Here is a 545992-nt window from a genome sequence, read left to right as displayed (position 1 = left end):
AGTTTGAATATTTGAATATTTAATGTTTGGAAGCTTGAAAATTTGAATATTTAAATGTTTCAAAGTTTGTGAATTTGAACATTTAATGTTTTGAAGTTTGAAAATTTGAAAGTTTGCAAATTTGTATTTTTGAATATTTAAAAATTTGAATGCTTGAATATATGAAAACTTAAATATTCAAATATTTGAAAGCTTGAAAATTTGAATATTTAAATGTTTCAATGTTTGAATATTTGAATATTTAATGCATGAAAGTTCGAAAATTTGAAAGATTGAAAGTTCGAGTGTTTGGAAATGTTCGAATTCGAAAAATTGGAAGAATATTGCACTTGAAACATTCATCAAAGGTTTGAAAGCTTGAAAATTTGAATATTTAAATGTTTCAATGTTTGCACATTTGAATATTTAATGTTTGGAAGCTTGAAAATTTGAATATTTAAATGTTTCAAAGTTTGTGAATTTGAACATTTAATGTTTTGAAGTTTGAAAATTTGAAAGTTTGCAAATTTGTATTTTTGAATATTTAAAAATTTGAATGTTTGAATATATGAAAATTTAAATATTCAAATATTTGAAAGCTTGAAAATTTGAATATTTAAATGTTTCAATGTTTGAATATTTGAATATTTAATGCATGAAAGTTCGAAAATTTGAAAGATTGAAAGTTCGAATGTTTGGAAATATTCGAATTCGAAAAATTGGAAGAATATTGCACTTGAAACATTCATCAAAGGTTTGAAAGCTTGAAAATTTGAATATTTAAATGTTTCAATGTTTGCACATTTGAATATTTAATGTTTGGAAGCTTGAAAATTTGAATATTTAAATGTTTCAAAGTTTGTGAATTTGAACATTTAATGTTTTGAAGTTTGAAAATTTGAAAGTTTGCAAATTTGTATTTTTGAATATTTAAAAATTTGAATGTTTGAATATATGAAAATTTAAACATTCAAATATTTGAAAGCTTGAAAATTTGAATATTTAAATGTTTCAATGTTTGAATATTTGAATATTTAATGCATGAAAGTTCGAAAATTTGAAAGATTGAAAGTTCGAGTGTTTGGAAATATTCGAATTCGAAAAATTGGAAGAATATTGCACTTGAAACATTCATCAAAGGTTTGAAAGCTTGAAAATTTGAATATTTAAATGTTTCAATGTTTGAACACTTGAATATTTAATGTTTGGTAGCTTGAAAATTTGAATATTTAAATGTTTCAAAGTTTGTGAATTTGAACATTTAATGTTTTGAAGTTTGAAAATTTGAAAGTTTGCAAATTTGTATTTTTGAATATTTAAAAATTTGAATGTTTGAATATATGAAAACTTAAATATTCAAATATTTGAAAGCTTGAAAATTTGAATATTTAAATGTTTCAATGTTTGAATATTTGAATATTTAATGTATGAAAGTTCGAAAATTTGAAAGATTGAAAGTTCGAATGTTTGGAAATATTCGAATTCGAAAAATTGGAAGAATATTGCACTTGAAACATTCATCAAAGGTTTGAAAGCTTGAAAATTTGAATATTTAAATGTTTCAATGTTTGAACATTTGAATATTTAATGTTTGGTAGCTTGAAAATTTGAATATTTAAATGTTTCAAAGTTTGTGAATTTGAACATTTAATGTTTTGAAGTTTGAAAACGTGAAAGTTTGCAAATTTGTATTTTTGAATATTTAAAAATTTGAATGTTTGAATATATGAAAATTTAAATATTCAAATATTTGAAAGCTTGAAAATTTGAATATTTAAATGTTTCAAAGTTTGAATATTTGAATATTTAATGTATGAAAGTTCGAAAATTTGAAAGATTGAAAGTTCGAATGTTTGGAAATATTCGAATTCGAAAAATTGGAAGAATATTGCACTTGAAACATTCATCAAAGGTTTGAAAGCTTGAAAATTTGAATATTTAAATGTTTCAAAGTTTGAATATTTGAATATTTAATGTATGAAAGTTCGAAAATTTGAAAGATTGAAAGTTCGAATGTTTGGAAATATTCGAATTCGAAAAATTGGAAGAATATTGCACTTGAAACATTCATCAAAGGTTTGAAAGCTTGAAAATTTGAATATTTAAATGTTTCAATGTTTGAACATTTGAATATTTAATGTTTAGTAGCTTGAAAATTTGAATATTTAAATGTTTCAAAGTTTGTGAATTTGAACATTTAATGTTTTGAAGTTTGAAAACGTGAAAGTTTGCAAATTTGTATTTTTGAATATTTAAAAATTTGAATGTTTTAATATATGAAAATTTAAATATTCAAATATTTGAAAGCTTGAAAATTTGAATATTTAAATGTTTCAAAGTTTGAATATTTGAATATTTAATGTATGAAAGTTCGAAAATTTGAAAGATTGAAAGTTCGAATGTTTGGAAATATTCGAATTCGAAAAATTGGAAGAATATTGCACTTGAAACATTCATCAAAGGTTTGAAAGCTTGAAAATTTGAATATTTAAATGTTTCAAAGTTTGAATATTTGAATATTTAATGTATGAAAGTTCGAAAATTTGAAAGATTGAAAGTTCGAATGTTTGGAAATATTCGAATTCGAAAAATTGGAAGAATATTGCACTTGAAACATTCATCAAAGGTTTGAAAGCTTGAAAATTTGAATATTTAAATGTTTCAATGTTTGCACATTTGAATATTTAATGTTTGGAAGCTTGAAAATTTGAATATTTAAATGTTTCAAAGTTTGTGAATTTGGACATTTAATGTTTTGAAGTTTGAAAATTTGAAAGTTTGCAAATTTGTATTTTTGAATATTTAAAAATTTGAATGTTTGAATATATGAAAATTTAAATATTCAAATATTTGAAAGCTTGAAAATTTGAATATTTAAATGTTTCAATGTTTGAATATTTGAATATTTAATGTATGAAAGTTCGAAAATTTGAAAGATTGAAAGTTCGAATGTTTGGAAATATTCGAATTCGAAAAATTGGAAGAATATTGCACTTGAAACATTCATCAAAGGTTTGAAAGCTTGAAAATTTGAATATTTAAATGTTTCAATGTTTGAACATTTGAATATTTAATGTTTGGTAGCTTGAAAATTTGAATATTTAAATGTTTCAAAGTTTGTGAATTTGAACATTTAATGTTTTGAAGTTTGAAAATTTGAAAGTTTGCAAATTTGTATTTTTGAATATTTAAAAATTTGAATGTTTGAATATATGAAAATTTAAATATTCAAATGTTTGAAAGCTTGAAAATTTGAATATTTAAATGTTTCAATGTTTGAATATTTGAATATTTAATGCATGAAAGTTCGAAAATTTGAAAGATTGAAAGTTCGAATGTTTGGAAATATTCGAATTCGAAAAATTGGAAGAATATTGCACTTGAAACATTCATCAAAGGTTTGAAAGCTTGAAAATTTGAATATTTAAATGTTTCAAAGTTTGAACATTTGAATATTTAATGTTTGGAAGCTTGAAAATTTGAATATTTAAATGGTTCAAAGTTTGTGAATTTGAACATTTAATGTTTTGAAGTTTGAAAATTTGAAAGTTTGCAAATTTGTATTTTTGAATATTTAAAAATTTGAATGTTTGAATATATGAAAATTTAAATATTCAAATATTTGAAAGCTTGAAAATTTGAATATTTAAATGTTTCAATGTTTGAATATTTGAATATTTAATGCATGAAAGTTCGAAAATTTGAAAGATTGAAAGTTCGAGTGTTTGGAAATATTCGAATTCGAAAAATTGGAAGAATATTGCACTTGAAACATTCATCAAAGGTTTGAAAGCTTGAAAATTTGAATATTTAAATGTTTCAAAGTTTGAATATTTGAATATTTAATGTTTGGAAGCTTGAAAATTTGAATATTTAAATGTTTCAAAGTTTGTGAATTTGAACATTTAATGTTTTGAAGTTTGAAAATTTGAAAGTTTGCAAATTTGTATTTTTGAATATTTAAAAATTTGAATGCTTGAATATATGAAAATTTAAATATTCAAATATTTGAAAGCTTGAAAATTTGAATATTTAAATGTTTCAATGTTTGAATATTTGAATATTTAATGTATGAAAGTTCGAAAATTTGAAAGATTGAAAGTTCGAATGTTTGGAAATATTCGAATTCGAAAAATTGGAAGAATATTGCACTTGAAACATTCATCAAAGGTTTGAAAGCTTGAAAATTTGAATATTTAAATGTTTCAAAGTTTGAACATTTGAATATTTAATGTTTGGAAGCTTGAAAATTTGAAAGTTTGAAAGATCGAATATTTGAAAATCATGTAATTTTCGAATTCGAAAGATTGGAAGAATACTGCACTTGAAACATTCATCAAAGGTTTGGAAGCTTGAAAATTTGAATATTTAAATGTTTCAAAGTTTGTGAATTTGAACATTTAATGTTTTGAAGTTTGAAAATTTGAAAGTTTGCAAATTTGTATTTTTGAATATTTAAAAATTTGAATGTTTGAATATATGAAAATTTAAATATTCAAATATTTGAAAGCTTGAAAATTTGAATATTTAAATGTTTCAATGTTTGAATATTTGAATATTTAATGCATGAAAGTTCGAAAATTTGAAAGATTGAAAGATCGAATGTTTGGAAATATTCGAATTCGAAAAATTGGAAGAATATTGCACTTGAAACATTCATCAAAGGTTTGAAAGCTTGAAAATTTGAATATTTAAATGTTTCAATGTTTGAACATTTGAATATTTAATGTTTGGTAGCTTGAAAATTTGAATATTTAAATGTTTCAAAGTTTGTGAATTTGAACATTTAATGTTTTGAAGTTTGAAAATTTGAAAGATTGCAAATTTGTATTTTTGAATATTTAAAAATTTGAATGTTTGAATATATGAAAATTTAAACATTCAAATATTTGAAAGCTTGAAAATTTGAATATTTAAATGTTTCAATGTTTGAATATTTGAATATTTAATGCATGAAAGTTCGAAAATTTGAAAGATTGAAAGTTCGAGTGTTTGGAAATATTCGAATTCGAAAAATTGGAAGAATATTGCACTTGAAACATTCATCAAAGGTTTGAAAGCTTGAAAATTTGAATATTTAAATGTTTCAATGTTTGAACATTTGAATATTTAATGTTTGGTAGCTTGAAAATTTGAATATTTAAATGTTTCAAAGTTTGTGAATTTGAACATTTAATGTTTTGAAGTTTGAAAATTTGAAAGTTTGCAAATTTGTATTTTTGAATATTTAAAAATTTGAATGTTTGAATATATGAAAACATAAATATTCAAATATTTGAAAGCTTGAAAATTTGAATATTTAAATGTTTCAATGTTTGAATATTTGAATATTTAATGTATGAAAGTTCGAAAATTTGAAAGATTGAAAGTTCGAATGTTTGGAAATATTCGAATTCGAAAAATTGGAAGAATATTGCACTTGAAACATTCATCAAAGGTTTGAAAGCTTGAAAATTTGAATATTTAAATGTTTCAATGTTTGCACATTTGAATATTTAATGTTTGGAAGCTTGAAAATTTGAATATTTAAATGTTTCAAAGTTTGTGAATTTGAACATTTAATGTTTTGAAGTTTGAAAATTTGAAAGTTTGCAAATTTGTATTTTTGAATATTTAAAAATTTGAATGTTTGAATATATGAAAATTTAAACATTCAAATATTTGAAAGCTTGAAAATTTGAATATTTAAATGTTTCAATGTTTAAATATTTGAATATTTAATGCATGAAAGTTCGAAAATTTGAAAGATTGAAAGTTCGAGTGTTTGGAAATATTCGAATTCGAAAAATTGGAAGAATATTGCACTTGAAACATTCATCAAAGGTTTGAAAGCTTGAAAATTTGAATATTTAAATGTTTCAATGTTTGAACATTTGAATATTTAATGTTTGGTAGCTTGAAAATTTGAATATTTAAATGTTTCAAAGTTTGTGAATTTGAACATTTAATGTTTTGAAGTTTGAAAATTTGAAAGTTTGCAAATTTGTATTTTTGAATATTTAAAAATTTGAATGTTTGAATATATGAAAACTTAAATATTCAAATATTTGAAAGCTTGAAAATTTGAATGTTTAAATGTTTCAATGTTTGAATATTTGAATATTTAATGTATGAAAGTTCGAAAATTTGAAAGATTGAAAGTTCGAATGTTTGGAAATATTCGAATTCGAAAAATTGGAAGAATATTGCACTTGAAACATTCATCAAAGGTTTGAAAGCTTGAAAATTTGAATATTTAAATGTTTCAATGTTTGCACATTTGAATATTTAATGTTTGGAAGCTTGAAAATTTGAATATTTAAATGTTTCAAAGTTTGTGAATTTGAACATTTAATGTTTTGAAGTTTGAAAATTTGAAAGTTTGCAAATTTGTATTTTTGAATATTTAAAAATTTGAATGTTTGAATATATGAAAACTTAAATATTCAAATGTTTGAAAGCTTGAAAATTTGAATATTTAAATGTTTCAATGTTTGAATATTTGAATATTTAATGCATGAAAGTTCGAAAATTTGAAAGATTGAAAGTTCGAGTGTTTGGAAATATTCGAATTCGAAAAATTGGAAGAATATTGCACTTGAAACATTCATCAAAGGTTTGAAAGCTTGAAAATTTGAATATTTAAATGTTTCAAAGTTTGTGAATTTGAACATTTAATGTTTTGAAGTTTGAAAATTTGAAAGTTTGCAAATTTGTATTTTTGAATATTTAAAAATTTGAATGTTTGAATATATGAAAATTTAAATATTCAAATATTTGAAAGCTTGAAAATTTGAATATTTAAATGTTTCAATGTTTGAATATTTGAATATTTAATGTATGAAAGTTCGAAAATTTGAAAGATTGAAAGTTCGAATGTTTGGAAATATTCGAATTCGAAAAATTGGAAGAATATTGCACTTGAAACATTCATCAAAGGTTTGAAAGCTTGAAAATTTGAATATTTAAATGTTTCAAAGTTTGAACATTTGAATATTTAATGTTTGGAAGCTTGAAAATTTGAAAGTTTGAAAGATCGAATATTTGAAAATCATGTAATTTTCGAATTCGAAAGATTGGAAGAATACTGCACTTGAAACATTCATCAAAGGTTTGGAAGCTTGAAAATTTGAATATTTAAATGTTTCAAAGTTTGTGAATTTGAACATTTAATGTTTTGAAGTTTGAAAATTTGAAAGTTTGCAAATTTGTATTTTTGAATATTTAAAAATTTGAATGTTTGAATATATGAAAATTTAAATATTCAAATGTTTGAAAGCTTGAAAATTTGAATATTTAAATGTTTCAATGTTTGAATATTTGAATATTTAATGCATGAAAGTTCGAAAATTTGAAAGATTGAAAGTTCGAATGTTTGGAAATATTCGAATTCGAAAAATTGGAAGAATATTGCACTTGAAACATTCATCAAAGGTTTGAAAGCTTGAAAATTTGAATATTTAAATGTTTCAAAGTTTGAACATTTGAATATTTAATGTTTGGAAGCTTGAAAATTTGAATATTTAAATGGTTCAAAGTTTGTGAATTTGAACATTTAATGTTTTGAAGTTTGAAAATTTGAAAGTTTGCAAATTTGTATTTTTGAATATTTAAAAATTTGAATGTTTGAATATATGAAAATTTAAATATTCAAATATTTGAAAGCTTGAAAATTTGAATATTTAAATGTTTCAATGTTTGAATATTTGAATATTTAATGCATGAAAGTTCGAAAATTTGAAAGATTGAAAGTTCGAGTGTTTGGAAATATTCGAATTCGAAAAATTGGAAGAATATTGCACTTGAAACATTCATCAAAGGTTTGAAAGCTTGAAAATTTGAATATTTAAATGTTTCAAAGTTTGAATATTTGAATATTTAATGTTTGGAAGCTTGAAAATTTGAATATTTAAATGTTTCAAAGTTTGTGAATTTGAACATTTAATGTTTTGAAGTTTGAAAATTTGAAAGTTTGCAAATTTGTATTTTTGAATATTTAAAAATTTGAATGCTTGAATATATGAAAACTTAAATATTCAAATATTTGAAAGCTTGAAAATTTGAATATTTAAATGTTTCAATGTTTGAATATTTGAATATTTAATGCATGAAAGTTCGAAAATTTGAAAGATTGAAAGTTCGAGTGTTTGGAAATGTTCGAATTCGAAAAATTGGAAGAATATTGCACTTGAAACATTCATCAAAGGTTTGAAAGCTTGAAAATTTGAATATTTAAATGTTTCAATGTTTGCACATTTGAATATTTAATGTTTGGAAGCTTGAAAATTTGAATATTTAAATGTTTCAAAGTTTGTGAATTTGAACATTTAATGTTTTGAAGTTTGAAAATTTGAAAGTTTGCAAATTTGTATTTTTGAATATTTAAAAATTTGAATGTTTGAATATATGAAAATTTAAATATTCAAATATTTGAAAGCTTGAAAATTTGAATATTTAAATGTTTCAATGTTTGAATATTTGAATATTTAATGCATGAAAGTTCGAAAATTTGAAAGATTGAAAGTTCGAATGTTTGGAAATATTCGAATTCGAAAAATTGGAAGAATATTGCACTTGAAACATTCATCAAAGGTTTGAAAGCTTGAAAATTTGAATATTTAAATGTTTCAATGTTTGCACATTTGAATATTTAATGTTTGGAAGCTTGAAAATTTGAATATTTAAATGTTTCAAAGTTTGTGAATTTGAACATTTAATGTTTTGAAGTTTGAAAATTTGAAAGTTTGCAAATTTGTATTTTTGAATATTTAAAAATTTGAATGTTTGAATATATGAAAATTTAAACATTCAAATATTTGAAAGCTTGAAAATTTGAATATTTAAATGTTTCAATGTTTGAATATTTGAATATTTAATGCATGAAAGTTCGAAAATTTGAAAGATTGAAAGTTCGAGTGTTTGGAAATATTCGAATTCGAAAAATTGGAAGAATATTGCACTTGAAACATTCATCAAAGGTTTGAAAGCTTGAAAATTTGAATATTTAAATGTTTCAATGTTTGAACACTTGAATATTTAATGTTTGGTAGCTTGAAAATTTGAATATTTAAATGTTTCAAAGTTTGTGAATTTGAACATTTAATGTTTTGAAGTTTGAAAATTTGAAAGTTTGCAAATTTGTATTTTTGAATATTTAAAAATTTGAATGTTTGAATATATGAAAACTTAAATATTCAAATATTTGAAAGCTTGAAAATTTGAATATTTAAATGTTTCAATGTTTGAATATTTGAATATTTAATGTATGAAAGTTCGAAAATTTGAAAGATTGAAAGTTCGAATGTTTGGAAATATTCGAATTCGAAAAATTGGAAGAATATTGCACTTGAAACATTCATCAAAGGTTTGAAAGCTTGAAAATTTGAATATTTAAATGTTTCAATGTTTGAACATTTGAATATTTAATGTTTGGTAGCTTGAAAATTTGAATATTTAAATGTTTCAAAGTTTGTGAATTTGAACATTTAATGTTTTGAAGTTTGAAAACGTGAAAGTTTGCAAATTTGTATTTTTGAATATTTAAAAATTTGAATGTTTGAATATATGAAAATTTAAATATTCAAATATTTGAAAGCTTGAAAATTTGAATATTTAAATGTTTCAAAGTTTGAATATTTGAATATTTAATGTATGAAAGTTCGAAAATTTGAAAGATTGAAAGTTCGAATGTTTGGAAATATTCGAATTCGAAAAATTGGAAGAATATTGCACTTGAAACATTCATCAAAGGTTTGAAAGCTTGAAAATTTGAATATTTAAATGTTTCAAAGTTTGAATATTTGAATATTTAATGTATGAAAGTTCGAAAATTTGAAAGATTGAAAGTTCGAATGTTTGGAAATATTCGAATTCGAAAAATTGGAAGAATATTGCACTTGAAACATTCATCAAAGGTTTGAAAGCTTGAAAATTTGAATATTTAAATGTTTCAATGTTTGAACATTTGAATATTTAATGTTTAGTAGCTTGAAAATTTGAATATTTAAATGTTTCAAAGTTTGTGAATTTGAACATTTAATGTTTTGAAGTTTGAAAACGTGAAAGTTTGCAAATTTGTATTTTTGAATATTTAAAAATTTGAATGTTTTAATATATGAAAATTTAAATATTCAAATATTTGAAAGCTTGAAAATTTGAATATTTAAATGTTTCAAAGTTTGAATATTTGAATATTTAATGTATGAAAGTTCGAAAATTTGAAAGATTGAAAGTTCGAATGTTTGGAAATATTCGAATTCGAAAAATTGGAAGAATATTGCACTTGAAACATTCATCAAAGGTTTGAAAGCTTGAAAATTTGAATATTTAAATGTTTCAAAGTTTGAATATTTGAATATTTAATGTATGAAAGTTCGAAAATTTGAAAGATTGAAAGTTCGAATGTTTGGAAATATTCGAATTCGAAAAATTGGAAGAATATTGCACTTGAAACATTCATCAAAGGTTTGAAAGCTTGAAAATTTGAATATTTAAATGTTTCAATGTTTGAACATTTGAATATTTAATGTTTAGTAGCTTGAAAATTTGAATATTTAAATGTTTCAAAGTTTGTGAATTTGAACATTTAATGTTTTGAAGTTTGAAAACGTGAAAGTTTGCAAATTTGTATTTTTGAATATTTAAAAATTTGAATGTTTTAATATATGAAAATTTAAATATTCAAATATTTGAAAGCTTGAAAATTTGAATATTTAAATGTTTCAAAGTTTGAACATTTGAATATTTAATGTTTGAAAGTTTGAAAATTTGAAAGATTGAAAGTTCGAATGTTTGGAAATATTCGAATTCGAAAAATTGGAAGAATACTGCACTTGAAACATTCATCAAAGGTTTGAAAGCTTGAAAATTTGAATATTTAAATGTTTCAAAGTTTGTGAATTTGAACATTTAATGTTTTGAAGTTTGAAAATTTGAAAGTTTGCAAATTTGTATTTTTGAATATTTAAAAATTTGAATGTTTGAATATATGAAAATTTAAATATTCAAATATTTGAAAGCTTGAAAATTTGAATATTTAAATGTTTCAATGTTTGAATATTTGAATATTTAATGCATGAAAGTTCGAAAATTTGAAAGATTGAAAGTTCGAATGTTTGGAAATATTCGAATTCGAAAAATTGGAAGAATATTGCACTTGAAACATTCATCAAAGGTTTGAAAGCTTGAAAATTTGAATATTTAAATGTTTCAATGTTTGCACATTTGAATATTTAATGTTTGGAAGCTTGAAAATTTGAATATTTAAATGTTTCAAAGTTTGTGAATTTGAACATTTAATGTTTTGAAGTTTGAAAATTTGAAAGTTTGCAAATTTGTATTTTTGAATATTTAAAAATTTGAATGTTTGAATATATGAAAATTTAAACATTCAAATATTTGAAAGCTTGAAAATTTGAATATTTAAATGTTTCAATGTTTGAATATTTGAATATTTAATGCATGAAAGTTCGAAAATTTGAAAGATTGAAAGTTCGAGTGTTTGGAAATATTCGAATTCGAAAAATTGGAAGAATATTGCACTTGAAACATTCATCAAAGGTTTGAAAGCTTGAAAATTTGAATATTTAAATGTTTCAATGTTTGAACACTTGAATATTTAATGTTTGGTAGCTTGAAAATTTGAATATTTAAATGTTTCAAAGTTTGTGAATTTGAACATTTAATGTTTTGAAGTTTGAAAATTTGAAAGTTTGCAAATTTGTATTTTTGAATATTTAAAAATTTGAATGTTTGAATATATGAAAACTTAAATATTCAAATATTTGAAAGCTTGAAAATTTGAATATTTAAATGTTTCAATGTTTGAATATTTGAATATTTAATGTATGAAAGTTCGAAAATTTGAAAGATTGAAAGTTCGAATGTTTGGAAATATTCGAATTCGAAAAATTGGAAGAATATTGCACTTGAAACATTCATCAAAGGTTTGAAAGCTTGAAAATTTGAATATTTAAATGTTTCAATGTTTGAACATTTGAATATTTAATGTTTGGTAGCTTGAAAATTTGAATATTTAAATGTTTCAAAGTTTGTGAATTTGAACATTTAATGTTTTGAAGTTTGAAAACGTGAAAGTTTGCAAATTTGTATTTTTGAATATTTAAAAATTTGAATGTTTGAATATATGAAAATTTAAATATTCAAATATTTGAAAGCTTGAAAATTTGAATATTTAAATGTTTCAAAGTTTGAATATTTGAATATTTAATGTATGAAAGTTCGAAAATTTGAAAGATTGAAAGTTCGAATGTTTGGAAATATTCGAATTCGAAAAATTGGAAGAATATTGCACTTGAAACATTCATCAAAGGTTTGAAAGCTTGAAAATTTGAATATTTAAATGTTTCAAAGTTTGAATATTTGAATATTTAATGTATGAAAGTTCGAAAATTTGAAAGATTGAAAGTTCGAATGTTTGGAAATATTCGAATTCGAAAAATTGGAAGAATATTGCACTTGAAACATTCATCAAAGGTTTGAAAGCTTGAAAATTTGAATATTTAAATGTTTCAATGTTTGAACATTTGAATATTTAATGTTTAGTAGCTTGAAAATTTGAATATTTAAATGTTTCAAAGTTTGTGAATTTGAACATTTAATGTTTTGAAGTTTGAAAACGTGAAAGTTTGCAAATTTGTATTTTTGAATATTTAAAAATTTGAATGTTTTAATATATGAAAATTTAAATATTCAAATATTTGAAAGCTTGAAAATTTGAATATTTAAATGTTTCAAAGTTTGAATATTTGAATATTTAATGTATGAAAGTTCGAAAATTTGAAAGATTGAAAGTTCGAATGTTTGGAAATATTCGAATTCGAAAAATTGGAAGAATATTGCACTTGAAACATTCATCAAAGGTTTGAAAGCTTGAAAATTTGAATATTTAAATGTTTCAAAGTTTGAATATTTGAATATTTAATGTATGAAAGTTCGAAAATTTGAAAGATTGAAAGTTCGAATGTTTGGAAATATTCGAATTCGAAAAATTGGAAGAATATTGCACTTGAAACATTCATCAAAGGTTTGAAAGCTTGAAAATTTGAATATTTAAATGTTTCAATGTTTGCACATTTGAATATTTAATGTTTGGAAGCTTGAAAATTTGAATATTTAAATGTTTCAAAGTTTGTGAATTTGGACATTTAATGTTTTGAAGTTTGAAAATTTGAAAGTTTGCAAATTTGTATTTTTGAATATTTAAAAATTTGAATGTTTGAATATATGAAAATTTAAATATTCAAATATTTGAAAGCTTGAAAATTTGAATATTTAAATGTTTCAATGTTTGAATATTTGAATATTTAATGTATGAAAGTTCGAAAATTTGAAAGATTGAAAGTTCGAATGTTTGGAAATATTCGAATTCGAAAAATTGGAAGAATATTGCACTTGAAACATTCATCAAAGGTTTGAAAGCTTGAAAATTTGAATATTTAAATGTTTCAATGTTTGAACATTTGAATATTTAATGTTTGGTAGCTTGAAAATTTGAATATTTAAATGTTTCAAAGTTTGTGAATTTGAACATTTAATGTTTTGAAGTTTGAAAATTTGAAAGTTTGCAAATTTGTATTTTTGAATATTTAAAAATTTGAATGTTTGAATATATGAAAATTTAAATATTCAAATGTTTGAAAGCTTGAAAATTTGAATATTTAAATGTTTCAATGTTTGAATATTTGAATATTTAATGCATGAAAGTTCGAAAATTTGAAAGATTGAAAGTTCGAATGTTTGGAAATATTCGAATTCGAAAAATTGGAAGAATATTGCACTTGAAACATTCATCAAAGGTTTGAAAGCTTGAAAATTTGAATATTTAAATGTTTCAAAGTTTGAACATTTGAATATTTAATGTTTGGAAGCTTGAAAATTTGAATATTTAAATGGTTCAAAGTTTGTGAATTTGAACATTTAATGTTTTGAAGTTTGAAAATTTGAAAGTTTGCAAATTTGTATTTTTGAATATTTAAAAATTTGAATGTTTGAATATATGAAAATTTAAATATTCAAATATTTGAAAGCTTGAAAATTTGAATATTTAAATGTTTCAATGTTTGAATATTTGAATATTTAATGCATGAAAGTTCGAAAATTTGAAAGATTGAAAGTTCGAGTGTTTGGAAATATTCGAATTCGAAAAATTGGAAGAATATTGCACTTGAAACATTCATCAAAGGTTTGAAAGCTTGAAAATTTGAATATTTAAATGTTTCAAAGTTTGAATATTTGAATATTTAATGTTTGGAAGCTTGAAAATTTGAATATTTAAATGTTTCAAAGTTTGTGAATTTGAACATTTAATGTTTTGAAGTTTGAAAATTTGAAAGTTTGCAAATTTGTATTTTTGAATATTTAAAAATTTGAATGCTTGAATATATGAAAATTTAAATATTCAAATATTTGAAAGCTTGAAAATTTGAATATTTAAATGTTTCAATGTTTGAATATTTGAATATTTAATGTATGAAAGTTCGAAAATTTGAAAGATTGAAAGTTCGAATGTTTGGAAATATTCGAATTCGAAAAATTGGAAGAATATTGCACTTGAAACATTCATCAAAGGTTTGAAAGCTTGAAAATTTGAATATTTAAATGTTTCAAAGTTTGAACATTTGAATATTTAATGTTTGGAAGCTTGAAAATTTGAAAGTTTGAAAGATCGAATATTTGAAAATCATGTAATTTTCGAATTCGAAAGATTGGAAGAATACTGCACTTGAAACATTCATCAAAGGTTTGGAAGCTTGAAAATTTGAATATTTAAATGTTTCAAAGTTTGTGAATTTGAACATTTAATGTTTTGAAGTTTGAAAATTTGAAAGTTTGCAAATTTGTATTTTTGAATATTTAAAAATTTGAATGTTTGAATATATGAAAATTTAAATATTCAAATATTTGAAAGCTTGAAAATTTGAATATTTAAATGTTTCAATGTTTGAATATTTGAATATTTAATGCATGAAAGTTCGAAAATTTGAAAGATTGAAAGATCGAATGTTTGGAAATATTCGAATTCGAAAAATTGGAAGAATATTGCACTTGAAACATTCATCAAAGGTTTGAAAGCTTGAAAATTTGAATATTTAAATGTTTCAATGTTTGAACATTTGAATATTTAATGTTTGGTAGCTTGAAAATTTGAATATTTAAATGTTTCAAAGTTTGTGAATTTGAACATTTAATGTTTTGAAGTTTGAAAATTTGAAAGATTGCAAATTTGTATTTTTGAATATTTAAAAATTTGAATGTTTGAATATATGAAAATTTAAACATTCAAATATTTGAAAGCTTGAAAATTTGAATATTTAAATGTTTCAATGTTTGAATATTTGAATATTTAATGCATGAAAGTTCGAAAATTTGAAAGATTGAAAGTTCGAGTGTTTGGAAATATTCGAATTCGAAAAATTGGAAGAATATTGCACTTGAAACATTCATCAAAGGTTTGAAAGCTTGAAAATTTGAATATTTAAATGTTTCAATGTTTGAACATTTGAATATTTAATGTTTGGTAGCTTGAAAATTTGAATATTTAAATGTTTCAAAGTTTGTGAATTTGAACATTTAATGTTTTGAAGTTTGAAAATTTGAAAGTTTGCAAATTTGTATTTTTGAATATTTAAAAATTTGAATGTTTGAATATATGAAAACATAAATATTCAAATATTTGAAAGCTTGAAAATTTGAATATTTAAATGTTTCAATGTTTGAATATTTGAATATTTAATGTATGAAAGTTCGAAAATTTGAAAGATTGAAAGTTCGAATGTTTGGAAATATTCGAATTCGAAAAATTGGAAGAATATTGCACTTGAAACATTCATCAAAGGTTTGAAAGCTTGAAAATTTGAATATTTAAATGTTTCAATGTTTGCACATTTGAATATTTAATGTTTGGAAGCTTGAAAATTTGAATATTTAAATGTTTCAAAGTTTGTGAATTTGAACATTTAATGTTTTGAAGTTTGAAAATTTGAAAGTTTGCAAATTTGTATTTTTGAATATTTAAAAATTTGAATGTTTGAATATATGAAAATTTAAACATTCAAATATTTGAAAGCTTGAAAATTTGAATATTTAAATGTTTCAATGTTTGAATATTTGAATATTTAATGCATGAAAGTTCGAAAATTTGAAAGATTGAAAGTTCGAGTGTTTGGAAATATTCGAATTCGAAAAATTGGAAGAATATTGCACTTGAAACATTCATCAAAGGTTTGAAAGCTTGAAAATTTGAATATTTAAATGTTTCAATGTTTGAACATTTGAATATTTAATGTTTGGTAGCTTGAAAATTTGAATATTTAAATGTTTCAAAGTTTGTGAATTTGAACATTTAATGTTTTGAAGTTTGAAAATTTGAAAGTTTGCAAATTTGTATTTTTGAATATTTAAAAATTTGAATGTTTGAATATATGAAAACTTAAATATTCAAATATTTGAAAGCTTGAAAATTTGAATGTTTAAATGTTTCAATGTTTGAATATTTGAATATTTAATGTATGAAAGTTCGAAAATTTGAAAGATTGAAAGTTCGAATGTTTGGAAATATTCGAATTCGAAAAATTGGAAGAATATTGCACTTGAAACATTCATCAAAGGTTTGAAAGCTTGAAAATTTGAATATTTAAATGTTTCAATGTTTGCACATTTGAATATTTAATGTTTGGAAGCTTGAAAATTTGAATATTTAAATGTTTCAAAGTTTGTGAATTTGAACATTTAATGTTTTGAAGTTTGAAAATTTGAAAGTTTGCAAATTTGTATTTTTGAATATTTAAAAATTTGAATGTTTGAATATATGAAAACTTAAATATTCAAATGTTTGAAAGCTTGAAAATTTGAATATTTAAATGTTTCAATGTTTGAATATTTGAATATTTAATGCATGAAAGTTCGAAAATTTGAAAGATTGAAAGTTCGAGTGTTTGGAAATATTCGAATTCGAAAAATTGGAAGAATATTGCACTTGAAACATTCATCAAAGGTTTGAAAGCTTGAAAATTTGAATATTTAAATGTTTCAAAGTTTGTGAATTTGAACATTTAATGTTTTGAAGTTTGAAAATTTGAAAGTTTGCAAATTTGTATTTTTGAATATTTAAAAATTTGAATGTTTGAATATATGAAAATTTAAATATTCAAATATTTGAAAGCTTGAAAATTTGAATATTTAAATGTTTCAATGTTTGAATATTTGAATATTTAATGTATGAAAGTTCGAAAATTTGAAAGATTGAAAGTTCGAATGTTTGGAAATATTCGAATTCGAAAAATTGGAAGAATATTGCACTTGAAACATTCATCAAAGGTTTGAAAGCTTGAAAATTTGAATATTTAAATGTTTCAAAGTTTGAACATTTGAATATTTAATGTTTGGAAGCTTGAAAATTTGAAAGTTTGAAAGATCGAATATTTGAAAATCATGTAATTTTCGAATTCGAAAGATTGGAAGAATACTGCACTTGAAACATTCATCAAAGGTTTGGAAGCTTGAAAATTTGAATATTTAAATGTTTCAAAGTTTGTGAATTTGAACATTTAATGTTTTGAAGTTTGAAAATTTGAAAGTTTGCAAATTTGTATTTTTGAATATTTAAAAATTTGAATGTTTGAATATATGAAAATTTAAATATTCAAATGTTTGAAAGCTTGAAAATTTGAATATTTAAATGTTTCAATGTTTGAATATTTGAATATTTAATGCATGAAAGTTCGAAAATTTGAAAGATTGAAAGTTCGAATGTTTGGAAATATTCGAATTCGAAAAATTGGAAGAATATTGCACTTGAAACATTCATCAAAGGTTTGAAAGCTTGAAAATTTGAATATTTAAATGTTTCAAAGTTTGAACATTTGAATATTTAATGTTTGGAAGCTTGAAAATTTGAATATTTAAATGGTTCAAAGTTTGTGAATTTGAACATTTAATGTTTTGAAGTTTGAAAATTTGAAAGTTTGCAAATTTGTATTTTTGAATATTTAAAAATTTGAATGTTTGAATATATGAAAATTTAAATATTCAAATATTTGAAAGCTTGAAAATTTGAATATTTAAATGTTTCAATGTTTGAATATTTGAATATTTAATGCATGAAAGTTCGAAAATTTGAAAGATTGAAAGTTCGAGTGTTTGGAAATATTCGAATTCGAAAAATTGGAAGAATATTGCACTTGAAACATTCATCAAAGGTTTGAAAGCTTGAAAATTTGAATATTTAAATGTTTCAAAGTTTGAATATTTGAATATTTAATGTTTGGAAGCTTGAAAATTTGAATATTTAAATGTTTCAAAGTTTGTGAATTTGAACATTTAATGTTTTGAAGTTTGAAAATTTGAAAGTTTGCAAATTTGTATTTTTGAATATTTAAAAATTTGAATGCTTGAATATATGAAAACTTAAATATTCAAATATTTGAAAGCTTGAAAATTTGAATATTTAAATGTTTCAATGTTTGAATATTTGAATATTTAATGCATGAAAGTTCGAAAATTTGAAAGATTGAAAGTTCGAGTGTTTGGAAATGTTCGAATTCGAAAAATTGGAAGAATATTGCACTTGAAACATTCATCAAAGGTTTGAAAGCTTGAAAATTTGAATATTTAAATGTTTCAATGTTTGCACATTTGAATATTTAATGTTTGGAAGCTTGAAAATTTGAATATTTAAATGTTTCAAAGTTTGTGAATTTGAACATTTAATGTTTTGAAGTTTGAAAATTTGAAAGTTTGCAAATTTGTATTTTTGAATATTTAAAAATTTGAATGTTTGAATATATGAAAATTTAAATATTCAAATATTTGAAAGCTTGAAAATTTGAATATTTAAATGTTTCAATGTTTGAATATTTGAATATTTAATGCATGAAAGTTCGAAAATTTGAAAGATTGAAAGTTCGAATGTTTGGAAATATTCGAATTCGAAAAATTGGAAGAATATTGCACTTGAAACATTCATCAAAGGTTTGAAAGCTTGAAAATTTGAATATTTAAATGTTTCAATGTTTGCACATTTGAATATTTAATGTTTGGAAGCTTGAAAATTTGAATATTTAAATGTTTCAAAGTTTGTGAATTTGAACATTTAATGTTTTGAAGTTTGAAAATTTGAAAGTTTGCAAATTTGTATTTTTGAATATTTAAAAATTTGAATGTTTGAATATATGAAAATTTAAACATTCAAATATTTGAAAGCTTGAAAATTTGAATATTTAAATGTTTCAATGTTTGAATATTTGAATATTTAATGCATGAAAGTTCGAAAATTTGAAAGATTGAAAGTTCGAGTGTTTGGAAATATTCGAATTCGAAAAATTGGAAGAATATTGCACTTGAAACATTCATCAAAGGTTTGAAAGCTTGAAAATTTGAATATTTAAATGTTTCAATGTTTGAACACTTGAATATTTAATGTTTGGTAGCTTGAAAATTTGAATATTTAAATGTTTCAAAGTTTGTGAATTTGAACATTTAATGTTTTGAAGTTTGAAAATTTGAAAGTTTGCAAATTTGTATTTTTGAATATTTAAAAATTTGAATGTTTGAATATATGAAAACTTAAATATTCAAATATTTGAAAGCTTGAAAATTTGAATATTTAAATGTTTCAATGTTTGAATATTTGAATATTTAATGTATGAAAGTTCGAAAATTTGAAAGATTGAAAGTTCGAATGTTTGGAAATATTCGAATTCGAAAAATTGGAAGAATATTGCACTTGAAACATTCATCAAAGGTTTGAAAGCTTGAAAATTTGAATATTTAAATGTTTCAATGTTTGAACATTTGAATATTTAATGTTTGGTAGCTTGAAAATTTGAATATTTAAATGTTTCAAAGTTTGTGAATTTGAACATTTAATGTTTTGAAGTTTGAAAACGTGAAAGTTTGCAAATTTGTATTTTTGAATATTTAAAAATTTGAATGTTTGAATATATGAAAATTTAAATATTCAAATATTTGAAAGCTTGAAAATTTGAATATTTAAATGTTTCAAAGTTTGAATATTTGAATATTTAATGTATGAAAGTTCGAAAATTTGAAAGATTGAAAGTTCGAATGTTTGGAAATATTCGAATTCGAAAAATTGGAAGAATATTGCACTTGAAACATTCATCAAAGGTTTGAAAGCTTGAAAATTTGAATATTTAAATGTTTCAAAGTTTGAATATTTGAATATTTAATGTATGAAAGTTCGAAAATTTGAAAGATTGAAAGTTCGAATGTTTGGAAATATTCGAATTCGAAAAATTGGAAGAATATTGCACTTGAAACATTCATCAAAGGTTTGAAAGCTTGAAAATTTGAATATTTAAATGTTTCAATGTTTGAACATTTGAATATTTAATGTTTAGTAGCTTGAAAATTTGAATATTTAAATGTTTCAAAGTTTGTGAATTTGAACATTTAATGTTTTGAAGTTTGAAAACGTGAAAGTTTGCAAATTTGTATTTTTGAATATTTAAAAATTTGAATGTTTTAATATATGAAAATTTAAATATTCAAATATTTGAAAGCTTGAAAATTTGAATATTTAAATGTTTCAAAGTTTGAATATTTGAATATTTAATGTATGAAAGTTCGAAAATTTGAAAGATTGAAAGTTCGAATGTTTGGAAATATTCGAATTCGAAAAATTGGAAGAATATTGCACTTGAAACATTCATCAAAGGTTTGAAAGCTTGAAAATTTGAATATTTAAATGTTTCAAAGTTTGAATATTTGAATATTTAATGTATGAAAGTTCGAAAATTTGAAAGATTGAAAGTTCGAATGTTTGGAAATATTCGAATTCGAAAAATTGGAAGAATATTGCACTTGAAACATTCATCAAAGGTTTGAAAGCTTGAAAATTTGAATATTTAAATGTTTCAATGTTTGAACATTTGAATATTTAATGTTTAGTAGCTTGAAAATTTGAATATTTAAATGTTTCAAAGTTTGTGAATTTGAACATTTAATGTTTTGAAGTTTGAAAACGTGAAAGTTTGCAAATTTGTATTTTTGAATATTTAAAAATTTGAATGTTTTAATATATGAAAATTTAAATATTCAAATATTTGAAAGCTTGAAAATTTGAATATTTAAATGTTTCAAAGTTTGAACATTTGAATATTTAATGTTTGAAAGTTTGAAAATTTGAAAGATTGAAAGTTCGAATGTTTGGAAATATTCGAATTCGAAAAATTGGAAGAATACTGCACTTGAAACATTCATCAAAGGTTTGAAAGCTTGAAAATTTGAATATTTAAATGTTTCAAAGTTTGTGAATTTGAACATTTAATGTTTTGAAGTTTGAAAATTTGAAAGTTTGCAAATTTGTATTTTTGAATATTTAAAAATTTGAATGTTTGAATATATGAAAATTTAAATATTCAAATATTTGAAAGCTTGAAAATTTGAATATTTAAATGTTTCAATGTTTGAATATTTGAATATTTAATGCATGAAAGTTCGAAAATTTGAAAGATTGAAAGTTCGAATGTTTGGAAATATTCGAATTCGAAAAATTGGAAGAATATTGCACTTGAAACATTCATCAAAGGTTTGAAAGCTTGAAAATTTGAATATTTAAATGTTTCAATGTTTGCACATTTGAATATTTAATGTTTGGAAGCTTGAAAATTTGAATATTTAAATGTTTCAAAGTTTGTGAATTTGAACATTTAATGTTTTGAAGTTTGAAAATTTGAAAGTTTGCAAATTTGTATTTTTGAATATTTAAAAATTTGAATGTTTGAATATATGAAAATTTAAACATTCAAATATTTGAAAGCTTGAAAATTTGAATATTTAAATGTTTCAATGTTTGAATATTTGAATATTTAATGCATGAAAGTTCGAAAATTTGAAAGATTGAAAGTTCGAGTGTTTGGAAATATTCGAATTCGAAAAATTGGAAGAATATTGCACTTGAAACATTCATCAAAGGTTTGAAAGCTTGAAAATTTGAATATTTAAATGTTTCAATGTTTGAACACTTGAATATTTAATGTTTGGTAGCTTGAAAATTTGAATATTTAAATGTTTCAAAGTTTGTGAATTTGAACATTTAATGTTTTGAAGTTTGAAAATTTGAAAGTTTGCAAATTTGTATTTTTGAATATTTAAAAATTTGAATGTTTGAATATATGAAAACTTAAATATTCAAATATTTGAAAGCTTGAAAATTTGAATATTTAAATGTTTCAATGTTTGAATATTTGAATATTTAATGTATGAAAGTTCGAAAATTTGAAAGATTGAAAGTTCGAATGTTTGGAAATATTCGAATTCGAAAAATTGGAAGAATATTGCACTTGAAACATTCATCAAAGGTTTGAAAGCTTGAAAATTTGAATATTTAAATGTTTCAATGTTTGAACATTTGAATATTTAATGTTTGGTAGCTTGAAAATTTGAATATTTAAATGTTTCAAAGTTTGTGAATTTGAACATTTAATGTTTTGAAGTTTGAAAACGTGAAAGTTTGCAAATTTGTATTTTTGAATATTTAAAAATTTGAATGTTTGAATATATGAAAATTTAAATATTCAAATATTTGAAAGCTTGAAAATTTGAATATTTAAATGTTTCAAAGTTTGAATATTTGAATATTTAATGTATGAAAGTTCGAAAATTTGAAAGATTGAAAGTTCGAATGTTTGGAAATATTCGAATTCGAAAAATTGGAAGAATATTGCACTTGAAACATTCATCAAAGGTTTGAAAGCTTGAAAATTTGAATATTTAAATGTTTCAAAGTTTGAATATTTGAATATTTAATGTATGAAAGTTCGAAAATTTGAAAGATTGAAAGTTCGAATGTTTGGAAATATTCGAATTCGAAAAATTGGAAGAATATTGCACTTGAAACATTCATCAAAGGTTTGAAAGCTTGAAAATTTGAATATTTAAATGTTTCAATGTTTGAACATTTGAATATTTAATGTTTAGTAGCTTGAAAATTTGAATATTTAAATGTTTCAAAGTTTGTGAATTTGAACATTTAATGTTTTGAAGTTTGAAAACGTGAAAGTTTGCAAATTTGTATTTTTGAATATTTAAAAATTTGAATGTTTTAATATATGAAAATTTAAATATTCAAATATTTGAAAGCTTGAAAATTTGAATATTTAAATGTTTCAAAGTTTGAATATTTGAATATTTAATGTATGAAAGTTCGAAAATTTGAAAGATTGAAAGTTCGAATGTTTGGAAATATTCGAATTCGAAAAATTGGAAGAATATTGCACTTGAAACATTCATCAAAGGTTTGAAAGCTTGAAAATTTGAATATTTAAATGTTTCAAAGTTTGAATATTTGAATATTTAATGTATGAAAGTTCGAAAATTTGAAAGATTGAAAGTTCGAATGTTTGGAAATATTCGAATTCGAAAAATTGGAAGAATATTGCACTTGAAACATTCATCAAAGGTTTGAAAGCTTGAAAATTTGAATATTTAAATGTTTCAATGTTTGCACATTTGAATATTTAATGTTTGGAAGCTTGAAAATTTGAATATTTAAATGTTTCAAAGTTTGTGAATTTGGACATTTAATGTTTTGAAGTTTGAAAATTTGAAAGTTTGCAAATTTGTATTTTTGAATATTTAAAAATTTGAATGTTTGAATATATGAAAATTTAAATATTCAAATATTTGAAAGCTTGAAAATTTGAATATTTAAATGTTTCAATGTTTGAATATTTGAATATTTAATGTATGAAAGTTCGAAAATTTGAAAGATTGAAAGTTCGAATGTTTGGAAATATTCGAATTCGAAAAATTGGAAGAATATTGCACTTGAAACATTCATCAAAGGTTTGAAAGCTTGAAAATTTGAATATTTAAATGTTTCAATGTTTGAACATTTGAATATTTAATGTTTGGTAGCTTGAAAATTTGAATATTTAAATGTTTCAAAGTTTGTGAATTTGAACATTTAATGTTTTGAAGTTTGAAAATTTGAAAGTTTGCAAATTTGTATTTTTGAATATTTAAAAATTTGAATGTTTGAATATATGAAAATTTAAATATTCAAATGTTTGAAAGCTTGAAAATTTGAATATTTAAATGTTTCAATGTTTGAATATTTGAATATTTAATGCATGAAAGTTCGAAAATTTGAAAGATTGAAAGTTCGAATGTTTGGAAATATTCGAATTCGAAAAATTGGAAGAATATTGCACTTGAAACATTCATCAAAGGTTTGAAAGCTTGAAAATTTGAATATTTAAATGTTTCAAAGTTTGAACATTTGAATATTTAATGTTTGGAAGCTTGAAAATTTGAATATTTAAATGGTTCAAAGTTTGTGAATTTGAACATTTAATGTTTTGAAGTTTGAAAATTTGAAAGTTTGCAAATTTGTATTTTTGAATATTTAAAAATTTGAATGTTTGAATATATGAAAATTTAAATATTCAAATATTTGAAAGCTTGAAAATTTGAATATTTAAATGTTTCAATGTTTGAATATTTGAATATTTAATGCATGAAAGTTCGAAAATTTGAAAGATTGAAAGTTCGAGTGTTTGGAAATATTCGAATTCGAAAAATTGGAAGAATATTGCACTTGAAACATTCATCAAAGGTTTGAAAGCTTGAAAATTTGAATATTTAAATGTTTCAAAGTTTGAATATTTGAATATTTAATGTTTGGAAGCTTGAAAATTTGAATATTTAAATGTTTCAAAGTTTGTGAATTTGAACATTTAATGTTTTGAAGTTTGAAAATTTGAAAGTTTGCAAATTTGTATTTTTGAATATTTAAAAATTTGAATGCTTGAATATATGAAAATTTAAATATTCAAATATTTGAAAGCTTGAAAATTTGAATATTTAAATGTTTCAATGTTTGAATATTTGAATATTTAATGTATGAAAGTTCGAAAATTTGAAAGATTGAAAGTTCGAATGTTTGGAAATATTCGAATTCGAAAAATTGGAAGAATATTGCACTTGAAACATTCATCAAAGGTTTGAAAGCTTGAAAATTTGAATATTTAAATGTTTCAAAGTTTGAACATTTGAATATTTAATGTTTGGAAGCTTGAAAATTTGAAAGTTTGAAAGATCGAATATTTGAAAATCATGTAATTTTCGAATTCGAAAGATTGGAAGAATACTGCACTTGAAACATTCATCAAAGGTTTGGAAGCTTGAAAATTTGAATATTTAAATGTTTCAAAGTTTGTGAATTTGAACATTTAATGTTTTGAAGTTTGAAAATTTGAAAGTTTGCAAATTTGTATTTTTGAATATTTAAAAATTTGAATGTTTGAATATATGAAAATTTAAATATTCAAATATTTGAAAGCTTGAAAATTTGAATATTTAAATGTTTCAATGTTTGAATATTTGAATATTTAATGCATGAAAGTTCGAAAATTTGAAAGATTGAAAGATCGAATGTTTGGAAATATTCGAATTCGAAAAATTGGAAGAATATTGCACTTGAAACATTCATCAAAGGTTTGAAAGCTTGAAAATTTGAATATTTAAATGTTTCAATGTTTGAACATTTGAATATTTAATGTTTGGTAGCTTGAAAATTTGAATATTTAAATGTTTCAAAGTTTGTGAATTTGAACATTTAATGTTTTGAAGTTTGAAAATTTGAAAGATTGCAAATTTGTATTTTTGAATATTTAAAAATTTGAATGTTTGAATATATGAAAATTTAAACATTCAAATATTTGAAAGCTTGAAAATTTGAATATTTAAATGTTTCAATGTTTGAATATTTGAATATTTAATGCATGAAAGTTCGAAAATTTGAAAGATTGAAAGTTCGAGTGTTTGGAAATATTCGAATTCGAAAAATTGGAAGAATATTGCACTTGAAACATTCATCAAAGGTTTGAAAGCTTGAAAATTTGAATATTTAAATGTTTCAATGTTTGAACATTTGAATATTTAATGTTTGGTAGCTTGAAAATTTGAATATTTAAATGTTTCAAAGTTTGTGAATTTGAACATTTAATGTTTTGAAGTTTGAAAATTTGAAAGTTTGCAAATTTGTATTTTTGAATATTTAAAAATTTGAATGTTTGAATATATGAAAACATAAATATTCAAATATTTGAAAGCTTGAAAATTTGAATATTTAAATGTTTCAATGTTTGAATATTTGAATATTTAATGTATGAAAGTTCGAAAATTTGAAAGATTGAAAGTTCGAATGTTTGGAAATATTCGAATTCGAAAAATTGGAAGAATATTGCACTTGAAACATTCATCAAAGGTTTGAAAGCTTGAAAATTTGAATATTTAAATGTTTCAATGTTTGCACATTTGAATATTTAATGTTTGGAAGCTTGAAAATTTGAATATTTAAATGTTTCAAAGTTTGTGAATTTGAACATTTAATGTTTTGAAGTTTGAAAATTTGAAAGTTTGCAAATTTGTATTTTTGAATATTTAAAAATTTGAATGTTTGAATATATGAAAATTTAAACATTCAAATATTTGAAAGCTTGAAAATTTGAATATTTAAATGTTTCAATGTTTGAATATTTGAATATTTAATGCATGAAAGTTCGAAAATTTGAAAGATTGAAAGTTCGAGTGTTTGGAAATATTCGAATTCGAAAAATTGGAAGAATATTGCACTTGAAACATTCATCAAAGGTTTGAAAGCTTGAAAATTTGAATATTTAAATGTTTCAATGTTTGAACATTTGAATATTTAATGTTTGGTAGCTTGAAAATTTGAATATTTAAATGTTTCAAAGTTTGTGAATTTGAACATTTAATGTTTTGAAGTTTGAAAATTTGAAAGTTTGCAAATTTGTATTTTTGAATATTTAAAAATTTGAATGTTTGAATATATGAAAACTTAAATATTCAAATATTTGAAAGCTTGAAAATTTGAATGTTTAAATGTTTCAATGTTTGAATATTTGAATATTTAATGTATGAAAGTTCGAAAATTTGAAAGATTGAAAGTTCGAATGTTTGGAAATATTCGAATTCGAAAAATTGGAAGAATATTGCACTTGAAACATTCATCAAAGGTTTGAAAGCTTGAAAATTTGAATATTTAAATGTTTCAATGTTTGCACATTTGAATATTTAATGTTTGGAAGCTTGAAAATTTGAATATTTAAATGTTTCAAAGTTTGTGAATTTGAACATTTAATGTTTTGAAGTTTGAAAATTTGAAAGTTTGCAAATTTGTATTTTTGAATATTTAAAAATTTGAATGTTTGAATATATGAAAACTTAAATATTCAAATGTTTGAAAGCTTGAAAATTTGAATATTTAAATGTTTCAATGTTTGAATATTTGAATATTTAATGCATGAAAGTTCGAAAATTTGAAAGATTGAAAGTTCGAGTGTTTGGAAATATTCGAATTCGAAAAATTGGAAGAATATTGCACTTGAAACATTCATCAAAGGTTTGAAAGCTTGAAAATTTGAATATTTAAATGTTTCAAAGTTTGTGAATTTGAACATTTAATGTTTTGAAGTTTGAAAATTTGAAAGTTTGCAAATTTGTATTTTTGAATATTTAAAAATTTGAATGTTTGAATATATGAAAATTTAAATATTCAAATATTTGAAAGCTTGAAAATTTGAATATTTAAATGTTTCAATGTTTGAATATTTGAATATTTAATGTATGAAAGTTCGAAAATTTGAAAGATTGAAAGTTCGAATGTTTGGAAATATTCGAATTCGAAAAATTGGAAGAATATTGCACTTGAAACATTCATCAAAGGTTTGAAAGCTTGAAAATTTGAATATTTAAATGTTTCAAAGTTTGAACATTTGAATATTTAATGTTTGGAAGCTTGAAAATTTGAAAGTTTGAAAGATCGAATATTTGAAAATCATGTAATTTTCGAATTCGAAAGATTGGAAGAATACTGCACTTGAAACATTCATCAAAGGTTTGGAAGCTTGAAAATTTGAATATTTAAATGTTTCAAAGTTTGTGAATTTGAACATTTAATGTTTTGAAGTTTGAAAATTTGAAAGTTTGCAAATTTGTATTTTTGAATATTTAAAAATTTGAATGTTTGAATATATGAAAATTTAAATATTCAAATGTTTGAAAGCTTGAAAATTTGAATATTTAAATGTTTCAATGTTTGAATATTTGAATATTTAATGCATGAAAGTTCGAAAATTTGAAAGATTGAAAGTTCGAATGTTTGGAAATATTCGAATTCGAAAAATTGGAAGAATATTGCACTTGAAACATTCATCAAAGGTTTGAAAGCTTGAAAATTTGAATATTTAAATGTTTCAAAGTTTGAACATTTGAATATTTAATGTTTGGAAGCTTGAAAATTTGAATATTTAAATGGTTCAAAGTTTGTGAATTTGAACATTTAATGTTTTGAAGTTTGAAAATTTGAAAGTTTGCAAATTTGTATTTTTGAATATTTAAAAATTTGAATGTTTGAATATATGAAAATTTAAATATTCAAATATTTGAAAGCTTGAAAATTTGAATATTTAAATGTTTCAATGTTTGAATATTTGAATATTTAATGCATGAAAGTTCGAAAATTTGAAAGATTGAAAGTTCGAGTGTTTGGAAATATTCGAATTCGAAAAATTGGAAGAATATTGCACTTGAAACATTCATCAAAGGTTTGAAAGCTTGAAAATTTGAATATTTAAATGTTTCAAAGTTTGAATATTTGAATATTTAATGTTTGGAAGCTTGAAAATTTGAATATTTAAATGTTTCAAAGTTTGTGAATTTGAACATTTAATGTTTTGAAGTTTGAAAATTTGAAAGTTTGCAAATTTGTATTTTTGAATATTTAAAAATTTGAATGCTTGAATATATGAAAACTTAAATATTCAAATATTTGAAAGCTTGAAAATTTGAATATTTAAATGTTTCAATGTTTGAATATTTGAATATTTAATGCATGAAAGTTCGAAAATTTGAAAGATTGAAAGTTCGAGTGTTTGGAAATGTTCGAATTCGAAAAATTGGAAGAATATTGCACTTGAAACATTCATCAAAGGTTTGAAAGCTTGAAAATTTGAATATTTAAATGTTTCAATGTTTGCACATTTGAATATTTAATGTTTGGAAGCTTGAAAATTTGAATATTTAAATGTTTCAAAGTTTGTGAATTTGAACATTTAATGTTTTGAAGTTTGAAAATTTGAAAGTTTGCAAATTTGTATTTTTGAATATTTAAAAATTTGAATGTTTGAATATATGAAAATTTAAATATTCAAATATTTGAAAGCTTGAAAATTTGAATATTTAAATGTTTCAATGTTTGAATATTTGAATATTTAATGCATGAAAGTTCGAAAATTTGAAAGATTGAAAGTTCGAATGTTTGGAAATATTCGAATTCGAAAAATTGGAAGAATATTGCACTTGAAACATTCATCAAAGGTTTGAAAGCTTGAAAATTTGAATATTTAAATGTTTCAATGTTTGCACATTTGAATATTTAATGTTTGGAAGCTTGAAAATTTGAATATTTAAATGTTTCAAAGTTTGTGAATTTGAACATTTAATGTTTTGAAGTTTGAAAATTTGAAAGTTTGCAAATTTGTATTTTTGAATATTTAAAAATTTGAATGTTTGAATATATGAAAATTTAAACATTCAAATATTTGAAAGCTTGAAAATTTGAATATTTAAATGTTTCAATGTTTGAATATTTGAATATTTAATGCATGAAAGTTCGAAAATTTGAAAGATTGAAAGTTCGAGTGTTTGGAAATATTCGAATTCGAAAAATTGGAAGAATATTGCACTTGAAACATTCATCAAAGGTTTGAAAGCTTGAAAATTTGAATATTTAAATGTTTCAATGTTTGAACACTTGAATATTTAATGTTTGGTAGCTTGAAAATTTGAATATTTAAATGTTTCAAAGTTTGTGAATTTGAACATTTAATGTTTTGAAGTTTGAAAATTTGAAAGTTTGCAAATTTGTATTTTTGAATATTTAAAAATTTGAATGTTTGAATATATGAAAACTTAAATATTCAAATATTTGAAAGCTTGAAAATTTGAATATTTAAATGTTTCAATGTTTGAATATTTGAATATTTAATGTATGAAAGTTCGAAAATTTGAAAGATTGAAAGTTCGAATGTTTGGAAATATTCGAATTCGAAAAATTGGAAGAATATTGCACTTGAAACATTCATCAAAGGTTTGAAAGCTTGAAAATTTGAATATTTAAATGTTTCAATGTTTGAACATTTGAATATTTAATGTTTGGTAGCTTGAAAATTTGAATATTTAAATGTTTCAAAGTTTGTGAATTTGAACATTTAATGTTTTGAAGTTTGAAAACGTGAAAGTTTGCAAATTTGTATTTTTGAATATTTAAAAATTTGAATGTTTGAATATATGAAAATTTAAATATTCAAATATTTGAAAGCTTGAAAATTTGAATATTTAAATGTTTCAAAGTTTGAATATTTGAATATTTAATGTATGAAAGTTCGAAAATTTGAAAGATTGAAAGTTCGAATGTTTGGAAATATTCGAATTCGAAAAATTGGAAGAATATTGCACTTGAAACATTCATCAAAGGTTTGAAAGCTTGAAAATTTGAATATTTAAATGTTTCAAAGTTTGAATATTTGAATATTTAATGTATGAAAGTTCGAAAATTTGAAAGATTGAAAGTTCGAATGTTTGGAAATATTCGAATTCGAAAAATTGGAAGAATATTGCACTTGAAACATTCATCAAAGGTTTGAAAGCTTGAAAATTTGAATATTTAAATGTTTCAATGTTTGAACATTTGAATATTTAATGTTTAGTAGCTTGAAAATTTGAATATTTAAATGTTTCAAAGTTTGTGAATTTGAACATTTAATGTTTTGAAGTTTGAAAACGTGAAAGTTTGCAAATTTGTATTTTTGAATATTTAAAAATTTGAATGTTTTAATATATGAAAATTTAAATATTCAAATATTTGAAAGCTTGAAAATTTGAATATTTAAATGTTTCAAAGTTTGAATATTTGAATATTTAATGTATGAAAGTTCGAAAATTTGAAAGATTGAAAGTTCGAATGTTTGGAAATATTCGAATTCGAAAAATTGGAAGAATATTGCACTTGAAACATTCATCAAAGGTTTGAAAGCTTGAAAATTTGAATATTTAAATGTTTCAAAGTTTGAATATTTGAATATTTAATGTATGAAAGTTCGAAAATTTGAAAGATTGAAAGTTCGAATGTTTGGAAATATTCGAATTCGAAAAATTGGAAGAATATTGCACTTGAAACATTCATCAAAGGTTTGAAAGCTTGAAAATTTGAATATTTAAATGTTTCAATGTTTGAACATTTGAATATTTAATGTTTAGTAGCTTGAAAATTTGAATATTTAAATGTTTCAAAGTTTGTGAATTTGAACATTTAATGTTTTGAAGTTTGAAAACGTGAAAGTTTGCAAATTTGTATTTTTGAATATTTAAAAATTTGAATGTTTTAATATATGAAAATTTAAATATTCAAATATTTGAAAGCTTGAAAATTTGAATATTTAAATGTTTCAAAGTTTGAACATTTGAATATTTAATGTTTGAAAGTTTGAAAATTTGAAAGATTGAAAGTTCGAATGTTTGGAAATATTCGAATTCGAAAAATTGGAAGAATACTGCACTTGAAACATTCATCAAAGGTTTGAAAGCTTGAAAATTTGAATATTTAAATGTTTCAAAGTTTGTGAATTTGAACATTTAATGTTTTGAAGTTTGAAAATTTGAAAGTTTGCAAATTTGTATTTTTGAATATTTAAAAATTTGAATGTTTGAATATATGAAAATTTAAATATTCAAATATTTGAAAGCTTGAAAATTTGAATATTTAAATGTTTCAATGTTTGAATATTTGAATATTTAATGCATGAAAGTTCGAAAATTTGAAAGATTGAAAGTTCGAATGTTTGGAAATATTCGAATTCGAAAAATTGGAAGAATATTGCACTTGAAACATTCATCAAAGGTTTGAAAGCTTGAAAATTTGAATATTTAAATGTTTCAATGTTTGCACATTTGAATATTTAATGTTTGGAAGCTTGAAAATTTGAATATTTAAATGTTTCAAAGTTTGTGAATTTGAACATTTAATGTTTTGAAGTTTGAAAATTTGAAAGTTTGCAAATTTGTATTTTTGAATATTTAAAAATTTGAATGTTTGAATATATGAAAATTTAAACATTCAAATATTTGAAAGCTTGAAAATTTGAATATTTAAATGTTTCAATGTTTGAATATTTGAATATTTAATGCATGAAAGTTCGAAAATTTGAAAGATTGAAAGTTCGAGTGTTTGGAAATATTCGAATTCGAAAAATTGGAAGAATATTGCACTTGAAACATTCATCAAAGGTTTGAAAGCTTGAAAATTTGAATATTTAAATGTTTCAATGTTTGAACACTTGAATATTTAATGTTTGGTAGCTTGAAAATTTGAATATTTAAATGTTTCAAAGTTTGTGAATTTGAACATTTAATGTTTTGAAGTTTGAAAATTTGAAAGTTTGCAAATTTGTATTTTTGAATATTTAAAAATTTGAATGTTTGAATATATGAAAACTTAAATATTCAAATATTTGAAAGCTTGAAAATTTGAATATTTAAATGTTTCAATGTTTGAATATTTGAATATTTAATGTATGAAAGTTCGAAAATTTGAAAGATTGAAAGTTCGAATGTTTGGAAATATTCGAATTCGAAAAATTGGAAGAATATTGCACTTGAAACATTCATCAAAGGTTTGAAAGCTTGAAAATTTGAATATTTAAATGTTTCAATGTTTGAACATTTGAATATTTAATGTTTGGTAGCTTGAAAATTTGAATATTTAAATGTTTCAAAGTTTGTGAATTTGAACATTTAATGTTTTGAAGTTTGAAAACGTGAAAGTTTGCAAATTTGTATTTTTGAATATTTAAAAATTTGAATGTTTGAATATATGAAAATTTAAATATTCAAATATTTGAAAGCTTGAAAATTTGAATATTTAAATGTTTCAAAGTTTGAATATTTGAATATTTAATGTATGAAAGTTCGAAAATTTGAAAGATTGAAAGTTCGAATGTTTGGAAATATTCGAATTCGAAAAATTGGAAGAATATTGCACTTGAAACATTCATCAAAGGTTTGAAAGCTTGAAAATTTGAATATTTAAATGTTTCAAAGTTTGAATATTTGAATATTTAATGTATGAAAGTTCGAAAATTTGAAAGATTGAAAGTTCGAATGTTTGGAAATATTCGAATTCGAAAAATTGGAAGAATATTGCACTTGAAACATTCATCAAAGGTTTGAAAGCTTGAAAATTTGAATATTTAAATGTTTCAATGTTTGAACATTTGAATATTTAATGTTTAGTAGCTTGAAAATTTGAATATTTAAATGTTTCAAAGTTTGTGAATTTGAACATTTAATGTTTTGAAGTTTGAAAACGTGAAAGTTTGCAAATTTGTATTTTTGAATATTTAAAAATTTGAATGTTTTAATATATGAAAATTTAAATATTCAAATATTTGAAAGCTTGAAAATTTGAATATTTAAATGTTTCAAAGTTTGAATATTTGAATATTTAATGTATGAAAGTTCGAAAATTTGAAAGATTGAAAGTTCGAATGTTTGGAAATATTCGAATTCGAAAAATTGGAAGAATATTGCACTTGAAACATTCATCAAAGGTTTGAAAGCTTGAAAATTTGAATATTTAAATGTTTCAAAGTTTGAATATTTGAATATTTAATGTATGAAAGTTCGAAAATTTGAAAGATTGAAAGTTCGAATGTTTGGAAATATTCGAATTCGAAAAATTGGAAGAATATTGCACTTGAAACATTCATCAAAGGTTTGAAAGCTTGAAAATTTGAATATTTAAATGTTTCAATGTTTGCACATTTGAATATTTAATGTTTGGAAGCTTGAAAATTTGAATATTTAAATGTTTCAAAGTTTGTGAATTTGGACATTTAATGTTTTGAAGTTTGAAAATTTGAAAGTTTGCAAATTTGTATTTTTGAATATTTAAAAATTTGAATGTTTGAATATATGAAAACTTAAATATTCAAATATTTGAAAGCTTGAAAATTTGAATATTTAAATGTTTCAATGTTTGAATATTTGAATATTTAATGTATGAAAGTTCGAAGATTTGAAAGATTGAAAGTTCGAATGTTTGGAAATATTCGAATTCGAAAAATTGGAAGAATATTGCACTTGAAACATTCATCAAAGGTTTGAAAGCTTGAAAATTTGAATATTTAAATGTTTCAAAGTTTGAATATTTGAATATTTAATGCTTGAAAGTTTGAAAATTTGAAAGATTGAAAGTTCGAATGTTTGGAAATATTCGAATTCGAAAAATTGGAAGAATATTGCACTTGAAACATTCATCAAAGGTTTGAAAGCTTGAAAATTTGAATATTTAAATGTTTCAATGTTTGAACATTTGAATATTTAATGTTTGGAAGCTTCAAAATTTGAAAGTTTGAAAGATCGAATATTTGAAAATCATGTAATTTTCGAATTCGAAAGATTGGAAGAATACTGCACTTGAAACATTCATCAAAGGTTTGGAAGCTTGAAAATTTGAATATTTAAATGTTTCAAAGTTTGTGAATTTGAACATTTAATGCTTTGAAGTTTGAAAATTTGAAAGTTTGCAAATTTGTATTTTTGAATATTGAAAAATTTGAATGTTTGAATATATGAAAATTTAAATATTCAAATATTTGAAAGCTTGAAAATTTGAATATTTAAATGTTTCAAAGTTTGAATATTTGAATATTTAATGCTTGAAAGTTTGAAAATTTGAAAGTTTGAAAGTTCGAATATTTCGAAATCTTGTAATTTTCGAATTCGAAAAATTGAAAGAATATTGCACTTGAAACATTCTTCAGAGGTAAATAGATAAGATTAATACTAGTATTAATATGTTCCATCCTGCAAAAAGTAAAATTTGTATTTTATGGAACAATAAATCGTATTAACGAACGACGATTGTTACTGATAATACAAATGTCGGCAGTAAAATGTTGACTTTGAACGAGGCAAACGATTTACAGTTTCTGATAAGGATAACCGACGAAGAAGTAATTACTGGAGGGATAATGGCCCAAACACGTCTCATCTAAAGGGTACGGTCGATCTTTTCGTAACTGCTTGGTTAATGACGTACGTGCGGCTACTTAATTGTAGCTATGAGTATCTGTTCTTTCACGTTGCTATGGCTCGAACGTTTCCTTTCAATAAATACTAACGATAGGTAAAAATAATATTTCACATTTCATAGGTCATTCGTTACGGGACAACCAGCACATTACGAACAAACTAAAATGTTTCAAGAAATAAAAAAAAAAGAAATATAAGGACCTCGATCGCTGTTAGACACATGGATGTAATGAGATAGACATATCGATTCGTGACAGTGACCGTACACGCTCGCGTATCACGAAATCAGCAACGAACTGACACGCGCTAATCATTCAATCTCCAATCGATCGCAAATGCCATTTATGACGAATAAAAAAATAATTCGTTCTCAAAGTTTATGAAAAAAAAAAGAAAAAAACCGAATGACTAACAAGATAAATGGTGAACGTTCAATGACACACATACACGCTCCCTTTTACATAATACTCTCATTAATGAAAGGAAAATTAAAGGACATTCAGGGAAAAATATCCACGCTCGAAAAAATCGAGGTAAAGGCATTGGTTCAAATATCCTATCTATGTAACGTGTTCTCATTTTTAAAAATTTATCGAAATGTTAAGTTATTGAGAAAGTTCATAGCGAAATTTATTATTTAGTAAAATTCATGATAAAATAATCTTCTTCCAATTCTATTAGAATCTGTCGCACGACATATCGGTTGTGAAAAACGCTATGAACTGTCCGAACAACCTTTCCTTTCGCGTTTGCCAAAATGTCTTAAATCGAATAGAGAAAGGCAAAGATGTGGTAAAAAGATAACAAAATTATTAGTCCAGCTTTCTCGAATGTTTCAAAATGATAATTTCGACTAAGAATGGTCAGCACGTGCCTCTGGAGCTCCTCGATTCTCACGTAGGCCAGATGTTTACGTATAAAAATGCTGGCTGTGCACACGAGACGAACGTATAAACCAGCTCAATGACGTAAGAATCAACGACGCTACTGTTACCGGATTCGAAAACGCGTGGATCTCTCGAAATTTTCGTGTTGTTCGCATTTTGCGAAACGTCGTTCCCGTTATATCAGTTTTACATGTCGGTTATACTCGTTCTACACGCGACAGCTATGGCGAAATCTTGGCAACGGCAGCGAAAGAATCATGACAGGAGAAGAACCGAGCGAAGAATCGAATCGTGTTTAAATGTTGATTCAAATAAACAGAAATAACGGTGTTTCGATAGAGAGTGCTTTATAATTCATTTCTAATCAATTGTGCGTATACTTGACAATTCCAAGGTACATCGTAATCGTCGTATAAAAAGGGACTGATAAATCATACGATACGAATAATGGTCCTAATAATCTGTATACCTAAATAAAGAAGTAGATAGCTAATTAGAACGCTTTAAATTAAGGTACATAATAGAGTATTAACTTTACAACTACTTTTGATTTGATTGAACAATGTACGGAAAATAGATACGTTTGTTCTCAACCGCGACTATTTATTGCATGGTCATTGTCCCAGTTATCGTATCTTTGTGCAGATATCTATTAGGGAACTATAATCTTTTTTTTCAATCTACAATCTTTCATTGCATGCTCGAAATTACAATCATAAAGCTAACTCTGTACTTGCGTAGAATTATCAAAGACTATCGTAACTCTTTCCATGCTTTGAATTTTCGAGCACAATGATGCATTTTTCAACAGTCTTCTGCAATTCAATCATCGACTTACCGAACCGTTAAACCGTAGGAAATTTTAACATTGAAACTCAGAATGGTTTAAAGAGGTACGATCTCTAAGAATCGACGATTCAATTTGTCAAATAGACTCGATCGGAATGTAACACATTCTTCTGAGCAACAATATCGGGAAGTTCGGTAACAATACGATGAAGATCAGCACCAAAGGCGACAGCAGCAGCAGAATACTGGCGTACACCACCAACCACCATACCGTCGATATTCCAAGAACTGGTTCCAACATCGTGAGTCCCAATTGACGATGTCAGGCACGCAGAAATTCTGAAGCATCTGTGGTTCGTTGAGGTAATTCCATTCCACGAAGACGATACGTATTTGGAATCATAATCGATCGATATTCCTCCATGTACGATCGATTAATTGAAGAACTCCTAAAAAAAAAAAAAAGGAAAATCGTTAGTCATGAATTCAATCGGAGGTTCTATAACATTACGTAGCTTACGTTCTCGCATATACTCCGATATTTTCTTTCCGATTGCGTAAGAATAAACGGCATATAAAATGTAAACGTTAGATAGTGTCCCTTCCGCGTTATACATATGCTATGAAACGAACTACTTTGAAATACACGGATTTAGGTTAATCATGATCGAAACCTGCAGCGAATTTGAAGGTTTTTGAAAACTTAGTATAGAAAATAAAATGCAGGAAATTTTCGAAAATCTTATTAGATTCAGATAGATAGGATTATCGCGATTTTATTGGTAAAATTTGAAACGAATGTGAAAATTTCGTTAAAATAATACCGCAAAATTATAAAACTAACTGATATATAAATATATAATGTATAATTAATAAATAAATAAATAAATAATAATAATAATAATAATAATAATAATAATAATAATAATAATAATAATAATAATAATAATTAACAAATAGCTAATTCGAATTTTGTAACTGTAACACGAAAGACGATCAACTATTCGTCCCAACGATTAGGATGATATTCTAATTTTTCATCCTAGCATATTATCGTTTCAAACGCCTGTTTCAAGGATACACTTCTTTATCCGTTGCATCATGACGACGACGAGTTTTACTGAAAAGGTGAGCCAGTCTTCCGTACGACATACGGAACAATGGACGCTGAATTGCGCAGTAAACAGTTGACGATAAAATGTTACGAACCAATCGTATCGGTTATTTTTCTGCGCGGTTATCGAACGCGGTGTTTGAGAAATGGAAGAATGGTGTTCGTAGTTGCGTTTAAGCCTTTCCGCGCGATCGAGCTAGTTTATAGATGGTCGTCGATTATGCAATCGAAGTTCGTGACTGTTGTGTAATTCTTTCATTGTGATACCTCGGATTTCATGCATAGTGTTAATGAAACATAGAAAGTGAAGACTTTAGAGCGGAACATTACTTACGATATATACAATTATTTTTGTTAAAGATGGAAAGTTTATTTATTCAAAAATTTTCTGAATAATCATCGACACCGAAGACTCTGGAAAAGCCATCACAAGCTTTAAAACCTTTTATTAATTTCTTATAATAAATATCCATTAAATTTCTTTTATGTTAGATACTCTTCAAAATAATATCATTTTCTTTCTAAATTGGATAATTTTTCTATTACGGCCTATTATTATTCGTTTCTTGTTTCACCCATGCGAGTAAAAGAATTTGTAAAATAGAATTGCCAGCCTTGAGCTCGACAGAAGGCGATAAAACTTTCAGGGAAAATAATAATAATATATAATAAAATTACCAAATCGCATTGTTTCAAATATCGAGAAGTATATTCAACTGGAAAATCATTATCCATCGTCTATGGAACACGCGCGCCTCGACACGCTCGTCCTTGTATGGCTAAGTACACGCGCGTTTTGATAGAGAGACCGGTTGGGCAAGCCACGGCGATCAAGTCGGATGGTGTAAAAAAGCTTCGAAAAGAGACAGGAGACGAGAGCACGAACGAACGATAAAAATCTGTGCCGGTATCCAAAGGTAACGCATACACGACGTGCAAACGGGTTCGCTATCTTCTGGCGATCGTGCGCGCGGCCGTACCGCGGAAAGTGAAATTTTCGCTATTGCGTAATGCTAACATAATACTATTATCCGGTGTAGATCGTGAGGTACGTGGTTACGGACTGTGCTGCCATTAACGAAGATACGATTAACCTCGTTGAGATATTCTAATTTAATGTCGAAACAACTCTGACTTCGTTTTCTGTTTATCAAAAATATTTCTACGATATTTTTATGATTTTCTGTGCCTCGAATAATTATGAAATAATTTATCGAATTAATACATAAATTATGCGACGTACTGTTAGATAATTTACGTAATTAATTTCAACTTAAATAGTTAAATTCAGTTATGTAAATAATTAATTAGTGAAAAGCTTATCGAACGAAATAGGTTTCAAATCAAAGATCGAAAACCTATCTATGTTCAAGGTCTTTCACAATTTGCGCAATATAATGTTGCGATCGATACTTATTCGTTATGTCAGCAAGGTACAATTTGAATGTTTCCATGCTATTTTAACGTGTTCAAATTCTGTACTATTACGAAACAAGAGATTCGATCGTTAGTTAATTCGGGTTGATCATTGGTTTATATTGATTATAGCAACAGTATGGATACGATGCACGAATGACTTTCAGATTTTCGATCTCTTCTCCGATATCGCGGTGTCCTTTCCTCGTAAAAAGTCCACGGAGTGCATGTATATCGAACGAAATGCATTGACCTCGTGCGTTTAACGTTCCTTGAACCTCGTAAACAAATAAAAATGGCCCCCATCGAATTTTTCTCTCTGAATAACCTTTATAAAACATTTCAACAGTCTGACTGTCGTATATCAAGAAAGAATTTAAACTCCACACCAAATTCCAACAATAATTTAGCACAAAGCACTACTTTAATCCTTTGGAATATTTGATCTTCCACTGTCAAATGCTAATAACCGCAAACTGTTAAACGATCGTAAATACGTGTGTAAATACATCCTAAATATACAAGAATTCCAAAGAGCAAGATGTCTACCACGCTAAAAAGAATATCAACAAAGATTCATGCACATCGATCGTTCCTTACCATTCCTCGATCCAGTACGATCCGCGTCACAGAAAATCGCCACCGACCGCCACACGAGGATCCAATCAACGATATTCCAACGGTCCACAACGTGTCACCACGAATTTCGATCGCGATCTCCACGAATGCGCGACAGAATTGATGCGAAGAATCGTTTCTCGTATGCGCTCAGTTGCTTTCCGCGGACTGAGAGCACGCCAGGCTCCCATGCATCGATGTCCCGGGTACTTTCCCTTTCTTTCGGCGCTTTGAAACCGACGTACACGAGTATAGTTGAGTCACCTGGTAACGCTTCGTCTGCATCAGATAGACGCGGTTTGCCGAGGCCCCTCCGCCTTCGAACGTTCACGCGCCGATCGTCCACCATTCTCGATGGCATTGACAACTTCCAACCGTCGACCTCGTCTTTTTTGTCTCACGGACACTACACCAGAGAGAGATTTACTCGAGCAGAATGGAAATATTGCGTCGGGTCAGTGGAGGGATTGAACAACCTTCAAATTTCGTCCCTTTCTATCGTTTGTACATGTTCTCGCAAGGAGACTTGCTTATTTTTCATTCTAATCTTTAATCTTTAACAATATCTTTGAAAGTTAGTTCCATTCAATTATTAAATATTAATTTATTTTTCAGTGATGAAGAGTGATGAATAGAAAGGTGAAAGAAATATTCAAGTCAAACTTTGCTATTTACTTCATTTCTACTATACTTTCAAGTTTTCTTTCTTCTTCTCACTAGTCAAATCGTTTAGATCGAAGAATCGTAACTAATCACAATCAGGCTTTACAGTAGTTTGCACGAAAAATAATGCACATAGAATGTGATATTCGAAATTTTGTTAGTATTATATTTGATTCGATAAGTGCACATGTATACTTTAACTGCGTATTATTCACCGAATAAAGTTCAATGATCTTACACAAAGGAGGTCTTTCAGAGATTATTTTCTTAAGATCTGTTTAGCTCGCTGTAAGCTCTCACGATACACTAGCGCCGTATAGTAAGATCGAATCGAAGCTTTAATCCGCGGTTTTGCTTATCCTTCGAGTAGACGCTATTTTATCGGAGTACTATCGATTTGTCATGCTATTGTAGACATTTGTAAAGAAACGATAGGATGGGAAAGGTAATGTATGCGTTCAAGACCCGTATGTCGTAAAATCATGAAATGCCCTTAAATTAATTTCAGATTATTGCCACTAATAATTCTATATAGTATTCGATATTATATACCTAACCTCTCCTATACTCTATTGCACTCCATGTCAGCATATCAACCATATTGCTCAAATATTACGTAAATTGAGCGATATGATGATAGTTTACTCGAACAAAACCTACGATTTTAAAATGATTGATCTGAATAGTTTAGTTTGAGACCGTTCTTCGTAACATCGATTGTTGGTCCTGAAAAGGACCGATTTGTAAGGAGAAAGCAGCTTATGCCTTTTTCTCAGTTTTCTTAGGTAACAGGACCGCTTGGATATTTGGCAAAACACCACCTTGGGCGATAGTGACTCCAGACAAGAGTTTGTTTAACTCTTCGTCATTCCTGATGGCAAGTTGCAAGTGTCTTGGAATAATCCTAGTCTTCTTGTTGTCTCTGGCTGCGTTACCAGCCAATTCCAAAACTTCAGCAGCCAAATATTCCATGACGGCCGCCAAGTAAACAGGTGCACCAGCACCAACGCGTTCTGCGTAATTTCCTTTGCGAAGCAGTCTATGAATACGACCAACGGGGAACTGCAAGCCTGCTCTATTCGAACGAGACTTCGCCTTTCCCTTGATTTTTCCACCTTTTCCACGTCCAGACATCTCTTCTTTCAAAGATTGTTTACGGAAAGAAACGAAAACAACGAAGAGTTCTCTTCCACACGTAGGTAGAAAGTGATACCAAGCGTCGGAACAGCAGCGCTTTTATACCCGTCAAACCAGACCAGCGGCGCACCAATCACGAGCCACGCTGCGCTTCTCGTTCTCTGATTGGTGCGCTGCTGCTACTCAACTTATACGTTTACTTGTCCTAAATCATATTATCATTGTTAACAAAAATATAACAATTAAATAAAATGCATCGGTTAAAACGTGATTTCGCTTGTTTGTAAACCATGCGTTGATTGTTAATATAAACATAACAATTGTAAATTTAATAAAAAATATTGATTAAAACATGATGTTGCTCGTTGTAAATCATATTTGGATTGTTAATAGAAATATAACAATTGTAAACTAAATAAAAAGCATTATTTGAAACGTATTTTAACGAATATTTTAAATAAGAAAAAGTAATAATACATATCACATAATACAGTTTAACAGTAAAAAAGAATGGAAAATACACAGCTTGTTTAAGCAAACTCCAAGAACTTCAAATTTCCATTAATGTACATTCATGTAACCAAGCGTCGTTTCATTTAACTGATTAGAATATCTTGTCGAGAATTGGAGAATTCTTTGAGTGGTATTATCGTGAGATCCAAAAAGGTCAATCGAGTCTAGGAATGTACAAGGTTTTCAAGTCTTCATCGTTTTCGGCATTTGAGCAGATGTAAAAACGCAACTGATCTTAACACGCGAATAAATATCACTAAAATACATTTTATGTTACTAAGACAATATTTTTTCTAATTTTTATGAGCATAAGCATAGTGAGTACGTAATAAGTATGATATAATCTGTGACGTAATAATTTCTGGAATAAGCGGGCATGAATGATTTTGTATTGAATAGTATGTAAACCTTTTACTTACTTCCAAAGAAGAACATACGAAATGCAAAAGAAAATGTATGATGAAAAAGAAGATGATAAAGAAAATCGTTTGCATATGTATGACAAGTGCAACACTTACACAAAATATATGCAACATAACTACCTTGAATAATTATGTGAAGAATTCTATTGTTCTCGAGAAAAATTGCTATTGTAGAATAACTATCATGAATGCTAGAAATAAATTTACATATTTTTTTTTGCAGTTTTTTTAATGAATATTTGTAAAAGAATTACTTCTTCATTGAAACATTAATGACAGTGTTTCAAACTGAAAAATGGGAGTGAATATTATTCTCAAATCTTTGATTAACTTAACGGGTATATAACATTGTACATATTTTCTTAAATATTGGAGTAAAATCGGCTCATAATTTATGTTCACGAAGACACAGTGCACTAAATTATATTACATTACTAATAAGATACACATAAACATATATGTATATATACTAACTTTCTATATTTGCTCAGATTTTTATGAGTGTTAATTTAAAAATCTTTACTCAGTGATTTCTTGAGTGGCCTGTTATTTGTTTCAATACTTGTCTTTATCGCAACTAATAATAACCATCGTAAGAGTACAAAGCTAGCGTGGGATTTGACAAATTCGTCTTATTTTAAAGTTAAAGGTAAAGAGGATATCCCCATTGAAAATATACTTAACATCAATTGGGAACTTTTCGTGTGCATAGCAATATTAAAAATGCATATTTCTCTGTTAAAGTGTATTTTGTATCCCGTTTCCTCTATTAACGGCACATGCATATATATTACTTATAAACTGATATATAAATATGTTTATATTCTGTAATTGACAACAGTTCAATAGTGTATGAGTGAAACAGAAAAGTAATCCCTACACAGTCTGTAAAAAAAACTTTCAATCTTTCTCAAACGTGAAGTAGCGTAAATTTTGGGATTGAAATGTTTTTTTTTTTATTTGGAAGTAGTTTACAATCAATTCTCATTGAGAATTATAAGTAAATTATTCTGGCGTGGTACTATAAAGTGAATAATAAAAGATTATCGTATGTTTGATTCTAGCTGAATTTAATATTTAAATCTAGAGGGTAATGTCTGGGATCTTATTTTTGAATAATTTTTAAATTTTAATAAGCTTAGGAAACTATCGACCTCAAAAGTTGGATGTGTGGAGAAGCTTTATAGGTTAGGTTTTTTATTGCACATATGCAAGTTCAGGGAAATATTTGTATTTTATTCGCAACACAGTATAGAGTCCATAAGATAATTCAATAAAACTATATATATCTCGGATACAGCCATTTTAAAAGAGTATTAAAGCTTATGACACATAAAATGGGCGCACAATATGTAAAGGATAAGTGATTGGAAATTCACCAGTACTTTATCAATTTTTACAGAGTTTTTTGAAACAGAAAATTCCATCGTCGTAAATATTGTTGGCCCTGATAAGGGCCGTTTGATTGTAAAGAAATGAATATAGTAAGAGAAATTAACCACCAAACCCGTAAAGAGTTCTTCCTTGACGTTTCAAGGCGTAGACTACGTCCATAGCTGTCACAGTTTTCCGCTTGGCGTGTTCAGTGTAGGTTACAGCGTCTCGGATAACGTTTTCCAAGAACACCTTCAATACACCACGCGTTTCTTCGTAAATCAATCCAGAAATACGCTTCACACCGCCACGACGAGCAAGACGACGGATGGCTGGCTTGGTGATACCTTGGATGTTATCACGCAAAACCTTTCTATGACGCTTTGCTCCTCCTTTTCCCAATCCTTTTCCTCCCTTACCACGGCCAGTCATTTTGCAATTCGATCAGTATCAGTGAAACAGCGACCACTAAGTGGATGGTCCATGCTTCTGGCGCCGTGCTTTTATGCTTACAGTTGCGTATTCCCCTCCAGTACGACGTTCGACCAATCAGAAGCCGGCAGCCGGTAGTCGCATTACATAAAAGTGGGAACTTCCAAGCACGGAGCGTATTCCTTGATTTATCGTAACGTTGAACGCATCGCTGTATTTTCGTACTGTTTGAAAGGATGGCTCGTACCAAGCAGACTGCACGTAAATCAACTGGTGGAAAGGCTCCACGTAAGCAGTTGGCTACTAAGGCTGCTCGTAAGAGTGCCCCGGCCACCGGTGGAGTGAAGAAGCCTCATCGCTATAGACCTGGAACTGTCGCTCTTCGTGAAATCCGAAGATACCAAAAGAGCACCGAACTGTTGATCAGAAAGTTACCATTCCAACGTCTGGTTCGTGAAATCGCTCAAGATTTCAAGACCGATCTAAGATTCCAGAGCTCCGCTGTCATGGCTTTGCAAGAAGCCAGCGAAGCTTACCTCGTTGGTCTTTTCGAAGATACCAACCTGTGCGCAATCCATGCTAAACGTGTTACCATTATGCCAAAAGACATTCAGTTGGCCCGCCGTATTCGAGGAGAGAGAGCCTAAACAGCCTATCTTTTCTTTTTTTTTTTTTTTATAAACAATCGGCCCTTTTTAGGGCCAAAATTCTCTTCAATATAGGAACTCTTCCAGGATACTTGCGATTTTCTACTGTACTCGTGAAATTTTAGAAAATTTAGAAAAAGTTTTTATATTACTATTATAAAATACTATGTCGGACTTTATTATATTATATTCATGAGTTATTGTCGTGAAAGTAGAAAATTTCATACGAATGATTCTTAACAGATACCTCGTCTTATCTTTTCCGTTTACCGCATCAGAAGTACGATTAGATATTAAGAGGAAAAACAATATTCGATTTTGTCCATGGTCGCAATAAGTTAGTCAGATAAATAATGTAAAAAGTGATAATGCACTTATATAATTTAAAGTGCAGAAGCATTTAGAATTTAGTTTTTTCAATGGAATATTTCACAACTAGAATTTGGAATAGACATAATAAATAAATGCTGAAGTATTCTACTATTAGAGTTTGCATTAGGCATGGTTCCTCAAAGAGAACAGAACATCTGCTTATCTGTCCGTCCTTTGTGCACGTGTCAAGGCATTCATTGCATTTATGACTACTATTCCTTGAGGGACAATTTGTGACTCATTCTAAACTTTCTAAAATTTTTTGAGATTTTACGATTTTCTGTTCCTAAACTTCGCTTTCAAATGGTACACTGTATCTTAAGCTTTTTTCTTTACCTTTCTCGACGTAACTTACAATTTCTAGAAACGCCTAAGACATGCTTTAAAATGTACAGTATAAAATAGAGAATGTACCAAACATATAGATAGCGATGTAGTAAACCAGAATATTAAATGATAGTACGAAGAACGGTTCTTGAACTGAAGATACTTTAGAATCATAGTTCTTGAATACTAACGCAATAAGAGAAATGAAATCTTTTAAAGTTCTATAAGTAGGCACGAAAAAGTTTACAGTGTTCTTTAAAGGTCGTTTGATTTCCAGTATTTGTACTATGAGTCTTAGAAATATAAAATGATATGATTTGCGACTTCAACCTTAACTTAAGGGTGCATTAGATTCAACTAGAATCAAACATACTATAAACTCTTACAATCCAAGTTACAGTACCATGTCAGAAGAATTTACTTATAATTCTCAATGAGAATTGATTGTAAATAGTGTACCAAATAAAAAAAAAAAAATAAAAAAAAAAAAGAAGTTAAGGGTATTATAAAGTTGTTCTTGGACAGAAAAATTGTTTGTAATTTGTGACTCATTTTCACACGTACAATGACCTCTTATTGATTGCTTAGCCATATTCGATCGGTATTTAGCCAAGTTCAACTATATATGCCAAGTTTTCAAAGTTGACTTCTTCGTAAACGAATTGTCATATGAAAAAATGTTCCTTTTTATATCATTTTATAATGGATCACTTCGTTCCCGCTTGAGCATAATTTTCGAACACATCTTACATAAATATATGTAATATGTATATATATACATACCATATATATACATATAGAAAATTTATGTTTCTTCTAAGTTTAAGTTTCTAAGTAAATTTATTTAAGTTTCTTCTAAATTATGTACTTTTACTGATTGCTTCATGGCGAGATTAAAAAAATATTAAATATTAGACGCATTTTACTGAATTATGAACGCAAAAGAATTCCTTCGTAATGAAATATTTTGTGGCCCTAAAAAGGACCATTTATAATGATATGTATATTAAGCCTTCTTTTCAGTTTTCTTAGGCAATAGAACTGCTTGGATATTCGGTAAGACACCACCTTGAGCGATGGTAACACCAGAGAGCAATTTATTCAATTCTTCATCATTACGGATGGCGAGCTGAAGATGCCGTGGAATAATTCTCGTCTTCTTGTTATCACGAGCGGCATTTCCCGCCAATTCCAGTACTTCAGCCGCCAAGTACTCCATAACGGCCGCCAAGTACACAGGTGCCCCAGCACCGACGCGCTCGGCGTAATTTCCTTTACGAAGAAGCCTATGAATACGACCAACAGGGAATTGCAGGCCAGCTCTGTTCGAACGAGACTTTGCCTTTCCCTTGGCTTTTCCACCTTTGCCGCGGCCAGACATGTTTTACGTTAAACTTGGGGTAAGTATCACAAATGCACTCCAACAGATGCGAGAGAGAAATATGCCGTTTTCTTTACAGCCCTGCCTTTATTAAGCCGACCGTTATAAACTCAAGCGGACCAATGGCGTGCGAGCTCGCACGCTATTGGTGCGCTGCTGTCGGTGCGTTTCTGGATATATAAGAAGCCAGGATCGGAGTTCGACATTCAGTCTCGAATTGTTCCAACGAGTGTACTTCCAGTCTACGAAGAAAGTTCGAAGATGCCACCGAAAGCTAGTGGAAAAGCTGTGAAGAAAGCTGGCAAAGCTCAGAAAAATATCAGCAAGTCTGATAAGAAGAAGAAGAGGAGGAGGAAGGAAAGCTATGCTATCTACATCTATAAAGTGTTGAAGCAGGTCCATCCTGATACTGGTATTTCTAGTAAAGCCATGAGCATCATGAACAGCTTTGTAAATGATGTTTTTGAGCGTATCGCTGCCGAAGCTTCACGCTTGGCACATTACAACAAGAGATCTACGATCACGTCTCGGGAAATCCAAACTGCTGTCAGGCTTTTGTTGCCTGGTGAATTGGCTAAGCACGCCGTTTCTGAAGGCACTAAAGCTGTCACTAAGTATACCAGCTCAAAGTAAGCGCTGCAACTCCCTAAAGCATAATCATCGGCCCTTTTCAGGGCCAACAATTTTATAATAACGTTAAACAACTTGGTTCATAACTGCGTTATTTTGATACACCTTTCATAATAGTTTCTTCTAATCATTGTGTATACTGCAATACAACATAAAATATGATGGCATTAATACATTTTATTTATAAATATTTCTGTTATCCAATAATTTAGCGAGAAACTATTTCACGATTAGTATAGTATTTAACCTAGAATTTTTCAAATGCAAGATTGCGTTCGTATTTCAGGCACATCGCTTTAATAATGGAATGAAAACTTGGTAGAAAATATGCAGGCCATTTTTCTAATTGTTTTCCGCGGTGTTTTGCGATTGTTTGACTTGCGCAGTTCATATTTGAGAAACATTCAATGTGGCGATCAATGATGTAAATTTACTAAATATTTTACATCTGAATACTTTTATGTTTTTAAGAAAAATTAGAAAATTCCGGACAATGGCTATAAGAATATAAGGGAGTTTTTAGAAATATAAAAGTACTAAATTGACTATAACAAAAATAAATTCAATGACAGTATTACTAGTGCAATCAGTATACTATAATCCCGAATTTTAGGTTAGAATTCTATTTTCTTACTCCCAACTATTACATGTTACTTTGATATGCTAAAAATTATAACATACATACATATGCATGCATTTTATTTACATCCGCTAACGGGATCATTACCTATGCTGTACGAAGTTTACAGCAAAAACTTTTTCAAATAATCATACGTAAGAATTATTTTAACGAAGAGAAAAGAGAAACGTTGATTAATTCGTTATTTAAGACAATGTTATAAATTATTAGAAAAGGCTATCTTTTCTGCGCTTTAATCGCAATAGTTATCTTCGGAAGCAAAAGACCGACTATACCGAACGTATTAAAAGTATGAAAATCACATGATATTCGGAATTATTAATTTTATTACAGTTTCCTACGCAGGAAATTGTCATATTCGTAGATAATTCTACTTATTTATAAAAGAGACACGTGTAACAAATTTCTTAGTTAATGGATAACATTTATTTACTATTAATACCTATTTTGAAAACGACATTGATGAACCATTATAGAAATGGCTTCCGTATAGATGGAGTCACAGACGTTTGGCAATACGAAATTTGATTGGTTCACCTAAGAAAAGACTATTACTGAGGGAAGAATATAGCAACGAAATATTTTTAAATAATATATAATGCTTAAGAAATTATACGATAAATATATATTATTTAACCTATATTACTAGTACATCTGCAGTTATGCGTTATTTATTTTTCAAAATTTTGGCAACCAAAGTAGAAATTTCTTACACCAGATGTCATAACATGCAACCTTTCGCGTGCCCTCCATACTTAAATTTTTTGATGAACGGGCAAACTGATGTGTAGAAAGATAATGCATAAATAATAAGAAATAATAACACTTAAATATTAAACACTATTATTAATGTTATTTAACGCATGAATAAATACTCAAGTTAGGGTTGTATTATCTTTTCCCAAACGATAGAATACAGAAAATTCTTCATGAAATGCAATAAACGAATCAATGATGACGTGTCTTGTCGTTTATATGTCTCCCTCAAGTTCTGACTCCGATCATAAACTTTCTTATCATGTTTTATAAATAAAATACTTTTGAAAACACCTTTATTGTTGTTCTGGGTTGTTTGTTAACGTAATAACATTCGTTAATGTTTAAAGTAAAACATAGCATGATACAAATTGTAGCTGACATACCATATTTTTCTCAATAATATATTAACAGTTGAAAGCATAGAGTAATGGATACCATATGAATATCACGTAGTTACTATTCGCTTTTTTAACGAAATGTTAATAGCCAAAAAATCGTTAAGTTTATACAAAAGAAATTCAAGATTTTTGTGTCCTGTGTAATGTACTATGTATAGTACTCTGTGATAGAGCAAGAGACAAGACTTGCTAAGTATGTTTAAAATACACACACACACATATATATATATATATATATATATATATATATATATGTATATGTATGCATAGAGTATACTTGAATAAATATTAATCGAACTATTATATAAGTAGAAACATGTTTGTAGCAGATATATTATATAGAATATACAACATGAAACAATAATACTTATGCTTTTCTATAGGAAAAAAATGTTATTCCATATAGAACCGTTGTGTTTTCGTATAAAATTGTGATTAAATTTCTCAGATGAAACTTAATTTATAGTAAAATGAATTACAAATGCAAAGTAAACGATTTCATGAAAATATTTTGATATTAGTATTTTCAACTCACATATTGAATGGTAGATTCCTTATACACGCTATCACGATCCTCATCAAGGAAAGAATACAAAATAAAACAGGTTAAATAAAGACAAATGTCATGAATTCTCATTTGAGGATACTAAAAGTATGAAAGATACAATAAAAATTCATTCTAGGCATATAAACCGAATATTTCACACATCCATGGGAATTGATATTAATCCAACGATAGAACATTCGTGGTTCATGTTGTACATCACTAAGCGATCGAATATCAAGCAAGTTTTTTAACGATCCGTTACAGGTAGGATAAAAATAATTGAATATAAATTAGCAGCAGTCCTTTTTTTATGATTTTCTATATAAGTATTATGCCAATTTTCATGTAAATGTTTAGATTTTTAACTTTTTCTATACGATGTCCTATCGCACCGAAAAGACGGACTTCGTCGAACGGCGCAATATTTCAGTTGAACAAGTAAATACAGCCGAAAATTAATAAACAAATAAAACTACAAACACGTAGCTATATATTCGCGCAACTATTGTTCATTAACATGCGTATAATATGGAGAAACAAAGGTTGAAAGTGAAGGTATATTTACCGCTTCTTCGCTGTCACGGAATCGCGGCATCCGACATATTGGGTGAGACTCTCTCCATGGTCCGCGCTTAAGAAAGAACACGCGCTGCCATGAAAGCTAACTATCATACCAAGAGCAGCATTGTTGGTTTAGATACCTTCAGGCACTTTGTATAACAATTTGATTTGTGTTAAAGTATTTCCACAAAAATGGAAGACAAAGCGAACTCTAATAGTACCGCAGTTGAGGCGGCCGAGAATCCATCTACGCCAGCGAAGAAGTCGTCGAAAAGTAAGTCGAAATCGCAACGTGAAAAGGCGTCTCATCCACCAACTTCAGAAATGGTCAACGCTGCCATTAAAGAGTTGAAGGATCGTAAAGGATCATCTCTCCAAGCTATCAAAAAATACATTGCCTCTACTTACAAAGTCGACGGAGAGAAATTTGCTCCGTTCATTAAGAGGTACTTGAAATCTGCTGTGACATCTGGAACTGTCGTCCAAACAAAAGGCAAAGGAGCGTCTGGATCTTTCAAGTTGTCTACTGGAAAAAGTGAGACTTCTAAGACCAAGAAGGTTCCTCACCCAGCCAAGAAGGCCGCACCAAAGAAGGTACAATCTGTCGAGAAGAAGACCGTCTCGAAGAAAACTGCTCCTGCTAAGAAGCCGGCATCGCCCAAAAAAGCTGCAGTTGAAAAGAAACCGGCACCAGCGAAGAAGAGTGCATCCAAGGTAGCCGTTGCAAAACCGAAAGCTGCTAGCGAAGCCAAGAGCATGTCGAAAGCTAAGAAGACCGCCAAAGCACCAGCGGCCAAGACTAAAACACCTAAACCCAAGAAAGCAGCTGCACCAAAAGCAGTTAAATCCCCAGCAAAAAAATAATTATTTTCTAATTACATTGTCCTTCAAATCCAAATGGCCCTTTTCAGGGCCACTAAATATTTTTTACAAGGAACAATCACCGGTTTTCTATCCATTAGAATCAAAATACCCATAAATTCAAATCGAGATTTTTTATCACAGTTAAAAATAATTTTATTTTGTTTGTTGGTATAAATACGAAAAAGTACATAACGGTATGTCTTCATTGATATATATTGATTCTTGAAAACATTATTGAGATTTCATACACTTCGTATTTCATGAACTTCTATAGATACAACTTATAGACGTAACCATAAGTTATGATTAGACCTTTGTCCAGAAGTACAAAAAAGGCAGTGAATTTTAAACCATTATGTTTCCAACCATGCTGTATGATTGGTCAAGGTACTAGGGAATCTAACAGGGAAGCGCTGCTGCATAACCTCTCTACCCTACACTATCGACCAATTCCCGCCAAAACAGCAGACGTGGACACACCATGTGCATATTAAGGTAGAAGCCAGCAGGTTCTTTCATCAAAAATAACGCGGAACAAATCAAAAGATTATATTACTATAGGACGTTAAGCTTTTATCCATGGACAATGACATTTATAACAATCTAATGTTTTAAAAATTTTCTAATCACGATCATTTAATCATAGAAATTTATATCTTCATTACATATCTAATCCTTAGACATGATTCGGATAAGGCTGATGTCTATATTTTTTTCAGACAAATACAATCAACGCGGTGAATGAGTAAAATGTATCTGCACTCTGAAGCGATGCATTATCTATCCAGATTATGCTACAAAGAATTGTAAAAGTGGACGTTTTAAATTTATACAAATATTTTATTTGTATAATTTTAGTCTTTTTACTGCAATTTCAATGAGGCAAATATAAACCTATTTTCCAAAAATAAATATTTATCAGTGACGTATGTAGATTTTGTCTCTATTTTTTAATTTTTAATGTACATTCGATAATAAAGTTGTAGAAGTTGAAAGCTAATTCATAACTTTATAACCTATAATTGCACGTTAGACGTGAATAATATACTGACCATTCTTTTTATATTTATTGATTATAAAAAATCTGAATGCACTTCGGATTGTGTGAACAGGGAATGCTTGCCATATCGTCAAACCTAGAAACTCTCACACGATTTGTGAGTAAAAGAGACTTCCTCCAACTATATCATGAGTATAGCATAAAACACATTTATTGCATTTACAACATTCGAGTCATTCGTAAATGAATCGCGTACTGAATATAAAGTATTTAGGTTTGATTATTTACGTTATACATTAATTGTTAGCACCAAACTTTTCTTTAATTATGAAATGAAAATCGCATTTTGTGAGGTTATTTGAATTCTATGACATTTCTTATAATTTATAATATACATTTTTGCTACCGTCACGGGTTTCATAAGTAATGCAGAATACCTTTTCTCAATCGTGTCTTGGTTTGTTTAGTCTAATGCAGTGATACCTCAAGCCAAGACCTTATCGCGAACATTATTTAAGAAGAGAGTCTTATCTATTGTATTTCTTTTTATAAATATTTTTTGATTATAATCTAATTTTCTTGTGATGTTAAGCAGTGGAGCTAATGTTTAGGAATTGGAATGGGCATTTACATTGTCTTCGATAATGTACTAAAATTGAAAGTCTATAAGTAAAAGAAAGCATTCTACAGATACATTTTGGAATTGAACTTGGGAGTTTAATTCTTCGATATTTTCCTTGCATGTTCATTTGACAGTTTGATGTCGTTCAGGTTATATAGTTGAAGTTTGGTTAGCCTGCCTGGACATTAAATTTTTTTCTATTATCGTATCCCTTACCAATCTCAAACCGTATCAAATATGATGACTCATACTTAATCCTGGTCTATATCATGAAAACCAGTCTTCGTTTCCGAGAACAAGTACTTACATATTCAAAATTCAATCTGTTCAAAACTTTCTAGTTTAAAAATGCTTTCAAATGGGTAACTAAATATCGAAGCAAACTCATTGAAAAACATCAAGGAACATCTATGCAAATAGTCTTTTTACAGATTACAAAACATTTTCAAAAGTACTTCGTAGCTGTTCATAATACAAATTGAAATCGATATAATACATTAAATATTTCTGAGCCTAACATTACAATCCCAGATAAAGAAACAAGCCATGGAAGTAATGCATAGCAAAACTCAGTGTTTTTATTCATTTTATTTCATCTGAATTCATAAAAATTTCAGGAATCTATAAAAAAGATAAAAGGTTATGTTAGATAGAGAAGGTATAGACAAACATCGACGGAGGGTCATGTTACCTAACGCAAAAGGGGGCAGCCGCCCGACAGATGTTCCCCACTCTGCGTGGGAAAAAGTAGCATGTCCGCCTGAAACATTTACTAGAAAATTTCATTAAATAATAAATATTCATGAGTCCGGAATTTTAATTTAAAAAAAAGCAGGAGTAAACGTCCGAATTATAGAAATCTTAAGCCACGTGTATCATATATTATACCGTTAATTTTAAGAACTGGTCAAAGTATCAGGGGAATTGCACGTGGACCTTTTTTCACGATGTAATAAAATAATGATTATCTTAAGATAGCAGTCGAAAACCTGAAGTTCCTATATCGAAGAGAATTTTGGCCCTAAAAAGGGCCGATTGTTTATTAAAAAAGAAGATAGGCTGTTTAGGCTCTCTCTCCTCGAATACGACGGGCCAACTGAATGTCTTTTGGCATAATGGTAACACGTTTAGCATGGATTGCGCACAGGTTGGTATCTTCGAAAAGACCAACGAGGTAAGCTTCGCTGGCTTCTTGCAAAGCCATGACAGCGGAGCTCTGGAATCTTAGATCGGTCTTGAAATCTTGAGCGATTTCACGAACCAGACGTTGGAATGGTAACTTTCTGATCAACAGTTCGGTGCTCTTTTGGTATCTTCGAATTTCACGAAGAGCGACAGTTCCAGGTCTGTAGCGATGAGGTTTCTTCACTCCACCAGTGGCCGGGGCACTCTTACGAGCAGCCTTAGTGGCCAACTGCTTACGTGGAGCCTTTCCACCAGTTGATTTACGTGCAGTCTGCTTGGTACGAGCCATCCTTTCAAACAGTACGAAAATACAGCGATGCGTTCACCGTTACGATAAATCAAGGAATACGCTCCGTGCTTGGAAGTTCCCACTTTTATGTAATGCGACTACCGGCTGCCGGCTTCTGATTGGTCGAGCATGGGACTGGAAGGGGAACTGTGCGACCGTAGCACAACAAAGCTTCTATTCTATTTCTGCCTGTTTTATTTTTTTTATATTAAGGAAAATGTACTTGTGGCTGTGATGGATTTGAAATTTTTGCAACAAATGAGTCCAAGTTTGAAAATATTTAAGAATAGATAATACCATTAAGGGTTGGTATAAGATCGGTATAAATACCTAGTACAAAAGGAAATCGTGTGACTTAATCAAAATAGTTATATCCATTAATGGAAGAAGGTAGTCCAATTTCAATAAGACATAAAAATCTATGTATTTACATATACATATAAAATATACGTATAAAAATAATTACGCGTGGTTACAGCATCTGCAATTATATATATAAAGAGGCAGATGGCAGCATCGTAAATATTAAGACACACGTACAGGAATTAACTAGAAATACTCTAACTAGAAATCAGGATAAACTGATTCACTGATAAACTCCATAGCAAATTATAATGTTCTAATTATCGTTTGAGATCAACAAACATATTCCCCATCATAATCATTTCCATTTGATTCAGGCACACAGGCTTTTGAAACATTTTCTTGTCTTTACTCGTGATAAATTAAAAAACGTACTGGACAAGCAATATTTAAACAATAATCTTCCAGGCATAATGTGAGGTTTAAGGGAAATTGCAAATATCCCATGCACCGCGTTAATAGTAATTAGGAGAAAAAGCACAAAAAGAAAAAAAAGGGTGACTGATACATGCACATTGTATACATTCACATATTCATAGAATTCATTCGATGCAGTGCAGTAATTCGCAAGGGACATTTGGTTCTCAGTAGAATGGCAAACGGTGTGTTCATTGAACACACACTCGGTACTGTTTCGGCATTACCGTATAAATACAGTGAATACAAAATGTTTGGTGGCCTCTGCAGCCATTAAAAAACAGAAAATCAGGTATGTGAGTTTTAAAAAACCATATCTTCAAGAAGCCCCTCTCCTACAACAAAGCGGAAATGCCATAACCGAGTAAGATCTTACAGACAACGTAGCAGACAAGATGGAGAGCCATATAGAAAAAATTCAAAAAGCGTTCTACATCCTTGAGTAATTCAACAAAAACTAATATCATTTAGTCTTAATGCTTAAACTTATGATTATGAAGTTAGATTATGAAGTTAGTATCCTTCTAATCCATTCCAGCTATTCAGCAATTGTTTTAATATGCAAAATAACGTTTAGTTCAAAGATATAAAACCCACGATCAACGATCACAGACAGAAGTCACAGCCTGTTCACTTTTTATTTATTGTTTCAAACTTAAATATTTTTTCTTTTACACCGTACATTTCTGCAATTGACGATAAAGCAATGTTTTAAGTTTCGTTAAAAATTAAATTTAATTTCGAAACAAAAATTTTACCAGGGTTAGGATAGAAGTAAAGGATGATTTTTTAGGAAAGAGTAATCATCAAATTCAGTGAAAGCCGGATTTTGCATACAAAGGACGTGGAGCAGATGTTTTGTTCTCTGTAGGGGAACGAAGTACAATGTTTACTTCAAATCCTAATTACAATATATTGCAGCAAAATCATAAATTCTAAATATTTCAGTGTACTTTAAATTATGTAAAATAGATGACATAAAAAATAAAAATGAATCGTAAAACATAATTGATCTGAACTACCTGAATTTAGATTTTTAAACAGAAATTTTAAATTACTTATTACTATATTATTACATTCTATATCGTCCAACCGATTTATTACGCCAATAGGCACTATTGATCTCTTTTTAAAGAAATTTAATCACACTTCTAATATGATAAATGAACGAGATAGGGGGAGATATCTATTAGGAGTTTGGACACATTCATATAGAATTTTCTGGTTTCACGACGATAATTTTGAATAAAACATGATGAAGATTTAGATTGTATTTTATGGCAACAATAGAATAGTAATTTCACAAGTATAGTCGAAAACTTGAGAAGAATTTTAGCCTTAAAAAAGCCTGATTTTGACACTGTCCCGGGAAACTTCTTGACGCATGTTTCTCACAAGATGATATTGTATGTGTACTATATTTACCGAGCCTCTCTAAGGAGGGTATATTTTTCAACCAGTTGGGATGCCACGACAGTCATTCCGATCCCGATGCCAAGTAAAGATAGACTCCTTCCTGGTAATTACAGGTCTATCAATTACAGTCTTCTGTCTGTCCTATTAAAAGTATTTGAAAACAGTATTCGTAATTCTCATGGATCGTGTGAGTGCGTATTCTCTGATGTCTCCATTCTAGAGTTTCATAATTTTAGAGTGGTCACATTACAACAGATCAAGAAATTGAGGAGAAGTTTAATTCTAAAAAAAATTCACATTCAATATAATATATGCGGCTTTCGATCGAAGTAGCTCCCCCTTGTGTGCGATGCTGTTAGCAGAAGAAGTTTTTTGATTGGCCGAGCGCGGACTGGAGGGGGAATGCGCAACTGTAAGCATAAAAGCACGGTGCCAGGAGCATGGAGCATCCACTTAGTGGTCGCTGTTTCGCTGATACTGATCGAGTTGCAAAATGACTGGTCGTGGCAAGGGAGGAAAAGGATTGGGAAAAGGAGGAGCAAAGCGTCATAGAAAGGTTTTGCGTGATAACATCCAAGGTATCACCAAGCCAGCCATCCGTCGTCTTGCTCGTCGTGGCGGTGTGAAGCGTATTTCTGGATTGATTTACGAAGAAACGCGTGGTGTATTGAAGGTGTTCTTGGAAAACGTTATCCGAGACGCTGTAACCTACACTGAACACGCCAAGAGGAAAACTGTGACGGCTATGGATGTAGTCTACGCCTTGAAACGTCAAGGAAGAACTCTTTATGGTTTTGGTGGTTAATTTCCTTTGCTGCATCCTTCTACAAACAAACGGCCCTTTTCAGGGCCAACAACATTTTCGACGATGGAGTTTTCTGTTCCAAAGAACTTCCTAATAAGATATGTAAATCGATAAAGTAATCGTGAAAGGCAACACCCATCATATAAATCTATATTTACACCAAGGTTTACACCAAGTCTTAGATGTGTTATCAATCCTTCATGGAGTTGGCTTTTTAGATATGAAATGCTTGTTCTTTTGTCCGAAGTTATACATAATGCATAGTGAAAACGGTTGAATGGAGGTTATAAAGTTGAATTTGTAGTTATTTCAAAAGACTAATTAGTATTTATAGAGAAATACGAATCTCGAATCATATCAAAATCCATGCGATGTCAATTCCAAATTGTATCCTTTATAATACATTGAAAAAGGCTTTTGTGTTATCTAGTTTAAAAACTATAATAGGTTCTAGAACAATATAATTATTAGGAACCCTTCTAATAATCTTATAATTTATTATAGAATAGATATATAATAAAATTTCATATATTAGCTAATTTTATATATTTTATGTACTAAATATTCATATATTTATAAATTAATGCCAATTCACAAATGTTCGTTATGAGATTCGAAGTGCATGAATGTGGTTTTAATTGATTGTTTTTGATAGATTCTATACAATCGTAAGTATCACGAATACAAATAAAACATATAAACGCCTGTCGGTGAGCGATACGAGCAATACTTCCCGCGGTTCCATCTTTGTGTTCGTCTCCATTTATGTGTTCATTAGTTTGTGTCATTTAATACATATGTACTTTAATTTACGATCTCATTATACTACACAGAATTACTTAGGTAAGTATAAATATTTATAAATAAAGTATTCTTATAATTTTATACCCTACGCGCTCAACCAATCAGAATATCTGTTCTTAAATTTTAGGTTAGTTCAAAGATTCCCATTTATGTGTTACGTCCCGCTTATATTTCCATTATTCTCCACCAAGATTTTACATAAATTTATGACTATGTGTGTATAAATTATATGTATAAATTTATAACTAAAAACGTAAAATGAGAAAGCTGCAGTCATTTGAATATCGATATCTCGATACAAGTCGATTTGAACGAAAAGAAATGTTATCGATTGTTGTTTCCTATGTTGAATGTGTTCGTGTTTGAATCATTTGAAGTATATAGTGTCGCTTGCTTGACAGTTAATAGGTGCTAATAAGTTCTAGTTATTATTACATTTATTCTGGTGTATAATTTCTGTTTAACCCACATAGAACATCATACCTTAGAAGCGCAATTTCGTACACCTTCTATGTAATATAGATTATGTTTAAATTATTTTACGAGGTTAAGAAACCATATAGTATTATTAATTTTGTATTGTTTTCTACAGCTTCTGCCTATAATAAGTAATTGCCTAAAATGTCAGATGACGAAGATTTGGTTTATGTTAAGAAGCAAAAGACTGTTCATTATGGATCCCTCGAAGAAGCAGAGCGTGCTAGATTGGTTGCTGTGGCTGAATCTTCTGAAGAAGAAAAAAATATCACAAATTTGGGAGATAATGCCAATGCTACAGCTACTTTGGGAAACATTCATATATCAAATGAATATATGGAACTTGAAGATGAGATGTCTAAAGATAGACAAGCTCTCTTAGAAGAATTTGAACGTAGAAAGAAAGCTCGTCAAATCAATGTGTCCACTGATGATTCTGAAGTAAAGAAAAATTTGAGACAATTGGACGAGCCTATTTGTCTCTTTGGTGAAGGACCTGCAGATAGGAGAACAAGACTGAGGGAATTATTGGCTAATTTGGGTGAAGATGCAATTAAAAAGAAACACGAAGAGGAGGAAAAACCATCCCATCCAATTGAGAGAGACACAGAAACAACATGGTATCACGAAGGGCCAGACTCACTTCAAATAGCACGTTCTTGGATTGCTAGTGAGCCTAAAATATACTGTTTCTAGTCTTTTTGTCTTTTATTGTTTATCTGTGTGATATTTTTATTTATTCAATAGCTTATTCATTGCCCAGAGCAAAGGCAAGATTGGGTAAGGCAAGGCAGGATTTGGAGTTGCCAACAGCTACACGTACAGCACGTCGTCAAGAGCTTCTAAAAAAGTTACAAGCTTTGACAATTTACTGTTCTCAAATTGGAGATACTAGGCCAATTTCTTTCTGTCAGTTCAGTCCAAATTCCAAATTGCTCGCTACAGCTTCATGGTCAGGCTTGTGTAAAATATGGTCTGTACCTGACTGTACTTTGTTAAGAACACTTAAGGGACACACTTGTAATGTTGGCTGCATTGTTTTTCATCCAAAAGCTACTATTACTGAAGAGGTGGTAGGAGAAAAATCTGGACAGACTTGTGTGTTAGCATCTTGCGCTTCGGATGGTATATTTATTGTACCAAAATTTTATGATATACATAGTAAATACTATTCTAATATTCACTGTGTATGTAGGAACAGTAAAGTTGTGGAGTGGTGGATCTGGGGAGGAACCCTTAGCTGAAGTCGAAGGACATGAACCACACAGAGTTTCAAGGCTAGCATTTCATCCATCGGGTAGATTTCTTGGGACATGTTGCTATGATGCATCTTGGAGACTTTGGGACTTGGAACAGCAAGCAGAAGTCTTACATCAGGAAGGTCATGCCAGAGCTGTGCATTGTATTAGGTAACATACCTAAAATTGTATATATTTTCAATGACAAAAAACAACGTGTTCAAAACAATGTTGGTCTATAGTTTTCAGGGTGATGGTAGTGTCAGCGCCACAGGTGGTCATGACTCTTTCGGTCGAGTGTGGGACCTTCGCACAGGACGATGCATTATGTTTATGGAGGGTCATCTGAAATCTATCTTTGGTATCGATTTCTCCCCGAATGGATTTCACATAGCAACAGCGAGCGAAGATAATACTTCTAAGATATGGGATTTACGAAAGAGATCTTGCGTGTATACGATACCTGCGCACACAAATTTACTATCAGACGTGAAATACCAAAGGATAGAAGGACAATACCTAGTCACAGCATCGTACGATAATACTGCGAAAATATGGTCAAATAAAACCTGGCAACCACTTAAAACGTTACCAGGTCACGATGGGAAAGTTATGTCCGTCGATATTTCTCCCGATCATAAATTCATCGGGACTAGTTCGTACGATCGAACGTTCAAATTGTGGGCTCCAGAAAACATGTAAAAAGACTTGATGGAATAAAGAATAATTAAAAAACAAACGAATTCAGGAAGACTACTTTATCGTCGCATACAGGAAGACTTCATTTTTGTACTATAAGAGAAGTAATAAACATATATTTTTATTATTTGTTCTTCAAGTAGTATCGTATGATAATCACATTTAGAAAGTATTATTATAGTGGTCATCTAAAGTAGTCTAAATCTAAAGTATAATTTTACAAAATATTTACTGCTGACAACAGAATACAAATTTATAGGTTCTTCAACTGCTCGTAAAATTGTTTTTGTAATTATTTAAATTGGACTTTGTACTTAGTTTGATGTGCGATTGTAGTTTACGTCATTGTCGATAAACACAATGATACGCAATTACTGAAAGATATTTCTCCGTATTTATGTCGAACGTTACATTCGAGAACGATTTTGTTTTACATGTTTTTATCGATTGAAATGTTTAAATTTCGGAAGTTGAAGAATTCTTAATTGGTGTCTTACGGTTATTAATGATTGAGGTAACTTAAAACGAATAAATACAAATTTACCAGTTGATAGTCGGTCGAGGAGTTTCGAATATAACCGGACGACTTCACTTTCGCAAACACCGAAGTAACTGAGAACAAGAAAGTCTCTCTTAAGATTTTATTTTATTTAATAAGTTTCACGATAACTTCCCAGAGTAATCAAGTGGATGTTTCTTTTCCGATAAGAATTGATTTTGTATTTCCTTTCCTTTTTTGTACCTTTTAATTCTCTCATAATCAGAAGGAAGAGTTACGAGGTAATAAAATGTAGAATATAAATACAAATTGATTGACGATATTAGTTGTATGTGATACATTGCTTTTATTTGTCGCCAGGTATTAATATTCTTTGGTTCGTTGAGAAAAGGGACGAAAGCTATATTGTGACGGACAGTAATATATTTTGTTACGACAATAACTTTTGCGAATGATACTTGCTCCAAGATGAAACTAGACATTCATCTAATAAAAGCAGTACTTTATAACGACTATTCTATAAAGATCGCCGTATTTTTATTCATTTTAATTATTTTGGCAGCGTTGTAATTATGTTAAAATAACAATGATCTAACAATAATGATGCTTTTATCAAATAGGAAAATCTTCGTGGAAGACAGATGCCATTATGACTTGTGGAACTTTCTACGTTTCCACTTCGTTAAATTTTTAACTATCTGTGAACATTTAGCGACGAGTGATTGAAGAGAGGAGAAAAAGATGTTAGTTGGTCGCAATTTAAATTGTTTTGTGAATAAAGATATGCCGGTCCTCTGATCTTTCCCTGGCATTTCTCCTTGATGTAAAATCCTCCGTGTCGCAGAAGCGAAGATTCCGACATCTTCAGATTGTTCGGATTTAATTCATGCAGATTCGTTGATGGGTAAAGATTGATGCAACCAAACTTTGTCGCCACCCTCTGCAAAATCAGCAGCTGCGTGGCCATCACCGTGTAACACCCACTTTGTGGTCAACAGCCCGTCCACTCCCACCGGGCCACGTGCATGAATTCGCGCGGTGGAAATACCGACCTTAAAATAGTAAGAAATTGATATTTTGTTGAAATTCCAAAGTTGAATTTTAAGGATTTTGAATTTTTTTAATGTTTGCATTATTAAATTTTTGTATATGTAAGCTTTTAATTTTTATAATTGTAAAATTTTTCCACGCGTAAATTTTTTAATTCCTGAAGTTTCAATGTCAACGGCTCACCTCGGCACCCAAGCCGAATCTGTACCCATCGGAGAATCGGGTACTGGCATTGTGGAAAACGCAGGCACTGTCGACTTCTCTTCCGAAGTGAGTGGCACTTTGGCTATTCTCGGTAACGATGACATCTGTGTGCCCGCTGCCGTATTTGTGAATATGATTTATAGCATCGTCGACGTCCGTCACGACCTCGATCGCGCATTCAAGGGCTCCATACTCGGTCTTCATGCTTTTCGCAGCTGGCGGCCCGAACGTCAGTTGTTCCCTCAGTCTCGGTCCGGAATTCACTTTCACCTAAAATGTCAAGTACTTAGGTAAATCCAATAACAACAATTCCTACGTTCCAGTATCACACTAATCTCCTTACTCCTTCTTTCTGTAGCATGTTGCATACATCCGTGAAGAAACTACTTTTCATGTGACTTTCATGAATAAGCAACGTCTCCATAGCGTTACAAGCGGCAGGGTAATCGCATTTCGAGTCCCTAATAATCTTCATAGCTTTCATCAAATCCGCATCCTTGTCCACGTACACGTGGCATATACCTTCCGCGTGACCTAACACGGGGATATGCTTCGATTGTTCCTGAATGCTACGTACGAGGTCAGAGCTGCCTCGAGGAATCACCAAGTCTATGTGCTTGCCCATCGACAGCAGATCACCAACGTCCTCTCTGGTTGAGATGAGGGATATCGCGTTTGCAGCGCCGACGGTACTCAGTGCCTCCTTTACCAGCTCCATTAAATACCGATTGCTGTTGGCTGCTTCCTTGCCTCCTTTCAGAAGAAGACCATTGGCGCTGGACATTGCCAATGCCGCCACCTGAGGTAGACTGTCGGGTCTCGATTCGAATATCACTAGCAATACACCGATGGGAACAGTGATTTGCTTCAGTTCGAGACCTTCGGCCAGTCTCGTCCTCCTGAGCACGCGACCGACGTTCGTTAAGGAGTCGTTGGCAATTTGCCGCAAACCACAGCTCAGAGACTTCAATTTGGCAGGCGTCAAGGAAAGTCGAGAGAGCAAAGCTTTCGCCAAGCCACTCTTCTCCGCTGCCTCGAGGTCCTTCGCGTTAGCACTTAGAATTTCTCTTTGACGGGATTCCAGGAGATCAGCCAACGTGTTGATACAGCTTGCTCGTTCCTCTGGTTGAAGGGCTTGCAGAATTCGACTTCCAGCGCGAGCTGGAAATTGTTATTTTTGGGTTTGAGGAAGATTTTCTTCCATAAATTGGGGTTAATATCACAGATCTTAAGTTGAGAATCTTTTAGATGCAATTGCGTCTTAAGTGGATCTGATTTATAAACGAAGTTTGGCGTCATAAAGTATTTGACGTAGTTCGGTAATTTCTCCTTTTCAAATACCTCGATTCTCTGCACGTTTTGTTTTCCGAGATTTCTTTTTAAATGTCTTTTACATCCTTCGTAATTACTTTTTTCCCTTAATTCAATATTGCAAGGGAAAAGAAAGAAAGTACATAACTACGTCCGTTGAATGGATAAAATTGATTATTCTCGAAAGAAATACAAGGGTGAAACGCGTTGGCTATTCGCAATCGAACGGTCGAACCGCAAAGGATATATTAAATAAGTTTTAATGGAATCCGACGCTGGTAAAAATTACTCCAACTAGTAACGAGGATAGAAGAGACTTTGCTCGGAAAAGCTCTCGAGCTAAAGGAATATTTAACTACTTTTCTTTTCACTTACTTTTTCAATGGCCGGCTATGTTAACTAAAAGTTGTTCGGTTTGAATATACTTCCCCGAATAATGTGATATTTTTCTATATCTTAGGGGAGTGCGGTACGTGTCGCGGATAATTGTACAATGGCCACGATACCAGCAGCCGTAAGCCGTTTCATTTCTACATTCGATAATCGATGACCTATATTGCTATAGTCGGTAGAACAAAATGACGCTACTAACCGATCTCTCCACGAAAAAGCTATTGCGTACATAAACGTAACGATCTTTCTCGAATTATTTTTCCTTGAAACAGACAAACACTTTTTCATGTTTGATGCTTTGCCGAATAAATATGTTAAAATTGCTTAAGCAAATTCGAAAGTAACATTTACGGTAGTTATCTAAGCTACCTAGACGACCTGTTCCTTTTATTTCATAAAGCACTCGAAAGGTATAAAAGTTCGCTGGAAAGTAAAAAAGCTTTTACCTTCTTCGGCAACAACCTCTACAGGTGCGAAAGTTTCGGTCGTCTGTGTGAAGAATGTACCGATCTTTCTTCCGGACAGAATATTCTTTATAGCCTTCTCTTGAGTTCCGTTACAGATCACTACGGAGACACCTCGATCCAGAGCCCAAAGCGCTGCATTAACTTTCGCGTCCATGCCACCGGTACCGACCTTCGACTTTTGTCCAAACTGGATGGTGTCCCTAAGGTCCATGCTAAATGTATGCAACATCTTAGCGCCATCATGCCACGGAGGCAGATTGTAAATGCCATCGACGTCGCTCATTAAGATTAATAAGTCTGCCTGAATTTCAGCGGCCAGCATAGCGGCCAAGGAATCGTTGTCTTTGATGGAAATACCTCTTCTTCCTCCACTACCGGCTACTTCCTCGTCAACATGTGGCGGAGGTGAGACAGCGTCGTTGGTATTGATTATGGGAACGATGTTCAAGCTAAGTAATTCGCTCAGGGTGCTGAACAAATTCTTACGAGTTTCCTCGTTGTAGAAATCCGGCTTGGTGACTAATACCTGGGCCAGTTTCACTCCATATTGGGCGAACATGGCGTCGTACAACGACATCAGGCCTGACTGTCCCACTGCGGCTGCTGCTCTAGGTTCCAGAGGGGTGCCTGCGTGAACATTAGATCGAAATTACAATGTGCGGTCAGTAGATCGCGCGTGTTACAACAAACGGCACTGTTAGATGAACGGTTTTTGCTCGTTCTCTTGTAGCTCTCTGGAGTCCGTCCAAAATCAGTTAACCGCTCATTCTCGCCTATCGATACATTACGATTCGAGTGCAGCAATCTTTCTCTTTTTAGAATTTGATATACTATACGATAAATCCTTTTTGGTGAGTTGTTAATTGGTACGAAACGGTTAATTGATTTTGGGCGAACCACAGTATTATTATGAATTTAGAAGCGGGATAAAATACGAGCGATATCTTGATAATTTACGATGCTTTTGCAATTATTTTTTAACGTGTTTTTCTTGCCAAAACGAGTTAGAAATGCCAGAGAAGGTGGACGACTATTGGATACTCAAACGTTTCCGTAGAAGTAACAAGAAACAAGGCGGCGTTATTTTCAAAGCAATTTCTGTCTATCGCGTTCGATCGTTGCTTTCCTCAAAAGGAGGAATTACCGCGAATGTTTTCCCGAGCAAATAGAATCTCGAAGGTATTACCAGTAAAAGAATTGGGCGGCTCGCGGTTGTTAGTTTAACCTACATAGGAAGACCGGACATTGTCAAGTTGCCGAGGAGCCCCTGTATATCCGGAAGTACCTCGGGGATGTTCCGACGGGTCCCCATCGTCAATGGTCTACAATTCGTATTTGCTACGAAATTTACGATCCCCTGTATCGACCTCTTTCACACGGCAGTCACGTGAATGCTGGCGAAAAAAGAAATATCTCTACTACACCGTTAATACAAGCAAATAACAAGCGGAATGTTTCCTTCTAATGTACATTGCAAACACGTCGTTCGTCCTCTAGAGGAAAGAAGGAAATAAGCTCGTTCTCGGGCAACGTAATTTATTTAGCATTTTATTCCTTTTGTTCGCAAAGTTCTTAACGTTCGTATGATAACCGTGTAATTTGCTTTAAATGTCCTTTATATTCTTTTTCAATTTCTGTTCTTATACGCGCGTGCGTCTGTACGATCCTTACCGGATTAATTATCACGACTGCGCTCGCGTGGAAAAGCATTCCGCAATTCTTACCAAGCAAGGAGATTGTACGTTTTCACTCGAAGCAGAGAATTTGCATTCAGGCAATTTAATCGTCATAACTCGTCGGTATTATTCGGTCGATCGATTCACCGTGGACGACTAAAACACGAGAGGGCATTATTATTCTCGCGTTTCGTGTGACTCACATCGGCGACTCGCGTAATTGGGATTAATTAATAAAGAATGAATTAAGTACGGGGATGAGCTCGCGAGATATACGAGCGAAAAAATATGGTAACTTAACCAAATCCGAATACATTTTTTCTATACTCGAGACTCATTAGCGCGCGAGATATAAAGGATTACGAATGGAGGAAAGTACAATCGCGGTGAACGTATACCACCCTCATTTGTAGTTGGCTGATAATATTCTGAGAAGAAAATTCACGTTGAAACGATCGGTCTCGGCGTGAATTACGGCCGGATATCCGATTTGTGGTATAATATTATCGTCGAACGGCATATATTGCCCTTTAGTGTAACGAATCGTTCATGAAGTTTCTCCGTTTTGTGCAATTGTACAGTGAATTAGAATGGTCGATGAATTCCACGATCGAACAAAAGTTAGTATCGATTTACTACGTCTGAGAAACATCCAACGAGTCCATTACGTAGAAAAGCGTACTAAATTTACTATTGGGAAAAAAGTGCCTCTAACTTAAACTCCCGTTAGTATATATATTAGTATATTATGTACAGAGAAAGATGAAAGATTGTCTCTCAATATGTGACCATGTCTTCGCTTTCACATGCAACTCGATATTTCATTTCGCGGCAGATACGAACGCTTAAAGACAAACACGTGCGAGAGAAAGATTCTTATCAAACTGTAAATATATTTTTCTCCGAAAAGAGATTTTTTGTCACAAGCGTTCTTCCTTCGAGCATGATCACACGTTTATAAGTGCAAACGATCGACGTATTATTATGTAGAATTATACCTGAGCGTTTCCTCATGTGTCCGCCAGGACTCAGCGTTTCCCTCATCGATAAGGACATCAACAGTTCCTGGGCCAGTTTCTGTTTGCCGAATGCAACCGCACCGCTAGTTACCATAATACATTCACGACCTCCGTTTTGGCACTCGGCTACCTGTTCCACTATGGACGCTAAGCGTCCCAGCGCCAGTCCGTGCTCATCCTCCCTCGTGATCACGGCACTGCCCAATTTCACCACCAAACGTCTCGTATACGTCAGCTGGCTGCGTTCGTTGAACATCGTTGGTTTACGAGGTCCCTCTACCGCCTGCAACTCCGTGTGTAAGTCTACTCGATTTCCCTTACGATGTTGATTAATTTTTTTCAATCTTTTTAACGATAAGATTTCGTTTACGTCGGTTGTATCCGTTTCATTTGGTTACGTGTAACGCGTCAGAGGAGATTTCAAGCAACAAGAATCTAACCGTTTTTACGTATCGTTCTTTTTGAAGCATACGATGTCATACGTGTATCTCAAGACGCGATATTCATCAAGGATAGTCATTAAAATCTAAAGCAGAGATCTGTCCATTTGCAAATGAAAAGCCTCGAACGATTTCTATACCTTTCCCCAGGTTCGTAGCTACGACGCGGCATCGAGTTAATTTGCATCTATACTTTACCTAATTCCTCGTTGCATGAAACGCACTTTATTTTATTCTTTTTTACGCGTAACCAGATGAAATCTACGTAATTATATAAAAGACCCCGACGATCTTTCAATTTTTTCTTTAAGCTGTCCGCGTCATCCACGTATTTAAAATCGTTCGAGTTCTTGGCTGTTATCTTTGTGTGCAACACTTCAATCAAGAACGAAAAATTCCCGGCTACCAATTTCTATTCGATTGCCACTCGACACACTTCCACGCGTACACGTGTAACCTCTTCCTGGACCGATTTCTATCTGTTACATAAAATTACATTTCTGATTAAGTAATCACACACAAGTGTGTACGACCGCATTAAACGTCGAAAGAATTTTTGCACGCCTGCTCAGGGATTTGTTCCAATTACGATAGAAAATACGCAAACGAAAAATGCAAAGATTAAAAAAAAAAAAAAACCGGGAAATATCTGTAGATAAATATGTAGTTTTTTCTTTTTACATATATGTACATTTATTCGGCCAATCTGCGTTTCGTTTTGAGATTCTATTTTCAACTGGACATTTAAATTCTCAGAGAATACGCAAATTTTTCTTCTTTTCTTCAGTGACGCATTGTCGATTCCGGATTCGTTCTGACGCAGATTCCGTTGGTTTCGCAAGCCAGAGATTGCCGATTGTGCGTTATAAATCACATCGTGCTCTCTTATCTTCGCTTTCCAAGACGCAATTCATTTTCTAAACTATAATCAATTCGTAATTCCTTACGTCGAACGGGATCTATGATACTACGTGATCTAATAAAATTACTACGTTCTTTATTCGCTTCGTTTCAATATATTAAATGGGATCGTAATTTGTAGGGCTATGTACGATAATAAGGACTCTTACGATTAAAACAGTTTCATCTTAGTTTAAAATGTATATGTGTCCTAGACGTTGATCAAAATCGACGACTTTCGAACTAAACTAAATTAAAACGATATTAATTGTTCTAGTCAATGTACATGTCTAGTAAATGTATAATACATTTCTTAAACATTCATTAGGATCAATCACTTCGCAAAGGGTGCCTATTCTCTGCGTCTCAGTCGCAAGACATTTCATGATTCGAGCTCATTGTCGAAACCACCGTCTCTACCCTAATTTACGACACCCTGAAGCGCTGGTCGTTTTTTTCTCGAGTCGTTTTTCCCATAGTAGGGATTTTTCCTGAATAGAAAGCCGAACGACCGTTCCATATTCGCCGAGTTTTACGTTCTTTCAGAAATGTCGTTGGATTTTGACGAATCGTCATCTTGCTCGACTTGTTGATTTAACGGTCCACTGAAAACATCGATTCTCATCGTGGGCGACGATGGAATCGATCTTGTCCTTGAAATACGAAAGAATGTACACGCCATCCGAATTATCGACGATCGTTTCCCATTACCAGGCTGTTCGCATCGTGGCTGTATCGTGATTCAGTGACAATTGATAAAACACGATTCTTATCGGCTCCTAGATGTTGTAGAGGAGGAAAGGTGGATCACGATTCCCTTGGAAAATCCACTTGAAGTATCTTCTTATCTTTACTGTTTTGATGAGAAGTAAACACACGGTACATGCGATAATTACTATAGTTGATGGTTGGCTGGTTTTTCGATATATCGCTTCGATATGACGATCCATCGTTTCTAAAAACGTTTGGCGAAATTTCGATGGACAAGAGAACGTGAAAATATTCCACGATCGAACCGTATATTGGATACATAAGTCAGACAGGAAGAACGGGATGTTGGAACTCGTACAACGGGCGCAAATGTGAACGATATTTATAATCCGGTGATTGCGTGGCATGCATGTGTATACGGAGATATCATTCGTATTATGTATTTGTGATAACGTTGCCGTTACATTTATGGCACTATAGGCAATTAAACTGGTGATCTTTACAATCGAACAATGCATTTTGCATTTAAAAGCTCGTTTAACAGGTCCGTTGCTATTTGCCGTCAAAAAATTATCGAAATGCGGTTTCCACGGTATATACGGCATCGCGTAGCATCTAAACGCGTTATTTATGGCTCTGTTTCGATTCTATACGCGGTAAATAATTTTCGTTATTATCTCGTCGCGAAAATTATTACCGAATGACATAACACAGTGGAAAGTTTTGATGCGAGCTGGTGATTTCTCAATAAGAATATTACATATAAAATTAACGAATAACTTTTAAAGCTACCACTGGCTTCTGAAAATATTTGAACGTTCACCAGTGAGCTTGTATTTTCAGATTTGTTTCAAACTTTATCCATACAATAGTTGTAGTCGAGCTTCGTAACAATGCTAATGAAATTTCAAGTTTCGTATAACGAACACAATACGTATATTTCTAGAAGCTTTTCATAAGTTTGCGAAATATTTTCATCAGCTTGTGTACATCAATACATATATATTTTATTATCGTTCCGATTACACGAGCGTTGCACGTGTCTCTTTCCTCTTTTCTGCAACTTTTTCAAGATTTCGAAAAACAATTGCCGACGCGCACGCCAGGTAACTTCAGATTGGTTGTTTTATTAATTACACCGGCAGACGACACAAAAGCTTTCCTCGAGTGGCAACGTTCGATTAAAAACACGGACGGCCGAGCGCGTTAAAAATTGAATCGACGGCATAGAAGTTGGCCAATCGTTCTTCTGGTCGGTCCCGGCTCCGATCGATCGATGCCGTCGACTCGCCGCGAAGAAACGAAAGGTGAAAATAAGAAAAATTGCACGTACTGCTTGCTTGGGCACCCTCGGCGCCGAAGAGGACGATGCCAATCTCCTTGGAATACATCCAAGTTTACTGGATCTCGATAGTAACAATCTCGCGTACATGGTTGCCTCTTCAACTTCTTCGTCCTTTTGCTCACCTTCTCACTAACGCGACGCTATTACGATATCTCTAATCCGACGAACGTCACCTGATCACTCGTGCGCCGTTTTCTCGACCGAAGAAAGGAAGCTTACCGATATAAAGAGAGAGGAATAGAAAAGAAGCGTGGATTCGTATTAAATATCAATCGGAAGATCGTGTCTCAGAATGGGAAATCTGATAATCCGTGAATGGAAAATCTCGCGAGCAGTTCTTTCAGCGAGTTTCGCTTCGGAGAATTTTTATGGCAAAAGAAGAAGATGAGAAGAGAAAGAAAAAAAGGAAAGAGAGAAGTCGACGGGAGAGGACTACACTCGAGCATAGATAGACCTCGGTAGCGTGGTGGAGCGGTCGTCACGATGGTCAACGACACACTACTACTTGCCGCTGTTGGAAATCGCGGTAGAAAACGACGTCGACGTTATCGCGACCGAAGATTAGAAGCCTATCCTCGTACAAAAATGTGACGCGGTGAGCCGGTGGGAGGTGGAGTTTCTTCCGCGGAGAACTTGACGTTTCAGACGATGATCGACGTGGTTGTATCTTGCTTCGGAAAACCTCGACTCAATGGTGGCTAGCGAAGGCCACGCAAAGTCCGCCTGTTCGCGCACCCTTTGTCCAACGAATTCGTATATGTAAAATATGTAAGATGTGCAGCGATGGTAGCGCGAGTCGGCGAACTTTGACCTGGGAATCGGAGCAAACAGAATCGCTATCTAACTGGCGTTCGACTCGTACTTTTCAGCGTCGCGTCGCGGCATCGTATGCGCGCGATAGATTCGTATACGATAAACCGAGGTTCGTGGATCGCGGTACATATGTATACGCGTAAACGAGAAAGACCGATTGCGAGTTCGACGTTTGTTTTCGTAGCCGTGGTAGATAGCTTATTTGCATTTGCTATTCGATAGAAACTCGTAACTCGTGGAGGAGCAGGTTATCAGCGTGGCGAGAGATCGCGTCCACTAGGGAATTACAGTTTCTTTTCGAGATGGATGATGCGTTTTTATCCGATGTGAAATATGAGTGGTTAAGGTTGGAAAAAGTATACGAGTACGGAATGGGTGGATATGAAAAGCTAGCGGCGCGACGCGGCGTGGCGTTAACTCCATCTGTCCCTTCGATCATGCTGGGTTATACGTCTTCGCGCGTATATACGCGTGTTACGTGAACGCGAGACGAGACGAAACACGTTCGATAAGGAGATATTTTTCAAGCACTCTCGTCGCGGTATCGTCAGATAGTGGATGAAACGTCAAGCTGCTCGTTTTCAAGAAAAACGCGTACTAAAACGCGAACGAAAAATATCGCGCTGGCTGTTTGCCTTCTTTTATCTGCGGTGCATTTAAAATTCGCTGCTACATCCATCTCGATGACGGAAGAGAGGTATCGGTTTTGATGGTGCGAGGAAAAGTATACGAGGCAACGTAATTATGAGAATCGTATCGGAAATGCGAGCCACGGTGGGTCGGTTTCGAGCGGAACAGCATGAAATATTCCGTAGCTGTTTACGCGAAGGTATACAGTTTCAGTCGGTTGTACAACACGTAATTAAAATTTGCGCGAACAGTTGGAACGTTAGCTCGAAGACAATCGTATTCGCTGAGTTTCTAACTGTTCGTAATCCAACGTGATCGTTACCGCGACATCGAACAGATCTGCGAGAGAAAGTGCACAAAGTAAACGGCTGATCCTACAGGTTTTCCTACAAAAAAAAAAAGGGGGAAAAAAAGAAAAAGAAAGGAGACAGATCCGTGAGATCGAAATTCATTTTATTTGTTCCGATACCTCTGTCCTCTTTTTGTTCTCGCAACCCGAGCTTCAGGGTTTACCCGAAGCTGATAGAAAAATGTTTCATGAGAAATAAAAGATTCATCAGAGCTCTCGAATTCCGTATATTTGTATGTCGTGGAATTTGAAACTTTTTGTTCGCGTAGGATTCGTTTATAGATTTCCAGCGAACGAGAAACGATGGTTTATCGATATTCGTCGCGAACTTCGAGGTTGCCATGGAATACGAAGATTTCCCTTCGAAAATAAGTTTCACCCAATGTCTGAGACACGATCGTACAATAGTGTTATTCGTTGGCAGCCGGGTCGCGGAATCCTTTCACGGAAAACGTGGCTCTGAAAGATTCTCGGGACGGCGATGAAGTGGGGTTGCGGGCTGGTGAAAAGGGGCGGGAATGGATGACGAGACACGTCGTTGGATACCGTCGCTCGGCGAAGAATATATCTCCTTACAATTTGTCGATATATACATAGTTAAAGTTTATTTTCCACGCCACGATAAGAGATTTCGTGTACCTATATAGGTTTTCCATGGTTGCAAACAATTTCCGGTCCAACGATGTTTCAACGACCAAAGATATATATTTTCCACGCCATTTGATACGTTTCGATCACTGATATCTTCCACGTTTCCAACTCTTTAAAATACTTATTGCTTCCATCTGAATGCGTGCTTTTAATATTAATACAACTCGAATTTAAAACGTCCGACATATTGAATATTCATCGCGTCGTCCGAACGTTAATTCGATCGACATAATTCTTGTGTACATATATTAAAACAGAGAAATATCGTTATAGAGGCAATTTCCACATCGACCCAGACAAATTTAATCTTCGATTTTCATCGATACCGAATCGTTTAATTTCGGTAAAAATGTCAAAACTGAATGGAATTACGGATATGCAAGGAGACGATAAATATGTATAGAGATTTGCGTTCTCACATATAATGCTGCAACGACGTGATATCGCTATAGGTGGTACGTTTTAACAGAACGTTCGGCTCGTGTTCTCTTTCGATTGTCGCTCGTAAGGATCGCCGGCAGCCCTAAATCATGTCAGCGTGCAATGCCGATCGAATATTCGTAGCAACGGTGCGCGGCTGTTTATCATTCTCACTGTCAAATTCATTGTTCCCCGTGAAATACTTATCCGTCATTCCCGACGACCATTTCACTCGACGAATTGCTTATATTTGACAAGATGCTCGCGTGCCTGTTTTCCATAGGGAGAATCGATTAATGAAAAACGAATTTAATTAACTGACAGATTAGTTAATTAGTTAACGGAGACGTTAATTAGTTCGTTTGGTAATCCAACGATAAGTTAAGTATATCCGTAAACAGTTTGACACGCACGTCGCTCGTGATCGTATTTGCCGATACGAATAATTGATATCGGTTTGCCAGCATTTACCTTCTCCCTCGGATGTTCAATGGAGATGGAAAAATGATTTACACAGTAGAATTCTACGATCTTCGCTGAAAGATAGCTTGTCAAAGATAGTTTTTATCTCGCCGGAGAAGATCAAAGTTTAATATAGAGCAGATGGTTGAAGGGGAATTGGAAAATGCTTGACACTTTTAGGGGAAAATCTTCTCACGTAAAGACGGTGACAGACGGGAAGAAGAATCGAAAGGCGCCTTTATTCCCTTTGCCTATGATTTATATCGTGCCTGAAATATTACACCGAAAGTTGCGTTCGACAACATTGGTGTGAAAATACCAGGATGGAATGACAAATCGGCGGAGAAGCACGGGAAAGGAAGCGAGCAATCGCGAAGATACGCGACCGTCAGAAGCTTTATGTTCGATTATAACATAGGGAAACGGGGGGATAGGATAGACGACTGGTATATAGACGATTCCCTTGCATCGTCCGGACATAGCTATCGAACCATTCTACTCGATTATGGCGTACGAAAACTCGAAGCTGTAAAGGAAAACTACGGATTATGAAGAGAAGAAAGAGGAGGGAAAAAAGCTAAATAAAACAAGGTCGAACAAAAAGGATACGAAAAGAGTGAACGAAGCGATGGTGAGCCAGAAGGCAGCCTTTTGTTCATCATTTAAAACAAAGTAATTCGTAGTGGCGCAGAGTTTTGAAAGCTATTTAAAGTTAGCCGGGTTCGTTCGTTGTTTCGTCGTCAATGGACCACCGGTGAATTCACTTAAAATCAAGGAAACGTTGCTCGCAAGGGATAGTGGCCTCGCGATGCGTTTCTCTCTTCTTTCCAGTCGAACGTTTCGGTCCAGGAGGCAAAAATTGGCGCGAGTTCGTGAAATGTTCGTACGAAACAAAGGGGAAACGGGCGAACTCCATAGTAAATCCTATCTCGATCGCATTGTTTCGTATCTCGAGTTGCTAAGAGGAGATCGTCGGAAAGCGGTATTTGTTTAGACGAAATTCCGTAACACAAAGAACAGGCCGAATGATCACGAGCAAAAAAGTACGCACGAACGAGCTCTTCGAATAAAACTCTTTTCATCCCCTATCCCTTGTATTTTCGTAGCCGCGGTATTCATCTTGTGCGCGCCGCCTTCGATTCACCCAACAATTACGACAGAACGTGGCTAATATTTATTAGCGGAAGCGACAAATGCGATACTAAAAATTATAGTAACGCTTTGATAACACGATGGTATTAGAACGAACGTAGATCGAATTAAGAGGTTTATCTTTTAAAACTTTCTCCTCTAACACCGCTTAAGTCGATATCAACGCGTATTAATGCCGATTTATCGCTGCAATTATCTACGTTTCCCGTAATTTCTGATCAGCTTTTATCGTTAGATCATTTCACGTACAAAATTAGACAACGATTATTGCGTTATCGTTTCTGATAAAATAAACGATCGTTCGTATCGTAAAACACGTAAACTACATCATGGTATTTTCCTACGGTGGGATTATTTTAAGAAAATATAGTTGTTTGACAAGCGTTCCATTTTCTCAGCGTGACCATGTTTGTTCGATGAAAGACGTCAGAACGTGGATGGCGAGGAATAAAAAGCTACACGCGACCGTCCTTAAGAAAAACCGCCAAGCCATTTAGGATTACCAAGCGTATCCAAAAGCCATGCTAAAAGTTACATTTCATAGCAGGTAGGTAGTGCGCGCGCGTGACCGTCAGGAGCAATGAAGAAAGGAGCGACGAGACGAGGATAGAAGAAGGAAAAACGAGGAGGACTACAAGCGGGAAAACGGAAGCGGTAAAACTGCAGCGAATCTTCGCGGCCCCTCGGCACGCAACAAAAGCCTCCGGAAATCCCTGCCGGAGCCAGGAGCGCGAGCAACCAGGAGATTCATCGAATTAAACTTAACGAGAAGCGAGAGAGAAAGAAGGATGGTCGAGCCACGCGTTTTAGAGAGATGGACTTCGACGCGAGCGTGACACCGGACAAAAAACGTCCGTTTGGGAAAACGGACACGAGGGGACGGACAATGCCGGACGAAAAAAGGAAACGAGCGAAGAGGTGGCGAGAACGAAGCGTGCCTCGCCAGACGAACCGAGGTGAATAATAATAGGAGGAACGATGATACCGAAAAAGAAGAGAACAGGAGAGAAGAATAGAGAAGGAAGAAGGGGGAGGGCAGATGAAGTTAAAAGGAGGCGATAAGGGTGAATAGTAAAGAGGTTGGCAAAAGGAGAAAATGAGGCGGAAGAAGAGAATGAGAAGAAAGTAGCAGGAACGAAATAGGAATCGCGGCAGAGAAAGCAGGAGTGAAAGGGAAAAGTTAAAAAGGAAGGGAACGTTTTTTAGAAAATACCACCCCTCGCGTATCTTTCCCCCCTTCCCCTGTGGCCTCTTCCTTTTTCCTCGGCCCGTTTTTCCCAATTCTGGCAGCTCCAAGAGAAGAGTTTTGTTGGACAGGATTCTGCGCGCATGTGCCACGGGGGTGGCAGCCTCGAGGACGTAACACAGGCCGTAGACAACGAGAGGAAGTAGGAAAGAATACAAGTGGATGCAAGCCTGTACGAGGAAGAAGGACAAAGAGAAGGGGTGTGCACGCGGGATAGAGAGGGGGGAGGGTAATACGTGTGAGAGTACCCTGAAGAGTGGCGTCGGTAGTACGTGGTGGGAGGAGGGTAAGCGCGAGGGGCGAGAGGCAGCCGTTCACGTCTTTTCGACGTCGACGCAACCCCGTTGGCGCAGAATAGCTGCTCAGTGCTCGTCGAACGGCGCTGTGTTGCGACGGGACCATGCCGCCGCGCCCTGCAGCACCGATCAACCGATCTCAGGTACGCGAGACTCATTATCATTGCCGACATATCGATACACATATTTTTACTATGACGATTCTTCGGTCACACGGTTGCCGGTGTTTCGTTGCCCTTAGCGTGGTTAGTGGTTTGCCGGACGAAAACGTGTTCCCCGAAGATAGATCCCGTCTGATGGGAACCAGATAAATCTGTTTCGCGTGGCTTCCTATTGCTAGTTGTTCGCTCATCGATGATCTGTGCGACTCCGTGTGCCCGTCCGAAATAGAAAAACGTTCGGTCGTCGCGATTAGAAGTGCGAAAAGCTGGCATCCGTCTGATAATCGTTCGTTGTTTCTCTCCGCTTTCTTTTACGATTTTGTGCGATTTAGTGGCGTGGAGAAGGAAGCACGCGTTGCCGGAATGGTTTTTTGGTGAAACTTGTTGTTCGTCACGCTCGCATATCCTCGTGTGTCCACGAGGATCGATCGACGAATCGATCCGATTCGTGCGTCGGTCGTGTACCACCTCCCTTTGGAAAAGAGCAAAGTTTCAGCAAAGTTTGATCGAAACGCGATGACACGTCCGCTTCCATAATTCCGTGGGATTCGTTATAGGGGTATGCGCAATCATCGACCAGCTATCGATTAATTATAAAAAAAGAAAAAGAAAAATGTAGAAAACCGAGAACTCTAGAGAGGAAATTATCATCGTAGGAGCCAGATACGTCTTCAGTCGGTGTCCCCGTTTTTCAAAGAAAACCACCCTTTTGTACTCTTCTTACTCGACATTTGACATTCGTGATATAATTCTACCGCCTTTTATCGACAATGCTCCCACCGATTCCGATCGTACGCGCGTATCGCTCTCATTTTTCTCGCGACTCGGTCGCTCAGTCATTCGAGTAGTCCAACGAGACCCGAGAATCTGACGTCTTAATCTATCGAATCTTCACCGTATCACCAAAGGCAATCAGACACTTTTTCCAGAGTACGTACGAAGTAGTTCGTTGAGCAGTTTGCGGTTTCCGCTTACTCTCGTCTCGTTAAAGGTGTTTTGTATGCCACGGACGTCGGGACTACGTGTAAAATGATTAAAATCGTTCTATGTGTAGCCGCTCTTCCTGCGTGCGTGTATGCGCGCGTGTATGCGTGCGCGTATGCTGAAGATCAAAGAAACGTAGAAGGGATTGTATGACGGATTTCCAGCGAATTCAAAAAGGGATGCTTTTGACGAAGGTGTCGCTTAGGCGAGAGACGGTTTACCTCGTTTTCTCGCCAGTGGGAACCGATCTTTTTTTCCCCTCGTTTAATGATTTCTATGGCCTCGCGTATACCGCGTGACTAGCTTTAAAAGGGAGTCTATTCTAGAAGGGAGTTGTCTATTAATTAAGATATACATACAGACTCGTATATACGCGGCAGTTATTATTGAAATATTTGTCTCGAGTTTGCCGGAGAATGGTTACATTATTGGCAGAAAGTTTCGTTGCCCATCCCTTCACAATTTGCCTGAAGTAGGCAGTTTGCGTCTCAGTGGCCTGCGTTCGACGCTCTTGGCTTCCGGCGAAAAGTTAAATTAATGGAAAATGAAGGGAACAGAACTCATCGAAAAGTTGAAGTATTTAGCCGATCGGTTAAAGGTATTGGTTTTTCTTCGATTGGCCCGTAGAAGAAAAGGGGCTCACCTCTCTTTGATCGGCCGCCTAACTTTCTTACGTGAACGTTCTTACTCTTATCGGTTATAAATACACGGTGGTAGAAAAAGAAATCGCAAATAGAATTCAGGTTAGTTAACGTAGAGTTAGCAGTTTGTTTGGACGATGAAACGGTTTTCTGGAACCGATCGATCGAATTATCGCAAACTGATCAAAAAGTTTCTTAAACGTTGCAGCGACTTAATTCTACGTGGATGCCACTTTCTTCCCCGAGAACGCGATCCATATTCACGACGTATCGACGCGATAAAACCGATTTATTTCACTCCTTTTTATCCGTGAGACAAATAACGATACGACATAATAGAAATAAGAAAGTCATTTTGGTTAAAATGATGATCGCGATAAAAAGACGAGCGCCTCTTCTCTTCGAATAATACACACAACGTTGAAACGAAACGTAAAAGATCATATCGTGAGCATATCGAGATACGCGAGCTTCCAATACGTTTCGATCGTCTAGTTTCTTCTTTCCTCGTAACGAAACTGCGCGAAGACCTGTTCCAAATTCATCGTTACTTTCGCACGACGATCTTTTCACGATGACGAAATAAAAAGCGAGTACACGAAGAGAACCGGAAGCGATGAAAAAGGAACACATGGAAAAAATGAGAAAATAGAAGAAAAACGAGCTAACATCTTGCTGTGTTTCTTTTTCGCTTCGTTATGCTTTAGGGATGATGCACACGGTCGTGAGTATCCCGAGCGCGACGCGGAATAGATATTTCATTGTTACGGGTTGGGATATTTTTCGCTGACAGGAAATAATGCTCGCCCCGTCTTGTCTCGTTAGGAGAATTCCTGTAGCCAACTATTCTTGCGTGTCGCTCGTGCGCGGTCTTCATGCCGCGCGACCGGATTAACGGTACAGAAAGAGTAGGTACTTTTCGGTTGGCCGGTCGCGGGAGGCTGTATTCCGTTTCACGACGAAACAAAGTTCAGCTTGGCGCGACGTGCCGTCGCTTCGCTGTAGAGAAAGGCAGATAACGGACATAGAAAGAGAGAAGAGGAGAGTTTCACTCGATACGAAACTTTTGCTGGTCATTTGCGTGCCGGTTTGTCTTTCTAAGTTTTGCCACGCGAGCCAGAAGAAGGCTGCCGTATCGGTAAAAGAACTATAGCCAAGGGTTGATGTTCGACGGAACAGGAATCGTTGTACCGTTCGTCTGCTTTCAGCTTTTTTTTTACCACTCTTCACTTACGAGTTCGATGCTTTTAAAAAAGCCACTCATCGTCCACCCAATATCACAGAAATATTATTAATCGTTGCTAGTTTCGCGCGTATGGAAATTTGGGATGATAAATTGACTCGTGATATGTGAATATTTTTCGCGTTAAACCGCGTTTGCCGCAATCAGAGCACGAAGTTTAAATCACCGTCCTCCCTTAATACCTTCGGGGTTGTTTAATAATCATTTCCCTCGACGGTATTTAAGCGTACCGTAGGAGGATTTCGCACGACGTGAAATTTTCAATAGGTTCTACGATGAACCGCCAGTGTTTCATATCGTGTTGCCGGATTGCGCGCGTCCGTCGCGTCGTTAGGCTTCGATAAATATGTATTCGTCACCCCTCGTCTCTCTCTCTCTCTCTCTCTCTCTCTCTATCTCTGTTCCTTTTTTTCTTCCCTCTCGTTTTTTCTCCTCTCTTCATGCGAGAGAAGGTTTTGCACAAGTGTTCCGAGGTGTTGGTGAATTTTCGCCTTGCAAGGGGAGAGAACGGCATAGGTTATTGATTATCGTGAATGGTTTTATAAATAACCGATCGTGTAGGAGCAAGCCGCCGGACGACGCGTAAATATCGCGCTCGCCGGAGTGATTCTTTAAAATCGCCGCGCCGCGCCATCGTGGAAAAAGCTGGCTATCGGGCTACGAGATGAAATCCGGCCATACGTTTGATCGATATCCTCGTAATTCGCCTTGAATCCTCATTTTGCTTCTATTATCCGGCGAACGGCTGCCTGGGTATAAATACGTCAGGCTGTCGAGCCGTCGATAGACGCTAGGGAAAACCTAAAAACCCGTTTTTACGTTGCCTGTTGTTTGCGCAACATCGTGAACAATATACAGGGCAGGGACAACATTCCGCTGTTTACACGGCTTATTCTCTGCCCATTCTTTTAAATTCGATCTTTTCGATTAACCGGCATAGCCACGATATTAAATTCTTTTACAGCGGTTGTTTTCTTGCTCTACCCGTGGCAACTATGTTTTCTCCGCGTACATAAATAGCGGCTACAGATTAAAAAGCATATTTTCTCTCTCGTTTCGTTTTCTTTGTCACGGGATAAGCTGACTGAATCTTTCCATTCTAATTTAATCGAGAGAGTGAATATCAATTTTTTATCAATTAACGGGACTGAAAGCCGTGAGCGCTTGTCGCTCAGGTATCCGCTCTTATTTACGTAACGAGTCGCGCTCTGTTAAATTTCCTGAGAAATAAGGACGTAAATAGTGTCGTGTTTTGCGTCAGTTAAAATAGCTTTAATAAGGTAAGTGGCAAGTCGAGTGTTTCATCGGCCGTTGCTAGATCATCGTCGATTGCACTCGAGCACGACCACTTTCGTACCATTGATTTTCACTCGATCTTCGGATTTGTGAAACCATTTAAATGGTATCGGACAAACACGTACAGTGTCCATCCTCCGAGGCTACCGAAATTGTCACGTTCCGTGGACAAACGCGTTGACACGACCTTTCCTCCGACGTATCAAACACCGAATCGGGATTAGTATTTTTCTCTGGTTGCACGACGATTCAGAAATAATCGATGCGACGTCAACGTAAATATTTGCCATCCGACGAAACTCATTTTTATCTATTCATATCGTATCCCCTTTATTCCTCTTCTCGCAGTCGGTAAATTTATCGAATCGTTTATCCAATCTTACGAGACTAATTTCCTTTTTACTTAATCGAAAGAACGATATAGCAAAAAGGGAAGATCAAAGAAATCAGCAAAGAATTTATTATGACGCTCAAGTATATCGTATAATAACAGCGGAGGAAGAAGAGACGCGACCGTGGCGCAGTGACCGATCAGACGCGATCGCAATAACTCGCCGAAAGCCCCGCATTTTTCTATCGAAAAGTCAAAGGTACAATAGAAAGTCAATGATTTACCAAACTTTCGAGAGATGTATAAGTTCGCGTGACATTTTACCCGGTTAGAAATGAAACGGAGTATCTGACAATTTGTACTTGTAAGCATGTCGATGGAACCACTCTTGTGAGTTTCTCTTCCGCCACGACAGAATTTCCAATAACGTTCCTTGTAAAGATAGAGATTAATAGTCGACGGTTTTGATCATGTTTCGTCTTTGTAACGGTATAAGATCACAAAAGCTAGCGGCGTTCTTCTCTTTTTTTTTTTTCTTTCTTTCGATTGGTGGCATGGGATATGCAAATGGCGGTCGACGTAACCTTCCCACCCTAATTCAACAAGCGGTCGCATAAATTTCACGTAATGGCAACCAATTACGGGGTAATAGTGTGATCGTACCTAACACCTACTCTCGTGGACAGGCCATAAAAGCGAAACGCGTGATTACACGGTTAAAGAAAAATTTACTCGCGAAAAAGGAGCTGTGTGTTAATCTTCTCGAGCGAGGCGTTCCTCCTCGCCGGAAATTCATTTTCTCTTGAACAGAAAGCTCTTTGCTCGTCGAGTTTCTTATTTATTTTCACTTAAGAAATGAATACGCGTCATACGCGATGAATTCTTCGCGCAGATCGTCGGTACATATTTTAAAAAACGCTCGGTTCTTTCTCATCGTATTTAATTTTCCGCAAGGTATCGCGTCGAAGTTTGGTCGATAGTCGACTTTCAATGGACGTTCCTATTTTTCGTCTTCCACCTTTCTTGTCTTCTCTTTTCCTTCCACTCTTTCTTCCGATAATTTCGTTCGAATCGTAAATGCAACGCTGCATAAGATTCCCGGACACTCTTTACGTCGATAATCCAGTCGCTTTAGAGCACCAATCGACCATGCTGAAAGCGTACGTAAAATGATTAATTAGAGTGCGAAGAGCCGTGACAGAAGCATGGAAGAACTGTCCGTCCCGTTTTGGAGAAGGTTCCTTTTAATTAAAACGCGCGCTTCTACTGCTTGGCTGTTACTCTTTTTCTCGTCCCGCTTTTCATAATCGTCCACCAACGCGTGCAAGATTGTCGTCAACTCGAAGAAGCGGTCTTCCATTCTATTACGTTAATCAAATGTTTATTATTTCATACGTTAAACTCGTTGCCATCGACATACGGCATACGTATTTTAAAAATGTCACAATTCGCAATCGGTGTAATTCGGTCTGGTGCTAGAAGAACATTAGAATCGTGAAATAGGAATTTCAGAGACTAAAAATGAAGCTCTATTTGCTCAAAGTTACTCAAAGTCTATTCTTTCGGTCTGCACTAAATAAATAATTTTTTGTATTTCGAATAGATTTTTGTAACATCTGAATCACACGTGCGATATCGTACATTTTCTCTGTTCTCCATCGTCAGCTGTTCGTCTTCGACGAAAATCACCTAGAAAGTAGAAAAGAGGTTGAATTTTCATCGGATTCTTTTTACCAAGCTGCACTTTACTTCGTAAGTAAGAAATTTCCAAGAACTTACGCAAACGGGCTTGAAGCGTGTGCTCAAGCGGCGATAACGCGATCGTTTAAGTCACCAGATGTATCTATCGTCGTCGACCGATTCGTTGAAAGCGAGTCATCTATTGTAATCACACGACGCGTGAAAAATCTCTTGGATCTAGCGGCAGCTGTCTCGTCGTTGCCTTGAAACATTCTTCCTTTCGATCGTTGAAATGTTCTCTTTCAGTCGCGCTCCGTTTTTCTCTTCAGCACGCGATGCTTTCAACCTTCGCTTCGGCCAGATATTTGCAGAATGTACGGGTGCTCGTGTCGCGAACTCGTGGACTTTTCTAGAGGTTGCAAGTTTTCCACGTGTCGTCCTATAAATTCCCCATGGAATCGGTAATGCAAACGGAAACGCGTACCTATTGCGAATGACGGCAGCTTCGATTCCAATATCATCCTTTAACGACCACACGAGTGCCACGTTCTTTCGTATTCCGTTCAAGATATCTCGGTCTTGAAACTGCTGATTTTCCAGTTTCGCGAATTATTTTGGGTGAAATTTCGCGAGATAGACGCGCGCTCGAGAAATAGAGCAGCTTCTATGCAGCAGGGGACGCACGTACGTACACGATTTACGCACGGCTGATGACAATACGATGGAAAATTCGTGGCACGAGTATCGAGTGAAAGGGGGCCGTTGAAAAATCGATGAGACCATGGGGAAGAAAGGCTGACAGGTTGGGTCGAAAATGTTGCGGACACACTCGATTTGCCATTATCTCGGCACGGGGAGAAAATGTCACGCTCGATGCTCCCGTTATTGACGCGAAAGCCGTTCTTAATCGCGAATTTAACTTGTAGGAGAGGCCGGAGACCGAATACCAATCGCGTTCCATTTCCGTAAGTGCTTAATCGGTCGGAAATGAATCGCGATGTTCAATCTGTATCGAGACATCGAATCCCTCAAATATGCCCAAAGTATACTTTGACGGCGAATAGGATAATGGAAGAACATTGAAATCGATCATTCAGTTATACCGAATTTCAACGAATTTGAAAATAACCTATCTATTTCCACGAAATTTCCTTTCAAAATTTCCATTCCAAACGTCTATTCGAAAATTCATATTTAAATTTCAAAATAGATACAAATTGAACACGCTGTGATGCGTTAAAGCAAATGTCAAGGGAATATCGTTCGGGGGGATGTTTGCGGAAAAATTCATCCCTATATGGTCGCTTATCTGTCAGCGAACAGCCCAACTTTACTTTACGTATGTTAAGGAAACATTAATTTGTCTGCAAAAGTTTATCTTTCATCGACGTTGCAGTATCGTATCGCAGTTGTCGATGCGTGCGCGTCATCTTTGTTCTCGTCGATACTCGTCTCCTTCGTTCTCGTTGTTGTCGAAGGAGTGCGCACTGGTTTCGTTAGTTTCTTGTAGCAACGGATGCACGAACGGTAGACTAGGATCTGGTTAGGACGCTGTTACGACGTACGAAACTTCTGGAGAAATTGCTCGATACCATCAGACGCGTCAAGTCTCCGTTAACTTAAATATCAAACTTTCCCGACGATAACTCGCTACCTTAACGTGATCAGCGTACGCGCACGTGGTCCAACAGTGGCACGCGTCCTTTCTGCTTAACTTGTGCGTTGCTGCTTCGTTTGTGTGGCTACGTCAATTTCATTCATTAGTACTCGAGCCGACGAGTTGATAATTGCCAAACAGCTGCTGACCCGAGCATAGTCTCCGCGATGATTTTCCATCGTGTTTACCCGCGTAATTGACTGCAACACGTCCTCTGACATATCAAAAGATTCGATTAACTACGTTTACCCCGTTTGTCGAAGGTTTGCCAGCTATTTAGAACGGCAATTTATTCCTTGCCTTGTTCCTAGCGAAATTAATTACCGTAGAAATCGGACAGAATAATTTCGAGTGTCTAAAATTGCGCATTGAACACGGGAGAATTCGAACGAGGAGGAGAATTTGACGATTCTTCGTTCTGCAAAGTCACGAAGCTTCGTATAAGCGCGCATTGAATTTGCATAACTCGTTTTTGAATCTCCTCTCCTACGTTTCACCCTGTTGGTCCGCAGCGTAAGAGGAGCGTAGCCAACTCGCTTTGACTTTGCAATTTGTTCGAAACTTGCGTCGTTCGAATCCTCGATGAGTTCCTATTTTTGACACACGAACTGCTCCATCTTAGTTGCTTTTCTCCCTTACACCTGGCGAGTCAAAGTTAAATCGCGTCTACCCTTCCAGCGATGGTTGTTTGTAAATCGACGCTTTGAACTTGAGGCCGAAGTCGCCAGCTCGTCGACACGATACCAAAAGGCCTTTACGTAATTAGAGAGCGACGAAAGGAGCATCGCCTCGTCGCTTATCCGTGACAAGAGTTCTTTTTACATTTTCTCCCACAGATTTATTCGAACATGTTTCTGCACTGCAACTTTTCTTCTCACTTTTTTCTAGTTTTATTAGTTGAAAAACGTAGGAGAAAGCCAAAAGGGTAAGTCACGCTTCTCGGTTTTTCTTTAATATTTAAAAAACGCTCTATACAAGACTCGTATCTCTGGACGTAACAAATCATTCCCTTTTTAATTGTATTAAGTCAAAGCGACCATCCTTAATCATCAAATATCGTAAAAATTGGAAGATTAACGGAAGTGGGCTCATCGTGTTTTTCCAGTCTTCGTTCACTCACACGAGCTACAGGACGATACAAATCATGTTGTTGTTTTGTCTCGGAATATCAATATCGTTAGGAAGCAAGTAATGTAATAACAAATAAACTGCAGGCAAAACAATGTCGCCGCTACGTGCACCGTCGAACAGAGAGGAATTTGAATTTTCCGACTCTCCCCCGACCGGTATAAATAAACGGACGCGATCGTAAGCAGTCCAGCTGTCTATCAGTTATCAACGAGTTATCAGCGATCTTATTTTGCGACTTATACACTGTATAAGCTTTTACGAACATTATCTGTACTTATTTATTTAACGTTTTAAATATACTTGACAGCGAGGTTTCAACAGCGAGCAATCTCGTCTAATAAACGTCACGATCAACCATCCTGCACAAGTCCTCAACAATCGCGATGTTTGTCATGTAGCTGCAACTTTATTAGACTTTACTAGCCTCGTCGTATCCGCGATTCGTTGTTCTAACGTTTTTTAATAAACGTAAATCGACGAGTGCGTAGTCGCGGCTGTGAGTTCGATTTCGCGGCGAATTTGCGGCCCCAGCCATTATGAGGTGTTCACCGCATGGAATTATGGAATACGAAATAGTTTGCGTGCGCATGAGATTACAAGGATACTTTGCAAAATTAATGGCATGGAAATTAATTATTTCGCTCGTCTCGGTGGAACGAGTGATAAATGCCGAGTTTCGTCGAGTAGGCATCGCTTGAAACGCGTATTGCAAAACGCCTGGCAATGTAATCTTTCGTCGAGTTTTCCTTTCTTGTTCAACTTTCGTCTCTTAACTGCCGTACTCGACGATACAGTCGACGTACCGCCAAATTTTCATCAAAAATGAGCAGAGCCGAGAACCAGGCGGTTCCAATCCTTTTACTGCAAATTAAATTATCTTCGCGTTATATTGTTTGCCGTGCAAATAGCCAGGGGGCTGCTCATTTTTGGCAACCGAATTACCTGGGCTTATTTCGCGCCGCGCGCCAGCCAGACTCGATTTGCGTTCGTGAAAACCTCCAATTACTTCGTTTCTCGAATTCTTCCGTGAATTAATTGATACCAGAGACCGATAGAAACGGAACGATTTAAATTCAACGCGCATCGGTCAAAATTTTACCAGCCTCCCTTAGAAGGGCAGTATGTATTCTGTTGGGCAGAGTATGAGAACGAGAGTTCTTCAATTGAATTTTCTTACCGCAGCTAGTGAATTTGTTTTACGACACGGTCGGGGATGTGAGTTATTTTTTTTTACTGAGAACGAGCTTTAGAAAACTAGTTTGAGTTTGCATTCGGAAGGAGCCAGGTCACGAGAGTTTTGTCATTTCGTCGTAATTGGACGGCGGATTTAATTGCTCATCGTTTTCAATGAGTTAAAGAAGTGTTATAAATAATAAAGAGTATAAACTTCAAATAATTGACATTAACCAGAACTCAGAATGAAATACTCGACGATAAACGCTTTTAATTATCTCATCAGCTGTTGCATACTTCGATAGGAGAGTCAACAGTCGTGTCCGATACAAATAGGCCTGCGGTGCTGTAACTGAAGGAAAGAAGGAAAGAGAAGGATGGAAAGAGAAGATACAAATAGACAAGTGCATCCCGCCTTGGACCTACTGCTGACTTTATCGTCTACCTAGCAGACCCGTGCCTTAAACAATGGGATACTAGAAGTCAGGCCGGAGAATGTATTTGTAGGAAGGGATAATGAAGCAGGAGCTTTCGAGGATCGTGTTTTGTGTATCCATTTCTTTAATGGCTGGTGTAAGTCCATCGCCACAAGCGCTTACCTTGTCTTGTCTTGCCGCAGCAACGTGTCACCAGCGATCAGGATCCTACTAGCATCAAATACTCCGAACTAGTCTAAATCCTTGTAACCCTTTTTCGTCTATTTTCCCCCAACTGTTTATCCAGACAACGTTTCTTTCCCCTTGATAAACTGCTCTCCGGTACTTTGACCACGTCGTACGTGTCAAATTAGCCAAGGAACAACCAAGGTTTGTTTACGCGGAATTGCTTCGTCTCCGCGGCGAAACTGTCAACTTGTATCTTTCCTCGAGTTGCATAGTTCGTTCGTCGCAATACCTTTCGCTTTATGATTCGCGATCAGAGAGAGAGAGAGAGAGAGAGAAAATAGAGAGGCCGTGTCCATTCCAGCGACTATAAAAATAGCGAGAACGAGCGAGTTTCAAGGACGCTGACTCTGTCCACTTCCCTATTCGCCATAAAAGCCATAAAACTGAAACACCGTACATCGAAATGGGTATCTTGCGCCGTTTCGTCGTTTTTCACTAAACGTTTTTCGAAACGGCCGCCCCGTCAACTGTCCGTGAACTGTCCGTCGTTTTATTTAAGTTTGCCCGAGCTCGTTGAATTAGTAACGATCGACGAATCGTTCGGAGATCGGCCAGCGAGTTTCCAGCTCGTGATCAGGATCGAGAATATTTAAGGCGGTACCCAGGACTTGGTTGAGACAAGCTTAACGAATATAAAGCGGAAGAGCTTATTCCGCGCATGTTATACGAAAGAATCGGAGAGATTGGCGGATAACGAACGCTATAACCGATGAGACGCGCTTAGAGAAGGAAACTCATTACCGAAATAATCGCTTTAATTACTGGAACGCGTCTCATTTAAACGGATATGCACGTTTCAAAGCACTGCGTGATTACGCTGCTTGTCTGATTTAGTTTTCGCCATCACCGTTCGTCTCGTATTTCTTCCTTCTTTTCCTTTTTCTTTCTCTTTTCAAGTTTCTCGGGTAATTTATTACGCGTTATTGTTCTTCGCCATACTTGCCGGTAATGACGTTATTTCATAGATCGTAGATGGTGATTAATGTAGGTTTATCGATGAAGATGGAAACCAGGTGCCTCCTGCATCTTTGGAAATTTTTAACGTTAGCGATGTCTCGTAGGACAGAAGGAACATGAATTAGATTTACTTCCAGGCAAATGGAGGTTCATTCGCCAGCCATTTTTCATGCAGACAGTGTGCTTTGTACAGTTGGGTCGAGTGTTAAATGGCAGTGTAATATATTTCACGATGGAACGTGGGAAACGTCACGTTAAGCTTTTTTCCACGCGAATCGAAGTCTGCTTCTTATGTTAAATGCACTTCCGCCAGTGAGAAAGATTAAATATCCGTTTAACGTACGATGCGAATGGATGGAAAAAGTTACTCGTCCGCATCAAACGTTCACAGACCAGAAAGACAAATTGTATTTAACTCGAATTAGCGTGTCGATTAATTCGTCTTTTCAGTATATCCTGCACGATTTCTTCTCTTTACATTTTCTCATTTACAAGGAAAATCGTAACGCAATACGCGCGACAATTTTCTTTTTTTCCACGTAAAAATGATCGATCGATCGTATCTGTCCTTTTTCTTCCAACCTTTGCTTCTTTCCGCTCGACGAACCACACGTGTTCCAGAGGAAATTGCGAGGAAGAAACACGTAAACTAGCATCGTCACACAGATACATTTTTAGGACGCTCGAATGCTGGTTTCATCTGGATCCATTATCAGACATACCCTGTTTGGCCGGCAGCAATGGCATTGTCGTGACATAGCGGACACGAGATAAGTAACGACCGATAATGCGTGTAATACGCACACTTGAGCTAGGATAACGCTGTTAGTCGTTTCGATAAATTAATTCTTATCGTTCTAGTTTCTATTTAAGTTAGATGTACCTGTTTCATGGCGTGTACACAGAAACGTAACGAGAAAGCTAAGAAATGCGATAGCCGATCGATAAATTATTAACAGATATGCGATCTTTCGAAATGTAAATTTTCATTAGATGTCGCGTCGTCGATGTAACCGATTTAATAGTTGAACGTTAAATTGTGAAATCGAGTACCTAATTACGGCTTAGCAAGACACGTATCGGACATTAAGTAGTCAGGGTATGGCAGGAGGGATTTGTCAGACGCAAGTAGCAATGAATCGTCAATGTCAGCCGACCGGAGGTTATAACGCTGGGATTCGCCAGATGGCAAACAGTAACGAGGAACGTATCGTGGCCTGTCGTTTCTAGTTAGCGTTCGTTCGCCATTAAACGATACTTTTGCAGCCGCGTATCGAAAATCCTCGTTCGTGTCTAGCCACGATGGAAATTCAGTGTCGCCGCGGCGACGTCCGACGGAAAAGACTACAGCGCCCGATGTAATTACAAGCTCGCATCCGGTAATTTAAATTTCACCGGACAGGATTAACTGCAATTTAATTCCGTTAAAAAAGTACTTTGACGTAGTCGGTGCCCGTGAGCCTTTACGATGTATTAAAACGAAGCTTTCCAAGCTCTACAGAAAATATTCATTTCCCATTTTTCAATCTCTCTCCAGGTTCGACTTATCGATATAGCCCTTGATACTCGAATTACCAATGATTAGCTCATTTTTTCATTTATACAAAATTTATAGAAAATTTATAGAAAATAGTACGACCGAAATTTCCTCTTTCGAAACATGCTCGTTTAATAATCGAGCCATACGTTCGATAAAGATCCAATTCTTGTTTCCATATTCCGAGAACTCTTTCCTATTTCGACGATATAATTTTTCCGCTACTTTTTAAACAGCGATTTTTCAGCCTCCCCGTTGCTTCGTAAACGCCGTTTCGTAACGACTAACGAAATAACGAAGCTTTTTTTGTGCACATCGCGTATTCTTATTTCGCGAATATAAAGTAAAGAAAAAATATACGAAAAATATATTTATACAACGATGCCAGAGTAGGATTACTCGAAAGAAATACACGATCCTGGGAATTTTGATAGGATGATACCAGGCAAAAATCTATAAACCGGTAACAGCGAGCCGTGAAACGGTCGTGCTACTATTTTACGGACCCTTAGCAAAGAAATACGAGGGGAACGTCGACGGTGCTGTGAACGTCTGTTTTCTTTGGACGCACGCTCTATCGAACGAAAAATTGTTCCATCGGACTGAGAAATTGTATCGACAGGTTCGCGGGTATGTTCTCGCGTCCTTTAGCGAATTTCGACAGAGTCGACAGACTAAATGGAAAAGGATTTCAAATGGAATCAATGATGATCCTCTTCTCTTCGACGCTCGGATTTCACCTTTTTTCCTTTCTCGTCGTATCGTAACCGTTGTTAACGAAGACGAATGGAAATTACGAGAAGAGGATTAGCGTTTCGCTAATCTTTTTCATTCTGAAGTATCGTTACAATCCTATTTACGTTCGATACGCGCTCCATCGAGCGCGCGTCATTTTCTATTTAGATTCTTCCATAAATCATGTCCCTTCTTTATACTTTCAACGATTGAAACTCGCGTTGTTTTATAGAAAATCGATGTGGAATACGGTAGCAAGGTTGCCTCTGTTTATCGTCGAACCATCGAAATCGATCGGCAAGCCACGAAACGCGTAATAAGACTTTGATCAATCTGTCTTTCGATGGAATTTTTCAATGAAAATATTTGCGGATTCGCGGTGTCCCGAGGGCGCTGTTTCCTCGTGTCTCCAGGTTTTGGCCGTAGAATTTTGGTGAAGTGCATCGGTATCCGTCGATATCCCTTGTGTGTGTGTATATACATTTACGAGTAAATATGTTTGAGGAACGAGACCCAAGAGAGAGTTGCGAACCGAGACACGCGGGAGACGATTGCGCGCTTCGGGAACGATGTTCGAATAGTAAACATCGAGTGAATTTAACCCTACTAAGATAGCTACCTCTCCTCGTATCAATCTTATGTTGACAGAACGCTCTTTGTTCCGATCGATCATTTTCTATATTTCCATATTTTCTATATACATGTATATTTAATATGTGTTTAATATCTAGCGTGTAGAAAATGCAAGGTAAGAGCACACCTCACGGATTTCAATGACCTTTAAATAAATATGTACAAAGGACAACATTCTAAACAACTTTTCCCGATACGTGTTATCGCTGTGACGCTCGGCTTTAGTTTTCGAGATATTCATAAAAATAGTTTTCGTACTTTTTCGTTGGGTTTGGGATTATTGCCGTCGTCTCGTGGTACGATGCCTTTACGCGTCTCACGTTTATTAAACTTAATTCATCGATGCTAATCATCCGTAATATAAATAAAATAAGATAAGTAAATGGATTATAGGTTGGGTTAAATTAATATCACTTTTCGTCTCACGGCAGCCGGTAACGCTAGCGTGATTTACTTTTTATTTCATGCGATCTTGTAAGTGTACCGTAAATTCTATTATTATCGTTTATTATCATTTATATCGATATGTTTTCTCTATTTTTAAGTTTTCCCTCTACAATTACAAAATATGATATTATATTAATAGTTTGGCATATAATTTTATATATTCAACGTTTCGTGTACTATTATTTTGTCGGTCTTGTGTATTGTGTAGAAGTTACTATACGAATCCGCTAAGGACCAACGAAGGAAATTAGTAACGCATAAAAGTTGCATGTACGTAAGAGGATTTTCCCTTGATTAACGAACGAATAATGGTTCGTCGTATTATAAATATTCGAGTATCTTCGAATTTCCTAAATTTGTGTCGTTCAGATAGAGGAAGAAATACCGTGGGGAGAGATATTAATGAAATCCTGGGAATTTCCCTTCGTAATCACAATATTAAGAAAGGGAGGTCGGTAATTAAAATTGTGCGGAAAAATTACAAATGAAATATCGCGTTAACGCACCGCTGCACTTTAACCAGTTAATTCTATTATTTTTAACCAGTTTTCTTTCTATTCGCTCGCAGTTTATCATTCTCGGTATAGCCCGGGCTTTCCATGAAAAAAAAAAAAGTGGAAAAGGATTCGATATCGGAGATCCGTTTAACGTGACGAAGCAACCACGAATCTCCAGATATCCTCTACCGATACGCTTCTTATCGCGATAAAACCGAGCTTCTGTTCCCCGTGTAAAATCATATACTGTCAAGGGAGACAGACACGGGTCTACGCGAAAAAGGGGAAAAGACGTAAAGGTTTTGTTGTTTACAGACTTTCCGATACGTATCCCGGTTTCCGCGTACAAACTCCTTTAACGAAATCCCACGACTGAATTCCGCCCGTGGTTGGAAGTTTCGTTCTCCCGTCCCTCGATACTTTCTTTCTCTCTTCTCTATCTATCTGTGGTTTGGTCTGACAGTAGGTGACTGCGAGCTTTTGCTCCGCACGATAGAAACTAAGGTGGAACAGAGGAAAAAACGAAGTCGTATCTCAGGGACTCGTAAATGGACGTCTTAGCTGCGTCGTCTCTACATTCACCGGTTTCATACTGTAAATAATAGATGCTATGCGATGCGCGCCTCGGGCCGTTATACCTTAACTCTTAGTTTTCAGTCGACGTTTCGTCTTTCTTTTCCTTCGTGATTCCCCGTTTCTCTCGCCTTCATTTACTCTGCAACGCGTTTATTATTTCGTATCGTTATTATTTCGTTCTCGCTCGACCTCGTTGCTCGAGAATTTCAGATTTCCATTCGATTCTTTTCTATTCGGTCGAAAATATCTTTCTTCGCTCTTGTCGTCTAAGAGAGTAGCTGTGTATTTCCAAAGTGATAAATTTAACGCTTGTTTAGACGTTAACGAAATTTTAGAACTTTATCAAATATCGATTTAGATGTATGTTTCTTTGCAGCTCTTAATCTCCGATTAACCAGACTGTGGTATATCTCTAATACTCGATGGTTTATCAATTTAAGCTTGATAGTAATCGATGGTTTAAACCGAGCAGCGAATAATACAATAACGATTTTGTCGGAGAATCGAGCCGCGCACAGGTTGCGTTCATTACCTTTATAAATTAAAGCGGGTAGATTACTTTTTTTGAGATATTAAATATTATCCGTATACCTGGCCACTGTGAAATCGATGAATTTATCAAAAGTGGTATTAATCAATTTAGCGTAGCAGAGAGGATCAGTTTATGCTCCGCAGGCGAACAGGTGATATTTCATCCTATAATTTCTTCCAAAAGAATTGTTATTTACGCCGACAGTTATTTCGAATATTCGACTGCGCGAATGATTGTTCGATACAGCGGAAACTTCGATAAGTATCCCGGGATTTTTCCAAATTTTTTCTAAGCTTAGAATAGGAACGAAATTAATGTTCGACCTACACGATTCTCTTTGCCTGCAAAGTGTTAGATTGGCATCGATCGAACTGAAGTTACTTAACGGGACAAAAGATTTTTAGATCGACTTAGAACAGCGCGAGCTTGACAAATGGCGCGTTGTAGAAACAGCCTGGAAGAGGACAGGCCGCGATTCGTTTTCGGCTTCCTCTGCTTCCCATTAGGGCTGGTTCGTTCAATATCGGCGAACTCCGGGCCGAGAATTTCATTTTCCGGTGGAAGCTTGCCAGCAACACTCCGCCGCTCAATGTCGTGTGGCTTAAATGCACCCTCCATATCGTCTTCCACAGGTTTCTATCTTCTCTCTGTTCGCCCCTCTTTTCTCTCTGAAATCGAATCATCGAGAATCGTGGTAAGAATGATGAACTCCACGAAAGTTCACTCTCCGGAACTTGTATATCAGGTGTCGATTTTAAGGCGCCGGGAAACATCGATACTTTTATCGCTCGTCGGAGAGCATTCGTGTTTTCATTTTCCACGATTATCAAGTAAAATCGTGACTTTTATATCATCTTTATTGGCCCGTTAAGGCAGCACGAACCTGACCTCCACGAGGCAACGTAAATAATGCATCAGGTTGGAAGTTTTCCGCGCGAATTTATCGCCGCTGTTGTTTGTAATTTCTTCTAATAGAGTTTGAGTGGAGGAGTTATTGCGTTCGGCGGCGAAAGCGGAGCTGTAATTGCATTGTTATTAACGTAGGTTGCGCGCAAGGAAATTGTGACGCTAATTGTTGCAAGGAAGGAGGCTTCGCTGATTTTGTAACAGATGCGCTGTATTAAACAACGAAGTGTAAAAACGACCACTTCGTTGCCAACGTTTCTCTTTTTCTTCTCCTCTTTAGAACCGAAACTGTGAATTCTTAAAGACAAAAAGAGGAGAACGAGGAGACAAAGGGAAGAAAAAGGAAGATGTTTCGAGGCGTTGAAACGTGTCGTGTCATCAGACGAGGGGTCGTTATTGTTTCCACGTTTACACTGAATTACACACGCTATTGGAAGGGATTTCACGTGCGTTTGCTCGAACGCGAAATATGCTGCCTTTAAAATCGTCAAACCGATTCCGTTCGCTTGGATGATCCGAACGTTTGTGGATTAAGGAAATCGTAAAGCTCTCGCTAACACGATCGCGATCCGTGTCTCGCTTCGTGAATAAATATTTTAACAGTGCGATATGTCTATGATTTAATCCTACATAGGCGAACATCGAATCTATTCCCATTCTTGCAAATATTTCACGCTTATTACTTTCTAATTTCTATACTTTTTACGTTTATGTATTAGTATTCTATATATCAACTATAGTAACTATATATCAACAATTTTATATTTTACATTTGGTTATCGTGGATCCTTTACAGTCGCTCCTTTCTTTTATCTCTGTGAAGTAAAACGTTTCGACGCTTCTGGTTTCTACATTCTGCCGTATTAATTTATCATTATCGAGAATCTCGTGACGAAATTGTTGATTCGCGCGTTTTGTATTGCGAGATTTCGGGATTAATATAGGCGAGTTTAAAGAAGAAAAAAATCTATAAAAGTGATGTCGCTTTGCGTAATGGCTTTATTATGTTAGCGGAACCGTTCTTCCGTAGTCTTTCCATTTACAGCGCCATTGAAATCGTTTAAGCCACGAACGTTAATTCACGAGTAAGAGAAAAACGTTTAACAGAGATCCACTTTGACAGAAAGTTAATTTAATTTCAAGTTTGCACATCGTTCGGCTGTTGTATCTGTAGACTCTGTGTCTGTTTTTTTTTTTATCAGCAATGGTCGATAGGTAATTCGAGTCGCACCGACGACAAAGTTGAAACTAGCTCCCTAGGTGGAGGAATTTCTTTGTGTCGGTCAGTCAAATAACGATGGTCGCTCGATTCATTACGCGGTGCTTGGCGCGCTGACATTTCAGATATCAAAGGGAATTTGGAAATAAGAGAAACGTCTTACGGGCGGAACCGCGATGCACCTTCAAGCAGAACGTCGGTGACTCCCAAAGAGGATTTGAAAAACTCGCGTCGAGCCTTTTCATCTGTCGCGTCCGGGGAACATCGAATGAGTTCTTTTCTGCTTGAGAACCTCGCGTGAAATTTACCGAACGTTTTAATGGCCGCAGCAATATTGTTTTAGATTATCCGAACAAAAGAATTCGGTTCGATATTCATCGTCGTACAATCTTTTCTCGCACGGTCGGTGTGTTACGAAGCGTAATAAAGCGTTACAAAGAGGAAGAAAAATCGAAATGGAGAATTTTCTTCGATGACCGACGATATCGATCTCTTTCGTTATAAATTCTCCAGATAGTAGATCATCGAAGAAATGGCACGAACCTAAAAGTCTATCGTAATCTACGAAACAGCTGGTATTCTCTGTTCGTGGGTTATCAACGCTTCGATCGACACGGCGATCAACGAAACTGCCGCAATTTCATGTGTTCTACACGCGCCACAAATTCGGCAATACCAACGTGTCTGCATTATCCGAAAAATGGTAGGAACACGTGCGCGGACCACTCGACACGTTGCAGAGGTCAATGATCGTGTACGGGATATCGGCCCGATCATCGACAACTTCGGTTTTATACGATTCGATCGAGACAATGGAAAAATAATTGTTGATGAGTGGTCCGTGGACAAGATCGATAAACCGTAATATCGCCTTTATGCCCTCGTCCGTGATAGTTTATCGGAACGTCGGTGCAATACTTTTCGGTTATAAACGCGCAAATTACGCTTATTTTGTTTAATGGGCGGATTCTGCATTAGTAATCGAATATGTAAATCAAATACGTCGGGATCGTTCGCGAAATTATGTTATCGGCGTTCACCGCATCGATGCTATTCGTTTGAGACGGCTGCGTATTAATTAATAGCTTTTGGATCGTTCGAATCGACTATGGTAGATGGAAAGCGTAGCGCGAAACGAGCTTTTCTCAGCCGACTTTTTACAACGCGAACTCAGCCGATTCAACGATTTTACGATAATTCGATTGGCAGTTCCGTTGATATACGACTTGGCCGTAAAGAGACGGAAAACCAGCGACTTGCACGTGGAAAAATGTCCTCGATGATCGGGATATATGATCCTGGAATACGTAATCCTGTACGTATTGATGGATGGTTTATCGAAGAATTTGAAATACCGTGTGTTTGTTAAATCGCCACTTCGTTGACTTTCACCGTTGGATCTTCGATCACATCGTATATTATACACAAGCGTGGCGTGTTAGGAATCAATCTTTTACATCAAACAATCGCTCCATCAACCTTCACCCTTTCTGTAAACTCAACGACATCCGAGATCTTCATTTCCATTGGCGCCGCTGTTCTCACCAGGAACGCGTAGGTAAAGTAACTCGGTAACTTGGATGATTTCTACAACCATGATAATAATTAGGGATTCTGCGGTTCAAACAAGAAAGCTCGTACAATGGTATTAATTATACGACATGGAGTTTCGTGGGCGATCAACAAAGGGGCCGATGTTAATACGCGCAACGTCGCCTGGGAATTTCCACGAATTCTAGTTTCGTCCGCAATTCGCGAAAAGAGGACTACGGTCTCTCGTCTGGTTTGTAGAAGGATCGGACAGTCGAATTCTCTGTTTATACGGTATTTCTAGCTCTGTGTATTCGGTTTGTTGATTCGAGCTGCTTCGACGCGGTCTCGTGGCGCATGCAAAAGCGTATCGACGCTCGTTTCGAGGTCCTTCTTAGTGCGCATTCTTCCGGAACTGGGTTAAGACTGGAATTAAATTTTCCGTTTGCGAAGGCGCGGCGGCCACGGCGAAATCCTGTTCGTTCGTATCGAAGCCGAAGGAGAGGCGAAATTTCCGAATTACTGGCGTAGAAACGCGGCTGCGCTGCAAAATATCCTCTTTCACTATCGGAACGTGCTTCCGGCCGACAAACCTGCCACGGTTAATCCGACCAAGATCGGCTAAACTTGACCCTGCGTCGTCGACGGGATTGCAACCAGACGAAATTGCGAATCGATGTTCTCGAGCAACGTAACAGCGACAGAGATCGTCCTTCTTATGCATCCACGAAAGCCTCCTTGCGTGTCAGAGATACAAGGTGCGATAGTTTTATGGCGATAAAGTTACGATTAGTCGTTGATGGGTGTGTAACTTAAGCGTTGGAATCAGCATTTCGGATTCGGTTAGCAATCAGAGTTGGAAGCAATCAGTTAGTCTGTACTTGGCAATCAAGTAGTATTCAGAGTGGTGTTAGTCGTTAGTTACTGATCAAGCAGGATTAACCGACCAAAGGGGAGTTCGTTAAGACTTTAAACAAGCCTGGCTGATCGATCGTTTCATAAGTTTTAGCGGTTAAAAGATTTATTTCAATTATTCTTATCGTTCGTTATGTTTCAATTTCGAGATTGAATGTAAAAGATGAGAATGCCCGTCGAAGGAAAGAAGGATCGATGGCCTGGCTTAAATAGAATGTGTATTGGCTGGGAATTAGAAATGGCGCGATTGGCCGAGCATAAATCACCGCGTGTCATTTATACGTTTATCGAGTCAGTTTTTCTTTTGTTTCGTTGTTAGTTCGATAGAACGCGTAAATCTAGTTGGTCGTCCATTAGTCGGTTACGTTCTTCGATCGTTCCATTCTCCCCAGAGAGAAAATTCGATACTACCTTGCCGGTATAATTACAAATACAAGAAAAAAGTGTAATTACATCACCATAGTTGAACGATCGACGATTTTCTTCGCAACGAAGATCGTCCAACGTCTTGATTTTGTTCCGTTTCTCTTCTACACAGACGATATAGTCTACGATAGAAATCGACGAACCGCTGTGGCTCGACGAGTCAACCGATCGAAGGGCTGATTACCGGAAACTGACGACCAAAAATGTGACGCGCGGCGTGCATACGACGGCCGAGCCTCGAACAGAGAAGACTGGACGACTATTGGCAGCCTGACGTTGGATCGACGGTGAGCGTTATCATCAGCAGTTATCGTATTTTTCTCCCTGCGAGAGTTACAAACTTCGTTAAATTGTCCGTCGTTTCTCCCAAAATAGCCTTTTCAACCGGGTTTCCGTTTTTCTATTTTCTATTTACGATTTTCACGTATAAAAAGCTATCGATTCTTTTTATCGAATGTATTTTATCGTGGCCGATTCGATAATATCGTATACCCCGCGTTATCGGTATCATCGTTGATACGCGAAAATTCCTACATTTAGTCACCCGATGGAATCGCACGCGGGTATTTTTGGGGCATTTCATCGACTTTTGTTTGCATTTTTCAAGGAATTTTTCACGAGAAGCATCTGGGGCGAGTATTTATACGCAACAAACGAATATATAACGTCGCGGCGTACGAACGTATTCGCGGTACAAATATATTGGAAATACGGCCGATCCACGGTGAACTGTACAATTTTAAGTGTCACGATGTTCAAACAGCTTCGTCACGATCGCCACGCGTACCAAGATCTTTAAAATAATTTTCCAACCAGCAAATACGCGTCGTTATTTTGCTTTCGTTGCAAGTAGCTGCTTGATGGATTGTGTAATTTATCGCCGATCAGCGTGTCACTGAACCTATAAAATATCGCGACATCTACTTTCTATTAAGCCTGTGGGAAAGGTCATAAATTGTGCGATTCTATTATAACGTCTACGTTCTCTAACCGAGAAAAGGAAATAGAGAGGAAAATTACCGTAAAACAATCATTCCATTGAAAGTTATATCTCTGTTGAATTTCGAACAATTTCAAACCATAGTTCCGCCTCGTTACCTTCCAATTGTTTCAACGAATCACTTAATGCCATTAAAGTAGTCGAGATGCTTCGAGCCAGAATTCTGGACACGCGACGATAACCAGAAATACTCTACGTACATCTTTTTAACTGCTTAACTTACGATTTACGTTCGAGAATTTTCGCCCGAAAACGATCATCCATTACGGGCTATGCCCGTGATATTTACGTTTGGCCCGATCATCGTGCTACGGGCTATGTCCGTAGTTGTAGGTTAAGAGGTTAACGTACACGTAACGGGAACCGTTGTATCGATACGAAAGGACGGACACTCGGTGATGTTGGTCCATCGCGCGTGTTCAATCCCATGGTTGCAAGTTTTTTAACAAGATGATTAATCACCGGGAGTTATTTCATCTCGTTGCAGCGGAAAACGCACCTACTAACACGATGAACGTTTCAAACAAAAAAAATTCGTTTGCTGCTCGGTGTTCGGTTTGAAAAATTCTGCTGTTATCCAGCCACAACGGTGGTCATTAATCGAAGTTGTAATTGGAGGTTTAATTCGTCACTTGGAGCGTGTATAATGGGTGAGGCACGGGGGCGATGCATATTGGATGATTTAAATCGCGAAACACTCTTCACCGTAAACCCTTTATCCAGCCCATTGTGTAGTCAATCGTTTATCTATGTTTTACGTACAATACCTTTCTCCTAACACCTCCGCGTCATTTCGATTATCTCGTTTTCGATATTACACAGCTTCTAGCGAGTTCTTGAGAGCTGCTTTGGCGAACGTATACGCGTTAACGTTAGAAATGGCAAAGTAACGAAAACGAGCGATTCGCAATTTCTCGCTGTTCCTCTTTTTCGGTTATTTCTTTTCTTTCCTTTACGTTGTTTGCGCTCTTTTATCTTTATATTTGGCACGACGGACTTGTAATCGGCAGCGTAAATATTCAATTGCCAATTAAATTTATAGGAATAATTTACACGGGACAATACGGTTAATCGGAAGGAGTAACGACAACGAGCCGAAAATTTGTCGAGAGCTTTCAGCTTTCTTGAACGCTAACGATTGATTTCCTCTTGAAATATATATATTTTTTGTACAAAGGCTGGACGAAATAGTAGCGGTAACCACACGATCGAGTTTCTCTTAACGTGGCTCGACTAACGGCCTTCGAAAATTTCGGAACAGTCGAAACCGTGACCCGATTCACCGACGGAGTCGATGTAACGTTGAACGTACGAATGCTCTCTCATGTTCGAGTCAATTAAGCTCTATCGATTGCCTCGGCGACAAAGACAAACCCAGGACTGCTCGAACTGCTGCCGGTGTGCTCTCCGTGGTACAGGTCCGACGTTTATTGTTACTTTATTAACGGGCCGATCGTTGTCGAATTACGATATCGCCGGTGGAAAATGTAGCCGTGCGGTCGATTGTCCTCGTAAAGATTCCACCTTCCCAAAGGCGTCCATAAGTTTACGCTGGTTTCGATTGTCTATAGCAAATAACAGACGTCTGCTTTAAACAGCGCCCACGATGTGTATAGAACCGTCGACGTCGACGTCGACTTCGAAACAATAGCGATTCGCGAAATGGTTTATCGCGACTGTGACAAATGGCGACCGTATTAATTAGACGTCAGGATGGCGAATTAGGATTAGAGGAATGGGCGAACCATCCAGAGGATTTGCATCTTAAGTTACAGCAACCTCGAACGAGCACAAAAGAACAGGAAATTAATGTGTTTTACGAGTTTGTAGATCTTTCGATTTGCCGGTTTACGACTATAACGACGTGCATGTTATTCGATTTATGCAAGATTCAACGTCTAAACAATTCAGTTTTGAATTTTGTACCGAATAGACAAACTTGGTGTGTGTCACGAGACACCATTGGTCTTTGACGTAACAACGAAAATGTAAGAAAATATCGCGTACCTTTTAGGTTGTGCAAGAGAAAAATATCGAGAACAGGAAAATGATTCGAATAATCCTATGGTCCAGTTGTCGATGTACGCGATATATTTTATTGTTTATTACAACACTGATCACGAGCTCGATAGATTGTCTTCAAATATAGATCGTTTCGAAATTGTTGGTAATCTTTGGCGAATCGCGCGTCGAATTGGTCGAGCTCGACTCGATAATCCTGTCTTAACCTAGCGAGAACGAACGAACGATGGAATTTAACAAATCTTTTTTTACCACCCGACGAACGTCGACCACATTATAATTCTTGCTACTCGCGAGGACGAAGAACTGCTTTAAGGTTGATCTTTAGCGTGAGCTTTATCGCAAAAAGCAATAAAGAAACCACGAACGGGTCAACGTGAACACCATCTTTCTTCGTTTCGCCTGCTATTTTACCCCTCTTTGTCTATTCGAGGCTCGAGAAAGGCCTCACTGTCCTCCTCTACGTGTACACGTACGCCTGCACTGTGAATGAGCGTATGCGCACCCCTCAAGCCTTGCCCCATTTTTGTCCTCGATGCATTCTAATTCTCGTTTCTGATTCCCGTCTTCATCTTCCGTTTTTTGATTCGTCGACTTTTCATCTTCCCGCGAGACGCCGCTTATCTGATTTAATATCCTTTTCCTTGGGATTAAACTCGAAGAAGTAATGGGGGGAGGAGGAGGAGGAGGAGGAGGAGGAGGAGGAGGAGGAAAGAAGAAGAGAAGGAAAAGGAGCCTGGAATAGGACGGTACGATGGGGATAAATTGAGTTTTTAAAGAAAATATGTGTATAAGATCAGGCAGGTCGGGGGTCGTTCCGACGAAGAAAGTGACGACGGATCGCTTCCGCGTAAACGTGCTTTCACAATACACGCCGTTCGACTGGTATTATTTTTCAATAAAATCGATCGCATCGTATCAATCTTCTTAGAAACTGAATCGTCGACAAACGAGTTGGTTTCTGGTTCGCGGCAAGCGGCGACTCTGCCGCGGTATCGCTGCTATTTCTTCCTCGCCTTCTCTTCTCGTGGTTTTGCGTGGTAAGAGAAAAGAAGAGAAAAAAGAAATAGAATCCTTATAATAGACATAACACAAGAGAGAAGCCACTCCTAGAAGATCAGTGTATTAAAGCCTGCGCAGTGTAACTGGCAAAGCTTCCATTCTCCCGCGGATTCTTCCTCCATGCAGCCTGGTTATTTGGAAAACGTATCGTCTCTGGTCGACGAGACGCGGCAAATTTCTTTGCGTTTCGCGTAATATCGACAGGTAGTCCGATTTGTAAGTCAGATTGCAGCGAAACGAAACTCTGATCGAGACGCAAGTGACGTAGGTAGCGAGACACACAGATAACGAGTCGCTGTGTATACACGGTCTTTCTAAACTTATCGACTTGTATAATAAAATACGGAAGAGGAAGTCATCTTCTTGACGAAAGTAACGAGTACGTTTAAATGGAAGTGCAAAAGAATAAAGAGCGCAGACTCGAAACACGAAAGTACCATCTTTCCAGCTTTCTCGGCCTGTCGTAAAAAATTCGCGTGCGTTGAACGAGTCGCGGGCGAAGAATACACAATTCGCCTGTGCTGTCTGCGAGTGTTTTCACGGGCGAGAGAGTACGAGCAATGCTAGCGTTGGCTGTTCCAGCGTCGCGTAATTGTAAAAGAAGAAACCGGTGTCGCGAAGAAGAAGAAAAGAAAAGATTATGGTTCGCGTCGCGGCGTGTAACGTTTCGCCCGCGTATCCTTCGAACGTAAACGTTTCATAAAAGTCACGTCGCTAGAAAATTCATGAAGTATGCACCTTCAGTCCGTGAAGACTCAAGAACTCCAACTACCATTGTATGCCACTGTTTCGTTCGTTTCCTCTTTCGTGCGTCGCTTTATGATTTACGCCATATAAATAGGAGTCAAGGTAAACGAGCCGATGATATTCCCTTCTTTCGATTATTCGATTATAAATAAAGGAACCGGGATTTTCTAGCATCTTTCGTACATCTCTGGTCGTTGATAAATTTCTTGACTTTGAGGAAGAAATAAAAGAATTATTTATAGGCGTAATTTTATTCGAATCTCTTGGGAGAATTTGTTAGAGCATTTACGCACGAGTCTGAGTCGTTTTTAACCAGAAAATTAAGCAATTTTAAGTAAGTTTCCATTTTTTCCACAGTTTTGTTTAATTTTTGCTTCGCTTCGGAAAATCAAGATAACACGTAGCGATAAAAGTTATCGGATGATATTCTACAAACTTGCAACAGCTATCAAGAATTTTTTTGGATCTTTTAGAACACAGAAACCTAGAAAAAGACTGCGTGAACTTGAACGACCCAGTATGCAAACGACGTCGGTAAAAATAAGTTTGCAGACAGATGGTTAAAAGACTCTTCGTTTATTAAAAAGAACGAGATTCAACTGCGGAAATTGGAAGCCCGTAACAGATTTAACTTTAAATGTTTTGTAATCCATGCTTTAGCGTTACGTTACGTTTCCTTTTTTTATGGCGATAGAAAATTGTTACTTTATAAGCCACTTAAATTATCATTAAACGAACGTAGAAGTGCGTGACAAGTTAATTTATACAAATTACACAGAACCAAGTTTATGCTCAAATACTTTTCTCGGTGGAAGAACGTTCGTGTAATAATCCGACGACTGTTGATTGCCGGAAGTAAGACGATAATTTGAAAGTTGTTGGAAAGTTTCTGTACATTTCCGATAACGAAATTTATCGCGACTGCGTGCGGAAAGAGAACGAAGGAAACCGAGTCTAGCCGATTCCTTAGCAGATTTAGGGAAACTTCTCCGCGGTACAAATGGACCGTTCGAACTCGAAACAGGCATCTCGCGGAAACTCGAATCTCACAGTTCGTTCGTTCGCACAAAATCAGACTCTCGATAACGTTAAATTGTCCTACTCGACGTTGTTTCCGGGCTTCTTCGTCTCGTCTCGATACCTCGCCATGGTCAAAAGAAGATTCGATCGTGACTTTTCTTCTTCTTTAATCGAACGGTTAGGTTTTCCGAGAGATAACATGGAAAAAAGACGATGGAGAATCACGACGAAACACAGGGGTTTTCTTCGTCTCGAGCAACGAAAATGTCAGAGCCAAGTTGTCAGTGTTCGATCCAACGATCGTCCTTGATTCTTTTCTACTTTTCTCGGGGGACTCATTAAGCCAGTTTTGCTTTGCACGCGAGTTGCTCGCTTTAGATTATGCGATAATTAGCAAACTGGCCGAGTCCAGTACGGGTTTTCACACGAGCATGCAAACAGCTGCGATAGATTATGTAAGCGTTATCTGAAATTACGTTAAACAACGGTGTCAATCGCGCATGAATTTTTATAGCGATTTTGTTCACGGGTCGAGGGCTGCAACACCTACGAGGGATGTTTTAAAACCATCGGAAAGATTTATCTGAATGATTTATTACGTGTTACGTTATATCGTAACCGAAGGATAGCGTTAAAGTTCCTGTCTTGTTAATCAACTAATTTCCCTAAGTAATTCTCGTTCGTATTCAAACGTTCTTCGATGAACCCTGAGGGTTTAATCGATTCAGGTCGAATATTACTTCTTCGTCTAAATATTTTACAAATTAATCTTAATCTAAATATTCGAATAAAGTGCAATCTCGTTACCAGCGGCAAAAAGAAATCTTCGAAAGACTAACAATAAGAAATCTTTCTCTTTTCATCCTTGAACCTTGCGATTAGTATTGTATCTCTATGGACAAGAAACCGTATCAGCCCCTCCGTGTTAATTAAATCGATAATCAAAGGAATTTTTCTTCTCTTTTCTATTAACGAAACGTTTTTCGTTATAAATCATGTGCTTCGAGTTACGATTAATGGAAGCTCGGGATTCGCAATTATCTCTTTAGTGGGACGTTTATTGCTAGGCAAGAAACTGGCCGGAATTTGAAAAGTTTCGAGCAGTCCTTGAAAATTTCTAGCCCCTTTATCGTGCTCGGAGGTTGTGTGACCCTCAAGGAACAAGGGAGTACGTTCAAAAGTGCATGAATGCAGAAACATACTTGGCCGCGTCACGCCATGCCATGCCATATCACGCCAGGTTACGTGAAATGGAATGCTTTGATTACGCGAGCTTATCTCACGCCTCACGGACCTTTCGCTATTAAGGCTACACACAGCAACATCGCACGAGTCGCAGCATAATTAACGTATTATATAATTGTCATCCTTTGAAGAACATCAAAGATCATCGAGATTAGAGAGGAGAAAGACACAAACGACATATTGAGAAAATTCTTCGGTGGAGTGTTGCGAAGTGCACAGTGGAATGCGCGTTTGAAATAAACGTCGATCATCAAGCTACAAAACAACATCGACAAACAACATCGTTCGCAAACCATACCACGCAGCTCTGTAAATTGGAAAGATGATTAACGAGGTTGCGAAGATTAAATAAGAAATAGGGATGATAGAGATAAAAATGATATAGATATTAAAAATAATTCTGGAATTTCTTCTTTTCAAATTTATTACTATTTATATCATCCTCTCGCGATAAGTCAATTTACGGAAATAGGTAATCCGTTTTCTTGGAGATTCAATATTCAGCCGAATAATGAAATTGAGATTTTGACGAAAAGTGGAATTGATCGATTTCACTTCCGAGAGTCCCGAGTATTATAGCGACGCTTTTTTCCCTACAAAACGAGAATTATACGTACAGAATTTTTGATTTCCCCGATATTCTTCAAAACTTTTCCGCTTTTCTACTTCAAACATTTACGCGTTTTCTTTTAACACGGTCTTTCGCCCTAATGTCTTTAAAAAGTTACGCTTCGTTTGCTACCTCTTCCATTAGAGCAAAAACCGTTTCAATGATATAAAGGTAGACGTGAAATTCGGTATACTTGGTATAAGCGATATAGGGAGGCCGTAAAATAGTTATGGTAAAAATTTCGATCCTCGAAACATGTAAACTGTAACTCCGAACCGATTTTACGACGTCGGTATATCGCTCTCGCGGACCATAACAGAGCGGATTTGTCTGACCTGGGTTACCAATCTTCTGCAGAAGGTTTCTCTTGCACGAACGTGCTGCTTTTCCCATGTTTAGCAACCGCGTGTTTTACGTCTGACTGTCCCTATTAAATCCACGAGGTCGTAAGGACCTGAACTTTAGGTTCGGAATGACCTCTCACTGTTTTTGGTCGAGGGTTACTCGAAAATGATAACAGTATTTACAGATTCCCGTACATTTACTGTTTGTAAATGGTAAGACATTTGCAGAGAGTGAGATTATTCTCGCAACGATTACAAAACTATTCCACAATTATTATCCGATTTGAATCTTGTGGAAAAATGCATAGAAATTATCGAATCTTACACAAGTCAAATAAAACAAATTCATATTTACGATAACTTTAACCAATTCTCACTATTATTGATTTAATTAAATATGTAGCGGCACACGAGCTAGAGGACGACTCGAATCATGCTGTCGTTTTACCTCGGAGTATCAACATCGTTAGGACATACATAATCTAATAATAAATAAACTCCAGGCAAAACAATGTTGCCGCTACGTGCAACCGCCAAACAAAATGAAATTTAAATAAATTTTCCGGTGGTCCCCCGACCGTTATAAATAAACGAACGCGATCGTAAGGTGACCAGCTTTTCAGTCTCAGTCTCGAGCGATCTTATCGGCGATCAATACACAGTCTTTAGCGAATCAGTTAGTACTGGGCGTCTTAGCGAACATTCTCTGTGTTTATTAGTTATTTTAAAATATATTTGACGGTTTCAACATCGAGTTATCTCGTCATTTAAACCACACGATCCAACCATCCTCTACAAATGTTATTAATTTTTCTATCGTATTCGTTCTTAACTAGTTTCACATTTTGGTTGAAATTTTAGATAAGTTTTCCGAGCGTTGCAGCTGTTTCGAACAAAGCTTTTCAATGAGATTTAAATTTAAGGAATTGCGAGAACAAATACGTATAATTCTCGATTCATTATACTTCTCTCGTTATTTAGAGAAACAGCTTTTACTGATTATCATATAATTGCGTTGCCTAATTGCAAAATCATGGCCGGTTAATCGTTTAAACAGACTGTCACCTCTCGTACGAAATTAAACGTTGTGCGAAATTTACACGGAATTAAAAAATTGTGCGGAATTTGCAGGAAACATATGAACGGCAGTGTACACAGCTACAAAACTGCTAAATCTCGCTTTACTATCTCTAAACAGCCATTTCTATTCTGAATTTTGAAAATATTCCCCGAATATCGTTTCCACGCGGCGAATCATGAATTTCTGCTGAATCTCGACTTCGTCCCCTTGTTTCCTATGATTTACATTTGTCATTGGATCCTTCGCGTGCTAGAGGAAGATCCTGCGACGATGAAAGTCTCGTAACGTTGGCAAAGTCCAGAATACAGGATCGCAAGTGTATCGAAACACGAAAGTTCATTTTTGCGACGCTGCGTGATAAGACCAGGACGTCTGAACATCTGTGTCTCGCGACAGGGAATTGCGGTTGTTTTGCGCAGTTTATAATGTCCGTCAGAAGTTTGGAAGGATGTTTCAGCTGCTGGCTACGTGATTTACCGTACTTTTAACAAATTCCGCGTGTCACCTCCGCAACCAACTTTTACTCGTAGATAGCGCGGAGATAGAGATAGAGAGAGAGAGAGAGAGAGAGAGAGAGAGAAAGAGAGGAATTCACGATAGCGTTGTACATCTGCCAAGACATCTTGATTCGGGCACATAAATACTAAAAATCTTGTTACCTCGTAGCGCTGGTAATAACGGAACGTTCCATAATTTTTTAGGAGCGCGTATCCTTCTTCCTAAAAAAGAGACGGAACGTTTCTGGAGGAGAAACCGAGGAAAACAGAGGGATACCGAATAAACAGAAAGTTTTTCTTTTTTTCCTCGCTTCAGAGGAAATGAATTCCAAACGATTCGATGAAAATCGCCGACCGTTTCGAACGAGTCGGCTAAACAGAGAGACCAAATTCGGCTCAGCCACTACTGACTCTTTAAAATTCGTGCCCGTAGTTTCCTCGTTACTTCCTCCGGACACTCATTATCGAGTCAATCGTAGACACGAGCATAGAGATAATCTGGAAGTTTGTCACTCGAACAGATTATGCCAATGCAACGTCGTTAGAAACAACGTTTCGCCTGCTTAGGACGCATCGTTGCGATTAACTGGATTACTTTCCGTCTCGTTCTCTTCGTCCATCACGCTCCCTTTCCCTTGTTTTCCATGGCAAACACCACGATAGATTCGTCATTATGAACGAACAAATATATTTGTTTGAGGGCGATAAATCAACGCCAGTACCGCGCTACTGTCCGCAATGTTTAATTGGCTACGCTCTCGTTGTAATTTGTTAAATAGTTGTACGGCTGTAAAAGACTTCCGAAAGCTGGCGTTCGGTATCATGCTGCGTTGTTTCGCGCGATCAATGGAAAACCACGATCGGTCGATCGAACATGGCAACCATAACGCTTCGTTTGCTTCTACGGTTACATCGATATCACGCAGCAAACGTAACAGAGAAAGGCGGACGTTTTATTTTCGACGCTACAGTATCGTAAATTCATAGCCAAATTCTGAAAGCTCACGCACCTTCCACTTTGCTTCTAACCGGAAGTCGCTATCGTTCCACGCGAGATCGTGCTCGGTTGTGTTCGTAATCGCGTTCGCGTTTCGCAGATTGATATTTGGTCTGGGATAGGGAACGAGAGTAATAGCTGCTTTAGTTCTGATTGCAAGGATTATGCAAAGAGGATTTGATGGTCGTTTAGATGAATTAATTGAAGGGTTCAGGAAGCATGTGATACAGATGAGAAAATCTTGAATTTCAGCAACTGCGTGTTAAGTCGAATACTCGCAGCACGTTTCTGACGGTTCTCTACGTAGCAACTTTGAAAATTTATAATATTCGCTAAATTCAATTCATTAAATAAACGCGCATGTTATACTGGCTATACGAATATTTGCACACTGCTACATTTATTACAGCATTTACGTAATAATTAATCGGATCGAGGTATTTTTGTATCGTTTCGTAGTAGATACTTTTGTATAATCACAAAACCATTATATTATAATAATTAACGTTAGATTCTAATAAAAAAAAACTGTATTTATCTCGTTAAAAAAGTAGAAGATAAAATTGCATCGCTTTTCCATCGAACCTGTCAATCGGTACAATGGTCATGTAGGAAATAATAAGCAAGATTTATCGGTTTGAAACAACGTTCGCAATGGAGAGACAGTTCGTTCTCTACGTTAAGTAAAATTAAGGAAATTCGACTGCTGGAAGCTTGGAAAACGTCGCAACTGACGGAGCCAATATAAATCGGATGATTTATAATTGTCTGCGATCTGTATCCCTCTCGTGATTCATTATTCATTATGTTGCCGGCTATATTTCGCATCGCTGTCGAAAACTTCTCGCGTAGCAATTGTTATCGTCGACTAGGATCAAGCATAATAGCTGCTCGTGCAATTCATTCGCCGAATATACGACCGATGTTTGCGCGATAGATGAAAAATTCAGACGAGCTTTGAACATTTCGATTTCCTATTATGCGATACATTCCCATGCTAATTCCACCAATTTCGCATTGTATTATTCATTGTATGCAGAGCGGGCCGTACTACCCGAAAATACTATCAAACGTATATCATTATTCTAACATAATGTTTCCATACAGGACCTGTTTTCCGCTAGTTTTCCACAAACTTGCAATTAGCCTCGATTATGACGTGCAACCGTCGAATGAATCGTTGCAACGAATCGTTTCCATCGTTCGTGCTTTTGTTTTCATCGTTTCCATTATTTCCGCGTACCACCGACAACGATCTCTTCGGATCTTACAAAAATCCACGACCTGTCGAAGGCTTTAACCCTTAGCACTCCTATGTGGAGCGCGAGTCGACATCGGCTTTTTATCTCAGCAGCTCCTTTGTCGAATCCCACTCGACATTCTTTCAGTCCCACCTTTTTTTTGTGAAACGTGCGAAAGAGAACCAGGATTGCATCCTGGAAATTCTTTCAAGATATATCGTAAGCTTAAAAATTACAAAATACAACAATAGCGCGAATAAAACCGGTATTTAAGTGGATTCGTTTCTTCCTTTATTTACTTAAATCGTCTTATTTTTTAGTTAAAGTAACTTTCGAATAAAACGCTTAAAAGAGTTGCCAGCTGCTGGTAACGAAATTGAAATAAAATTCGAAAAGTTGGTCGAGCGAATTTCGCGAATGGATCTTTCGTTCGGTTGGCGATCGATTCGCAGCCGAAGAAGCAAGATGCCGAGTAAAAGTGATGTTAGCGGTTGTCCGCGGAAATTGAAAATGGAACGAATCGATGATGCGCGGTGGGTGAACGAGAAAATGATCGTGAGAAAGTTTTAGTTGTCAAAGCTCCTCTTTAATCCCGGGATAATTGCACCTTCCGGGGACGACTTGCTCTATGAGACGCGACGTCGGATGCGTAGCGCTCCATCAAAGTTCTTAGGACCACCGACTGTATTGAAATCGCATTGTCCGGGGATCTTCCCATTAATCCTATAGAATCTGTGAAATTTCGAGAGAAAGAAAGATTGAGAAACGTCTGGCTGCTATCGCGAAAGTGAAGTAAGACGTTAAAAGGTGGAAGCATATCAGACTCTGACTGAGAAGTTACCGAGGACATCGCAGAATTTTTCTTTCCAGAAATTAACCTCCTCAAAAATTGGACAATTCCCGCGCGATATTCTAGAGCGCAGTCGAAGGCTCGAATTACTATAATCGCCAGTTACGTGTTAGAACCACGTGGTAACGATGTGTAACAACATGTTATTCAACTATGTGGAGTAAATGGAAAGTTAACACGGAACGCGTTATACTTAGAGACGATTCTTTTCGTTTAAAAATACCTTTCGATGTTCGCGTGGAAAAACGAAACGGCACCGTTTCGTGAATTTAATTCGCTTAATTTTATTATCCGATTCTCTGACGAAAATGCCAATAAAAACTAACTGGATTCGTTCGGTTTGAGAGGAAACCGTTTATAGCCGCATATCCTCGACGAAGAGCCGCGTTATCGGCTGAAACTGAACGCGCGTCTGCACGGGCCAATTTTTAAACTCGTTCCCGGGGTCATTTTCACCCTTTCTATTCTCATAGTTTTCTCTGTTTCGCGAGTCGTAACGCGTTCGAGCGGAACCTTTGGGACAGAAAAGTTTCTCTTCCGTCGACTTAATTAACATTTCGCGCGTCATAAATGTCGAGCGACGAAGAACGTCTGGTTCCATCGGGACTCGCTGAAATTTTCCGCAACCAACGTTTTCTCGACATCGGTGAATTTTTCCTTTGGCCCGTTCGATCTCGACCGTAGCGAACATCCTTAAAATACTTTGAATCTTGTTTTAAATTCCACGCTCGTTTTCGTGCAGACTCGTAAGGGGAATTTAAAGGAAAGATCGATGCGTGGCTGAATTATCCGTGACCATTAAAATACATTAAACTTTAGGTTATTAGTTAGTGTGATTCTTTTGACGTAGATAAATAAATGTTTTGCATAATATATTCATAAAAGTTTACGACGAACGTTTTCTGCATTACGGTGGAATATTCGTATTTATGTTTAATTCATGGACCGTTTTGTTCGATCAACTTCAACAAGTCTTTCGTCAATAACCTTCCTGCGTTAAATTCGCGTTAAATCGTCTAGGAATTCGAAACACACTAGTCAAATATTGGAACAGTAACAAACGAGCTTTAACGCGTAGTTGATCGTTCAATTATTCCGTATTATGATAGCGGTGTGTTGGTCGAGCTGCTTTCAAGGAGAGTCTAATTTAGACGTGCAGCTTTGAACGAAGCAATTAAGTGGATTAAAGACTGAGCGAAACGGCGATTATTTTATTACAGTTAACCGGACACTAACGGACAGATAACGAGGAAAATCTTTCGCCAACATCGTGAAAACGGGATTTCTCGAGTCCAGACGAATTTGCCTTCTCGTTTATCACGAAAGTTGCGTTCAGAATGTAGTTTCGTGGCAAAATAAGAACATCGATCAGCGAGGAAACAACGGCGAGTTCGATAATCGAGCAAAGGTAATCTTACAACTATCGTTAGTTCTTCTACTTGTAATTCGAATCAATTCTATCGAATCTTCTTGCGTAAATGGTTCGACACGATTTCCCCGTTGATGTAACAAACCATGAAAATGGCAGGTGGGATCGGAACTATTCTCGATTAAATAACTTCGGAGAGTGTTATATGTGCGGCTTAATTACTCGCAGAGAATCACGAATTAAACGCAATCACACGCATGGAAAGTTTGCAGCGGTATCGTGCTTGATAATCTGATATCTATTAACGCTTCAATTACCATATTCGGGATTGCATTTACCCAATCGGTAAACAAGTAATAGTGGCAGACACGCGATCCATCCTTTGATTCGAAGCTGTGTTCGCGAATCAAGTTTCCCTTGACGTGTCGTATTTGCTTGTTGTTACCGCTTACATTTATGCATGTCAATCTATTAACAATCGAACCATATAGTTTCGCATAACTTGACACGGATGCTTGCTTCGATATCTTTAACTCTCATACGATCGTAGAATACACACGAAAGAGACGCTAACGACAGAAATACGAAGTGAATCTTTCATCCCTTTTTCATAGTCGTAATATGAAAAAACAGAATTTGATTGTGTAAATCGATCGAGAGATAATTGACAATGAAATGTTGCGTCGGCGCAATATTGTTTCGATGGATTGATACAGCTTTTACGTAGCCTTGGCAGATAATGTTTATTCGAAGAAAATGACATTTTATACTAATGTTTAATCGACGCGGTAATATTCGTAATCGTCGAACTCGTGCTGCGAATTTTGAAAGACAAAATTATCGAAAGAAATACAAAGCGAATCTTTCATATTTTTTTCGTAGTAGTAATTGTCGAGAATTTTGGATCTTAATCTTAATTTTCTTAAATAATGGTATAGGAACACTAAGTTTACACTTAGAATTTATATTAAAATAATTATATATTTATTTGATAAACGATTTCAAAGATATTCATCGATACACATTTGCACGCGTCTCAGCACTTTCTTTGTCTCATCATCTTCCACGCCAGACTGTTAACTGAACAGTTTACATTCTTTGGTTCTCAAGACGCCGCGCACACACATCCTTCCACACACTTACATTCACATACGTGTGTCACTACTACGCTGATAATTTAGTATAGCACACAAAATTATACATATCTCAATAATAATATTAGAAAACAGAATTTGATTGTGTAAATCGATCGAGAGATAATTAAAAATGAAATGTTGCGTCCACGCAATGTTGTCTTTCGATGGGTTGATACAGCTTTTAGGTAGCCTTGATAGATAATGTTTATTCGAAGAAAATAATACTTTATACTAATGTTTAATCGACGCGGTAATATTCGTAATTGTCGAACTCGTGCTGCGAATTCTGAAAGACAAAACTATCGATTTTTTCGCGATACTTATTTTAGCGCGCGTGACGCAAAATACCATGAAGCCTCAAGTTTATGTTTTGTCTGGTTTGTGGTTTTATCTTGGTGGTAATATCAACGATGAAACGGGGCTATCGTTTCGGAAAGGTTACTCGTTTTTTTACCTACTTTTGAGAAAGAGTCTCAGTGGCACCTTTTAGAAGAAAATTATTAAAAGCCACGGATCCTTGTTCCCTTTTCTTGCACACCTCCTGTTTCTAGGAAACTTGGCTGATCTCGCGTAATGGAACAAACGAGCGAATGCCTTGGTGAAAATGCGCTCGCGCGTTATTCTCTTTCGACAAAAGCTGACGAAGAGATGAACAAAAAAAGGAAATGTACTATCTATCGTTGTGTCTCTATCGTATGTCGTCGCGTTTCAAAATAATTTGACATTATTATCGTCATAAAGGGGTAACAATTTTAGCCGAACAAATGATTACATATGCATGGTATGCACGTGTAGCATTATACTCGAGCCAACGAACTTTATCAACTGCTTTAATTCGTGGCAAAAACAGTGTTTTATATTCATCGGTGTAACGAGAGCGAGGACGAAATATGCTCGAATATTCTCTATATGATTAATTTTGATTTATAAGCATAACTGGAATGAAAATTTGCATTAAGTTATGAATAGAAATCTCTCTCTCTCTCTCTCTCTTTCTCTTGTTTCGAGTAATGTTTCGATTAAACAGTCGAATAATAATGAAATGGAGTAAAAATCTCTGCAATACCAATATTATCGGTAACATCGATTAAACTTTAATCGCTGGCGAATTAAATCGTAACGAAATTTGTATTTTAACTCGACCAAGCCAATTATTCGCGCTTGCTCAAACGCTTATTTTCGTTTTCTTGCGTGCTGTTAAACCGAGGGACATCCAATTTTTCGATTACAACTCGATCTACAAGGATCGACCAGCTTTTACCAGCGGTGAAACAGCTTTCGCCGGAAATAATGAGTTTGCATGCAGATTATGATGCTCGTGACGCAACGTAACGATTGAAACGAGGTTACACGTGGACGTTCCGCGTCCGTGTTACCGTAGTGGTCTAGGCAGTTACGAGCCGTCCGAACCATTTACATCGGAAGTACAGCGAGACGGTAAATTAGCGGCAAATCTAAAGTCGCGCGCGCGGTATTGGCGGATTACACGTGGAACGTGAGGGCACTGCTAATGGAACCGCCCTCGTCGAAACTTTGTCGGCTCCCTGGCCAAAGTAAATTACGATCGGGTCCCACAGAAAGCCGTTTCGTTCAAACACTCACGTGGTTTGCGTGTACCGCGTGTTCAGGTAGCAGCGCACTGCGTTCACGGCTGCATAGATCGTTCTTATAGATTCGCCGATCCACATCCGATTTTATCGCCGTGCTATTACAAGTGCACCGTACCAGAACGTTATATAGGGAGTTTTGATAGAGCTTCGGGAGATAGGCAAGGTGTAACGCTTTCACCGAGACTCCACGCAAAGATGCTAGTAACTGGGTTATGTACCGTGATAAAATATTAATAAACCTTGGGAGTTATAGTAGTCAAAGTATTCGAGATAGCGAAGGTAACGCGGAGCAAGGCAACTCTCGCTCGAATTCCAATTCTGCTGGTAGAATTATTTAGGAATATACGTCAGAGAATCGTTTGGAGTAAAGTGGAAAGCGAGGGGAAAGCATCGTAAGCGGTAGGCTACGTTCGAATCAAATCGATCGAGCCGTTGCTCGAATTTGAACTTTTTGTCACGAGGATGATCTAGAAGTATACAGGCGAGAAAATTGTTCGGGATAACGACACGAAACAAGGAGAAAGTAGAAGTTTGGACGTAGAAGTGGTAGACGCTCGAACCAAGTCAAGAAATATCTTTAACGCTGTGTAAAAAGAGAGATAAGTTTAAGCACCGATTTCGCAGAAACTTGTCTCCTAACTGTACGAACCGAACTGGTTAGCAAGTTTCAGCGTTGCTAAAATAACAACATTATCGTTTATGGTAAAACGTATTAAGCGTCGTGGTGGTAAACCAAACAGTTTTGCCGAGTTTCGCACGATTTATCAACGACGAATTGTAACACGTACGAGATGCGCTTACAGCCGCTTAGTATTCGCTACGTTTCGCGATCTCTCGCATTCAGTGCGTCTTTTTGCAAGATATTTGCACGTAGCACACGATGTGCAGTCTCTGCCTCTTCAGCCTCTCGTCTTCTCTTCTTGCGCAACCACAAATTTCCTCGTCTTCTTTTTTCTTTCCTATTTCTTCCACTCGTTTATTTTATCTTCTATACAATTTTATCCTCGCACGCGTTTTTCTCTCCATTTATCTTTGAGATTCGTATCTGTCTATCGAACATAGGTCCTCGCTACTTGTAACGGTCGTTTGCTCGCGCTTCACAGTTCAATCGGTCCACCATTTATCATACCCGTCGTATCGTCACTCCGTCACACATTTCTGTTCGCTCGATATCACGCGCTCCATCCTCCGCTCATTACGGATTTAAGTACTTCCTCGAGTGTCCCTTCAGCCGGCGTTCCCCGAATATGTCGCTGGATAGAACGCGTTACATCGTCTCAACTTTTATCTTCCGATTGCTCCGATAAACTTTGATTTGCTTTGTTGCCGGAAGTAAACGAGACCCGGAGGAAAGGGGAAAAGGGGGGAATCGCTGAAGGCGATCCATTCGATATAGAGATTCGTCTTTAGTTATTCCTCTTTCGATAAAATCAATTCGATCTCGCGAGAATATAATCGAATTAATCTTCATCGGACGTCAGTCTGACTTTAATTAAACGGTAAGACGACTCGCGGGTTCGACTTCGCCTGCAATCGAGTTCCATGGCCGGCAAGCGGAGAGATCGATTCTCTTCCCTCTTTGGTAACGAGGCTACAGAGAGGAAGAGAGAAAGAGAGAGAAAACAAGGGTCGGCGGAGAGTATTAAAAATTACGAAGACAAGGAAGCGACGCGTCGTCCTGTTTGCACAGCACTTGGACTTGCTCGAAGTTCATTTCTCGCCGGGGAAAACAGCACCAGTCTCTTCTTACCAAAGGAAAACGGGAATGTTAACGACAAAAAGTCCGTGCGCCATTTACGAGTGTAATTTCGATTAATCCCGACCACGGTGACGCGTAATATACAGAGTGGCTCGAGAGTTGGTCCGAGCAAAGTGCGATTCCCCGCGAGAAGATGAGTCGAAAATGTAAAACGAAGAGTTTGCGTACGAGGCTTCGTCCTCGAGAGAAACGATTTTACGAAAGCGTCGCTCTTTTATCGCCCGATTTCCTACCAATTACCGAACATCCTGTATAATGCACATTTTCCATTTCCTCCTTGATGAAAGCGAAAGGGCACGCAAACTCGAATCGATTGACATTTCCGTGCGAGGATGAAGAAAAAGCCCCACGCTAACTGTGCACTATGCCTCGAAGATCTTCAAACAAGAACTTGAAGTTTATCGCTCGAGCGACTAACTCGCGCTCGATAATGGCACCGTTTCACCCTTCGAGCTCGCAAGCAAACGGTGTTTCGGATAAAAAGCTCGTCGAATCGAAATGTCTCTTACGTGCGTTTCTCCGTCTCTATGTATATAGCGAGAAAAAGGTGCTTGGTCGGATCGTTGATTCCGAGAAAGTAGAAACGGCTGTTTCGCTCGATCCGTTTTGTATTATCCGGCTGGCTCGCTACGAGGATTCCGACGATCCTCAAAAGCTAGTAGAACGAATTTCTTTATCCTTTCGGGTTCACGCTTCCATCCCGGTAAGACACGATTGCTCGATTTCACCTTCAATCTCGATTGCTTCTCTCTTCGAACATTGTGTCTTTATCGAGGCTAAAACGTTCATCGAGTAAACTGATCTTTATCCTTTTATCTTTAAAAGGATAAAGATTGTGCTGACGACCTTTAGGGCGCACGAAGAATTTCCTGTCAGGTTCACGCATTTCAACAGTCCTACCTTTCGAAGCTCGAATTTGTCTAGCGAATATCATCTCGCAGATTATCGACCTATTTAAAGAATAAGAAAATTATATGTATATATATTATATATGTAGTATCGTGGAAAAAGGCCTAAGAAAAATGTCTAGTTAACCATAAAGAATGTCGCGAGAGCCGAAGCACCGTCGGGTCCATCGATGTGTCGTCGGTCCTTCAACACCCTGGCCACGGGTGTTCGCAGAACACATGCGTGGTGGAGCTAAGAAAAGACAAAGGGATGCTAGCCTGGGGAGTGTCAGTTAGAAGTCGTACAGTATTCGTTGAGAAGTCAGAGAGAGTGAGTACAGAAGCCGGAGAGTGTGAGTGGAGGAGCCGGAGAGTATGAATCGGGAAGTTGAAAACCGAGTATGATAATAAGACGTTCGTTGTACTGAGTATTGCTTGTTAAGCCAAAACATCATTACTTGTAATTACTCTAAGACCCATTAAGTTACCGCATATATATTCGATATTAAAAAGATTTATTACAATGAAACAGTCAAATTATCACTATCGTGGTGATGGCGAATGGTTAAAATGTTTCTGTGTTGTACTTGCGCGAGTTTCAACTTGAGAACAATGAGGCGAAAGTAGCTGGAAACATAAATTTCTGATTTACAGAAGATCAAAAGCATCGTCTATCCCATCTCAGAGTACGGCAAATTATCTCGGTAGATGAAGAATACCCAACAACTTTGTACAATTCTGGAATAATACAGCTATTTTAATTAAATTTGCCACGCTTGAAAAAAACCATGTATATTCTCCTGAAGCTTTATTTTATTAAAACCAAAATTTCATATGCTGCAGCCTGATACGTACATTTTTGCGAGTGCTTGCTCCCTAAACTCTCGAGAAACTTTGTTTACGCGCGACAGGTGGCGAGGAACGTGATCAGCCAACAAATTACACGTTTCACTTTCCTTTGTAACACGGCGAGCGCATATGATGGACCTGTAACGAACACGGGAAGAAAATTTACCGAGGACACGTAAATATCGAGGAAAATTCTAGATATGCCGTGTTTGGCGCCGCGAGATATCGGACGAGCGACGAACGGGGCGCGCGTGTTCCAGCTTGCAGCTATTTTTATTCATTATTCTCGGTCTGTCAGCAGGTGTATTTGAGCGAAGGGAACAAGATGGGCGAGAGAATGAATCTCCGGCCCGTTTCAAATATCGATCGAAATGTAACACGCCACGGAATCTATTAACGTTTCCCTGGCAATATCGCATTCTCCATCTTAAAGAACAGATTGAATTCCGTGCGATTCCAGCAGACGAAGCGTGCCTTCATTTCGCCATGGATCATTGCTTACGATAATACGGTTCCCGAGCAACGAAACAACGAAGAATCGGAACATGAAATCGACAGAAATTAATCGTACTTTCTTTTTTGATGTCACGACCTTCTGCTTTTACACGTAGCACCTCTTTCGACAACGCTGGCTCGAAGATGAAATTCGATAAATTTTCCGGTATAGAAAAATTGCTGGCAAACCGATCGACATTGATAACCAACGAACGTGTTCGTTCGAGTTTAGGGAGCAGGTGGCTCGAAGGAGAAAATTGGCTACGAGATTCTATGAAAATAGAAGACGCGAAGTACGCTAATTATATACCTTCATAAAGGTATAGTATCGTCTAAATATACAATACTTTTCCTCTCTCTCTCTCTCTCTTTCTCTCGGATTTTAATACCTCTTAGCATTTTTTCCAAGAAACTGTATCCCCTTGAACGAGCAGATTACTTATAGCTCCGAGATGCTTCGTTTTTTCCCCGCCGAGAGATACTCGGCATTTCCTTTCGCGGCGTAACGGCCAACGAACGAAGCGGAGGTGACGCGTTCTGTTTGAAAATTCTTATCGTTCCAAGCGGTTAATTTAAATTTCTAATGACCGGTGGACGAAATATCGCACGTTCCGCGCGTGGTTGCATACTAACGGATAAATCGAACGGAGGGCGTACGTTGGTCAGCCAGCGTACAACCGCTTATGGCGAATAGTCGCGGAATTTGTTGCGTTCTAAACGGAAACGAATCGCTCGACGAGGTACTTGTGAATTTCACGGTGCAACCATCGTTGTAACCTTGGTGCTGGTGTAGCTGCACAAGCCACGGGAAATAGCGGTGCGTTAAAACGAGCCGCGACAATCGTTTAATCCTCCCCTTAAATAGCTGCGTTCTCGTGTTTTCAGATCTTTTGTTTTCCAAGCTGATTATCCCATGCGTGTGTATCTCTGGAACAATTTCCAGAGAAAATACTATTCAAAGTACGGAGTCTATCTCTTCTTATCTCTTTGTTTGCCGAAGCTGTTATTTCGCCATCCTGTTACACTCGCTTCTCTCTAGTTGATTCTTTCCCACCGGATTATTCTTTTCCGTTAACGAACGCTCCTTCGTTGAACGAAGAAACGCGAGTTAGCACGCGTTAAATCTCGTTAGCGTCCCCTGCTGAAACTTTGCTCGTTGATAGAAAGAAAGCGGTTGTAAGTTGCCCGAGAAACGAACTCTCCAACCAGTCAGCCGGCAAATAGGCGAAGGAACGCGTTTGAAAGTTGCTGGTAAAGCGATGAAACTAAGATATCTACGCGACGATGGTTGAGACGCGTGGCAATCTTACGCGAACTATCGGCGAAATTCTAGCGTCACCGATCGAGGATCATCTTCGTCCGGGCTTGGATCGCTTTGAACCATCGCGTGTAAAATCCTACACCGCACCATGGGAAGAAAAAACAAGCGGATGCAAACGACGAGACTCCATAAAAGGGAAAATACACTGCTGCCTGTGTTGGCGTTGCCAGGATTTACGGAGGCACTTAAAACCGCTGCCGTGTAGCTCTTTCCCGTTATTTTCTATATGGCCCTTCAAACGAAACGATTACTTTGAAACGCAACATCGAGTGCCGTTGTATCGCTCTTTTCAAAGGTAGCCAAAGCGTGTAGCCGAGCTCTTTGATCGACGATAGGGACGCAAGCAATCGCAACGATTCTAGCGAACAAACGATGCATTACGGTTTCTCAAACTAATTCTGAGAGAATGCTTCAACGATGCATTAGGAGATCGATCTTAAACCTTACGATACACGTACACATCGTGCTATTTCTCGGTGTTGTGTGAAATTTCACGCCAACGAGCAATTTGATTTTCATCGTTAACGTTTCCATGCGACTCGCTTGTCCTTTCGTAGCGCTATATTTTTAACGATAAAGCGTTAAAAAAATTCTTCAGCAGAATATGGAGGAAAGCTTTTGGAAAAGTAGTTCAGTTTTAATCCTGTTAGCATAAGAGAGAGGAAGAAACATATACTCGAGGATATCATAAATTAGATCCTTTTCGCTATTACGAGTTTCACGGGTTAAAGAGATCCGCTACTTCGCAACGAACGCCAAACAATGGACGTTCCTTGTATAATCATCGGCGTTAACGAATGTCTATAAAAATACACGTATTTCGCGCCAGAACCTTTACTTTTACGGTTAATTTCGCAGAATCGTTAATTTTATATTTCTACTCTGGCAAAGGCTGCAAAAGCGAGCGATGCTGAAAACTGAAAATTAATCGATATGATAATTAATGGAGCTCGCCTGATAATTCAAAAAGATATCGCGCGAAACACGCCAGTTTTACTTATTTCTTTGATAAACGATCGTGAACCTATAACGCGATAGTAATACGAATTTAATATTAATCACGCGAGAACAGGCTTGCACATCCTTGGTTAATCATCAGACGGATAGAATATCCGTTCTTCTTACGCTAACGAGGATCTATTGTTCCAGGGAGCAGGCTCGACAACATGAATTCGAGCGGGGAATCTAGCGGCACGATGACCGAAGACTACGAGGTAACAGGCTGCGGCCCGTCGGAAGAGGAAACAGGATCAAACTTGCCAGTTTGGGAAGCCGCAGCCGCCTCTTTGACACTAGGCTTCCTCGTTCTGGCTACGGTACTCGGCAACGCGTTGGTGATCCTCAGTGTGTTCACCTACAGACCTCTGCGAATCGTTCAGAACTTCTTCATCGTCTCGCTGGCGGTCGCCGATCTCGCGGTCGCCATTTTAGTGATGCCTTTCAACGTCGCCTATCTTCTTCTGGGCAAGTGGATCTTCGGTATACACCTTTGTAAACTGTGGTTAACCTGCGACGTGCTCTGTTGCACCGCAAGTATACTGAATCTGTGCGCGATCGCGCTCGATCGTTATTGGGCTATCACCGATCCTATCAATTACGCGCAGAAACGAACGCTGAAGAGAGTTCTAGCGACGATAGCGGGCGTGTGGATATTGTCCGGTGCGATCAGTTCGCCGCCTTTGATTGGTTGGAACGATTGGCCGGAAGAATTGGAGCCAGGGACACCCTGTCAGTTAACCAGAAGACAGGGCTACGTGATTTACTCGTCGTTAGGCTCGTTCTTTATTCCTCTGTTGTTGATGAGTCTGGTGTATCTCGAGATCTTCCTAGCGACGAGAAGAAGACTGAGAGAACGAGCCAGGCAAAGTAGAATAAACGCCGTGCAATCCACCAGACATCGCGAGGTGGACGACGCGGAAGAGTCTGTCAGTTCGGAAACTAACCATAACGAAAGATCGACGCCTCGATCGCACGCCAAACCATCGTTGATCGACGACGAACCGACCGAGGTAACGATAGGAGGTGGCGGCACCGTGACCACGTCCTCCTCCAGGAGGACAACCGGTGGCCGAGCACCGGCGACAACCACCACCGTGTATCAATTCATCGAGGAACGACAAAGAATCTCGTTGTCGAAGGAGAGACGGGCTGCGAGAACGCTGGGCGTGATCATGGGCGTTTTCGTTGTCTGCTGGCTACCATTCTTCCTCATGTATGTGATCGTACCGTTCTGTCCGGCTTGTTGTCCATCGGATCGGATGGTCTATTTCATCACGTGGCTCGGTTACGTGAACAGCGCGCTGAATCCGCTCATCTACACCATCTTCAATCTCGACTATAGAAGAGCGTTCAGAAAGCTGCTGCGCATTCGTTGAATCACGAACCGGCTGCTTAGTTCTATTCCGAGACTGTGAGAGACATAGTTGTTCGTTCTTGTTGCCGTTACGCTCGCCGAGTACACCGTGAACGACAGCGAAACTTCGACCCGCCTGAGAACGGTCGTCGAGCAAGACGACAACAACCACGCGAACATCGCAGTTCGACCGGAGTTTTTCCGGACCGAGATCGAGGACGATGAAGGCGGATGCGCTGGTCGATCAGCCACGCTACCACCATCGTCGTTTCGCACTTTTTTTCGCGCCACGAGACGGTATATGGCTTCGTGGTTCCACGATGCTACGAGGTCATGGACAAATTTGAACGAAAACGTGTTTCGCGTTTGCTGAGTGAAAATCTATCGGTACATGGCGCGGACGACGACGTATCGCGACGGCCGTGCACAATTTACAGACGTTAGATGAATTTTCAATGGCACGAACGTCGATTTTACCCGGACGAGATAACGAGAGCGAAGCAAACTGCGAGTTCCAATCGCGCGGCATAGATTAAGCGACCAAACGGCGAACACGATAGTCTAATTTACCGGCGATATTCTCGCAAAAGGTCGTTTCATTAAAGTTGTTCCATTAATTCTGCAAAGCGAGCGAGGGAGCAAGGCGCGCGGATAAGGAATCTTAAGGAAATGAAATCTCCAAGCTGGATGGTCCCCCGATCGTTCGTTCCTTTCGTTGAGCGTCGTTACTTGGGTGCTTTAAGTCGTAGAATAAACTCGCAGTGGACCTTCGTTTCGCGAACAATCACAGCAGAACGAATTCGATCCGTTCAACGCTCGTTCGATCGGTCGGTCGGGCTCGTCCAAACAGGTAGTCGATTCACTCCGATGCATTGAATAGGCAACGTTTTCAAGTAGTATGAGTCGCGTAGAGATTCGACCGCGGCGTCGAGTCGATCGTTCCATTTTCTATCGAGTCTCGTAAAATATCGCTCCCCTGGGAACAGAAGAATTTCAAGATGCCTGATGAATCGATGGGAATACGAGCCTTTCGAATTTCCTCTTCGCGCAGCTTTCCAGCTTTTTTCTCGCGATACTCGCGGATAAAGAGTCGAGATTCGTTTCCGCCTCTCCTTTTCTCCAGTTCGATCGAGTTCTAAAATAATACGAGAGAAGGTGGAAACGATGGATCGGACGACGACGCGTCGATGAGAACCGAAACACGGCCAGTGCGTTCTTCTCGTTTGCCACTCTCAAAGAGATTCTCGTTTACGAATAGGAATTTTCTACGAAATCGACCAAGACGATTAAGACGTTTAGAAGATAGAATATACGTTTCCTAGGGTGGTATACGCGCTCGTAATGTAACTCACTTACCGAATGAGATCGTGCACAAGGCGGATACAACTCGTTCGAGATTCTCTGGCGCTCTTTTAATAGCAAAAAACGAGCGGGGATTAATTCGCGGAACAATAGACACGGTTACCTCCCTCTTTGCCGATGATCGTTCTCTTAAATAGTCCTCGTAAAAAGAACGTTTTGTTTAAAGTCAGCTGCTTCGCTTCGTCCACGTTCAACCTTGCATTCTTCAAAGAATCTTCTGGACAAAGTGTCGCCGAGACTTCTAAATTCATGGTCGGGCAACCGGTTGAAAATATCTCGAGACTCGACAGTTGCAATCGAATCGAGGTTGGACTTTTTTTTTTAGAAATTACTTTTTAATTAGATAAGCAATGTTAAGCTATCGAGTTCGGGTAATTCTTTGTATCGGTGATGGTTTGCTGTTAATTTTGAAAGGAAGCGTTCGAAATCGTCGAACAGGTTAATTTTTGTACCGATAGAGAAATCTCGCACATATATCCGTAGAATCGAGAACGGGGTATGTGATGGACGAGTGGAGCTCGTTAGCCGGGTCGTTGTAACGAGATCAACGTGGTTGATTGTTGTCGATTTTTCTTGGAGCGTGGTCGAGGTTTCGAGGAAAAACTTTCACTGGAGCATCGATCCTCCCAGGAGGAGAAAAAGCAAAGAGCAAAGAGTTTGGTATTTTCTTGGCAACGATAACGAGCGAGAGATGTCGCGCATTCTTAAATGTACGGTAGACGTTACTCGCTCCGTTCGTTATTAATCGCAAGTGTTATGGTTGTGAATATCGATAACGAAGAATCCAAGTGCGAGAAGAAAAAGTTTACCGTTAATAGAGAAGAAGAAAAAAAGGTGAAAAAAGCGAGCTAAGGAAAGAAAAAGGACGCGTCGCGTCGGTTCGCTATCGACGAGGACGTCAACGATTCAACGCGAAGTTACGTTCGTAACACGTATAGACGCACCAAAGGAAGAAATTATGCGACACGAGTAGGACAATGTTGCGGCTGTCTGCATGTGTCTGTGTATAAAAATTATATGTAAGTCGCCTCCAGTCTTCTTTCCACGAGCAGCGATAGCGAGCACACGAATCGTGCACGAAACGGAAGCGCTCGTACGCGAAGAAAATCGAAAAAGTTGCCTCTTCGTGCCTCAACGTTCGCCGGTCCTTTAATTAAGTAAAAGCTCTGGCGTTCGTCGAGCGTGAAAAAGAAAGCCTCGTATACTCGATACATATCGATGGTTCGGACAGTGAATAACGATACGCGATCGTTTACCGAGCACAGCGATTCGTGGTATAATAATATAATGGTACGCGCGAATCAGTTCGTTAATAGGACACGGGGAACAACGCGCGCCGCTGATGAAACACGGCATAACGTATCGTCGTATCGGCGAATGATTGAAGCGCGAGGAGTTAAATTAAAACGAGTCGTTACCGATCAACGAGGGAACAGGTGACACGTTTACCGTCCCCTCGAGTGTCGCGCCAAATCGAATAAAGTAACGGGAAAGTTAAAAAGGTATAGAATGGAGGGAAAAAGATAAAAAAAGAAAAAGAAGAGAGAAAAACACATGGCAAAAAAGAAAAGTATCAGCGGCAGACGTATCGTAGGTTACTGATGCGAAAAGAGATCGCGCGAAAGGCTGGTTAATTCAAAAAACTCGACCTCGTCACCAGGGCGCTCTATAATAAGGTTGTGATAAGGTTGTGAGAACACGTTCGTAGCCGTGCTACGGACGCTACAAGATTTTTAATTATTAGGATAGACAAATGAATATTACTTTATTCGTGGCACTGTCCAAACGCGGCACGAATTCCTATCCAAGAGTGAATTAAGCGCGACTTTTCAACAGTTTTAATTGGACGTTGAATCCGATCCCAGATCTGCGTTTCTTTAATCCTTTGCGTGGATTTCCCTACGTTCTCGTTTCTTGCCTCGCTCTCTTCGCTTTGTCCTCTCCGTGTCATCCAATCGTCGTCAAGGTTACGATCTTCTCTCCGTTCTCTTCCTCGCTTTTAAAAATCACAAATTTTTTCTTTTTCGTCTTCCGACTCTCCCCTTTTCTTTGTCTCGCTTCTTTTTCTTTTTTATTTTATACGCGTTTGTCCTTTTTTACGATAATAGATTCTGGTAACGCGACAGTGAATATTACGAGAAGCTGACTCGATTTCCAGCAAAGCTGGACTTCACATTCTCTCGAAGTGCTCGTAAAACGTAAGCTATATCGCTCCCCTTCCATCCCTGTTAAGCTCGGGAACGACGAGTCAGACTCGGTTATCGCAAATTTTCTCCATTACCACTTTCACGTCGATCGCATACATTCGAATCGTTGACCATACGAAGAGCGAATTTCGCGAGCCACTGGTCACCGATGAGACCGTTGTTCCTTTGCTTTCTCTAATCAGCTATTCCGAGACAATTACTCGCTGCTACGTTATTTCGACGAGACCGCCTTCTCTCTTGTTAGCTATCTCATTTATGCAAGCTTTCGCATTATCTTTTTAATACCAGCGATATTATCTCGTTTTTAATTCTCTTTTCCAACGGAATATCCGACGGTAGAGCAACACGTGTTACAACGCGTTCGCATTTAAAAACGACCAGCGATCAATGCGCGATACCCGCATCGTAAAAAAGAGCTACGGGAAATTTGTTCGCTGGTCGATCTTTCTATCGTTCGCTGTTCCATCGAAGAAGAACGAAAGAAATATGCCAAACGAGAGACGCGAGCAAAAAACAAATAAAAAACATGAGAATTGAAAAAAAAAAAGTACATTTTACACAGCGTCCGGAAAATCGTATTTCCTGACTGACTGATGCGTACGGGACGTGTTTTATTTTTCACGGAAGGACACGTTTTCACCGGTTATTTTTTCTTTTTTTTTCGATTGTACGAAACATTCGTTGCAGGAAATACACGCGTGCCATGGGCAAACGTGGCTAGAATTAGCGTAATTACGCGTTGTTGTACAATTAGAAAATTGTTTCGAACAATATCTGCCCCTACCAATCGATTCGTTCTCGTCCGTTTCCATTTGTTCCTTCGTGTCCTGGCAGTTTGCGTGCCCTTTTACGCTTGTTTCACCGATAGCCCGCGACAGCTCCGACGAATAGTACACTCTCTTCACTGTCTTGTCGAACAACCGAACTGCGCCCATAGAATTTCAAATTACTCGATCCCGTAATTCCTCTCCCTATTTGTTTTTCTTCGCCTATCTTTCCCGAACGTTTCGCCGGAATTATTCCATCGCGAAACGACGCCGAACGAAATCAATTTCGTTCCAACGTTTTCATCCCAGTCCTGTTGACTAATTCGACGCAAACGGTGTATTTCTTTCGTCGGTCGAAGGAATTAGAGTCCGTCCCCCGAATAATACTTTCGATATTTATCGAAACTTTTTACGTACGTATATATACGTTGCAATCACTTTCTAGAATCTACACGGATGTGTAACGTATCGTTTAGATGAGAGGCGATCGTCTTCTAGCGGGGAAAATGATCGAATTCGTAAGATTTTGCTTGTCGTAAGATCTCGCTGATGGTTCTTGGATGGGAAGTTCGGCAGTGCGTAGAAATATTATTGTACTACATGATATATTACATTAAAGCATTGCATTTACTTGTACATCGGTATCAGCAGATTGATTATCGAGAAACGTATCGCGGATCGACGCGCAGGATAAATTCCTTCGTCCATTTCTCTTTCTTCTATATCTCTTTTCACCATTTACCTCTTTCCTCTTTGCCGATCGTATGCTTTGCAAAATCGACCAGCATACGGATATTTTTAAGAAATTCTGTCCGATTCGCGGCTTTTTTCCGCGACTGTTTTTTATACGTTCGCCACACGAAAAGAAGCTGCAAATTGATCCGCGATATTCCACGACGATCTTATATATATATACATATAAATTATTACGTAAAATTGGGCCTGGTCGCCCGATCGAGAGAAACACTACGCTAGATACGTATAACATATACATAAATATATTATATATATATATATATATACACATCTAGTTATTAAACTAATACTCCATTGGTTGTGATTTACAAGTATAGCAATACAACTCGAGTCCGGCGAACCGATTCGCGCCATGGAGCTTCTCTCTCCGAACGAATTTATTACATTAAACGCGTGTCCCGGTGGAGCGAATTTTTCGAGGACGTTTAACGTCGAGCGTAATTTTACAGACTTGTCTCCTAATTTAAAAGCCCGTGTTCGCAGTTTAAAAGTAGCCAGTAAACCATCCAAGTAATTTAAGACTACGCCCGCGTCGTTTAACGATAGCCATTCGTTTGGTACGTTTTGTGCATTTGTCACTTGTAAATCCGTTACAACGGAAAATAGAAAAATTCGTACGCTTGAAAAGCATGCACACCGTTCGTTATACCGTAGATAACATTATAACCGAAACATCGCGCGACAAACGCGTACTCTAAATCAACGGATTTTTATCTGCCCTCCCGATGTTAATTAAATATTCACGCGAGGACACGCTGATGAAATAAAATCGTTGACGAAGTTAGCCCACCCTGCCGCCGCATTTCAAGCGTGTTCGTTTGCATATAAAAATTTCAAAAATACCTCGAAACGTGGTTCTTGCTCTTTCGATCGCCGTTCCCGCGACAAGCTTGCTTTCAAATCCGCTTGATAAATTCTCGTAAACCCGTTCGTTGCGGCTCGATCGTCGCGCACGAGGACGAGATTGCTCGCGAACGTTCCTGGCAAACGGAGAATTTTCTTCAGCCAGTAGCCCAAACTCGAGCATAGCGACCGATCGACCATCGGCTCCTTCGAACGCGCTTACCAAATAATCGGCAACCTCTGCGTACGCGCGTGCTTTGATCGATGTCACTGTCGATCGCGAAGGTTTTAACGAACTCGAACGATTACATTCGTCGATACGAAGAAAGAAAAAACAATGAATCTCGATCGTACGACGAGTGGCATCTAGTTTTATTTAAGACGAAGGGCAAAGGAGAAAAGGCTCCGATCGCGCCCCGGAAGCACGGACCATCGAGCGTTCATGCGAGCCTGCCGCTTGAGTGTGTAAATATTCAAAGAATATCGACGAAGAAGATACCAAAAAATGCATTCGTGTAGGTGTACAACTAGTATGTGGAGCGTAGCGTGAATGGTAAATCGATCGAAGCGATCGTCGGTTGTCTTCTCGAACGTGGGCAACCTTGTTAAACCGGAAGCGAAAAAATCACTGTCGATGCATCGGAGGACGCACGGAATTTCCACGCGGATGCAGCGTGGCAATTCTTTAAACGTTTCACGTATATTCGATCTTCGTTATTGGCGCGCATTCGCTACTTTGAAAAAGTAGAAGAAACGGAATAAAGTAAAAGGAAAGAGCAGAGGAGAGATACACAGAGTGGGAATTTTCAAGCTCGTACGAGATTCGTTACTTTCGGACCGAATACGCCTCTCTGTGTCATCCACGAAGCCCCAATATCGCAAAGTGCCCTTCGCGGTGAATCACTTTAATTATTTTCAAGCCGGAAGTCCCGCGTATCTAATTTCCATATTTCGTATTTCGCGTTTCACGTGGATTAACCCTGCACCACCACCATCACCGGAGTGGCGTATAGACAGCTCGACTATACGGTTCTCGTCCAATTTTACGACCTTTAAGCTTCGTTTGAATACGCGATCCTTGAACAAACACGCGAAATGCGTCGGATCTAACCAGATTTGCTAGAAAACTTTGTTCACAGTCTCTTTCCTTTATACTTCTTTTTCTTCTTTTACCACAGACGTGGTTCTCTTTGCTTAAATTCCGTCGAACAACAATTATTTTGCCAATAGCTGTCTTATTTATTCGCGCGATTCTTCGTTATTCGCGTATTGCTCGTTCCTATCTCATAGGAAATGGCGCGACCAATCATTTCTGCTATATCTCTGCATCGGAATATTCGTGTCATAATTATTCCGAGAATAAACGCGTTACATTTCCATAGCAATATTTTTAATCGCTGAAATACGCAGGGTTTAATTACACGGAAATTATGCGCGACGATTTTTTTAAAAGATCGTTCGTGGATAATAGGGGAAAAAATAGGGGAAACACGGTTGTTATCGTTGTCCATTGCGAACGGTTTTTGACTCTGGATTTTCGTGCGTCCGCCGTGTGAACGAAAAATGAGAAAGAAATAAAAAAGATACGCAAGAAAAAATATGTATATATATACACAAACACACACGCGCACACACGCATACCAGTATATACCAGTAAAATGTGGAAACCCTTTTCGGATGTGATTAATCTCCTGAAAGCACCCCCCTCCCCATTCTCCTGAGCACACGCTCGTCTATGTACATAGTCAAATGATTGTATGAAAAATCAAAAGTAAAGGTATCCCTGCAGTTGCGGCAGCTTTTCAGTCGCGGAATGGAACGAGGCTGCGCTTTATGCCAGCGGCAGAAAGTTTGCGACTTTTGCGGTGTTTGTGCATGGTACACGGAATCTCAGTGGCTAAAGTAAACGGCCAACGAGTTTGTTCCACCCCGTCGCTATGTTTCTCCACGAGGCATTGCAAATAAGTCGTATTTTATACTCTTCGTCGAACCTTATCGAAAGTAACACGTGTCCTAAATGATTTTACTTTCAATCGACCCAAGTACGCGTCCGGACCCTTGGGTCGATTTATGGTAACGGTGGTACGTGAGTTTCATGAAACAACCACCCAAACGCTTTCTTCGGTCGGTTCGATAAAACGCGTCCCAAAACTTTTCACCGGAGAGCGTACTCGCAATTTGATTCGTGCGTAGTTTTTCAACGAAAATGTATCACGCGAAAAGCGAGCGGACACTCTCGAATCGCGGCATATGTTAACACCGACGATCGTTCGACGTATCAACGGATACCAATAATTACGAGTCCGATGGTCAACCGAGTTTCAAGAGGACCCGCGTGTTATTCGAAAATTTGCGTGCGCGTAATAATCGCGTCACGAAAACCATAGATCGTAATTGGCAGCGTTTGAAAACAATGCGGCATTGGTCCGGCCATTAATAATCGTCCGAATCGAATAATCTCATAGCATTAGGGAAAAAGCAATGTTATCGGATAGCGGTGATAAAAATGCGATTCGATAAACATTCCTACCACATCATCGAGCGTCCGCTCGTTCGTACGTGACAATGGCTGATCGATATATCCAGAGCTCGCTCTAATCTCCCATAGTGAGATTTCACGGCATACCCGACACTTTAACGTGCAATTTTATTCGAGCCTCGGGAATCACGTTTTCACGGATCTCGCGCGACGCTCGTTGAATCGGCCGACAAATCGTCCGGCGGAATTATGGCGCCCTTCGGTTTGCCGCGGTTGCGTTTTCATCGGCGGCAGTCGCGCGTTCGTTGGCAACCGCGTTCAAATTTTTCCTTTGTAACGGAAATAAAGGAAACCGAAATCGTCCTATCGTGTCGAACTCGTGGCCGGCAAAGCCGCCAGGTTACGAGTTAGTTGGAATACCATTCTTGGTCCTAGAATTTCAATTAAGGAACACTATTCCACGTATTTGTACGCTTGCAGTTTCTCCGGACGCTTTACATTACGAGAATTTTCACGTGCAGTCGAATTTCATAACTCGGGTATTTTACGATTAATTCGAACGGAGTAATCTGTTGCACCACCAGTACGCTAGGTGGGAATGATACAGCGCGTATCGTAAATTAAAAGCTTAAAGAGGAACGCCTATCGATGCTGCCACCGTTACGAAGCTTGGAAAAATGAAATTAAGATGGCAAGTAGAAATTATGTGCGAACATTCTTTTATTAAACCTGTAGAATATTACGTTTCTGTCGCTTCTTATTTAATAACCGGGTCTTTAAATCTAAAGTTACCGCTTAAAAATACCGCGGCGTATATTTTTGAAAAGAAACTGCATATCCTTATTTCCCGAAAAATGTCTCTGATTACGCGTTTACGCGTTTTGACTCTCTCGCGGAGACTATAGCTCTTTGCCTCGTTTTACGATATCTCGTTTCCACCTACACAGTTTTTTAAATGAAACGATACTCGAAAGGTATCTGAATTTTAATTCGATAATCTCGTCGTCTCGAGAAAGAAAAGAAAGTTCAAATATAAATTATTCGTATGGAAATTTGTCGTCAAAGGTCAACTACTTTTGATACGTAAATCGTTTACGAATTTATAGAAAAAGGTTGCGTTCGCGTGTGCTCGTAAATCAACCATCCCTTCTATCCAACTTGTTGAGTAACATCAACCCGATAACTCCCAGAACCAGCGTTTCATTCCTTTCAGCAAATGACTCTGTTTGCTGGTAATCAAACGAATCAGTTGAAAAAGCATCGGAACGACGAAGCTTACGGCGTATGACTTTGGCGCAAGGAAACTTATCGATTCGTTTCTGACCCTCTTTCATACTCCTCTAGAAACGCATTAATTCGTGAAAATTTGATTTCGTTTATTTCGTTTATTTGGACATTGCCTTCGTTAAAATTTCACCTGGCCGACTTTGCGCTCGTAGGAATTTTATCTCACCGGCTTCGCTCTCATCGAAATTTCATCTCGTCCACTTTGCCTTGGTCTGGCGTGCGCGCCACAATTAACTAAGATACAAGATTAACTCGGAGCAACGAACATTTTTTAAAACTCCAGTGCCAATATTTGTGACGTTCTAACCAAGTCCAGCCACGGCTTAGTCGATTCGTCTTGTTTGCTCTGCTCCGTTTCCTGGCCGAGCCCGTCCCTTTCTAGAAGCTGGAAAATTCATTTTCCGCCGCGACTATTTTTATACGCAACGTCGGTGTGTACACGCGCCAGATATATCTAGCGCTGGAAATGCTGAAGCGGGAGAAAAGGACGAAACAGGGGGAAATAAAATGAACGACGCGGGAAAACGCAGTCGAAATATGCATGTAGATGACCAGAGGCAGGTTCAATGAAAAATACATGAGTGGCCTCCGGGGGAACTTCGTTATCGAGGTAAGTTGTAAAATCCACGCCAGCCGAGTGCCTATTAACGTCTCTGATTAATGTTTTATGCATAGCGCAGCCGCGTTTTTTCGCCCAGCTCCTCGAACGAATATCGCTTCTGTCCATTCGAACGACCGAAAACCGTCCAGTTCGATTTCTTCCCTTTGAATCGTCGTAATATCCAGCTCCTCCTATCTCCTCCTTTGGAAATCAGCCTCGTCCCGAGGATTAAAGCGACGTTCGCGCGTTTCGATATTTAGACGGATCGTCGAACGTGCTTGTCACGCTTCTTCCGTGAAATCTACAGCCCATAGCTTCGCGCATACACGCCGCGTTTCTGCATAATACACAAAGTACACGAAGACGTTTCAGCTCGCTCCCCGGAGTGCACGCGAGCCTTTGCAATTCCGGAAGATAATTGCAGATGCCGGTTCACTCTCCCGGTGGACAAACAAACGCGGTGCTGTTTGTCGCGAAGGGCCCCTGAGGAAGCTGCAAGTAGCGGCCGGCTATTTCCGACCTCTGCCCTTAACAGTAGTCGAGAAGAAACTAGCTCGTACCACCTTAGCTGCTTTCACGTGGGCGAAAGAGGCGGCGCAAGTACGAACGAACAACCGGCGCAAAAGATATTGCAATTCGCGATATCCGAAAATCTTTCAGACGTCGGTCATCGTACGATCGCGATATCACGTGCACGAATCACGACACGGCACGAATCAGCTATTGGACCCTCCTATTTCTCGCGATCATCCAGCCGAGGGTGCACGTGCAACTCGCGATAGGGAGACCAAGGCGCGCTTTTCTGGCTTTCGTAATGAAACGTCCCCCTTCCTCATCGCGAGATCTAGGTAAGTGCTCTTTCATCTTCGTTCTCGGTGTCGATCGTTGTTATAACTCCCACTGAAAGTGTCCTGACTACGAGTCAGTCTACCGAATACAGCATAGCTCGGTAATAACAGCATATAGACCGGTTATAACTCGATCTTCACCCTCTTTTGCGCTATTTTTCTTTCTTTTTGCTTGTTGCGCCGATATAAAGACACGTGAATCTCGTAGATTATTTCGTTGAGTTACGAACGGTTGTTTCTAGGATATTCTGTTATATCTCGTGCAATGTGCGTTTTTTAAATATACAGGCTATCGGAAAATATGCGGAAGATTTCTATAGGGTGGATTTTAGATAACGAAGCTGTGAAAAAGATTCGGGTGCAAGTACGTCGTTTGAAGTTTATTTCTCCAGCTTCGAACAATTCTATTTTCCGCTATAAATGTACCGGTATCGATGATCGGCTGGTCGATCTTCCCTTTTATCTGACTCGCATCTCGCTCGTCTTTCTCACTCTACGATTCGTAAACCGAAAGAAACGACACACGGTACGAGTAAGATCTCGACTGCTGTATTAGAAGGATCAATGAAACTGTTCGTAAGTGGAAGAACAAGCCTCGCGAACGACGTTTCTTCGTTACGTTCATATGTATAACGCGATCCGATCAATATCCCGTAGACGTACGTACAAGACAATCGTTTGAGAATATAACAGCTTAGTTTGCACACAAATGTGTCCAGTTGAGAACCGCTACGAAATAACAACAAATTACCGATACGATAGTGAATTAACGGACAAAAGTAAACCAGGGTTTATCTGAATATCGGGCTCGACAGGACCGCAACGTGCGAAGCGTGCAAGAATCGATCGATCGATGATAACGGTTTATTAAATTTTTCGGTGCGTGTAGGTGGTCGCTCTATCATTGATCTCGTATCTCGTTTGAAACTGATAACCGGCAGCCTAATATCTATCAAAGCTGCAATTATCGCGTAATAACGTTATATTACAACGATTGAACGACGCGCCACGTTTTAAAGATAAACCAGCGCGATGTTTTTCACCGTAGAATTTTCTGAAATTCGATTTTCTCGGTCCATCGATTTGCATGTAAATTGATGCGAGAATGCACGGAGCTTGTATCTGTGTATCGTTCCTTGAGGCACGAATAGAACAACGAACCACCACGTTGCAACTGATTGCACGCTCGTAAATCGTTACGACCATGTTGGAAACTAGGAAACGTTCGGTGGATCGTCAATTATCGTCCACTGGTATTATTAAATACTTGACATTCATGGGGTTGTACGACGGTGTATCAAGAATATTTGATCGAAAATTATACCGCCTGACCCGTCAACTCACCGTATACCAGCCACTCGAACGACAGATTGTATTTCGATCGCTTATGCTTAGTTCTAGTCTACTCCGAAGGATCCGCCACGACATAGTTGTACGACCGTTCTAGGACTTCACTGGCGGACCATTAATCATTTACAATGGACCCGTGGATTATCCGGATGTTAAAATTCTTCGCGAAATTCTCGACGATTCCGGTAAATGAGAAATTTTGTTCTATCCGGTGAAAGATCGGTGCAACGGCCTTCGTGCGCGAAAAATTAAAGTTTATGTGTGTATTATTGCGATAATTGTTACTGGCAATAAGCACGCTATGGTTGTACCGATATTCTCTCGAATATAACGTTTCAGAGTCGTAGTTTCCGCTGGGATTATGTAACTTTCATAAATCGTAGTAGATAAGTTGGAATAAGGAAACGGAATTTCTCTAAATGAAACATTCCCTCGATAGAAAATTAAACCGCGTAGCCATCGGTGTATCTTTAACTTAAAACTAAATTATAGTGGGAATTTGACGAACCACGTTACGAAAATGAATATTTAAACATTGAAAAATTCAAAGCCTGAGATTCAAAATTGAACGATTTAATTACTCGCGAAGATCAACGAGCCACGTCCCCGCAGACCCTCGATCACTCACGACGGCGTTCCTCTCGACGTGAACCGCAAATTCGCCGCAAAATCCTTGAAACATCGTCGGTGGCGATCATAAATTGCACGAACTTGATTCCGAACACATAAAAACCAACTGCAATGATCATCAATTTTTACGTTCCATCCTTACGAGATCAGCGTAATTCCTTTTCCCCTTTTTTACTTTATTCTCCAATTTCTTCGAAAGTTCCTCGAAATAATTCCTCTTATCGGACAGAAGAAAAAAATCCAGCGTCGAAATTGCAGCTAATTTTCTCACGATAAGTAACCGGCCGATAATCGAGTTGGTTTCGATCGCGTACACGGTGCTTCTCGAGGCCGGTGTATCGCGTGCAAAAATCGGTCAAGCGACCGACGGTGGTCTCGCCACTCAAAGCTAAGCTTTCGCATCGTTTCATTTGTTTTCGTCCATTGGTTGCCACGGCCGTGATCCACTCGATTTTTCCTATCGACGCAGTTTGTCTCCTCGTTCACTTTCGATAGTTTCTCGTCGAAATTCTCGATCGCAGATCGACTCGCATTGCCGCGAAGAGGATAGTGGTCGCGTACGACGTTGAGTCACCGCGAAAAATTTGCATGTCACGCGTCGCGTGCCGTCACCTCTCGTTATCTCGTAATTGACCGGTCGATCGTTAGTTTCCTCTCGTCACGTGTACGTACATACTCACGTGTATCGTTGAAACTTTCATTTTAACGTGTTATCGATATCTTTGCGACTGAAAATCGTGACCACTTGCGACGCACCGTTCAACGAAATTGATTCTTTTCTTTTTTCTTTTTCTTCTTTTCTGGAAATCGTTCGAACGATCGATGGGAATGATTTTAATTTTAGTTAAGGATAAAGAAAAGAACAACGGGCAAGGTTGGTTGATCGATGTACATGTTAATCGAAAATATCGGAATTTATATATGCCTCGGCTACGTTACAACGCGATACGCGAAACTGATGAACAAACAAAAGCGGCAATAGCTAACAACCATTTTCCTCTGATTAACATTTACTTTTTTCGTTGCTCTGTTTGTTACATAGTTTGAAAAAATACTGCTGTGCATTCACGGAAGCACACACACGTACAAAACAGCATGAAAAACGTGCAAATATGCCATGTTATTGTCATTTTTCTGTTTTTATTTATTTTCCACGAGAAATGTATCGCGTTGTCGCATAGAGGCCTACTTTTTTTATTCTTCTATTTAACCAATAGCAATACCAGCAATATTGAAGGCAGAGTATTAGAACAGCGAGCAATATACCGAGAAGGATTAGCAGGAACGTAACAGCCAAATTGTCGACGTCGAAGCCCGCGTTAAAATCCTTGTCAGCCGGGCAATTCGCTCTCGAAGGATTTTCGTCCCACCATTTCTTCTCCAGAGCGTTTAATCTCCGTTCAATTGCCAGCTTGGTAATCCTTTAATTAAACATTTATCGTTACGCACTAAATGGAGCTTCGAACGAACGAGCTAATGGCAGTCGTTTTCTTCCACTTCGAGATTATATCATGGTAATATCGTTAGCCCGGAAACGCGTAGTTCAATTTTATGACTACGAGAGACTAGGATTTGACCGTTGCGATATCGTACGAAACCGAGCAGAACAAGAAAACGAATCGATTTGGATCGTTAGACTCACGCGTCATTGAGCTTCGTTCTCAAAGGAGAGTCCCTCTGTACCGCAAAAGCGAACGGTTTCTTGCCAAACTCTTCCCCGATCTGTCTGAAGTCGCAGTTCGTCAACATCAGATATTTTACGGTTATAGCTTCCGCTATAAAGGCGAACTCGTAAGTACGGTTTGCTTCCCGGACCATTTTCACCGCTTCTTCCACGCTCCGAACAAATCCCGTGTCTTCCATCGCAAGATACATCTTCGTGAACTTGTCCTCCAACGGATAATCCCACACGGCATAATCGGATCTCTTTGCTTCTGGTGTATTCTCGTCTAACGCCATACGTCTCCAGTTCCTATATATAGCAATGTTCATTTTACCATTCTGCAAGAACCGTTCGAATCGATGTTAACCCTGCTGCGTTACTTTCTAGCTCGTTCTAACTAGCTGCTTGCATCTCTGCAACGCCAAACGATACTTCAAACTCGGACAAGATGTGAAAACACCGTTGCATTGCTCGTTTCGACTCTACGTCGAAGCGTTAAAAATCTTTGTTCGTCGAAACGAGAGCAAGATCGGAGTATAAAAATTCGAGGATCGCGGCAGGGTTGAGCGTAACTAGTCTAGAAGCAAGAAGCTTTCTTCGTCGGGTCATAAGAAAACAGTGGCTATATCGTAAATGAATAATTAATTATCATCGTGGGATGAATAATTTTAGGCCCTGAAAGAGGATTCATTTTTTAAGTGGAAAATGGCACTAAAAGGCAAGAGCGACTTACGCGTAGAACCATTCCTCCGTCCTTCTCATTGCTAAGAAATATCTGAAAGCCGAGGAATTGGCCACGGTGGAATACTGAACTCGATACTGCTTTCTAAGGTCGTCCATGGACTCGATGTTTCTCTCCAACCGTTCTAGAGTTTCATAGGCCGCGAGATTGGCAGAGTAAGCGGCGACCATGACGAAGCCAAACAGCCACCAGGTCCCGGCCACTATTTTCCCTGATAAATTTTTGGGCATTTCTCCTCCTCCGTGGGGAGTGATTGACGTGAACGCGAACCAGAAACACTCCTTCAACGAGGAGAATCGATCGTCCGCCTCGTTCCGATACTTTGCCCGATTGTTCCGGTAGCTAAAGGGCGAGTACCTCTCCAGACTATATAATAGAAATATCGTGAAGAGGAAAGCGAACGCAAAACCTATCCAGACATCGATCTCCAAGATCATTAGGAATCTGAGGAACGGGACTTGCCTCCTTTTCTTCAGCATCATTATCGTGAAACCGCTTGGTCTTTGGTACGGAACAGCGAAGTCGACTACCTGGGTATCATACCATTATACCACTAACTTTTACCAACTTTTTATCATCGAGAAGTTCGATCGTCGGTTACTGGTTAGCTTACCGGTAAAGCGATTCGAATTAAACAATTTTAAAAGCGAAGTAAAAGTAATAGAATAATAATTTCAAGATAACTGCTTATTCGACGCAATGTGGTTTTCTCGAACTTTGCCTCTCGCTTAAAACTTTTCAAACATTCCCTCTCTCTCTCTCTCTTTCTCTCTTTTCGATCATACCGCGTTCTTAAAGATCTCGCACGAACAAATTTCCACGCGTATTCTACGAATCGCTTTTTAGTCGCTGCCAATGTTCGAACGATTTTGAAACGCTCATCATCGACGCGGAATTCACATTCCGCCATCGCGATATAAAATAGATGTATCAAATATACGTCTGTGTATCAATTGATCTTTCCGGGCGTTTCGTTCGTCGCTTAGGACACGAAAAGAAATTTTATATTCTTTTTACGACGCGGCAAGGATCGATAAATACCTGAGCCCTGCTGGATGTGATCCATATGGGTCCGACAGCGATGTCCGACGTATTGCTCGTTAACTCGTAGATCATACCGTTCCAAAGCCCAGTCTTCGGGTCCAAATCCCCGTATTTTTCGTCGAAAGACTTTCTGATCGTGTAATCGAAACCCGCCAACGATCCAATGTCGTTCAGAAGATCGATGCAATATCCGTAAAAAGCGCCACTGGTATTATTGTACATGACATACGGTGGAGCGATTCCCGTTACCGCCCGATAGATCGGTCTGCTTCCGATGGTCATTTCTTACTTTTATCTACTTTTCTCTTGGCTTGGTTGCAGTTTTATGGCCGCGAGATACACCTATCTAATTTCGCAGAAAGATCGAGCGATGTTCACCCCTTTTGTTCTATAACCTCGTGAAAATCTTACGCTCTATCGCGGTTATATTCGGCTATTTGTTAGAGAAACGTTGCTTTCGATCGTAGGATAAAAGGTATATTATAAGACGTTAAGGGAAAGAACAGTTCAGAGATTAATAGATTCACGGTATTCCAGGAACAAAGTGGAATAGAATTTTTGTTGTAAATAAAATAGCAAAATATTTCCCGGTAATGTGTCTCTATCGAATTCTTCTTATATTCAAATGTTCGTGTCTTTCAAACAGGCAAACAAACGTAGCAAAGGAAAGTGTAAGAGTTTAAAAGCAGGTAATAGTAGTAACTGGTCGCATATCCGACACGTCTGACCAGTCGCCAACTTGTTCTACTTACACGCGACTACTGCACGCTTTCTCCGAAATAATCAACAGGCTAAATAAAGGATAGTCGATAATACGGTAAGCACGGACACGTATCTGACACGATCACTGTCCATAATTGGAATTGTTACATTCAATTTGCAAAGCACGCCACGGTATTAACAACGAAAACGCAAATAACAAAGTTCGGAGAAGTGGATTCGAGTGTCCGTTTCCGGGTCGAAACTGAGGCTTCCGTAAATTTGTTCGTGTCGCCGAAACGTCTTAGAACGTCAAATCCCTGTACTTAAGGCGCTATTAATCTTCGTAGCTCGGAAGCCTGACACTATACACGTACTCTGATCGCAATCGTGGACGACGAGCGACGTCATAAATTTCGTAGTTAAAGCCGGTGCCGCGGTTTCGAGTAATTAATGCAACCGGTGATGGACACGCGGATAAATCTGTCCTTGGTAAGCTTTCGTCTTAGCCTTTTCGAAAAGCCTAGCCAAATATGTATACACCTTTAAATCCGTACGAATTGAAATTGAACAATTCAGAACGAGAATTAATTGCGTTTATATTCGTCGCAATTATATTATTTAATTATAAGTAACTATTCGCAACCCTTGGTGATCAACTCAGGGATCGCACGTGTAATTTCGTAGTTGGGTAATTCAAGGTGTTTCGCGTAATAACGAGAATAGAAACACGTGATAGAACGATGTACAATATCTTAATAATTAATCAATTTTGCTGTCATATACAGAGCTCGTTCGCGTTTCTCAATTTTAATAAAAAAAAAAAAAAAAAAAAAAAAAAAAAAAAAAAAAAAAAAAAAAAACGGAAAACATCGAAGATATTTACTGGTGTTAATTCGATAGCCAGGAATAGATCGAAACAGAATATAACAAACGTTGGAATTCAGGGAAATTGGAACGTATCTCTGAGCGATCGGTCGAGTGGTAAATCTCGAGAGAAATAAGGGTGGTAAGAGTGGCGTACCATGCGATATAATTACGAATCTCATCGAGCCGCAAGCCAGATGACGATATCTATGGATCGGTTATTAATTCGTCGGCAACCTTTTGGCAGAGCCGATATCGAAATCGTGAATTTATTGCCGGTGGCAGCGTGCTACAACAAAGGCAGGCCAATTCGGCTTTGCCAGGAGAATTAACGACGTAAATTTATCGTCGTTGCAGCCGCGGTTAGATTCGCTTTCACTGCCTCTCCCCCTTTTTTTTACCGCCCCGAAATATCGTCATATTTGCGCGCGGTCCACGTTCCCGCGATTAATAACCCGAAAAACCACCGCTGCCCTCGAAAATTGGATTATGAATTTCCATCCCTGGGAAAGGAGAAAAGCTGCAAAAAGGCAAGGGAGGCCGATAGAAGAGCGCGGCGGTATAACGAGGACGAAACGAAAAAGCGTGGAGAACGCGATCGCCAAGCGAACTTTAATTGCCGCGAGTCACTGAATCCCGATAAAATAAACGAAAAAACGCGGCGCCGTCGAAAAAGACCGGATCGTTTGATGCAATTCGTGGGAAATTAGCACCGATATCGTCGCTGCATTAAATCAGAAACTGTACCGGACCTCTCCTATTTCTTTCGATCACGTTGGAAAATTGCAAAATTTCGATACGTTTTTAACGTTCTCCGTTTCTTGCCCCGCGTTTCGCGATAAAGGGCAATTTTACGTTAGAAAGACGATCGTTCGATCGGAGTACATTAACGCGTTTAATCCCTGAACGACGACAATAGATCGTACCCGCAAATTTTGGGAATCCTTGTGGAAAGCCGCTGCGTTGGTCGGAAACTTCCCAATGGCTGTAGGAAGTTGTTGGCTACAAACGGTGACTGTAAATCTTCGAGAAGGCTGATTCTCGGCTTCGTTTCTATACTATGTAGCTAGTTGCCGCGGCAATGGCACACTGAAAGCTTGCCCACTGCTTTTCCACCGTCTCTTTTCCCTCTCCTCGCTTTCGGTCTGTTCCTCGACTTTTCCCTCTCTGTCTCGCCCGCTCTTTCTTTTCTTCTCCCCCCCCCTTCTTTTTTTTTTTTTTACACAAAGTATTTCTTTTCTAACAATGCCGAGCACTATAGTTAGGCGCCGTATTGTAAAATCACCGGCGAGCTTTTTCCACGTATTCGCACGCAAATTGGAGCACCTTGACATGCACACACATAGATACGTTTGTTGCTTCCCATTCTTCGATTTTCCCGACGTATGATATTGTCTCCGTGGCTGTGCGTCTGTTCGGAGCTAGTTGCACAGGGGAGAGACAAGGGGAGAGAAAGAGAGCGAGAAATCGAAGGAAAAAGGCAGACACGGACGAGAATGCAGTCCTTGACGAAATACCCTCGCCTTTCTATCTTCCAGTCGTCGAATGAATCCTCATTATCAAATGACGTTACTTTCGGTAAAGAGAAAGGGAACGAAGTTGAGAACTAGTAATTAGAATCTTCTTAGTAGAGTCACATTTGGTCTTTACGAGCTTCTCGGTATCTTGTATGTCTCTCTCTCTCTCTCCATTTATTTATCTATCTATCTATCTCTTCTTTTTCTTTAATTAACGAGAAACGATTCCTCCGTTGTTTTAAGACTCTCGTTAATCGCGAAAATGTTTGGAACTTGTAAATACTTTGTATCTATATATTATGTGTATCGCGCAATTTCAACATATTTTGTATAACACATGTAATTATGGGACATGTAATTATTCATTTAATTAATATAATATGGATACATAGGACATATAATTCTCTACGGTAAATATCGAAATATTTTCGTAAGCCAATGTATATCGAAACGTGGAGTTTTAACTGTTTATTTTTAATTAGCCGGAAATTAACTTCGCAGATTCGATATACGTAACATTCATTTTGTCAGATATTAACATATTCCAGTGCAATTTTCGTTCGGTTAATACCATGATAACGGCCAATGAGATGCGAATTTTCGATAAATAATTCTTTATGACGACAGCGATGGAGAGGAGAAGTATAACGAGGATACCAGTTTCATCGACAAAATTCACATATTTTCTATGAATATATATCCCGATCGGTGACACTTTGGACATGCCGCTGCCACTCTAATTGAAATCGCTGTATTAACTGGATAGCCGCTGGTCCCGATGCAATTCGTTTGCTTTCGCGAGTATTCGACCATCGTTTATTCAACACCTCGGAATGGATGGAACGCGTAATTCTTTTAAACGAGAACTCTTTGGCCGACGAATTCTGCGAATTTTATGCAAAGTGCCATAGCAAAAAGTGACTCGTCACGCCGCCCTACCACGAGAGTCAACGAAAAGGGCAAACGAAGCGTGTCGATTTTTCCACTCATGGTATATGCATACCGACCAGATTTTTCTCAAATATCTGACTGCAAACGTAGGCGAATACGCTGTGGCGTCCCATTAAAAACATTGAAATTAACATTCAGGAATAATATTCGTAATAAACATAACGAAATCCAATCTAACACCAGTCTAAGATCCGAATAATATTATATTGTACTTCTCATCAAATATAACAATGTTTTACAATACAAATTAAAACCAAGTAAAATAGCTATTTTACAGAATGTATTCTATTTTCTATTTTCTAGAATCTATTTTCCTTTTTTTTTTTTTTTTATTTATTTATTAAATAGGCAAGTTTTACGTGCGATAAATTGCGTCTGAGGACGAGGGAGTCTTTTTTTGTGTGAAATGGTGCATTAATTTTACAACATTAATGCAGTTTTCGAAGAGACTATATTAAAAGTCATACAATCTGGCGAGTATGAAAAATTGTAATCGAAATAACCATCACTGCTGCGCTCTTGCCATCGCTCGCTCAATTGTCTCCGGAAAATGAAGCGTCCATCATGGTGTCAATAAAGAAAACGACTTTTAACGCGTAGATTTTCCTCCTATGAAAGAAAAAATATTTTGTTAATGCTATGTGTAGATGTTAAGTCGATTGAAATGTTCAGAGCAATACGTTCAGAACACGTTGGGTCAGTCATTGAAATCTCTCTTCAATTATTTGTCATCATGTCAGAAAGGAATTTTACTAAAAGAACGTAATCTCAATTTAACACCACGTTGAATGCCACGGGCGTCACCGGTGACCTCAGTGAGATAAATTCATTACTGACGATTATACACAGTAACATATCTCTTGTAGGTAATATTTCAACGTTATATGTATCGCATAATAAATAATTCATCGTGGCGGCACGGGTAATCCCTAAAACTAGGGTGGCATTCAACGCGTTAATATAGAAAAATAAGGAGAGAACTGAAACAAACCTTATGATCTTAAACTTCTTTTACACGCATATCTTTCGTTTGTATGTCCAATACTACGGGATGCGTACTAACAGATGCAATCAAAAATCTGTAAATAGATATTATATATAATGCCAAGTCTTAAATTTTATATAATCGATACATTATTATTAATATTTCATCGTTATATTTTATATGATTTCTTGTTTGATTTTTAAGGATACGTAATGATTTTTGTGCAAATTTACTTTCCGTTTTTCAATACGTTTTATTCATTTCCTCAGCCAGGAACTGCTATAAGCGCCTGTAAACATAAAAAGTAATATAAATATATTACATAACAACAATGCACCGAGTTTTAACATAGAACGTAATAAATTAATGCACTTTACACGTAGATTACATGTGAGTCAAATAAAATCAGTAATGTGATTGTTATTAAAAATTCCTTCAGAATCTTAAAGTTCAAGAGTATATCTTGTTAGATATAAATAGCATATTTTACGTAAGTATAATTTCAGTTATCAGCCTAGATTTCAATAATGAACCCAGACAACCTTCGCTAAAGTTGGTATACGAGCATATTTTGGTTGTCAGAGGTAAAAACACCGTCTAGGCTAGACAATTTCCTCGTATTAATTAAGTTCCTACAGAATAATTATATAACAGAATGATTAGATTTTCGTTAGAATTATTATCGGTTGAAAATGATGTCAGTCACATATTGGGTGCATATAATTAACAAAAATAAACCACTTTGTATTATAATTTCCTATTCGTTTTCTAACTTTGAAGTCTAACGATGAATTCAACTTCGCTGGCAATGATTACAAATTATTAATTCCTTTAAAAATATAGAGTTGCTTAATGGCTGCAATATAATTTATATATTCAATATCGAATAAATAAAGATTAATATGTTTAAACATATGAAACGTCTGCGCTTTAAATATCCGACTAATGACAAAATATGGATTAAAATTATATATACTTATATAAATATCCCACCCGAAGATTAAGACAGAATTATGCATAATAACACTTTGACAAAATCTACTCACCTCGTACCAGTAGTTTCAAGTACGCAAGCCTATCTTGTAATTGCAGACTCTCTTCTGTCAGAAATATAGATACATTGCAGACTTTACAATGTATCTCTCGTTTGATGATCGTCTGAAACGCGTGCCCTGATCTACGCTGCGAGCGTCGACATTGAGGCTCTGCTCCATTTGGAGCAGAAAAGAATTTCATTCATTCTCTGAAAAAGAATTCCTTTCGCTCGGCGATTCCACGCGTTCGAGTTTACACATCCATATTCTCTATTTCGTCGCAACTTAGAAGCGGGACAAACGACGTTTTCTCGCCAGTGTACGAGTTATATTTAATATTTAATAAAAGCACGTAATGTCTGTGTAGTAAGAGACAGTGACGATACAGTGGAGACGACTGTACTGTAATCGACGAATCGCCGTTACAAATCACATAAACCGCGTGATAAGAGGAAGACAAGGTCGGTTATCATTGACATCAAGTTCGAGCTCCGCTGACAAACGTAAAGACGTATGTACGATCGAAGCAGCTCCAAGTGCTTAAGCAGCTAGTGGAGGGATCGCCGTCCATTATCGTAATCGTTCTCTCGCCCTTTATCCTCGGAAACGAACACACAATCTCCGTGTTTGATCCGGCAGAGGTATAAATGCAGAGGTGAAGAAATGGTTAACAGGACAAAATAGGAGCAAGGAAAATACATAGAAATATGTACTATTCTCTATCGCTCACCGTTATCCGTTGCTATATTTATATATGCGATCCTTGCAGCCTCTTTACACGCGCTTATCTTCGATTATACCGGGTCTGTCAGAAGTAAGCGATCAGATGCGCATTCCTTTGCCTGGTTATTTTTCTCATCTCTGCGAATATACTCGAAGGAACGAAATACCCATTAGTATATTTGCCAATACCCAAAGTATCGGTTCAAGTAACGAGTGAGTCAGCGAGTCGTATAGTAGAGGATATAGTCGGAAATTAATAGCCAGAATTCAAAGCATCGTATCAATGTTCTCTCTTCAGTGCTCTCAATTCAGGAAGATAATCCGTAGATGGTGTGTCGTTTAATTGTTTAGATACAGCAATAAAAAATTATTACAGCTGAAGAGTACCGCCCTCGAATGACGATAATGTAATGTTAAAGGGTCGAGCGGCCACAAAGAGTACAATGATGTTCGGAACAGCATTAATGGGTCGAGCGACCAAAAGAATATATAGGGTGTTCAAGGCCAGCACAATGGTGCTGTACCGAAAATTGTTCACAAGGACCATAACGATGCTACACCAGAAATAGTTCGTGATAGTTAGCAACGGCTAAATTAATAACCCAGCCGCCGGGTGATTAACAAGTAGTTAGGCGAGTAACAACGCAACCAAGTTATATGCAGCTAGCAATGTTTACAAAGTAACGATTATTATAATACGAGAATACAATAATAATAAATGAACTGAAAAGCGACTGGAAATTTGTCAATCACAATTTATATAATAGTTATATCGTAGGATTAAAATCAGATAGAGAGACAAAATATGGTTAAAGAATAATGCAAGTCATTTAAAATAGATTTTATGAAAATATATTTTTCCGTTTCATATTATATCTTTAATTAAACAAAATTTTCCGAAGGAAAGGCAAATATTATAGTTCATATAAAAAGTGAATAGAAAAAATACAAAATATTTTCATAATAAAAATTTGTACTATAAACTCACATTATTAAAAGATTTATGTTGAAGATTTCCTGAAAGAAATGCGGCGATATTTAAAAATAATAGATTTTTAATAAAAACAGAATAGAGAGTTCCTTTATATTACATTCACCATGATTTTTATATTCTCTCTAAACAAATATACTTTTCATTATGCTTAATTGCCTATAACTTTATTTAAAACATCAATATGAAAATGTCGATCTTACTGCCAAAATGAGGCAAGCAAATATGTTGCAAGCATTTTCATATAACAAAGTTTACTATCTTTTAATGATTAACATTTATCTCAAATGAATTCTCAAACGATTATAAAAAGAAAATTCATTTGAAAAGAGATATATTTTGTAACGCTATTTAAGACAAAAAATAATACTGTTATTACTTTCTATTTTAATTAGAATGTCCCTATTCTTTTAGGAAATTCACAACTCACATTTAAGTTCGAGAAATTTAACAGATATACCAATGTCAAAATACTTTCGCTTAATTATCACCTATAAGTAGTACGATTACGTGTACATATGTACGAATAGAGATAATGTACAAGGTAAAAGAGACAATCTTTGATACAGACACATATATACGCCTGTGCAATTTTATTTTGTTCTTAAAAAGGTAAGTTACCAAATTACTTTGATATTGGTATCAGTCAATATTAAACGCACTTCTCGCTTATAAGCTAATTTCATATTTTTTTATAATCATAAAGAACAAAACTAAAGATACGATCAGAGTATATACTTTCACTTTGGAAATCTATTGGATCAAATGAAATGACAAACTATGAATGGTATATAGTATATACTATGACAATACAGTAGCAATAAAAGTTAATATACATTATTTGTAATATTTACATATTGTTTCATGAAGTAAAATCCTATGAGATTATACATTACTATTTATATGTTAGCATGGCAAAAATGTATGAAATAACACTGTTCTACTATTGACAACTTAGGGTTCATTTTTCTACTATATGCGATTCTCTTCTTTAGAAATCGGTGTTACTGGCAACTCAACTTGTTCCTTTACCATTAAAAATGATATGATTGTGTTGCTAATCAATGTTTTTAACAGTATTTTGATTTCTTTTTTACAATTCGGTCAAAAAAAATACCTGCCAAAATCTTCGCAACTTGACAATACATATAACAAATTCATAACAAATTAGTATTTTTTAAAATGAATATACTTTATATTCGCAAATTTATATTCGTAAAAGAATAACTACACTGCATAATATATTATATATTTATAATTAATCTACACTTCATCGGTCTCAAAAAATTGAAAAATTAGTCAAAAATTCATAGAACATCGTATTAAGATTCTTTTAAATTCGAGAAATGGGTAAAGTTAGAGCATTAAAAATGACTGTACGTTATATAAGACAGACCGATCTAACGTAACGTAACATTCATAAAACAAAGATTTCGACTGTTTTCTCATCATCGATAAGATATTTTAGACTTGCTTATTGAAGTAATGTCGAGAAACTATCTCGGCCCAGAGAATTTCAACCCTTTGAAACAATGTGGAGTGATTCATCCAAAGTAATGAAGAACGTAGATTCTATAATTTGGACGATCGTCCCGAAGACAACAATCTGTACTAAGCTTTTATTGCTGCTAGCATTTCCAATAAAACGGACATAGATTTTACATTTGAAGACAAAATAATAAGAAGAAATTAAAGAAAAATGTTTGTAAAGATGTAATGCTACTATTTTTATCCCAAAACGCTATGTTATGATATAAAATGTGAGAAAGATGATCGGTCGCAAACGTTGTTGGAAAAAATGAGTGAAGACTACCAATGCAAACTATCGATTCTTCTCAATCGATTAAAGAAACAGAAGTTATTTTAATTCTGCAATTTTTAATAGCGTCTCCTTTTATTAGGATAATCATTCTGACGATTACGATCATTTCCACCTTGCCAACGTCCACCAGCACTATTTCCACGACCACCACCCCTATTACCACCCATATTGACCCTCGTATCCCTCAAATCCATTTGACTACGATCATCGTTGTAAACCCCACGACTACCACGATCCATATTATTATAAGCATTCATAAATGTCTTTGGATCCTAATCATCATTATAGAGAAAAATGAATTTAATTATTACGTGTAGAGCAAAAGCACAATAATATTTTAAGGTCAATGGATTCGAAAGTTATGTGCCGACAATATCACCGAAATGCCAATGATTTTCATTTAATACGGTGAATAACGGTGTTTTGTAAATTTTGGATGTACCATAAATACATTTCACGGTTCAGGGCGCCCATCCATGTTTGTCAGCAGCACAGGTCATCGTCAATTTTCGTCAAATCACATAGAAAAGAAAGGGGAAAACACAATGTTAGATGTTGTTCGCAGATGGAGAATGCTTGAATGCTTGTAAACTAAAAAAAATCGATTCTATTTATTATAACCTACGGATAAAAATTAGGATGTTCAGAAATTAGTCACGTACGATGTAGATTGAAATAAACGATCGCTGCTTAAACGTACTGAACTTGCAGTACAATCAAAAACTAAAAATTTTAAGCATAGAGAGAAGAATTCGTCCAATAAAACCTTAATCTATCTATGCAACTTGTATGTTGCATTATCTACATAGAATTAATAAAAATTCCCTAACATTTCTTCAAAATTTTGTATATTTATTGCTTCCAAATGTCAATGGTTAATTCCATAACATTGAATATTAATAAGTGTTCCACCATGATGAAATCTTCCAATGAGCGATAGATGCATTAAGATATTTTTATTAGCATAGAATAAAACTTTTAGAGAAGCCGCGCCAAGTTTGAGAAAAATAAAAAGTGTGACATATTTCAATAGTTGTTTGTTACAGATAATAGGAAACATGTCACTCGTATTCGTAAATAGCGAGGAGACTAGCAGAAATTGCACGATATATTATTATATGAATGTAGATAAAAGGTTTCAAACATAACATGTGATATGTTTTTCTTATTAGGTAAATTAATTTACAATTAAGTACTTATTTTACGTCGTAAGAAAATTAAGTAAAAAATTTGATTTTAGTGCCCATTGATACATCTCTACAGGCCAATTAATTAATATTATTAGTGTGAGATATACATTTGATATTAAACTGATTTCGTTGCACATATTAAAATCCTGTTATATTGGAAAGCATGTTTCATGAGAATACTCTTAAAGTTCTTTCATTTATGTTTTTTGCGAAAGTGTTCACTAATAATACTTTTTTACCGTGCAAGAACATAGTTCAATTTTTTTCCAACAAAAAATTCCCGTATATAGATATAATAATGTTTCATAGTATCACCAAATGGAAATACACATAAATGAAATATCAAAGAAATACTTTAAGAAAAAACAAATATTTTGTGAAAAATATATACAGGATGTTTCCAAGATCGTAAAATTGAGTAGACGCGTAGTTAAAAAATATTCAAACTCGATTTTCTCGAAAATGGAACTCTGTGTGAACAAATTTTATTGTATATTTCCGACTTACTTTTACGTTAGGAATCACTTTCTTTCCAGTTGTATCACGAATTCGGAAATACTCTGTATATATATATATATATATATATAAAATGATAATTTAATGGGATACATTACCACTGGCATGTTGCTTCCACCTATAATAAAGTAAAATTTACAATTAAAAATAATTTTAACAAATTATGGTATAGAAATTTTATATGTAATAAAAACATACACATTTCATATTTCATAAACATTTTCTATTTCAAAAAGAACTAATTCAATTCAAATATATTAATAAATAAATATGCGTCAGATTGGAAAAACTTTAAAATTTATAAAAAATGACATTTTCAGACTTACCATCAGGTTGTCCAAATCCATCGCGATCGTTACTAATGGGATCATAACCTTTCCCTACTATTCCACTTCCTCCGCCTCCTCTCATTGCTTGTCCCTTAAATAAAAAAGAAACATAACTTTAAACATTAGTAAGAAATATGAATATTCTAATAACATTTCATATTCCGAAATCATCATAAGCAGTACGTAATATGCCCCCATTATGCCTCTATAATAATAATAATAAATGCTAATAATAAATAAAAGAAAATAAATACATTGTGAAATACATAAGAAGTAATAGTCTTATGATGTAACCTATGCACGTATTTTTCAAATAATTTTTTAAAAATTTCATTTGTTACAGAAATTTTTTGTGATCTTGAAATTTGTTTTTGTTGAAAGTATGAAGTAATTACCTGCAAAAATAAATTATTTTCCTGTTGACGCCTATGCAGCTCCTCTTCTTGTCTTCTAATAGCCATTGCCATTTCTTCTTGCTGTCGCCTTCGTAACTCTTCCTCGCGTGTTCTTTGTTCTTCAGCCTGTCTTTCTTTCATTTCCCATTCTCTTTTTTGCCTCTCACGATCAGCCTCGCGCATACGCAATTCTATAATCAATCAAAACCAATTTATGAGGACACACTGCTTATGTTATATGTATCAAAACAATATCTTTTAATGCTTTTAAATATCTACCTTCTCTTAAACGCTTAGTTTCGAACTCGCATCGTTCGAACTCCATTTGAGCTTCCAATTTTTCTTCCTCGATTGCCATTTCTCTTTCTATTGCTTCTATTTTTTGTTTACGTAATTCATAAAGTTGTTTCCATCTTGTTCCATACTCATATTCAAAACTTCCTACTTCTGCAAATCTTGGACCAATTTCACGAGCTTTAAAAAATTCAGTAGTTCGGGGTAAACTTTTGTCCGGATAACCATCTATATCATCTTGTTGTTCAAATAATTCAACAATCACAGGTAATGGAGACCTATAATATAAATATCTCATGTAAATCTTCAAGAGCTTTCTTTATCTTATCTAATATAATTATGTTTAATATAAGATTTTGTGTTCCAATCTTCAGCACACAATACGAACATCTGTTGTATTATGCTTCCTTTGGGAACTATTTTTCTTTCCCCCAATATTATTAATACTTAGGCACTTGTTGATAAGGAAAATACATCAAACAAGCGTGGCATTGGGCTAACAGACTTTTTGAATTTTTACTTATATTGGAAACATACGCTGTTAGACGGTAGCATCCTTCTGTGCATTTCCGCAAAGCAAGTTGGGCTGAGTTCTTCTTGCAAAATTCTATAATTCCTTCTCCACTGGACTTCCCTTTTTTATCTACTATAACTATAGCACGTTCAATTTCACCAAAGACACTGAATGCTTTTTCAAGCAATTCATTTGAAATCCAAGGTGTAAGATTCTTAACTTTAATTGTTGAATCAAGAGGAGCAAATCGAACTTTAAGTGCACGTCCTTTAACCATTTTGCGATCTAATTCATGTTTTGCTTTCTCAGCATTTACCCTGTAATCCTGTAAAGAATAACGATTATTTTGTAGTTTAACAATGTATATATGTATATAAATATGTATATAATATACGTATCATCATAAAAAAAAACAGCCAAACATTATTATCATTTTTTATCAAACGGTAATTAATTTAATCATTTTGTTTATGTAAGAATATTATAAAAGAAAAAAAACAAAACTTATTGAACTTACCATTTTAACAAATGAAAAATTTTTCTCTTTATTTAGAAAAAGTTCAGATGTTTCACCATATTGTTGAAACATCTGTTGGATCTCCTCTTCTGTAACGTCATTTGTCAAGTTTCCAATATATAGACGATTACGACCACTAAATTTTTTTTCTATAGTTTCTTGAGGTGGCAAATCATGCGTAGGTCCACTAATACTCATAATTCGCTCCATTATGCGATCCTAACCATAAAAATAAGAGCAATATTAATTATCTCTAATATGTAGAAATTCTGGCAAAGAAAAGCAACATTTACTGGTAGTAAATATTGCTCACTCATAGTGATAGAATTATTAACGTATAATACGCAAAATTTGAGATGCACCGATCTGAGAAATATTAACATAATCACTCAAGTACTTCTATATTTTATTTAAATTATATTTGCCATAGTAAAATATGCAATAATATAGTAATGTATAGTAATGTAGTAATATATGAAATATAATCAACTATGTGTACTGAATCATAAAAAAATTAACTTTGTCTTAGTCGCAACATTACAATAAACTAAGTATATAATACAAACAGAGATTATAGTTATAAATAATAGCGTTTAATAAATTAAAAAGCTAGTAGTTTACAACCAGTCGTAGTATGTATTACGCATCAGTTTATAGCAAAAATGGCGATAGAAACAAAAAATATATTTTTTAAATGTATATAAAAAGAAATATATATTATTTCATACGGGTCCATCGCTATATCTGTTTCCTCCGCTCATTCCGCCACCGCGTCCACCAGAAAAACGTGCTCCTCCTCTTCGACCACGCGGATTGCGATTATCGCCCGGAGGATTCCGTTCCCGTGGATTTTCATTACTATTTTCTGTAGAAATATTCTGAGGTTCTTGTATTACTTTAGGTGTTTCAATTCCTGCCATCGCTCAGATGTTTCAAGCAGTAATTATTAAGAATAAACTCCGTCGTGAAACAGTTCGACTCACTTTCGACTTTCCGGATAAATAAATGGCGTCCTAAAACGAAGTGGTAAGATTGGTGATCCACCAATGGCAGCCAGAGAGCAGAGGAACAATTCCCCTATATAGCTCCATTCTCGGTGCATTATGGGTACATTTCTCTAAGAACATAATTGGTTATTTCATTAGTAGGAATTACATTTGATTGGTTAATTCAGACAGATAAAACATTTAATGGATGTATGATAGATGAGATTAACCGAAAGTGATATTTTAACACTAACAGGATTTTGACGTTCGAAAACGTCTTAGCAACGGTATGAAAAGAGAAACCTCAGTTTCGGCCCGAAAACGGGCATTTAAAGCTACTCCTTGGAAAGAACATTATCATTTACGTTCCCATTGTAAATACCCAAGTGTACGCTGTAAATTGAATGTAACAATTGCAACTGTAGATAAAGATGGTTTCAGATACATGTTCATACTTACTACTTTATCGACCCTTATTTAGCTTGTTGATTATTTCGGAAAAGCGCGCCAGCAGTCGCATGTAAGTCAGCGGTTGATTAGGCGCTGTTGTTACTGCTAGAGTTTAAAACTTTCATTTTTTCCTATGCTTGCCTATTGTTTTCTTTCAAAGTTACTAACATTTGATTGTCTACCTAAAAGCTATACAAGTTTTGATATTAATAGAAAGAATTCGGTAGAGTATATTACCAGGGAACATCTATGTATGTCAGAAATTCCATTCTACTTTGTTTCTAAAATACTATAAATATATCACTTTCTGGACTATTCTTTCTTTAGTACCTTATAAAATACCTTTTATTTCATAATCGAAAACAGTGTTTCATCAAGAAATATGTAACTGAATGTGGTCACGATAGAACGTAACATTTTTACGGAATCATAGAACGGAAAGTTAGATAGATCAAAATTAGATCGATCCTATCTTGCGGACATAAAGCTGCAGTCATTCCAAGAGACAAACGGACAAAAGTAAGAAACGAGCATTGAATGCAGATCGCTTCTATCAAGTGATCACGATCGTTAGTCACGAAAATATCGATATCACATCAAACTGAAAGTTTCAACAATACGTGTGTGCATATATACACAATGAGATAAAACTAACAGTCGACCGGTCAATTACGAGATAACGGGAGCTGATGGCACGCGATGTACGACATGCAAATTCTTCGCGGTAATTCGACATCGTACGCGTCTACTACTCCTTTCGCAGCAACGTAAGACGAACGACGATCGAGAATTTTGTCGAAAAACTAACGAAAGAGAACGAAAAGTCAAGTTGCGTTGATAGGAAGAATTGATTGGGTCATCCCCGCGGCAACCAATGGGCAAACACAAATGAAATGGAGAGAAAGTCTGGCTATGGGTTTCGAGACTACCCTCAGTTGCTTGACCGATTTCCGCACGCAATATCCCCATCTCGAGACACATCACGTACACGATCGAAACCAAGCCGATTATCGGCCGGTTACTTATCGCAAGGAAATTAACTGCAATTTTAACGCTGTATTTTTTCTTATACCCAATAATCATTTCGAATAACTTTCGAAGAAATTGGAGAAGAAATTTAATGTAAAAGAGAAAAGACGAATCATGGAGGTTTTGTAAAAGGCGGCCTTAAAAACTGATTATTATTAGAGTTAGTTTTTCTGTATTCTCGAAATGAGGCTCGTGGGATTTACGATCGCCGTGTGTGGATTCCTCCAATTTTGCGGTGAATCTGCGGTTTACGCGCAGAGGAACGTCGTGGGCAATCGAGGGTCTACAAAGACAAGAGCTGTTAATCTTTGTGAGTAATTAAATTTTGAATCTCTCAATTTTCAAATCTCTGAATTTTTAAAGTTATCTGTTCAGATCCATTAACTTCCAACGATTTTAACTTTAATCTTTTCTTTACACCGTCTTTCTCCCTAGATCTTATTAACGACGAAGCCAACAAAGTAGCAAAGAGTAGCATAATAGCGGCGTTAGAGACAATCAAAGAAAAATACCCGAATTATTTGGGCGAAGTTTGGAGCGTTCAAGTGAATGAATCTGACGTCAACGATACTCTCGATCGTATCTGCAAACCTTGGGATTCGGCTGTAAAAGAAGGAGGAACCAGAGTTCCAGATTTAGTTATAGACACGACGACAGCCGGTTTAGGGGCCAAGATATCTAACTCATTCACAGCTGCTTTGGGAATCCCCACGTTATCCGCTCAATACGGTCAAGAAGGAGATCTTTTATACTGGAGGAACTTAAACACAGACCAGGAATCCTATTTGATTCAAGTGATGCCTCCGACAGACTTAATACCAGAAGCGATCAGACAATTGTGTATTCAGTTGAACATAACAAACGCTGCGATTCTGTACGATCATAATTTCGTCATGGATCATAAATATAAAAGTTTGTTGTTGAACGTGCCAACAAGACACGTGATCAACGAAGCTTCTCAGCAAGTAATGGAAATGAGAACACAGTTGCCTCGTTTACGAGATTTGGATATAGTGAACTATTTCATTCTTGGTGATGAAAATACCATCAATATAGCTCTGGAAGCGGCGGAAGCTTTAAACTTTACTGGCAAAAAGTACGGTTGGTTTTTATTGACACCGCAACTTAACGTTTGGCCGAGATGCGAGTGTAGAAATATGAACATCCTCTTCATGAAGCCAGAATTTAACAAGAAAAGCCCGATAGAGTCGTCTTTGTCAAAACCGGTTATTTCTTCCGCATTTTATTATGATTTAATACAATTAGGCGTTCGGGCAATGAAATCGGCCTTGGATGACGGAGAATGGCCAATAGAACCTCGGCATATCACATGTGACAAATATGATAAAACTAATACTCCAGAAAGGAAGGTGAACTTTTTTAATAGGTTAAAGGAAACTTATAAAAACATGACACCGACTTATGCTGGGATTAAATGGGGATCGAAGAATGGAGAACATCGGGCCAACTTCGAGATGTCCATTCATTTAGTGGACATAAAAGATGGCATTGTTTCAAACACTATCGATAGTGGATCTTGGAACGCGAGCATCTCCGCACCATTGCAGGTAAGCTTACGTATACAGAATATCAATTTCTTTTCTCGATATCTTCCTTTCTTTGCGTTTACTTTTCTTCCCTGTTATTTTAAGCATTCGCGTTTAACTTCAATTTTTCAAGTATCAAAGTGTATATTCGTTCAACATCCAGAAGAGAGCGTAGAAATTAATCAGACGAACTGATAAACTGTGCACGTGATATTTCTAAGGAAGATTAGGTCAGTCTATTGATCAGCAAGAAAAAATTATGGTGTGTTTGAGTCACGCGACGATAGGAATCTGTTCGATAATCGAATGTCACGGCTCTAGTGTAATATCGTGCAGAATTAATCACTACAAATTACATTACGATTAAATAAAATGGATCGAATTAAAGAGATGAATGCCTCGTTAAATTTCTTCAAATTAGGAGTGCTAAAATATCCTTATAATTAAATTTTTGTATTTTAAGTTGATGAATTATAAAGAGGAAATTTAATTTCTTAGTCGTGACCTCCATCCGGCTAACCATCGCGATAGTCATGCCCCTGACATATAATCGTTATATTTATTTACCGTTATTGCTGATAACGACGCACGCTAATGGAAATAGTTCATGCAACTATATTTGTTTATCCAATATGTAACGCGAAACCCTTCAACTACGTAAGTGCAATTTGACATTCGCGAGTCATGCATCGAGTAGGTACTTATCCATTCGTTTCGAGATATCATCGTTACTTAGCCTAATAAAAATATAACTGCGTTCATCGAGGTCTTATTATCAGAGAAAACACAATATCTTTACAGAACCATTCCAGTCCTGCGAAAGAATCCGGTCTTTTAATAATTCAATTTTTACATTTATCTCTCTAATCGACCCAATTCGAATTTAATTGCATTTTCTCTAAAGATAACGAATAACGACGTGATGAATACCACAGCGGTGAAGAGCTACCGTGTAGTCACCATAATTCATCCGCCATTTGTGATGTACAATGAAGAAAACGGCACGTATTACGGTTTCTGCATCGACTTGCTGGACGAGATTAAAGACACGGTAGGCTTTCAGTACGAAATACGAGAAACGGAGGACAGACGATATGGAAGTTTAAATCCAAATGGGAGTTGGAACGGAATGATGAGAGAGCTGATCGACAAACGAGCTGATATCGCTCTAGGATCGGTCTGGGTCACAGCGGAGAGGGAGAGGGTGGTCGATTTCACGGTGCCTTACTACGATCTGGTCGGTCTGTCCATCATGATGTTGAAAACGAAAACAACCAGCTCGCTGTTCAAATTCCTCACGGTATTGGAGAACGAGGTCTGGTTCTGTATCCTAGCCGCTTACCTCTTTACCAGCGTCTTGTTGTGGATCTTCGACCGTTGGTCTCCGTACAGCTATCAGAACAATCGAGAAAAGTACAAGGACGACGACGAGAAAAGAGAATTCAATTTAAGGGAGTGTTTCTGGTTTTGTATGACTTCCTTGACGCCACAGGGTGGCGGAGAGGCCCCAAAAAATCTTTCCGGACGACTGGTCGCTGCTACTTGGTGGTTATTCGGATTTATAATCATCGCGTCGTACACGGCGAATTTAGCTGCGTTTCTGACAGTGTCCAGGCTAGAAATTCCAATCGAAACGTTGGAGGATCTCAGCAAACAGTATAAGATTCAATATGCGCCAGTGATAAATTCTTCAGCTTATATTTACTTCAAGAGAATGGCTGCCATTGAATGGAAATTCTATGAGTAAGTAATCGAAGAGATTAGGATTACTTTCAAGGTTGTAAGTTGAATAATTTGAAGATCAAGGAAGATGAAGAGCATTGATCTTGTACATTTTAGCATCTGGAAGGAAATGAGCCTTAACGATAGTTTGTCAGATGTAGAGAGGGCAAACTTGGCAGTGTGGGATTACCCTGTCAGTGACAAATACACGAAAATGTTGCAAGCCATGGAAGAGGCTGGATTTCCAGCTTCCACCGAAGAAGCGCTACGACGAGTTCGGCGTCTTGATTCGAATAACGAGTTCGCTTATATAGAAGATTCAACGACCATTAAGTATCTTACTATGACGAACTGTGACCTGATCCAAGTAGGCGAAGATTTTTCGAGGAAGCCTTACGCGATTGCCGTTCAACAGGGATCGCCATTGAAGGATCAGTTTAACAACGCGTATGCATCTTTTGTCTACCTAAAATAACAAATTAATTACCGAGTAATTTAATGTCATTTAATGTCATGTCACTAATTTCCTTTTGATGTAGAATTTTGATACTACTAAACAAGAGGAAATTGGAGAAATTAAAGGACACATGGTGGAAGAAGAACCCTGACAGAAAAGACTGCGACGCAGAAAACAGTCAAAGTGACGGTATAAGCATCCAAAATATCGGAGGAGTATTCGTTGTTATATTTCTAGGTATTATTTTTGCTTGTTTCACTTTGGCCTTTGAATACTGGTATTATCGACACCGTACGAAGATCACGAAGATTAATCTAAACAGCACAACCAAAGGAAAAGTCACACAAGTAAAACCACTTAGATTCAACTTACAGCCAGCGCCTACGCACGGTTTTCAGAATAGCCAACTCAGACCAAGATTTTGAATGTGTCTGTGATAAAAAAAAAAAAAAAGATATTCATGAATCGATCATCGTGTATTACACATAGACATACACCTCAATGTTTAATATTTACCGTTGATTAATGTTCAATAAAAACATAAAAAGACGATGGACAAAAATACCTAAAAAATTAACAATTTTCTTTATTACAGAAGAAAGTCTGGACCAGAATTATAAATGACATAGAGCTTCAGCGTTTGCAATGCCTTTATTTGGTTACTCCCTTTGCGTACATTACTTCGCGCAGAGAATACATATTCGGATATTCTTTCGTTTCTTTTCCCTCATATTCCGTTCACTCTCTTCGCATTACAATTCACGTACATTGTTTGTCATTTTAACTAACCTTCCTCGCGACGTCTTAACATATCACCATTTTTTTTCTTTCTTTTTTTTTTTAAATAACGTTTTACTCACCCTTTTCCTTCCGCTCTAAAAGGCATTCGTTTTTTTTTTTTTTTTTTTTTTTCTAATAACGTTGCTCTCACGTTTTCGTCCGCTTATCCGCTTTTTCGCCGAGGTAGGCATAGTATTTTGTTTTCAAGTTATACGGTTCTTTTTTTTTTTTTTATATACATATATATTTTTTGTTTTTCCTCACATGTACGCTTTCAATAATATTTTCCGATATTCTCTCTGAGGGAGCATTGGAAAAGCATTGGATACTCTGGGTTTCTTTAAAACGTGGGATCTGGTGGATGATGGAATTGGGGGACAGGGTATTAATCATCTAGGATGTTAAATTATAATTAGGGGGATATAATTAAGATAATCCATTAATAGTTACGAAAAAAACAACAAGAAAATAGAATAGTACTTCGATGGTTCTCGGTTTAATATCGTGCGGCACTTTTTTTTATCCTTTTTATTTATACTTATAAGTACTCCGTCCTCGAATATTACTCTTTTGGCTTGATCTTCTCTTTCTTTATTCTTTTCTTTAAATTAATTCCATTCTTTTTTTTGGCATTTTTTTTTTCTTAGTTACATTTTATTTTCATTTTTTTCTCTCTTTCCTGCAATGCATCAAATGCAAACACACAGTGAACGCCTGCACATCAGATGAGAAACAAAAAAAGGAAAACTGCACGCTACAATTCCTAGAAAAATCAGCGCACTAATTATATATATATATCTTTTTTTTTCGTTTTCGTTTCTTTCTCCTCGAAAAAGTTCACATAAAATTATCAACAAGCTACAAACGAAATCTCATTGACTACGTTCTCCATACTTCTCTCCTTTTTCATCGCATGCGCCCTCATCGTTAAACGCTGCGTAAACATATACACCTTTTTTTTCTTTCTCTATTTCATCCCGTTTCTCTTTCTGCCTTTTGTTTATCAAAGGATTAATAATAATTATCTAAATGAACGTTTAATATTTCTCTCGTCTCGCTTTGCTCGAGTTGCAATCATTATTTATTTATTTCTTTTAACTCTTTGTTCAACGACAACGGGGGATACATTTTTTTTTTTTTTTTCATTTAACGGCACCATCTTGGATACATGCATAACAAATTCCACATGCCAAGAGGCCCCCCAATGTCATATTTTTACTTTTTCTCTTTTCTTTGTTAACAATTTGCGTCTTCGTCTTGAGAAAAAAAGTATAGCTACACCTCAAACTCTCCAGTCACAAAGCATTTGTAGCAGCTCATATCTATCCAGTTCATAAGGTCAACGGACGCAAAGTCGTCAGAGGCTGGCATCCGAAACTGCTACTGTGCCTTCTATCGGAAAAAACATATTAAATATGTAACGTTAATTGTAACTGCAGTAAGTCCGGCTAAGTACTCGGACCATATACATTCTACGTTACGCCAAATCGCGTGCTTCAAATTAAAACCCGATCGATGTAGTAATGCATCGAGACCAATCTCTCAAGAGGCGTTTGCTCAATTAAATGTTCCTCTATTTCGTAACATGTACTACATATCATGTGATTAATTACGCGTATATAAGTACATATACATATACACATCTTCCAATTTCAGGTTACATAACAACAAATATAACAAAAAAAAAAAGTATTTCAACGTTCGTAGCTCGAGTAACATAATACATAACGTATAACAGTTTTCAATTTGACTGTTCAGCCAATAATCTTTGGTTTTATTGTATATCTGTACACATCGTACACATTCGAACAAATGAGAGAGGTCTTATTAATTTGTGTATATTTTGTTATATTAGTACGAAATAACGGGTACACAACGTTTTTTCGTTCGTATTTTCCAACACGGTGACGGTTGACGAATAGTACAATGGAGCGTAATAGATCAAAACGGAAAAAAAAAAGAAAAAACCAAAGCCTTCGGCACGTAGTATGATTTCCTTTTTATGTACACTTTATTACCTTTTCCTATCATTGTGCAGAGGTACATTAGACCGTACCCAGTCCAGCTGACCCAATGTATAGCAATCTTTCTCGATTTTCTCTTCTTCGCGAATAATAGTATCTTCCATTCCGATCGGAGTATAATGAAAATGATCCTGTTCGGAGAGAATTCTGCGTTTGACCGGAGATCGAATGGGCTCGGTTTGAACGCACTTGTCACATTGACGCACCCTGAATTTCAACGTTAAATTCGAAGATACTGGAGGAAGCGGTGAGTCATTCTCTCGATACTCCATGTAAGGACTTTCTCCACCAGGAAGATATAACAAGTTTCCTGACTCAGATCTGCGATACGCGACCCGCTCTAAAGTATTGTTCACAGGAAATGTTGTCCCATCGGCCCACTGACCATCATCCTTTATTGGACGAAAGTGTGTCCGCGCGGAAGTGAGCAAATCCTCGTCCGGTTCTGGAAGGCTGTTTACCTTCAGATTTGAACGAGATTCTTTGCGTGTTCCAATGGGAGTTTTACGCGGTGCGACTGGAAAGAAGCAGCTACCTGTCTGAGGACTGTGGCCCAAGGTAGCTATGTTACTACCTAGCCCTTTCCAGCACCATGATTCATCCATAGCTGAGTCAGACCAGTTAACATTGCTCTCTGGAATGGTATACGTCAAATATTTACTTACCATTGATTTAGATAACAAAGTTAGCGACTAACTTTTGCACGTATATGAAACAAAAAATGAGAATAAAACATACATTGCAGTACGACACAGATATTCTACGTCTAACTTGATGTACTCTGTTATTTACTTACATGTCACAACGATCTCCTATCCGTTAGATATACTTAAGTCAGTATTACTATGTCGTGATACTGGAAAATTATATGTATCTAAGATACTCACTTAATTTATTCTTGTTACTACATTCATCCGCATAATCTTCAATGCTGATTAAATCGATGTCCCATGGAATGAGCGGCGAGTCGTCAACAATAGATTCCTGATACGGCGTGTCAGTAGCATAGCCATTATCTGAGGTGGATACAGTAAAGATTGTCTCGGTAGTGTCTGTCGGCCAAAGGGGTCCTGAAGGAATAGAAAGCGTAGGTGCTGCCCAAATCGAAGCCGTGTCCTGTGCATTGCCTGGTCCTGAATCCCAAAGTGCTTCCAAACTCTCGTCAAATTTTGCTTGTAACTGTGCCAATCGAAGTTTATCCAATTCTAATTCTAGCTCTTTTTCCCTCTCGCGTTCCATTGATTTAGCAAATCCAAAACTTTGCTTTTCTTCTGCTCTGCGTGAATCGATACTCTATAACAAATAGATCAACTAGTCAATGATTGATGATCCTTGATAATATATTACGATAGTTGACTTAATCTCGGATACTTACAATGGACATTTTAGTTTTCTTATTGCGAGATTTACTAGCGTTCTTATTGTTATTGTAGTTGACTCCGTTGATTTTGTTATTATTGTTGTTGTTATTATTTCCAAAATTCCTATCTTTCCTCTGAGAAAATTTCTTCAAGGTCGTAGGTTGCAAAGCAGGAAATGCCGCGTAATATCTGAGAGCTCTGTCGCGAGGTGTAAGCGACTCTAGATTTGTTTTGTTTTCACCATCAGACTTCTTGAAATCTTCTTCTTTTTCATCTGAACCACTTCCTTCTAGGTCTCGAAGTTTCATACATAATTCGTCGACCAACGTTTCCACCCCACACTTCTATAGAATAAAATATATTGTTGATACGCGTAGAAAAATGTTTAAAGTATGAAATGATAATAACAATTACAATTACGCACATTATCAGCAGCACTTGTTAAACATTGCACAACAGCACGTCTTTGTTCTGTGTCTCCTCGCGTGGGCAGTTTTGCTTTAGGTCGGGCCCGAATGCGACGTCCTCCGTTTCTACCTGTACCAACTGCTTCTTCTGGAGGGCTTAGGGCCGAGTCGGGGCAGCGCAGTAGGCTGAGTACAAATCGCGAGTACGCAACGGGGTCGATTCCCAGTGCGTCCAAGCGTGCCTCGAGCCACTGGCGCAACTCCTCCTCGGCCCTGGTACCAAACACTTCACCTCCTCCAGGGGACGTCGCTATCCCAACTAGGTGCAGTGCTGGATTCCTCATTTCCTTTTAATAAAGCTCCTCCTAGACCCAGGAACTTTCACAGACTTCACTACCTCCAGGGTGATCATCTTCTCTCCTTGAAAAGCAAATCAATTTTAACAGTTGTATACTAAATGTTCGTATGATGAAGATTAATGAAAGAGCTAGTAACAAATCAAATTACCTATTTACAATAGAGTTACAGTATTATATTATTGTCCTTTAATGTTTCAATTTTACTGAATCCACCACCTTGACATTTACTAGATTAATAAATGTACTTTTGTTTCTTGTTACTTGTAATTTCTCTCTTTTAGTTTCGTTGCCCACAATCAATGGTGGTACTTCCTGAGATTTCAGTTACGTGGATATTAAAAATTATTTAGTTCTTGTGCACAGGTGGTGGATATCTTGTGGAAATGAGGCTGGCAGGTCTTAGCGAAGGATAACAAATATAGTCTCCTCCCCATTTTGACACTGAAATTTTATAATTCCCAAATTATCACTTTAGACATTCTGAATGCAAATAATATTTCATGCAAATAAAGAAATACATGTTATTTCTTTTTCATTATTCTCATTTATTTATACGATAGAAAATATAATTCTTCACTTTACAATACATGTTTTGAAAACTTCATGTTATACATATGTAGCAAACTTAAATTTATAAAAGACTTCATAACTAAACTATAAATTATTGTTATCACATTTCTTACATAAACAACACTAACTGGTAATTGTATAGAACTTTCACTTTCATATAATCTAAATAAGTGTTAGTGCCAATACATTAATAGCTCATATATCATCCTATAAACATATAAAGTAATACAAAAATAAAACAATGTTTATTGAAACAAAGTTCCGTCAATAATAAATCTCACTTTTACTAACTTAGATTAATTTGGCTAACTTAGTCTCTGGTAATAACAAGCATTACCGAACGATACATATCACATATTACAAAAAAATAAAAAGTAAAATGAGTCATAGATATTTAAACATAATAGAACAGAAATTGGTGACTAAGGTTAGATCTCATATAAAATATCAAAGTATTGCTGAAAAATTTATTCTCTTTATTTCATAGATATAATATAATACAAAATATATTAAATGTCTAAAGCAAACTGATTTCTTAACCCTAAGTGGGAACAATATTTACTCCAGAATAAACACAAAACATTTAATATGAAATTTTGTTTATTTTACTATAACACAATGTCAACATATATTTCTCCTCTAAATTTTTAAATGTCACGTTCTGTAACACATTCATTTAAATTTTAGAGTATTGGAAAATTTTTATGTAAAATACAGTTAGTAATTTAAGACGCAGTTAGAATCGTACGTTCATGTATTAGAGACTATTAAATCACGTTGCACGGATCGTGGAGTTAAAATACATGTTCCACATCGTGGTCAGGAGATGAGCTATCATAGTGCGTACGCAAATAAAAACAAGCTACAGAATCTACCAGGACGAATCGACACTTTTATCACTGTTGTCAAAAACGTTTATCATTGGGTTACGCGGGTACAGGAATTCGAGCATGATAGGATAAAATTTTCGAGTTTTCCACGTATTATCAACCAGCCTCGTCCACTTGATAGGTGTCTCTCGTACTGATACACGAAAACAAACCGTAAATTCGTGTGCACAATGCTGCAGCTTGACTGTCTACGAATTGTTGGCAAAGATATTTGTTCGAGCAATGCGAATAACCTTGCAGATTGCGCTATGCATTTTGTCTGAGTCATAGTTCTCTCGTCAAGAGAATGAGTAACTGCATGACGTTACAAAATAACAACAAACCTGCCTTCATACACAACGCACTGTCAACTCGTGACAAGCATGGTAGCTAGTTCGATCATGATCAACAAATATTTGGAAATTTTGACGTACCTGCATGCCTCGAGAGATGATTTTCACCCCGGCCTCTTCTACACACCCCACTCAGAGAAAAACATGGCGGCTACTAAAAGCTTCACTGTCCCTCCCCCTTCCAAGTGCTGGCAATCGCACAGTTCTTGCACAAGATTCCGTGGTGTGTTCAAAAATGAATCTTCTATTGATAAATATAAATTTTCATAAACATTCATAGTCTAATTATCTGACTTCATTTCGTACTTCATTTTTGAGGTTTTATTTAATATGGTTCATTGTAAATAAATATATATTTTATACATATTATTGACATATTATCAATGATACATAATGACACATAGCAGTAGAGATGACTGTAATCTAGGGAGATCGTAATGAACAAATCCAGATAAAAGAAAAGATTCATCAAACCATTTAAATACCTTCGATGAGAATTTAATATTTCACTCTCTGATATTAAATTGATAACAAGATAAAGAGAAAATTTAAGGAAGATACATGTACATAAAATATAAAATATATTATACATTTAAAAGTAAAATAATATTTAATTAATTATAATTTATGTATTTATTAAATCATTCAATAATGTATATTTTATGAAGAGAAGTTCATGTGTTTTCATTCGTGCAACTAATTTGCATTAAAAATGCTACCTGTATGTTCTTAAACGGTTAAGAATACACTATAAATAAACAAAAACTATTTTTCCGGAAAAATTATGATGTATATTTCATTGCAAATATACTTCTAAAAAGAAAATATATTGAAAGAAGTAATCCTAGATCGAAATTAACGGAGATATTAATTATTACACTAAAAATAGTAATACACTAGTTTAACAACTAGCTGATCTTTGTTCTCTCATCACTATGTTCAAGTTGGAAAATGTATGACGGTGAAGTATTTTATCACATTGCAGTTAAAAACGGCTTCGAAAGATTACAAAAATTACAAACAAAATATTGTAGTACAAGATGAATTCTTTAATTCATACAAAAAGGATGGTATCTGGCCACAGAACAGCAATTCGCCGTATGTACAATTATTTTTATTCGATAATAAATTGAATAATAATTGTAACATTTTTTAATACACATATTCTAGATTGTACACACTATGTTTATGTAACAGGCGAATTTGTAGTTAAAGCTATTAATATCGGTGACAAATTAACATAAATTTTTCACTTTGCATTGACATTTTGTTAATGATCTATCTAATTATTCCGATTGTAGGTTATGTTGTGAAATAGATATTACATCGATATTATTACAATATATATGTCATTGAAACTGATGAATATTAAAATATCTTGAATTATACTCGTGCTTTGCTTCATCTTACATCCAAATGATTTATAAAGTATATTTATTACAGAATATTACGGTTTTAAACTGTGGTATAATACCAATCAAATAAATGGTAACTTAGCATTTATTTATATGGGTAGAAGAGATACCAGGAATAATAGATTATTATTGCATTCAACGATAACAGAGAACTGCAATAGTAATAACTTGTCATATGTACAGTCTCGTTCATTTTATATTACACCAACTTGGCATGGTCAAGAATCATCTTCCAAAGTGGAAGACACTGTAAGAAATATCAAGGAACAAAAAGAAATAAAAAATAAAGCACAAGAATCTATTGTTCAAAGTAGTTCAAAATCAGTGGAAAAAGTAGAAAAGCTAACTGTATGGCAAAAAGTCAAAGGAGAAATTATACATTATTATCATGGATTTAGGTTGTTAGGTCTTGATATGAAAATTTCAGCAAAGTTGATATGGAGAATTTTGAAGGGTAAAGAACTTAGTAGAAGAGAACATAGACTTGTAAGTTACAAATTGTGTATAATTATAAATGATAGTTATAAGTTATATTCATTCAATTACTTTAATGATTTATTTAACTTAATTATTTTTAGCTTATAAAAACAACAGGGGATGTCTTCAGACTTATTCCTTTCTCTGTTTTTATTATTGTACCCTTCATGGAATTTTTACTTCCAATTGTTATTAAATTTTTCCCTGGTTTATTACCATCTACTTTCCAAACAGCAACAGAGAAAGAGGATAAACTAAAACAAGCACTGAAGGTATCATCTCTATAATATTTAGTAACAATTGTCATCTTAATAAGTTGCATATGTATATAATTTTCTGAATTTTAGATGAAAATTGAAGTGGCGAAATTTCTGCAAAAGACATTGGACGATATGGCAGTGCAGTCACCTGGTTATAAATCGAAAAGAGCCAAAGAATTTGCCGAATTTTTTTATAAAGTACGGTCATCTGGTGCTGTAGCCAGCAACGATGAAATTATGCAATTCAGCAAACTTTTCGAAGACGAGATTACATTAGATTCTCTTACTCGACCACAATTAGTTGCATTATGTAGAGTACTGGATGTACAAACTCTTGGAACATCAAACTTTCTACGATTTTTACTTAGAATGAGACTTAGAAGTCTCACTGCAGATGATAAAGTAATTATTATGTATATGCACATAATAAGCTTTTTTGGAAATAGTAATTAATGTTAATATGATAATAATTAATATTTATCTTTACAGCTAATTGAAAAAGAAGGTATAGACTCACTTACTAGAACTGAGTTACAACAAGCGTGTAGGGCCCGTGGAATGCGAGCGTACGGATTACCAGATAGCAAGTTAAAGGAACAATTGTCTCAATGGTTAGACTTAAGTCTAAATAAAAAAGTTCCACCTTCGTTACTGCTTCTTTCGCGCGCGCTTATGGTCCCCGAAACGATACCTATGTCAGACAAATTGAAGGCTACCATTTCTGCCCTTCCTGATACTGTTGTTGCACGTACCCAAGGTGCAATAGGAGAGAAAGAGGGTAAGATGGACCATAAAACGAATATTGAAATTATTAAAATGGAGGAACGTAAAATCGAAGAGGAGCGGCAAGAGAAAGAACCGCAAACCACCACTGTTGCTTTCCAAAACCATAAAACCGACGAGATTACAAATTCAGATGTAAAAGTAATAGAGCAGGCTTTAGATTCTCTGGGGAAGGTATGTGAAAATTATTTTTTATGGTAGTATTAAATTAGTAGTTTTTATTACTATTTTTGAGAGATAACTGTGTATCTAATTTTATAAAGGATAAGAAAATGTCTGTTGAAAAAGAAGAATTAAAAGAGCTGAAGGAAGAAATGGCAGAATACCAAGAAGATATCAAAGAACTTTATGAAATAAAAGCAGCTGCTAAAGGCCAAGAAGATATAGAAAATATTAAGGTATCCAAAGGTGCTACACGTTTGTTTAAGAAAGTGAATAAGATGATTAATAAGATGGATGCAGTCTTGACACAACTTGAATCTGAAAAACAAATGAAAGAATTACAAAAGAATACTGTTGGCGAAGAGGAAGTTACTGTTTCACAAACTGCTGAAGAATTAGTTAAGATAGATGAATTAATTTCAGTAATTAAAAAAATTCAAAATGTACCTGATCAGCATCGATTACAACGCATAGCCGAAATTCTAGCAAAAATTGACGACGATAGGGACGGATCTATAAAAATTGAAGACGTCTTAAAGGTATAATATATAATATAGAATTGAATAACGAAAATTTATACTAATTGCATATTGTAATTTTAAGGTGGTGGAGTTAATAGGTAAAGAAGATATTAAGTTAAGTAAAAAGCAAGTAGATGAATTACTTGAATTGATTGATAAAGAAGAAATCTTAGAAGAGAAGGGGCAGACCGAGAAAGTGGTACAAAAAGATGCAAGTGAACTTAAAGATGGAAATTGTACTCAAACAAAATATGTTCCACCTAAATCACCAGTTCCTGCTACACCAGTGACGACTGAGAAGAGTTTCGGCAAAGAAGAATTAGAAGAAACTGTTGAAGAATCGAATAAAAGTTTTGCTGCACATTCATCCGAAAAAGAAAGAGAGAAGTCAGCTGCAGTTTTTAAGAGTAATTCCAATTCTGACCCAGTCAGAAATCCTCCGTTGACTCCCGGTGTTCCACCACCTGAAAAAAAAGCGGAAGGCTCTAAACAGCTGTAATAACCGCACAAACAAATATGATTAATGTATGTAATTATGAATACAACCCTTTTACTGGGTACTAATTTAGAAATTATGTTTTCATCTTTAGATTATGTTTCTACCTCCATAGTACGATATTATTATAATTTTTTTTTTTTTTTTTTGTAAACGAACTTGTAAAGTAAAAAGTGTTTGCGAGAAAAACAGCTGTATTAGCTTCATGTATGTAGTAACGCACTGTATGGTAAATGTTACTGTTACTTGCATGTCTTTAGATTTAAAACATCTGATTAAGGACAAACAAAATATTAATATAATTTTTATATTTATGAAATTAAAACAGATTTTGAATTCTGAAGACTGTGATGCATTTAATCGCATCAATATACCATTTGTTTTATGAATTTTCTAGGCAACACGTGCTGGACACAAAAACTATATCTTGCATGTAAACTTTCAATGTAAAAAAATGCTTTGTCAAATTGTATGTCATGATAATGTTACTAATATTGATGATTAGTAATGAAATACGATAGAAATATACAGCTTTTATTTCAATAAAATCTAATTACAAAATACTGTAATAGCATAAAGAGATCATTCCGTCTGTTCAACTATTGATTATTACGGAATTATAATCCGTAAATAATAGGTCATTTCTTTTGTTGTATAACAGCTTCTTAATCAAGGTTAAAACAAAATGTACATTTATAAATAAAATAATTAATTGCTAAGTATACAACAGAGAACTAGTGGTTACCTGTATGTACCAATTACATAAAGATGAGATTATATAATAAAGTATACAATATTTTAATAAGTACTATATATTATATGAAAAATTGAATAATAAATATTATATATTATATATATGTAATATATATATGTATTTTATATATATATATATATATATATATATATATTATATAAGATATATATAATATATGTATATTGTCATGTAACAATTATTTTATTTCAGGAAAAATATGGATGATAATGATGCTCAGGGCAAAATATTTACTTCTTTACACTAGTGCATCAAACTCCTAGTTTATATAATAAGAGCATTTCTGTATAAAAGTTACAGCAATTTTTTCAAATTTAAGTCAATAATCATATTTACATATTTATCATTGTTACATTAATATATATCTTTCACTCACATTTTTATTATATTTATTTAGTATCTTATGTTTTATATGAGTTATAGAAAATTATATACGTAAATAAAAAAAAGTCAAATAAATTTATATATATGAATATAAGAGATATTTATTATGCTTTCTTTTCTCTTTCAAATATCGATGTTTTACATTTTTAATTTGCAATTATTTAATTTCTTTAAATCCATTTGATTTTGTACATTATTATTTAACTTTAGATATATATATAAATCCTTCTATCTTTAGATGCAATTTTTTCTTGAAATAAATATAATTTTCATAAAATCTTAATCATACATATTCAAGATATCTTAAAATTACTGTAATAATGTGAATTTTACATAAACTACTTGGTCAATGAATAAGACATTTAAAGGTATCATCATATATCATAAATCACTTATATTTGTTCATTTTATTGTATATTTGATTCGAGCACTAATTTTAAAATTTATTTATAAGGAAATAATATTACATATATGATAAATATTTCAGCAATTTATCTTCATTCTAATGTTTGTAAATAAATTAAAAATAATAAAATGTAGTGAAGATTTATACATACATACGATACAAGGATTTTCTAGCACATGTAAGAAGACAGAGTGAATACTTTGTACTACCGGTTACCTCGCTACTCGCGAAAGAGGTGCAGGTTTTGTGTATATTTAACCATAATGACTGCGTTAAGTGGTTTTATGGAATTTTTTCAAAAAGGGAAGGTGAATGTAAATTTCTGTTTGTTACATTTTTTTTAAATATAATAACAATTCTAACCTGATATTACCGATCAATTCTTATACTTAAATGCATTCTATTTAAACTACGTAAAGTTATTAAAACTTTATAAAGTTTTTTACATAGAGTTTTGTGAATTAAATTTTAATCCACATCTTTCGCTTTATTCACCGTATAGATATCTAAAAATAAATTTGTTTAATAATGGATTTTTAATTTGACATTTCAGACATTTAGGCCAAAAAAAAAATTTGCTCATGGCACATTACGATATTCTTTGCATAAACAAGCACAAGCTTCATTGAATTCAGGAATTAATTTGAGATCTGTTGTGAAATTACCACCAGGAGAAGATCTGAACGATTGGATTGCAGTTCATGGTATTTGAAATTTTTTATTAATCTTACTATCTACTATATAACAAAAAGGCTTAAAAGGTCATAATCTTTATAAATAATAATATAATTTCAGTGGTAGACTTTTTTAATAGAATAAATCTGATATATGGTACTGTATCTGAATATTGTGATTCTGCGTCTTGTCCAACAATGAGTGGCGGAGCTCGTTTTGAATACTTATGGGCAGATGGTGAAAAATATAAAAAACCTACTGCACTGCCAGCACCACAATATGTTAGCCTTCTTATGGATTGGATTGAAGCACAAATTAATAATGAAACCATTTTTCCCGTATCAACAGGTATAAAGTTTTAAAAAATTTTAATATTTTGTAATTTGATAACTTATATATGTTACAATTTCTTTTTAGATGTACCATTTCCAAAAACATTTGTACCACTCTGTAGGAAAATTTTGACACGTTTGTTCAGAGTTTTTGTTCATGTCTATATACATCATTTTGATCGTATTGTAGCAATAGGAGCAGTAAGTTTCATGTACATGCTCAATAAATGTTATCATATTAAAATATAATTTAAAATATTTCTATTTTAGGAAGCACATGTAAATACATGTTACAAACACTTTTACTATTTTGTAACAGAATTTGAATTAATAAATACAAAAGAATTAGAACCATTGGCTGAAATGACTGCTAAAGTTTGCAAGGATACTGCATCACCAACACAAGCAACAGCACCATCAAGTAATGCTAGATAGTTGTAAGCTTAATAACTGCATGAAGTCATAATCAAATTAGAACGAAACAAATTTGCTTTAATGTAAGTAAAATAGACAATGACCATACAATTTTATTGCCTTTCAAAAAGTATTGCAAAATTTTTATTACTAGGATACCACAGGATAATATTATTTTTTTGCAATTTACAGAATCAAAGAATTTCAACAAATGCTTTATTGTGTACAGTGCTTAAGTTCTTTAATTATAATATTGATATCTTTGGGATATCTTATTAATGTAACTATATCTCTCTCTTCCTGGTTAGCCATATTAAATGCGTAACAAATGAAACAATTAGATTTTGAAAATCTATACTTTTTGTGCGTAAATAGTTACAGCAATTATTACAATAATTGTAACAGTAAGCAATTAATGTATAAACATACAAGTCATGTTTTTACAATTGTATGTCTTAAAATTAGTTTATGTATCTTTAAATGTACAGATTAACACTTGTACTCAAGCAATTTTATACGTCGAGTTTTATAAATAGACTAATAATTTTATAAATAGATTATTTATGATACATATTAATTTTATAAATAGATTGTATTTATAAAATTATTTTATAAAATATATTTGTATATATAATTTTGCGTCATTAAGATGTTTGTGTAATATTCTTATATATTGCATTTAAAATTAAAAACATTTTCTATGAATAACACTGTACTAATGATAAAAATAGATAACATCGCATATTGTAAAAAAAAAAAAAGAAAAAAGGAGTACAAATTTAAAAATTAATAAAACACAATAAACCAATTTCCATGATAAAAACTTGTTTTCTGTTTATAAATAACTTAAAATGGATTATGACTATTTGAAATAATTTCACTTATTATATACAATTTTCGTTTACTGCAGATTACAAATCAACAAATAAACTTTTCGAGGATAAATTTATTGTTATATTGTAGCCAGATAATACATGATTTGGAAATGTACTATTTATTCACCAGGATTAAAATAAGACTATAAAATATCACATTAAAGATTAAATACAACATTTTTTTGTGTAGCTTCAATAATAATTTTATATTATAGTTATGATTATATTTTATAGTTACAAAAAGTTTGAATTTTTATAGTCTCACTTTAATTCCAATTCCTTTGCTAAAATCTGTGTTACTTATAACTTGTTCTAAATTTATTGATGGTAACATGTTTACACTCGTAATCTATACATGCCGGAACGAATGACATTATAATCTTGTAAGTTTTCCACTGGTCCAACCGCTGCAATTACTGGACACTGATCATAAATGTATTTCATGCCAATATCGTGAATATTTGAGGCAGTTATGCTCTGTAAATAATTTTATTGATATGAGAACTGTATTTAAAACATTAACAATATGTGAATGTTACTTACATTTATCCTAGCTTCAAGTTCGTGAAGTGGTATGCGGCGGTTATAACAAAGCATTTGCCGGCCGATGTCTTCACAGATTGCAGTTGTTCCATCCAATTGAAGGAGCATATTTGTTTTAAGAATGTTTTTCGCGCGTTCTACTTCTTTTTCAGTCACTGACGTGCATAATCGCATCCATTCACGTTGTACGTTATGTACAAACCATTCAATTTCCATTGGGTCAGACACAAAGTATACGCCCCAAAGTCCTGTGTCCTATAAAGAAGATATCTCATATTAACACATGATTAATGTACAATATTATATACATATGTAGTAATATAAATTAATAATAAGTACTTGGTAACAAGTATTGAAGCTTTGGTAACTATGGCATAATCCATCAGTTGCAGAAGCTTCAGCCAAGAAACTTATATTGTTTACACCTCCTCCTTGGCTACGGTCCCATGCTCCCATAAGGGTATTTGCAACCATAAGAGGAATATTATCTGGATCAGTCCAACCAGCACCTTCAACAGCAATAGCAACATGTGCGAGAGGTATACTATCATCACGAACCCTTATTTCTGATCCTGTGTAACGGCATGGTTCTAACAAAGGAGGAATTTCATCATAGAATGGTCCTTTCATTTGGCCAAAATGCTTCTGAGCTAAATCTACTAGTTGATTGTGATTTACACCACCTGCACCAGCTAAAATGAATCTGTGAAGATATTTCAATAATTTTTAAATACATATATATATAATAAAATTATTTTATGGATAGTTGCAATTACCTAGGTGGACCATAGTATTGCTTAACATAATTAACAAGATCGTTTCTTGTAATACTTTTAATATTTTTAGTGGGGCCAAGAATCGTTCTGCCTAAAGGTGTGCCTTGATATGCACTAGCATGTAAATGGTCAAAAACAACTTCCTGCAGATTTGTTTCAACTTCTTGCATTTCTCTCAAAATAACACTACGTTCCCTTTCGATTTCACTTTCACCAAGCTTTGAATTTTGAATGATATCACTCAAAATTTCAACAGCTTTTGGAACATCTTCTGCTAAACATTTAGCATAAAATACTGTTTGTTCCCTGCTTGTATATGCATTTAAATGAGCACCCATGTTTTCAATTTCTAATTCTAAATCAGTTTGTGAACGTTTAGTAGTTCCCTGTTTGTAATTACATTCTCATTTTGATTGTCATTTTTAACATTTTATTTCAAGTAAACTTGAACACCATTACTTACTTTAAAAGCCATGTGCTCCATAAAGTGGGCAACTCCATTAATTTCATCGGTTTCAAAGCGGCTGCCAGCATCAATCCATAACCCCACTGTAGCTGTTGGTGCACCACTGTCTTCAGTAGCAATTCTCATACCGCAATCTAAAGTTGTAACATGTGTTGGTGGTTGATTCACCAATATTTCTTTTAATGATGCTGATGTAGATTGCCATTGTTTTGGTACCTGATATTAAATATAACTATAGACATATAACAAAGAAAACTAAAAGGACAAAAGTGTAAAAGAATTTCATTTTATGCTGGTTTATTTTATTTAAAAGATATACCAATAATAATAATCTTGACAAAACTAATTTTATAGGCTGAAATAATAACTAAAAGATTGTACAAATTGTAAATTTGATAATATTATGAATTATTGAAATGAAATTGATTTGATCGTTGTAATAATATAGAAAACGATATCTGTCAAAATTAAAGTTCTCTCTGTTTACGACACCGTTGTGCAAGGTGAATTAAGGTTATGATAGCTTGATACAAATATTTCTATATATATCATAGAACACGATTTACTGAATTCTATTTGCTATTCATTAATAATAATTCATCATATTTCTTTTGTTTCTACAAACATTTAAAAAGTTCATTCTTATTACGTAAGCAGTAAAAGGATTCAATGGTTCCTCAGCTTGAGAAAATCATGTTGAATGGAACGTAAAGTTCGAGAAATTATTTTGTTAGTATTTGATAATAATAGCAACGTTATGATAGAACTTGAATTTTACTACCTTTACGAGGCTGGTTTTGTTAGAATAAGCCCGCAATGCGGAACTAACTTTAAGCAGACGAGTCGCCATTTCTTTAAGTCTTTACAATTGTACGACCTTGCGACGAGTATGGTGGTAGAGTTCGAACTGATGCTTAGAGGAGTATAGTTTCGACACACTTTTTAATATTATATATATATGTATATATATATAAATAAATGTTGAAACAATACATCAAAATCCATATCTATTATGATAATAATCCAATTGTACAAAGTTTCATATAGTATAAATGATATAAAGTTGATTCTTTTAAAATAGAGAATACTGAGGAGATTATTACTTGATTACATTTTATAAAATCTGCGTAATACTTTTATTTCTTAACATACATGTCCGACGTGAGAGAAGAAAACATAATCATATTAAATATTACATATTAACAATACATTACGGCGTAAATATAAAAAAAGTGCATGTTTCGTACTTGATCGTGAACTTTATGCGATATTGATGTAGGGAATTTCGTTACATTGGAATAATTCCCTATCCTCATCCCGCCACTAGTACCTACTGTGAATTTGAAAACCGGTACGATTGTTAAATATCCTGCAGTTGTAAATATTCTCTATCTGAATGAAATAAGAAGTCTTGCATAAACGTTTTTAAATCTTTAAGTCTATGTTTCAAAATGGATACCATAAACAATAGTAATGAGAACTTAGAGCAATCTATTCAAATGCTTAATCAAGAAAACTCTCAACGAAGGTCATTTTTGAGGTTAAGCGGAAAAAGCACACCTTCTAAAAGACTATCATTACAAAACACTAATTATTTACGAAAAGATGTGGATGATTCTCATAACTTTAATGACATCAATAGTTCAAGAATGTCGGGCAAATCCTATCTTCATTCAAGATTAATTAAAGCTCATGATCTTTTGGATATTGATACTTCATTAACGCTTGCTCCTCATGAAGTACGAGATATAATGGCTGCTTCAGAAAAAAGTGAATTTACCTTGAGAGAAATGATGGAAGATAGTAGTGCGACTGGCATGATTTTAAAAGCAAGGGAACCTTGGAGAGATGTTATGTCTAAACTCTTCTATGATTTCTTACATAGTTTACAGGCAAACTTTTCAGAGGCACAGGTATTTAATACTATTGCAGATTTTATACAAAACTGCACAGACACGTTAGATATAATGAGAGGTACATAGAAAATTATAACGTATGTATTGACTTTGTACTTTAGTATTATATTTTGCATATAATTATATATTTTTTATCCTTTAGGTATGCAGTCAAAAGTAGAAACTACTGAAATATCAGAAGATGAAATTTCTTTAGAAAATGAAAGGAACACATGGAGACTTATTTATTGTTTATACCAAAATAGAATAAATAGTCTCAATTTTCCTACTCCAGTCGAAAATAATATATACATATCAGAAAAAGTTGTAATAGATAATTTGTTCAAAACTGAAAGTTACATTAGAGAATACCAGTTAATAATTGACTGGTTGGAGAAAAATGCATTAGACCAAGCGGATAAATATCCAATCACTGAACATTTCACAGATAAAACAGTCGCATGGGAAAATACTGTGAGACAATTATTAATGTATAAAGACAAAGAACAAATTCCATTTCGTTCATCTAGACCATTGGTATCGTCTCTAGATCCGGATGCTCCAATAAGAGAAGGAAAACCTCTCCATGATTTAGACAGGGAAGATGATGCAAGGATGGAGAAGAGAATGTTCATAGAGGTACCCGATGTTTAATAAAGAATTAATCGAAAAATGTTTAAAGAATGTAATATATAAAATATATTTTATTTAAATAGGTTCGCTGCGGTCGTCTTCAGAAAGCACAAGCATTAGCTCAATACTGTGGACAACCTTGGCGAGCTGCTTGTCTGTTAGGATGGATACCTCATCATGATCCTAACTATCAAAACCCATTATCTGATTCTAAATTACCTATTGAAGGAAATCCTAACAGAAGTCTTTGGAAATTATGCGCTTGGGAACTTTCTCAGGAAAGGCGTGTAGGTAATGATTGTTTTATTATCTGTACTATTAAACATGACTTACCACAAGCTGCATCTTATAATTAAAATTTTTCTGCGTTCAGGTCAATTTTATCGCACCATATATGCTAGTCTTTGTGGAAATGTTCAACAAATGCTGCAAGTGGCGTCTTCTTGGCAAGATGCACTATGGGCTTATATGAAAACACTGTTAGACATTAAAGTAGAAAGGGAAGTGAGAGATCTAGTGGCAAAAAGTTTTACGGACATGCCTGACGATTATTGGAAAAATGAGATCTCGTTAAAAGATGTATTTAAAGAACTTCACGCATCGAAAAACCCTGATATTCGAGCACAATCGAATAAACCCGATCACCTTATTCAGAAATATCTGATACTGGATCAAATACCAAAATTGATGGAAGAAATAGAGGACATGATATGTTCGAAGTCTTGCGATCCTCACTTCTTAAGGTTTTTAGCGCATCTAATATATTTCTTTCGCCAAATTGGGAAAAATGCAAAAGATAAAATTGGAGATAAAGTTCTGTTGGCATACGTTCGCGTTTTAATTGAAATGGATGATCCAATTTTAATCGCTTTCTATACAGCTATGTTACCTCAAGAACTTCAAATAACAAATTATGCCAGTTATTTGGAGACTATAAAAGATTATGAACAACGGAAAAAATGCTTAGCTGCAGCAGAAGATGCCAATCTGAACGTAGAGGCAATTACGAAACTAGTAGTAGAAAGCATACGTTCTAAAAATATCGACGTCGATCCCACTGATTTGAAAGGTACTATGACTGACGCGGACGTTGACAAGATTAATGCTCTGGATTGGTTAATATTTTATCAAAGTCAACGGGAAGAAGCATTGTCGCAAACTAATGCTCTTATAAGATATTTTCTGACAAATGAAAAAATTGACGCTGCTAGAAAAGCTTTTAATAAGGTACGAAGTCGAACGATTCTTTACTTTTTAAATGTTTCTCCAGTTGTTTTTAATCGGTGATTTTTTGCTTGTCAATTTTTATAGATTCCAGTAGATTCCATTGAAGCTATTATGGCTGAATATCCAACGCTAGAAGGTACTTTAACAAATCTCACAATGACAAATAATCTGTCGAAAAGAGCGTCTTCAACGATTCGGGAATACCTTTGTTATAAAACTTATCTCGATGCCCAAGAAGGTTTCGCCGAATGGTTTTCTCATTTTCATCATGGAAAACCTACGCCGTTAGAAGAGTTACCCGCATATGCGACATTTACCGAAAAAGTCGCATATGAACATAAAAAATCACAATACAACGTAGAAATGGAAAGGTGGAAGTCTACGATGCAACATCATACGAAGGTTCGTGAAATAAAATTTATCATATTAATACGAGATAAAGATTGTTAAGTATTTTTAATATTATTAATCTCATAGGCAGTGAAACAATTATTGTTTAACGTATTGTTATTCCCGGATGGTGGTTGGTTGGTTGATTCAAATAACAATAACGACGAATCATGTACCCCTGAAGAAGCGACCCGCGAGCATCAAATGGAAAAGTTACGGGAACTTTGTATTCCAAAAGTTACGCTTCTTTTACATTCTGTGATGACCGAAATGAATGAACACGCTGAATGTATACAATTGGCAGACATTCTTGCCTCTGAACAGTATCAACTATATAAGGTACATACTGATATTATATATCACTGTTCGTACACGATCAATATGTACTAAAATTGAAAGGTAAAATAATCGATACTTTAATTTATTTCAGGTGTTCCAAAAAGGAAGACTGCGCGAAGTGTTTAAGAAAATCTGCGAATCTTCTCTCGTCCTAATGGATCAAAAGAAAGATCCTTGGGGATACCCGAAATAAATTTAGCAAAATTAAATAAATAGCTAAGGAATATATTTAATCGTATATGTAACAACGAAACAACGTATTGGAATTTTAATATCGAAAAAATTTATAGAAAATTTCTTTAGCTTTTTTATAAAACCAGTTTATTGTCAACCACAAGAAGTGAATATAAAATTTGATACAATGTTCAATAATTCATAATCATAATATATTATATACTTCATGATTATTTAGATGCTCCTTTTACCCAATCATTAATAAATGTAGCGCTGTCAAAGCTGTAGATTTAACGCGTGAAATATTGCGGAGAAATTCAGGGTCAATGAAGGACATATATTATCCTGAGATATTTTCATTCGAATAATAATAATAATCATCGTAATTCCACGATCTTTCTCTATAGTTTAGTCACTTCTAAATCTCATACACATCGTTGGTATCCTTCGGACGTGGATCTGCGTATAGTGGATAAATACATACAAAAGTGTTTATTCGTATATAGAATTTCAAAGAAGACCTTTTCAAAGGTTTTATGTATCGAACGAAAAGGTAAGAATCATGATAAAGAACGAAGGTGGTCGTGATGCGTGATGTACATTGGAGTCTCTATTTCTATATTCATAGGGTGTTGATACTTTTTGCCGGCAAGAGCAGTCTTTTCATAACTTGTTTTTTTTTTTTAGAGCATTTTTCTCTCTATATGGTTTTATGCGTACATTTGCTGTCTTACTTTCCTCTTTATTTCCGTAAAAAAGAGACCAAGAAAAAGAAAGAAAAAAAAAAAATGAACCGATATTATAAACGAACCATCGCCTATTCTCGTACAATGTATAGACTATATCAAGAAAGTTAACATTGCACGGAAATGTCTTCATTCGTAGCTGAATCAGAGGATCAAGTAGGCTTTCGTAGATTATTTGTAATTATTCACCAATGAATCGAAACTAGAAAGATATGTATATCACGGAATAATTGACCAAAATATACATGTTTACTCCATGTTTATCCGAATTACTTTCATTTCATATTTTAGAGTTCTTAGCCAGTACGTAGAATTTCAGAACATGAAATTATTTATACATATTTGATGGACAGTTATTGAAAAAGTTTACTATATTCAAATTTAATCGTTAGTTTGATAATTAAATAAAATTTGATTCGATAGTACGTTTCGAAAATTGTTGAACTTATTTCAGAAAGCTACAATGCTCTTATTAAGTTGATCGATTAACCTCAAATATATTAGTAATCTCGCAGAAAACAATTTTTATAGCACCGAAATCAGAGAAATAACTGTTTGAAGATTTTAAAAGGAATGTATATATTCAATGATGCAATGCGAATAGTTGTAGCGTCGTGAAACAAGTTGTCCGAGCATTTATATTTTTACAATATCTGTTCTCGCTCGATGATATATAAATCTATTCGGTGTAGAATCAATTTCACCACGAGTAAGATTGTTGGATCGAAAACAGACAAAAATAAGATGAAAAGAAACGACGACACGTGCAACATCATACACATACATGGCTTAAAATGCACTACACTGCATTGACATCGAAATTCAAACTCGTATACATCTTTGTATGCAGTTAGGCTTACACTCTGGACCAGAGCGTTTTATTTTCGCATTCACGATGACCATAAACTTCAGACACGTGCGAGTAGTTTGGTGTTCGATAAACGCAATCAACGATTACATTACATTCAAAACGTTTAAATTAAGCTGGTATTCCAACTATTTAGGTACTTTCATTTCTCTTTCTCTTTCTTTTTTATTTTTTCCTTTGAACAACATAAAACACAATGCACGATTAAATTATGAAAAAATTCGATATGTTCTTAAAACCATGTTCGCACGTGTCTCGTAAAAACACGAGGACCTTGACAATTGAATCGACTTTACAGTAATACGAGTACACGATTAATAGAGTTACTTTGTTGATTAGTCTAGTCTAACACGTAAACGTTGAAAAAAACGGTTGACAATTGTTTTACCATTTCTCGATAATTCTACGTTATATTTTTTACTTTTTTGTTCACGCGAGAGCTGGATAAATTCGCCGAAACATCTCGCATACTTTCCAGAATCAGGTTCGTTTTCGTTTCTTCCTCTTCTCGACACGTTTCTCGGATAGAGTAGTTGATAAATATTTTACTTCTTTTTTTTTTTCTTTATTTTCGTTTCTTCGTTTAAACTTTCACGAGCTATGTCATCCTCTACGAGATCTACTAATTACTAATGGGTGGGTGTCAGCATGTTCGAAAACGACTTATCTACGGATACTTGGATATGGATTTCACGAATTTTTCTCTCCTTCGACTCTTCGCACTCGCGTCTGGCCATTCTACCACTTTCGATCGGATTTTTAAACACGGTTTTTCCTCGACGCGTTCTCTCTTAACGATAAAACATCGTACCACTCGCCCAATGATACTCGTCGTTCAAAAATATAGATCCTTAGAATTTGTTAAACACAACTGAGGACGGTCTATCGCAATAAATCAATTCTTTCTTATCGACACCACTTTGTACGTTGTTCGTATCGCGCTGGCGAATAAAATCCTTCTGAATGTTTTGCTACTCTTAAACTCGATACCCGTACGCGTCCTCTATCTTTCGTTTCTTCTTTACACGTACGTCACACGCGTAGACGTACTTTATCAGCGAAAGCAAGAGAGCAGACTGTTTCACAAGAGCGCAAAGAGCCGAAGCACCGATATACCGTTTCTCCCTTTTTTTCTCTCGCTCTCGACGCCGTGTTCTTAAGTGTGAAAATATATTCTACGACAAGGATAAGATTCACAAAGATATCCACTTTTAAAAGCCTTCCAGTTCTCTTCGCGATACATCGTTGAAACAAGAAGACCTTTGTCGTTACATACATATTGACAGTGTTATACATCCGTTCGATTGATCGACGCTATTAAAATCGCTAGTTCGAACGTTCTTCTTTACTTATCTCTACGGTTCGTTTGCCACTCGCTCGATCTTTCCCATTATCAATTCCGATCGATCTCGATTCTTTTCTTTCTTATTTCTTCGTCCGATCGTTCGAGATATCCCTGAGACGGCATTTGCGAAAAATCAGAGACACAAACGCCGATCTCGAATGACTCTCGACAATTTCCACCTAATTTCCTTACGTTCCGATTCAAACGACAGTCCGCTGTTGTCTTTTCTTTCGTCGAATAAAACGCTGATCGAGAACGTTTCGTCTCGAACCTTTCGAGCCTTACATTAGGGATATGTTCGTAGGGATATGTGAGCGGGTATAGTAGAAGGAAAAAACTGGGTATAACAAATAGAGAAGTTTGTCGAAACTATCGGCCAAGAAAGGATTACACAAGGAGGAACGTGCTTGAATACGAATTGAGCGCTATATATCGAACGGTATAGAATCAGATTCTACCGATCTCTTAGGTTCTTCTTTTTCGCTTAAATTCCTCGAGTTAATCGATTCTTGGATTCGTCGATTTTCACGAGAGGATCGACGCTTATGGAAGGAAAGTTACACGAGTAAAACGCTATTTGAACTACGATACGAGAGACACAAAATGTAAACGTGTTTACCTGCTATAAGATAATCGCTAACGATTCGAAATTCACGCTTCGAACGTCGTACATTGGAAACCAAGCCATCGTTTCGTCGATCCGAACGACGGCCGATCGATCGTACGATCGTCTTCGACGCTCCTACATTTTCATCTTCTCTTTTCTTCGCTTTTCATGTTTTCTTCTTACATCGTTTTTAAATTACACTTGGATACGGCGAGAAAAGAAGGTTTTCGCTTAACTTCTAAACTATCGTTTTTTTCTTTTTTTTTTTTTTTCTCTCTCTCCTTAACTGCTAACAACTTGAGGGACATCGCTCGGGCTGCTCCGTGAATATTCTACGGGACAAAGTGAAAACGAGAGACAAAGAGAGAGAAATAGTGGCGTAGAAAGTGCACATATACACGAAAGAGACGGACAGAGAGAAAAAGAGAGGAGAGGAGAGGAGAGGAGAGGAGAGGAGAGACGAGATTATTAAAAAGAGAAGATCTTTACATTCCTATCTAAAACTTTCGTTCGTTCTGTACACTCGTTTACAGCTAGTAGCTTAATGCCGGCGGAACTGTGCGCCGTTTAAGTTCTCTTTTTCTACACTTACACCTCGAATAATTGATCCGTACAGATACATATTTGTCTTCTAACGAATGGCGTCTGCTGTCCTACGACCGAGCGTTCTCTTCGCGCGGCCATTCCTTTCACGAATGACCGTATCCGTTGTCCGATCTAATAACCGACAAACGCGATCGATTATTATCGGACGTTTGTACTTGAAAGGATCGAGCGTGATTATTGTCGGAATTTCAAAATTTAGAACGGTAAACCGTATCCACGAATATCGTCAAGCGTTACTTTCGATCGTCGCGATCGAGATACGTTTTACCATCCCCTGCATAAAATATAGAACTCTTTGGTCGCGATTAATCGCGTTATTGTCCGAGTAACATTGGCGAACGAACGATCGACCCTTACGGTTTCAACAGCTCGTTTATTGTCTCGAGTAAAAGCAGGAAACGCGGGACAGCAAGTTTCGTCGAGTCCGGCGTCTTTCGGAACGTTCCTTTCGCTTGCGGCTCGCGCGTAAATCGCTGGATTCATCGGAGCAGCCCCACTGCTGAATTTCCGATCCGGCAAGTCGGTATCATATTATTGTCGTTCACAGAAGTAGGAGTTTTATATCCGCTTACATGCTACAATCCGCCTCGCTCTCTCGAAGGACTCGCTTAGAAAGAAGAATAACAGATACGATAAGGGAGAAGGGACGAAGAAAAGCAGTGAGACGAGGAAGAAGAACGAAAATGGCGACGAGGATGCGTTATTCTAAGGTGTACAGACCCGAAGAAAATCATGTGGAATCGTATGGTATTCTCTGGAGGATCGCCGTCGAGCATCGCTGGAGATACTGCAATCCAGACGCGTTGAATCGACACGGCGATCAACCGAATCTTCGGCTTCGCCTTATGGTCGCTTAATTAACTTTACAAACGCGTGTAATACGTAGTATCCTTACTTGACACTCTCGTTTCTTTGACGCATCTCGCTTAAAAGCTCGCGCAACGATGTCCAACGTGCGTATTCGTTGCTTGTTTACACGTGTTGCTCGAAGAGGAGCCGATCCTTCGATCTATCGCAAATCGAAGGTAGAGCTGAACGGTATAAACTGTTGTGCTAGGTATTTGTCCAATTGTCATTGTCATTGTCATTGTCATTTTTGGTTATCGCGATTGATAAGCGCGAACGAATACAAACTGGACAACGTTGACAGCTAAACGATGTAAATTTCCGAATTTTCTTTCATATTTATGCATGTAGTACCTCGTATAATGTATGTATGTTTAATATGTATATATATATATATCTGTGTGTGCGTGTGTGTGTTTTTGTGTATGTATATATATATATATAATGTTTATGTTAGGTATGAATGCATATGTAATTAAATACAGGCTGGTCTTCGTGCGTTAAGCAATCGGAATTGCAAAGAATTTTGTTGGTTGCTGGCAATTTTGAGGACACCCCGTTACTTAGAATCTGGACACTGCATAGTTTTTATCATTCACGTTTAAAAAGAGGGAGAGATATATCGTTTTTTCTTTTTGCTACCTCGTTAATCTCTACGTTTCTAGAGTGATTATGTATTTTTCTGATTTCTTGGTTGCACGACATCTCATTCCTTGCACGTATCACGCTACCTGTTCGCTCGTCGTTACGTCTTTGTGAATTGATTTCGATCGGATTCACCAGTTAAAACAGACTAAACCGTTTCACTCGGTATACCCTTGCGAAACGAAACATCAACGTTGATATTCGGTTCTACGAATTGACCACGTACGGATACGTTCAACGCGCAAGAAACCAGCTCCTAAGTACTACAGGGTATCTCTTGTCCGAGTGGTTCCTAATTCGTGTAATTAGAGAAGTTCATTATCTGTACCCAAGGCACATTTTATACTTTCATTCCGTTTTAGGAAGGTCCACTCTATAGTATGTACATATTATAGCATTGTTACACGTATAGGGGATAGTTTGCAACTGTATCACCCTTAAATTACATAATGTTTGACGTTACCTTGTACATATTCTCCCGTTTTTTTTTTCTTCAGCGATTCCTTCATCGTTTACTACCCTACGTATTATTGTCAAGTCGACAGCATTTATAAATGTATATCTTAAGTACTACTCGATCTTTAATGTTACATTATACTCAACTATAGCTTTGTGCAAAATTTACATTGTACATGTACCACGGATACTTTCCCCATTCTTTCGTTTATCACCGATATACGCATCGATCTACACCGATCGATTCCGCTCGATAAATTATAATATCCCTCCCTGTACCCACGATAAACAATACAAGTTTCACAATACAGTTTATTGTCAGAAATTATCCACGTTTATACCCCGCTCCCGAATTATTATTATTGTCAGAAATTATTCTCGCTCTCCTTTTCCTAAGTAGTCTCTTAAATTCTTAAACGTTAAAAATCACCTCGAATCTCGTTCTCCTCAAGTGCCGTGTTAATACGTGTATGTATGTATGTATATAATATATATAATTATATATATATATGTGTATATATAAATATACATATACATATATATATAGTATAATATGAAATATTGAATCTGATAGAGATCTTAAAAATATTCTGCTAATCTTTTACGTACGATTAAACCTTACGGGCTAAGTACTTTCTTACAACCTTGTATCGTGTTCAGCGGATTTTAACAATCGCCTTTTTTTGTTTTTGTTTTATCACTCTCGTTATCTACGCGAGTTTCATTCGAATCCGAATTTACCTTTCCCTTCGTCTCGTTTTGTTTCAGATCTATCCTCGCGATCGCACGAACGGTCGTAACTTGCCGCGTATGTTTTAGGCAATATTTAAGGGTTAATTCATCTTATGAATTGTAACATACCGACGACGAACGTCGTTGTAACCATCGACAGTAACGGCATGACCGCGTGTGCGCTGTTGACAACGTTTATCTTCCAGCCCAGGTTATTGTGCGTGTAACACTGCGGAGACAAATTGTTCTCGTTGAATAACGTTTTTTATTCGTGACAATTGACATTCGTCAATTGTATCTTTATGAATCGTACCTGATAATAGACCAAATCCGGAGTATCTTCGGCCACGGTCCAAACAAGTTTAGCGGGCTCACCCTTGTCACACTCTAGTCTAAGGGTTTCAAAGAAATTCTCAAAAGTTTCCATATCCGCGCTCATGTCTACCGTCTTGTGAACCCATTCGCAGTAGCGACCAGCCGCCGTGGGATAAGGATATCCGTCCGTGTCGTATTTCACTCCAGCAAACACTCTCTGTGCCCTTTGCTCTGTCTCGGTCTTTTGACCGAATCCACCCTCTGGACTGTCGGTGATATAAAATGGATGGTACCTGCAGGAAAGAAATCGCGTTCTTGCATTCTACGCGAAGCAGAAACTTTTCGGTAATTTCGAAAAGAAACAATTCGTAAAACGATAGCTTCGACAATACGTTCTAAATTCCATGGAAAATCGTAATCGAATGGCAGCGAACGATGTATGCCGGCGCTACAAATTTCCTATAATTATCGAACATCGAACGAGCGGCGAAATCAAGGAAACAGAATACAAATTAATAGTTTGAAATTTCAACTCGCCTTGCTGGATTAGCCGGATCGTTCCCACCTTCGACTATGAACGTGTACGTCTGTCCTCTCTCCACTGTGATTTCAGGGATCAGCAAGTCGTTGATGTACCACGCGATTCCCCAAGCAGGTTGTCCTACGTTTTAATCCCCGATCATTACGATATTCGAACAACACGACACGAACGTATAAAAAAGATACGGGATAAAACGATTTGTTAAAAATAATAGCCCAATAGGTTCTCTTTTTAACACTCGTTTTGAAAGTTATCCAACGAACGTAGCATACAAGGGAGGATACCTGTGATCCTCGTGTATCCTCTTTTCCCACCAGCAGGTCCGATCCTCGCGCTGAAGGTAGTTTCGTTGGTGATTACGGCTGCTGGCCAGGGTTCGATGTCAGACATGTCCGGGAGGTTGTAGAGGGAATTTGTACACTCGTGCACGTTCCTCGACGTAAAATCAATACGAATGTCCTCGTTCGTCCTGTCGAAGCTGTGATGAGCATTGGCTTCTCCTCTCATATTCAGAGGTCCTATCGCCGCGATTACGCTCGTTTCTGTGTTCGGGATCATTCTGTCCTTTACCGGCTCGTTTGTACTCATAGGTCTCATATAAGTAACTGAAATGTCGATCGCGAACGTTACATCACGCTGTAATCTTCGATGATAAACGCAATAAATAAATTTAATATACTTGGACCTAATTAATCAGTACGTGTACAAATGCTACGATAAATACAGATGCTTTTCGCGATCATTGAAAAAGTAATTTCTTACCTGTCGTTACGCCGTTCTTTCGTTCTCCGTGCACAAGAACGGCGTCGTTCTTCCCTCCGACCCTTTCATCGGGACACACACCCTTCTTGCCGTCGCATTGAGCGTAATCCGACAAATAATAGTCGACCGCGATGAATTTACCGGTCCTGTTGTCGTAAGCGACTACAACCACGTCGCCACCGATCATTTCGGGCTTCCCTTCGCGACCGGATAAACCGAACGCGACGTACTGGTCCTCGTTGATCCGGCCGGACACTCTGATCTGGATATCGTCTCCTATCATCTCCCATTGAACCTGCACACGGCCCTCCATTATTTCTTTGCAGTTGGTCAACTCGAGTTTCGACAGAGGCGGCGTTTCCTTGTCCGGTGGTGGTGGCGTGCTGCTTGTCTGCAAAAACAACGCAAGTTTTTGCTTTTTATATAGGAGCCACGCCTGTATTTAAAACGGATGATCGTTTCTGACACGTGGAAATCGTCTGTTTGATAGACTCTACGTTACTTACAGGATCGTACCACCAAGGCGGCTATCCCGATAAAAATACATTTCGTTAATGAAATGTCAGATTCAATTGAACGAACGTAACTTTTTGTTTAACAGGTGCATGAATACTAAGAAATGAAATTCAGTTTGTTCGCGAACAGTTCGTTTCCAGTTACCGCGATCTTTGTCTGTCCAAGAGCCGGTGGAACGTCGAGGTCCTTCGGGATCATAACGTGTCCAAAGTTGTGCTTAAACTGAACGCACCAAACCGACAGCCAGTCGATGTCGTGCACGGTCAAGTTAGCCGGCAGAACGATTTCTATGTCCGCTCCTTGATAACCACTTAATGGCGCCAAGCTGTAAAGTACAAATGTTCGTTTCTTATTCGTAATGCGCCAAGTCTAAAGGAAAGTTCGAACGGATGGAATAGATCAAGTACGATGTACCTTTGTCTCTCGCTTGGTACTTTGATGCCAAACGTGTTGGGCTCCGAGCCGTTTCCAACCCAGAAATAAGCGTCAGGACCGGCGCCGTCGTAATGCAGATTCGGGATGTAGATAGTTTTGCAATCTAAGATGGTGATGTTGCCGCTGCGGAGGCCGTGCGCCAACCTCGAGAATTCAGGCAGCACTCTGGCCTTCGGCGCTTTCAGGTTCGCCGGGATGAAAACGTCTCCGAAGTTCACCTGCGGCAAATTAGACGTAAGTTCGATTCGATCCAACATTTGCACCGATGAGATCCGACCGATGGAATAGCGTCAACGTATAACGCGACAATTTCCAGCAAACGTATTTTTAAAGTTGAGGTTTCTCAAAGTTGCACGGGACATTGCATTCTCTGACTTTTCTGATCTTCTTGTTGAAAAAATTCTTCTTGTCTCGCGTGAGACCAAGTTTCACGAGAAAGTTGAGCGATTCGAAGGTTCGATTTGCCTGTCGAAGGTAAAGGATCAAGAGGGCAGACAGAGGGAGAGAGAGAGAGAGAGAGAGAGAGAGATTTCCGGCGTCGAACAGGAACCGTCTCATCAAGCTGTCTTTCAGAGACCGCATATTTACACCCTGCCAGTCGAAAAAGTCGATCTATCATTCCTTACCCCCTGTTGAAGCTGACGTATCGATAGGGTCTGGTTTGGGGTCGTTTATATTCTAAGTTCCGTCAAACGTCTGAATAAGCGAGACGAGGAAAGCATAGGAGTGGAATAACGATAGAAAGAAAAAGAGAGGAACGCGATTGGAGAGGTGGAGGTTTAAAGGGCGAGAGAGAGAGAGAAAGAGACTGAGAGAGAGGGGAGTAGAAAGTAGAAAAAGAAAGATCTCGAGCGGGACCTCGTAAAATCCGAGAAACGGATTCCACCCCGTATACAGGGTGATCTACTCGCTTATCCCCTGGGGAACGTTTTATGGGAGAAAATTCAGCGCTCGCGACGATTTCTCAACTCATTCCGTAACCCTGGACAAATCTATTTCGCGTACGATACAGTTTTATACACTTCCGCTTTTCCCCCTTTTATTCTCTGCTCCTTTTTTTCTCCCATTTTTACGTCGTTTTTATGTCGTTTATATATTTAAAAAACGTTTGCTAGCCTTTTTGCTTTAGATCGATCACGAGACTTTGCAAATTTATATCTACAGCGAGCTATTCCGTTTTCGGTCATTTTATTCGATCGGAACGTGCCAATTTTGTTTCGACTATTTAAGGATTTTTCAGTAGGTTCAAGCATCTACTTGCACGTGTGATTGGCGTAGACCGATTAACCGGCTCTGTCGGCCGCTATTTTTCTATTGTCTTTTTTATCGACTCCTCGAGAAGTGTGCCAAGAGTGGAAGATTGAAAAGTCGGTGAATATCTTCGACGTCTTCGATATTCCGCTCAAGGCTACTGTATACGTGGCCTGATTCCGCCCGTTTCGAGATGTTCTTTGGAACCGACTCGCAGACTTTTGTCTACAAAGAAATCGATACGCGCGATACCTTGAACCGACGATATGAGTTTTCCATATCAGGGTCGCCGGATTCGTTAAATTATTTGCTTTTCCCTCCCGACAAGCTTTTCGAGTCACGGAAAAACGTCGCTCCAATCGGGCCAAGAAATTTCCAGGAGAACCACTCTCCCAGCAACTTTGTCGTTTTTCTTGTCTCGGCAACTTGATCCATCGATAAACGGCGCGGAAAATTTCGAACAGCAGTTCCTCAGAAATCGTTCTTTTACTTTCGTCTCGAGCGGATTGTACGAGCCTCTTCGAAGCGTGAAATTTCACAAACAGACAAATTCATCTATTCCGTTCCAGACCGATTTCTAATTAAAACACACTAGTCGCTCTTTTCTTTATCTTGAAACTGGTCACCTTTCTCCTTGCCTCTTTAATCGTTTCCTTCGCAACGTTCCTTCCACGTAATCTTATTTCCACGATTACTTTTCCAATACCAACCGACGATGATAACACGAATTCTCTTGCACGACAAGTACGCGTCACTGACTCGAACCAGGGTAGATACACCCAGGTAGAGTCGAATTTCGAAGGAAAAATCGCAGGTGAAAAGGTGTGTGAATGGGACTGGAACTTGGGCGAAGGATCGACCAGCCGATTACTCGATTAATAATTTTCCGGCGAGGCAGGAAGTTGGCGAGCAAAAGAACTTCGTCGTTGATCGAACCGGCACGCTTCAAAAGGCGACAGCAACGAGACGGCGCGGCGTCGCTTTTAAAAATTCATCTTCCACCGATGTACACTCCTTTTGGCCATTCAACCGGCAAATTAACGTTCACCTTTATTTTTAAAGTTCAACGTGATCGGAGAACGGCGAAGGAAATTAAACATTTGGACGGACCAATTGGAAACGACGGAACAAAACGGATGCGAAACTTTTCGCCATTGTCTACGAAGTTTTCGCCGGCATTATGTCGGCGCCCGGAAAGCAAAGTAGCTCCCTTTGAGTTCTCCCAAGTCCGCACTTCGTCGAATACTAATTCCATCGTTAATAATAATGATTATCGGCAAGCCGGGCCCGACGTTTCCCTTCCCGCCGGCTGAGTTCGAAATTTGCACGCGCATTAATCCCATTTCGTTTAAGGGCTCGTCAATCATATCCACCCTCTGCGAGTGGCTATGTGCTCGCGTATACGCAGACAGTGCGATAGACAGAGAGGGGAAGAGAGAGAGAGAGAGAGAGAGAGAGAGAGGAACGGAGATGCTGGCTACCAATGAACTAGAACTCGAGCTTAATGGTGTTTTGAGTGGGCGAGATCTTCTGAAAATTGGTGCTTATGCGAGTATGCGAGTCGAGGGTCCACCCGAGTTTGCACGTTGGGTCCCCGGATGAATGAATTACTCGTCGATTAATTCGTTATTACTCGACGTACTCGATACCGTACGATGTTGTTCAAACATACACGAGGGAGGAGGTAATTTCGAAAACAATTTAAGGTGCCTACGTGTAAAGCGTTTTACGCGAAAGAAATTCCATCGAAAAAGGGACAATGGTTGCGTAACTTTGCTATTCACGTTACGATTAACTACGTTGTAAATTTACGAAATTGTGGGTGGTATAATACGAAATGTTCGAATTTGACAGCACCCACGCGTCTTCCTTCGATATTTATCGACAACCCTTCGCGTTAAATACAGACATCGTCCAACGAATACCTTTTATTTACCTGTTACGATCGCCCACGCGATTCCACGATCTTCCTTGAAACGTTACACCTTCGAACTTGCTCGATATTTTTCACCAACCGTTCACTTTGCCTCTTTCACGCGGATCTCACGCGAGATCCATTCACCCGTCCATCCCGGACAGTTTACGCGCTAAAACTTTTCATCTCGCTTTCCAACATCGATTTTTCCCTGCAAGCCATCACGCGGTCTCCGTTGGAATGCCGTTGTTTTCGCGATAATCGCTAAAGGCTGGGAACACCGAAAGTCGCGATACTTCGACGTCGATCATCGAACGGATCACGCGCCGCGTACGGTATCATCCGCAGCCAATAATTAATCGCTCGTTGTCAAACTAGCTTTTGGTAAACTTTCGATTCGAATGAAATTTCACGTTTCCATTTACGTCGAACTTTTTTCATTATCAGATAAGAATCGCTAATATTCGACTAGACTCGTGTTTCTGCTAATAATCATCGATGGAAAATTCGATAAATAATTTGCTTGAAAATCATCCGAATATTATTACTCGGAATTCTAATCGATCGGGGGAATAAAATTTCCGGTAAATTGAAGTCGCGCGAGAGGAAGACACCGGCAGTTTATAAATCGGGATACGATGGTCACGAGGGGTCCTCGTCGATCCGATACCTTTGATCTGGTCGTTATAGGCCGGTGGAAGTTTCACCGAGGGTTACTGCAGCCCCTAATAGACTGTTTATCTCGTAAGCTGGGATTTAGATTCGAATCGGGTTCTATTATGCGAGTCTTGGGTCTATGTATGCGCCATGCGCGCACCCGTGCGTAAATCTCTTTAAATCTAATGTCTTCCACGTAATATGGCCAACGTTTTTCGGTGCCAAGTGGTAATGGATATAAATTATAAAACTGCAATCACGCGTTACAGAATAGAATATAAAGAATCGAAAATTCAAAGGTTTGAAGATTTGAAGATTTCAAATCTCGAATTATACCCGTTCTCAGAGAACAAGATCTCCGAATAAATTCACCGCGACCATTTTTCTTACGTTATTTTCGAAAAAAACGTGACCAAGACCCCGGTCGGTTGATTTGGATTAAGATCCGTACCGCCCCATGAACACAATTCACGGGGGTGGTCCCCGTGGACGGGTGCGATACGGCCGATGCTGATATACTCGTTATAACCAAGGCGGGTGCCCGAACAGTCGATATTCAATCAAATAAATCCCCCTAACAAACTGGAGAGTCAGAGATAGCATCAAGAAACAATCCCGGGGAAAGGGAGGCGACTGCACGATCGAGGACGAACGGATCTAATAATCTGCCCTTGTAACTGAAAAATATCGTCTCTACGTTGATTTTTCCATCGCCTTTACATTCATCAATTATTATTGTACTTTGATCTCTTTAATCTTTCAGAAAGAAATTGCCCGAATGGATTCTCGTTAATTTACAATAATTTGAAGAAACGATCCAAGTGTTGGTAAAATTAAGATAGAGACTCTAGAACGACTAAGAAGGAACGCAAATAACGTTGTATTAAAATATCGATCCAAAAACAATATAACGACTGCTTCTGTTAAGAAAAGTAAAGATAAGATTGGTAAAATTATCGTAATAAAAATTGACCAAGGAAATAAATTAATCTAATCGTAACTTACAGAAGCTATCACGTGTCTGATACAGCGATACACGCGTCAATTCTATCTTTCTCCCTAAAGCTTCCATCCGTGTTTATCGATCGCTTAGCGATAATCTCTGTAGCGGGGACTAATAATTAGAAAGGAAAGAAAGAAACGCATCCGAATCTGAGAGATTCCAAACAGGTCATAGTCGTATATTATTTTAGCACCTTATCAGCTCCGTATCGTCCCTAGACAGGCAGGCGTTCCCCTTCGGGATTGGTCACCCCCTGTTGCGAGGCGCACGTTCTTACGGAAATTGAGACATCGAGCCTCGTTAGGCTCGATAGCAACGCCCCTTATCCCTGTTCTTCATCGAACGAGAGCAAACGCACGTTATGTTGCACTTTACTGCTACCGGGCCAGCGATTCTAGTCTGTCGCGATTATCGTTCGACGTCGTGCCAACAGACGATTAAATTGATAACGCAGTCACGACGTTGTCTCAACGTCTAGACGATCTTACGACATCCGAGATTTCTCGGCTAATCGTTCGATCGAGGAAAGCCGTGGATTCGGGTGTTTTCGAGGAAAGTATCGAAATATAAAATATTTTTAAGCGAGGGAGATAATTTATACAAGGTAGGACGAAGACGATTGGATTCGAAGGTCAAGCGTAGATGGACGAAGGATATAGCGTGGAACAAGGTCAGGAAGTATCATCGTGTTTGTACGAGGCTCTCGTGAAATGCCGAACCTGGCAATTGGCCGAACCTTGGAAATCGGAGCTAAAAAGGACCGCTTCTATCAAGCAGCGTCCGTTGGGTTTAAAGCAGATGATAAATTAAAAGAGCCTCCCCTCCTCGTAATTCCTCTATATCTTAGCCGGCGGATTTAATGGAACTTTTTTTAATCGAAACTTTATACTAACCGGGGATAAGCTCCCGTTAAATACGTTTCACCAGTCTAATTACATGGATTTCTCGCGTCACTTCGAACTTCTTTCCGACTGAGCTGTTTCCACGCGCGCCGCCTGGGGACTGATAACGGTTTATAAACTTGCCAACGTAATTGCTCCACGCTCTGTACCATATTACTCGATATTTATATATTTCCTCGAACTCGTTCCCTATTTAACTAATACGTTTTTATTAACGGAAAGATTCGTGAAATATCAAAAAAAAAAAAAAAGAAAAGAAAAGAAGAAAGAATGGCAAATAACGCGATAAAATATTTACGTTAAACGTCTGTACGCTGCGAAAGTCTCTGGAAAATCACGATTACGCGAGCGTACCGATCTAGGACACACGGTCCAGGTTCATTCGCGAAATCCTTGGAAATTTAATTACACCTCGGTGCCGGAGGTTATCAGAAAGTGGCGTGTCGCGTGATTTCTGAATAGGACCGACCAATTGCCAAGGTATACAGCGTCGCCGGCGGAGCAACATCAGCAGCGGATTCCCTCCCTGTTCTGCACGGAATGACGAAACTTTCCCGGCTGCAGGAGGACCGGTGGGCGGTCCTCCGGGATACCTGGAACTTTCGCAAGCTCCCGTCCAATCGGCGTGTCGGGAGCGAGAAAGATATATAGAGGGGAAGCGGATGACAGAGGGTGCGAAGGAGAGGCGAACGAGCCAGAGAATCGGCCAGAAAGGGAGAAGCCGCTGGAAAAGAGACGGATGAGAGACCGCGAGAAACCGACGAGCGGGGTGAATGAGCGAAAAAGGGAGAGACAACGATGGAAGAACCACGGGGCAAAGCGAGAAAGAGATCGGTGAACCGATACGCAGAGAAGGAGACGTTAGGAGGAGGAAGAGACGAGTTACGGGGTAAGAAAAGCGAGAAGAAAATTATAGAAAGAAAGATAGAAAGGAGTAGTTAGGAGCAGTAGAAAGATAGAAAGCTGGAGGAATGGCCTGGAGAACGATGGATAACGGGTAAAAGAAAGATCTACCAACGGACCTGCAGGTAGAAGAAAATGGAAGTAGGGGTGGAAATGGAGGAGACAAGATGGAATTCGTTCGCTATCTCGCTCGCTCGCTCGTTCGTTTCGCAACGAAAAATGATAACTTTTGTTCAAGTACGTCGCTGGTCAGACGCGAGATACTAACTTCGTTCCACTTCGCCTCGTTCCACTCGTTTTGCTTCTACCGCTCTTGCCAACCAACGCGCTACCGACCCGCTCTCTTTCTGCACCATCGCCAGCCAACCACTCTGCTCGGTATTTCATTTCCACGTCTACTCGTGTGTACTCGACCACTTATGTGTATCCGAATGCTGCCTGCGCAGATACTGTTCATATGTACCGTGGAAATGCATGGTCGGTAACCCCTTCCGCCCCCGCCGGTCCCGCCAGCAGGAGGGTTACTTAGACGGTAAAAAAGTTGGCGGCTGCAGGTGTTTCGTACTCGTGTTAATTTCGCCCTTTTCTAGGTGTTGTTCGTTTTTTGCAACGCGCGATGGCGTTCGCGTTTCTCGTTAGTATATCGTTCTATTTTCAACGACGAGTAGGGTGGCCGGGGAAGAGGCAGACAGGTAGGGAGGCAGGGAAACACAAAAGATAACCGCTTGAACTTGGTCGATTAGCTTGACCGCGTTAAAATTTCGATGGCGTACCGATTTTTTTCAGACCGAAGGGTAAGTTTATAGGTTTGGCGAGATTCCAACGGTACTTGCCGCACGATGTACGCGTGTATAGCCTTATATGCGTGACTGCAGCACCGTCATGCACCTGATGCACCGTTGTGGCTGCTTTGAAACGTGTGCCGAGCTTTGTGGTGGCTTCAAAATGGCGTCCTGTTACAATACACGCCACCCGGTTCGGTTCATAGGCCGCGTTACGCGATTACAAACGAGTTTTCTTCGTAAAAACGTGCAATCACGTAATCGTATGTCTGTCGCGAATTCTACGACAGCTTCTAAAACTACCATCCTCGGTCAAGATCTTCGTTTCACGGAATAAGTAATCGCGTGTTGCGGGGAAGATGTACCGGGTGAGAATAGAATTTATTCGGCTCTTCTAATCCCTTTGCCGGCGTTTGTGCTTTATGGGTCGGTATCGATAGTGGGTTTTTGAAACGAGCACTAACGAGACGGCTTTCGCCTTTCGGTTCCGTCGTTGGAAAAATCCTTAGCGATGGTAGCTAGCGATGCCGCGATATTGTCCCTTTAAAATTCAAAGAGCCATCGCTCCTTTCTCAAGCTTCGATCGACGGTATCTTCGATCTTTCGAAGCAAGCGGTTGATCCTCGCCACTCGACCGCGTAGCCATCGGCCAAGTCTTCTCAAAATGGCGGCCCTTTGAAGCGACCAGGAAGTCGCGACGCCGCAGACAAGGGTAATGACCATCGTACCGAGAGTACTATCGCTTCAAAGAGGAAAAAAGGAAAGCCAACGAAAGAAACGAAGGCATTGGGACGGAGAAGAAACGAAGTTCACAGAGAGAGAGAGAGCGAATCTGTGGATGGGAATGGAAAGGAGGAAACGATGACGAAACTAAATAATTTTTCCAAAAAGTACTGTCGAGAGGAACGGGGAGGGGGTTCTTTGCAGATACAACGGTACAAAAGGTGGAAGCGGAAGCAAGCGCGTGAATAGCGGCGGCAAGAATTTTGGAGGGAAAGAGAAAGCGAAACGGAGACAGAGAAGAGTTAGACTTAGGACAGAAGGGAAGAGAGAGAGAGAGAGAGAGAGAGAGGAGGAGAGAGGGAGAGGATGAGGATAGAGGGCAAAAGGGAGGGAAGATAGAGACGAAGAGAAAGGGGGAGAGCATCCTCGGTTAGCAGCCGGCAGCCAGTCAGCCAGCCCCGGCCAACATCGACCCGGCGAGCTGCTTTCTGCCCATGCGCAACGATCTTACCCAGGACTAGCGATGGGCCCGATCCAATTCTCGACTTACAACTTTGCGTTACTTTTACAAAACGATAACTGCCCAAGTTACCGACGGGTTAAAGCTGGTCTTGCGAATCGGTCGATTGGTATATCACCGGTAAGCACTGGTAATTTACTTGCCAAAATCGCATTCGGGATGTGTAGCACGTTAACGAGTCTACCAACTAATGTATCGTTAACGAGGTAAATTATTCGAAAATTAAGAAATTATCATAGGCAAGAATCTGCAAAACAAAGTTTTATTCACCCTGGTTAAATATTACCACGAGTTTTTTAGCTACGATAACGCTGATACGATGAAATTAAAACAGAACCACTTTTATACGCGCATTGCTGTTTTCCCCGCGGTTTTTAAGCTTTTCGAGTGGAATTTTTATATTTAACAGGAACATTGTTTCCTTCGCTTTCGAGTGATTCTATTATAAGAGGCGGTATTAAAACCAACGTGAAAATATTTTGGTGGCTTCGAGACCGGGAAACGTTATTCCGTGTATTTTGTAAATGTTTCGTTTTTTCTTTTTTTTTTCGCGCCATCGATACGCGTACGCCGATATGTATATAACGATCGTGTCAGCGGTAAAATATTTGAAGACGATATTACCAGTTTCCGATCGACGATTAGCGTCGACCGGCTGGAAAGAGCGAAACTGGAATGCCATGGAGTGTTTTCCGAGAAGTCCTTCAACGTGGTTGGAAAACATTTGTCGCTCCGGCACAATAAATACTGTCAATGCAAACGATTTATACGAGAGCTTTTGCTCATGTTTTCGCCCCGATTTTCCCCACACGTTTTTCCCTCGCAAAGACTGCGTAATCTGTGACAATATTTTTTCAATAAACAAGCGCTACATACGTATATATTTTTCATCTTCGTTCGAGATTGATATTTTTCCCGGTTTCGTAATTCCAACGGAACAAAAGATACGACCGTAATACGTATTACATAACGTTAGAAATATTTTTCACAAAGACGCAATAGTTGACAACGGAGGTAGACTGGTTGAGGATCTGTCGCGTAAACGGAACGCGATTCTCGTATTTACAACCCGTTTGAAACGGTTATTAATTGACGTACTAGCGGGCTAGGATCGTCCACTTGGTGCCACAAACAGTCCTACTTCATCATCCCACCCCGAAAACTATAAGGCGTTTAATTAACTCCCAGTGTTCGTGGAAAGAGACGGAGAATTTAAATGCAAATGCCGTGACACGCCCACAGGACGACCCTTTCTTCTTCCTGTTAAAACACAACCATCGCCGAAAACCGGTGGTTGCAGCGATACCCCAGCTGATAGAATTTAAATGCGCCACCAATCTATAATTTGTCGTTTAAAGGATCGATTTGGAATATCTTAGAATCGACTAAATCCACTGTATTACGCTTTGATTTATTTCAAATAAATTAAACGAAACGTATATTTCAACGCGATTCCAATTGCGTAATCGTCCATCATTGTCTATTATCGTACATCCGATGATCGCACGAGAGGTACAGAGAAAGATTAAATACCTGTAACGCGAACCGTGCATATTCATAATGGCAGAAAGCACGTACGAGATTCAGGGGTGAAGCCATTCCGCTCTATTTTCCTTCGTTTTCTTCTGATTTTTCCTCGCAGGTATCGTGAGTGGGCAACGCGTGCCGCAGTAGTTGCTGTCGTTCACTGGTCAGACCGATACATACGACAGACTGTACGATTTGTTATCCGTCGATTTCTCTTCTCATTGTACGTCTACTCTCTGATCGAATTAAGTTTACGAATTAGGGCATCGCAGCAGGATATACTTCAAATATATTTCAAAGAACGAACAAAGTATCTTCCACCGGATTCCTTTTCTTCATTCTCTTCGCTGCTCTGTCACGGTGGTCGAATAGAGTTTGCCACGGGTCACCAAAAGAATACACTAACGAAAAGCGGTTCGAAGACGAAGAAAGAAAGGCACAGATCGAGATGAAAGACCGATCAACGGCTTGAACGTTTTGGATTCCCCGAGGAAGCCCCGCGGATAAGATCCCGGCAGTCAGAGGCTTCCCCCAATCGCGTGCAAAAGTGGCGAGACCGTTTTGGACGTTGGTCTGCCCGGCAAGGGGAGATGGAAGCTGGAAAAAAATTACTAAATCCTATCTGAATCAGTGGTCCATTGAACGGTGGTTTGATATCGAGCAAGGATATCTCCAGGAGTTCTTTTGAAAAGGAACCCAAGCATCGCGCAGCAATAGCGGTGTATCTATGGATGGAACGAGAACAGAAGGGGAAAAGGAAAAGCGGAACAAGAAGAAGGCTTATTCCAACAATACATCCTTCGACGTAACGCGAGGGTGTACCGACTGACAGACAGCTCCTGTCTACCAGATACCCAAGCAAAACCTACCCCTGTTGTGTGTATCGGTCAGCCCCTTCAAGAAATCGGTATACCCCACCAGCCGTTTCAAATCTTTAGCGAATCACGAATAAATGGAAGAACACCGTATCGAAGAAACCAAAGCCCTTCCGGAGATCGTATTTTTGGGGATTTTTCCTTGTATCGAGACGTCGTCAAATAGACACCGTCTATCGGAAGAAGGTACATTCGCGCGTGTCAGCGATTGTTCCAGTCGCGTGTAGCGGTCGCTGGAAAAGTCGTTGTTTTAAAGACGCTAATTTTCTTAAACTTTATCAGGATGTTGACCTTAGTCCGGGAAACCGAGGGTACCCGATTCCCGATTTACATCTCTTTTTTAACATTTTCTTTTTATCAGAGTTATTAAAGTTTCAAACTTACCTATGCACTTGTCGAATAAGGGACAAATTTCGATCGCGCTACGTAACATAGAAACGGGAGAATATTTTCCACTGTATTTAAAAGTTTCTCCCATGACAAATAGATTTTTTCGAAAGCGACTTTTCAATCTTTTCCAGGCAACCTTTCGCGAAATGGTAGAACAGCCTTTTCTATATTCTTATCGCAAAATCACGATCGTACATTCATCGTGTTCCCCTTAGACGACTGGTCTGGCTTCTACTCACGTCCCTGATCGGTGCACTCAAAACGAGAGAGAGAGAGAGAGAGAGAGAAAGAGAGGAATCGATTTATACTAAAGGACTCGACGATCACTTACCGGGCGGATCGTAACGGGACACCCTGTAGAATGGAGCATAGGCGGCGGACAGCGCGTTTTGCGGTGACAGAGCGTGTCTGATGGAGGGTTGTCACGGTATGGGAGCACCCCTCAGACTTCGATATTAAAGCCCTCCTAATATAAGAGCAAAAGCTTCGCTCTCTACCGTCGATATGCTCGTTTCAAACCTTTTCTCTCTCCCTCGGATATTTCCAACAAGCGATACTGACTTTCGTGCGACCGACCGGACGACTCTGGATCTGTGGGTAAGCGAGTGGGCGTGCAAGAGGGTGAATCGTGAAAAGGATGGACAGATTCGTTAAGCTTCGCGATGTTTCTCTCGAAGCTCGCAAAAAGCGTATCGCGGTAAGGAAATGCGTACAGAAAAATCGCGAGTTTGGCGAAATTGCAATTATTCCGGATTACTATGATCGTTAACGTCGGATAATCGTCGAACATCGAATGCGCGAGTTCTACGAGAAAATGTAAATTTCTCCTATAACTAGATGCTTTTTATGCCGATCCCATAAATTAACGCGATTCCGTGAAAATTCATGAAAGCAAAGTCGAAAGCAGAAAAGTAGTACCGGAAGAAATAGAAAAAGGGAGGGGAACCAGGGATGGGAGAGAAACGACTTAAACGCATGCTTTAGGTGCGTGCACGCACTCAACTATGCTGCTTCGTTCTCGCGTATGTGAATGTGCGAAAACGCGTGCACGCCCCTGATCTCGGTTTCCGTATCCATCTCACACGCACCATTGACCACGAATGCATGTCCGATAGGGCGGCCCACGGACCTCCTCAAAAATCAAGTTATCTCCATTCTCCGCGCGTCGTGGGGTTTCGAATAAAACGTCGCGCGACGGGGGTAGCTCCGTGCCACGACCACGTTCTCTGCGCCGCGACCAAGGAGCCGAGTATGTCGCACAAATTTATTGGAAATGCCGTACACGAGATTACAGAGGATCGTCGTTCTATCATCGGATTCAACGAGACAAGGGAATTTATACGGGGAGAAAGGAGACGAGGAGTAAAGTTTAAGATTTCTTAGAATAGACTCTCGACGCAGCGAATATTCTCGTGAAAAGATACTTTCTATATACATATATATACCTACGTATAAATATGATACATATAGATACACGTATAGGTATGTATCTAGACACGGACACACACGGTAAATAGAAGGCAGAAAGAAAGGAAACGTTGGAGTTGACTTACGGTAAATCGACGACACCAAACGCTCAGCCATTTGATGTCCCGTATCCGTTTCCCGTTAGGCAGCTTCAGAATGATGTCCGTATAGTTGTACAATTTGAGCACCACCGGGTCACTGAGAGCAACAAGAAGAAAAAGGTTTGAAGGATCCAGCCTGTTGTAGTCCTCGTAACTATCCTAACGAACCGCGCTTTTCGCTGACCACTTTTTCACCGACGAGATCGTACATCGACTGGCCGTGCAACGCGTCGACGATTTTGGCAAACAACCGTGTATCGATCGTGCTCGCGAACATTCGAGAAGACGAGCAGAGCCCGTCGAACAGAAACAAATACTTCTAATATCGTCCTCTAATAATCTCCGTTCAATTGGATCCGTTTAAGCGAGACATCGTTATTGTGCGCGGCGATCTCTCGCGACTTAAAAGGCTCGCAGAGTTCCGACGAGGGTGGAGAAGGAGGCCGAGCCGGTCTCAGACGGTGTCAACTTTTTTCACCGAATTTCAACGACGGAGCACAGAGACAAGTAACAGCGAGTGGAAACGTAATAAAGTGCTCGCGTGGACGAAATCCGAACGAGATGGCCGTATAATTCCCGTTTTATTAACTGCACCCCCGCAATCCGTTCGCCCGGCCTTCCGTCTGTTTCATCCCCCGCCCTATCCTCTCCCCTTTCACCGCCTGTCCCCTCGACGCACGCAACAAGCTCTTTGAGTTTCGTATCATCCCTTGGTTACGGTATGCCGTTTGCGTCCACCTCCGTCCCCCTTTTCTTTTTTTCCCCTTCTTCTCGGCGTTCCTATCAGGCGTCAACCCTGACCGCATACGCGACTTTGTTCCACGCTTCTTTGTCGCTTTTCGTCTTTTCTTCGTTCGTGCTCGTTCGCGCGAGAACCAGAGTATTCGGTTTGCCTCTCGAACGTAAAAGAATGGCGACGCGACATTTCAGATTTCAGTAGGAATAGAACGACAACGATGGAAATATCTGTAGGAAAATTACGCGCGAAGAAAGAATTTCACTCTTACCTTCCCTCCTTTATTTCCGGATACGGGACGATGTAACCCTGTGGGGTGGGCGTGGAGCTATTGCCCACCCAGAAGTACGCGTCCGGTCCGGTACCATCGTAACAGAATCCTTTTATGAATATCGTCGTGTCGTCCACGGCGTACACGTCTCCTTTGATTCCATGTGCGTAGTTCTTCAACGAGCCGATTAATTTGCCGTAGTAGTTGGGTCCGTTGTTCGCATGACCTGTAACAATTCGTTTTATCAATTAACGTCGACGGTAGACGCGCGTTCCATTAATTTTTATCTTTCAAACTAACGCGATTAACCGAACTTTCACTCGTCGAACCCGCTCGTTCGAGCTGCTATCGCGCGAGCGAAAAATACAAGTGGAGAAAATCGGTAAACCCACGTCGCGTGATTTCCAATACGATTAACTGTTTGCCGTGTGGTAGTTTAATCAAATGATTGTTATTCGTATAAGGTTCTAACGTAACGTCGAACATATGGAGCGAACTCGAGCCTAAACGAGCGAGACCGCGAAAAGACGCAGCGGCGGCGGCGGTCGGGACTTCGTTCGAGGCGTGCTACGTTCACGGTTGCAAAGGGGGAAGTACGGTTTCACCCTCGTGATATAGGTTGGACGCATCACCGCCCCGATACAAAAGCGTCGACGGACCAGCCGGCCGTGCCGCGATTTGCATGAATTTCATTTCATTTGCTCGACAGGCCCCATAAAGTTGGACGAGCGAATAGATCGGAAGAGCCGCCGCGGCAGTAAAGATCATCGGTGGATCGTTCGTACGAGGGAACGGATTCAAACGCGCGAACCGATCGTCTTCGAGCGCTTTCTCGCCTTCGGATTAGCGGTTGCGTTTAACAGTCTGAAGCGTGAAATCGAGGGAAACGGATTCCGCGAGATTGCTCGCGATGGATAGGATTTATTTCCGGTTTTATTGGCGCTCCTGGAAAGACCGAACTATCCGCGATCGGTTACCAGGGTTAGAGAGGATTTCGATTTGCACGGAGTAATCTTTTCTCATCGCGCGGTTCGCGTATTATTGTATTTTGTAAGCGCGGTAATTAGACTGCGAACGTTTACGATGATTCGCGCAATGGCTGCAAAAGATGCTGACACGGCTTTCATCAGCTTCTATGTTTTACTTTACGAAGATAATCAAAGAAATGCAGATACTTAAACAGCGATACGATTCATCCTTTGAATATTCTTCCTCGCCTGTATCGCATTTTAAGATTTCTCTCGTGGAATTCCAGAATTCTACCTTTCACGATTCTTTCTCGCTGTCTTCTTTGCTTCGGGTGTATCGTATAATATTTTCCATACTGCACGCACTGTACATTTTTGCGTACTTTAATTTCCCGTAAATATGCAAACATCCGTAATAACGTCAATAACGTAAAAATCATGGAATAATATTTCCAACAACAAACATTGTTTCGAAAACATTTCTCCTCGTTTCAAGGTATTTTAAGGTATTTCACGATATTTTTACAAAAACCGAAGCATAGATTTGGGTGCTGTCCGAGTAGAGCTAAAGGGAAGCATCGGTCGTTGATATTTTTTAGGCGAAAAAACCGATACTCTGCAAATCTTATTTCATGCACACCGAATGCACGAATTTCTCTTCGAATCTCGTCGCAATCGGCTTAATAGTTCGATCGGAATTTTGGATTTAGGGCATACGCACACACGCCTTCGCGTGTACCTATATTTTTACCAACCGGATAAATCGCCACTGTTGGCTACAATCTCGCTACAAAAGGTAATAAACAATTTGATATTTTAAATAACCGAATTCGATGCTGAAAAACGACTTTGATCGTTTATCTTTCCGACGAATATTCCACCCGATGAAACTAGACGCAAGAAAATCCGATCGACGTTGGTCATTTTATTAAAAACAGTAGCTCTCTGTTATATTTCGTCAAATCCGTTTCCCCGCTAATATTATAAACCGACACGCCAAACGCTCTATTTATTATCGCTATGTTTCAATCTTCCACGCGTTGTAACAACTCGATATTAATACAATTTCTAATACCCGAAATGCACGTACCGATGAATTAAACATTGCACATCGATTAATAATAATAATGTATCTCGCAAACCGTTTAACGAGCCGATACTTCGATTAGGTTCGATGCAGGTCAACGACTCTCGTCCGCGCGATATCGGCATCGGGCCTCAAACCTTCTTGCCCTGCCAACTCGTTCTCCACCGGCCCAAAAAGACGTAATTCGGCACGATCGTACATATAATTCTTAACCGCCACGAAGCTCCCTCTTCAATTAATTCCCATTGAACGTCCAACTTGGTGGTGCGTGATTTTTGCTGGGAACGAAACACCATCACCGTCGCCCAAGGATAATTAACACGTCGTTGGCGCGCACCGGTGCGGTGTTGGACCGAAACGCAGACTCGAGGCTTTTAGTCCACCCTCGATTCCCATTCACCCCGTTCGCTCGCGGTTGTATTGGTGAACGTCGAGGTTCCGGCTACCGTTCTTTTCGATCCGTCCTCCTCCTCGTCGTCGTCGTCGTTGTCGTCGACGTAGTGTGTCTACACCCCATCGGCATCGCAGGATATTATGGTGATGCGACAATGAACGCGGTGATCGCTATCTGGCCGGTATTGGGGGATGTCGACCCTCGCTGTGCGCTCGCGAAATCGGCTATGGAATGACGTGGACGGAAAGAGGGGCAAAAGTAGAAAAGTACAAGAGAGAAAAGGAAAGAACAGCGAATAGAAAGGACGAGAGAGAGAGAGAGGGAAGGAGGGAATCCGAACGGAGGGGTAGAGATATAGAAGCGTCTTGGGATAGAGAGAAGCGAAAGAGAATATCTACTAGTAAACAGGAGCGCACACTGGTGCACGAGTACGTCCACAGGCAAAGAGAGATTATGTAGGTGCGTGCCTACGCGCCACTACCTAAACTACCCCCGACTGGTGCTTAAACTGCCTCCCCTTTTATTATGGGCCACGACGGTTATTGGATTGTACCGTGCTATTTGTTGGCTGCCACGCTAATGGATCCATAATCACCGGGACGAATTAACGCAATGCGACGACGCGACGCTTCGCCTACGACTCGGTGCTACTTTAAACACGGCTACACCGAGCGTTGCTTCTTCCTACCCGTTGACTCGGTCAGCCGGCTCTCCTTTTAACGTACTTGACTCGTGTACTCGTCGTTAATCGGTGGATTCGCGTTCGATTACCCGCTATCCACTGTCCGCTATCCTGGAACTTTAAGCGATGTATAGACGAACCGTGTATCGTTCGCGTCTTCGTGGATGCTCAAGAAGACGACGGCTGTGAATCGTGAGCGACGCTTTAACGGAATCTGCGACTACGTGTCCTACTGAGAGGTTCGTCTGAAAGCAGGATATGATCTGAGAGTGGTGAAGGGAGTACGGTCAACATTTGAACCGAGTAAACATCGGCCGACCGTGCTTCTTCCCTTCGTTCTTCTCTTCCCCGCATCCTGGCTCCGTCGTGCTATTCGCAACCGTCGATGAGACCCCGAATCGCGCATAGGTTCTTCGAATAGTCTCTCCTCTCTGGCACACGTCAGTCTTATAACTCCGCTTTCACGGGCCACTGTGGGGAATACCTTAGCCCCGGGGCAGCGTAGCACAAAGCATATTGCATGTGCCCCAAATACACAATCGCAGCCGGTTGGCTGGGCTGGGAGCGTCAGGATTCGTTAGCTTCTGGCGCCGATGGTCTTTGCTCTTTCGATCGGATTCAGCGGATCCACCGCTCGCCTCCGGGCACGCGTTTAATGAGGATAGTCGTAAAAAATTCACTCGTTATCTTGCTACGTCGCGCGGTAGTACGGTTCGCGCGACGCACCGCCAACGACCATGAAATCGAAGAATCGTAACGTTTCTTCTTCCTTTCAAACCTTCCTCCTTCCTTTCCACTATTACAAAATCGTGAATCACATTATACCGGTTTCTATTTACGGAACCGATCGGTCGATCGATCGATGATAAAAATAGAAACGAATTCAACTATTCGATAGAAGTTTCTATCGACCTCCCGTTTACGAGAGTAAGCGACAAGTTTGTCCACGCTCTATGTTCCAACTTGCAGCTAATTAATTAGAAGCAAATGTTTTTTTAGTCGCGGCGAGAACTCGATTGTTTTTATGGCTTCGCCAGACTTTGCGCGCCTTCGGCCACGCATTTAACCAGAAAAGTCTCGAGAAATTCTCTTGTTACCTCGCTCTTAAAGAAACCGCGTCGCGTCTTTCCGCAGCTTATGTTCCTCGCTTCGTTTCCACTGGAAATATCTGTTCGCCTCGGTGTATTTACTTTAAATCGTAACGCAATAACGCTGGAGAAATCATCTTTCTGGCTGTGATTTCGCGACGAGTCGCTCAACCAGCTACGATCTATCTATCCGTGTCGATCAGCGATGTAAGCTAATTGGAGAATTAGCGATGCCTCTTTGTTTCTTCGCAAAATCGATCACGTTTCGTGCCCTACGATTGTACGAACAGCGGGAAAATCGTAAGCCGATCTCGTTTCGTTTTTCACATACCACGCGTTTATAAACTTGAGGTAAAACGAAGGTAAAATGAAAACAGGATACGACAGGTGCGTCGTTTTATTCAACATTCCAAGATAACGAGCCAATTTACGCGCTGTAAGATCATCCTGTCTTACCGCCGTCACTCCAATCAACAGACTCGTCCTATCGTTAACTTTTTTTCATCGCGGTAAGCGTTACGCATAAACAGTTCCGTCTCTAACGCAATCACCCACGTAGCAATGAATTTAAATTTAAAGTTCCAATTAGCGTTCGTTCGAAGCGCAACCGCGACGCAACGTTGCGTCAAGTATTCTCGTCTTGATTTTGTAACGATTCTACCATTTCGCGAGACCTATTTGACCCGTTCGAATAACACCGGATAATCAGACCACAAAAAACGAGTACGATCCGATTTTACATGCGGGCCAGCCAGCCAGCCAACCAGTCGTTTCGCTACCGGTTCGCTGGGTAGCTGACTAGATCTACAAACGCGTGAACTTTCACTTTCGCGCGAAAGAACGGCCAATCTCGTTCGACGATAAACGAGACACCGTGAGATCGTGGAGAGAGCCGCAGGAACAGATACGACTACCGCGTCGCGATGGGAACACATCGATTTATGGCTCGACAGTATCGGTTTTCACCTTATGTCATATAGGCGTGCAGCAATTACCACTAGTGAGAATATTTCCTTTCCCAATAAATAACGAGTTACGTTCTAAAAATTATTTGTTTTACGCGTCGTAGCTGTATTCTTCGGTTCGATCACTCGTCGTAAGGAAATGTCTTAAATTCGAGGGAAATATAACGCGAATAGAAAAATCGACATTGATACGAAGATTTGTACAGAAATAAGGAAATTTATATACCAAAGACACGTTTCGGAAGCGATGAAAGAAGCAGCGATGAAATTAATCGAACGACGATCAACTGTTTTCAAACTTATCTATCCGGTGAAATCGAATGTGAATGAAATCGCGAAGAAAAAAAGTTGGTCGGAAGAAAAATTGGTGGAAGGAGCGAGCAAAGAGGAGTCGAAATCGTCGGAAGCGATGATCCTAATGACGAAGTGTACGCGCGCTGCCGGAGTGCTTCCGTCGAATCAAGCCTGTCGTGGAACGATTTTATCGGGCACGCGTTAGAGCAGAAGTGGCGGTGCAAGTTTTCCAGCAAGCTCGATGTTCCATTGTCCTCGAGAGGAGAAAGTGGCGTGGATGAAGAAGGTTATGAGAGCATGGAAGATAGAAAGAGAGAAAGAGAGAAGGTGGTTGGAGAAGCCGGTGACTTAAGACGTTAACGAGACTAACCGGATTCATCGCTAGGCGAAGGGCTGGATCTTGCGCGAGAAGGGTGAAGAAAGGAGAGTGCCGGGTGGCACTGATTTTAATCAAGATATGGCCTGGCAGCAGCCAGCGGCGGATCAAGCGAGCCAGGGCTTATCGATTTTCTAAGTGCTCCCGACCGAGAGAGCGTGTCGTCTGCGACACTAGCTGAGAATTTGAAAATAGCGAAACAAGAGAACCGGAGGCGTCGCCTTTCGCAGACTAAACAACCGGATATTCAACGATTTCGTAGAATATTCGATTACTGTACCGGCATTCGTTCGTCGTCCGATTAGTCAGACAGACGACGTCGATATCTGCCTTATTTCTAAGCGAATCGTTTCATAGCCTAGCAAGTTTCCTCTAGACGTTTTTAGAATTATTCAAACATCCTGTTGTACCTGTATCCTGTTCGTATAAATATTCATACCGTCGCTTGGGATTTTATGAGCCAGCTTACCTCTAAGTTTCCGTGATACGATTAAAAGCGGATCATACGGAGGATCGAGAGTGGAAGAGAAAGGGATTTCTCCCGTTTCGCGATCCGAGACAGGAAAATCGTCGAAACGAACGCGTTCGTTCAAGCAAACGCGCGTGCAACGATTACGCAACATAGCCGATCGTCAAGTTACAACGTAGACGAGCGACATTTTTCTTAACTGGATTTATTCCTAACTGGAGAAACGCAGATAGTCGTATGATCGCAACGATATCGCGCGGAAAAGAATCGCACGTCCGCATTTTAGACTAACGCTTTAGACGATCCGCTCTTCCATAACCGAAACATTCGCCGAATCACCGTCGTTTTTTCCCAATCTGATTTTTTTATACTTTCTTCTTGTCGCTCGTTAAAATCTAGTTCTCAATTTTTCCAACGTCTTTGAAGATAGAGATATTCCCCTAAAAGGGCGTTCGCTCTAATCCGTGGATATTCTTTCGACGCGCACCGGTTAATCCGGATAATTGTCGCAGACAAGGCAATCCCTTAATTGATCGGGCCAGACAGCCTCTGTCCGTCTCCGAGGAAGAATACGAATGATATTTTTTGCCGTTTGCCCGTTAAGAGATTAAAGCCAAGGGGTCGGTCGCTTCGTTTTACAGTCATTATACTCTCGGGAGAGGGGAAGCGCCGGAGATGCGGGCAAGAGAGAAAGAAAGAGCGCGTTAAAGAGACGAATAAACGAAGACTGACTTAGCGAAAGCAACTATGCTCGGGAAAATTCGAAAACCTGAGAAACACGCAAATAAAGAAAGACAAGTGCGGAAAGAGGAGCGGCGAGAAGAAGGTAAAACCGATGCGAAATTAAACCGAAATAAACGGAAACGAAAGAAGGGGGCGAAGAAAGGATTAGGTGAATCGAACGGAGTAAGAAAGAAGAGATAGATATGAAACTCGGCATCGATTCAAAGAAGACGCGGAAGAAGGAAAAGGAGAAGAAGGAGCGAGCGTATGCAGGCTTAGAGATAAAAAGAGAAGAAGAAAGAGCTGAAGAGAAAGGGAGCGAATGGAGAGAGCACGCTGAGCTTGCAAAAAGGGTGCCTGGTGATGCGTACCATAGCTACCTCGACAAATGCATTAAGACCACCCTTTACCCTCCTCTCTTGGCGATATCGAACTGACTGTGCGACTCGCTCCGTAGTCAGGATACACCTCGATTTCTCGCACCTCGTTTACTATAAGAGTCTAACCGGTGCCGTAGTCTACAAGTATTTTCACGCCTTTCGATACACCCGGCGTTCAAGTGGTAAAAACATCGCGAAATACCTTTGACGGGAACAGGTTAACTTTCCAGTGAAAAGAAACGAGATTCCAGGGAAATAGAACTCGTGCCGGGTAGACTGTCTGCAGGGCTCAAGGTGATCGACAAACACGGCCGGTGTAGAAAATAAAGGCACGGCTTACGGATAAAACGAATCCTCCTGGATAAGATGTTTCTTTGCTCGACGTCCACGTGCACGATTCTTTTCGTTTATCTTTACTTTTCCGTTCTATTTGGACACATTCCTTCCGTTTATTTCGCCGACTTGTTTACGCTTCCATTTCGATAAATGGAGTTTGTCGCTGGTTACGATTTACGCCGAGTAATAATGGAATACTATCTTCGATCGAATAACCGCTCGTTAAAACCTGGCTTACGGTAATGGTAACTAGGAAGGGGACTCTATCCGTTAGATATTATCTCGGATGGTCTTTTGAGCGGCTCGAATGGGGGACGAGCGTAAGGGTGGACAGGTAACGTGACAGCCGTCCTATTTAGCGTGCACGTAATACTATACGTTGTTCTGAAAAGTTCCTTCTTGTTGGATAAACGTATTTCGTAAAATAGATGCTTCCTAAAATAGCAGATAATACATTTTACTATTGCTTCGTATCAAAGATGACTTAAATCGAATTCTAACGATCGTGATCCGAGAGATCAGCGTTTCGCGACTCGTGCGTTCGGAACGCCCGACACGGTCTGTTACGAGTGTATGTGACAAATGTACCTGACTGACACCATTATCGTGGAGCAGCGATGGTGACCGTGTCATCGGTCAGAAGACGCTTCACGGTCGACTCCCTCCGTTTCGAAGCTACAGTTCCCACGAATTTCGTGTTACGACGTAGGACCGCTGGAAGCGGGACGTACATACATAGATACATACATGGACGCGTAGCTAGCACCTCATTCCAATCGATATGCGACGACACCCCCATGGGGAGACATTCATATCGCAGTGGAACTCAAACACGGACCAGAGACACGCCACTGTAATATCGTCCCCTTCGGCCGACTTGATCACTGTGCCATCGATATCGGAATATTTGGATGCCAATTTCGATCACGATCTCCACCGCTTTCTATTTGATTGCTCCAAGAGGCAAGTGATTACACTCGCCGAAGACGATCAAAGTGTTTCGTTCGATTTTGATTTTATTTTTATTTGACTGTGAAGCGAAAGAAAGATAAAAGGAAGCGTGTGTTTGGCGATGAGTTTTCCAATACACGCGTGTATCTCACTTTATAGAGTCGTAGGCATAGAAGCACGAGGTGTTATAACGAGAAAGACAGCAGTACGGTCGATAATGACTCCGTGTCAGAGCACGTGTCAGCCGTTCGTCTAATAGCACATTATGCATCCGCAAGACGTGCAAATTACACCCGGCTCCGATACGGTCGACAAGACGAAGCCAATGAAATACGCCGTTGCCGCTTAGTTAACGCGATGCATCTGTGCCTTCGTCAACGCATACGGATAAAGGACAAAAATACAGTAAAAGTATCCGAACGAAATATTTCGTTAGATTGAGAAAATACTTCTCTTCGGTCGACGTTGACCGATATCGATCGATACCATTCCGAGGAATTAGAATCGGCCACCGATAACAAGAACGACCGGTGAAAAATTCGGATAATATCGCGTAAAAAAGGGGGTCTGGTGCGCGTATCGTGTACGATCATAGATCTCTACGGGCAATACGGTTCCATTAGTTAAATTGTTTCCCTGATACGTCCGCGTTCTTTGACTCCGGCCTTTCATTCCGTTTTGCTGGTCGGATAGGCCCAGCTACGATGCAATTCCGGGTTATTCTCTCCCCGGAGGAGTCGATAAGAAAATAGTACGAAAGAAGAAAAGGGGATCCCCAGGGGAGATGGGTGATCATTTGATTGCGGATAGATTAAGGTACAGGGGTTGTACCGTCTGACAATGCAAACCGAACGTTTTATGTCGGACCACCGGTTAATGCGGCAGACTGATCCAACAATGGAATCAAATTTTTTCTTTTTCTAATCGAAAAGTAGAAGTATCGAATCGAAAGTAGAGAATCGAAAGTAGAAAGAGAGCGAGGAATAGCAGAAAAGAAGCTACACGGAAGATGATCAAAGTTCTAGTTTCGACGCGAGTAAAACCACCTCGTTGCGAATAGGACTTCGATGTGTCATCCTTCGATCGTCGATTGATATCTCGCTATTGCGACATCGGACATTTAGTGGGACCGTTAATCGATTACAAATATCGCCGACTGAGAGAAATCCCTTTAGTTAAAGTCTCGAATTGGCCGTTTACATCTATTAACACCGAACCGCTAACTTTGAGGGTGGTCGCCGTTTGCTCGCCGCTTCGAAAGCATCGTGTAACCGGCTCCGTTGGGAGCCACACATCTGGCGAACAAGCAACAAGTATACTATACACGCATTAAATGTACACCCGTTACCGACTCCAATTACTCCGAGTAGCCTGTCGCTGCGTCGCACGTGCACATGTGATCCTCTATCTTCGATTGCGCGCCTCCCTTCGATTACCGTCGAATTTTAATTACGCGGATGCGTCAGTTCGCTCGGTCTTGCTCGGTGCTAACTTTCTACACTTGTCGCTTTATTAACCATAGAACGAACCCTTCTTTTAATACTGGCGACGATAAGAATCTCAATTCTCTCTAAGATTCTACTACGAGACTCACGATGAGAGTATATATCGACTTTAAAATAATGCTTCAGTCGAACTGATATATTTACGATGCAAACTTAGGTGCTATGAATAAACTAGAGATGCAGGTTTACCGCTAATGGTGCATTATGTGGAATTACGTATCCAAGAGCGCCATAATTTTCTATATAATTCAGATCATGGACGAGAGAATGACGCGACGTCGCATTCCAGGACTCTTGTAGCAACGACCGATCGGATATCAGGTATACGATTCATTTATGTCAAGGTATAGTAGCAATTACGAGAACGAGCATCGTAAATACGTATAACACAGACGCAGATTTAGACCGAGACAAGGAAGAAATTCTGATAGAAATCGTCGAAATTTATTTTTGAACAGTCTCGGTGTTGGAACAGAGTATCGCAGTTTCATTTGGTAATTCGCGAGAATTCCTCTATATACGTACGTTTCGTAACGCGCGAAAAATTGGGAACATAAGAAACGTGTTTCTGAAATTTCGTTACGAGTCGCGTATAATGATCTCCGGTAATGGGCGCGTTCCACGACACATCTGTGTCATCTATGGAAGGAACAAGCGCACGATTACGTTGATGCATGCGCGTCAGGCTCGCATGCGAGGAAAATTGCAAAGCGTCCGATGTTCCAGAAAAATATAGGAATCTTGTTCGATGCGATATACTCGGGAAATTATCATCCTGCATAAATTTTTCACGTCGAACATGGCTAAACCGATTCGTTTCTTGCACATGGACGATTATAACGAAACAAAGTTTAACGTGCGGTATGAATGAACAAATCGTAAATACGAACGAATAAAGCAACGCCTAGAACAAATCACTGGTGTTTCGAAGAAATATCGAAAAGAAAACCATAATTAGCATTCTACTACTTTTGTTGGAATTTCGATAGAATTTTATTAGCAAGAAATATGGAAAGTTATCTTAGAATATTGTACTTCGTATACTCTGCGCTTGAATAATTCCACAGGGGTAGATACTGGGGTACTCTATCGGTAAATGCTTGCAGAAGAATCGAAAGTTTCAAAATGTATAGAAATAATCGTAACTACAAGGTTTATTCAGAACGTCCGGCTGACCTATTCCACTTCCATAGTGGCGTGGCGATGGTGGGGTGCTCTTTCGTACGCTTCACGGTGGGGACTCGGCTGTCTGATTGTGAGCGGCGAGCGCTGAAACGACGCCCCTCATACTACCGTCGAGTATCACGGAGGGGACGCCGTGGTTGAGCGCCGCGTCGAAACGACGCTCCCCACCCTGTCTGTGTGCACTCTGGTAGGAGCTACTTAAGTTTCAGGGTGCAGAGCGCTCCGCGGTTCACTCTCGTTCCGGCGATCGAGTGGAAAGCAGAGTGCATTTCTATTCTTTTTACTTTATTATCGGTCTATTATTTCGTAGCTTGTATCGCGTAATCACGCGACACATCGATATTCCGTCTTTTATCATCGATAAGCGTCAATTGTATCCGTAATGGAAGTAAAGCTCCTTCGTTTTCAAATGATAATAAATAAACGAATGATAAATTTCATCCCCTAAATATCAAATCGAATTTAATCTTTTCCAATCATTTTTCCGTAGCATTTTCTAGTCATCGAGTATCGTTTAAAAATATTTCACGAGCATATAATATTTCGTATGGAATAATAACGCGTCGAATCGAATGGAATCGTAGACGAGATACAATCTCGATCGAAGAAAAGGAATAAAGATCGTGCGTCCCTGATATGCATCGAACGCACACGAACGCGCCCGATTTTCCAGCGATATACATATATGCAGTACTCGCCTTTTATGCATATGGGCGACTGGTCCGTAAACGCGCACGCGTACTACGAGTTTACATACTACACACGTGTTACTATAGATGTTACTACGGCGAGTACTCTGTAATCTGACACAGAGTACGGAGATTGAACCCGACTGAGCGGGACTCGTTGAACCGGAAGTAATCCCGCGGGGAAGCAAGAAAAAAAAGGGAAAAAATTGCTCGATTACTTTTGCAACGAACGGCCACGTAACCTCGCAATCGCAACGTCCGATGAATGCCTGTTCTCGTTCGCGATTTCCATCTCCGCGAGTCTTCGCGTTTGCTACGAACCGAACCGCGTTCCTTTAGACATCTCCCGACCTATTCTCCCTAATATGCGAGAGTACATTTGAATTTCGTTTTCCAGCGAATCGAAATAATATATATCGAACGTAGCATGATCGCAGTCGAGAAATAACGCATTGTCGTGACGAAAAAACAAATTTCTAGAGGACGTAATTATACAGAAGCTGGGACATACGATATTTTTTACACGACATCGAGGCTTGCACGCGTGTCTACCGACTCGTCTTATTGCGAACTAAACCCCGTACGAGAAAAACGAAACGGAAGGAAGAAAAATGTGAGTAAAAGCGTGCTGGAAAAGTCGATGGATTACACGTGATACGCATCGCGTTACCACGCTCGTGACAAGTACGTCCGGTAATCTGTAAGCTTGTGGATTGGACACGATCGAGCCTGGCTGCTGACCCGGAAGTAATCCCTGACAAAGAAGGTAAAAAATGTTGCTCCGCTGGTTGTACGGTGGATGTTCGTAACCGTGCCACGAGGCATTACCGCTCCCTATATAGATGCTACACTCGAGGGACCTTATGGGTTATTTCAGATGGACGTACCACGAGGGTATTGTCCGATTCAAGATTCGTCGAGTACCGAACGAGCACTCGAACGGAGCTTTATTGGAAGCTACATGAGCGCGCCCTGTTCTATCTCCGTGTATGCCGACGTACCAGGTGTCCCGGAAATCGAGTATGTTTCTCAGACTTTTCGTGCTACGAGTAACGAGTTACGTTTGCGTAGCTAATTTCGTAAATGGAAGATCGTCGTGCACAGCGTTACGAAGAAATAATGTTCGATACTTGTGCAACGTACCTCGAGGCTTTGTACGTACACGCCGGCAGCTATCGTCGCTTTAGACATTGCGAAAGTATACGACATATTTATGGTACGCCTTATAAGTTCATGACGAAGAAAGGAAACAAGCAGAGCCTTTGAGCGAAGGTAGTTGGTCGTTAACGAGAATTTTCAGGCAGAAATTCGAGAAAAATATTTCATTTCTAGAGCAAGTGGCTGCCTTTTAACGTTCAAACGAAATATTATTACGAAGATGCTTTTCATTATCGTGGAAAGCAATTTGCACGCGAAATATCTACCGTGTAAAATGCGGTTGTAAGACACGCGCGAGCCCACGAAGAGAGCGTCCGCGAATGAATATCCGATCGGATTCTAATCCCAAGGTAAAATTTTGTCGAGAGGGCACGATTGACCTTGGGACGCGTGAGAAGCCTTTCAAATTATCCGTAGGAAGTAGGTCAAACGTTAAACGTTCAACCGTGTGTGCCTGTACGCAAAGAAATAGAGCAAATATTGCACTCTGTAATCAATTAACGATCCCAGTGCGAATCGATATACGGCTGCAAAACGATATATGTATATCCCTTTTATACCAGTTGAACGCAACTCATTAAACCAGCTTCCAGTTTATCTTGAAATCTCGCGTAATTTTTCTCACTGAATTTACGCTTCCTCCTCCGCTGAAATTATTTCCGTTATAGAGACCGAGCTCGAAGAGAGAGATAGAAAACAGAAGGGAAATAGAGAGGGAGAAAGAAAAGAATTAAACGAATAAGAGGGGAAAAGAAGGAAAAAGAAAACGTCTCTAATCCTCTTCTCCGTTTAATCCTTTTCCAGACGGCGGAACGAAGAAGGAAAAAGAATATCGTCCGGTGAGAGAAAACACGGTGAATTTCGAAAAGCGCCAACCGTCCCGCGTTTTTACCCCCACGAAAAATACTCCCTCGGACCGTGCATGGGGAAACGATAATCCAGATAAGCCGCTAAATGCTGGCAATTTGAGCGGCGGGATCTCCAGAAACAATACTCCGTACTTGAAACCGACTAATGCCAAGTAACAGAGACCCGCCTGTTCCTTATATACCGGGTGTCCTCCCTGGATCCTTCTCCTCGGTTCTGTTATTTACGATGTTCATCGTGATTCGTGGCGAGCACACGGAAATTACAGCACCGTTTCTCGCATCCTCGCAACAGCGTTACAAAAGTTTCCCGCGAATAAGACGATTCTTATAGAATGTAATTGAATTTCAGAATCTATCGTACCTCGATTATTATTATTCGAGGTGCGAAATTAAATTCACATTTACGAGCAGGAATAAAGATAACGATACGTCGCTAAATAGAGAACCGAGAATGACAGCAGAAGATAAAAACGGTCGAACAGAGAGGGAAGAAAAATGGAGTAACAAGGAAACGCGTGGGATAAAATAAGGAAGAGAGAAACAGAAACACGACGAGAGAAGGAGTATCGAGGGAGATGAATACGAAAACAAGGAAGGATAGAAAGAGAAAGAGAGAGAGAGAGAGAAGAGGCAGTGATGCGGAGTGAAAGTCCTCGAGTAAAAACCAGGCCAGGGCTTCGTATCTCGACGCGAACACACCAGGTCCATTATGCAATTACGGCGACGCATTTGCTGCCGCCTTTCCACCATTGCCTCGGTCCTGCTGTGCCACGTCCTCGTTTTCCTTAGCAATTTACCTTCTAAATCGCTCAAAGTTTTGAAATTACCATAACCATCCTAGCGTCCGATAAGCGAACGTTACTCCCATTGCTACAATTAACTTTAAGTCTTGTTTTAATCCTAGAGATTTTAATCGGCCAGCCTCCGTATCGCGATCGGTTGATCAACGACAATTTCACACGGGTTTTTCTATCGGCAATCGTCGATGATTTGTGGCGGGAACGCGAAACAGAGGCGGAGAAAGGTTGGCAGAAACGCTGGATCGACGGATGTTGGAAACATCGAAATGCTTTTTGAAATGAACAGAGCTCGGCTAGCGAAAGGCAAACGCGTCGTGATTCGTGTTTCGAATATCGTGGCTGCGGTATGAACACGTGTTACGTAGTCAGCCGTTCTAGTTGGTTGTATTTGTACCGGAAAAATGGCGAGCTCTTAAAGCGGTTACCAACGAAACTAAAATTTTATCCTTATTATTATCCTTATTATTATTATTATTATTATTAAACACAAATGCGTATAATAACATTCCGCGGAGATAGTATTTGTAAGAATAATCTAAACATTATCATAAGGGTACCTTGTCTAGGCCGTGCTTCAAAGATTCTTCGAGACACGAAGAATTAAGCTATCTTCGCTTTTAATTAATCGAGTGTACGCGTGGAATTTTTCTCTGATAATAAACCAGAGTCTTATGAACTAGAGGGTGGCCAATTTTCATTAATTCTCCCTCTTATCTGCGAGCCTCTGAAATATAATTTTGACATTCTATGGACGCAAAATACAACGATCGAAGCAACGTACAACGATCGGCGAAGGAAGGATGTGTTTTTCGAAAATTGACAAGATTCGCGACAAGAGGATTCAACTACGCGACACAGACAGACAGACGCATGCACACAGAGGAAGAAATAGTAGTTTTATTAAGCAAAATGACTTACTAAAGTGTGACGCGGTGTAGGCGAACAAAAGCAGTCCGGAAATGAGTCGCAGTGACGTCGCATCCATTTTTCGGTTCCGGCTTCTGTTGGCCCGAGTCCTCTTCTCTCCCGCTTATCGCTCACGCGGATGATGGCACATGTATACACACACGAACCACACGCGCGCACTTACTTTTGATCTGGAAATTCGAAAGGAACACTGTGAAGCCTCTACTATCCTCGCGAGAGTTTTCTCGGCGGGGATTTTTTTTCTTTGCTCCCTCTCTCTCCCTCTTTCCTTCTTTTTTCTTCCTTTTTTCCGCGTGCTTCGAGCTGTCGCGGTCAGAAAATCTTTGTTTTTTAGAACGGGCGGTGAGCACGCCGTTCGAAGATCCTTGAGAACCTTTCGCCGCGGGAACCATGAAACGACACTGTGTCTCGGACAAAGGCTTTAAGGAAGGAGCATTATGATCGCGTACTTACTCGTCGAGGATTATTTATGAACCTTGAATCGTTGAATCTAACCGCGCCAGGATACGTTAATAGAGAGAATGAAATTATTTTTTCTCGAAATTCGAAAGACAGTTGTTTGAAATTCGTTCGACGATTCCGAAGGAAAATAATCGATCGTCGTTTAAACGACGTTTCACGATCGAGATTCGGAATAACCGAGTTGAACGAGCAACTTACCAACGACAAAGAGGATAAAAGTGCTATCGAACATCGAGTGAAATGCCGCGTGCGAGTAATTGGGGAAAGAAACTAACCAAAACGAATTGTACCAACACTCGAATCGATCGGTCGGAAGAAGCTCGGTGAAAAAGTGAACGAGAGGCGACGGACTCCTGTAGAACGTGTTGACTATTGACCGAGACAACGTCGACTGAACAGAAATTTGCCATCGGTCTGCCAGCACACCTTTCCCGTACCGGCTGGCGAGTTTGAAAAAAACAGCCGTGCAGTCTACACGACCTCGAGAGAGTCCACGAAACGCGCCGGTACTTTCTATCAGCGGCCAACAAATATTTTCCTCCGAACGAGTCTACCGACTCCCGCCGTCCATTCTCTCTTTTTAACTCTTTCTGTTTTTCTCTTTGCCGTCGAATGGTTCGATAGAATAGCAACAAACTACGGATTTCACGTTGAATTTCGCGTTGTCACAACAGCTGTAACGTCTCTCCTTAAGCGAGCAAATTGCGCTCTATGCACGGAGAACGTGATTACCGTACGATCGAAAGAAAATGCGCGAAACGTTGTACTCTTACTCTTACCTTAATTTCTATCGATCATATTAATACGTAGAAAGATACGTTGGACTGATGGAACAAACAAAAGGCCACGTAACCATACCGTGTAGAACTTTAATTTTCAGATCGTAGGAATTATTTGCAAGTAAATAAATGCGATAGTAAATAAATATGAATCGATCGGCAAGATTTCACTACACGAATGCGGCAAACGTAGCTTAGCGAAGCAAACAGGAGGAGAGAGTAAGATACGCGATGCGATGCGTCGAGCAATTAAAATGCCATCGGTGTGTTCGTGTCAGAGTTCATTCACACGTTGCATCTTTAATTACTCTGTTGGCCATCTAGCGAATACCAAAGGAGAGATGGACAGGAAGTAAGCTGCACACGTACTGGTACGCCAAGCTCGTACACCGTTGTTGTTCCAATGTGTACGCAATGTTTGGTTGCAACATTGCTCGGCAATGTTTTCGATAATTGCATTCCTTCGCAATCGCGCAGTACGAGCCGATGGAAAGTAGAAACGTATCGTGCTAGGTCAAGCCGAACGCGCCATCTTCCGCGAACGTTTAAACACGATCGCTGATGAAATTGTATCGTGACTTATTCTCCTACGGTTGTCGCCGCGATTCTACGTCGTAGAACGAATATTTGAAAACGTTTTCGAAAGGATATAGTTGCTGGTAAAAATGAAATCGCGCGATCCACGTTTTTGACGCTCTACGTTTTCCACGCTTTCACCGCGGCATTATTTTCCTAGCGATAGCTGATTATTATTATTAATGTATTTATCGTACAACGCACTATGCCGTTGTATACCACCGTGGCCGTAATCTCTTTGTACCGGACGAGAGCACACGAAAATCGACTGGCGTTTTCACATCGGACGAAGAAGCAAATTTCATTCGGCGCACGATTCGCGGTCGAGTTGCTCGAAATGCAATACTCGCTATTTCACCGACGATTCACCGGATATTTTTCGATCTATCGATTCGAAAGGATCCGTCCTACATGTACGTTCGTGTACGACGATATATTAATATTATTCGACCGATTTCCATTTTATCTACGAATACTTTCAAAGTAATACGTCACTGGAAATACACTGCAACTTTCCCTTCCGCGTTAACAACCTCGCACTTTCGCGGTTTTGGCACTGAACCCGAAATTCCAGCGCTTCTAATCGTTGCTCGTAGAAATCGGAAATCGCTACAGCTTACCAAGCAGCGTGCTTGTTATTCTTTACTATATCTTCGCAAAAAGCCAATACGCGCATACGACGAGCTTTGTTTTTTGAGACAAACGAACTGGCGTAGCAGCGGTGGCGCCTTGCGCTAGAAAATCTACGCAGAACCCGCCAGAATGGTTACGACGAGCAACTCGGAAAGTATCACCAGAGTCGAGACGAAGAGGCTCGACGAATCGTCACGGTGGAAACAGATTGCAAAACAGATTCACCAGCATCTCCCTCGCCGAATCCGTGACAACGAGATATCACGTCGGCGGAACAGCGGCGTGACAACGATACCGAGGGACGAACGATCGAATCGTCGGCGATTTAGCAAATATCTGAAAGCGCTCGAGCACGAACGTTCTGGTGCAGGTATCGCGAAAAGGGCTAACCTGTTCGGATACGCTGGGCGCAGCGCAGCGCGGCAGAGAGAGCAGGGAGAGCCCGCGCTAAGCTCACTCGCACCGGGTGCGTAGAGCGCGCGTTTTCGGACGTGGAAGGACTGACTGGGGTTACGCACGTAGCGTACACGGGTCCAGGACATGTATTGGCGGCCAGGGAGGCTCCACCTATCGCGTGCCAGAGTGGGAGGATACGGGGACGACCTCGAGCTTGCGCCCTCGGACGGACCTCCGTTCGAAGCACAACCCCTTCCTTGGCTTTTTCCCAACTTTCGAGCTTGCGGTGCACCCCCGCGCCATGCCACCCGAGTCCACCCCACCGCCGCCTTCCTCTCGGCCCTGCTAACCCCGCGGAACCTACCAGCCAACGTAGTCACCATTACCCACGCCGGTTCTGCGCCCAATCTCACCCCACCCTGGATACCTAAAGAGCTCTAGTCTAACACGGCTACGACCGCCGCTACCTATGGGACCGATACACTCGCATCGACTTATCGATACCGATTCGGAGACGTTGTCGATCGTTATCGCGATCGGTTCCCTTCGATCTGCAGGATCGTAACGCGGGCAAACGGCGTAAAAGAGTCGCCATACCGCGAGGGGACGAGGCTTGCGCCTCGAAGAACGCGAGACGAGTGACCGATCGCGAGGAAGAGCGGAAGATTGTTTCAGATGCTTTGGGACGAAATAAAAAGGACGAAAGCAAGGACGAAAGCCGAATGTTCGCTCGTTAGTGACGACGTAGTAGGAAATACCGTATAGTCGGTCCGTTGGCCGCTCGCGCGTACTATCGGATCGCAACTGAGCTCGTATCTCGCACGATCTGGCAGACGTTGTAACTGTGACGAACGATGCCGCTATTACGTACGTCATAACGTTCCGAATATTCGACACCTACGTTCGTTTGGCGATAGGTTAAAGTTCGTTCGAAGGACTACGGATCGTCCTACGTGAAACCTACGCGCAACGCTTCCGTCAAGGTACGATAAAGGGCAAGTCAGAAATACCAGCTGCGAAATATCGACGCTATCGCTAGAGACAGACGTAGACGAAATTTAGACCAGCAGAAACGGACCGCAGGCACGCCGAGGATCTCGCCGCGGTATCAGGAAGAAAAGTCGGGCAGAAGGGGATGCAATTGCAGCCGCGGGTCGTGTCTTCTTGTAACGAACCGCGGTTAGATGGTTCGCTGTTCCACTGACACGTTGGAGTCGACTCGGCTCTCCTCGTCGTCTCGCTCCTCGATACGTATCGCGCTTATACACCGATCCCTCTGTCCCACCCTCTCTTTCACCCGCTACCCTCGCCGGTGTTTTGTGTTCTTAGCCGGCTCACAGCCTTTAATGAATGTAATACGATTTCGTTGTCGCGGCAAAGAATTCGAAATCAGCTCAACGGCTTTATCTGTCTCCCCGACCGTGTTGGTTTGCTCGTGGAATGAAAATAGAGGAAGCGAGAGGGAAATTAAATAGAAGAGAAGGACGCGTGAATGGGCAAGGCGAAACAAAGTTGAGACAATGGCAGGGTAATAATTGCGATTCGTTTAAGGCAGTAACAAGGACTAATGATAGAAATATGAAATAAAGTAAATATGAAAAAAATAACGAGCGAGAGAATGGAGCGCGGTGCGGTAGAAGCTAGAATAAAAGCAAATTGGAACATAAATAAAGAGATAATCGACGTAAAGCAAAGTTGCCGAATGTTTCGAGCGAAGTTCATACACGTGCGACCGATAGTCTTTTCGATCGCTTCGAACCTATTCATCGGCAATTTTCCTTTTCAACCAAATTCTTCTATCTTTTTATCCCCTTCTTTTCTGTGCCGCCTCTGCCGAAATCCTGAATTTTCACTCTCGATGCCGGTGATTCTCGATCGGGAACAGGCGAAACGTTCGTTCAGAATTTGTCGATTCGCGATCAAACTAAAACAACGGTGAAAGGATTCGATCATTGCCTGAACTCGTTATTCGAGGCGTGCTTAAGTCGAGAAGTCTCGGTTTTTCTTTACGCTCGGATGACTCTGTGCAATATGCTCATCAGCTGGTAAATTACGAGTCGATCAAGCATCGATGATCGTCTACCGGTTAATTAAAAACGTTCCAGGATATAACAAGCGGATCGCTGTTTCGTCGTTTCGTTGTTGCAGTTCCGGCCATCTCCGACGATACGTTTTGCACGACCACACGGCACGCTATAACCAGCTTTCGCCGGTCGTTCGTGCGAGCTTTGAGCGTGTCCGTAACACTCCCGTGGTCGATGAAATCGTTGCTTTTAACGCGACTCTACGATCATTTTCGATCGCAACCATTTTTCCTCTTTTCCTTTCCCCCTTTTTTTTATCATCCCCCGAGGAATCGGTTACGATGTCCACTCGCGAACGTCGAGTTAATCAACGGTACTCTACGCGACAAACAGGACGTAATGCGTAAAACTAATCGATTCTATTAATAATCAATTGGTTACAGCGAATTCAAATCTAGCATTTTGATTTTTTTATCTATATCGCGAAAAAGTAAATTTTGTTTCTTAAGAAACTTAACTTGTTCATTTCCCTCGTCGATTAGATAAAGATCGATAATCACGGTGCGTAACGGGGCGCATTTGCCTGTTTGGGAAAACACAGCGAGACAATAACTTCGATCGAGCATTCCGTCGGACAGAAACGAATATCGAGTGGCCGCATTAGGGGAACGACGACGTTGACAGGTTCGTTAAAATCTAGCACGTCCCGTCTGCTTTCAATCGGCCGGGTCCGATTTAATTAAATATATATCGTTATCGAACAATGACAGGTAATAAGGGCGTAACGTAATTTCTAGAAGGACTCGTCGATGCGTATTTTCACGGCAACCGTCAAATATCATCCGAGTGGATCCACTTTGATTGACACCGAATCGAACGGTTTAATTTCATTTCGGAATATACACGCGGAAAAGGAGATCGGCCGCGTTTCGAAATCCCATCGTCGGATTAATTCGCTCCTAGATCGCATCCGATCGAACGATGCCTTAACGCGATTCTACGTACGTCCAGCGTCCAGGGAATTTGAAATAAAATTGATACGAGGTAAACGGTACGATCGTGGAATTTTACGAAAGATTCGTCGCGAATCCAAAGGAAATACATACTTAAAAAGAAATACTCGAAATATGTAGAGGCGATTTCGTACGGAGAGACAGGCAAATGTAAGAAATTTGTCAGCGGCGAGAATGTTAAGATCTATCGATAAAACGATCCCTCGGAGAGAGGGTAGCGATGGCTTTCGTTTCCCGCATTATTTCCAATTCGACTCACAGAAAGCGCGGCGCGTGATTTGCTCTTAGCGAGATCGAACCCGGCTCGCTCGTACGTCTTAGTCAGCTGTGTGCGCGAAACGCATTGGCAACGCGGAAATATGACGGTATTTCAATGAGAAATGTGCTGCCTCTTTCTAGACTCGCTAACTTGTACAGGGTGTTTCGAAATAAATGATCAACGTGGGCGGTTCACCGTGAAGGGAGAAAGATCAAAATGCAGCGATCTTTGGATCGTTGTGCAAAGATTAAAATCTTTTTTTCGAAACACACAACTCGCGAAAAACCATTGCGAATAGACCGCGAATGTTTATGCAAGTCTTTATACGACCGATTAAATAATTTATACGCATTTACACGGCATTTTGTACTTTTAAATTTCACGTAAACGTAAAAACATTCGCAGTCGATTTACAAACGGTAATTCCACTATTACGCGGAGCGAACGCGAGTACGCACCCTCGTACTATCAAAGTCGATTTTCTCGAAAACGATAGCTCACGCGTAAAACTTTCATCCGACACTCGTGGTTTATTTTTTCATGCATACAATCTATTACCGTACATCCTCTACGCCCGCGTTTCAACAGCTCGCCCATCCGATTCGTTCCTGCGACAGCTTTCAAAGCTCCCTCCTCTCTCTCTCTCTCTCTCTTCCTCTCTGCTCCTCCTCGACGCGAATACCTGCCTATGTGAATGCGTACTTTCAAAAAGAGAAAGAGAGAGAGAGAGAGAGAGAGAGAGACTCAAAGTCCGAGTTTCCTGAAGCTTCACGCAGCGAAGCGTCCTTTTTGAGCTTTTGCACTTTGACTACTTGAATTCAGCGCGCGGCAAAAGGATGCAGCCACTGCGCTGGCTGAATCCGCTGCCAGGATGCTATCGGATATCTAGGATTTTGGAGGAGCGAGTCGAAATTACGAGCGCTTTTTGTTTCGACGTGTGTTTAACGGTTACGACCGTACTAATGAAAGCACGAACGTGGCTCGTGAACGTCGATGCTTCAAAGAAAAGATGTTTAGGATCGTTAGCAAATAGTTTCCGAATTTCCTAGCGGTATAAATGTATTTTATCAAATAATTTCATTCCGATACGAAGAAAAAACGGATTTACTACTTGCCAAGTTTTTCTCTTCCAATTAATCGCCTTTTCCTTTGCATTCGATCTTCAAACGTTTCGCGTTCCTCTGTATAATATCGTCATAATGGAATCGCGACAACTTTTGCGCGGGAAATTGTCGCAGGACCGATCGTGCGTCGATAAATAAGCAGCTTCTCGATTTCCACAACCGACCATGCAACGTTTCGTAAATTCGTTCCCGTCAAGGGGAAATCGCATCATCGTCTCGCCGTTGTCTGTATCGGTTCCGAAGAAACATAATAACGCATCTACTCCCTATTTTTCCTCCTTTCTTCTCGTTCTAAACTCGTTTGCGTGACTTTGCTTCGCTACGAGAGAGGAGGCAAGCTCGTTCGTGCGACGTAAGAAAGGACGAGGCTGAATTTCAAATTACTCGCTCGAGCCCCGTCGAAAAACTCGTGGCGAGGCTCGAACGTTTTCCCGGTTAACGCAAACGACTTAAAACTTTAGGAACGACAATGTCGCGCGACGAATCGTCCACGACTTTTGATAGTTCTACGCGAACAGCAACGCGCGAATCGACGCTACTCGAAAGTTCCTCGACATTTCTCCGCGAGAGATAGAAAAAAAATAATTTCATCAGCCATGGTTTTCCAAGCTTGCGACAGCCAATGTATGGAAATGAAGAGGAAAGGTGGGATAATTCACGGGGGTAAGATAAACTGGCGAAAGTCGTTGTCTCGAAGAGCGGAGGTCGCGATAACGGAACGATAGGGATGAAAATCGAAGGACACGCGGTACGACGCCGCGTCACCGACAAATTCACCACAGGCTTTCGGCCACTCACGCGCGAATATATCACGGTATCGAGGCCCGTTTCCAGGCGTACGAGGCATAAATAGCGCGGCGCCTATGGAAAATAAAATTCTATCTCTTCGATTCACGCGTCATCGTCCACCCCTCTCCGAACCGACGACGGGGAGTTCTTTTCCCGATCGAGAATCCGTAAAACCAGCCTGGTTTCGTGGACGACGATACGGCCGCGCGTCCTTGGGGGTAAGTCGAGCGATACTCCGATAAAACCGAGCCGATTCAGGATGGACGAGAAGAAGGGAAAGAAGAGAAAGAAGAAGAGATAATGGGGCCACGTGGAAAGTGTCGCCAGCCAAGGCAGGGAGGTTGAACGAGATCAGGTGTAAGAGAGACACAATTAAAAAAAGCTCGAGCCACGCTTTTGTCCGTAGCCAGCCGGCACACGAGCTCTCGCGTTTCTCGCGCGCACGTCGCTTCCTCGAAAAGCTCTCTCTGTCGCCCATCGTCGCACACACGCAACCGCGTACCATCCCTTGGCTGGTTTCCATCCCTCCATCGGTCTACCGTCCCTTCTTCGACCTTTGTCTTATTTACTTCTGCCTCGGTCCTTTTTTCCTCTCGCACCCTTCGATCGCGTCGACGACCACCGCCAAACCTCGCGTATACGTATATCTGGAGTTTCGCCGCGCGATTTCCGAACCGCTCGCGCGAAAGAACGATTCGAAAATGATATTTTACTTCGTTTTTCATTCTTTGTTTCTTCTTTTTTTCTCTCACTCGTTGCGGGAGGAAATGAGGCGGCTTTTATGTCGCTGAAGCTCTATGGAGACGCGAAATCGGTCGCGATCCGCACCGAGAAGGGCGCCTTTCTTTCGAAGGCTGGCGACTATATCGCTTACGGTACGACGAAAATTTAACGGATGAACGAAGAGTTTGGAAAATGAAGCGCGCGAGTAGCGAATGAAGATTCGTTACTGCTTTAAATTATTCGAGCAATAAGTAACGAAACGCTTGAAACGAAGTTGTCGAAGGGTTTCTTTGTACACAAAGGAGCTGAAACTCGATACCCGCATTCCTTTCCCGAGTTCCTTTCCGGAGTTACGCTCCGAGTCCGCCGAGGCCGTGCATCATGTTGGAAGTTTAATATCTTCCCTTCGCAAACAACGTTTGAAGCTCGCCGCGTGCCACGTGGCCACTCTATTTGTGTAACAGACCGTAGACAATGTAACTGACCAAATATTTTATCTCGTCGAAAACGAAAGTAAAGTACAGACTCTTTCGAATCTTCGATGGTCCCCGTTTTCTTCAAAAGAGAGTCTTTTTCCAAGAGATCGCTATCTCGTATCTGCGTCTCTCTGCATATGCGCGTGTAGACGCTATTTTCTCTTAATTAAAACAAGAAACGATCTTTAAACGTCGAAATACTCGTGCGGCAATTTTCGTATTATCCAAATATTTTTCCGCAATTTTTCGTTATCCCCATTACGGCCGATTCCCGTCGATTCTATTCGTTGGCCTTAATTGCGAGTCATTAATTATATCGGTAAACGCGAATTCGTACATACGTAGGACACGCAAACGGAACATGTACGTACGAAGGACGAGCGGAAGAGACGACGGTCAGCATTAAACAGATAATTAAATGGAAGACAATGGGCATTCCAATCAAAATTCAAGGCAGACAGCATTGTGCCACGGCCTTGTATGCCGTTCCCTTTTCTTTTCTCTCAGTTTATCATAAATGAGCGCGTTCTTCTCGCAATTAAGATGTCCGGACAATTTTGCAAAACCAGGGACTCGTTCGAACGAAGCCCTGTTATTAAAAATAAAAAATAAAATAAAATAAAAGTAAGTACGATAGATGCACGATAGAAACGAATTCCTTTTAATTATCGTACGTCTCTTTTCATAGTCGTTCTCTCTTTATTTGAAAAAAAATTTATCGTCGCGTTATGCTAATTGACATGGTTTAAAACGATCTCCGTTAGGTATTTATTACGGATTTGTCTTATCGTTAGAAAATAATTCGAGCCGAGCCGGTCGGGTAATTGCTGGAGCCGCGGGCGAGAACTAAAGCTAACAAGCTATCGGGAGAAGCAGAAGGATTTAAATGTACCGCGGAAATTGAAACCTCGTGACATCCTGTCGTAATGAGAGAACAATGTCTGGAGAAACAAAGACGAGTAACAATTGCCACGGTGTCTATCTCTCTGCGAGAATTATACTCTGTCAACTGTTGGCCAGAAAATGAAGTCACGTCGGTGTCGAATAGCGTCGATCGAATTTTCCAATAAATTCCGAATGTTCCGACCGTTGCCTTGCGCATCAAGAAACACAATTATCCGTGTTCGATCGTTGCCGCGATAAAATCTACTTTTCTAAAGATATATTCCCCTAATTGTCACTCGTCAAACATTCGAGATAGCGAGCACCATATGATTCGATCGCAGCCAGAGGCTAAACGCACCCCCGTCTAACGTTAGAGGGAGCGATACGAAATCGATCGTCGATTTAAATCCGCCTACTTTGATCGCCAAGCTTTATACCTTCGTTCGTTCTATCTCGAATCTATGTAAAATTTTGTGGAAAATTTCCGAAAAGCTGAAAATCCAAATCTATCTTTCTAGGAAAATGAAAATTCCTTGGCTTCGAAACGTCGAATATTACGAACTTAGGAAGAAGCGAAAGAAATATATAGAAATATATAGATAACGATGATAGAGAGGCGAGAATCGTTCGGTTATTTATCGTCGCATCAACGTCCGAAGTGAAAAGATCGCTGTGGCTAATTAATTATCCGAACGGTAAGGTAATTCTCAGTACTTGGTCGGCCCATTAATGCAAGCATGCAGTTCGAAGGGTCGTAACTGCTCGCCTAGTTACATAAGTAGGTGCAAGGCAGGAGGCAGCAGGCTGGAGGCGAGATCGTAGGTTTATTGATTCGGTTTTCTCTCGCGGTAGAGTTTTTTCCCTCTCCCACCCCTAGATCCACCCAGTCCTTATCCTACCCGTTGCTTTCTGTTGCACTCCCACCCAAGCATCACGACGTTGGAAGTAGGACGCAACCTTCAGGGGCTCTTTCCTTTCTCGTACGACCCTGGCTGACCCAAAACGCTATCAAATTAGTTCCGGTGTATCGGCAATGGTCCTGCTATACTCTTTCGTCGTCGTTCGAACACGACCATCGTCGCTCCTCGGTTGTCGGAATAATCCTAACGATCGACTTTGTCCAAAAAGTAACCTTGTCTTTCCGTCTTGTTAACGGTTAGCTAGGAAACTTGTTCTCTCTCTCTCTCTGTTTCGTTCCTTTTCCTATGAGCGAACATTTGGAAGGAATTCTTCCTTCGACGATACGCAAAGAAACATGTAGAATAGGCTGAGCGAACGAGAGAACTTTAATAAGCGATCACGGATATTTTTATCGTTCGACGATATTCACATAGCAAATTTAATAGCCCTATTATCCTGACGATACAATGGCATTATACAGCTCGAGCCTTCCTCGCATAACAATCCAACGTTATAAGGAAGATTTCTCTTTCGGAACATTGCCGTAATACGACGCCTTACTTCCATTCACCGTGCAGCCTATTCTGTCTTGCGAGCGAGTTATTAGACCCGGTCGTTCCATTTCGAGAACAGTTTGATTAACGATTTTCGTCGCGGCTCCGATATAACGACCAACGATCGTGCAACACGATGCCGTCGTAATTTTCATCGTAAATATCACCGTGGCTCTCTTCTCTTCTATTCACTTCTATTCTTCTTTTCTTATCGCACCCGGAAATACATTCGAAACGTTCGTGTTTACTCATCGTACTCGCGCTCACTGGCAACGCTTCGTGAATAATAATGCACCGAGTCGACTTAAATTCGAACGCCGGTCGAACCGACTGCCAACCGTGCAACCGGAAACGACGTTTAAGCCGCGAGGGTGAAACCGGAAAAACCGGACCGGAGCAGATAAAGATCCTGCTACGTCACCACGCCAACCAACGTAACATAATATTAGCAATCCGCCGCGAAAGCTTTAGAAACCGGATAAAGGAGAACTCTAACATACGATTAATCATCCGCTATCCTCTTCTATACGTTATATTCTTCGTTATTCTTTTCGCGAATGAGCAATTTAAGAAACAAAAGGACAACCGTCCTTATCCACCGCAGATAGACGATTATTCCGGATGACTTCAAATGGCTGCGCCGAATTGTTACTCGAATAATCAGCGCCACGACGAATAAACAAACTTTCCACGACGGTGTAAGTGAATAATATCGCTAAGTAGTTGACAGCGAGATTCAGAGAAGAGTTGCGCGATATTCGAGACGCAGCATCTTTCATTTCCCGTTGAATCCTAAGAATCTTAGTTACTCTAAGAAGCTTTTATCATGCGAATCTTCCCTATAGGGAGTACAGAAGCGTAACTGAAGGTATTTTGGTTGGCTCGATATTCCCAATGATATGGTGCGCGTGTTCAAAGTCAAAGATACTCTTTGCTTTGGCCGCTTTGCTTTCTTCGAGATCGTCCAAATTGAAACGGCGTAGAAATAGAATAAAATTAAAAGAACTTGCCAGAGATTTGGAAATGAAACAGGAAAGTACAGAATCACCGAATCGTAATCATCGTCCGAATCTTTGAACAGTTCGAAACGACCGAATTTGGAAAGAGAACCATCGCGATTGTTCCGCGAGGAAGACGTAGCGATTCGATGCTTGTTAGGCTGGCTTCTTAACCACTTGGCTTCGGCCAAGGATCAGAAACGAGGATGATAAATCTCTGGCGATTCAAGCAACCCGAGGCAACGATGGGAAATCGAATTTATACGTATCCCCTCGACGGACAACTTGTTCCAATGGCAGAAAAATTCCGCTCGATAGAAGAAAAAAGCTTGACCCAGGCGCGTCCGATATTCCGACGTTTTCTGAACTTTCGACGCGCTGCAATGTAATCAGCTTCGAGCATTCTTGCCATCGAAAGGGGAAGAAGAGGAGCAGGAAGAAGCGTCGACGTCGGGAGTACGTCGAGCCAAGATACGATGTTAATGTCCACCTACGTTGCCGTTTCGAAAGGTCAAGCAGGAAAGGACCTCAAACGCTTTGACGTAGCGTCGACCAAAGTTGATTAACCCAGCCTCATTTTCTGCAAATTTACGTCGCGCGTTACGTAAAACGTGGTTCGATCGTGAACCGACGCGATTTCTTTTTCAATTCGGAATTCGAGTTCGCGTTACTGCCCGTAGAATCAGGGAAATAATTTGGTCGACCGAAAATTATTGTCGTAGATGGTTCTCGAAAAAATGGAGGGGAAAAATATAGGAGCAGATCGATAAATAGAACGATATACAGTATGTGAGAACGATACCTAACGCAACGGCCTCTTTAAAGTCTCCTTTACAGTCTGCGAAAGACGCGCGACCCTTAAATTGCATTTGAATAAAGCAATTTGTGCACGCAGCGTAATTCAATTCGGCCTTCTTGCTAGTTTTCGCTACGCGAAAGCACCGATAAATCAACCAGTTGCTCCGCGCATCGAGCCGAGCACACCCCTGCGATATAACCATATGGCTTAATTTCGTTCGTTTCGCTCTGTAATTCCCACCACCGGCGAAAAAAGAGGAACGCCTTGTGTCCGAATCGCACCAACTACTCCATACGTTTAACAGGCGCGATCACTTTGTTACCGATGCCGATATGCGATCGTTTCTATTCGTTCGATAATAATTATCATTATTGTCGTATTGCGAGCGACACGACAAACGTTTCAACGAATAAAAGCACGATCTACGTGTGTACGATGTATCGTGCTGAAATATACATGTTTAAACGAAAACATCCAGAATTGCGTCGTACAGACTGGCGCGACAAACAGCGCAATAGTATGGAACGGTCTAGGGCAACGCGAAATTCCAAATCGCATAAAATCAATAAACGATTACGGTAGGACTCCGTATAGCGCGGTACTCGTACAACTCGATTTCGAAAATAATTTGCAAAATAGCGAAAGCGAAATAGGGAAATTACGCTGAAGGAAACATTTGACGAATTCGTATACCGCGGTACGTACGTATTTACCGCGTAATAAGGATCCTACCGTGACTCTTACGGATCCCCTGGCGTTTTCCAAATTCGCCGATTAATACCGCGTCTTTGAAATTTCCACTGAAATGGACGCTCGTCTCGTAACAAACGTTCGAACAAGGACAAAGTTGGATAGACGCGTCACCTCGAAGGCCGTCTAGAAGAAAACGGCGAGGAGAAATCAATAAACCAAATCCCCCGAAGCTAACGAGGTCCAAAATTATAACATCATCCATGGCCTGTGCCTGTTAACCGTGAAACGCGCTCGCTTTCTCTTGTGTCCGCGATCAAACGAGCCACGGTGGTTATCAGTAGTAGGCTATCGAATTAGAGAACAGGGGAGGGACGGCGCAATTAATCGGCAATCGCGTTCGATCGCCTCCGTTCAACGGGATCTCGCGTCCACATCGCGCGTATACCTGGAACAGTTCACTTTCGATACGGTCTTTCTATCGTCTCGTATCTCATCGTGTAACGTCACGATGAAACGATTCGACGAGCGACTGGATCGACGAGGAAAATGTAAAGAAACGACGTGGTTTCCGGCAGTCGAGAAACTTCCGTTGGGACGCATCTCGCCAGAGGAAGCATAGGATAAAAACGAAACGCACAGGTGGTACAGATCAAGGCAGGTGAGACAGCTATATGCTATGGAACAGCGCTAAAGAAAAGACACCGAGCAGCCAAAAAATGAAAAACATTGCAGTCGTGTACACGTATGTATGTATATATAGAGAGTGGCTCGGTGGCCAGGAGTAGCTCAATTTCAGCTTGTTAAATAGTTTCAACGAGACTTACGAGAGAAGGAAAGGCTGACGTTTTCTGCGGATATTACCGTTATTTACCGCCTTTAAAACCTATAGCTTACGTTAAACATAATCGCGAAAAGATTACCCGAAACATATGTTGTTGTTCCGAGATGCGATCAATTATTCGAAGCAAATTTTTAGTCGCGTATATCGAAATATGGTTCGTACGAGATCAATTATTAAATTACTCGTTCTTCCTTATGCGTCTTTTTTTACGAAAAGCCAGCTAATCCATGTTATATTCGTTATTTAAAAAAAAAAAAAGATGCTATTTCGTTACGAATAAAAATCAATAGAAAACATAAAAGGAAACATTAGACGTTAAGATGGAGTATAAGACAAGGTTCGTAGCTCCTTCGGGTCGCGTAAAAGTTCGCTGAAACTATTTACTTCCGGTTACGTAGCTGATAATCGAACTAATCCTTAATGCATCGGGAGCATTGTGTACATCGATACACGATATATACACGTTGTATGCGTATCACGAGGTACAATCGCGAAGGGGGGATGTACATGGTACACTGTTCGAGAACATCTATTCAGCCGAACATCTATAAAAACACCAGATAAAGAGAAAGAAACAGAGATAGATATATAGAAATACAGGTACTAGAAGAGAGAAAGAGAGACAGCCATCTCACCGCCCGCCACAGCTCAAAGCACTCACGAAATATTCACGGGGGAGCACGACAAAAGAGAGCCACCGTCGGCTCTGCTTTTTGCGCGAATATTTTACTCTATAACTCGGGGATATACGTTATAAGGCTACGTGTTTTTATAACCTAAAAAAGCGATCGCACTGCTCCGTATTGTTCGATGTGATGTACCCGGACCGGTGAACGCCGTGGTGCCACCTGACAGACTCCGGGAAATTTGAGAAAACAGGATTTCCTTCGGCCCATGCGCGAGAACTTTAATCGAATTTTGGCTTGCAGTGCCGACAACGGACGCGTCTTCGCCTCACTGCACACGAGTATGCGATTCGAAATTCAAATTTTTCCCTCCCGTTATATCGAAACCTATCGAACGAATACCGAATCCACGGTAACTTTCTCAAGTAGCATTACGCGCATTATCCTTTCTAATGATTAAATTTCGGGGTAACGAGTAGCTAAATAGCAAAGCTTTTATTTAAAAAAACAGTTCGCTTGCGCGGTACGTTTCAAGCGCATGACGAATGACGACACTTTCCACAGCGGTGGATACGAAATTTACGACCTTCGGTATAGTCACCAAACACATCCTTTTGCTTCTTGTTTGTTAACTTAATTCGTGTCTTTTTGCCATAAATAACATGGTTCGTCAAATTCACTTACCTTCTTTCTCGCCTCGAAGACATTTCCTTTTTTGTGCAAAAGAGTCTTGTAAAATTAACACTACACTGCGTACAACACACTCGCGCGCTAAATGAGCTGTGACTGATCACTGGAGCCGCGCGATGACAAAAGCATGTATTTGGCGACATCTGTCGACGAACGTTTGAAGTAATTGAAATTTGAACTAATTAAAACTTAAATGCGATATAATTATTTTATGCGATTAATATTGTAATGTTATCGTTCATCTTTCTTGCTAGATAGTAAACAAATATTTTTACTGTTTTATAGTTGAAATAATTGTATATACACCCATTATGTAAAAATCGAATACCTAACTTATATTTGTTAAAAAATAAAAAGGAATATTTATGGTTGTTTCTTTATTAAAAAATATAAATACTAATATCGTACGTGAACGAATAATTATCGATCTTGGCATTCTTGAAAATTAAAAACAATTGCGTTGATACTACGATATATATATCACGTGGTGCCCAGCAGAACGGCAGAACCGCTCCTTAGTCCGTGACAATGGCTGCTCCAACCAAAAAACGTGACCAGCGAGTTTTCCCACTTTCCAAAGACGATGATCAAAGTTCGTCAAGTAGTGAGCATGACGAGAAGGAACCATTGGAAGAGGAGGTAAGGAATTTGAGTGAAAAAAATCAGTATAAAATGTGATTAGTCGGTCTTAACCCTACTTTCGAGCACGCGGTCGTTGGTTCACATTTATTTGAAAGCTGTCTTTGAGACAATTGACATTCATCGAAAATAAAACATAATAATTAAGTACGCGTATAATCTTTAGCAATAATGAAAATCATTCCGATAACTGTCATAACCAATAAAGTGCATTCCATGGGACCATTGTTAAGCAAATACAGTGTTGTAAGTTGTTAACCCCTTGTCTTACGATTTATGTTCCAATAACGCGTGTCATAAGCAACGACATGATCGGTCTCGTGTCAAGCCATTTGACAGTTTGGCCGAGCGCTCAAACTTGTGCAAATCGCACGCCTCTATTGATATATAAATGCATGTGTAAGGTATAACTAATTCTATTTTGCAAGATGGTTGATAAATAATTGCTACCAATTGAACATCGAACAAAAAAGATTTATTATCTCGAGATAAATAATAAATCAATAACATCGACGTACATGTCTCTCACACGTCTTGTTGATGTTTGGCCCTATCGACATACCACGTCCCTCACACGTGTTGTTTATGTTCGGCTCGATCGACGCACGACATCTCTAACACGACCTCGCAGGTTAAGGGGTTAATGACAAAGACATCTTTAATTTGTGATAAAAATTGCTTATAATCAGAGAAAATGTGAATTTATTTCGAATTGTATTCTGTAATTAAGTTAAGTATATTTTTTAAATTTCATATTTCACAATTAATATGTCATAATACAAAATGTTAAATATAAATAAACGTAAAAGTATAAAATTCTTTTTTATATTTAGGGAATGGAAATTCAAGTAGACTTTGAAGGAAGATATCCAGTGGATCCGGATTATCATGGCATTAAGACCTTATTACAACAATTGTTTTTGAAAGCTCATGTTGATTTAGGTGGTCTGGCAGATTTAATAATCCGTGAAAACTACGTAGGTTCGGTTGTCAAGCAATCGGCGGATTTAGAGGGATCGGACGACGAAGATACCGATGTCAACGACGTGTTTGGTATTACTACAGTAATTAATTTATCTTCTAAACAGGTAAATATATTGTATATAATGTCATTTAATTAGTACAAAAGTCATTCAGTGATGCGCAAGTCTGTTTATTTCAGAGTTATCCTTGTATACAACAACTCAGAGAATTACTGACGCAAATGACAAAGGAACATGCAGCGGACACAATAAATGCTATGATAAGAAAGCTTCTTGAAGACGATACGGAAGTATTAGGTTTATTGATCAACGAAAGATTTGTTAATATTCCAGCACAGATATCCGTGCCACTTTTGGAAAATTTAATGTCCGACATAAAAAAGGCAAATAACAAGAAGATGTCCTTCAATTTTTCATATTATATATTAATCTGTAAAGTCTATAGAACAAAAAGACCGGATCTAGTTAAAAGACCAAAAAGTAAAAAGAAGGATAATACGTGTGAAGAGTTTATTATATGGAGCAATCCGGAGGAAGAAATTTTTGCGCAGGAAGCAGCAATAAGTTTTGAATTTTCGGTCGAGAAAGAATCAGACAGTGCTGTATCTGGAACATGGACTGAGTCTGACGATGAAATGACACCTTACAGGAGAGTGCTTCTCTTTGAAGCTTCCAAATTACAATCAATTATCGACAGAATAAAAACTGAAATACCTTAATCAATTTGAAGGACTAACGTTAATTCATCTCATATTCCTAAGAAAAAGAAAGACCAAGCACCTTCCTTTTGTGTACCAAAGGAAGGTATGCGCTTTCGAAAGTTGGTTTCTTTGACAATCTATTGTACAATGAACTACTATGTTTTACATGTAATCAGCTTTTTATAATACACCTTTTCGTACTGCTTACTGCAAACTGTCTCCTGTCACTTGCCCTGTAACCATCTGTTACTCATTTTCTTTATACCTAAAAGTACATGAATATTTCGATCTTTCATGGACCGTCAATGTAGATACTACGTTTAGTGGTAGAAAATTTATTTTCCATCTAAATAAATAATATAAACATTCTTGTAGAACAGATCTTTGTTTAAAAAAATACGCGTCGCGATTAATGTCCGAACAATGGCACGTAACTCGTGCCTGAGGCGTACAAATTTTTTGCATATTACTGACAGCATCTACACTTTTATGTCGATGAGTCTGTTGATTTCAACGATTGCTTTATCGGCTTGGCTCTTCTTCTCATGGTACCCAAAATATTTAACATTTCCGAGACAGCGGGCGGCGCGCTTTCCGCTTCCTGTCGTCTTTTTCTCTCCTCTTCCCTTTGTTTCTGCAACGAATCGTTTCACTTGAGAAACGTAATTTACGTATACAAAAATAATGTCCACGATTGCATAAACTTACATCCGTTTGCTTCAACGTGAAACGTCCACCTTTTATTTGGTTGATAATGTCGTCTATAGCTGGAACGATTAAAAAATAAAGATAACACACGATATTAGCACAGTTGCTCAACCACCTGCAAAATCTAAAACATAATTACCAGGCTGTTGCGCAACCGTCGGTGTTTTTTTCGTGATTCCAAGCATGTTCTCCATGTCAGTCACCGCGTTTCGTTCCGAATTAATTTTTTCTTTCGTCAGCAATTTTATCGACGATTGTCCACCGTTGTTGAACATCGGCGGCGGCGGAGGTGGAGGTAAAGGGGGTGGTGGTGGCCTGGAAAGCTTTTCTTCCAGCTCACTGATCTTCGCCTTCAAAGTTTGAACCACTCCTTCCAGAGTTTCCACCGACTTTTCCGCCCTTTCTGCCCTTTGCGTTACGACTTCCAACTCTGACTCGGCCAGCTTTAACTTTTCCTCTACTATTTCGAACTCGACGTTCGACTCTTTCTCCTCCAACTTCTCCTCCAGCATCTGTATGTGAGAAGCATGGTTCTGTTGCTCTTCCTCCAATAGTCTCTTCAAAGACTCCACCTCTTGTAGAACGGTTAATAATCTTCCATTAGGGTCATCACCAACTTCAGCCATCAGGAGTGCACTCTGATGAGCCAGCACGTTTCTTTCCTTTTGTACCTGTTAAAAGTACGATACAGAATGCCTGTTATGAATTTTTACGCATAATTCTTCTCCCTCAAGATTCTGGGGTAAGTGCCGAGCCGTTCGACTCAGTCCTTTCGCCAGATGATTCATCGCCTTTCCCACTACGTGGCCAAATTCTTCTAGGACATTCTTATCATCCTATAAGCGCCGCGGAGTATCGTGACATCGAATCATTGCTAAGAATCAATTAGAAAAATGTCGAAACTAGAACATGGTACCCAAGCTTGGCGTGGATACCGGTAGCATATATCTATAGGGAACGCGACGCTAACATGACGTTTAAATTGTTTGTCTTGCGATTGCCTTGAAACAGCCATCTTAAAGGCATCTTACCCTTTCGGCCTCTATCTTCATAATCTTCGCGTTTTCTCTCTCGCGATCGCATTGAGCTTTCAACGCTTGCACCTCCTCTGCAACCATCTTTGTCACCCTTTCCATGTTTTCTTTTTGCACCTTCATCTCGTTCACCTTCTCTTCACCTAATTGGACAATTTCATTATTATATATTATTACATGAACGTTGGAGAATCGTACAGATATTTGCAATTACATTTTCGTCTGAGAGTTCTCTCCTCGTCCAACTGCGTGGTCAAATGCGTCACCTGTTCTTGAGCTTCAAACTCTTGAAGGCGTGCGGAATGCAACTCCGTCTGAAGTCTCGCTATCTCTTTACTTAATTCTGCAAATTACCCGCTCTTATAAATAACTTGCATAATTAACGGTGAAATTGTAAGCCACTAATCTCTGTTTATACCTTTCACCGTTTCTCTCAACTGATCAAGATCCTCGAAATTCGAGTCAACTTCGTCTGCTATCTCAAGGTCTAGCGAGCCTTCCGGATTCGATTGCAGGAATTTTTGAGTTATGATCTGCGATCTTCTCTTTAGTTCGCGATTTTGTCTGTACCACTGAAAGTCATTTTAATTACAATACGATAAATTATGCATAGAACTCAGTTGCAACGTTGGAAACAGATTTTTCCTCTTATGCGATATTAAGTGTAATAATAAAGATTATATCGAACAATAAAATACGCGAGCTCTGTATCACGGCATCTACAATTATAAAAACGAAATGGATTGTTTTAGATTTACCTGCGATGCTTGTTGCATGGCTTTATGCATGGCGCCTGTCTCAGTTTCGTATTGATGCTTCAGTTGTTCGTATTCTTTGCATACTGCTTCGGAAACTGTAAGAAAACGAAGGAATTTGTTAAATAAACGTAACGAACGCCGGAAAAGATTTCTGGAATGTATAAACAACTACCTGTTCGCAACTTTTGAAGTCTCTGTTCTTTTTCTTGGACTTGCGACTGCAAAGTGCTATTTTGTCTCTGTAGTTGTTGATATTTCTTCTCCAAGTCGGCATGTTCCTTGCTTGCTGCGATAAAAAACGTTTATTAAAACTTTAATAATTTAATTGCAAACGTACTCACAGACGCAGACGTCACGATACTCAGGTGATATTTTATTCCGGTTAATTTATAACTTCATCGCGTATGGCCAATGACTAAGAAACGTCATAGAATTCGTTTCGCGTGCACGAGTGAATCACGACCGAATAACGTTTAAGTTGTATGATTGTCGGATGATTGGCCATGAACTACAACCATGCATCAGCCACTTCCCTCTCGCTATACGTATCATGCCTTGCTCTTATTTTACGTAAGTCCATTACATCTTGATCTTTCTCGCAATAACAGATTAATCGATTCGAAGAAACGAAGTTGTTGTTAGAAATTGATCGCGTAAAAGTGAGAAATAAGATCGCAACGAGAAATAACTATATGAAGCACGTGTTAAAAAAGAAAAGAATAAAAGATGTACGAAAGGAAAGTTGTAACTACAACCGGCGCCGTTCCATATTTACCAACCTCCTATCCCAACTGTTTAATCGAATTGATGTTCGCAAGCGGAGAGAAGAAGCCGTGTTTCGTCACTTCGTTAATGATGACTAATGGAATCATAATAAAGTTCTCTAACGACTTTAGGCGGCCCATACAAACGCTCATTACGCCGCGAAACTTATTACTAATTATTAATTACCGGCCTCGCTCTTCTGTAGCAACAATTTCCTCCTCTTCTCCGATTCCTCGTATTTGCTCTTCCACTTGCTCTCCAGGCTATTGCTCCTGTTCAATTTCGCGACACCGACCAGTTCGTTCGTCTTGCAATTAGTAGTAGTGTGGAAAGCAAGTTTCTCAGTCTCGGAGTTGCGCATCTCGATGCTCGAGCTCGACAAATTATTGTTCCTCGATCGTTGCTGCTGAACGGAAGCGTCGAGCTTCTCGAAGGACGCCCTTTGAGCAGCGACCGACACTCCTCTGTGCGACAGCTTTTCGAAGGACCCCCTGCGGGATGGGGGACACCTTTCTTGGGCTTTAATTGCATTCGATATCCTCGGCACCGGAATGTGCGAGTGAATTACACTCGAGGATGTCCTCGCTGGCTCGGTGTTCAAGACGATGTTCAGTTCCGTTTTATTCATGTCGCCTCTGCGAACAGACGATATATTTGCTTTCGTGAGAGCCTTGCCTTTCCGTCTCGTTGATCGACCTTGTACAGAATAGTTGTAACACTGTACGAAATTTCGCGCTTATATCCCGCGAGACTCGAAATTCATCGATGATGTATTACAGGTACGTTCGAAAGACGTTGATTAGAAAACGAACGACTCTACGCATATTGCAACGCGAAAGGGTATTCCTATCGAAGCGTACTCGAACGGTAAAGGGTTAATAACATCGTTTTCTAAAAATACGCATATCGGTCGCACCCCCTGCGGCCACAAGGCGCGTTAGAAATAGCCGGCTCTGTCAAAATGTATTCGTGACTAATCTCGATTCCACGAATCTCGAAGTACCCGGTATGGGAAGATAAGGTGCTTTCCGAGCCGCCACGCGAACTTACCGGGAAATGATAAACGTGTTACGTCCAACGAATCCCGAATCAAGTTACCGGTAATTGTGAAGTCAGTTGGTTCGGCGAGTCTAACGTTTCTCTTACGGAGGTTCTCGATAATAAACGATCGAGCAGGAAAATACATATCGTGCCGGTTCGAGGCAGTTTCGTAGCACGTCGATCAGCGTGAATCGATGAAACGCAATACCGATGTCAATTGTAATCGGACGAGCCGCCGTTGTCGCGATGACCACTCCTCGAATTTTAAACGTTATTTCTGTGATATATTACGTCACCGTCCAATTGGTCCCTATCATTGTTACTGACACTGTTGCCCGTCAGACAAATGCAACCGTCGAACGAATTTCCACCGTATTACTTCGTTCATGCCAGCTTGATTTAACGGTCACGCGTGAAAACAAGAAACAAAGAAGCGCATCGTATTTACTTACGCGTCCAACGTTCCAACGCGAGACTACGAGGGACACGTGTTGTTAGACTTGGTGGGAGCCAGTTAGATCTCCCGCAAACATTTCAAAGTTGATTCGTTGGAATGCACGGGCGACTGTTGCTCGTGAGGACGATCGTTAATGTTACTGCGGGCCGCGTCATTCTAGAAAATCCGACATTTCGATAAATGGCTTAGGTTAACGACCACCGGAATCTAAAGGGGCATTTGGGTCATTTGCGTGATCATTACGGAAGTTCTCGATCGATATAGATCACGATTAGTCCAACGTTACTTCTTATCTCGTTACGGCGTCGCTTATCGTTATTCCAAAGTACCTAACTGTAAGAAAACGTATAACGATGTACAAGTATTTACTTGGACGAATTCGAGTACCGTTTACGAGTTAGAAACAACGATGACGCTTTCCTTCTGACGAACACGCTTTATCTACCGCGCACCGCAAAATCTGTTCCGCAGACGTCCTCGCTGTTTTATGGCAATACCAAAGATTTCGTTGGCGTTTTTACACCAAGCCCAACTATTTTTAATTCAAGCTTCGCGTCCCGTGAACCCGACAACGACGACGGACGCGGCATATCGAGGAAGAGCGAAATGATAATTTGAAACGTGCCGTGTCATGCAAGCATCAACGCAGCGGGTCGACGGTCACGTAGATCGTTGCACTTTTCCGTGCGTGTATGCCACTTGCAATTCAATTGATCACCTTGCTGCTATCGTTTCACCATTTACGTTGGTCGATTGATAAAGGAACGATGATCAGTTGACGCCTTTGTCCATGGATCTGGACTAGGACCAATTTCTGTGCGCGCAGATGTACGACGAGACTGTAGTAAGAGGCAACGTTTTCCAAGAGCACGATTGTCGGTCAAGAAAGCACGTCGGACGTAATTTTACGGTTACACGTACGAATGGCAGCATCACCTGCCGCATTGCCTCTACGGGAAGTCTATGAAGTCCTTTCACTTTTCCTGTTTCGCGCTGGTGGATGTTGAATGCTGTCAAACGGTGTTCTTTGCGCCGTGCATACTTTCGTTCGACGCAATTTCCCGCATTCTTTTTATCAAAAACAAACGTTCACGATTACGTATGTTGCTTCGCGACAAAATTACGAGGTACGCGATGCAGGAGGAGAAGAAAGAACGCAAAGACAAAAACGGAATAAACTGTGCGAATAGAAACTTACGATCTATAGTTGGCAAGTTCGACATCAATATACCGATCGATATATCACAATCGGGCACGTAGCTGCATTTTTACAAACCGATTGAACGACGATGAAACAAATATAAAAGAATATCACTGTGCAACGAAAGATGTGTTGATGGAACTATGGTCCGATGAGCGAGGAAGCGAAGAATGACGGAAAAGAAGAACGAAGATGCGCGTTCTCCGACGTTCGCGCGCATACTGCTCGCACGGCTGACCGTAATGTCACGTTATCTCAAGAGGTACCAGACGACTCGAAAGAGCCCGAGATTGCGTGCCCTTCCTTTAATGAAAGACGTCGGTGTGTGCGTTAGTGGCCGCAAGGTTTTCTCATTGTCAGCGAAAAATCGCGCCTCGCACGCCATACTTCTTTCGTTTACACATAATTTCGCGATATATTTCGAAAGAAATGCCAATTGCCCAGCTTGAGTTATCCCGATAAAAGGACAATCTATTTTTCCCCCTTTTTTATTTCTCTTTTACTTATTTACGCGCCGGTTTTCCCATATTATCGTAGCATATCAAGCCTCGCGTTATTTCAATTAATCTATTAATTGTTCTTGTTATCTCGTAAAGTGCCAACAAAGATGGCTGTTCACCGATGTTTCTTTAATGCCAATAAAAGGAACGAAGAAATGTTTTCTCGTGTAATTGGCCTCTTCTTGCGCAGTGCATCGAGTAGCTCGCTTTAATAACGCGTTATCACCGAATCTGTCAGCCGTGAAAGACTCTTGAGAATATATATATATACATATATATATACATATCTATGCTTCGTACGGAACCGTGTAAGTAGGTACATATGCCCACGATCAAAAATTTCCCCAAGAGAATGTGCAACGGCACGCGTCTTTACTTCGCACGTAACATTGTTTAATGATCGAAATAATCATCGAATTTGTTCACCAGAATTTGCTCGAGTTATCGACATTGACAAACACCAAATGTGTACTTTATACATACCGCGACGAATAACAGATTTCGGTGCTCTTCGAGCAGCAGGTTTCATAAATTTTACTCGAAGACTACGATTGATAAAATTATGAGGATTAATTCAAGGATACGAGGCAATAAAGAAGACATTTCTTTACTCGAGCGTACTGCTAATCTTCTGTTTCGACGCACGGGTGTTGCCTCTTGAGTTTCGATTTAATTGGTCGGCAATGCAGATGCAGATGCAGATATCATGCACTAGTTGTCAAAGTATGCATAAGTCAGGTACATTAGTTAAACGATACAATGATCTCGGTTCCACTGCGATACGCTTGTTTTTTCTGTCACGCAGCTGCATGCATACTTGCGAAAAAAAAACTGTACAAACATAGATACAGCGTCTACATACATACGTGGACTTGAGTCATGATTTCTGAATAATCGTTGAAGCCGAGTCTTTGTCTCGGTTCGGTTGCTATGAAAGCCCGTCGACGCCTTCGAGACTCGAACCGATGTAAATGCGAGAGAATTAAACACATTCGTTTGATACAATCGACCCCGCGTTTTTTTCGTTTTTGTCACCGATAAACGTGCCTCGAAAAAACATCTCTCGTGGGCTCCAGTTCGGAGAATCTGTACTTATCATAGAATTTTCGAAGAAGCTCGTTCGCCTCGTTTAAAAATGATTTATATCGATCGTAGCGTTTATTTTTATACCTAAAATGTTAGGAGGAAAATGACGGACTCGAGATAGCTTTCCATTCCTCCGTGCACGTTTATTGATCGCTGACTGCACAGCGTCGAAGATCTACTGCGCAGGAACGGCGTTATTCAAAATCCGACTTTCTCTTCAAATACTGGCAATGATATTTTCTCGGGAGGACAAATATTTCCCCTCTTATGTGTCGTATCTTGTTCAGAGAATATGTACTAGTTGTTTTTCGGAAGAACGATCTTTACTCCTATACTTTTAATGATAAATCATTTAACCTATTCACGTGTATGGATTGTACGAAAGACGTAACGACAATAATTCAATTTCGAGTACAATTGGGATATAAAATTGGTTACGATAAATGTTATAACAAGTTGGAATCGCTAAGGTCGCAAAAACGCGCGTTATTCCAAGCGCGTGGTTTAAACTTCCGTAGAGTGGCATCATTAAACAGCTTTATTGTCTAGAATTATTCCCCTACTCTCGTCATAACTAAAGAGATGTGAGTCACGTTCATTAAGTATATAACGGGTGGTCATGCACAGTTCGCGGAAACTGGAAACGAGATAAAGGACTAGGATTTAAGATTTCGCTACTAAGGATTCGATTACACGGCTGTGAGCCTCTCCGGTTTCGCTCGTCTTTGATTCTTTTCTTGTTAAACGTACGAGAACTCTATTTTCGTTTTTAGTTTCACGCCCTTCGTTCTGCATTTTATGCGCCTAATCAATGCGCCTATTTTCTCCGTAAATTAAACGAATACATTGAGTACTTTGTTCACACATATGTTACTCGACGATAAATAAAAAAGAATGTTTGAAGAGCCGAAGTGAAATTGCGACGTAAGAGTGTGCCAGGGGCATGCCTTGATTCAACATCATCGCAAATTATCATGGTTCTGCTGGATCTCATTAAGTAAATTCGATGCAGAATGACGAGCTGTTATTTATAGGTCAAGCTCGTGACAGTGGCAGCCCTGATTTCATATCTTTTCTTCTCACGAAATTTCACGATGCATAAATATGGATTATTCGTTTATAATACTTTGTCAATAATAATATATGTATATGTACGTAGTTCGTTCTAGAAGATATCGAGATGATGTTTATCAAATTATATTTATTGTCTCTTGATTATCTTGTAGATACATTATTGCAGACTGTATAGTTTTATAAAATTTGTAGTAATTACTAGTTAAGTGTAATGAATCTTGCAAGTATTCTGTGCAGTGAAAAACATGAAGGGAATATTTCTTTAGTTTAGGGAATATTTCTTTTATTTTCGATAACGTGATATCCAATCGCATAGAAATACACATTGTGAAGTCTGAAATGTTCCTACGATATTTCAATTTCAATTTAAATGAGATATATATGTATATATATAAATGTTTGGTTTATAAGTTAAACAATCTAACGGGATGAATGTACCAATATAAAATATCTCATAACAATTTATATTAGCAGGCGTTTATCATCGTATACAGTTGCCCAGCCTGGTCCTTGATAGCGTTTATCACTATACAGCAGTAACAAAGATTTATTATTTCTATCCTTCTGTCATTAATCTGTGATAAGGAAAAGAACTGGTGTCATTTCTTTGCAAATGCAATTAATTAGATAATATTACATTATTTTCTGATGACAAATCCATATTATGTAAGTTCATCTTGAACGAGCTTAAAAATAACATAACGTTGCTTTACAAGTACAAGTGCCGATATTCATTGGAAAGAACAATCAAATCGTGTTATAAATAATAATAACTTTGATTAAACAGAAGTAATAACAAGGTGACTCAATCTTGATGTTCTGCTGGACTGACAATCATGACACGACTAGGAGGCAGAGCCTCTTTAATGATCACCGTAATGATCAGTTTTACTCTGTTGATTGTTATTTATCATATTCTCGATAATGAGGTCAAGGACATCACGGCCAGTAAATTAAATCCACAGTTTAAGATCGAAGAGGTTTATCCATTGAGTGACCTGACTGAGAATCCTCTTAGCATTGCCAGAAAGAAACAAATAGAGACTCAAATAATGGGAAAATTGAAAAGCGGAGGAGGAAAGCTATTCAATGATATTAATTATGAAAGATTGTACGCAGAAGCAGTTCCCTTGTTTAAGGGACATAAAATTGTGCATTTAGATTTAAAAGGAGCTCCTCCAAAGGCAAGTTATTACAAGTACCTGCTAAATTTGCTCAAAAATTTAGGTGCCACTGGTATACTTATAGAATACGAAGATATGTTTCCTTTTGAAGGAGCGATACAAAATATCAGTGCAGGAAATTGCTATACTAGGAAAGACATTGCAAAAATTCAAAAGATAGCCAGTAAGAATAAGCTTATAGTTATACCATTGATTCAAACTTTTGGTCATATGGAATTTGTTCTCAAGTTAGATCAATATAAAGACTATAGAGAAGTTTCGAGGTACCCACAAGTTTTATGCCCTACTTACAACAAAACTCTACCATTGATATACGAAATGATAGACCAAATAGTAGAAGCACATCCTGATATAAAGCATTTGCATATTGGAGCTGATGAAGTTTATCAGATAGGAGAATGTTCTAGATGTTTAGATACAATGGTTAAGAGACAGTGGGGCAAGAAACAATTATTTTTGGATCATGTTTCAAAAGTGGCAAAATATATAAAAAATAAGTATCCAGATCTTGTTGTTCTTATGTGGGATGACGAATTTAGAGAAATATCATCCGATGAAATAATAGACAGAGGCTTGCATTTAATGGTAGAACCTGTTGTTTGGAAATATACCACCGATCCTGGAGCATCATTGACAGATCAATTGTGGAAGAACTATGCATCGGTTTGGAAAGATATCTGGCTTGCTACAGCTTTCAAAGGTGCTACTGCTCCAGATAGATATTATACCGATATTGGTTATCATATGGAAAATCATCAGCGTTGGTTGGAGATTATCAATAAATATTCTACTGAAATTAAATTTAAGGGTGCAATTTTAACAGGGTGGCAAAGATACGATCACTTTAGCGTACTGTGCGAACTTCTACCATCTGCTATACCCTCACTTGCTGTAAATTTAGCTATCCTGCAGGCTCCAGATTTATGTAGATTTCCGATAGAAGTACCTGCTTCAGTATTACAAGCGCTAGAGTGCGAGGGCATCATTTCTCTAAGTATTCCAGAACCTCAATATGGTTGGACCAGATGTAGTTATCACGGTGTATCTATTTATGCTGCCATATTGCGGCTGTATTCTTTGACTCAGGCAGTTAGTAAAATGGAAGAGGATAACACATTTAAGGGATGGTTGAAACCGTACAATTTAAAATATTCTTTTTCAAATCCTAGTCACGTAGAAAGAGCGGTTGCAGAACTGGATAAATACAAGACGGAGATAAAGTATATTGAAAAAGAAATAAGAACAGCTATGGAAAACATATATGACAATTATACTATACAAGAATGGATAGAAACATATATCGCTCCTTTGAACGAGAAATTCACTCAACTATGGGAGGCTAAAGAAAAGATTTTAGAAAAGAACGTATGGCCAAGAAGACCACTAACAAAACCTATCTTATAGTTTAATAAATGAATAGTTTCCATAACGTGTAATATGAGACTGAAGATCGCACTAGAGTAAAAAAAGAAGCGATATATTAATCGAGACATTTAGAATCTTTGTTTTATAAAGAGAGGAGTAATCGATGGTATATAAAGTTTACCAAAACTATAATTTTGCACGTTATATGTCTACATTATATAGAATATGCTCTATATCTCAATTCAAGCGGGTGATCAAATTTTATCGACTGCACCGTCCATAAATTAGTTTACCTTTTTTCCTTTTTTGAATCGTCTAACAAACATTCGATTGAACACTTGATCAATGAAAACTGACCTTAATTCGCGCACTTGAAGAGCGAGCTAATTAGAGTTTTTCAACTAACATTTCTAGAATATGAATTTAAAGTTTGAATTTGTAATACCGTATATAGTTTCGACGAAGTGTTAATTTAAAAATTGATCCTAAAATTGATTAATTCTTCTATCTTCTGAATTACTACGTCACTAATTCCTAAAGAAAAGGGCTCCACTAACTTAGTTGCTATTTATTAACATATTTTGCCATTTAATACTTCCGACGGGCATCTTACATTTATGTTATTCAAAGCTAATTGTTCTAAGAATACGCATATACCGCGATCTTACTCATTCTTGTTTGTTAAATGATGTGTTCTTCCGTTGTAAGCATTCTGTTTTGTATATTTGTTTTTTTTTTTTTTGCATATAGTTTTGCATGATTAGTGCCATTAACAATTAGGTATAGAAAAGAACCTGTGAATCAACAATTTATAAAAATAGAGATACATCTGCGAATCGTTTAATATGGACGAACGAGTTTTCTCTCGGTCTTTAAAACGCGAATAAACATTTATTCGTTTACTATCCTGTTTTACTTAATCTTACGGTATTTAAATGCGATTATAGAGCTTTCTTTGTCTGGTGATCTCTTCACGGATTAACTCTCAATATCGAACGATCTTTTCCCACCAGCATTTATACATGTACGATAAAATTACCGAGGACTTGAATACAAATCTATGGCATGTACTCAATCAACAGTGTATATATATCACTGTAACGAACGATGCTACTATTATTGTAAAAGTATTTTTAACATTGTTACGTCGATCCATATTAACATTATTACCGCAAGTAGTAAGATTTTATCAATAAATAAATTTGTTTTTAAATCTACTACGAAGACACCAGTGGTTTATTGCATTGGCCCCTCAAAGTATAGGTAATCTCTTATATACGGTAAGAAAGTAGCGAAAAATATTCGTATGGACGTCTTATGTACAGGTGAACAGTCCTTGACGTTAGACAAAAATATTGTATTGCAAAAACCACTTTTCGTTATGGTAATTTTCACTGTAGCAGGCAAACTGACGACTTTGAACCAGGTAAATGGGGATGAAATGGTATTTGACTTTGCTTTTTCGTGGGGATCCTTTTCACGACCTTGTGAATGGTGCTCATGTCCACTGTGTCGCCTATTTCTGCAATTATTATGGGCTTGTGATAGTCCTGGTCTGTTTTCGTTAATCGAACACCCAAAATTTGCGCGGCTAAGGTCACTATACACAAAGAAACCTGAAATGAAAACCAGTTTTTTTTAAAAGGAAGTACAGGATATTGCTCCTCTTATTGTTTAACGAATATTTTACCGCTTCACCGGTTCTAGCGGAAACATCGTGAGACGGAAATCCATTGTCTGCGGCGAATTTGTGTGTTCGATCCTTCTTCACCGTCCTCTGATGTTCCATGTCGCATTTGTTACCAACTACGGCCATCAGCGGTGTTTCCTCGTAGTTGTCGCTCAATTTTCTGATTTTATCTATCCATTCTTCTAGAACTTCGAAACTGAAGCTATTGGTGACGTCGTAGACTAAAAGGATTATCTGAAAAATAATATTTTTCCTCCTGTAGAAGAACAGTTGATCTAGATTTTTTTTTTTTGTGAAATGATGTTTCGACTGAAACGTATGTCGGATGCATTCCGTTTTCTTACATGAGCACCGAAGACGTATTTGTCCAGCATGTTTCCGTGTAACGCAAGACCACCGACATCCCATAAATGTAGATTAACGTTTTTATAAAAACCAACGCTGACGTTCTTCAGGAAGAAGTCGATTCCAGACGTTGGCGTGTACTGTCTCGTGAACTCGTTATTGCAAAATTTCTGAGCGATGCTCGTCTAAACAGGGATCCTTGAATTTCAGTTATCCAGAATTGCTATTCTATCGTTACGACGAGATAGAAAGAGAGAAGCTGTCGTGCTTTTCTAATCAAAGAACAGCTTTTCGGTTTCAAGAAACGAAAATAAAAATATTCTATCTGTCTATCTAAATAAAAAAAAATCATCGACTGGCAATCAATATACATAGTAATCTTAATAACTAAGGGTTTTTGGATCAGTAGAGTGTTGCTCGGGCATTCGATCATAACACGGAATTTCTACGTCGATCGAAACTCGCGTGTTATGCTTACCTGCTAATTAATAGCTAGAAGTTGTTTGAGAACTAGAAGTCGTTCCTGTTATTGAGCAAAAGAATTTTGACGAAGAAAGGAATTCAAGACAGACGTGAAACGGCTCGAATCACGAATACCTAATTTTGCTCGAACTACGCGTAGACTGTAGACTCTAATTACTAAAGATTTATCGCTGACAGTGTATGACGCCTCGAGCGACGAAGATGTCAAAATGGTTATTACCAATAAAGTAAAGTAAAAACACAGTAAACATAAAACGTTCTATACTTGCGAAAGTATGTTTAATCGTGGCACTGACCACACTTCGCACGGAGGAAATAAATCGATACGTTGCTTGGTTCTTCGAAGCTCAGGCACTCTGAACTCGAAACAATTTAATCATATACATCGACGTTTCGTATGTGTATACCCTTCCAAAAATGTACGATCGAAAGTCAAATCGATATTTTGTTAATTTCGCATTAACGCAAAAACAAAAGACTAGAAAAAGTACACTGTCGCTTGGGACTTGGATCGCACTTCCGGTTAAACGCCGGGAACATTAGAAAACTCACTTTGCCGGATCCAGAATCACCGACCAGCACGATCTTCAACTTCTTTACCAGTAGGTCCTCCTCGACGTCAGACATTGGGGAAGATCGGGATAAAAGGAGCACGAAAGGAAGAAACGCGACGATTGACGGAAAGTTTCGGGAATCATGCGAAAAGTCGTGTCGGCCACGACGGTTCTGCGTCGACTATAATGCAATATATAAACGAAGGGTCTGGCATGTGGCTAGAGAATGAAATCGAGCGAATCGACCGACCGGCCGTGGGCAGTGCGACGTCGTCGTCGTCTACACGGCTGCATGAATAAATTAGCGAATAATCGATACGAACAGCTATGGTGCGTACCTCTGTCTCTCGTCGATATTATACTTGACAAACTTTTTCCAATGACGATCTTTCGATTAATTATGAATACCCTGTGACGTAATGGATCGAGGTCTTGTACTTGTACGTGTCAAGGTTTTTCCTAATAATTCTCATTGATTACGTGGTTAGTCTTTTTCCTATTCTTTGTTTCCCTTTTCCTCTTTCTTTTGCTGGTGTATATGTATAGTATACATATATAGCGTATATAGTACATAGGTAACGGTATAGTAATATCAAACGGTTCGAGATTCAAGGGTCAAAGTAATTCGACCTCTCGTCTACTCACGCTATGCGCTTGAAAATAGTGTAAAAAAATATGTATCTGTCTTTCGTGGGCAGGAGTAAGTGCTTGAGTAATCGCAGGTAGATTCGTTGTTCGATCGTAATTGTCGTTGTTCGCTAGCTGAAACAAGAAATTTATTACAAATTATACGTTCCATAATATCTGTCTCAGCGTCTACGTTTAATCTTTTCATATATTACCTTCTTGATATGCTTCTTCGTTTCGGTGCTTGTATTTTATGGAAGAATTTATGTACGAATCCCTGCAGCGTATGTACAAATATTTATATCGTAATAGTTAATTAAAAATCAAATCCTTATAATTTGCTAAGAGGTAGTAATTAGACACGCGGCAGCACGTTGTCGTACGAACGACCGTCAGTCTGTCGGCGCGTTCAAAATTGGCCTTTACTATTTCATAGTATCTTCCATCGCTGCAAGCGCATCGATTTTACAATTACAGAGTGTACTTTATTTATTGCCCGACTTCAAATATGATTATCCGGTTATGTGATTACCTCAAGCTTAAGCACCGTAATTTAATGCATTTTACACGTAGTATATCTATAGCCTTCTGACTTTTGTCGGAGAATCGAAGATTCTCAGGATCCCAGCGGAGTTCCAGCCGCTCTAAATTTGGACAATTGTTAGCAATTCCGTCCATCAACTGATCCACGTGAATATTTACGCCTAACCTCTCCTGTGTTCCCATTACAAGAATTCTAAAATAATAAACAGGTATTTCAATGATATCTTGTCGTAGTATATTAAAGGTATTAAAGATCTAAAAATATATTTCACTTGGCATTGGTCAATATGGGTAATACGCTCTGCCATAGTTGATCGGTGATGTGAGGCATGCCGAATAAGGCGAGCCCCCAGAGTTGATGACCGTATCTCGACAAGAATTTATGCAGACCATCGTCGGTCAGGTTATCGGAACTATCCAGATCTAGAGCGATCAGGTTCCGAGGATTGCCGAGTTCAGCCCAGGCTTTTAACACGCTATCGTTAAAGCCGTTCAGCTGACCAGCGCTGAGGAAACGAAGGCCTGGAATTCTGGTCAACATGTCGATCAGACATTCCGTTGACAGGTCCGTCCCGGTAACGTCCAACTCCTGGATGCTCGACTTTTCCCATTCTACCTGCATCACGTATTCGCTCTGAAGATCTGAAAGAGGTGCGTAACATTTCAAGTTTTGTATAACCGAAGGTAAGATTGCACGTCGATGAATATTTAGTTACTTGTTCCCTGCATGAGGAGACACTTTAATCTTCTGCTCCTTTGAAACAGAGTCTTCATGGTTGAGCCAGTGACTTTGGCACAGAAATTCACGGCCAAACATTCGAGCTGGATGCAATTGGAAGAAAATGCGTCGATGTGCGAATCGTCTACAAAATTGATCCCATATAAATTAATTACTCGCAAATTAGGGGTGGCTGATTTCAATTTGTGCACATTTATCACTTCGTAGATTTCCTCCTCCTCCTCTTCCACCTTCTCGTACGTTCCTATAAGATTCTCGATGTAGTTAGTTTCTCGTTGAAACAGGTGCTATGATAGGGATTCGCTTGGATTTCAAGGTAGACACGAACCTATAAGGTGAAGGATCTCCAAGCCGTTGATAAAATTGTAAATTTTTCTCATAAAGCCCTCCATGAAGATTACCTCTGACAGGCAGATGCACATGTACTTGAGTTTAGTCGGGAAGGCTTGCATCTCCGAAAAATCGTGCAGCTGCATGGCAGTGGAGAAGTCGAGAAGCATGTGAGTCAAATTCGGACATTTATTCGCCAATTCGTGAAGAACCGTATGGGTGATCAATTCGATCGGCAATTCGATGTACCTCAGCGAAGCTCCAAAACGCGTGCTGTTACCAGAGAAAGTTATTTTAATACTTTACGGCTGCGTGAATCCACCATATCGCTACCGTTTACGAGTTATATTTTGGCAAGTGAAGAAGAAGTTGATTCTGGCGTGAACCTCGAACGCGAACGTTACCTGCCAACATTATATCGAGAAAGTATCTACTACCTGATCAAGTGCAGCAGATTGTCCAAAGAATTCACGTGCAATCCACTGATTTCCGGTCGCAGAGATACGTGTTTCCATAATCGCGTGTCGTACGCGATTTGCCGCCATCTTTTGCACACACGTGCTACCCTGCATATTTCGCGATGAGACAGATAACTGAAGACGTTTAGCAATACCTTGTCTGGCAGCTTTTCTATCGTCTAAAAAAATGAAAGAACGATAATCCTTAGTACGAGACGCGTTAAATAATTCGACAGCTGCCTGGAATTAAAAAAGCAAACTCGAGTTGACGTCTTTCGTCACATCTTTGGTAAAGTTGATCACTTACTGTCCCAGCGAAGCGACTTTTAACCACGCCGCCCTCGGAAACGAACATCTGAGACGTTTCCACGGCGATCTGACCCCAGACATCGACACCCCCCAGATCCATCTTGTTATTTTCTCAAAGCGTACTCGAGGCACAAAATTGGTTTCCCTTTGGAAAGATATTGTCACAGAGCTTACTTCGATCGACAGGATGTTGATCTATCCGATCCGATGAACGTTTAATCCACGTGTGGCGAATTGAACTTTGCACCGCGCGCAAAAATTACCGATACGTAAAGAAAAACGGGAATATTTATTCAACGACGAAAAATGGTTCGTGAAAATCGCGGCACACGGCAGATTTCAAGGAATCAGAAGTTCTAAGTCTTCGACGGGGATTTCTAATCGGATCGCGCCTGCGCGTCGTCCTAAATATAAGACTTGGAAGACCCGTCTCCGCTTTAATTTTAAACTCGTCATCTGCAGCCAAGGTACATTTCCTTGTGTTTCCCGTAAACGTCAGATTTTGGGCGAAGTTTAGGAAATATCCGCGAGTCTCGCTATAGCCATTGTTCGAAACTCGTTGCGCGTGATCGTTAATAATTAAAGAGTTTCCAGAAGTGCTTGTACAGTTTACTTGCAACATAATGTCGATGAAAATTGTTTTTACATCTCTTTAAAATCGGCGCAAGAAAATCGGGAATTTATTTGCTGACAAATTTATGTTTACCAAAATTTCACCTCTTCTTTTTCGGGTTTTCTTCCTCTTTTTGACTTCAGCGGACGTCGTAAAACACTTGACCACTAATATTTTGCCTCATCGAAGAGGGTCATAGGCTTTTTAGAAATCTGCCAGAACGGCCTGGTTGATGTAAGACTTGGAACTTATCCGACACGAGACTTGACAAAACACGTGGTATTTACACAAAGATATATGTACTACAAGAAAATGTTTTTTTTTTTTTTTAAGAATCCGAGTCGTTTCTCGATAAAACACTTGGACTCTGTTACCTGATTATCGATCGTCATTGGTTGGGATATTAAAAAATCGAGTACTTCGATCAAATAGCAAGATGGATAAAAACGTCGATCTAATTTTGTTAAACGATATATCTTTATTTTTTTTTAACAATCAACATTTGTCGCTGAACTCGCAAGTTCAGCTTCTATCACAAGAAATCTCGCGTGTCATGATGTGATAACGAATTTCATAGTAGCAATCGATAACGTCACCGCTTAGATGGTTTCATCCGGTACAAATAGGATCTTTTTATTTTCAAATAAGCGCAAAGTTATTATGCAATACTAAGATGAACGCTCTTGCGCGAACAAATTGTTAGCTGGCTAGCTAAACGTTCAAAATTGAATCAAAATCAAATAGAACTATCGATTAATATTTTAACTAAATAATTACCACGCTCGACGCGATTTTTTTCCGATAAATGCTACGACCGACATCGTCTCTAGATATAGCATTCGTGGCGAATTCCACGTCCAGCTGATGCCAGGTGCTCATTGTTGGAAATGCAATTAATCACACCGTGCTGTACGATCGATCTAGGAAAAATCACTTTGGACCACACCTTTCTCGATCTACACCGAATTATTGAAACCGTGTCATATGCAGAAATATCGCCAAACGGTTCAACGTTCCTTCGTTCATGTCAATATATTTTACAGACACTCGAGTCACCGCGAGTTCAAAAACGGTCCCGAGCCGGCAACCAATTTGTCAGGAGTTCGTCGGCTGACTGGACGATGCTAGGACTCATTTCAAGCTGAGTGGTAGCTTAATTAGTTATAAATAAAGGCAAGCAGTCAGTCAGGCAGACATCAGGCAAAGATAAGAATAGATAGAACGCACTTGTATGTACATCCTACCAATACGATCTAAAGAAGAAGTCCATCTTCTACGTGTCATAATTCTGATTTGCAAGTTGTAAAAAATATAAAAAAGCACGATATTGCGGATGTTCTTCTAAACGGTGCAAGAAGAATGCAAGATTGTTATTGCGACAACGTTTAACAAATTTTGTTACGAGAAAGAATGCTAATGTCTGTTTTGATGATTTACCGTATTCGATCGTTTTATAACCTCCTTCTTATCGTCGTCAAAGTTGTTGAGCTGTTGAAGTGCAGCTTCTACGCTCAGTACGTTCCAGTTAGACATTCTTCGTGCATCCATAGCGATGGTATATCGGTTGATCGAGAACGGATTTAGGTATCAAAAAAGTAATGTTTATATCGCTATACATATATCTCCGTACGAAAACAGCACACTCTAACATTACACTGTTTACTGAAAATGCTACGAAAGAACGAACAAAGACTTTACACTTTCACCATATCCTTTGCGATTTAGTTTAACGCGTAACGACACTCGAGCAAACAATAGGAAATTGTAGAATAAAATCTCACAAAAACGATTTGTGCATCACGAATACACGGAAAAATACGAATTTTGGTAAAGAATATCGAGATTGCGTACGTTCTCCTTCGTAGATACTTTCTGACAGAGGATGGAGGAGTAAGCCATCGTTTAACGACGTCCTTCCTTCGGTTTACGAAAAATGACGGTTGACGTTTGGATTACATAATTATCTTATGACTGTGATCGAAGTAATCCTTTTTCTTTTGTATTATTTTAAATACTTATCGTTGGTTAGTCGGAACGCATGCAACCTTCGATGCTTGTCGAAAATCAACCTAGTCGACCATTGTGATGTTCTTATGCTAAGCACCCTACGTTCTAGATCGGAGGTGAAAAATGTAACTAAAATAATCTTAACTTTCTGTCGTTCCCTAAAATAGACTCGCTGGAGAGCTGTGCCACGCAAGAATGCACAGCCAACAGAGGGCCGTCATGGTACATTGCGGGACTTTTCGAAAATTCAACAACAAAAAATATGTTGAATTCCATTTCGGATTATTCGGATAACCCTTTCATTGTATTTATTTTTAGTCACAGTTAAATAACGAAGAAATGCAACAACCTTCGATTCTATAACTGTTTGATCTATAAAACACAGATCGTTTCGTTGTCCAGTATGTACTTTAACGAAAAGAAATAATTTGGTGACACATGAAATGAGTCTCCAAATAATGACTCATAAAAAATATAAATTTATATTATTTTTATTTTTTTATAATATACCGTAAAAATATTGCGAATGACAAACGCCTTGTATGCGTGACAGTTGTTGAATATCTTCTTGATTGCAGGCCAAATAGGTAGCATTTGGCTTGGCGCCATTAGCAATTTGATTAATTAAGGCCACATAATGTACGAACACTGACAGTGACTTACAAGATCTTGCACGATGTACGCTAACTATGTCCAGTTTGTTTATAATTTTTTATCGACATAAATATTTTCTTCTAGTGGACGTGTCTTTAAATGATTCATTATGATTCTTAAATATCAAGAAAACAAAATATCACGATATTCCGTAATACTTTTTTTTAACTATTTCAAGTTATCGAAAAGTAGAAAAATAATGAGAAAGATAGACATTTATAGATTTATTAAGTTTCTATACGCATATGTTTGCAGTTCATGAATAAAGATGGCGTTAGAAATTCTACGTTACCAACTGTAGGTTTCGATTGAAGAAGATACACTTGTCAAACATTTTTGTATAAATATATGTATGTACATAAATAATAGTTTGCAATTTGCTATATGAATATTATTAGATATATATGCGTATAACAATTTAAGGTACATGAGACACAACTTGTAGATGGATTGAGATTTTTTAATAATGTGTACTTCTACGAGCGATTGCGCGTTTTACCGGATGGAAATCTCATTTTTCATTTAATCTAGTCTTTGCATATGACTGCACAATAGCAATATGTTATCAGTCATGTTCATTCTTTCCGCTCTTTGTTTTCGTATTTATTAAACTTATCAGTAATAGCAGTTGACAGCCAATTGTTATCTAGCAGTAAAGAAAAGTGTATATTTATACGTTAATCGATCATCGAAATGACGATCGTGAAAGTGGAGTTTCGCAATAGATCGCAATATTTACTTCGCTATACTGCGAAAAAGATAATCTGAAGAACATTATGCGTTTAATTTTATCTGCAAAAGATGCCACGTCTTATAATTACGTACGTCCATAGTATTTAAAAATCGAATATTCTTTTTATCTTGGCAACGATGCAATCGAAATATATACACATCTATTGACAAATAATACGAAGAAGTAATGCGATAAAAGTATCAAATATGTATCTTGATGCAGTGAAATTAGTTGTCACATGGAGGCCATTTTGCGCAAAATTGGAATGTTAAATTAAATCTATGTACTCTAAAATTTTAATGAAGTACTTTACATATCTCAAATGCAAAAAAAATCTAAAGCTTTTATCTCTCTTACAGTTGTACATAATTGTTTCGGTACTAAAAGTCATATTTCAATTTACTTCGCATTTAATTTACATGTAATATCTATAATCTATACTATACATGTATAGACAGTATATACATGCATGCATATCTAAAGATTTATAAGGAAGTACAGCAGCGCCTCTATGAACTTCGATAGTAACGAAAATGTATTTTCCTTTTCCTTTTTCGTCTATTCTTTTCAAAACATTTTCTTGGAATAAGCAATTAATTGTCTCGTCATTGAATCGTGTTGAGTTCATTTTCATTGATTTAAATTCATCTTGATTGTTTTTCCATTTCCTTTTTCTTTTTTCCTCTTCTATCCTTTGTTTATCTTTTTCATCCGCGGCAGACATGTTTTTCGTCTCTGTTTCGTATGTAGAGCAATCTGGTGGAGTGTTTTAGTAGCTATAAAAAGGACTGCTTTCCTTGCAACACTCATTGGCTGTTGCATCGTTGCAGTGAATGGGTGATATAACACATTGTTTCTTGTTTAGCAAAATAATCCGAGAGTACAAAAAAGGACAGAGTAACAACATTGCAATTCTATTCGTTGCTCGGTGAGTGTCACACTCGTTGTGTTCTCACACTACCAGTTCGAGACATATATAACCAAAAATATAGGGACCGAAGAGTCGCAACTTCTCGCGAATACATATGTTCCAAGCATATACTGTGTGCTGTTGTGTAATCGTGTTTATCAGCTGTGGCGGTAAAGGTGACCACTTCACTCCGTCAATGATTCAAATTTCCACAGCGTATTGAGTACCCTGATTAAAGACGTAACAAGGTAAGAAGACCAAGAGACAAGATTGCATTTTGCTGCTGATAATCTAAGGCGAACGTCAATCTGCATTATATCCTGATTTCGCTGGCATGAAAGACTATCGTGACAAATGCGAATCGGATAAGTTACATATTGAAGAAAGAGAAAAGGAGTAGGAGAAGAAGGCGTACAGAGAAATACATCACCGGACAGGGTCATTTTGATATCTATCATTGGAGGACCGATCTTGCAGCTCTTATCCCCGCATCGCGGCGGTATGAAATAACAAGAGGCTTCACTTGATCGACAAAATCGACGACGTTAGTAGAGGCGGCGACTGTCTGATTTGTAGCGTCCGTACTCAGTCCTCAGTGTAGGCTAGTCGGGCGCACAGTTGTCGTTGTCTCGACGATTTCCAAACGCTCGCTTTTCTTGGTAAATCTTTTCCTCAACAACTGACGTTTCATTCCTCGAGATATTTTTCAAACATTAGTGTTATTTCTACACATTTAATCAGTGAAAAAACACAAGTATTTTCTTAAAGATATTTGGCAGAGGTTATCTTTATATAAACAAACCTCGAAAGTAGAAATTTCTTGTGACTTTTACTTAGTACATTTCCAACGAACTTTGATAAAGATCATAACATCAAGGAGAAACCAAAGAATCAAGAAGATTGAGAAAAAATAAGTGCTTTTTTGACAAGTTCGGTGTTCTATACACGACGCACAAATATGGCGACAGACATGTGTATGCAACAGAACTGTACCTATTCTATCGGATTTTTGTATGAAATGATCACAGAAGAAATGTGGATGCCATGGAAGGCGACGGTGGAATATTTCGATTACACACCATGGCTGTTTTCTTTGCTTGGAAGTACCCTGATCGGACTGACTGGTATTTTCCCCCTTTTTATCATCCCCATTGAAGAAGGTGCCAACCTAAGGACTGGAGGTAACATTTTTTTTCAATGACACGTAATCGATCCCCTTTTTCCTTCGTTATCATGTTATTTTCTTTAATCAGCATGAACCTATTAAATGATTCATGTGGAATCACGATGTTTTCTTGCTGCGAGGCATTCTGACTATTGCTAAAAGAGGTTATGTATACAATGTACTTCCATTTTACCGCGCACGCGGGAAATAGCTTCACAATAGGTTTAATACAGGTGATCTATATCAACGAAGTAATTTGTTATTTTATAGCACTATGTTTATGGCTAATACAATGTTTTTACTTTTTTATTTTAAACTTTACGTAGAGACATCTTTTTACATATATAAATGACATGCGCGTATAAATTTATAATAAACAAATGAAATTCTTCAATGAAAATTTTCGACATTAATTAACGTGTTCTTCAAGTGTGGTCTTTGAACCACGTTTTATTTGCTGGAAGATTAGATTATTAATAAGAACTAATGAAATTAACCATTTCTTTTTAATGAAATTCTAAGAAGTTATCTAATCAATCTGTCCCGTACTAACTTGCAATAAAATATTATAAATAAAGGTGATAAGGGTCTACATAAGTAGTTTACCGCGTGGACGTAGGATGATATTTTTCTCTAAGATTCAATGATCATAGTAGTAGTAGCAAATCGTTTTGTGGAATATTTGTTGCAAATAACCATCGAAACCCGTTAGAAAAATATCAATTAGTCGTGTACCGTTTAAAATATATTTATCTTTACTTTTTAGTGATCGCTGCTGTTAAAATGTTTTCCACCAAACTTTAGTGTAATATGTCATGTAACCCTGATAATGTCAGTATACTACGCAGCTATTTGACAAGAATACGAGATTGTTGTATTCGAGGTAAGATAAACGCAAAAATATACGTATTTACACGAAAACGATTTCGTTATGTTTTTTTAGACCCTGAGTTATGGATTGCAGGTATATCGTTAATAGTAAGAATACCGAAACAATAATAAATTTCACAAATTTAAAATTCTTACTTCTCTAGTACGGACGTTTATGAAATTATAAATAATTGTATGATCTTTTTCCAGTGTATTCTTTAAATAGTCCGCGAACAGAGAATATCGTATACATTTGCAAGAGATTACGTCAGATTGACAGTTATATTTCTTACTCTTCAACCGTGTTAATGCTCTTCAGTATGCTTAGTATCCTGTTTACCATAATGTATGAAAATAAGATCATTTACCATTGATTTTACTAAAAACGTGTGCTCGATCGAATCGAATCGAAAAGAACTATTCGAAAGACAAGAAAAACACGCTTGTTACACGCTTTCTTCCTATTCTATCCATTTAATCGTATAGTTCTTCTAGGAATAAAAAGATAACGGTGTTTCGACAGGAAGATTACGCAAATTGTTGGAAATTAACGTCCTTGTGTATCTCCTAGCGATTATTTATAATGTCTCCATGCTCTTTATTCTTACTTAGAAAAAAATTTTGTAATTTTGTGTATACAAAATTGCCACGTTCCACGAAAACTACGATACCACGGTAGACGAGGTAAAAGTAATGACGCGTTATTACATAGAGTAGAAAGATTCTTCCCGGTGCTCGAAAAGAAACGTATTCGGTCAAATGGAAAGAATCTGCTGCGCAATACCGCGCATATTGTTTACCTAACCTTCCAATGCTGCGTGCCAAAGGCTTCTTTTGAAACATAATCTCGTCTCTCTCAGTGGAGTGCCACAAACTGCGCCAGAATACTTGTCCTTCTTCGAATCGCACGAAGTTGATACCATGTCGGTGTCTGAAGATAATTTGTATATTTGAATCACTTTCTTTTGTTTCTACATAAAACGTTTTATATTTTGCATTCTGATGTCAATGGCCGAGAATTAATTCCGAAACGAGTGAAACGAGAGATATATTTTCTAGTGTTATCACATGTCGGAGAGAGTAGCAGTCGCTGTTTCGTCTCGTTACGTAGTGATATCAGGTGAAATTAGGAAAATGCAGACAGGGTAGTCCATTGTGTGTACGAAACACAATCCGTGAATCCGTGATCGGTGTTAATGCACGATGACTCTTGTTCCACGCCAATGTGAACAGACAAGGTCGTGGAACTTGCGTGGAGATGGTATGCATTGCAGTAATGAAATTTGTAAACTAGAAAACAAGGTGGACAATGCAAATGTGATCTCGTATATATTCGACAAATTACGTTCATTTTGGGAGACGAGTATCGAAGTAAACCTTTTTATTTAACCTTTCAAACTTCAAATTTTCTTACTCAGGTGGGATTTTTTTCCTTTTTGCCTATCCTTTTAATTGATTTTTATATTATGATAAAATAATAAAATAGTTGGAAATATATAATAAACGAGGAATTACTAATTTGAAAATTTCACTTTCAACAAATAGAATAGGGAAGGTGAAACCGGTCTTCGAGCTTCCAAAAATCGACTAGGGGATATAGAGGTAAAAGGTCGAATCGAAGCAATGACGGCAGAAGTGCTCGGATCGCGCCAGCATGTAAAGTTCACGTGTGTGAATGGCTTACCGTGGCACACACTGTACGTCGAAGGTCGTGGAACCTGTTGGACAGAGTGGAGAATACGAATGAAATTTCCAATTCTTCCGTGGGTGGAATGCACGTTGTATATATGTGTAACGTCGTTTTAACGGGTAGAAAGAATTCAAGGACACGCGGTAGTTGAGGCAGATGGTTTCCAGGCAATTTCGACGCCACTTCGCAGATTATTATGTGAAAATTAGTATTACTTTAACGTTAACTGCATACGAAATAGATTTCTGTAATTTGTCCATTTATGCAGATTTATTTCTTGTTCGTATAAAGATTGGTCAACGGTAAGAGCAAGTTTGAAATCTTTCGTTGGGTCAGTCCTTTAACTTTTCTTCTACAATGGTGACCCGTCAACCCGTATCTCCTATTCATTTTTACATGGAAACTTGCTATTTGAGATTGCAGGGGACTCTTGGGTTACAAAGGGCATCCCAGAGTCTTCTATCGAAGAAAGACCGAATCAGTTGTTGCAGCGTACTTTCACTGGCCATCTTCCATTATACTTGGGTACAAAAACTATGAAAATGAATCGATACGCCGCTGTACCTTTTCCGTTGCAAAACTAGTTGGCAATAATTTGAAGGTAGTTTTCACTTTTACTCTTTTGTCACGTAAAATTAAGACTTAGATTTTAAAGACAACAAGGTTGAGCCGCAACACAACTACTATCTTTATTTTCTCTCGAACTTTATTGAAAACGGAGAACTCAGCTTTCCCGGTTGCCAAACATTCGATTTTCCCATTAGGTAACTATCTGTTTTTTCCGTAATTTGTAAGAACGTACAATGAACCTAAGGACTGTTCCAAGGACTATCCATAACCCGATAAAACTTACGGGAACGATAAACCAAAAGTTTAAATTCATGGTGGGTCCTTGAGGTTATCGAGGACCCGCACACATCTGGCCTCTAATGTGGATTGACGTCACACTTTCATCGTTCACGGTTTTACGGTATGTCTCGCAGGAAATCCCTACAACTTGCAGAGTCTTCGCAGTGTTCTAGAATTTACTCGCAAAGCACGATCAATAGCCGTAGGTCCATTTAAACGGTAAATTACAACTAGCGAAACTGAATTTAAATTGTTTCCTGTAACGCGATTGTGACTCTCCGAGCCGTACAGTTTCTCGCAGCGAAGCGAATTGTTATTCTCGTTTATGACTCGAACAAGACCTTTCTTGTTCCTTTTCTCCAATATCTCATCGCAAGGCACATGAATCATACGCCCGTTTGTTCTTGGTCAGTTTAAACATCGCTTTTGGTCATCGACGTTTAAGAGCTTGTCCTCTTTCTTGTTGTTTCATTCGTAGCGACCTGCAAGGATCGAGAAAAGCCATTTACATTGCGAAACTGCGAATCGATGATGCAAGGTTGTGCAAGCCGATTTTCTGCCATTCAACGATCGGACTGCATTCTCGTTTACGTGTATCCTCTCGAACCTTCCATCTTTCATTATGAACGGCATTCCTATCGCGAATTCCGTTATCGATACTATCGTCCTCTTATACTTCTATCGACTATTATCTTTCTGATGCTACGGTCTTAACAATTACATCTAAATACTGGTAATTTCGAGATACGAATTTAAATCGTTGTCTGCGAAACAGATTCTTCGAGTTAGTAACATATATTTAAACCTATTAAAAGTTTGGATGAAAAAGGCCGTCCGAAGCCTTGGGGAATTAACGCGTTTAAGTCTACATCGTCATTACTGCATTTAGAACGGAACGATTGTTACGGACAAATCTGGAAATGATCGCGTGGATGGCGCGCGAAACGAAACAGCTTCCCTCGTTTTAACCGAGAGAACGACTGTTCTCGAACGAATCTATTATCGAGCGTGTCTCGCTGCTCTGCTCCACGATTTGCGTTCACAGATGCGTTCTCCATTTCTCTTTCGCTCAACCCGATCACGATTAGATTGTGACAGGCGGTTCGTTCGTGCACGAACAACTTCAGCTGCATCGAATCGCCCGTTTAATTTCTTTGAATGCTTCCACACGCCATCCGATCGATTTTTCTATTTTAGAATCACGCGACACACGTACCGCGTTTCCTTGTAAATATATTATATACTATATAATTTCGCGTGTAGGATCACATTTGACCACGTTTCTTGGCAAAATTCACGCGAAGAACGTGGCCAAATTGTTCTTTCCTTACGTACGGTTTCTTTGCTTCATGGTTGCATTTAATGCGCTCGATATCTTGTTAGTCAATTAATTATTCCATTGCGGACAATTAGGGAATTGCGTTTTAAACGATTCGTTAGATAATTAGTATCATACTCTGCCAGTGCTCTACATAGTGACGATGCTCTAATATCGTTCACAACCGCATATAGCTCGTTATCAGACGTTTTTTTCCTATGCATCAGTGCGTTTATCAGGATCGTTTTTGGTAACAACGCGTCATCGTGTCTATTTTGTTTAATATTCGACCGAATTAGACAACACTACTCGACACGTATTTAATTTTGCAACCTGCAACGAATGATTCTTGTAGACTTGTGTCCGAGCTAAATACGAATCTGCAAACTATATTTTCTTAGGAAAGCGTTCTCTCTACGGTTTCTAGGAACAACCAATTTTGGCAATTGCCATCGAGATGAGATGATTCTGCGGTCTCTGCCGAATAAAATGATACGCAGTTATTGCGTTATAAACATCTAAACGCGTTTTAATAACGATCGAAGTGAAAAAAAAAACGCCTAGCACGCAGCATTTTTTACTTACATTTTTCAGTTTATTTAAAAAACTAAAGGGGAAAATCAACACGCGATAGAGTAAATATTTTTGCCAAGAAAAGCATCAGGAGAAACTAGAATATCACTGTTGAACAGTGTTATCGACGATCTTCTTGCGACGCGATGTTTTTATCAATTATCCTGCGATATTTGTGCACGCTAAGTACCGTTGCTCCATGCAATTATCCTCGTAATGGCAAGAATGCGGAGAACGAGAAAGAACTGTTTCGCGCGTTCAAGCAACAAGGTACCTAATTGTTTGAAATTGCAATAGCAGAGTTTGTCACGTGTTCGGAGAATACAGTGATCACTTTTCAAAGTGTAATTAACCTCTGATCGTGCGTTTCAGATAATTTCGTCGATATATAGCGTTTTGAAAACGAAAGACCTGTCGCTGATCTTGCGTAACTATCGGCAGATATGATTTATCCGATACGGAGCAATGAAAAATAAAAGGAAACAATGAACGTCAATGTTCTATTGATCGATTCCCGATACCGTATCGAATTATATCTAGTTGATAACTTTGTAGCGACATTGTAGTTATTTCATCGCGTGCCATCGTGTTTACTCTTCGCTCGTAACTTTTGTTCTGAATCACATCGCTTATCTCTTTGATTCTATTCCTATGGAGAAGTACAGTTTTTGCAATCAAAACATTGCAATTTCGATCACGTTGCTGCAATTTTATATTCGCGTTTTCCCTCGAAGAACCTAACGATGACTATATTCGTGAAACCACAATCGATATTCTAATCTATGCAAATTCTCCATATTCCTGGTAAATACATCGAATTCCTACTAGCAATTTGCGACATTGTATCAGTATTTCATCGTGAAAAAGGCGCGACGCGATTTTCAAACGATTCTAGGAATTTCTTGTAAACTCAGACAGGTAGAACTGATGAATACTCATTATCGCGCGATGCAATTCGAAATTCGAAAGATAATAAGCATCATCGTCATCGTTCGACGGTTTATCGAGAGATTGGCGTTGCCAGTAGTAGATTCGAGTAATGAAATCGCAGCCAAACGACGTTTGTATAGAAATTGGTAGAGATTGTACGTCTATATAAATTCCGTTCACTCTTATAATTTGTGGTTTATCTCTCTCTCTCTCTCTCTCTCTCTCTCTCTCTGATTTCGCTATCATTGCGTGTTTCAAAATCAAAATACCGCAACTGGGGAAGAGTAACGTCGTATATATTACTTGGCATTACGTAGATCATAATCTGTTTGAGCGACGCTTAATTCTTGATTTCTTCGTGTACACGGTGATTCGAAAGTTTCTTTAATTCAAAACGAATTGTAATCTAGAATCTGTCGGCGAAATAATAAAACGATAAAAAGTGATTTTCTACCTCTGATAGCGTTTGATGCTACCAGCGTAAAATGGAGGTCAGCCGTTAAATAATTTACACGTGGTGGTTGAGCGATTATTTAGAAATATGCGAGTTGCGTAACATGCGAAAACAAGCTCGCGCTACTCGACATCGTTCGTTTAATTGGTCATTATTATAAAGGAAACAGGGAAGTGGTTTTGTCGTTGCAACGATCGTTTTCGGGCAGCGCTTCATCGTCGATTTTATTACTAACGACTTATTGTTCCCATGGTCGATCGCGAAACCGTGTTATGGCAACCTTTTTACGATTATAGTGGCTATCGAGGATGCTTAACGACGCTAATGATATAACTTTTTTCTTGATTGATCGATGGCCGTTCTAGCGAGCGCAACACACGTGTAATATTGTATGTAAATGCTCATTCGCTTTAAATGCAACTGAGAGACGTATGATCTATTGAACCGATGTATCGATTACGAGGACAGTGCAAGGTTCGCGTTGCCAACGAGAGAATTACTCGAAAACTAAATTTGTCATCGAAAAGAAAGTCTAGACACGCGAGTTATATTTGTAAAATCGTATGTCGAAAAAATGACGATACTGCTTCGATTAACCCTTGATCGGTAGATTTTTCAAGATACGCCTATTTGCTAGTTTGCTTATCGCCGCGGAAAATGTTTTTGATCTCTGTGGACGCGTTTTACCATTTTGTACATTCGAACATATTAGACGTGTAAATTGACAGTCCGTAATAGTACATATCTACGTAACAACGAGAATTTTCCGTAACAGGTCATTGTATCCAGCAGGCTATTTAAACGACATAAGCGTTTATCACGTAAAATAATTAGCGCTACAATAGTACTACTTAACGAATGCTATTCGTGATAAAGGCTATTTAATTAATCAAAAATATGTATATCGATTATTGCAAAAGCAGACTTGTTAATTGTTGTATATTAACGTTATCGTTGTTGCATATTTTTCCTGGTAATTCATTACAGAAATAAGAATGCAGATATTTTGGAGTGAAATTATTAAAATAATTTGAATCCGAATATTTGAAAAACTCAGGATGTTTGTCGAGGCCAGTCTACTCCGTTTTTTCTACATATTTTTTCTACATATTTTTTCTACATATTTTTTCTACAAGAAGTGGAGCAAGGTCTATCGAATAATTATCTCGTCTCCAATGAAACGATGAAATTATTTCCACTCAATTTTTAATAAAAATGCAACTCCTCGAACGCCTATTATTACGATTAAATAAAACGGTTAGACCCCCGCCTATTTTTTTAGGGAACAAAAGTGATAACACGCTTTACGTAACCTACGATGAAATGAGATGTACGAATTGTAGTTGAAAAAGAGCTGAAGTATAATTGAATTCGGATATTATTCTATTACTATTTATTTTAATTTAATATTATTATTTTCAAAGTATAATTGGCTATGTGGCAAAATGAAATATCGTCTGATTAAATTTCAACTGTTGTATCTTTTCCTAATCGAAAATTCAGATAAGTCTATTCTAAAAAACTCAGATATTCTATATATATTTTTGTATCGAGTTCGCTCATTCTAGATTATCATTGATTACCGAAGAGAAAGCAGATAAGGGCCAAATCGTATTTTAACGAAAGTATCGATGCCCATAAAGAAACTCAGTCAATGGTAAAATTGTTAACATCGCGCGATTTAACTTTAAATTTATCGGCTTCGTACAGGAAAGGCCGACCATCCATCCGTGCACAGACGCGTATGTGCGTAGGAGGAGAGTTAGAACAATTTTCTAGAACATCTTCGATCTGTTAAGTACAATCTCCTGCACTTTTTCATCCTATACCATGTTCTATCTATAATTTTATCAATTTTTCCGCAGAACATACGTTAATAATTATAACGCTAAATTATATCGATCGATATAAAAATAATTCGTAAATGTTGCTTCTTTTTCTAGAACCTTCTTTAAGAACGCCGACCCTCTTTATGTTACAGACAGTGCTAATACACTGAAAATATTGCTGAGCTTCGCAGTCGGTGGCCTTCTGGGCGACGTCTTCCTGCATCTGCTACCGGAAACATGGGCGAGCAGCTCTTTGAACAAAGGTACGAAAATACTACAGAAAGGAAATGAAAAGAATCAGTGGTGCCAGCTGCACTCTTGGCAGATAATAAAAAACTATCATCAACTGGTGGCTCGTTCTTGCTTTGGCCAATCATACGAGATAACGAGCGAACCAATCACGAAGTTCGCACGAACAAACTTGGAATAAAATTCTCCTCTATTCTTTTTCATTCTTCGAGTTCGGAGAATCTTGAAAGTTGTCATAATTGAATATGAAGTGTTCGAAACGAAAATAACGTATATTTTCCATCCTCACTTTCATCCTAAAACTTTCTCGAACTTTTTATTCGATCGAACGTATTGCATTCTTTCGAACACGTTCAACTATACAGCAAATTCGAATTGCTACGAAATCTACACCATCACAGGCGAAACTTATCGCTAATGTACAAAGAACGAGGACGTTTCTAGGGTGATCTAATTTAGTTCTTTATACGTCATTGACGAAACATTACCTAATACACAATGTGTACTATAGAGTTATGTAATGAGAAAGTTACAAGGGGTAACAGCCTTGAACGATTCTATTCGGGAAGACCCGCGAGTTTATCGTGTGGTGCTAGCGTTAGATAAAAGAAAAAAGTTTCAAAAAAATATACGAGAATAGTGTCAAAGATTAAGTCGAGGTCGTTAAAGAATCAATCGATCGACGCAATATCCATGCATCGAGCATGAAACTCGACTGATCTAACTATGTCGTTTAATCGTAAAGCATGTATATATATATATATATATATATATATATATATATATGCAATTCGCATGCACAGACACACGGACTTGACAGTTGGTTTTATCGATCTTTCCTCTGCAAAAATTCAAAGTATCATCGTATAACATGAAAGAAGCATTAAAGATTTCGAAATGATTCCTGCTAAAAATAGATGAATTTCTTCTTTTGCTTCGCCACTTTTGTAACGGTGTATTTTTGGTTTTACAATACGAGTCGTATTGAATAAGCAGCGATACAAATTTCAATCGAAGAACATATATTTAAATTACGGACCACTTTGGCCTCAGGCTGCAATTCATCATATTAGATCTATGCTAAGCATGACTCGAGGCGATCCTTCACCTCCGTTGTCCGCTTTATGAGCGATTCAAACGGCATTCTCAAACCCTATTGTATTTCAGTTGCGGATTTCAATTGCCAGCTGTCCTCTCCTAAATGAAACTGGCTCGTTTCTAGTCCACCTACAATTTCTCAGTTACCTTGGCCATGTTTTTCTCTTACAGATGACTGTGTCGTCCTCTCTAAGATCTAGAATCGTTTTACACGTATCTGTGCAAGTTACATCGTTTTGTTTCAGCAACGGATGATAGACATCCGTCGATGACGTGCGGTCTATGGGTACTAGGAGGCTTCTTGGTATTCGTCATAGTGGAGAAACTGTTTGCTTTCGAGCAAGAAGCTGAAATCGAGGATGCGCCCATAAATAACACGGAACTGTGCGAAAAAACCAACACTGAAGCTGAAAAGGAGATGGAAAATAACAATTGTATTAATTTGATCGGAAGCAATCCGAAAAACGGTTTTTCGAAGCGACTTCCCAATGAATTTTCGAAAGCCATTAACGAGGTGATACATCGATTCTAAAATAATGTATTATTGAAATATATCGTTCTTGAACACGATACTAATACGAGTATTTCAAATTACTCTTACAGTTGCGGCCCTTCTTAGAAAAGAAAAGCGGATACTCCGAACTGCCAAATGATTTCAAAGATAACCATAAGAACGGCTTCGTTAGCAACGGCATGAAGCCAGTATTAATGTGCAACGAGTTGTCGAATACCCTAAAAGGTTTGCCGTTGAAAGAGGCAAAAGATTGTTTAAAGAAATTTGCGAAGAACGCTAATGGCTTTTCAACCGAGTTGTCGAAAGGTTATTTAAAAAAAGACAAATCGGGCAAAGCTTCTAGCGATGAACAGACTGTTGCGAAGCAAAAGTCCAAGCATATAACTGGCTATCTTAATCTGATAGCCAATATCATAGATAACTTTACTCATGGATTGGCTGTAGGCGGTTCTTTCCTCGTATCCTTCCGTTTGGGTGCTCTCACCACATTTGCTATTCTCATACACGAGATTCCGCACGAGGTCGGAGATTTCGCAATTTTATTACGCAGTGGATTCAACAGATGGGATGCTGCGCGGGCGCAGCTTCTCACAGCTAGTGGTGGCATTTTTGGAGCCATGTCCGCAATAATTTTCTCTGGCGGTGAAGTAGGTAAGTATCGCTTCTTTAAAATTTTAAGGAGAACGGCTTAAGAATTTCTTCGCTCAATGAATTGTACATTTTTAAGATTTGTGACAATTGTATTTCTTTAGGAGCGAAAACAGGTTGGATATTGCCTTTCACCGCCGGTGGCTTCCTTCATATCAGCATGGTCACCATTTTACCCGAACTGCTTAAGGAAACTACTAGTCCTAAAGAATCTTTCAAACAAATAGTCGCGTTGCTCTTTGGTATTACCATTATGGCAGTTTTAACGATTCTTTTCGATTAATAGAGTTACTTCATTTAGCAATAGCATTAGGTACTACTTGTCGATATATATCGACACGTGTCGAGTGTAAGTTATTGTTATATTAACGTTCCTTGATACGTGTCGCGACAAGTCGTTCGAATTTGCCATAAGAAATTCTATCGCGTAATACTTGTTGCTCAATGATGGTGGTGCATCCATGCCGGGAGACAGAGGAAATGAAGAACGACGGTTAACGACTGACCAAATTCATGTAGAAATTACTTTTGTACTGATTTTAGTTTCATATAAAACTTCATAGTCATCTGTATATTTGAAATACGTTCACGTTTAGATAATTCGATAAATAAAAATAACGTCGATCTCCTTCTGCGGTAATTAATGTTCTTCTGATAGCGAGAGACAAAGAAAACAGGGATATCTGTACAAGTTACTTTTATATTTTTCGATCGTTTATCGGGGATCGTATTATCGGCAATTCGGTATTATCCATCTATATTGTTGCATTAAGGGATACTCTGTTACAAACCTGGCATAGTTTATACATAAATATACGTATGTTCCTCCATAAACAATCGAAAACTTGTTGCATGAAACGTCATTCCGTTTCTATGATATCGACTTATTTCGCACTTAAACTTCGTTATCTAGGCGTTACACTGTGAAACCAGTATTGACGTGTGATTTTCACGTTGTAAAACATCATCGTGTACATAATATCTATGCTTCCTCGTTTACTGTTAAAAAGAATTGAAACTCAAAAAAAGATTGTAAATTACGCAAAAAGAAAAATAGTATATTTTGTGAGTACATCTATCGGTTTGTTCGATCATTCCGACAAATGTATAATTTAAGTTCCTAATGTATTGAACTCTTAACTACCTTATCGTGAAAGGAGGAAATAACATATTCCTGATGATGAACAATATGCGAAAGATATTATGTAAAATCTGTAAAATTGGTATGTAGATATAGAGTCATTGTATTTAATAAAATTTGAAAGATTATGTAAACTCAAGTATTTTAGAAAAGTTTACGAATTAGATGAGTTATTGAACGGAGATTCCATCTATTTTCCGTAGTCTCGTGTATTATCTAAAGGTGCTGGTTTTATAAACCGAACAAAACGCAATCCTTGTACTTAAAGGATTATTCTTTTACAACAGAAACCTTGATACATGAGCATCGTTTTTAAGCACATGTAAATAGAAATTCGGAATTACGAAGCTAGTTTAATCAGCGATTTGGCAAGTATATTTTCTATAAACTATGACTTCACGAACAAACTGTTCGTATGTAATCACTATTATTTGTAAATAAAGTATTTTATTCTATGATATATATCGTTGAACAATTTTTTTCTACGAAACAACACAAATGTGAACAGTAAAAAATAATTTATTAAATAATTTTCTTAAAACATAAAAAAACATGACACTTTCATTTACATTTACTGGATGAGTAACACAGATTTCTTACATAATATATGTACAGAATAATTTTCTAGTTTGCATATATACACACACGCTTTTCTTATGATACATTGTACATTCATCCGTTAAAACTGGTAATAATTTGACAACAATGTTTGTAAGATATCCACGGCCAATATTCAAAATATTCATGCCGACGATTTTCTTCATCACACATGAAAACTTTGTACAATTATATCTACACGACACGAAATAAATACTGGAGCTCAGTCATTACGAACGTTTAATTTTACCTTCCCTTTCTCTCTATAACTCATCGTGGGTAGTTTCGAGTGTTTGAAGCATGCCTATTAATATATTTAAGTCATGATGCAAATCCAGTATGTGCTGTATAATGGGAAGAAATTCGTCTTTATGTTTTCTCCACTTGTCAATACAGATGGGAGCGGCGGTGATCATGCTATCAGAAATAGTTTTAAGAAATTCATAATTAGTTCTCAACAAATCACTAAGATCAATTTTGAAGCTTGTTATCATTAAATTGCTTAAGTGATCGCAATATGAATATTTTAATAATTTTCTCTCAATATCAGCAGCAGAATATGCTTTTACTCTTAGTTCTTGTTGCGCAACATCGGTAATATGTTCTATATGTTGTCTCTCTACGATTAAATCATTGATTAATTTCATAACTTTCATTTGTACTTGTAATTGGCCATCGACTAAAATTTGTCCAAATATTTCTATTCCTCCATGATCGACCCACACCTTTTGTCCTATTGGAAACTGCCTTATCAGAGCACCCAAAGCAAAGAGACATCTCGACTTCAAGTCTGTTTTACTACTTGTAGACAATATATGTAAAAGTTTTTGAACAAAATCATTTTCCAGTGCTTTTAATTGTACTTTAGGATTAGATTGGACAGCTGCACCCAGAAGTCTCAAAGCTTCGATCTTTATTTCGTTGTTTGTTCCATTGAGGCATGGAGATATAATTTTATTCATACTGTAATTGAGAAATCATGAAAAAATAGCTCAGATGTTGATATTTCATTAGAAAAAAAAATTGTTTTTATACATACCCTTCCATATCGGCAAAAGCTTTGGCATTATCAATGTGATGAAGCAGGTATTCTAAATTGTACAAAATATCTAAAATTCTTTCTGTTTCTGCAGTCGTTAAAATTCCCATAGTGACTCTATTTTTATAAGTTTGAAACTTTTTAATGTAGCTACTTAACAAATCAGAATCACTAACAGTAATGTTTATTTCAAATGCCTTAAATTCTTTCTTCAAAGCTTCATAGTCTCTAAATTTTTGCCTTATTTTTTTTGAATGTTCAATCTAGAAATATTTATAAATAATTTAAAAAAATTCCTTATACGTTATACAGAGACCATAGTTAAAAGTAGTTACATCTATTTCTGGAAAATCTTCACCCTCTTGTTTCATTTTTTTCAATCTATCTTTCAATTCTTCGATCGAGTAATTAAACAAATCAGACTTTTCTGCTGGTACATGCTCTTTTTCTTCCAGGATTGCATTCTCAGGATGCAATATTACAGAATTTGTATTTGTATTTGTACTGTTCAAATTTTTGTTCGAATCCTCTTCTTCTAAATCATTACCATCCATTAATTTAGCTTCTGTTACACCAGTTTCAAAATTGTGTCGAACATGTAATCCTGCAGGTATAGATGTACCTAATGAATTAAATGAATTAAAAGAAGAATTAATATAACAAGAATATAAATTGATATCTTTTTTATGAATGAATAATTAAATTATTAAATTAAAAAATGAAGTAAATGATCAATCTATTTGCACCTTTAAATAAAATTCTCTATACGTCACTGTGGTATAAGTTGTAAAATATCGTATTTGAATAAACTATAGATATTCGAAACGATAATGAATAAAAAGTTTACATAAAAACTTTTCGTAAACTTAACGGTACTGCGCGTAAGAAAATGGCCTGAATACTACAGACATATTGTCTCAAAGAACCGCGATGTCAAATTTGACTGACGTGGTCTTAGGAAGAGAACAATCAGTTGCGTAAAAAAGTAGTCCCAGAATGTACGTAGAACGAAATTAAATAAATGTTCGCTTACCTCTTTTCACAGTTTGCCATTCTCGAGTTGGTACAAATGTCGTTTCATTTTTCTCAAGGTCTCCGAGAACTACCGGTAACAAAAGTAAACAAGTTAGAATAATCGTATTGGATTGCATTCTCATCTTTTCCTGTGGTTAACCGAGGGCTACGACTTTTCTCAAGATACGGCGATGACTTTTCATAAAATTATTAAAATTCTCTTAATGATATTTTGTTAACTGTATTACAGAATATTTTCAATTTTCCTGCGAGTCTCTTTCATCGCGCTTTTGTTCAATTTAAGTATTATTCACGTGTTGCGTCCGATATTTATTCAGTTAGTGTGTCAATGTTAGTTTCATGTCTTGCCACCAGGGCCTACGTAGACCAATAGTCGTTCAGTACGATGTTGCCAAATTTTTCATTCAAATTGTATTACTGTATATTAGTCGTTTTTAAATAATTACTTGAGATTGGTATATATAACAGACCAAATATTTTGGTACTTTACAAAAATATACATTCGTAAATATATAATACTAAATTTCTTTATTATTTTCTTAGAGAAAAAGGATCGAAAATAATCACATAGTTTTATATTCCATTATTTTGAAGGAGAAGTAATATTTTACTAAAAATTCAATAATTAAATCTTCCATGTTTACATCAAATAGGGATTAAGGTATATCAGCATGTACTTATATATATAACCTTCTGTTTAGGAATAATTTATACGCTTAATTTTTTGTTATCTTGCGCGAGATTCTTACATTTATCGGCCAAGAATAATGATAAAAAGAGTGAATTTGAACAGTTACATTTTTCATTCGACTCGTTTCTTTCATAACCGGCAGAATATTCGTTGAGAGGAGGGGAGGGGGATATAATACCCGTCGAAAAGTCTTCAGTGTAGTTCGTGATATTAGATGGCAACGCTGTTGATGATAGTTGAAAGTACACCGACCAATCAAAGAGAAGAACGTATTCTAGGCGCGCAAGGCTGAGTACGTGAAACTCATTTGCTACGCGTTCGTCTAGCACGTGCGACCACTGTTCTTCGCGCAGCGAACGTTGTGCGCGCGGCGTCTTTGGCTTCTCTACTCTCGTTCGGCACGCACACTCCAACGGGTTGCTTCTATACTTCCACTAACGAGAATCCTTTAATATCAAGTCGATCGTCATGGCAGAAGAGTATCTTTATGGTAAATATTAGAAGCTGTGTTATCGGTAACGTTGTGGCTCCTTTATTTTGTGGAGCACGCTATTACTTTCGTCGTCATTGGCCATTCGACGCGAGCGGTATTATGGTCGAGACGCCGGCTGGTTTTCGGCCATTGTGACGAGGAGACCCCATTGTCCCCTAAAGAGCTAACGAACTTGATTTTTTTTATCAAACTATGATACAACGGCAAGCATTTACGATATTCCGTGTGCGTACTCTTGTGATTTCTGTGTCCAGGAATTACCCTCGAAGGATTGAATTCTAGCGAGGTATGGGATCCAGAGCATAAAAACGACGACGCAGACGGAACAAACCAACATTTCGGTGCCGATCAGAAGCTGATCATAAAAATGGTAAGTAAAAAATATCGATAGAAATTCGCTGGGAATTTGCATTATATATATATATATATATTTTTTTTAATTGCTGCTTGATACATTATATACGTTTCGTTTGCTTTTCGTCCTGTTCGGTTAAGAGTAACGGATTTTCATTAACGCGCGATTTCATCGAGAATGGCCCTTTTATTCGATTTGCGATGTATATCTCTGATTTATTTCTATACAAAGTTGCTATATTTTTACGAACTCGCCAATATTTCGTATATGTATCTATTAACCGTGCAAAAATATATGACCAATATTTGGCGTCACTAGCAATCACGATTTTTCGAGCGCTTTCATCACTTCTTGTTAGGTTTGCGCGCGAATTTTTAATCGTAATACGAAATTAAAATGCTGCTCTTTATTATAGCCTCCATTCTTTGTTTTCACGCGCCAGAATCCTCTTTTTGTTTCCGAATTTTCGAGAAATGAAAGCAATGAAGATTTGTGATCTTGATGTTTGTTCCGTGAATGTATATTATTTACATATATCTTAATATAAAAATATTCGCAAATTATAGATAAACAATCCAACGTTTATAAACGTATGTAAATTAAGAATGTTTGCCAAGCTTCTTTTTTTATAGAAGCGTTTATAACTGTTTGTAGCAGTCATACTTTACGATTGATTGGGATAAAGATTTTATTTCTACATAAATGGGATTCCTTTTATAAATTTGTGTAATAATTATACACAATTGTGGTTCTTGTTGTCATTGGCTTACATAAAGCACCATATATTTCTGTGTACATGCATATGTATATATATATTTTTTATGTATTTTATAGGCTCTTCTAGGTCCAGAGGCTAAACCTGGTGAACTTAATGTATTACAAGTTGAAGCAATGGGCTTAAAAGGACCCATCAAAACACCAATTGCTTTATTGGAGATGGGAAAAACTGCACAGATTATTCTGGATCTCAGTTTTCCTGACCCTCCAGTCACATTTACTTTGGTTAAAGGAAGTGGTCCTGTTCACATAGTAGGACATAATCTACTTGGTAAGAACGAATATTGTCTATCGCCATATTGAATTTAGGATACTCTTTATAGCAAAAATTTAACATCTTATTTGTATAATTAAATTTCTAATAAAATGCATGTTAAGGTATTGATATCCTTTTTTCGAGTAATCAATTGTATTAAATTTAAACATTACATAGAGAAGGGCGATAATTGCAACTGGACGCCTTTTAACAGTTGTGATAATAACAATGTAGCAAATTTAGATGGAAACTCGAATTGCAAAAGTATTTGAACAATATCTTCAAACGTTAAATTTAGGGAAATGCATATTTCAGAGCTCTTTTATCTAGTTACGATAATTGTTTTACAATAATTTGTCAAGAACACTTTGTTTGTTTTCTTAGAAAATGCATATGAAATTAAAGATTTGAAATAAACCATACAATATTAATTCGGATTTTTCAGGTACACACATGGAGGAGTTTGATGATATGGATGATGAAATGGAGGAGGAGAACATCGATGATGATGATGATGATAAGGTATAGAAATCATAATGATTAATCTAGAGTAATGATATAGATAATATGTACATATTAAAAGTTATTGAAAAAATTACAATTAAAGAAAAGATTGTATTAATAACTGACATTCTAATTAGGCTTGCATAAGATCTTTTTGAGAATTGATATATGGAAAATGCGGAATATTTTCGACTGAAGCAATTATGTTTATAAAGATCAACTTGATATTAGCTGTCTTTGTTATGCTTTTATTATGTATATTACCAGAAGTGATAGTATTTCATTTTCTATATACTAGGAATACAAATTTCAGGCACCGCAAAAGAAAAGAAAGCATTCTGCAGAGGGTAAAAAAAATGGCACGAAGCGTGCCAAGATGGATGAAGCTGTAGACAAATAGAGTCCTAATATTAAAATGCTGCTATTCAATCATCCCCGAAAAACAAGTTTTACCAAGGGTATTTTAAAATCCCATTATATGACTTAAAATTTCCCAGGGGGTGCGGGGGGAGGGCGGGTGGGCACTGAAGATTGAGGAATAAATGAAAGTCGTGGATATAACTTTCTGCGTTTGTATTTTCATTCCATGTGTCTTTTCTTTTTTTTCCATAATAAATCATCCCATTTTGAAATAGTTGCTTTTATTCCTTACTTATCATGTTTCCTCCTTTTTCCATTTTTTGTGTTCAGACTATAGTTTTAGTATTATAGGAACAGGAAGTGCATTAGAATGTCAGTAAACAATACAATCTCTTATAAAACAAAATTTCGCATCTAGGTTTCCATCTTAATGTAACACTAGTACTTGAAACTTTGCAAAATATTTGCATAGTTATATTCTATTTGTTACTTTAATATGTTAGGAGCCAGAAGATGAGGAAGACGATGAAGATGAACCCAAGAAGAAGAATGCCAAATTAACAACTGCAGCCAAATACAAAAATCAAGCTAATAAGAACAAGAAAAAATAAGCACGAGCCTTATTACTATGGAAACAACAAACTTTTAAGTTAGGCTAAGCGTAAGTCCATCAATATCATCCGCATTTGTGCGAATCTAGTATCGTTTCACCAGATTATCAGACGACAACGTTGCCTTCCACGTTTCTACAACACAACTGGACCAATGAAAACTATTATAAAATATTATGCTATGTACGAAGAATGTCGCATTTCTTTGATGTATAAAAATTTTAATTATGTCATATGTCTATTATGAACAGAAAATGGGATTTATTTTGATAATATTTTTCCCAAAATGCCTTAGAGGAATGACCCGTATTAAACAAACTCTATGGGATATTAAGAATGTGAATCAAAAATTATTTTTTTGACAAAATTTTATGGAGTTGAAAGTTCAGAGGGCATTCTTCTGAGAGCCAATTGTGTGTATTAACTTGTTTTATTTTGTTACGGGGCTGCTAAAGAAAAGAAAGAAAAGACCATATTGTGATGAAAATTACTTTAAAAAAAAAAAAGAAAAAAAAATATGTGTAAGACTATGTAAAAACAAATGTGAATTTTTAAAAGCAAATGTGGAAAAAAATAAATATATTTGGCCCAGTTGTTGTTAATAAAATTAGTGGAAAGCACGGACGGACCCACAGTGAGGTGTATTCGTATTGTTTCCTTTTTGTCTTCTCCGATGCCGTGTTCACACATCGATACTTCCAGTGATGCGAAGATACACTATTCTAATGTAGTAATGTAAACGCGATTCGCAGAAAAAAGAAAAAAAAAAGATGAATTACTATGCTCCTTAAGGAAAAACAAACAAATTTCGAAGATAACGTTCCAGTGTAATTTATTATTTTCGTGTGTACAAGATGGGGAAAGGGTAATAGTCACAGAACCCTTATGCTAGAATGTTATTAATGATTGTAAAGAGGGTAAAAAAATGAGATCAGGATTTTAAAAAAGAAACATAGTTACGAGTCATCTCGATATTCATTCCATTTGATGAAAGATAACAGAAGAGGGGATTACACAGGTGTACTACACAATGTGATGCTCTTACATCAGTGTCATATGCGATAAAAGCATATGTAATGCGTGCATAGGACACGCCCATACGATTGATAAGTAGTCTGTACACCTATTTTGTACATATACGATACAATAAAAAATTTCACAACTTTTAATCAGTATTGCACGATGTAATCTTTATTCAGACGCCTTTCCCGATTGTACAAGAAAAATGATGTATTCGTAGTTTACAGAGTTTTATGACATCCAAACGTTTGTCATTTGTTAGTATAATCAAAGATATATAATAATTATTTAGTGAAAATGATTTTTCGCCATTATGTGAAGAACAGAAATTGTCTGTTTAAAAAATTTTCGAGGAAATAAATACAAGCATCATGTTAATGATTTTTAATTTATAAGAGGTACATCAGCTTATTTTATTAGAAGAGTCCTGTGACTGTCTACAAACGAACAGAACCTAACAATTTTATAGATTACTGTATAACTAAATTTTTTAACATACTAAGGTAAGTGAAACATCGTCAATGAAATGAACAATACGAAACATTTTGATGTGATGTAGTTGAAGGTCAAGAAAATTTTACCGCTGATCGCTAGCACGTAATACTCGCTATTATGATATGCAGAATATTAGTTGTAAAAACGGCTTGAACAGGGGTACAGAAGCGAAGATTTTTCACTCAAGTAGACAATGTCAAGTAGACAGCGAGAAATTAACAAGTTTATATCAACAAGTACGTTGAATACGAGTCATTTTATATGGATATTTAATCAGTGATCCTAATATATGTCTATTTGAAAGGTGGCAGACCTGAAGGAAACAGTTATGTCATTAGAAAACATAATACAATTAAAGGATGTTCAATTGGAAAATATGCAACGAGATAATGGTCGACTATCGGTCGAATTGAAGAAACAACAAAGATACGTGAGGAACCTGAAACGTAAGACTTTGGAAACTTGATTCGAGTTCATCGCGATTCTTAAATGTATCGACTTAATTTCAGAGCAGTTGGACGATGAAAGATTCCTCTATCAGAGAGAAAAGGATTTCTTTGACAGTGAAATGCAACGACAAAAAGTACGATATGGTGCCTCGAAATTATCTCAACGAAGAAAAGAATTAGAAGTAGTACGAGAATGTTTGGAAGATGAGAATAAATCGCTGCGAGAAGAATTAAACGAAAAAGTGGAGACAACGTACAACTTGTGTATAAAGTTTTTGCGAATGAAATATGCTAAGGATTCGTTGAGGGAGAAATTTGATCAATTATTGAAGGAGCATCTAGGAGTAATGTCGGATATGATGGAGAAATTAGACGAGGCAAGAGAAGAACTTAATATAATCGTTTCCGAAAAATTTCAAGACCCTTTACCTTTGAGCAAAGCAAAATTTTTGCAGGTGAGTTTCATAAAGATGCGATTGATCCTAACCATATCTCGATTCTATAATGTTTTATTTTTAATCTTTTTTATTTTTTTTAATATAAAAAAAAATCATTGTTTATCGCGTGAAATCTCAGGTGGTGCAACGAAACGCTCGACTAGTTCACGAAAATGCGGCACTCAAAATGCAAATACAGCAATTGACGTTAAACATTGAAAGATTAAATAACTGTATGCAAAAAACGAAGTCAGTGAACGTAGACGCGAAAATTATTGCCAAACTAGCAACGCAAAATAAAAAAAGACGTAGCAAAGAATTCACAAAATGGCTACCGTTTCAGTAAGATTATATGTTTCGTAATAGATGTCAGTATATTATCTGCTTTTTAAAATACACTTTTCTATCTTTCTTTAACGTTTTCCTCCTTGCATCCTATTCTTCTTTACCCCGAAAATTGATCGGACGTATTTATTTTGTCCTAGTTTATATGAAAACGAAGTTGACAAAACTTTGTCCCTTACTAAGTCGTCGAATACTGAAAATCCCGTTGATTACTCTGGAGATGCGAAATTAGCGTCGAAATTTCGTTCGGACAATATAAAAAAGTACGCGACTGCTGCGGTACAAGAAGTTCGAACTGAAGAAACATGGAAATTGCGAACGGAACGTGCGCGAAGCGCACCAGAAATTCGACTAGCGAAAGCACAACCAACCTCGTCGGCGAATATTTGAGCATAGCTTTTGGTCGAATGGATGTGCGACACGCCTTAACGAATACTTAGGACTACGAATCTAGGATGTTGTAAAAATGTAAATGTTATAATTATCTTTTTTATATTTATTTTCTTTTTTGTTAAAAACATATCGACTGTAGAATATAAAGTGTGATGTATCAACTGTAGATTAAGTGGCGTGAGAGTAAACTGTTTAGACATTGTCCCACCAGAGGGCGAGTTCGGTATGAAACAACCAGTTTTATTTGTTCGGTACCGCGTTAAAGTCGTTGCGTCTTAGTCGACCGTGTAATTTTGTGATAAAAATAATTTCAACAACCTTGGAAGACGAAAATGCTGCAGCAGAATGACGACACGAAACTTCCGGTTCAAGAAAAACTGCTGCATCGAAATAACGTTCCAAATCTTCCTTTTCTGGTAAGTAAAATAATTTGTGTAATCTGTACATACACGGAACGAAGATAAATTAAACGAAATCAATGGTGAACGTTGATCGATGCAAATGCGAGGTAGTAATTACTTGGCACGGTAAATCGTTTACGGATAATTCTATAGCCAATACGGGCAATGAAAGCCAAGCTTAAGAATCATGAAATTAGCTGATCTCGTAAATTCGTAATACGATATTCGAATTCTTGATCGCAATAACCTTTAAGATACAGTATGCAGCGCCACCTGAGTATTAAAAATTTATGACGCGGAATATCGCGCAACGTTTTATTTCGAAACGACGATACATAATCCGAATCGTTAAAGAGAGACGATTTCTAGGGATAAAAATTCTTCTTACCGGGGTAAATAAAATATACCGATATGGAATAAATAAAAAGGGATAAGGGGAATAAGATTCGATATTATTTAAAGGAATTAAAACGCGATAGCTACTGTCACGATATTCGCGGCACTCGTCGATAACGAGAAAAGTAAAGTCGTGACGAGAAATCGGCAGGGTCTCGATACTTATAAACGTCGTTACGACAGAAAGCCAGTGATTACGTTAGAACGACGAGAATTGCCGGTGTGTATACGAGGGTGTGGGTAAGAAGGCAGAGGAGAGGACCGGGTAGCTTTGTCTCGTTTCATCTTGTCGGTTCTCGTGCGGCGAGGAGCCGGTTCGAGGCGAAGCCGGGTTTTAACGATCGGTCATTAAGTCGCGAAGAAAATTGAGACGTCCACCTCTCGGTGAGCTCATACCCAATTGAGTAGCGGCCTTAATACCCCTTATGTATTATCCGGTAGGCGAAGCACCTTGTTAAACGGATCCGCCATTTCTTCTTCTCACTTCGTGTTTTTCCACGGTGATCGTGGCTCGATCGAAAACCCGACACTGCCGTAACAGTTCTTCGCTCCCGTTTCTTTCCTTTTCCTCGATAGTTTGTCCGCCACCATTTGAATTTCTCTTTTCGTCTTTTATTTCCAATTTCCAATTTGCGAATTATCAATCTGTCCCTTATTATCAGATACATAGATCTCACCGTGAGTTTCAATTTCAACGAATGCGTCAGACCTTGAAACATCGATTCATCGACGAACTCTTACCTCTGGCTTCTCGTATGATAGAAAAATAGAAACGCGGAGATTCGTATATGTCTTTCTTCCTTATAAATATGTAATAATAACGACGATAGATCGACGAGGAGTTCGGTAACGCGTGTTTAATCGTCACGTGACACCTCTTTTCCCGGTGTGTCAGATCTTTGAGTAATGGCCTCTTGGAGAATGCGAACGTCGATCCTGATTACCGATTCCCGATCCTGTTCCGTTTCTGATTGCGGGTATTAGCGCGTACGCCGGTTATCGTTCATCGGACGTCATGCACGGTACGAACTCGGCATAAATGTGCCGCGAAAGACAGTCTGTTAGATCCACGAAGGATTTCGATACACGTCGATCAATCGTGCACGATCGATAAACCCTCCGCTTCCATATTGTTTCAAAGCTTTCCGGCTCGGTTGTCTCGCGAAAAGTCTGCTTTTAACGTTCCAAGCTAGCGCGCGTGTTGCAAATTTTTATTCTCTCTATTATTTAAACAATTTTTTCCCCGATAGCGGAATACCGTATCTCTCGTGTCGCGGAATAAATCGGTCGGCTAAATTGAAAAAACTATTCGTTACGACTAAGTTTGTCGTTCTTTCGAATTTCGTTCTTTTTTCGCCGACAAAACGTAACGATACGTTCATTTTGATCGGTTTTCTACTTTCTATTGTTCGTTACGGGTAATTGGGTGGTTGGGAAAAAAGCTGTTTAAACGCAGAGTTACAAGCTTCTTAGAGATAGTTTTCCCATCGTTTCGTGATAAACTAATGGCATAACGTTTGCGACAATCGACAGATATCCTCGAAACGTTCAGGACTGTTAAAATTGTTCCTGCGAGAAACACGAAAAATATGATTCGTTTGGTCGCGTTCGATGGTGGAATGAGAATTTCCTACGCGTAAAATAGTCCGCAAATTGGCACGTTTACCGCGTCCAGAGTCTAGGCGATAGCGTAACGAATTCAGAAGCGTAAAAGCGTCTTGGTGGCGAGATGCATTAGCGAGGGGCATCCGTTATCGGCGATCGGGCGCCGCGGAACAGGGTGAAACCGGTATAAATATGCCGTCAAAGGACAAGTAAGATGACAGCTGCCGTACATACGTAATATTTCATCGTTAACAAGCGGACAACGAGCGACTCCGGCCGGTTATGCCATCCATTGTCGAAGATTACATCGTTATTTCATTGTTTTACCGGCCGATTCAAATTCGCTTTTTGCTGCCCGCCTCGTGCAGCGTACACGAATCAATATGTTCCGTAATAATCGAGTTATCGCGGGACGCAACGTTTTCCTTTCGGTGCAAGGGAGAAAGAGGTCTGTTTTCTGTCCCGTGGCATCTCTTTCCCTTCTCAATTCCCCCTCGATTATATTTAAAAAACAATTTTTGACGCGTTGATCGATCATTTTTTTTCCATAGGACCGAGCTTTTAAAAAGGCCTTAATCGGCGTCAGATTAATCGTTGCGGCGTAACGTTTCAACGAGCGCCCTGACGCTGTCTGCCAGTGGTGAAGCTGAAAAAAATACGCCCTGAACGAAAGATCGCGTAAACCTAATTCGGACTAACCGATAACTGGAAATGCATCGCGTTTCTCGGCGAATCTCGGCCTGTATACTCGAACGATCAGGATCCGTTTATGGAAGTACGTAGCGGAAGATCGGAAGCACTTTCCTACAAACCTATCTTGCGATCTAGCCGATAGCGATCGATCCGAGCGACGCCGATCGTTGCTCTGTCCGAGTGGCCGCGGTACCGTCCGATTTTCTGCGAACGATCGCGAGTCGAAATTAATTAGGGGCCTCGCAGGAAGCTCGCTCGCTGCCGAAGGATATCGAGCGTCGAAGGGTGGCGGGGAGCAGGCCAATCGTGCGCCTTCATTGCCCTCGACGCGTTTCAGGCCGTGAGCGTTAATTGGCCGGACCAATTAATTCCAACAAGTTCGCTCGATGCGATTAGTGCGCGTACGTGCTGGTGTTTGTGCGACCTGTACACACGTGTACCTTTAACGCGGTGTTGGAGCACACACACGTACGCGTATGCAGGCCGTATTCTTTCGTCTCGTTCCCTCTTAATTCTTCGTTTTTCTCCGTTCTCCTCTCTCTGTTCGCGGTAACAAGCGAACACCGATCTGCCCCCGGAAAACGAAGAACCTGTTCCACACGCGGCGGAGGTTTCTCGCATTCTCGGCTGCTCCGCGACACCAGATACCGTCGTTGTTCTCTCGTGCCTTCGGCCAACAGGAATCGGACGCAATAACGAAAACACAAATTACGGGAGCACCGAGTGCCGATCGTCTCGCCACGATAATCTTACCCCGCGGCGGCCGGTGGTCGCGTTCCATTTTTTAAATCGTTTCTTCCTTCCCTTAGACCTTCCACTCTATCGACCACCGTTTTTCCTGCTCTTTGCAATTTTATCGAAATCCGATTGCCTGCTTTCTAGTGCCTGCTGCGCTGGACGGTGTCGACCGGTTCTCGTTCGAATCAACGATAATTACGTAATTTGTTATTTTTCCTATATTCTATTATAATCCTATATCCTATATTCTATATATCTATTATAAAATTCTAACTCGATACCGGCTCTTCGTCTTTCGACGACGCAACTTTTCAATGACACGGGACTCTTTCGCTTCGCAATCTCGCCATGCGCGAGCAAATCGCTTCTGGCGCAGAGATTCTGGTCAGCCACGCGAATTCTCGTTTCCACGTTACTTTTCGTTTCGTCTGCTTTGCCGAAAATCGAGTCTTTCGGCAACGAGCGAAAAACCATAGGCGGGGACGATCTAGAAACGACGAATTCCTCGGCGAGTTCTCGACGAAAGGAACTGCAACTTTCGCGAAAATACGAATCGACCGACAGAGCGGCAGTCGCGTTCGAGAATTTATCACGTCGGCTCTCGCCTCGTCGCTTGGCTATCGGCGGTGATCTCGATCCTCGCTGATAAAATATCTTCGTCGTGCTCGTTTGGACCGACCTCTCGCCTCGTTCTGTCCGAGACTTGATCGCTGCATCAAGTAGGCGAACGTATGCGTAGCTTGGCTCGAGATCGCGCCAACCAGAGGATAAAGTTGAGAGGTGTTTCCGCGTTTGCGAAGACGCGCGTAATTAGTCGAACCTGTGGCATTCGAGCTATTCGCCAAGCTGTTCGCTCTCAAGCCGTGTAATTAGTACCAACGAATCGTTGTTTTCTTTCTAAAAGACTCGTCGTCTGTACTTTTTGCCTTTTGCAAAGAGACACGCAGTTAGCGGTCGTAGTTTCGGTCAGACGGCGAATCTCCGCAAAAGAGGCGAAAGCGGGAGGAACAGAGACGCGACTCGGTGCGAACGGGCGGAAAAAATTCTATCCTCGATCCGCCGATTGATCGACAAACTGTTGTACGATGAATCGTGCTGTAAAATAGCAATGGGGGGAAAAAGAAAGCGGGAAGAAGAAACGAGTGGCGTTTGAAAGAATACGGGCGGCAGCGGCGTGGAAAAGGGTCTGTCGGAAACGTCGTATATGTATCGTGAATTTCTCGGAGCTCGGAGTACCGCCGTTCAAAATTAGACTCGGGGCGCGTGTATACCTTGCGTCCGGAAAGTCCACCTATGAGTCTAAAAGGTCCAGCGGAGCTACGGTGGAGAGAAGGTAAGCCGGAGGTTGATTTATCGGCCAATTAGTCCAGCGTACCGGGTGCGCTTCTCTGCTGCGTCTCACCTTCGCCAGATGATATCCCGGCAAAGACCGGCGCACGGGTTAAAACGTTCGCTAGCCATCGAGAGCAACGAAGATGCCACACGCCAGAAGCGGGGAAGGGAAGCATGCAGTGCCGTAACTACGAGATCCTTCAAAATGGAATCCTTTTCAGGGAGGGAACGCGTCCCCCGGCTCTGCCAAGAAGAAATTCAATTACGCTTCTCGACGATTTATGCGACGGGTTTTGTCCTCGTGATGAGATGTTCATTGTGTTTCCTAGCGTTTTGTTTCTTTTTCCTTTCTTTTCTCCTTTTTGGATAATCAGACGGGACGGTGGTTTAGGCTTTCGCGTATCCCATCCACCGGATCGAATGGATACGAGTTCTTTCTTTTCGATTTTCGTTTGTTCTCGGCTCTCGAGCGATACCAAGCGGCGGATTCTTCGCTCGTTTGTTTCTTAATCGATCGATCGACGAAAAACGGTGGCGAAAACATAAAAGCCACGATGACGGTATGATTTAGCGACAGGAAGAGTCGCAAGATTTACGTACTACGTATTTTAGCCGCTCGTTCGGACTGGCACATCTTTGTATCTTAAGTCGTACAAGTTTCGTTTCACGCTTGAATCTTTCAAGGAATTCATCGCGTAAGATCACCTACTTAAAATTACAAGAATAAGTCCGTTTAAGTTTAGCAAATCCATCGAGCAACTTTCTTCGAACGATAGCGAGTCTTTGCCGAGGTTCGTTTCGCCTCAGGAAAAACACAAATCTCGTTGTTACGAATCATTTTCTACGGAGATTCGCGTATATTCGCGCAGGCTCGCGTACCGAGCATCCGTGAATTTACTACCTGTTTGGAAAACCTAATCGCGATGACACGTGCACCACCGATGGTACACGCGTAAATCGTTAACCGTACAGCGGAACAAGGGCGCGACCGCGTACGATACAAAGCAAAACAGATGGTACGCTCCTCGCGAGGCGTCGTGGGAACGACGATATTTGTTTGACACGAGATACGAGATCTCTTCGTTCTCCTCTTCTTTTTTTTCCACGCTGTTTCACCGTTCTGCTGCCGCGTACGACTCCATTAGGCTTCGGATCTATCCCAATCTGCGGTCTGCGGTTAATGGTACAAGCATCCGTTCGAGTTGCATCGCGCGAGCCTCCGTTCTGTCCCGGCCTATCTGTTCGTGGCGTTTGTCACCGCGGGGCCGTTTAAACGCGCAGCATCGTCGTCTCCGGGGGCGAAAATAGACGGCCGGCCGGCTGCTCTCGCCGCTTCTCTCTTTCGAGAGCGAGAAAGAGGCCGTTCCCAGAAAAATGCCTGACGCTCGAAGAAACAAGATTAAAAGGCGCTCGCGGTGCGCCGACCACCGCGTTCCTACACATCGGCGGCGCGACGCGAATCTCCAGGATCCGCGCGAAACTCCGAGTCCTGCGACTCGATCTCAGCTTTTTCGAACGTTTCTTTAAAAAAGAAAAAAACTGCTTGCGGACTGATCTTGCGGATCTTTGGAAATAAGTTGGAAAGCTCGGAGTAATCGAGCGGCAGTCGGATTCCTAGCTCTTTGGGTCGTTTCGTTCGCGGAACGGTGGTTCGAAGTAGATCGGCGAGCGAGTAGAAATATTTGCAAGCGAGGTGAAACGAGTTTGGAGTAGTCGAGCGGCAAAGTATACGATAAGCGAATTTTAGGCTTCTAGTCGCGTTGGCAAAAAAATGGCTGGAGGCCGATCGGGAAGCGAGTGTGGAACTGGTCTTGAAGAAATATTTGCAAGTGATTCGGAAGGCTCCAGGTAAATAGATCGTAAGCCCTTGTACCGTAGGATTTGCACGTACATCGGTGGAAGGTGTCGCGAGTGTTGGACCGACTCGTGGTAAAAAACGTTACTAATCCGCAGAATACTACGTTTCCATTCGTTCGGAGGTATTCGAAACGAGAGTATGGCAAAGCGGTTGATCTTGTCCAAGCTGTACTTCGATAATTTCTACGTCTTATCTTCGCACGTATCCTCAAACGAGAGACGATAGTAAATTAATAACCCGGCAAGATTTTGTTTCTACGATTTCGTAGCGACAGAAGGTTGCAACGCGCGTTTCCTCCCGTCCAACGGTATGAAAATGCAAATTGTGAGAAACGAAAGGAGGGAAACCTCGAACCTTGCCCCCGGCGGAGCTATCGCGACGTTATTATGCTCGATCTCGTCCGTTATATTGCGAAAATGAAAAACGCGCGACCACGATGGAATCGTACGACCGTTTATCCGCGAAATATATTCGTCAGCGCCGAAGACAATTACGTCGAACGGATTTGCGGTCGCGGATCATCCCCGTGAGCACGGCTGCGCGCCTTTCCTGATAACGGTATTTCATCTTAAGAACCCCCGTCGTATCGCGAAACGTCTTGCATATCCCTCTTTATGTACGAAAAGTGCTTTAAAGCGGCTCGTGAATCAACCGGCGCGAAAATACGACTAGCCATCTAGAAACCGAGTTTCCCTAGCTCGCTCCTCCTCCTTAACGCGATATTGTGTTAACTCGCGGCTTGATAAATTGCCTCGTCGCTCCCCCTTTTTTTTTTCTTCTCTCGTGCAATTCAATGTCGCTTTTACGTATCTTTAAACGTGGTCTATTAAACGTAGACTCGTTCTCCGCGTTACGTATTATTACAAAGCGACGCGAGTATATCTTTCTCTGGGAAACGAATTAGGTATAAGAACGTTCATACGGACGGCGTAAAACGTAACGTTTGCGTTTGTCCAGGAAATACTTTCGCCAATTTCGAAGCTGTTGTGGATGTTTGCGATAGTTCGATAGCCTCGAACGACGACTGCTCGTTGCGGTGTCTCCGTGCGGTGTAGCATGCAGACGATCTCTTTGATATCTCGATGATCATCTTAATAAAGACAAACCGTAGCGCCCAGATTTATTTATGTCATTTTTCTTCTGTCGGACTTAACATCGTGCGAACCAAAGATCGGAGATTTCCAATTATTCCAACTTTATCGAATCCCTAAGTATCAGGTCGTCTGAAAAGTTTCTTTCGTTTTATAAGGAAATAATGGATGCACGACGTTTTCCGTTTTATGTTATTTTATCGAATTACGTATGATCCATTTTGTTCTATCGAGATAAAGGTCACAAGGTTTGACAGATTAGGTTTCACGTTTGTATAAAGATGCGTCGTTGTAAAAGACACCTTCTCGACAATTTAATACTAGGAGGAGCGAAAATGCTTCCAAACGAAGATCGAATACGACGAAGTGGAACTTAATTCCACTTTGTAGTCGATTCGAAGCTTCGACCGATCAGTTGGAAAGAGTTTCGAGAGGTCGTGCGAGCAGCGAGCCAACGATCGTGGCGAGCTCGTTAGCCGTGTGACGGGTGCAGGGAACGATTTCTTTCCGCGAATTCTCGCGTGTCTACGGCTCGATTCGCGGCGCGATGACACGCGCGTTAGCTAATGCTCGCGGTAACACGACACGAGTTCTTTCTGCTGTTCGTGATTTCCATTCTCTTTTTCGTGTCCCTGTAACGGTGGCCCCTGGTGGCTGAGCCCGTTCTCCGTCGTAGGTACGTGATGACTCGCCTTTGCCACCATTAGATCTGCCGACTCGAATTTCAGTTGCACCGCTGAGAAACGGAACGACCCCGTTCGCCTTGTACCGTTGCACGCTCCAATCCTGTCCGATTTCCACTTCGTTCTATTCGCTAGAGCTGCACGCTTTTGCAATTACTTTTTCGCCTCGCTAGAATTACGGTGGAACGCCATTCGTTCGCACGAAGTTTTAGTTAGTCGAATTCGTTTATGCGGACGCGAATTACTATTTTACGTATCGGCGAACAGCAACGGCTACTCTCGTCCCTCGACGAGTTCCTACAAATACGGGGTTCCACTGTGTATATTTTTGAGATGTCGAGGAACGTTGAAATTGCAAGGTAATTTAAAAACGAACAAGAGACAAGGTTTGAAATTGCCGCGCGTTAAACGTAATTGATCACAGGCGAAAGAATCGTTTGTAAAGTTTGGATCGTTATGGCGTCGCATGTCACTTATACGACACCGTTTCGAGCTCGTAGTCGTGGATAACCACGTTGCAAGAGGTTTACGATTTTACTTTATTGCCTTGACGATGCATTGTCAAAATGTGTTATGACCGCGATGTATAGAGCGTAGTTTAATATCCTGTCTGCATTTAATCGTAGCGGTATTAGAGTACGGCTACGGGTGGTCCCATTAACTGTCCGCCAGGCTGAAGCGGCTTTACTTTACCTTCCTCGAATATATCCGACCTGTATTTACGTTATTAGTTCACCGTAACATCATCAAGATTTTTCCCGGCCGCGAAATTGCCGATTAACGCTTCAAAACTTTAAGCCCTTCCCCCGGGCCAACGAAATTAAATGGAACAATGAACCCCGGCAATCTCGTTCACTCAACCCCTTTATCCTGTTCCTTGCGTTCAATTCGCCGGTGTTGTTGATAAAGCTTGCGTTTAACTATTTTTTCCTTCGCAATTTCTCTATGGTAATCTTACTGTACTTTCCAAGTAAAAAAGCTTCGAGTTTTCCCCTACTTCGATACTTCAGGCGTTAAGTAGCGCAACGTAGTAAACTTTCGCTAGCGTTTTATCAACGAGACGCACAAGTTATCAACGAGGAATCTTAATTTATCAACGTAAGTCTCAGACTTACGTTGTCTACGACGTAATTCGTTGTCAATCAACGATCGACGGGTTTGCAGCAATAAGCAGGCAGCAAGCTCCGATATCTAAATTTTATTTATAGCGAGAGAAAATTTGATTACTGTCGATTTCGATTAGTTTGTCACTACCTGTATGTAGCGAGTCGTAGTCCTGTTACAAGGCGTTGAAAGACTCGAGGATTCTATGGGAATTTACTGGGAGAAAGGTTGAACGAAGGTGGTGGGGGATCGTTCCCTGGTGACCTTGAGCTACCAATCGATTCGAAACGAGCTGTAGCTTCGGCAACGCGATCACGTTCCAATAAGAATCGCCGCCTTTTTAACGTCTTTTTAACACGGACTTTTTCTACAGTAGCCCGGTGCGTGACGTTAAGTAGTCATAGTCAATGGCGATGCAAAGTGAAAGTCGTCCATTATGGAGGGGACGTTGAAATTGCGATAAGTTTCATTTCATCGGGCCGAAACGATCGCCGCAGTTTCGGATTTACGATCTAAACGACGCGGTTCGTGCTCTCGCCACTCGCTACGACGGACCCGATATTAACGTCGGGATCGATGACAAATTAATAAAATTAATTATTCGCAAGCCGCGATACGTTCGGCTCGTACGACATTTTCTATCGATTATTCGTACCTTTTCATTCGATCGACGGTTTTAACACGAATTCGATCGTTTCCACGAACGCTTTATATTACATCTTCATTGATTATCCGATCTGACGATTATTACTGCTCATAAATTATTTTACGCATTAAAAAGTGACACGAGCTAGTCACAAGCCCAAGTGGTTAGCCGATTCTCTGGAGATTTAATAATTTTGCCGATCGATTTGCGAGAGCTTGATGATTTTATAAATCCTAGTATCGGAGTTCGTGATTATTTATTTAATTTTCCAAAAATGGAAAAGAAAGAACAAATTTACTCCAACGATCGAAAGGATCCAGGAACGGATCAAACGGGAAATAGCCTTTGCCAAGTGACGATAAAAAAGAGGAAAAGTTTCGGTTTAAAGACATTACCACAGCTTTGTCCGCTCAGCCGGTACAGCGCTACGAGCTTGCAAGTGCTTCGGCCATACTTTCGAGCATGATTCGCACACCGTAAATACGTGCACGGGCTGTCTCCGAATGTACGATACGCGAACGACGATGAAGAGGACGAGACAGAGATTTCGCTGGAGCACTATGTCTCGGTCGTAAAATGCGGGCCCGCGAGTTAAATTTGTATTTGTAGAGTCGAGAGAGAGAGAGAGAGAGAGAGAGAGGCAACGTGGCGGCTCGTGTACCATTTCGCCGTCCGGTGTGTTTGGTCACGGGACGTGTTTACTCTTTCTTTGACACACGCCACTGGTTAAATAGCGGTTGACTGCGCTGTCAATTTTCGGAATAGTAATTGCCCAATTAAGCGTCGGCTGGCTCTGCCGCGGCCCTCATAAAATAGAAGAATCGAGTCGCAATTTTAGACGGCAAAACGGTTCTCGTGTGCCACATTGTGCGCGTGATTCGGCCTTTCGATGCCCTGGTCGACGTTTACGACCTTATTTTGTAACACGCCCCGGCCCCTTCTCGATCCAGCTCGGCCTGAATATGCAACAATTTTGCCTTACGAATTTCCTTTTATTTTTACGACGAAGGAGATTTACGAACGTTTTGTTCTTCTCGATCGATATCAGCGATCGTGCATCGACACCTAAATCTCTATGTAACGTTCTACCTTTTTCAACGGAGAATGCAAAGTAAGTTTACAACGTACTTTGCGTAAGCTTACTCGATCGCGAGCTTTTCACATCTCGGATCTTAAATTTCCGTCGAGTCGGACGAATTTTACAAATTATAGATTCCGTCGAGTAACATGCGATCGACAACTTTCAATTCGGTTTCCATAAAATTCCGTAATCGATCGAGCGATATTATCCATTGATAGTCAGACAGTTTACATTTGTCCTGAAAATACCTACCTTCGTTCTCGTTATCGATTTTCTCCCAAATTTCGAATCCTCTTTTCCTTCTATAATTATACGCATTTGAGAAGCAGACGAGAAGGAGACGACGAAGAAGGAGGAAGGTTTCGATTAAAGAAGAAAAAAAGACGGAAAAAGAAGGAATAAAAGAAAGGACGGAGCGAGATGCTTCGAACAATGGAAATTTCCAATGTTAATTCCACCGGTGAATCGATGGAAATCGCATGCATCGCGAAGGAATTTATTTAACTGTGAACTGCCTGATGCGCGAGTGAGATTCTACGCCAAGGGACAAATAACGTGGATATTGTTTTCTAAATCAACGCGCGACTCCGCATGCATATGCATAGCTGCAGCTACACGGCTAAAGAAGGAACGAATGGGTCGGTCGGTCCGTGTCGAGACAACAATCGGTAAATTTGATAAATATTCATCGGCGGAAGTGTTTGACAATCGTTCGACCCTGAATTTGAACTAAACTCGTTAGATCGAATTCGTGTATGACTATTCCGTGACATCGGCGTAACCATTGTTTCGCTCGTTAGCCCTGAAAACCCGAAAACTCGAATATTTTACGATACGCCTACCGAAAAGTCACGTAAAGGGGAATTTTTTCGGTCGTACAAATTTTTCACCAAAATTTCATCATCCAGAGCTGAGAATGATTGTTCGCGAAACATTCTTCCTTTGTAAATTGTTATTATAAAAAATTCATCGCATTTTTTGAAATCACCAGAACGTGTCACGATAGAGAATAAGGCAGTAACTTATTTTCCGATTACGAAACCAAAAGAGTTACCGATACTGCCAAGAGTCGAAATACGTGACCGAATCGAAATTCCCAACATCTCGACCTACCATTGCGATTACTAGTGGCCGATTCATGTTTAATCACCGTCGAGAACGATATTCCCTCGACGATCTGTTATGCTTGGTCGAGAAATCACAGGTGCGTGGGGCACCTACCCTCGCTCGTGCGTCCCATCATCCGCCCGTGGCCAGGATTACGCAAGATAAACGCTTTTAATTATTTTTCCCCACCGTGCTCGAGGAAGCCTAAAATCCCTTCGGCAAACACGAGTAATACGAATCAACCCCCGACGGGATGCAGCCCTTCGCACTACCCACCTCTTCGTCTCTCTCTTTCTCTGGCGCGCGTATAACTGCGTCTCGCAGAGCTTTGTGCGTGTGGTACGCACGCGCGCGTAATATCTGCAACGGCGTATCCATTCGGTACACAAATTCGAGTGCCTGTTTTGTGGATGTATGTTTGTACGGTGGGAAAATCGTATTGGCTTGGTCCTTGGAAAGTCGCTTGTTCTTGCATTAACTGCGACAGGTCTGTAGGTAATTTCGCGTCGTTTCACGTCCGTATACCTTACCCGAGATGAAAGCTCGACCGCTTTAACAAAAATCGTGTCGCAGGAACAACGTAGACGGTGTTCGAAAACGACCGTGAAACGGCAAACGCCGTTAATCGAACACGAAGTTTCGCGAATTTCTTTGGCTACCGGCCGAGCTACGCCACTGCTCCGGAGGTTGCAAGGGATGCGAAGAAGGAGCAGAAGAAGAACCGGAGGGAGGCAGCGGTGGATAGAGCGCGAGGTACACACGTGGAGGGAGAGAGAAAGTGGGTCTTTTAACAGGCCATTATTGTGTGTCGGGGACATTTTCCCGGGCCATTATTGTATCTGACGATAAGTCGGGAGATAACCGAGCCGACCGGGTTTCCTGACGTCCCCCGTCGTTCTCGCAGGCGGCGTGTGCGCGAGAAAATCGGTATTACCATCGAGATTCGATCGATGACTAAGCGTTGTTTGTTAAGTGGGTCTCGCTGGAATCGTCGTTGCCTAACCCCCTCTTTCTTTCACTTTTTCGTCGATCCTCGAGTGCATAGAGCAACGGTAGATATCGCCCTTGCACCTAACCATATAAGCAATTTCGAAGAAAAAAACGACCAACGATAGGATAGGAGTAAGTTCTAAGCTGACCGGTTTAACGCCAAGACGAGTTCACGGAACGTCGAGGGATTCCGTGAGTTCAATTAGAGCGCAACGTCCCGTCAAGGTCCGACGATCTTAATTAGCCCCCGATGTCTAAGGTGGTCCGGCTAACCGTAGATTAGGAAACGTCGATAGGGGTCTTAATAACAAGCGACATTATCCTCGCGACTCATAACTCTGCGGTACGGTTAGCGAGCGATCGCGAACCGAGAAAGCGAGCGAGCGAGAGAGAGAGAGAGAGAACGGCGCGTTGCACGGCGAACAAAAAGAGAACGGTGCCGGAACAAGGAGGTGGAAAGGGATTCGGGGGGCTGCCCTTCAATTATCGAGCGGGGCTCGCCTCACGGCGGCCATGTTGCACGATCCAACGATGTCCAGCTTCGGTGTCTATTCTGGACACCCGTTCAGGACTCGGCCGGACTGGCAGCGGACTCCAGCCAGGACTATTGCATATGTATTATATGCGATTGTGTTCCGAGAAACTTGTGGCCGACATACGAGGACTCTGTTGGCCGCTCTCTCCTTCCTGCTCGGGCCAGCTTCGCGGGATAACGCTCTTCCTCCGTCTTCAGAGAACTCTACCAGAGTCACTTTGCACCTGGCTCGTGTTCACTCGTTGGCAGCTCTCGTTTCGAGCGAACGCCACACGATATCGTCTATCCCCTTCCATCTTCCTCGTAATCTTCCTTTTTTCGCCCTCTGTTTGTTCTATCCTCCCATTCTCTGCTCCCCTTGCTCCTCATCCTACCTTTCTTCGTTCCTTCTCCGTTCCTCCTGCTCGTTCGCTCGATCTCTGCTTCGTTTCAACGGAGGGATGAAGGCAAGTACAAGAACGAGGCGAGCTCGTCCATCTTGCCGCGCGATCGTGCGACCACTGTCGACACAACCACGGCAAATTCGATTCGGGATGGTTTTTTCTGCGACCATGATTAGGAGCGTACTTCGGGGATGTTGGTCGGACACAATTCTCCTTTACGTTTCTACTATGGCGGACGATATCGTATTAACCTCTTCACCGTCTTTATTTCTCATCGTCGTTCTACCCTTTGATTGGTCTATTTTTCTACTTATTTTTATACGTTATGAATACACCTTTACGTCTATGTTTCTAACTAATCTTCTTCGATAATCGTCACTTTGTAAGTAACGCGTAGTAACGAACTTTACTCGTCTACGATTCAGGAAAATTCCAGAAATATCGCGATATTCATGGAATGACCCGATAGTTTCGTTTCGATTAATTTCATTTAACATTCGACTTAATTATGACGCGAGCGACGATATACGATTTCCAGACGCGTCCTTTTGACCATTGACATATTATCATCAGTGTCAATGCCTGGCCCGATTGTTCCGAAGCATTGAACCTCCGTTCGCGGTTAAGTGATTGTATTCCAATTATTTTCGTTATACCGCCATTCTAATCGATTCGATAATCGGTTTACAATCGCCGGAAGTATTACGTTTCGATCGCTCGTTCGACTATGTAAATATTTCCATCGATGTCTTCAATTTCGCCTACGAATGCCCATAGTTCACGATTATAACAAACTGGTATTTTACCGTCACGGTTCTCCGTTTACCGGTTCCTACTAAAAATGCATGCACGATGGACGAAAAATACAAACGTTGGTCGCTCTTTCCTCTATTGTTCGACGCTGTTTATTATCGCGTCGTTGTTGTTTTGCTCGAAACGTAGTAACTATAAACGGAACCCTAATTAACCTCGATAACCGACTTTATCATCGTTGCCATGAAAAATATTGTGTTCGATCGAAATTAACGATTCATCGATTATTCATTGATGCTATTGCGACTCGTATCGTTGCGAAACAGAGGCAATCGAGCATTAAGCAAACGGACGAACGAATCGAGTTCGGTTAACAGAATCGTTATACACGGGATTTTATAGAAGGACGCCGTTAACAAATTGTTAAGTCTCCGTTCGCGTGGAAAAAAGAAGCTCAAGATTTGGAGGGGAGATTGAGAATATTAGTTAGAAATAAATTTATTATAAATTTCGAGCAAATCGATCGAAAGAACGGAGGCGCCACAGCAATTTAGAGAGTTTAGAATCACGGCCCGTGAAAAATTCAGCTCCGAAGAAAACACCTGAGTCGGTTTCGTGGTATCGGCTCCGAGTCGCGAACAAAGGAAAAGTCGTAAGTCAGAGAGACGGCAGACGGTTCCCGCGTCATTTGTCATCGGACCGAAACGCAATTGTTCGCCAGCTTCGGCCGCCATCTTGCCGGCCACCCTCCCGATACCTAATAGACCACCCTACGCATTCAGCGAACCCGAGGTGATAAATCGTGAAATAATCTCGTTCGGGTCGCATTATGTCGGATTTATAAACGGCCAGAAAGAGAGCTCCGGCTCACTGGCCCGTGAGGCTGTTTCATTTTTCGCTTCCTCGACCTTCCGTCGCCTTCGACCCGATCGAGTGTCTGTCACGACTTCGATCCTAATGACCGCATTATGGGCACCGTTCTCGGGTAATGTTTCGGTAATATTTCCAGGGGAAAAATTTCTACGGTTCGCTCGGCCGGTGATTTTTCCATCCCGATTAGCTTCGCTTCGGTGCGCTACCGAAGTTTATTTCGAGGATTTTTTTTACAGCGTTGTTGTTCCGCGAAACGTTCGGAGAAAATTTGCAAAGGGTTAACCTTTCTACATAATACGGCTAGGGACTTTGACGCAAGATGACTAAGGATTTTTACGAACACGGTTCTTTGCGAACGTCGAGCAGATTTTCTCGAGAAGACTAATTGCTTTGTCAAGCTAAATCGGGAAAATTAATAGCGTCAACATGCCAAATCTTTCCTTTGTACTTGAAGATCTTTTATACTTCGAGAATCATCAATGTACTCTCGAGCGAACCTCTTCGCTCATGCTCTTTGACAAATATGTTACACCAATGTAAGAGAAGCCGCTTATGGTAAAAATTTTTGCGAGTCTGTCCGCTGGCGAGGGACTCGTTCGCCAAATTTCGTTCTTCGAGAAGAAAGAGTCGACACAACGTCACAGAGTATATCGAATAGCTATGACAGGCGATCTTCTCGTCGCCTTTCAGCGATGACTTCATTAACCGCTGCCACAAGAACGAGCAACAACACGATGCCCCTTCTAGCGTGAATACCAGTTCCTTTCAGCGGCTAGAGATTTTGGAAAATCATCGCGAGACGAAAATGTCGGTCGGAACGAGGCTTTGTCCGGGATTTCACGGGACGAATTCATTCAGGAGAGTTTTTCAGCGTGAATGGCCACTCCAGTCACGGTTATGATCTCTCGAGAGCATCGATTCTGCAGCTCCAGTGGACGTAAGTATATATTCGAAAGTGTGCCGGTGCACGAACGATTTCGTCGTAGTGGCGGCAACGTCGTTTATGCGAAATCGTTCTCGAGAGCGTCGTTTCCTTCGTTTCGGAGGCCCGCTGCGATCCGAACAGGCTGCTATCCCATCGGACACAAAGCAATCCCTAAGAACGATAAGCTTTTTTTATATCATTGTTTTGTGAATTATTTTCACGACGTAGATTCGATCGTATCCGAAGAGAGACGAAGGGTGGGAAAAGATGGAAATATTTTTTTTACGTCGCTGGAAAAACAACAATAGGTGGAATTAATATTTAATTCTGGTTAAATCAGGAATTTCGGTCATTCCGCGATGATATTGCTGGAAGTGTCTCTCGACTCGTTTGAGGAAAAAATATGAGTAACAGCTCCCGGTAATGGCCTCGTAAAGAGAGCTTTACAGTATCGTAACTTTCGAATCGGGTAGTTCGCGCGACCGAGTCGTAAAAAGCCTATTATCTAAGGGTTCGCGCGGTTGTACCGAGTTTGATAATAAATCTGATATAATTATTCCGCTCGCATCGCCGGCTTTTACCGTCCGGTTAAATTAACTTCTTTCTTCCTCTCGTTATTTCGTGCGAATAAAACGATCGTCCAATAAATCGCCGATATTCTTTCCCCTTCGTCTTCGTTAATTAAAACTGAAATTAAAAAAAAAGGAGAGGAATAAGATACAAAAGAAAAAAGGAAACAAAGAGGAGAAGGAAGATATAACAACTATCGACAGAAGCACGAAAGGAAAAAAGATTCTCGCGAGTCTATATCGATCCTCGCCTTCTTGCCGGAAATTCGCGGTACGTCCATCCCTCGATCTCTTTCTCTCTAAACAAACTCGGCAAAAAGCAAACAGGAGAAAAACAACAACAAGAAGAAAAAAAGAAAAGAAAAGAGGATACAGAGAAAAAATAAAAGAATATTCGTCGAATGGCCGTTTGGAAGCAGCGACCATGCCGATATCCGTTCGCTTCTGCGACGGAATAAGCGAAAAGCGTTTTACACAGAGAGACAGAACTCGAGGGGATGGCCTCGCCGAGATTTCGCTCGAAAATAGCACAATAGCTCATCTCCCGGCGTTGATACGGAGCCCTCCTATGGTACTCTGACTTATCGAGTGAGGCATATTTAATTTCCGTTCAACGCTGCCGCTCGCCCCTCTGCCTCACCCCTGTTCGCCACCCGTCCCCGACGTCACCCCCATCGCCACCCACACACGCGTACATCCGCCGCACTCGTTCGTGTGTTCACCGACAACGCCGCGTTTGCACGCCCATTCACACCTACTCGCGCCACCCAAACCTCCCTTCTCCGCTGCCAACCCCCCTTATCTGCTCTTTTCCAATAAGGCTTCCTACTACGGAATTACCCCTTTCGCTACGCGATACAATGTTCGCTTTCTGCGGGACATTACGCCGTGTCTTTTGCCTTCGACCACTTTATCGTTCCTCCTCGTATCGGCTGCTGGCTGTTTCTACCCTCTTCTTTGTCTCTCGTTGACGATACGTCGCGTCGCGCGATCGCTTTCTTCGATTACGTTCAACCAACGTGTAATTTTAGAAATTAATTTTTCACTTTGCTCGCGTCTTCACGAACGCTTGACATTTAGGTAACAGATATCGCGCTCGGGTTTCAAACGAAAATGTCACGAGGCTTTTTATAATCGCGCAGTGACGACTGTCGTCAGAAACGAAGGAAGGATCGTTTCTAAATAACGCACCATTGAATAACGTCGCGAGCCTGAATTTCCCCGTTGCCTGCTGAAGTTTTTATAACAATTGTCCGCCGGTCGATTGTTCCTTAATGAATAAAAGCACGCATAATGCCGGCTCGCGGCCATCGAGCAGATACGTTCGCAGCTCATTTCCGTCTTGCCGCGAGTATTCCTCATTAGCTGTTGCGCGTTTAAATGTCACGTTCCTTGACGTATGCGCTTTTTCAGTCGCCTAGCGATAAGAAAGCGTTTAGCGGGGACGTCTCGTTCGCGAACGAGCTTCGACCAGTAGTCGTCGGACAGCCGCGATCTATTACTCAAACGAAGATAGAAAGTGGCGCAGGCGACGTTTCCAAACGGTTTCTGCGAATATAATTTCAATAGTTTCGATCGTCGAACGCAAGTGCAACCGATTATCGTCACGAGCAAACATTTCCGATCCGAATAACTTAAATCATCGCTCGATCCTTTTCCACGTTTTCAAGGAAATTGCCTAGATCGAAAATTGCCGAAAAAGTGGGATCGTCGGAAATTCGAATCTCGTGCACCGACGATACATTTCCAGCCGTTGCACGCATCGTGAGAAAAATGTCGCGAGTAGACGCGATTCTACGCGGAACAGCAGAAATCACGAGGGTGAATTCCGCCCCGAATTTTTCATATCCATTCCTCGATACATCACACTTAATCACAGTCATAAGTCTCGCGGGACTCACCCCCTCCCATATTTCCCTCTCTGGCTACCAGATTTCCCCTGGTTAAACCACGGTAAACCATACATAATAGGCAAACAGAGAACGTATGGGGTCCATCGTCGTGCCGCTTCACTTTTCCTATGTAATGCCGGCTTTTATGGGGTGCATAAAACGCTGGTAAAGATATGTCACGAGTAGCTGTTGGCGCACGAACCGCCACCTACGTTCCAGGGTGGACAATAGTTTCCCGGAGATCTCACCCCTAAGGATCTTGTCCACAGATCGTTGGATGGCCGAGATTCAATTTAGGAACGCGCAACATTAAACGCTTATTTATATCGTCGACCAGTTTTTATGGACCCTTCTGTATCTACGAATTGAAATGTCCCGGGGGTTGGTCGCTGTTATCGGTATGCATACGGTATCAACTTGATCGAGTTTATAGCGTTGTTTCAAGTGGCTCCCTATCCACCTGCACTTATCGTTATCGTTCCTTTAAGCGCTATTTAATCTCTCGTTATCGCCTTGGTTTTATCCACTTTTAAATTTCTTTACAATTATCGCGTGGAATTTGTCGACGTTATTCTATTTCTATAAATATTTTATCATTTTCTTTTTACGGTTACCGTGTTTCGTCTAATAACGCGAATTGTATCGGCTCTATGGATCGTAAAGTTCATTAACGGTAGTCGATTAAGCGGCGAGAAATTCCAACGACAGTTGCGCGACGAAACGCACGATTGTACGCCGGGTTTTCTCGAGGAGCGTTCGCGTTCCCGTTCCATTGTGCGACTATTCCTGAAGCAGCTCCTTTTTCCTTTGTCTCCGTGGAACAAGTTGGTAATTAATTTTTGCGAATTACTCGACAGTCGACGTGCTGCCACCGGTATACGCGCCACCGAAGCACTATCTTTCCCCGTTCTCGTCGCACTTCTCTCCGCAATAGCGATGGATTCAAGGTGTCGATATTTCCTTCTTCTTCCCGTCGTTCCATACAAACATCTCTTTTCTTTACATGGTCGACGAGTAATTATAGCAAAATTAGCCGTGCAACGTATGTCTAAAGTACGATCGAAACGCGATTAATAAAATTAAAGGGACAGATTTTTCAACCCGTCGTTTCACGGAATCGACGAAAATCAATTCGAAAAATAATTCGGTAAAAAGATGTTACGTTGAGAATCGCCGTAAGAAATTTCTCTAAGGAAGAAAACCGCGTGGAAGAGGAGTAAAATTTGTTTGGGCCCGGTCGAGGTTCGCGTCCATCGCGACGCCGGTCGTCGAGGCGGTCGGCCGCGTCTCCGGCGCGCCCCTTCCGCGGCGTGCAGCCCCTTTCCCCGTTTCAGCACAACTCAATTTCTCGTTTCATTCTCCAGGCACGGTGCTATCTCGTTCGCCCGCCTGAGTTCCCCCGACGGCCGCGTATAATACGCCACCTACCCAGTTATAATAATGGCACGGAGGGGTTGGCACCGACACCACCGACGCCGCCGCTACCGCCGCCGCCGGCTCTCGCGGCTATGCCAGAGCACTGGTATTGGTTGATATTTCCAACAGTTATGTAATTTCCTGGGTATTGTCGGGGCTCCAGAGAGCTCGTAGCTACTCTCTACTGCCTCTGCTCTCGACTATCGTCCCCGCAGACGCGGTCGACGAAAAGGAAAGAGAAGGAGGCAAGTAGAGCCGAGTCGAGACGAAGAACGGACGAAGAAAGGGATACCGAGAGATCCGTGCGAACGACGAGGAAACGACACGGTAACGGAACGAGACGAGAATACGGACGAACGAGGCTGCCAGCCAACGGCAGAGAAGGGAGACAAAAGGCGACGCGAGAGAAGAAGCTGGAAGAATGGTGCGCCGGCAACGGCCACAGCCACGACTACGAGCTAGCGACCTCTCGTTTTATGCCCTCCTCCGCCTAACAGAACGTATACGACTCTGTTCGAGGTCGGTGTTGTTGCTGATATTGCTACCGCTCGAAGAGAGGATTCTTTGGACGGCGAAAGATCACGGCGCACAGGACAGACATCTCCGCGTGGCTGTCACGGCCGGCCACGGGGATCGTAGATAGGAATGTATGGAGCGACGAGTGGTTACTCGGTGTCACGGTGATCATGGATACTGTCACCGGTCGCTGCTAATTTGCACGAATGTCGCAGATCCGGATTCTTCGAACGTTCCGCTTCGCCTGCCTAGCCGCCGTTTCTACGAACGGGAGCTTCGTGGCTCGAGCCACCGGTTCTTTCTCCTACGACTTTGCCGTCTTTCGGAATCTCTTCTTACTCGTCCGGCCGATAGACCGAGCGAACAGTACTTTTCTTTTCCAGTTTAGAATCGAAGGTGAAAATCGGCCCGATGAAATTCCAATGGGACGAAGAAACTCGCGGAAACGCGGCTTCCGCAAAAACAACTCGTAAACTTCTAGACGTCAGTTCGTCGCGGCGATACTGTCAACCCTGGTGCGAACAGTTTCGAAAAAGACTCGGCCTCGATGGAAAAACCAAGCCCGGAATTCCTCGGGCGAGAAAGGAGTTTATGCCGTCCCTTTTATATCCACTTCATACCGCGCGATGCTTCTTCTCCCATCGCCTGACTCCGAAATTAGGAGTCGAACGATTCCGCCGGCAGAAAAAGCCGCTTCGGCCGCCACACACAATAGAGAATCGTCGCACGTGAGATGGTTCGTTGAAAGCCTCCGTAGAAACTACCCTCTATCTCGCGCCTTTTGCCCTCCACCCCCGCCTTCCCGTCACCACCCTTTTGCGATCCACCGAGCACGAAGCGATGCCGCTTACGTACGATAAGGTTCGTATCGGCAAGAACGTCACGACGTTGCTACCCGGTAATTTCCTGCGTTTTATGGCCCGCTTAAGGAGCATCGGGACGCCAGATCGTGAGAATTAGGACGGCCATCGTACGTAATATGCGATCTCGTGTTAAGCGCACCGAAGATCCTCTTCGTCTTCGACGAGTCGGCGAGGGATTCGACTTTCAGCGCGTTATTCCGTCGCGATATATTTTTATTCCATGTCACCAGGACGTTGCGTTCTTTTCGCACGCGATACCGTAGAAATATTTTCGGGAGATCTCAATCGTTATCCGTTACGACAAATGACTGATACCACGACTCTCGTTGGAAGATACGAATCTTTCTTCAAAGACCGAATCGATTAGCTGCGCTTTTTGTTTTCCACTGAGTTGATCGCCACGTTAGATTTCCTTCCGCGAGTCTATGTATCGCGACGATATCGCAAAGATGAAATTGTAAATTCTACGGAACTGCGGTGTCCAAGCGAAACGACTTTCCCACGAAAAAATATTCTTTACGACGATGATGCAGGCGAAAGCCAAAGAGAAGGCGGATCGCGAAGGCGGCCATCGAACGGTCGCGTACCATCGGCTCGGCTGTTAATTCGCCGTGGTAATTAAACCGGCGCGTTATTAGCGACAGCTCGATGAAACGTGTCTGGCTTGCGCGGGGGCAGCGCGGCAGGGTAAAACGCTGCGAGGAGAAAATGCTACTCGCTTGGTTCGATACGCGCGCGCGAGAGACAGCCGCAGGCCCACAGTTATCGGGCGAGTAACACGGCGAGAGTTCTGCGGCAATGGCGCGGCGACGCGTAGTTTAATTAACAATGAGCACGTCCCCGCGACGTCAAGCTGAATCCCGGACAATGAGAAGTTGTCAGCGCTGCCTCCGGGTAGGGGCCCGACCGGAGGAAGGGGCTGGTATTCGTTGAACACACGGCTACACTGTACACGATAACGCCCCGACGACGACGTTTTGTCCCCGACCAGCCTGCTTTTCGCCACCCGCAAGGGTATTATTGACCAATTATTTGCGACATCGCGCCCAAACACCTCCTTCGCTACCCCTAGCCAAGCTTGTTCGTGGCTTGTTCGATCTCTCCGACTTTTCCAACGAATTTCCTGCCACCTTCCGCTCAACGAAAATTGCTAAATCGAAAAATGTCTTTTCTCGTTTTCTAAATAGTTTTCACACGTCCACTGCCAAATCGATTCCATCGATGCTTGTCAAATATCTTTGTCTTCGCTCTCGATACAACGACTAATTGCTAAAAGCGTACAGGCGTTTTTCATTTCTCGTTCGTTATACTATTTTAAAGATCTGCATCAACTTTGTGGCTGATCCTTATAGTCGCACGCTGCGTCTTTCGCTAGTGTTTTAGCGGTTAGTTCAAGATGTTTCGCTGACAATATCTTTTTTCTTGAAACACGAAGAAGGAAACTGATGCAGAAACTTGGTAAACCGAAATTGCAACTACAGAATGACGCGACCTAACGCGTGCTGTCCAACGTGGCTGTATACACGTTTGTTTTGTCATTTTCGAATAATCGTTAGGTTTGCAAGTGCCATCGTTGGACATCGAACAAATCTCTTTCGAGATTTTGAAGCTTCCATACAAGAAACGAAATCAACCACGTATGTTTATTTAGACACATGTTACGATTCGGTGGACCTAACGTTGTCGTTGACGTGCATCGTTGACGTCGAGCGTCGATCAGGAAAAGTCCAACGTTAAGCGTAAAGATATTCCTCTTCTTTAATTTTCACGTTATCGTTTCGATGACCATTTCGTTTATCCTAGCGAATCACGGCATTTGTCTCTATCAGACTTTTCGTCGTATTCGTGTTTTTTTTCATGTCATAAACTTTTTTAATAACAGCACGTATTATCGGTAATGTAAGTTGACGATAATGGTAAAGCGAGCGCGTCGCTAATTCGAAGACGGTGGGGCAGTTTCGTCGTCAGGGTTGGAAGGTTTGCCTCGGTGCGGCCAGTTTTTGCGTCAGTGACACCGAAGTCTCGAGGCTGACTCGTCGGTTAATATTGACTGGCAGCGGTTACGCGTGCGCCAAAGTGGTTGCTTGCCCGAACAACCCACCCATTTTAACTCGCATCCCCTGAAACGTCGGCCACCCCACGAGCCGTCCTCGCGATCGCTCATGGCGCGTGCTTTTCCACCTTCCATCGCAATCTCGTGCTGTGATACGCGTTTTTGTCGTAATTCACTTGCCCCCATAGAGCGTTATATAGCGTTTCAGCCACTTCTTCGTACAAACACCGTGACGGCACCGTAAATTAACGGAAATTGAAATCTCTGATCGTCGAACGTGCTTTTCCTCCTGCGTAAGCGATCGAACGGAAAGTGACGAAAGTACGAATACAGAGGGATCTTTCTCTGGTCGGTCGTAATTTGTCGGACAATTGCATAATCGACGCGTCGATTTGCATAGCGTCGCGTCGTACAATTATATTACACTCCTGACGTCATATCTATCCGTGTTTCCGGCCAAACACGAAGTTACTATTCTCGATGGCACAATTAACCGGCAATGCGCAAATGTTCCAAAGTAGCAACGCGTCTAAACAATCCTGTTATCTTAGCACGTCCCCGTTGCAAACTCGGCCAGGTCGTAGGCAACGTTGCGAAATTCAAGCGGACTGCAGCTTCGAACAGTTAACGTTGCGATAAGCACCGTGGAGCAATTGCGATAACTGTCAAACGGTGGTACGCTCTCTGGTTTATTACGTGTCAAATTTTCCCCCAGTAACCTATCCTCGTCTCTTCGAATTAGGAAAATAGTAAGACGTAGTTTGTACGGTTATTAGCGGTTGCACCGTAAATCTGTCTATCGAGATCCGACAGAGATATTCTTTACCGCTTCGTTTTCCGCCGTCCGTGTTTACAGCGTTTCGTTGAATCATCGTCGGATCCTGCGACGCGTTCGCGCGGTTGCTTCGTATCGTCGCGAACCCTTCGTTGTAAATAAATCGCGCACGATGCCGGCCGAGCAGCAGGAACGAACAGATTCTCGTTATTTTGCATTGTTTCCACGCGAGAGCGACCAGGCAATGGCAAACGAGATAGGCACGCGGTAGATAAGTTTGAAGCACGGGTATTTGTAGCGGGATACGTGTCGGGTAAATACAACGATATTCGAAATGTCAGAAGTGCAGTCACGTTTGCGCACTCGCCTTAAACGTGAGATATGGTCGGGCTAATGTGAGATTAAGTTGCTCTCTTATTTCGAAAGGCAACATTTGTACGGTGAAAAGGCGACCGCCGTAAAATGCCACCCTGTAAAAGAGACCGAGTGTCTTTGTGGCTGGTTTTTCGAATCGTCGTCACGGATTAACGCAGTTCGTCCAAAGACCATTTTCATCGCAAATTACAGTTTCAGCGGTCGTCGTAGCAAAGGGCAACGAAAAATTAAAATACGCTCGGAAGAGAAGGTGGACAGTCGTTGATCCGCCCGTGGAGACAATTAGAGCGTCGACGAGGTCTAATCGACTTTTCCACGAGGTGTCGTCGCGTCGTTTCACCACCCGCGTCCAACTCGGTGGCCCGAAATTCCTCGTCCCCTTTCTCCCAACGAGTATTCGCATTCAACCGTCGTCGTTTCGTAATAATTGCTACCGATTCCCAACCGCCATGCTGCATTTCCAGCTTTTTACCTCCAAGATCCCCTCTCTTTCGCCGCCATCTCCCACCCCTTCCTTTCTCTTTCCTGCTCGCACACGTTCGCGTCTTTTTTCTCTCTCCCTCCTTCCTCTCTTCCCCTTCGTTCCTCCTCCTTCGCGTTCCGCGTCCCCTGTTCGTACAACTTTCCTCCGTTCCTCTCGCTCTCTGTCGCCCCTCGCTAGGTGCATCGGCGTTTCCTTTTCACCGTCAGCCGTCCTTCTCTTCGCGGGAACATCTTCTATTTGCCTCTGTCCTGCTTCCCCTTCTTTTTCCCTCCATCGTCCCTCTTCCATCACCCCTCTCGTTGTTCGCGTCCTCGTTTAATCTACACCCCCTATTCTACCACCTCCTCCTCCTGCACGCATGGCTTTTCTGCCACGCTCTGTCCTTCTTCGACGCGCGTGCACGTTGCGCCCGTACGAGCAGCGTGTATTCGCGAAGGTTTCCTCGTGTGCGCCGCGCACAAGCTCGCACGCAGACACGTACACCGTACGCGGTCCTCACGGAGAATCTTCCCTCTCCGTTGCACCCCCGGCTGGGTAACATGGCCGCTTCAGTGGCGCAATTAGAGGAAGCCTGCGCGTGTGCACGCCGGCTACAATATCATTAAGATACGGTCCCTCCCCGTTTGCCTCGTCCGCCTCGCTCTTTCACCTTCTTCCTCTTTATTCGACCCACGAAGCGGTTCGTTCGCTCGTTTTTACCCTTTTGCACCTCGAACTCGCCTTTCCTCTTTCTTCCGTTCGGCCCGACACTTTCCCTCTTTGCCGCGTCGTCCTTGTCCGTTGGCTGCGACGATCAAGGGGGATGGGCCGAGAGAAATGGCCCGACGAGGAAGACACCGACGAAGATAATTGCTTAATTGTCAACCCCCGGTCCCGGTCCACTCGTTTCGCGAATCTCCGCGTCACGCTTCGACCAACCGGCCGCACAATCGCCTCTATTTACTCGTGCTCCGCTCCGATTTCGTCTTCGAATTAATCTTACCTCGCGAGCTATCCCCCCCCCCCCTCCCAGACCTACAGGTAATTAATCGTTGCGTAATAGTACGGCGAATTGGATTTCCCCGATGGTATAACTCGTCTCTCTAGTTCTCTACGCTTTGCAAGCTGTTGCGTTCACCGAGGTATCGTACGAGGCGGATCGCTTTACGAGCGTAAGCGTACAACGACGCGGTTGCGATCCTGTAACCGTGATGCCGAGCAACTCGGTCGAATCGAGTCGTATCTTTCACGACGCGACGGACAAAGACGAGCGATTCCGCTATTAGAGACACGAAGCTGCGAAAATCGTAACAACGCCGCGTCCTTCGTTTCGTACCGTACGAAACTTGTACGTTTAATTGGCGTTCGAGGTTATTTCGAAAGCCTCTCCTGCTTACTGAAAACCCGAAAACCTCGCAGCTCGAGGAACAACGGAGCGTCGGTTTCCTTTTGTCGGACCGTCTTCCAGTATCCTCTGCTTCCCCCTGCCTCCCCCTGCCTCCCTGCCTCTCCTCCTCCCTTCCCGGCAAGCTTGTCTCGACGAAGCTTTATTCTCCCTTTCTCGGGCAGGCTCGTCGATCCTGGACCACGAGGACCACCCCTTGGTGAAACGTTGGTTTCGCGTCCACGGCGAGGGAGGGTCGGAAGGGCCAAGGGGGAGGCAGCGTATCCGCGGTTCGCTGGTATAAATCCTTATAAATTGACAAAAAACCGGGGATATCGGCTGGCGAGATCTCGTGGTAACCCACTCGAGAGAGGGCTCCCTTAGTTGCCCATGCTAAAACAAAAGGCGGCGACCCACCTCGCGGCACATACTTCTGGACACACGCACATACAAAAGCTGGCCCGCGACAGCCGTGTTCCACGAAACACGTGTGCACGCGTTTCGTTTTCAGCGTTCGTGCACGACCTGTGCGCGACTTCCAGAGGCCAGACTTTTTCGCACGTTTTACTTTATCTTCGAACGTACGTCGAACGTAGCTATCTAATTAGCAGGCTACTGTGATTCGGTTTCCGCTAGAATTTTTTCTTACGATTCCTTGAAAAGTTTGGACAACTTTTTTGAGAAACTGTCGCAATTCTATCGATCCGATCGATCTCTAAAAATTTACGTCGTACGCGCATATTTCGCGTGGACCAGCTGCTGTTTTACGGATCATCCCCGTTGGGTGGGCGGGCGAAAAATTCGTCTTGTCTTTAATCGGTCGCGTTTCAATTCCAGGTAGATACACCAGCGACTATATCCCGCAACAGTTTTTACCAGTTAGATAACTGAAAGTAATTTTAATTTATTTCCGCTCGAAGCGTTGCATCCCAAGAACCTAGGCGAAACGAGTATCGTACGCCATATTCAAAGGCACTTGTACGGTGCGTTGTTCTGTTGTCGGTGACGTTTTTTCCCCGGTCCATCCCTCTTGAGACCGGTCGAGTACCGCCATTAGCATGATACTCGCGCACTCTCCAGAGTGGGACCTTTCCTGTGGACGAGTTAACGAACCACGAACAATTAACGAGTTTTCGCGCTAGCTTCTACGAATGGCAAACGACCGGTGTGCCCGTACGTGGTCACGCTGTTCACGTTTGACTCGAAGCACCGGTGAAAGGTTCGCGTTATTAAGTAAGATATCAACGATGCATTTCGCTGATACCACCAGGCCGCCTCCGTCCTGTGGGACTGTTATGATCGATACGCTTCCGGGGAAACGGAGATTTCACGGGGACTACGTATCTCGCTTGGCTCGACGATGTTTCCATTTTGTTCCGGCAGCTTAGTCTCCTCAAACGGCAGCGCATAAAAGAAACGTAACGTGCATCGTTAGCCGAGTCTCTTGGACGCTCGATGTCGCAGGATTCGTAGATAAATTAAAACGAAACGCCATCGTTTCTTCGATTCTATCGATGGTACCGAGTATCTTCGATCCGTCTCGTTTGTTTCGGTATCGTCGTCCTTTTTATTTCAATAAAATCGATCGGTCGAATTTATTTAACTCACCACTTAATCGAAATAATCGAGCCTCTAGCTATTATTTTTGCTCACGCAATAGGCAAAAGTTTGGACGATACTACGACTATCGAAACACGTACAAATGTTCGTGGCGAAACGAACGCTGACTCTTCGTTACTAATTACATTCCTAACTTAGTTCCCGGCATAGGAATACCATTTCTATATTAATTCTATCGTCTTAATTATATTCTAGAAATTGAAATTTCTTTCCAACGGACGATACTCGAACGAAGAGCGAAGAGTGACGGTGGCTATCAGGGAGCTATCGTACGGCCCTGAACGTCCGGGGAACGAGCCCGAAGAAGGGAAGCGACCGATCGGGACCCGAGTGGTTCTTGCTGGTGAGCGCTCGCCTTACGCCCGAGCGTGGAGAGTAAGACAGTGGCCACGAAATAAGAAACCGGTTGGGACCCAATTTACTTAACAACGGCCGAGAATCCAACACTTACGGATGTCCGTCGTTGCGCTCGCGCGCTCGCCACTCTCTCACGGCCACTGTGTACGTCGTAGGGGGTAAATTTGTGTGGGTTTGCCCAGCGCCATTACCAGCCAGATTACAACCACCGCTGCGGCCGATCGCCGCTGACATCGCCTGTAACTGTTATTACCGCGCTATTAACAATGCGGTTTGCCGTTGTTGCTCCGCTGTCTGATGCATTGTCCCCGTGTTTGCGCGCCGGAGGACTCGCGTCTCCGGCGATTTACGGGTTCTGCATTGGTGAAATTTCGAAGACCACGCCGATGGAAAACCGTGGAAACGATGCTACTCTGTTCAGGCATTTTTCCCCTCTGACGATCGAGTAGTGGTGCATCTTCTCTTTGGTGAAATTACGAGTTGTTGTTGTAGCGTTACTCTCGTCACATAGAAACAATGTCCATTAACTTTATAAATAAAAAGGCACAGCCGATTAGAAACTTTGTTTCGAAAAATTTGCCCTGAAATTTACAATTGCTCGCGTTATCTCTCCGCGATATGTAAATTTATGAAAATAAGATTTCTTTCCACCGCACACTGATCATGATTTTTCGACTTTCGGGCGGAAACTCGGCGTTTCGTTCCAACTAGAAACCGTAATTACCATGGAAGAGCTCGTGGCGAAATTTTTTCAACGACGATTAATTCGCGGAGCCGCTTCTACGCGGAACGATCGCTATTACCGGAACTTCGCCATTGATGTTACCACGAGCAGCGCGGCTGCTATTGGCATACCGGCTATTAATATTGTCACGTTCACCGACGCCACACATTCTCGACCTGTGACTACGCTCGCCACCAACACCACCATAGGCCACCAGACCACGGCCATCCCTTTCTCGACGCTACCAGGCATCGGCGCGTCGTGTCATCACCGATTTTCACCACCACCAGCGTGTCGTGGCCGCGAGGGGCCGTGTACGGTAGCCAGCTACTAATTTCGACTTCATCGGCCGAGATAAGGCCGGAATTTTTGCCACTGCGAGCAAACCCGAGCCGGCGCTAACACGAACTCCGAGCAGAGTCCTTAATTTTCGGATCCGGTCGGATTCGTGCGGCCGTTTCCAGCCTGGTAATTAGTAAATCCTATTTTTATTTCATATCGTATCGCGGTTTTAGAGGACCGACGAGTTTCTATGAAGTTATTAAGTGGTTTCTGGTTTTAGAGACCGATGGGATCCCGTTGCACGCTCGTAAAATTCATTTTTTATTCGACCGATCTTTCCCTCGAATTAGCTTTTCTTCGTTCGGAGACCAGTTAATAAAAACTTCAACTTCAAGTAAACCGAACGATATTTACGATGCGTCGATAGAAATTCAACTAGAAAACTCGATACTTGTGTCGTTGATTCTCTCTCTCTCTCTTTTGTTTCGTGTATTTTGACGAAATATTCGATGATCGACGACTGGAGGATTTTTATTCGCGCGGGAGGGGTCGATGGCGCGATTCGTTTTATCGATCGTTGGCAACGACTGGTCTAACTACTTGTAATTTAAACGGCGGCGCGCGAGCAAAAAATAAACGAGCGTATTAAGCGTGATTATTTTATCGGTGGCTTAGGCGCGCCACTGCACCCGGGTATTCCTTCTAATTGCGAGCATAATTTCCGCTTTTTACTCGGTTCACCTCGAGCGGTCGTTCGCCAGCCGCACGGTCCGATCGCCGGCTAACTAATTTCGTTCCCATCGATGAAGATAAGCTTGGAATCTTTGTCAGTGTCGCTTTCGAATCGTGAATTTCTTCATTTTCGCGTCTCTCGTATCCTCGAGTGAAAATTCCAGCTATCTGGATCGTTAGGCGCGAACCGAAATTAGCGAGTAACGTTGGTTGTCCGAGTTCGTCTTGGCATCGTGAATCGTCGTCGATGGAAGCTTGCGATCTTGATACCGGCTGGAAAATATCTCCTCGTCCCGTGACATTGGCTTGTAATCGGTGCTTCCAAGTAGCTGTAACGATTTTGACTTGGATAATCTAGACGACTACCAAACAACGACAGTACCTACTTAGACAACTCGTGTAACTCGTATCGTTAATGCCGACGAGATCGCGATACGCGAATTTATCGCTTCTTTATCTTCGCAAAGAAAAACACACCCAGCTCCATCTTCCTTTTTGTAATCAGAAATATAGGATACGCGAATTTGTTCGTCGATCGGAAGCGACGGGTCTACAAATCGGATCATATAAGAGTATCGCGAGACGAAGAAAACAAACAGGATATGCAGAGACCAAGAAAGTGAAACGAAATTTCTACCATTTGCATATCGATTCCGGCTATAATTCTAACGTGTAATAATTCTCGAGTACATGTTGGATCAGAATGTTGAAAAAGTGCCTGTGAAATAGCGACGTGACTCGACACGATGTTCTTGAAAATCAAGTACAGAGATCTCAAAGCGATTTCACCTAGTCTTCGTTGAAGAGAACCGACTTTCTAACCTCGCTGAATTCTGCGCTCTGCGCTGAACCCCCCTGCCCCTCTACTCCGTCAGCCCAACGACAGACTTCGTCGAAAGCGTTGGTAACCTCTGCTCCGAATGGCGACGACGCGACGCCGTGACCGTCTCCTAGAACGGAGGTTGGCAGTCAGCGACAGCTTCCAGGGTCCAATCCCGATCCAATTTGATGCACAGTAGCTCGGTCGAGATAGCAGCGGCTCAGGGGCACCGGGAGTAAATGGTAAATAACTTAGCCGTCCGAACACGGGCGGGAAGAGAGCCTAATTAAACGATGTACAATTTATAACACCAGCCAGAAGGTCTAATGGCTCGCGTTCCTGGAAACCCGCTACCTCGAGCATAGGACCACACCTAGCCGGGCCTACGGCACCGGAGATTGTCATCGCGTCTACCGGAATGACGACGACGACGACGACGACGCCGCCGCCGCCGCCGTTGCCGCTGCCGCTGCCGTGTTCACCGATCGACCACGATGCCATCGCTTGTTCCGCGATGGTACGCGCGCGATCAGAACGCGCCGTTCTTTCATTCCTGTTACGTATAATTCTTTGGATTACTTGGAATTCCTTTTTTTCGGTAGAGGATTGGAGCGTGCTCGAGGAATTTTTTGTGGAGTATGTTTAGGAATGCGGTGGGTTTGTGATACAATTGAAAATAATTCTGTCCTATTAGAAGAAACCATCAAGGGGGAATTTTAAGGGCTGAGAATGGAAAATTACAGGAATAATATCTGATCGTTGCTTCCTCCGGTTTGTCTCGTTATCGGGAATACTTGGACGCGTTTACAACGCGATATTTTCGTAAACTTTCAAGTGGACGTTCGCCGTTGCTGGAAAAATTTCTTTCACTCGTGTCTCACTTTTGAAGTACACGATATAAAAATAAGGATGAAGTTCACCTCCAGTTGGTGAAAGTTATCGACGTGTCTGGCAATTTCTTGCAGGAAAGTTGTCAACTAAATTGAAAATTTGTTTGCAACCATTCGTACCTCGAACGGTGCAAACATATTTTTCCTTTTCTTCGGTTTTAAATTTGATTATTCCACGGAAAATGGAAGATCGAATTTTAAAACGTTGAACTTTATACGCAACTTTATTCTTCATATATTTGCGAATGTAAGAGTTTCGTCAAAGTCTCGATATATAAAAAATAATCGCGGCATAATAGCAACAACAGGCACGAACAAGAACGTGCTTACTTCCTATTGGAAACTCTTCGTGCGCAACTTGGTAAGAACGATCTTGGAGGTTGTTCCGGGGCGCGAGTAAAAGTACGGCTATTTAGATGTCCATTGCTGGAGGGAACGGTTCTCGAAACGTCGGCATACGCTTATCGGATTCCAATTAAGCGCGCGATCGACCGTTCTTCCCGTAAACGGTTACACCTGTGTGGCGACCGCGCGCGGAAGTGATCGCTGTGAAGCAAGAAATAATTAGAGCTTTCGGCCCGGCCAAAGGGGAAGTCGTCCAAGTGTAGGAAGTTCCTTAATGACCTCTGTTTACACGTATATACGCGAATGTACGTCGCCACACGATTGCCTCGAGCAACGATAACTCGAAACTGGAATATCCACGCTGCATGAAAGTGTGAATCGTACACGGCTCTCGACACGAATCGCGTTCATTTTCTTGCGTCTTCGCGCGATACCCACTCGTCTTGCAACTTCCAGTTGTCCTTGCCTCGTGTTTGCTTGTCCGCTTCGATTGCATTTATCTTTCGTTTCTAGTTTCTCTTTGCGTTGCAAGCGCTGTTATATATCATTTAGCATGTAGGATTGGAATTCTTATCGGTAACTACTATCCTCAGAAGGGTGGAAAGGGTGAAAAGGGTGAAAGATTAACTATTTCGATATATAAAGCGCGATAAAAGTACAAAATTATTCTCAACGACGTTGATCTAAACACGCGTTTCCTATACAACATTTTATCTTTTATTAAGGCCGCGATTCTATCTCTCGTACGTATCCATCGTTTTATTACTCGTATTCTATTGTCGTGGCGTATTAAAGGCAACGTTATTATTATTATTATTATTATTATTATTATTATCGTTATTATTAGGAGAACGAACGAAGGAACGAACGACGGGTGGCACGGTAATTGTCCAATTTGCTCGACTGATCGCGAGAATCCGAGCGACTCCAGTTACTTGTAAATTATCGAAATGCGATCTGAAGTCTCGCGCAATCCGCGTTGATCTAGTCTACGAGCAAAACCCGGCAGATTATCGAAGCCACGAAGATAGAACCGTCGCGACGTGGTAAATCCAAGATTGAAAGCCCTTATCGGCACACGACTTAATTCGCGGTTCGATATTCGTAGCTCGGGCAAAAGCGTACGTGCAATTAATCGGCGCGGAAAACGGTGGCACGCATATCTAATTGGACGGCAACGGATGCGTGTAGTTCACCATCGACAAGTCGATTCGCGCTGATACCTCGTGTTACCTGTAACGTGAAATTAACGCCATCGACGCTCGTTAACGTTTCAAACCGACCAACGATCGCGTGTACCGGCCGCGTAAATGCGACTCGAAGCCTGGTCGGAAGTAAACGAAGACACCGTGCGACGACAAAAAATTGTTTCATCGTGAAATTTCGTGGAAGAAAAAAGAAAAAGAAAAAAGAAGAAAGAAACGAGTCGAAGGAACGAGCGAGAAGGACGGAAACGTCGAATTGACGAAATAAAGGTTTAAGGAGAAGTGTTTTATAAAGTCTAGAAAGCGAGAGCAAGAGAAACGGGCGGGATCGAGAGCATTGCCGGGGGTAATGCGGCATAAAAGAGATAAAGTACGTTTAATATCGTTTAAACAGTTATGGTCGCCGATTACGCCTGGACGTCGAGCTCCTGCGCATTTTGTATACAAATGTTCCCCGTTGAAACGTCCGTTGAAACGTAGATGCCTGGAACCTCGGGTTAACGTCCCGCTTGCTTAATAACGCGTTATCGAGAGAACGAGCTAAAACCGTGGGGAGCAAGGGAGCAAGGGAGCAAGGGAGCAACCAGTTGAAAGTGTACGGTGACCGTCGTAACGATAACCTCGCAGGGTAGGCGGTAATTACGGGAAACGTTCGAAAATTTTACTCTAATCGCGATAACGCGTCGATTTTTCCTCCAACGACGTATTCACGCGCTCACAGTTGTAAAACGTTAAGATCGTTGTCGATCGCAAAGACGCTGGAAGCGTAGATTTTTGGTCGCTGTATAGACGAGACACGGTCCGGCCGATCGCCGAAAATTCTCCCGGATCTATCGGACGGGTTCGAAGGCAGGTCGAAAAATGCGGCGCGATACGATCTTGAATTACTTTCGGGCGCTGATTCAATTTATACGAAACAGTATTTAAAGGCCATAAAAATCGGGAAGGCTGGTCTACGCGGGGCCTGAATATTCATAGCTCGGTCATAAACAGCCAAATAAATTGGAGAGAACCGAGAGTGTGTAACGCTAAACGGTTACACACGGTGAATTAACGGCTGACCGGGGACAAAGATTTACGAGACGTTGAATCGAACAAATTAACGGAAATGAGGAGAGAAGAAGCGGGAAAAGCAGGCAAACCTCGATAATGGTGGGGAGAATAGGAGCCTCTTCCTCTTTAAGGAAGGCGAAAAAGAACTGGCGACGAGAATAACGAAAAATACAACAAGTCCAAGCGATATACCGGTCGAAGAAGGCTCGGTTCATGGTGGTTCGATTCGAATCGGCGAGTCCGTCCGCAAGCAGAATCGGGTTAACGTCCGTGTTATTTTTGCTGCGAGCTGTCAACCCGAGAATCCTTGCGCTAACAAGGTGCCGCACCGGTCGAGTAACCGAGTCCGTTTTTATCAATGGCCCTTTGGGAAGTGGCGGATGCTCGGTCCTTCGTAGCGAGGATCTAACGAGGGCCCGGCTTTTTGCGCATTAAAATATCGACTAATTGCCCCAGGATTCTGGCGACGTTTTTGCAACATTTCCTGCCTATACCCCCGTGCCCCTGCCCACGAACGTGATCGGCCCACCGAATATTTCCCGAATCTCGAATTCGTCCCTGAAATTGCCACTCGAACATTTTTCTCTTTTTTTTTTTTTTTTACTCTTTTCGCTATATGATAAGCGCCAGTTGTATCCGTTCCAGGAACGTCGCTTCTTCTTGCTCTCTTTAGCTTTTAATTCGTTATTTTTGATTCGCAGAGTCGGAGTACCAATTATCCGTGTTCACGATATTTAAGCGAACGAATCGTCGATCGGTAGCGTTCATTGAAAACTTATTCATAAAATCTGAACGTTCCACGTCCATAAATTTTTTAATTTTTCATCGTTCGAATTGTGGCATTTTTCTGTTTCTTAATCGTCGTTTACATGTATCTTTCGGTAATATAAAGACGCGCCACTATCAGCGTTATTTCGTTCGTATATCGCGGAGGCACTCGGTCGCCCCTGTCGCGGTTGCAGGCATTTTAATCACGACACTTTCCTTCGTTAATGTTCATCCGTAGTGACGCTGGAGATATATGGAGTTAACGAGCCACGCGTTATTCAATCCGTTGATCCGCAGCACCGCGTGCTGGACATTTTTCTCACCGCTGTTGATGATAATTCCGATTCGATCTACGAGTTTAACGAGGTCGTCGGATTCCACGGAATTTTTCGATCTTCCCATATACTTCGTTCCTCTCCTATTGTATATTGTAAGTTCCTTGTCGCGTTTCCCAACGTCCAAAATCCCAATCGTAATCCAACAAAAATCTCTTAATAAAAATTTTATCGTGAAATTTATCGCACAGCGATAGCAACAAATGTTTTCGCGTATTTTTACGTTTCGTAGTATCGATCTTTCGTAACAACGCGGAAGTGGCAGCGACTGATACGAAATTTAACGCCGCTTCGACCTAATTAATCGCGTGCAAATACTTTTCGTAGTCATATCGTGTACTTTTTCTCGATCTATAAAATTCTTTCAACTCGACGATTCCCCTGTTAGAGAAACGACATCGTTCGATAAACTTCGATATTCCTTATACCAGGAATTCTTTTAAATAACGGATTGTAAAGAAACGCCGCAATTATATAACGATCCAAGGCAATTTAGCAAAAGAGAGCGAACGCATTACCATACTTGTCTGCGCGGCGTCGCATCCGAAAAATGCCGGTCATTCGTGGAATCCGACCGATCACCGCGATTAAGAAATACGTTCGCACAGGCTTCGCCAATTAATACAATTTCATAACGTCCAGATCGAACGTTTTTCTCGCGACGAATCGACTGGTGAACCGCGACGATTCGCGGTGTTACGTTCTATTTACGAAACCGGTCGCGATCCACCGAGAAAAGAACGATATTAACCTTCGTGACGTCCCTTAAAAACGCAACGGCCAGCTCGTATCTGTCTCGCGTAGCTCGGATTCTTCGTCGATCCGCGTTTCGTTATTACAGGGAATTCCGCAGGCATCGCCGTTTTGTCGCGTGTTACGCGAACCGGCAAACGCATAGTCGTTCGTTACGCTGATCGCGTTCTGCGTTTCACGCGTTACAAATGGGACCGGCTTTTTGCCGTCCGCTGTATCCGATTTGTCTTACGAACGAGATAGGAGGGCCTGGACGTTGGCGTTAATCGTACTTTATACCAAAACTGCTCTTTCGCGAACGAGAAACATACGAAGGATTGACAATTTTAAGCTAGTTATCCAAATATTCAGCTGCGTTAGGTTCGACTTGATAACCTGAACTGCTTTCTACGCGTATATAGATTGAAAGAAATATGTATGTACTTTGTCGAATTTTGTATAGACTTTTCTCTTAAAACGATCGTTTCCCGGAAGATTAGATATTTTAAGATCGTTTAAGTTGGCATTTACGGTACGAATCTTTCGCACAGTCGGAATATAGAAATAAAGAAGTTGCGTCTACGCAGACGGTGTACAGTCTTTCGTTTAATTTCAGCGTATACACTCTTCTGCCAAATAGGCAATAATAACTTGCGGGTAAAATTGCAGCTTCGAGTAAGTACCTTTCCAGCTACACCTCGGCAAACGTTAAGCGACACCAATTTCCGTAGTCCCTTAATGACCATATCGAGGAAGTCTCGTACACTCGTTCAATTTCCAATTTTTCTCTTTTCCTCGGTACAAGTAAATAGCCTACGCAGCGTTTCGCGGACAAACGCTACTCGAACGTTGCTTCTTTACCGTTGTACGTTCCACGAGTCACGCGTGGACAGAACGTCGCAGAAGGAAGGAAATCTGCGGGACGCTTGGTTCAATTTGTACAAAGGTGCGCGTGGTCCCGTCCGGCTAATTGCCTCTCGAATGCCGGGAGTAGTTCGCGGAGAAACACCTATTTAAACTAGCATTCCGCAGCGACGATCGTCTTGCGCCGGAGAACGGAGAAGGCAAAAAGAAGCGAACGTCCGGTGTCGGAGGAGGCGTGCCGTCGGCGACGATAATTGAATGGCCGGTCGGACGCTGCCGTATCTGACAAATTATTGCCGATCGACCGGACCACGCGAATGCCTGGCCCGCTCGTTTTTCGCTCAACGATCCCGCTGAATTTATAATTTTCACCGCGCGGAGACCAGCGGCTCTCTTAATCGGCGAATTTGTTGCGGGACGACTCGTCGAGCTGGCTCGGCTTGCATCGAGCGGCGCGATAAGTCCGATCGTTTGCGTCAGCGGCTACCTCTACATACTCGCATCCTGATTCCCAGAAGTAATTTTTGGTTAATAAGAGAACGTTGTTTCTCGATGCTACTACGAGCCGGCCAGATACAGCGGTAGCGCTCGAAGGATCTTGATTCGAGCAGAAAACATGCCACGGTGATTTCTTCGTTCGCTGTATCTTTTATCTTTTTTCTCTTGGTCCTTGGACGATGGTTACAGGTTGACCGAATACGTCGAATTAATAATTGCAATGCCTTCGACGGATTTCTAACGATTCTTTGGGTTCGTCTAATTTGTCGCAAGCGTCGTCGAAGAATTGGAACAAGTATTTACCGTACGCGTAGTCAGATACGTACGTCTTCCTTCGAAGGCAAATGAAAGGAGAAATTATCGAACCAACAAGGCGTCGGAAAATTTCACGGGAATCAACGCGAAAGCGTAATCTCATTAAGGCGCGTATCAACGAGCGGAAACAGATAGGTGTGGAAGAGGGGGTGGGCGAGGGAAGGGAGAACGGGCGGAGGAGATAACCGGAATCGTGACAAATTGTCAACCGTACGGCGACGCGAAGCACGTTGATCGTTTCTTTTTCGGCGTGTTAGAGAGTTCGGCAGCGTAAAAAGCCTGCTGATCCGAAAATTTATAGGTTTTTAGGGAACCGTTTTATGGGTAGTTAGAAAGTTGTAATTTAGTTAACGAGGTAACCCCCAATTGCATTATGCGGAGATAATTTTTAATTTTATACCCGATGTATTAAAGTTCGACATCGACGTTCCCGCCATGAATAAATTTCATTGGGTGCAAGCTGAAACAGTTTGGAGAGCGAGAGCGAGAGAGAGAGAGAGAGAGAGAGGCTAGCCTCGATCTTAACGCCCGCCTGTCGAGCAGTGTAATAAAAGATTTTATTACCGAACGCCATTTCCCTGGAACGCCGGAATAAGAATTCACCGACGTTCTCGCGCTACCGGCAGATGGAGAAATTTCTGGAGGATTCCTGAAATTCTCGCCACCCTGTAATCGCCCACCGTTCAAGCCAATTCTCCACTCGTCACCGAAATCGATAGCAACGCGCGCGATATTCGTTTTCGTCTCGTCGATGTTCGTAACGATAAAACGAGACAAGCCTCGCGTTATCGAGATCGGTGATCTTGATTCCGAACGGAATAGTACCTTCCTCATCGGGCAACGACGTTCGTTCCTTTCCTCTTTCTCTACTCGAAAAGCTACTCGAGGTTGCTTCTTAAAATTATAAAGACACTGTTAACGAATACTTTGTCTTCGTTGCTTGAAAATTCAAGATCGTCGGATAGTCCGTGAGATCTCATCGAGCCCTTTCGTTTCATCAGATATCGAAGAAAAGACCAGATGTTTCTCCCGTTGCGTTTCCTAATTTAACGACTATTTACGATTTTTATTGTCCCCTTTATTCGAACGTAAATTACAAGTTTCGAGGCCGTAACTGTGCCATATATCGATCACCGAGTCAATCATTAACCCGTTAAAACCGTAACTAGACGCTCGTACGTCATCGCGGAACGACACGCGGCGGGAATTGGCCGACGAGCCGCGAATCTTAGTGGACGAGTGGCGACCGGTCGTCACCGATCTGGTTCTATGGTTTTCGTGCGCGTAAGAACAGCCATCAGCTCGTACCTAATTAGGAGCACGTATCCGTGCGCGGTTTTTGAACGCGTCCGCTGGTCTCGTGGACGCGGTGCGGCGTTTGCATCGGCCGGCCGCGAGACTTTCTTGCCGGGCGACTTTCTCGCCGTAAACGCAACTCGTCCTCTCCCCGGCCGGCTTCGTAAATTTCCTACGAAGTCGGAAACGGGATTTCGTCTCGATTCATCTTGCCGGCAATTACCGGCAACGGCACATGATCCGCGTACCTGCCTAGCGATCCGCTCGATTTATGGGAAACGCGTGTAAGCTTCGGGAGAAACGATTACTTTACTTGCGCGCGCTTCCATCGAAAGCCGAACTTGACATGGCGATCGTTCCACGGACGATCGATACCCGACAGCGTTTTCTTCCTTTTTCCCCTAACTCTTTCCACTCTTGCTCTCCCTTCTTTCCTCCCCTGTCACCGACGTACGTGCCAGCGGTACCGAAGCTTCCCAGCGACCACGAGGAAACTCGGTGTACCTTGCTGCTTCGATACGTTTGATCTCCGGCAGATAGAACCGATTAGGCTCGTCGTGATTCTCTAGTGGGAAGAATCCTTCGGTGGCCTGCCGCTGGCTTAAAAAGCCCTTTCACGCGGTGAATTATGCGTCAAGATCTGCGCTAGACTCTCGAGTTATCGCGTTGTAAAAGGTTTCCAATCAAAGAGGTCTCCGGTCAGCGTAGCTCGTACGAGATCAATCGTTAGCCAAGGTCGCTCGCCCCGTTTCCTCGTTTTACACCTCGTAATAAATTCATACTACCGTTCCATAAAAAACCAACGGCCAATTTAACCCTTCAACGTGTCTACGTGGAAGACACGCCCGAAAAGGTAAACACGGTCGGAAGGTATTTCGATCAAAGTATCGGCTAGAGGGTCGGCAGAAAGGAAGCTTTCCTTCCTCGAATCCACGGTCCCTTTTTCTTCCTCCTTAATTCCCTTCTGCGGGACACGAATCCGAGCATCGGTACACCCGTCGAAACAGTGGCTGGCTCCCAATTAGGAACCCTCTTTTAAGTAATGCCCGCGATCTCTTCGCTCCGTCCTCGTCGTCCGAACGGCCGCCACCTAACTGTCCTCGTCCCACTCGACCGGCCACTGGCACGATTGACTTTCCGCGGCATCCTCGTCTTTCTCTTGTATAAATTAGTCCCAGCCGCCACATAATGGCGTGTCGATGCGCTACTGTCCCCCGGCTAGCATTGCCTTTTTAATTCTCTTTTTCTCTCGTGCTCGGGTAACTCCCTCTTTCTCCATCCTCTCCGTTCTATCTACGTCTTCTTCTGCTCGGTCGGCCTTTCTCCGCGTTCCCTCCTCGTCGTACTCGCGCAACCGAGGATCACGGTGTCCCTGTCGCGTTTCAGGACGGCCTCTCTCCGAGAGAGGCCCCGAGAGATCCACTCGCCGCTTCTCGCTCCCGCTTCGTTTCGCCGTGCTCGTCCGACCAGCCGCTTAATTTACGACCAATTAATTTGGATAAACTGAACGAGGGGAGGCCTGCTTTCGATGCACGCGTTAACCGTGAATTTTTTCCCCCCTTCCTGGCTACCTTCCGGTCCAGAGGCTAGCGCTTGGCCCCAGTTCTTACCCTTTTCGGGTCCGACGTGAATCCTGGTGAAAACCGGCGAACACGATGCTCATACGCATTTCACGCTTGTAATTCCGGAGCTCGTACGCCCCGGTTTTCGCACGCTCGATACGGCTCGTCGTTAAAACCAAATGATATTTCGCCTTCGTTTTAATCTTAATTGCGAGCAAGCACGTATATTCCAAACGAACGAACGATTTACGCACTTCTGCTTTTTGTTTAAATTCCATCTTTTTCGCACGCGACCCTCGCTCCTCCTAATCCCACGCGACGCACTTTGCGAAATTCACCGAAAACCTGACGCGTATCGCTCGTCGTTTCCCCGGGTCCATCGTATCCGTTTGAAATCCGTGCCGGTTGAAATTCTCGATGGACGCGCGAGATCCAGGCTTCTCATTGTGCGATGCGTGGAACACGGTTAGGGAAGGAATCGTGGCGGGAACGCGACAGACGGAAAAGAAGAGTAGTCGGTCGTAGAGACGGTTCGAGAGAGAGAAAGGGAGAAGAGAAGACGGTGAGGAGCGGTAGCACGGAGCGGACACATCGAAGGGGCTCTCTCGATGTCGTCGACAGGCCTGCTTGGTATTCCGTTCTCGTCCGGAGGCATAATTGGCCGCCAACTGGCGACGCTCCTCCGGGTATCGCGAAGACAAGAAATTATTCTTTAATTAATTGTCAGCGCTCAATGTGACCGCATGCGTAGGATCGGTCGGCCTCGTACATAAATTTCATCTATATGGGAGCGCCGATCGGAGCGCGTGTAACAGAGACTCTCCCGTGGCATAGAGGGATCCGGTGAAACGGAGGCCAGCAACGGACATCGAGCAGCGAGAAAGAAAAGGACCGGGCGACGTCGAACAAAGAGGGGGGCAACCGAGAGAGCTTCCGATCCGCGGAGGTAGCAAATACCTGGCGCCTGTTTGTAAACCCTTTAACGGTAAATCGTCGTTCTAGAGGGTCGATGTTTGCGCGTTTGCTCGCCTTCCTTTCGACCTCCTCCAGCCACTCGTTGTTATCGTCGTCATCGTTTCCTCCGTATATCTCTGTGAATGCTCACGTAGGTGATCTTCCACCAAGATGCAGTTGCGTATAAAGAGGGGAAAGTCGGTACGGCGTGACAACGTCCGCCTCGATCGTACTTTGTGTCCTCTAGTCACGCTACTGACGAATACTCTGTCTCTGGCGATGCGTGTCTCTACGATTCGCCAACGTTTACTCGTAGTTTCGCGTCGCGCGATTGCGATCGACGTTGCTAGCAATTAAAATACCACGAATTTGCGTTCGGTCGTGTACTTTTGCAACGGAGCCGTATAGAAACGAGAGCGCGAGATACGTAAAGGTTGGACCAAGAGCCGAGTCGTAAAACAGCGACAACTTCCGGCGATTCGACCGTTTCTAATAACCCGTATATCAGCGGCTCCGCTAGAAACAATTAGGCTACTGGTCTCGAACGAAAGGACGACAGTTACGAGCGGCCGAGGGATTCAAAGAAGGCGGCGAACTTCTTTGATCGGACGTGCCAGTGGAACGGATCCCCCGGCCTTCTCGTTTTAGTCCGAGAAGGTGGCTCCGCTGACTCTACCCCGTTCTTGCAGATAGGCAACGTGGACCCGTAAGTATACGCGAATGCACGCATTGGCGTCGACTCGTAATCGAAACGTCGACGAATATCCTTTGCTTTCTTTTTCAAATTCCCCGCTCTTTATGGATACGAACGCCACTTCGTTTTACCTTACGACGCGTTAATTTCCTGCTGAACATCTTCTTACTCGAGAAAGTAAGTTCGTAGTAAGTTCGAGATAAAGAGTTCGTAGATGGTTCAGAATTTTTAACGATATCGAATATTTCGATAAAGAAGCGAACGACGGGAGAAATCGATTCTAATTGGACGGTCGATACCCGTATCGAAGAGAAATGGAAGGTGGTCGACGACGCTCATGGACAGATTATTCGAGACAGGTGCATACAGAGGGGCTGGGGTCCGCGTAGATACGCGGCGGCGTCACGTGTGCGTGGGTCTCTCGTACGTATACATATATTTTATAATTAGCCGGAGGATCCGCGCGATAAATCAGCGCGCCGCCCGGGCTTAAGACTTAATTAAAAATTTAGTCAAAAACCAATTAGCGGCTACGCCGGATTAACATATTTCTAATTATCTGGCGGACACTTTCGGCCGCCCTATACCGTTGCCTCGACTACTTGCCATATACGAGACCGTCGCTCTCCTCACCGATGACTTTGCGATACATTTCGTTGCGCCCGACGGAGCCCCCTTTTTTTTCTTTCATTTCTCTTTTCTCCTCGTTTCTCTCATTTTTATTTTTTCCCCTCGTCCTTCGTTCCCTCCGTTCCATAAGATATACATAATACTTCTTTCAACGAAGGATCACGCTCGACTAACAGACGAGGTCGTTGCCACGATCCTCTCTCTCTCTCTCTCTCTCTCTCTTACTTTTACGGATTATTCTTTTCTTTTTACTCTTTTATTTTCTCCCGTTCAATCGTACGTAATGACGATCGATCCAGGTTCGATGACTCTCTCCTCCACTTACCTTTTGCTCTTGGTCGCGTATCCTGAAAGCCACGGAGATTACTTAAGGATCTCGCGTTTCGTTTCGATTTCACGAGTCACTCCTCGATCGATCCGCGAAATAACTTCGCGACAACCTTCGAAGATTTATCACGGTTGGATAAACGCAAGAGTAATCGATAACAAGTCGACGTAAATACTGAAATCATTTTTATTTCGCTATGGTATACTTCCATGGATAAATTATCATGTTACATTTATACAGAGCGCTTAGGTACATCCGTGACCTCGTCGCGTTCGCAGTACGCTCGCGATACATTCGTCGATCTCGAATCGATCGCGGATGCCATCGGAATTTACGCTTTTCCTCGTCCTTTGGACGCGTGAAACAGAAAAAATATCCCATTTAACGAACGCATTTACCGAATCTAGCGAAGAATTTGGCTGGGGAAACGCGCGGATTTCTACGTATCTTTTAGAAAAAAGAGAATTTATTTGTTACATCACACCGGTTGCTGCGTTCAGCGGAGAATATAGAAGATCGCGTGTCAAGTCTCTAATTTCGAATGTCTGTGCGCGTACCTCGATGAAAGACCGATTAAACGAACGAGACGTCCGACCTGTCGAACTTCTCGACTCGGTTCGATGCGATCGTTAAGGAACGATTTGCGAGCGGGAATTCTAGCTGAGCTGTTCTAGAGTGGAGTCATCGGCTACGTAGCGTATTTCTCTCTTCTTCTTTTTCTTCAACCTAATCGATTATCTCACCCGTAAATTTCCCTCCGGGGGATAAACGAGCCGAAGGAGCGGGTTAATTGAAACGGCGGAGTCGCGATCACAACGTCGTCGAGAGTCGCTTCTCGTTTTCTTCTTTTCGTCGATCGCCTCCGCTTTTCGTCGCATTCTCTCTGTTCGCGAAATCGGAAGCCGAACGTCCTGTACATGCGTCGATATATTAATATATTTATATATACATACGTACACTTACGCGATTCGATAGACGTCTATTTACAATATATACATCGGTTTCGTACGATTTTTTTCATTGTGAGATCAAACGCCTTGAAAATGCTTTTTAAATGCCGTCGCGTCACGATCGTACGGACCAGCCTCTCGACTATTCGATCACGTTCTTCGTCGTATTTGTAAATTCACGCGTCTGTATGTTTCGCGCGGAATAAAACCATCTCGAGGCGAAGAAACGGGCGAACGTAGAAAAATACAAGAGAAACGAAAGTGAGCGAGCTCGGTGCCACGTTTTCAAAGACTTTTCCCTGACTCTGGCGAATGATCGCGGCAGTAAAAGTCACCGTCGATTTATCGTTTCGCGACCAAAGCCGAAAACATTTCGTCGCGTCGCTTCTTACGACGAACGAGCACCGGCATTCTCGTATCGCGTGTTATAAACTCGCGCCGACCTCGCGTACAATTTCCTTCACGTCCGTACCAGATCGTTCACTTATCGTCACTGGAATAGGTTTCGCAGATTCGATGGAAGCGAAATCTCCGATTTCTCCGAGGTTCTCCAACGGTGATGAGTTTGAAGATCGCGCTTTTCACCCGACCGGTGGTTATCGGTTTGTTTTCTTCTTCCTGGCGATAGACCGTAAAGTCTTTTGGAGCTTCCGTTTAATTATCGCGGTACGTCGTTCGCGATGGCACCCTTCGAAAACCACGTTCTCTCGTTTATTTCCTTCGCTATTTTGCTCGCAATCACAAATCACTGATTATTTATTGCCACAAATTCGAAAAGCCTACGTTCGAAGCTCCTGCTCGATTTATTCCACCCCTTCGTTTCATTCTCAAACACCGATCGCGTCTCGAAAAATAATTTCTCTGCTTTCCCGAATCTCGAAACTTTAACACCAATTCTCCAAACCCATCACCATCTTCCAAACCACCACGGATTCCTCTCTGGTCCTCGTTTCTTTCACCTCTTAGCCGTACAGCGATTCCATGGTCGCTTCCAACGAATCTCGCAGTTGTCGTTTCTTTTTTTTCCAAACGAAGTCGACGAGCCGCCAGGCTATGGTCCAGTCGATTCCGCGAGTTGTTCGAGCTCGATCGAATCTCGCAACGCGTTTCTTGTCGTTCAGCAGTCTGGACGAGGCAGACTGGCCAGGATTCGAGCGACTTGAGTTCGCGCAGCTCGACTCTGCCTTATTAAGGTCTGTGTCCAGGGGGCCCCATGAACATGGCTGCCGCGGCTGCGACATGGGTGTGCCTAGCCATGGCCGCCGCGATGAAGGGAGGCACTCCTGGTGTTCCAGGAGGCCCCACTCCGGAGAACATCAGGCCAGAGCCAAAACTCGGGTGCAACAAGGGCCTCGCGGAAAGCCTCAGCTTCTCGATTTCCGCTTCCTGCAGGCGCTTCGCCTTCGCTCGCCTGTTTTGGAACCAAATTTTCACCTGCAACAGAGGAAACTCGTGAAGGGTTAAATCTGGTTACCGAGGGTCTCGAGAACCGATTGTTTCGCGCTATCGTTGCGAAGATGTTGTCTTTGTTAAAAAATAAACCGAAGCATTCGTCGGTTCTTACTGGCTCCGCGATATCCTCTTGTAACCTAGTCGGACATTCGCGAGATCTCAGAGCCGAACGATACGTTCGTTAGATTGCGTAATTTGTACAAATAAAGCGCTCTTGATCTTTGCGTTACTTCTCTACGAGACGACCGTGTTCTCTTCGGATTTGGAGATCGATTACGATTACCAACGAAAACTACAAATCCCCTTCGAGACTGGTCGAGAAATATTTCGTTGCACGGACAACGACGTAATAATCGCACGAAATAAAAATTCTTAACGATCGATCGTCGCTGCGCTCGGTTTTGAAAATTTGTTCTACAAATCGTCACCACAGAAGCGAGTACCGCATCACCTCGAGCTATTATCCGGTATGTAGCGATGACTGTAATCAACACTCAAGACGCTACTTACTTTCGACTTATAATTTACTTCTACCGCTACACGATCTATAATTTCCAAGATGCATTTTCGTCGAAACTCGTCCCCGTACTCCTAGACGACTGGTCCACGGAAGCTTGACGCGACTTACAGCTAAAGTAGAAAACGGCCTCGGTGGACGGACACAGGCGGGAGGAGCGCGTAATTAAATAATTACGCTATCGATCAAGCGTACGGTACGTAAGCGGTCTAACAAGGGACGCGACGGGATCGAGCTGAACGTCGAGTAGAGAAAATAGGTGCACCACGGTACTGCATGAACGGCTATTTAGCGCGTAATTAGCCGGCTCAAATTGGTGAAAGCAGCCGGTCGTACGGAGCGGCCTGTTGGAATTCGTCGATGTAGTTGGAAACTTGCTACGTGGAAAAATATGCGGCTCGAATTCGCGGCTCGAAACCCTTCTCTCGGCCGGTTAATTGTGTTTGCACAGTCGCCGGCCAATTTTTCTGTTTGGACAGATGCGGCCGCCGCTGTAGCCGCGTCGCGAATCATCGAATTACGACACGCTGTCCGACCATCAGTCCTCCGGCGTTTAGCGTCTGTTTTTAGTAGCAAGTACGAGTAATCGATCGTGATTTCCCTGTGGGAATCGTCCACTGGAAAATTTTGCGTTCTCTTTGGTCGCGTCAGCTACTACTTAAAGAACATAGAAATTAATTGCCATCCATACGCACAGTCGTCTCGACGTTATTAATCGTACCAGCGATATATAAAGAATCGTACTCGTTCAAGTCAGAGTTACTTTTGTCGATACCTTGGTTTAAACGTGTTGGTAAAGGGTTTACGATTAGAATGAGTTTAGGTGCACCGATAGGTAGAAAAAGAGAAAGACGACGCGTGTTCGAGATCGAAGGATTTCGATGAAACGGTCGGACGAACAATGGATCGTTCGAATTAAACGGAAATTATTCAAAAGATTTGTTGGAATCGTTAAAATATTCCCAACTGTTAAAGTATCAAGGATGTTCGAAGAACGCTTGATCCAGCGACTTAATCCATCATCCGAACGCTAATGTCCTAGTAGCTGCATGCGTAACAACGACGATCTTCCTATTATCGTCGTTATTATTCTCGTTACCACTATTTTTATCGAGCGTAATGCGCGCCGACTACGTTAGCTCCCCGGGGAATTAGCATTAAACACCCTGGAGCACGCGTAACGAGTTCAAGGAGCCGTAATCTGATCGCTAAAGCTGGTATAATGTTGCGGAGTTTAAGGCTAAATAAGAATGCAGATGCGAGAAAGAAGGAGAAAAAAAAACGATATAAATCGCGTAACTCTTTAATAAATCAGCCACGATGTCGGACACGTTAGGCGTATGTACGTAACTCAGGCCTCGCGGAGGATACTCTCGTCGCTTAGAAAGTAGAAATCTCGCATCGCGTGACAATGTGCAATCAAATCGTTACTGGTTCCCCGAAGGAGGAAAGACATATTGCGATATTCCGCGTGGTTTTTCTCTTCAGCGACGACTTCCTGTTTTTCACGGTTAGCCTAACGCTTTACCATCGGCGGTTCGCGCGCTCAATTTTCCAGGCACGAGAATAGTAGCACCGCCTCTGCGTTTTCTATTCCGTTCCTACAATTATCCCGCCTTTCCTCGATCACCGTGACGAAGGATTAAAGTCGATCCTTCGACCGGAGAAACCGAACAGGTTAAATCTCGATCGTTGTCCTGTATCTGTAACACGTAGGCGACTGGATCGAATCGATTCATAACGTATCATTTTTCAAACACACGAACAACAACGCCAAATCGTTCCTTCGAGAAGGATCGATCGCTCGAACAGAGAAAACGGCGCTATTGCGTTGTAACCGCGCGAATATCGCAACCCAAATCGCGGACATACCTCTTCGTCGCGGGTGAATAACGAGAGGAGAGCGGCGGCAGGGTGGCGATCCGAGACTGTTTCGGAAGGACGAGGAAGACAAGAGGCGACGGAACGATCGTAGCTTATCTAAGCAAACGAACAGGACGAGGCTTCATTTCGTCCGATGCATCGTAATGAATACGCAAAGTGTATTCGAACACGCTAGCCGAGCGAACGATAATAGCCTGATGGCGATCGTCTTTTTGGTCTGGCTACTACACGTGTTGCTGGACAACGAACGTCTAGCTGGCGTTAATTTTATTACGGCTTACCTCGTTCCCAGGATTTTTCTCCCATTGCTATTTAAACGACCGTTAAACGAATCGAGTGGGTCGGTCGCCTGACAAATTTCTGTCTCGTAAGACACGATCAATTTCAAACATACTTATACCGGCGATGATTAGCGACTTAGTACCGTGGTTAATTAATATGCCGGCAGAGCGTGTATTTCGTTATCATCAGCGGAGGAAACAGTTCACCGCGTTTAGTACAAATTAGTAGTAGAAGCAGAACGTTAGGGTCAGACAGCTAATCACCGTGCTCTCTCTACCCCGGCCTATCGATAAAAACACTTTTCAATGTTCCAGCCGAGTTTTCGTTATTCCTAAGCAATTTTACAAGGTGCACATAGCAAATGAACCAGCGTATCAACTTTACGAGTCTTTACAAGCAGGTGAATTTATAGATCCGGTCAAGCCGTGGTATAGTTACGCGTGTACATGGTAAATCCTTCTTAGTATCGCAATTATATCGCCTACAATGTACAGTTGTTCGTGAAAGTATCCTAACACTCGTAGAAACGCTTTTTACGAATATATTGCGCGCGTTATATAAAACATTTTGAAACTTGGTCGACGTAAAGTTTGAAAGAAATTACGCCCGAAGCGAGCGATCGGATGTCGCAAAAACGCACGGAAAGTCGAAAAAACCGAAACGAATTCGTGTATGTATTTTGATTCGCCACGGTGTCGCGCGTACGTACGACGACGCATAGAATGGAGAAAACAATTGGGGCCGGTCGATCCGTTACCGGCGGCATTTAAAAGCGTCTTCTGTTCGTTGCGCGCCAAATGAGCACCGATCATTTCGCCTGATACAAAAATTACGTATAATATCATTTCATTACGTTCAATTTAATTAACGTCAATCATGTTAATTGCCAGCCGACTCCGTAGAAGGGTGTGTAATTACCCGCCTCGATGTGATGTATCTGATGCGCGAGAACCAGACAAGAATTTGCTCATTTCGATCGCGACCTGGCCGGGCAATTACGAAACAAAGAAGAACGAACGAACCGGCCGTAAGAGAGGGAAATAAAATAGCATCGCGAGAAACTACAGGGAGACGAACAAATGTACTTAAAGGACGGACGAATCGTAAGTTCACGGGACGGGCTTTCGAACGAAACGAGCCTCTTGTTGCGTGCGAGCCACTCTTTTTTGCGACTTTCTCTATTTACGCGTTTCCGAGAATAGCTTCTTAGCCTCTTACAAGCTCGAGTTCTACGTATTTCAGGCTACGATATTTCCAAGTATCTAATATCTGGCCGAACGATCGATTAAATCTCTTCGCAGTGTAACTCCCGTTTACTCGCAACTCGTTTATACGAACAAATTAACGCTCATCTTCGGCCGAGCTTTTCTTATTCGAACTTGCGAACCGCCGTTGTATAGAGTTGCACGTGTATCTCTATATCGACGATCGCTCGTTCGAGCGCTGTTCGTAGATTGCGCGCGTGTCATAAAGGGACAAAACGCACAGACGTGCTCAACATCGGTTTTCCGTGCATTATCTCGTATCGTCGGAACTAATAAGAGGAGATAGCCGGTAAATCTTCGTCTTCTCCCCAGACACGTTTAGTTAAACCGTGTTTTACTATACGCATTTTCAAAACCTAATAGTCAATTTCCATATTGGTACTTGAGCATCCGTTATTTACTTTCGACCACTCAACGAGGACATACAAATTTACGATCGTTTGATTATCTCCGCCGAAGTACGTAATTTCTTCGAGCAATACTCTACGGAGTATACTAACTAAACGCACGGCGTTTCTTTACGTCCGAGCTACACGCGTTTGCAAAGCCGCGCGCAAAACGCTTCTCCTCTAATGGCTAATTGTTCGCGGCGGTTAGAAGCTTAATGGCAAACTCTTTCGACGAGTCTCACCTGCGTTTCCGTGAGGTGAAGGGACGACGAGAATTCCGCTCGTTCGGCGATGGTTAGGTACTGCTTTTCGCGAAATTTTTTCTCCAGGGAGAGCAGCTGCTGCGTGGTGAACGGTGTCCTCGGCTTGCGATTTGGCTTGTGCTTCCTCAGGGTGCACCTGACCGGCCCTGGCCCCGGTCCTGGCAGCCTCAGATCGCCTGCAACAGATCCGAAAAACTGCCGATCAGTGACAAAACACGATCGGATGGCGACTGGTTCTCCCAGCATCGTCGACTCTGGCGAATTAGAGATTTATTTGAGGGAAGTCGAGGATCTTTTACGAGATCTGTGGAACAGGGTGTCGTCGAAGGGAGTATCGAACCTTTTCAAAGATACTTGCGCCAAGAACCAAAGAATTAATTAACGTTCGAGGTAGGTAGACTAATTACGTAATCTGCCGAAGCAAAGGTAGCGAAACACGGCGGTTTAAGAGGCAACGTTATAAACTGACGATGTCCACGACCGCAATAGCGCAGCGCTCGCTCGATCGCTACACGAGAGAATATGTCTACACGCGGAATAATTAACACGAACGATCACATCGGGAAAGCGAATTAAGATATCGACGTCGCGGAACCGTAATTTTTTGGTGATGCGATAGTTGAGGTAATTATTGTCGTACTATCGAGGCTGATAAATTAACGTTCGATATCGTGGTTATCGACGCACGGGGAAACACGATGGAAAGAAGAGAGAAGGGAAGTTGCAATTATACCATTATTTTCATCGTCTTTCTCCATGCCACTCGTTAATGATAAATGCATTTACGGATATTTACGCTTACTTACTAAACCGCTATTTATATACAACCAACGCGAACACGCGTTTCTTCCGTCTGTCTCTTCCTTCGGGCGGCTCTCGATCGATTAAAAATGCATTATGTCGGTCGATCGAAGCAGCGAAAGGAGGATCGTCCATACTATATATGTATATATTTATATTTGTATATATTTATATATATATATATGTTTATCGTTTATTATGTCATCGAACGCGATAGAAACGAGAGAGACGCTCTCCGAATATCCGATAGCGTTACAAAGTTCGTAATATTAATCATGTCTGCGCAGATTTGTTCGGACGGTACGAAATTATCGTCACGTTATTCCCGTGTATGCGTTGCATAATAATTATCCGCGAGCCACCGATAACGTTCACCGACGGCCGTTAATTAGCGCGCGCGCGCGCCACCCTTTCAACGAAAACTTTCAACGAAACGCGCTAAACTTTTACCGGTTTCCTTCATTTATCGATTTCAATTCGGTTCGTCGAGAACGATTTTACGTGATTTCATTATTTCAACGTCTTAAGTTTAGTCCTTGGCTTCAAAGTATCGAGGCTCGTACGAAATGGCCAGATCATCCTCTTTTGGATGTCGTCGGGGAAATCGGCGTGCGCGAGTGTTCAACAAATTCACCTCAGGTTCGACACGAACCAAGTACAGAACGCCAACTGGACTTTCATCGACTACAAGAAACTCACGGGAAAGAAAAAGACAAAGAGACAGAGCCGATCGAGATGGCAGCGCGCGAAAATCCAGCCTCGTTTCGCGTTAACGATCGCGTTCACATAAATTACCCGGTCGTCGCACGCGCGTTTCTCCGCGCCCAGCGTCGGTCGTTCGTCGTTAATCCCCAATTTACAGAAACGAAGCCGGCCACGTTCGACCTCCGAGGCAACGGTTCCCCACCGATCGGTTGCCAACGATCGATAAAATTGAATCGTAAAGAGGAAAAAAATAAATCGTTTGCCCGTTACGCTCGCGTTTCGTCCGACCCGGTGATTATCCTCGCGTCCTGCTGCCGTTCGATGATTAACTCGTACGCGTGTCATTAGCCGATCCTTGCTTCGGTCTGCTCTCGTTTTGCTACGGATTCTTTCTCCGCCAGAGGACGACTGTCCCGTCGTTCGTGGTATTTTAAACGAACTCGCGAGCCTCGAGCATCCTTGTACGTTTCAACGTAGGCATACCCGTTGCGATCGAACGTTTATAACGTCTGCCGGTTCTACGGCAAAGAAACTAATTACTACTCGTTTACCTGAAAGCTCCAGCCACTCTGTAAAAACTACCGTTCTACCGTTACCTCGTCCGTCGATTCATTTTTACGATGCAATTTTCACCATGGACAAGGCGACATTAAGGGGACACAATTCGTCGCGTCGCTTCACCGGTATACTCGATTATCGTTAACGGTACGAAGAAAGGAAGCGTCGTTAGCGATCGTCCGTGGTCGATCGGTAGGTACAACTATCGGTATAGCATCGGGAAGGTGAATCGGTAGAGTACTGTGACGTGTGGACGATTTCGTTGGTCGGCTCCAGTGACAAAAAGCCACTGTTCGGTCGAGGACCGGGTCGAAAGGATGACGATTTCGTGGCAAGCAGCGGGGCAACGGCGAATTCCACGCGCTAATTAACGATCGGCCAGGGACAAAAAGCAGGGAACGGGCTGGCGGCATTGTCCAGCGGATCTGTCGCGACATCGGTATTACGTCTTCCATTCTGGTTGGCGTTGCCCGTTTCACCGCTATCGACCAGCCTGCTTGGCTAGTCCGCTCACATAACCGATCAATATGTTCCTCTTAGAGGCTAATTAATTTCTGCTAATTAAACGCTCGCTAGGATCTCCGAGGAAATATATCTTGCGGCCTGACTTTCCGCGGAGCGCGTGGACAAAGCACCTGCGCCTGTCCCTGGCCAGCCTGGCGGAACTTTTGCGCTCTTTCCTTTCGTGTTCTCGCGTTTGTGTGCGAGTTTGGCTTGGCATTGTCTCTCGGCACCACGTGGGACACGGAAGTTTCAATGGGCGATTGCATCGGCCGCTTGCGACACTTGGCCGCTGAGAGGCGTTCGCAACGGCGTTACTCGAAGAAACGATCCAGGATATTTGAAAGGAATACCTTTCGCGAAAAGAAGCTTCGAGTATAGATTCGAATATTCGCGTGGCCCGTTTCCGCGGCAGAAAAACCCAATTAGAAATCTACAGCCCGTGAAAAGCTCTTCTCGTCCGGGAAACAACTTCGATGTACGAACGATGTTAATCGACCAACGATAGCGTAAATCCCGGTTCCGATAAGACAAGCGACTGCGATCGCTTCGCTTTTTGTGCCTCGTAATTGGAACCGCGATGGAAGAAAGCAATTAGTCGTGGCCGACGTAAAGATCGAGTAAAATCAAGTGGTCGTAATTAACGGTTGCTTGAACGTATGTACCTACTATATTCGATATTTAACGGTTTACAACATTTTAGAACACAACGCGAGAAAGTTGCCCTTAAAATATCACTTTTTCCGCGCCTACGTTTCCTTACCTTTTTACCGATAACTCCGTGTCACGCGGAGTCGTATAAAATGTTCGTTATTAATTATCGAGATTTATCGCGAATCATTTGTATCGCGAGCTTCTTCTCCATACATCTAACGCATTATCTACTCGCGAGGGAAAGAGTAATGAATTCCCAATGAAGTTGCTCCATCGCGGCGGCAATAAATTCTTTGCCGGGTAAAATAGTCGCTGATGAAACGCAGAACGAAACGGGTTTCATCTTTTGCTCTCTGTCGACGTTCGCGATATCGCGCCAACAATTCGCGTATCTCGGCCAGTTACGTCTCTTACTAATCACCGGCTCCTCGTTCAATATGTTTCTTATGAACGACAATTAATTTCTGCTAATTAAATGTTCGCATAATTTATGATCGATACGTGGCAGCGTATACGCGCGAACGTTCTCCGCGGAGAATCCAGATATTCGTCGACTCTCGGCCAGCAGCGAGACAAAGTTTCCGACTCTTTCGCAAATAAGACGAACCTCCAACTCCAACCGACCAATTAAACTTTTACTCCTTCTCTGCTGCAATAAGTTGCACCTGATTACTAATTTGCCCGCTTTCTACGATTAATTGCGGATCATAAGCTGCTGGGATAGCAAGCGCGCGTTGTTCTTCCTATATAATTTTCTTTTATCGTTCAATCTTCTACCAGTTTCCGTGTTATGGCAATATCACTTTTTGCGACATCTCTATCCTCCAGCAAACTCTACGTTAAACACTTTGACGTTAATTTTTCATCTAAATATCAGGTTGTAACAAGTATTGAGAAATATTATAGAAACGTTAGTCGTGTTACTTGCGTCAGCTGCAACGAACGAACACGATACAAGTACCTGTGTATAATTTCGTATAATTTACCAAAAGTCCAATAACGTCCACGTTGTTTTCCGCGAAAAAAACGATAAGATAACAAATAATCGTTCCTTTGATTCCCTTATCGAATATGATACGGAGACCTAACGAAAACTTAATTATTTAATCTGCTGGAGATTCGAAATTAACGAGACATCGATCGACTCGTGATGAAACGCGCCACAATAGGAAGAGAAATCCTTCGAGTCGCAAGCACGCGTCTCCGTGAATCGGCGATTCCAGTCGCGCAACAGATCGATATGTTCTTCTTGCTAGCCAATTAATTCTCGTTAATTACCACATGCTACGTAGGAACTAACGAAGCTGGATGCGTCAGGCGCGTACGATCGCATTGTTTCGTTCGCTCGTTGTCGTTCGTTGTCGTTCGTTGTCGAATATTCCCGTATCGTTTCACCGAGAAATCGCGCGCGAACCGCGCTGCGTTAGACCCAGTCACGCGCTCGAACTGCGCTAATTAAACGCGTTAATAACGATCTCCGTGCACGCGGATCGTTCGTTTGCTGCGCCGCATAATATAGCGATAAAAATCGGCATGAATGGAATATCGATCGAGTCAGAGAATAAAGAGAACGATACTTCCGTTGGCGTTGCGTGTTCGGTACGTTGGTTAGCAGCGGGAACAGTTTCGTTCTAACGAATCTTAGAAACGATAGTTTTTACGTCGTTGGGGGAAAAAACTATATATAGCGACATTTAGGAAAAATTACAGGGTAACGTGTTCTTATCGTTCTATCGAGTAAGATTCTCTCTGTTAAAAAGTTCCCAGTTTCGGCGATGAATTCTCTAAAATAGGTTCTACTAGTTTTTTTTTTTTTATAAAAGAAAAATTTCGCAAAGATCGGAACAAACGATAGCTGCACAAATTCTTGGTTGACGGATAGAGTTGAACGTTCGACCTAAAGTTCGACATATTTCATTCGTTTTTTATCGAGATACAAGGTCGACGGATGTCTCTATGCGGTTTATTTAATTTATTTGGCTATGCGGTGAATGTAGATACAGTAATCCCACGAGAAGCCGGCGAAATGCTAATTCATCGCGTTATCGAATAGCGAACCACCGTCTCTCTCAAATTCTCCATGAATCTGAAAGCAGCTTCCATAAAAATCCTTCGAACAGGTGTGCACCATTTATCCTACCTCGGCGTGTCCGGCGGAGTTACTTATCTACCATCGGCGGTATCTAACTCAACGTATCCAACGGCCGCCGAATTGTACAAAACATTGCAAATGAATGCGATTCATTAGCGTCCGATTGCACGTTGTAATTCGTTTCTCTGTCATCTTCGATAGCCTCGAATATGAGAATCGCGGAGAAAAAGCACTACAAGCGTGTTTTGCCTCGTGTTCGTGCATCTTAGCGTCGCATTATCATCAGGCAGAAGAATTTTAGTATTACGCAATTGAAAACGAAAACAACTTGTTAGCGACAGAGACGTGGAGCTTTCGAGAACAACCGAGAAGTCGATAAAATTTTGTAGAAGTCAAAGGTGTAATTAGCCGGACAACGCGGATTAATAATTTCGAAGAGGACGAAAGAACACACGTTCAAGCGCAACATCGAACAAAAAGGCGATTGTGCTAACTAACACAGGATCGATCGACGACGCGACGTATTGAGTTTTGAAATTGCTGTGCCGTAAAAAATGAGAAACGTGGCTTATCACGTTCTTCCCTCTCCTCTTCGTATCGCATCTGCGTCTCGTTATCGCTGCCTCCTTTCGATTCTTAGAAACGTCCTGTTAAAAAACCCGAACCGCTGCAAAGGATACGCAAAGATATCGAGACGCTTTGAAAGAATGTCGGGGGTTGATTACCAATAAACGAGAAGAAAGGGCTCGTTTCACGGCAATTAACGCTCCAAGGGGTGGATTTTCTTGGGCCGGCTTCCGGAAAAACCGCGGCAGACCGTCGGCGGTGCTCGTTTCCCCGACGAAACGCTATGTGGACGGTAATTACGCTCGGGCAGGAATGATGAATTGTTCGAAATATTTTGTGGAACATCATCGGGGACGAGCGTCGTTAATTCATTCCTGGACACGGAGGCCAGCAGATAAATGCGTACAGGCCGACGGTGGCGTTCGAGCGTTATAAATGACGTCCGTATTCATAATTTTCGAAACGCCACCGCCCAGTGACAGGCCTACGGATTATCTATCGGCTGGACGAGGCTAGTATCACACACACCCTCCCTCCTCACTACCCCTTTCTGCCTTTCTGATAACCACCCTAACTCTCTGATGAGCTTTTCATCGTCTAACTTTTCGGTGACGCCTGCCATCCTTCGTACGATTCTACGACGTTTCTACGAACCGATCGCGATTAACGGCATCGAGGATAGAGTTCGAAAGTTGAATTTTTATAGAAACAGAGATTTCGAAGGTTATGGTCGAAGTTTCGCGCGTCACTCTGCAAGTAGTATCGGAAAAGCAAAAACGGCCGAAGCTAGGTGAAAGCAGGGCAATTAGAATTTGCAACACGACTCCTCGCGGTCTGGCTATGTTTTTGCCTGGCAACGAAGGCACTCCATTCACAGCTGTCGGCAATGCGTTTTTCTCCGCTGAATATTTCGCCGACACGCAACGGCATTCGCGTTTCTATCGTTCGACGATGGCCACCGACGAATTTAGCCGAGAACGAGTTCGCTTTACTAGTAGCAATTTGCTCGACCAACGAAAGATTCGATACCCCGCGAAAGCTACGAACGTACGCAGCCGCTCGCAAGTTCGCAACGACATTTTAACGGATGGTGCAACGGGAACGTTGAACGTTCGCGAGATAATATTCATACACCTTGCACGCCTCTCGCTTTATCAACTAGCCGATCCATCTAATCGTCGTTCCACTCGCCAGATCGCAACATCTACTAAAAAACCGAAGGAGGAGAAATGGTAACGAACGACTCTCGGCTAAAGGAAGCTAACTACCAAAAGCATCCTAATGTCTGGCTTCTGCGGATCGTGCCAGAACACCCTCGAAATTCCACGTTCGCCACGTCGAACCGTCGTCACCCACGACTAGCGTCGTACGCGTTCGAAAAACTCGTTCACCTCGAAGAGATGCTGTCTAATCAGTGGCCATCCACCGAGACAGCGAAGGAACGGGAAAGACTGCGTTAATCAGCGTCGAGGAAATTCGAAACAGATCAACTTCGCCGGAGCTCGGTCGAGAGACGCGGGTAATTGGTCTCGCGCTGCAAAGCGAACGAAAAAGATGTCGCAGGGGGCGATAGAAGGGAGAAAATGAGACGGAGGAAATATCGTGACCAATATAGAGAAGGAGAAGAGCGTAGAGAAAGGGGAGGCAGAGGCGAGCGGTTTGTCGTTATTATTCGCAAAAAGCGCGAGTGGATGAGGCTGGTCAGGAAGCTGGGTGTGCCAGGGCGAACCTAACAAGGGCAGTTTTTAGACCGACTTGAATGCATTATGGATGGCCGGCGTTATGTATGACTCTATCATGCTCCTCAGAGCTCGAGAACTACCGAGTACACCTCCTTGTGTCCATCCCCTGTCTTCAGCGTTGGGCTACACGGTGGTAACGACACTACCCGAGAGAAGTACGCGTTCGCGTTCCTTCCACGAGATTTTTCCACCAGCCTTTAACGACCTTCGAGATTTCTTTCTCGGAAACGACGCGTGTTTCCCACTACCGTACCGTTTGTAATTTCGCTGGCGAAAACTACGGAACTGCGTTTCCCTCGAGTCCCCCTGTTTTGCATGATTTTTCGATTTTTGCATAGACCGTCGAGATTCGGATAAAGAGACAACCAATCAGAGTATATTTTATTTTATAGGTTCGTGGAAGATTTTTTAAATAAACGTTTATTGGGGCGAGATGGCAACAGTTTTAATCGGAGGTCGAGACTCTGAGGAACTCGACACGAAGCCGTTATCAACCGAGGATTTGCGAAATTTTAATTTACGAGGCATCGAACGAGAGTAAATACTTTTAGCGAAAAGAAGAGGAGAACCTGTAAGACTTTGATCCCGAATTATCCGAACGAAGCTAATTTAGCAAGGGTAAAAATTTTAATTGGAGCTAGGCAGAATTACCAGACTTTGAAGCAGTTGACACAAAGCTGTCATCGACAAGGTGAAATTGTCAATTACGTGTAAGAATCGACGTGGATGTCAGAATCAGGAGCGAAGGCATTGCCACGGTGCGTTTCCGCGAGTAGAACGATTCATGGATCGAAACGGGTAGCCAGCTAGTTTAATTGACCGATTATTTCGCGTGGTTGACGTATTCCACGCCCTAGCTCGACAGGAAACAAAAGTAATTCCAGTCAATCGGTGATTTACTCGATCGCCATAGTTCTCTAACGTCGAAGACCGATTTTTTCTCCGAGCAAATCGTTTCGTGGAAATCGTTGCGACACTAGACGTCACCGATACCGACGCGATTAACAGTTTTCCCTGGATACATCGACGCGCTGCTATCCGCGAACTTTCAAATACATATTTCGTTTCGCTTCGTAAACAACGATTCTCGTTTCTCATCCGCGTCAGGATGAAAACGAACGTTCAACCAGGAAACGAAGGATGGAAGGTGCGTCTAACTAATAGCCTGGGTAGTTGGTATCAAAGAATCGCGAATTGTTAATCATCGTCATTGTTCGAGCGACATTAACGCAACAAAATGGAGAAACTGGAAACCATTGTCGTTAGATCTTTGGCGTGAAGATAAAGAATGCAATTCAGAAAAATGCGTCTCTGCATTGTCCATATTGCGTCGCATATCGCGATACGAGAACCAGACGTAAAAGATTCGTAGTTACGTGCAATCATCGCGTTTGCCGTGACCGCGTCGTCTGCTCGTTAATAAATCATTTTTCCGTCGAATCTAACGATCTCGCGATACTCGATTCAGAGTCTGCGATATCGTTTATTTTCGACGACGCGTCCTTTCAACGCGAATGTATCGTTGCCAAAATGCGAAATTCCTGCCGCGTCTTAAAGCCACGTAGAACCAACCCGAGGAAAAACTTACTATAAATTGGCGAGAGAACTCGGTATACAGCGTGGTCTCTTCTCGAGGTGGATAGGCTTTTCTAGCCTAACAACTTCCGAGTTCCAGAGTTGAATTACGTAGCCGTAGCCGGAGAAGCGGACCAGTGGCGAACGCTTTAGCACGTAATTCCGATAATAACCGGGTTCTCGCGTGACCGGCAACGCTAATATCGAGCGTTATGGGGCTGCGTGTTACGAGTGTCGTGGCCTGTGCCACCGGCACTCGGCGTACTCCTTCCTAATCATCAACATTGTAACGTGGGACTGCCGCGCGGCTCGCAACCCACCGCCGATAGGCGAAAAAGAAACGAGAATAACGATTTACGGAGGCAAGTTAGTTACGCCGTACCCGTAAATCGGCTTGATAAGTAGCGTGTACCCGGCCCTCGGCTAATATTCCACCGGCGAACCGCGCGATGTGGCTTTGATGCCGGAGAATAATGGGCTGCGCGCGCGCGCCAGCCGCGAATCGATGCTCCTTTCTACGGTTCGCCTGAATTTCAAGCGGTTTCACGCCAACCGGTTTCCCATTTTCTTCCGTTTATACCATTTAGGAGGCGGGCTTTGTTATTTCCGAGATTCGCCCGTGTATTTCTAACGTCGCGGTACAGGTTGGTTCAGGAACCGAGATCGTAATAGCAAGATCGTGTTAGTAAGTAGCGAGAGCAAGCGAGTTTCTTCGAGTAGGATGCACGCGCGCGGGCTCTGTTTCGATAAGGCGATACCATGGTGGATTATACGCGTCTCGTTTTTACAACCGACGATTAAACGCGCTCTTAAGGGACTCTTTTATTGCGAATAATCTGTACGAAGGGATCAATTCGGCTGTAAAATTGCGCGCGCAATTACGGTCGACTCGAGCGCGAGATGTGGGACGCGCGATAGCGGTTCCATCGTTTATTTTATAATAAGCGGCTTCCGTCTCTCTGGCGGACTCGAACACGTTGCCTCTTGGGCCTGCCTTTTAAATCACGAGTCTCGTTGCTCGCTCTCGTGTCTCTCGTTTCGAACGAAACTTCGATTCCTTCGTCGATCGCACCGTTCGATCCAGCGATTCTGTTCCGGACCGACAAGTGCCACCGTCCTTACGGAAACGCATGGATGGAAACGGAGCGGGTCGAAGATCGGACAGAAGAAAGAAAGGTACTTACCGTTCGGACTAGTTGGCCCTCCGTGAGGCGTGTAAAGATGTCCGTGAGGATTGTGCGGGTGCGGAGGTGGGGGTAGCCACGCGAAGCCCGCGAGAGAATGCGGAAATCCCGCAGGATTCCAGCCGGGTGCACCGGGTGCACCGGCGAGGTAAGGCGGTCCTTGAGACGGCCTCTGAACTCCTGGATGAATCGGTTGAGGCACTACCGGACTCGACTTCTCCTCCTTCTCTTGATTGTTGTCCAGCTCTCTGTCCAGCTCGCAGTCCGAGTCCATCACGTTTAAATCCTCCGACTGTCCCACGCTTCTGATCTCTTGATCCTCCAGATCCAAATGATCGGTGGTCCTGTCACCTTCCAGCGAACGATTCGCCTCGGAGTCGCTTCTATCGTCCATGATCTCTCGTCTACTGACCGGCGACACGGATCGCGGACCAGCGATCCTGTCCATCCTCTCGTCCTCCTCCTGGCCGCGTTCCCTCTGAATCATAGATTCGGCGATCCTGTTGGCCGGCGAACTGGCGGACAATCGCCGATCGTCTCGATCCCTCTGAACCTCCTGGTCTATTCTAATCGGCGACGAAGACTTGTCGTGACTGGCCGTTCTCGAGAAATCCTTCACGGTGAGAATCTCCTGCCGACCAGCCGACGGATGATCCTGATCCAGTCTGCTCGACGGATGATGATGATGATGATGGTGATTCGCGAACGCCAGCCCGTGTGGACTCAACCTCGCTAGTAACTCTCTACTCTGAAGTCTCTGTTGTTCGAGAAGCAACTCGCGATACCTCGCTTCCACGTCCACGTTTTTCTCAGTATCCATCCGATCGTCGCTCTCTCGTCGAGCGAACGCGCCACCGCTGACGCCGGTCTTCTTCATGTCGCTCAGCAGGGAGTCCACGCTGAAGCTGATCTTGCCGCTTCGTGGCTTCAAGTTGGACGACGCGGACGTCGAAGTTGCCATATCGACGTCCTCGCAGAGGCGATCGTTTCCGGTTCCTTGGCCCGTCACCACGCCCTCGCTGTTACTCATGCCGATTATCCTTTTTTCCTTGCTTTTCGTATCGCTCGAGGACGAGGATCGTGAGATCAGGTTGTTGATCGAGAGGTTCCCGACGTTTCCCTCTCGGGATTCTCGACAAGTTACCAGGCTATGAATTTCGTCGCAGCGCCTATCCTCGGTCGAAGCACGAGCTTCCTAAATGTCTCTGCAAGACCTCGCCATCGATCACTTAACGCACATCGTAATTTTCACTCGGCTATCTCGACGCCACTGGCAGCTAACGAGCGGACGTACGTGCTACTCGCCACCGCTTTATCCTTGGAAACCGTTCGTCTTCTACCGGCACGAGTATCGTCCGCCGACCTACGATGTCGTGGTCATCGTTCTCCGTTTTCCTCGCTTGCTCGCACGCTTATCGACGCGAACTGCCGAACGTCAGTGCGACGTCCAAGGGACAACCGTCATCGTAGCAGTTTATCGACTCGCAATTAGTTCGATACTGAGCAGCATCATCGGCAATGTTCACGGGCTGGCATTCGACGAACGACTCCCAAGCCCGTTATTCTCAGAATCCGCCGCATCGTCGTGGACCGACCGAGCCGGCGCGAGCGGATCCCCCCATTAAAGTCACAACAGTTTCTTTACGAGACCGGCATGACGATTCGATTTCTCCCGGTCTTTCTGCTCAAGCAGCCAACGACATTATCGTTACCGACTCTTACGGTTCTTCCTTCGAACCACTTTTCGGTATCGATTCGACGAACGAGCGACGCGTCAATACATGTCGATCTGTGTTTCCGACGCTCACAGTTTCTCGCGCGAGTGCAGTTGCGAAACGACGTTGAATCGCAGGAGCCAAGAACCAAGCGCACTTCTCAACTTCGTATCTCTCGTTGTCAGAGTTATTACAACGGACGATGCAATTTCCCAGGTAACCGAAGCTCGTAGCCGAAGCTAGGAACCGCGTATCGTCCCCGTCGCACTCTCACAATCCGGTGTCACAACGGTCGGCTACGCGCGGGGGGTGTGCAGAGCGTAATCTGCGTAATCTGCCGCGTGGTGGCCAGTGCTGGCGCGGAAACGACACTGATTACCAGTTCGGCTGCGGCTGCGGCCTGCCGAGACGTCCTCTCTCTTCTCGGTGGCGGCCGGCGTCGCGGTGCTTGCCGCCGTGGCGCGCCGCCCCCGCGGAACCCGTGCAACCGGTACCGTGTCCTATCCTCGGCCAATGCGAACCACTCCAGTCACACCACAGCCCTAACCCGGACCCCTGTTCAGTGGGCGTGTTTGTACCGCGCGACTCGGCCAATCCAACACCAGTTTCAACGTCGCCTTCGAGTTCTTCTCCCGCTTCAGCATCGGGGAAATCGAGTTGGCCCCTCGCGTTCCCATCGTCTGGCAGATGGCGTTGCTTGGATCGAGAACGTGGTGGCGCTTGATGCGCGTCGTCGCGCGTGGGGATGAAAACGAGCGAGTGGACGAGCGTGGGGGAAGGTCGGCTCGAAGGGGCTGAAGCGGAACGACGCGGGGTCCGGGATGATGAGGCGACTGCTCGGGGAACGTGACGACTCCTAATTGTCTAATTCCCGGGCGCGATGCGCGAATTGATTGGCAATCCCCGCGTGCGTCTGTGTCGGTACCTGTGCGTGAGCACGCGTGTACGCGCGCGCGCGCGTTTCCTCCTCGTTTCCCTCGTCGCGTCGTCGCGTCGTCGTGGCTGTTTGACGAGATAATGACGTTGTCGGGATACCTTGGTCGAGCTGCTGCAACGGGCAGGATCATTTTTTCCGCGGAAATTTCGCGATCTCTGGACTTGCACGTAGGAGGGTGTACGTACGAGGCAGGGGTGGCTCGCGTTGTACCAGACTACGATAGACGGCGGTATCGAACGGCCGGTGATTGATGGAAATTGGAAGTTTGATTGGCAGGTTTTTGACGTGCTTGTTGTGGATTCCCGACTGACTGGCCGTTGAAGACGGGAAATGACGGACCGAGTACAGCAGCGGTCCACGAGGGTGCACGTTAAACGCGCAGGATAGCGAGATAAGATCCTCCGGGTTAGCTTCTAGTTTTTATTCTCGTCAGTTCGAAGCCTCGCCATTGATATCGTGCCGATACAACGAGCGACTTTGCAACTTCGTTATCGAAGGGCGGAAAATCCGCACCGAAAGCTTACATCAAAGACCATCGTAATGACGCCACGGAACGCAAAATTAATTGCCTCCCGTAACGAGTGAATCCTCGTCAAAGAGGCATTATTAGGCCGGCGAATCCCCGGATACGCGGTTGACTGGCCTTTCGCGGAATCTTCGCGATGTTGTTGTATACCGGCCGAACAATATATTAGGATTAAACTAATCCGATCGGCAGGTTGCCGGCGATAGTCTCGGGTGACAGACAAAAGCCGCAACGTCCCGTGGGAGAATCACGTGGAAGAAAAAGAAGCAGAACTTTTCCGTCACACCGAGTCAAGCCGATTAACCAAAATCTTGTTAAAACTGCGCGACAGGAAGCTCGTGGGGTGTCGTTCGGCTGCGAGCCAACGAAGACGAAGGATCATTACTGGAAGGATGTTCGCGTGAAATTTTACCAAGCTTCCTCTTGAAAATCTCCGTCGATTTTCTCGACAATTTTTTCCAGTAGACGTTACAATTTTATACTTTCGACGAAAGCTTCGCTTTCCTGCGAAACGAATCGCGATCGCAGATAGTTACACGAAATCATCGTCGATGCACCGGAATTCCATGACCCTAATAGCAACGACGATATCGTTCCTCAGCGGCAATAACGAGGAAGATTTTTTCCAATTACCAACGTCATCGTCGTCCAACGTTATATTGTCGTCCTTCGGCTGCGAATCGACGATCCACGGAGGATTAAGCTCGGACGTCCCTCGGTTCCTACCTCGAAAACGAGCAGAACGAGCATCCCTCCGCGTACCATCATCCTCCCTCTCTCTTTGGACTTCCGCGAAGGAGGAGTTAGCTGCTCGTCTCGGGACATTCCCAAAGCCGTTTGCACATTAGCGGGGAATAAACGACACCGAAATATAGCGCGGATGCGCGATCGCCATAATAGGAGCGCCGAGTAGTCTATTAAGCGTCCTCAAAACCAGTTAGTGAGTCGGCAATCCAGTTTAGGTACAAAATGGCTGTCGTTTAGCGAGGATTAATGGTCTCGGGAGTGCCTCGGGGCAGCATAATGGGGCAGATGCGTCCTGGATGAGGGGGAACCATCCCCCCTCCACCTTTCCCCGCCTCGTCCCTTCTCCGTCGCTCCCGTATCGCGACACAACCACCCCGCTGGCCTAGCCTCCCTTACTCCACCCCTCTGCTAACCTCATTATATACACCTATCTGGCTACGGGGTCCATTATGCCCTTTTTGTGCTTTCCTTTCGTACGCCGGAATAAATACACGCGTTTCCTCTGCGTTCGCGTACCTTCGTACGGGTTCGTGTACGTATAGCCCTGTTGCTTATAGTCGTGTTGGTTATGGCCGTGCGGTAGAACACGGTGCACCGTGTGCAAGGGCAAAGTGTGGTGGCATCGAGGGGAGTCGGCTCTCATATTTGGGCCTCGAAGCGCCGTTTAGTTTGGCGTTTCATGGTTGAGCGACTCCCCTAGCTGCACCGCTGCCTCTCTCGCTACCAAACCTCGTTTCTCGTTTCGACGTCCTGGGAGCAAAGCAGTCGTTTCGAAATCGACTCCGCGACACGGCTCTCCCCTTTCTTCTTCCTCCTCGCGCGCTCGTGCTCGCGTTCCTCGCGTCTCGCTCGAATCACGTCGCTTTTGTCGACGCGCGCCGTTGACAGAGATTTAGAGAACCACGTTCCAACTGGTCGATGCCACTGTTTTGAGTCTCCGAGCAGTTCGATCGATCGCACGGTCTCGACAACGAACAGGAACACGGTTTCCTTCGCCGTTTTCGTTGTCCTGTTTCGAACGTTACCGCGAGACATCGCTACTTTTTGCAACAACGTTGCAACGTAGTTTGACAATTTTTTGCAGGCGTATTTGCGGCGATCGTCGCGTCCCGTAGCGTCGCTCCTTTAATCCGGTTGTCTCTCGGGACACAGCCCGAAATTCGCACCACGCCTACAGTTTAACGAGATAATACCAGCCGTTTAAAAGGTACAATAGAATTTTAAATACCTGGCCCTTTGTTCGGCTAGGGACCAGCAGCAACCGGCCAACACCGGACTTTCCGCAGGTGACTAACTTACTCCGCCTCGTTCTCTTCTTCGACGCTTTTCTAATTCGCGTGCACGTTGCTGGGATTTGCGTCTTCCGCGAAAAGAACGTTTCTTTCAACGGGCGAGTAACCGTAAAATAAATTTCGAAATTCAACTATTTCAACATTTTAACGTTCGGACATTCTAATTAAAAATTTTCAAATTAACACCGAGAAACTCGATGATGTATTCTTACAGTCGTTTTTTTTTTTTTTTTTTTTTTAATAAATCGATCGTATAAGCAAAGACCTCTAATTCTTTTATCTCGGGACACGGATAGACTGGACGACTCGTGAAACGCTTGTGTCGGATCTCGATGTTTTCAGATAGGCCGATACAGAAAAAGCCAAAGAGGATTTCCAATGGGCAGACATACTACACACAGAGTCATCCGACGCGTCGGACAAAACGCTTTCGCGTACCTTAGAAAATCCTAAAATAATCAAACATAGGTTGCAACGGTCGGCTCATCCTGCAAACAGGATTAGGGCGAGACGCAGGATGGATCGTGGAGGGTTGATCGGTCGAAAGCCGCCGCTCTACCTGTTCCGAACAGAAACTTGACTTTACGACTTGCACGTTTTAACCCCTCTCCGTTCGTCCTTTGCTAAAAATTTGTTTCTCCGACATGGGGTTGTTTGCACGCGAGAAAATTGCTTCCTTATCTGCACGCGGCACGATCCTCCACGTTCGTACGATTGTTCGCCAAACGATGCCGTGTTTGTCCGTGTCAAATATTTTCGAACTGTTTCCAAAGTACCATTAGGACGCGGCGTGTTAAAAGCGATACAAAAGCGATCAAAGTAGAAGTTAAAATTCCGATCGTCGAACGAACGACGAAAAAGAGGGTGGATGATGATGACGGATTCTTTCGCCAACAGGATGATAAATTTCAATTTGCTGGCCGAATCTCTGTCTCTGCGCTACGAAACGTATCTCGAGTAGCGCGAATTGAATTTACCCTGCGTGCAACTGGTCCGAGCGTCGAGAAAGAATATCTCGTAGAAACCAGACAGAGAGAGGAGAAGAGAAGGAAAGAAAAAAGGAATCGTCACGCGTACTTGATCGCTTCGAGGTATAAAAGGGGATGATTTGTAACCGGTCATTGTTCGAGCAACGGCCAATGACTGGCCGGCGTATCTCGTATCGAGCCAATCGCGCGAGCGAGAGAACCTAACGAGAGGATCCGCTTTCAGACGCACGAGTGCAAGTCGTGGAGATACATAGTCGGGGGGTGTCGAGACCCCCTCGCAACCCTCGTGCATCTCTCTCCCTTTCTCTTTCTGTCTCTCTCTCTCTTTCTCTCGGTCGTTCGTTCTCTTCACGAAACCAGATGCTATCCCGCAGGCTAACGCGGCGCAACGGCCTCCATTATGTTTGTTTATTTATTATTAATAGGAAATTCATAACAATCACATAATAGGAGTCCGCGTATAATGGGTTTTTGTCCGTAGACTGGTTGGCCGTGGCACAGGATCCGGCGCGTCGTCACGCTCGAGCTACTCCCCGTTGCACAATGCACGAGCTTTTCCCGGATATTCTCCACGCCTCTTTGAAAAATCCACCGAGCCACCGTGTATAACTCGAGGAGACGACGAATTTCCTTTATTCGTAGTTTTATTTGGCCGCGGTGCGCCGTCTCTCTATCCAACGTTCCGCCAGGAAATTAATCGGCCCGGACGTATCGCGCTTCTGTCGCTCTCGACAGTTTCTCCGTACTTTCCCTTCCACTTGCTCGACGCCGCGACACGGGGTGGAGTATAAATAACCGTCATCCAGGGGAAAGGTGGCTCGTCCGAGTCCCTTTTAGCGCGAAGCTCTGGATTCGATAAAAACGAGCCGGCGTCCGCTGTCCGCGTGAATCAAAATCGAGCCCCGATAAAGACAGTCGATCACCGGCCGCCGCGCCACGCCGCGTCGCGACGTCCCCCGCGAGCCATGTCCGAATTGAAAAGCGTTTTCGATTCGGGACCGTGTCGAAAAAACGACGAGAAAAAGCTCGTCCAACGAACGAACGAACGAACGAACGAACGAGCGAGCGAGCGAGCGAGCGAGCGAACGAACGAACGAACGAACGAACGGAAGGGAGCAGACCGAAAAAGAGAACGTGCCGGAAAAATGGGTGGTATCGAAAAATGGCGCTCGAAACGAGGACTCGACGCGCGATTTTGCGCGTTCTCCCTCGTTCCATGGCCGCTGTGATCCGACCAGCCATCCCTCTCTCCAAACCTCTCCCCCTTCGTGCCACCTCTCTTTCACCCTTCTCTTCTTGCCTGCCCTGCTGCTCCTCTTCGCTCTTCCATCGCGGCGTTGATGTGAACTCAAGGGTGCAAATTCCCGCTCGTTCGAAATTCAGGACAGGAAATTAGACGGGCGTCTCCCTCCCATAGAAATACCCGCGAAGCGTGAGAGATACGAGGGAGGTACGCCGAGCAACCCCTCAGCCCGCGTCGCCCGCTGTCGTATCGTGCTAACAGCCTAGTCCTCCTTTGCTTCGACGTCACCGATCACCCACCCCCGCCCACCCTCTTCGTCTTCAATCCGCCGCGAACGCGTACATCCTTTCAATAGGCGGTGGATAAGTTGATGTAATAAGAGCGCCGGTTCTTCGTGCCCTTTTACCAACTCACGCTCACCCTCGCGCCAACACGGAGTAGACAATTTTTCGACGACCGGCGTAAGCTGATTCGTAAGCCGATACGAGAACGTTTTGCGGCAACTCAGGTAAATAGAACGTGCCAAGATATGTTTCAGTTGCTGCTTGATTTATTACGATAGACGCCAGGATGTCGTACTTGCTTTTCCATGTGTTTCCCTCGAGTTTTCGCGAGCCGCGCTTTCATGCTCGTTACGCCGTTGAAATTTTGGCGGATTCGTTACGGATTTCAGCCGATTTTATCGCCTACGAACGAGACTTACGTATTCGAATTTTAGATCTCGTTGCCCACGGTTTAGTCCAACTTTTTATATTATATCCGACTTCTGTATGAAAGACGACACGCACGATCGTTTATTGGATCAACGAACTCTGTTTTCATCGTATCGTCGATTAGAAATCACACGCGTCACAAATTTCAATTATTCGATCGGTATCCATCGACGATTGAAGTCGTTCGAGCAATTATCGCCAGCAGCGTATATCTAGCGAAATCTCGTAGTAGCGGAATAAATTCTACGCAGAAAGTCCGACATCATCCCATCATCGACACGATCGAGTTTTATTTTTCGCATTTCTGCCCGATCTTCTCGCTACGGTTCCCGTCTCTCGCACATATTCCACCCATTTCCTTCTCTTTCTTCCTTTCTAATTCGAAATCCCCGTGACAAGTTTTGACAGGGTGGTCCGGTTCATCTGATCTCGGGATTAGGTCAAGACCTTGGCAGGTTGCCAAAAGGATCGCCTGTGTTTGGTCTTTCGAGTCACTGTCACTTCGTCGCCTCGCTTTTTCGTTCTTTCTACTCTTTTCCAAATCTTCGTTCCAAAAGTTTCGTTGTTGGGCAGTTTGCAAACTACAGGTAGGTCTCCAGGGCCCGTCGTCGACTCACCATGACTTAAGTCGTGATCATTATTTTACACGCGCGTGCTCCTCCTTCTCTGTCCTATAATCCAATTTGCAAAATGCACCGACCGTTACTCTGTTTTGAGATGAACAGGCTGAGATACCGGGGGCGGGATACCGTCTTTTTTTACGAATTTTTAAGATTTTCTACGAATGTAACGGTACCTCTGAATATCCAGGTGATTTTCCTTTTTATGAACACGCTGTTATTCTTTCACAGCTCGTTCTCCCTAGCAGTTATAAACAAATAAAGCATTTTAACATTTACACGATCGATGTTGTTACGAGCATTTGACACACGTAGCGTGGAATGTCGATGTACACCGTGGCATAAAATTAAGACGACGCGTCTTAATATTATCTCGACAACAACTATTATTCATTACCAGTTAGAGTTACTAGCAGTCGTAAATTCTCTCGTATTATAGTAAGAACTGTGCAAACTCCTCGAATAAAATTTGACCAGGTATCATGTTTAAAGCAAAATGGTAAAATCGTATCTACGACCTATAATTCGTAATTTGTTAATTCGCTAATAATACTAGCTGATAAATTCTTACGTAATTAAAATTAAATAAAAAAAGGGGGGGACGCACCGAAATAAATGTCCCAAGTATATTTCATACCGCATAGCGAATAAAGAAACACGCGAGAATCGCATTCAGAAGGAACCAATCTCTCAACGATATTACCAAATATTATCAATAAGTAGCTTGTTATATCGACCGATCACAGTACACGGCTATTAAGCTTCTCTACGCAACAATCGACGAAGAGGCTCTGCTCGAGATGGAGTGGAGTGTGAATAATCGATTATCCTCGCGTTTCGTAGATTTGTCTATTCATGCTTATTGGAATATCGACGAGTAATGGAATTATCCGTGCCGCGTTGCCAAAACTGATAGGCGAAACGAAGTTGGGAGCACTCAAGGAAATTGAATGGGGCGTTATTCCATCAAAGGCTCGTTAGAAAATCACAGCTGGCGGTTTAGCGATCCAGCGATGGCTTCATTCGAGGGTCGACATTGATCCCTGTCGATATATGACACCCCGCGTCGCGTGTTCCACGAAAATATTACTCAAATCTCAGGAAACAGAGTCGTAAAACGGTAATCCTTCGTCTTTGCCTCTTTTACTCACCCTCTATCGATTTTCATCGATGTCGAATCTCAAAGGAATACCGATCAGCGTGCACGACGTTCAAGTGGAAAAATTATTACAACGTCACCTGGAGAATTATGCGAACGTTTCTATTTGTCAGCGTCGAGTATTTGGGTTGTACGAATCGGATCGTTGATTCAATCGGTCCCACGTTTCTTCCTTTCTAGATATATCGATTTCCATGTTTGAGTCTACGTTTCCATGACGTTTAAATTACTATTTCGCGAACGAACCTTTGACGACTTTTAATCGATCTTCGAACGACTTCCAACTTTGGAACGCTCGTGAATAACGTTGCAACGAATTTCGAAGGATTTTCAAACGATTCTCAATGATCTTCGAATCATTTTTCGAAGCAAGTTCAATTCTTCGATAATCTTCGTATGATTTTCCAACGATATGCCAATAACGGAGTGGCCTATGCTTCGTATAAGGTGTGAACGTTTAGTTACATCACGACACGATAGCTCGCACGAAAGTACTTAATAAAATTATCTTAAACAGTCGGGGGCAAATTTAAGCGGCGTGACGGCGAGCTCTATGTTTCCGCGAATATCGTGCTCGCCATGGGCAATAAAAATGCAATTTAGGCGGCAACCTGCAATTTCCTTCGCTATAAACTCTCCCCGTTTCTTCAGCCTGATTTCTAATCGTGTCGACGCTTTATTCGATCCAATGTTTCCCCCGTTCAATTACCGTCATTCTGCACCTTCTACATTCTCGCAAGCAACTAAAGATTACTCAAAATACAGCAAAAGTATAAACCAAATTGTTTCTAACGGTATCGGATCTCAACAATTATTAGACTGTGCAGTTTGTGTACATTTTCGTTCCTTGTTCCACAATTTCGTCGTAGATTCGCCGTTGGACGGTGCTACAAATAAGATAAACGGAGTAATCCTTTCATCTGTCGGTCGAAACGCCTTGAAATCGTTAAGAGACGTTGATCGACGATGAACGACGAAGAACATAGATGTTCGGGTGCGGTAAGACGATAACAACGTCAGGCAACGCACAGTCGATATAATTAACGATGATTATATCTAAAACGCGTGCGCCGCATTCGCCAGGCCTTGTCCCTGCAATTTCTAAACGTTACACTTTTAATCAGCGCGTCATGGAACACCGACCAACCGTGTCGCGGCGTACAATGGACGATGGTCCGGGCAAACGCTCAGCAAGGGTGGCCTGCGTATTGTGCGTTGATTTAAGGATGCACGATCGTTGACAGTGCTTCCCATCTGTGATTCCGATGAAATTGACGCCGATTAAGAAGCCATTCGATCACGCTTCCGGATAGGAGCCTATAAATATCATCGTAAATGGTCGAATCGAGTAGTTTACAGAGAATTAATAATCGTCCCGGGGTGTTTAACCTTTTCTCCAACGCGTGTCGAGGCTTTTCGTAACGAGAGTGTAGGTTCGAATCCGATTTTTGTCCTTCTTCGTTTATCGTACGATGTTGTACGGAATAAAGTTCTGCGGTAATCGAGGCTTTCTCCTTTTCGATCGTCCCGTTTCTTAGTTTAAGCCGATAGCGTTGGCTGACGTGCTCGTGCGGTTTGATAGTCCAATGACGCAATTCGTTGTATCCCTTCTAAGAAAAAGAGATTTCTACGAGTAGTTAAAATCTGATGCGAATGGAAAGTTTTTGCCTTCTTGCAACCACTCGATAACATTTATTACAACTTTGTATTTTTTCGACATACGTTTCTAACGTGGCTTTGCGATATCAAAGTATAGATACGTGTATCTGCGTGAATCCTTTTCGAGAAAATATTCGATAAGAAATCGACATAATATTAAATTTGAATTAAGTATTTCGATGTAGGCCTTATCGAAATCGAGTCGGACAGCGAGCAAATATACATATCATGAAAGCAACGAGCCCAATAAATCCGTATCCTTATCAAGGCAGCTGTAATTAAGAAAGAGTATGAACTTTGACCGACGATCGACATGCATCGTATCGTTATGCATGAGCACACCCGATATGTCCGTAATCGTGTCTATTTAGGTACTAACACTTTAATTCCGATACAATGAACGCATTCACGGATACTCGACGCGTTCAGGCCAAAGCGGGGAGAAACCTGGGAAATCATACCAGTCAGGCTAAACGTATGAAAGCTGGTTACATGTTGCCAATTGTATCCAATTTCATTGGTCTGTTAAATGGAGTGATCGAAGCATTTACATGTTTAATATGGTAGATAAAATATCGAAGCTTTTTCGAAGATTCTTGGAAGAGCGACGGAGGATCGATGACATTTTACTTGAAATTGGAGAAACTACCAATCTTCTTTCAAACACAAATTTTCCAACTTCTTCCTTGGGGAGGATTTATCGACGCGTGATTCTCGAACTCATTGTTCTCCGACTGTGTTCCGGAGAGACGAATCGGAGAGTCCGAAAGAGTCGAATAAAAATGTAAAAGAAAACCTTCCTCTTTTGTTTTCATCGATGAGTATCGACTCACCCTCATTATCATCATCCGAGAACTTTTTTCAATCTAACTAACATTGGGGGTGTCCCACATTGGACACCCAAAATCTTTCGATTTTATGTGGCAAGTGCGTCCTGTAATAATCGATCTAATTAATCCTCATCAAAAATCACGAAAATTGTTTCAACACACAGTCTACTGTTCTCGTGACTTTTTTCAACTTTACAATCCCATATCGAATTATTTCAACGAAAAATCCATCAGAAATAATTTACCCTTTTACCAATTTCATTGCTACGTTCCGTCAACTTCGTTCATTTTACTAATAGCTCATATCGAACTCAAAATCCTTTGACTTGAAATACATCCTGCGAATATCGATCCAAACGCAGTTCCTATCCTTTGAACAGCCGTTATCTAGAAGCTGGGAAATCGTTCCAACGAAACGACCAGATTCATTTTCCAGTTGTTCCAGCAGGAAAGCAAAGTCTGTTCCGTTTGCAGGGGGTTGACCAGGGATGGATTTCGGGTTCCTCGGACGGTCGAATTTCATCTAAGAAGGCCGACACGTCGCCAGGGCGTGGCAAAGCCGCGTTTTTCGAGTGGAACGAGCGGCGCGAATTCCTTTTTGTCTATTCTCTGCTATCCTTTGATTCTCTTCGCCGACGTTTCCCCTTCTCTCTCTGCTCGAATTTTCCTCGTGCCCCTTTTGGTCGGCTCTTCGGTTCCGATCGGCAATTTGCATGGACAGCACAGTGGCAATTAGTCATGGCGGTGTCATTGTTCCGAATTCGATACCGGTATCCGCTGGGCAACGAGCGAGGCGCCAGTTTTCTAATTAGCAGCAACGAACGAGATAGACCAAGAGGCAGTCGGTCTGTAAAAGAAATATAATTTCCTCTGGATAGAATAACGAACAGGGCCATTATTTGTTAGGAATTTGTTGCAACACGAACATGAGATGTTCTTTGGTTTTGAGACAGAGAATATGTCTTTATATGTTTCTGTCATTAGAGAGATTATCTGGGATATCTGCGTAAAACAATGAGAACGTTTAATGTGGCTAATTGTGATATATTTTAAAATTCAAATTTATTTTTATATTATATATATATTATGCATATAAGGGATACATTTTAAGTAAAAATTTGCGATATTCAAGAAGTTAGACGGTTAAAACGTGCAAGATACAGATAGTAAAATCTAGGAAATCTACAAATAGGAGAAATCTATCGAGATATGTATAATTTTATTGTGCTACGCTAGATTGGCCGCGTAGTAGTGCACAGCGTCTCGAAAAACAGATGAATGTAACTGTTTCGTTGGCAGTCTGAGAAAAAGAAAGTGCTGAGACGCGTGCAAATGTATATCGACGATGATCCTGGGAATCGTTTATTAAATAAATCTAAAGCTATTGTAATATGAATTCTAAGTGTAACCTTAGTGTTCCTTTACTTTTATTTCGGCAATTAAGATCCACAATTCTCAAAGAAATCAAATGGTTTCGAGCGATGCATCGTTTTTGGTCCAAATACTTTCATACCTGTTTTATGGAGAATTAAAAAATGTATCGAACGGTCTATAACAGAACGTACAGTTGCATTTAAAAAAGGAGAGATGCCACGTATCGCGTACCACTCGATGCATCGCTCGAAACCGTCTAATTTTTCCAAAAGAAAGCTTTTTTATCTTCTACCGTTTCGAAGCTATGGCTTGGTACAGTTGCCTGAAATACCTCGTATCGTACACGCTGGCAAACTATCGACGATCAAAGCGTAAAAGTATCAGGGAAATGAAAACGAAGGATTCGTGAAAAATATGCAAAGCACAGAGGAGCAGTGCAAGCGAGCCTTTATCCCGTGTGTACGTGCAATTTTGTATAATATCGCGTACGATCGTAAATCTAGTAGTTTCGTCGTTACTGAATTCTATCTCCGTACAACGGAAGATGTTTGTTTGGCTGATGGTTCTTTTCGGAGAAATTGTGCATTATATAATTAACCTTATCGAAGTTTTAATATCAGAAAAGGCAAGTCGCGTAAGTTGTTAGGAATAATTTCTATGGGATTTCGTAAATGGCGTTACGCCAGCAAAATGTTGTTAAACACACAATGCGTTGGCGGGATCCAGCTCGGCTGTGTATGTTTGGCAGATTATGAAATATTTACTCGAACGCGAGCTCGTTTATTGGTATCTGCACGATCCAATTACTTTTTTCTTCTCTGGCTGTTTGCGAACGCTGATTAGCATTCCGATATATCGCGGTTGTGTATATTCCAGTGGCATGCATATCGCGTTAATTACACAGAAGATAACGTCTCCCTGGGCATTCACATCGATTTCGTGGCTGTGGAAAAAGTTGCTTGATTTATGAATCGGCCGTCTAATTATTAATTAAGCCGTTATACACTGTCGATTATGAGAATCGCGCGTGTCGCGCCTAGTCCAATCGCGGGTCAACCGAATTTCGGCGAAACGATATGATTTTTTTCTTCCAGATAAAGAACAATAAAAAAGATTCAACGAGTTTCGTAACAACGTATCGAGATACAAATTCCCCAACTATCGATCGATTATCCGTCGCAGTTATAATCCGGCAATTTTTTCTCCGAAAATATGGTTCGTCAGAAAGATATCAAAGTGTGACGTGTCTTCCGAGTAAAAATAAAAAGAAAGAAAAAAACGGGTTAAGGTCATCTCCTCCCTCCAATGAAGTTGCGCTCTTAATACTCAGTTTGCGTCATCGGCAATTAGTTCACGTCAGAAATTCGTCAAGCCGATCTAGCCTTCGAACTCTGTTGTAATTCGTGTTATCGCGACAAGCTGTTACACCGAATCCTCCATGTAGCTCATTGTTCGCTTTTCTCCGCTGGAGTTCAACGAAATATTCCAATAAATAAGCCGACACTCTGGAAAATTATACTTTTTGCTGCTTCTTTTTTTCTTTCTTTCTTTCTTTCTTTTTATTCAAACGGTAAATCGTTCGTGAATGAACGGCGAATGTTCGGTAAACTGCAGCCAGTGTAAACGAACGGTTCGAGATGTGTACGTAGCATGTAACGAGTGGAAACGCAATCGTAGCTCGTGACACGGGATAGGAAGAGGGAATCAGAAGAGAAGAGGATCAGAAGAACGCTTAATAAAAGCTCTACATGGTGATAACTTCTCGATAATACGTTGTAATTAGTCACTGCCAATTAACAGCTGCTCAAACGGAAAACAACTGAGCTCGTTAGCGATATTCGGTAGAATCCGCCCTCCCCGGCAAATCCGTTCCAGCGTTATACATTTTTTCAGCTCGAGTCCTTTTCACGACTTTTGCGAAATTGCGACGAGATGCCGATTATTAAACCAGACGATCGCTCCCTCTTTATCGCCGTGTATTTATAAACCAGTTTGAACCGCGTGAACAACGATCGATGAACTGGATTCGTGCAACGTAACGAATAAAAAAGAAAAATACCATCGGCAAAATGAAGGGAAATAATTATGATCGTCGCTAGAGAGCTTCGACAGAGAGTCCTAATTCAGAGTAACAGGTTCTCAAAGATTCAAATACGAAATAAAATAGACGTCTATCGGTTTTGATTTAAAGAAGAAAGTAAAGAAAAAGAAACGAAGCAGCAGCAAAGAAGACAAGACGAGGATAAGAAGAAGGACCGAAAAAGATACGCAAGTAGTTCGAGGCGTTACGAGTAAAGTAGGGGAAGAGATAGAAGAAGGGTGAAGAAGAATAAGGTCTTTTTCATCTTTCTTCGTTTGTTTCGCGCCGTCTGTCGGGGGGTAGTCGGATGCTATAATTAGAGGCCGACAGAGATAACGCTTACCGCCGTCCATCCGCAACAAAACAAGTTTTTGCAAATCATTAACGTATAATTTTAATTGCTGACGTTGACGAGCGGGGAATTAATTACCGCCGAGTGGAAAATGAATTTCGCTGTGCGCGCGCGTGCGTGCCTGTACCGCTTCGCTAGTCTATGCATGCTTTTCTCGAACGGCAGCGTGCAGGTGTATAGTTTATAATCGCCACCGTACTCCAACGACGTTGTTCGTCCGTTTGGTTATCTTGTTTTCAACTAATTGTACGTGGCATAGTTCAGATCGCGATAACCACCGTACCGTCGTTCTTCTTCTGCCTCAAAAGGAATTTCCGAGGGGATCGTTCATTCCACAAAACGCCTGCTACTCTTTATTACCTCGTTTTCCGTAGCAGATTGGCGTTGAAAGCGTAGAATTTAGAACGATCGTCGTTTCGTAGAAACTTTCCTGGAAAATGGATATTTCGGTGTTTATATATGGTGAAAAGTCGTGAATCAACGAACGTAGAAGTTGGAAGAAGAGATTTAGGAGCGAACCGCTCGGAGTTGGAATTATTACGCGCTATATCGGTCTCCAATTAGCGATAGGCTTGTCTCGAATATCTCGTCGCAATGCGACTGTTATAAGTTAAATTATGCATACTTTGTAATGCGATGTAGTAAACACGATATCTCCCTATTCTTAGAATTCACACTGACGGTTTCAACAACACGCGGAGATAAAGTAGATTTCTGACATGAGACGCGATATATCTCGTAAATCGTACGGTCTTCGACGATCTCTCAATGGAATAACGAGGGAACTCATCGAACGAGCAACGTGTACGAAGAAAAAGCTCGTGCCTATTTCCACTATCTTTGCCCTGTTTAGTTGACAAAGGATGGAATCCTTTTCGACAGCTACGCGAGATACGTGAAAAGTTTCTCTGTCTCAACTATATCCCGATCCGTTTGAAACCAATTGGCGACATACCGCAGCTTTATCCCCGAAGAATAGCAAACGCTATTAAATCGGAACTATTCCGTGAAAATCATCAGACAAGCCGAAACGCGGTCGGATTTTCATGGTCCTGAGCAATTTTGCGCGGTGACTTCTGAGACTGGTGTGGTCAGAGTGCCCTCGACATGTCGAACATTCGCAGATGACGATCTAACGAGAGGAGAGAGGCAGGATGGATGATGGTGAGCCGGCTGCTCGAGAAAACGAGTGCCAAAAAAGATCCTCAAAGGGATCCTACGCTAATTATAGGTTCGTCGGTTCGTTCACGATTGTTTGAACGTGTCAGCCCCTTGTTTGCGGGTTGTTAAAGGACCCCCGTACCTTTCTTCCCGTGGTTTCCTCGTAACCGTAAATTTCTTACCTATTTTCCTACGTCTCCGCCTTCTGCCTTTTCTTTTTCTATCCTTCGCACGGTCCTCGAATCTCGCGATAAATATACACCAGCATTTTTCCACTTGAAAAATGACTATACTCTGCGAGTGTTCGAGCGAAAGGGGCAATTATCGAGTGGCGATCACGGAATCGGGGATCCGTTCGGTGGTCGTGTAGAATCTCGGAGTGGCGAGCCGTACGAGTTTGCTTGACAATAAACGCGGTATACGTTGCATTAATCAGTGACAGACCGGTCTCTGGCGAAAGATATATGGGCCGAATAATTTTTCGTGGCCAGAATCCTCGGAAGAAACTCGTCGTTTCACGCTCTCTGGTCGGAAAGCGGACAGTCGGTCAAACGTCAGCGAGAGGCCCGGGAATGAGCCTAGTACGATAATAAGGATACTGTGTCATTTATAACTGCCTACTAATTTGTAGTATAAACGACGTACACGTGCAGGTCGATAATCGTTGGCCGCGTGTATGTAAGAGCGCGTGCGTATTTACCTGGTGACCCTCCGAGCGGAGCTTAATCGTCCTCAGGGCCGCATTCGTCCGCTTAAATCGCTTTCAACTTCGGACGCCTCTCTTGCTGAAAATTTTAGCGAATGTTGTTTTCGTTTCCAACGATATTTCATTACGCAATTCGATAATCGTCGTAAGCAATTGCGCGTAGAAAGATTGGAATGTTTACGGGAATCGATCGTATTAGCTGGATCACGTGCTCTGTATTATTAATCACAACGTAGAAAACATTTTTTTTAACTCCACGATAACTACTCTAATACCGAACTCCTATCTGCTCTACGTTTCGTAATAAATAATTAACAATCAATTAGACGCAATAATTGCAGCGCTTTTCTTTTATATTCCTCCTCTCTTATTTCGCTTTATCCCTTTTATCTAACGTCAAAGGCCTTATACGTAGTCATCGATAAACAAATAAATAAACGACTAAATTACAATTTTAATCTTCCACCGTGATCGATAATTTTCAATCGTGTAAACGTACTTCTCACGTTCCGAGTAGCTCGAAGAATCTTGAATAAAATTTTCCACGCGATTTTTCGTATCCGTAGCACCCGGTAGTCGAACGTTTCCAAACTCGACTAGGAAATTACGGCTAGGAGAGATAGGAGAATACGTCCCTGGGATACGTTGGCCAGGTTGGTCCATTAGTAAACGGTCTTTGGAAAGGAGCTTTGCGCCGTTTCGAAAGCGAGAGGCAAACGGCGCGGTCGGATGGAGGCGAGTCCTCGGAGAACGAGAGCCCGAGGAGCAGTCAGGCACCGCACGAGTCGGATTTATGAATTGCCCAAATAATTTATTAAGCGTAATTTTCAATGGGGCCCAAATTGAATCTGATTTAAGTACAATGCGGCATTGTAGCCGAGCTGGCCGGCCTGGCTCAAGCAGAATGCGCGCCTTGATTCGAGAACGCGCGGACTTAAGAGAAGGTGCTAACTAGTCTCTGAACGGGCCTCGACTTTCTCCCTCTGTCCCGGGCGACGCTCTATCCACCGCCTCCTCTTCCTTCTCCTCTTTCTCCTCCTCTTCCGCCTTCCTTCGGTTTTTATCTTCTTCTACCAAGCGCCGTGTTATTTCCTCTCGCCTCGATCGTTTCTTCTGCTCGTTCGAGAACGAGACACGGCCACACGTCCCGAAGGATTTCGATTTTCCTGGCCAACGCGTTCGTCGGAGAGAGACCTGACGTCAGCACGGACGCGCACGAAGAATGCCCTTTGATTGGGCCACGAATGCGGCTATCAATGGCTAATGAGCTCGCGACCTTGATACACGGCCGCCCAGCGCGGTGAATAGAGAAATTAATTTCCAAGGTTCATCGACACGCGGCCGCGTACGATGATTTAATATCTCACGATGCTCGTTCGAAAGCCGCGGTAGTTGCGTTTCTCCTCCTTTTTCCCTCTATTCCTTTCCCCACTTCGTATTATCTACGGGCTCGTTTGGCTTCGACTTTCGCTTGGTTTCTTCGTGCGATAATTAGTCGATGGTAAAAATGAAGTTTGATTTTATTAGAGATTTATCGCGATCGATCTGCCTTCTTCCCCTCCTACTTATCGCGATCAGGATCATCGTGAATCTTCGACCGCCGCGCCGCGGCGATGACCTCAGCACGAATACACGAAGAATGCCTTTTGATTGGAACACGAATTTCGGTATCAATGCTAATGACCTTGCCGTGGTCCCGCTTAATTGGATCCGTCAAACGGACGGTCTTCTTGGAAGTTCGATGTCTCGCGATGATGCAACCGATGATCCCAGCTTGCATCTCGCCAACTTACCCTTCTTTGAACCGAGTTTGCTGCGTGCCTTTGACTCGATCGTACCACCAGAGAAGTAAGCGTCCTTTTTTTTTCAAGACTTTCTAACTCGTATAGTACGCGCTCGTACGTAACAATTCTTTGGCGTCGAATCAGTTCCATCTTGCGTATGTTTTAGAAATAATCATCCTCTCGGGTAAACGATGTAGTAACGAGGTGCAACGACCTTGCACCGATGTACATCGGACCGCACGTATCGCAAGGGACCACCCATCGTTACTGAATTGTTGACAGTTCCAAGAATTTGCCGAGCGATCGTTCGGTACCGAGCTCGTGTCGTCGCTGTCCCGCTACATTTCGCTGCAATTATTCGCTCGTGTTTGCCTTTGGCTCGCGTTCAACTACGAAATTGTAATTGCACTTTCAGCTTCCTCGACCACGACGTCCATCCCTGCGAGCCGTTAAACGCTATAACGTAACCTATCTTCGATGTACGCGTATATAATTCTATAAATATTATTCTCGTGCCCTCCTCGAGCGCCATACAAAGGAAAGAAAAATGCGGTTTGTGGTAAAGTAATCGGAAAAAGGTAATTTCGAGTCGAGCACAGCGGGATTGTCCGGCGACCATCTTTCAAACTAGAATTCAATTGCATCACGCCACGTTATCCCGGGAGGTACCAATCAAACGGCTGTAGTCTTGTGTGTGGCCCTCCAGCCACGAGGTTCCCGAACGAGAAAATGACTATGCCCGAGCGGAGAGAGAGAGAGAGAGAGAGAGAGAGAGAGAGAGAGAGAGAGAGAGGAAGGTGTTTGTACGTTGAGAGACACATTTATGGCCCAATCAACAGTGTATTCAAACATAGTCACACCTCCTTGCAAAGGGACGACGTACAGCCACGACGAAAAGCATCCAGCTTGCACGGCTACCTCCACAGTTCTGCACGAGCTGCTAGGAGAATGGAAGATCGATTTCTGATTGTCTATGTCCCATAAGAACTCGTTATTTCATCATTAACGAACGATCAGTCATTTCGAAGTTTAAGCTTGGAACGACGAGCTTTAAAAATCTAAATAAAGCGTGTGAAAGTGAATGCGATCTGGAAAAAACGGGGAGTATTTTTAGAACGTTCTGTTTACAAGCGATAGTAGCTTTCAAGTTTTCTGAAAGAAGAATAGTTTTTGATCTCTTTGTTGCGATACAGCGAACAGTTTACAGGGTAAATAGTTTCGAAAACATGCGAAGAGAATCGATGATTCTAGGAATTTTCGAAATCGCGGAGCATCGATCATCGTAACGCGCGATTTTCGTCGGGTACAGCTGTGCCTGACTCTTTGCCTTTGATTCCCGGGATCGATGAAACGACGTGAACGCGGTACGCATTTTTTCTACCCACGCACGCGCGTCGCTCGAATTTTTCTCGCTGGCTTCGACGAAAAATTCGCTATATAATGTTAATTTGATAATTTGAGCTGCACTTTCCAACTGTATTTAATAAAACGCTTAGACAGATCTAACCTTTATCCGTGCATATGAATTCTTGAATTTGAAGTTTTCCATTCTACGTCGAACAACGTGCCCATATCTACGAAGTAATTCGATCGGAAGATCTCCTGGTTCAGCTCGGTAGATATTCTCCAAAGCACGAACAGCGTGTTTAAACGCTTCGTACTTATCTTTTCCAACCGTTTCCACGTTCCACGCCACAATGATTCCATCGAATCGATGCACGAATCACAATCAGTAACTCGAAACGAGAAAACCCTGGCTGCTTGAAAATTCCACTACCTTAATCCGGGGTCGAATGAAAATTACACGGAAGCAAATAATCCTAATAACGTATCTCAACAAACACGAATCGTGGAGTGGGTACGAAGAAAGAAAGAGAAAGAAGGGAAAAATTACGTTGGCCGTGCGAGCGCACGCCGTCCATGAAAATTATACGACGGTAAATCAACGGAAGCCAGGAATCGTCGTCCCGGCTTGTTAATCCTAATCTGCATTTTTATTCTCCAGAGAAACCACCCATATCGTTTTGGCTGGTGAAGATACAGACAGAGAGAGAGAGAGATAGAGAGAGACAGAAAGACAGAGAGAGAGAGAGAGAGAGAGCGAGAGCGAGAAGGGGTGCCTTCATGGCGGTGAGAGACGCTTTTCGTAGCGGGCTCGTATTTTCAAAGCACTTTAGAACCATTTAGCTGAATGCATGCCGGAGTTTATGGGGGACCACTGATGGCGTGGGGCTCGCTCTTCAGCCACCTCTCACAAAGGGGGCCACGGGGCCAGGTGTCGGATCGTCCGCCACCATTACCGAACTGTATATCACTCTTCCAAGCCCTCCAACCACTATATCGCTTTCTATTCCACCGACGACATTCGATTCCTATAGAGCGTGTTGCGAGTCTCCTTAATTTCGCTCATTAACCTGTTGAGCGAATCATCCTCTTCGTTCGATCGGTTGCCTTTCGAGCGAACATCAGGGGACTTTCATTGATTTTTAGCGGAATATCGTAACAGAGTTTTTCTCAGTTGTTCATCTTCTGTTCTTTAATCTTGTTAATCTTAGTTAGAGAATCGAAACGTTTACAGGAATAAAAAGGCAGCAGACAGTGGTCACAAAATGTATCGCTGCATGGTCTCATTTTCCATTAGAGTATTTTTTCATCACTTTCGTTCTGAGAATATGCGTCAAATTTTTATAGTCGAACCATACGAATACATTTGGATCTAATCAATGTGCGTATAATTTTTCTAGCCATCGTAAATCGTATTAATTAGAGGAGAAAGAAAGTTTCATGCTCGAAGCTACGAAGGTATATTATCACGAATATTATTGATTGACTATAAATTCACAGCAAGTTTGGAAAAATAATTTGATTCCGATTAAATTTAAATTGCTGTTTGCTGGCTTACTCGCGTTACATGCGAGCGATGCAGCCCATCGGTCGTTAAGCTAGTCAAATACTTTTCGTTTGACATATGGATACGTGATTTTAAATGTTATAATAGCGTTATAGAAGTTCGTAATACCTTTTAACACGATATACCAAGCCATAATTTCCCCCTAAAGTGATCTATCAGGATTCCAAAGAAGAAAAAAAGAGGATCACGGCCCATTACACAGAACAAATGGCAGCTTAAGTGGCCATCGGATCTCTACAAAACGACGAGATAACTCGTTCTCCCTGCCGCGTTAATCCCATCTTTACGAGAATAAATTAGTTTATACCGAATCAGTGGATTGAAAAGAGTGGCAAAGAAAGAAGGGAAATTAATGCGTCGCGGGACCACGACGTATCGAGATTCCTCGAGGATGTTTTTCGAGATTTCGTTCCCTTTATGCCTTTTCCGCGGCGGCCCATCAAACCGTTCGTTAGCTGACAAACGCCGCGTTAATACGAACGACGAGCCCTGGGACCCGTTGATTCCGAGTCACTCGCCTGGAAGAATACCGGTATTTAAGAACGTCTTGTGACTCTTGCTGCGGGCTGTTTTATTAAAACGTTCATCCTCGATCGCATGCTTTCGACGTTCGAACGTCGCGAGCAGCGTCGGTCTTGACACGTCACGTGAGAAATGACTCGTTTGGAGAAGTTTCGAGCACGAGGGTTTCTGAACGTGGATGTGGAAGAACGACACGCGATATACATATGTATGCACGTGTAAAGATAAAGAAAAGGAATCTCTCAATATCGATTACGTCGCTTTCTAGTACAGCCCACGAAGAAACTTTTCCACCAGAGAGTCTGTTGTTATGGTTTTGCTGGAAGGAAAAGATCACGGAGCTTGACACCGCTACTAAACTCTACACATTTAGAGACAAATTTTGCGGAACGAGAATAATCGTAAATTTAGAAAACAGCGCATGTAACATCGTCGCTGTTGTATACTCTGCGATCTACGGAGCTGATCGGTGTGGCTCGTGAATGGCTCGTATCACGTAGAAATCAAAACGAGTGTCTTAAATACGATCGTGACTCCCGGACAAGAAATGAAAAATTCCAAGGAAAGCGATCGGGCTCCATTACGGTAATGCGTTCCGGATCCATTTCAGACTCGATGATTTTACGAAGGTTCCTCTCTGGAAAAGCGGAGGGGAAGAGAGGAAGTTCCGAGCACCTGCTCGAGCTACGGGTTCGGGTTGTCGGACTCAATTTCACTCTTTTCAAGGGGTCGACAATCGAAGCCACTCGAGGGAGGAAAGTGACACCACGACCGCATCCTCTTTCGAGAGCTTTACAAGGATTTAAACAACTTCGAATGGTGCACGGTTCGAACCGAGTAGCACAATGCCACCGCCGGATCTTTTACAACTGGATCCTTTACACCAGCGACGCGAATCCACCATTCAGACATCTTCTATTCGACGCAGTCCTCGAGACAAGGACGCTTCGCGCCTCTCAGAGAACTCTCACACATTTGGTTCATTAAAGTCCTGGAAATGATACTTTGCTTCTTTCAATTTCGCTGACCGTTCCTCGCACTGCCATCGTTTCGAGAGTCTACGATTTTGCCTTTAGATGGATCAGTGTGAAGTTTTTTCGGCTCTTTCGGTTTATTGCTTTTAAACGCGTGGCTTTGTTAACAGAGCTAGCTTCAACAGATCGAGGTCGAAGTGGGAGATATGTTTATATTTTTTCAGACTTGCATCGACCTGCTCAGAAAATTCATGAAATCGGTATTTTCTGGAATATCTTTTTTCCGTGAATCAAGTAACCCCGTGATCGTCCACTCGAAACACTTCATCGCGTTCGACGATGAATTCTTCCAAATTGTGTTCTAGCTGTTTCGCGTTCTGTTTCTCGTTGTATTTAATGTTCGACTAGGGATAGTATTCGGCTAAATATAGAATCTTTCATTGTTCGGTGGAGATTTATGATAAATGATCTTCTTCCATTTGAACTAAATAGATATACAATAGAAGTTGGCGTCAATCGTCAGAAAGCTTACAAAGTTTCTACAAGCGAATTGCACATTAACTTCCACAATAAAACACTTTAAAGCGTACGAACCTCGACGCAGGTGGAGTAATTCTTCGGAGAAAGGAAACATAACAGTGGGCCTATTCTTTACGAAAATTTTCCAATGGTATCCATCGCAGAAATCGCGCAAAGGTGTCCTCGATACCAAAGGAAACAGTAAGCTATACCTACGATTCTTTCGGCCGTATCGACTTCATCTTTAGCGGAACGTGCACGAGGCACACAATTCGTTTTCGTGGCGTTGAATGGCGTTAGAGAGGAAAACGGTCCGTGGAAGGGCCTCACGCCCTCGACAATACGGCAATCTCGACCGGCCGAGAAGTCAAAAAGAGAAAGAGAGAAAGAAAAAGAGGAAGACGACGACAACGAGGAGGAAGAAGAAGGGCGGATAAAGGTAAAGCCGGAGTCGATTCATTCTGCGCCCATTGTCAACCAGTTGAAGGATCAGTTTTTGACCGAAACGCTAGAAAATGGCCCCGTTGCCTCCTTCTTTTTCGCGGCTTGCCGTGCCTCGCATAATTGCGATTTAAGAGGCACGGGACAGCTGCGGCCAGGTGACAATGCCGCAGCCACTCGAGACGGACAATCGAACAATTTGGACCCCGCTGACGCTCGTCCGTAAAAGTCGTGCGAAAGATTTTCCACCGAAAGATTCTCCGCCATGTTCGGGATTCGTAGGAATTTTAGCACTGGAATTCCTTGTAATCGCTTCGCTAGCCATGGCGATAGTTTTCATTGTTTGAAATAAAACGATAAACGACGCTTGAAGATTTCACGCGTATATATTTAATATTTGTAACTTTATTCGAGCATAATTATTTCCAAGTGGCGCCCCGTAACGTTGCACCTGTACATTTTCTACGATTATTGTTCGACGTTTGCATCGTTCAAACTAACATGGTAAATCGGGTTTTACGATTCCGCGCGCATACGTTTGTAACGTTTGCGGGAACTTTTCACGAAGCATAGAAGATGTCACGTTTCACGAAGCAGAAAAAGAATCGTTCCTAAGGTACTGAAAAAGATCTACGAAGCTTGCTGCGAACAAAGGTATCGCGAGCAGCGTCGGCGCTCATAGCGGCCCCGCGTCGATTATATAATTGCCACGATCAATCTCCATCATTCGTGAGGCTAAAGGAGGGAGGTCGGTATTCCTCGTTCGGCATTCACGGTCAATCCAGCCGCTTATTTCGAGACGGGAGGCGCGAGCCGTCAGACGTTCACGACCCACCTAGTCAATTAAGAAGACAGCCGATCTATTAGGGGATGCCCGTCTCCTCGCTCCATCCTCCCTTTCCTTTCTCCTTCTTCGCGACGCTCTTTTTGCTCCTAGTCTTCTTTCCCGCTTTTCTGCCGGCTGTCTCGCGATGAAATAAGAGAAACAGAAGGTGGAGCAGGAGGAAAATTGGGCGTCGAGAGGAGAAAGATCGCGACGGAACATGAAACACGGAACGAATTAATCGAAGGGAAACGGCACTGTCGACGTTTCTGTCGTCGTTAAATCGTCTTCGATACGACCGCTATAAGAGAGAACAACTTTGGATATTAATTTTGACCAACAACGGTGCAAAGTTTTTACGGTAATTAAAGGACAAGATCGATTCCTGTTTTCTTCGTTGATTTAACTTCGTTGATCTTAGGAGAGACGAGTCGGTCAACGCTGACTTTGTTCGCCGATGATCAAAGATTGGTTTATACACCTTGGGAGGTGTAACTCATCGCGCACTTACGGCCCGTCCGAATAAGAGGACAGCCTATTGGAGAATGCCTGTCGTTGTCACCTCGCTCCCTTTGTTATTTTATTCTCCGAGTTATTTCGTTCTCTTTGAAAACAACTTCTTCTCACAAACTTCTATCCGTTTATTACTCGTGAAAAGAGGCGTTAGAATAGCAAAACCAGTAAACGATACCCTTTACGCTCTACCTCCGCAAAACAAATAGAAAAAAGGGTAAAAAAACGGAAAGGGAAGTAGGAAGAAGACGGACGACTTAACGCGTGAAAACAGGGCCGCGTAACAGCAAACACGAGGCCGCAGAACAGCCAAGCATCGAGAAGAGACTCTTCGGTTCGGCAAGATGACGTACGGTGGTCCACGGTGGTGGCTTCTATTTTCGTTGGGCGCGTTTCAAGGGGGAAGCCGACATGTGCTCGATATTTAGGCACCGGCCCGTCTTCTCTCGTCTACGGCCTCGGATTCTCTCGTTCCACGCACGACATCCACCAATGCCTTCTGTCCTTCGCTCTCTTCCACGTCTTGGTTCGCCACGTCAGATTCTGTCGTTGTTCCGCTTCCTCGTCCCTCCCTTCGAGACACTCCATCTAACGGGGTATTTAGTTCCACGCCGTTATAAATTACGTATCATTCGCTTTCCAAACTGACATCGTGGCACGCGCTCCCGGAATGCGAATACCAGCTCAACCTCCCTCGTTATCCTTTTTCTCCTCCTCCTTCTGTCTTCTCGTTCGTCGCCTCGTTCCTCCTTTGCTCTCGGTCACTTAACTCCCTGTTGGGTGATTTAAGCCGCGGTCTCCTGGTAAAACGCGATTCCCTTCTTGCACCAGGGCACAATTTCGTTTCTTCGATGCTTTACGAAGAAGATGTCACAACACGTTCTTTTCTCCAGCTTTCTGTCTCTGGTTTATCCTTAATCCGTGCTGTCGCGATTCAAGGAGAAAGGGATGTTTCGGACCTGTTTTAGAGAATAGCGAAGACACAGGGTTGTTTTCCGCGTTTCAGGGCTAACGAAGTTTACACGGAGAGTATTTATTTGCGAAAAAGGCTGCCATCGAGGGTCGATCGTGGAGGGGCTGAGAAATTTCGCCGGCGACGTCATGCATACGTCCCCTCGTGCCACGCCACCTAATTCTAAACACGTGTTCACTCACCGTTTCCAAGAAGTATTCCTCGTCGACGTTGCGGGCCAGGTTTACGATCGCCGCGAATTGTCGGCGGAACTGCGCGACGAATCATCTGCGTACGCGTTGCACGTGATCGAACGCGAAACAAAGGCGACCGTTTTTGACCGTTTCCTGAACCCTTTCGACGTCTAAAAATATTTGAAAATTCGCCTTCCTCCGTGTTACGACCATCTGCAAAAACTTTCAGTTACCATCAAATGACAATAATAACCGAATAAATAATTATAGTCGGCCAGATAAATTCGTTTATCTTGCCTACGATTCTACTAAATCGTAAAATATTTACTTTCGCTCTATCGATGGATAGAACAACGGTTCATCTGCGCACATTTTCTCTATAACCTACAGTTTCTCGTCTAAATAATAGGAACTTGCGTTCAAATAAGCGAATGCCATTAAAGGAATCTTTCTATATAGAAATTCGTCCCTAATTTTCATCGTGAGATCTTCATACCATCCGCAAACACGCGCTATCGTGTATACGCCATAATTATTCTCCCACAATATCTTTTTTACGCTCTTTTTATTTTCACATAAATTCAGCCTAAAATCCATCAAGCGTTCGATCATGCAGCTCGAGTAATCAACAAACCGCGCGGAACGCGCGCTCGAGTGGAGCGCAAATAAAACGTCGCGAAGGGGTGGACACGAAGAACGGGAACGGGAGTGTCGAACAGGAAGAAAAGGAAGAAGGAGGAGTGCACCGGGGCAGATATCAATTCTCTTTACGCGGCAAAACGGTGGCAGCTCCACTAATAGACCGAAAGATTCTCATCTGTTTAACGCGCGAGCTCGAAACTCTCTCGCTTGGCAGTTTGTTCGCGAAGGGAAGAAGGCAAAGAAGGAAAAGGAGGCGAGAGTCCGTGAGACTCGCCGCAAGTTGACGCAGCGAAGACAAAGGGAGATGGCGAGAGCAGCGCGTGGGGAAGCGGAGCGAGAGAAAAAAAAATATATCGTCTCGTTGCCGAGATGCCAGAAGCGAGACGCATACCTCTTAATTGGAACGCTTTGCTCGGCCTAAGCGATTTGGCCGGATTTCGAAGGAAATGGGCGTTTAAGTGCGCCCGAAAACCATTTACAACGGTCGACATTAGCGCGTCCTGCTCCGAGCAACAGCCAGGTCGACACGTTTCGTTATATGGACTCCTTCATTTCTGCATATACACGTTGCATATTCTTTTTCCTCCTTCCTTTCTGCTACGGAATGGTTTAATCATTCGGAAATTTGTTTGCGTGCCATTTCCATGCGAAATTGTAGAACGGTTTACAGCGTTCTTCCGCTAACAGTCCATTTGGCTTAGCATCTTATCTGCTCGGCCAAATCGACACGTTTCGTCATTTGGGCCTCTCGATTTGATACGAAATCGTAAAATGTTTCGCTAGCTAATAGGATCAGGAAGTTGTTATAGAAGTCGGTTCCAAGAACTGGCGAGGCTACTGGGATGGTCAGTCAACGCGAAACTCGTCGCTATACGTTCATAGGAAATTTTCTCAAGTTTCTAGACTGTTCTTGCGCATCAAACAGTTCTAAACGCGGTGGCTGGACGGAACGATTCGTGAGGGGGACTCGTAAAAATTGTCGGCGACCTCTCTGTTCCGTCGCGGCCATTAGCGGTCGTAAAATGTTCTTCGAGAGGCTTATTTGGTCGCTCGAGCGACGGATTCATGCGCGCGTTTTCCCGAAATAAACGAATCGACGGGGTTTCCGACTGTCACGAATCCCGTCGTCGAAAATATTAAGATTCCAGGCTACAATGTCGGCCTAATGGAACCGGAGGAACGGGTGGCGAACGCGAGGGGGTGGAAGAGAGGCTATGCCAGGCGTAAAAAAGGCGGGAGAGCTCTTTTAACAACCAGACTCATTAGGAGCATACTGCTCGCTTTTTACACCGAGACATTTGTAAGCAATACAGACTTCAAAAAACAAACTTTCCTGTCGCAGCCAGAACAGCCGGACACTTCGGTTTGCTCTCTTTTCGCCATTCGCGTTTCCATCTCCCGCTCGCTCTCTTAGCTCTTTCCGTTGTTCGCGGAAGTTCCAGGATATCTGGTAGAATCTTAGTAGCCAAGTGGCTACTTTCGCTTAGAGTTTCTTACTTTCGCTTTCCGTCGATTTTATGTCTCCCGAATTTGTCAATGGCAATGGTTTGGACCGAAATTTTATTATTGCGTAAAACTAGTGTTTGATATCGTGGAAGCCTCTTTTTAAATACGTATCGTTCCATTCCTAACTCGAACGCTTCTTACACCTACGGTACCGATCCTTTTAACCATTTTATCACAATCCTACGTACTTCGTTTTCTCTTGTTGCAATATTTTTTGCTTTGTTCGAATATCTTTTATTCTTCGGAATATATTCTTTTTCTTACTCGTTGGTTAACAGGGTATTAAAGTCAGGAGTCATAGATTTGCACGACGGGGAAGAATCGCTGTACGATTCCCCGCTGACTGTCGAACGTTCGTTGGGTCATTGGTATCGCGATATCGATGATTATGTCATTATCGCGAGGATTTTATCGAGGCTCGCGTCTCGACAACTTATCCCGTTGGGAGTTTAGCGCCTGTAAAGTCGGCGAGCTTATTACCATAATCGAGATAAACGGTAGATAAACTCGTGTCATCGCCATAATTCCTTTGATAAAACGGCGGGATCGTTCGGGTCCCGGTGGCATTTTAATGAATTTTTACGGAAAGATAAATGCGACTGAATTAATAAGGTTATCGCCGTAAACTTCGTAATCGCTGTTATAAATTCCCTCTACCAACTTCTCTCCTTCCTTCCGCGCTGTCCCGTGTGTGCCGTGTGTTCCTCTGCTCTGATTTTCCGTCACGATGCGAACGAAGAAATCTGGTTTCGTTATTACGCGCCATCTCGATGAAATGACTTTTCGAATGATTTCATTCGATCGCTATCCAGAAGAAGTTACGAGATACGCGCATTGAGCCTGTCAGCAAGTTGCACAGACGATACTAATAAACTTTAAAATATTAGAAATATCGAGAATATTTTAATCCATCAGAGAAACAAAAGAGAGAAATAAGATGGAAGAGCGAAATAACGAGACAGTTGTCGAACACGAGCGTAATGATTAGGAACGCGCGCGACACCCCCGAAACATATGTTCTTCTCGGCCAACGCTTCCTGTCGTTAAACGTCTACGTAACTACTCGCGTTTACGCGTGGCCCTCCCTTTCGTCTGTGTTCGTGGCATGTTCGAACAGTCTGCGAATTAACGATGACGAACGAGCGCGCGTTTAGCAATCACGAGAATTTCTACAAATACTTGCTTCTCTTTCATCGATCACCGTTTCCTCGCAGTCGAACCTCGTTCGAAAGAACAGCTCGAAAAATATTTAAATAACGGCTAATTTTCTTTACGATCGTAAAACATCGATGTACTTTACCAAGTTCCATAAGTGTAAATTCGAAGCAGAATAAATATTATTTCGATTTCCTATCGAGACGTCAAACGCGAAACAAATTATTGGGAACGCAAACACTATTATCCAACGTTCCCAGGCAGGCTCGTTCATTAATAACAATCACGATGTATCAGTGACGGTGGCGTGGAGCGATTTTTCATAAGGCAGCCGGTCGCTTGACACCTCTAATTAGCGGACAACTCTCGCGGAGCGGTGTGCAGAAGCGCGACGCTTTATGCGAGCAGCCGTTCTCCCGCAAATGAGAGTAGAATAGCACGCGTGTCCCGCTGCCACGGTGGAAAAAGATTCGAAACGAGGCTTTAAGAGACGCACGGCGACCATTCATCTCCGAAACGTCCAAGCTAAACATAGGCTTTCGAAACGAGCCGAGAGACGCGTCTCACGATCGTACATCGTCGCGTATCTCGCGCTGATAATCAGCCAGACTAGCGTTATTCCGTGTTCGAGATGCGTCGCATTCGCGTCGATTAATATTGGCATCTAAAGATTTTTGAAACTACGAACGTTTTGAAAGACGAAGATTTGGAAGTCGAAACCTATGCGAAACGAATTCAAAGTGGATGGACTCGATGAGAATCGAATTTTTTAATTTTTGGAATTTTCGACCTCACGCAGAAGTTTCGAGTTCACGGTCTATCGAAGAAACTTCAGTCAGCGAATCTTTGTCTCGAATGTTAGAAATTTTCGAGGCGAGAACTTGCAATGGAAATGTTCCGATCGTTGGCAGTTTTAATCCTATGGGGATTGAATTTAATTTGTGCCGCAGTACCCAAAACCTCCTAGAGAATATTCCTCGTGTGATTCTAAAGTCTATAATTTGCGAAATTACTATTCCCTGGCAAAAAGAAACTCTTCTCCCATTTCCATTCTACGTTCTGCCTTAATAACCTCTCTGTTTAATTTTCAACGTGACTTAATAGTCGCTACGTAGTAAACACCAGCAGAGAGCGGAAATTATCAAGTCTTGGTAATCGGAGGAGCGACCGAAAGGGAAGGAAAAGAAGAAAAGTACCGATCGAGCGATCCGAAGAGAATAAAAACGGATTCGAATGCCAGCCACGATACGAGCTGGCAAACGTACCGAGGAAATTAACGCTAATGCGACACGATCTAGCTCGACCATGGCGGTTTTTATTCGCGACCTCGGGGACGGCTAACAAGCCAAGGGACCCGAGAGTTTCGCTAAATCATCGGAGCCGAGTTTCCCCGTCGCGCTTTCCTTTTCCCTCGCAATTAACACTTCATTACCACCGCTCGTTTCCCGTGAAATCCGAATGTCTCGATGATCTATATTAAACCCGTCGTCCCCCTCGATGCCACGAAAAGAACGGAACACGTCCCTCGAGTGAGAGTTTATCGCGAGTTCCGCTCGTTTTCGTCGTTTTATCGGTCGGTTTTGGTGTCGACGTTTATTTTGCGGGTGCTGCTTTCTACTCCCGGATTGAAGATACCAACCAAGAATATAGAACGTAATTTCTTCGACGGATCTCCATTCGAATATAATTCTTTTCTCAAGCGATTATCGATTATCGTATAAATCAACGTTAACGTTGGTAAAGCAATTCGAGTCACAGACGTTATTAACTGGTTATTGTTTCAGAATTTTGGTAATATTCAGTTTATAAAATGAATTTCCATTCGAACAAAATTCTTAAAGATACGCATCGGGAGTTCAGAGTCCGATTTTATCGATTGCTACGAATAATTGGGATATGTAACTTGCAAGTTATACGCACGCGCAACATCTATCGGATATACGATTGGAAGTTACATCGAACAACATCGTCGATCCTATTTTCGAGCAACCAGATGCGACGTTTCGGTGATTGCCAGGAGATCGCGATATTCTTGAAATGGTCGAATATATAGAATGTGGCAATCGGTGTTGTTCGAGTCACGAGCAGAAAAATCAGGCGAGTGCACGCATCATGGTTGATGGGCCCTAAACGCTGCGAGTGCTAATTACGACGCCTCGTGACAGGTGCAATTTGCGACACGACTGTCCATGAAATTCGCGAAACACGAGGCGGTTGTTACAGCTGCGGCCGCTACGCCCTCGTAAACGTGTTTACGAAAACGCGACGGCTCGTACGTCAACCTGGTCGTTAGCACCGCGTAATTGCCTGTGCCGCGATTAATACGTATAGCGAATCGTTCGCGCGCCACTTCTTACATTTATCCTCTACTTAGAACCTTTCGGCTAGAATGTTTCTTTTTGCGTACAGTTGATTCGACGTGGAGATGCGTGTGTTGCATTCTTGGCGCGGATGCACGGAACGTGATTAGCAGAAGCAAAAGAAATAAAAGAGTATTTCCGCGGACGCTCGATAACGTAGTATAGAAGCGCGTTACGATATATATAGGGTGTCGATTTCTTGATTAAACACTCGATATCTAAAATCTCAGACAAGCGTCCCGAAATTCAATTAGACGAAATCCGCTGTTTCCCGAATTGACGAAAGTTAGAAACTTTTAGGCTATAGATATTTTTCTTCAATGTCTATTTTCTTCGGCAGTCTCGTACATACAATGCCGTGAATAACCATAGACTCTGCATTGCTTCCTCTTTATTTTCAAGAAACCACCGATTATGCCTGAATTTTGTTGTTACGTGAAATTGTTTTCGCGAAGAGTAAAGTGTATGTTAAAGGATATCAGGAGACGTTACATAGCGAATTATTGCCTTTCATAGCTGAAATAGAAGACAAGAAGACGGTGTTTCGACAAGACGATGCTCCTTTCCATACAGCCACCGCTGGAAAAACGTGGTTTCAAAATTTCGAAGCAGAATTACCGCCATGGACAATATCGAGGCCCGATTTGAAACCGATCGAGAACCTATGGGGCACTCTGGCAAGAGAAGTTTACGATCAGGAGAAGCCACATACAGAAAATATCGTTGAACTTAAAACAGGAATAGAATCTGCGTGGGCGGATATTCAAAACGGAGCTTTAAACGACTGAGATAGACGTAATAAAAAATGAAAGAAAATCTATCGAATATTGACTGATAACGTAACAAAACTAGCTGAGTTTATATTTTTTTCACATCGAAAAACACAATTTCAAGCGAAAATTTAATTTTCTCCAGACTTCGAAAAAAGACAATTTTCGTTTCAATATTATAAAATAACAAAAAATGGGATTTATAATCATTCGCTGACATTGTATTCTCCAATTTGTCTCGTATCGCTGTCTTGTTCTATAAAAAGCTGTTTGATAGAAGTGCTTCTTTAAAAACAAATTACAAAATCAGAGACATAACACTTCGACGTTCTCTTGGAAGAGCAGAGGGGGAGGAGAAAGACGATAATCACTATGGCGTTGCAGAGTGATTCGAGCTAAATCGAGGCGGAATCGTCGGAAACGGGGATCGGGGACACGAGTTTTTCGTCGATTCTCGTGAACGGCAGCAATTTTCTGGTCGCTTGTCGGCACCGTTTATATTTAATGCTTTAATCTGGCCGGGCGTCGGTCGATCTAAACACGCGATAAATCTCGTAGCGGAGGACGCCTTAAAAAGCGGCAACAAAACCTCTTCACCAAGCGGAAGCGTTAAGTGGCCTCGCGGAGAACCTCGCGCGCTTCCGTGCCCGCCTATTAACGTCCCGCCTAAACGCTCTACTTACGAGAGAGAGTAGACATCCTCTCCTGAACGATATTAATGATTTCCCAAAACTCTCGAGCCGTGTGAAAACTCCTCCACTGTCGATCAAAACCTAGCCGCTCTCCTTTCACCACTGCACACTGTTCGACATCTTTGGAACTGCCTCTCGCAGCTGCACTCGCGGCTCACAATGACTTTCCTCGGCTATATCGAGCGAGCGTTTATGGCCCGAGAACGGACCAGAAGGAAGAAAGAATAGTTTCGAAAAATTGGATATATTTCACCAGGAATTCTCATATACGAAGCATCAGCAGGTTCGAGGTTCTTACGGATCTACATGCAATTGCAGGAGAAAGTTTGTATATTCCGCGCCAACATATACGTTCTCCGATAAAATTGACGTTTTATAAAGTGTACGACGCTTTAAATTAACGATCTGATAGTGAATTTTAACGTTTCCATCCTTATTCCTCAACATCTTCGTCCTTCGTTTCTTTTCCTACTACGCTTCGACAACTAACAATCAGGCGATTTTTCGAGAATCGTCTATGGTATCGTTTTCATCGTCATTTTTATCGAACGATCGATATTGCACAAGTATTAACTGCTTCTTAGCCCCATTTCGATAAAAAGGAAGAAAACGCCGTCCATCGTCCACACACTCGGTGGAATTGTCCACTCGAAACTCAGCTCAGTGCCATGATCACGAGTTCCCAGGAAGAGCGAACGGAAGCGAACAGAAACAAATGAACTATTAGGAGCTCTCGTAGAAGCCACGATATGGAGAGGGCGGGAAGCAGGTCCCCCAGTTAAGGACTAACAAGTATACACTCGGTGTGCAGCGAGCTACACATCTCTGGGTATATACTTGTTAGCCGTCGTGTTGGCTGATAGGCGCCGCTCTAACTAGCCACGCATGGCGAGCACGTGTGGAGGTGTCGACTGCCCTAACGCCCTCCGCGCGACCCTTTTCCTCGACCGTGACCCTCCCCCTTTTCTCCAGCCCTCTTTCTCCTTCGTATTCTTTCTCTTTCGTCTCCTCGTCTCTTCTCGTTCCTTCCACGACTTCTCTTTTCCCTACGGTGCTTCCGCCGACGCGAGACGCTCCATTTCACGCGGCATGAAATCCGAGCGAAAATATTTGGGCGCCTCGTGCAATTGGCCGCGACTCCTTTAAACATTCCCTCGAAAGGAATTTTAATTTTCTTTTTTGCTTGGCTTTTCGTTTCTGTCCTATGATAGTGGATAATTTGTCTCGTTTAATCATACGGTGTGATGCACCGGATTCGATCATCTTTTTCGTTTTGCCGATTCTCTGATTTTTCTCTGGAGTTTGTGTCAATGGACGAGCAATTTTATACCCATACTTATGCATAAAATACAGCGTCACAAGACAAGGCTACGCACGCTCAATTATATCTCGATAAATTCCGCGACTAATAGCTAATTACGTACACTGCACGTTCAATTACGCGTTAAACGATTAATTTTACAAATCCACCGAGCCATTTAATTCACCTTCCAACTAACGTCCATTCTCATCCTTCGTTCGCCGCGAATCGAACTAACAAATCCTCGAGAGGAAACTTCTCGAATCGAAGATGACGATCCACGAACGACACGCGAAAAGATTGCGTTTCTCCGATGACGAATAGTCAGAATAACAGACGTCTTAAACCACTTAACCGAGGATTTCCAACGGCTCTTTGATGTTTCGCGCACGAGGGTCCGCAGTGATTTTCCACGGGGTTGTATTCTAATTTCACGATGGTAGTGGCGATGGAATTGACCGCGACGCAGGTGGATCGTTGGCCAAGAGCAAAGACAATTGCCGAGCCGCTCGGGGATCAGCCGCGTCGCGAAAGCGGCTTACCAGGGAGAAAATGAAATTTAATTAACTGGAAACGACGCGGAATCGCCGCTCGTCACGCGGCGCTCGCGTGAGCCACGACGCCTACGCGTCATGGACTAGTATTCTTTCAGCAGTGGCTAAATGTAACTGCAGCTTTTAGACAGGCGTTATTTTCGTTCGTCCGAGGTAAATGAAATATTCGCGTGGGTGATATTGTTGAACATTTTTACTAATTAATTAATCCATTCAACGATGATCTCTAATTAACGAGATTTTCTCTAACTGGAAAGGAATCAAGAACCGACATTTCAAAGTCCTGGCCGTGGATATCGTCAGCCCTTAATGAATCCAACGTGTTAGATGTAAAAAAAAAATTGTTCCAAAGAGTAGAAAGAGCAAAACTGCTCTATTGGCTACAGTAAATGATCGAATTATCCTTAAATCCATCCCGCTCTCTTCCAAACAATATTTCGTCCGTGAAGATTTCTCTTAAAATGTTTTCCTCTGCTATCGACTCGCTATAAAATTTTCTAAAATACAAAATCGCGAAAAAACAACGATACAAAGGGACGTGAAAGCCGGAGGTCGATCGATGTGTGCGATTTAACGTGAAATGGCCTGCGTCGAGCGCGAGGGACGGCAGGGGCGGAAAAACAAAGGAGGGTGGCGTGGGGGCGGCAAGGGTGGTAGGCCGGAGTGAAATCGACGAGGGTTGGGAGAACGGGAAGGCGGATGGGACGCGCGGGTTCGCCAATACAAAAAGGGAACCTGGAGATTATGATCTTCCATTCGTTCGCTCGTTCCAATTATTTTGTCCAATTAAAATATCGATTTTCTCCCCCCTGTCGTGGCTCTGCCTGCGAGTACGTTCGCCTTTTACCGTATCGTCGTCCTCCCCTTACCCCTCGTCTGCCTCCCCACCCCTTGCATTCTACCCCATGTTCGCAGACAACCCCCGATCAGAGGCGAAAGCGAATTTTTCGGCGCCCCACGCCAAATAAATCGACGTTTCTTCTCGTTTCACGACCGCAATATTCGAATTTGTTTTCTCAATGATTTCTTTCGTTCTTTCGATGGCTTTCTTTAAACGAAACGTTCGACGACGTTTCGTAAAAGAACATTTTTATGAAGCGAATCACGATTGGCGGTTTGAAGCGTGGCGATGTTTACGGCTTTTTAATTATACACGCTTCGAGTGCTTTCAATCGATATCAAAGTCGAACGACCTTATCTTTCGTAGAAGCGACGGACGAAGACCTCGAAGTTTCTGTAGACACCTGGAACGAAACAACTGTATTTCTTTCGACACACTAATTTTTAATTGGATAAATATTTATGAAGTTACACAAGTGATTTTACCTTAGTGTTTGCTCGTACACCGAACAATAAGAAGTGTACACAACCTTGGCGTATTGAATGCTACCGAGGATAAATGGAGCTCGAACGTTTTCTTTTGCCACCCTGCTTATTTGCGTCATTACCATTCGTGACGTTAATAAATTTCGAGTCCATTGATTTTAACACAAATAAATACAAAGATAATATATCCTTTAGAAGTTGGAGATATTCCAAGTGGTCTAAGCAAAATATAAAATGTTTTAAGGCTTCGCTAAACTTTCCGAGCTTATCGAGAGGCGAAGAACCCTGATCAGCGTATTTCAATGACTCCGCTAATAGAATTTGTCGAAACGATCAGCCAGGCAAATGTCTTCGAGGGCAAATCAATCACGAGCGTTTCGCGAATCGCAGACCGGCTCTCGGTTTCTTCGTTTTTTACGGGAAGAAATTATCCCTCTAAACGGCTATTAGACACGACCGGCGTGTGGAAGTTCTCTGAGAATAGACGATCTAATTCCGTGAACGGGAGGAAGGGAGGAACGGAGAAAGCTCCGTCGGATGGTGCGAGAGAAAGAGGTGGGGGATGAAGGGCTGGAGGGGTTGGAGACGGACCACCGTGATTGCAATTTTAACGCCAATTTGACTTGAATCTCTTCTGCACGAAAGAAATAGTGTTTTCATGCTCAATATAGCGGCGTGCTAATAATTAACGGCCACGCCGTGCCACTTTGTCGTTTAAACGTAAAGGGTGTCCCAATCGTATCGATTCGGCAAGTTCCACCGTATCTTCGAAATATCTACGTAATATTATTCTAAGCTGATATCGAATTATTTTCATTACGATGATTCTACATCTTTTGATTTAATTCTATCCACTTGCTGTTTTGCGAAATATTATATCTTATATCCGATGTTCGAATTCGATTCTCAGCTTATCAAAATTTTTTCTTTCTAACGGATCTCCCCAAATACTCTTACGACGTCGATCCAAACAGAAACCATTCTATTATCCGTCCTTTTTTAAATTTCATCTAAAACACGAAAGTCCGGGTCTGCTGAAACGCGCATGCACGCGGCAACGGTCCCGGGAAGGATCAAGCGAAACTGGATGACACACCGTGTACGTGTACCGAGCGGGTCTTGCGGAGCTAGCGGGTGGTCCTCATTATGTCGGCTTCCCCACCGCTCAGCCGTCCTATCTATTTAACGTATCGTTTGCCTTGGTAACCATCCAAATTGGCCCATCCCTCTCTATGCGCTGCCAGCCACCATCTCTCCCGATCTCACTTGTATTCTCCTTAATTATTCGGTAGCCGATGTTTAATAACGCCACCGTTGCGCGTTTCTCGCCAACGATCTTCGACCCGATCCTTAATAGAAAACACTCGTTTCCTGCGAACGGTAACGTCGAGTCGTTCCTCGATGATCGACTATGCGAAGACCAGGGACGATGTTCCGTTTATAGTTTACGAGGACAATTAACGAGGGAAGATTTTAGAAGAAATCGTTGTTTTACAGAAATTAAGAGATATTTTATCGAAATTTATATATTTTTGAACATAGACGAGGAAGAAGATCTTAAAAAGCGATTCGTTTTATGTACCAAATGTTACAACGACATTTACGTTGGCCATTTCGTATGCCTCTGCATCTTTGAATTTCTCACAAACGTATAAACACGCGTAAGTCTAATTATAGATTCGACGGAAATTTCGATAGTATCGCTTCTTCGTTGAAAGCTCTCGTTCGTTCGGCAAACAGTTGGAAGTATTCGCATCAATCTCGGTTATTCGAGATCCGGCATTTCCTGTTCCCGCTACAATTCCATCGAGACAGAATTAATTTATCGTTGCAGGAAGCTGTACGTGTGTCGGTTTCTTCGGAACCGCGTTTAATTTCAGAATTTCAATAGCCGCGTGATCGACGTGGACCCTGCCACTTCTTGCTACCCACGGCTAACCCGAAGCAGCGTGGTGGTTAAGATACCGATACGAGGCCAATGAATTCGAAAGTCAATGGCCCGTAAACTTTAATGGCTGTTGTTAACGAAAGACGTCTCATTTCGCTTTGTTAAATCGTTTTACGATCCCTTTGGCGAAGTCGTGATTTCTTCGTGACCAACTATCGTGTTGTATGACAAAGTTTCTAGAAATCTGCAAGTTTTCCCGAGTTTATCGTACACGCCGAAGTCACAGATCTGTATTCCAGAATCTAGTCCCGATACAGAGCGGACGAAGCGTTCGTAAATTCAATAAGCTATAACTGAGCGATAACGCGAGCGTAAACCGATTTCCCAGCTGGGAACCGCGTTGGAGGCCGATCTGTCCAGGTCGAAACTATGTACAATTACCGTTTTAATCTGCAGTTTCGAGGGCCATAAATATCCGCGGAGCCGCTCATCGACACCGACAAAGAGAACGCGGCAGAGATGCCGGCAGGGAAGTTTGCGCGAGCAAATTTATTGCCGCGGCCGATTCCACGCGGACCAAGCGTCTATGAGCTTTTATTCCGCCGCGGTATCGACAGCCTCGATCGGCGTTCTTCTCTGGTCGCGCAGGGCTTTTCGGCCGAGTCACCGTGACAATTAATCGCCGTGGTGCTTCGTTCCTCCGGTATTCGCGTTTCGAGCAAAAATATAAAGGAGATTTTCCGTGATTTTTAACGTTACTCTCCTGGCTTTTTGTTGGCCGATGGTAATCTGTAGATTGAAAACCGTGGAAACAAAGCAAGGCAGGGATGAAGAACCGAAGCGATTTTTACTACGGAGCTTTTCGCGTTTCTAACCGAGTATATTATCGTGTATTTTACTCGAACATACCGAGATAAACCATTCAAACGTTACCGCAAAACAAATGGATTAATTTAATGAAAACACATTGAGGATAACGTAGTTGCGCTCGGTCTGACCATAATCGGGTTAAATCTACTGTAACGTAATCAAACCGTTCTATGATTTAACCGCGGACTGGCGCCATCTAATATCGAATTTATCCACGTAAATACAATCTACAAATCCACCGTCGCTCCATTTGTGCCAAGGGAAACGACCAGGCCAAAAACGGCCACATCCGATGGAAAAAATACAGCGAGCTTCCTAAAACGTTTTCCTACGGTCCAGTTCTTGCAACGTTACGGAAGACAACGCGGATAGAAGCGAAACGGAATCGTTTCCATCGATCCCTGACGAAGATATCGATCCCCTTTGGCGGGCGGATGAAGTGGCAGCGCGAGACGGCGGAAGTTCGCGCGATGAAATTTACGGCTGCAGCCAATTCCGCGCAAATGGAAGAGCATCTATGAGGTTTTATTCGGCCTGGTTATCGCTGCCACCTATCGGCAGGCATTTGTTTTTGCTTATCGGCGGGGCTACGTCAAGCCCGTGCAGGGGGAGGCCACCGTAAATATGACGGACGGATGCGACGATGGGATCTCAGTGGCGTCAGAACAAACGAGCGCCACGGACCCGAAGCCCCGAAAGTCTCGTACTCGGCTCGATCGAGGGGGATGAACGACCAAGAGACCTCCGGCGCTGACAGGGCTCCCGTTCGACTCCGAATCGATATACCTGGCTGCGCGAACAAACGAAATCTACCAGGAGAAAGGGCTGCTCGAACCAGCGCTATCTTCCAGTTCTTTCCTTTCTTCGCCCCCTTTCTCGCGTCTATGCTCCTCTTATACGCATCTCCGCTCTTCCAAGGGTTTCTTCCCCGTGTTTCTACTATTACGTTTCTCCTCCGTGTTCCTTCGTTACAGCGATTAAGGAATCTGTATTACGCGAACGACGCGCGACGGAGCCGTAGTCGTTCGATTATACCGTTTGATCAGTTGGAGCGTGATCGATCACAGGGAAAGACGGTCGTTACTTCCACCTGAGATTTCGAAACGTCAGAACGTATCAATAACAACGCGATGATCGAAAGCACTCGAGGCGAGCCTGCATTTTTCCTCTCTTAATCACCGACCCTAATTGGTCAATTACGCTCATTACCGTCTCCTACGGTAGAGAGGCGAGTCGAACGATAAAATCATGTTTCTCTCTCTCTCTCTCTCTCTCTCTCTCTTTCTCTCTATCGATATCTCTATCTCTTTCCTTCACTTTGCTTCTCTCACCCTCGCTCTCTCTCTCTCTCTCTCTCTCTCGCTCGCTCGTCCGTGTGCATCAGCAGAGGAGGTAGCTCCCCACCAGAGAACCGTATCCATGGGTAATCCCTGCCTGCCGTGCCTCCCCTGAAACCGAGCTGGACGTAGTTGCAAGAGAGAAACTTATCCCTGGCAGGGAAAAATCCGCGGGTCTATAGCTCTGGTTCGACTCCGTTTCACGGTAAAGGAACCCGGCCATGGAGGCGGAGCGAGCAGAGCCATGCCCCTTCTGCCGCCTCGAGGCCTCGCCCACTTTTGAATTTCCCCTTTCTCGCATTTTCGTCCCCTCCTCGAACCATCGTTCCCGCTCTGACAACGTCTCTTTTCAAACAACGGCTGGGTCTCCCACTAACCGCGGCGCCTCCACCCGCAAAACGAAAAAGTCCGAGCGCCGCAGTCGACGATGGTCAAAGTCAGTCGACACGGAGAGCTCGAGTCGAGTAGAGGCTAGTCCAGGTTAGCTGGCCGGGAGATCCATCGATCCGTCGATCCTCGGCTCATCTGTCAAACGCGTCACGCATCCTTCTTCACGCGTTTCCGTGATTACTCTTGGAAAATTGTCGTCGAGTGTGACTCGAAGATCATCGGATAGCTACATATTCGATCGCTTCATTTTCTTCGACGTTGAGTCGTGTCGATCAGATTGTGTGGAATCAGTGAGAAAGACATTTCGTTGAATCACAGACATTGGCACTTTATTTCTCCTCTTGCATCGGTGACGAGAAACTCGACAAAGGTATCGGCAAGATGAGAGCATAAAAGATCGAAGAAGATTTACTCAGAGTGATTCAGTGAAGAGATATAGATTTACAGAGGTGTTCAATCGCGGTCTAAGAATGACAGTACTAAGGATGACCTCCCCGGTGACGCCTCCATCGAGCAGTCCAGGTTCCCACGAGGCCCAGGCACCCCAGCCGACTTCGAAACCGGTGCATCGATTGAGCTTTTCCGTCGCGGCCTTGTTAGCCGACACCAAAAAGTCGGACTCCTCCAGACAAGAAACGTCCTCCGTATCGCCCAGATCATCACCCTTGGCCTCTTACTCCCCTGTGAGACAGGAGAACCTACCAGTCAGTCCGAACTCCGCGTTACAAAAACATCCAGGTGACTACAGATCGAGATACCTGTCGGTGTCCCCGAGCGTCCAGGAACATAGACGGATCGCATACGGTTCTCTGGACGCGAGGGCGCTAACTAGGTTTCCCGAGATCGAGGTGGACAGGGTAGAATCCCCCGGTCAACGCTCCAGAACGCTGGATTACGCGGTTCGAACCTCCGCGGACTCCGGATCCACGTCGGAAGTCGCACCTTGTTCCTCGTCTCCGAAAGTCGTCACAGTCGGTCACTCGGATTTCGGTCCTCAATCTCCTAGAAGCAGCTCTCACGAAGCCAGGTCCAGGTGTTCGGAACCGGAAGACATCGAGGAAGAGGACGAGAACAGCCTAGTCGACGTGGAGGACCTACAGCATCAGCATCAGGGAAGCAGTCCGACGCCGGTCAGACCGACTCCGGCGTATATCGGAGGATTTTCCAGTTTGGGAAGCATCTCTGGCATTCCAGCCGGTCTACATCCCGCGGTTTGGGGTGGCGGACATCAGGGTGCAGCGGCAGCAGCAGCCGCCGCCGCCGCCGCCGCTGCCACAGCGAGCTTCTTCCCCTCGCACTTCTCTCATCACGCGCCATTAAACGGTGAGTACCATCCTGAGCGTTTACCTTCTGTTTTTACCCGTTGCACTGTTTTACCAGTGTCGTTTGCCATTTGCTAAACCGACGACAACCGTGTACGGCGCGTCTTTGAACCGCTGGCCGGCCGCCAATCGGCTCCGCGTTACGTTTTTTCCTTTTCGTCGTCCGAGACAAGGCTCGATTGTAAAGTAGCAAGTGTCGCGGAGTAAAGAGAACCGAATGCGATAGTGGCCTGTTCAATGGAGCCGACGGCTTCGACATTCTTCGCTTTCCTCGGTTGTTCGCGGATAAAATTAGTCCCGGTGCAACGGAAGTCCCTCCTCGTGCCTCCGATCTGTCACCGATTCCTTTCCATCTTCTATTTTTGCGTGCACCGAAATTCTGATTGGGACACTGTTTCGCGGTGTACAGGGCGTTACAAGACGGTTACACTCTGGCGATTCGGGGCAAATTTGGGAACTTTCGATATCATGGAACGGGCTTGATTCGTACATCCTCTTAATAGAGTTTGAAATGAAATTATTTCGTATTTAGTTAAAATAATCTATCGTCGTTTCTCATCGGAGAAAGACGAGAAAATTTCGGTCGAATTTGGAAGTACATACAGGCTGTTGCAAGATTTCTACTACGTATACTTTCATCGTGATGGCCTGAAGTTGAAGAGCTTAAGAAAATGTTGAAAATATAGGATTGAAAGATAAGATTTATAAGTTGTGATAAAACGTCGTTCGAGATATCAGAGTAACTTTAAAAAAGCTTTAGAGTATGATTCATGGACCCTGACGATATTATACCTCCATAAGCGGTTGAATTAACTTGCATTCGGTTAAAAAATCAGATAGGGTATCTATCTACACATGTATATATCTACATACGTCTAATAAATTATCGATGCTATTTAACAAATACCATAAAGCTGCTACGACTCGATCGACGTTAAACCGAGTGAATTAAAATACCGAGAGTGAAAAACGTCAAAGAGAAACGGTCTAATTGATAAATTGAGACACACGATATCGTCATGAGGACGTTATTAGCGATGGAAACATCCGGCTGGAAAGAGGCAGTCACCTAAAATCACCGCAAAAGGAATGCAGTTCTCGGAACGCGCGCGCAGATGACTCGTCGCGATTGAATCATCGTTAACACTAATTATTGAGGTCGCGGCTTGATAATTGCGCGGAGCTCTCGTTAAAGAGGCAATCAAAGTTTTCTCGCTTCGTCAGAGAGCCGCCACGCAGACAGAAAAGAGGGAACAGAGGGCCGGTTCTTGTCGAGCTCGTGGAATCCGGACGACAAACAATAGGCGATTATTACAAAAAGGTGTTGCAACTGCAAATCGTCGTTCATCGAATGGAAAACTACTTTTTCCATCGTCGCTAACCTACTATTTCTCTTTTCCTTTTTTCATTTTGGGATTATCATGTATTTCAATTAACTGGTTTCTAGAATTTTATGAAGTTACAGTTTGTTGAAATCAATCGATTATCGCGTGAACAACAAAGGATAAAAGATCGCGTTCAGTTTTTGTTAGAAATAGTTTTGCAAAATTAGAAGCGATATACCAAATATCGTCATCCTTAATTGAAATGTTCTATTTAGCAGTTTTTCATTGTTCTTTTCTATCTTTTCTTTCAACCTTCAAGTAAGGATACAAACTGTTATGCAAACTGTTACAAAACGACGACTGAATACATATCTTAAATAGAACGAAGAAAGTCAAAGTCGGCACAAAAATATAATACGTGGCCTGGTTTCTTGGATGTTTAGAAATGACGGATGGAACGTTTTAACTAACAAAGGCAGAATAAATCAACGTATTTCCCTAATATCGATATTAAAGTGCGGCAATAAACATAGAAATTAGAAGTAGAAAGATACAATGTTACCTTTAATACAGGGATTTGCTCTCTCCGTGTCAATTTATAGATCATTGTTGCGCTCAATTGTGGCGCGATTTAGGGCGGCTCGCGAGCGAAGTACAATCGACCATAATCGAGGCTCGGCGAACGAGCCTGGGGGAAGCAGCGTGATTTTGAAATATGGCCTCTTAGAGAGGGTGTTCCTCTGGATTGCGTAACCCTTCAAACTTTACTTCACCGCTCTCTACTTTAACTACCCACCAGAAGGGGTTGCAGACAAGCGTGCCTAATTATTCTCTCCGATATCGATATCGAACAATGTATAAACTCGTATCCTGCTTTCTGTAGAAATAATTTCGAGGAAAAATACCTCGTAAATAAATTAGAAGCAATTGCGCGCGGGAATTAAACCAAAGAAACGTCGAGTCGTCTAAATTAATTGCCCTTTCGTTAGAGAAGCTGATTCATTCGGACAGCGAAGATAAATATACTCGATTTCGAGGTACGTTCCTTAGAATTTCGATTTCTAATAAAACGTACGAGAGCACGTTTATGTTCGTTTATCGATCGAGCCGACTAATAAGAGCGCATAGAAATCGTGGCCCACGGAAGCGTTGCGCAACGCGACAAAGAACGCTCGATCGGACGAGCTGAATTTTGCCTCGTCTTTCTCCCGTCGCGATCGTCCTCTTCCCCTCTTACACATACCCAGGTATCTCCTCGAGATCAGCTAATTATTTCAGCAATTTGCATGAAAATCTATCGAAAGGATACACTATTTACCACCGTGTCCGCGTTCGATTCTCAATACCGATTCACATTCAATTCTATTTTCTTCTTCGTCAATTCCATGTTCTGTAATCGCTTCCACTACGATTGTAAATCTCACTTCGCAATTGCGAATATCCTACAGATTCATGCGAAACATTTTCTACCTCAAATTGATTCGAATATATCTATATCTCACATCCCACATCCTACGTAATGTATCCCGCTACTAATACTCTATCTTTCATATCCTGTTTCGAAAACAACCAATGTAAAAGTAGGATCGCTCGAGTCATCTAAGGACCAACGTTTTAATAAAACTTGGAACGGTCGAATTACAAGATATCGTTAATCTTTAAACGATATAATATACTTATAATTATATATTGTAATATAACTTAATTAAAAATAATAAAATAATGTAATAACGAGATGAAAGAACGAGAAAATATCGTATACCGTAGATGTAGCAATAGGATCGGGGAAATTAAAAGGCAAATTATCACGAGTCAAAGAATCGGTCGTTAAAAATCGTTGAAATACGGAAAGAAGGAATTTGAATATCGTACGATATGCCAATTTCCGTGATCGATCGACAGAATGGAATCGCATCGCGATTCCAAGGGAATCTACCACACCGAATCGTTACGCAACGGTCGACAAAGGATACTCAAGCACAAAACCTTCCCCGTTCTAGATCCTTTCGCGGAATCCTCGGCGTATCTCCGCGAGATCAGCTAATTATTTCGAATGCGCATCCTCGATCGACTGGATTAAAATCGGTTTTCGAAGTTCTCGGGGTTTCTGTACGGGTTTTCGGCCGGAAACCGACGGATCCTCGAATACAGAGACTAATTGGGACCCTTGGAGAGTCGTAGCGAGAGAGAAAGGCAGAAAGAAAGGCGAAGTGGGTGGCGAAGGGAGAGGATCGGCGCACAAAGGACGAGTTCTCTTCGTCAGAGTGGTTGTCTTGGAATCGCAAAAGCCTGGTTCGCGAATACCGGAGCGGGAAGGACGCGGTTCCGCGCGGAGGAGGGAAAGGAGGAGGAGGTGGAGTCTCGGTCTCTCCGTGGAAAATTTGAAATTCAGAAGCGACGAGAGCAGAACGACGAGAACGATCTTCCTGCCCTTTTGTCTCGTCTCGAGAGATCGCTCGTTTCCAGAGCCGTTCACCTCCGCTCTACAAATCTGTCAATTGTCTCGAGACAAATCTCGGGGAATATAACCGATATGTTTCGACACGAGCCTTCCTCTCTCTCTCCGTTTCTCCTCCAGTTTCTGATAAGATGTTCCGTTGTTTCGTCGCGTTCGATTGTCGTCGACTTGTCGTACCGGTTGCGACAACTGTTGCTTGATTCCGCGACATCGTCGGAGATTTTCGAGGGTGATTCCGATGGATTTTCGACCATTGTTTAGCATTGTATACGGTTTGTATACCCGTACGCTCAGACCATTAAAAATTAATCAAGTACTATATATAGACTACCGTTTAATCCATCTACTAGTCCTCGTAGCATAGCCTTGATCGTACAAGATCTGGTTCGACCACCATCCCAGTCCATTAAATAATCGACCGGCAAGCAAAACCACCCAAACCGCCAGACAAGTTTAACAAATGCCAAGTATCGTCGAATCGCGCGAATTTCCGCGCAAAACGCGGCGTACGGCTAAGTGTGCCGGAACATTAACGTCGTAATTGTCCGGAGGTGATGTAATCGAGAGGTCTAACCTCGCGTAAAGCGACTCGGGGCGAATTATTCGGGCAAACGGTCGATTATCGGTGTACACCTTTCTCCGTGGGACGATATATCGACGCTAATGAATACAAGCGATAGCGTTAAAGGAGCGATTCGCGGCCGGAATCTTGCGGTCGGCCGGCAAAAAGGTAATGAGGCCAGTTTGCGGCGCCGTTCCGACGGGAAAATTATGAATTGACCCCTAAAAAGTCGCGTTCGCTTTCCTGCCGTGCTCCCCGGATGGATGCAGAACCGGTGGCAAAAACAGGACGTTGCGGTCGGCCGGGGTTCGACTCGGTTCGTTCTAACCCGCGAAACACGTTCCCCACGCTCGTTGCCTTCCTTCTCTCTTCTACTCGGGCTCTGCTTCGGGAGTGACGATGAATGACGACGACGATGGATGATCCTCGAGCGGAACACGCTTTCGGTTGCAGAGAACGGAGAACCGGCCAAGATCAAGTGCAACCTGAGGAAACACAAGCCGAACCGGAAGCCGAGGACGCCTTTCACCACGCAACAATTGCTCGCGCTCGAGAAGAAGTTCACCGAAAGGCAATACCTCAGTGTCGCCGAGAGGGCCGAGTTCTCCTCCTCTCTTCATCTCACCGAGACCCAGGTGACATTCTTTCCATGCTTTTTATTTCTTCTTACATCTGTATCGTATCTTTTGTTTTCCTTTTTTGAAATCGCCGATGTAGATTTCTAGATTTTTAGAAACTTACGGTTTCCAAATCTTTTTCTCTTTAAAAGAATCGACCAAAGTTTACCAGACAGCGTTCAAATAGAGATTACTTTTTATTATTTTAGCGACATTGGTCAGAGTATCGTATAAGCGAAGTATATTTTACGTAGTACCTGTTACTCCTTGCTGATTAACATTTAGTAGTTCTTCCATTATACTCATCTCGTTCAGATTCGAAACTTCTTCAATTTTGATATTAACGATTCGCAGAATAATAATTTTTGTATTCGCCAAATTTTCTACATTCGTAACGAAACCATCTGCTATATCTTTCCTGATTATTTTGTTTTTAGATACTCTAACGATTCTATTCTCTCGACGCGATATCATATATCCATCGTCTTTCACGCGTCTGTACCGCAAACTGCAGCTTTCTTCCAACGTTTGTTCTCGACAACGGCATTCTCGCATCGCTTCGCGAACGCAATCCCGTGACTCAACGCGAGCATTCGCCCTCGCTGTATTCGTGACATCTTACGAGACATACGTAACGTGTTAACACAGGGATCGACTCGAAACTCGGCTCCCCTGTTTCCACATCGACCGGTTCGCGAATCAAGAGTCCAGTTTTGAACCGATCTTGGACCGATGTTGCCAGATGCAGGGTAATTAGCGCGCGATATTTTCGACGCTGGCGAATAACGCAGAGATCTTATTAATAGACTACAAATTACTCGAAACGCACGATGACCGACCAATTATCCCAGACCGTGGTTTTGCTTTCCACTGTGCCCAAGAGTAGTTTCGCCAGTGCGTTTGTCAACGAGGCAATTCGTCTACTATACTCTATACTTGTTACGGAGACCTACAGCCTCCCGACAAATTTCTTCTGTCTTTGAAATAGGCTCGTTTAACATCGACACTTTTCTTTTTTCTCTCGAATTCGATCGAATGCTGTGTAAGTAATATCGATCTATAATATCCGAATTTCGTTTCTTTCTTCCACGAACAAAAAGATTCTTAATTAAAAGTTGCGCGTATTAACGATTCTCTCGTTCATTTCGTAAATTTAAGAAATTTCCGAATAATACAAAACGCGACTCATTTGAAAATAATCACAATCGTAGCGCGATCGAGTAATTATCAACACTTTAAGCATCGTGTGTTTATCGACGATCCACCAATCTTTAAATCTATCATCTACGTGTAATACAGTAATAGTATTCGCTTGGGAAGCGACCCGCTTTCGTCGTCGTCGCTTATTTACCACGGTAACTACACCGCTGCGTCTTAACTCGCTTTTTTTGCTTAACCATTCCGAGATCGTCTGACCAATCACTCCGAAACCGCAACGAAAACCGCTGGACAAAATCGTCGAGCCGTTAGGGCTCGGTATAAAGCAGTCACCGAGTAACAAACGCGAACCGGTTCATTGTTGCAGGTGAAGATCTGGTTCCAAAATCGTCGCGCGAAGGCGAAGCGTATGCAGGAAGCGGAGATCGAGAAATTGCGGATGTGTGCGGTCAGGCAGCAGCACACGACGCTGTACGGCTCTCATCCGGGACTCTTGGCCCCGGCTAGTCTGTATCCCGTCGGAATGCTGTCTCATCCCGGTTTAACGCCTCATCATCCGATCTCTCAGCACTCGTCCAGAGAATGAAAGCGACAGGAGGAGCCAGAGACTCGCCACGATCGGTAGTGAACCGACTTGTCCTCGATCCAACGATCGATTCTCCTGCGAAACTGTTTCTGGATCCCTTTGGAACAGAAGGAAGAACGAAGAAAGAATGATTCGAAGGAAGAACGTAGGATCTGTGAGTTTTGAGATGTCGGAGGAAAAATAAGAGAAACGGACGAAACTATCGTGAAATAAAATTCACAGAGTATCGAAGAACGGAAGAGCATGAACAACGAGAAGTCGAACGGATGTCGGCCGGACTCGTGCAAGACGAATCCACGTGTTTCGGTGAGAAAGTGATTCAGAGCGTAGAGAAGTGCTCGATCGAAAGTTAGAAGCATCGACAAGAAGACAATACCTTCGAAGTGGAATACCTTTATGAGAAGTCTAACCAAAGCGGAACGCGTTTCGAGAAGAGAAACACGATTCTGGATGAATTTGTGGACTCTCTCTTCGCGATCGAATCTTTCAAGTAATGAACTTGTCTAGTGAAAGACGACAGAGAGAGAGAGAGAGAGAGAGAGAGAGAAAGAGAGAGAGACCCAAAGAACAAAACGTCACTTCTATGGGGAGCCATAGTGTATCGTGAATTTGTGCCAATATCAGACATGCTGCCGTGTCTTGTACATAGAGTGTAAATAATCGTTCTCCAGTTGAAAGTTTACGTAGCCTTGTAAATAGGATGCTAGCAAGATGAACGATAGTTCTAACCTGCAAGGATCGGTGGATCGAAGCCGCCGAGGCCTGTTTTCCAATTTTGTATAAATGTAAAACCGTCGCCGAGAGAGTAGCAGAGTTTATTTAATAAACACACAGTATAGAATTAACGCCTGTTGTTCCTCACTTAATTCCTAACTGGTATCGTCGTCAATCCTTCTTAAGCGAAAATATCAAGCCCTACGCTTCGACTTTTATAGAACGGCCTAAATTTCGCTCCTCTTCGTTTCACGAATAAATTAACATCTATCATTGCCTCTAATTGAATTTCAACGGATGAAAAAGCCTATGCTTCGTGCATATCCATACGTACAACGTCGTTAAATCGATAAAAACGAGAGAATCATGGGCGGATCGCTAATTACAAAAGTCGATGCGACTTTTCAGATAATCGTTCCTATGCATGCCGACGACGATTAGAAAGTAGAAATAAATTGCCGCTGCCAATTAAACGATCCGATGATCTCTGCGACCCGATGATCGATAAATCGAACGAGTTTATTTGGCGGCCGATAGACCATAATCCGCTTTAACGTTCGGATAACGTTGGATTTATGGTCGCATAAATGACAACGGGCTTTTAGAAGGCCGTACGTTCGCGCATAAACCGCCGATCGGTTTTACGGATGCGGAGAGATCGATGTTAGACGGAACGAAAAAATGCCACGAGATCGGAATAGAGGAACGCATGGGAACCGTGCCTAGCTTAGTTAAATTACCGGTCGTTTTTCGAAATTTTTCTACAAATTACAGCTGAAAATATCGGGCTGATCAATTTACCGTCGTCGGATCGGTCGAACTCGATTCGTTGTTCGTTACCGGACGCTTTGCGGCGAATTAAAGCTATTCAACCGACAGGAAACTTGTTTAAGCGGCGATGAGGCAATCAAAGGAGAAGCTCGAGCAACTTTCTTCGACCTCCTCTAACAAGTTCGGCAATCATCGACTACTAATCAACTACAATCCTCCCAATTCACACGGAGTCCCCTCTCCTCGGTTCTATAGGCAACGGCGTGAGTCATATTTCACGAAATCACGGTGTATCGTCTTCAATGTCTTCGAATCTCGCTGAAGAAAGATGTTTCTGTTGATTCGATCGTTTATCTAAACCTTCGTCGGATACGGTATTCCTTTTTTATACGATCTCGAATTAATAAAGATTTTTTGTCGAGAATTACGACCTTCTCCGAACGCGGCGAAGAACGTCTTGAAGATTTACTAACTGGACCTTAGACAAAAATTCGAAACGGTCGCTCGGTCTTGACCAGATCGTTTTATTATACATTCTGATAAAAAGTGTCACATCTATCTCCTCAACTTCACATTCGGTGGAATACTTTTTGATCGTATCGATATCTTTAGCATTTACCATACTAATCAGCAAAAGCATATGATTCTAAACGGCTTTTAAATACCTGTTCTAAAGATTTCCATCTGGTACTCCCTCAGGTCCATTCGTTACAAAAACCTTTTACAAATTTCTACAAATTTCTTCATTAAGAAGATGCTACTTGGTCGTATCTTCCGCATTTATTACATCAACAAGAACTCCAATTACCAACGACCTTTAACTATACCTTTCACCTTGGTCTCTCACCTATTTCTCCTTATCGACAAAAATCTTCTTCAAATTTGATCTTTAACAAACTTGCCATCACCGTGTCACATGCTTCTTATCCTGCGTATCTCGAGAAGAACGTACGCGCCTCGCGTCTCTCCATTTATCGACAAAAATATTCTCCAAATTTCCACGAGCTTCGTCATTTCCAGTGAAATTGCTCTTGTGATACGCCCACGCAGACACAGAGGTCGTAATGTAGAAACTTAAAAGAAGCTCACGATCGGGAGCAGCGGTCCGGACACGGGGTACGTTCCACGGGCACGAAGTTCCGATGGCAATCTACGTGGGGTGAACACGTCTCCCTTTACCCCGTCGTTCCCTCCTCTTCCGACGGTGTCCAACTGGTGGCACTCTCGCGTCCCGGCGATTACGTCGCGACGATTACGCGGTAGCCGAGAATGGCGTCTCTGTGCGTACATGTCGCGGGAATAAATTAGCCGTGGCAATTAGTTTCGGAATCGACCCGCCCCGGGCGGCCGGCGCCACCATCTTGATTGCACCCGTGGAGAACCTTTAAAGACAGTAGCCAGCACTGTTTGCCGAAAGGCTCGAGAGCGTCGTTCGCGCGGCCTAATTAGCGATGCCCACCGAGATATCGCCGACGTACGCTAATAATACCGAGCATAAATATTCCGAATTTTTTCGTCTGGTGGCCCGTCCGCTCCTCCATCCTCTACCATCGCCACCCCTTCTTCTTCTTCCTTTTTCTCTTCTTCGTATCTTCTCCTCTTTCTACGATCTTTTCTACGGTCCTCCTATCCTTCAGCTTGGTGTTTGCTAATTTCTTATTGTCGCTGTCTTATCAGCTAGACGACAAGTCTTTCCTCTTTTTTTCTTTTTTTTCGAGTGGATGACCTTTCTTCGGTGCACTGATCGATGCACAAATCGTGGTACTGCGAATGAAGAATTTGGGAATACGAGTTTAGTCACGTATGTCGGTTCTTTAGAGCATCGTTGCTTCGATTTAACGATTTGAAAAAGTACAATGTACTTCGAACGACGGATAAACGTACGATTCAGCGTCATGAAAAATAATACCGAACAGACTTACACAGTTGTAATTTTCTAGCTTCGGAACTTGTTCCTTGGATTTTCTTCGTGTATGAACAAGTGTCGAAAGCGAAAGTGGAGATGTGGGCTTGTTTCGTGTAGATATCGTGTGGGTTTCGTCGACTAGTTAGCGCCAGTTTAAAAACATACTAATTGCTCGTCCGGTTGTTAGTTCAATCTCGCCGTTCCTTTCTCGACCAGCATCCTTCGTCATAAGCCGTTTTCGACCGTTGGTTTCCTCGGTGTAGTTTCCCATTTAGCGACGCCCCAATGGGAAATCTTCGCCCTTATCCATCGATGTTGAACGCGTGCTTTCGCCTCTAATCGAACAATTAAATACTTCCGTCGATTCTTTGAACTTGAACGAATCTAACTTGGATAAATTGTATTAACTCCGACGAATATCAGGGTTGTTTTACGACGATTTTATCACTGTACAAGAATCTAGAAAACAAAATTGGCCGTTGTCAAAGAACAGAAACGATCTAAAGCAAAGTAAATCAGGTTAATTGGATTGAAAGGATGTCAAGAAACTTAACTTGTATCAAGATAATTTATAACTTAATTCGAAGTCACGAATCAATTTAGTGTCGTGGAAATTTGAAGAGATTAATCAATCTGACTTAATCAATCCGAACAAAGGCTGAAAATGTTGGAAAATTCCACACCTTCGATTCAAATTCTGTGAGAATCGATCACAGGACGATACATAACGAGTTAAACTCTGCGAAAGAGGTTTCAAGTTGTTTGAATTCAAGTTTCTATAGAATCGAAACGATCGAACTAGTCTGAACGAAACTCAAAGCATTGAAAAATGCCAAACCCTGAATTCAAGTCACTCTAGAAAAGTTAAGATCGAGCGTAGAAACTCGAAACGATTTTTCAGATTACTAAATAACAAACTCACAGTGTTCGAAAGGTTCCAAATTCCTCGAACTCGACTTGCCCCAATCCGAATAAGATTCAAGACGCTGGGAAATTTCAAAACCTCGCCTTTGCCACCTCCTACAAATCAGGAATCGTCCGCTGAACGAAGAAGAAACACGCGTGTCCGTTGGTATCGCCGCGTCGTTATCGGAACTACTCCGCTCCCAGCGACTCGACTCCCGCTTTCCGCTCGGTACGCTTGAATTTTAATCGCGTAATTAGTCGCCGGTCACCAGGCGACCGTTCGCCTCTTCGTCGGTTCTTTTGCTCACTGTTTCATGTACAGAGATAACATCGGTCAGATAATATCGCCTAAGCTACCGGTCCGCTTGTTAGACCTAACTGTGCGACTCCGTAATCCGTTCACGTTAATGCCGCATTATCTCGACTGCCGTGAATGGACGAGCCAGAGAAAAATCGACCTACCTACGCGTTCGATCGATAAGCAAATAGTTAGAGGGAATTTCGTCCGTTTCTATCGTTACAGGTGCGCGTGATCTTCTCGACTAATTAGCCAATCTCTCGTTCCCGATCCCGCGAGAAGAATCTTTTCTGATTGCCACGTTCTTCGCGATGATCGACGATCGTCTCTCGCTCGTTCGCGCTCAGATCAAACGGTGCTTCGTGCGGGACACGCGTTGGAAATTTTGCAGGTTGCGACGCAGATTTAGCGGTAAGGTCTAACGATTCTCAATTTTTCGTAAGCCTTCGTGCAACGAACGGAACGTTCGGAATTTTCATTGATTAGAAGATATCGAGATATAGGTATTTTTGAGCAAGAAAATCATTTTTAGTTGCGGTGATTTGTATTGCAATTGGTGGTAAGAATTAGTGGAAAGGATAACGTTAATAATGGGTTTTATATACTATTCCCCTTTGCTATGTTGCATTAACTTTTTAACAAGTTAGATTGCCTTGAATAATGCTGTAGTTGTGTTTTAAATCATTTAAACTCCTTGATAAACCTCGATATCGTCTTTCTGATATTGTATGGAATGGTTCGAAGCGAGAAAGCTTTCAGCAAACTGTACAAATTCGTGTGCATTATGAGATACTCTTATTGTTTTCTAGTTTCTAAAGTGTCACCGTAAATTTTCTCGTAAATGCTATTACGTACAAGGTAAATGATATTGCGTGTGATATCAATTTCATATTAAAGCAACAAAGAAGGTATATCGTTCGCGTATACTTGCTCGGTGAATAAGAATTTTATTTTATCTTATTATCTCGTTTCGCATATAGGTGGAAGAATTCTAAGCTCGGAATCAATTTTTAGACTTTAAAATTTGTTGATTCCTGTCTCTGTTCGTTTGACGTGGTTCGAGGAGTCTCATCGAACAAGATTATTTTCGTAACGAGATAAGGAACAGCCAGAGATCTCGAAGCTGGTCAGTTCGTTGGCCTCGAGGAGCGTTATCCGACAGCCATCTCTGCTGGAAAATCATCGTTCGGATGTTTTATCGGTACGCAGCATCAATGCCTCGGTTTTCCACGGACTTAATAAACGATGCAAGCTGGCCGACACAAAATTTATTGTAATACAGGTCACGGCGGACCCGAGATTCCAAGAATTCGACGACGTCGTACGATAACTCTAGCTCGAACGCGAGATGCCCCATCGCGATTCGAGTAATCACGTAATTACGCCACTAGGATTCGAGGAACTTTCACGTTAATAGATTGACCCTGTTACGATCCTTAAATTTCCCAATTTCAATAAAGCACCACTTTCGTTTCGACAAAGTTTCAAATGTTTTCAAAATAAAAATAATTCTAACACGAACACCTTTTTGTATTTTACGAATGATTGAAATATTCGAGTTCAAATTCGGAAAATTTAAACGATTCATTTCTTTAGACGACTCTCCATTCGAGCACGATGCTGACAGATTAAAAAAGTCAAGATTGCCTCAGATCCAGCTTGATTCGATTATTTATTTCTCTATGGTTATTTATTTTGTACTTGGTATATGTTTTCAGTGTTGAAAGCGTTCGGGAAATTTCCGTGATTAATCGTACGCACGACGTTCCCTCGAACGATTAATCGAAGATGGACGAAAATTCTAACTCGTTTTCTGCTTTCCAGCTCGAAGAAGCATAAGTAGAGCGGACTACGTTACGCCGTATCCAATTTCTGCTTTACATGACGAAACACGTAAGTATTCTATCTCGAATTTCATTCGATCTTTCTTGAATAATTCTCAAGAAAGATCGAAAGGAACGAGGTTAAATATTCGAAAATACCAACGTGTTATAGATGGAACGATTCGTTGGTACAAACTCGTTCATATTCGTCCGAGTTTCTTGGAAATGGAACAATGCCGGCAGCTCGGTGAGCGCACGCAGAGCAAATAAAACATCGTCTGTCGTCGAATTAAAGGCGCCTGCCCCGGGGAGCAAGGCTTAATGACCGATTAAAGGCGGCGTTATGCAACGAAATTAATTATCTGCCGATAAATTTCGGACTCCGTGAGAGGATGTATTAATGATCGCGATAAAGCGCGTGGCAGAAAACACGCGAGGATACAGATTGCAGATTATTTCGGCGATATACTCTCCGTGTATGTGTACGTGTTCGTGTACACGTGGAATCTCTGATGAATCCGTTCATGGGATAACCGTCCAGATTTTTAAACCGATTCCATCGCTTAATCGCGACTCTGACAGGCTGCATTCGCAGTGCGTCGCGTCGCATCGCTGCGAAAATGCGACCATATATTCCGAGTGCCAAGAATCGTTTCTTTACACGTTTCAACAGTCCGTTCATTGACAATTTTTGACCGAATCAAATAACATTGCGCGAATAAAATAATTTTTGTAGCATGTCGATCGTTATTCAGGAACTCCGTGGACTCCACGGAAATTTTCCAACGATAGAAGTAACGATGATTTTAGAAAACTAAATTACAAAAATGGTTTTCATCGTAGACATCGTAAGGCATTTTATTATTTGGGATTTTTAATAGCAACGTAACTTTTAATAGCGGTTCTTCGATTCCTTAAGTTTCAAAGTTTCTCGATGTCCTTCCATTTCTAGCGGATCTAAACGAACGTTCGTATATTTCGCAGAATTTCATATCAATTTGTCAATGCAGTACGTATATAACGTCAGAATTGAGAAAGCAAATAATCTCGATGCAATATGACGTTGCAGCGATCGCGCTGCTTTCCACGCTATCTCATCTAGTCTAAACAGAAATCGGGAAAAAGGAAATAAAGATAGAAGCAGCGCTACGTTTTTCTATGAATAGCTCACAAAAACCAGTGCCCCTTAGCTGACCTATCGACCGCAATAATAAGCAAAAGAGTGCATGATCGTCGTTTAAAAACAGCAACATTTAGTTGAAATATAATTAAGAGTTACCGAGAAAATAAGAAAAGTCCGATAACCAAACAGGACCGGTTTCACAACGTCGTCTCGTCGAAACGACGGCTTCTACGGCCGATTACGTAACACTCGTCCAATTGTAGATCTCCGAATAATTAGCCGCGTCCATCGGTCCGAGTAGAAAGCTGATTTTCCCCTGCGTCGTTGATCGTTAGAGTCGTGTTCGCCAGAGACTCTCTTGCGGATTGCACGAATTGGCCTGCTAATTATTATCAATTAACGACGGGCACGGCAGAAAGATTCACGCTAAGAAAGCGCGAATGGCGACGAGGTCAGGAGCAAAAAGTTAATCAATATTTTGATCGGCCGTCGACGTTCAACGAAAGTTGCAGAGAAAGAGCCTCGAGAAGGGAAACAAGAAAAAAGGGTAGAGAAAAAGGATATCGAAAGGAGGGCGAAAACGAGATATAAAGAGCAGAAGGAATTCCTTTCGGCAAGTGGATATTGCTAATTCGTTATGTAACACGTGTTTTTCTGTCACTTATGACAGTCGCCGATAGCGATATCAATTCCAGCTCATTTGCCGGTTCGCTCGCTAATTATCCGCTTACGTTAATTATGGTATAAGCAATTTCGCCGAACGATTGCGAAGCGTTCGTGGAAACGCGCGCTCCTATTTAGCTGACGAACGCTTAAAACGAAGCGACCGAAGTCGAAGTCTTCTTCTTTGCCATGTCGAAGATTCGCTCAGGGAGTCGAGTCTGAATTTGTACGAAAATTTATTCGCGAAACGTTCGTCCGGCTCGTAACGACGCAACGGGGCCGCCTTCCTTTTAATCGACGCTTAATGGATGCAAATTTCATTCAGACGCGAAAGTTAGTCGCTCGCGGAGCAAAGCGAGCGAAGAATCGACGATCGACGATCGGTCCATCCAAAGGGGGGAGCTGCTCCGAGGGAATCCGGCGCCATTAAAGCAAATTTCCGTAATACTTTTCCAGTGAAAGTGATTCGAACGGAATCGTCCCTCGGCGTCCGATTCCGCCATGATCATCGTTGAATTTAATTATCACGACGGTTCGTGCGAACGGTTCGTCCAGTTGGCTGGAAAGTTTTGCTAGAATCGTCGATGGAACAGGACTGTCCCCTTAAGCCCTATCATCTTCTCCTTTCCTTATCTTTCTTTCCTTTAAGAGATTAAATCTCGGAAGATCGTTGCACGTGATTGATCGGAGATAAATTATTACGTTTACATTTAAACGCAACGATGTAAGATCGATTTACTTCGTACACCTGCTTCTCCCTTTCACCTTTAACAAAAAAATCCGCAAATTATTCTTACGCGCTCGATCTATTAAAAATGCGCTACAAAGGATGCACAACGGACATTAATGCGTGGTCCCTAAAAAGTACATAATACGTAAGATCGAAATCTGTCGAGGGGGGCAAAAAGCAGGAGCGTCTTTGGGAAAGACACGCGACGACGCAATTAGCGTGCGGGCGATCGGCATCTTGGCCGGGGAACGAGTATAATTCACGGTCGAAAATCGCAGATTACCGAGGCGAAATCGCGAGGCCTTTCGCGAGAGACATCGTGGCGAGCGACGCGAGTCATTTATCAGCCGCGAACGATTCAATCGCGGACCCTGAATTAACGTTAACTTCAACACGGCATCCGAATCGATCTTCATGTTAATTAATATTCCTCGCGAGCGGCGAGCGGTGTCGAAGAAAAAGAGAAAATCGAAACGACCGAGAGTGGAGAGAACGGTTGCGAGAAAGAGGCAAGCTACGTAGAAAGAAACGAGAGGATGTTAGTTAATCCTAAACCGGTTATAAACGCGTTTGGTCATCGTGATATCGTTGACTTACTAATTGCGTGGATAAAAGACAAATATATTTCTCGGAGAAAGAGAGAAGCAGCACGATTGACTTAGGGGTTAATCGTCGAGCCGGAGCTATCGCGAAAATCATTTTCGCATGGAAAGGAATCGGTCAGGGGTCCTATCGCACGGAATCTAATTACCCTATGTAAATAGGTTTCGCTTGATCCCTATGGTCTGCGTTCGATTAATACTGACTTTTGTTCGTGCGCCATTGTGAAACATACCGGAAACGAGGATATCGGTAGTAGTATCGAGTTACACGTGCGTAAAAGAGTTTAAATTGTTGCATAGAAAGAAAGTAAAAAGCTTCCGAAGATTTCTGGATTCGGCAATCTTTTTCGTGGTCAAATGTTTCAACGTATTTAAGCAACGACTATTGTAATTTTATAACGATATTAGTAACGATACTAGATAGTAATAGAAACTCTTCTTTTCGTTCATCGAGATAAATATCGCCCATCAATTTCACGAACGATTGTAATTTACGTTAGAGTGGTCCATCTCGCTCGTAGTGGCATTGGAGAGATGACTCGTCAGTTAGAATATTATTTCTCACTTTCTGCGGTTATTTATAGAAATATTACGTCGAGATCCTTACATACTTTAGAAAGAATCGTGCAAACTCACGAGGATGATGTTTGATTTTCTTAAAATATTCGATTTTTAAACATCTTTAAAAACATGGTCCGTCTTTTCTGGACTTGCGCTAAAGCAAAAATTTTCTGCTTCTGCTCTAGATTATTCATACGATTAAAAACAATAAATGTACGTTAGACGCAATTTTAAAAATTCTTGAATCAATTAATATATCTCTTAAAAACGATGTACATTTTAATAGGCGACATCTTGTATCTCTAACGGACGCTGTATATAAAAGATACTTAAGCGGAACAATCGTATTTCCGGAGAGAACGTTTATCGCTGGTCGATTCTGATACCCACGACTAGTAGAAATTCCGAGACGATCTTCGATCTTCGTTAAGCTAGCCAGCCGATCGTCCAACGAATCCGTCGATATAACGTGCCGAGGGAACTTTCTATCGGACCATTTACGCGACGTAACATCGTGCCGTAATTTCGCGCAATTTATTCGATGGCAAGGACGATCGGTGAATTGTTACTCATGCACCGCCTAAGTGTGCGCAAAGTGGTAGCTCGTGTAGTTGGGCCGTAGGTGGCCGATACGAAAGCACGCTCGTATCGTAAAGCACGCGACATTATTGTTTCTCAGCTCGAAGACTGGCGCTGATCACCCTTGCGAGATGGCAGATTTCTTCTCAGACCCTTCGGCAGAGAACGGTGCAAGATCGTTACGAGAGGGAGAAATAGAAACTGTTGCGTTAGAAGAAATCTAGATTTCCTTTATTGCGTAAAATCACATAGATCCTTGCGATGGCGATGTATTTACGATGTGAGCGCGTTAAAGAATCTCTCTGATGATAGAATCGTAGGATTTCGTTGATAGGCGATATGTCAAACTATTGAAAAATTGTTACTTTTGTGGGGAGGAACGTTCACGATCGTTCGAAACACAGCGATAGGTGCAAAATAATTATGTTCGTCTGTAGGGCCGCTACAAAATAAAGCCAAAATTATACGTATATCGTTCGTGATTTTTATTCCCCGATAATAACAGAATAAAATAGAGTAATAAAAGCAGGATTAGCTCTGTGCTTGTATAACGTGACATCGATAGAATCTCATCAACACCGCCAAGAGAATGAAAAGGAACTGAATTACGACCTGCTCCTCGTATGATACACGCGTGTCCCACTGAAAAGAAAATAGGGAGAAAAGGACGAAGAAAGAGTCTCGGCTTTTATACAACACAGAAAAAAAGCGGTAAAAGAGCGATGACTTCATCGTGGCTGAATGCAACGTGAAAAGTGGCCGCCGATAGTAAAGCGAGTTAACCTGAAAAGCCCGCGAGAGAGTGCGTTTCCAGGGTTATTGTGACTCGAGGAGGGAAAAAGAAGGGAAAACACGATCTATTGAAGGAATTTCGAGGCACGACCCAGTTCGAATTTCTGAATGCGTTCGCAGGCCGTGTTCCAAGGGGTTTGAAACGTCTTACTCCTCGGAACGAAAGCTCCAGTCTATCGCGCTGCTATATTAACACCGTCTAGCAGATTGTTCGATGAAAAAAGAGAAATGTCGAAGGGATGGAACGCGGGGGTGCGGAAAGGTCAAGCTGAATGCACGTCTCGATGGATCCCTTGTAGTTACTCGCTCGACCGAGATTCTCTTGAGTATCTTCACGCTCGATCTCGAGCTTAATTTCTGGACCCATCGACGAGATCTTTCTCACGGTGGTTTTGAGTTACGTCGCAAAATTCGCAGAGAAACAATGCGTCGTTGATAGAGAATCTGTTGTTTTGCTAATACTTCCAACTGGTAATATTAACCGCTTCCTGCCCAGGGAAATGGAAATTCTGTTCTACATAGGAAGGACGTTCGCTATCCACACGACTATCTTAAACTTAACACACACGCTAATTGAGCTACCGAGAAGCCCTATTCAAATTCCGCAAATTTCAAAGTAGAAAAAACCGACAAAGTTGTAGAATCGTTCATTCTAACGCATCTTGAAATTCACTATCGGGTAATACAACTTTCTTGCGACAAACGAATTTATAAGAGCAAGTAAGTTATTCGGTTTTGGGGAAAGAGAGCAACGATAACGTTCCTGGATAATACAATAGAAGACTTAATCGATCGTAGAAACGTACAGAGTGATTCGAAAATTTCGTATAAAATCACGATATGAATTTCAAATTCATCCGATTCGTAACATCTTCCATTTGCTTTAACAACCACTCGCAACGGCTTCATTTCCAACCCAAACGGCAGCTCAATCTCCATTATTATCCATTATCAGCCAGAGTCCCCACGAGGTTGCAAGAAGATCGTCAGATAAGGAGAGATTATTTATCGCGCGTTTCCTCGGCGGTGGCTCGCCTATTACGAGAGTTATAAGAGAGAGAGAGAGAAAGAGGGAGGGGAAAAACAGGTTAAATTAAAAATTTGTTAAGAAAGACTCGTAATTACCCAGGCTGCCGGCCTCGGGAGGCGGGTTCACTCGTTTTTCGCCGATAATGTCAGCGAACCACCAGGCTCCGGCCATTTTCTCCGTACCAACCCTTGGCGGAGGTGGCCGAAGGCGGTCGCCCTTGTACGCCGTTTATATCTGATTGTCCCTCGGGGCTGATGTAATTAAACTCGAACCAAAATTGTCCGCCGCGACGGCGAAACTTCTGTCCTCCTCACTTACAAACGAACCGGCCAACGCTTCCATTCAGCCATTACACGGCCCTGTTCGACGATCGAACCAAGGAAAAATCGAAGGTTCGTCTCGTCGACGTTGGACCGACGTTGAATTGTCGTAACAAACGATGGTGGATAATCCGGATTAACTTCATGGACCGAAATTTTCTATTCTTATATCTTTTACCATAGATAGAATGAATTCGATTAGGCGTGAAGAATGTTTCACGCTGTTATGGTCAGGCACGAGGTAAACGCTTCAAACTTGCAAATTTTAGAAAAGACGAACATTCCTTCGGAAAAGAAAATTCCTTCGACTTTGAGAAAAATTCTTACGCTCAATTTCCAAAAGATGCTCGAGTCTTCCGGGGCGAAGAAGAATCGTGGCGTGTAGTAAAGCAAGGAAGAAAGGGTAAATTACAGGGGCGATTCCGGCGTCAGGACAAAATTATTCCGGCCTCGCGACGTTCTACAATAATTAACGCCATTATAGCATTTAATTGCCGCGAGTGGCAAGACCACCCTTCTCGCCCACCGCCATCTTGTTTTTCCCTGTCTCCCTCCCTTTACGGCCGCTCTGTCGGAGGGTGGAAGCGCAAAATGGCGGTTAATCCCGTCGGGGGCGGCTATTTAAATTCCGCTCCGCTTCGAGCCTCCTGCGAACCCGTTTACGCTTTCGCCTGGGATCAAGCAACTCGGACCGAGTTGCTCCCTCTTTGCTTAATCCTTCCTGCAGGCTGACTTTCTCTCGAAAATTCGGTCCATGATACGCGTACTTACTTCGCGAGACACAAGATTTTCGGTCTGTGTAATTCAGCTATGCAAATTTCCCGGTGAAATGGTGGAAAAAGGAGCGAAGATGGAATTGTATAACTTCTGACGGTGAATCTTGAAATTACTCGTTCAATTTCTGTTCTTGATATCTCGCTACGTTGTGAAAGGTATCGTATACCTTTCTTCTGTACCTACTCCAACGATATTTTCTGGGTAGAAGGCCTCGTTGAAGTTTTATTCGAGAACCGGCTTCTTCGCGGGTACGAAGACGCGCAATTCTTCAGCGTCACACAAATATATCGTATTCCGAAGTGCGTTGCGAAACGTGTTTAATCCCCTCGTCTTATAACGTAGTGTCGCACTTCGCAGTGTGCATCGTGGATCTCGAAGACAACGAACACATCTTCTTGCATCGAAGTTGAAATTACTAAATACGAATCGCGTACGATATTTCCGAACTAATACGAAATCATCGACGCATGTATCCATGAAAAATGATCGTTAGACAAGGTATCAATATCCTAATCATCCTCTGCATCATCCTCGTCGTTTACTGAAATCCAGCATCGTACGAAGTTTCTCCTTGTCACGTTTTACAATTTCATGCAAAATCCACTCGACAACTCTTCTCGACGAGCAACTTGACACGTCCTTTCGAAACTCTAATACCTCTTGAACCAACCGCTTTCCTGTCTGACTAACGCTTCGCGTAAAACGAGGCTCAGCGTCCGCGTGCTTGTCGTAAATAGTCGCTTTCACGGGGGAATATTCTCGCAAGAATATCGCGCGTATCCTTTAGCAGAGAGGGCAAGGATCGTGCGCCAGTTTTTCTGGGCCGAACCCCTCGGTCTCGACATTTTGACCCGCTGCAGCTCGAACACGGCGGAACGCGCGCGTGTGCCAGCGCATCGTGGTGCACGTGTGCCCGTGATCGCACACGATCCCACACACCGTATCCCAAAGAGCAAGAGAAAGAGAAAGAGAGAAAACTCGTGAGATATTTATGCGTCGCATTGTCTCTCACCGATAAGTTTCGCCGCGGCAGGACGAGGCCTACGACGACAACTTCATTCGTGCGGGCCCCTCCGAGTTATGAACCACCGGCTCCGGATCGTATATACGCCGCGGTTCCGCGCCGAGCCAAGCCGGCCCGGCTTTGTGCACGAGTGCACACGTCGATGCACACGCGTGTCCCTCCGCGACGCACCACCCGGATGCTCGTCCCACATGTATTCCGCGAACTTGACGAAGCCAGCTAAGAGATATCTATACAGATGCATCTCCAAGTTGCCTTATTATTTCTTAGAGCGCTCACAGTTTCTGCGAAATTATAATCCAGTTTGATGAAATCAGGGTCTCACAGATACATTATATAACGCGCGATAGCTCCATAGAGCGGAAGAGGAAAGATCGAGAATATACAGGCTGTTAGAGAAGAAAGATTTCAGATTTTGTTATAAGAATCACGACGCACGAACTACGATGGCACAAAGCGCAACGAGATTCAACGGAACGGTTTCCTGGATCGTATCTGTTAATTCCTTTGGAATTTTTCTCTCAAAAAGAACAAAGTAGTGGAGGGATTACGACGAGGGATAGAAAATACGTGTCGTGTAACGTAATATAGAGGGAACACATAATCCGCAGATATTGTAATCGATCTAGCGGTAAAACAAAAGGAGAACAGATGGAACGTTTTTCCAAACGTGGAAACAAACTCCTTTCTCTTTCAAGCATGTCGTAATGCCACGATACCTATCGTGTCCTATCGGTTCCAGCAGCATTGCCCGTCAAGTATTTTCTCGGAAGAAAAGTATCGTCATAGAGGGTGAAAATCATGATCAACGGAATCAAACAAAGGAACGTTCGCCGCAAGAGTAATTCCATCGCGTTCGGTTCGGTCCCGCGATTATCGCTATCTCGACTCTCGTAGAACGAGAATCTGTTTGGCTGGAAGAGATCGATCGTCCCGCGCGTCATTTGTCATCGTATTCCGTCGTATCTGGCTGTGAAGAGACGAGCCAGGGGGGCCACGATGACTATGGTAACCAACTATAGACGCGACAAGGGGCGAAAGGGGCGGAGGGTTGTCGCACGTGGCGTCGATAGCGTTAAAACGATGTATCGGTGGGCGATCTAAAATCATCGGACAATGACGCGCTAACTGGATAACTAGCGGGGACCTCCTTATCTCGAGAAACGATAAGCGTTCGTACGAACCCTCCCCGACCTTCGTCATATTACATTAGCGCCCATAGAATAATGTATCGAGGGGGTGTCAACCCTGTAAACGGGCCTCTACCCTCGCTAGGAACGACTGTACGACTATATTCACATGGTAATGCGAGCGGAGCGCGATATCTCGCGCGACGAGGGTGAAGCGTTATTAACAATTTGGCCTATCGGGAATCGGCCGCTCTCTCTGTTTCGTGAGCGTGCACGCCTCGCGTCGCGCTACCCTTTCCACGAGCCAAGTCTCAGGACCCTTCCTTCGACCTGCGAACGACTGTCGAGATCCTGTCGACCAGATATCGCGAAGTTTCTTTCACGCTGTCGTCTGACGGAGTCCACGTTGCCGCGTCCAAAATAAGCTGCTTGAGTTCGTAGAGAAGTAGACACGGAGGTTGAATATTTATCCAAGAAGAAAGAGCAACGGTAAATTTCAAAAGATTCTACATGCAGTTCTTTTAGAAAATTAAGTAAAAAAGCCAGCTATTTATCTGAATAGTTGGGGATGAACAGTTATTGTAGTAAACGGAGTTCGCGTACGTGCAGTGGCTACAAAAAGTATTCGCATACCGTTCTGTTGCTACTCTGATTAATTAGGCCCAAGTAATTGGCGTACAAAAATTTGGTACTATGAAGATGAAATCCAGAAACTGATAAAAAAGACTTGCAAACGCTTCCTGTAGCCACTGTAGCAGGAGTTCTCGCTAGCTACGATTTTACATGTCTGCGTAATACATCGATTCGACTAAATTTTCAAAGAACTTTCAAACACGCTATCCTCCAGAACCATCTCATGCGCTTCACCGTTCCAGTTCATCGTCGTCAGAGAATTACGTTCATCGAGTTACAACATCCATGGTTCGACGTTCATCGATTGTATACAGGTGATCTGTATAAATATCGATAGTGAACGAAGGTAGCGTCGGAGACGAGGTGAAAAGAAAAAGCCGGGTCGAGGTATCAGACCGCGGAAAGAATCAGGGTGGCCCAATATGGCTCCAGCGTTTCTCGTTGGCCTGGAGAAGAGGTCTCTGGTTCCCTGTCCGGTGAGAGAGGGAGCCGACGAGTTAAGGAGCGTATAAACCGACCATTAGTATCGCTCGGCCACTGTCCATTGTTTCGTTGTTTGCTGAAACAATTGACGGGGGCCAGCCGGTGTGTTCGGTCATCTCGTTAGCGCTGCGCTTCCACACAGGACAGCATTGTTCGTCGCTCTGTTCGTCGCCGGGCCGGTTAACACCCGCGGAAAAATCCTAACGAGCTCTCTCTTTCTCCTTCCCTTCTCTCCTTTCTCGTTCTCGTCCACGTTTTATCTTCGCGGCTGTTTGCCGCGCACCTCGCCGCATTTAACACCTCCGCTCGCTTTTCGAGCGTAGCCTTCCCCTTGTTTCGCGAGGCAAACCGAGTGAACGCGGCGGTAATTGTCACGATAACGCACCGCGTCAGTCGTTTCTTTCGCTGAATCTTTTAGGCTATTTTCGGTATCTGGATATTTTGTTAACGATTCGCGTCTGCGAGCTCCGCTTTTGCAAACAGCTGAGTGAACTTCACTTTTTCTTCAACTAGTATTCACTCACGATGACAAACTCTCGGACGAAACTCTCCATCGTCCCTTCAGATGTCCTTCTTGCAGAGCAGGTGTCATTCCGTTGCTAGTTTCTAAAATATAGCGTCCTGCGTTTATCATTATGATTTATATTTATTATCTTCTTATTTAGTCTGAGGATATATGTCGACAGAGATGAAAGCCATAATATACGATAGTTGATTACAAAACTAGGGCGATAATTCATCCAAAAATTGAAACACGCTCTAACACAAAGCTCTAAAAATTTTGACTCATAGCACTACGATTCTCGATACTTTTCCACCCGTATCGCGGAAGTTGGCAAATTTCCTAGAATCCCCATACACTTGCGATTATTCTCATTCTCGCGCTTCGTGAACGCTCTGAAGCGACTAAGAACGCGTCTGCGCGAAACATTACGGTCGTTCTCGCATGCAGCTGATGGTCGCAGCGGCTTCGGCAACAGATATTTCCCAGAGGCAACGGATATTAATCAGCTACGGACTGCCTGTTTTAACAAGTAGAACGGCAACCGAAGAATATTGACTGCGAAGTGTCGTTGGTACAAGCAGTTAATAAATTCCAAAGGCATCCGGGTGAAGAGAATGTTTTCGCTCGCTAGCAAACGACAGCCAGGCGGCAATTACCGGCGATGCTCGAGCAGAAAAGGCGCGTTCGGTACGCGCCGCGGCCACCGGTTAACGGAAGGTGAGAATTAACGACGACCACCGAGAGGCGATACCGTTTCCGTACCGCGTCGCTGCGGAAGAACAGTAAGCACAATTCATTGGCAGCCTGCTGCTTCGATGGTTCGTTTGTGAGAGCCGTCCAGAGAAACGCGCGGCTCGTTAGAGGTATCGCTGTAAGAAGTTGAAGACCCGCCGGACGATTTGAAGAACCCGAGCTTTGGCTTATCGAAAACCACGTATATAACTTGGTAAACTCCCATATTACGTCGTTCCGATGTATTCCTCTTAGCAATTTGTTTTTCCAATAAAAATACAACAGAACTCCGAGCTTAGGACAATCTGCGAAAAATATTGCCAGTGTCGAATTGTCACGAAATCGCCAATCCGTTCTTCTTAGCTAGCAAGCAACTTATCCATCTTGAGAGAATTAAAGTTCTACTAATATCTACTAATTATCTATGTCTTTCTTCGTTCAATTTAAAACATCGAATGATTATTTCGTATCCGGAGTGGGAGAACGATATAAGGGTGCGTAGAAAACAGGGGGTGGAAGAAAGAGGGGCTAGACGCGAACGAAATAGGAAAGGGGAGGTTAGAAATAGGAGCTAACCGAGCGTGAGAGATTAACCCCTCTAACAGCGGCCGCCCAGTATATCAAGGCGCGTGATAAAACGCCGCCGGCCTCTGGCTGTGTGTTGCCACCCCTAACTGCCTCTATTGACTACCAGAATCCAATATATTCTACTCCAACGGCGGAGAAAACCGACTGGGAGGCGCCGGAATTTCATACATCTTCTTTCGACGATCCATCGCTTGGGGTGAGACCGATATCCCTCCCCTGCACCCCCTCCCAAGTCCTTCCTCCTGCGTTCGTTGTGTACTTTTCACCCCTCCACCGCAACCCCGTCAGTTCTCACGGATGCTACGATAAAGCCACGATCATTCTGGATTGAACTCGTTCACCCCCGAAACGAAAGCGATCGTCGCCACTCTATCGTTGTTTGCGTTTATTTCGATTTTAGTACGGGGAGGGTGTAAAGCGTAATGGAATGCCAAGCGAGTCGGGCAATCGATTGCGTTAATTTCGACGTTTGGAATTGTCTTATGAATCTTCCTGCTCATTGTTACGGTAGATAATAGTAATTTTTTAAAGGGTCAAGAGGATGGATTATTTAAATAAATCGTGTATTCACAAATTGTACAACACTACATGCATTTCCCCATATAGTATTTGCGAAATATTTTATCGTAGTTTTCAGTAAATCTTTTTTCTTACTACATGTTTCGTTTATCGGCTACGTAAAAGACGAAGTCTATCGCTTGATGGATGCCTGATGCGAGAAACAGTCATTTACTAGTTGCATGGATTTCGCGAACGCTGTACCGACACGATGATCGATTAATCTCCTTTCGTCAAACTTAATGGTCGGTTAAACAACATTCCCGGCCGACCACACAAAAATTCATAGTTACCCTGTTTCGACGAGAGAACGGAAACAATTGGATGCGTCGGAGGGATCGGATGTCGGTGATCCTGTCAGAGTGGCGGAAGACAAATCCAAGTTTCAGCGCGATGTAAACGGGAACGAAGGCGAGTAACACGGGATCCAGGCCAGCCTAATGCCTAAATATCCTAATAGCTGCGTAAACAAGGGGGTTCGCTTTGAAGTCGAGCGCGATTCCGAATTTTTCGAAAAGATCCGAGCGGAAACGCCGACTTGGGAGTTTAACTTGTAAGCGGATAACGTTGAGTCAACGGCTTATTGTTTCAGCAGGGTTTCTGGATTTCGACCACTTCCAGAGTTATCGATGGGGTTGTGTTTGCCCAGTTGGACCAATAAGCGGGACCCACCTTTAGGTAACATGCTCCATTTTTCTCGAAAAACCTTCCAATACCAATAAATATATTTATCGAATTATCGTCTGGTTACCATATTACGATTTTACTTGCTGCGCGACTTTAAGTAATCGAATTAATATTATCCACCATTTGCAAAGATTTTCCGTTTTCTTTTATTAAAATTGAGAGCAACGAGTGAACTTTGTTTTATATCCTTGTCATCTCGAATTTTTACCTTCGAACTTGATGACGTAGGTGGTCGAGAATTAAACTCCGACGCTATTCAAGTCGGCCGAATCGCTCGACGATAGCGATACAAAGATGTTCTTCGATGAAAGAAACTCTGTGGTATGCCGTGTACGCGATTTAACGATCAGAAAATTAAAAATTTTCGCATGTAATCCTAATTCGATCGCTAGTATAGCTTGTGTCCGATTTTATTTCCTCGATAACGACATTCCTGCGACGTAACACGTGTTTCGTTCGATTCATCAAGCCATCAACAATCACAACGACTGTGCAAACACATTAAGAATTCATTGTCGTTTTCATTATCACGTTATAACAATATCCTGTTCTATTCCGCTAGCTACACAGTAGCTTTCCTCTAGCAATTTCAGAAAGATTTATGAGATCGGTAACAGTCTAGTAAAAGGTACAAAAGACGAATTCTGTCTTAGGAAGCCATTACAAATTAATTTATGACGCTTTTTGCACAACTCGATTCACGATTGCGCAACCAGTCCACGTTAATTTGTCATAAACAATAGCGCCCATTGTCCGGGCCTCGAACCGCTCCGGTACAATTCTCATAAATACGCGACTCGGCGCCGAATGGCCATTGTGCGAAGGCCTCAGACGAACCACGGCATCTAATTGACACGGTTCGGCTCGATTATCGGTCGCGTATTGCCACACTCGCGATGCAAGTGCATTCGATTAACTCAAGGTGGTCCACCGTCGACCCCATTAAAAACATTTTCTACGATTCCGCTCGATCGTTCGTTATTAAGAAAAAGCATTTGCTTTTTTCTCCTTGCCAGTCTCGGGGACAGTTTCCCGTCTGTCGTGATTAGCGCGATCGAAGCTTAGTTTTCTTCCTTAATTACGTTTTTGTCGCAGGATACGGATATCTCATGGTAGCGATCGTTTTTTCAACGCGAATATTCTCGTCTGATTACTCTGGTAAAATTTACGCTAAAGGCACAGTTTATGCTAGAAGACAAGACAGGATTGTATACGATACGCTAGATGTTAGAATGTTATTGGGGTATAAAGACAGCGTCCAACGCCACTATTAAACTCGACTCGAAGCAATATCGTCTTGCTAATCGTTACGTTCTCGAACTAGAAACACCGTAGCAATTGCAACTAGTCAGAACACAAGCGACATATGCTTTTCTACGAGACAGCGTCCTATTTGTATAATTAATAGAATCCACGCAAAGATAAATTCTAAAAGACCAGCCTGCTACGTTTGAAAAATCAAAGGGAGACGTCAAAAGTGCCTTCGCACTTTTTCTCCCCGAAAGGAAGAAGCTGTACGACCGCTGTTGGACAAAGAAGGAATCGAATTAGCCAGCGATTCGCGGCCGTAATACCCAGGAACGTTGAGGGCGTGAAAAAAGCGAGTAAGGCGATGCTGAAGTAAAATAACAGGGTAGAGAGGCTGGCAGAAGCGGCGGGACAGATAAAGGGCATTTTATCTCGTGGAATAACCGTGAACTCTTCCTCATTTCGTCCCTGCTCGTTCCTCCCTTATTTCTCGCCTCTTACATCCAACCTACTTCCTTCTCTTTCATCCTCACACGCTTCCTTTCTCTTTTTCAACCTTCATCCCCTTCCACGGTGGTCGTTTCGCCTTTCTCTTTTTTTTTATCCGGACCGTTCGCGCTATCCACGTCGAATCTTTCAATAAAAAATTTTGTAGCCCCGCGGAGTCAGCGCCATTTTGTGAGTTTAAATGGAAATCCGGACGGGAGAGTGGCAGGGAGGCCGGCGAGCACTCTTAGCATGCAAATTAAAGTGCTGCCATTTGAATGCGAATAAAACGCCCTCGAGAGCGCGCGCTCGAGGCCAGAAAGAGAGAGGACGAGAGAAAAACCGATCGAGCAAGAGGGATAGTCCAATGTACGGGGAAAGAGAGAGGTTACGCTAAGAGAGACAGAGCGAAGAGAGGGGAAGAGAGACGAGGTTGACAGATCGCGCGACAGAGGTGCTTACGTGGTCGAGAGGAAATTTCGAAAAGAATCCTTCTTCCACCCTCGACGGAGTTACGCCCCTTTGGAAATATGGCGCCTTCGGGACTTCCTGCTACTCTCGATTCAACCTCGTTTCCAACATTTTCCAGGCAACCAACGAGACCTCCTCTTACGCTGAATTTCAACGCAGGCTTCTCTGTCCTACGATTTGTTATCGTACGCAATATCGCAACGGCGCCATTATGAATTATGAGACTCGTGCTTGTTTCCAATGCAATTTTCTCGCGTTTGGTGGAACGTTGTCTCCGTAGTTTGTTGCGTAGTTCGTAACACGTCCAATCCTAGATCTCGTGGACTTCCGCGAGAGACGTTTCCAGGTTACAGGATCCGGTGCACATCCCACGCAGAGTGCCTACGAGAACGGAAATTGCGGTAAACGCCTGCCTCGCGACTCGTTCTTCCGTTTCAGAGACACCGATGTGTTTTTGTATTTCCCAATGATCGCAGAGTTGAAGCTACGATACAGGCACCATACTCCTGTGGTAGCGCCTAATTCTTTCGTAATTAACGTTCCCATATTCCGGTCACAAATAAAATAAATTGTAAAGATTCATCTGGCCGGGCAACAATAAAGAATCGAGGGATAGAACGAAAGACGTAACAGCAGTTCCACAAATCACGATTATATTCATGGAGCAGCTCGTTTTCGAAGGTCTCCGTATGAGAACCGCTTTTCTCGCTTTGGTTATTACCCAGAGCATCTCTTATAGCAACGCGAGCCCCCCAGCCGGGCGACAGTTATGAAATTTCTTTAGAATTATTTCGCTCCCGCCTAATGCCGGCCACACCGTGGAAGTTCACTGGAATAAGAAATAATATTTTCTCGGTCCCTGCCGGTTTTCTGTGGCTTTCCTCTGCCCGTAGCGGCCGGGAGGTGGCCAGGCTGCAGGATTTAATGCGGCTTTATGAAAACCATCGCGAGAAGTCTTAATTGCAGCCGCGGAGAGCGAAAAATTATGCGCCCTTATAAAAACTCTCTGGTCTTTCCTTGTCTTTTCTCGTTCCCTCTGTCGGATCGCCTTGTGTACGTGGATTTACACGCGAATACTAACGCAGATACTAAAATTTATTCTCTGGTCGATGAATCGTCACCTCCCTTCCGAAACTCGACCAGCTAATATTTTATTCTTCCCTGTTGATTCGACGTAAAGTAAATACATAGTAAAACGGGGATGTTTTTAATGAAATCAATACGCGTACAAGTTGCACGTTTTCTCCAGAAACGGCAGGAATTTTCCAGAACGTTCACCCGGCCACATTCATAAAAGCCACGACCGCTTGTTGAAGTTTAAAATCTACTTACGACCAAGGGCAATATTCTCGAGTACTCCTCTGCTGCCTCTGATTTATACATGCTCCGAGTTAAATTTATCGCGAACGTAACTCCTATTAAGAGGCACCTTCCCTTCGCGCCTATCCTGTCATATAGAGCAGTCCATCTACCGCGTCCATTCCGCCACGATCTACGTATCCATCAACTCAGACATCTATAACTAGACCCTCTTAAGCGAGGGTTAAATTACCGTCGCGCCGTTTCAAATAAAACTCCTAAAAAATAACCTACTCGTCTTTCTTCTTTCCTCTAAAAAAAAAAAAAAAAATGTAAATCAAGTGGAATCTGCGAGATTTTCCACTCCAGTCCCGTGAACGACGAAGGAAACAACGAAACGTCGTCGATTCGAGAGAAATTTCGAAGTCTATCGGAAGCGGGGAAGCGCATCTCTCGCCTGGCTCCCATGGGGATGGCACACGAGCGATTCGTACGCTCCTCGATGGCACGATCCCGAGGCTGAAACGCGTCTGCGATTCGACGAAGGCACTTAAGAAGACGAGAAAAATCGTTTTATAAATTCCATTCGGCTGCCGGTTGCATTTCCCTTCTGTCCTGGCTGGCTCTCCTTCCATGCTGCCTCATTTCCCAGCGCCGTTTCTCTCTTTCGGCTGCAATCCACGGCCTATTCGCTCGATCTCCTCCATTCCGTTTTTCGTTATCGCGTCCAATTCCGGCGTTCGAGATATCTACCCGGCGATAAGACCGAGCGGAATTTAAATAAAGCGAATCAATATTCAAATCCGCCGCCCTCGCGACCCCCGCCGCCCCCGTCGCCCGCCACAGCCGCCACCAACGCTATCGTCCTTTCCTTCTTTCTTTCCTTATTTATTTCCCTGTCTAAGCGCGCTTTCCACGTCGGTTTATATCGACGGTCTCATTTATTCGGAGTCCCTTTGTCGAACGAGCCGATCTCCTTTTTCCCGCTCTTCCCTCCCCCGTAGATCCCTTCCACCCTTTCTCGGATCCAATAGGTCAAATGATTGGTTTGTACTCGCCCAATCGGGTCCCTGTTCCAACGAGCCTCGAGACCTTCGAACAACGGAAACTATATCACCGAGGATCGTTATACTTCTTCCTACGAAGATTGATGCCTTCCAATTACCGTGGTGCAAGTATTCTTTTGCCGGTAGAATCGTGAAACGTACTAGAATGAAACTGAAACGTTTAATACTTAATTGCTCAAGTAGGTTAATCGATTAAGTAAGACTCGATTAGTGAACAATGATCCGTGCCGAATGAAATCGTTCTAATACATTATAATACATTATAATTTCTTTTGGTTACGATTTACATACGAATTAAATCCTCGAGAAGTCTTAATTTTAACCGTGAAATTAGACTAGAAGAATCATGGTAGTCAGCCACCTCGCGGACTCATCGGCTACGCGTATCCTCTACGCGTATTTTCATTTGAGTCAATTCTTCAAACACGGAACCCCAAAACTTAGTACCATAAGAATAGCTCATTCGTCGATCATCGTGGACTATCTAGCTGAGCTATATTTTGGCAAGCAGCAATCCCTACTTCCCTCCCACCCCCTTTCTCTCTCTCTTTCTCTTTGGAAAGGTCTCACTGACCGTGTACGATCCATCTCCCTGATACTCGGAATACTGGCGCGCGAGAAATCTGGTATAACCATAAAATGACGAGGGCCAGTGGGCATTTAACGGGTTCCCTAGAGGAGGCCACAGTGAGACCGATGGTAAGCACGGTGGCCAGAATTTAGCGTAATTCAGCGATTTCTGTGCAAACGGATCTTCTATTCCGATAGCGGGCGGAGAACTGTGCTGGACGACGGTCATCCCGGATCCGCGGAGGCTGCTCTCAGCTTTATTCCCGAAGGCGGCGCGATTGAATTTTATCTGCCGGTTGCGCCGTTACGTGTGTATATCGGAAATACACCGTGGCGACATGTAAATCCGGGAATACGTCGTTGGACGGCTGCCGTTGCGTTAAACAATGCCTTTTGTTTCAAACACACCCCTTGGGTCCGTGCTGAACCCACCACGGCTATCGAGGCAAAATCCCTCCACTGTATTTGACTTTCGATGCTGAACTCGTTGCAACTTTTAGACATCTCGGTTCTCACGACTCTCACGATCTCTCCACTTTAATAGGTGGTTGTTGATTCTAAAAATTGAGATCTCGTTCGTTCCCCCCGAACGGCTAAAGGGTTCTACGAAAGAAAATGTGTATACACAGTGCGAACGATTAGCGAATTGCTACTACGAATGATTCTGTCGCAGATATTATCTGTCTGTTATTCGCGTATCCGAACTAACAGCAGATTTTTCAGAGATTCATGTCTAGCCTAGAATCTAGATCGATTAGACGGGCCCCGTTAATTCTCAAGCTTTGAATTAATCACCCGCTGTTAAAGACACAGTGAATCGATGATCACGTGTCCCGTGATCGATCTTCGTCGACGATTAATGCGTGCTAGCGGAGGCAGCACGGCCGAAAAGAAATGTCAAAGGGCGGGGAGAAATGGAATTAACCCGTGGGCGGCATGATTGATAGGATTAATAACGCGGCGTGGGGCGAGCCCTACGCCAAACCGATAAAACACCGTCAAAGACGGAATACTTTAACCCCGGATTAATAGGCCTGTAAACGGCGCAATGATTTCCATTAATATTCATGGGCTAGCGACGCGAAACGCGCGTATGATTTATAGAGTTTAATTTTCGCGCTCTGCGACACGCGCGCCTTCCCAATTTACCATGATACACCATCCTTGAATCCTGTCGTGGATCGGGAAAAATCGATTGGAGATTCGTGGAGAATAACCAGTCCATTTTGAAACTAAACAATTGTCACGAGAGCCAACAATTTCGCCGTTAAGTTAGTATATAATTGGGTACGATTTCTTCTTAATTAAATATGGAAATATCGTACATCGACTCGCAAAAGTATTTCAACGCCTACATATAGAAAATATTTCGTATCTATGTTGAGTGTATTATATAAAATATAGAAAAACGTATTATATATAACATATAACGGTATCGCTAATAAAATTTCAAAATGTTTCGTACAACACACGTAATACGTGTATTCATAAAAGGCATCTACGAGTGTTCGAAAACTTTCGTCGGGCTGCGTAGATATAAAAAAAGGAACGACGATGTATTTAAAAGTAAAAAGGGTTCGAAAAAAAACATTGTGTATTCTGTTTGAAACGAAAATAAGGCCGATCCGTTGGTTGCTATTCTGGTACGCGAGAAACAGGCGACGACAGGAAGCTCTGCGTCGTATCAACCCTTCTCCAGGTGCAGAAACCACCGATGACGTTGACCAAACATTTTCGAAAAGACGTCCATGCGTAAAGCTACTCAAGAGGCGTCGGCGGCGCCTTTGCAAAACTCGGGACTGGCTGGTTTCCCAAAGGAACCGCTACACGATGGTAATACGATCTTACGACAACCTAGCAAGAATTCTACGAGACAAAAGAGCTTTGCACATCCGAAAACCTTCACAAATTGACCCACGACAAAATTCTACGTTTCATCCATTAACGATTTCTCGTTGTTGAAGATTCGTGAAATAAAATTCCCGATCTATTTCGTTTCGTTTCGTCCGACAGAACCTGAGCACAGACTCGTTTTATCCGCTGGATGTTGTAACGAGTACTATATTCTGAGCATTTTACATATTTTCGCATATTACGTGCATTTTTTCGTCGTTAAATATCCCATAAACGCATAAGCAACTTTCACCGTGGATTTCGCGGTTCATTTGGTCGAAAGCATCTATGAAATTTTGCCAATTGCAGAAATAAAACTTTAAAAGCAGTCAATTCGAAAGGTCTAGCAATTCTAGCGTTCGATTACCAAACATACGCCAAATATCCTAATCAAGAATTCTCGAGTGTTCGTTGCCCTGGCAATCTCTGTGTCGGAAATATCAACCCTCGTTTCGTCGAACCGTCGCGAAAGAGGGAAGGGAGGTCTCGACAAGGGAACGTCCGCATTGCGCAGCCTCTGGCATTCTTTATCGTTAAACGTTGTAACGCGCGGATGACAGAGGGGTTCCAGAGGCGGAAAACCAAAGTGGGAGAGGAGAACGTGGCGTGTGGAGGCGGCGGAAAATCGGGGGATCGAGGGCGGCGGTGGAGGGAGGATCGAGAATTCAAATACCGGCGCCATTAAACTGAATAACGAGGAGTGCTGCCGTTCGAAATATGAACACGGCTATGATTTGCGGCCTCGTAAACCCGTTCATAACGAATAATAATGTCACCAGGCGCGCGGTGCCCGGTCGGCCGAGGCCGCGACTCGGGGGCGTGTTCTCCCACCTGGAAATCCACCTACAATATCGCCAAGACTTTTTTCATGTCTCATAACGCCTCGACGCCTGAAATTAAATAATAAAATATACGGAACGGGAGGTAAGAACGCAGAAGGAAAACGTCGGTTACGTCGTTAATTCGCACTTACTTCCCCTTCTTCCACCGCTCTCTTTTTCCTTGGTGGTACGGACTTCCGGTTGCTTGGCGAATTCATTTCCCCCGTCCGACGAAATTTCCCTATTCAGAGATTGCTCGAGATATCTCGATGCTTAGAACGGAATTCGATGGCTGTTGAGTCTCGAAACGGAACTTTATACGCATCCGAACGCGTCCAATCGAATTTTTACCGTACGTTTGTCAATGAGGTCGAAGAAAATTTTAACGACTACAACGTTTGCGAAGCGTGTCTGCTTGTTAAAACGCGTTACGGATGATTTCACGGAAAATAATCACACCGGTTTACGAGCGTTCATCGAGTTGCCACACCTGTCACGGATAACGCTTCGATACCTTCGATTTATCATATCGCTCAGCGTGAGACATTCGGCAAATTCGGTATTTCTCACTCGACCAGAGAGAATTCCGTGTCGATGCCGGTTAAAGACGAATGCGACGAAGACGTTGATGCGTTACAGAGCAGGTTTGTCCGCTTCGCAGGTTAACGAGGATCGCTTTAAGCCGGAAGATAAGCGAGGCAGGTGCGTCGCGACGAATTTCAATAAATACTTACGCGCTCCTCTGTTCCGCGAACGACGATATCGCGGCTCGATCGGAAAACACGGAGCCAATCGAGCGGATAAACTCGATCGCTCGGCGATCCCGGAGTACAACATCTTTATCGGCCGATACCGCTCGCAAATTGCCAAGTTTAGCGCACGCCCGATCTGAATAACGTATAGTAATTTACTTGCCCGGCTGACACGCGAATATGAGCGTTCTCTTATCGACTAATTATACCGGTTAGTCGGAGGAAAGGACCCCCGAGCCCGTGTATCGACCATCAGCAATTTTTCAACGATGACAACAAGCTGATAAGAAGAACCGCACGGACAAGTAGATTAAGCCAATAAACGTCGAAGGTAATATAATATTTCGAAGGAGCAAATGACGGTGCAAGTTGAAAATCATGGAAAATATTTCCTGTTTACTCGTATTACCGTTTACTCCCGTTTACTATAATGGAAAACGTTCGAGCATCGATTAACAGAGTCCGAGGAATATTCATGACAGAAAAGAGGTTTGATCGACATATCGCGAGAGAGATTCTTTCGTCGGACATTCTTCCCGAACGCGGCTGTATCAACGTATATCTCACATCGTACATATCATTCTACGTATCGTAGGCTACCAGGCGAGTAGAACATGTAGAACAGTAGAATGGCTCTATCGTATCGAATTTAGATTCCTTCGTTAGTCGGGATGCAAGTCGAGTTTCAAGTAGTTGAACGCTGCAAGTCGTGATAACGCGACAATAACAAACTGGTAGCAACGCACGCGTTTTCCAAGTTATGTATTCCGTTTATAGACTACCGGCAGTAACTGGCGTCTCTTGCACTCGTGGCTGGCCCGTTGGGACCTCTCCTATATACACCTAATAATGAAGATGTTGTTTTAATTGCCGGCTCGCGTGAGCATCCCGCTAATTAACGCACTCGCCACCGGTGACTACTACGGTACACTCCTCTTGACTCCACTCCCCTTTCCTCCGCGCGTTCTCCTCTTCGTTCGGCCACCGGTTTACACGACTCCTCTCGACGGATACACCGACGACTCTGATTGGCGTAGAACGCCTCGCATAATCGCTTCAACCCTTAACAATTTTATTCGCGTTCGCGTAAATTCGCGTAAATTTCTTCTTCTTGTTTTTACATTTTTTTTCCTCGGTCCGTTTAAACTTGTTATGACGTTTAAAAGAAGAAGTGGCAAAATAAGATCACGATAAACGAAGTTGGACATTAGAATTTGAAATGGGCAGAGATTCGTTCGGAATAAGATGGCAATCTAACGAAATACGGCCGGCTCGCATGGAAGAATGCAAGTGAGAAACAGGTGATAACGCGTACAAGAAATTGCATTTTTTCTTCGTGTTACGAAACGCGAGAGGCTCCACTTTTTCTTCCTTTTTTGTAATTACCTTGCTTTTCTCGTCTCGTTTTATATTGTTTCATTCTCTTCTTTTATTTTTTTTTTTTTTTTTGCTTTTTTCTTGTTCCTAATGAATTGCAGCGCGGCTCCGCTTTGGAACGTTCCGTGCACAGGGAAAGAAAGAGAAAAAAGAGAGGGGAAGAGAGAAGAAAATATCGTTAGCGCTTCCCCCGACGATGCTGAAATTGAGTGGTAATTTACGGCGACGCCGTTGTTAATGAAAACGTGGCGAGCGTGATATTACGCGGGCTATTTAAAAATAAATTAATCGAATACATAATTCCGCGTTTATTACCGTCGCTGAAAAACACCGCATCAAGATACCGTGACACGCCGTATCGCCGCCAACCCGCTGAATACATCTCCATTTTTACATGCAATTACAGCCCGTGCAACATTAACGATCCGCTGGCTCCATTGTCGAATCGTTACTGGCGACAATTTTCACGATCCCTTTCTCACGTGAATTTCCCTCCTTCTCTTTTATTTCTTTCTTTTTTTTTCTTCTACCTCTTGCATGTAATCGCAACATAGAAATGACAATCAGTATCGGCTAATTGCAACTATAAATTTCTCTGAACGGGGCACAAAACTCGCGTTTGTTCCGTTTCGTGGCTTCGTCAGTGACGAGTTTGTTCTCAATTACTATGGAATCATCTTCTCACGGAATAAACATATCGTTACTTAATGTTCTCCTGGCGGCGTTCGCGAAACAAGAAACGAAACGCAAGAAGAAAAGGAACGAAACGAAAGAAAAACCGACTCAGCGAGCTGGTTGAAAAACAAAAGAACAAGAAAGGGAAGAATGAAAAAGGGGGAGAAAAAAGAGGAAGAAAAGAGAGGGAAAGGGGGACGCAGAGGGGAATAAGATCGAGCGTAATGAAACTCGCGCGTTCGCCAAAGAAACAGACGGACCGCGGTAGTGGTATCATTCGTCAAGTCTTAATTTCTCAATGAATCAGGCCCGTCTAATTAAGGAGCTTCGGCGGAGTCGAGCATGGATGGGCATTAGCATCCAGCGGGTCTGTAATTTGTGCCTCTCTTAATTAAATCATCCGTTAGCCAAACGGGCCCCACTCTCTTCTCTCTCGAAGAACAGAGTCCTCTTCGCAGTCTTGTCCGCTCCTCTCTGTCCCTCTACCCTTTCCCTCCTTCGTACTATTCTTTCTTTCCCTTTTTTCTTCTCTAGAAGGAACTTCCTCTCTTCACGAGAGCTGGTTCTCCTCTTCTTCTCCACCATCCTCGAACCGTACCACCGTTTTCGGCCCCACCTTTGTTTTTCCCCGTTCTTCTCCACTCTCTCCTGCAAGATCCGTGCAGACCTTCTTCGTCGCTCTTTTTTGCCCGGCTCTTTTTTTCAGGAGAATGCAAACAAATTTTATGGGCTGCGCCACGAGGACGCGCACCGTCGCCTTCTACCATCTTTCTTCTCCTTTTTTCAGTCTCGTGAACTTTACGGATCTTCTCGTCTCTGTCCTTTCCGGCCGCTTCAATTTACACGCTCCAATTTTTCCATAAGAACTGTGTACAAATACGTGAAAAATATTTCATTCTCGGATAAATAAAATTTATTCTCTCCTTCCTACCACCCCTTTCCTTCTTCGTTACTTTTCTTTCCTATCCTCCCTGGGATATCATTCTCTTTCTTTTACCTTCTACATTCTTCGATATTGACACGACTGTTCGCCGCCAACTAAATCGAATATTATTTTCATTTCGATACGATCCTTCCTTTATATGTTATATTTACTTCGTCTCTGCGTCGCCATTCGTTTTACGGTAGCTGGCCTCCGAATATTTTGAACGTTTTACGCAATTAACCACTCAACCCGTTCGGTTCGAGCCGCACTGAATCCGTGATCTTTAGTGTGCCGGGCATCCGTAAAATTCGGCGAATTTGCATCGACGCGAGATACGAAATCTCGTCGGCCAGTCTACGCGGCCACTGTTCGTGCCGATAATGGCGGCCGATCGCCGATTACCAGCCCCTATTACTTCATTAAGCTCGCCGACACGTAAATTCCTTGTCGCGACTTTAAATACTAACGAGCGAACCAGCCGATGCTCCCGGATGAACAGTTGTTCCGGCGATTACTTCCAGCCGATCGTCGGCCCAACCTAACCCCCTTCTCCCTTTTTCGATCCTGTTCCTCTAATTGCCTGCAGACAATCGAAGTTTTCCTTCTTTCTAATAACAGAATTATTTCTGCGTTAATATCGATGCAAGAATCACGCTGTTCCGTACAACCAACACGATCGTTTCTATAAATGAGTTTTAGATATTTTACTCGTTTCTTTCACCCTTGCTTCCAGCCTTGGTACTTTTGCCCCAGAGTCATTCATATACCATGTTCTTTCTATTTTATAAACTTTGCATTCTACAATTTTTACTTTATAGATTCTAAATTTTGCGTTATTATCTTAATACTTACGATTATACGGTATTTGTCCAACATTTTGTTCGTTTGAAAGAACGAGATTCAACCGAGTTTTCGTCGACTATTTTAATAGCGACGTGACGGGAAGAGAAGGGAAGAAAGGAGGCCTGGAAAGGGTCATCTTTGCGATCTTTTGCATCGAGGCGTACGAGGTGCGGGGGATAGCATAGGGTAGGCTCGATACGTTGCAAGGCCTTCCGCGTATATCGAAGATCGGGACAAAAGTTAGCCAGGGACACGAAGGAGACAGGCGGCAACAATGCCATGGCCCCCCGCGCTTCGAGCTCTAATATATTGCCGTTGGTCGCTTCGTAGCAAAAGTATTGGACCTTGTTAGGCCTACCTGTATAAGGGCCTGTGTAGGTCCATCCCTGCTCGTTCCCATACGCACAGCCCTTTCCCTGACTCGGGGAATTTTAATGCGAAAAATTGGTTCCGCCTCCGGTTTTTTCGTTACGCCGAGGGATTCGATTTAACGTCGGCCGATTCTACGTCTCGAACTAGGTGTATTAATTCGGATACGCCTATCATCTTTCCAAGGGAACCGTTTCAAACTGTTCCATGATTTAAAAGTATCTTGCGATCGTTGCTCGTAAAATATTTGATATTCTTTGGATCGGTGATGCCTATTTTTTGAAAACTATCCCTAAATAGCGATACAAGAAATGCATTGATAAGTTTATTTTAGAACCAAGATAAAGAGGAACTTTCTTCGAGGAAATATATTAACCTGGGAAGATCTCGGATACAATTTTTACCAATAAAGTTAACCGTAGTAAATCGTGCGAAGCAAAGTTTCATCGCTGTCGCGTCAATCTCGCGTTTCCTATATTTTCCACGGCTTAATAAAAAAAAATTGAATAAAAAAAAAAAAAATCTAGCGATTACCCGTATTCGGGGTCGTGTACACATTCTTAGGCGAGAAAACTCCGCGAGATCCAGTAGCAATCTCGATTATTCGACCAAGCTGGAGATCTATTAATCTTGATGAGCCACACGTACCCCGCGGGAATCCAGGCCGGCTTACCATCCGTGGCTAATAAAAATCGGTGGTAATCTTCCGCCGGTTTGACCAGCCAACACGACGATAAACAAACTAATAAAGCAACCCTCCGAGCTGGACGATTATCGTCGCCGTGAACGTGCTGCCTTTCCAAAATAGAAATCGAAATTTTCGACTGTATTTTTAATAAACCGACGGTACGGGGCTGTGGTGATACGAAGCCACCCTCGAAGAACGATTATTCCATTACCACGGGCTGGTGGGAAACGTATACAACGAAATCGTCGCGTGTAATCTCTCGGCCTGTAATAACATTCCTCGATTTGCATACGGGCGGAGGTTAAGTCATGAATTTATTGCCACCCCGTGTGTGCACGCGTGCTATACCAAACGTACATCGATGTGTGGCCATGGGTAGATTGGCACGCGTGCGCGAGTATTAACCTGACACGCGTAATATGCGTGTCCGTTACCGTACACCTATATCGGGACCGATTATTAATTTCTGCGGACGCTGGAAGGGACGTCGCCGAACAAGGGCTGCTGGGATATTGCGCGATATTATATGATAATGAGGCGTGGTTAATCGATAGGGGATTCATACGGATAACGCCTATCAACGGGCAAATTCCGGCGGTTATCGTTAAATTGCGAAGATTCGTGCAATTCATTTTACGTATAACTTGTTTGAAAGGATCGCGTTGTAATTTTGTATAACGTTTTAGTACCATCGCATTCAGTCACGCAAACGTACATGTATATTCGTCATACGTACTAACACCTTTCGGACCTCATCGAAGAAACGTGAAATCTAAAAAATTGTTACTTCTACATTCGTCTTCGATAACGCAAACGAACGCGCGTCGTATAAATAACGTGTACACTTATATCGGACATTGTCGAAAAGTTTCCATTGTAATCCGACGACCTCCATTCATCCACACATTTTTTTCCCCGACAAAATTCATAGCAACTCAAACAAAGAGGGTTTGACACCCTCCTTCACCAAAAAATCCCATCATTTTCAAAATTTCCCAGTGGCGCTGTTTTTCACCGATCATTACCCGTCATCGTCGTGCGAAAAGCAAACACTACGGATGATTTTTACGACTGGAAACGAACCGTCGGACCAGCAAACGTATCATCGAAATCCGACGTTTTAATCGTGTTTACCGGGGCTTTAACTACGGATTAACTTCTGCGGCCACTTTCAGCTCCCCCGCGGTGAGAAACGGGATTCACGATGGGGCAGCCAGTTCTTTCAACCCCTCGTCGGGACGATGAGGGAGGAGAGCATATGCCACGAGACACGGGGATAACGATGCCATAGAAAAAGTACGCGGTACGTTACCGGTGTTTAACGCGCGTACGAGTTTCGAGTATTCGAGGACCGAGGGTGAAGAGACAGACGTCATAGGCCGCCAATTGACTCCTATTGTCGCGCGAACGCCACGCGTGGTATTTTCGGCGCGACCGGCATCGACACTCTGTGCCTTTGTTCGTCAATCGCGATTTTACGATACACCGGTTGCCGATCGACTCATCGCGCAATTCCAAGCGTTCGATATCGTGGTGGCTGGAATGGCTCGAGGAATCCGCGTGTCCAATAACGAGATATGCTGACCGGTGAATGGCTATTAATGGGTTCGATTCAGACTCGCATCTTGCTCTGTTCTTGTCTTTCAGCGGCGTATTCGAACCAACTATTTAACAGGTCTGATTCAGACGCTCGGAACGAGGAATTCTTTCACCGTCTATCCTCGTTCAACGGAAGAACACGGCACCTGCCTAATTTCTATCGTTTACCCGTTACGGTCTTATATTTCATTGAAACAATTCATTTTCCTTTTCACCTTCCGACGCTTTTCCCCTCGTTCTCGTGGATAATTATCTCTTCACTCGAAAACCTGATAAAACTGACAGCTTCAACGAGCGTGAAATATCGAAAGCAAAGACGCAAAGAGATCCTGAGAGCTTCCAGTCGAGTCGTAAATACATGCTCGGCATTCGATGATTTCTCGACCATTCTCCAGGAGTGTGAAGTGTTTCCGGTGACGAAGAGCAGCGATAAATCGATGAAAAATCACCGGGAACAGGCACTTCACGCCACCGGGTTTTCACCGATCTACTTTTTTTTCCGTTTCCACTCGAGGATCGTGGTGTATCACGTGCAGCCGACAGAACATCGCTCGAGCGCCTCGTTAATTATTCCTCTTAACGGTAAGCCGATTTCACGCTTTGTACCGCGCCGACTCGCGAACACGGGACCCCCGATGGCCGGGACAAAAGGGAGAAATTGAAAAACGACGTCCGCCTACATTACGAAGAGCGGTTATGCGTGTATCCGCCGGCTCGACGCGGTGCTTCGACGCTTAAGAGACTCTTCAACACACGATCTCCTCTCGTTGTGAATTATAAGTTGAACTACACGCAGTTTACTACGTGTAGGATAAATATTGACTATCGATTCGGTGCAACTGGTTTAGCTTCGATAGAGTTTGCTCGAGCGAAAGCAATTTATCGTGAAGTTGTATACTTCAGAGCGAATCGATGCAACGAATCGTACGACGTTTTAATTCTCCTTGTTAAAAAAGATTTTAAATTAGAATCTTTCTATTAAGAGAACATTATGTATATATCGGTACGTTTTCCTATGGATGAAGCAAGTTGGTTGTAGCGAATCGTCGATAATTCCGACAGAAGGAGAATACCTTTTTACTTATTGCAATTAACATTTATTGGATCGATGTTTTTGAACTTTCGTCTCTGTCTCAACTACGAAAAAACTCTATGATTTTGTACTCTGAGATATCAACAAAATTACTAGCGATGTATTGATGTAAATTTGGACGGCTCGTAGCATCTATCGCGGTATGACTACAGTTCGTCGAAAATTAATCCCTCCTGGCCCTGGTTGCCAAACAAAACGAACCGAAACGTCACCACCTTCGATCTTCTTTCGAACCCTTCGATCCTCTCAACGATCCCGTACAAACAACCAATCATCGATTACCAACGAGCAAGAAAACCACCTCTGTCGTTGTACAGGCATGAAAACGCATTTTATTCGACACGGAACGATCACGAGGTGGCAAGTACACGCAGTAAAAATAAGCAGCATGCGCAGAAGGGTTAAGAATGACTCGTCGATGCGTTTCCGAGGCCGTGACTCTTCTCTCCTTTCAGGCAGAGAAAGAGAAGGTGAGAGGTGAAACGAGCGAGAAGAGACTACGAGTATGGGGATACAGGTGGGGTTAATGCGGCTAATAAGAGAGAAAACAAAAGGCGAACCAAGACGAGGCCACAGAGCCGGCATGCGCGTCCGTACTAATTACGAGGAGCATTGGCGCGGGCCCTCCGAGAGAAAATTAAGTAGGCTTAATTAAACCGGGGCTAACAATATGTATTTAAATTGGCCGGAGCGTCTTCAATCCCTTCTGCCACGGCACGCAATGCGTGCCCGCGTAAATAGAGCCGCCGGGCTTTGTTATTTCAATGAGATATTCCTGAGCAGATTGACGATTGAAAGGCTAAAACCTTTGAAGATGATGAAACAAGGGAGACATTGTCTTTGCTCGATCTTTTATCGAGCTTTCTCGATGCGTCACACTTCTAGCCGATCATTTTGCTCGAAATTTTTCTACCGTCTTTTTTCTTTGCTTTTGAGAAACGCCGAGGGGGAAAAGGATCGTTCCTCGAAGGAAATTTCCATCGAAACACAGTTGGCGTTTAATAAAATGATTATTAAGAAACGCTTTACGAGAGTCGCAGACGTAGCGGCGTGACGAGCCGTGACGAATACACGTAAAGAGGCTAACGATCGAAACAGACGGGCATGATGCATCGGTTTCGACAGTGTTGGCACTTGTCATTTCAACCGGTTCTAATAAAGTCCCTGAGCGAAGCGAGCCAACGCCTTTGAAACTTTACGTTCCATCGATGTCTTAATTATCGCGTCGCGCATACCCTGCCTCGTAAATAGCCGCCAGTGAGGTCTTAATTAAGCAGCGCGGATTCATTAATCCACCGCTAACTCGATAACGGCACACCGTCGTCCTATTTGCAGTCTCGCGTAATTCGTCGATTCATTGTCGTCTATTTGAAAGCGAGCCACCCCGAAATCAAGCAAACAGGAGCAACCATGGCAGTTCTCCGATTACAAGATTCGCCGATCCCGTGACCACGCGTTTTTCGCTTTCTCAACAACCCAGAGGTCTCATTAACGGACGAGCAGAAGGGCGGTGCGCAAAGGGAAGAAGAGAGGGAACCCGGACGACGGCGTAAGATTCTGTAGGGCCAAGATTCGCGGCGCGGCGTTGGCCAAAGATCCAACCTAATAGAGTCGTAGCCGGTACAGTCGCTGTCAGAAGCGGTGGTCGACCGCCACAAATCATAAGATTAGAATTTTAAATTCGCCGCGGACGCGTCGGGCCAGGGCTCTGGCTTGGCCACGTGGTACGATCCGCGTGGTTGGATTCCCTCGAAATCTCGATTCACGATCTCTTGGTTACACTGGCGGCGTGCAGGGGGGAGATAGATAGATAGATAGAAAGAGAGAGAGAGAGAGACCCACGTCTCACGGAGGTAAACTCCGCACTGGCGGCCGAATAAAAATCGAACGGGCCGCACGGAATTTGAATAACGACCATTGTACGCGGGACTCGCGAGGCCGACCCCATTCGACGACCATCCCGGACCGGTCCGTTTCGCGAACCCTCCGATGGATTGGCGACTTTTATTCTCAAACGATCTCCCCGCGTCCCACTCTGGTAATCTTTTCATGTCAAGCGCGCTTTATCTCCGGTCCTCTTCGTTCTCGTGGCTGCGATCGATGAAAGGTTTTGCAGTGTCGTATGTTCTGGAACTGGTGTGGTCGAATGGAGAGGAGAATTAGCGGGGGAACGTTGCAACGAAACTTCGTGTCCGTTGGTCTGAAATACGGAGAAACACGTAGAAAGTGATCGAGTAACGTGACCACGCACCGAAACGGTTTCCCAAGAATGCTCGCCTTTTCCAGTCATCGTTACCGCTACGGTCCGGCTAATTACGACATTAACATCGACTCGATCCAGCGATAGATCGTCGGAAGAAGGAGGATAGAAGAAGGATGGAGGAGAAGCGAGGCAGGTCACAACGTGGCAAAGCAGGCCAGCAGGCTGGTGCGTGTAACGATGGCATGCCCCACGTGTCCAATCAGCGTGTTTCTTTGCCGAGGCCACCACGGGCCGCCGGTGCAGCGGAACCCTTGCTGGCGATCCCACAACGAGGGATAAAAGAAAAGCCTAATCAGCATGCGTCCCGTCCAGCCAATTAGAAATACTCTGTTTTACCGACTGTCACCGTGGATCGCGTATTGAGTTGTATCGGCCGAGTTATGTTCGCTTCGTTAGTCACCGATCCCCGAGCCACCGCACCCGTTCGATCCCTCTCTTCCATCGAATCCAAGTCCACCGGCGACCATCTCTTCGTCCTTCTTTCTTCACCCGGACTTTTTCCCCTCCGCCTCTTCGTCCCACGGAGAGATCGACGTACACATCGACGACATCGGCGCACACCCACACGAACGATCAACACACAGGGCACAAGGATCTCTCCCTCCGTACGGTGGATTCTGTATGGGCCGGTGCTTGATTTACGGCCAACGAGACTCGGGTCTCGGGAGCGGAGCTCTCTCGGTAGTAAGAGAGGACTGCTAATAGTCCCTTCCATGGGCTGCGCTGCGCCTGGCCCGCAAATATTCCGCTCTCTAATTGGAATTGATTAGGAGGGGCCCCGGACTCGTTCGCGGAATAAAGACGGAATTGCTGCCCGGCCAACCGGTGTCTCTTTTCTCTCTTACGCGCCTTCTCTCGTTCCGTTTCTCTCCCCTGCAGCCAAGAAAAAATCCGGCCAGACGAGCGCAACGATCCGGCAGCCCGTCGCTGCGTCCATGTCGCGAACCAGGGTGCACAGGCCCCAGCACCCTATTAGCTGCTCCCAGTCCACGCAAAAATCACCCGTTCCCTGTCCGCGCATGGAATTTCACAAGGATATCGTTATTCGCGCTGTCTATCCTTCGACGGTGCAATTAGCGGATGACATCCTACTCGGCCGTAATACGTTGTTTCTTTCTACGTATTTGGCTTCTTCGCGGTTTCACGAAGAATTCCATCCATCCATCCGTCCGTCCGTTCATCCATCCATCCATTCATCCATTCATCTATCGACGAAGCGATTAATACGATAATACATATCCCAAGCGAAAGTCTACGTATGTTCGATGTCTGAATTCTGTCGGAGAATTTTCCCGGGGAAACTCTGCAACATCGTCTCGCAGAGGTCGATCGGTCTTTCGCCAAACGGACGGCGTATTACGAACGAAATCAGAGGGCAGAGAATCCAGCCCGAAGAAATATGCAAATGACGCAGTTCGAGCCTGATCGAGGTACTTCTCTTCTCTCCCATAGCGCGAACGAGAAGATCCCTTACCCAGGATCCCTCCTCCTCTCCTTTTCCATCTTCCTCCGTCTTCGCGCGAGCAACCCGTCTCTTGCCCGGGGACGTCGTCGGGACCGTCTCATTTTATTTTCGCGTCCGAGGCGCGCTCGTTTGCTATCTCGGTTCAACGCTAACGAGCCTGTTAGCAGCAATTATTCTAATTAATATCTCCCCCACTCGACGGCGAGCGGAGCGGAACAGGGAACGGTGCTACGCTCGCGTTTCGCCGTACGTCTTTCTCCAACAGTCGACAACCCTTCGAACGTTTCTCGGGCTCGTTCTTCTCGCGGCCGGCACGGCCCTCGTTCCGAGGCGGACGCGACAGAACCAGAAGCAAGGCGCGAGCGAAACGAGGACGGAACGAGGCGAGCATCACCGAGCTTTACGATGCTCCTCAGCGAGGTTTTTGCGTTCGCCGCGTGATTGGCTATTACCGTCTCCTTCCTCGTCGGTTATATAGCGCGCGGAGCCGCGCAGGATTGAGTCCTCTTCGCCTTCTCCTCCTCCTTTTGTCTCTTCCTACCGTGCCATTCTCTTCTCGCTGTAGAGAACCAGCCTCGAGAGCGCCTCTCGCCCGTAAACCGTTCTTCTTCTTCTTCGTCTTGTCCTTCTTCCGCTTCTGTATCCTCTTTTCCTTCGTCTCTTCCTTCCTCCTAACCTACGAAGCTCTACAAAACGGGACACATTCGCGACGGCCGAAAGGAGAAAGCAGAAGAAGAGGCAGCCCCCTTCCGGCTCTGCCTCTAATTGTGTTTGCTCTCGCGTTTAAGGCTTTTTTCGAGAGTCGTCGCCGCCGCCGCCGCCGTCGCCGCTGCCGCCGCCGCCGTTGCTGCCGCCACGTTCCCTTGGTTCGCGAGGCGAGTCGTTATATAGCCTGGCCAGGGTTCAACGTCGGGGTCGCTGCTCATTCGTGCCTCCTCTCTCTTCTCCTCCGTTCATTCTCGATCCCTCGATCCCTGGCACGCAGCCTGCGTCTCTGCTCCACGAATTCGACGTGAAATTGCCAGCTCGACTGGAATTTATATAGCCTTCGGCCATTTCCTCCTTCGACGTCTCTATTCTTCTCCGTGCACATCTACGAGGCAACGGACAGAAACGATATCTGTACGCTTTGGGATTTTTATTACTTTTCTACGAACTTTTCAAACTCTACGTTTCTTCCTCTAGCTTACACCTACACCCATCGCGATATTTTGCTCTTCCTTTTTATCATCCATAAGGAAATCAGATCCGTTCGTTCCCGTTGGTGAATCGAAAGTACGATCGAAGAACGTTCGCTCTCGTAATACGACGAGTTAATGGAGAAGGAAATGGGTGCCCGACGCGGAACGCCGCGCTACGCCAATGATCCTTATCGGAGCTGGTACTGGAAGCGCCGGCTACCCGAACGGAAGCTCAATTGCATCGTGGACGGGGCTCGTCCGCAAACGATACGACCGGCACGTAGCCAATGCGATTGAAGCTAATTTGAAATTTTAAAGCCGGGACCCGGCTTAGGGTCGGCGAAATAAAAGAAGAGGCGCGGGGGAGGAGGAAAGCGGCCTGGGCCGGGAGATCGAAGAAACGAAAAGGTGCGCTCCGCTCGGCGGACTCGGTGGAGTCGGAGAGAAGAATGGCCCCGCGAGACCACGAGAAACAACCGGAAAGAGAACGAAAGAGACGGAGCAGAGGTGCAGAAGAGGGATAGAGGGAGAAAAGGGAGGATGAAAGTGGGTGTAGGTTCTGCGGCTGACCGCAGACAGATACTAGAAGGACGGAGAAGAAAGGAGCACCGTGGCCGAGACAGAGAAGCAGACTGAATTATCGTGATATTTAAATTAACAAATGACATTCTGCATTACCATAGCCTGTCCGCGGCTCGCCCCCTATTGTACCAGCTTCGAATTCTCCGACCGTGGTACAGGGACGAAGACGTCTAGCCAAAACGACGCGACCGTCCGGCTCCCTTCCGTCTAATGCCTCGATCTTTGAATTCGGCGATCGCTACACTTGTATCCGCCATTTCTTCGATCCTGTAATATCCATAAAATTATATTTCAAGCTATGAATTTACCAGTGCGAGTTCGTATGCTCGTACGAAGCAGCGAAAACGATGTTACTCTTCTCTTACTCTCGTAGAACGCGTTGAAATATTCGAATTTATGGAACACCGTTAATAACGCAATTTCTCAATAACAGCGATATTAACAACTGTACGCAAACGAACGAACGTAACGGCGTTGATTTAATTTCCAAACACCCCGGTATCTCTCGATCGACGTTCGCGATTATCGATCGTCCGTGTCTTTTACGTGGGCCCTTCTCCGAGAAACGAAGTTTACTACCGAATCGAGCGATTTCTGCCTGCGAGATACCAGCTTTTTCGCTCGGATTTAACGAGCGTGCGGCTCCCTACCGGACCGTATCTCAGAGCAACTACCCTAAACAGCTAATAATCCTGGTTGCGGGTCGGCCATCAAAGTCGTGATCGGCAGGGGATCGAAAGCAAAACGGATCGTTCCAAGTAATTACAGACCCATGCGAGACCTGCTTGGTTTTAATGCCAACGATGAAATAATTATCGACCGAGATCGGCTACCGTTCAGCGCGAACAAAATTTGATCTATTCGCCATTTAGATTGGATTTAACTGGCAACAACGCAAAACAAACAAAATTCGACCATCGAACGATCATGGTCCTGTAATCTGCAGCACCCTTCCACCATTTAGATAGAGAGCATATCTCTGAAAGTGTATCTCTCAGGATGCTGTTCAGATAAAAAATATGCACCTAAAAGTATTTCAAGAAACGAACCCCGTAAAAAAAGACCCTCTTAATATCATCATCCTGTAATACGATTATCGCGATATTACTCGTAACCGCCTTAAATAATAATTTTCAATGGGGAAAATGCTCTCGGGCGAAATTTCACCCACGATAGCGTTAGCTTTTCGCGATAGCTTCTAAAAGATTCCCCCCTCGATCCTTCGCTCCCGGCAACACCTCGTAGTTTAAGATGTCTATCGACGTATCGCTCGAGTATCGAGCCCACAGCCACGGATTTCGAGCATAGCAAAGGACGCCGAGTTGCTTCGATCAAAGGGCGAAGCGGAATGAATCTTCGGCATGGAAAAGACTTTCGACAGAAGTTTAACATACGGCTGCGGCTGTCGAGACTAGGCTGCTGCGAAACGAGTAAAATGGATCCATCTACCATGCTCGTAGATTCTGCGGAGGAAACGTGTCCTTGGCGTTGGTAGCGCGGCGCATAAACTCGGACGGGTTGCTCCCTGGCCAGGCCGACACGGTGGCTCTCTCGCGGTTGCCCACGTTGCAGCCACGTGAACAAAGGGTGGACACACCTACATACGTTCTCACCACGGATTCGCCGGGACAAAACAAACCCGACACGTCGCGACGACGACGACGAAGACAACGACGACGACGACGACGACGGTGACGACGGTGACGACGACGACGGCGACGATGACGTTCCCCTTCGTTCGTCGGTGTTCTTCGCGACGTTCGGGTGGCGACCGTGCGAGCAGAGGAGGACGAGGCACAGAAGCCTTTCGAAGACGACCACGAACGACGACTAACAACAGGAAGAAGAGGATGAAGCGAAGAGTCGCGGCGTTGGGCGAAGAGGCGAAGAGGCGAAGGAAAGAAGGAAAGAAGGAAAGAAGGAAAGGAACGGAAAGTTGGCAACGCTAGAAAAGAGAAAGAGTCGAGGCGAGTGAGAGGAGAGAGAGGAAAAGTATCCGAAGAGTCGACGAAAGGAAACACAGGCCTCGGTAGAAGGAGACGGAATGGAAGAGAAGGAAAAAGACGACGAAGAGGAGGAGGAAAGATGGAAAGAGAAGAGAGAGGAGGGAAAAGGAGCGCGGTGGTTGCGCTCCACACCGTGGTGTATACCGAACTGAAAGATCTGGTCGTTGAGATAGCGGGGTGATCTGTGAGGCCCGGTGTGTGGTACCCCTTTCGCGAGCTGCTGCACGCTTTCGCAAAGGGGGCTGCTACGATCGAAAGGGGCCATCGAACGTAACCGTGAACAGGGAACGGGAGAAGGAGAGCGGAAAGACACGGCGAGCACACCGACGCGGCGCAGGGAGGCGGAGGTAAGCGAGGATCCTTTCAGGAGGAGGCGGAGTGTGTGTGCAGCTTACGTAGCCTCGCGGACCCTCCAAGGAGCTCTCTGGGATTGAGACGTTGTGGCCTCTTTGTACCAGCCGTGATGCTTTCGGAGCACCGTATTTACGAGTAACGCCGTGTAACCGTGCGCTTGCCAACCGACCGCCCTCTCAATCCCTTTTCTTTTCCCTCCTCCCTCGCTATTTCTTTCCTTCTTCCGTTTGTTTCCGTTCGTACGCCTCTTTCGATCTTGGCTCGGTCGACTATTTCACGGACCTCTCTGTCTTTCTCCGCGCACAGAACGCGGTGCACATTTGAATTCCAAGAAAACGTATCCACCTCGCGATGGCGAACACTGGTTGTATGTCGTGTTAGTTTTCGTTGGTCAATGCTGAACAAGATTTCGCCATCCAATTTCGTTTCAAGCAGATTTTTAATGAAAAAACGATGCGTCGATCGATAGTGGTACCGATATCGTAAAGCCGCGCAAGTCCAGAAAATCCGAAAGAAAGACATCGGAGCGAACAACGAGTTTCCACGGCACCAAAAGTAGTTGATTTTCGAGACTGACGCGGGTAAGCCAGGAGGAAAGTCTGATCGCGTTACTTGGCCGTTACTTTCTCGTGGAAAAAGCTCCGATTGAGATATCGCGGTTCATCAGCTTAGCAAAAGGCGGATATCAATCTACCTCAGCGCTCCGGGTCCGGGAAGGAAAATTGAAGATTGAGACATCGCCGGTTCGCTGTATCGGCCATGATGCCTTCGAGGCACCATATTTACGAGCACCGCTGAATAAACGAACGCTCGCGAGCTCTCTCTCTCTCTCCCGTCCACCTCTCTTTCTCTATCCTGTCTGGTTCGTTCCCCGGTGGATCGAGGCAGGCTGCGCCACTAGATCGCGGCGCATTTGAATTCGAAGGAAATGTACGATCGGTTAGACGGCGAGGACCGTAAGTCGTTCCATCGTGACGAAGAAACGAGGGCCTGAACGCTGCTTGACGCCGATGCTTCCCGGACTATGTCGGCGTTTTTAATGCGCCGTCGATCCGTACGAATAAATCGTCGATCCACGGTCCATAGCCGCCGGTACACACCGATATACCGCGATATCTAACGGTTAATTAATACGTTCTGCTTGTCGGCCACGACTCCGCTTCTGCTCTTGCTCTCCTCTTCCGTTCTCCTTCTCTCTTTCTCTTTGTCTCCTCCTCGTAAATACGTTCATGTAGCCGTGCGAGAATTAATTTCGTGCATGACGAGGATGCTAATGCGTTTCGTATTTGTAGCGGTGTCATTTATGCAAATGATCGTTCGGCAAGAGTTTGATTATTAGTTTCAGCTATTAGTTGCCGGTTTTTGTGTTGCGTGTCCAACGTTTTATTGTCTGTTGAATAGTTCTCGCGTGTCTTTCGTATTTCGTCTCGATAAAGCTAGGAAGAACAATTCGACTGGAAATTTAGTCGCACGTTTAAGGGGAGACGTTTAAACGAATGACGCGTGGGTTAGAAACAGTGCACGACTTTTATCACCGGTAGGAGTGTCGTTTCGTTGCGTCGACAGGGTGTGCTCAACGATGATTTAGAATTCTTAAGATTAACGCATTTTCGCGGGATCCTATCAATAGAACCGCGTCACGCCCCTCGTCGGTCGTCGGCTGGCAAAGATTCCTAAAAACTTGACCGTCGTTTTCACCGGAACATGCTGTAGTAAATCTCTCCGGAAATATCGAACAATACCGTAACTGTATTCGGCGGGTTTTGCTAATGATTCACGCTTAATATTCAAGCGCGCCGACACCAGCTTCAAACGATAAGCGAAATAACGAACTCGAAAGATATCGACCGTTTCGCTTTAAGTCCTAATCTAACTACAACCCATCGACCAACTCACCCTTCCCGCAAAGACTATACCCCGTAAGAGGATCGGATCAGCTTCTTTACGTTCAACGCAAAAGTCCTTCCTTAATTAACCGGCCGGTGACACAATCGAGCTTTTCGTCGATAAAACGAAACGAGACGAACATCGATGATTGACATCGGTCGTAAACGAACCACCATAGTCCGGAGGATTAATCATTCTTTCTGCGTGAACCCTGTTTCCAACGATGGAGAACGATCTGCTCAGGGGTGGCCCGAGCGGATCGGTCTCCTATCTTCGATATCGCTGCTCCATCGGACGAGCGGTCGCCTTTGACGCGAATGACTGGCTCTAATCCGCTAACATAGACAAACAAATGACAATGGAGATCGGTTATCTCGAGCCGAGTTGCCGATGTCGTAGATAGGGTTAGAGGAAAGGGCCAACCGGTCCAATTCCACCGGCCGATGCACGATTTTCGGACAGGTGGCACGTACGATCGATGCTACTCTCTAATGACCGATGCTCCGTGCTAATTGGCAGAGATCCAATGGCGACAGGAATTTATCGTCGGGGCCAGGGAGTCGAGTGTAAAGTGGCGCTCTAAGACTCTAAAGGGACTCTAAGGGCCGATGTGTTAGCCCTTTGTGGGCATAACTTTCCACGAAAAGATGACAATTTTGATATAAAGCACATTAAGTAGAATAGTTAGCTGTTTTAGTAAAATCGATTTACCGTATTCGTACCGTATTCCTTAGAAGTAGCAATATTCGGTGATTTACGCAAAATTACTAGACGATACAAATTTTGCGTTCTGCGAGTTAGAGGCAAAATTAGAGATATGATTAGAGGTAGGACTATCGCAATCCATCCGCGACACTTTGCCGTTCCAACGAAAGCTCTACCTTTCTCAAGCTAAACAATCAATCGTCTTCATCCAATTTTCCACAATGCACAAAATCCCATTTTGAATTCTCACAATAAGCGACATCCTTCATTTCCCTCGATTTCTTAGATATTTACGTTCGTTACTACGTAGTTGCATTCTACGTTTCAGATAACTGGAAATGAAAATTCGAATCCGCAATTTATTCGGAAACACGGAAACAAAGGCGCAGAGACGGTACAGATCGAAGGGGTTAACGCCGTATAGCGGGCCGACGTCGCAGAAGTGTGCCAGGTGCGGAGAAATCGATGCGAACGAGGAAACATGGCTCTTGGAACGGATCATCCGACCCGCGACCACGATATTAAATTATCGAATGGGCCGCGAGACCACGAATCGTCTCAACATGCACGAAAACGGTTCTGAAACTCCGTTTCCAAAGCAGCTGTCAACTTTTAGGCGGATACCTGCGAGAGGTGCCATAAAGCATTCCGCTTCGATCCTGCGGAGCAGAAATATTTCCACAACCGTGGTACCTGTTCGACGAGAGGCAACCGAGGAAAAACCGAGGCAAACAAAGGGAATTATTTAAACGATGACAAACGACGCTCGACCAAGTCCTCGAACGGGATCGAGCCGAAAAAAATTAAATTTTCCCGCTCCACCCCCTGGTGCGAGGTAGAAAATACAAATTACCCGGTCGGGAATAAACGTCGTCGGTTTCACGTTCGACACCGCGACGCGGAGGTCGCCGCGATTACGTTAGAAAACGATTTTTCTTCTCGTTGCCGGGCATTGTCCACAGTCCTCGTCGTTCCTACCTGTTTCACGGATTGCTTTTCAGCGTGAAGACGCGATGAACGCGTAACCGGTCGCCCGGAAAATTCTCCACACGTGATCGACTCCCACGCGAAGAAACGTCGTGGACACGATTTCATTAAGGACTCGTCTCGGGGGATTCACCTACCGAGTTTCCCATGAATCGAACTATATTATTACAGTTTTCGGTGTCGCTGATTCCAGGCACAAAAACGTAACAAAGAACGAGTCCAGGTCAAGAGAGGAGTCACTGTCGAGTCACCTGCTTCTTTTGTATTCTTCGAGGGTTTCACGGATACCTCTAATCGACTGTAAAAGAGAGTCACTCCAAAAGCAGCCACTTCAGAGCACCGGTGGACGCCTATTTGATTTACTGGCGAAACACGCGTCGTTCCACGGCCCGGAGTCGATCGTAACGAGAGCGTGAAGGTGCAGACCAAACGGTACGTACGATTTTCGTGGAACTCGACGGCTACCTGATGTTCGACAATTATAAATATACGCCTGACGAGGTGTTCGGGGAACGTTTCGCGGTTAATAACCTCTATTAGTACGCGCGTAAAATCGAATGCATTGGTTTACGTCTTACGATTCTTATTTTAAGCCTTAAAATAAATCGTCGATTTATGGAACTCGATTGCCACGACCTAAAGGAACCCACTGACACCGGACAGCAACATAACGAATATTTAACGTAAAAGCTTTATCCTGATAGTTGGGTAAGTTAATACTTTTACGAATGCAAGTAAAGAAATGGGATATAGATTTGTTTTATCCTTGGAATATTATACCGTATAACGCTCTACATCACTGATATTCTTTACAGCTCTGAATATTACGCGCACGAAATTTCTCATAAATAAACGCGTAAACATTCACAGTCTAGAGAAAATGTTACAAGAGTCCGTCAATGTTTCGCCGGCTGATCGACACCCCAATCTCTACCGCGCCTCGATTCAGACGTCTTGTTCCACGCGACACTCCCCACGATTTCGCCGACAACCGGTAGAAAAATCAAAAGAGGCAGACGCGCTATCGTTCGAGAAGCAAAAGTTCCAAGAAGAGGGAAGAAGAGTAAGAGTGTCGAAGGCGAGGAGGACGCAAACGCGCGCGGTTTGCGCCGGTTTCTCGCATTCGGCAATCAATAACGGGCCTGTATGACAGGCGACGCACACGGCTCGTTTCCGAGAGCGTGGCTCCGCGACGAGATCGTGGGCCCCGTGCAGGTGTTGGTGCCCTGAACAGGGCACCGGTCGCGGAGCCGACAAAGGGCCCGGCAATGGGCGAGCTGCATTCGGCATTTGTTTCTGGGGATACTTAGATCGTAATCTCGCCGGGGTTCTGACTTTGGTGGTAGTTATACGCGCCGTGTCTACCTCTCCTTCTCTATCCCTTCTTGAATACATGAACAGACCCCGCCCCTTCCATCCTTTTATTCGCAGCTTCTTCGAAGAATCGCTACGAGATCGATAACGATCGAGGGAATAACGACGGTGATGGAAATCGAGGAGCAAAGTGGAAATTTCGGGGTTGCGTTCGAGTTTCGAGATCTTTCGCAAAGCTTTTGGGTTCGGTTCTTGCGAGTTTCTAACCCCTCAAGCAGCGGTTACGCCGTATACGTACGTCGAGTCCAAAGTCAGTCCACGGCAGTCTATAATCGGATTATGAAAATTTCTTGCGTATCTCGATGTTTTTGCCTTGGACACGTTGACGGACGAGATTGTGCCGCGTTGAAATCTCGAACAGTCTCATCTCTTATTAACCTGCTCGTCCGAACTAATCTTCTCCCGTTCAATAATAATCTCGATCCTCCGGTTAGTCGTAGTCCACTTAGTTGTTACAACGTGCATCATATACGCTGATGGCGGAAGATTCGTGCGATCGTAGAGTACGCATTCAGCGATGAACCGTGACGCTCGAGGAGTTAAGAACGTAAGAAACTTTGTTAACTACAAACGATACAAGAATACCGCTATATTTCAAAGTTCAACGCTATCCAAAAACTACGTGCTGTCGTTTATGAGCAATTAACCTGTTAATTGAATCATTTATTAAACAGAAACTTCTATCGACCTGGAATTATAGGTTAATAAAGTCGGATTAGCTTCTTAGATTGGCTCGATTCCTGCAAACGTAAATACTCAGCAACTTGTTTCTAGGGTTTCGAAGCAAAGAAATTATTAGGCGCCGAAGGCGAACAATCCGATCGTGAGCGAAGAATAAATTTCCTACGATGAACAGGTTAATTACTCGAAAGAAATATATTATTTAGCGAAAGACGAAGATTCTACCATTCACCGTTCGCTTTGACCATCGCTCTGGTAATATCGGGCGAGACGTTCTCAACGATCGAAAATCAGATTAATCGAAGATTCGCCACGAACAAGCAAAACATGACACGCTAGCGTGCGAGCGTTTTATGGGAAGTAGAAAGGTGGAATTTTCGCGCGACCCAACCGCGTCCCCGATCGAGTAGAGATAGAAACACGGCCGAGGTGAAATGCCCTCGCACACCGGCCAAGGAGGTTTACGGGTGCCTCGCGCACCACTCATTAAGCATGGTAATGCTCGTTCACCTTGCAGATGGTGATCGGTAGGTACCTACTAATTACCCAAGGCTCGTTCTACCGATGCTGTTAGGACGAGACCGTACGGGAACAAAGATTTCGGGCCCACCAACGCGCGAGATCGACTAATTAATTCTTCTGCGAGTGCACACGGGCCGGCGTTGCCCTCTCCGTGCCACGAGCGAGCCTCTGCCCGTATCTATCGAGAACCTTCGATCGCCCTCCCGACTCGTGGAATCTCCTTGAATTTCACGCGTTGCGATTAACGCTATCTGCGTGAATGCAGGGCGCTGCGACCAACGCCATCGCGGTACGTTTAAAAGTATTCCGTGCAAATATAAGCTATAAACGCGAAATACGAACAAACGATCCGACCAAGATTTCTCATAATTTGCGATAAATGATCGTGAAGCGCCGTTTCCAATCAACCATTATGTAAAGAATATACGATACGATCGAAACAACGATCCTTCGAGTTTCCACCAGTTACTCGATCAAGCAAAAGTAAAGTTTCCAACGCGTAGATTCAAATTGATTATGACCTGCTACTCCATGACGTTACGTAGTATCTTCGCGTAAGATGCTTCGACGTATCTGCACCACAGAAATCTGCCGTTAGGGTCGATCGATCAAAGATCGAACGTATCTTACAAGTCGCTCGCCCGCTCTTTCGCTCCGACTCCTTCCAGAAGCTTTACTTCTGCCCGATCGGGCTGTACCTCGGTGAAGCACCTCGGAAGACGATCTTTCCAATTGCGTCATCGTCAGCGTAACAGACGTGGAGGTTTTCGAAACGTTCGTGGCTGTCCCCCCCCACCAAGCGTCAAACGGGAAAGGCGGACACGGTGAAAGATTCGCGTCGGCGGCAATAATTATCCGGCAAGGGTCAAGTGGCGAGTGTCGGCCTGGGCCGTGAAGAAGGCCGCGCGCGCTGATAATTGACATGGCAGATCGTCTCTGTGCCACGGCGCAGACGGACGGACGAAACGAGCGGAAGAGAGAAAGACGGGACGATGCGGAGCTGACCGTGAGTCGAAGCGGAGAGCTCGACTAAATGGCCGTGCGATGTTCGAGCGCGGCTTGAAAAGACATTCGTATCAATTATGGGAGGTAAAGTTTCAGTGCCCCGCTAAGGAGTCCGCCGCGGAGACAGAGCAGCGCCTTTCGAGCCAACTGGCCCGCTATATATTACCCAGCAGGGGTCCATCTTACCCCCTCCACTGGTGCACGCTGCCCTAACCTGCGCCCTCCAAGAAGAACGCCGTCTATTCTCCTTCATCCACCTCCTTATTCTCCCCGACCCTCTCCTCGCTCCCTCCTCACCCTCTCTCTCTCCTTTTCTATTCTCTTTTTTCTTCTTTCGACGCATTTCTACCTCTTTCGTCCGTTCGTTCGTGAACCGTGTTTCTTCTGGCCGGTTTCTAGTACAAATTAAATTAATTTTCAAGGGGCCGACATTATTCTCTTATGAATTCCACATAGGGGCCGGGCCCCGTGACCCGTGGAATGGAGATGTTTTCACGTGCCGCTCACGCTCACGGGACGCTCGGCTACACCCTGGCCCGGCCGCCCATTAGTAAAACCCGCTTTCTTTCCTCGCTTTCTTTATACCTTGTTCATGAGCTCTATCTGCGCCACGGATCTCTGCCACGTCCATATTGCACGGGGATGGTCACCTTGGCGATAGTAGCGAGACGCGGTGTAGCTCGTGCCTTCTACCATTTTCACCGTCTTTCAACGTGTTGCGACACGAATAATTTTTCTTACGAAGTAAATTCCTTTTCGATCGTCGGGAAAACACTCGCAGCGTGGCTTGCGTGTTACAGCGTATCTGTTCCCAAAAAAATCTCTTACCACGGTAACCTTCTATCTAGGGTAGAACCTATCGTTCACAGCTTTCCACGAACAATTTCAAACCTCATCGACTGCGCAACCTCCCACTCGTCTCAGCCTCGTTCCAAGCGTAGAAAAACAAGAGGAAAAAGCAAGCTAGAAGAATTAATTTCAGCTCAATTTCCGATATCGGTCGTGCCTCGCCGTTGAATCGTCGAGAAGTCTGGCTTGAAATCACGTCTACGACCGAACGACGGGGTCAAACGTCGCGATAAGACGACCCAACGTGCTGCCAACGCCGAGACGATAAGCAATTTGTAACGTTCGGTCGAAACGGTAAAAAAATAAAGAGCGAGGAAACGGGGGAAAAAGAAAAGGAACGGCGGACCGGGGACGCGGGAAGGGGAGCGGAGGGTACGGAGGAAAAAAAGGAACCGTTCGGTTGGCAGCGACGTCGGCGAACAGATATGGAGCGTCACGGTCCCGTCGGCTCTTGCCATGATGAAACATAAATGTTACTCCCGCTTGTGTAATTCATGTCTAAACTATTTAGATAAGCCGTTATCGCGTACAAACGAGCCACAAACTTGAACCTCCACGCTCTCGCCACCCACCCTACGACGCTAACCCCCCTTTTCTGCCCTCTGTTATCCGCGTTTGCGTAATCTCGATCCTCCTTCTATGCGGCCGTCATCGTTTCCCTCGCACCTCCGTCGAATCGCGTCCGACGATTGTTTCGTCGTTACAGCCAGATTAGTTTCATCGTCGCGTATTATCGACCAACGAGAACTCTTCGGCAGTTTCTAAAGCGTTTATATCGCTTTGGTCTCGAGCATGCGTTTATTAAGAATTTGTATCCGATCGGACGTGGAGGAAGAACAGACAGGTTTCATTATATTCGTGTTTAGTACGTTACAAGTTGGACAGATAATTTGAACTCGATACGCGCTATTTCAACCGTCGTCGGGGTAAGAAACCAAAGGAACCTCTTTGTCACGCTGGTGATTTCGTTGTGCAACGCGCGCCGAGTTATCGCGATCGAATGAATTTAGAAGCTGTTGCCAAAGCAACGTTATTTCCGTACGTATGAATAGCTGCTCTGAACTATCGCAGCTTCCGACCGTCGACCGTAATCGACTCGATGTTAGATACCCTTTTGATCGCGTCCTTATTCCGAGAAAAGTGTTCCATTTATTAATTGCAGCTGTACAAATTAAAATCAACATCTACCACAAAAAAAAAACACATACCATAAACGACACTCGGATAAGTACTCTTCCTAAAATCCATTGATCGTCGCAACGAATTGACCGTGCAACCTCGCAGAAATCAACCAATCTATCGCAATAGTTTTAAGCAAACTAGCCCAGCTTTCTCTTCGAGCGTGTCGACTAGCGCGATCGAACGCCACGAAGAACAACGATCTTGTTAATTTCCGGCCGATGAGACGGAAACTTAATTAACTATCTAATAGGAATAGAGAAGGCGAGCGTTGAAGGAAACGCTTGTAAGCCGTACGGCAAGAAAACCGCGAAATGATGCGAATCAAATCTTACGCCTCGGTAGACGTTAATTACATAGTAACGTGACCGAGGCGCAAGGCCACAAAAACGATTTCGAACGAGCCAACAGCGATTTCCAGATTACGAGCGCGAACGAAAACGAGTTCTGCCGCGATTAATCATAGATCGATTTCCTTGCCGCTCGGCCACCGCTCCTAGTAATATTTAACGTAGTCAGCACGGTGCAAGCAACGCGGAAAGAAATCGAATTACACATCAACGATCTATCGATCTATCGATCGAATCTATCGACCGATCGATCGTTGTCGCTGTTCGACGCCGATATCCATGTAATTGCCAGCATTTTATTTGTCCCGTTGATAATTAATTGGGAAACATTGATTAGAGAATTAGTTAACTCGCGATTATCGTCGCATAGTTTGTAGTTTCGACCGATAAGAGCAGATAGATAAATTGGAAAATTAATACAGGAAGTACGTTCGAGATAAGCATGGCATAACTGTTGCCAAACAAACTGGAACGACGCGAGCGTTGCATTATTAAAAAAGGATTTAACGTTTTCAAAGTTCTCTGGTCAACGCGATAAGATTCGAGCTAATCGATAAACGGGGACAATTTTATCGTATCCGGATGCGGACAGTGAGTTTTGGATGCCGACAAAGCGAGTTTGCCTATGTAAAAACGTCGAGAAACGATGCCAGTTCGAGGCTGCATTATTAAAGATGAGCTCGTAACAATATCGAACCGGCAGACAAATTGGACCACCCTGGGCCTACCCCCTGGTGCACACGACGCGCTGTCCAAAACAAAAACCATCACCCAAGCTACCAGCTGAGATATCAAGATAACGACGATCCCGACAGAGGAGCTTGTCTTGTACGCGAGGAATTCGACTACACGATATTTTCGAGGATTCGTTCGACCGTCGCGTCGCGTCGATCGATACACGCTACCCTGTAAGAGAATTCGTTCCGATTCTTCGACTTGCGGCCACGAGAATTACCGAAGCACTCTTCGATGCAACGAGCAAAGAATCGTGAAATTCGGTGTTGCCATCGTAAACAGATATCCTTGACAAATAATAATTTTGCGTATAGACGAGATATCGATCGATCCTTGTTCACCCCTTACATCGACTCGATATATAACTATATATATAATTTTCAAGCAAAAGAATTTGCAAATCTATAGGACTATCGTGGCCTTTTATCGTAACGTAGGTCGAACGCCAAGAGGCAAATTAATTAAGTTGAGAAAATGAGGGGACTTGGAAATAAAGCCTGTCCGTAGTTTGCCAACTTAGTTTCGCGTGTAAGCGTCGAAGAAGTTGGTACGATATTGCCACGAGCTACGAGGACGCTTATTAATCGGCATCGCTAGAGCTCGATCACCCTGCGCAAATTACCCAGAAGCCTCGAATCACCTTAACCGGTAAACGAGACGCTAGAGATGCCGACGCGTTTCGCTGGCCGCGCACGTTCATCAGAAAACGCAGTCGGTGTTGATTTATTCTGAAACGCGCGTTGATCACCGTCCACGCACACGAGACACCTTCGCAAATTACGGAGGATCCCTTAATGATTCTCGGTGCACGCTCGGGGACGCTCGCAATCTCCCCTGATGACAGAAAGGTAGAACAGAAAAGAATGTTAATCTCCTATTCTCTACAGCAGCGTCTCGATTTTTTGCCCTGCTCCCAGCTCGCCCCTTCTGGCCTTATTTTTCGTGATTTATGACGCTTGGAAACGCGGGTCCGACTTTTTCTAGGCCGGTCAGCCTCTGGAACGGTCCAAAGGTCCCGGCTAATTTCGTAATACACCGATTCGTGGCCGCTGCTCGAAATTCATTAACGTCCGATAACCGATTGAGATATCGCCGCCAACGTTTTCCCTCGTTAACGATCTCGCCCTGTCGACCCGTGGGCCGATCGTTTTTCTTCAACGATAATCCTGCTTATTGAATTTCTCCGCATCTCTCACTCCTTCCTCCCACCCCAGTTTTATTTACGAGACATTCTGTCCCCGAGATTTACCGATCACCGACGGATATCATTTCGGGTTACCGCGTACGATTGCGATGCATTACGAGTTACATGGTTTCTTTTTCTTTGCATTCGATATTCTCTTCTTTGGGAAGTTGGTAAAACGGCTGCAAGAATATAAGAATAACTTTTAAAACTTTATAAGGTGCGCCAATTGTCTCGTTAAGGACTCTGTCCAATTTGATAGTTACAATAACGGTTTAATCGTCGGGGGACACAAATCGGGATATCGTAAGGTTTGTTAGTTCTGATCATTTAGGGGGTTGAAGAGTCGTTGGAAGAAAGAGGATGTCGCCATCTGGTCAAACAACGGCGAACGCTATCGAGAGAACGACCGATGAGGGATATCGTTTGAAACACGTATTGACGTCGGTAAAATAGGTTTCTCTGTTCCGTTCGCAACGTTGACTTTGGAAAACGTAAAAGGCGATCGAGTATCCTCGGTAGATAAGTCGACGAACGACTGACCACGCGTAACTGACGATTTCAACCGATAAGTTACTGCTCGAGCAAAGTGTACTCACGGAATGACGAAATGTAAACGTATGTAAAAACAACTACCATATACATGCGTACAAAACCTTCCCGAAACTTAAAAAATAAAATTGACTAACGCGATCAATCTCCGCTTAACATCCGATATAATTCGCATCATATTTTTAATACTTTATTCGATGTAACCAACTTTAAACCAATTTTAACCAAATGGATCCGAAAGGAATGATGGCAAATGCGAAAGATTTCTATCTGGATCGTATTATCCGGATAATCCCGAGTATCCGAAGCATTCGAACCACTTTAAGGGACCAATGAAAGTTGACGCTAAAAAGGATCGGAGTTTGTTGACACGAAGTTCCAGTAAGGTAATCCAGGGATCGGAGATATCCTCAAGTGGCACCATAGACACGCTTCCCTGCTTCTTTTTTCCTTACGGAAAGAAACAGTCAGAACGTGTCTTAATTTGACGTAAAGTTTATTAACGGCACTTTGACGTTCCGTCCTTCCACTTAAAAGTTTACAGATTTTTTCACGAAAGCAGAGACAAGACAGCGCTCTCGGTTCTATCCATCTTCCGCTGGGACGTAGCTTCGGAAAAACTTTCGTTAATTCATATCGGCTTGTGTAAAATAAACTTACGTAAAAATTATACAAATTATACGTAAAACATGTAAAATATCTGTGTAGAAAAGACAGGACGCTTTATTTTTCAGAGTAGAAATCGCACGATCCGTTGCTGGAAAGGAACAATGGCGTTAATATCGCTCCCGCGTGTCCGACGTCGAGAATACGGCGATCTCGCGTCCTGACGTTGACCAGAGCACGTGGATCGCTCTTGTCTTAGCATTTAAGTATCGAACAACAAATAGAAGACGTCGGCCGGCTATCCAATTACCCGGTTGTTCGCTACCGATGCCAGCAACATTCGTGGTTATAAATAAACGACGCGTAACGCGTCTCGCCTCGACCGGCAATTAACCCACCGAATTATTACCCGCGTAATTAGTAATCGACAGATCGTCCTTCGACCCTCGTAAAATTCCAGTTATTTCGAAGAATTAATCGCAGGAAAAATCGAGGCTAAGATCGATAAGATAGAAATGAAAGATTGCGACGGATTTAACGGAGCGTGAGTCGATCGATCTGTTGCAGGCTTGGAAAGAGCAGTTTCTAGGCTTAACGAGAGAAAGAAAAGGCGCAGAAAAAAGAGGGAAAAGAAAAGGCGCAGGAAGGAACGAGTGGCCAAGCCGTATCATCGAGGCGAAGTTTCTGGCAAACGTGGCTGCGTTTTCGGTTGCAACGCAGAAAATAAAAGGAGGGATGCGCCCGTCTAGACATCCAGATCCACGCAATTGTCTGGCTCGCTCGTGAGAAAACTTCCTAGCTCGTCTAACTTCAAAAATGCCCTCTCTGGACTCTTTCGACACAATGGAGCGACTGCACGTGACCCTCTCTCCCGACAAACGGTTGGTCTTTGCCTCCGTTTTCCTGATTTCTTGGCGTTTGTCAAACGGCGCCTGATTAATTAACAGACTTGGATTCGATGGATCGCGAGAATTCATTTGGACGATCGTGGCTAGACGAACGAATAAATAAATATTTCTCTGTACCTCGCGCTTGTTGAAATTTTTACTAGACAAAGATGATCTGGTACTAGGAATATTAACTCACCAACTGATTTATAAACTGAGAAAACCAAGTACGAAGCTTGAAAGATTTGATATCACCGAATGGAATTGCGGATATTTGTCGCTTTCTAAGTAGAATTTTCTTCGTATTGTTATAAATTTGTCTTCTTTATAGCAATCGAACATACGCAGAATGGTCAATTACATTTTTTTTTTTTTTTTAATGGAGTTGGAACAGTTGAGAATTAGAGAAAGGATTGATCCGATACGCATCTATGCACTTGGATCGTTGCAATGAAAAGAGGGACGGTTTTTCGATTTGCCGCGAGATAGGCCACGAATATATCGTGATTCTTTTGTCAATTCTTGACAGGGGAACAACAAGACGGACGAAGAGGAAGAAACCTTCCGATCACTCTCATTGCCGAATGATGACCGTGTCGCGGTAATTATACGTAACTTTTCACGGTCGTTGATACAAGACACATGGACGATAAAAACACTTCTTCCGGTGTGGAAACGACCTGTCGGACTTGTCTACCGGTGGTGTTGTCTCATTGCTAGTCACGTAAGGGAGGGACAAGGAAGAGAAAGAGCAGATCCTGGAAACACGGGCCCTCATGGGCGGCATCCGACCCCCCACGATTCAGGAGGCTAGACGATACGGCAACGTGCGCTACGGGATTTTTCTATAAACCGTACACGGATAGTTGGCCATCGTGGAGGCCGCATGCGGCTATTTAGACGAGAGGCGACGGCACAAAGGACCCTTTTGTACGGGCCAACACGGCCAGCCCGTGTTGCAACTGGACACCACATTGCAGCAGAGAAGAGAGCTTCACGATCGCAAAGCCTCGTTACGCGAGCACGATTCCGCGCGAGGAAGGAACCACTTGTCTTCTCGTGCGCGCGGAAATCGTTTCCCGTTTTCTAGCACCATCGCTAATTACTCGCTATTTTCCTAGATAAACGTCGAAAGATCAAAGACCGGAGATGACGAGTTCGAAGCATCGTGTTTCATCGTTGATCTACATCGTATATTTTATACAGTAAGAAGATCAGCGATGACATTTACCGCGTAAGAGACATGGAAAGTAAAAAGAATTCTCGTAATACGAAGCAACGTGACATTATCGAATGGTAAAGAAGCTGCGAAGAAAGAATGTCACTGAGCCTGCTATTTACTCGAATAGATGCGATCGTTCAATTTTCGACGGCGATCTTTCGATTCCACCATAAACGAACTACAAATGAACACATTACGAATAACATTATGAATAAAGACCCTATACTGTGCCGTCAATCTTACGTCAATTTCATCGGATCGAACAAGACTTAATTCATTAGAATCTGCACATACGCGTTATAAGTAAATACACCTAACCGATCGACCCGTATCAGATTTCATTCAGTCTCGATTCCCGCAAAGTTGCAACTTCATTTTCGCGTTTTAGCGATATATTCGAACATCGTACGTTCAAATATATATTTAAATATCACGCCGAGAGATCTTGGAAAGTTAGAAGGGCGAACGAAGCTGGTGCATTTGAGGTAGTCGCGTCGAGTAGGCAAAGATTGGAGAGCTTAGTAAAAAAAAATGGCCGAGATTTTCCAGATCTTTCCGGGGAAAAAGTGCACGGTCTGTGGAGAATTGTTTAAAAATCGAGCGACTTTGGGGCGCGGTGGCTTCACACGACGCAAGCTCTCCAGACGCCGGCGCCGCTTTCCCACAATTAAGAAGGCGCCTCGGTATCTCTTGGCGCCTACCATGCATCACACGGCCACACATTCACGCACGCATGCACGCACGCGCCGTCTCCGTGTAATTCCGCGTACTTTCCACGCGTAGAATAATAAACAGCCGTCTCGGTTGGCAAGGGTTGTCGGTGGTTGCTATTCGTTCGCGAATTAACAACGAATTCCGGAGCCTCTTAAACCAGACACCATTGATATTCAATAGCTGTTTTGCGAGAGTTGTAAGCGCAGAGTGTTCGGCAACGAACGTTTCTCGATCGACGATTTTTTCCATCACTGTCGAATCGCGCGTTTACTCGACACGACGGATCAGATCCGCAGGCTAAAAAGACGTTACCCGTTAGATTTAAGCATCAGATTCAACTGGAATCAAACGTTTATTAAACACGAAATAGTAGCACGCCAGAATAATTTACTTATAATTCTCAACGAGAATTGGTTGTAAAATTCTTCCTCTAAAAGTCTTCCAAATAAAAAAAAATTGCTCGTTCGAATAACGGATCGTAGAGAATTTTGCGGTTTCTCGATGAGAGGAAAAATTTGAAACATAACGCGCAGAGTAATTAATTTCTCAGTCGGCGATTTTGTTGAAAACGAAGGCATTGCGAATATAAATTGTCAATTGGCAAAGCGTCGTCGGTGACTGTTTTTCGGTTGCGAATCAGCGACGAGTGCCGCAGCTCCGTAACGAGACAGCGTCGAAACGAAAGATCTGCTTTCGAAGAATTTTAAACGCAAACTTCTCGGAAATTTTGTCGAGAATATCGTCGATGATCCGTAGGATATTGGACGATAGGAACGAAGAGTACGATTAAGTTTTTCAAATCCATCGACAAGCGCGAGAGGTTTGCAAGAAAAAAATATACAAGACTGGATGGTGCGCTGTTTCGGAAATTACACAAAGGACCAGGTAGACCGATCGAGACTTAAACAGGCCAATTTTTCGAATTCCAAATCTTTAGGACCTCAAGCGTCAAGGGTTCAGTGTGTTCCGAAAGACGCATCTGGTGTATGTTACTTTCGACTCGTCGATGTCGCGGGCTCGGGGATGAACCACGAGGATCTCGTCCTGCCGTCGCATCGGCCAAGAAAAATGAATTGTTTTGTTTTCATTTCCAAGCCCGTTTCGAACCCGTCCCAAGCCCGTTCCAAGCCCACCAGCGATCCCGTCACGAAATCGATACCCCGTGATCGCTATAACTTGTCACCCCTGATGAGTTTCGTTCGTTAAAAAATTTGACAGATATCGTAGCTGCAAAAGAAGAAGAAGAAGAAGAAAAAGAAGGAGAGGAAGAAAAATAGAAGCGAAACTTTCGAGGATGAATAAAAATTTGTGATTCGATCCAAACGTCTTTCAAAGACGCGATTAATTACCGATAAATTTCTGATTTATGCAGCACTTTTGGTCGATGGATTCGAGTTGCGAGGTAGGGGGATTACTGGCGAGACGGTAGAAGGCGGTAATCACGCGAATCGAGATTTAATCGCCAGTTTTAGAAGCCTCGTTCACGGTATGTCTGGATTGGTTCGATTGTTGGAGCATAGGCGGGCCTTCGGTCTTCTCCTCCGCCCCAACGTTAGTCGCCGCGTTATGGCTGACCCACGGCAAAAACCGATTTGCCATCTCCTTGATCGACCCCGCACTTCCGATCCTCGTAATTATCATGCGACGCGAGGATGAGTCGAATTTTTTTCACTCAACCGAGCTCCGACCGATTCTGTGCTCCGATACTTTGCGTACAGACGGGGAAAACACGCTGCATGGAATTCGATGTTACCGCGCGTCACCGACGCTCCATAGCTTGTCGTACAAGATGCTTTTGTATAAACGTTTGCCAACAACACGAGCTCGGTAACCGTACTTAACCCCGAAACTGTATTTAGGAAGTCGTAGATAGCCGGCTCCCAATGACATTCGAGAATCTCGTAAAAAGGGCATAAAAAAAGAAACGATCAACCATCGAAGCTCACCCCTAAAGCCTCTATTCTATGGAAACATCGCCTAAACAAGTAGGAAAAAGGGCTGGAAATATCGGAGACTACCGTATACAATCGATTAAAAGCACATCGAAACTCACTAAAGTAAAGCGAGACGAACGGGAGGAAAGCAATTAACTCGATTTCGTACGCCCTAAACTTCATCCCCGAATTATGCAGTTATGAAAAAAAAAAAAAAAAAACAAGGAGGAAGGATCCCCGCTCGAATAGTTTGCCTTTCGTCGATTATCGCAAACTGCCTGCAAATTATTCATCGACCCAGAGACAAATTAAAATCTCCAATCGGAGGACGCGACCACCCCGTAGAACCGATGTTTGCGCTGCTCTACGAGGCTCACGGACGTGGTGGGAGTGTGCTGGTAAAAATCAGCCGCGCTCACACGCACACCCACCTCCTGTTCCTGTGTGTGGACCACGGAGGAGAGACCAACACTTGACTCCCTCTGTCAGAGCAAGTCACATTGTGCGTCTGCCCTCCGGCCTGACCGTTCGACCGTGGCCATCATCCCCCGAGAAGGCGATTCGCGGGCGTTCAAGGTGGTGCTCGCGCGTGTCCACGGTTCCAACGAGTCGCCCGAAATCTTTATAGTTTCGTTCGACAGCCCTTGCCCGTAACGATATCCTTTCGCGACATTTCAAACGCGATTAACCCCGCACGGCGGACGAGAAAGTTGGCTCGAGTTGTCATCGGAGATTACCGTTAGTTGAAGTGGACGACGGTTGAAGAGTCGGTGGTTGGAAGCTGGGGAATTATCGTTGTTCGAGCACGTCGTCCGAATGTCGTAAAACGTTTTTTAGCGAGTTTCATGGCTGAATACCGGGCTTCTTCTAAACGAAGATCGCGCGAGTTCTTCGAGTGGCACCGTTCTTTTGGAGGACAACGATGAAATCGTAGAATTTGTCGTCGACGAGCAACGACGAAACGGGATTTTGGTACAGATCGTGCATGTGTTCGAAAAGTGACTGTTTTCACGATCGAAGCATCGGAAAGTGAAGTTTGTCGTTCGAGTATTTGCAAGAGTCGTCGACATTGCTCGAGAATGCGTTAGAATGTTGCCTTCCTCGGTCTCCGGAACCCCGTTCAGCGTCCGCGACATTCTCAGCGAGGATCAACAGCTCGGAATCATGGATTGCTACCCGTCTGTCCACCATCAACATCAGCTTCAACAACAACACGTGCCTCAGGAATATTACGGTTATAATATCGTGCCGGACAACAACTGGGACGTGGAAAAGTTCAAGGAACAATCGATGCCGACTTATCCTCACTATCCTGACTTGGGTCACGTTCATCAGTTGAATCAGATCGCTGCTCCGTACCAGGATCCACCGGTTACAGAGGACGGTGCGTAAGATCGGTGTATATCGTGGCCGATGCTTTGTCTTTGCTTCGCGATGCTCCGATGTTTTATCATCCGTTCGATCCATTTTCTAGCCATACAGTATCGACAATGTTTTACAGGTAACGTGGTTACATCGAGCAAGACGGAGCTGCGAAAGAGTCAGTCCGGCAAGAGGACAAAGAGGAAGCCGAGGGTGCTATTTTCTCAAGTAAGTTTATGTATCGTAAGAAATAATAGTAACGATCACGGACATAATTTTTACCGATAATTTTAACACAATAATTTAAGCATAATTTTTTCAATGTAACACTTCAGACAATTAAATTTCCCAGCAAGACTATTTTCGTTGAAACATCCCCCTGCTAGATGCAGTTTCGTTCGTTCTTCCAGCCCTATTCGAATTCCGTTAACCTCGACCGAAGATTATCACCGATTTCTTACAGAACCAAGTGTACGAGCTGGAACAGCGATTCAAGCAGCAACGATACCTAAGCGCCCCAGAAAGGGAACTACTGGCTCAAACTCTGAAACTGACCAGTACCCAGGTGAAGATCTGGTTCCAGAACCGACGGTACAAGAACAAACGCGCGAGGTTAGAGGACGCGGAGAAACTTCAAGCTCAGAACGCGAAGAACCAGTCTCTGAAGAAGATCCACGTGCCGGTATTGATCAGAGATGGTAAACCAAACATCCAGGAATCCTACAATCCTTCGTACTGGTCCAACATCAGGCCAGAGCTCGGCGTTTCGATGCAACCGGACTTTCGAATGAACGAAATTCGACCGAGCCCCGAATTCAGATCGACGAACGACATGAGGATGGACACGAACATCAGTCCCGAGTTTAAAACAGAAATCGGCGCCGATGTCGCCGGAAAATCGAGTTTGAACGGAGAGATACAAGCCGCCAGACAACACGTTCTCGTTAGCTCGGATTTCCGAAATAATTTGTCGACGGATCCTCGAGCTACGGTGCACGATTGTCACAGGCAAATGAAAGGGAACGCGAGTGGCAACGAAGCGGCGCCATTTCCAGATTTGAAGAATATTTCCACGGAGAGTAAGATCATGGTGAGCGACGGAAGACCGGTGATGGACGTCTCCAGCAGCGATTACGGATTCTCCAATTACTTGGGTCCGGCTAACTACCAGATGCAGTACGTCAATTACATGGAACAGGTGCCTATGGACCAGAATCTACAACGATTGTGGTAGGAGAAGATTTCGAGATTTCAATGTTCTACGCTGTGTTCTCTCTGTTATGTATCAACCGTGTCGTTCGATCTTTGATCGAGTTAATACACAGTAAGTTTACGTTCGTAGAAAAATCGAAGCAATTTTTCGAAAGGACACGATTGAGCACGCGGAGAGATCGGAAAAGCTGTATTCCATGAAATTAGAGGATTTTGCGGTTCAAACGAAAGTGTTTTACGATTAGGGTCCCGCTTTCGATTCGAGTGCGTCGCGGCCAAAGCTTAGATGTTAGGAAATTGTTCGGCATCGTAAGTGAATCGAGATATTTCGAGTATTATTTTTGTAACCGATGGTTTCGGCCTTCCGTCGCTTATATCGCTAATCTTTCGGACTTCCAAGTATAAGTTATGTTCGTCGAAGTCAAGTTTCTAACACTTTGGTAGTCGAAAAGCGAGGTAAATAGAAAAATAAAAAACAGAAAGTCGGACAATTTATCCGCAAGTCTCCGATGCTGTTATCCGCGAGAATGACGGTTGACAAAAAATGGAGAATCGCGTGACAACGTTACCAAACAGGTAGCCAAGGAGTAATCGTGGCTGGTGCATCTTTTAATCACCGCGATTGCGATAGCCTTAAGTTCGACATAGTTAGACTGTAAGGCCTACAGGCAGCTGTATTTCATTTTCTTCTTGTTTTTCCCTCCTGGTTCTCTTGTAGTTAGGTAAGATACTCTCCCCTTCGAAATAGTAACGCGCCGCTCAAGAAGCCCGAACGGAAATTGCTTCAAGTGGCTTTTGCGGAAACATCAGTTACTTCGTATTCCGCAGACCTCGCCTTTCTCGTAATTCTATTTCTCTTTTCTCTCTCTTTTATTTTTTGTCTTTTTCCTCTCGGTAATTCGGTTCTTTAATCCGTCGAGAATACATTTACAACCGGAGAAATCGCGAGAACTTTACTTCGATTATCGCGCAACGATCGTTTCTTTCGGTGGAAAATCTGCGATGCTACGCTGCACTTTTGTACCAAAGTTCACGATTGATTGCGGCAACAAGGATACGAGAAAATAAATAAAACGAAAGAAACGACTAAATCCTGGAATCGTTTTACTTCACCTTAGCCACCGTTCCCAAAGTAAAATACTCCTTTTCTAAAAATATCGACGCATCGAAAGCGTTGCTCTTGCCCTATTAAAAAATTCCGACATCGTGAGATCGATCGATCCTCGCAAACGTTGCGCCAAATTTCAACACGAATCTTTCTATACGCGCGGTTACGGCGTTTCGCCGCGAGAAACATCGTCTAGGTCGATAAAACAAAAATATGGCGAAATGGCATTTATAAATAGGTGAGTTCTGACAGCTTGAGCGAAGCCATGGGTTAGCTTTTAGGTTATCGCGCGAGCACGACGGGTCATCTGGCAGTCAAGTGCCTTCACATAGACGATTCATCGTCGGCGTAATCGTTGTTCATGGTGCTACCGCCGCCATAAAGGACCATGGGAACAAGCTGATAAAAATGTCGCTGCCGATGTTGCAGCCGGATCGCGCGGTGTTTCCCATATACGGCCTTTCCACCTTCCACGACTAGCCCGAGACCACCCTTCCGAAACGGAGAGTCGGCTCCGCCCCTGGCCGCACCTGCAAAGCACCTGCCCGCACTTGTTCCTCGAGATCGACTTCCTTTCGGTGGACGTGTTCCAGATACGCTTCGTCAGGCATCCGCCTACGCGTTAATTTTCATTCGATAACGGACAAATCGTACGACGAACAGGATTTGATCTGTATAATACACGGAAACGATTAAATATCTGCGAAAATATGAAAGATTCGAGAAAACGTTGTAAACGAAGGTTGGACGGAATAGTTAATCAGTTCAGACGGACAGAGCTTGAAAGTTCTTGGCAAGATCGAGCTCTAAAATGTCCTTCGTTGCTCGTTGCATTTGCTTTGTCGCGGCTCTCGTGTTTTTCGTACAAGCCATCTTTCGGACACTCGTCTACTTTTAAAATTACTGATGACTGTCTTCCACATACACGCCTATCTATCTGTCTATATCAATCGAAAACTGCGTCGTGGTGGCGTTTGATTCAATTAATAAAAAATAAAAATACGACAGAATCAAGCAATTTGCGAACCAAATGGAATTCCTTCCGCGTTCCCAGCCTGAATTCTGAAAGCCCCCATTAGAAGGAGATCGTGTGTATTCGCATAATCAATCACCGCACGTTAAACTTCGAAACCCGATCCTATTTGCCTACGAACGGATAGAAGGCATCGCAGTTCGGTGAATATCCATGGAACGCGAAAGGGAACACAAAATGTTGATGCTGTTCAAATAAAGACGGGAGTGCATATGCATAGAACGCGCGGCGAATCGTTTGCATTTATTTAGAGACGACCGCGTTTATCCTCGACTCATTAATCATATCCTATCTATCGTATTTCTTTCCTTCTGCTAACTTCGATCGAGTATATTATTTCAACGAATATCGAACCGACGATCGAAAGAACGTGTAATTGCTTGGAGTAGAATTCTATTCGTAAACGAGTGGAATTCAAAGATCGTTCTGGTACCAAGTTGAAGTACTTCTGGATGGATAATGAAGTACGAACGCGCATTTTAACGATGCGAAATATGACGTCACTGACAGCTAATTATAGCGATGACGCTCGTAAACCGAATGGCACAGACGATTTTGTACTTTTTATCCTTACTTCGAAATATATTTTGTTACACCGACGCGTTAAAACGTCTAACAACGTTTCTGCGATTCTCTTTACGTTCCATTACATGCATAATTCTTCGTGCAAATCGTTTGTGGATGATCTGTTATACCGATGAAGGATAAGCCAACTTTCCGTAATATAGATATCTGTATAATCGGTCGAAAGTACAGCAGGAACGCTCCGAGATCACGGACGAGATACAGACGAAACTTTATCATTGACTAAATATATAGAATAGGCCTGACATTCAATGCCTTTTCGTGTGCCATATGTTCGCGTCTATTCTGCTTTTGGTCAATGGCCGTACTTCTATCCTCGGTCAATATCGGAGACGTTCGTCTTATCGACTGCGGTAAAAGTATTTCAGAGTTATTTCATCGGGTTCCCTTTTCAGCGCACTCTATGTCGTTCGCTCGAAAAGAACAACCTGATTTTTGTTAATATACAAATCGAGTCAATTTATCACGAAACTACTCGGTTCAATTTTATTGCCTTTTAATGTTCGACCATTAAAGCGTCGTTCGATAGATTATTTGTTACATTCCCAATTTTGCTATTAATTCGAACGATTGACAAATAATTAATCGGCGATCGTTCTTTAATCACCGGTCGTATTACGAAGAAAATTTTGAGTCATCGGAAATAGCCTCGCTGTCATTCGTCTTTGAAATGCTCATTAATGCTAGAATCGGCCGCTACAAACGGCCGAAAATAGTACCGATAAACTAGCCAATCCGCAAACTACCGGAACCATTAAAAGAACAGGAGTTTCTGCTGTCATCTCGCCGTGGCACAGCAATCAACTCGCCTAACAAGCGATATAACGTGTCCTGATTCTTGGATTTTGGTTCGGTTATCCAAATATTAGTACGTACATCTTCCACAAAAAGAACCTGCGCGATCTTCCAGCGATAAACTAATCGGTCTAAATCGATCCCTCGATCGGAAAAGGTTCCAAGCACGATATAAATACCGCGAATAGGAGAAACAACTGAAAAATCAACATTCCATCTCGCAAGAGAGATCTCTGTCTCATCGAACCTAACGCGAACTTTTCGAAAGCTTTCGAAAAACAACGGCGGAACATTACGAAACAAAAAAGCGTCGAGTTTACGGGCAGCATCTCGGCAGAAAAGATTCATTGAGCAATTTCCTCGGCTTAAGGGGCGAGACGTAAGGGGTGGCGAGAAAACGCAGGACTCAAAGGTAAACGCAGAGAGGATGAAACGGGAGGAAGAAGTAAATGAGCGAGAGGCAGTGGCGGCAGCGTATACTAAGCACTAATATTACATCTCTGGACTGACAGACGTGCGGACTTTAAAACCCAAGACTAACAAACAGTTAGCAGTCATCCGGTCTTCTTGTTTTTATATTCTTATGCCCGCCCATAGAGCGCACGCATCGCTCCCTCTCTCTCTCTCTCTTTCTTTTTCCCTCTCTTCGTCTCCCTTTCAGCTCCCAGAGATCTTCGTTACTTTTCGTGTCGTCGAATGCCAGTTAAACGCCATCCACGAATTTCCTGTCTGATCTTCGAGGAACCGGCATCTATATTCTGCCCTTGGCGTTTCGCGTTTCGCGTTTCGCGTTTCTCCACCCTTCCGCAAACCATCCGCGTCTCGACTTCGGCGATCTAACTTCGTACTTTGGCAAACACGACCAGATCTCGTTCGGATCTTTACCGATCGAGACGTCTTTACCGATCCGAGGGACGCTATTTATAAAACGCGTGGTCACAGCGTGGGAAACAACGACTTTGGAACGGTCACGATTGCAGCGATGAAAAGTGGCTGGAGGAGTTTCCACGGATCGGAGGTTGCTCGATCGGAGCGGCCAAGGCGAAAGGAAATATCCAAGTGGAACTCGTAAGAAGGCGAATCGCGGGGGCGAAGGTAACGGTGTTCGTACGGAACGGGTAAGGAGGGGCTGTGGGGAGGGGGAGGGGGAGGTGGTGGGAAGGGATGGCTGTTCTCGTTCGAGGGTAACTGAAATAAGGTATAATTTTCCGCGCCAATTAAGGTCTTTAAGAATTGCGACCAATTGAGCGGGAGGGTCAGAGCTTAGCTCTAGGGGAGAGATGTACCGACGAAGTCCCCCTATAATTTATTATTGATTAGATCGAATCGAGAAAAAGAGAGCCGCGACCGTACGGAAGACCGTAGTCCGTCTTCGAGATCGCCGTCTCCGAGGCGGCACGTTCTCCGTCTATCTCCTCTCTTTGCGAGCCTGGAATGGCTAATAGGGAAATGGCGGACGTCGTTTTTCCGGTTCGATTACCCGTCACCTGCTAATTGCCGATCCCTGTGCGCCGATCGATCCCGCAGAAATACTTGCCACGAGGGTGCCACTTTTAAGAACAGGGACGAGCTCGTCGACTTCTCGGGCGACTTTTCGTACGCAGTTTCTCGTTGCCCGAGATAACTCGCGATACACGAATCGTACTCGTGATCCTGATCTATTCGTAGATCGATCGACATGTATGTAGCGGACAATCACTTTCACGCTTTGATCGTAAATCGAAGAATAAAAGTGATCTATGCGTCGTTCGAAGGCTCTTTCTAATAACTTTTCAAAGGACAGATATTTCTAATAATTTCGCTCTTGATAAGTAAGAACACGATCCGTCCGAAAACGATTAGTCGGAGATTTTTTTTTTTAGTCGAAATGAAACGAACCAACGAGGAGAATTCCAAGAAATATGGCGGAAGGAACGTGGAATTATTTCCTCGTCGATATCTGGAACGCGCGAGGCCATCATCGGATCAAGTGAGGCGTGATCCACGCTCCTGTGGTTCACACTTAATTAAACCTCCATAGGAACTCGGCTGATAGCACGTGGCGGACAATGCTGCAAGTCTTTAGCGGCGATTGTTATGTAAAGCACACCCTATATATGCACCGCTCGTCTCCTCTCGACTCGATACGAGACGAGAAGTACGTACGAACCGTAACCGTCTCTATCTACCCACATCCACCAGCCAGAGTAACTTTTTGAAAGCGTTAGACACGATTCACGAGCGACCAATTGCTTGGATTTCTCACCTGTGAAATACCGATTTTATATTGAAAGAGCCAAGCCTCCAAGCAGCTGCAACGGTCGAGAGAAACAGGGCACGCGTCACCGTTGCAGAAATACGGACAATTTGGTTTTAAGATAATCGAGTCTGCCAAGATCGTGATATACAGCCGGACGCGTACAACGATGAATTTAATAATCGTCCGTTTCTTGAGAATTCCATTTCTGCCGAATTTTGTCGAACGATCGTTGGAAAATGCGCGATAAAAAATATTTCACGATCGAATAATCGCGTTCGAATTGACTCTAAAGCATCCTAATTGCAACTACTCCAGCACCTGCGATTTCTACGGAAATATTTTCCCACGCGATCACGGACAAATGTCGTTTTCAATAAAAACTAAACATCTAGAGTATTGCGATATTTTCGAATTACCTCGACCTTACAAGTATCTATATAAAAGCGAAGACCAGCCCGGTCCGTAAGTTGGACCCTTCGATCGGAGCTCACGTTTGGTGGTTCGTCAAGCTCAAGGATAATCAAAATTTCCCAGCAACCTGCACAATGGGAGAACTACTTGGAGAAAGTAGCTTTACTTTCGCGAAACGAGGACGCGATACCTGAAAGAGTTTCGCTTGGTCGCAACCCTTCGCTATCCCCGTCACCCCCGTCGCGGCGGCCGTGAAAAAAAGCGGCGGAGGATCCCACTCCGAGAGCTGATCTCTCGTCACCTCTAGGCCGAAGAGCTTCTAGGAATCGTCGATTGGCTCCTGGGGAAAAGCGACAACGCGGCCAAAGTCGTGGATTGGTCGTAGGGCGAGGCTTGCGTCGTGACGGAAGCCTCGTCGGGCGTCCCGCTTCCAACCTGGACCTCGTTTAAAGCTCCACCTACGCCACAACCCGCGAAACTCGAATTTAACCTACACCACGAACTCGTTTAAGCCGGCGAACGACGTTATCGCCGCGAATTTCGGGGTTGGAGCGAAGGGGTTGGAAACGGGACTGGAGAGAAGATAAACGAGTCTGTGGTGGGAAAATGCGATTGAATTTTATAACATATCGCGACGGCCTCGAAGAAATACCGAAATAAGATCTAATGGTCTAGCAAAGGATAAAGATCACGGTTTTGCTCTCCGCTAATCGCGCGATCTTGTTCGGGCAAGGTCTGTACAGACACGGTTTATTCCATTGTACCGGTACCAACCTGCGACAAAAGGAAGTTATAAAATAAGGATACGTTGAAAAAGCTTCGGCATCCTGGCAAAGAATAATCCCTGTTTAATAATCCTTGAAATACCGTTGATGCAATTTCGAATCATGCAACAACCTCCGAAAAGACCGATCGACCATTCACCCTTGGGAAGGATCTCACTGCCGCTTCCCGTTAATCGGTTAAACGTTCTAGATCACCGAAGTAACACGTAAAACCCGTGTCCTGAGCCTGAAACTCGATGGACAAGGAAGAACGAGTGTCTCGTCACCGATCGACGAGAGTGGAGGGATGTTTGGCTGGTGGGGGTGGCTGGCATAGAAGGGGAAGATGGCGGGCGTGGGTGGAAGGGAAGAAGGAAGCTGGCGACGAAGTGGCCGCGGACTAATTCGAAAAATAAGTCTCCACGAGCGACAAGCACACTTGACCGAAGCACGCTCGCCGCGGAAGGGTGCACGCGGCCCTCTCGAGCGCTGCCGAGTGACAATTAATAAACGCGTCGCGTCGTTTCAGCGCGATTCTTCCTCCTCTGTACGAGAATCTGGCCAACGGGTCGGCCAGTCGAGTCGTGGCTACCATCGAGCGTGGGCTGGGTAGAAAAACCTTCGATTCGAGTCGGTGACGAGGGTTTGCTGAATAGAGGATCGAACGAAAGAGAATAGAGATCGATCGGGCTGGACCGCTGTTCGACAAAGGAATAAACCGAGGTAGTGAACGATGCCGGAGAAACGTGGCCGATGAAAGTGCGAAGAGGATGTGAAACGATGTACATCGAACGAATACGATCGTCGAACTTGTGAAAATATAATATAGGCAAAAGACAAAGTGTGCGGGAAATTGAGAGACTTTTCTGGTAGGAAGGTTCGAACAGAGCTGTCCGTGGAAAATCTAACTCGATACAAGAGAAAGTAGGAGAGATGTCGGATATCGTGGAAGACGATAAACGGAGCGAAGCTTCCCCGAAACCGTCTCAATTAACTCCCTTCAGTATCGCCGATATCCTCAGTAGAAGAACCTCGTACACGGAACGACGACCTTCGGAGTCGGAAGAAGCGCAAGCTATAGCATCGTTCGCGAAGAAATCCCATCAACGCGACTACGATTGTTTGGAGAACGGCCACAGGGAAGTTCGATCGGAGGATCGTAATCAGATGGCCAGATTCTCGAGGCTACCTTCGCCGGATCTCAACGTGGCCCGCGAACTGGACATCCTGACGAGGAACCTGGTCCACGCGAATATCTCCAACTTTGGAAATATTCCACACTTGGCTCAGGGAACGTTCAAGCATCTGGAGAGCCTGGGTAACATGGGTGGTTATCAACCGGTGAAGGATTCGAGGGATTCTTCGCAGAGGCAACAGGACGAGGCGTTGGACATGAGCAAGAATAAATATTTGGGTGAGCGTTGATAATTGCAACGATGTTGAGATCTCTATCGAACGATTCTTAACCGTGAGAATGAAAGCTGGCCGTCCAACCTACGGTCGGATCTACTCGTTTCGCGCGATCTCCTAGAGAATTTGCGAAACAAAGTCGTTTAAATTTTCCACGTCGAATCTTCTCTTGGTCTCTAACGACGGGTTAACTAGAGGTAAAATTACGAGGTCTGCGATCGGCTCGCTCTGTCTATCGATGGCCCGATAGTCTGATAGAACTGAATGAACCGGAGGAGAGTAGGGAGTAGTCGGGTCCACTTAGAGTGAAAATCCCGAGGCCGCTTCCCTTCTGGGTGATCGTGTGTCTGCCACGAGGATGCGGACTTAAGAGATCATTTAGGTCTCCGGTATCCTTGTAACAGGCGAGCTTTCAAGGGTTTTTTAAGTTAACCCGAGCGCAGATAACGTGATCGAATGTAATTTTAGTAGCATAAGTGGTGCTCGACTACGGCAGACGTCACAAGTGGCCGGCCACTCTGCTTCTTGCACTTGTTCGATCTCTGGCCACACTGTTGCTCTGTCTTGGATCCTCAACGATCCGTGGATCACGGTAAAAAACAAATTTAGATCAAGGTTACCTAGATCGATCCTAAAGAAATCGCTTTTTCTACCGTTCGTTTCGACTTCTTCATTCTTCGAGACTCGTCGTCGTCGAATACGTCCGACGACCCAAAGCGTTAGCGATCGCTCGATCGCAAGATTCCTTCTCGATTCGCCAACATTTTGCATAATTGAAATACAGCGAGATAACGAGAGGCCGGTAATTAAGTAATTCCTACCTAAAGCTGTTTCGTACGCGACGATTCCTCGCTTGTTCGCCGCTCGAGAGGGTTGGAGAGGAGCAGGCACGACCTGGCACCGTTTCAAGTCTCACTCACGAAATTACGAAGTCCCCTGATTTCCGCCACCATGCTTTCGAATCGCTTAATACGCTAATGGATAGGATATTCTTCTGGCAGTTTCTTAACGAAACCTCGTCCCAAGTAAAACAACTCCACCCCCTTCGATATTACCATTAAACCGTTGAATCATGTCGGACGTAGACGGAGCAGCTTATTCCAGCCATCTCCGATCACCTTCCGATACCTTCCGATACCTAAAACTGTAAATTTTGCGCGAGATAATCGAGTTTGTCGTGTATTATGAGACGCAAGAATTATTACGAGCCGTGTAATACAACGTTTCACTTATCGCGAGAGTCGAGTTTGTGCAAAGAATTCATCGAAATGACCGCGTCTACGATTCGCCGGGCAAAATGGGGATATAACGTTTCGTTTGATCGAGGTTTAACGTGACCATATCAATTTATTTGAAAACGATGAGCGGCCGCTTCGGAGAAGGTGCACACGAAGGGTCATCTCTCGATGTAATCGGAGTGAGAGCAAACGGCACTTGCTGCTCTCGAACACTCACGATGTGGGACGCGTAGGAGATGTTTGACGAGCGTCAGAGGAGGGACGCATTAGCCGGACGAGATGGCACAGAGTTGACGTCGAAAGTGATCAAATATAGATCTCTCTAAATGCTTCGAGTCTCCCCATCGGGCAGGCTACTGCCGATAAACATTGACGCAGGACCCGGGCTACGGACGAAATAATTATGATGTCACACGAAACTGATTTTTCAGCCTGTATTTTTCTCCGAGATCTCAGGCTTCTCTCTTTCTTCGTCTTGGCTCGTTTCGACGTTCGTTCCATGTTTGCCGGATACATCGGAATAGTGTTTTATTCTTCGAGCAACGTACGACTTTGACCGCTACTTTGTTTCTTCTTTCTATCGTCTTTGTTTCTCTTTTCTCGATCTTTCTACAGCGACCGATGAAAATTGGTGCAAATTACTCGGTACGATCGGTTGGCTTTGCGCGTAACGACGTTGAGGGACCAACTGCCAGTTGAAAAAACTATGCGAAAGAAGTTCCAATCTCAAACAATCTCATCGATCGAATCTTAACTTTTACAATTGGGAGAACATTTGTATCGAGAGAACAAGACAGAAGCAAGCACGATAGCTACCTTCGTTAATTTATCTACCTGGCTCTTCTTCCTAATCGTTATTTTCGATCTGGTCTTCGACTGTATCATATTCCGCTATACTTTCACCCTCCTTGTACCGTACGCTCAATGTCTTCTTTGTCTACACCCCTTTCCCCTAAAGTGCATTTTCAACGCAATCGCCGAAACACGCAACACCCCACTGATAAATGACAAAACTGCGAAAAGAGACCAGTTTCAAGGTAGCGCGTAAAATCCAACAATAGCCCGAATTCCCAGCTAAAAGTTTATTCTTTGGCTCGAAGCTCGAGAAACGGAATGACCGTCGGCAAGGGAGTAGAATTTTCGTGGAGCCGAAGGGAACGCGATTGCACTCCATTGCAACCGGTTAAACTTAGAGGAGAATTACCGTGGAACAGCAGCGTAAACATGTCGGAGTAGCGAGTGCACGTGTTAATGTTTGAACGAGACATCAAAAGCTGGCGGAACTCTCTCCGATCGTTTGCCGCTTCTATGGCTGCTGTCCGTGGATGGTTACTCGTTCGTTTCTCTATCCAACGTTTCCTCTCTCTCTCTCTCTCTCCCTCTCTTCTCTCGTCGTTGTGTAGTGGAAACGTTTGATTTATGATCGCGATAGATCATCCTTTCCCGATCCGCGCGTTTGTTTACACGCAAATTTGGAGAAGCTCCATCGTGAATTTCTGTCTGTAACTCGAGTTTGTTTCTAACTAGAACGATCAACCGGCCGATATCCTCGCGAATATCCTCCGGTTCGATGATCATCGTCGCAGGTTTTTAACGCTTGTGATTTTGCAGAGGACGGGGAGGAAGACATGTTCGAGGCGCAGAATCACGGACAGAATCTGCAGAGCAGGAAGAAACGTAGCAGGGCGGCCTTCTCTCACGCCCAGGTTTACGAATTGGAGAGAAGATTCGCGGCGCAGAAATACTTGTCGGGGCCCGAGCGAGCGGACCTTGCGCGAGGACTCAAGCTGACCGAGACTCAAGTCAAGATTTGGTTCCAAAACAGACGGTACGATGATACAGCGTAGTCGATAGACCGTGGATATTTATGCATTTACGATCAATTTAACGGATGTAAATAATACGCGTCGTTAAACCGCTTAAAACGATGGAAAAATCGCCATTTTAAGTGGAAACGTGAATTTGCATAAACATCCGTGGTCGAACAGTTAATTTCTCGTCTTTCGACGCGGATAGTACATTTCATTCTACTCTGTTCCGAAATCGAACATTCGCGACCGATTCGATCGTAACCGCGTCTTCGAATCGGACAAATACGAATTCCAGTATCATAGGATGTTAATTAATTTGCAATTTGTCGACGGTCCAGGTACAAGACCAAAAGACGACAGCAGCAGGAGCTAGGCGCGCTGGTTAATTCCGGAAACGCGAGGCGCGTGGCGGTACGAGTGCTCGTGCATCCGGACGAGCATCTGAGGGGATTGCCACTTCGTGGTTCCGGGCAACTTCCCGGGCAAATGTCAGCCCCGCAAATTCATCCGGCGAACAAAGCGCTCGGCGGTTTCCCGTACTACTGTCTCCCCTATCATCCCTTGCTATGCCCGCCCCTTCACTCCACTCACATTCAGGTGCAAAACACGATCGCGCCGGACCTCGACCCGAGCCAGCTGGCGAAACTCAACGACGAGAAGTAAGGCGAAAATTTCGCCATTTCGCTAGGATCGAAAACGAAAGCGTCGTTGGTTGATCGATTTGGTCAACCGCGGCTTCAACCTACCACCAAGTCGTCCAGCGTTCATCGCGTACACCTGTCGCGTTATCCTTACCGAATCAAAGTTTCCAAAGAAGTTTTAGATCGTGTAATTCTCGGATCGCGATTGAGCTAGTCCGTTTCAAAGTGCTCGATTCTCTCGCTACCTTTTTTATCGATATTCTACTTGATCGGCCAAAGAAAGAATAGATCTACGGAAGGCTGTTTTACAACGGTTACCGGTTTTTGTAGCTGTAGCTATCGCGTTCGCTCTGTACGGTCTTAATCCGGTCTACCTTCCGACGTTCTAAGCGAATCGAAAAATGTCGTCGGCCGAACGAGACTATACACGGATGTTAAACGTACCTCGATCGCAATGTAAATTTAAATAGCCGACGTTCTCGTTCTCTCCGAATGGATACGAAGCAAATCTCGTAATTACAGTCACTCGCACTACCTACTACGAAGTAATGGTTAATGGTTAAACGAGCACGTTATCGATTAATCCACGTAGTGTCCGAGGAATTTACCGTACGCGTTAATTATAAATTTTCTTATAGATATATCAGAGTCTAGGACGAAGGTCGTGTAAATTAGCGTGTAAATAACTGTATAAAATGGAATCCCGAACGGCATCGGTGAGTGGAGTATTTATTTATTCTGAAGCCGCACGTAACGATAGAAATCTATCGCTGTATACGGCTGTCACGGAAACCACGATTAATATCATTTACTAGTTATACCTCCAAATTCCACCAACTTCTTTTTAGCGTTCAAACGTGTCGCTGTATTCTGTTTTGTTACTTTGTTTGTACTTAACCAACGTAATTTCCTCGATATCGAAACTGCGTCAAACGCTGTTAAATTTATAAATTTTTCGATAGAGAGAGAGAGAGAGGGAGCGTGCGTGCGCGCGTGTGTGTGTGTGTGTGTGTGTGTGTGTGTGTGAGAAAGAGAGGGAGGCAGAGAGCTCAACAAAAGAGGAAATAAAGTAGAAACATTTAAGAAACAAGCACGTGCAATAAAGTCGATCGACACTGACACCGATTAATTATAGTGACCGTAATGTAAGACGCGCGTCGAGCCAACGCTCCGATTGTTTCTGCGTACGTACATATGTGATCACACAGATCTATTCGAAATATACGTGGTTCATTAAAAAGAGAGAACAAGCGTATCTTCTTGCCTGCAACACCCTCCTTGACGAGTCACTCTCTCGAATGTCTACACGTCGAAGCTCCATGAGATCGTAAAAACTCGACGTGCTTGACCCGAGACATCTTCCAAAGAAGTAGCTCCTTTTTTCCGGGCCGCTGCTTGCGATCTCGTTTATGCTCGTACGTTCCTGAGAGCAGCGTTAAAACGTCGGCATTTTTTTACTCCTTGCACGAGGACCCGCAGTTAGCCGTTTAATTGTTGGAAAAATAAAGAAACATTAGGAACGACTTACTCCTCGAAACGAAAGTTCTTTTTACGATTCTCAAAGTCGCTAGAAGAGGACGATGTAAAGAATTTTTTGCGCGAATCGGAGAGTCCGGTTAAAGGCGTAGAATCGTCGACAGCCATATGGAGGAAGCTCGAGTTTTGTCAGTTCTAACAGACGTATAATTGGAAATCGCATTGGTGAGGTTTCACGAGCAAACGGTACGCGTATCCGGCTTGACCGGCTTGACCAGAACAAGCGTCGATTAAACCGCGCTCGCGAAAACTGAGCGCGCTATCGGCCCTCGAATGGAAGGGACTTTCCCATAAGAATTTTAATAGCTTCGTCTGGGTGGGCCCGACAGACATCAGATATGTTTATTCAGACGCGGAGACGAGCAGACTTAACCGACGGACGAAGGAAAAAAGACTAGATCTGACACTCATCTGTTATAAACAAAGGAGTTACATTATCCTGGTCCAAAGGGTCTTTGCGGCTCGTTCTCCTCGATCTGCATGAAAACGGAGTGGATGTTCAAAAGCAAAACGCCGCTACTACGCCGGTCACGATTTTCGAAGCTGTTACGCACGAAGATTTCTTACGTTATTTTGGAAAATCGTAGAACCAAAGCGAGGGTACGCAATATTTTTCCAGGAAGGAAGTACGACCGTGTCCGGAGCTTAACTCGCTCGAGACTTTCCTTCGCGAATCGCGATAAAAACTTGAACAATCGTCCTGGGTCAGGAACAAGGATCCTGTCGCGCAACACCACGCCTTTATGCCCTTTTTTTCAAACGAATAGCCAACACCGAACCGACGGCGACCATCGTAAAACAGAGAGAAAAGAACGGAAGGAATTTGGCTGCAATTAAATCGTTCAGCCGCGAGACCATCAATGACAAAGTTGACTCGCAGCAACGACTCGGCATCGGTTCGTAAGATGGATTTTATAGTCGTTTCTGCAGTCCATTACTGCTACGTTTATATAGTCTTCTAAACATTCGAAAGCCATAATGCTCTCGCGTTAAACGAAGCCTTGTGCTGACACGCGATCGTAACTAGTGGCCCCAACTATTCGGGATTACTTGTGGTTTCCATTAAGAAATTAACGCGGTCTATTGTATTAGACGGAATAATCAACCTTCGATGCGGTCCAAATCGAATCACCTATTTTTGATGTTGCTCGTTTCGATTTTCGAGGGAAACGCCAAACGAGAATATTCCGCGATATATTCATTACGCAACGCATCGCCGACTAGACTCTGTTATTCGTGCGATTTTTTCCGAGCTTTCGTGGTAAACGTGAAAGATACCGTGAAATTTCGAGAGACGTTCACCGAAAGGAGCAAGGTACTCCGCGTTACTCCACGCGACGAAGAAAAGGGTAGGATGTTATCGCGAATGCCACGGAAGCTCGAAACAATTCGCAACATTCTGGGAAAGAACAACAAATATTCTTCCTACGAAGCACGTGTATACTTACGTCGAATTCTACCACGAACTCGAAACGACTGTTCAAATTCCTCGATTCACAGCCTCGGAAATAGAGTGGAGACTTAAAAACAAGATCGCGATTCCACGCGAAATTACGCTACACCGAATTCTGCAAGAATCACAACTCGCGATCATCCTCGGCCTCTCTCGACTCGCAAATTCCACGATACGGATTAACATCGACTCTCGCGTTAGTTGTACGAGACTCTGTACGATCGTTCGACGGAGGCCGAGCACCGGAGTACTTCGCTCCGGAATTTCCTTGATCCGCTATAGAGTAGAACGAGCGAACGAGCGAAATATGGAGAGAGGGATAGAGAGAGAGAGAGAGAGAGAGAGAGAGAGAAACAGGACGAGGAGAGCACTGGGATTCGAAACAGGAGTACGTCGTCGGTCTAACGACACCGGTGGCGGACTTCTCTCTCCCGAAACAAGAAAGGGACGATTTGACGCTCAATCAACCGACGAAAGCTAATTTTCATTAGCTGTTAATAGCGCTGAACGGTCTTCCGGCTGTCCGACCGTGCGCCGCGCGGCCCCTTTTCACCCCTTTCAACCCCTTTCCCTGGCCTCCGTTCCGACGTTTTCGACCGTCTGCGAACGAAGTAGTCGAGACTCTCTGCGTCGAGGTTGATTCGGAAAGACGCAAACCGTTTTAAAAATATCACCGTCGCGAGTTCGTTAGCGCCGGAGACGAAGGGTAATTAGACTTGCTGCGAGCAGATTGCACGAGACGAGTACCAGCGTAAGAAGAATACCGTTTCGTTATCTAGTATCGGTATCGTCGAAGATAACGGCCGACCATACATTTTCGTTACAACGAAATGGAAGCTCAGAGTTCGGTTAGCAACGATTTTCAAAGGGTTTCACGAGGGAGTACGGTACAGGGAGAATTTATTTGGCTAGATGGTAGCTATTATCAATTTCATACGAACCATTTCAGGACGGAACAAAAAATTGCGCTTTTTTGTGGGGACGAGCGAGCCGCCTCTTACAATAGCCACGAAACAGGAATTTAAAAGTATAATCGGCCTGTGAAATGCCTGCGAAATACTTTTCATCGGGCTCGGCCAAGCCTTTCTCGCCTTCGAATATCTTTTTACGTAGCGCGAGAAATCGTCGAAAAGCGAAAGACTAAACGATATTTACGTTTACCGATCGATCGAACGATCGTCTAAAAAGCGATCTTCCATCAGGTAACGACTACGTTGCAACGACCTAATAAAGATGTTTCTGGACCGTCCTCGTAATTTGTGCGAGAATAGGGGAACTTGTCACCGCGTTTCCAACGCACTCGACGAAAAGGAATCGCAGTCCCCTTTAACCTCTTCAATAGTCCGCGTGACACTCCGGTTCCTGGGTTTCCTTGGCAACCGTCCCGATTGAAACGCGTGTCAGAAGTCACGAGGTCTGTGTGTAAGAGAGATGAAAAAAGGAAGGCGAGAGGCCGCGGCCCTAGAGACGACAAGTGGCGGCAGAAAATCTCAAACTTCGAACCGGCAATTCCATTCGCCTTATGAGCAGGCCGCGTGCCTGAATAAAAATCAGCCCGACCTCCGGTCGGAGGAACGTGTCGCTTTGTTAACTTTGTCTTGACACGCCAACAACACGATTCTTGTAATTGCGTCTATACGCAACTCGTACAACGGCACATATTTTTAAAAAGAAGAAGAAAAAAAACCACCACGTACTTCTCGATTTCTAACCGGAAACTAGTACGAACATCGTGTGGTCATCTTCTTCTGCACTTTTATATTCAAAAAGACACGTATTTTAAGAAAAGTCCAAATTTTTAACATCCACGATACCTTATCGATATTAAAAATCGAAGATAAAGTACCGATGATCGAAGCACCCTCTGGCAACCAGCCCTCTCGTCTATTCGTTATTGGTCGCGAAAACGACAAACTTAATCGGCGAACGTCAGAGGATGGAGGCCACGGAGTTCGGTCAGAGGGACGGAATTTCAAGTAACGAGACGCGCGTTCTAAATTCGCGGTCGGATCGAGACGACGAGAGAAAGAATCGGTCAAAGAACGCACGGATCATCGAGCGTACTACAACGATGCTTGCTCCGGTTGCACGAACGAAGGAGTCGTCCGAGAAACTACGAAGGAAACTGTTCCCTCCGGCTTTTCCGGCATTTCAAAGAAGCAATTTACCGATTTTTCGTGGCGAAGCGACGTCGAGGAAAATTGGCGCACGACCGGCCAATCAACAGCGTTTCATGCAGCTCCGCGGCTACGAGTTCGGAAAATTCTTTCGCTCGACTTTTCCCTCTTTTCCCTCTTTTCCCCCTTTTCCTCTACGCTCCTCTTCCCTGACACAGCAGCCTCGAAAGCGTCCACTTCTCGTTGGTAATTTTGTTGAGAATTAAGCGACGATTTCTGTAGAGAAGAAGCCTGGTCTTTGGAAAATTGAAAACTTCCCCGCTGATTCGTGGGAAATTTAGTGGTTAAATTTTCAAATCTTTCGTATTTATCTTTTTATCTTTTTTATTTACGACTTTGATCCTTCATCGAAAAAACGAGGATAGTCGAGGATATCGCAAACCCAAACGAGAAGAACGATCCTTTAGTAGTGCATTGTTCGTACCTTTTGAACAAATCGTTATTTCTGAAACGTCCATCGCGCTCCAGGACTCGATCCACGACCAACTTCGTTTTATTTTCCGCGTCGTACGAATCTAAATAATTAATTAGTCACCTAAATATTTCCAACCCCATAGGCCTTCGTCGATTCTCCATCTTCTTAGCTCTCTCGTTGCGCCTAATCTAGTCCGTATTATTAGGAACATGGCAAGTCGACCGTATTGGAAGAATGCGGTCAAAGGTATCAATCGAAGTGCGCCGGTAGCGGAGCAACCTCGATCGGGGCTACTTTATAAAAACCGTTCATCAATAGGTCTGGGTTAGGTGGCCACCTATAAATAGGTCTCAAATTACTCTCGCGAGGGCTCGCGTTAGACGGCGGGAGCCGGTGTTTTAGCAGCCATTTTGGAAAAATAAACGACATAGCCGCGTAGGAAACAGATGACTCGGGCTGCGGATGCCAGCCTCGTCGCCGGAGTGACAGCCGCCGCTCACTCGATTGTTTTTCAGTTTACGTTAACGTTTCGTTTTCCTTTCGATACGGTCGTTGAACGAGAGCCACCGGCGTGCTCGCCCTTTTATTGCCGTTCCCGCGGATATATCGGGCTCCTCGAGCCCGCTTTCGACCGAATTATTTGATTTTATGAGAGATCTCGCTCACACGCATTCCCGCAAGCCGCACGCAGAAATCGCGGCAAAAGCAAAAGGATAGCGAGCCGTGTTTTTGCCAACCCTTTCGTCTTCGCTACTGCGACAGAACGGGATCGAACGATGTATCTATACGAACTGAACCACCGACGGTCGACTCGATTTTCAAAGTTCCACAACAAACCGTCGTTTCTTCGTTCTGTGTGCCTGATTTCCACTAACTAAACAGTTTACACAGATGTGATAATTACTCTGAATGCCTTCAACGAATAAAGAATTTATTATTTATACGAATTTCTGTCGAACGAGACTCGATTCGACGAATACTATCGAAAAGTAGAATCGTTTTACCAATCAACGAAAATGAACGAGAATTACGAAAGCATAGAATTTTACGTTTCACGTATTTGGAATTAGATGTTATTCCATTCTGTTACCACGGTCGAAATCTCACGATTACGTTTAATTCGAATTCCAACCGTTATCGACGTTGCAATCTTATTCCGTAGCCGGCCGATAACATCGGAAACGTGGCAGAAAAGCGTATCGAACGTAGGTAAACCACTCGCGTCGCGGTAATCTTTAAATAAACGTCTATGGATTAAGTAGATTTCTGTAAGTGTTGGGCAACTGTGAAAAGTACGGTCGACGCCGACGTCGATAAACTAGAAAACACGTTGGTCGCAGCTGTCGCAGGTTTACGCTTACAGGGTAGCCGGTAGATGACGAAGTAATTCCCCCAGCCTATTTCACCCTTTCACCCTACTACTAGAACGAATCGTAATGGCCCATAAATCCTGGCTTTTTTTCGTAGGCACCGCTTCTTTTTTCTCGTTTTCGACGGAGCGAGTGTGAATAATCGAAGAATTATCTCTCCAGCTCGCAATTAGGCCACCACGGAAGAAGTCTTTTTCCCGGAGCTATCGCCTCGAAACCGATTCTCCCTTCCGAGCCGATCATTCGCGTAATAACCTGTGCAAGCTTGCGAATTATCTATCACCCTTTTTTACCTACCTTTTTTACCCTATTAGATATATACACAGAGCAAATAAAAAAGAAAAGAGAGAAAAAAGAGAAAAGGACGCGAATAAATCGAAAAACCGATACTTTCAAAAATCTGCTATCTACCCGTCATCCGAAAAACGCGTTCGTCTATCTCTCGGACAAGATGAAAAATTCCGCGAGTTAATTAAATAACGACCGGTTAGGCAACTTGCAATTAGTCGATAAGAGGATCGACGAAAATCGCCAAGATCAAACACGTGGTAACGTTCGGGAGAAAGAAAAATAAGCTAGAGCGAGCAATTACTCGCTTTAGTTAAGTGGCCACGAGGATGCCGTATCTACGAGGAATCTGCGTAGAAGAATAGGAAGTGGTTCGTCGATAGGCGAAGGATCCTCGCACGTTCGGTCAGGCCGGTCGTGCAGACCGCTAATTTTCCTAATAGATTAAGCATCGGAAGAGGTTGTCATTTGGCTGGCACGCTAAGTGAGCTCGAGCAGCGTGCACCATTGTTTCACAAACAAAAGACGGCCGCTTTGCGAGTCATGGCGGCGTTCTTTGAACGCCCCTCGGCCAATCGGCGGCCGCCTTTAGCGGGCGCCAAGTACAAAAGAAACCGGCCGGGGATGATTGAGATTTTCTATGTGAATCGCTCGTCGGTGATTTCTATGCCAACTATGTGTGCTTCACGCGATAGAATCGGATGGGAAACACCGCGACAGATTGGAAATAATTGCAGGGAATAAAGGAGAGAAATGGCACGGAGATTGATGAACGTTAGGAAAGTGGTGAAAAAAGACCACCTCCAGGAGATCGAGATCGCGTCGTTGCGTAAGCTACGACCTGATAAACCACCACCCTCTTGAAACGCCAGTCGGTCGCAAAGGACAAGAAACCTGCCACCAACGCGATCGGCCCAAGAAATACAAACTTACCGTGTTTCGTGAGTGAACCGCCACTTTTTTATCCGAGGATCGATCGAACACAAAGAAAACCGAACGACGATTCTATTCGCGATTCGCAGGAATAGAACGTTGCGCGCTGCAGGTAGCGTATCGATGAAAAAGAACGGTTTACAGTTACGAGGCAGAATTTTCGAGACTTTTGTCGATGGAATAAGATTCACCGATAGCTAGATCTAGAAAAAGATACACCGGGGCAGGGGAGGCAGAGTATGGTCGTACTCGACCTATCTTATTCCCGAAACACTGCTAGAATCTGTAGGAAAAGAAACCACGACCAGGATTCAGCCGCGTCATCGACGGTTCCTTTGGTTGGCCAGTTTTTCAAGCTCGCCCACCATCGGCCTTAAAGGAGGTCCTGAGATCGCTAATTGATTAATCATCGTCCTCCTCCTATCCGGCTCTTTTCGTTCCTCCGCTTTTATTCCTTTTGTCCATCGTCGTGAACCCACCGCATCAGCTTGTCCTTGAACAAGAATCAAGGACGATCGTGCAAAAACATGGCGTCATCCTTGCCCTGGAAAACGTCCGCTCCTTTGAACTCGGTCAACGATGCGACAACATCCGGTAGCGATCGACCAGCGCTAGAAAGAAAATCGGCTACAGAAATTCCGGGCTACACGGTCGCCTACCTCCACGGTGTACCTCCACGGTGTACCTCCACGGTGTACCTCCACGACGCGTGATCGACATATAACATTGAATTTTCATCGAGCTATAACGGAGGCGAGGCAAATGGCGCGCGAGCTGCCGGCAACGAGCAACGATTTGCATTTTAAATCGGGCCAGAACGCGCGCCAACAGGCCCAGCTACTCTGCAATTAGCACGATAAGATTTACAGCTTCGTGCCGCGGATCGCGTTGCCTCTCGCGCGGAAAGCGCGGCTTTATCAGCGACGAGAAGATAAAATTCGACCACCGATCCGGCGATTCCGTAGCGAAGCAACGCGATCTATCTCGGTAATTAGCGAATGTATTATAGACCGTGATCACGGCGGGAGAAGCTAACGACGATGCGAGACAAGGAGAGACGCGTATTTTTCTTTCGGAGCAGAAGAAAGGAAGACTGGTCCCGCCGCGCCGGTCCGTTTTAAAGGGACTTTGAATTTACGCGCGCATAAATTTCGCTCTAGCTTCCAGCTAGTAAACGACTCGTTCTTGCGTTTCGTTATGTTTCCGTTTGCGGCTACCGCGTTTCTGGGTTTCGGAAATTTAGCTCCACCTTCTTCCAAGTTCTTCGGCTGGTTCTAAAATCGAGAATGGCCGATACTTGTACGTGTCTGCGAAGGTGCTACTAAAATACGACGTGCCTGAGAAAGCCAGGCACGAGCGCTATAGTTTCTGGAACTCAAAGTCTTTTCGAGCATTTCCGAATAATTTTTCAACGTTCGAACGATCGATCGACTAGAAGGCAAAGAGAGTTTCTCGTTTTCGAGAAACGATCGTTCGACGAGCAAACGGAGCGTTCGATCCCGCTCGTTCGTGGTTTCGAGAGACGCGGTGGTAACGGGCCGAGTAACAGCTTCAAGAGCTAATTAAATCAAAGGTTGCCGCCGCGGCTCGGTAATAAAAGTAAGAACACGTCTAGGGATATGCATTATAGGTGGACGTAGCAATCAAATAAAAAGCTTTCAGGACGGAGATAAACACAATAGGCTGTTCGGTGTTCCTCGACCTGCCGATCCTCCGACCTGTCGTAAAAACGAAGATTCTTTTAATTAACGTTAAAAGGGAATCTGGAAATCGTGAGGTCACGTAGGAAAGAAAGCAAAAATCCGGGTACAACGTTCTAATTCTAAATTTCTATTCCTCCGTAATAGCAAAAACGTAATTTGCTGAAGCTTTTAAAAGTCAGCTCGCCGGTCGTTCTCTTCTCGATGCTCGACGATCATACTCTCTTCGTCTTCGCTTTGTAAACAACTCAATCTCACGAAATATGCAGAGCCGCGTGGCTAGGCGAATAGCGTCTGCTGTATTCAGGCTTAATAGAGATTCTCGGTCCACTCCATCAAAGATATTGTCGCTAATGGTGTCCTTCGTGGCTTTGCGTCGCCTCGAATTCGTCGATCTATCTCCGACTATGCGCGCTGTTATCTTCCTCCGACTGTAACGTATGTCGCGTCCGTTTCGCGTCTTGCTGTCGCGTTAGATCGATCGGATCTTTCGAATCTCAGAGTTCGATCGTTGATCCGGCCACGTTGAAAACGGCTCGAAATCTGCCGGTGAGACAAAAGGGAGACGAACGAGGTGCAACAATCTGTCACGATGTTTGTCACAGGCGACAACGGCGCGATATTTGCCAAGGCAAAAACGAAAGAATCTGTTAACGACTTTGAAGAACGAGACTCGACGGTGGAACGTTGGCGGGCCTTAAACTTCTGATAAGCGCAAAAAACGGACTAATTTCGTGTCGTACAAAACATCTGTAAAACCAACATCTTTAACGTCTTAAACGCGCCTAAATTTTCTCGTTGACCTCTTTTTACTTTACGAATAAAGTAGCGAGCTGTCGAGGAACGTCGTGACTGCTTTTTCTGCAAGGAAAGCGCAAATACGAAACGAAATAGCGCGCGCGATTCCACCCGCGCTTATTTCTTGTAAAAAGCCGCGTAGGGAGATGTTCGCGGAGCAGCAAAGAGAGCGTTCGTCTCTATTTAACAGGAAAATTTTTTTGGCGATGTCGCCATTCTGCTTGGGGGCACTCCCAAGTCATAGTCGTTCGCAGGGCCGTACCTGGCGAGCGACGACGACGCCTGAGCGTGGCTTTTCGCAGAAACAGCCTGATACAGACGTACACGCAGCTTCCAGAATTCCCGTCTCGACGATTTCCGCAGAACGTCGTATGGGGAGCCGACGTTGCCGAGCTAAACGGACCGATCTCCCTCTCTGAACGACCGCGAGTGAAACCGTATTCTCGGTGTCTCTCAGAAAATAACGTTTAAACGTCCATCTTGAAAGATCGTCGGAAGAGGAGAAGAAAAAGAGCGAAGCTTTAGCGAAAATTATAGCACGTTAAAGCATAGAAGAATAAGTTCGAAGTGGACAAGAGAGTGGAGAGGTACGGTGATTTTCTGAAATTTGTAGCCGCCATTCGGAAATCATCGAGCTCGTGCAAAGTACCACGGTTCTAGACGAAGGTGTTGAACAATAGGGAGGGGGGCCAGTTCGATAGACGATAATTAACCGAGCTACCGAAAACGAGCTGATTATACAAATACCTTTGTTCCTCGAGAAAAGGTAGTCTTCGAGGGTGCTACCGAACGGACCTTTCGACGACGCCTATCGACACCGATAGACATCGTCGCATCTTCGCGCTTCTCGTTCGCTAAACGGTCTGCTACAGTCGCTGAATCGTTTTGTCAATATACTATGTCAATACGCTTCTTTCGTTTGGATAATAGAGCGACCGACGACGTATTCGTTAACAACGTAAATTTAGAATTTTAAAACGGAAGATTCCCAATTCCCAGATTCGAGTCCCAATGTTCGACGATCCTGATCCAATATCGTAGCGATATGCGTCCGACCGAGAAACCAGTGTATCGGAATATTCGGAATATGCAACGGGTAAGCAGTGGAGACGAAAGAGCACAGAGTCAAAGGTCAACATGGTCGCGGAAAAGGATGAGACGGAAGAGCAAGAGGGGAGAAAGAGCAGGACGAACGGGAATAAAGACACGCAGAGGCGAAGAGGAGGAACAGGGAGGAAAAAGAGGATGCCACTCGCGGACTTACGAGCCCTCGACTGACTGCGGCCTCGGACTAATGATCGAAGAAAGGAGCCGCCTAAACGACCCGTGTCCTCGGGTGTTAGGCTCTCCTTTGGCCGAGATTCACCGAGGAGTCCCGGGGGTTCCCTCGTTACCGACTGCCAAACTCGGCCGCGTTTCCCACCGATGCGACGGGATTAACTTTTATGTCTTTACGAATCCCAATTCATTTTACGATCGAACAACGCTCTTAAGACCATAGAGGTTTAATCGGAAACCAAGGACGATGATCGTTGCTCGGAGGGTAGAGCGTTTTCTAGGTAGGATGCTTCGACGTCGCTCGATCGCCACGACTTGTATACACGATAACGCGTAATGTTTATGTTCGAACATAGTTGATCCGACAAGCTGCTGTAAAATTAGTCGAACGCTGGGCCCGATCGAGAAACGTCCCTCTATCTTTTCTCGTATCGCAAAGATAAAAAGCGCGTTTTGAATCGTTCCGCAAATCGTTTTACAAGCCGATCCTCTGGATATCAACGTTGGATCGATTGGACGCGCGAAATAATAGACGTATAATTTTTCGAGTCGAATCAAGTTGAGCCCTCGTTGGCCACGACTGACGAGAAAACGAACGATACGAATTAGAAACGCTAAAAACGGCAAATCGAAAATACTGCTTAAAAATCACGCTGGCCGCGTGTGATTCATCTCCGAGGTCGGATCGCAGAAATCATCGATCGTTACTACGCAGGAACCGAGGGGACATGCGAGCGGCGCGGGCGAGGTATAAGAGTGGCCGCTTTCGAACGGTACAGGTGTATTTACACGCATACGTCCGACGATTAACCAAACGAGACAAGGGTCTCCCGTATCGAACACTATCTACCCAATATCGAAACATCGCTGAGCGATTTCGTCCGTCGTGTTCGTCTCTCACCTTCGTCCGTCTCCTTTAACCTCACGCTCCGTTCCAACTCGCCATCTTCGTCTCGACTCCAACGAGACAGCCCGCTGTCATCTTTATCTCGCCAACACCTTGTCCGTATATACTCGTCCTCGTCCTACCAATAGGTCAAGCGCATGCGTATTATCTCTAACCCGTTCTCTTCCCCTACTCCAATCATCCCTACCATTCATCCCCTGGCACTCTCTGTCCTTTGCGCGCTCGCGTCCCGCGCATGGCGCGTGTAATTTTCACGTAGTCTCATCTTCGTCTGCTGTTCGCGTCCTCCTCTATACGCTGCCTAATCGCGTACATCTATCTTCGTCCAACGGCAGCAGCAGCCGGACGAGCGAGCCGACGCGATCGTTCGCTCTTTCTCGAGCCCGTGTCGGCGCGGATGAAGGAGAGCGGCACCCTTTGAAGTCCAGTTGGGAGCCAATTACACGAGTCACACAGGGCCGCACGCACCGCGTCTCTACCGCACCGAAAATATTATTGCGCCCGCGCCTCATAGATCGATTAAAACCGAAAATTATGATTGTGGCCGCGCGGAACGAAAGCTGGAAAAAGGGGGCCGCCGGTGCGGTTCTATGCCCGTGGAGGGGATTAAGCGCTTAAATTAATTAACGATCGAGCTGCTCGGGGCCGGCACGGAAGCAGATGGACGTCGGGATCGATTCGTGGATTATTGTACACGGCCGCCGGATTTTTCACCGCCACTCCGCTATCCGGTCGTTTTCTATATATTTTATCGCGTCTCGCAGTCCGAGATCCGTGACCAAGTTAGAACACGCGGGCATAAACACGATTAATAAGCACGAACGCTGCCGTACTTCATTAGCTAATTGCGTTTCGCGATATTTTCACCCCGGGGACACAGGCGTTCGTACGGCGCCGATTAATTTCCCGCCGATTCGTCAGCGAGGAAACTAACTTTGCTGCTTTCTCACCTGGCTAATAACGCCGCGTTCGATCGATTACCGGTTCGATTACGTTGATTTTACACGTTTTACAAGCCCATCGACCTGTACACGAATTAGAAACGCGTAACAATACCTTTTTCTGATCAATTACGACGCCATTGAAACGCGATACAGCTTCCGTCCGACGTCGATTAATCTTTCTCTCAACGAGAGATTCAAATCGAAGAATCTTGTCTCTTCTCGCGCCAACGACGATTAAAATTGCACAAAGGAACGTTTCCTTCGATCCGACAACGTCATTCAGACATTGCGTCGCGTTACATCGCAAATTAAAACTATCGCGTACAGTTCCTCGTTCGTTACATCCCAACGACCAATCTTTTCGCGTTACAAATTCCGGTCGCTATATCGCATCGTCGCGTAATTTCAGCCATCAATGAATCCAGTTGTTGATTATCGGTTCGATCGCAACCGATTAGTGGCTCTTTTGACAAAGTGCGCCAATATCTATGCCCGTATCGACGACTAATTGGAGCAGTCGTCGCACTACGACTAATTGGAGCAACAGTCCCTTACACGCTCGTTGTATCGAACATCGACGTACCGTTCCGTAATAAAGAATCCTTGTCGTTCCGTAAGTAGTAAGTACTCTTTTCTTCATCCCCCGATGAACGATGAAGATTCTCGCGTAGCTTGAATTCCACTTCGACCAAGGCCGTGTAACACGGTCGACGACGCTCTAACCACGAATTAATTATACGATATTCGCAAACGGAAATAAAATCAGAGAACAAGAAGGGTGCACCCTCCCGCGTCGGCCTGCGCTCTCCCTGATTCATTTGCCCGCGTCATGCAACTTTGCGATTCGTCCTCGAGCGCATTCCTGGCGCTCCCGTCTACCGTTCCCGCGAAAAGAACACCCAAACGTTTAAGCACTTTGATCCGCTGCTTCCACGAGTGTAACAAGTGTTTCAAACTCCTTCGAAACCATCCAATCGGCTAACTTCGTATTATTTCCGTGCCTTGGTTGTTGGTCGAGTCCACGACATTGCCTATTATCGCGTCCCCTGTTTCCAACGTTTCATTCGTAGATTTTTTCGCAGTTTCTTCGACGAATAACCAGGGTGTTCGAAGATGCACGTAACGCACGTAAGATTTTCTATATGGTATACGCGTACGTTGCGTCTACGCGTTTCTACCGATTTCCAGTCGTGAATCAAATTCCTCCAACTTTGACGCAACGGTTAACGACAACGACAAACAAACGAACGAGCTTTCGCGCCGAAAGGCGACCAACCGTTTACGATTCGCCGCTCGCAAAACGATCGACGTTGCTGCATTCGCAGATCCGATGGCACGCACGCTCTAATTTTGAACTATGGTCGTTCGTGGAAGAAATGTTTGACGGTAGGCCAGAGTTTGCCGGGTAGGCCGAATCGCCGTTCGGGTACATCGCCGCGCAATAATCGTAATGAACGACAAATATTCATCGCGGTCGTATTTCAATTAGTTGCTACGGCCGGATAACAGCCGCGATCTGCGATCCGATCTATGACCGGTTGCTCGCTTCTTGGTCTAGAAAGCGACTCGTGGCACGAGACCAATGATTTAGAAAGTACGTAACTCGTTCACCGATAATTGTGACCGTAATTACGGCACGTATTAGCGTGCTTTGCATGTGGTAATTTCTGTTTGGTCGATTCAATTTGTTACGCGATACCTGTTCCAGTAATTAATCGTCCAAAGTAGAGGTTATTTGTATCATATTTAAATTTATATCGATAGCCGTGATAAAATTATCGTCGGATATAGAATAATTGGCCGAGTCGTTGTTATCTCGATCCTCCAACGATATCAGAGCGAATTATCGGTAGCCATAAAGGTGTTCGGATGTTAATGGCAGGCCGACTGACGAGGAATTTCCAGTTTACGTTCCCCTTCGAACGAGTTCTTCTTAACAGCAATAATTGTGTTTCGTGCAAAGAAGCCTCGCTTGTCCGCACGATAAACGACGCGGCCGACGAGTTACGTTTGCTTTCGATACACGAAGCGTCGATTCTTAAAATAACCTTCGCTCGAGTCACACCCAAGGCCTTCGTACATCCGACTTAAAATCACGGTGAATGAAAAACGACAATGGAAATCCATCCGCTTGAAACCGTGTAAAATTCGCGATCAAGCCGGAGTTCGATCGCTCGTTGAAACCCAAACCCCGACTATGTCCCTGGAAACGGAACCACCCGAATGGATCGCATGGGTCATCTGGCGTCAAATAAATCCACGAATCCGGTGGGTGGCGCGAACGCGACCGTGCGTTGCACATGGTTCATCGAGATATACGACGTAAACTCTTTCTTCCCCCATTTCACTACCTCTCACCCTCTTTAATCCTCTGTCTGTCGTGGTTTCGTGGGTCGGGCTCGCTCCTCTTCCTCTCGTGGGCCTCGTGGTCCCAGGAAGGACCACCCACCCAACCTATACTTAGCGAGGTGTCGGCAAATTGAGCTATAGATGCCGAGGGTAATGCAACAGAGGGGTGTCCGGCCATTCGTCCAGGGTGGGGGATGCACACGGTGTGGACCAGCATCGTCGATACCATCCGGCGCGAGGTTATTAGGGACCTGGACGGCCTGGCCGGGCGGTACACGCTGCCACCACTAATTTCTTACAGCACCTGGTCTGTTCTTTTACCGCAAAAGACCGAGTCTGCCTTTTCACAGGATTTCGAGACGATCGCTAGTCCCTTCGACACCGGTACCTGTCCCTATTGCCTTATTGCCCGGCGATGAGAAGCTCTTTCTCTTTTGCCGTCTATCTGCTTCTTTTCACGCCGTTACGGCAGGAAATATTTTGTAGGACGCGTGTTGCGTCCGTAAGCTGCTGGATATCTACATCGACGGCGATAAATCACGAACAACCAAAAACTGGTAATAGGTGGAAGCATTCGTAATACGTTTTCGTATGATTAACGAGCTGCTCGAGTAGATTATTTCAAATCTGTTATTGCCAAGTCGAAGGTAAATCGAAGCTCGGAGAATCTTGGTTCAAGTCGTGGCGTTTCCGGGGCGTCGAGAGGCGAAGAAACTGTTTCGTTCGGAACGATCAGCGTGGATAATGTTGCGGTCGACAGACCGCAGCTTTTCCGGCATCGGGTCGTCGATGTTTGTATGATAATAACGAAGGTGTGGAGAAACTCGAGAGGCACTTGGGCTGAAATCGAGAAACGACCAGTGTCTTCGCCGTGCCGCGTATGGTAAGTCGGCAAGGAGGCTGGACGTAGAGCACCGAGAGACCAACACCTCGAGAAAGAGAACGCACGATACCGAGGACGAGGATGATAGAAGGGAAAGGCTAAGGAGGAAGAAGAAGACGAAGAAGAAGATGAAGAAGCGAGGAAGAAGACGACGAAGAAGAAGAAAACAGGTTGTAAGAGGAAAGGAGATAGAGAAAGAAAGAGAGAGAGAGAGAGAGAAGCGCGAAGCTATGGGTGGAAGGAGTCGACGAAGGAAGAGGGAGAAAGAGGGGAAGAAAAGCGGTCCTTTTGATGGAGCCTTTGTCGGGTCTCGCGGCGCTCGGCGATTTGCAACTAAAATCGCCCCGTTCGCTTCGCAATCCTCACCCTCGCAGTGATTTGCTGCGAATTTATTAATGCGACCATCGTTGTGGGTCCATGCGGTGCTTCTCTTTCGCGAATGTACATACATTTCGACATTGTGGATAATCCTCGTAACCTTCGAGTATACCAGTTCTCGAGGACTCGTCCGAGTACTCCTCCGTCGCAATAAGTCCCATCTTTTCTCTCGAGACGCGAAATTCCGATGCGATAAATCGGTCATTCGTCGTCGTTGGACTGTGACGCGGGTTTGCGTCGCGAATAAGCTCGGAACTGCACCGATGGCGAAGCGGCTCTCTGTGATCGAACGTTCTTCCGTCTGGCCATCCCCTTCGCGTACTCGCGAATTTCCACGGCAACGTGCAACGCCGTGCAAAAGTTAAGCAGAAGGACCACTCCGCCTCTCGACACAATGTTGCCGGCCGGTCGGCGTATCTCTCGCGGACCCCGCGGAGATTGCATGTCCCGGGCGTTACACGCGCGGTCCGACGCGCACACGGAGAAGAAAAGAGCGTGTGGATGATCGTCGAACCACATAGCCGGCCGAACACGAGCGTGGAAATATGAATAATATAGAGGCGAGGGACAGGAGAGAAGGAGCGAGAGAAGGAGCGGACGACGGCGTCCGAGGAGAAACGAAGGGGACGAAGAAGGAGGAGGACGGTGAAAGCGGTGGAGGAAGAAGGACGAAGGAGAAGGTGGAGGCTGGTAGGCAGAGGCGAAGAGAAGGAAGAGAGCGGTAAAGGAGCGCGGGTAGAGACCACCCCGTGGCTTGTCGGCTCGTTTGATCTTCTCCCACCCCTGCCATCCTCCTGCACCCCCTTCCGTTCCCTCCTCCTTACCTTCCTCTGCCTCTCGCCGTGCCGCGTATCGTTCTTTCTCACTTCTCGGTTGCTCGTGCTCCGAGTGCTGGCCTGTTCCGTCGCTACGATTTCGATGTCGTCTCTCTCTCTCTCTCTCTCTCTCTCTCTGCCGCGCTCTCCTCACGAAGAGGTTCTTCTTCACCGCGGTGATTTCTCGTTTCTCCGTCCGACCAGAAGGTTCCGTCTTTCTCCGGTCCATTCTCTGTTCTCTGGTCTCGTGGTCTCTCACCTGCGGAGAAGAGGCGTCCGACACGTCAGAATCACACCTTCTACGACTACCCGCTCACTAATAATCCGAACCCCCGTGTGCTGTGATGCCGTGTTCCTGGGATCTGTGGAATTCTCTGCGTCCGAACCCATGGCCGGCTTTTGTCTCCTCGCAACCGTCCACCGATACCAGCCCCGAATCTCCGTACAATCCTACTTCGCGCTCGCGTCCTCTCTCCCTCTTCTCCGACGATTAAATCGTACGACGTAATTGTTTCTCGCGTTAGTCGGACACCTGTCCCCTTCCAACGTTTCCTCTTTGATCCATTTATCGTACGAGAAAGGTAAAAAGGAAGGGGATGAAAATGGCGTCGCATGTACACGTACTCTTAGCATTGAAACGAAGCATCGGCCATTAGGTATCATTTTTCAGCGCTAATTGGGCCGACCGTTCGAAATATCACCAGCTACGCTTCGAGATATCGGAATCCGATAGAGCTGAAGGTAAAGAACGGCAAAATCTCTTCGAGGGAAATCCATGCCACGAATATCGGATATCGTTCTGCAGACCGTTGTAGCCTGGGCGTTAGTCGAACGCGCTACTTAATTATCCCGCGGCCTCTAATCTGCCTGCGCCGACACACACGCCACGCTATGCACCTAGTAGACGCTGCCGCGGCCGAACCTACTATAGACGTCGACGAACCTAAATCTCTGGGTTAACCGGCCCCGACCAACGGTGCTTCTACTTTCCAACTGTCGTAGATTATGACATTTTCTACGATTCAGCCCCACGTTCGTCGACCTTTCGATCGATCGTACGTTGGACAGCCTGTATCTTTCGTTAAATAGCGCCGAATCGTTTCGTTCTATCGCGCCCGATCCAATTACATCGAAATATTCACGTTCCCTCGCATCTACGATGGCCTCGGCCCTTCTTCCTGTGAGAGAACGAACGGAAGACGGCTAGGAATGGCTCAAGAGGCGGGAGGATCGAGGACGAAGAAAGAGTCGCATCAGGAGGAGGCCGCGAAACGCCACCGATAAATTTCTCTGGAAACTGGAATGCCCGGGACCACCTCCACGCTTACGAGTTGCAACACTTCTGGCCGCGCTGATCGGACAAACTGCCGGCCGGCCGGTGATCTATAGTGATGTCCCGGCCTCGCTCGGTACAATAACCGAGGTGAGAGCGAGAGTGTAGGGGATCCAGAGGTCTGTAATCAGCAGCCGAGCCGCTGGCAGACCCTGCCGCCTGGTCCTGGGCCTCCTTACCATTAACCTATCCGGTACCCGTTCCGTTCCGTCAACCTGACGTCATCGTGATCCCTGATCATTCTATACGCGCGTATCCTCGCCGCGTGAAACGACCTGTACAGCGATCCTATGCAACTTTCCTGCCCCCTAGGTATCCTCCTAGGACTAGTTTAGGTCGTTGCGACGATGATTCTACCGGTGATTGATGCGATTGTCTATGACTTGGTTAATTGCTTTCGCTTCAAAAGGAGCAAAGTTGTGGATGTTGATATATCTTTAAGGCCATCGACCACTAAAGGGTAGAATTTCTAACAAAGAAACTCAAACATGACGTCATATATGAAAAATCATGTAACGCAAAGATACGCAGGAATAACGCACTTAAACGGACGAGAATTGTAAATTTATCAAATTTCTACGAAAAGTCGACGATGGAGCTCTAACGTTGAACGATAAACGCGTTATGTATAAATAAGCAACGAGTGAAAAATTAAATCTTTGCTCTTCGTATTGCAAATTGATTTCGTCCGAATCGACACGCGAATATACCCTCGGTCTCGAGACAGGTGAACTGCTTTCGTACGTAACGCGTCATTTTTCGTTTCGACCACGAAACAAATTGTTTAATTTTAAGATCGCCGTTTTACACCAACCATCGACGGGACATGCGATCCGTATGGAAAAGTCGAGCGAAAACGGCGCAGTATAAAACGTGTTAACGATCGTTCCATTCGTCGAATACCAGCACGAGGTGTCGGTTAACAGCATTTGAAACGCAAAGTTGTATCGCTTCGAGCGTTTATGCAGTGAAACGAGTAAAATCCATTCGTTCGTTCGTTTATGAGTTAATGCGTTTCCGTTCGATAGGTTAGGAGCTCAGAAGGGAAAAGTAGCCGTTGATTCGCCTCGTTCGTTCTTCGATACGTTATATTGTACGCTCCACATCGAGGACAATGGGAAAATAGATTGTTCGATCGGAGTATATTTTATGGACATGTGGTGCGTCTAACGCCGATACCGATATACCACGGTCGTCGTAATTAGCGGTCATCGAGGACTCGTTCCGTCGGACAGACTGTTTACCGGGAATGATCGAACGGGTAATCAGAACGGATGATTGACGGGTCTGATTTTGACGTTTACGGGCTGTCAGGCGAATGAAATCGACGTCAGACTTCCGCTAGGCAACTTTATCATTTATTATTCCAGTCTACCGGCTTTCCCTGTTATTATTCCGACCGTACACTGTCGACGATTTCGAGTATCGGCCGGTACACGTTTTCTAACATCGATACGCACGGGATCGTTCGACTAACGGCGACCGTGGCGAACGATAAACGCGTCGGACAGATCTAGTTAGCGTTCATGGGCTATCGAAGCCGACTGAACCGGTGTCCAACGCGTTTATTAAATGGTTTAATTTGCTAGCGACCGGCTCACGAGCACAGAGGATATTAATGACACATACACGGAAAATTGCACGGTACATGACTAACCGGCGGCGACTCGCGACTTAGAAAACAAACGCGACCCGTTTCGACACTGGCGCGCACGCCGATCTCCAAGGCGGACAACACCGTCCACCTCCTATAATAGAGCCCCGTACGAATATCGAGACTAATTCCCGCCAACCGTTCATTTAACTGTCAAACGATGATTAATCGAGCGAACATGGCCAAACGATTGACCCGGCCAAACTGGCCAACCGATTAAATCGTTGGACCCGTTAACGGCGCGCGACCGATACCGTGCTATCATTTACGTCGCTTCGACGTCCTGCAGCTTCCACCTGCTTCCTTATTCGCCGCGTAACGCGGAAGGAGTTACGTAATCTGCCGTGTTTATTTATCTTGTTGTCTCTTCGCTATTACGCGAAAAACGTCTGGCTTTTGGTCTAGAAAAATTCATCGAATCTTTCCGACAACTTCCTATCTCTTTTATTAAAAAAAAAAAAAAAAAAGAAAACCTAGAGTCATCTTTTAATCGTACAATTCTTTGAACCTTCAAGGTTTCAACACGATCTTCTTATCCCTTCGAACATCCTCGTCAGATACTTTACACGACGATCGTGCAGTTTTCTCAGAAATGTCTTTGCTCTAAGCATCTTCCAAGAACGATAATACTAGAGCGAATTACGCGATTTTTGTCGAAACACGAGATGTTACGCGATCGCGGTGAATCGGTCGTGCGTTGATTTTCGTGCGAATCGCACGATACCAAGAGTTTGTTAGCGTCCGGACTGTTGAATATCATGGCTTTTTAGCCTGCAGGTGTCATTAGGGCGAGGACGAACGGACGGACGCTGATTGGTCTCGGCCGATCGCCTTCGGGGACACCGGCTCATCAGCTGTCCCGTTCGCGCCGCCGCCGCCGCCGTCGCCACCACCGACGAAGACAACGACGACGACGTCGCGACGACGAACCAACGTTTCTGTTACGTCTATACCAAGCTTCGTGTCCGCGCTGGGATCTTCTTTCGCCTTCTTCGATTCCGATTCCGTAGTATTACGCAGGAGAGGAAAAAAGTTGTCACTCGATCGTCCGACTACCGAATACAAAGATAGTTTCGTGTTTTTTAAAGCGTTCAGCTCTCGTGGATCTAGCTAGGCGATAGATCAGACGAGATAGACTCTTGCACAGTTCGGTGAACAGAGATTTAATTAAAAGCTAGTTTCCGTGATGCGCGTACGTAAAGATATGAACACGGTAGCTCTTGTAGATCGAGTTTTTTTATCTTGTTCGAATCACAAAGACTTTGTTAGCATTCATGGCCAGTCTTGCTTCGTTAAACTCTGACAGATTTGGACTCTTACCCTTTCAGCGGGTAGAGAATTTACTAGAATCCAATTTCCGTGTGCGTCAAAGGATCGTTCATAGAGGTTGCCACGGATTTTCGTTGACGTTGGTCCTTCGTGCCAATTCTGCGTTCTTATCTCGTTGGAAGCGCAAAGATTTCGTTAGTATGCCAGTTAGTCTCGTCCACGTCCATCACGGAGGCGTAGATCGAAAAAGGGCCACCGAATCGTAGTTCGCGAGTTCTCGTTAGCGTGGCTAGTTTCGCCCAGAAAAAAAGTCCACCTTCCGTGTAAATGAAACTCGTTGGCGAGGAGGAAGATCAAAGACCCCGGCAGGTAGAGAGGGTTCCTTCACGAGCACAGAGCAGTCGGTCTACGGGGAATCTAAAAAACGGCTGGAAAAAAGAAGGGCCGAGAAAACGACAACGAAGGATGGGGGAGGGCAGGAGGGAAGAAGAGGAAGAAGAAGAAGAAGAAAATGAAGAAGAAGAAGTGGAAGAAGAAAGCGGCTGAAGGAGGAAGGAAAGATTTGGGCGCGCAACGAGCGACCATCCGGCGGATATCGTATTAACGAGGCCCGTTGATGGGTCCAGCCTAGATTCACGCTGTCTAATTACATCGTGGACCGAGGGAAACTCGTTCCTCGCGTGCTGAAGCGGATCACGTCGAAATTATGGATCTGCCGCGCGCGGGGCCACGACTGACTGACGCATGACTGGCTGCAGGTTAAGCGAGTCAACGAGTAAATGAGTCCGAATTACGTGGGCGTGTCAATGCCAGAGAAATGATCTTCTGCCCTGGCCGTGCCACAGGAATTCCCTTTGCTTCGAGGATTATGCAAAACGCCAATCGCTTTCAGCAAAGTACCGATCACCGATTTCCGAGTTATTTGGACTGCGTTTATGTCCGTCTGTCTCCATTTTCGGCTTACGATACCACCGGTCGCGGTATACTAATTGGAACATTTATATTAGCCATTCGAAGAAAATGAATATAAGAACATCGAATCTCTGCGTTGGTTAGACCCGTTCCCGTGTCCTTGAGAGATTAAACGAATCGTCGGACAAGCCGTAACGTATCTCCGCGTTGAATCGCAGATCGCCAATTTACCAAAAAGCCTACGAAAGACGAAGCCTTTTTTCAAGGACCAATTTGCATCGCGATTCTCGCAGCTAGAAGCGTGAATAAATCGGACAAGGAGAAAGGACAAGCAAGGTAATTTCACAACGGTGCGAATAAACGGGGGTGGTCGCGTGACACGATTAATTATCTGCGAAGGATTGTTTGCTCTTCTTATCGTCCTCCGTTCGATAACGCGTGTATCCGGCTCGATAATGTCGGCCCAACATCGTTTTATTTTCCAACGATGTCATTCTCGTTTCGGCCGGACCCGCGGACAATAAGCGAAATTACGTTGATGTACCGGTTGGATATCGGTTGAGTTATTGGTGTATCGGCTATATCGAGAAAATTGGCGGTGGTCATCATCGCCATTATGAATTCTTTATTTGGATGTTGCGGCGCTTGAATTACAGGGCGGTGTGGGCTACCTTGCTTACTGCTTCATACGTGGACTCGTCGATACCAGCGACGGCTACGAACCGACAACGCCACGTTTCATTCGAACCAGCGCGCGATTCGTTTTAAATCGAATCGCCACTCTTGTTTCGTTCGAACCAATACGATACTTGATTACGCGTCCATCGTCGTCTTTTATCGACCCGTCCAACGTCTACGTCAATAAATAATTGACGCTTATCAACGATCAGATACGCGGTGAATTTAAAATGACGCGAGCTTTTCCGAACGCTAAACAAATCTCCTATTTCAAGCAGATTCAAAGCGCATACGTGCATACTTGGAAAAGTAGCAATCAGATTTCTTCGCCTTTTCCTTCTACCTTGCCCTTTCCTTCTTTCGCCGATTCTTCTCGCTTTCCTAGTTTTTGCCGCGTTTTACGTAACCGCATCGCGAAAGTCTATATTGCGGCGAGAACGTCTCGAAGCGGTATCGTCGTTGCACACGAGGCGAGCCAAGCGAAACGTGTAATCAGCGTGTATATGCTCATCGCAAGTAATCACACCTCTAATAGACATCCTAGATTCAGCCTCGATTAATCGATCAACGACGGCGGTAACGACGCGTGTTTTATATCGAGATAATGACGACAGGCTAATGACGGGCTCATTAACGAGACTCGATATAAAATGGTTCCGTTTAGCATCAGATATTCCGCTAACAGGAAGTAGGTCGGTAATACGCGCTTCGGGTATCTTGTCGTATATCTCTCTTGTTTGGGCAGAGACGGGGAAGAGACGGCCGAGGTAAAGAGGGGAGGAAAGAGAGAGAGAGAGAGAAAGAGAGAGAGAGAGAGAGAGAGCTGTTGCCAATGTCTGATTAGCTCTTCTATTTACGAGGCAGAAGCTAACGGCGCGACATGCGAATCGCCATTAAAACCAGACTGTGTATTAAAAACTCGATCGTTTGTTCACGGCTGTCGACCTTCTCACGCATCGTGTTCGATAACGTGACAGTTTTCACGATCCATCCGCGTTTCATGAATATTTTCAGAATCTTTGACGAGAAAACGAGATACGTGACTTTTCATAGATAAACTTTGAACGTAACTTCATACTTAACTTTCATACTCAAACTTTTCATACTTAAACGAATCTCGTAGAAAAAGTTTGTTCTCCGAAGTTGCGATATTGCCTTTAGGTTTGAAATTATAATCTAATGCATATAACTCGGTTTGGAATTTTACAAGTTTCCGTGTAAACGGAGTTTGGCTCGGTTATGACGAGTACCAGACTTTCCGCGAACGAATTCGGATCGCGAAATGACTTACTTTCCTCTTAATAAATTACTGCTTCGAGTAAACCCTGTGAATAACATCAAAAAGATTCTCGGAAGGGCCGCGTGTATCGCGCTATTTCCGGACAATAATTCTCATCCTCGTGTAGCCCTTTCAAAGCGTCGAATGTCTCTGCGAAACTTTCTACGGTGTACTCCGTATTAACTCGTAGCAGTAACTCGCGATTGTGCCTAACGTAATCCAACTAGACGATTTCTAAAGTTGTTCGATCGTTTCGTCCACCGTCTTTCTTGGTAGTCGCTTTGCATATTGTCTCGTTTTGCGGACAATGAGTTGAAATAAATCGTCCATCCGATGGTCTGTTTCGCCTCGGAGGACTTACCCTTCTGTCGTTTTCTATCGCATTCGGAGAGCGAATCGGATCGGTTTAAGGGAGGGCGATGGGACCAGGAACAGGGCACAATTATTCCTCGCCTTCGTTTTAAATGTCTTCGTTTATTTCGACTCACTATACACGCTACTAAGATTCCGTTCACACACACGCACTCTCTGCTTCCCTTTCACGCGTCTATCACCTCGCAGACCATCAAGCGCGATACGGATTTACATCTTACGCGATCATAAAGCTCACTAATTAAACTGTTGACCAGGTATATTGCAGTATCCCATCTATCGTTTATAAATCTCTTTCCATTTATTTATTTATCTATTTATTTATATTTGTTTGTCCTGTTGTCTCCCTTTCCGTTTATTCTAATCATGCTCGACAAATCTATCTCGTTTATGCGTAATATTATCGGAGGGGAAGGGCGGGGGGAGAGGGATGAACGATGTATATATAATATATATAGCTTATGTACAACGACGAGCACTTCACGACTGAACGACGGCTCTCTTTTATAATTTATACGCTATAATAATTACTTAATAACTTACGTAAATCGCCGATGCTTCCTCCGGATTACTTTTGGCTTTTTTTTTTATTCACCACGATTATCTTCTTTCGCTTTTCCGCAAATAAATACAATATGGTACAGGTGTCCGCAGAACGGCCGCAGCAGTTCGTCCTAGATATTCGCTAAAGGAAACGTGACATTCGTTCGACGTTTCGTACAGGATACGCGTACTTTTCTCCCTTTCATATAACGTGGATTACACTTTGCTTACGCGCTTCCCTTCTAAAGCTTTGCGATAAGAATCCACGTGAAACAGCCGATAAAATAGGATGGTCTGATCGCGACTGTAACATGAAAAACATCGTCCGGTTTCATCGACGGGTTCTCGACGGGGCTTACCTGTGAATATTTGGCAGTCTTTAATTTACAAAACATTTTACAGCGATTGATACGTCGCTACCTCCGAAAGGATCGTCCATTCGGTATCCCCATCTTGACACGTCGACACGATCGTTTTAGACCGGGTCACCAACAACGCCTATTATCCGTCTTATTAGACCGTTGCAGACTTTTGCAGACTCTATTCAGTCTTTGTACATCTTCTCGACGAAGAAACGTCGCGGACGACCTTATCTCCGCGAATAAATCCCATTTCCTCCAACCCTATACAATCTCGCCAAAACGGCTTCGTCTTCGTCCGTTCTCCGCGATACGTTGCCGAAGAAGACGCTTTCTTTGTACTATGCCTTGTCCTTCCGTCCTTACGCATCGATTACGATACACCCGAAAGACACGCTGTCGCCACGATCACGGTCGATCTATACGATAATCTCGATCGGCCCGGTATTTTCCTCGTGCTCTCTCGTACCAAGTAGGTACTAAACTGCGAAAGTCCTACTCGTAACCGTATCGAGTCGGTGCACGTAGAAAAGAAGATCCGACTGGAGCTTCGCGTAGGGAAACACAGGGAACGTTTTCAACGATCGATCGATTATCTTCCTTGATTACTCTCGGCAGACGGCTGCCTTCGCGAGCCTCTGGTTGCAAGAAATCGCGGTTTTTCCTCAACGACGAGCATCGAGGCGTCTCGTCCCCTACGACTTCTCGTCCATACTGCTCGGCAGAGGTCGTTTCTTCAAGATCCCAAGATCCTGGACGTTCTCCAAGAATGTCTTGTGATGTTGCGCGACCAGCAGCGGGTTCACCGTCTGCACGTCCTTCTTCAGTTCCTCCATGTCCCTCTTCAACTTCGCTCGTCTGTTCTGGAACCACGTGATTACCTGAGCGTTGCTCAAACCCAACTGCGTGGCGATCTCGTCTCTATCGGCCGGGCTCAAGTACTTCTGGTACAGGAATCGTTTCTCCAACTCGAAGATCTGCTGATTGGTGAACGCCGTTCGACTCTTGCGCTTCTTCTTCGGCTGCTGCCGGTTGTTGAACAGGTTTAGGTGGTTCGCTTGCTCTGCAACAAATACGGTTCGACAGATGGTTAGACGAGACGTGTTCGTTGCAACGGGTTCGACGCGTTCATCGCGTTAATAGAATCGATTCCCGTTGATAAGAGTTTCAAGTACCAACGAGTTGTGATTACGTGTCACGTGATCGTTCCCACGTTTCTCGTCCGGCGGCTCAAGGTAAAGAAACGTGATTGCGGAAACGTGTGCGCGGAGAAATAAGGTAGAACCAATCGATTCGAGGCATGCGTGACTTCTTGTCGGCGAATCCCATCGAATCGAGGACGTTAATGATTTCTATTCCATATCGTTAGCAACAGATGTGGGTAGTCATCGCGTCGACTACGATCAAAAAATTCTTTCGCCTAATAGAAAATATCGAACGAGTCTCTTACAAAAGACTGTACGACACGTACACGTAAAGTAATCGTTTCCAACGCTTCGAGAGGTCTGAAATTTCGCGTTTTAAGATGTACGAATTCGGAGTGCTGGAAACGGAGCATCCCGGTATACGAAGCGTCCCACCATAAATAAATACGTCCTGAAATTCGAGGGCCGATTCTTTCTAGTCGTCTTTCTAATATCGAAATTTCTTAATCTCCGAACGAGACGACTAGAGGAGAAATGCAAAACGAATCGGACATGGTCGGGCGTGTTTGAATGCCCGGCACCTAGAACAGGGTCCCTTCTCCCACACGGTGTTGCTCCACTCAGCTTCCACGGCCACAAATCAGATGCATTTTCGTGTGGTGGTAGGGATCTCTCCATAAAAATCGTATTACCTATTCGTCACGGTGTTCAGAGGACGGGATTCCAGCGGAGCTTCTCGTCCACCGGATGTTGGAATTTTCGTTGCTTTCGGCCGTGGTACCCTCGACGAAACGATCCCAATTTGACGGACGCGGACGATACGAACCGAAATGCGCGGTTAATACGATAATTGTTCGAGCGTTCGAGTTATAGAGTTGCTTTCAGAATAACAGAGATTCGGTATTAATATTTCTGCCGTACCCTTTCTTTCGTATCTATCCGTTTCGAAATTGGCGTCGAGTTAGAAACGGAAAATCGAGAATTCATCCACGGCTGACTTTATCGTCGGGCAAACGCCGTTTGTAAGGCTCGCGATACCGCCGACGGTCAACGTCCACATGCCGTCCACTTTGAATCGAGCTGTACTTTCCTAAACGATAAAGTCGTTTGAACAGTTCATCGCGCGCTCGTTTTTAGCGACACGCTCGCAATTTTTTCCATCCATTTCGGCGATCCCTCAAGGAGGGTACACAGGAAGCCGAACGCGGCGGGAAACGGTGGCGAGATTAGCGACGGCCGTTTTCGCGATGGCGTTAGCCATTAGGAAATAATCGAACCGAGCGACGAAAAAGAGAGTCGGCCGATGAGTCGTGGACAAGGTAGCCGCGGAGTCTCTACAGGATCAAAGAACGCCGCCATCGGTCACACCTGCGCAACCCGACCGTACAGTCCAGCTTGAAAACTACCTCGCCGATCAGCGATCGGCCTTGCTTCGTAAGCGTTCGCCTCAAGGATGCAACCTTCCGTCATTCTTTCGCCGTTGTTTTAAACGCGCGATATCTTCACCCCTTAACTCTCGTGCATCGATTTCTTAGCCGATCGAACAAATTTTCCTAAGCAGAGAAAACTCTGTACCGAAAACTCAATATTTTGTTTTTGAGGAGGGGATTTTAATAGAAATATCTCTAATCCGTTTAATCCAAAGTAATTGGAAAATTGGTGTGCGAATAAATCGCGTCTCGAAACGAAAGATACGTATCGTGAAACGTGTAATTCGAACGAACGAACGTTGACAACCGCCCGAGGAAGCGGACGGTATATTCCGCTTAAGAGCGCGATTTCGATCCTTTAATTGTAAATTATCGGGTTAATGGCGTCGGCTCTCACGGCTCTCGATCGCCACGCGTTCGCGATTCGGTCGAGCATCTCTGTGGACTTTCGCCGCCACGTATCCACGCCAAGTTATCGGCACCTATCGACCAAGATAATATCTATTACGATGTCTATTACCGACGGAAACTGCTTTCGTAACGGTTGCCCTCCCCTGCCCCCCTCCCAAGCGCGCAAGAAGACGCGCTTTTCTATCCGCTTTTCTCGGTTTTATCCGCGCTTGTTTTTCCTCCGGCACGGTGGACACGTTCGACTACTTTTCTAAACCACACCCGGAAACTACTTAATTACCAGTAGGATAGCAGAGCGTTTAGCGTTCACCGAAAGTGTTATTACATCGCCGTAAAGCATGCAGATTCACCGTTTTAATGCCTCCGGTGATCGAGTCCGTTTCTTGCGCCCTCTTTTTTTCCTTCTTTTTTATTGCTCAGAGAACTCTTCCCTTACAATCCAAGGAATTGTCTAATTGTAAGCGTCTAACGCGCTGGCTTGCTACAAGTGGCAGTGCTAATTACGCTCGTACTAGCTCGTTTACCTCGAAAATTACATCGTCTCGCCGCTACTTTATCATCTGACGGCTGTTTAAGGAGAAGCTGCCGCAAAAATGCTCCGCATCCATCGTAAACATTAACGTTTTGCCTCGGTTTACGAGTTGCTTCTTGTCGTTGTCGTTGTCGTCGTCGTTTTCCATTTGGAAGCAATCTTTTTTTCTATTCTACCCTCGCTTCGTTTTCCCCTTTCTCAGTATCTGCCATCCGAACGTGACGTACGCGAGCACGGTTTTTCTTTTCGGGTACGCCGCGTTTCGAGCGAGAAAAGTACACGATAATTTTATCGTCCCGTCGTCCTACGCTTTGTCTGTTGCGCGGTGCTCGAATCTCTCGAAGCAGAATCCAGAAATACAACGATGGCAGGCGATGGTCGAGGAAAGAGAAGCGACGGAGAAGCGACGGAGAAGCGACGGAGAAGCGACGGAGAACGGAAGAAACGAGAGAGCTCGCAGAGATATTAGTTTCTGCGGTTGACTCGCCGCGGAGATTTAATTCGTTTGATGTTCACGAATTCGCCGCTTCGTCCTTTCGCAATGCTTCTCTTTCTCTGTATCTTGCCGTTATTGTTGTTGCTGTTGCTGTTGCTGTTGCTGTTGCTGCTGCTGCTGCTGCTGCTCCATGATTCCCCTCCTCTCCCCGTCCCGTATATTTTCTCACCTTTCTTTGTCATTACGTGGTACTTCGTATTTCGTCAGCACCCTCCTCTCGCTTCTGCATCATCCCTCTTTACGGAGAGCCAAAGACAGAATCTTGCGCGGACTCGGACTCGACTCTTTCGGTCGTTGTCAGCGATGATCTGCATTGCGCGTATTCTATACATTTGTATTTTTACCAATTACGCTTTGTTTCTTAATCTGTCGATTCTAATTCGATAGCGCGAGTTCAAATTCTGAGAATTTCAATTTATTCCGTGGAATGCCGTAATTTATAATTTCATTTCATTTCGCTATCAGGAATATAAGAAAAGGAGCAAGAGAAGCGACGTTGGCTGATAAGAAAAGGATCGACGAGGCGTCGGGCGACCCTCGTCGCTTCCGATACCGTCGATCACAGAAAAAGGAGAAGACGATCGGACCACCTGCCGCACTCTCTAGCTAGGTGGACCACAGGTGGCCAGCAACGGTCGTTCGATTAACACGGTGACTCTGCCGAAATCGCGCTTCATTACGAGACCTGTTATCCCTGTCCATTCTCCCTTGTTTCTCCGAAACGAGCGAAACGAGCGAAAGGGGCGATGGATCGTCGACGATCTTTCATAAAAGAGGCAAGGGGAGAAGGGAAGAAAGGAAAAACGAGGAAACTATTCGAAAGACGCGAGGACCGTAGACGTTACGGGCGTCGATTCAAAGTTGCAAAGCGGTCGTGCGTCATTAACTTCCAAGTTTCCTCCTTGGTCGGTATCTCTCCGTCGATTACAACCGCGAATATATTAAAAGCAGCGGCGTCATTCGTCTCGCGTCCTGTCCGCCATTAATAAGCTATCAACGTAAATTTTATTTTAACGCGTTAATCCCCAGACGTACGACGGCCCTTCAAGCGGAAGTCATCGCGTTGGCACTCGATGCCGCGGTGGCAGCCGAGTTTCCGCACGCCAATTGGCGTGTCCGTTCGCCGTTGATACCGTGCCGATAGAGTACAAGCGATGGAGATAGCCTACCTGTACAGGCAGCAGTTGGAATTTCACCTTTGGATCCGTTTATTTTTTCCCTTTTTTTCTTTTTTTTTCAACTACTGACGTTTTTTGTCACATGTTCAGGCGTCTCGTGTGCTTAACCGCCTCGTACGCCGCGTTCCACCGGCAATGGGATGTACGATCGATACTGTCAGTGGCCTGTGTCAGAGGTCGATTCGCGCGTGCTGCCGTAAATTTCGTGACTTTTTATGGGCCGCTGAACGACCGCGAAATGAAACGACGGTGACGCGTGACGAGTCGAAGACCGACAACCGTTGCCGCGTTTTTTTATTTTCCCGTGGTACGCGCGAGAATTTGAATTTCACGAAGATGAAGGAAAATCGAGCAAAGTCGAGAAAAACCACGTTACTATCGTAAAGATAGAATTATCATAGAATAGGTTTCGAATCGTAAGGAAGTTTTATTACGGCAGAACGGTGCGTGGGTTAATGAAATTAGCGGACTGAGAAACGAAATTATAAATCGCGCGTTAATTACGGTGTAGAAACCAGCCTGCCTTAACGAACGGCACGCATAAAAAGTTGGATAATAAATGTCAGCAGTGAACCCTGATGCAATCACCGAAGGATATCTTGCGATCGGTACATATATCCGAACGAACGTGGCCTCGTGAAAACGCGGCTGGCTAACAGGGACGAAAGCGTTCGGCGGCCATTTTGGTTCCGCTCCAACAGGAACCGCTCGAGTAGAATAGGCATCGAAGCTAAGAGACGATTTTCAAACGATCGGCCACCGATCCAATAAATTATTCGCTAACGGTTTCTCGTTAACTGACTTTTGATACGGTCAAACCGTGAACACCGTTCCCTCGCTTAGGAAAATTCGATCGATCCGCTCACTCATCCTACTAATAATTTCTCCGAATGCCGCTTTTCGATCGGTACGTTTCGTTGTTGAAAGTAATCTGACGGGTAATCCGAACGAACGAATTTCGAAGGAAGACCGGAGCATGTTTGGGAAAGTAGCCTTTGATTTCCGCGAGAGAAGAGTTTCGTAAGAACGAAGAAACAACGCGCGACCAACGTCGAGTAACGAGCGTGTATTATCGTTCCGTGTGGGACGATACGCGTGAAACGCTTTCTCGCTCCTTGTACTCGAACGAACGAGCGTTGTTGCGTTTCCTTCTGTTCGGCATTCGACGAAAGATCCTTGCGATATTCGGCCGCGTAAAAATTATTACGTTTTTCGGCTATACGCGAAAGAACATTAATACTAACCGCGTTTTTCCTCTATCTGTGTGTGTGTCTCTCTCTCTCTCTCTCTCTTTGGCCAATACTTGCAGCGAAACAGAATTTGTTTCTCCACTCTTTGTAAAATACATAGTAATCTATATTGATTTTGAAACGTCGTAATCTCGATCGTTGGCTGAGAATCCGCTCTTGCTCGAATGCCTGTAACGCGTTTCTACCGCGTTCGTTAACTAGAAAAAGAAGAGAATATCGAACGAAGGGAGCTTCGTGAACCGTTCGACGTGTAGTTATTCGAGATACTAACGTATATACGAGCTGGGCGGTTAAGAGCGATCACAAAGAAAGTAGAAGCGTGTATAATGCGGAATTATCGAGTGGCAGACAGGTATGCTGGAAGAACGACCTGCCTGCAAGCCCATCGACGTGATTTTTGGAGCGAGACGAAAAACTAGCCGACCGGTTAGCGGCATGAATCGCGAGACAAGAGGAACAGGGTATAAAAAAAGGAAGGGAAACAGCCTACGGATCCGATAATAACCGATGCGTTGCTCCATCGAACGAGGCTACTTCCACGATCTCATAAATTTATTGTATCGTGATAAGTGGAAAATTCGAAGGTATCTTAATCGATCATTAACCGATTTATCCGCTGGATCCCTGTCACGGCATCGCTGACCGTTCTCTAGATAAGACCATTCAACCTTTTATTCCTGTTGCGTGTTTACGTTTGTACGGCATATATATCGCGTGGAAGAAAAGTACAACTTCGAGCCTGAACATAGGTATACCAAATTTGAAATCCTAAAACACCTTTCTACCTTCTACCTTCTTCCTTCGATATCACCAAGTATTAACATCAAAGTTGCGTCATCGCAAGATCGATTCAAACAACGCGATCGAAAGGTGAAAGGCGGCCACCACCCCCGTCGGCTATTCGACGCCCAACCCCGATCCCGTGTACCATGGGCTGCGAAGGAAACGTTTCGCGAGTGTCCTATAAATAAGACAGAGGCTGTCCGGTGACGGGCTAACATCCGAGGCATCGCCGGTATCAAAATACTCGTTAGAAAAGCTCGCCGGTGGCACGCGTCGCCGCTTCCCCGAATATTTTGCTAATAGGTCGTTCGCTCGTGACTCGAGAGGACGCCACGAAGGATATACGTAAAGGGGACACGTAAAAAGAGGCGGGACAGCGACACCGTGGAGCAATTTGGATGTGTCTTCCGTCGGTCGACGGTCATTTGTCTCCCAGCGGCAACCATGCGCGTCCTTTCTCGTTCTCGTTCTCTCTCTTCTCTCCTCTCCTCTCCTCTCCTCTCCTCTTCTCTTCTCTTCTCTTCTCTCCTCTTCTCTCCTCTTCTCTCCTCTCCTCTCCTCTCTTTATTCTCTTTCTCTCGTTTCTACAGCTCTACCACGATTCTCCGTCTGTCGACCGTGTTTCCCGTCTTTTTCCATCTCTCGAGCTGCCGGGAACTTCCTTCCCTCCCCCGGCTAACCCGAGGGGCTTTGCCCACATGTCAACGATATATTTTCTGCCGGCCCACAAATCGTTTAGCGGGTAATTTTGAAATTGGAACACTTATTTAGTCGTTTAGGCCCAAGGGCAGAACCGCAGAACACCGTCGGAGATTTATCGTTTGATTTTTCGCCGGTTTATAAATGCCATTTTCTTCCTCGCTCCCTTTTCCTTTCTCTTTCCTTCGTGCCGTTTCTTGTTTCGAGATTCGCTTCACGCTTACGCCCCGTGTCTTTGAAGTTGACGAAACGAATCGTCGGTTTGCCGATGATGTAGTACGAGAACGTCGCTTCTTTCGTTCGTAGATTCTGGTAATTTCTGGGTAAATTGAATGGGTTCGCGGTAAAAATACTTTCTTCGGTGTGATGCAAATTGACACGTCAAACGAGTTATTCCGTTCCAGCTGACTCCGTTCGATTTATCGACCCCGACACCTCACCTACATCCTCCGGTTCATCGATATTCATCGTTTCTTCCCTTGTCGGATTAACGGACGGTGGATTCGCAACATCTTTGTGATTTACCGCGTTACTTTTGCCCCTGTTCCCTGTTAAAATTTATCACTCGCAGCCTTTTCTTCGAACGAATCGCAAGATCGGTGGCTAGACCGGCAAACACCGATTCTTTTCATCGGCTGATTTCCCAATAGGAGATTTAATCAGCCAGACCGTTCCAATTTCGATAGTAGCAGAGGGAAAATGGCCAACGTCGAATCGATCGCAGGCGATACGACGTGGACAAGCAAAGAGATAGAGGGGAAAAAAAGAGAGCGGGCAAAGAGAGCGAAAGGCGGAGCAGGAAATAAGTATGGCCGCCATTTTGGGTAAGATTTGTCTTCATTAGGACTTCCTGCGGCGCCGTTAACGTCCCACCTGGTGTTACAAGGTGTTGAACCACTCGAAGCAGTGATATTAGCGACTGATGAAACGATATTGCTCCTGATGGGTGGTCCCTCTTCACGGAGCCGTTGATGAAGACGCCAACAGTTGGCTCTCCTTCGTCTTCTTCGTAGCCGGGCTTACGACCTGCCTGAACCGACTTATTTGCCCCCGCCGTCCTAGCTTTACCCGCCGTGTCGTGCAGAATAGATATGTTTTCGTCGCGCGTGCCTCGTGTTCGCCCTTCTCGTACGCCAACCTTTTGCCGATCGGCAAATCTCGTTTAAACTCGTTTTCCCGGTAGCGTTTTCCCTACTTTCGAATGAATTCGTACTCGAATAAAACTGCGAATCTTCGAATTTGAGCGAAAGTTCACGCGAAAGTGCACGCGACGCTGGTCCGAAAGCGGCATGCCGAAACGAACGCGCATCGTCCCTGCTTGCTCTACTTAATAACCTCGAGCAACCAATTAATTTTAGACAGTCGAGATCCAGCAACCGAGAACGCGCTATCTCGCCCATTCACCGTCGCGAGAAACAGCAAAACGAAATCCGATTCTCGTCTCTAATTAAATCGTATTACCAAACCTATGAATGAACTACGGTTACGGTAAAGAGCGTTCGTCGACGAGAGACACGATGTTTAGAGGGGGTTGGCCTCGTTCGACATAATTCTTCGAACGCGTCGCGCCCGATGCAAGTAGCAACGTAACGTTCCACGACGAGACATCTCTTTCTCGTCTCTTGAAATAACAGACGTTTCAAGAGCCGTTTGGCCGCGGTGCGATGATCCTATTAAAACGGACTTCTTTCTCAGATCTCCATCTTGCTCCATCTTGCTCCATCTTGCTTCATCTTCGTGACGAGCGTCGCGCGTTCACCCTCTCTCTCCTCGCCGTTTCTATTTCCGGCGCCAGTCCCCTTTCGCCCGCTTTTACCGGCTTTCAAATCGTCCCAAGACAGTCCCTCGATTCACGTGCCGCTGATTAGCGTAATTATCACAGGCATTCCTCCTACCGTTGGGCTCTCGATTCTACGTCACGTGAAAATTCACGCACTTTCATCTCAACTGCAATTTCTTGATCGAACGCGCTCCATTCCGGTCTTGTAACACTCGCAGAGTCTCCTATCGTACGTTGTATTCCGAGTACACTACGACATAATCCGCCGGTTTTTGCTATACGATTCAACGTTAATCTTCATCGGGCTGGAAATTCGCACGGAAAACAAGCGAGAAGACAGAAGCTACCTCGTTTACGCGAGTTCAACTATCGGCCCGGCGATCACCGGCGCAAGAAGCGAACGCTTTCTACGCAACGGTAAACACAGGATCGCCGGAAGCAGAAAAGCAAGAGCCAGGCACAGACCATGTTTTTCATTGGCGTATTTAAAATGCGCGCTCGTCCGCACCTCGTCGAGGGACGCTCGTCTCGTCGCGGCTACTGACAGGACGTCGTCTCCCGGTCATTAGTTACGGCGTCGTCACTTCTGCAATTAGAAGCCACTAAGCATTTTTTCTCTCTTCCCTTCGCGCGGTCTGCACGCGTATCCTTGTGTGCGTAAACACGCGTGCGCCTTCCGAGCGCGAGCGCGTTTACGAGCTCGCTCCTGGCAAGCGAGTCAACACGCCGGCACCGCGTTCCCAAGAGGATCCTCTCGCGACAATGCGTCGCGTCGTAGGTAGCGCGTTAACGTAGCTACCGTAGGTACTTATGTTCGAAAACGTTCCCATTAAACGACGGGGAACAACCCTGAGGCAGACAGGTTTCGCCTTTCGCGAGTGGGCCAAAAGTAGATCGCGTTCCTTCCCCCCTTGCTCTTCTAGGTTTTCGCGTTATTTCAGTTATTCGGCGCAAACGGTACAAAGTAATATTTGAACTACGAGTGTCTTGAACGCCTCCTTTTCGATATCTACAAATTTTCTCATTGTTCTCGATTCTCTAAGATATCGTCACAGAATAAAACATTAACTTTTACTTCTCGATGGCGCGAACTCTTAATTTTAGAATAAACAATCCTTAGCATATAGGAGCTAGTAATTTCTATGCTTATGCTACAATTTCCACTCTATACGCATCTCCGACATCTCGGTGAATCGGCTCTTACCATGTAGCGTCTGGGTGTTAATTAACACGAGTTAAACGATCCGTGTCAGCGGCTGCGGCAGCGTCGTTGACAGACAGACTGAACGATTTCCGTATCTCTCAGCGGTCGGGAAAATCGCGTCAACGTACGAGCGCGATTACAAGGCGCAACCTCGTTTTCACCGGACGCATTCAACCCCGGAAGCTGGCCGCGATTCCCCCGAGTCCAATATCCAGCCGGAGGTTCGACAGTTTACACGGTATTGAGTAACAACGCTCGTAGGGCAACGCTTCTTCTTGGAAAACAATTTCTGTCGTCAGGGTTGCATTCCAACGGTTCTACGAACGTAGGCCTCGCGGTCGCTTCGTGAGGATAGCCCGACGCTTTCGCCCGTATAAATCAGCGCTCGTCGTGACCGTCCAGATTTCTTGGGAAAGCTGCTTCCCTAGAGTTTGGTCGTTCCTTTCGAGGGCAACGAGAAAATCAGAGGACAACAAAACGTTTCCTTCTCGAAAAAAAAAAAAGAAAAAGGGAAAAAACGAGTAGCATCGTGCGGGTGGTCGGAATTAGCCGATAGATCGGATCAGCCTGGTTTCTCGAGTGGTCCGAAGAGAAAACAGTTTTGTTATTATTTATTCGGCCGGTGGTGGTTCTTGACGCGTAGCAACTAGCTGGAAGGGGCACGATACGACAACTGGCGATCGCCGCAAACGGCAGCAAGGGCGGAAAGTGGCGTGATGCGTACCGAAGGGCGGTGGCTATCGACTAGACAAATGATAGAGCGGTGTTTTCGATAAACTACGAACAACCACAGACCAGCCTAGACAGCGTGCACGAGTATGAAATAATTCCCCTCTCGATTGATATGTTAATTACACGCAACAATCAACCCAGAAAATTAATAGTCCGATCGTTCCCTACAATCGATCCTCGACGCCTTCCTATACGCGTTTCCCGACACTTTTCTGGCCATAGTAATTACCGCGATTCCTCTATCAACGCTTTGAAATCAATCGTTTTCTCTACCTGGTGTAGCTGTCTCGGCTGTTTTTACACAGGATTCGCTTGCATCGGGCAAACGTTTCCAATACAATTTTCGACGCGTTCGAAGATCGACAAAGAAAGTACTTTCAACTAAAAATTCTTCAACGAAGAGAATGGTAAAGTCAAATGGAAATATCTCTCAAACGTAAAACCGAACCTGCCTTTTTCTCGATCGTGTAGACGTCGTCGTTTAGATCGAACCAAAGAGATCACGCAAGATTCACGCGAAAGAAAAACGGGGAAGGAAGAAAAGTAGGAAAAGATGAGCAAAAAATATACGCCTGGCAACTATGTAATTATCGTTTGGAATATTGCCACGCGGCAACCGATCGTCGCTCGAGACCCTGGTTTTGCCTAATGGAATGACGAATTAAAAGCGCGATCGAATCCGGCGAATTAGCCTGACGGTCGGTGTAATTAACAAGGGCTCTCTCTCGCGCTCCTCCATTTGCCCTCGTTAACGTGTCGTTGGCCGTAAATCCGTTCGAATCAGCTACTGTTAATTTCCTCCGTACCGTACAAACCGAACGTTCCCGTTCCTTCGATTCTCGAAACTTTCAAAGTTAAATTATGATCCAACGTTCGATTAAGGCGACGTCGTATCAAGCAACACCGTCGAATTACCGCGATCGTAATCGCGTTCCATTGGAAATCCAACCTGTCTTTGCCCCATTCCTTCTCGCAGACGAGCTCGAAGATAAAGGAAAAGTCGAATCGTCGTTACAAGGTAGAAAGAGCGGCCGATGCTTGTCGATTTTTAATGGGCCTTCCGAGAAGACGCCGCGCCGCAGCGAATCGGTACAGCCAATCACCGTGAAACGATCGACCGACACGGCTCGCGACTAGCCATCTAGTAATATATACGCTCACGACGCGAGAGAACATCGTCGATAATAGTTACGACAGCGGTTGAAAGTCGCGTTAGTCAGCCGCAGCCAGAAAAACCAGATCGATTTCGCTGAGTTACGAGTTTGTTAGTCGGGCTGGCCGGTTATATCGCTCGATCGATCTCGCGACTTTTCAATATCGCATCGGAGATTCAATGAAATCGGTATGATTCGAACGCGACGAATCCCGACCTCGTCGCGGCGTTCGTTCTGATTTTAACGGATGGCATCGTGGACATCGATGGATGTCCTCCGAAATTAAGGAACAACGTATCCACCGACGGCACGCGAACGATTCGCAAACGAGCTCCTAAATCTGCCTCGCAGTCGTTTCTCCTCTCTTTTCTCTCTCCAAATCGATCGAATGCAAATCGAAGGATAGCTCGATACGGCAACGAAAGCATCCGGGAGTGGCAGTGAAAGGATCAAAGTGTCTCGAAGAGATTTCCCGGCATAATCCACTCGTCAGAGCTACGTTCGACTACGCGCGATACTCGATAGTCGATAGTTTGACGCGGTTATATTAATAACATCGGGCGTCTCGGCGGTCTGTCGACCTAAGAAAAGCTGTAACGGACAAATGATTCTATTTAATGACTCGCGCTATTAACGCACCTGCGGGGATTAAATCGCCAAATAAAAACTGCTTTTTGCTCGGGACGAGCGTTAGTCACGAGAAGAAAAAAAAAGAAAAAGAAAAAAAGAGAGGTGAAAAGAAGGAAAAAGGAAAAGAATTTCATCGGAGAGGATCAATCAATTACGGATTTGTACCACTCAATAACGCGTCTATTATCTTGGCGATTGTGCGTGAACAAAATTATCGATAAGTACTCCGATGATTAATCGACGGTATTATTGTTAATTACCATTCTAATGAGTGATTGATCGCGGGAACGACACCTGCGATTAGTTACACATCGAACAATTAATTACAGGGACAGAGAGAGAGAGAGAGAGAGGGAGGGAGAGAGCGGGGGTGGGACGGGGACGACACTTGTGGCTGAATTTCGCCGGAGTCATTCCACCGTCCATTTTTATTAAGAAACAATGAGATTGCTTCGATTCGCGATTCTTTCGTTTCGATGATCGCTTAACTATCGGTTCCTTCTTTCACCGGGCCACCGGTTCTTTCTCTCTCGACGGGCGGTAAGTAAACGATGAAAAAGAGGACAATAAACGAGAATAGAACGAAACGTCTACGGAACGGATCGTCGATGATCCGATTCTATGAGATCCGATCCGGCACCGGTTCGACACGCTTCGTTGATGGAAAGGAAAACAAGACAATAGAACACGGTCTTTGATCAGCTTCTTAATTTCCCATCCGAATCGATTGTCGTGGATCACTCCTTTGCCTCTTTGTCCGAAAAGACCGAACCTATACCCCGTCACCCACCCTTCCACCCCCGCCGAATTAATTCGCATTGTAAAAACAGTTGCGGACCGAAGGGTTCTTCTCGCGAGCGGACCATGCAAAAAATCGTGCGGAAACTTTTCAAGATCGCCGCCTTTTGGCCCGATTGAGGCACTTGCGAGTACAGTTCGTGTCGATTTAAAGAAGCAGATGGGAGAAAGATATCGAGTATATTCGAAACGCGAAAATAAAAATAACGATATCCTCTTACGAGAATGAAATTACTATTGGCAAAGCAAGAAAACACAAGCACAACGTCGACATTTGGTTCGTTTTAGCGTTAACGTTTCAGCGTTAACGTTTCAGCGTTAACGCTTTGGCTTTAACATCGCTGTTACGGATGATTCTAATATGATATCACTTACAACGAGTAGACGTTATATCCTTTGGACGAAATATCCTTCGTTCGTACCTGCCTAGTCTTGCGACAATTCCGACTCGAGCAACGATACCCTGAAACCGGCAATAAAGAGAAATCGCGAGGTCTGCGGAGAAGGGAGGAACAGTGGAAGAGAGGCGAAAAGACAGGTTCCAGTTGCTCCTGTAAGCTGCCTCCTTCGTTCTCGACCGATCCGCCATTTAGTTTAGTCGTTGTTCCGTATAAGGCAGCGATCGACGATGAACGACAACCGACTAAGCCTAATTAACAGCCATCTAGTATCGCCTCGTGTAAATTCACCCGGTGGCTATTAGCCACGATACTTTGCAACCTCTCCGCCAATCAAGAAAACAACCACCGGAATATCGCAATGCTCGGTGTATCGTGGCTGCAAATTACTAGAAATACGTTTACGTTGGTAAACCGAGTCTCCTAGCGAAGCGTTTAACCGGAATAGCGCCCGGTTAACCGTGGCGAAGCTATGGGCAAAGGTACGGGCAAAGACATGGTCAAAGGCAGCTGTGTCAACGGACGTTAAACGAATTCGATCTTAACGCGTTTATTCTTTCGATCGGTATTTGAGAAGGGTGCGAGATTCTGCTCCCACAAACACGTCTAATCCTTTAGGGTATAAAAAGATCCATGTTTTCTCACTAAATAGCGGCTAATTAGATCGCTTGATACGAAGCGAAAAATAGAAACACAATGGCGGCTGTTCAGCGGAGCACGATGTTGTCACGGGTTGTAATTAAGCGCCGCGGCTTTGTAAAACTCGCGCGGTGGCTTTGTATAGTAGTTATCGTCGATATCGATCTTCCCGTGGGTGGCGCTTATTGCCATGGTGTCGCGAGGAGTTATTAAATACACGCGGTACGACAACCGATATTAAATCGTCAATGCGACGCGTGATTTATGGCGTCGCGTGAGAAACCACCGCCAATACGCCAGTGCTGCAAATAGAGGATAAATCTGTCACGTTCTATTGTTGGAAATCGCCAATGAGAAGTGCCGGATAGAAGCGATCGCAAAGAACGGCTAATGAATAATTAATTATTCAGACACTTGTCGTTTTTCTGAGAGCCAGACGTGAAAACTATGTTCGCGCCGAAATATAGCCCAACGCCAATTCGAGTAGCATCGAATACGTCAATCCAAAGACCACGTTAGAAAATATCCTTCGTATTCGCGAGATGACATTTATCCCAAAAGACGAGCATTTCCACGGAGAAAAGATCGGTCTTTCGTACGCGTTTCGCAACGCGGTCTCTAGGTTCAGTCGTCATTAGACGTAATTGGTGGGATCGATCGATCAATTGCACGCGGACAAGTTGGCGCGATAGCTGGCAGAGCCAAGTGCGTCTCAACTTCGTCCACTTCGTCCACTTCATCGATATTATACGTCGACCCTCGTCGATCGGAGAAACGAACGAGCCCCTGTGCGATTCGTTCCAAAGGTCGCGCGCGCCTGCGGCTGCTGGAAAATCTAGTCGAAACGATCCTGTCGACGATCGTTGCGCAACGGGCCGCGTAATTGGAAGCATCTCCGTCGATCGATCAGGGTAATCGCGAGATGGAACGTGCCGGTGCACCGTGTCAAACGTCGCCACCTGTACGCGTAGCTAAGCCGATTGCGTTTTCAGCCGAGCTTTCCTTCGCTTTTCGATCGAGTCGTTCGCTCGTGAGAGTCGGCCGCGACTAATCGCGCAGATGTTTACAGGCAAATCGATATAGGTGCCTAGGATCACGAGTTTGTTGAAAACTCGTGTGCTAAGCAGATGTCGCGGTAGGTGTTCTTGGCTGATTCTTCGTAAGTTTTGCATTAGGCGAGCTGCAAGATTCGCGTAAACCGAGATAGATCCGCAACGGAAAAACAATCTCCGCGCGTTTCCAAGCTTTGATCGTTCAGACTGCGAACCCTGCTCGTTTCTTACATTATCTTCGGATCGATACCGTTCTTCGACATGGCATAGACTTGGCGTTTCTTTGCCATTCCTTTCGCGCAATCTTATTTCTCCGACTCCAACGATAGAATAAACATCGTGTACGAAACCTGTCATCAGTTTCCAATAGATTGGTTAGAGAATTACGAATCGCCGAGTCTACGAATCGTTTTAATATGGTTACTACGTATTTAGCGAGCAAAGTATCGGTAAAGGTTAACGTTAGAAGGGGAAGGTTCCCTCGCATGTTTTCTGCTGTCGTGGTATACGAGTTTCGATAGGTCACGTTATATACGAGATACGTAGAATTTGCGAATACGGCTGTCTTTACATCCAATAACGGCGACAAGGGGACTCTCTGTCCGGTGAACGCTTGGCGAAGCTTATTAAGAATTCCGCAATTGAGCGTCATCTATTATTTCCAGCGCAAGTGGTAAAACGGCGAAATAACCGGGTATACTGTAGCTAAAATGACAGGAGGTCGGTTGATACGCTGTACGGTGCATCAATTGCCCCTTTTTTAAACAATGGGAAAGCGAGACTCGGATCGCTAGCGAAAACTAGCACCGCTGCGCTTTAGGAAACTTTTTCTCCCGTTTTCGATGAAACCGACGACCGATTAAAAGAATCGTTCGGCGAGCAAAGAAACTATCGACGAGCGTGGTTTATCGAGCCAGAGAGAAACGACTGTCGGACGGTGTTAGTGGCGCGGGTGTCGGAAGAATAAAAGCGGAGACTACTACCTTCGAAACTATTGTCCGGAACGATGTTTGCCTTTAAGTAATGGGCCATAAAAGTACGCAAATCGAGCGTGCCACAGGAAACAAAAACGTCAGACATTTTAACGCGTTGCAATCTCACGAGCCGACGATGTTTCGCCGATACACTCCATGGTGTATATCCACGACTAAACAGCTTTCGAAAAGCCAGCGTCGTATACGCTGGTAGCAACAAGATTTCTCGAGCACATCGCCCTACCTCGAGGAATCGATTCGCTCGTGGCGCGTTTTTTCCAACGACAAAAAGCTCCGGATCTTATTGTACAGTTTGCGCGAGCAGTAGCGAGAAAGTAACGATATACGCGACCTTTCGCGGCGTGCGTCAATTATTGGCACGCAATATCCTCTGTAGGGCAAAGTATTTTTCCATTAAGCCTCGTACGGTACGAGCTATTCGCCCAAGATCGCGTTTTGACGTTTCTCTTTAATTTTTTTTTTTCTTTTTTCTTTTTTTTTTTTCTCTATAGTGATTTAAACGTTCTGATAAATCACGCTTCGAACTACGTTCCCTGTACGGTAGTTGCCGACCGATCAATTCCAACGCCCGTCGGCCATTTTTCGTCCATGGTCGATCAACACCGGTAGCGTTGTAATTAAAATCCATCCTACCAGAGAAGAAACGGCGAATAATCGGAAAAACATCGATCGATCGGTGTGTCGAAACGATTTTGGCGCAACTCTATTCCGCGCATAATAGAGTATAACGCTTAGGTAGGTACTTCCATATCATTAAACCGCCGTGTTCATTCACACGGAGACCGAAAAAATCTGTAGCCAAGAAGAATCGACTAATGGACATTAGCAGGTGTTTATTTCCAAGAGAGTGAGCGCGTTCTAGCTCGTCATGCAGCAGGCGCGCGTGTCTAATTTACATGGAATGTAGTCGAAAGGTTCGAGAGTCGTCGTTTACTGCCGCTCGGGCTACTTTTATTGGCCACCTTTCTTATTTCCTCTCTTTTTTTAATTGTTTCTTTTTTTTTTTTTGCCCCCGGATCTCGGCCTAGAGTTTCGCTCGAGCTTCTGTGGAAGACGAAAATATTTTCTCTGCGGGACCAGCGCCGACCTACAAATCTCTCGTCGTGTCGGGATACTCGCGCGAACAACTTCATTCCTTCGAGCTTCCGTGGAATGCGAGCCGAAACGTTTGTTGCCGGTGGCCATTCGGCGGAACTGCGAAATCTATGAGTGTGCATGCACGCGTTCTCCTCGTTTACCCTTTGAACTCTTGCAAGATGAGGGTTGCCCGATGATCTATCGCGAGGTCATTACGACCGTTGCTCCGTTGTCGGGGAACGGCCGACTCTAGATCCCGACTACCGACAATACGAAACGTGTTTCTCGGTTATGAAGCACTTTACCGGCGTAAAATTCAAATCTAAATTCACATTTAAATTCAAATTTTGAGCTTTCAGATTCAAGCGGTTTCAAACGGGGGTTTATTAGCGAAACTCTGGCCCTTAATCGTCCAATTACGAACGAAAATGCTAATTGCAACAAGTAAAAACGCGTGTCGAGCGTGGTAACGGACGTTTGCCGATTCGTCTGGCTTTTTCTTCAGTCCTGTTCCGCCAGGACGTTTTTCTTTTCCGTGACGTTCCCTACCAACGATAACGTCCGGCGCGCGAGTATTCATAAAGCGGCACGAGTAATTAAGTAATGACTGCAAGAGGATTGGAGCGCGGCTAACACGCGGGTCGCGTCGCCGACCGATGACACCGGCGACGCGGTGATAAAAGATTTTCTTGTCCCCCGCGTGAATTACGATGCAACGCGGCCCCCGCTGCTTTTCCCCGACTTTGCTCGTTCCTAATTACCGCGCCTCGACTAACGATACTCGCGTGTCCCACCGCATCACTCTCTTTCTCGCTCCTCTTTTCTCTCGCGTTTGTCCCCGTTCTCGCGGATAACGCACGTCGATGCACGCTTCGATCGTTGCCACACGAGAATCGGGCCACCTTCCACGAGTTTTGCTCGGTATAACCTCGTATAACGCGTAAACGCAGGCATGGATAACGTTGGAAAATAAAACAGACTGATCTATCGAACAAAAGATCCAACGGACCGTCGAAAGATCGAGCCAATTCGAAACATCAAGGCCAATTGAATCGTATCCCGACGAACGATTATGCCGATTATTACGAGAGTTTCTTTCAAAATTTCGTTTGCTTTTAATTCGTCTGCGGCGTACGTGTCGTTGAACGAATGGTCAACTCGATTTCCACGCGTATACACGGTAAACCTGCTAACCGTCATAATCGATGCTGGTTCTCTGTAACTTCTTTTCCTCTATGTTTTATCCTCCTTTATCTTTGCGTGAAATTTCTGACGTTAACTCTTTTAAATTATTAACCGGCCTGATACTTATCTCAGAGAAGAGAAGAAAAAACGCAAACGGTGGCAAGATGGAAAAGATGCACCGTGTGCGAAGGCAACGAATACTTTGGGATCGGTGCGATGATCGATTAAGGAACCCGATGCTTTATTTGCATCATTGACGTCTAAATTGGACGCATGAATGGAGGTCGCCCGCGGCGAACAGGCTAGCGGCATGGCACCATGTTCAAGCTCACGGAGCAACAGCCGTAGACCAGAGGCCGAGATAAGTCATCAAACAAGCCGCCCGCGCGGCTATCTGCTCGTGATTCGAAGCAGAGGTCTGGTTCGTCCCCGAGACACTTCTGCTTATCGGTCGAAGCACGAAAATGGCCGCTCCTGGTACCGAAACAGCGTTCGAGCGATCGCTAATCTGTCATCGGGACGTGTTCCAACTAACAATTTCCTCGGGGTACTCGAAAATTCCAAATTGAAACTGGCGCTCCCACTATTCGATAGAAACGTCCTTTCAGCAACGTATTACGTGCTACGTCTATCAAAGAAAACCAGGATACGTTGCGCGCTTAACAATGTTTAACCGCTTATGTAAAAGGCGCGTTTCGCAGCGTTAGTTAGCAGTTAGGTACAAACTTCTCGAACCAAACTTTGCTCCGTCGTGCTCGGCGCGTTTTCATTCGTCGCTTGCTTCGACGTAAGCAGTTGGAATTTTAACGGATTATAAACGAAACGACGTAAAAACAGTCGGACTTTTGTGAAAAAGTCAAGACTCGAGTTCAAGGTATCGATGACGCCGATGACGCCGATGACGCGAATCGAGCCTCGATTCGTTCTATCGTTTCACAGTCTATCCGCCCTAGTCGTTTTCTCGCTCGACCAACAGATCGAGCGGGCTTAATCGGCCGTGAAAAGAGCAAATCGTTTCGCGCGATTATCCGCCACATTGTCTCTGTCAGGTCCCCTCTCGCGATCTCCCTTTTAGTCGGTTTCCTCGAGCATCCCCTCCGACCCACGGTGTCGTTCGCTATTTATCCGGCTCTCCGCTTCCAACCCCTGTATCCAGCCGCGAGAAGCACCAACCACCGTGTTTCACCGGGGTTGCCACGTTAATCGCTTCGCGCTGAAAGGTGTAACCGATTCGTAACGGCCGTAAGATCCACGAGAGCGGCACGGTAAATTCGAAAAGCCGGCTGGATACTCTCGCTGGAGCGAAGGGTGCGATGTATCGGCGAGGGTGTCGTTTAATTATTCTCAGAGAATCCGACAATTTTCCGTTTTACCGACTCTGTGCAACGAATCTCGATAGACACGGAGGAAACCAACCAACAGCGAGGGACGTTAGGAAGATATTTCTCTTGGACGATATCCGCGAGTCTGCGACAAAGCGACGGTTTCGTCGGAGATCGTTTCGCTAACCTTTCCATGGTAAGAACGAACCTCTTTCCATCTCTCGGAGAAAACACTTGTTCGACTCTGTACGAACGAAAGAGCGTACGGACGAATCTGTGTATAAATGATCGCGCACAGTGTACGTACTTCTTTAAACGCGTAGAATCGCTTTGGTCGACGCGCAAACCAGTGGAGGTCGCGGCGTCCCGTCACAGCGAAGTTTAATTATCTTCCAGGAATTTAGTAATTTTCCGTTTTACCGTGCTTCCAGTCGCGCGTTGTTTCTCAGTTTCAAACGATATCGTTCGCCTCGTTGTATCACGACCCAACTCTGCCAACGTACCGCGTAGATTTCAATTTGCGTTTTAGGAGATGTTGCAAGGACAAATAAAAACGAGCCGTAAAAAGAAAGGGAAGAAGAGGAAAAAAAATGAAGGCTAAAGAAGGGCGGAGGGCAGGGGGAAAAAAACTTCCTCCCCAGAAGATTCCAGATAACGGTACAAACAAGCGTTTTAAACGCCCAAGGGCGCCATTTAATTATTCCACAGGAATTCAGCAATTTCCCGTTTTATCGCCGCGCGGTATCGCTCTCGACGTTCACCGAGGGTTTCTTCGAGAAAACAGGAAACGGCCAGCGGCATTTTCGCTCGAACCTATCGGGATGATCGGAACAGGAGAGGAGCGACGTTTATTCCTCGCGACCATCGAGTCCCGTATAGAGGCGTCCCGAAAAGTGGTTTTTCCAGCGATCTAACACAATAGCCTGGCTCTTGCCCGCGTGAAATAAATGGACCGATTTATGAGCCCCCACCGGCAGAGTTCGCTTAATAAAATCTCAGCTATGTCGATACATTTTCCTCGAGCATTCGACCAACCTCCCGTACAAAGAGGTTATCGCTCGAGATGGCTATTGGATATCGCGAGGATAGGTTAACGTGCAGCGCGTAAATCTGATTCTTTTTTACTGCGAGGATATGGCGGGTGTGGTACGATCGTGGAGAGCTTTGCGGTGGATGCAACGCGTGTTTGAAATTCGTCAAATAGTTCACGTATAATATGGGCCAAGCTGATCGTATTACGAAAGGTTATCGAAGTTGAACGTCGTGGCGATACGTGAAATTAATTTTAATGTCGCGTCGTACGCCATGAACTTTTCGCGCTATGCATCGAGCACGTGACGAGCGACGTTCAAGAATAGTTGCGCGCATAGCGAAGATACCGTCAATACATAGTACCTACGCCGCGAAAAACCTATACAGAACTATTTCCGAGGGTTTTTACGACATCTCTTGTGTAGAGAAAAACTTGTGTACACACGTCGATCTTTCGTGTATTGCCTTTCGTTCCGTGGAAAAATGCGAGGATATAACACAACCTTCATTGCCACCGAATGCATAACACCGATCGGCCTTGTTCGCGTTTTGCCACAACTTCGGGTTATGTATTTACAATGAAAAGAGACAACTATGCCCTCTTTTCAACATTGTACGATCTCATTATCCATAGAAAACGTAATCTTCGCATCAACCTTATTGCAAACTTTCCGCGCGACTCTTTATTTAACCGATCATTGTCTAGGAAAAGTCAAAGATAAAATATTCAATAGCTCGCAAATACAAAGTTCAAATGTTTGCTCTTGCGCGATAACTCTCGTTTAAAAGGAAAACCACGATCGTCTTTTTAAAAAATTCAAATATTTGCCGTTCCATTCACTCGGCTCGTACGCAACGCAAATCACCGATGATAAAGAAGAGCAAAATAGAAAAGAAACAAACGAATGAAACGGCGAAGAAATTTTTCAAAAAAGCCAGTAGAATCGTGTAAAAGCTTTCTGCTCGTTCGCGTTAGGCGCGCTATCGCCCAATGACCGCGGCGTATTCACCCTGGAACGACGTGCCTCCCTCTTTCCCTCTCTTTGGCCGCTCCTTTCCCCGTTCCCCGACTCGACTCGTCTATCGCTCGGTACACGCCAAAAGCCAACCTTCACCCCGCTGGCGATCAACCATTTGTCACCAGGCCGCTGGATTTCCCATTTTCCGGCCGATTTCCCCGCGACGACATCGGTACCAACCCCTTGTCGCCGCCATCGTCACCTCTGCGCGTTCTCCCTTCGACGTGCCTCGTGTCTTCCCTCTTTGTCCCTCGAATCGTCCGGTAACGCCTCCGCCCTTGGTACCGCGCGGATTTTCGGGATCGAGTAGACGCGACGCGACGCGACCAACGCGATAGAACGAGACACGGTGTAGCCTATTTCGTTGACATTCGCTGCTACTAACGCGACAATGCCGGCGTTATTCACAACCCTCCGTGATCCCGGCCAGAAGCTCATTTTCGCGGTACGCCTCCGATCTTCCAGCCCTACGCTCGGGGCTGGATCGTTAGTTTTCCACGCGAGCGACATTGTCATTGTCACTGTCGACGAATCGATACGAGCGAGCCGTACGTACGGATACCGACCAACGAGCTTCGCTTCACGCTTCTCACTCCTGCGAGTCGATGGTTTTTTAAATCGCTAGTTTATGATCGTTTTCATCGTACTTTCTCCTTCCCTACTCTAAGCTTGATTTAGCTTTTACGTCGTTGATAAAAAAGGAGCTCGCGTTTTTAAACGATCGATCGACGAACATCTCGAAAGAAATTATCTAAATTTTCTTCCGCCATTTGGCTTTCGTGATTCGTCATACTCGTATCGTAAAAATCTCTCTCTCTCTCTCTCTCTTAATTAAAAAGCAGCTGTCACTTTTCTTCTTGTCAGTCGTTTCTTATCGCGATTGTTCGTATTCGAACAAACGAGCGTCTTTTTAACGCCAAACGGACGCGACGGCGCTCCTTTCTCCCCGAAGCGTGACGTATCGGAAGCGAATCGTGAAATCGGCTCGCGAAACCATTTGACCGCGTTATCGCCGCTATTACCCGATATGAAAACATAATATCGGCTGCGTGGGGTAACGATCACGACACGGCATATCCGCGTAATGAGGATCGCGTGTGCACCCTGCTCCGTGCACCTCGACGATGCTCGAGTGTCGGCGGCTACCGAAGGTTGCTACCAACATTTTCCTTGTCTTCTGTTACCTTCCTTCTCTCTACCCCTTCCGGCCCGCCTCCGCTAAACCCACCCCACGCAGTATCTCCTGCAATATCCGCTCTTTAAGGGTGAAACGCGATACCGCGCGCGCGGTTCGTTCGATATCTCGTTATAATGTGGCAACAGCTAACACTCGTTAACCCCCGCAGGGGAAACCTTGCTCTAGTTCAATCATGTAACAGTATCCGCGTCCTAATGCGCGCTCGAATTTTACTCGTGCTCGAAACGACGGAGTTCCAGACCGTCGGAGTTTCGTTCTCTCATCGGCGTATCGGCAAGGATTTCGCTGCTTCCACCGCTCCTTTCGTTTCTCGCTTCTTTTCATCGGCGCGTTAACGAGTCTCCGTCCGTTTGACTAGCTGCTATCTCGCGATACCGATCATCTAACGTCGGTTTACGACTCGACGTATTTTTCATAGTTGAACGACTCCGCTTTTTGCAAGTTTCTCCATTCCGCTGGCCGATTACGCGATTATATAAACCGTCCAAACTTCCTTCGAGACGAACGACTCGCATCGTTTATGGCAAAAAGGATCGAATAGATGGTCGTAAATAGCGAGGTAAGCTTAGAGGGGAAGAAATGCTCCTGACATCGTCACCTTTCCCTACTTTTCAGTACACCGAGTCGATCAGCGTCGTGACTTTTCAGCAGGCCATTTATCAGACCGTGTCTGGTCGCGCGAAATTTAATATTCCCTGCTGCAACCTGTTTGCTGGTTTCCGTCGTGAGGCCTGCTGACCGTGGATGACAGAAACGTCGATAACGGTTGTAACCCGACGATTCGACGTTGCACCAGTATCGCCGAGTTTTTTGCTCGCGATCGTTAAAAATTTTCACCGGTCTTAACGACCTCAAATTACAAGCCACCGGGCAAGCGGTAGCTCTGCTCTGCTCGCCGGGGCTGTTATTGTTCGCAACGTGTCCAACGACAGCCGCGAGATTCGCCGCGATTTAATTGCATTTGATTTGCCCTTTACGTGAAATACCGATTATTCATTATCCGCGTATGCCCCGCGGCGAATAAATCATCCCGCGGATCGGCCATAAACCCGCGCGCAATAATTACTCCGATTAATTTTAATCGCGATACACGCGATTATCGTTAATACGACGATTCATTACCGTTAATAGTTGGCCGGTAGTCGAGCATGCCTGGCTTTTTTTTCCCCCGGCCTTTTTATTATTAATTGCAACATTATAAAGCCACCGGATGGAAAACTCCGCGTAATACTCCGCTCTCGAACGTCTGCTCGGCCTGCTATAGCCGTCTGCTTCTATACCGAACACGATCCGGTGCATACATACTCGTGTACAATGCTCGTGTAACACACGAGACTTTAGCAAGTAGGCGTTCGTTATTTATTTCAGCCACGCTTCGGACGAGCCGGGGTCGCTCGATCGTTTGTCCATAAGATCGAGGTAAGTAGACTGGTTAATGTAAGCATAATGTACAAATAGCTCGGCTGCCAGTGTGGCGTTATAACCACCGGAATAAGAGAATCGTCGATTAACCGGCCAGACCGTTATGCCGCTGCTTGGCCGTCTTTAACCCCTTTGCGTCCACCAACGAGATATCTTACGGCTTCAATTTCGCTCGTGCGACCAATATTTACACCAACGTCGCTTCTTAACGAACATGTTACACCTACGTTTGGTCTATAGCGTCGTAAAAATGAAACTGCCACGTGAATATAGGTGATATCTCCCGTCTTGCGGATACGCAAGGATTAGATTCGATCGATTCACGATTTAGCGAAATAACGCAACGCGCTTTTGCCTGTTCATTTATTTAATATTACGGAGGAAATTATTCGAACAGGCGTAACAATTTCCAAACGGGCCACGCGTCGACTCGAGTAAATCGCGAAGAATCGCGAATTCTAGGAATCTGCCAAAAAATAACGAATCACCGGTGAAAGTAACGGAGCGAAACCTCGTTAATCACCGCGGCTGGTTGGCTGGTTGGCTGGCTGGCTGGCTGGCTGGCTGGCTGGCTGGCACGTTTTCACGAACGAGCGAAATCAATTGAAACGATCGCGAAGAGGCATTACCGGCTCGGCCACTTGGCTTCTCTGGCGACGTCTTAAAAATCGCCCGGCTAGATTTCGCGATTAGACGACCAACCGTTCTCCTCGCGGTTCTTCTCGCGGTTCCCCTCGCGGTTTCGCTGTGCGAATATTCGCCGTGGCCGACGTACTCGGTTCCCGGACTGTCCAATTAAAGAATGCGAAACGCCCGACGTTCGTGTCTGTGGGACATTAATCCAGAGCAAACATGGCCGTTCTGGGCTCGCGTATCGAGCAAGGCTATCGTGTCTAATGCGCTAATGACTCCGGGATCGATTAGCCTCCACGCTCGTCGTCTTATTTCCGCGTGTCTCGCCGCTTCTTCGTCAACGCGGTCGTCGCCGCGCGTTTCCATATCTCCTCCGCCACAATCTCGGAGGTGATTCCTCGCTCTTTTCGCCCACACCGGAGATACTCGGTGTAATCCTACGCTACGTTTGACAGATACAACGCGTAAATATGCTTTTTTCCTCTATCGAACGCGACAAACGGTATACCGTGGTAAAAAGCTAATGGCAGACACCTTGGACATTGCTTGCGGTAAACACGTGGATTTGCCGTGTCTTACGTAACTTTCGGTGAAGAGGGGTATATAGACTTTGGGAAACGTACGACGCGAGAATCGTTCAAAGTAGAAGCGGAGGAAAAATTGATTCAACGAGTCGGTAACGATACACCCGTTATCGATTACATGGACGAAAGTTTGAACGCGTCTGGGATTTCTGCCAGTACGTTACGACGATCGATGCAACTACCGTCCACCGCGATGGTCGTCCGAGAGTGCACTTTTTTTTCCAAGAGGAAATCGAATTTCGAGGCTGAGAACGTAGAAATATCGCTGTGGCGCGAACAGACGCGCGCAAGATTCAGGCGTTCGAGAGGCATACTTTATAGTTTGGAGCACGAGCTACGAGTCGTTACTGCCTAGCTACGCGCATGATAAATAACACCGCGTCACAGGCATAAAGAAACGCGCGTATCGATAAACGTAATTGGTTTTCACGCAAGGAAAGTGCTTTTCAGTGGAACTCGAACGCGTTCGACGAAGTAAAATTGCGACGAAATTGCGTCCAGCTCGACCGGACACGTGCTTTCGGACGACGATATTCTATTTACGCGATTTACAGCGGCACGTCTATCGCGTTTGCGGCGACGCTGTGACATCGTTTGCCTCGTGAATTATATCTCGAGCGACGAATAACTTGTCCAAGATAGCTACTATTTAAAAAGGTTAAGCTTGGACGCGAGTGTGAAATAGCGTGTATTATTCATGAGATTCGGTTAATACGTCTGCCGTTTTCATTGCACGGAACTTTCCAAGGAAATAGCGAATTATAAGAAGGCCTGTACGATGAATTTCTGATAAGCGCAACGGTTAATTATACAGGAGCAACCTCGTTTCGCTAAACAGTCTAGGGAGTCGATCGAGGAAGGGAACGAGAGAACCGCCACCCGTTTCTTTTCTTTCGCTATCCGTTGATAAAAAGTAAGCGATTACGAAGCGCACGGCATCGAAGAATCAACAATAGACGCTAATACACCGTAGATCTCGGCGGTCTCGTTGCCGTGCAGCCGAAATTACGGCCGGGCCGGAAGTCGTTCGATCCCGGTCGAGATAGGATCGTTTGCATACGCCGTTGGTCGATACGCAAGCGAAAAAAAGCCGCGTTTCTTTGGCGATTCGAGGCGACCCTGGGTTTTGTTTCACTTAGCACCTCCGCACGGTGAGGAATTAGCACGACCGTAAAGTTTCGTGGAAGGCGCACCGCGAACGTCCGCCGAGTGCCGTGCGATTTGCATGCGAAACGAAAATAAAACGAGAAACAGGAGGCAGAAAAAGGTGGGGGAAGAAACAGAATGAAAACGTGAGAGGAGAGTAGCGGTCTGAGAGGGGAGGGGAGTGGAAGGAAAGGAAGCAAGAGGAAAGGGCTGGAGAGAATGGAGGAAAAAGGGAGAGAGAAAAGGAGAGGAAAAAAGGAGAAGCACGAAGCAACGCCAATTCACCGGGGGCCTAATTACATTAGAATAGGCGTATTTGAGCCGAAAGGATGGTTTCCTCGAAATCGATGCGTTCGGTGGCCAATTTCACGACCGCTTCACGTCTTCATTCTGTCGCGTCTCGCCTCTCGTTGCCCCTCGGACCGTCTGTTCGGACGGGCTATCTAACAAGCATCGGAACATCAACGGCGAACGGGGACGAGGAAGGTTCTCGAACGGAAGTCTCGAATTCGAAACAACGAAGAAGGGCCCGGCCAACACAGGCGAGCACAGGCGATCACAGGCGAGCACAGGCGAGCACAGACGAGCGCGAACGAGCACGCGGTGGCTCGACGCGAGTCTTCGAAAAGGCTTTTATGGCTCTATTCTACGTCGCTCTTTCTCTTCCTCCCTTCCTCCCTTCCGCCCTTTTTCCTCTTTTCGTCTCAGTTCGTGTCCGCTCGCCGCGTTTCGCAGCCGTTTCCAACTCTTCTCTTTTCCTTCTCCCTTTACGCTCTTTCCGTTTCAGCTCGGTGTTCGTCGCCGTTCTGCGGTGTTCCGTTCTGCGGCAGCCGGACCGGCTTTTTCGTGCGTACACGCTGCACGGCTACTAGTCCGACGGCCCAGAGAGAGCGCACCACACGAAGCAGAGAGGCAAAAAGGAGCCGCTGCTGCGGCCAGCATCTCGCCATCTCTGACAATCAGCTCTCGCCCCTGTCGAAAAATACGTGACACGCGAAAATCAATTTCAACGGCGGTTGGCCCGTCGTCCCCGGCCCGTAAAACCTATTATAGAAGCCTTCGCAACGTTCGTCCTTCCTCGCTCGCTTCTTCGTCCGCGGCTCGACGCGAACTTGCCTCTCTTTCTGCCCGGCGGCGGACAACGGGGTCGCGATACCGAACAGAGCTGACGATTCCGGACGATGGCCGTATTAAATTCCAATTTTACATTCGACGCGTGCACACGCGCGACGAGCGTCGATAGAGCGATCAAACGACCTCGGTGCACCGAGAGGAATACGAGTATTCGTTCGCCACGCGAGAGCTCGCGAAAAGATTTACACGCTGCCCATTCCACGTTCGCTTCGACGCGTGGCCTTGTCCGCGTACAAGACGCCGAGAATTTCTTTCAACACGGGGAACACGAGGGTGGTAGGACGTGCGCGCGTAAGCAGAGCTATCACCTTGCGAGTTCGAAGAATAAAACGAAATTACGCGGTGCTTTATTTCGCCGCTTTATTTCTTCGTACAAGCCCGCGTCCTCGACTCTCTCGCCCGACAACTTCCACCGAGACGACTCAAGGAAACGAATGGGCAGGATCAGCCGGCGAAAACAGGCAATAAAGACGGCGAGAGCTCAATAAAAATCGGGCGAATCGAAACGTCGTTCGTCGCGTGATCCGCGTGAAATTTATTTCTATTTGTCGTTGTTGGAGGGTCGTCGATGATCGCTCGCCCCCCGCCCCCCTCGCCGCCTCCACGCACGCCACGAAATCCCTCAGTGCGGATCGTGTCGTCGCGTCACCACGGGAGCGATTTTCCTCGGGCACGCGTCTCGCAGTTTTGCGGCCGAGCCACGACGTGCGAGACGACTGAGAAGCAGGCAACTGCACGAGGGATGGTAGACGGCGGGGAAACGGGTCGGAGTGATTATTGGACGCGGGGATCCACGAGCAAACTGAGACGGATCGATCGCATAAATCTCCCGGCACGGCGTAATATAAAGCCGAAGGCGGCCGGGCCTGGACGAGCATCCAACGACTGGCATAAATACGACTTAGCGAGTCGCGATCTCCGCCGACTAATTGAGAATTATTCGGCCGCAATAGCGTCCAACTTGCACACCGCTTCCCCGCTAATTTCGCTGAGTTATCGGAGGAAATCTTGTCCGGAGGAACGCAACGAGATTACGCGGCCCCCTTCTCTCACCCCTCACCACTCTTCCCCCCCCCCCCCCCGTTTCCCTAATGAAATTGCTCAAACATAACGCACCGGTGAATCACGTTCCTCCGGAATTTGAAGGAGATTCGGCTTTCGCTCGGTAGCAGTCCCCCGGCGATGGTAGATTCCAACAAATTTTCTCGAAAATGTGTTGGTCGACGATCCACCGTAGCGTTAAATAACGTCGAGCCACGAGGAGTCCAAGATATGACAGAAATATGTAATTGAATCGTAATTTATTGCTTTCGAAAGGAAACAGAAATACGAAAGATCGTACGCGTCGTACGTATTTCAGAAGCAGACAACGTAAGCAGTCGACGGAAGAATGTCGCGTAATTGTACGTTTCTCGGTGGAGACATCGCAGGATGTTGAAAGTTCGTGCTCCCGTCCAAGGATCGAAACGTTTCAAACGAAATTTAAAGAGTGCTCGATACAAGAGGGTAAGGAAATTCTTTTAATTTTCAACGAGGGACACACCGAGTTTCCGTACGTGCGGGGGCTTCACCCTTTCCCTCGGGCTAAAATGATATCATTAACATCGCTTTACGTCCAATTTGACCGGCCGTGACGTTTTATTACAACTTCGTACCCGGTCATTTGGCTAGCACGACAGTTACCCTGTAATACGAAGTTGCACGAACCGCGACAGCGTCATAATTTCCAGCTGAGCCGATCGCAGCCTTCTTGCGTGCATTAATAGGTCGCACTCGCTGCTGCGTATACTCTGCTTGCCTCGATTAGAGCGGACAGCACCCGCCGACTGTGTATGTATACACGAAATGAATCGAAACCGCCGTTATTTCTCAGCTACCGTGCCATCTGTCCGCGGCAATTGCGCCTGGTGCCACGATTTTACTTGCTTATTGCCGCCCCAAGATTTCCGCACCATGTGTTTCTTTATCCCTTTTTACGGAGCTCCGCCAAAGAAAAATATATACCGAGCCAAGATGCAGAAAAAGGCGAAGCAAAGGAGTACCCTCCACGCTGTTGACTCGCCTATCCTCCAATTCTTCCATTCTTCTTCTACCATGTTTCTCGAAACAAGTACCCACTTATTTCGCAGTCTCGTTCAAGCAATCTTACGAAAGTATACGAACGAGAATCGTTTCGCGATCGTCCTTTCGATACGACGACGAACGTATCTGGGTCAACGAAGATTTTTCCTCTCTAAAATGTTTCTCGACTTACGTAACTCGATGGCAGGCCACGACGTAAAAGAAAAACGCGAGATACTGTGCAACAGGACTCCCGTTTTCGGTTAGAGGCTGTAAGAATCAGCGTGTCAGAGCGTATGAGAAGAGTCGGGTGTCTTCGAAAAGACAGCACACACTTGTTCGAAAACCGAATGGTCACTTAACGCAGCGGGGGTGCCTGCTTGTCGAGTAAAAAGTTCTGCCGGCATCCGGAGTCTCTCTCTTTCCTTCTCGCCCAAGAGGGGGTGGGGCGGGCGGCTGGTGTTTTGTTTGTTCGGCAAACTGTCACAACAACTCGAAACGAACGACCCACCCTCCTTTTTATCTTCCCTCCGTCTCCTTTTTCTTTTTACCTCTCCCCGGTCCTCTTTCCTTCTTATTTAACCTCGAGGATCCGGAAACTCGAGTGGCTCTTTAACGTGACTAATACGCGTGTCTCCTTGGTCGCTTGGAAAAGAAAACGCACGACGATCCTCGGTTCGAGGACCGATCGTACGGTCCTCCACGACTCGACCGCGTTTCGACTAGCTAAACGAAGCGAAAAGAACGAGACCCGTGGCTGTAGCTTTGACAAGCAACGTTGCATAAGAATCGCATCGATATCGTCCAACCATCCTTCCTTGGACTATCCGCAAATTTCTATTCGTCTACGATCAATCGTATAATTTTACTTTGACAGTTTCCCAAATTTGCCGATATTCCCTTCCTATCGCCGTGAACGATAGATTTAGAGAATAGATAGAAAAACTTGGTAGAAATTTACCCTGTATAAGGGGTAACCTGTGTCGTCAAATGTTCGTACGGTTCGAACGGCCAGAAAAGCTTCGACAATTTTGCGTAGTGGCTTTCTTCGCCGCGAAGTAACGGCACCAAAGATCACGCCTTCGTAAGAAGCGTACATTAGATAGCTCCAACCGCGATCCATAAAAATGCGTCGACATCTCTGTACTTAGTCGAAGCCGGGTAAACAAGACTGCGCAAGACTGTGCAAGGGCTCACACAAGCGCGCGGCACTATTCTTTCAACCCTTTCCTCCTTTTCATCTCCGCTGGATCCAGAAACTCGAGTATCCCTTTAACTAAGAGGTACTTGTACCGATTGGGAAAATAAAACCACGACGTATTCGCCGTGATCGAGTCTCCGCGAGTCGCATGGCGTTAACCCGTCGAATCCGAGGAATCGCGCGAGCGTTATCGGTGAAATAGCTCTAACGGGACCAAGGATAAATAGGCTCGATTACGCGTAGGTGCCATGTTTAATTATAGAATCGTCCACGCCGCGTAAATATTTTCATCGCTTCGTCCGGCTGTATGTTAATCGCGAGACGCGGTCAGCCCCGTTATTATGACTGATAATTTCAGCCGCGACTATGTTACGCGGCGAGAGCGACGTCGGTGCTTCGCTTAATTACCAGCATGATCGTTTGTCGTTGCAACGAGCGGCTACGCGGACGCGTGCCAATCAGAACGCGCGGATGGTAAACAGACGCGCTGGAAAAAGGGGAGCTAGACTAATTGACGTGTAATTGATAACCGAAAGACCGCTTGGTTAACCATCCATCGACTCTACAACGAAGATCGTACAATCGCGAAATTAACAGACAAAGCGTACGGTGTACGGAGTACGTAACGAACTACTAACTAATTAACTTCTTTCAACTACAGAATCGCATTTAATATCGGATCGTTGTACGGCAGGAGTAGACGCGATACAGACAATTTTTCACCTCTTGTAAGCATGTTTCTACCATAATATGTAATATATACAGCTGTTACTTTGCGTATTACACGATTCTCGTGACTCTATTACGAATCGGTATTGCTATCGTACACCATAAAATTTGTTTACTATTACCAATTATCCTTCTCAAGCTCCGAGTCTTGCATATCCTACTGCTTCGTGGCTAATTTCGCCACAATCGGCGCTACTGCTATCAACGCTACCGGGAAAACGATTAACAAAATACTAGACCGATCGTTCACCGCAAACTAGAGCAACACGAGCGCGTTTTCATCGAGAGAGTTCGGAACTGCTTCCTCGTTCGAGGTTCCCGACAAACCTGTTATACACTACTCCGATCGTTACCCGACAACGTGGTATCTTTTGTTCGCGCTGTTCGATGCGCTGTTCGATGCGCTGTTCGATGCGCTGTCCGATACGCAGCTCGCAGGTTAGAAGCCCGTCGTAGTCGTTACGCTCGATTGTCCCGCGAACTGGGTTCGGCAGCAAAAAACGAGAAAATCCCAGCCAGCGCGAGATGCGACCTGTTTACGATGCACGGCGGTGCGGTCGATTTTGCGGGCTGTCGCGCGTAGAAATCGTTAGATCGTTCGAGTCAAGCAGACGGGGTAAAAAGCCGCCTCGAGTGTTATATGCGTGTTCCGCGAACGAGGGAACGCTTCCAACGTTCGACGGACGACGCGCGCGCGAGAAAACGAAAAAATCCACTCCGGGCGGGCGGTAATTTGAGGTAAACACGAAAACGCGAAACGATCGCGCGAGCCGAAGCAGGTAACCGATAAAAACACGCAAACCGGACCGGGGATCGTTGCACACCGGACGGACAGATACAATTTGCCGATCGATTCCTCGTTTGTGCGTTAAACCAGCCGAATCGGCGTCGGTCTAACGCCGCTTATTAAACGAAAGCGAACGCCTGCTTCCATTCCCAGCGACGCCTACTTTTTATCCAGGAAAACTAATCCACTCTTACGCAGTTTCCCCCTTCTTCTCTGCTTTCTTTCTCTTTCTTTCTTTTTTTTTATATTATTTTATCGCAAATAATATATATTTTCTTTATAGCGAGAAAATACACGTAAAAGGATACTTGAGAGGTGGCAGGTAATAAGCAGCACGCAGCGACAGAATGTAAATGGTACGACGTTCTGTTGTTATCTTCTACGGACGACTGAGAGGCAATTTTTTCGATATCGCAATTTTGTATCGTTGAAGCAATTACTTCAAGAAAAACTTTACATCTTTTTTTTTTTTTTGACACCGCTGTTACGAAGAAAATAGAATTTAGTGAAGCAAAAAATTAGAGACAAGAAGAGGTCCATAATATTGTGCCGTCGAATATGAATGTTGTTTTGGGTTACAAGGTTTAGGAACAAAAGAGCTATAAGTAGATTTCTATTGCTGTTTCTTGTAGCCTACAGCTAGAGCTAGAGCACCAAGGTTAACCTTTTTGGTAATGTCCTTTGCTATAAATGTACGAACCTGCTCCCTTATCGTATTCCATCGTATCGTAACACCGAGAGAGTGAGGATCCGGATCATCGTTACACCACACCTATACTTGTTTCAATATATTTTTCTATTGGAAATTCATCCGCTCGTTCATCTATCAGTCAACCTCAACATGTATAATTTGTAATAAAATGGATCGATCCGAAAGAAACGCTTGTCGACACGTAATGAGGCGTACCGGGGTATACTTTGTACCCGGAGATACGATCGGAAGAAGTCTGCCCCAGCTTCCGGAATCAGCCTGTACGGTAGCGTTGTCGATAATTGACCCGTAGTTTCGACGATGCAGCTGCAACGATCTACTTGGCCCGTACAGTGGCCGATGAGAACGTAAGGTCGCTCTTACCCAACTCTTTCTCCAACCGAGGACCACTTCATATTCCGGAAAGCAAATTTTATCAAAGTCGCGTAAACGGTTCGGCCGATCGCTGATAAGACGAGGTACATGGAGTGGGCTATACGAACGAAAGCCAGGGTTTCGAGCGGGCAGACAGAGTGGCCCAAGCATGACGAGGGCATATATCGTCGAGAATCTAACGACTGGGTACCGTCGTAAATCGATACCTGCCTCGATTCCCGTACAGGGCAGCGTCCAAGCTTACCGCGCGGGACGGACGAAGAACAACAAACAGCCAGAGAGAAAGGAAGGACTCGTCTGGATCGAGGGAAAACGAAGGGGACGAAGAGAGAAGAGAAGAGAGAGAGAGAGAGAGAGAGAGAGAGAGAGAGGCGAGATAAGAACGCCGCGTAAGTATAGAGAGCATAATAATCAGAAGTAAATTGCGGATACGTGAGGCTACCGTGTTGTAGGGGCCTCGGGCCTCGCTGACCGCGTCTCTCTGTTCCTTCGGTTCTTCTCTTATTTCGTCGATGTGTTCGATCCCATACACGCGCCAATGGCTCACCCATACGCCTCTACGAAAATACGTTCGAACGTACGTACGTATAAATTTCTATGGATATCGAGAAATGCGTTGGTACGCGTGGAACGTAGCAAGACGCGGCAGATACGTACGATCGGGAATACCTAACCCGGCGGTAATCTAATTTGAATCCCTGAAGCTCAGACTTCGCCAGTAATGGAACACGTATCGAATAATATTACGAGCGATTCGATTCGATATCATTTGTAATTCTGGTCCCGAGACCGCAAGCGGGCTTCTCTCCGTGAAGGCAACCTCGACCGGCCTGTCTGACTGCCGCGCTCGCTGGCTCCGATCGGCTCTCGTGTGAACAACGCGTTTTATGCGTATTCCGGGTGGTACGGGGTAAAGAAGGGGACGAATCGCGTCGTGTTCACCCGCAAAAACCTTCCACGGACGATCTCGCGCCGCCGATCAAACCCCCAGCAGACTCGCCACCAGCCTATGGGATAATGGAGATGATCGAATTCCATCGGGAGCCCGGTACGGCACGTGAGAAATCGACAAGACGCGGTACGTACGGTTGTAGTTTCGTGAAATCGGGGATACGTGCAACGTTAAATTCGTCGATATTTTGGAAAATACGTGTATGTAGGCGCGCGTATTAAACACGATCTCTCTACGGTATCAATAAGTTGCTTTTTCTTTTAAACAACACGAATAAAATAATTTGTCGAGGAAGATGACCGAGTTTGATTAATTCCGGCTAGTTTTCAATACGCGTGCGGCCAATCACGGAACCTCGTAATGGCCCCTGTAGCTGTTGCCTCTTTGCCTAATGTTAGCCCTTTTAAAGAACGTATCATAAATTGCGTAAAGCGAAGGCGCACCGGCTTTTATACCACGTTGCCCGAGGCGAACCGTTCCCCTTCTACTTTGCCGCCTTTCTCTCCTCCAGCGCGATCCCAAGACGCCCTTGCGCGCCGTTAAAAAGTGGCATTTCGGACGAAATATAAAATTGATAAAACCCACACCATACTCCCGGGGGCGTAAATCTGCGATTCCCAACGAATCTTCGTTAAACAGCGATATTCCTTCGTTATCGAACTATCGTTGGATTGCGAGATTTCTGGATAAATTAACCTTCTCACGAGAATCAATCATAGCCGATGCATATTTCTCACGCGGTGTCAGTATCCTCTTACGTGCCGATACCGCCGACACTAGCGATCAAAGCGCGGTATTTCAGACGCGATTCGACTCTGGAGTAAATCCTTTCTCTTCTTCTCCAACATCAACTCGTGACTGTGAGATATTATAAAAATTCGAATACAAAAGTCCCAAGATTCGGACAACTTGCGTTCCTTTCAAATTGCCGCTATTTTTTCGTCGCTATCCATACGGGCCGCGAAACGCATCGACTCGATCGCGGTGCTATCGTATACGACGTAAAAGACGCGACGACGACGTCTCTTTGTTGAAATGTTTCGCATATTGGCCGCCGCCGCGACCACCGCCGCCGCCGCCGTCGGAAGTACCGGCTCGCGTTTTCTGTATCACGCTATATGCAAATGAGACATATGCTCTCGCCGCGCCACATAATAAATTACTCGTGTAGAGATCGCCGGTGTATAGGTGGGCCTAAAATTACGTACTGGTCCTGCCAGGGACACACACGGATGGACGAGGCCAGACCCCGACCGAAACGTGTAACGAGCTATGGTGTCCGTGTGCGCGCGACCATCCACGTCTGGTCGTCTTACGGCTTATGGGATAATACGTGCCTCTTACGCGCCCCTCGAACGTAATGCCAAACTGTCCTTTCGTCAGGGAACGGGCTCTCCCTTTTATTTCTTCTTCTCTTCCTCTTCCCTTTTAAACCCGACTATATCGGGCGGCGTTCGTCGTGAAATTTTTTCTTCCTACGCCACCGGTACTACCGCCACCGTACGCACGGGGTAATTGGTCGAGAAGAACGGAAGTGCGGCATGAAAATGATGAACGACGTCTTGATGCCCGAACAATCCGGCTGTCTAAGGACGCGGCATCGTTTCCTTGTCATTAACGCGCCACCAACGTGTCAAGGAATATTGAAATCTCCAAGGATATCGACCGTCTGCTTCTTCCTACCGCTCTCGTTTATCGCCATACTCGTTTATCGCGTTACGCGCGTTTCTCGTATTCTTACGAAAGTGCAGGAAAACGAACAACTGAATCGACGTCTCGCGACCTACGAATTTCGTTGTAAGGTCGTCGCGTTTTCTTTCGTTAACGTTGTGCGCAGCGTCTTGACCGACAAAGGCAAGATATACGCAGGCTGCGTTTCAAGGATACGAAACAATGCAACATTTGGCGGCCACGGATCTGAGAGAATCGGTTCTCTCTTATGGCAGCTGCGATAAGAGTTTCCGAAGAAGCGCTTGGAAATCCGCTTTAGGCCACCCCCGAAGAGCAAGCTGCTTGTTTACGTGGCCTGTCTTTCGAGAAAAAAAAGATCGTTTCCTTTTCTCGTGCAAACACGGCGGCGACGCGTAGCATAAGCCAACGGCATTGTAAAACAATTTGCCGAGGCTATGGCAAACAATGAACGATCACGAGGATGGTCGTTCGAAGGAACTTGGAGAGGTTTCAAGGTCCATAGAAAGCGTGGTTTCCGTCCGTAATTTTTCGTTTCATAAAACCCTTAATTTTACGATGATTATTGCGAGTTTCTCTGGCCGTTTCGGCCATTTTAATCCCGCCAACGATGCCAAGTTCGATCTGCGAGGCACCATAGGTCTCGGTCTGGGTTACGGAAAACTGGGTTTTACGATCTGCCGTCTCCGAAACGAGACGCGACGCGCTAGGAAAAGGGCACGTGTTTGCGCATTTACGCTTCCACGTCGGCTGGTTTTTGTTGCTGCAGGTAATTGGATTACAGAAAGATTACAGACGGCCGCCGCACGGCCTCTCTGTTTGCGTTGTCGATTTCCAAGGATATCATCGGCAAATCCAATTTTTTTTAAGAGTTAGTCTGTAGACCGAAAATTTTCTTTCGGAGCAGGACTCTCGTGTTTATTGCAGCTTCGATGAATTACTATTCCATTAGGACCTCGAGTGCCTCGATCGGACGTTCCGACGATCGAACGAGGGTACAACTTTTACTTAGCCCATCGTTTTTCGTCGATACTCGCGCCCCCTCTAAACCTACGCCGACAAAGGGGATCCAAAACAAACTCATTCATGGGGAAATCGTTCCAACTCGCAAGACAAACGTGTACAATTCCAGGTTTAGCCGCGTCTATTCGAGGTTAACGATCCAAGATGACTCATGGATCGATCCGTTTCCCTTTAGCGAGATACGGAATACGCAACGTCCGATATCATCGATGGCGCACGATGCGTACCATCATCCAGCCTGTCCCTCGTGTACTATCAATCGTGGCCGTCAACTGGTCGTCTCCAAGATTAATACTTCCGCGTCTCCGGGAATCGACGCGCGAAACAGGCCCAACACCAACCATATCGACTACCGTTTCGTTTCGAGTACGAGCCAGCGCGTAAAATCCAAGCTACGGTGAAAAATGTCATCGTCGTTCAATTACGGCGCATCTTGCAACAGACGGTAAGAGCAGCTACTAATATTAGTAGCGTTCGCAGAAGCCTGCTTCTGGAAAGTAGCACTTGGTATGTGCTCGACGACGCTCGTGTGCGCGCTTTTCCCTCGTCTCTAAATACCGTAACAGCCTATCCAACGAAGCGGCGCCTCCACCGGCTTCATCTAAACTACTTACATACTCGTTCTAATCGTTCGATATTCGCTCGCTCGCGAAACAAACAAATCTCGTCTATCTATTATCTAACACTCACTCCGTATCGGCCATCTTTCGACGAGCGGATATATTTCGTTGTTCCAACGACGACAATACGAAGGATTTATATTGCACGCGCATTGTCACAGACGACGGCTGACGAACAGAGATCGAGTATTCGCGTCGTACGACGATCAACCGTGTTCCAGTGGTTCCGGGATGAACGCATTGTGCCGGAACGCATAAAGGGAAAATCGTTCGAGACGACCATGGGTGATTAATATTTTTGATAATAGCGGATGTTTGCGGATGAGAAGAGGGTAAGAGAGCGAATTCGTGGGTTACAAGCCGAAGAGGATTCGATTGGTCGCGTCGTAGGAAACAATAATAATAGCAAAGTATCGCCGGTGGTACCGGCGAAAGAAACGAAAGAAGCGAACGTACGGCGGTTATCGAGGTTCGTCGAGAACATCCATCAAAATTAAGGTCTGTATTCATCGATGATGCCACGATGGGAACACAAAAGCGGGCTTCCACCATTAATAAAGAAACCGTCCATTCGATTCTATTAAGAGTCGTTGGCTCGACGCGGAATTTGCATGTGCGAATGAATCGTGCCAGGCATTGTTTCATAGGTTACACCGGGATATCGTGACGATACGTATACCGCGACTGAAATACGACACACGTAATCAGTTGCTCCATCATGCTTCCGTAATAATTCCTATTTTCGCCGCGTGCACGATACGCGTTCAACGATTCTCTTTCCGAATAAATTCCGTCAAGTGGTGATACAGATAGATAACCGGTGTGCTCGTCAGCGACGACAGCTTACGCAACGCGTGAAAATCGAAGCCTGTTACGAAAATTCTCACCTTGACTATGCTCGCCGGCGTCGAACGTTTTGCTGGTCATTTGGAACAACGCGTCCAGAGGACTTCCCTGTCCCGTTGTCCTTTTCCCGTGATGCCCGCTCTGAGAGCCGTGCTGCTGAGACGTTTTCCTCTTGAACTGTTGCTGCTGTTGTTGCTGCTGTAACACCGGATGATGCAGTCCAGGATGCATACCGTGGTGCAAACTATGGTGATGATGATGACCCAGTGGATCGGGACTTCCGGAATCGGAGACGGAGCTCCTTCCGGACGAGGACGAGCTGCTAAGAGGTGGTTCGCTGATGGAGCCCGACATAGACGCCAGGGACATACCCATCAAGGAAAGATCCCTCGGCGTCGTGGAATGGTTGTGATGATGATGCAGATGGTGCTGATGATGAGGCTGCTGTTGCTGCTGCTGCTGCTGCTGTTGCTGGAGATGATGGCGATGGTGGTGGTGGTGGTTGAGATTCGACTCGACCGTGTCCCACGGACGTACGATTTTCGCCTTTGGCCGATGCGATAAAATGTCCAGAATGCTGAAAGATTTTACTCCTCGTTCGTTCGTGTCTCGATCCCTGTCGTCTTCCTCGTCCGAGTGCTGCATCTGCACCATCTTTAGCCGTTTCAAGGGTTTGAAGTAATCGTCCGCAGCACCGGCCGCCGAGGCACCGTTACTGCTAGTCCTGCTATTCGCTTCCTCGTCGTCCTCGTCGTCCTCTTCCTCGTCTCTCAACGTAGTCACCGAGTCGCCGCCACTGCTCTCGTGGGTGCGCAGGCCTCTTCCGTTTGACATTCTGTAATCGCCACTGCGAGAATAACTGTCCTCGTCGTCGATCACGGAATCTCTCGGGTAACTTCTTCGCGGGCTCAGTCTCTCCGCGTACTCCTCCCTCGATTGGGACAACCTCTCGTCCTCGTCCGCGCTGGGAGCGACGACGACCAGAGGCAAGGGACTCGGGCAACCCACCGAGATCTCGTCCTCGTCGTCCTGAACGTCGCCTCGGCCGGGAGAAGCTCGGCAGGGTGTCCGTCGGTGAGCCGGCGATCCTAAGCAGCCCGGCGTCGTGGCGCTGGAAGACACCGTCGTCGACGGCGACATCGTATACGATTCTGTCATTTCCGTGGTGCACATCCCTGACGGACGATCGTCGGTTCCCTGTGACGCGCGGCCGATTCTCCGGAACGACGTAAGGAGCCGACGAGACGAACGATCGCAGGATCGATTCAATCGACGGTCAACGGTTCACACGCTACACCCATACGCGAAACGAAAACATTCGCGAGTTTCTCAAAATCCATCGACACTGAAATTTCGTCGAGCACTTGGCCGCATTTTCGCGCTAGATTCTCCGACCAAGTCGTCGAGAGTCTCGTTCAGACCGGCTGCTGGTCCTCTCCGAACCAACGAGTCATCGTGTGCTTTTCGTACGAGGCAACGCGTCCGCCGCTCCACTTTCCGACGCAATTTCTGCTTTCAACGATGCACCGTCATTGTAATTCCCGCTGATCCGTCCTCAGTCATCGTTTCAACGGTCCCTCTTACATCACGGTAACCTCCTACGACTCCCACCGTACCGTCCGTCGTTGCGTACCTGTCATCCTTGGATCCTCGTCGAAACGATCTTCCTTTCCAATCGATTTTCGCACGATTACCAGAACACGAACGAGAAAACGGAGCGATCCAATGATACGTACGAGGGTTCGTTCGATCCCGAGGCACTCAGACACCACCGTCTTCGCGATCGAGCATCGTGTCTTTCGATCGTCTTGTTCGGTCCACGGCTCACACTTTGCTGTCGTTCGCTGCAAAACGAGTCCGCTCCAAAACTTAGTCCACTCCGAAACGAGTCCGCTCCGAAACAAACGCGGAGCGTTGCCTGACGCTATAGAAACGGAATTTCACACGCGCGTAACGCTGTCGGACGTCTCGGTGGCGACACTATCACGGCCTCGTAGCACACAACGATCCGAGTAGTCCGGTGATCCAGTGGTCGTTAGACGCGAACATATCGAACGTCGGTTCCGTAGACGCGGACGAAACGTCAATACGTGGATGGTAAACGAGCTACGGGATTTCGTGGCTCGCTATCAGGCCAGGCCAAGCCAGTGACTCGAAATGGTACGGGGACGGGTATCTCGGGCCGGTTTTTCTGCAGGGGCAGGCACTTGGCTCTCGACCGCCTCGAACACGACCGGAGGAGGGAGCACGATCGTTCGAATCCCCTACTACGTCTGGTCGGTTCGTGCACCACCTCTGCCGATGGGACGTTCCTAGTCGGTCTTGCATGGGCGGCCTCAGGGTTAGTCCTGCCTATCCAAACCCCCGGTCAGGCCTAACCGTATCCCCTTAGACACGGCAAAATGACGCTGCCTCGATGGAATTTTTACGAGACGTACTTAACGTCCTGTGGCGCTGCTCCACCAGCCTTAACGTACCCCGGCCCTTTCGTCCTTCCTTCCTTCTTTCTTTCTCTTACTCTTTCGCCACTTCGTCCCTCCCTCGGCTCGTCCTCCTTCCTCTGCCACACGCGGTACGTAACGCTCTTTCTCTCTTTCCGGCTCTCTACTATCTTCTCTCTCCTTTCTCCTCTTTGTCTCTTTCTTCCTTCGTCCAAGTTGACTGCGAACGTGGGATTGACCCTCCACGACGAAAAGCTCGCCTAACGAGGCCCACCGTGATTTCATCCCACCCGGACTGCCGATATCCAAGTTCCGCTCGGCCGCCACTCGCGGACCACCGCTTACCAAATAGCGCGATTTCCAAACTCGCGTTCGTCCACGTTCTCTCGCTGGTCATCGTCTTCCATTCTCTCTTCTTTTCTTCCCTTTTTCCCCTCTTTCCTTCCTTTATACGTCGCATCGTCCGTGTATGGTCCGATTCTTATCCGAGTTTCTCCGTTGTTGCTTCGTTCATCGACGCGTGAACGGACACTGTTGCCACGACGCGAAACGTCCTTTATTACCACATACATATCGCTTTATCGCTATTACTCCAACTTTGGTACAAAGTGCTTGTCACAGTCGATCACGGTAATGGCAGAGCAATCCCGTTCCATTTGATCCATCGATAACAAAATCTACGTACACGCGCGTACATTTTCTCTGGTAAGAAAACAGAAGCAAGAAATCGGGATCGTCGAGGAAGAAATTCGTTTCTACGAAGGCCGACCTTGACGAACCTCGATACGATCGCAGCTCGTATTTACTTCTTTTACGGATGTTTGTTCCTCCGTGGCGTTGTCTATCCAAATCGAGGTTTCAGCCATTGATGATGATCGGTCGGGACAAGCGGAAGTCACCCGCGGAGCACGATGGCGAACATGTTTCCGGAATCGTTGGGAACGATCGTCGTGTAGGGTCGGTCGAAACAGGCAGGGGCGGGGAGGGAGGGAGGAGAGGAATGGAAGGAATCGTCGACCGAATAACGTCGTTTCGAGCCGCGCTCGTCCGGAACGAGTCTAGAAAGGTATCTCGCGACTATTACATACAGACTATTATCCGCGATCGGTGCTGAGAATCGATTCACTCGCCATGTAATTGTAGCAATCTGGTCGACAACTAGCAGCCGACACGACACGAAAATATCCATCGAGCCTCTTGCCAGAGAAGATCGAATTTTACCCCCTTGACCGCTTCACAGTTCGCTAGAGAGGACCCGTGTATTTTTCGTCTCTCTCCTCCTCTCTCTCTGCCTCCCTTTCTCTTTTCGTCTCTATCTTAGGAACAGTTGCGTGACGTTGGAGTTTCACAGAAAACGCCTCGGTCTTTGTAAATTAATTTCCATTCGGATGGACGAGCTTTTGAAACGCAATTCGAGCGCAAAATTTGGTTAGATCAACGCGTTTTAAAAGTCATTTTCGGAGATTGTTCGCATACCTTGACCGCGAATATCGTATACGAACTGCTACTACTACTCATACGTCGCAGAAGCTCGCGAATCGTCTGCAAACGTTCCGCAAATCTTGCTCCATACGCGAACAATGTCCGCAAGCTTCTACCGCTTTACGGTTCACGCGTCTCGTCGTTCTCAAAGATAAAGTAACTCACAACCCAACGAAATCGACCCGTTTTTTCGTTGCGTAGCTTCTCAAACCGTGATATAAGCCTTAAGTTTACGTAATTCCCCTAACAAAATACAAATCGATACTACGGTCTTTCCTGTGGACTTACGTAAGAGATATACTCGTTGTTTCGAGCGTAGCGGACGAGTGGAAATCGCGACAACGATCAAAGATCACGCGCAACTGGGAATCGTGAGCGTCTTAGGGGGCTACGATTTGGCAAAGACCAAGGCGGGAAGAGATAGCGCGGTGCAGTTGGAGCAGCAGAGGTATACCGAACCAGAGCAACGGTCCATCCGGTCCTTTTTCTTCTCGTCTCTCTGGCCTTCCCGTCGGCTTTTCTATCCCGATACAAAGAGGCGCGAGCGAGCCTAATTATTATGATAGCTCGCCACTGGATTCTGTCGGTCCCTTTGATCTACCGCCGTTTAGCATGATCCCCCGATATTTAGGTAGGGCCCATTGTGTCCTGTCGGTGGAAGGGGATACCTCGTGCAGCGAATCGTTATGGTGGGGTTGGTCAGAGGACCACGAACTTGGAACGATCCTCTCTCTCTCTCTCTCTCTCTCTCTCTGGGACTCTCTGGGACGCGATAAACTATTCATCAATGAGCGGCTTTTTTCACAGAAATTTACACTTTCGTCCAACTTGCTTCCCTCCTTCGATCGTAGACCACACGCGTGCGCCGCCAAGAACCTCGTAAATTCAAAGACGAATCGATTCTCCGATATTTCTTCGGTGATTACCTTATCGATCCTCGAGTGTACGTAGGTATTTAGCTTGTCGCCAGACTGAATGAAAAATTTACTTGCGCGATACCTGTGTGAATAATTCGATGAAGAAATAAAGAGACAACGATCCAGCCGGATAATTTGCAGCGTGTGACGGAAGGACTCGCGAGGAAACCTCTTGGTTCGATGCAGCTTCGACGAGCGCTTAATGAAAGGTTATTTATGCGCTAACGGATAATGTTATTTATCCGGCGACCAGCAATCACGTCGGATACGCGTAGTCTATCCACGTCGAATTCGTTGGTCGAATAAATAAGCAGCCACGAGTAGACCTTTCGCAACGTCCTCGAGTGTTTCGCGGTTCTAGCAGAACCGGTGCATAACTCTGACTTTTCTGACATTTATGGGAATGTTAGCCGGTCGATACGGACGTTACCGAGATTCCGAACGAGTTCGAGTGTTGAATGTCACTCAGCTATCCGTACGTCGCGCTCTGTACCAACGATTAAAGCGACAAATCTTTCTTCTCGTTCCGAAGGTACGCAGATGTTCCAAAAACATTTTTTCCTATGGAAGAATCGAAATCCGTGTCTGATTAACACGCCTCTTGCGACTTAATAAGTCGTTAAGCACGCGAAACGAGGCGGGTTCGCAACTACCGATAAAATTACCATTACTACCAGCAGAGAAATCCAGTAGATGGTTCGTAGCGCACGCACACCGGCTTCCCGAGGCAAGGAAAAAATGACTTTACATCGGGTCTACGTTTAACGAAATACCGCACACCGTGCTGCCACTCGTACGAGTAAAGCGACGTGACGAGCACTAATAACTATCCAGTACGCCGTCATTCTTATCGAGTCGTTCCATCAAAACCGAGGTTCTCTCTTTCAGCTGATATAATGGACACCTATACTTAACGGTAATTGCCGCGTGCATCTCGTCGTAATAACGAACCGGTGAACAACTCGCGCGGCCCACGGCGGAGGAACGCTTGTTTGCTTGGCCTTCCCTCGAGGCCTTGCCTCCGCTTCAAATCAAACAGAATTTAAAAGAACCTTTCGTCGTACGCTTCATCCTCCGTCATCCGTATAAGCGTAAAGTCCCTTTCGTTCCACCGGCGAAATCCACCGTCTTCTTAAGCGAATGAAATTTCAAAGCGCCGTGTCTCTTTCCAGGCAATCTGCCGCGAACCAGCTTTTCCGTAAATTACACTTTCCACGATCAAATTTGCCGAGTAAGCGCAAATATTCGCGTCGTATCGTCTTTGTCCGTCTATCGTTCGGCGAACGATACTGCCCGGATAGACGATTGGTCGATTCTCTCTGGCTTGTAGGTAATGGTATAACCGCTGCACAAACGCGTCTCGTAGCAGGGCAAACGAATCGCACAAAGGGCTCCACCCGTGAATAACATTAGTCTAAACATGGTTCGGTGTTTGGACGGCGAGGCTTGGTCTTAATCAAAGGCATCGAACAGCGCGGCGTGACGACGCCCGCTAATAACGTGTATACGACGTCTTCGCCGCGCTATCGACCTGTTCCATCACGTTCTGTGTCCTCTCCGCGTTAGACGCGATACGTGTACTTAGCCATAATTGACGAGAGCCGGGGACGAGTCACGCGAACCCGCTCTCCGACAGCAGTTTAACGTGGCTTTGGCGCATGTGCGTTCTCCTCTCGTTGCACCACTCGCTTGTTCCCTCCGGACCGCTGCCACCGCCGCTGCCGTGTCATCCTCACCGTCGTCGTCGTTCACGTCGTCGTCCACGTCGTGGTCGTCGTCGTCGCCGTCGTCCACGTCGTGGTCGTCGTCGTCGCCGTCGTTGTCGTCGTGGTCGTCGTCATCGTCGTCGTCGTTGTCGTTGTCGTTGTCGTCGTCGTCGTCGTTGTCGTTGTCGTTGTCGTCGTCGTCGTCGTCGCAAGGGGTAGGGAGCCTATCTATTTTCCCCTTCTACGCGCCTCCGGCATGTACTCACCAGCATCGGGAACATGCCGTTGAATTAACCCCACTCGCGTCCATCGTACAGCCCTCAACACGCCCTCGTACGTTTCGTTGTCTCTCTCCCGTTCAAGGTTATCCTGCCTGTTCCTGGTACCACCACCCTTCTGCGCTCGTTCAGCTCCGTGCCGCTTCCGTTCCAGTCCACGCCTCTGCCCCGTTCTGATTGGCGAACGAGTTTCGACGCGCCGCGACGCTGATCCCCGGGACCGATTTATATCTCGCGGCTGTTCGTCGCCGCCACCACTGCCACCATCACCACCCCTCTTCGTCGCGAAATTTTTATGTCCAACGGGGGTTGCGCCAACGCTTCG

At 42.2% G+C, this 545992-nt stretch overlaps 33 protein-coding genes and 1 long non-coding RNA gene across 73 annotated transcripts; 18 read left to right on the top strand and 16 right to left on the bottom strand.

The window, feature by feature from the left end:
* Window positions 1–36338: 36338 nt before the first annotated feature.
* Window positions 36339–41806, bottom strand: LOC105667089. The gene is made up of 2 exons (XR_001099734.3): window positions 39928–41806; window positions 36339–37246 (listed from the first exon to the last, which is right to left on the bottom strand). It is a non-coding gene; the product is annotated as a histone H2A (long non-coding RNA).
* A 2312-nt stretch (window positions 41807–44118) lies between these two features.
* LOC100645974 (histone H4) lies at window positions 44119–44545 on the bottom strand. Its single transcript, XM_003392922.4, has one exon. The coding sequence runs from the start codon at window positions 44484–44486 to the stop codon at window positions 44175–44177; it is 312 nt and encodes a 103-aa protein (XP_003392970.1). The 5' UTR covers window positions 44487–44545; the 3' UTR covers window positions 44119–44174.
* Window positions 44546–44631: 86 nt separating this feature from the next.
* On the top strand, window positions 44632–46059 carry LOC100645858 (histone H3). The gene has a single exon (XM_003392921.4). The coding sequence runs from the start codon at window positions 44723–44725 to the stop codon at window positions 45131–45133; it is 411 nt and encodes a 136-aa protein (XP_003392969.1). The 5' UTR covers window positions 44632–44722; the 3' UTR covers window positions 45134–46059.
* Window positions 46060–46797: 738 nt separating this feature from the next.
* On the bottom strand, window positions 46798–47273 carry LOC100645738 (histone H2A). The gene has a single exon (XM_003392920.4). It carries the CDS (start codon window positions 47211–47213, stop codon window positions 46839–46841), a length of 375 nt encoding a protein of 124 aa, XP_003392968.1. The 5' UTR covers window positions 47214–47273; the 3' UTR covers window positions 46798–46838.
* Window positions 47274–47382: 109 nt separating this feature from the next.
* Window positions 47383–47896, top strand: LOC100645616 (histone H2B). The gene has a single exon (XM_012320160.3). The coding sequence runs from the start codon at window positions 47475–47477 to the stop codon at window positions 47844–47846; it is 372 nt and encodes a 123-aa protein (XP_012175550.1). The 5' UTR covers window positions 47383–47474; the 3' UTR covers window positions 47847–47896.
* Window positions 47897–50843: 2947 nt separating this feature from the next.
* LOC100645512 (late histone H1) lies at window positions 50844–51809 on the top strand. Its single transcript, XM_012320134.3, has one exon. It carries the CDS (start codon window positions 50941–50943, stop codon window positions 51610–51612), a length of 672 nt encoding a protein of 223 aa, XP_012175524.1. The 5' UTR covers window positions 50844–50940; the 3' UTR covers window positions 51613–51809.
* Window positions 51810–54248: 2439 nt separating this feature from the next.
* Window positions 54249–54799, bottom strand: LOC100645399 (histone H3). Its single transcript, XM_003392917.4, has one exon. The coding sequence runs from the start codon at window positions 54706–54708 to the stop codon at window positions 54298–54300; it is 411 nt and encodes a 136-aa protein (XP_003392965.1). The 5' UTR covers window positions 54709–54799; the 3' UTR covers window positions 54249–54297.
* Window positions 54800–57344: 2545 nt separating this feature from the next.
* On the top strand, window positions 57345–57841 carry LOC100645277 (histone H4). Its single transcript, XM_003392916.4, has one exon. The coding sequence runs from the start codon at window positions 57398–57400 to the stop codon at window positions 57707–57709; it is 312 nt and encodes a 103-aa protein (XP_003392964.1). The 5' UTR covers window positions 57345–57397; the 3' UTR covers window positions 57710–57841.
* Window positions 57842–58398: 557 nt separating this feature from the next.
* Window positions 58399–61054, top strand: LOC100645155 (U4/U6 small nuclear ribonucleoprotein Prp4). Of its 3 annotated transcripts, none has more exons than XM_048409172.1 (5): window positions 58399–58552; window positions 59106–59660; window positions 59738–60115; window positions 60186–60399; window positions 60471–61054. In XM_048409172.1, the coding sequence occupies exons 2-5, from the start codon at window positions 59135–59137 to the stop codon at window positions 60928–60930; spliced, it is 1578 nt and encodes a 525-aa protein (XP_048265129.1). In that variant the 5' UTR covers window positions 58399–58552; window positions 59106–59134; the 3' UTR covers window positions 60931–61054. The 3 variants fall into 3 exon arrangements, with proteins under 3 accessions (XP_048265129.1, XP_048265133.1, XP_003392963.1); XM_048409176.1 differs by lacking the exon at window positions 58399–58552 and adding an exon at window positions 58785–58921; XM_003392915.4 differs by lacking the exon at window positions 58399–58552 and adding an exon at window positions 58824–59026.
* A 694-nt stretch (window positions 61055–61748) lies between these two features.
* Window positions 61749–71792, bottom strand: LOC100644951 (delta-1-pyrroline-5-carboxylate synthase). Of its 2 annotated transcripts, none has more exons than XM_020864550.2 (6): window positions 70931–71792; window positions 67526–67862; window positions 64831–65478; window positions 63024–63841; window positions 62660–62950; window positions 61749–62478 (listed from the first exon to the last, which is right to left on the bottom strand). In XM_020864550.2, the coding sequence occupies exons 1-6, from the start codon at window positions 71027–71029 to the stop codon at window positions 62311–62313; spliced, it is 2361 nt and encodes a 786-aa protein (XP_020720209.1). In that variant the 5' UTR covers window positions 71030–71792; the 3' UTR covers window positions 61749–62310. The 2 variants fall into 2 exon arrangements, with proteins under 2 accessions (XP_020720209.1, XP_003392961.1); XM_003392913.4 differs by having other exon boundaries at window positions 67526–67829; window positions 70931–71788.
* Window positions 71793–76812: 5020 nt separating this feature from the next.
* On the top strand, window positions 76813–130935 carry LOC100644834 (putative tyramine receptor 2). Of its 6 annotated transcripts, XM_012319789.3 has the most exons (4): window positions 98115–98250; window positions 98946–99120; window positions 112770–112957; window positions 122125–130935. In XM_012319789.3, exon 4 carries the CDS (start codon window positions 122142–122144, stop codon window positions 123348–123350), a length of 1209 nt encoding a protein of 402 aa, XP_012175179.1. In that variant the 5' UTR covers window positions 98115–98250; window positions 98946–99120; window positions 112770–112957; window positions 122125–122141; the 3' UTR covers window positions 123351–130935. The 6 variants fall into 6 exon arrangements, with proteins under 6 accessions (XP_012175128.2, XP_003392960.1, XP_012175179.1 ...); XM_003392912.3 differs by lacking the exons at window positions 98115–98250; window positions 112770–112957 and adding an exon at window positions 76971–77104; XM_048412553.1 differs by lacking the exon at window positions 112770–112957 and having other exon boundaries at window positions 98119–98250.
* Window positions 130936–137602: 6667 nt separating this feature from the next.
* LOC100646647 (ionotropic receptor 25a-like) lies at window positions 137603–140618 on the bottom strand. The gene is made up of 4 exons (XM_012320217.3): window positions 139905–140618; window positions 138855–139393; window positions 138101–138430; window positions 137603–137879 (listed from the first exon to the last, which is right to left on the bottom strand). The coding sequence occupies exons 1-4, from the start codon at window positions 140187–140189 to the stop codon at window positions 137603–137605; spliced, it is 1431 nt and encodes a 476-aa protein (XP_012175607.2). The 5' UTR covers window positions 140190–140618.
* A 3755-nt stretch (window positions 140619–144373) lies between these two features.
* LOC100644709 (hrp65 protein) lies at window positions 144374–154325 on the bottom strand. Of its 9 annotated transcripts, XM_020863757.2 has the most exons (11): window positions 153980–154325; window positions 153252–153470; window positions 152758–153059; window positions 152206–152498; window positions 151927–152117; window positions 151529–151622; window positions 151301–151320; window positions 145973–149768; window positions 145160–145215; window positions 144933–145020; window positions 144374–144550 (listed from the first exon to the last, which is right to left on the bottom strand). In XM_020863757.2, the coding sequence occupies exons 1-8, from the start codon at window positions 154169–154171 to the stop codon at window positions 149553–149555; spliced, it is 1527 nt and encodes a 508-aa protein (XP_020719416.1). In that variant the 5' UTR covers window positions 154172–154325; the 3' UTR covers window positions 144374–144550; window positions 144933–145020; window positions 145160–145215; window positions 145973–149552. The 9 variants fall into 9 exon arrangements, with proteins under 9 accessions (XP_020719416.1, XP_048268207.1, XP_003392959.1 ...); XM_048412250.1 differs by having other exon boundaries at window positions 145160–149768; XM_003392911.4 differs by having other exon boundaries at window positions 144933–145215.
* A 1071-nt stretch (window positions 154326–155396) lies between these two features.
* On the top strand, window positions 155397–161475 carry LOC100646400 (ionotropic receptor 25a). The gene is made up of 5 exons (XM_012319412.3): window positions 155397–156026; window positions 156152–157284; window positions 158168–159006; window positions 159103–159432; window positions 159525–161475. Exons 1-5 carry the CDS (start codon window positions 155900–155902, stop codon window positions 159865–159867), a joined length of 2772 nt encoding a protein of 923 aa, XP_012174802.1. The 5' UTR covers window positions 155397–155899; the 3' UTR covers window positions 159868–161475.
* On the bottom strand, window positions 160075–166373 carry LOC100644590. 3 transcript variants are annotated; one of them, XM_012319486.3, is made up of 7 exons: window positions 166247–166360; window positions 164522–164814; window positions 164032–164434; window positions 163622–163951; window positions 163134–163539; window positions 162241–162880; window positions 160075–161614 (listed from the first exon to the last, which is right to left on the bottom strand). In XM_012319486.3, exons 3-7 carry the CDS (start codon window positions 164356–164358, stop codon window positions 161554–161556), a joined length of 1764 nt encoding a protein of 587 aa, XP_012174876.1. In that variant the 5' UTR covers window positions 164359–164434; window positions 164522–164814; window positions 166247–166360; the 3' UTR covers window positions 160075–161553. The 3 variants fall into 3 exon arrangements, with proteins under 3 accessions (XP_012174876.1, XP_012174985.1, XP_012174929.1); XM_012319595.3 differs by having other exon boundaries at window positions 163622–163948; XM_012319539.3 differs by lacking the exon at window positions 164522–164814 and having other exon boundaries at window positions 166247–166373.
* Window positions 166374–166965: 592 nt separating this feature from the next.
* On the top strand, window positions 166966–171084 carry LOC100644472 (mitochondrial proton/calcium exchanger protein). Its single transcript, XM_003392909.4, has 7 exons — window positions 166966–167263; window positions 167609–168066; window positions 168159–168329; window positions 168405–168719; window positions 168807–169274; window positions 169364–169801; window positions 169866–171084. Exons 1-7 carry the CDS (start codon window positions 167206–167208, stop codon window positions 170280–170282), a joined length of 2325 nt encoding a protein of 774 aa, XP_003392957.2. The 5' UTR covers window positions 166966–167205; the 3' UTR covers window positions 170283–171084.
* Window positions 171085–171881: 797 nt separating this feature from the next.
* LOC100644279 (MOB kinase activator-like 3) lies at window positions 171882–174057 on the top strand. Of its 3 annotated transcripts, none has more exons than XM_048411761.1 (6): window positions 171883–172155; window positions 172395–172545; window positions 172637–172864; window positions 172934–173049; window positions 173119–173345; window positions 173455–174057. In XM_048411761.1, exons 1-5 carry the CDS (start codon window positions 172105–172107, stop codon window positions 173281–173283), a joined length of 711 nt encoding a protein of 236 aa, XP_048267718.1. In that variant the 5' UTR covers window positions 171883–172104; the 3' UTR covers window positions 173284–173345; window positions 173455–174057. The 3 variants fall into 3 exon arrangements, with proteins under 3 accessions (XP_048267746.1, XP_048267718.1, XP_012174353.1); XM_012318963.3 differs by having other exon boundaries at window positions 171893–172149; XM_048411789.1 differs by having other exon boundaries at window positions 171882–172155; window positions 173119–174057.
* Window positions 174058–174188: 131 nt separating this feature from the next.
* Window positions 174189–176856, bottom strand: LOC100644159 (mitochondrial-processing peptidase subunit beta). The gene is made up of 6 exons (XM_003392907.4): window positions 176704–176856; window positions 175920–176138; window positions 175457–175842; window positions 175020–175383; window positions 174681–174935; window positions 174189–174614 (listed from the first exon to the last, which is right to left on the bottom strand). Exons 1-6 carry the CDS (start codon window positions 176770–176772, stop codon window positions 174474–174476), a joined length of 1434 nt encoding a protein of 477 aa, XP_003392955.1. The 5' UTR covers window positions 176773–176856; the 3' UTR covers window positions 174189–174473.
* A 385-nt stretch (window positions 176857–177241) lies between these two features.
* Window positions 177242–181589, top strand: LOC100644047 (nuclear pore complex protein Nup107). 2 transcript variants are annotated; one of them, XM_003392906.4, is made up of 7 exons: window positions 177242–177896; window positions 177981–178456; window positions 178534–178741; window positions 178824–179677; window positions 179762–180079; window positions 180155–180406; window positions 180498–181589. In XM_003392906.4, exons 1-7 carry the CDS (start codon window positions 177374–177376, stop codon window positions 180597–180599), a joined length of 2733 nt encoding a protein of 910 aa, XP_003392954.2. In that variant the 5' UTR covers window positions 177242–177373; the 3' UTR covers window positions 180600–181589. The 2 variants fall into 2 exon arrangements, with proteins under 2 accessions (XP_003392954.2, XP_020719425.1); XM_020863766.2 differs by having other exon boundaries at window positions 177766–177915.
* A 1094-nt stretch (window positions 181590–182683) lies between these two features.
* On the bottom strand, window positions 182684–236210 carry LOC100643838 (protein Skeletor, isoforms B/C). 6 transcript variants are annotated; one of them, XM_048410786.1, is made up of 12 exons: window positions 236104–236210; window positions 219861–220039; window positions 204024–204249; window positions 203002–203113; window positions 189980–190218; window positions 189710–189890; window positions 189556–189576; window positions 189050–189440; window positions 188572–188892; window positions 188284–188407; window positions 187745–188039; window positions 182684–187660 (listed from the first exon to the last, which is right to left on the bottom strand). In XM_048410786.1, the coding sequence occupies exons 2-12, from the start codon at window positions 219925–219927 to the stop codon at window positions 187538–187540; spliced, it is 2100 nt and encodes a 699-aa protein (XP_048266743.1). In that variant the 5' UTR covers window positions 219928–220039; window positions 236104–236210; the 3' UTR covers window positions 182684–187537. The 6 variants fall into 6 exon arrangements, with proteins under 6 accessions (XP_048266743.1, XP_048266660.1, XP_048266628.1 ...); XM_048410703.1 differs by lacking the exon at window positions 236104–236210 and adding an exon at window positions 235570–235682; XM_048410671.1 differs by lacking the exon at window positions 236104–236210 and adding an exon at window positions 222710–222844.
* A 397-nt stretch (window positions 236211–236607) lies between these two features.
* Window positions 236608–238646, top strand: LOC100643719 (protein BCCIP homolog). Of its 2 annotated transcripts, none has more exons than XM_003392903.4 (3): window positions 236608–236748; window positions 237582–237836; window positions 237911–238646. In XM_003392903.4, the coding sequence occupies exons 1-3, from the start codon at window positions 236638–236640 to the stop codon at window positions 238448–238450; spliced, it is 906 nt and encodes a 301-aa protein (XP_003392951.2). In that variant the 5' UTR covers window positions 236608–236637; the 3' UTR covers window positions 238451–238646. The 2 variants fall into 2 exon arrangements, with proteins under 2 accessions (XP_003392951.2, XP_012173886.2); XM_012318496.3 differs by lacking the exon at window positions 236608–236748 and adding an exon at window positions 236776–237478.
* A 105-nt stretch (window positions 238647–238751) lies between these two features.
* LOC100643599 (shootin-1) lies at window positions 238752–243843 on the bottom strand. Its single transcript, XM_012318165.3, has 10 exons — window positions 243821–243843; window positions 241884–242332; window positions 241105–241218; window positions 240933–241027; window positions 240593–240746; window positions 240389–240517; window positions 240172–240317; window positions 239280–239811; window positions 239141–239199; window positions 238752–239066 (listed from the first exon to the last, which is right to left on the bottom strand). The coding sequence occupies exons 1-10, from the start codon at window positions 243826–243828 to the stop codon at window positions 238920–238922; spliced, it is 1833 nt and encodes a 610-aa protein (XP_012173555.1). The 5' UTR covers window positions 243829–243843; the 3' UTR covers window positions 238752–238919.
* Window positions 243844–247467: 3624 nt separating this feature from the next.
* On the top strand, window positions 247468–250822 carry LOC105666614 (hexosaminidase D-like). The gene has a single exon (XM_012317620.3). The coding sequence runs from the start codon at window positions 247893–247895 to the stop codon at window positions 249642–249644; it is 1752 nt and encodes a 583-aa protein (XP_012173010.1). The 5' UTR covers window positions 247468–247892; the 3' UTR covers window positions 249645–250822.
* Window positions 250823–250996: 174 nt separating this feature from the next.
* LOC105666622 (ras-related protein Rab-28) lies at window positions 250997–252750 on the bottom strand. The gene is made up of 4 exons (XM_012317700.3): window positions 252676–252750; window positions 251640–251825; window positions 251296–251529; window positions 250997–251221 (listed from the first exon to the last, which is right to left on the bottom strand). Exons 1-4 carry the CDS (start codon window positions 252748–252750, stop codon window positions 250997–250999), a joined length of 720 nt encoding a protein of 239 aa, XP_012173090.2.
* Window positions 251402–258458, bottom strand: LOC100643394 (F-box/LRR-repeat protein fbxl-1). Of its 8 annotated transcripts, none has more exons than XM_048411047.1 (9): window positions 257734–258458; window positions 255354–255553; window positions 254915–255189; window positions 254564–254830; window positions 254120–254489; window positions 253837–254040; window positions 253520–253752; window positions 252676–253439; window positions 251402–251529 (listed from the first exon to the last, which is right to left on the bottom strand). In XM_048411047.1, the coding sequence occupies exons 1-7, from the start codon at window positions 257842–257844 to the stop codon at window positions 253617–253619; spliced, it is 1563 nt and encodes a 520-aa protein (XP_048267004.1). In that variant the 5' UTR covers window positions 257845–258458; the 3' UTR covers window positions 251402–251529; window positions 252676–253439; window positions 253520–253616. The 8 variants fall into 8 exon arrangements, with proteins under 8 accessions (XP_048267004.1, XP_048266960.1, XP_048267043.1 ...); XM_048411003.1 differs by lacking the exon at window positions 251402–251529 and adding an exon at window positions 251682–251838; XM_048411086.1 differs by lacking the exon at window positions 251402–251529 and adding an exon at window positions 251682–251838 and having other exon boundaries at window positions 253016–253439.
* A 1916-nt stretch (window positions 258459–260374) lies between these two features.
* On the top strand, window positions 260375–274390 carry LOC100643148 (zinc transporter ZIP13 homolog). 4 transcript variants are annotated; one of them, XM_012317528.3, is made up of 6 exons: window positions 261642–261781; window positions 262532–262648; window positions 270431–270541; window positions 271871–272139; window positions 272229–272790; window positions 272892–274390. In XM_012317528.3, exons 2-6 carry the CDS (start codon window positions 262576–262578, stop codon window positions 273068–273070), a joined length of 1194 nt encoding a protein of 397 aa, XP_012172918.1. In that variant the 5' UTR covers window positions 261642–261781; window positions 262532–262575; the 3' UTR covers window positions 273071–274390. The 4 variants fall into 4 exon arrangements, with proteins under 4 accessions (XP_012172870.1, XP_012172918.1, XP_048267453.1 ...); XM_012317480.2 differs by lacking the exon at window positions 262532–262648 and having other exon boundaries at window positions 260375–261781; XM_048411496.1 differs by lacking the exons at window positions 261642–261781; window positions 262532–262648 and adding an exon at window positions 264212–264515.
* A 39-nt stretch (window positions 274391–274429) lies between these two features.
* Window positions 274430–276943, bottom strand: LOC100643271 (nucleotide exchange factor Sil1). 2 transcript variants are annotated; one of them, XM_003392899.4, is made up of 4 exons: window positions 276598–276943; window positions 275900–276186; window positions 275565–275827; window positions 274430–275488 (listed from the first exon to the last, which is right to left on the bottom strand). In XM_003392899.4, the coding sequence occupies exons 1-4, from the start codon at window positions 276719–276721 to the stop codon at window positions 274789–274791; spliced, it is 1374 nt and encodes a 457-aa protein (XP_003392947.2). In that variant the 5' UTR covers window positions 276722–276943; the 3' UTR covers window positions 274430–274788. The 2 variants fall into 2 exon arrangements, with proteins under 2 accessions (XP_003392947.2, XP_048267294.1); XM_048411337.1 differs by lacking the exon at window positions 276598–276943 and adding an exon at window positions 276311–276459.
* Window positions 276944–277584: 641 nt separating this feature from the next.
* LOC105666565 (nucleoplasmin-like protein) lies at window positions 277585–281821 on the top strand. 2 transcript variants are annotated; one of them, XM_020862909.2, is made up of 5 exons: window positions 277585–277780; window positions 278038–278153; window positions 278973–279186; window positions 279617–279693; window positions 279989–280610. In XM_020862909.2, the coding sequence occupies exons 1-5, from the start codon at window positions 277759–277761 to the stop codon at window positions 280073–280075; spliced, it is 516 nt and encodes a 171-aa protein (XP_020718568.1). In that variant the 5' UTR covers window positions 277585–277758; the 3' UTR covers window positions 280076–280610. The 2 variants fall into 2 exon arrangements, with proteins under 2 accessions (XP_020718568.1, XP_012172547.1); XM_012317157.3 differs by having other exon boundaries at window positions 277587–277780; window positions 280539–281821.
* Window positions 281822–281971: 150 nt separating this feature from the next.
* LOC100646280 lies at window positions 281972–283951 on the top strand. Its single transcript, XM_048411955.1, is given in 5 exon segments — window positions 281972–282397; window positions 282466–283065; window positions 283187–283389; window positions 283533–283782; window positions 283785–283951. Coding segments are annotated over 5 exon segments (1215 nt in total). The 5' UTR covers window positions 281972–282283; the 3' UTR covers window positions 283833–283951.
* A 90-nt stretch (window positions 283952–284041) lies between these two features.
* LOC100648043 (homeobox protein Nkx-2.5-like) lies at window positions 284042–461213 on the top strand. The gene is made up of 6 exons (XM_003392856.4): window positions 284042–284201; window positions 402644–402712; window positions 443107–444473; window positions 444581–458942; window positions 459060–459148; window positions 459384–461213. The coding sequence occupies exons 4-6, from the start codon at window positions 458648–458650 to the stop codon at window positions 460152–460154; spliced, it is 1155 nt and encodes a 384-aa protein (XP_003392904.1). The 5' UTR covers window positions 284042–284201; window positions 402644–402712; window positions 443107–444473; window positions 444581–458647; the 3' UTR covers window positions 460155–461213.
* LOC100649911 lies at window positions 328458–349654 on the bottom strand. Its single transcript, XM_012316519.3, has 3 exons — window positions 345671–349654; window positions 335271–335467; window positions 328458–330673 (listed from the first exon to the last, which is right to left on the bottom strand). The coding sequence occupies exons 1-3, from the start codon at window positions 346698–346700 to the stop codon at window positions 330428–330430; spliced, it is 1473 nt and encodes a 490-aa protein (XP_012171909.1). The 5' UTR covers window positions 346701–349654; the 3' UTR covers window positions 328458–330427.
* On the top strand, window positions 385975–397069 carry LOC100648154 (homeobox protein MSX-1). The gene is made up of 3 exons (XM_048411566.1): window positions 385975–389519; window positions 394317–394498; window positions 396006–397069. Exons 1-3 carry the CDS (start codon window positions 388667–388669, stop codon window positions 396222–396224), a joined length of 1254 nt encoding a protein of 417 aa, XP_048267523.1. The 5' UTR covers window positions 385975–388666; the 3' UTR covers window positions 396225–397069.
* A 6272-nt stretch (window positions 461214–467485) lies between the features above and the next one.
* Window positions 467486–473404, top strand: LOC100647922 (homeobox protein mls-2). The gene is made up of 3 exons (XM_003392855.4): window positions 467486–468481; window positions 471327–471543; window positions 471865–473404. The coding sequence occupies exons 1-3, from the start codon at window positions 468001–468003 to the stop codon at window positions 472187–472189; spliced, it is 1023 nt and encodes a 340-aa protein (XP_003392903.1). The 5' UTR covers window positions 467486–468000; the 3' UTR covers window positions 472190–473404.
* Window positions 473405–497970: 24566 nt separating this feature from the next.
* LOC100647800 (lateral signaling target protein 2 homolog) lies at window positions 497971–545416 on the bottom strand. Its single transcript, XM_003392854.4, has 2 exons — window positions 538885–545416; window positions 497971–499853 (listed from the first exon to the last, which is right to left on the bottom strand). The coding sequence occupies exons 1-2, from the start codon at window positions 540014–540016 to the stop codon at window positions 499486–499488; spliced, it is 1500 nt and encodes a 499-aa protein (XP_003392902.2). The 5' UTR covers window positions 540017–545416; the 3' UTR covers window positions 497971–499485.
* Window positions 545417–545992: the final 576 nt, after the last annotated feature.

This window comes from Bombus terrestris, chromosome 1 (assembly GCF_910591885.1).
Source record: "Bombus terrestris chromosome 1, iyBomTerr1.2, whole genome shotgun sequence".
NCBI classification, from domain to species: Eukaryota; Metazoa; Arthropoda; class Insecta; order Hymenoptera; family Apidae; genus Bombus; species Bombus terrestris.
This window is presented reverse-complemented; position numbering and strand designations above follow the sequence as displayed.

What these genes read in the sequence shown, in the direction of transcription:
- LOC100647800 (XM_003392854.4), bottom strand. Translation starts at nt 540,016, where the DNA reads ATGTGCACCACGGAAATGACAGAATCGTATACGATGTCGCCGTCGACG. An exon ending in CGCCGGCGAGCATAGTCAAG is followed by an intron (nt 499,854 to 538,884) that starts GTGAGAATTTTC and finishes TATTTGTTGCAG; the next exon opens with AGCAAGCGAACCACCTAAAC.
- LOC100644279 (XM_048411789.1), top strand. Translation starts at nt 172,105, where the DNA reads ATGACTGCGTTAAGTGGTTTTATGGAATTTTTTCAAAAAGGGAAGGTG. An exon ending in CGATTGGATTGCAGTTCATG is followed by an intron (nt 172,546 to 172,636) that starts GTATTTGAAATT and finishes ATATAATTTCAG; the next exon opens with TGGTAGACTTTTTTAATAGA. An exon ending in GTATTGTAGCAATAGGAGCA is followed by an intron (nt 173,050 to 173,118) that starts GTAAGTTTCATG and finishes TTTCTATTTTAG; the next exon opens with GAAGCACATGTAAATACATG.
- LOC100644472 (XM_003392909.4), top strand. Translation starts at nt 167,206, where the DNA reads ATGAATTCTTTAATTCATACAAAAAGGATGGTATCTGGCCACAGAACA. An exon ending in CCACAGAACAGCAATTCGCC is followed by an intron (nt 167,264 to 167,608) that starts GTATGTACAATT and finishes TATTTATTACAG; the next exon opens with AATATTACGGTTTTAAACTG. An exon ending in GTAGAAGAGAACATAGACTT is followed by an intron (nt 168,067 to 168,158) that starts GTAAGTTACAAA and finishes AATTATTTTTAG; the next exon opens with CTTATAAAAACAACAGGGGA.
- LOC100645858 (XM_003392921.4), top strand. Translation starts at nt 44,723, where the DNA reads ATGGCTCGTACCAAGCAGACTGCACGTAAATCAACTGGTGGAAAGGCT.
- LOC100646647 (XM_012320217.3), bottom strand. Translation starts at nt 140,189, where the DNA reads ATGACCATCGGAAGCAGACCGATCTATCGGGCGGTAACGGGAATCGCT. An exon ending in ACGGAGGAATGGTTCTACGC is followed by an intron (nt 138,431 to 138,854) that starts GTAAGTCGCTCT and finishes TGCTATATATAG; the next exon opens with GAACTGGAGACGTATGGCGT. An exon ending in AGAACGAAGCTCAATGACGC is followed by an intron (nt 137,880 to 138,100) that starts GTGAGTCTAACG and finishes GTTTAATTAAAG; the next exon opens with GATTACCAAGCTGGCAATTG.
- LOC100644590 (XM_012319539.3), bottom strand. Translation starts at nt 164,358, where the DNA reads ATGAGGAATCCAGCACTGCACCTAGTTGGGATAGCGACGTCCCCTGGA. An exon ending in AGAAAACTAAAATGTCCATT is followed by an intron (nt 163,540 to 163,621) that starts GTAAGTATCCGA and finishes TATTTGTTATAG; the next exon opens with AGTATCGATTCACGCAGAGC. An exon ending in TAGTAACAAGAATAAATTAA is followed by an intron (nt 162,881 to 163,133) that starts GTGAGTATCTTA and finishes ATACCATTCCAG; the next exon opens with AGAGCAATGTTAACTGGTCT.
- LOC100643148 (XM_012317480.2), top strand. Translation starts at nt 261,559, where the DNA reads ATGGCGACAGACATGTGTATGCAACAGAACTGTACCTATTCTATCGGA. An exon ending in TGCCAACCTAAGGACTGGAG is followed by an intron (nt 261,782 to 270,430) that starts GTAACATTTTTT and finishes TTTATGTTACAG; the next exon opens with ACAGTGCTAATACACTGAAA. An exon ending in TTTCGAAAGCCATTAACGAG is followed by an intron (nt 272,140 to 272,228) that starts GTGATACATCGA and finishes TTACTCTTACAG; the next exon opens with TTGCGGCCCTTCTTAGAAAA.
- LOC105666622 (XM_012317700.3), bottom strand. Translation starts at nt 252,750, where the DNA reads ATGTCTGACGTCGAGGAGGACCTACTGGTAAAGAAGTTGAAGATCGTG. An exon ending in GTGATTCTGGATCCGGCAAA is followed by an intron (nt 251,826 to 252,675) that starts GTGAGTTTTCTA and finishes ATCCCTGTTTAG; the next exon opens with ACGAGCATCGCTCAGAAATT. An exon ending in AATACGTCTTCGGTGCTCAT is followed by an intron (nt 251,530 to 251,639) that starts GTAAGAAAACGG and finishes ATTATTTTTCAG; the next exon opens with ATAATCCTTTTAGTCTACGA.
- LOC100643271 (XM_003392899.4), bottom strand. Translation starts at nt 276,721, where the DNA reads ATGAGAATGCAATCCAATACGATTATTCTAACTTGTTTACTTTTGTTA. An exon ending in ATGGCAAACTGTGAAAAGAG is followed by an intron (nt 276,187 to 276,597) that starts GTAAGCGAACAT and finishes TTAATTCATTAG; the next exon opens with GTACATCTATACCTGCAGGA. An exon ending in GCTTTTGCCGATATGGAAGG is followed by an intron (nt 275,489 to 275,564) that starts GTATGTATAAAA and finishes TCTCAATTACAG; the next exon opens with TATGAATAAAATTATATCTC.
- LOC100644159 (XM_003392907.4), bottom strand. Translation starts at nt 176,772, where the DNA reads ATGGCGACTCGTCTGCTTAAAGTTAGTTCCGCATTGCGGGCTTATTCT. An exon ending in TGGAGCACATGGCTTTTAAA is followed by an intron (nt 175,843 to 175,919) that starts GTAAGTAATGGT and finishes AATTACAAACAG; the next exon opens with GGAACTACTAAACGTTCACA. An exon ending in AACTTGAAGCTAGGATAAAT is followed by an intron (nt 174,615 to 174,680) that starts GTAAGTAACATT and finishes AATTATTTACAG; the next exon opens with AGCATAACTGCCTCAAATAT.
- LOC100644834 (XM_012319738.3), top strand. Translation starts at nt 76,828, where the DNA reads ATGCAAGCCTGTACGAGGAAGAAGGACAAAGAGAAGGGGTGTGCACGC. An exon ending in CACCGATCAACCGATCTCAG is followed by an intron (nt 77,105 to 122,124) that starts GTACGCGAGACT and finishes CTATTGTTCCAG; the next exon opens with GGAGCAGGCTCGACAACATG.
- LOC100648154 (XM_048411566.1), top strand. Translation starts at nt 388,667, where the DNA reads ATGACAGTACTAAGGATGACCTCCCCGGTGACGCCTCCATCGAGCAGT. An exon ending in TCATCACGCGCCATTAAACG is followed by an intron (nt 389,520 to 394,316) that starts GTGAGTACCATC and finishes TTTCGGTTGCAG; the next exon opens with AGAACGGAGAACCGGCCAAG. An exon ending in TTCATCTCACCGAGACCCAG is followed by an intron (nt 394,499 to 396,005) that starts GTGACATTCTTT and finishes TCATTGTTGCAG; the next exon opens with GTGAAGATCTGGTTCCAAAA.
- LOC100643719 (XM_003392903.4), top strand. Translation starts at nt 236,638, where the DNA reads ATGGCTGCTCCAACCAAAAAACGTGACCAGCGAGTTTTCCCACTTTCC. An exon ending in AGGAACCATTGGAAGAGGAG is followed by an intron (nt 236,749 to 237,581) that starts GTAAGGAATTTG and finishes TTTTATATTTAG; the next exon opens with GGAATGGAAATTCAAGTAGA. An exon ending in TTAATTTATCTTCTAAACAG is followed by an intron (nt 237,837 to 237,910) that starts GTAAATATATTG and finishes TGTTTATTTCAG; the next exon opens with AGTTATCCTTGTATACAACA.
- LOC100645277 (XM_003392916.4), top strand. Translation starts at nt 57,398, where the DNA reads ATGACTGGTCGTGGCAAGGGAGGAAAAGGATTGGGAAAAGGAGGAGCA.
- LOC100643599 (XM_012318165.3), bottom strand. An exon ending in GCTACAGAAGAGCGAGGCCG is followed by an intron (nt 241,219 to 241,883) that starts GTAATTAATAAT and finishes TTTTTATCGCAG; the next exon opens with CAAGCAAGGAACATGCCGAC. An exon ending in GAGAACTCTCAGACGAAAAT is followed by an intron (nt 240,318 to 240,388) that starts GTAATTGCAAAT and finishes TTGTCCAATTAG; the next exon opens with GTGAAGAGAAGGTGAACGAG.
- LOC100645616 (XM_012320160.3), top strand. Translation starts at nt 47,475, where the DNA reads ATGCCACCGAAAGCTAGTGGAAAAGCTGTGAAGAAAGCTGGCAAAGCT.
- LOC100648043 (XM_003392856.4), top strand. Translation starts at nt 458,648, where the DNA reads ATGTTGCCTTCCTCGGTCTCCGGAACCCCGTTCAGCGTCCGCGACATT. An exon ending in TCCACCGGTTACAGAGGACG is followed by an intron (nt 458,943 to 459,059) that starts GTGCGTAAGATC and finishes AATGTTTTACAG; the next exon opens with GTAACGTGGTTACATCGAGC. An exon ending in CGAGGGTGCTATTTTCTCAA is followed by an intron (nt 459,149 to 459,383) that starts GTAAGTTTATGT and finishes GATTTCTTACAG; the next exon opens with AACCAAGTGTACGAGCTGGA.
- LOC105666565 (XM_012317157.3), top strand. Translation starts at nt 277,759, where the DNA reads ATGGCAGAAGAGTATCTTTATG. An exon ending in GGCAGAAGAGTATCTTTATG is followed by an intron (nt 277,781 to 278,037) that starts GTAAATATTAGA and finishes TTCTGTGTCCAG; the next exon opens with GAATTACCCTCGAAGGATTG. An exon ending in AGAAGCTGATCATAAAAATG is followed by an intron (nt 278,154 to 278,972) that starts GTAAGTAAAAAA and finishes TGTATTTTATAG; the next exon opens with GCTCTTCTAGGTCCAGAGGC.
- LOC100645738 (XM_003392920.4), bottom strand. Translation starts at nt 47,213, where the DNA reads ATGTCTGGCCGCGGCAAAGGTGGAAAAGCCAAGGGAAAGGCAAAGTCT.
- LOC100646400 (XM_012319412.3), top strand. Translation starts at nt 155,900, where the DNA reads ATGAGGCTCGTGGGATTTACGATCGCCGTGTGTGGATTCCTCCAATTT. An exon ending in GACAAGAGCTGTTAATCTTT is followed by an intron (nt 156,027 to 156,151) that starts GTGAGTAATTAA and finishes CTTTCTCCCTAG; the next exon opens with ATCTTATTAACGACGAAGCC. An exon ending in GCATCTCCGCACCATTGCAG is followed by an intron (nt 157,285 to 158,167) that starts GTAAGCTTACGT and finishes TTTTCTCTAAAG; the next exon opens with ATAACGAATAACGACGTGAT.
- LOC100649911 (XM_012316519.3), bottom strand. Translation starts at nt 346,700, where the DNA reads ATGAGTAACAGCGAGGGCGTGGTGACGGGCCAAGGAACCGGAAACGAT. An exon ending in AGGGCCAACTAGTCCGAACG is followed by an intron (nt 335,468 to 345,670) that starts GTAAGTACCTTT and finishes GATCTGTTGCAG; the next exon opens with GCGATCTGAGGCTGCCAGGA. An exon ending in TTCACCTCACGGAAACGCAG is followed by an intron (nt 330,674 to 335,270) that starts GTGAGACTCGTC and finishes CCTCTGTTGCAG; the next exon opens with GTGAAAATTTGGTTCCAAAA.
- LOC100644047 (XM_003392906.4), top strand. Translation starts at nt 177,374, where the DNA reads ATGGATACCATAAACAATAGTAATGAGAACTTAGAGCAATCTATTCAA. An exon ending in CACGTTAGATATAATGAGAG is followed by an intron (nt 177,897 to 177,980) that starts GTACATAGAAAA and finishes TTTATCCTTTAG; the next exon opens with GTATGCAGTCAAAAGTAGAA. An exon ending in AACAGTATCAACTATATAAG is followed by an intron (nt 180,407 to 180,497) that starts GTACATACTGAT and finishes AATTTATTTCAG; the next exon opens with GTGTTCCAAAAAGGAAGACT.
- LOC100644709 (XM_048412203.1), bottom strand. Translation starts at nt 154,171, where the DNA reads ATGGCAGGAATTGAAACACCTAAAGTAATACAAGAACCTCAGAATATT. An exon ending in ACAGATATAGCGATGGACCC is followed by an intron (nt 153,471 to 153,979) that starts GTATGAAATAAT and finishes TTTTATGGTTAG; the next exon opens with GATCGCATAATGGAGCGAAT. An exon ending in AAAATAATTTATTTTTGCAG is followed by an intron (nt 151,623 to 151,926) that starts GTAATTACTTCA and finishes TTTTTATTTAAG; the next exon opens with GGACAAGCAATGAGAGGAGG.
- LOC100644951 (XM_020864550.2), bottom strand. Translation starts at nt 71,029, where the DNA reads ATGTACGCGAGATTGTTACTATCGAGATCCAGTAAACTTGGATGTATT. An exon ending in ACACATGAGGAAACGCTCAG is followed by an intron (nt 65,479 to 67,525) that starts GTATAATTCTAC and finishes ATGTTCACGCAG; the next exon opens with GCACCCCTCTGGAACCTAGA. An exon ending in AGAGGTTGTTGCCGAAGAAG is followed by an intron (nt 63,842 to 64,830) that starts GTAAAAGCTTTT and finishes AACAATTTCCAG; the next exon opens with CTCGCGCTGGAAGTCGAATT.
- LOC100645155 (XM_048409172.1), top strand. Translation starts at nt 59,135, where the DNA reads ATGTCAGATGACGAAGATTTGGTTTATGTTAAGAAGCAAAAGACTGTT. An exon ending in AGCATCTTGCGCTTCGGATG is followed by an intron (nt 60,116 to 60,185) that starts GTATATTTATTG and finishes CTGTGTATGTAG; the next exon opens with GAACAGTAAAGTTGTGGAGT. An exon ending in AGAGCTGTGCATTGTATTAG is followed by an intron (nt 60,400 to 60,470) that starts GTAACATACCTA and finishes GTTGGTCTATAG; the next exon opens with TTTTCAGGGTGATGGTAGTG.
- LOC100647922 (XM_003392855.4), top strand. Translation starts at nt 468,001, where the DNA reads ATGTCGGATATCGTGGAAGACGATAAACGGAGCGAAGCTTCCCCGAAA. An exon ending in GAGCAAGAATAAATATTTGG is followed by an intron (nt 468,482 to 471,326) that starts GTGAGCGTTGAT and finishes GTGATTTTGCAG; the next exon opens with AGGACGGGGAGGAAGACATG. An exon ending in ATTTGGTTCCAAAACAGACG is followed by an intron (nt 471,544 to 471,864) that starts GTACGATGATAC and finishes TCGACGGTCCAG; the next exon opens with GTACAAGACCAAAAGACGAC.
- LOC100643394 (XM_048411047.1), bottom strand. Translation starts at nt 257,844, where the DNA reads ATGGATGCACGAAGAATGTCTAACTGGAACGTACTGAGCGTAGAAGCT. An exon ending in TTATAAAACGATCGAATACG is followed by an intron (nt 255,554 to 257,733) that starts GTAAATCATCAA and finishes TCATTTTTTTAG; the next exon opens with ACGATAGAAAAGCTGCCAGA. An exon ending in CCCATATTGACCAATGCCAA is followed by an intron (nt 254,041 to 254,119) that starts GTGAAATATATT and finishes TTATTATTTTAG; the next exon opens with AATTCTTGTAATGGGAACAC.
- LOC100645399 (XM_003392917.4), bottom strand. Translation starts at nt 54,708, where the DNA reads ATGGCTCGTACCAAGCAGACTGCACGTAAATCAACTGGTGGAAAGGCT.
- LOC100645974 (XM_003392922.4), bottom strand. Translation starts at nt 44,486, where the DNA reads ATGACTGGCCGTGGTAAGGGAGGAAAAGGATTGGGAAAAGGAGGAGCA.
- LOC100645512 (XM_012320134.3), top strand. Translation starts at nt 50,941, where the DNA reads ATGGAAGACAAAGCGAACTCTAATAGTACCGCAGTTGAGGCGGCCGAG.
- LOC100643838 (XM_048410786.1), bottom strand. Translation starts at nt 219,927, where the DNA reads ATGGATGCGACGTCACTGCGACTCATTTCCGGACTGCTTTTGTTCGCC. An exon ending in CTACACCGCGTCACACTTTA is followed by an intron (nt 204,250 to 219,860) that starts GTAAGTCATTTT and finishes GAATTGTTACAG; the next exon opens with GTCATGCGAACAACGGACCC. An exon ending in CGCCTTGGTGGTACGATCCT is followed by an intron (nt 189,441 to 189,555) that starts GTAAGTAACGTA and finishes TTGTTTTTGCAG; the next exon opens with ACAAGCAGCACGCCACCACC.
- LOC105666614 (XM_012317620.3), top strand. Translation starts at nt 247,893, where the DNA reads ATGACACGACTAGGAGGCAGAGCCTCTTTAATGATCACCGTAATGATC.